This window comes from Tamandua tetradactyla, chromosome 15 (assembly GCF_023851605.1).
Source record: "Tamandua tetradactyla isolate mTamTet1 chromosome 15, mTamTet1.pri, whole genome shotgun sequence".
NCBI lineage: Eukaryota > Metazoa > Chordata > Mammalia > Pilosa > Myrmecophagidae > Tamandua > Tamandua tetradactyla.
This window is the reverse complement of record NC_135341.1, coordinates 82,663,059-83,239,774: the sequence shown is the minus strand read 5'-3', so window position 1 is coordinate 83,239,774 and position 576,716 is coordinate 82,663,059. Positions and strand designations below refer to the sequence as shown.

The 576,716-nt window shown below is 40.4% G+C and overlaps 7 protein-coding genes, 1 long non-coding RNA gene and 7 pseudogenes across 12 annotated transcripts; 8 read left to right on the top strand and 7 right to left on the bottom strand.

Annotated features, from left to right (window-relative positions):
• Positions 1-11,305: 11,305 nt before the first annotated feature.
• LOC143657651 (uncharacterized) lies at positions 11,306-92,789 on the bottom strand. The gene is made up of 4 exons (XM_077130251.1): positions 92,534-92,789; positions 92,167-92,434; positions 12,828-12,870; positions 11,306-12,747 (listed from the first exon to the last, which is right to left on the bottom strand). Exons 1-4 carry the CDS (start codon positions 92,565-92,567, stop codon positions 12,598-12,600), a joined length of 495 nt encoding a protein of 164 aa, XP_076986366.1. The 5' UTR covers positions 92,568-92,789; the 3' UTR covers positions 11,306-12,597.
• LOC143658092 (uncharacterized) lies at positions 15,529-17,779 on the top strand. Its single transcript, XR_013163118.1, has 3 exons — positions 15,529-15,638; positions 16,839-16,974; positions 17,488-17,779. It is a non-coding gene; the product is annotated as an uncharacterized LOC143658092 (long non-coding RNA).
• LOC143658091 (guanine nucleotide-binding protein G(I)/G(S)/G(O) subunit gamma-10 pseudogene) lies at positions 55,108-55,316 on the top strand (annotated as a pseudogene).
• Positions 92,790-94,814: 2,025 nt separating the features above from the next.
• LOC143658089 (proline-rich protein 23C-like) lies at positions 94,815-96,188 on the top strand. Its single transcript, XM_077130425.1, has one exon. The coding sequence runs from the start codon at positions 94,815-94,817 to the stop codon at positions 95,577-95,579; it is 765 nt and encodes a 254-aa protein (XP_076986540.1). The 3' UTR covers positions 95,580-96,188.
• An 11,867-nt stretch (positions 96,189-108,055) lies between these two features.
• On the top strand, positions 108,056-109,292 carry LOC143658088 (proline-rich protein 23C-like). The gene has a single exon (XM_077130424.1). It carries the CDS (start codon positions 108,056-108,058, stop codon positions 108,818-108,820), a length of 765 nt encoding a protein of 254 aa, XP_076986539.1. The 3' UTR covers positions 108,821-109,292.
• Positions 109,293-113,448: 4,156 nt separating this feature from the next.
• Positions 113,449-114,324, top strand: LOC143656881 (proline-rich protein 23B-like). Its single transcript, XM_077128638.1, has one exon. The coding sequence runs from the start codon at positions 113,449-113,451 to the stop codon at positions 114,322-114,324; it is 876 nt and encodes a 291-aa protein (XP_076984753.1).
• A 58,909-nt stretch (positions 114,325-173,233) lies between these two features.
• FOXL2 (forkhead box L2) lies at positions 173,234-174,382 on the top strand. The gene has a single exon (XM_077130423.1). The coding sequence runs from the start codon at positions 173,234-173,236 to the stop codon at positions 174,380-174,382; it is 1,149 nt and encodes a 382-aa protein (XP_076986538.1).
• Positions 174,383-224,490: 50,108 nt separating this feature from the next.
• On the top strand, positions 224,491-224,993 carry LOC143658086 (peptidyl-prolyl cis-trans isomerase-like 1 pseudogene; annotated as a pseudogene).
• Positions 224,994-267,758: 42,765 nt separating this feature from the next.
• PIK3CB (phosphatidylinositol-4,5-bisphosphate 3-kinase catalytic subunit beta) lies at positions 267,759-561,464 on the top strand. Of its 5 annotated transcripts, XM_077130243.1 has the most exons (26): positions 267,780-267,880; positions 344,509-344,612; positions 347,158-347,263; positions 374,361-374,480; positions 414,712-414,898; positions 422,772-422,997; positions 438,916-439,139; positions 444,073-444,252; positions 446,625-446,795; positions 447,673-447,750; positions 477,264-477,515; positions 478,784-478,880; positions 481,560-481,690; positions 484,046-484,096; positions 505,611-505,799; positions 513,804-513,925; positions 520,974-521,117; positions 522,340-522,439; positions 528,473-528,651; positions 530,045-530,154; positions 531,925-532,003; positions 551,427-551,594; positions 552,764-552,887; positions 558,103-558,248; positions 559,304-559,436; positions 559,997-561,464. In XM_077130243.1, the coding sequence occupies exons 5-26, from the start codon at positions 414,728-414,730 to the stop codon at positions 560,132-560,134; spliced, it is 3,213 nt and encodes a 1,070-aa protein (XP_076986358.1). In that variant the 5' UTR covers positions 267,780-267,880; positions 344,509-344,612; positions 347,158-347,263; positions 374,361-374,480; positions 414,712-414,727; the 3' UTR covers positions 560,135-561,464. The 5 variants fall into 5 exon arrangements, with proteins under 5 accessions (XP_076986357.1, XP_076986358.1, XP_076986355.1 ...); XM_077130240.1 differs by lacking the exon at positions 374,361-374,480; XM_077130241.1 differs by lacking the exons at positions 267,780-267,880; positions 374,361-374,480 and adding an exon at positions 339,098-341,337.
• On the bottom strand, positions 274,438-275,560 carry LOC143657647 (E3 ubiquitin-protein ligase RNF170 pseudogene; annotated as a pseudogene).
• LOC143656880 (rRNA-processing protein FCF1 homolog pseudogene) lies at positions 278,104-278,923 on the bottom strand (annotated as a pseudogene).
• LOC143656879 (transcription factor BTF3 homolog 4 pseudogene) lies at positions 279,691-280,187 on the bottom strand (annotated as a pseudogene).
• On the bottom strand, positions 298,895-299,413 carry LOC143656878 (dnaJ homolog subfamily A member 1 pseudogene; annotated as a pseudogene).
• Positions 424,146-425,991, bottom strand: LOC143658085 (non-POU domain-containing octamer-binding protein-like; annotated as a pseudogene).
• On the bottom strand, positions 523,478-523,675 carry LOC143657786 (small integral membrane protein 30-like). Its single transcript, XM_077130339.1, has one exon. The coding sequence runs from the start codon at positions 523,673-523,675 to the stop codon at positions 523,478-523,480; it is 198 nt and encodes a 65-aa protein (XP_076986454.1).
• Positions 561,465-576,716: the final 15,252 nt, after the last annotated feature.

Genomic DNA, 576,716 nt, shown 5'->3' with positions numbered 1-576,716 from the left:
CAGGAAAACTCTTCTTTACTTCCATTGTGTAGGTGCAGTCCTATTTCCCCTTGATAGTCAGGACCAATCACCCCAGCCAGTACAGTAATCCCCTTCCTTGGCTGTTGATTCAGAGTCATAAGAAGCCCAAGGGGGCCAGGTGGTAGACTTGACTTCTTCAGTGGAATCATTGTTGTGCCTCTTGGTAAGAGCACTCCTCCTTTTGGAACTAAGACCTGTAGACCAGCAGAGTTTAAGGTTTCAGAGACAGGAAGCAAAAATTTTTCTAGTGGATCACTAGGGGTGATAGTGAGTGGTGCCACTCCCATTTCCACCTCTTAATTCCTAGACCCATGAATCCTGGCTATGGGAGAAACGGCACCAGAGAGTGGACACTGATTCAGAATATACACAGTTTCCTGGAAACCACTGCCCCAGCCCTGCAAGCTATTACCACCTAGTTGGTGCCATATTTGGGTCTTCAAAAGACCATTCTACCATTCTATCAACCCAGCTGCCTCTGGATGATGGGGAACATGATAAGATCAAAGAATTCCATGAGCATGTGCCCATTCCCACACTTCATTTGCTGGGAAGTAGGTTCCTTGATCAAGAAGTGATGCTATATGGAATATCATGACAGTGGATAAGGCATTCCATAAATCTACAGATGATAGTCTTTGTGGAAGCATTGCATGCAGAGAAGGCAAACCCATGTCCGAGTGTTTATTCCAGTTAGAACAAATCACTGCCCCTTCCATGATGGAAGTGTTCTAACGTAATCAACCTGCCACCAGGTAGCAGGTGCCATATAGGGGACTGAGTGTGGATCTCTTCTGCTGATAGACTGGGCACACAGCAGTGACCATAGCCTTGGTGAGGGGAAGTCCATGTTGCTGAGCCCATGCATAACCTCTTTTCCTACCACCATGCCCATTTTATTCATGAGCCCATTGGGCAATGGCAGGAGTGGCTGGGTGTTCTAGTTTGCTAGCTGCCGGAATGCAAAATACCAGAAACAGAATGGCTTTTAAAGAGGGGAATTTAATGAGTTGCTAGTTTACAGTTCTAAGGCCAAGAAAATGTTCCAATTAAAACAAGTCTATAGAAATGTCCAATCAAAGGCATCCATCCAGGGAAAGATACCTTGGTTCAAGAAGGCCGATGAAGTTCAGGGTTTCTTTCTCAAGTGAGAAGGCACATGGTGAGCACAGTCAGAGTTTCTCTCTCAGCTGGAAGGGCACATGGCGAACACAGCATCATCTACTAGCCTTCTCTCCTGGCTTCTGGTTTCATGAGCTCCCCAGGAGGCATTTCCTCCTTCATCTCTAAAAGTCGCTGGCTGGTGGACTCTCTGCTTCGTGGTGCTGCAGCGTTCTCTGCTCTCTCTGAATCTCTCATTCTCCAAAATGTTTCCTCTTTTATAGGACTTCAGAAACTAATCAAGACCCACCTAAATGGGTGGAGACAGGTCTCTACCTAATCCAGTTTAACAACCACTCTTGATTAAATCACATCTCCAAGGAGATGATCTGATTACAGTTTCAAACATACAGTATTGAATAGGGATTAGAAGAAAAGGCTGCCTTTACAAAATGGGATTAGGATTAAAACATGGCTTTTCTAGGGTACAAACATCATTTCAAACCAGCACACTGGGGAACAGGTCATCTTATCCACTCGATTACTAAAACCCCTCTGCTGAAGTCACCCTCTGGCGAGCATTCACATGGGACACAAATATCTTCATGGGGTTTGCCCACTCAGAAAGATCTATCCACATACCTCTTTCCTAGATCTCTTTGTTGTCAATTTTCCAATCATGCTCCTTCCAAGTCCCTGACCATTCAGCCAAACCATTAGCAACAGCCTATGAATCAGTATACAAATGCACCTCTGGCCAGTTCTCCTTCCAAGCAAATAAACAACCAGGTGCACTACTTGAAGTTCTGCCCACTGGTAGGATTTCCCCTCACCATTGACCTTCAAGGACATCCCAGAATGGGGCTGTAGTACTGCCGTTGTCCACTTAAGAGTGGTCCTCCATATTCTGCAGAACCATTTGTAAATCAGGCCCAAGTTTTCTCTTCTTCAGTCAACTCACTGTAAGAAAATCCCCAAGACATCATAGGTCTGGACTGGGAAAGAGAAGGTAATGTGGCAGAAGTAGAGGCCATGGGCATTTGGGTCACTTCCTCATGTCACTTACTTGTGCCTTCAGGACCTACTTACACTCTATCTCTTAAATACCATTTCCATTTTATGATGGAGTGCTGCTGTGCATGCCCAACTTTATGGCTTAGTGGGTCAGACAACACCTAGCTCATGATAGACAACTCAGGTCTCATGATAACTTGGTGGCCCATGTTTAAGTGTTCAGTCTCTACTAAGGCCCAGCAGCAGGCCAAAAGCTGTTTCTCAAAAGGAGAGTAGTTATCTGCAGAAGATGGTACGGCTTTAGTCCAAAATCCTAAGGGATTATATTGTGAATTTCCTATAAAGGCCTGCCAAAGATTCCAGACAGCCACTGACAGTTCTAGCACCACTAGATCTGCTGGATCATATGGCCCAAGTGGCAGAGAAGCTTGCACAGCAGCCTGAACCTGTTGCAGAGCCTCCTCTTATTCAGGTCCCCACTCAAAACTAGCAGCTTTTCTAATCACTCAGCAAACAGGCCAGAGAAGCACACCCAAATGAGGAATATGTTGTCTCCAAAATCCAAAGAGGCCAACTAGGCATTCTGCTTCTTTTTGGTCATAGAAGGAGCCAGATGCAGCAACTTATCCTTCACCTTAGAAGGGATATCTGGACCCACACAACCAGACACCTAAAATTTCACTGAGGTGAAGGCCCCCGTATTTTTGTTGGATTTATCTCCCATCCTCTGACATGCAAATGCCTTATCAATATGTCTAGAGTAGTTGCTTCTTCTTGCTCACTAGGTCCAATCAACATGATATCATCGATATAATGCCTGTGTGATGTCTTGTGGGAGGGAGAAACAATCAAGATCCCTAGGGACAAGATTATGACATAGAGCTGGAGAGTTGATATACTCCTGAGGTAGGACAGTAAAGGCATACTGCTGGCCTTGCCAGCTGAACACAAACTATTTCTGGTGATCCTTACTGACAGCTATTGAATCAAAAGCATTTGTCAGATCAATAGCTGCATACCAGGTACCAAGGAATGTGTCGATTTACTCAAGCAATGATACCACATCTGGAACAACAGCTACAATTAGAGTTTACGATAATCCACTGCCATCCACCAAGACCCATCTATTTTCCACACAGCCCAAAGAGGAAAGTTGACAGGGATGTGATGGGAATCACCACCCCTGCATCCTTCAAATCCTTAAGAGTGGCACTAATCTCTGCAATCCCTCCAGGAATACTATATTGCTTCTGATTAACCATTTGACTGGGTACAGGCAGTTCTAGGGGCTTCCACTGGGCCTTTCCTAACATAATAGCCCTCACTCCACCAGTCAGGAACCAATGTGGGGATTCTGCCAGTTGCTGAGTATGTCGATTCCAATTACGCAGTCTAGAACTGGGGAAATAACCACAAAATGGGTACAGGGACCCACTGGACCCCATGTGAGATGGACCTGAGCTAAAACTCCATCAATCATCTGACTTCCATAAGTCCCTACTCTGATTGGTGGACCAGAGGGACATTTTGGGTCCCCTGGAATTACTGTCACTTCTGAGCCAGTGTCAAATAACCCACAAAATAACTAATCACTTGCTTTTCCCCAGTGCACAGTCACCCTGGTAAAAGGCTGTAGGTCTCCTTGGGGAAGGCTTGGAGGAAGGTGAACAGTATAAGTTTTGGGCAGTGTAGCAGGGTCCTTCCCCAAAGGTACCTGGCCTTCCCCTCGTTCAAGGGGCTCTGGGTCTTTAAACTGTCTCAAATCTGGGAATTGATGAGGGGGCCATGACTCTCTGTTTTTGCAATTCAAGTTAGACTTCTGTTTATTTGACCTAGAACCCTTCTGCATATACAGCTCAAACAATTTTACTTCCAGGCACCCTATGATCTACTAGCCAATGCCGTAAGTCTTTATAAAGCAGATTATTTTGACTGCTGCTTTGAGTCTGCTGTCCATTACGGTGTCCACATCCACCTTGTCTAAGGTGATTAACTATCGCCACATGGCTTCTGCCAACTTGGATCTGATCATTCCCACTGTGTTTAAGGATTCCAGCTCAGTGGCAGCAGTTCCCACAGTAATATCTGACCTACAGAGAGGGCAACTACAGAGCTCTGCAGGGATGGTGGAGCTAGTTTCATGAATTTATTTCTCAAGGTTCTGGTGAAAAGATGTGTCTCTGGACATTCCTGGGGTGTGTGAGCAGGTCTTCCATGATAAATCTACTCTAACATTCCCATCTCTCTAAGCCTCTGGATCCCTTATCCACATTATACCAGGGCAGTTCCCACATTTCAACCTCAGGTAATGTTGGCCACCTTTTGATCCATGTTTTAACCATCCAAACAAACTGTTAATGCCCTTTCTAAGCCCTCAAACTACAACACTGAATGCAGAATCTCTGCTTAGTGGGCCCGTATAAAAATAAATCAGCTTGATCCAACTTTGTGTTCTTCCACCATCAGCCCACACCCTCAATATCCATTCCTACACATCTTCCCCTGATCTCTGTCTATATAGATAGGAAAACTCATGCAGTTCTTTTGGAGTATAGTGTACCTCCTCGTGGCTCACACTTTGTACCTCAGCTTTTGGGGCCTGCTGGGACTTTAGCCTATTATGGGTCTTGAAAAAGAGAGGGAGTAAGGGGATGGATCATGAAAAGAAACAGAAGTGTCTTTCAAGCCGATTACCTCAGGGCATTCTGTTGCAGTTTCATCTAGTAAAACAGGATCAACTGCTCCAGACAGAGGAGTGAGGGCTGTTTCCCCAGGGGAGGTGCTTCCAGGGTCAGCAGGAAAGAAGGGTTAATTTCTTCAGGTAGAGGCTGGATGACAGACTCCTCAGGTGGCCTGGAGGCCGGGAAGCTGTTTCCTCAGCCAGGCTGGAGATTGGGTGACTGTTTCCTCAGGACAGACCACTGCAAGTTGATCTAGTAAAGACTCAGCAGAATCCAGGGTTTCCATGCCCCTGCCGCCATCATTATCAACCCATATATCACCACCCCAGGTGTCAGGGTCCCGTTCTTTTCTAGACAAAGCCTCACTTTAACAGCAGACACCCTGCAAGGTTGAGATTTTAGTTTCTGGTGTAACCCAGCTGCTCACAATGAGGGACTTTTATCAGAGATCTCAACGCTGCCACCACAGGAAATAAGATTTCCTCTCAGGGCACTCAAGACACTTTTACATCTTTCATACAGGAATCAAGTCGAAAATTTGATGCCTTCAACTCATCCCTTTCCCTCATAGCTGAGGGAACAACCTGCCAACATCATTATACTTCTTAATGCCACAAAACTCGGTTAAGGTGTCAAAAACACTTTTACCCGGAGCCTTGCCTTGCATCAGTGCACAATTAGCAGAATCAAATGGTGATATTTTGTTCACACCACGGATTGTTGGTGCCACCTTGGTTATTGGAAACCGTGCCCTTGAGTCTAATCACAGTAGAAAACCAATTGCAAAAACCCACTTTTAAGATTCTGATTCTCAAGAACGACTCCTGGTACCAAACTGTATTAATCAGGATTCTCTCGAGAAATGAGATATATGTAAATAGAAGATCTATAAAAGTGTCTTCTACAACCGTGGGATGCAGCAGTCCAAAATCCAAAGGGCAAACTGTGAAGCTGGCAGCTCTGATGAAACAAACTCCACAGAGGAGGCTCACTGGCTAAAGATGATGTAAAAATTCTCTCTTCTCTCTTAAAAGTTCCACTGACTGAATCAAATACCCTTACCTGACCAAGGATGTAATCAATCACAGATGCAATCAACTGACTGATGATTTAATACACCAGCCTTAATGATGATCTAATACACCAGCCTTCTGGTTTATCAACCAGCCACAAAATATCCTGGCAGTAACATTAGGCCAGCGCTTGCCAACACCTAGCCAAGCTAACACCTGAACCCGACCATTACATAGGGAAACTCTGTATTTTCTACATGATTTTTCTGCAAACCAACAACTTCTCTATTAAAAAAAAATGTTTTTTAAGAAAAGCAATGCATTAAGTGCTTAAAAGTGTGTCTCAGAAAGCTGCTGCCCCTTCACGTGTTAATGGATGGTGAATAAACCCCCAATGCTCAGGACAGGCGTACTGTGTGCCTTTGTCACTGCTCAACCCACTCTCCAAAGTGTCCCCATTAGATCAAATGATCATCCTGCCTCACCACCTCCAGGTCCAGTGAGTGGTTAAAATAGGATTCAAACCAGGATCCGGCTCAGATCCCCAAGGCTAACCTTCTCAGGTTTAAGGATTAAAAAGCCTTGAGCAGGGCAGATGGCAAAAAATCCGGGTGGTGCTTCCTTAAAGAGGAGCAAAGGGTTATTCAGGCAGCACAGACAAGAACAGGGAAGATCCTGGAAACCGGGAGGAAGCAATGTGGCCACAGGCTATGACAGGTGAGGGAGAGAAAAAAGAGCCTGGAGGGTAGAGGAACAGCCTGTGCAAAGGGGTCAGACAGCCTAAGGCTAAGGGCTGGAAGATTCTGCCAACAATTCCTGGCTAAGCGCTAAGATGACTATGAATGAGGCAGTATTTTTCAAGTAATAGTCTGTTGTCTAAAAAATACACCCACTTTGGCTTGAAGGAAGAGGTTTGATCTCTGAATGGAATCTGCCTATCTAGGAATCAAAGCCAGGCATTCCATGCCAGACAGACAAGTGCTTAAAAAGCACCTATGCGGGTGGAGGGCCACCTGTTCTCCCTCTGAAGCATCATGGATCTGTGCTGGACCAGGTCCCAGGCAGGCCAGGGCAGGATGTGCAGCCTGGAGACTTGGGGAAGAGGGCGGGAGTCTGCAGTGGGAGCACTGCTGCAGCACTGCTGGGAACAGCCATCCCAGCATTAACTCCTAGAGCCTTGAGGCTTGGGCCCGAGCATAGACTGAGCGCTCCCCTGAGCACAAACTGAGCACAAGCATAGACTGGGCTGGGGGCAGTCTGTGGCCAGGGCAGGGGCATGGGCTGGGGGCCCTGGCCTATAAGGGAGAGTCACAGGGCCCAGGGAAGCCCCCACACCAGAAGATTCTCTCCCCTGCCCAGCCCTGATTCATTTTCCTCTTAAAGTCTACCTCCTCCAAAAGGGTTTCCAAAATTCCACACCTAAGTTTAGCTAGGTTCCCTGTTATACTGTTTTACAGAATCTGCATTATGTTTTGAGCCAAGGAATTTACCACAATTTGTAAACAGAAATGTTATCTGATTATCCCCACTGCACTGGAAGCTCTGCAGGGCAAGCACTGTGGCTGTTTTATCCACCACTCTGTCTCCCATGCCTAGCACATGTAATGAGTGTTGCAGAGAGGCTGAGTCCATGAATGCATGACCGACAGGCCACCATCAGAACGGTTCCTTAGGTCTTTTCACTTATTCAGTCAACTTCTACTGAGCACCTTCTATGTGCCAGACCCAAAGTTAGGTAAAGTGGGGTTTAAAAATACATACTTTAAGATACAAACACCCATGGGACAGTTAAACTCTAGGATATAATCTGTTATTTACATACTTGGGGGAATTTGTTTAGCCAGACTGTGCAACAGGACTGGATACAAAAACTCAGAAATGGACCGCACAATACTACCTAACTGTAATATAATTATGTTAAAACATAATTTTTATGTTTTAACATAAAAGCTGCATGTGAGAATGATAGAGGGAGGAGGGCTGGGGACATAAATGAAATCAGAAAGAAAGATAGATGTTAAAGATTGAGATGGTATAATCTAGGAATGTCTAGAGCGTATAATAATAGTGAAATGTAGAAGGTACAATTTTAAAAATGTTTTTGCATGAGGAAGAACAAAGGAATGTCATTATTGCAGGGTGCTGAAAATAGATGGTAATTAATATCTTAAAACGTCACCTTATGTGTGAGACTAAAGCTGAAAATATTAGTTACAAAGCTTACATTTTGACTAGTGCATTTCCTAATGTAACTTATGTAGATAGTCTGAACGCCATAAGTACTTGGAATCTCAGGTAAGACATGAGATTTTGCTGGTTTGTCCAGAGTGATGCCCCGATGAATCCCAGGGTGACTCGATCAGTGAGTGGAAAAGTATCTGCAAAGCCCCCTTCGGGGAGTGGTGAGAACAGGGAGAAATTCAATTTCCCCAAGTTGAATTCTTGATATTCTCACAAGCAGTGTGGACAACCAAAGCTATAGGCAGAGCTCCCAGTCTTGGGGTTTGTTCATATGAAACTTAACCCCACAAAGGATAGGTCAAGTCTACTTAAAATCTAGGCCTAAGAGTCACCCCCAAGAGAGCCTCTTTTGTTGCTCAGATGTGGCCCCTCTCTCCAGCCAACACAATGAGCAGTCTCACCACCCTACCCCTCTCTACGTAGGACGTGACTCCCAGGGGTGTGGACCTTCCTGGCAACATGGGACAGAGATCTTGGAATGAGCTGAGACTCAGCATCAAGGGATTGAGAAAAACCCTAGAATGAGCTGAGACTTAGCATCAAGGGATTGAGAAAACCTTTTCGACCAAAAGGGGGAAGAGGGAAATGAGACAAAGTGTCAATGGCTGAGAGATTCCAAACAGAGTTGAGAGTTTATACTGGAGGTTATTCTTATGCATCAAGTAGATATCATCTTGTTATTCAAGATGCAATGGAGAGGCTGGAGGGAACTGCCTGAAAATGTAGAGTTGTGTTCCAGCAGCCATGTTTCTTGAGGATGATTAAATAATGATACAGCTGTCACAATGTGACTGTGTGATTGTGAAAACCTTTTGTCTGATGCTCCTTTTATCTACCTTGTCAACAAAGGAGTAGAACATATGGAATAAAAATAAATAATAGGGGGAACAAATGCTAAAATAAATTTAGTTTAAATGCTAGTGATCAATGAAAGCGAGGGGTAAGGGGTATGGTAGGTATAATCTTTTATTTTTTTTCTTTCCTGTGTTCGTTTTATTTGTTTTTCTATTGTCTTTTTATTTCTTTTTCTGAATTAATGCAAATATTCTAAGAAATGATGAATATGCAACTAAGTGACGATACTGTGAATTACTGATTATGTATGTTGTTTTATTTTCTTTATTTTTTTAGTTAATAAATAAATTAAAAAAAAAAAAACTCTAGGATATTATCTGTTATTTACATACTTGGGGGAATTTGTTTAGCCTGTTAGTTTCCACAGTGATAGCTAGTTCAGAGGAGGGCTTGGACCCTGGCAGAAGGCAGCGAGAGGGTTCTAGATCCGAAAATGCCAAAGCAGAAGACAAGCATGAATGAGGCTCAAAGTGGAAATGAGAATCTGAGTACCTAGAAGGGGCCTGAGAGGTCAGCAGGAAGGTGCCAGGAGACCGGGCAGGGGCACACAAAGAGAAGGAAATATGCACAGAAAATCCACTTCACCTTTACCTAACATCATCTCCCCAGTTCAGGGCCTGTGTTATACATTTTGTACACATCAGCACAGCTAATCCTCATGCAACGCCAAAAGCAGTGTTATTCCACTTTACAGAGGAGGCTCCTGTGGCGAAAGAAGTCAAACCACCTGCCAAAGGGCATGGTTAATTGAGAGGCAGGGTCTGGATTCAAACCCAGGCCCACTGAGTCTCACCCTTTCCCAGGCCCAGGACCGCTTCCCCCGCAGGTCCCATCAGGCGCTCTCCCTGTCAGCAAGCACAGGCCACAGAACAGCTTCTGACACCGGTTGGAGGACATCACGCTTGGCTTCTACCACGGGGCACGGGGGGAGCCACCCCTCCCGCACAATCTCGCCAGCCAAGGCCCTGGGTCTTGCTTCACAACCAAGAGACCTTGAGGATAAAGGGACAGGGGCGAAGATAGCAGAGTTCACGCACTGTTCGCCCACAGCTCTGGTCACTAGCCAGGTCAAAACCAGAGTACCCAGTGGCAGAAGGGCGTGGGAGAGCTAGCCCCAAGCAGAGAGCAGGCCCATGGGCTCCACTGGTCAGAGGGAAGGTCACTGGAGGAACCTGGTATGGCTATAATGGCTCCCTCCCCCTGACCCTCCACAGAACTGCCTGCCTCCCCACATGGAGAGAGCTGGGGGGGGGGGGGCAGGGACACAGGAGGACAGGGGAGCCCTCTACTGTCCTGTCCCCTTTTCCAGACAGTGAGTGTTTGATGGGGAGAAGGGAGAAAGACCTTACTAGGACACCCAGAAGGGCTGTCAGGATGCAGAGACAGAGGGGTGCCCAAAGGGGACAAATCAACCAGACAAATCAACCAAGGGTCCAGGTGGTTTGGCCAGGCCCCACCTTTTACTGCCAGGGAAATTGAGGCCAGGCAGGGAAGAACTTTGCTCCCGGCCACAGAGTGCAGGAGGGCTGATATGAGGCCGGGGTCCCAGGCTTGGGCTTGGCCACACAGCTCTGCAAATTGTGTCTGTGTCTGCTGAGACCCCAAGCCCTCACCCCAGAGACTGGGCATTCCAGGGCTGAGAGGGTATTCCGGGGCCCAGGGTCCTGAGTGGGCTCACGGATGAGCCTCCCCCTCGCAGTGACCTGGGACCGGGCCTCCTCCCCCATCTTGGCTGTGGTCAGGAGACCAGAAGCCAAGTCCCCTGAGTCCCTTGGAGCAGGGCCACCCAGCACTGTTCGGTGGCAGAGAAGACACATGAGGCCACAGGCTGGGGGAGAGCGCCAGGCCCCCGAGGTCTGCAGACCCGCACGTGAGCGCAGGCTGCACACCTGCCGGCTGCTGCCTCCTCCTCCGTCCATCAGGGGCAGCGACCTGCCTCAGCCGACCGCTGAGACAACTAAACAGGTTCATGCAGCGAGCACCCAGTAAGGCTTCATTCAGGGTGCTCCAACCTCTTCCTTTCTGTGAAGCTGACCGCCTTCCCACCCACAAACAGGCCTCCAGCAAACACTCCGATATATTCTTCTCAGTCGCCACTGGGCTCTAGCACATGGGATAGTGACCAGTGAGCAGCACAGCTTCACTGAGCCACTGTTTGCCAGGTCAGGGAGGACGCCGGGGGAGGGGGCCGGGCTGACAGCCTGGGTGGAGAGACAAGCTACATCTTCAGTAAGCACAGAGAAGGCCTTCAGTAAACATCTGCTCAAGGACCGGACGCATGACTCACGCAGTCACTCAAAAGTCACTGCCATCCTCAACCCTCACTGCTCAAAATGGACTGTCAGAACCAGAGGAGGTGTGAGGGCGCAGAGATTGCTTGAAGTCTCACAGCAGGCTAGAGCCAAAGACTGGAAGAGCGGACAAGAAGAGCAGATTTGTTGACAGAATAACCTCTGACTTGGAAACCAACGTGGCTTGAATCACATTTCAAGCCCTGGTTTTACCACATAGGCTGTGTGACCTTAAGCAGGTTGTTTAACCTCTCTGAACTTCAGTTTCTTCTACAAAATGAAGTGACTGCTTTCTCCCAGAGTAGGAGTGAGACTGGCAAGAGATCCCTGTTTGCAAAGCGTCAAGTGTGGGGTGAGCAGTGAGAGGGGCTCGGTACACTCAGCCCACCTACCCTACCCCACCTAAAGTAACAATGAAAAGGCATTAGGTACCAAACCAGGAGGGTCTGAATTTCTTTAGACGTACAAGGAGATAGAAAACCACATAGGAGCTTGTTTTTAAAGATAAAGAAAAATATGATTAAGCAGGTCTGAGAATGCTGCTATAAAAGAATGAAAACATTTTCCTTACCAGGGCATTTCCATGTCAACCGCTGATAGGGGCAGGAACAGCCACCACAAGGCCGCCAGCCCCACAGGAGGCTGCCTGGGCAGGGACCCGCGGGCGCCAGTGGGCGGGCTGCATGGGGGTGACCTCCCAGGCTCCCGGTTCTCCGGCCGTGAAACGGAACTGCCCACTCTGGCTCGGTCTGCTCACGGGGCCTTACTCTCTGCTGTAATTGCCATCTCCAGGTTGGGGGAGGAGTTGGCATTTTATAGTCAGGCTCAGAAAGGTTAAGGATTGCTCCCAAGGTCACACAGCTAATGAGTGGTGTGGTGAGGCTGGACCAGAGGCCCTTCTGCCAGGCTGCTGCCCCATCCTGGGGGACCGAGCGTCCGTCACTCGGGCCTTACGGGTGGCACCGAGGCCTAAGATGAACCAGGCACACTCTTGCCCATGAGTGCCCCCTGCACCACCTATCCTGGCCTCTCCCCACACAGACACAACATGTGGGCATCTGCCTTCAGGCTGGCCTCACCCTCGCTCCCTCGCTGCTCAAGCAACCAGGAACCATCTCCTGTTCTCAAATTCCTCGCCTTCCTCGGCCTTCTCTGCCCCCCTGCTGCTGGCCTGGCCCCTGCTCTCCTCACCTCGTTCCTGGGTCACAGCGAGCACCCTCCTGGCCCTGCACATTCAAGCTTTTTTCCCCAGTGGGCCGCAGAAACCAGCCTCTGGGAAACAACAACTTGCTTGGTGTCCCCTCTACCCTTTGGACTTTGAACCCTGCTGCCGCCCCCCGCCCCACCCCTGCTGACGACCTGACATGGTCCGTGGTGTATTTACAGCCTGTTGCTATAGTAACCTCCTCCCGGATGCACGCAGTCAGCACATGATGTTGGTGATGTACACTTCTGCACAGGGCTCTGCTTTACGTCACGAGGATGCCCTTCTGTGTCCAGGATCCACCTGGGGCCTCCTCGGGTGTGCTCCTGGCAGGCAGGACCATCTGGTCATCCCTGGGGGCACCAGCAGCCATGCCCCGTAGGGCCCAGAGCCACCCCGTCCCTACCTTTACACCTTCCAACCAGGACCTCCACCGTGGACCACTCCACCTGGAAGAGAATTCACATTTTGGCTGAAGGGCCTCAAAAAAGGGTCTCAGCCCACCTTTGCCCATCCACATTTACTGATTTCAACCCCGAGAGCACAGGGCAGCCTACCCTTACCCCAACTTAAGACAAAGCCTTACACAACTTCTGCATCTGCAGGCCCAGAGCATCTTAAGTGAGGAAGCTGAGGCTCCAAAAGGGGTGGGCTTAGTCACCCGAGCCCAGGTTCAAAGCCTGGGGGTTTTGACCTCTCCAGCACCCTGACCTCTTCATCCAAAGGATACAGTAAACCTGCCTCCCCTTGCAGGGAGCACTGGCTTCAGAGCCTCTCCCTCTGGGTGTAAGAAGACTGCTGAGGATCAGGGGGGTGAGACACCCAAGGCCCCTACCCCAACCCAAGCTTCCCAACCTTTCACCCAAGTTCACCTCTGAGGGACTCTCTCATGAAAGGACCACCCAGGCACAGCTGCAAGCACTTGGGAAGGTCTCCCAGAAAACGTCTCATGTGGCAGGAGGGTGGGATGATGGGGCAGGCAGGAGAGAAAATGTCTGCAGGAGCAGAAGCTACAGGGCAGAGACTGCCTTCCTCTCCTTGCAAATGGCATCAAGAATTAGCAGCTCCCGGCCAACACTTGCAGGCTGAAAGGGGAAGCGTCTATGAGAGAGTTAGGGCCTTCTTCCTTCCACACGCCACGGTGAGCCAGGACCCCGTGGAGGGGTGAGCTCCTCCAGCAGCCCCCCTGATTATCCTCGGCGCTCTCCCACACTCACAAGCAGGGGGAGGGACTGGGGGACACTGAATGCTTTGCAGGTTGAGAAATGGTACAACTTCCGAGCAATGAGCTTCTCCCGGGCAGCAGGGCTTTGGATACTTCTAGGCCAGCAGAGCAAAGCGGGGCCTCTGCCTGCCTACAGACAGGTGGACACTGTCAGAAGCAGACTCTTCTTCCGTGGGCCAGCTGGAGAACCCACAGCCCAGCCCCACGGGAACCAACGTGGCTCTGTGGTTCTCGGTTCGCTGGTGCTCTGCTCAGCGCCGAAGATCCCAACACAAATGGGATGCGGGCCCACATCCCATTTGCAGTGCAGGCTGGGGAGGGGACCCAGGCAGGTCAGCAGCCCCAGGCCTGGGTGCCAAGGGCGCGCAGCGGGTCAGGGGGGAGCGCACCGAGCCTGCCCACCCCTTCTAAGGGCATGTACCAGCCGTGATCCCACCAGCCCAGTCTTAAGTTGGGGTCCCAGCTGGCCAGACCACGGTAGGCCCTGGCCCAATGGTGGCCAGTACATGGACAGGCTAGTGAAAGATGAAGACAGCAAAGAAGAGTCTCACTTTAGAGAAGTGGAGTTTTAAAACCAGTGAGGGGCGGTGTGACGGTGGGCACACAAGGGAAAAAGATAAATTCTCAAAGTGAGAGATTTGAAAACACAATCAGTGACTGGTAGAACAAGCAGACAAAAACTCAGTGAGGACAAAAGATATTTTGATGACATGTAACTAATGGACAAGTATAAAACACCACACCCAACAACTAGAGCATAAAATTATTTTTAAGAACACGCAAAACAGTGACAAAAATGACCATATACTGGACCACAGAACAAGTATCAACAAATAGAAAGGATTGAAATCTTAACAGCATGTTCTTTTGACTACATGAAGGTAAGTTAAAAATCAGTAACAGTAACAAAAGCATTTTAAATACTCACATTTGGAAATTAAGGAATGCTTTTCAAAATAACCAATGTGTTAAGGAAGAAATCCCAGCAAAAGGACACTCTTGAACTAAAGAAAAACAAAAACGCTATGTATCAGAAATTGCCAGACCCAGCTAAATTAGTGCTTAGAGAGAAACTTATAGTCACAAATGCTTATATTAGTAAAGAAAAAAGAATGAAAATTAATTAACTAGGCATTGTTCTTAAGAAGTTAGTAAGAGATGTTGGCAGAAGTGATGAGAGCATTATTTTTTTAATTTTCCTGAGTTCCCACTAAGAGAAACAGGCAGTATAATTAGTTAGCAAGACCAAAAACCTGTATCAACATTTACAACAAAGTTAAATGGCAAAACCTAAATAAACAGAGAGCTATTCCACATTCTGGATTGGAAGTCTTAATATTGTTAAAACGGCAATTCTCCCCAAATTGATTTACCTCAATGGAATCCCCTATCAAATCCCCAAAAGGATTTTTTTTTTTAACTTGACAAGCTGATTCTAAAATTTATATGGAAATGCAAAGGACACAGAATAGGCAAACACTGAGAAAAGAACAAGGTTGGAGGACTTAACGTTACCTGATTTTAAGACTTACTGAGAAGCTTCAATCAGCGAGGGAGAACGGCATCAGCACAAAGACAGACATAAACGCGAGAGGGACAGCAGAGGAAGTCCAGAGATGGTCACACTCTGGTGCCAGTATAATCAGATGGGGAAAGAAAGTCTCTTTCAGTGACTAGAGCTGGAGAGATCACAACGCCAGGAAGAGACAGAGTCGAGATCAGAACGCGAGTCTGCCCGGCTCCAGATGCCACACACTAGACGCCGCCGAACAGGAAAGGAGACAGAGACAGGGCAGGGAAGAGCAGGGGGTGACGGACCCTTTAGGCTGCCTGTGTCCTCACAAGGGGGCTGGAGGAGCATGTCACCTCTGGTCACAGCCCTGTGACCACTGCTGGCCCTGTGTGCCCACGCCCTGGCTGGACTTTGTGGACTAAGCAGAAGGGACTGTGACACATGGTTGCAGAGAACAGGGGCTGAAGTTCAAGAAGCAGGTCCAGGCCATGGGTTCAAACCCCTCCCCAGGACTCAGGGTGCTTCTGGGGACACAGCAAAGGCAGCATCGGAGCCAAGGAAGCGCTGAGCAACTGGGGCTCACGCTGTTCTCCTGCTGGCTTCTGGGTGCTCCCCAGCCTCTGTATCCTCCCCTCTGGGGAAGCGGGGGTGGGGTCCCCACAGTTATGCTGAGACGGGACCCTTTCCACGGGAGGGGGGAGGTTCTCCTCAGGCCCTGCTGCCTCCCAGCGTGGAGCCAGGGAGAGAGGCTGGACCTCAGGGTTCCCTGGGGATGCAGTAGATGTTGGCGAAATTGTAATTATTTGAAAGAACGTGCATTCTGAAACTCATCCTTTTGCAAAGGTTTTGTCATTTTTGTGTTAATGTTGGTGAGGCCACTTATCTCCCATTCTCCTTAGGTTCATGCTATGAGCTTCCCATAACAGGGAGACACAAACCTTGTCTCAGCCAAGCTAAAGGGAAAAGGAGGTTGCCACACTGCAGCCGGGCAGGGGTCACCAGCGAGGGGGGTGACACTGCGAGGGAGGCAGGTGCTGCCGGGTGCCTGCCTGCAGGGAGGGGACAGGCCGGAGGAACCCACGAGGCTGTGGGCAGAAGGAGAGCCAGGGAGCCTGGGGCTGCGGGGGTTCCTCCCCAAGCCCCTGGACACTCTGCTCTTCATCTTTCTTGCCTAAGCCTGGTCTTTCACCCAGCCCAATAGCACATTCTGGACATTTCCACTTCCTGACTATCCTTCCAATTCCTCCACTCTCCCCGTCACACCACCTGCTCCAGTCACTGTTTTCTCTCCTATGAACAACTGTGCCAGCCTCACTACTGGCCTCCCTGCTCCTTCCAGAAAGATCTCTTAAGCACAACCCTGATCACACACTTCCCTGCTTGAAACCCTTCAATGGCTTCCTGCACACCCTGGAAAAAAAATCCAGACTCCCTCCCCTTGCTGGCACATGCCCGTGCCCCGTAAGTCGGCCCTCTCCCGTCTCCACGACGTCCTGCGTACGCTTTCCCGTGCCTCACCCAGGCCTTCTCCCAGCTCCTCCAGCACCAGGCTTCCCTCCTTCAGGACCCCTGCTCCATGCCTGCCCGGGAATCCCAAATGAATTCTGCACAGCTTCCCACCTCAGCAGGAAGCTCTGTCCCAACCACTCCATCTAACGTCTATCCCCCATTTGTTTCAGGCCCAGCTCTTACCAGAATCTGTGATGATACTGTTTAGGTCTGTGTACGTGTGGGCAGTGTTCGCCCTAGGAGGCACGCCCCACAAGGGCAGGAACCACACCTCCGCCCTTCACCACCGCACCCCAGCACTGACCAGTAAGTGTCTGGTGTTGAGGGAACGACGGCAGAGACTCTCCTCCCTCCCTGCCAGACATCCCTAGGGACTGGACCCAGCAGGGAACCCAAGTCCCAAGGTGGGTCAATGTCCCACAGCGGGACTGAGATCCAAGGGCTGGATATAGGAACATTCCAGAAGGGTGGGGAGCAGCCCTAGAAGCCAGTCCGGGACACGACCCCCGACCTGGCCTTTCCCAAACTGCCACCCCCCATCCACAGGCCCCCACTTGGGACAGTGCTTTGAGCCAGCGGGCTGCAGGGCTGAGCTGGGGGCATTTCTCACACCCTCTTGTCCTCAGTGGGGCAACTGTGGTCAAAGGAACCAAAGGTCTGGGCAGCCGACAGAAAGAGGCTCCCTGAGGAACAGGCACAACGGTCCCTGCCTCACTGGACTGCTAGGGGAATCAGATGCTGGAATATGCAAAACGCAGGCAGCACTTGGTCTGGCACACGGTAAATGCTCCTAATTCCCTTCTCCCGTCCCCCTCCAAGGAGAACAATCACGTACGTGTCGTGTGGGATCCCCCCGCCCCCTCCATGTCTACCCTGAGCTGCGGTATCTGGGTGGGAAACGGCTTCGGGCTGCAGATGCTATGACAGCGCTGCCTAAATTGAATTAGGCTGAAACCAGAGAAGCTTCAGCTCTCCCAGGGAGTTCAGAAGTGTTCACCCGAGAGTGACTGCACACGGCACAGGAAAAGGCATTCGAGTTGATAAGAAGTCATTCGGATCACCATCTAAGGCAGCTTTTGCCTTTGAAATAAACTCATGTCTTATTAGCACACACTAGGGATTTCCAGGACTGAATGTTATTTCTATTACACAAGGTTCATTTTAAAGGGTTTTTTCATGCTGTCAGGGTTCTATGTGATTTCATCTCTCCACAGTGTTACACTTTTTCTCATATAAAGAGCCATGGATCCTGATAAGAAAGGAAGAGTGAGAGAAAGAACATGAACCAGAGAAGTTGATCCAAGAAGCAGGTACAGGCCCACATCACGGAGACCCGGATAGCTGTGAACAGTATTTGGATTTTTCCTGGAAGCAATAGGAAGCCACTGAAATCCAACTGAGCATTTAAAATAGGAAGTGATGAAGTTTTGTTTTTAGAATGCTCATTTTGGCTACAATGTAGACGACAGATGCAGGAGAGGGGAGAGTGATTAAGAAACTGTTCAAACATTCATTCAATTTATATTTGACACCAAAAGTATAAGCAATAAAAGAAAAATAGGCAAATTGAACTTCAAAATTAAAAACATTTTTGCTTCAAAAAAACATCAAGAAAGTGAAAAGACGACCTTCAGAGTGGAAGAAAATATTTGTAAATCATGTATCTATCTGATAAGGGATCTATCTGTATCAAGAATATAAAAAGAACACTTACAATTAAAAGATAAATAACCCAATTTAAAAATGGGAAAAGGATTTCAAAAAACATTTCTCCTAACATGATGTAGAAATGGCCAATAAACACATGAAAAGGTTTTTTAACATCATTAGCCATTAGGGAAACACAAATCAAACCACAATGACATACCACTCCACATCTACTATGATGGCTGTAATCAGAGACAGGCGATGACTCGTGTTGGTGAGATGTGGAGACATTGGAAAATTCATTGTTGTTGGGAATGTAAAATAGTGCAGCCATGTTGAAAAATAGTCTGGCAGGCCCTCAAAAACTTAAGGAGTTATCATATGACCTAGCAATTGCACTCCTAGGGGATACATTCAAGAGAAATGCAAACATAGGTCTGACACAAAAACCTGTCCACAAATGTTCATAGCAGCATTATTAAGAGCAAACGGTGGGTAGACCGGTTCCAGGAAGACAGAAGGATTGAGTTCACCCCTGTATGAAGGAACAGCTAGAGAAGGGACAGAAAATGATTCTACACCACCTAGGGAGGCCCTGGTTGAAAAAGCTGAAGAACCGAGACACTGAGCACCGGAGACTGTCCAGCTGGTGCAAAGAGCCTAGCGCGGCCCTTTCCAAACGGAGGCCCCAGCCCTCAGGAGTGCACGCTCGTGGATGCCGGGACTAGGAAGTCAGCCCAGCAGCGCTCCTTGAACCCCCACCCAGCGACCCACGACTCCCCCACATCCCAGCAGCTGAAGCTGTCACCCACCCCCCTACCGAGCTCCAGGCATCCCCACCCCCACCCCCCTTCCTGCGCAGCCCAGCCCCATACCCCTGCCCTGCACATGTGCACCAGCCTGTCCCAGCCCAACCTACCTCTCCCACACTGGCGCACAGTCTCACTCGGCCATTCCAGCCCCTTGATCCCCTCCTCCTCCTCCTCCTCCCTGTCCCCTGCAGTCGGTCACCTGCGCATCCGGACTGCAAGCACTCATCTTCATATCCGGGCCACACTCACAACTGGCCCATATAGTCACTCAACACCACCCACCCCCTAGCTCTGCACATGCACACATCAGCATCTGGGGGGGGGGGCCCTTAGACCCAGGCATACGCATGTACCCACTCACCCCTACATACTCACTACACACCAAGCAAGCATTGACCTGCACATCTAAACCACACTCACCCAGCCAAAGCAGGCGCAACCACACCCCACTGCGCACGTACACACCAGCCAATGCAGGCGCAACTGCACACACAGACACCACCGCCCACACCCCACACACCAGGGCCCCACCCCCAGACAACACCTCTCCACCTCCATCATGCCCCCACCACCACACACCAGGGTCCTGCCCCCAAACCCATGCAGGTGCACAGCCACATCCTCCCAACTGGACGCCCATGTATCCTGTATCTGTGCACTGACCTCTTGACCACTGTACCCTATACGCCCTACCCCACACATGTGTACACCCTTGCCCCGCCCCCTGGCACAAGTGCCCTTCTCCCACATCTGGCAGGTACTCTCGTGCACATCTGTGCTACATAGCCCCCCCTGCATATATGTGCACCCCTGCCCCACACCACTACTGCACCTGCACACCCGTGCTAGGGCCCCATTCACTGGGCATCATCCACCCTGATACACATCCTGCAATTTCCATGACCTGTGCCTGGCCCCTACACACTCACTCACCCACATCACGGCCCCCCTGGACCCCTCCCCCGTGCAAGGACACACCCACACCCTGCCCTCCCTGTACCTCAATCTGTGCCCTATACCCCAGACCCTGACACCCACAACCCCCACGTCCACCCACGTCCTGCCTGCTGCACCAACCTCATGCAGCCATTTAGCCCTACCGATCCGCCTTCCACCGTGCCCTGCCTCTGGGTTCCCCAGACTGCACACTGCTCCTGCGCTCCAAGGCCTGCCTGAGCTGCACCTCGATCCCCAGGCCCCCATACCACACCTCCAAAACCCCACGCCTCACACCCCACACTCACAGGCACCAGCGTAGCGTCCCCAATCCGTGCATATACTCGCACTGCAACCTGTCCCCACACTGCCGTGCCCCTCCCCAGGCCCTGCATCCTGCTCCACACCCATCCCACAAATAAAAAGCTTTGGATTACTGAAGAAAATCAATATCCAAAGTAACCCTATCAAGATATTTACATACTGCCAAGACAAGAGACGATCACTAACCATATGAAGATGCAGACACTCCAGTATAATGACCAAATTAAAACACCAGAGGAGACACACACTTTGGAACAACTAAGCAAAGATGTTCACATATTCTACTGGATAAAATCACCGCAATGGCCAATGCCATAGTGGAGAACAAGAAGACGCGAGAAGAGCAAAAAGAGTAACAGGAAAGAATGAATAGAAAACTAGCAGACATCACAGAGATGAAAGATGCTGTAGACCAAATAACAAATATATTAGAGCTCGGAAAAGGTAGTTACTAAATTCATCTGGAAGGGAAAGAGACCCCAAATAGCTAAAAGCATCCTAAAAAAAAAAAGAACGAAGTGGGAGGATTAACACTTCCTGACTTTAAAACTTACTATAAAGCCACAGCGGACAAAACAGCATGGTCCTGGCATGAAAACAGAAGTATTAACCAATGGAATTGAATGGAGAGTACAGAAATAGACCAAAAAATCAATGGTCAACTGATTTTTGACAAGGCCCCCCAAAGCCACTGAACTGGATTAAAATAGTCTTTCCAATAAATGGGCATGGGACAACTGGATATCAATAGCCAAAAGAATGAAAGAGGACCCTTACCTTACACCCTACACAAAAATTGTATCAAAGTGGATCAAACACCTAAATATAAGAACTAGCACCATAAAGCTTCTAGAATAAAATGCAGGGAAACATCTTCAAGACATAGTAATAGGAGGTCGCTTCCTAAACTTTACACCCAAAATATAAGCAACAAAATAAAAAATAGACAAAAGGGAACACCTCAAAATCAAATGCTTATGCACCTCAAAAGACTTTGTCAAAAAGGTGCAGAGGCAGCCAATTCACTAGGAGAAAATATTTGGAAATCACATATCAGATAAAGGTTTGATATCCCGTATACATAAAGAAAATATACAACTCAAAAACAAAAGAATGAACAACCCAATTATAAAATGGGTTTGTGCTGGTTTGAAAGGATATATGGACCCTAGAAAAGCCATGTTTTAATCAAAATCCCATTTCGTAAAAGCAGAATTATCCCTACTCAGTACTGTATGTTTGAAACTGTAATCAGATCATCTTCCTGGAGATGTGATTTAATCAAGAGTTGTTGTTAAGCTGGATTAGGTGACACATGTCTCCACCCATTTGGGTGGGTCTTGATTAGTTTCTGGAGTCCTATAAAAGAGAAAACATTTTAGAGAATGAAGGAGATTTGGAGAGAGCAGAGAATGCTGCAGCACCACGAAGCAGAGAGCCCACCAGCCAGCGACCTTTGGAAATGAAGGAAAATGCCTCCTGGGGAGCATCATGAAACAGGAAGCCAGGAGAAGAAGCTAGCAGATGATGCCATGTTCACCATGTGACCTTCCAGATGAGAGGGGAGCCCTAACTGTGTTTGCCATGTGCCCTTCCATTTGAGAGAGAAACCCTGAACTTCATCGGCTTTCTTGAACCAAAGTATCTTTCCCTGAATGGATGCCTTTGATTGGACATTTCTATAGACTTGTTTTAATTGGGACATTTTCTCAGCCTAGGAATTGTAAACTAGCAACTTATTAAATTCCCCTTTTTAAAAGGCATTCTGATTCTGGTATATTGCATTCCAGCAGCTAGCAACCTCAAAACACTTTGTCAAAAAGGTGCAGAGGCAGCCAATTCACTGGGAGAAAATATTTGGAAATCACATATCAGATAAAGGTTTTTTTTTTTCACATGGGCAGGCACTGGGAATCGAACCCAGGTCCTCGGGCACGGCAGGCAAGCGTTCTTGCCTGCTAAGCCACCGTGGCCCGTCCCCAGATAAAGGTTTGATATCCTGTATACATAAAGAAAACATACAACTCAAAAACAAAAGAATGAACAACCCAATTATAAAATGGGCTAAAGATATAAATAGGTATTTTTCTGAAGAACAAATACAGATGACTCAAAAGCACATGAAGAGATGCTCATTTTCATTAGCTATAAGGGAACTAGAGATCAAGACTTCAATGAGACAAAAGACCTATACAAAGAAAACTACAAAAAACTGTTAAAAGAAATCACAGAAGACCTAAACAGATGGAAGGGCATACCGTGTTCATGGACTGGAAGACTAAATATAGTTAAGATGTCAATTCTACCTAAATTAATTTACAGATTCAATGCAATACCAATCAAAATCCCAACAACTTATTTTTCGGAAATAGAAAAACCAATAAGCAAATTTATCTGGAAGGGCAGGGTGCCCCGAATTGCTAAAAGTATCTTGAGGAAAAAAAACGAAGCTGGAGGTCTCACGCTGCCAGACTTTAAGGCATGTTATGAAGCCACAGTGGTCAAAACAGCATGGTACTGGCATAAAGATAGATATATCGACCAATGGAATTGAATAGAGTGCTCAGATATAGACCCTCTCATCTATGGACATTTGATCTTTGATAAGGCAGTCAAGCCAACTCACCTGGGACAGAACAGTCTCTTCAATAAATGGTGCTTAGAGAACTGGATATCCATATGCAAAAGAATAAAAGAGGACCCGTATCTCACACCCTATACAAAAGTTAACTCAAAATGGATCAAAGATCTAAACATTAGGTCTAAGACCATAAAACAGTTAGAGGAAAATGTAGGGAGATATCTTATGAATCTTACACTTGGAGGTGGTTTTATGGACCTTAAACCTAAAGCAAGAGCACTGAAGAAATAAATAAATAAATGGGAGCTCCTCAAAATTAAACACTTTTGTACATCAAAGAACTTCATCAAGAAAGTAGAAAGACAGTCTACACAATGGGAGACAATATTTGGAAACGACATATCAGATAAAGGCCTAGTATCCAGAATTCATAAAGAGATTGTTCAACTCAACAACAAAAAGACAGCCAATCCAATTACAAAATGGGAAAAAGACTTGAACAGACACCTCTCAGAAGAGGAAATACAAATGGCCAAAAGGCACATGAAGAGAGGCTCAATGTCCCTGGCCATTAGAGAAATGCAAATCAAAACCACAATGAGATATCATCTCACACCCACCAGAATGGCCATTATCAACAAAACAGAAAATGACAAGTGCTGGAGAGGATGCGGAGAAAGAGGCACACTTATCCACTGTTGGTGGGAATGTCAAATGGTGCAACCACTGTGGAAGGCAGTTTGGCGGTTCCTCAAAAAACTGAATAAAGAATTGCCATACGACCCAGCAATACCACTGCTAGGTATCTACTCAAAGGACTTAAGGGCAAAGACACAAACGGACATTTGCACACCAATGTTTATAGCAGCATTATTTACAATTGCAAAGAGATGGAAACAGCCAAAATGTCCATTAACAGATGAGTGGCTAAACAAACTGTGGTATATACATACGATGGAATATTATGCAGCTTTAAGACAGGATAAACTTATGAAGCATGTAATAACATGGATGGACCTAGAGAACATTATGCTGAGTGAGACTAGCCAAAAACTAAAGGACAAATACTGTATGGTCCCACTGATGTGAACCGACATTAAAGAATAAACTTGGAATATGTCATTGGTAACAGAGACCATCAGGAGTTAGAAATAGGGTAAGATAATGGGTAATTGGAGCTGAAGGGATACAGACTGTGCAACAGGACTAGATACAAAAACTCAAAAATGGACAGCACAATACTACCTAATTGTAATGTAATTATGTTAAAACACTGAATGAAGCTGCATCTGAGCTATAGTTTTTTGTTTTTTTGCTTTATTTTTTGTATTTTTTATTTTTATTTTTTCTCTATATTATCATTTTATTTCTTTTTCTGTTGTCTTGCTATTTTTTTCTAAATTGATGCAAATGTACTAAGAAATGATGATCATACATCTATGTGATGATATTAAGAATTACTGATTGCATATGTAGAATGTAATGATTTCTAAATGTTGTGTTAGTTAATTTTTTTTAATTAATAATAAAAAAAGACTTTAATGAGATACCATGTCATGCCTATAAGAATGGCTGATATTAAACAAGCAGGAAACTACAAATGTTGGAGAGGATGTGGAGAAATTGGGACATTTATGCACTGCTGGTGAAAATGTATAATAGTACAGCCACTACGGAAGACAGTCTGATGGTTCCTCAGAAAGCTAAATATCAAGTTGGCCTATGGCCCAGCAATAGCACAACTTGGTATATAACCAGAAGAGCTGAAAGCAGTGACACACAGACATTTGCACACTGGTGTTCATAGTAGCTTTATTCACAATTGCCAAAAGATGGAAACAATCCAAGTGCCCATCAACAGACAAGTGGATTAACAAAATGCGGTATATACATATGATTGAATATTATACAACAATAAGATGAAAGGACGTCCTGAAACACATGACAAGATGGATGAGCCTTGAGGACATATGCCAAGCGAAATAAGCCAGACACAACAGGATAGATACTGTATGACTCAACTTTTTTGACAGTGGTGGCTGAAGGATGCACTGACTGAGAAATAGATTGGCGAACTATGGTATGTATACATATGATCAAAAATCGTGCTGCTACAAATAAAGGAATGATGTCATAAGGATGCAACCATGTGAATGAACCTGTGGGACATCTGGTGAGGCAAAACAAGCCAGAGACGAGAGAACAATTATTGTATGGTCTCCTTTAGAAAATGCTGATAAGAAATCAGGGGCCTAGATTGTAAGCTCTTATACCAGACACATTTAATCCGGAGTGAAAATTATTACTTCTGGATTTTAAGAGGATGTTTTATATATCCATAACTTGGTATTTAGAGATAAGAATGAAGCCAATCAGGTTGGGATTAAGGTAATTCAGAACACTGGGGTAAGGAAGACATTGTCTATATTTTAGAGTCAAACCTACTCTTTGAGACCAAAGGAAGAAAGATTTATTTTGTCCAGAACCTAAATTTTCTGTAGCATATACTCTAACTCAATCTATCTGGGTAGCTCATTTGAACAACTGAAACACAGGGAGCCCAGAATAAGAATGAGGGCCTTTAAACCTGGATAGATTAATATAATGCCTGGATACATCTCAGAATACATTAAGCAGAAAATCAAAAAGTATTGGCAAAGTCCCTTGAGGGATGGGAGAATAAATATGGAAATATTAAACTTTACCATCAGGGAATTCCCTGATACTGTGCCAAACATTAGGGACACCCAAATCAATAGGCCAAGACCTTGACCTTGGGGCTTACTCTTATGAAGCTTAAGTAGGTAGCAGAGGAGCTTAGCCTACCTATGGGTATGCCTAAGAGTTACTTCTGGAGGACCACTTCTGTTGCTCAGATGTGGCCTCATTCTCTCTAAGCCCAACTCTGTAAGTGAAATCATTGCCCTCCACCCTATGTGAGACATGACATCCAGGGGTGGAAGTCTCCCTGGTGGTGGGAGATGACCCGCAGGGATGAGTCTGGCCCTGACACCATGGGATCTCCAATTCCCTCCTGACCAAAAGGGGGAAAAGAAATGTAACTAATAAAGTATCAGTGGCTGAGAGAGTTCAAGTACAGTCAAGAGGCTACTCTGGGGGTCACTCTTACACAAGCTTCAGTTAGACATTGCTACCTATCATAACTTGTCAAACCCCAACCAAAACCATTCCAGCCAATCCTAAAGAATACATAGGGTAATATATAAGATTCACAAAGGTTCTATGCACTAGGGTAACTTTCCAGAAACTAAAATCTCCAGATGGGTCCCTGGACCAGACAAGTCCTGAAACCTAAAGGGCCCAGCCTCCCCAGAACATAAGCTAGTTCCATCTCCCAACCCCGTATTATTGACAGCCCCTTCCAACATGAAAAAGTTAGAATGGCCATAGCCCAAATATCCCTAAAGAATGGGACAGAAAGATCAAAGGTGATGATGGAGTTATATAGAGAAGGTAGGGTTTAACAAATGAGCATGACTGCTGAATCATTAAATTGATATTTCTTTTAGTCACCAGTTTTAGAGCAGTTAGAAGTAAGAGCCTAAAATTATGGAATTGTAACCCATACCAAACTCTGAAATCTGTTCTACAATTACTGTTGTCCTGGGCTTTGAAACTTATTGCTTTTTTGTATATATGTTATTTTTCACACGCAAAAAAAGTCAATTTTAATGATTAAAAAAAATACATATTCCTTCTAGCCTCCCATATTCTGGAACAGCTAGAAGGAAAAATCTGAGATGATGGTATGGTAGCCCATGACAAAGTCTGGAATCTGTCCTGCAACTTCTTGTTGAAGACTGCTTTGAAAACTACTGCTTTTTTCTTTCTTTGTGTTGTATATATGTTATATTATACAACAAAAAAAGTTAATATATATATATATACTAGAGACAAACAACAGAATATTTGAAGATGCAGATGAAAGAATAAATGAACTACAGGACAGGACAACTGATTTTGAACACACGAAAGAGAAAATGGCAAAAAAGACAGAAAATTTTGAATTGAATTTCAGGAAAATGATGGACAAAACAAAGCACACCAATATAAGAATCATCAATGTCCCAGAAAGAGAAGAGAAGACTAAAGGGCTAGGAAGATTAGTGGAGGATATAATGGGGGAATCTTCTCAACCTTTGTAAAAGACAATATGCAAATCAAAGAAGCCCAATGAACTCTAAATAGAATAAATCCAAATAGGCCTACCCCAAGACACATACTAATCAGTCTCTTAAATGTTGAAAAGAAGCAGAAAACCCTGAAAGCAGCAAGAGAAAAACAATCTACTATGTACAAGGGAAACCACATATGACTGAATTCAGACTACTCAACTGCCACTATGGAAGTAAGAGGACAAGGGTATGATATTTAAGATCCTGAAAGAGAAAGACTTCTAGCCAAGAGTTCTGTACCCAGCCGAATTGTGCTTCAAAACTGAAGGCAAGATTAAAATTTTCACAAACAAACAAAGGCCTACAGAATATATCAACAAGAGATCAGCCTTACAAGAAATAATAAAGGGAGTTATGTGGTTGGTTAAAAAAAAAGAGAGAGAGAGGAGTTGCCAAGATGGTGGCTTAGCAAGGTGCGCAATTTAGTTTCTCCTCCAGAACAGCTACTAAATAACCAGGAACAGTACAGGACAGCTCCTGGGGCCACGTCAGTGACCGGACACACAGCATACCCCAGTCTGGACCAGCTGAACCGGCTGCGAGCCCTGCCAGAACCGTGAGTTCACCAAGCCACAGTGGCCAGCTCCCTAACCCCACAGGCTGCTTCCCAGAGGGGAAAGGAAAGAGACTTTACCAGCAGCAGGGGCTGAGCACAACTAAATGCCAATTATGGAATTAATTAACAAATTCTGACTACTAAAAATAGGCCCCCAGCTCAGGTGAACCTGGTCAAAGTGGAGGTTGCTCATTTTTGCCCCGTGCCAAGGGGGTGGGGGGCTGATGGAAAAGAAAGAAAAAAAAAGAAACAGAGGTTTTTGCGGCTGTGTTTCTACAAAGGCTTGACTGCCTTTGGATACAGTGGGAGGATTTCTCAGGCTGCAACTGCCACAGGCATAGGCAGAAACAAGCTTGTTTGAGGGCTTGTCTGGAGCCTGTGCCTTCCCCAGGGGAGGGGTGAAGCCCAACTCAGGTAGAATCCCTCCATCAAGGAATTCAGACACAAGGGCTTGGTAATTTGAAGCCATTAAAACCAGCCTACAACCTCTCCTCTGTCTCCACCATGCCCCCAGCAGGGAGTCTGCCAAAGCTACAGGTACCACATCATCTTATGCTGGTGGGACCTGTAGACAGACAAGTGCCACATACTGGGCAGGATAAGAAGAACAAGAATCCAGAGACTTCATAGGAAAGTCTTTCAACCTGCTGGGTTTCACCCTCAGGGAAAACTGACCCAGGTTACTCTTTCCTCCTGATAAGAGGCCAGTTTGGTCTGGGAAAATCCAGCTGGGGTCTTTAATACCTAAGTAGACCCTCTAAGGGTGGGGGGGGGAAAGGCACCATACAGGCAGGGCAAGAAAGAAGAAAACAAGAACTGAAAATTTCTCCTCTGTTAAACAAAACCTAAGCTAGAGGTCCACAAAAAGCTGAACTGAATGTCAAAGAACAGACACACAACAAATTCATCCAACAAGAAAACCCTAGGTAAAAGAAGTGAAAACAATCTCAAGAATAAACTAATTAAGGTAACTAAATGCCTAGACACCAGAAAAAATAACAAATCACACTAGGAAAACTGAAGATATGGCCCAGTCAAAGGACCAAACCAACAATTCAAATGAGATACAGGAGTTGAAACAATTAATTCAGAATATACGAACAGACAAGGAAAACCTCATCAAAAATCAAATCAATGAATTGAGGGAGTATATAAAAAAGAAGACAAGGAATGAACAAAAAGAAGAATTGAAAGTCTAAAAAAACAAATCACAGAACTTACAGGAATGAAAGGCACAGTAGAAGAGATGAAAAAACCAATGGAAACCTACAATGGTAGATTTCAAGAGGCAGAAGATAGGATAAGTGAACTGGAGGAGGGAACATCTGAAATCTGACAAGCAAAAAGAAAATATAGGGAAAAGAATGGACAAATATGAGCAGGGATTCTAGGAATTGAAAGACAATATGAAGCACATGAATATATGTGTTGTGAGTGACCCAGAAGGAGAAGAGAAGGGAACAAGAGGAGAAAAACTAATGGAGGAAATTATCACTGAAAATTTCCCAACCCTTATGAAAGACTTAAAATTACAGATTCAAGATATATAGCATACCCCAAAGAGAGTAGATGCAAATAGAGGTATTCCAACACACTTACTAATCAGAATGTCAGGTGTCAAAGGGAAAGAGAGAATCTTGAAAGCATTAAGAGAAAAGCAATCCATCACATACAATGGAAGCCCAATAAGCCTATGCATAGATTTCTCAACAGAAACCAGGGAGGCAGGACGACAGTGGGATGATATGTTTAAATTACTAAAAGAGAAAAACAGCCAACCAAGAATTCTATACCCAGCAAAATTGTCCTTCAAAAATGAAGGAGAAATTAAAATATTTTCAGACAAAAAAATCACTGAGAGAATTTGTGACCAAGAGACCAGCTCTGCAAGAAATACTAAAGGGAGTGCTAGAGACAGATACAAAAAGACTGAAGAAAGAGATGTGGAGAAGAGTGTAGAAATGAAGGCTATGAGTAAAGGTAAAAAGAAGGAAAATTAGATATGACATATAAAATCCAAAAGGCAAAATGGGAGAAGAAAGTACTACCCATACAGTAATAACACTAAATGTTAATGGATTAAACTCCCGAATGAAAAGACAAAGACTGGCAGAACGGATTAAAAAACAGGACCCATCTATATGCTGTCTACAGGAAACACACCTTAGACCCAAGGATAAACATAGGTTGAATGTGAAAGGTTGAGAAAACATATTTCACGTGAATAACAATCAGAAAAGAGTAGGAGTAGCTATACTAATATCCAACAAATTAGGCTTCAAATGTGAAACAGTAAAAAGAGACAAAGAAGGATACTACGTATTAATAAAAGGAACAATTCAGCAAGAAGATAACAATCATAAATATTTCTGCACCGAACCAGAATGCTCCAAAATACATGTGGTAAACACTGAAAAGAGAAATAGACACATCTACCATAATAGTTGGAGACTTCAATTCCCCACTGTCATCAATGGACAGAACATCTAGACAGAGCATCAATAAAAAAAAAAATAGAGAATTTGAATAATATAATAAATGCGCTAGACTTAACAGACATTTATAAGACATTACACCCCACAACAGCAGGATACACCTTTTTCTCAAGTGCTCATGGGTCATTCTCAAGAATAGGCCATATCCTGGGTCATAAAGCAAGTCTCAATAAATTTAAAAAGACTGAAATCATACAAAACACTTTCTCAGATCATAAAGGAATGAAGTTGGAAATCAATAATAGGCAGAGTGCCAGAAAATTCACAAATATGTGGACGCTCAACAACACACTCTTAAACAACCAGTGGGTCAAGGAAGAAATTACAAGAGAAATCAGTAAATATCTTGAGGCAAATGAAAATGAAACACAACATATCAAAACTTATGGGATGCAGCAAAGACAGTGCTAAGAGGGAAATTTATTGCCCTAAATGTCTATATCAGAAAAGAAGAAAGGGCAAAAATTGAGGAATTAACTGTCCACTTGGAAGAAGTAGAGAAAGAACAGCAAACTGACCCCAAAGCAAACAATAGAAATAAATAATGAAGATTAGAGCAGAAATAAATGAAATTGAGAACATGAAAACAACTGAGAAAATCAACAAAACCTTCTGGTGTTATGAGAAAATCAATAAGAGTGATGAACCCTTAACAAGATTGACAAAAAGAAGAAGAGAGAGGATGTAAATAAATAAGATCAGAAATGGAAGAGGAGACAGAACCACTGACCCCACAGAAATAAAGGAGGTAATGACAGGATACTATGAACAACTTATTGCTAATAAATACAACAATGTAGATCAAATGGACAACTTCCTAGAAAGGCATGAACAACCAACTTTGACTCGAGAAGAAACAGACGACCTCAAAAAACCAATCACAAACAAAGAAACTGAATCAGTCATTAAGAAGCTCCCAAAAAAGATAAGTCCAGAACGACATGGCTTCACATGTGAATTCTGCCAAACATTCCAGAAAGAATTAGTACCAATCCTGCTCAAACTCTTCAAAAAAACTGAAGAGAGGATACACCTTTTTCTCAAGTGCTCATGGATCATTCTCAAAGATAGACCATATGCTGGGTCACAAAGCAAGTCTTAACAAATTTAAAAACATTGAAATCATACACAACACTTTCTCAGATCCTAAAGGAATGAAGTTGGAAATCAATAATAGGCAGAGTGCCAGAAAATTCACAAATACGTGGAGACTCAACAACACATTCTTAAACAACGAGTGGGTAAAGGAAGAAATTACAAGAGAAATTAATAAATATCTTGAGGCGAATGAAAATGAAAACACAACATATCAAAACCTATGGGACACAGCAAAGGCAGTGCTAAGAGGGAAATTTATTGCCATAAATGCCTATATCAGAAAAGAAGAAAAGGCAAAAATTCAGGAATTAACTGTCCACTTGGAAGAACTGGAGAAAGAACAGCAAACTGACCCCAAAGCAAGCAAAAGGAAAGAAATAACAAAGATTAGAGCACAAATAAATGAAATTGAGAACATGAAAACAATAGAGAAATTCAATAAGACCAGAAGTTGGTTCTATGAGAAAATCAATAAGATTGATGGGCCCTTAGCAAGATTGACAAAAAGAAGAAGAGAGAGGACACAAATAAATAAGATCAGAAATGGAAGAGGAGACATAACCACTGACCTCACAGAGATAAAGGAGGTAATAACAGGATACTATGAACAACTTTACGCTAATAAATACAACAATGTAGATGAAATGGACAAGTTCCTAGAAAGGCATGAACAACCAACTTTGACTCAAGAAGAAATAGATGACCTCAACAAACCAATCACAAGTAAAGAAATTGAATCAGTCATTCAAAAGCTTCCTAAAAAGAAAAGTTCAGGACCAGACGGCCTCACATGTGAATTCTACCAAATACTCCAGAAAGAATTAGTACCAACTCTCCTCAAACTCTTCAAAAAACTCGAAGTGGAGGGAAAGCTACCTAATTCAATCTATGAAGCCAACATCACCCTCATACCAAAACCAGGCAAAGATATTACAAAAAAAAGAAAACCACAGACCAATCTCTCTAATGAATATAGATGCAAAAATCCTCAACAAAATTCTAGCAAATCGAATCCAGAAACACATTAAAAGAATTATACATCATGACCAAATAGGATTCATCCCAGGTATGCAAGGATGGTTCAACATAAGAAAATCAATTAATGTAATACACCATATCAACAATCAAAGCAGAAAAACCACATGATCATCTCTACTGATGCAGAAAAGGCATTTGACAAAATTCAACATCCTTTCCTGTTGAAAACACTTCAAAGGATAGGAATAGAAGGGAACTTCCTCAAAATGATAAAGGGAATATATGAAAAACCCACAGCTAACATCATCTTTAATGGGGAAAAACTGAAAACTTTCCCCCTAAGATCAGGAACAAAACAAAGATGTTCACTATCACCACTGTTATTCAACATTGTGTTGGAAGTTCTAGCCAGAGCAATTAGACAAGAAAAAGAAATACAAGGTATCAAAATTGGAAAGGAAGAAGTAAAACTCTCACTGTTTGCAAATGATATGATACTATATGTCAAAAACCCCAAAAATCTACAGAAAAACTACTAGAGCTAATAAATGAGTACAGCAAAGTGGCAGGTTACAAGATCAACACTCAAAAATTTGCAGTGTTTCTATATACTAGTAATGAACAATCTGAGGGGGAAATCAAGAAACGAATTCCATTTACAAGTGCAACCAAAAGAATAAAATATTTAGGAATAAATTTAACTAAAGTGACAAAAACACCTACACAAAGAAAACCACAAGAAATTGTTAAAGGAAATCACAGAAGACCTAAATAGATGGAAGGGCATACCATGTTTATGGATTGGAAGACTAAATATAGTTAAGATGTCAATTCTACCTAAATTGATTTACAGATTCAACGCAATACCAATCAAAATCCCAACAACTTACTTTTCAGAAATAGAAAAACCAATAACGAAATTTATCTGGAAGGGCAGTGTGCCCTGAATAGCTAAAAGTATCCTAAGGAAAAAAAAAATGAAGTCAGAGGTCTCACGCTACCTAATTTTAAGGCATAATATGAAGCTACAGTGATCAAAACAGCACGGTACTGGCATATAGATAGATATATTGACCAATGGAATCAAATAGAGGGTTCAGATATAGACCCTCTCATCTATGGACAATTGATCTTTGACAAGGCAGTCAAGCCAACTCACCTGGGACAGAACAGTCTCTTCAATAAGTGGTACCTAAAGAACTGTATATCCATATGCAAAAGAATGAAAGAGGACCCATATCCTCACTCTATATGAAAGTTAAGTCAAAATGGATCAAAGACCTAAACATTAGATCTAAGACCATAAAACTGTTAGAAGAAAATGTAGGGAAATATCTTACAAATCTCATACTTGGAGGTGGTTTTCTAGACCTTATACCCAAAGCAAGAGCATTGAAGAAAGAAAGAAAGAAATGGTAACTCCTCAAAATTAAACACTTTTGTGCATCAAAGAACTTCATCAAGAAAGTAAAAAGACAGTCTATACAATGGGAGACAATATTTGGAAATGACATATCAGATAAAGGTCTAGTATCCAGAATTTATAAAGAGATTGTTCAACTCAACAACAAAAAGACAGCCAACCCAATTACAAAATGGGAAAAAACTTGAACACACACTTCTCAGAAGAGGAAATACAAATGGCCAAAAGGCACATGAAGAGTTGCTCAACTTCCCTGGCTATTAGAGAAATGCAAATCAAAACCACAATGAGATATCATCTCACACCCACCAGAATGGCCATTATTAATAAAACAGAAAATGACAAGTGCTAGAGAGGATGTGGAGAGAGAGGCACACTTATTCACTGTTGGTGGGAATGTCAAATGGTACAACTGCTGTGGAAGGCAGTTTGGCGGTTCCTCAAAAAGCTAAATATAGAATTACCATATGAACCAGCAATACCATTGCTAGGTATCTACTCAAAGGACTTAAGGGCAAAGACACAAACGGACATTTGCACACCAATGTTTATAGCAGCATTATTTACAATTGCGAAGAGATGGAAACAGCCAAAATGTCCATCAACAGATGAGTGGCTAAACAAACTGGTATATACATATGATGGAACATTATGCAGTTTTAAGACAGAATGAAGTTATGAAATATGTAACAACAAGGATGGACCTTAAGGATATTATGCTGAGTGAGATTAGCCAGAAACTCACTGATATGAACTGACATTAGTGAATAAACTTGGAATATTTCATGGGTAACAGAGACCATCAGGAGATAGAAACAGGGTAAGATACTGAGTAATTGGAGCTGAAGGGATACAGATTGTGCAACAGGACTGAATGTAAAAACTCAGAAATGGGCAGCACAATATTACCTAACTGTAATACAATTATGTTAAAACACTCAATGAAGCTGAATGTGAGAATGATAGAGGGAGGAGGGCTGGGGGCACAAATGAAATCAGAAAGAAAGATAGACAATAAAGATTGAGATGGTATAATCTAGGAATGCCTAGAGTGTATAATGATACTGACTAAATGTACAATTTTAAAAATGTGCATGAGGAAGAACAAAGGAATGTCATTACTGCAGGGTGCTGAAAATGGATGGTAATTAATATTTTAAAACTTCAACTTATGTGTGAGACTAAAGCAAAAAATGTTTATTTGGTACAAAATTTATATTTGACTAGTACATTTCCTAATATAACTTATGTAGACAGCTTAATTAAACCCCATAAGTACATGGAACTTTGAGTAGGACATAAGATTTTGTTGCTTTATCCAGAGTGATGCCCCAGTAAATCCCAGAATGATTTGAACAGTGAATAAAAAAAAGTATTTGCAAAGTCCCCTTCAGGGAATGGTGAGAAAGGGGGAAAATTCAATTTCCCCAAGTTGAATTCCTGATATTTTCACAAGCAGTGTGGACAACCAAAGCTATAGGCTAAGCCCCCAGTCTTGGGGTTTGTTCATATGAAACTTAACCCCATAAAGGATGTATCAAGCCTACTTAAAATTAGGCCTAAGAGTCACCTCCAAGAGAACCTCTTTTGTTGCTCAGATGTGGCCTCTCTCTCCACCCAACACAACAAGCAAACTCACCACCCTCCCCCTGTCTACATGGGTCATGACTCCCAGGGGTGTGGACCTTACTGGCAATGTGGGACAGAAATCCTAGAATAAGCTGAGACTCAGCATCAAGGGATTGAGAAAATCTTCTCCACCAAAAGGGGGAAGAGTGAAATGAGACAAAGTGTCAATGGCTGAGAGATTCCAGGGTCGAGAGGTTAACCTGGAGGTTATTCTTAATGCATTAATTGGATATCACCTTGTTATTCAAGATGTAATGGAGAGAGGACTTCCTGGAAGATGGCGGCTTAGTAAGACGCGCGGATCTTAGTTTCTTCTCCAGGACACCTACTAGGGGAGTAGAAACAATACAGAAAGCGCCCAAAGCCACAACAGAGATAAAAAAGACAGCGTACCCCATCCTAGAACGGCTGGATGGCTGAGAGAAGCAGCTTGGGTGAGATCGCCGAGGCGCGCGGGCCTTACCGGGCGGGGTGGCAAGCGGCCGGAGTTACTCCCTTCCCCCTTCCCGGGCCGGCTGGGAGAATTGGAGAGGCGGTCCCCTGAAACAAAGACGGCTGGCGCCCACACCACGCGCAGCCCCCGGAACAACTGAGAGAATTGGATCGGAAACCCCCAGGCCGCGGAGAACGGTGACGGGTGGGGGAGGCCCCTTCCAAACCCGTGACTCCCGGGGAACGTGCACTCTCTCGGGCGGGCCGCTGCCGCTGGCACCCTCCCACCACGCTTGTTGCCCAGGGCCGACTAGGAAATTCGGACGGGCTCTTTCCCTGGCTGCGGCGACCAGCAACCCTCCCTGCGTTCGGACCCTGGGCCGGCTCAAGCCGTTTCGGCTAGCGAACCCCCAGGACGGCGAGAGTTTTCCAAAGTTTAAGGTCCCACAGCACCTTTTACTGGTGGGACCCACAGACAAACGTGTGCCACGAGCGCCACCTACTGGGCAGGATGAGAAAAACAGAACCCAGAGATTTCACAGAAAAATATTACAACCTTGCTGGGTCCAACACCAAGAGAAATCTGAATAAATGCCCAGACGCCAGCAGCAGAAGATAACTGTCCACGCTCAAAAGATTGAGAATATGGCTCAGTCAAAGGAACAAACCAATAGCTCAAATGAGACACAAGAGCTGAGACAACTAATGCTGAATATACGAACAGAAATGGAAAACCTCTTCAAAAATGAAATCGATAAATTGAGGGAGGACATGAAGAGGACATGGGCTGAACATAAAGAAGAAATAGAAAAACTGAAAAAACAAATCGCAGAACTTATGGAAGTGAAGGATAAAGTAGCAAACATAGAAAAAATAATGGATAGCTACAATGATAGATTTAAAGAGACAGAAGATAGAATTAGTGATTTGGAGGATGGAACATCTGAATTCCAAAAAGAAACAGAAACTATAGGGAAAAGAATGGAAAAATTTGAACAGGGTATCAGGGAACTCAAGGACAATATGAACCGCACAAATATACGTGTTGTGGGTGTCCCAGAAGGAGAAGAGAAGGGAAAAGGAGGAGAAAAACTAATGGAAGAAATTATCACTGAAAATTTCCCAACTCTTATGAAAGACCTAAAATTACAGATCCAAGAAGTGCAGCGCACCCCAAAGAGATTAGACCCAAATAGGCGTTCTCCAAGACACTTACTAGTTAGAATGTCAGAGGTCAAAGAGAAAGAGAAGATCTTGAAAGCAGCAAGAGAAAAACAATCCATTACATACAAGGGAAACCCAATAAGATTTTGTGTAGATTTCTCAGCAGAAACCATGGAAGCTAGAACAGTGGGATGATATATTTAAAATACTAAAAGAGAAAAACTGCCAACCAAGACTCCTATATCCAGCAAAATTATCCTTCAAAAATGAGGGAGAAATTAAAACATTCTCAGACAAAAAGTCACTGAAAGAATTTGTGACCAAGAGACCAGCTCTGCAAGAAATACTAAAGGGAGCACTAGAGTCAGATACAAAAAGACAGAAGAGAGAGATATGGAAAAGAGTGTAGAAAGAAGGAAAATCAGATATGATATATATAATACAAAAGGCAAAATGTTAGAGGAAAATATTATCCAAACAGTAATAACACTAAATGTCAATGGACTGAATTCCCCAATCAAAAGACATAGATTGGCAGAATGGATTAAAAAACAGGATCCTTCTATATGCTGTCTACAGGAAACACATCTTAGACCCAAAGATAAACATAGGTTGAAAGTGAAAGGTTGGGAAAAGATATTTCATGCAAATAACAACCAGAAAAGAGCAGGAGTGGCTATACTAATATCCAACAAATTAGACTTCAAATGTAAAACAGTTAAAAGAGACAAAGAAGGACACTATATACTAATAAAAGCAACAATTAAACAAGAAGACATAACAATCATAAATATTTATGCACCGAACCAGAATGCCCCAAAATACGTGAGGAATATACTGCAAACATTGAAAAGGGAAATAGACTCATATACCATAATAGTTGGAGACTTCAACTCACCACTCTCATCAAGGGACAGAACATCTAGACAGAGGATCAACAAAGAAATAGAGAATCTGAATATTACTATAAATGAACTAGACTTAATAGACATTTATAGGACATTACATCCCACAACAGCAGGATACACCTTTTTCTCAAGTGCTCATGGATCATTCTCAAAGATAGACCATATGCTGGGTCACAAAGCAAGTCTTAACAAATTTAAAAAGATTGAAATCTTACACAACACTTTCTCGGACCATAAAGGAATGATGTTGGAAATCAATAATAGGCAGATTGCCAGAAAATTCACAAATACGTGGAGGCTCAACAACACACTCCTAAACAACGACTGGGTCAAAGAAGAAATTGCAAGGAAAATTAGCAAATACCTCGAGGCGAATGAAAATGAAAACACAACATATCAAAACTTATGGGACGCAGCAAAGGCAGTGCTAAGAGGGAAATTTATTGCTCTAAATGCCTATATCAGAAAAGAAGAAAAGGCAAAAATTCAGGAATTAACTATCCATTTGGAAGAACTGGAGAAAGAACAGCAAGCTAACCCCAAAGCAAGCAAAAGGAAAGAAATAACAAAGATTAGAGCACAAATAAATGAAATTGAAAACATGAAAACAATAGAGAATATCAATAAGGCCAGAAGTTGGTTCTATGAGAAAATCAATAAGATTGATGGGCCCTTAGCAAGATTGACAAAAAGAAGAAGAGAGAGGATGCAAATAAATAAGATCAGAAATGGAAGAGGAGACATAACCACTGACCTCACAGAGATAAAGGAGGTAATAACAGGATACTATGAACAACTTTACGCTAATAAATACAACAATTTAGAGGAAATGGACGGGTTCCTGGAAAGACATGAACAACCAACTTTGACTCAAGAAGACATAGATGACCTCAACAAACCAATCACAAGTAAAGAAATTGAATTAGTCATTCAAAAGCTTCCTAAAAAGAAAAGTCCAGGACCAGATGGCTTCACATGTGAATTCTACCAAACGTTCCAGAAAGAATTAGTACCAATTCTCTTCAAACTCTTCAAGAAAATCGAAGGGGAGGGAAAACTACCTAATTCATTCTATGAAGCCAACATCACCCTCATACCAAAACCAGGCAAAGATATTACAAAAAAAGAAAACTACAGACCAATCTCTCTAATGAATACAGATGCAAAAATCCTCAATAAAATTCTAGCAAATCGTATCCAACAACACATTAAAAGAATTATACATCATGACCAAGTAGGATTCATCCCAGGTATGCAAGGATGGTTCAACATAAGAAAATCAATTAATGTAATACACCATATCAACAAATCAAAGCAGAAAAATCACATGATCATCTCAATTGATGCAGAGAAGGCATTCGACAAGATTCAACATCCTTTCCTGTTGAAAACACTTCAAAAGATAGGAATACAAGGGAACTTCCTTAAAATGATAGAGGGAATATATGAAAAACCCACAGCTAATATCATCCTCAATGGGGAAAAATTGAAAACTTTCCCCCTAAGATCAGGAACAAGACAAGGATGTCCACTATCACCACTATTATTCAACATTGTGTTGGAGGTTCTAGCCAGAGCAATTAGACAAGAAAAAGAAATACAAGGCATCAAAATTGGAAAGGAAGAAGTAAAACTATCACTGTTTGCAGACGATATGATACTATACGTCGAAAACCCGGAAAAATCCACAACTAAACTACTAGAGCTAATAAATGAGTACAGCAAAGTAGCAGGTTACAAGATCAACATTCAAAAATCTGTAGCATTTCTATACACTAGTAATGAACAAGCTGAGGGGGAAATCAAGAAACGAATCCCATTTACAATTGCAACTAAAAGAATAAAATACCTAGGAATAAATTTAACTAAAGAGACAAAAAACCTATATAAAGAAAACTACAAAAAACTGTTAAAAGAAATCACAGAAGACCTAAATAGATGGAAGGGCATACCGTGTTCATGGATTGGAAGACTAAATATAGTTAAGATGTCAATCCTACCTAAATTGATTTACAGATTCAATGCAATACCAATCAAAATCCCAACAACTTATTTTTCAGAAATAGAAAAACCAATAAGCAAATTTATCTGGAAGGGCAGGGTGCCCCGAATTGCTAAAAACATCTTGAGGAAAAAAAACGAAGCTGGAGGTCTCGCGCTGCCTGACTTTAAGGCATATTATGAAGCCACAGTGGTCAAAACAGCATGGTATTGGCATAAAGATAGATATATCGACCAATGGAATCGAATAGAGTGCTCAGATATAGACCCTCTCATCTATGGACATTTGATCTTTGATAACGCAGTCAAGCCAACTCACCTGGGACAGAGCAGTCTCTTCAATAAATGGTGCCTAGAGAACTGGATATCCATATGCAAAAGAATGAAAGAAGACCCATCTCTCACACCCTATACAAAAGTTAACTCAAAATGGATCAAAGATCTAAACATTAGGTCTAAGACCATAAAACAGTTAGAGGAAAATGTTGGGAGATATCTTATGGATCTTACAACTGGAGGCGGTTTTATGGACCTTAAACCTAAAGCAAGAGCACTGAAGAAGGAAATAAATAAATGGGAACTCCTCAAAATTAAACACTTTTGTGCATCAAAGAACTTCATCAAGAAAGTAGAAAGACAGCCTTCACAATGGGAGACAATATTTGGAAATGATATATCAGATAAAGGTCTAGTATCCAGAATTTATAAAGAGATTGTTCATCTCAACAACAAAAAGACAGCCAACCCAATTACAAAATGGGAAAAAGACTTGAACAGACACCTCTCAGAAGAGGAAATACGGATGGCCAAGAGGCACATGAAGAGATGCTCAATGTCCCTGGCCATTAGAGAAATGCAAATCAAAACCACAATGAGATATCATCTCACACCCACCAGAATGGCCATTATCAACAAAACAGAAAATGACAAGTGCTGGAGAGGATGCGGAGAAAGAGGCACACTTATCCACTGTTGGTGGGAATGTCAAAGGGTGCAACCACTGTGGAAGGCAGTTTGGCGGTTCCTCAAAAAGCTGAATATAGAACTGCCATACGACACAGCAATACCATTGCTAGGTATCTACTCAAAGGACTTAAGGGCAAAGACACAAACGGACATTTGCACACCAATGTTTATAGCAGCATTATTTACAATTGCAAAGAGATGGAAACAGCCAAAATCTCCATCAACAGAAGAGTGGCTAAACAAACTGTGGTATATACATACGATGGAATATTATGCAGCCTTAAGACAAGATAAACTTATGAACCATGTAATAACATGGATGGACCTAGAGAATATTATGCTGAGTGAATCCAGCCAAAAACTAAAGGACAAATACTGTATGGTCCCACTGATGTGAACGGACATTCGAGAATAAACTTGAAATATGTCATTGGTAACAGAGTTCAGCAGGAGTTAGAAACAGGGTAAGACAATGGGTAATTGAAGCTGAAGGGATACAGACTGTGCAACAGGACTAGATACAAAAACTCAAAAATGGACAGCACAATAATACCTAATTGTAAAGTAATCATGTTAAAACACTGAATGAAGCTGCATCTGAGCTATAGGTTTTTGTTTTGTTTTGTGTTGTTTTGTTTTGATTTTACTATTATTACTTTTATTTTTTTCTCTATATTAACATTCTATATCTTTTTCGGTTATGTTGCTAGTTCTTCTAAACCAATGCAAATGTACTAAGAAATGATGATCATGCATCTATGTGATGATATTAAGAATTAATGATTGCATGTGTAGAATGGTATGATCTCTAAATGTTGGGTTAATTTCTTTTTTTCCGTTAATTAAAAAAAAAAGAGAAGGGATAATTGGAGATGAAGGGATACAGACTGTACAACGGGACTGGATATAAAAACTCAGAAATGGACAGCACAATACTACCCAATTGTAATGCAATTATGTTAAAACACTGAATGAAGCTGCATGTGAGGTATAGGTTTTTTGTTTTTGTTTTTTTTGTTTTTTTCTTTCTATTATTGTTTTAATTCTTATTCTGTTGTCTTTTTATTTCTTTTTCTAAATCGATGCAAATGTACTAAGAAATGATGAATATGCAACTATGTGATGTTATTAAGAATTACTGATTGTACATGTAGATTGGAATGATTTCTAATTGTTTTGTTAATTCTTTTTTTAATTAATAAAAAAAAAAAAAAAAGATGTAATGGAGAGGCTGGTGGGAACTGCCTGAAAATCTAGAGCTGTGTCCAATAGCCATGCTTCTTGAAGATGATTGTATAATGATACAGCTTTCACAATGTGTCTGATTGTGAAAACTTTGTGTCTGATGCTTCTTTCATCTACCTTGTCAACAGATGAGTAGAACATATGGAATAAAAATAAATAATAGGGCGGACAAATGTTAAAAGAAATTTAGTTTGAAATGCTACTGATCAATGAAAGGAGGGGTAAGGGATATGGTATGTATAATTTTTTTTCTGTTTTCATTTTATTTCTTTTTCTGAATAGATGCAAATGTTCCAAGAAATGATCATGATAATGAATATGCAACTATGTGATGATATTGTGAATTACTGATTATATATGTAGAACAGAATGATCAAAATAGGAATGTTTGCGTTTTCTTGGTGTTTTCTGGTATTTAAAAAAAAAAAAGATAGGAGAGAGAAATCTGGAGGAGGGCACAGAATTGAAGAGTACCAGAAAGGGTATCCTCAGGATAAAAAGAGAAAGAGGGAAAAGAACATACTGATCTCACAGATAAAATCCAAAGGATAGGGTAGAGCAGTGGTGGCTCAGTGGCAGAATTCTCACCTGCCATGCCAGAGATTTGGGTTCAATTCCTGGAGCCTGCCCATGCCAAAAAACAAACAAAAAAAAAATTCAAAGGATAAGATGGTGGATTCAAGAAATATCTTCACAGTAAAAACTCTGAATGTTAATGGACAAAACTTACCAATTAAAAGATACAGAATGGCAGAATGGATTATGAAATATAATCCAGCTATATACTGCTTACAAGAGACTCATCTTAGATACAAGGATACAAATAGACTGAAAGTGAAAGGATGGAAAAAGATGTTCCATTCAAGTTGAAACCATAAGAAAGTAGGAGTAGCTATACTAGAATCAGACAAAATAGACTTTAAATGTAAAGACATCATAAGAGACAAAGAAGGACACTACATATTAGTAAAAGGAACAACTAATCAAGAAGAAACAACAATGATAAATGTCTATGCTCCCAATCAAGGAGCGCCAAAGTACACGAGACAGACACTGGGAAAACTGAAGGGAGCGATACATGTTTCAACAATAATAGTAGGTGACTTCAATACAGCACCCTCCTCTGTAGACAGAACAACCAGACAGAAGATCAACAAGGAAACAGAGAACTTAAAGAATTAGATAAGTGAATTAGACCTAACAGACATATATAGGTCATTACACCTCAAAACACCAGGATATACATTCTTCTTTACTGCTCATGGAACATTATCCAGGATAGATCATATGCTGTAGCACAGAACAGGTCTTTATAAGTTTAAAAACACTGAAATTATTCAAAGCACTTTCTATGATCACAATGGAATGAAGGGGGATATCAATAACCACCAAAGAATGAGAACTTTCACAGATTCATAGAGTTTAAATAACACACTCTTAAACAACAAGTGGGTCAAAGAAGAAGTTTCTAGAGAAATCATAGCTACCTGAAGACAAATGAAAATGAGAATACAACATATCAGAACTTATGGGAAGGAGCAAAAGCTGTGCTGAGAGGGAAATTTATTGCCCTAAATACCTATATTAAAAAAGAAGAAAGAGCAAAAATTGAAGACTTAACTGCTCACCTGGAGGAACTTGAGAAAGAACAGCAAACTAACCCCAAAGAAAACAGAAAAGAGAAATAACAAAGATTAAAGCAGAGTTAAATGAATGGGAGAACAAAAGAACAATAGAAAGAATCAACAAAACCAAAAGTTGCTTCTTTGAGAAAATCAATAAAATCGATGGGCCACTATCAAGGCTGACAAATCAAAAAAAGAGAGAGAGGATGTGAGTAAACAAAATCAGAAATGAGAGCGGAGTCTTACCACAGATCCTGAAGAAATAAAAAAAAAAATCATAAGAGGATACGATGAACAACTATATGCCAACAAACTAGACAACTTAAATGAAATGGACAAATCTCTGGAAACACCAAACAACCTACATTGACTCAAGGAGAAGTAGAAGATCTCATCAAACCAATCACAAGTAAAGAGATTCAATCAATCATCAAAAATCTTTCTACAAAGAAAAGCCCAGGGCCGATGCCTTCACAGAGGAATTTTAGCAAGCATTTCAAAAAGAACACCAATCCTGCTCAAACTTTTCCCAAAACTTGAGGAAAAAGGAACACTACCTAGTGCATTTTTGAAGCAAATATTACTTTAATACCAAAATTGGGTAAAGATGCCACAAGAATGGAAAACTACAGACCAATCTCCCTTATAAAGATAGATGTAAAAATTCTCAACAAAATATTGGCAAATCAAATCCAACAGCGCATTAATTTTAATTATACACCACGACCAAAAGTGTTGCTGGACTGTTGACTTTGGATGTTATGCATAAGGCCCAGTAGCTAGAGAGAGCTGAAAGATGCACTGACTGCGAAGAAGACTGGGGAACAATGGTGCAAACATACGATGGAACATGGTGCTGCTACAAAAAGGAACGAAGTTGTGAGGTATGCAATAATGTGAATGAACCTGTGGGACATTTGGTGAGGCAAAATAATCCAGAAACAAAAGGGTAAGTATTGTATCATATCATTTATGTAATACTTATAAGAAAACTAGTGCCTAGATTGTAAGTTCTTATAGCAGTCACATTTAGTCTGCAGTGGTAATTGTTATTCCTGGATTTTGAGGGGCTGTTTTATATATGCATAACCTGGTATTTAGAGATAAGAATGAAGCTGATCAGGTTGGGATTAAGGTAATTCAGAATACAGGGGTAAGGAAGACATTGCCTGTATTTTAGGACTTCATCTACTCTTTGACATCAAAGGGAGAAAATTTTATTATGTCCAGAACCTAGGTTTTCTGTAGCACATAATCTAACTCAACCTGTCTGGATAGATCATTTAAACAATCTAAACACAGGAAGCCCAAAATAAGAATGAGAGTCTCTAATCTGTATAGTTTAATGTAATGCCTGAATACATCCCAGGATATATTAAGGAGATAATCAAAAAGTATTGGCAATGTCCCTAGAGGGATGGAAGAAAATTATGGAACTATTAAACTTTACCACTAGGGAAATCCTGGATACTGTGCCAAACATTAGGGAAGCCCAAATCAATAAGCCAAGCCCTTGATCTTGAGGCTTGCTCTTGTGAAGCTTATGTATGTAGTGAAGAAGCTTAGCCTACCTATAGGTATGCCTAACAGTCACCTCCAGAGGACCTCTGTTGTTGCTCAGATGTAGCCTTTCTCTCTTTAAGCTCAACTCTGCAAATAAAACCAGTACCCTCCCCACTATGTAGGATATGACATCCAAGGGTGAAAGTCTCCCTGGTGGAATGGGAGATGACCCCCAGGGATGAGCCTGGCCCTAGCACTATGGGATCAACAAAGTCATCTTGACCAAAAAGGAGAAAAGAAGTGTAACTAATAAGGTATCAGTGGCTAAGACAGTTCAAATAGAGTCAAGAGTCTACACTGGTAGACTTATGCTTCAGTTTGGCATAACTCACCAAACCCCAATCAAAACCATTCCTGCCTACTGCATTATCTAAGATTCTAAAAAGGTTCCATGTACTAGAGTAACTTTCCAGAAACCTACACCCTCCAAATGGGTCCCTTGACCAGATAAGTCCTCAAATGCAGAGGAGGGGGACTTCTGGAGAAGATGGCGGCTTAGTAAGACACGCGGGTCTTAGTTCCTTCTCCAGAACAGCTACTAGGGAAGTAGAAACGATACAGAACAGCTCCCGGAGCCACAACAGAGACCAAGAAGATAGCGTACCCCATTCTGGAATGGGTGACTGGCTAGGAGAACCGCTCCGGTGAGATCGCCGAGGGGCGCGGGCTTCCCTGGGCTGGGGCGGCAGGCGGCCGGAGTCCCTCCCTCCCTCCTTCCCGGGCCGGCTGGGAGAATTGGACAGGTGGTCCCATCAAGCTGCGGCGGCTGGTGCCTCCCCCCACAACATGCAGCCCCTCGGACCAGCTGGGAGAATTGGATCGGAGATCCCCAAGCCGCGGAGAACGGCGACCAGGGTCCCTTCCAAACACATGGCTTCCCGGTCCAGCCGGGAACGGTGGACAGGCACTCCCCCAAGCCGCGGTGGCTGGTACCCCCCCCGCAACGCTTGGCGCCCCAGGCCGGCTGGGAAATTTGGACAGGCGCTCCCCCAAGCCGCGGAGGCCGGCGACCCTCCCCGCGCACAGATTCCCGGGCCAGCTAGGAGATTCGGACTGGCACTCCCCCAAGCCAATTCGGCTGGCGACCCCCCCACACACACAGCGAGAGTTTTCCAAAGTTAAAGGAGTCACAGCATCTTTTACTGGTGGGACCTGCAGACAGATGAGTGCCACGAGTGCCACCTACTGGGCAGGATAAAAAAAAACAGAGCCCAGAGATTTCACAGAAAAATCTTTCAACCTGCTGGGTCTCACACCCAGGGAAATCTGATTAAATGCCCAGACGCCAGCAGAAGAAAACGGATCACGCTCAGAAAATTGAAGATATGGCCCAGTCAAAGGAACAAACGAATAGTTGAAATGAGATACAGGAGCTGAGACAACTAATGCTGAATATACGAACAGAAATGGAAAACCTCTTCAAAAACCAAATTGATAAATTGAGGGAGGACATGAAGAAGACATGGGCTGAACAAAAAGAAGAAATAGAAAAACTGAAAAAACAAATCACAGAACTTATGGGAGTGAAGGACAAAGTAGAAAAGATGGAAAAAACAATGGATACCTACAATGGTAGATTTAAAGAGACAGAAGCTAGAATTAGTGAATTGGAGGATGGAACATCTGAATTCCAAAAAGAAACAGAAACTATAGGGAAAAGAATGGAAAAATTCGAACAGGGGATCAGGGAACTGAATGACAATATGAAGCGCACAAATATACATGTTGTGGGTGTCCCAGAAGGAGAAGAGAAGGGAAAAGGAGGAGAAAAACTAATGGAAGAGATTATCACTGAAAATTTCCCAACTCTTATGAAAGACCTAAAATTACAGATCCAAGAGTGCAGCGCGCCCCAAAGAGAATAGATCTAAATAGGCGTTCTCCAAGACACTTACTAGTTAGAATGTCAGAGGTCAAAGAGAAAGAGAGGATCTTGAAAGCAGCAAGAGAAAAACAATCCATCACATACAAGGGAAACCCAATAAGACTATGTGTAGATATCTCAGCAGAAACCATGGAAGCTAGAAGACAGTGGGATGATATATTTAAATTACTAAAAGAGAAAAACTGCCATCCAAGACTTCTATATCCAGCAAAATTGTCCTTCAAAAATGAGGGAGAAATTAAAACATTTTCAGACAAAAAGTCACTGAGAGAATTTGTGACCAAGAGACCAGCTCTGCAAGAAATACTAAAGGGAGCACTAGAGTCAGATAAAAAAAGACAAAAGAGAGAGGTATAGAGAAGAGTGTAGAAAGAAGGAAAATCAGATATGATATATATAATACAAAAGGCAAACGGTAGAGGAAAATATTATCCAAACAGTAATAACACTAAATGATAATGGACTGAATTCCCCAATCAAAAGACATAGACTGGCAGAATGGATTAAAAAACAGGATCCTTCTATATGCTGTCTACAGGAAACACATCTTAGACCCAAAGATAAACATAGGTTGAAAGTGAAAGGTTGGGAAAAGATATTTCATGCAAATAACAACCAGAAAAGAGCAGGAGTGGCTATACTAATATCCAACAAATTAGACTTCAAATGTAAAACAGTTAAAAGAGACAAAGAAGGACACTATATACTAATAAAAGCAACAATTAAACAAGAAGACATAACAATCATAAATATTTATGCACCGAACCAGAATGCCCCAAAATACGTGAGGAATACACTGCAAACACTGAAAAGGGAAATAGACACATATACCATAATAGCTGGAGAGTGCAATTCACCACTCTCATCAATGGACAGAACATCTAGACAGACGATCAATGAAGAAATAGAGAATCTGAATATTACTATAAATGAGCTAGACTTAACAGACATTTATAGGACATTACATCCCACAACAGCAGGATACACCTTTATCTCAAGTGCTCATGGATCATTCTCAAAGATAGACCATATGCTGGGTCACAAAGCAAGTCTTAACAAATTTAGAAAGATTGAAATCACACAAAACACTTTCTCAGATCATAAGGGAATGAAGTTGGAAATCAATAATAGGCGGAGTGCCAGAAAATTCACAAATACGTGGAGGCTCAACAACACACTCTTAAACAACGAGTGGGTCAAAGAAGAAATTGCAAGAGAAATTAGTAAATACCTCGAGGCAAATGAAAATGAAAACACAACATATCAAAACCTATGGGACGCAGCAAAGGCAGTGCTCAGAGGGAGATTTATTGCCATAAATGCCTATATCAGAAAAGAAGAAAAGGCAAAAATGCAGGAATTAATTGTCCACTTGGAAGAACTGGAGAAAGAACAGCAAACTAACCCCAAAGCAAGCAAAAGGAAAGAAATAACAAAGATTAGAGCAGAAATAAATGAAATTGAAAACATGAAAACAATAGAGAAAATCAGTAAGACCAGAAGTTGGTTCTATGAGAAAATCAATAAGATTGATGGGCCCTTAGCAAGATAGACAAAAAGAAGAAGAGAGGATGCAAATAAATAAGATCAGAAATGGAAGAGGAGATATAACCACTGACTTCACAGAAATAAAGGAGGTAATAACAGTATACTATGAACAACTTTACGCTAATAAATACAACAATTTAGATGAAATGGACGGGTTCCTGGAAAGACATGAACAACCAACTTTGACTCAAGAAGAAATAGATGACCTCAACAAACGAATCACAAGTAAAGAAATTGAATCAGTCATTCAAAAGCTTCCTAAAAAGAAAAGTCCAGGACCAGACGGCTTCACATGTGAATTCTATCAAACATTCCAGAAAGAATTAGTACCAACTCTGCTCAAACTCTTCAAAAAAATCGAAGTGGAGGGAAAGCTACCTAATTCATTCTATGAAGCCAACATCACCCTCATACCAAAACCAGACAAAGATATTACCAAAAAAGAAAACTACAGACCAAACTCTCTAATGAATATAGATGCAAAAAACCTCAACAAAATTCTACCAAATCAAATCCAACAATACATTAAAAGAATTATACATCATGACCAAGTAGGATTCATCCCAGGTATGCAAGAATGGTTCAACCTAAGAAAATCAATTAATGTAATACATCATATCAACAAATCAAAGCAGAAAAATCACATGATCATCTCAATTGATGCAGAGAAGGCATTTGACAAGATTCAACATCCTTTCCTGTTGAAAACACTTCAAAAGATAGGAATACAAGGGAACTTCCTTAAAATGATAGAGGGAATATATGAAAAACCCACAGCTAATATCATCCTCAATGGGGAAAAATTGAAAACTTTCCCTCTAAGATCAGGAACAAGACAAGGATGTCCATTATCACCACTATTATTCAACATCGTGTTGGAGGTTCTAGCCAGAGCAATTAGACAAGAAAAAGAAATACAAGGCATCAAAATTGGAAAGGAAGAAGTAAAACTATCACTGTTTGCAGACGATATGATACTATACGTCGAAAACCCGGAAAAATCCAAAACAAAACTACTAGAGCTAAAAAATGAGTACAGCAAAGTAGCAGGTTACAAGATCAACATTCAAAAATCTGTAGCATTTCTATACACTAGTAATGAACAAGCTGAGAGGGAAATCAAGAAACGAATCCCATTTACAATTGCAACTAAAAGAATAAAATACCTAGGAATAAATTTAACTAAAGAGACAAAAAACCTATACAAAGAAAACTACAAAAAACTGTTAAAAGAAATCACAGAAGACCTAAATAGATGGAAGGGCATACCGTGTTCATGGATTGGAAGACTAAATATAGTTAAGATGTCAATCCTACCTAAATTGATTTACAGATTCAATGCAATACCAATCAAAATCCCAACAACTTATTTTTCAGAAATAGAAAAACCAATAACCAAATTTATCTGGAAGGGCAGGGTGCCCCGAATTGCTAAAAACATCTTGAGGAAAAAAAACGAAGCTGGAGGTCTCGCGCTGCCTGACTTTAAGGCATATTATGAAGCCACAGTGGTCAAAACAGCATGGTATTGGCATAAAGATAGATATATCGACCAATGGAATTGAATAGAGTGCTCAGATATAGACCCTCTCATCTATGGACATTTGATCTTTGATAAGGCAGTCAAGCCAACTCACCTGGAACAGAACAGTCTCTTCAATAAATGGTGCCTAGAGAACTGGATATCCATATGCAAAAGAATGAAAGAAGACCCGTATCTCACACCCTATACAAAAGTTAACTCAAAATGGATCAAAGATCTAAACATTAGGTCTAAGACCATAAAACAGTTAGAGGACAATGTAGGGAGATATTTTATGAAACTTCCAATTGGAGGCGGTTTTATGGATCTTAAACCTAAAGCAAGAGCACTGAAGAAATAAATAAATAAATGGGAGCTCCTCAAAATTAAACACTTTTGTACATCAAAGAACTTCATCAAGAAAGTAGAAAGACAGCCTACACAATGGGAGACAATATTTGGGAATGACATATCAGATAAAGGTCTAGTATCCAGAATTTATAAAGAGATTGTTCAACTCAACCACAAAAAGACAGCCAACCCAATTACAAAATGGGAAAAAGACTTGAACAGACACCTCTCAGAAGAGGAAATAGAAATGGCCAAAAGGCACATGAAGAGATGCTCAATGTCCCTGACCATTAGAGAAATGCAAATCAAAACCACAATGAGATATCATCTCACACCCACCAGAATGGCCATCATCAACAAAACAGAAAGTGACAAGTGCTGGAGAGGATGCGGAGAAAGAGGCACACTTATCCACTGTTGGTGGGAATGTCAAATGGTGCAACTACTGTGGAAGGCAGTTTGGTGGTTCCTCAAAAAACTGAATATAGAATTGCCATACGACCCAGCAATACCATTGCTGGGTATCTAGTCAAAGGACTTAAGGGCAAAGACACAAACGGACATTTGCACACCAATGTTTATAGCAGCATTATTTACAATTGCAAAGAGATGGAAACAGCCAAAATGTCCATCAACAGACGAGTGGCTAAACAAACTGTGGTATATACATACGATGGAATATTATGCAGCTTTAAGACAGAATAAACTTATGAAGCATGTAATAACATGGATGGACCTAGAGAACATTATGCTGAGTCTAGCCAAAAACTAAAGGACAAATACTGTATGGTCCCACTGATGTGAACTGACATTTGAGAATAAACTTGGAATATATCATTGGTCACAGAGACCATCAGGAGTTAGAAATAGGGTAAGATAATGGGTAATTGGAGTGGAAGGGATACAGACTGTGCAATAGGACTAGATACAAAAACTCAAAAATGGACAGCACAATAATACCTAATTGTAAAGTAATCATGTTAAAACACTGAATGTAGCTGCATCTGAGCTATAGGTTTTTTTGTTTGTTTGTCTGTTTGTTTGTTTGTTTGTGTCTTTTTTTCTTTTTCCTTTTCTTTTTTTTTACTATTATTATTATTTTTATTTTTTCTCTATATTAACATTCTATATCTTTTTCTGTTGTTTTGCTAGTTCTTTTCCTAAATCGATGCAAATGTACTAAGAAATGATGATCATGCATCTATATGATGATGTTAAGTATTACTGATTGCATATGTAGAATGGAATGATTTCTAAATGTTGTGCTAATTTCATTTTTTCTTTAATTAATAAAAAAAAAAATGCAGAGGGGCCAGTCCTTCCAGAACATCAACTGGTTCCATCCCCCTATCCCATATTATCGACATCCCCTTCCAACATGAAAAAGTTAGAATGGGCATAGCCCAGATACCCCTAATGATTGGGAGAAAGATCAAAGGTAATGGCGGAGTTATACAAAGAAAGCCAGATTTAACAAGTGAGTATGATTGCTGAATCATTATACTGATATTTCTTTTCCTTAGCCTTCAGTACCTTAGGGCAGCTAAAAATAAAAACCTAAAATTGTGGAATTGTAACCCATATCAAACTCTTAAATCTGTTCTACAACTAATTATTAGAGTGTACCTTGAAATTTATTGCTTTTATGTATATATGTTATTTAAAGAGAAGGAGGGGCATAACAGAGAAGATAGGATTTAACAAATGCTGAATCATTATACTGATATTTCTGTTAGTCTCCAGTGTCTTGGAGCAGCTAGAAGAAAAAATGAATAATCGCGGAACTGTAATCCATTCCAAACTTTAAAATCTGCTCTATAACTACTTGTTAAAATGTACCCGGAAGGGGTGCAAAAGTAGTTCAGTGGTAGAATTCTCACCTGCCATGTGGGAGACCCGGGTGTGATTCCCAGCCCACGCACTTCCCAAACAAACAAGCAAACAAACAAAAATTCAACAAATGGTGCTGCAATAAAGGGATACTCATGGAAAAAGAATAAAATGTGGCCCCCTCCATACAGCATACAAAAAAAATGTACTTGGAAATTTATTGCTTTTTTGTATGTATGTTATATTTCACAATGAGAAAAAAAAAAGTGGTGCCTCGGCTGATACCTCCACTACCTGTCAGTGGTGCAGTGCCGAGGTGGCCCAAACTCCCATGCAATCTCAGGTCCTCGTACTGGAGGTGTTAGAGTAACTCTCAACGCACATGCTGGGAGCATGTACGTCTGGCCCGATCTGTCTGGTGGTGGCCTGAGGGACTTATCATCACAAGAAAACTTGGCTTGCATGTTCTAGGCAACTCATTGAGCTCTCCTACAGAATGCTGGGGGGTAGGGGTGGGGTAGTCAAATCATGCTGCCTGGAGGAAGGGATTGCTGGCTGTTAGGCATTCAGTGCAGTTCCCTGGACCATGAAGAAACTGTTTCCTAGGGAAGAAAGAACATTCATATCCATGCAAATGGAGGAATTCCTAGGTCCAACAGAGCAGCCCCAGACAAGACATATGCACAGAAAGGATCGAGAAGCCCCCATGCAAAAGCAAGGAGCTATTCTCTAACCTCATCGTATGAGAACTCCCTGAAAGAGAGCATTCACACAAGTCAATCTGAGAAGACTACAAAAGGTGTCTTCTTTTTTTTTTCTGTTAGCTCCTGGCAATCAAGGAAAACTGTCATAACATTAACTAGAAGCAAGTTCAAAGAAGAGACACCTCAGAGTCTAAATCTCAGCAATAACACACTAAATTATCAAAATGCCCAGGTTTTAACAAAAGATTAAAAAACATGCAAAGTAACAAGTACTGGTGGTCCATGCAAAGGACAAGATTAAAGCATTAGAAACTATCAATGAAGAAGATCAGGGCAGGAGATTTTAGACAAAAACTTTTTAAATAGCCCTAAATATGCTCAAAGAGCTAATGGAAAACCTGGACAAATAAGTAAAGGAAATCAGGAAAATGATAGGTGAATACAAAGAGAATCTCAATACATAGACAGAAATTATGAAAAGGAAGCTAACAAGCTGGAAACCACAGTATCAGAAATTAAAAATTCCTTTGAAGTATTCATGGGCAAATTGGAGCTGGCAGGAGAAAGAATCAGTGAACCTGAAGATTAGACAATTGACATCATTCCATCTGAGAAGAAAGAAGAAAGAATAAACAGAAGCACACAGAGACTGGTAACCTGCAGGACACCATTAAGCATACGAATATATGCACTGTGGGTATCTTAGAAAGAGAAAAAAGAGAGAAAGGGTGTGCTGGCTTAAAAGTATTATGTACCCCAGAGGAGCCATGTTTTAATCCTGATTCAATCTTGTGAGAGCAGCCATTTCTTTTAATCCTGATTCAATACTATAAATTGGAAGTTTCTAATTAGATTATCTTCATGGAGATGTTACATGCCCAATTATGGGTATGACCTTTGATTAGATGGAATGTAACTCCATCCATTCCCAGTGGGTCTTGATTAGTTTACTGAAAACTTTTAAAAGAGGAAACATTTTAGAGAGACAGAAATGACAGAAGTCTCAGAGCTGACAGAAAGAGCAGATGTAGATGCGTGGAGAACAGTTGCTTCAGAGAACAGAGAAGATGTTTGGAGATGCTTGGAGCCCAGCAGACATTGCCATGAGATGCCAAGCAAGCCAGAACCTGAAAAGGGCTAAGGGAAGCCAAAAGATGAAAGCCAGCCCCAGAGAAGCAAAGTGAGAAACCCCCACAGGAACAGAGGCTAAAAACAATGGAGCCCAGGAGCAAAGGAGCAGCAGATGCCAGCCATGTGATTTCCAGCTGACAGAGGTATTTCTTACCCATCTGCCTTTCTTGAGTGAAGGTAACCTCTTGTTGGTGCATTAATTTGGACATTTTCACTTTCTAACAACTATAAACTTGTAACTTATTAAATTCTCTTTTAAAAAGCCATTCCATTTCTGGTACATCGCATTCCAGCAGCTTGCAAATTAACACAAAGGGAAAGAGAGAATATTCAAAGAAATAATAGCTGAAAACTTCCCAAATATACTGAAAGACATGAATATACACATCCATGATGCTCAATGAACTCCAAACAGGATAAACCCAAATAGATAATGCCATAATATATTATAATCAAACAGTCAAATGCCAAAGCCAAAAAAAGAATTCTGAAAGCTTCAAGAAAAAAGCATGTGTCACATAGAAGGGACCTTGTATAATATTAGGTCCCAATTTCTTGCCTTAGAAACCAAGGTGGCAAGAAGGCTGTAGGATGACATATTTAAAGGGCTGAGTACAAAACTTTGCCAACCAAGAATTCTATATCTGATAAAACTTTCTTCCAAAAATGAGGAAGAGATTAAGACATTCTCAGATAAACAAAAGCTAAGGGACTTTGTCACCATTAGATTGGCACTACAAGTGATGCTAAAGAGAGTTTTGAAGGTTGAAAAGAAAGGACAATAGACAATAAATTAACACTGCATGAAGAAATAAAGATCTCTAGTGAGGGCAATGACATGGGTAAATATAAATCCCAGTACTGACCCGCGGAGCCCAGCGCCGCCGCTATGTCTTCCGGGGCCAGCGTGAACACTCTGCAGCGCCTGGTGGAGCAGCTCAAGCTGGAGGTCAGTATGGAGAGGATCAAGGTCTCTCAGGCAGCTGCAGAGCTGCAGCAGTACTGCATGCAGAATGCCTGCGAGGATGGCCTGCTGATTTGGGTGCCAGCCGGGAGCAACCCCTTCCGAGAGCCCAGATCCTGTGCTTTACTCTGAAAATTGAGAAGGAGTTCATGGAGGAATGCCTTCAAGCACAAAGTGAATGGCTGTCTCCTATTTTCAAGAAAACTCTTTTCCTGTGGCCTGGTCCTATAGCCACAATTCTACAAAAATTGATATGTTTCTGCTCAAAGAAGGAAACTGGGTAAAAGGAGTGAATCTTTTAAATAATAATGACCTGGTTCTTTTGATAAAGTGCTTTATACTTAAACAAAAATCCTACCATCAAATATAACAAAATACATCTCTTTCATAAGTGAATTACCAGTGTTTCTATACCTGGAATACCACATATATTTTATTTACTGGATGTTTACATTTTAGGAAGGAAAACATTTTTGTTTTTAAAAATTGAATAATTCTAATTTGTTGTTCCTAAAATTTTTATACTGTAATAAAATTTATCTCATAAATTTAGTTCCTACATGAAGATAAGCAACTATGAACTTGAGGGGAAGAATAGGCTTTACTAATCAAATGGCGTCTTGACTTCTAAGTGAGAAGACTGTTCTACTTCTCTCTCTCTCTCTCTCTCTCTCTCTCTCTCTCTCTCTCTCTCTCTCTCTCTCTTTCTCGGGGGAGGGTGCATGGTCTTGGACTCAAACCCGGATCTCCTGCATAGAAGGCAAGCATTCTACCATTGAATCACCTTTGCACCCAAGACAGTTTTATTTTTAAACACTAAACATGGAGCTGTTTCAGCAAACTTTTTTTGGGAAAGATTAGTATTGTGTTACATATGAAGTTGCCCCGTCCTGTGCATGAAGCAGATTTGATCTTTGTCTTCTTAAGCTCCTCTCTTTTATGATTGTGCTTTAACAAATACTACATTATTTCATGTTTTTAATAAATATTTAAAATGTAACCTACATTCAAATGGTTAAAAACAAAGTAATGTGAAAATACAGGCTCAAAGAATTCTTAATGTCACAGTGTTTTATTTTGATGATGTGCCTTTCAGTTTAATTGGAAAGTATCACTTTTTAAAAGGATACTTTATTTGGTTTGTAATAATCGGTGAAGAGTTTCTAAATAAAATTTCTGCTTACTTCAAAAAAAAAAAATCCCAGTACTACTGCATTTTTGGTTTACAGCTCCACTTTTTACTTCCTGCTGGATCTAAAAGGCAAATGCATAAAATATAATGATAAATCAGTGGTTTCTGACTCATAATGTATAAACATATAATTTGTGACAAGAACTACATAACTTAGGGGTTTCAGAGAGGTATAGGAACAAGTTTCTTTATACTACTGAATTAAATTGGTATCAAAGAAAACAAACTTGTTATAGATTAAAAATGTTAAATTTAACCCTCATGGTAACCACAAAGAAAATACTGGGTATATGCAAGCTCACAGAGACAGAAATTAGAGTAAAAGTTGCCCGGGGTGGGAAGGAGGGAGGAAGGAAGGAAAGATGGAAGTAAAGGAGGGTGAGAGGGAAGGAGGAGGAGCAAATGTTGAAATTGGTGGATCTTGGGCAGTGTGACAGCTCAGCAGGTAGAATACTCACCTGCCATGCCGGAGACCTGGGGTCGATTCCCAGCACCTGCCCATGCAAAAAAAAAAAAAAATTGGTGGCTCTGAGTACCTAGGGTGGGTAGGTGCAAGGTGAGTTCTCAGTATAAGGTCTGTATTATTTTGGTAACTATCCTGTAAGTTTGAAAATAATTTTTTAAGGTTAAACATAGTACTTCTGCATGACCCAGCAATCCCACTTCAAGGCATATAGCCAAGATAATTGAAAGCAGGGCTCAGATAAATATTTGAGCACCAATGTTCATAGCAGCATTATTCACAATAGCCAAAGATGGAAGCAACCCAAGCGTCTGTCAACATATGAGTGGCTAAACAAAACATGATATATGCATGCTATAACATGGATAAACCTTCAGGACATCATGTTGACTGAAATAAGTAAGAAAGAAAAACAGATATTGTATGATTCAACTTATATGAAATAACTAGAATATGTAAATTCACAGATACAGAAAATAGTGCAGGTTACCGGGGCAGCGTGGAGGACGAACGCACAAGGGGCGCAGGGGTTCTGTTTGAGGGGATGGGAAAGTTCTGGTGATGCATGGCGGTGAGGGTACAAATTCGTGGATGTGATTAATCCCACTGAATTGTATGCTTGGGAATAACTGAGATGGGAAATATTATGGTTATATATGTTTCCACAGTGAGAGAGAGTAAAAAAGAAAGAGAAGAGAAAATGATGAACAAATGCAGTTCAAGATCCTGATCTGGATCTAATAATGACGGAGAAAATGCCTAAAAGAACATTATTGAGGCATAAGAAAAAAAATGGAACATAGACCGTGATGGTTAGTTTCTGGCATCAACCTGGCCAGGTGATATGCCCAGTTGTGTGGTCAGGCAACCACTGGCCTGACCATTGCTGCAAGGACATTTCATGGTTGGCTGATAAGTTGGGAGGCTGGTGTATTACATCATCAGTCAGGCGACTGCACCTGTGGCTGACCAGGCCTGTGATCATCTGAGGGTGGTCTCCCACAATGAGATAATCCCATCACTTGAAGGCTATTAAAGAAGAGAGACCTTTTCATTGCTTCTTCAGCCAGTGAGCCTTTCCTGTGGAGTCTGTTGAGACCCTTCATGGAGCCACCAGCTTCACAGCCTGCCTGCGGTTTTGGAGTTTTCCATTCCTATGGTTGCATGAGATATCTTCATAAATCTCATATTTATAGATCTCTTCTGTTGGTTCTGTTTCTCTAGAGGATCCTGACTAATACAAAGACTATAAACTTTATATCAAATGTTAAATTTCTTGAATTTTATAACTGTACTTAAGGTGATCACTCGACTTCTTAGCAAATATACACAGAAGTACTAAGTGTTCAAGGAGTATGATATATACTACTACTCTCAAATACTTAGAAGACAAATAGGTAGATAGAAAGATGGATGGATGGATGGATGGATGGATGGATGGATGGATGGATGGATGGATGGGTAGATGGATAAACAGATAGACAGACAGACAGATAATACAGTAAATGTGGTAAGATGTTCAGAGTTTGTGGATCTGGGTATCTGGGTTGGAGGTATGTTGACTTCTCTATATGGATTCTGTTTTTTTTTGTAACCATCTTGTAAATTTTAAATTATTTCAAAATTAAAATTTTGAAAAAACATTGAGATAAAAATAACAAGGATCTAGGTAAAAGGAGTACAGTAGGCAAACTCTGAAATGGTCTCCCAATGACCCCCACCTCCTGGATTTCACACCCTTACGTAATCTCCTCACTTTGAATGTAGTTTGGACCTAATGACTCACTTCTAATAAATAAAATATATCAAAAGAAATGAGATGACACTTCCAAAATTAGGTTTTCAGAAAAAACCGTGATTCACTCCTCCCCTTCCTTGCTCTTGGAAACACAAGGTGCCATTCTGTAGGTAGCCCTATGGACACGTCCACACAGCAAGCAGCTGCTGTCTCCAGGCAACACCACAAGGACCTGATTTCTGCCAACAACCATGTGTCTAAGCTTGGAAGTGGGTCTTCCCTCAGTAGAGCCTTCTACTGAGGGAAGACCACAATCCGGCCAATACCTCGTTCACAGCCTTGTGAGAGACTTTAAAGGAGAGGCACTCAACTAAGCTGCACCCCAGAAACTGTGAGATAATAAATATCTGTTATTTTTAACCACAAGGTTTTAGGCTAATTTTTTTTGCAAAATCAGAAAATAAAAGGAGGGATGCAGCATGTCCATGGATCATAAGATTCACATTGTAAAAACGTCAATTCTCCCCAAATTGAGCTGTAGATTCAACATAATCCCAACAAAATCCAAGAAGCATGTGAGTGTGTGTGTGCATGTGTATAGTTAAAAACTGAATCTAAAATTTATATGGAAATACAAGTGGCCAAGAATAGCCAAGGCTCTTTGAAGAAGAACAAAGCTAGAGAACGTAAACTCTCAGATTTCAGGATTTATGGAACTAGAACAGTTAAAACAGTATGGTACTGGGCAGTGCAATGGTGGTTCAGTGGCAGAATTCTCACCTGCCATGCCAGAGACCCAGGTTTGATTCCTGGAGCCTGCCCACGCCAAAAAAAAAAACAGCATGGTATTGGCAAAAGAATAGACAAAGAGCACAGTACAACAGACTAGAGATTCCAGAAACAGACCCACATATCTACACTCACCTGATCATGACGAAAGATAGACTACAGCGCAGTGGAGAAGGAAAGTTTTTTCAATAAATGGCACTGTATCAAATAGATATTATATAAAAATAAATAAATCTCTTGATTCTCCCCTACCTCACACTATATTTAAAAGCTGATTCCAGATGAATTGTAGATATAAAAATAACAGCTAAAACAGGTAAATTTTAGAACAAAACATTTTTTTAGAACAAAACATTTTAAAATATCTTCGTAGTCTTGGAATAGGCAAAGATTTCTTAAATAAGACAGAAAAGGGCTAACCTTAAAGAAAATTTTATAAATTCTACTCCCTTAAAAATTATGAAATTTTGCTCATCAAAAACACCATTAAGAAAATTTAAAAGTGAGCCAAAAAGTGGAGGAAATATTTTCTATAGATGTGTCTAATAAAGGACTCATATCCAAAATATAAAAATAACTCCTACAAATTAAAAAGTGAAAGGCAGAAAATTCAGCAGAATTAAATTGACCAAGGCACTTCAAAAGCACAGAGGTGATTAAACACATATAAGGCTGCTATATTCCATTGATAATAAGAGCAACGCAGATTGAAAGCGCAATGAGATATCATTACTCTCCCACTCATCCACCACAGTGGCTAACTTTAAAAGATAAGCAATATCAAGACTGATGAAAACGTGAAGCTACTAGAACTCTTAAACCCTGCTGGTGGGACGAGGTAGAATTGGTACAATTTCTTTGGAAAACTGCTTAGCAGTATCTGAAAAAGCTGAACACCACACACTCTATGACTCAAAACTTTCACTTGAAGGTGTATACCCCACAGAAAAACCTACAAATGGACCTCAAAAAACATGTACAAAAACTTCTGTGATGCACTACTTATAATAGCTCAAAACTTAAAATGTAAATGTTTATCGATCAAAGAATAAAAAATTGAATTTTGGCATAGAGTTACAATGCAATATATTCAACAACATGGATGAATCTCACAAGATAAAGTTGAACAAAATAAGCCAGATTTAAAAGAATACAAACTGAATACTTCCACTTATATAAAATTCAAAAACAGATGGGACTAGATGGTGATAGAACTCAGGAGAGTGGTTATTGTGAGGGAGAAGTCAGTGCCTGAGCAGGATGTCTGAGGGATGCAGATAATTCTGTGGTGCTGGACCTGGGCCCGCCAACATGAGTGTGTCCACTGTCAGCCTTCCCATTTTAGCCACCACATTTAAGAGCCTGAAGTCTTCACTCCCATCCTTACAACAAGAAAAACAAAAAACTGACCAAACTGAAAATCAACAACTCCTCTTAGATCCATCAGAGAATTTAGGTCACTGGGCAAATTATCAACCCGAAAACTGGTGAGACAGGCAAACACAAAGAATCAGATTACCAGGAGCAGAAACTGGTGGAGCCAGGAACTGGAAGGAAAAGTTAAATGGTAAACGATGACCTGGTGGAGGCCAAGCGTGGACTAGCTTGTGAGGCCAAAGCTCCTTGGTTGCCTAGTGTCCACCGGGGAGGACTGGCTCACTCGCCGAGTTTCGTCGTCAGGGGCCCACCAGCTTCCTCACCGAGAACATTAGCGAGAAGGCCACATGCTGCCAGCAGGGGACAGGGAAAAGCGACCATTCTGAAATATGCCCAGGGGAAAGTAGCCTTTCTGAAATACTCCCTGCTGCCCGCGGCACAGGCCTGCCCTCAGTGAGAAATACATTACCAGTGCCTAACCATGCAGGTAAGGAATGCGCAAGCCCAGACCCAGCAGGCTTCCTCTCTCTCCTAGCCAGGGAGAAAAAGTGCTGAGAAGCATCTCAGCGGTCACAGCCCAGGAGCACAGCTTCCCAAAAGACTGGCTACAGAATCCTTACCCTCTCCCCACAACTTATTCCACCTCACCAGGTCTCCTGCATAATACAGAGGGACACAGCTGAAAGATCTGCAAGTCTCAGACTTGAGACAAGGAGGGGTGTCCAGGCAGTGTCGCCAACATGTTGACATAGGACACACCCTGGAAGAGTCTCCCCTCAGAATCTATAATAAAAGGACAAATCCCACTTGCTTGTATTTCTGGAGAAGGACTCTACAAACACTGAGTTAAAGAAAAAGGAAAAGAAACACCAAAATCAGGTTGGAGATTCACTTCCCGGAAGCGCCAGTCCACATCCCGCCGGGTCACTCCATCAGGGCCCAGCTCGGGGGTCACACAGAGGCCCCCTGCCATGGGTGCAGAGTGTAGCGCACTCACAGCCGTGCATTAGAACCCAACTCACACCCAGGCACAGGGGCCCAAGTCCACAGAGACCCAGGGAGAACACAGGTGGCTGAGGAGGGGAGAACACAGTGGCTGAGGAAGAGAGAACACAGTGGCTGAGGAGGGGAGAACACAGGTGGCTGAGGAGGGGCGCACACAAAATGCCCCCAGGGGAAGAAGAGACGGCCAGAACTGTCGGGAAGAGGTGTGCACACTCAATTCTGTCTCTGTTTGCTGGACCTCCTAAATGTAAAACATATCTTCCTAGACTGAGCCCATCTGACTCCCCGGGGTGGGATACCCTAACAGGAAGAAACCAGAGGCAGAAAACCCTCATGGAAAAAACGGGGGGAGGGGACTGAACTACTGTAAGACAGGATGGGTCCCAGAACTGAAAAGTGTAATGAAAGGGGGGCACTGAATAAGGGAGATAATTTAAATAAATCACAGGATCTGGGGAGAAAACTCTGCATTAAAAACAACAGAACAGATCAAGATTCCCAGAGAACAGACGAAAGAAAGCTTTCTCCTAGTGGTAAACAATTTCACACAAAAACGGCAATCTTAAAAATTGTATTGCATATCCAGGACAATAATTATGTGCGGAAGAGCTGAGAAAAATCTGAACAGATAAATATGGGCTACTCGAAAGGTCCAGAATAAGTTGGATCGAGTGTTAAAGAAGAATCTTAACAAATAGCCAATCAACAACAAAACCCTAGGAAAGATGCAGATACTGACCTTCAAAGTTAACACATCAAAATGATTAGCTGCCCAGGCATTAGCAAAAAATTATCAGCCATACTAAGAAACAGGAAGATATGGTTCAGTCGAGGGAACAAATTAAAACTTCAGAGGAGACAGAATTTAAAACAACGAATCAAACAAGTTCAAACAAATCTCCTAAATCAATTCAAAGAGATGAAGGAAAATATGGATGGAAATAAAGTAATGATGAATATGGAGTTAAAGTATATTAAGACAACATATAAGCATAAGGAAGAACTGGAAAATTTTAAAAGAAGCATAACAGAAATTATGAAGATGAAAAGCAGAATAATGGAGATTAAAATACTAGAGGTATACATTTGAAAAGGCAGAAGAAAAAAATCAATGAGATAGAAGGCAGGACAATCAAAATCATAGTCTTTTTTATCCAGGGTATAGACAGATGAGTGAAAAAAATTATTCAAAATAAATAAATACTAGGGAGGAATAAAGGGTAAAAAAAATGGGTAGATTGAAATACTGATGGTCATGTGAAAAAGTTAGAATGGGCATAGCCCAAATACCCCTGAAGAGAAGGAGAAAGATCAAAGGTGATGCAGGAGTTATACAGAAAAGTAGGGTTTAATAAATGAGTATGATTGCTGAATCATTATATTGATATTTCTTTTAGTCTCCAGATCCTAGAGCAGCTAGAAGTAAAAACCTAAAATTGCAGAATTGTAGCCCATACCAAACCTGTTCTACAACTAATTGCTGCGATGTGCTTTAAGATTTATTGCTTTTTTGTATATATGTTATTTTTCACAAAAAGAAAGAAAAAAGTCAATTATGATAAATGCGCAGTCATATGATAATATTATGAACCACTGATTGTACACACTTGATGATTACATGGTATGTGAAAATATAATACGTAGCTCTACTCTGTAATTCCTATAAGAATCAGAATACAATTGATCAGGAAAAATAAATAATAATAATAATAAAAGATCAAAGGAGAAGGTGGAGTTATAAAAGAGAAGATAGGAGTTAACTGATGAGTATGATTGTTGAATTATTATATTGATATTTCATTTAGTCTCTAGTGTGTTGGAGCAGCCAGAAGGAAAAACCTAAAATCATGGAACTGTAACCCATACCAAACTCTGAAATCTGTTCTATAACTAATTTTTGTGGGATACTTAGAAATGTATTGCTTTTTTTGTATATATGCTATTCTTCAAAATAATAATAATAATAATAATAATGGGGGCTAAGGGATAAAATAAACTGGGTAGATTGATAAAATACTGGTGTTAAATGAGAGGGAGGGGTAAGGAGTATGGGATGTATGCGTTATTTCTTTTTCTGAAGTGATGCAAATGTTCTAAAAATGATCATGGTGATGAATATACAACTATGTGATGATAATATGAGCCACTGATTGTATGCCATGTATGGACTATATGTTTGCAAAGATTTCCCAATAAAAATATTTTTTAATCAGTTCACACACAAAAAAATCAACTAGTCAGAAGAAAAGAGAGAGAAAAAAAACATAAAAAATTGAGCAGTGACTCAGAGATTTCAGTGACAGGATGAAATGTATAAACAACACATAGTGGGTATCCCAGGGGAGAAGAGAAAGGGGCAGAAAGAACATTTGAAAAACTAATGACCAAAAATTTTCCAACTCTTATGAAAGATATAAACATACATGTCCAAGAAGTGTAACATACTCCAAACAGAATAAACCCTAATAGACCCACTCCAAGACACATACTAATCAGAATACAAAATGCCAAAGATAAAGAGGGAATTCTGAAAGCAGTAAGAGAAGAGCAACTCATCACATATAAGGGAACCTCAATAAGACAAAGTGCTGATTTCTCATCAGAAACCACTAAGGCAAGACGGCAGTAGTATGATATACTTAAGGCACTGAAAGATAAAAACTGCTGATCAAAATTCTTTACCCTTCAAAACTGAGGGAGAGATTTAAATATTGACAGACAACTGAAACTGAAAGAGTTCATCAACAAAATAACTGCCCTATAAGAACTACTAAAGGTAGTTTTTCAGGTTGAAAGGAAAAGACAGGAAATAAAGCGTCTTGGAGTTGTGTGAAGAAATGATGCTCTTCAAAAAAGGTAACTAAAAGGATAAATGCAAAACCCAACACTACTATATCCTCAATATATTGTTCTACTCTGTAATTCCTATAAGAATCAGAATACAATTGATCAGGAAAAAGTCATAATTCCTGATAATGGACATGCAAAATATAAAAAGGTAATGTGTGAAAAAAGCAATATATAGAGGGTAAACTGAGGGTTTCGGGATCAGAGAACATTTATGCTATTGAAGTTAAGTTGGTAGCTTTTCAAATTAGTAGGTTATAGATATAGGTTAATTAATACCAACCTCAGAATAACCACAGAAAAAAAGCACTTTTAAAAATATACAGAAACAGAAATAACAAAGGGATCAGACAGATATATCACAAAAGATCAACTATACATAAATGGTGGTTACAATAAAGGAAAAAAGATATGAGATATAAAAAACAAAGGACAAAACAGTTGAAGTCAGTACTGCCTTTACAGTAACAACACTGAATGTTAACAGATTAAATTCCCCAATCAAAAGATGCAGATTGGCAGAATGGATGAAAAGCATGATCTAACTATATATTGTTTACCAGAAACTCACTTTAGAATCAAAGACACAAATAGATTGAAAGTCAAAGGATAGAAAAAAGATAATCCATGCAAATAGTACCAAAAAGAGGCTGGGGTAGCTATACTAAAACGATATTAGACAAAGTAGACTTTAAGTCAAAAACTGTTACAAGAGACAAAGAAGGACACTATATGTTGATAAAAGGGTCAATCGATGATGAAGAAATAACAGCCATAAATATTTATGTACCTAACCACAGTGCTCCAAAATATATGGAAAAAACCCTAGCAAAACTAAAGGGAAAAATAGACACCTCTACAGCAACAGTTGGAGACTTCAATATGCCACTTTCATCAATAGATAGACCCTCTAGACAGAAAATCAATAAGAAAACAGATAACTTTAATAATATGGTAAATGGACTAAACCTAACAGACATATATAGAATACTATACCCCAAAACAGACAGATATATATATATATTCTTCCCTCGTGCACATGGATCATTCTTTAGGATAGATCACATGTTAGGTCCAAAACAAGTCTCACAAATTTAAAAAGATTGAAATTATACAAAGCACTTTCTCTTATCATAATGGAACGAAGCTGGAAATCATTAACCAGAAATCAATTCACACTAAATGGAGGTTAAACAACATACTCTTACACAATAAATGGGTCAAAGAAGAAAGTACAAGGGAAATTAGTAAATATATTGATATGAATGAAAAATGAGAACCCAACATAACAAACTTATGGGATGCAGTAAAGGCAGTTCTGAGACAGAAATCTATAACCCTAAAGTGCTTATATTAAAAAATAAAGAGTTAAAATCTACGTCCTAACTGCACTCCTAGAAGAGCTACAAAAATAACATCAAATTAAACCCAAAATAAGTTTAAAGAAAGAAATAATGAAGATTAAAGTTATAAATAAATGAAAATAGAGAATAAAAAACAACAGGGAACATTAACAAAAACAAAAGTTGGTTCTTTGAAAAGACCAATAAAACTGGGGCAGAGAAGGGGCCAAGATGGCGGCTTAGCAATGTGCACGTTTTAGTTCGTCCTCCAGAACAACTACTAAATAACCAGAAACAGTACAGAACAGCTCCCGGAGCCACGTCAGTAACCAAACACACAGCGTACCCCAGTCTGGACCAGTTGGACCGGCTGGAAGACTCCCCAAAACCATGAGTTCCCCAAGCCGCAGCGGCCGGTGGCTGGCACCCCTCCCCCACAGGCGGCTTCCCAGAGGGAAAGGAAAGAGACTCTAAACCCGGTCAAGGCAGAGGTCGCTCATTGGGCTCATGGAAAAAGAGGAAAGGGGAGGAAATGGAGGCTTTAGTGGCTGTGTCTCTACGGAGACTTGGCAGCCTCTGGATTCAGCAGTGGGACTCCTCAGACTGCAACTGCTCCAGGCATAGGCAGAAATGGGCTGCTTTCAGGGCTGTCTCCCACCTATGCCTTCCCCAGGGGAGGGGTGAAGCCCAACTCAGGTGGAATCCCTCTCTCAAGGAATTCAGACCCCAGGGCTTGGCAATTTGAAGCCATTAAAACCAGCCTACAACCTCTCCTGTCTCTACCACGCCTCCAGCAGAGAGTCTTCCAAAGTTAAAACTGCCGCAACATCTTTTGTTGGTGTGACCTGCAGGCAGACACGCCACATACTGGGCAGGATAAGAAAAACAGAGCCCAGAGACTTCACAGGAAAGTCTTTTAACCTGCTGGGTCTCACCCTCAGGGAAAACTGATGCAGGTGACTCCTTCCCCCTGATAGGAGGCCAGTTAAGTCCGGGAAAACCCGGGTGGAGTCTATAATAGCTACACAGACCCTCCTAAGGGTGGGGAGGGAAAAGGCACCATACAAGCAGGGCAAGAAACAAGAAAACAAGAACTGAAAAATTATCCTCTGTTAAACAAAACCTAAGCTAGAGGTCCAGAAAAAGCTGAACTGAAGGTCAAAGAACAGATAGAAAACAAATTCATCTAGCAAGAAAACCCTAGGTAAGAGAAGTGAAAGCAATCTCCAGAATAAACTAATTAAGGTAATTAAATGTATAGACACCAGTAAAAAAAAACAAATCACACGAGGAAAACTGAAGATATGGCCCAGTCAAAGGAACAAACGAATAGTTCAAATGAGATACAAGAGCTGAAACAACTAATTCAGAATGTACGAACAGACATGGAAAACCTCATCAAAAACCAAATCAATGAATTGAGGGAGGATATGAAGAAGGCAAGGAATGAACAAAAAGAAGAAATGGAAAGTCTGAAAAAACAAATCACGGAACTTATGTGGATGAAAGGTACAGTAGAAGAGATGAAAAAAACAATGGAAACCTACAATGGTAGATTTCAAGAGACAGAGGTTAGGATTAGTGAACTGGAGGATGGAACATCTGAAATCCTACAAGATACAGAAACTATAGGGAAAAAAATGGAAAAATATGAGCAGGGACTCAGGGAACTGAATGATAATATGAAGCACACAAATACACGTGTTGTGGGTGTCCCAGAAGGAGAAGAGAAGGGAAAAGGAGGAGAAAAACTAATGGAAGAAATATCACTGAAAATTTCCCAACTCTTATGAAAGACCTGAAATTACAGATCCAAGAAGTGCAGCGTACCCCAAAGAGAATAGATCCAAATAGACGTTCTCCAAGACACTTATTAGTCAGAATGCCAGAGGTCAAAGAGAAAGAGAGGATCTTGAAAGCAGCAAGAGAAAAGCAATCCATCATACAAGGGAAACCCGATAAGACTATGTGTAGATTTCTCAGCAGAAACCATGGAGGTGAGAAGACAGTGGGATGATATATTTAAATTACTAAAAGAGAAAAACTGCCAACCAAGAATTCTATACCGAGCAAAATTGTCCTTCAAAAATGAGGGAGAAATGAAAACATTTTCAGACAAAAAGTCACTGAGAGAATTTGTGACCAAGAGACCAGCTCTGCAAGAAATATTAAAGGGAGCACTAGAGACAGATACAAAAAGACAGAAGAGAGAGGTGTGGAGAACAGTGTAGAAAGAAAGAAAATTAGATATGACACATAAAATACAAAAGGCAAAATGGTAGAGGAAAGTACTACCCAAAGAGTAATAACACTAGATGTAAATGGACTGAACTCCCCAATCAAAAGATATAGACTGGCAGAATGGATTAAAAAACAGGATCTTCTATATGCTGCCTACAGGAAACACATCTTAGACCCAAAGATAAACATAGGTTGAAAGTGAAAGGTTGGGAAAAGATATTTCATGCAAATAACAACCAGAAAAGAGCGGGAGTAGCAATACTAATATCCAACAAATTAGACTTCAAATGTAAAACAGTTAAAAGAGACAAAGAAGGATACTATGTACTAATAAAAGGAACAATTCAACATGAAGACATAACAGTCATAAATATTTATGCACCGAACCAGAATGCCCCAAAATACATTAGGCAAACACTGCAAACACTGAAAAGGAAAATAGACACATCTACCATAATAGTGGGAGACTTCAATTCCCCACTCTCATCAATGGACAGAACATCTAGACAGAGGATCAATAAAGAAATAGAGAATTTGAATATTACAATAAATGAGCTAGACTTAACAGACATTTATAGGACATTATACCCCACAACAGCAGAATACACATTTTTTTTAAGTGCTCATGGATCATTCTCAAAGATAGACCATATCCTGGGTCACAAAGCAAGTCTTAACAAATTTAAAAAGATTGAAATCACAAAAACACTTTCTCAGATCATAAGGGAATGAAGCTGAAAATCAATAATAGGCAAAGCGCCAGAAAATTCACAAATATGTGGAGGCTCAACAACACACTCTTAAACAACCAGCGGGTCACGGAAGAAATTACAAGAGAAATCATAAATATCTCGAGGCAAATGAAAATGAAAACACAGCATAACAAAACTTATAGGATGCAGCAAAGGCAGTGCTAAGAGGGAAATTTATTGCCCTAAATGCCTATATCAAAAAAGAAGAAAGGGCAAAAATACAGGAATTAATTGTCCACTTGGAAGAACTGGAGAAAGAACAGCAAACTAACCCCAAAGCAAGCAAAAGGAAAGAAATAACAAAGATTAGAGCAGAAATAAATGAAATTGAGAACATGAAAACAATTGAGAAAATCAATAAAACCAGAAGTTGGTTCTATGAGAAAATCAATAAGATTGATGGGCCCTTAGCAAGATTGACAAAAAGAAGAAAAGAGAGGATGCAAATAAATAAGATCAGAAATGGAAGAGGAGACATAACCACTGACCCCACAGAAATAAAGGAGGTAAAAACAAGATACTACGAACAACTTTATGCCAATAAATACAACAATGTAGATGAAATGGACAAGCTCCTAGAAAGGCATGAACAACCAACTTTGACTCAAGAAGAAATAGATGACCTCAACAAACCAATCACAAGTAAAGAAATTGAATCAGTCATTCAAAAGCTTCCCAAAAAGAAAAGTCCAGGACCAGATGGCTTCACATGTGAATTCTACCAAACATTCCAGAAAGAATTAGTACCAATGCTGCTCAAACTCTTCAAAAAAATTGAAGTGGAGGGAAAGCTACCTAATTTATTCTATGAAGCCAACATCACCCTCATACCAAAACCAGGCAAAGATATTACAAAAAAAGAAAACTACAGACCAATCTCTCTCATGAATATAGATGCAAAAATCCTCAACAAAATTCTACCAAATCAAATCCAGCAACACATTACAAGAATTATGCATCATGACCAAGTAGGATTCATCCCAGGTATGCAAGGATGGTTCAACATAAGAAAATCAATTAATGTAATACACCATATCAACAAATCAAAGCAGAAAAATCACATGATCATCTCAATTGATATAGAGAAGGCATTTGACAAAATCCAACATCCTTTCCTGTTGAAAGCACTTCAAAGGATAGTAATACAAGGGAACTTCCTTAAAATGATAGAGGGAATATATGAAAAACCCACAGCTAATATCATCCTCAATGGGGAAAAACTGAAAACTTTCCCCCTAAAATCAGGAACAAGACAAGGATGTCCACTATCACCACTGTTATTCAACATTGTGTTGGAAGTTCTAGCCATAGCAATTAGACAAGAAAAAAAAATACAAGGCATAAAAATTGGAAAGGAAGAAGTAAAACTATCACTGTTTACAGATGATATGATACTATATGTCGAAAACCCTGAAAAATCCACAGCAAAACTACTAGAGCTAATAAATGAGTACAGCAAATTGGCAGGTTACAAGGTCAATATTCAAAAATCTGTAGTGTTTCTATACACTAGTAATGAACAATCTGAGGGGGAAATCAAGAAACGAATTCCATTTAGAATCGCAACCAAAAGAATAAAATACTTAGGAATAAATTTAACTAAAGAGACAAAAGACCTATACAAAGAAAACTACAAGAAACTGTAAAAAGAAATCACAGAAAACCTAAATAGATGGAAGGGCATACCGTGTTCATTGATTGGAACACTAAATATAGTTAAGATGTCAATTCTACCTAAATTGATTTATAGATTCAACGCAATACCAATCAAAATCCCAACAACTTATTTTTCAGAAATAGAAAAACCAATAACCAAATTTATCTGGAAGGGCAGGGTGCCCCGAATTGCTAAAAGTATCTTGAGGAAAAAAAACGAAGCTGGAGGTCTCACACTGCCTGACTTTAAGGCATATTATGAAGCCACCTGGTCAAAACAGCATGGTACTGGCACAAAGATAGATGTGTTGACCAGTGGAATCGAATAGAATGTTCAAATATAGACACTCTCATCTATGGACGTTTGATCTTTGATAAGGCAGTCAAGCCAACTCACCTGGGACAGAACAGTCTCTTCAATAAATGGTGCCTAGAGAGGTGGATATCCATATGCAAAAGAATGAAAGACGACCCATATCTCACACCCTATACAAAAGTTAACTCAAAATGGATCAAAGATCTAAACATCAGGTTTAAGACCATAAAACAGTTAGAGGAAAATGTAGGGACATATCTTATAAATCTTATAATTGGAGGCGGTTTTATAGACCTTACACCTAAAGCAAGGGCACTGAAGAAAGAAAGAAAGAAATGGGAACTCCTAAAAATTAAACACTTTTGTGCATCAAAGAACTTCATCAAGAAAGTAAAAAGACAGCCTATACAATGGGAGACAATATTTGGAAATGACATATCAGATAGAGGTCTAGTATCCAGAATTTATAAAGAGATTGTTCAACTCAACAACAAAAAGACAGCCAATCCAATTGCAAAATGGGAAAAAGACTTGAATAGACAACTCTCAGAAGAGGAAATAGAAATGGCCAAAAGGCACATGAAGAGATGTTCAACGTCCCTGGCCATTAGAGAAATGCAAATCAAAACCACAATGAGATATCATCTCACACCCACCAGAATGGCCATTATCAACAAAACAGAAAATGACAAGTGCTGGAGAGGATGTGGAGAAAGAGGCACACTTATTCACTGTTGGTTGGAGTGTCAATGTTGCAACCACTGTGGAAGGCAGTTTGGCGGTTCCTCAAAAAGCTAAATATAGAATTGCCATATGACCCAGCAATACCATTGCTAGGTATCTACTCAGAGGACATAAAGGCAAAGACACAAACGGACATTTGCACACCATTTATAGCAGCATTATTTACAATTGCAAGGAGATGGAAACAGTCAAAATGTCCATCAACAGCCAAGTGGCTAAACAAACTGGTATATACATACGATGGAATATTATGCAGCTTTAAGACAGAATAAACCCATGAAGTATGTAACAACATGAATGGACCTTGAGAACATTATGCTGAGTGAGATAGCCAAAAACTAAAGGACAAATACTGTATGGTCTCATTGATATGAACTGACATTAGTGTATAAACTTGGAACATTTTGTTCGTAACAGAGACCATCACGAGATAGAAATAGGGTAAGATATTGGGTAATTGGAGCTGAAGGGATACAGACTGTGCAACAGGACTGGATACAAATACTCAGAAATGGACAGCACAATACTACCTAACTGTAATATAATTACGTTAAAACAGTGAATGAAGCTGCATGTGAGAATGATAGAGGGAGGAGTGCTGGGGACATAAATGAAATCAGAAAGAAAGATAGATGTTAAAGATTGAGATGTTATAATCTAGGAATGCCTAGAGTGTATAATAATAGTGAAATGTACAAGGTACAATTTTAAAAATGTTTTTGCATGAGGAAGAACAAAGGAATGTCATTATTGCAGGGTACTGAAAATAGATGGTAATTAATATTTTTAAATGTCACCTTCTTTGTGAGTCTAAAGCAAAAAATGTTTATTAGTTACAAAATTTATATTTCGACTAGAGCATTTCCTAATATAACTTATGTAGATAGTACGCCATAAGTACTTGGAATCTCAGGTAGGACATGAGATTTTGCTGGTTTGTCCAGAGTGATGCCCCGATGAATCCCAGAGTGACTCGATCAGTGAGTGGAAAAGTATCTTCAAAGCCCCCTTCGGGGAGTGGTGAGAACGGGGAGAAATTCAACTTCCCCAAGTTGAATTCTTGATATTCTCACAAGCAGTGTGGACAACCAAAGCTATAGGCAGAGCCCCCAGTCTTGGGGTTTGTTCATATGAAACTTAACCCCACAAAGGATAGGTCAAGTCTACTTAAAATTTAGGCCTAAGAGTCACCCCCAAGAGAGCCTCTTTTGTTGCTCAGATGTGGCCCCTCTCTCCAGCCAACACAATGAGCAGTCTCACCACCCTACCCCTCTCTACGTGGGACGTGACTCCCAGGGGTGTGGACCTTCCTGGCAACGTGGGACAGAGATCTTGGAATGAATGGTGACTCAGCATCATGGGATTGAGAAAAACCCTAGAATGAGCTGAGACTTAGCATCAAGGGATTGAGAAATCCTTCTCGACCAAAAGGGGGAAGAGAGAAATGAGACAAAGTGTCAATGGCTGAGAGATTCCAAACAGAGTCCAGAGGTTATCCTGGAGATTATTCTTATGTATCAAGTAGATACCATTTTGTTATTCAAGATGTAATGGAGAGGCTGGAGGGAACTGCCTGAAAATGTAGAGCTGTGTCCCAGTAGCCATGTTTCTTGAGGATGACTGAATAATGATACAGCTGTCACAATGTGACTGTGTGACTGTGAAAACCTTTTGTCTGATGCCCCTTTTATCTACCTTGTCAACAAAGGAGTAGAACATATGGAATAAAAATAAATAATAGGGGGAATAAATGCTAAAATAAATTTAGTTTAAATGCTAGTGATCAATGAAAGCGAGGGGTAAGGGGTATGGTAGGTATAATCTTTTTTTTTCTTTCCTGTGTTCATTTTATTTCTTTTTCTATTGTCTTTTTATTTCTTTTACTGAATTAATGCAAATATTCTAAGAAATGATGAATATGCAACTAAGTGACGATACTGTGAATTACTGATTATGTATGTTGTTTTATTTTGTTTCTTTATTTTTTTAATTAATAAATTAAAAAAAAGGAAAGACCAATAAAATTGGAAAACCTTTAGTTAGACCGACAAATAAAAAAGAGAAACACACAAACAAATAAAAGCAGAAATGAGAAGGGGGCATTATTACTGACCCCCACAGAAATAAGTTGGATGATAAGAGGATACTATAAAAAACCATATGCCGACAAATTAGATTGTCCAGATGAAATGAACAAATTCCTAGAAACACACAAACTACCTACATTGACCCTAGAAAATATAGAAGATATCAATGGACCAATTACAAGTAAAGAGATTGAATCAGTCATTAAAATCTTCCAATAAAAAAAAGCCCAGGGCAAGATGGATTCACAGGGGAATTTTACAAAACATTCCAGGAAGAACTAAAACCAAGACTGCTCAAACTCTTCTTAAAAAAAAAAAAAATGAAGAGGACAGAAAGCTACCTAACTCATTCTATGAAGCCAATATCACACTAATACTAAAGCCAAACAAAGATATTGCAAGAAAGAATATTATAGACCAATCTCTTTAATGAATATAGATGCAAAAATCCTCAACAAAACATTTGCAAATTTAACCCAGCATCACATTAAAAGAATTATACACCATGACCAAGTGGGATTTTTTCCAGGTATGCAAGGTTGGTTCAATACAAGAAAATCAATTAATGTAATATATCACATCAGTAAATCAAACTGGAAAACCACAGGATCATCTCAGTTGGTGCAGAAAAGGCATTTGACAAAATTAAACATCCTTTCTTGATGAAAACACTCCAAAGGATAAGAATAGGAGGAACTTCCTCAACATGATACAGGGAATATATGAAAAACCCACTGCTGATATTATACTTAATAGGGAAAGACTGAAAGTTTTCCCTCTAAGATCAGGAGCAAGGATGCCTACTATCTCCACTGTTATTCAATATTGTCCTTGAAGTTCTAGCTAGAGAAATCAGGCAAGAAAAAGAAATAAAAGGCACCCAGATTGGAAAGGAAGAAGTAAAACTTTCATTGTTTGCAGATGACATGATACTATATGTCTAAAACCCCCAAAAAAATCTACAGAAGAGCTACTAAAGCTAATAAATGAGTATAGCAAAGTGGCAGGGTACAAGAAAAACATGCAAAAATCAGTAGTATTTCTTTATACTAGTAATGAGCAATATAAACAGGAAATTAAGGAAAAAATCACAGGTACAATAGCAACCAAAGGAATAAAATACTTAGGAATAAATTTAACCAAGGCCACAAAAGACCTATACACAGAAAACTACCAGAAATTGCTAAAAGAAGTCAAAAAGCCCTAAATAAAAGGAAGGACACACCATGTTCATAGATTAGAAGACCAAATATGGTTAAAGATGTCAATTCTACCCAAGTCGATTTCTAGATTCAATGCAATACCAATTAAAATGTCAACAACTTACTTTGTAAAAACAGAAAAGCCAGTAACCAAATTTATTTGGAAGGGGAGGGTGCCCTGAATAGCTAAAATTATCTTGAGATAAAATTATCTTGAGAAAGAGGAATAAAGTGAGAGGTCTCACACTACCTGACCTTAAAGCATATTGCAAAGTGACTGCATGGTACAGGCATAAAGACAGATATACTGATCAATGGAATCAAATTGAGTGTTCAGAAATAGCCCCTCTCATCTATGCATAACTGGTCTTTGATAAGGGAGTCAAGTCAACTCAATTGGGACTGAGAAGCTTCTTCAATAAATGGTGCTTGGAGAACTGGATATCCATAGTCAAAAGAATGAAAGAGGACCCATATCTCACACCCTACATAAAAATTAACTAAAAATGGATCAAAGACCTAAACATTAGAGCTACAAACATTAGAACATTAGAGCTTTCTATCATAGAAGAAATATAGGGAAATGTCTTATAGAACTTGTGATAAGAGGTGGCTTCCTAGACCTTACACCCAAAGTGTGAGCAATGAAAAAAGAAATACATAAATGGGATCTCCTCAAAATTAAACACTTTTGCACATCAAAGGATTTTATCAGAAAAGTAAAAAGGCAGCCTATGCAATGGGAGACAATATTTGGAAACCATATATCAGACAAGGATTTAATATCCAGAATATATAAAAATATTCAACAACTCAACTAATAAAAAAGCAAACAACCCAATCTGAAAATGGGCCAAAGACATGGACACTTTCCGAAGAGGAAAGACGAATGCCTTGAAAACACGCTCAACCTCACTGGCTATCAGGAAAATGTAAGCCAAAACCACAACGAGATATCATCTCATACCTACTAGAATGGCCATTATAAAACAACAACAACAACAACAGAAAACTAGAAGTGCTAGAAAAGATGTGGAAAAAGAGGCACACTTATTCACTGTTGGTGGAAATGTAGAATGATGTAACCACTCTACAAGGCAGTTTGGCAGTTCCTCAGGAATTTAAGTATAGAATCGTCATATGATCCACCAATCCCATTACTAAGTATATATTCAGAGGAACTGAAGGCAAGGACATAAACGGACATTTTCACACTGATGTTAATAGTGGTACTATTCAAGATTGCCAAGAAACGGAAACAGCCCAAATGCCCATCAACCAACGAGCGGCTAAACAAACTGCAGTATATACATACGATGGAATATTATGCAGCTCTAAGACAGAATAAAGTCAGAAAGCATGTAACAACATGGATGAACCTTGAAGACAGTATGTTAAGTGAAATTCACCAGAAACAAAAGGATAAATACTATGTGGTCTCAACAATATGAAGTAACATTAACGAGTGAACTTTGAGAATTAAAATTGAAAACACAGGTTATCAGGAGATAGAAAGAGGGTAAAGATTGGGCATTTGATGCTGAAGGAGTACAGAATATTCAACAAGACTGACTGTAAAGATACAATCCAATATTATCTGATGGTGGCACAATATGTAAGTACACTGAATAGAGCTAAGCGTATGGTTGAGGGAGGAGGGCTGGGGGCATGTATGACACCAGAAGGAAAGATAGAGGATAAAGACTAAAATGGTATAACCTAATGAAGTTTAGGTGGACAATGATGGTGATTAAATGTACAAATATAAGAATAATTTCTTATAGAATAAATGAATGCCAACATAGCAAGACATTGAAAATAGGGTGGTATAAGGGAAAAAATACAATCAGTGCAAACTAGGGTCTATAGTTATCAGTAACACTGTAATATGCTTCTACTGAATATAACAAAGGCAATATGCCAAAGCCAAATATAAATACAGGGGGATATGGGAGAGATATATGAGATTCTTTATGGAAGAAATGGAAATGTCCTCATATAGATTGTGGTGGTGAAAGCACAGAAATGTGATTCTACTGGGAACCACTGATTTTTTTATTTAGGTTGGAATGTATATTATGTGAATAAAACTGTTTAAAAATGAACAGAGAGATACAAGTGCTGGGGAAAATATGGAGAGAGACATGTACCCACTCACTATTGGGAGGGAAGTAGAGTGGCGCAGCCCCTTTGGAGAGCAGTGTGGTGGTTCCACAGGAGGCTGGGTGTGGGGTTGCCATATGATCCTGCAACCCCATCATTACGTGTATACTTGGAGGAACTGAAAGCAGAGATACAAATGGACATTTGCACATGGTGTTATGGCAGCAGTTTTCTGATATGCAATGGATGGAGGTGGCCTAACAGTACACTGACTGAGGAATAGAAGGTGGAACTGTGGCACACACATACAATGGAATATCGAGCAGCTGTAAGAAAAAATGAAGTTGTGAGGCATGCAACTAGGTGAACAAACCTTGAGGACAGTTTGTTGAGTGAAATAAGCCAGAAACTAAAAGACAAATATTACAACACCTTACTAAATGGACTAACTATAATGTGCAAACTCTGAGAATTGAATTTGAGAGCATAGGTTATCAGGGGAAGGCCTATTGTAAAGGTTCCTAGATTATAAACTCTTAACAGCAGTCACATCAATTCTGGATTGTTAACTGATATTTCTAAATTCCGAGATGCTGAGCTCTTTGTGTATAACCTGGTCATTCCCTGGAATTTCGGGTATCTGTGTGACATCTGAGACTCAGAGCAAGAGTTCTGCAGATCTGAAAGTCAGCATTACACCAGCATTATACAGCAACTGTTAAAAACACTGAAAAAGTGATCAGACTTCATTGGAGATATGGATGAAGCTGTTCTGGTTAGGACTAAGGAAAATCGGACTAAAGGGTTAAGAATGATATTGACTGCATATTAAAACTTCAACTTCTATATGAGACCAAAGAAAGAGATGTTTATTTGGTGCAAAATTTATACTTTGGTAGCACAATAGCTACTTTAATTTGTATGGCCAGCTTATTCAAACACCGTAATTATCTTTTTATCTATGGTATGGACAGATGAGTAAAAAATATGGATAAAAAATAAATAATAGGGAGACAAAGGTTAAAATAAATTGAGTAGATTGAAATACTGGTGGTCGGTGAGAAGGAGGAGTAAGGGGTATGGCATGTATGAGTTTTTTCTCTTTTCTTTTTTATTTCTTTTGCTGGAGCAATGCAAATGTTCTAAAAAAATGATTATGATGATGAATATGCAACTATGTAATGATATTGTGAATTGCTGAGTGTATGCGTAGGGAATGTCTGTTTCTTGTAATTTTTTTAATTAATAAAATTTAAAAAAAAAGAAAAAACAAAATGATCATGATGATGAACACATAACTACATGATGATATTGTGAGCCATTGATTATGCACCATGTATAGAATGTTTGTATGTCAAGAATGTTTGCATGTTTGTTGTGTACAATAAAAATATATATATTTTTTAACATGGGCCGGCACCGGAAATTGAACCCATGTCCTCTGGCATGGCAGGCAAGCATTCTTGCCTGCTGAGCCACCGTGGCCCGCCCCAATAAAAATATTTTTAATACTAGGAAATCAAATCCAATAATACATTAAAAGAATTATACACCGTGATTAAGTGGAACTTATCCCTGGAATACAAGATTGATTACAAAAGAAAATCAATTAACGTAATACACAAAAAGAAGGGGGAAAACACATGATCATCTTAATTGAGGCAGAAAAGGCATTTGACAAAATTCGATATCTTTTCTTGATAAAAACACTTCGAAAAATAGGCATAAAAGGAAATTTCCTCAACACGACAAAGGGCATACATAAAGAAAACACTGCTAACATCATTCTCAATCGTGAAATACTGAACATCTTCCCTCTAAGATCACAACCAAGACAAGGATGCCCACTGTCACCACTGTTATTCAACATTGTACTGGAAGTTCTAGCCAGAGCAATTAGGCAAGAAAAAGAAATAAAAGACATTCAAACTGGAAATAAAGAAGTAAAACATTCTTAATTGCAGTTGACATGATCCTATACATAGAAAGTCCCAAAAAAAAAAAAACTACAACAAAGCTACTAGAGCTAATAAATGAATTCAGCAAAATGGTAGGGTACAAGAGCAACATGCAAAAATCAGTAGTGTTTCTACACCTGATTTAGTGCTTAGTAATAAGCACTCTGAAGAAAAAGTCAAGAAAAAATTCCATTTACAATAGCAACTAAAAAAAAAAAAAACCCAGAATAAATTTAGCCAAGGATATAAAAGATTTATACATGGAAAAGTAAAAAACTTGCTAAAAGTAATCAGAGGAGCTAAATAAATGGAAGGACATTCCATGCTCATAGATTGGAAGATGAAACATTGTCAAAATGTCAATTTTACCCAAAATGATTTGCAAACTCGATGCAATCCCACTAAAAATCCCAAGTTAACTTTGAAGAAATGGAAAAGCCAATCAACGCATTTATATAGAAGGGCAAAGGACCCTAAATAGCCAAAACAGTCTTGAAAAAGAAGAACTAAGTGGGAGGACTCACACTTCCTGACTTTAAAATTCATTATAAAGCTTCAATAGTCAAAATGGCATGGTACCGACAAATGAACAGATATATAGACCAATGGAATAAAACTGAGAGTTCAGAAATAAACCCTCACAGGAATGGCCAATTGATTTTATTTTTTTTGGGGGGGGGGGGGGTGGCATGGGTAGTCACCGGGAATTGAACCCAGGTCTCCAACATGGCAAGCGAGAACTCTGCCTGCTGAGTCACCAATTGATTTTGATAAGGCTACCAAGTCCATTCAATTAGGAAAGAACAGTCTCTTCAACAAAGGGTACTGGGAGAACTGGATAGCCATATGCAAAAGAATGAAGGAGGATCCCTATCTCACACCATATATAAAAATTAACTCAAAATGGATCAAATGCTATGCCAGTGTTCATAGCAGCATCATGCACAATTGCCAAAGACAGAAAAAATGCAAGTATCCATCTTCAGATGAATGAATAAACAGAATGTATTATATACATCCAATGGAATATTACCCAACCATAAAAAGCAATGAACTTCTGACATATGTAACAACACAAATGAATCTTGAAGATACAATGTTGTATGAAGTAAACAGACACAAAGGGCAAATACTGTATGATCTCACATGTATGAAATAATTTGAATATGTAAATTCATAGACTCATGAGCTGGCATACAGTTTACCCAGGACAGGGGCAGGGATATGGAATGGGGAGTTAATGCTTAATTAATGTACACTGTGGACATAGCTAATATTATAACAATACTGTATCATGAATTATAACAAAAGTACCACACTAATACCAAGTGCTAATATCAAGGAAAACTGGGTAATGGGCACATGAGAACTCTGTACTTTCTGCATAATTTTTCTGTAAACCTATAACCTCTCTAATAAAAAAATTCACCATTAAGATATAAAAACAATACATGGTGTAGTAGTTAGGTTCAGGCGTTAACTTGTCAGGTAATGGTGCCCAGTTGTTCTGTTTCTAAGGACTTGAATCGCCAACATGTGAAATTCATCTATGGCTGATTATACCAGCAATCAGCTAAGGGGAGTGCCTTCTTCAATGAGTGACATTTCAGTTTGATCAACTGGAGGCTTACAAGGAGGAATCAGAAGAGAGAGAAGGAGCTCAGACCCAAACATTTGGAAATGTATAAAGAAATCGCCATGAGAATAGCCATTCGAATTCAGAAGCTGGGAGGAAAGGTCAGCAGATGTTGCCATGTGCTTTCCCATATGACAAAGCCAGAGGAAAGCCAGCTGCCTTTTCCTCGAGGAACTAAATCTGTAACTAAATAAATCCCCTTTATGAAAGCCAGTCCATTTCTGGTCTATTGCATTCCAACAGCTTTAGCAAACTAAAACTGATTTTGGTACAGAAGAGTAGGGTGCTGCCGTATTTGCAAATATGAAACATGTTGAATGGTTTTTTAAATGGATAAGGGGAGGATTCTGGAAGAATTGTGAGGTGCTTGATAAAGAAAGCCTAGATTGCTCTGAAGAGACTGCTGGTAGAAACATGGACTCTAAAAATACTTCCATTGCAGATTGGAAAGATGACCCTTGTTTTGAAGTGACAGAAAGTTTGGCAAAATTGAGTCCTGGTGCTGGATGGATGGGAAAAATCGAATGCAACAATCTGGGATATTTGGCTGGGGAGATTTGCAAGCTGAGTGTGCAAGATACAGCCTGGTTTCTCCTTGCAGTTTATAGTAAAATGCGACAAAAAAGGGGTAAGTTAAGAACTGAACCTTTGGGTACAAAGAAACTAGAGGTTGATGGTCTGGAAAATTCTGGGCTTCCAGAAAGTGAGACTCCCAGGGAATAGTGCCCCATGTGAGGATTTAACCAAACATGGAACCAATAAGTCATTACAGGACAAGCCAGGACTGGAGATGGAGTTAACCAGAAAGGATTTCTGGAAAGTCGTATTGTCTGATGGCTTTGATCCCTGCATGCTACATGTCAAATCAACATATTTTTTTGAAAGATCTGTATAAACAGAACCACTGGCAGTCTGGACTAAATGAGACAGAAAATGAACAGATAGACGAAAAAATATAGAACCATGGAAGTATTCTAGTTTGCTAGCTGCCTGGATGCAATATACCAGAAACAGAATGGCTTTCAAAAAGGGGAATTTAATAAGTTGCTAGTTTACAGTTCTGAGGCCGAGATAATGTCCCAATTAAAGCAAGTCTATAGAAATGTCCAATCAAAGGTATCCAGGGAAAGATACCTTGGTTCAAGAAGGCCGATGAAGTTCAGGGTTTCTCTCTCATATGAGAAAGCACATGGTGAACATACTCACGGTTTCTCCCTCAGCTGGAAGGGTACATGGCGAGCACGGCATCATCTGCTAGCTTTCTCTCCTGGCTTCCTGTTTCATGAAGCTTCCCGGGAGGCATCTTCCTTCTTCATCTCCAAAGCACTGGCTGATGGACTCTCTGTGTTCATGGTGCTGCAGCATTCTCTGCTCTCTCTGAATCTCCTTCATTCTCTAAAATGTTTCCTCCTTTATAGGATTCCAGAAACTTCTCAAGACCCGCCCACATGGGTGGAGACATGTCACCTAATCCAGTTTAACAACTACTCTTGATTAAATCACATCTCCATGGAGATGCTCTGATTACAGTTTTAAACATAACAGTATTGAATAGGGATTATTCTGCCATTACAAAACAGGACTTAGATTAAAACATGGCTTTTCTAGGGGACATACATCCTTTCAAACCAGCACAGAAGCTAAAGTCTGAAGCAAAGGAACCTTGGGTGAGGACAGCAGATTCATCTGGGTATGTGGAGAGAGGGAGTTTGCCCTGGAGCCAAAGGGTGGGCCTTCCGCCTCAATGTTCAGGAACAGTTCTGGTGCCCCAGGTTTTGGAGAGGACAGAACATATTCCCTAGGGATTAAGGAGCTCCTGGCTGCTACCCCATTGTTCTGAAGGAGTTGAACATGCACCCTGGAGATGGCAGAGAATCTGACTGCCACTTAGATGCTTAGATGCTTGAGGAGGGTAGGGCCAAGAAAAAGGTGGGCTCCCCAATGTTCCCCAATGTTGCAACCCTCATCCCAGTGTTTGAAGAGAACAGAGTAGCTGAGTAGGTTCTTCGAAAGGGTGAGACTGCTGCTTTCTAAAGCCCTGAGGATGAACCGATCTCAGATGTCGAAGTCTAATGGAGTTTGCCCTACAGGTTTTCAGAATCGTTTAGGTTTGGTGACCCTGCTTTCCTCCCAATTTCTCCCTATGGCAGTAGGATCATTTATCCTATGATTGTTCCTTCTCTGTATATTGGAAGAAGATAACTTGTTTTAAGCTCACAGGTCCATGGCTAGAAGGGAATTTCTTTAGGACAGACCATGCTTGTAACTGACTTTGATGAGATTGTACCCTATTTTTTATTTGGTATTGTATTTGTATTGTTAGTAGAATGATTCAGTCTTTTATTATATTGTGATGAAATTAATGTATTTTGTGTACAGAAAGATTTAGTGCATTATATGCGGATAGATGAGCATTGTTAGGTGAAAAAATGTGTCTGTTATTGTTCTCTATTTAGAGCTTAAGTATGGTTTAAGGTGATGTATATAGTTGCAAGCTGACAAGGGGTGGACACTGTAGTAATTAGGTTCAGATGTCCACGTGACCAGGTGACAGTGTCCAGTTGCTGCTGTGGACTTAAATCATCAGCATGTGAAATTCTTCTATGGCTGATTATATCCGCAGTCAACTAAGGGGAGTCCCTTCCTCAATGAATGACATTTCAATTTGATCAACTGGAGGCTTAAAAGGAAGAGTCAGAAGAGAGAGAAAGTGCTCAGACACAGACATTCGGAGATGCAGAAAGGAACTGCCCAGGGGAAAGCCATTTGAATCCAGAAGCCAAGAGGGAAGGTCGGCACATGTCACATATGCCCTCACATATGACAGAGAAAGCCAGCTGCCTTTCCTCTGAGGAACTGTAAACTAAATAAATCCCTTTTATAAACACCAGTTCATTTCTGGTCTGTCGCATTCTGGCAGCTTTAGCAAACTAAAACACATGGACTGGAAGAAAATACTTCCAAATCATGTTTCTGATAAAGATTTTGTATTCAGAACATATAAAGAACTCTTTCAACTTAATAATAAAACAATCTAATTTTTAAATGGGCAAAAGATGTGAATAGATATCTCACCATAGGAAATATATAATGACTAACAAGCTCATGAGACGATATTCATCATCATCAGTTTTAAGGGATATGTAAGTGAAAACTATAATGAGATGACACAACATACCAACTAGAACGGCTATAATAAAAAAGACAAACAATACTAGAAGTGTTGGCAAGAATGTGGAGAAACTAGAACACTCATACATTGCTGTTTTGGAATGTAAAACTGTACAGTCACCTTGGAAAATAATCTGCCATGTTTTGTTTTGTTTTTAAGTGAAACATAAACTTACCATATGACCCAAAAAACCCACTCCTTGAAATCTATCCAAGAGACATAAAAACATACGTCCACATAAAGACATGTACATGAATATTCACAGCAGCCTTATACTGGAAATAATCCACATGTCCACCAACTAGTGAATAAAGAAACAAAATGTGGTATATATCAATACAGTAGATACTATTCAGCAATTAAAATGAATAAAATACTGACATGACTTGCTACTACATGGATACAACATCAATAACAATTGCTACAACATAGATAAGTTTCAAAAACTGTATGTTAAATTTAAAAAGTCAGATGCAAAAGACTACATATTCTATGATTCCATATATTTGAAATGTCTAGTAAAATGGCAAATTTATGGATATAGAAAGCAGATCAACAATTACCTAGGTCTCGGGGATTTAGAATGTGTTAAGTGCAAACAGGCATGAAGGAACTTTCTGGAATGATGGAAGTACTATAAAACCAGATCATGGTGATGGGGGGGCGGGAACAGAGGTTTTTTGGATTGAACAGCACAAAATACTTGAAAAGGGCTGGACCCTAAAAGTGGGGGGAGGGGCACATAGAACCTGGAGATACACAGAGCAACGTACCAACTTAAGCTCTTGATTAACAAACCCAAGGAAGGGGATCCTGATCTGAAAAGGATTTTTTTTTCTGCTTTGTTTCTACTGCTTAACTGCTCATTAGATACAACTGCAAGGCTTCTCAGGCTCCAACTGCCCCAAGCCAGGGCAGAATCCAGCTTGTCTGAGAGACTAAGAGGCTGGTCAGGTGACAGGAGATAATTCCCTGGAGGCTGAGACTCCCCCACCCCCACCCCAAGAGGGGGTCAGGTAGCTCAGGTGGAATCCCTCAAGGAATTCAGACCCCAGGAACAGGAAAGCTGAAGTAATTAAAGCCGGCCTACAACCTCCACTCTGTCTCCACCACTCCCCAAGCAGGGAGAGTCTGTTGAAGTTAAAGGCACCACTTTGCGCGGGTGGGAAACAACAGGCAGACAAGCACCACATACTGGGCAGGACAGGAAAAGCACAGAGTCTAAAGGCTTCATAAGAAAGTCTCACAAACTGCTGGGTCTCACCCTCAGGGAAAAGTGATGCAGGGGACTCTTAACTCCTGAGAGGAGGCCAGTCTGGTCTGGTAAAATTGGACTGGCATCTATAATATCTAAGTAGACCCTCCTTAAGGGAAGAAAAAAGGTTCCATATAGGCAGGGTAAGAAACAAGAAAACAAGAACTGAAAAAATTCTAATTCGTTAAACAAAACTTAAGCTAGAGGTCTAGAACAGCTGAGCTGAATGTCAAAGAACAGACAGAGATTAAAGCCATCCATAAGGAAAATCCAGGAAAAAGAGTCAAAGCAATTCCTAGAATAAACTAATGAAGGAAATTAAATGTCTAGATGCCAGCAAAAAATAATGAATCATACTAGGAAAATTGAAGATATGGCCCAGTCAAAGAACCAAACCAACAATTCAAATGAGATACAGGAGTTGAAACAACTAATTCAGGATGTTCAAACAGACATGAAAAATCTCATCAAAAATCAACTCTACGAGTTGAGGGAGGATATAAAGGAGGCAATGGGTAAACAAAAAGAAACTGAAAGTCTGAAAAAACAAATCATAGAACTTATGGGAATGAAAGGCACAGTAGAAGAGATGAAAAAAACAATGGAAACCTATAATATTAGATTTCAAGAGGCAGGAGAATGGATTAGTGACCAAAGGATGGGACATCTGAAATTCAACAAGCAAAAGAAAATATACGGAAAAGAATAGAAAAATATAATCAGGGACTCAGGGAATTGAATGACAACATGAAGCACATGAATATACATGTTGTGGGTATCCCAGAAGGAAAAGAAAAGGGAAAATGAGAAGAAAGACTAATGGAGGAAATTATCACTGAAAATTTCACAACTCTTATGAAAGACAGAAAATTACAAATCCAAGAAGTGCAGCGTACCCCAAACAGAAAAGTTTCAAATAGACATACTCTAAGACACTTACTAACAGAACATCAGATGTCAAAGAGAAAGAAAGAATCTTGAAAACAGCAAGAGAAAAGCAAGCATCCCAAACAAGGAAAGTTCAATAAGACTATATGTAGATTTCTCAGCAGAAACCATGGAGGCAAGAAGACAGTGGTATGATATATTTAAGATTCTAAAAGAGAAAAACTGCCAACCAAGAATTCAATATCCAGCAAAATTGTCTTTCAAAAACGAGGGAGAAATTAAAACACTTTCAGACAGAAAAATCACTGAGAGAATTTGTGACCAAAAGACTGGCTCTGCAAGAAATACTAAAGGGAGCACTAGAGGCAGATAGGAAAAGACAGAAGAGTATATAGATGAAGGTATGGAGAAGAATATAGAAATGAAGACTATCAGTAAAGGTAAAAAGAGAAAAAAATTAGATATGACATGTAAAATACAAAAGGCAAAATGGTAGAAGAAAGTACTGCCCTTACAGTAATAATACTAAATGTTGATGGATTAAATTTCCCAATCAAAAGACAGAGTAGAGGGCGGGCCATGGTGGCTGAGCAGGTAAGAATGCTTGCCTGCCATGCCCAAGGACCTGGGTTCGATTTCCAATGCCTGCCCATGTAAAAAAAAAAAAAAAAAAGACAGAGTAGAAGAATGGATTTAAAAACAGGACCCATCTATATGCTGTCTATAGGAGATGCATTTTAGATTCAAGGACAAACACAGGTTGAAAGTAAAAGGTTGGGAAGAAATATTTCATGCAAACAACAATCAGAAAAGAGCAAGTGTAGCTATACTAATACCCAACAAATTAGACTTCAAATGTAAAACAATTAAAAGAGACAAAGAAGGAAACTATGTGTTAAGGAACAATTCAACAAGAAGACATAACAAATCATAAATATTTATGTACCGAGCCAGAATGCTCCAAAATACATGAGGCAAACTCTGAAAAGAGAAATAGGCACATATACCATAATAGTTGGAGACTTCAATTCCCCACTCTCATCAATGGACAGAACATCTAGACAAAGGATCAATAAGGAAACAGAGAATTTGAATAATGTGATAAGTGAACTAGACTTAACAAATATTTATAGAATATTACAGCCCACAACAGCAGGATACACCTTCTTCTCAAGTGCTGATGGATCATTCTCACAGATAGATCATATGCTGGGTCACAAAACAAGTCTAAATAAATTTTAAAAGACTGAAAGCATACAAAACACTTTCTTGCATCATAAAGGAATGAATTTGGAAATCAATAACAGAAGGCCAGAAAATTCACAAACATATGGAGGCTCAACAACAACTCTTAAACAGTGGGTCAAGGAAGAAATTACAAGAGAAATCAGTACATATCTCAAGGCAAATAAAAATGAAAACACAACATATCAGAATTTATGGGATGCAGCAAAGGCACTGCCAAGAGGGAAATTTATTGCCCTAAATGCCTATATCAAAAAAGAAGAGCAAAAATCAAAAAATTAACTGTTCACTTGGAAGAACTAGAGGGAAAAAAGCAAACTAACCCCGAAGCAAGCAAAAAGGAATAAACAGCAAAGATTAGAGCAGAAATAAATGAAATTGAGAACATGAAAACAACAAAACCAGAAGTTGGTTCTTTGAGAATATCAATAAAACTGATGGACCCTTAGCAGGGTTGACAAAAAGAAAAAGAGAGAGGATGCAAATAAATAAAATCAGAAATGGAAGAGGAGACATAACCACTGACCCCACAGAAATAAAGGAAGTAATAACAGGATACTATGAAATACTTTATGCTAATAAACTAGACAACGTAGATGAAATAGACAACTTCCTAGAAAGGCATGACCAACCAGTATTGACTTGAGAAGAAACAGATGACCTCAACAAACCAACCACAAGTAAAGAAACTGAATCAATCATTAAGAAGCTCCCCAAAAAGAAAAGACCAGGACCAGATGGCTTCACATGTGAATTCTACTAAGCATTCAAGAAAGAATTCATACCAATCCTGCTCAAACTCTTCAAAAATCCTGAAGAGGAGGAAAGGCTACCTAAATCATTCTATGAAGCCAACATCACCCTCATATCAAAGCCAGACAAAGATACTACAAAAAAAGAAAACTACAGACCAATCTCTCTAATGAATATAGATGAAAAAATCCTCAACAAAATTCTTGCAAATCAAATCCAGCAGCACATTAAAAGAATTACACACCATGATCAAGTGGAATTTATCCCACTTATGCAAAGATGGTTCAACACAAGAAAATCAATTAATATAACACACCATATCAACAAATCAAAGCATAAAAACCACATGACCATCTCAATTGATGCAGAAAAGGCATATGACAAAATTCAACATCCTTTTTTTTTTTTTTTGCTGAAAACACTTTAAAGGATAGCAATAGAAGGCAACTTCCTCAAAATGATAAAGGGAATATACGAAAAACCCACAGCCAACATCATCCTCAGTGGGGAAAGCTTACAAGTTTCCCTCTAAAATCAGGAACAAGACAAGGATGTCCACTGTCACCACTGTTATTAACATTGTGTTGGAAGTTCTAGCCATAGCAATTAGACAAGAAAAAGAAATACAAGGCATAAAAATTGGAAAGGAAGAAGTAAAACTCTCACTGTTTGCAGATGATATGATGCTATATGTTGAAAACCCCGAAAAATCCACAACAAAACTTCTAGAGCTAATAAATGAGTACAGCAAAGTGGTAGGTTACAAGATCAACACTCAAAAACCTGCAGTGTTTCTATACACCAGTAATGAGCAACCTGAGGGGGAAATCAAGAAATAAATTCTATTTACAATTGCAACCACAAGAAAAAAATATTTGGGAATAAATTTAACTAAGGATACAAAAGGCCTATATAAAGAAAACTACAAGAAATTGCTGAAAGAAATCACAGAATACCTAAATAGATGGAAGGGCATACCATCTTCATGGATTGGAAAACTAAATATAGTTAAGATGTCAATTCTACCTAAACTGATTTACAAATTCAATGCAGTACCAATTAAAATCCCAAAAATTTACTTTTCAGAAATAAAAAAACCAATAACCAAATTTATCTGGAAGGGCAGGGTGCCCCAAATAGCTAAAAGTATCCTGAGGGAAAAAAATCAAGTTGGAGTTCTCATGCTACCTGACTTTAAGGCGTATTATGAAGCTACAGTGGTCAAAACAGCATGGTACTGGCATAAAGATAGATATACTGACCAATGGAATAAAATAGAGTGTTCAGATATAGGTCCTCTCATCTATGGACAACTGATCTTTGATAAGGCAGTCAAGTCAACTCACCTGGGACAAAACAGTCTCTTCAATAAATGGTACTTGGAGAACTGGATATCCATATGCAAAAGAAATAAAAGAGGATCTATATCTCACACTTCATACAAAAATTAACTCAAAGTGGATCAAAGACATAAACATGAGAGCTAAGACCATAAAACTTCTAGAAGAAAATCTAGGGAAATGTCTTATAAAACTTGTAATAGTAGGTGGTTTCCTAGATCTCACACCCAAAGCATGAGCAGTGAAGAAAAAAATAGATAAATGGGAACTCTTCAAAATTAAGCACTTTTGTGCATCAAAGAACTTTCTCAAGAAAGTAAAAAGGCAGCCTTCACAATGGGAGACAATATTTGGAATCCACATATCAGATAAAGGACTAGTATCTAGAATATATAAAGAGATAGTTCAACTCAACAATAAAAAGACAAACAACCCAATTTAAAATGGGAAAAAGACTTGAACAGACACTTCTCAGAAGAGGAAATACAAACGGCTAAAAGGCACATGAAAAAAATGCTGAACTTCACTGGCTACTAGGGAAATGTAAATCAAAACCACGATGAGATATCATCTCACACCCAGCAGAATGGCCATTATCAAAAAAATACAGAAAATAACAAGCTCTGGAGAGGATGCAAAGAAAAAGACACCGTTATCGAATGTTGGTGGGAATGTCAAATGGTACAATCACTGTGGAAGGCAGTTTGGTGGTTCCTCAGGAAGCTAAGTATAGAATTGTCATATGATCCAGCAATCCCATTGCTAGGTATGTACTCAGAGGACATGAGGGCAAGGACACAAACAGACATTTGTACACCAATGTTTATAGCACCATTATTTACAATTGCCAAGAGATGGAAATAGCCACAGTGTCCATCAACAGGAGAGTGGCTAAACAAGCTGTGGTATATACACACGATGGAATATTACGCAGCTGTAAGACAGAATAAAGTCATGAAGCATGTAACAATGCGGATGGACCTTGAGGAAGTTATGCTCAGTGAGATTAGCCACAAACAAAAGAACAAATACTGTATGGTCTCACTGATATGAACTGACGTTAATGAGTGAACTTGGAGAATGTCAGTTAAGAACAGAGGTTATCAGGAGATAGAAGTAGGGTAGACATTGGGTAATTGGAGCTGAAGGGATACAGATTATGCAACCAGACTGACTGTAAAAATTCAGAAATGAATAATACTACCTGATTGTAGCACAATAACTTAAGTTCACTGAATGAAGCTGAATGTGAGAATGAGAGAGGGAGGAGGGCTGAGGGCACATATGAAATCAGAAGGAAAGACAGACGATAAAGACTGAGATGTATAATCTAAGAATGCCTAGAGTATACAATGATAGCAACAAATGTACAAATTAAAAAATGTTTTTGCATGAGGAAGAACAAAGGAATGTCAGTACTACAGAGTGTTGAAAATAGACGGTCATTCGTATTTTAAAACTTTAAAAAAATGCTAAGAAACTGTTCCAGATACGATTAAAAAGATATGATCCCTAAAAGCAATACATGATCCTTCTCTGTATTTTATGGGGAAAAAAAAGTGTGTGTGTTTGTGTATGTGTGTGTGTTATAAAGGGCATTATCGGTACAACTGACAAAACTGGAAAATGGTTCTGTGGATCCAAGTATTGGTATCAATGTTAAATCCTTCTAAATTTGATAACCATACTATAGATACGTAACAGAGCATTCTTCTTAGGAAATATACACTGATGCATCGTGGTGTAAAGGAGCCTGATGTATACACACAACTTACTCTATACACATATAGAAACATATATATATATGACTCCGAGAGGGAGACAGAGAGGCCGAAAAATGTGACAAATGTTAAAAATTGATAAAAGGTAAAGAGAGTTCTTTGTACTATTCTTGCAACAGCATCCTTAAAATAGTAGGGATCAGTAATTGTGGGTGTAACACATTGGTCACATTATATCTAATCACTGTAACAGCATCAGTAAGACAAAGCCGGACACCCCTGAGTTAGATGCTCAGAAAGTAAATACGATACAGCATAATATACCAGAATTACCATCAGACAAGCAGAAAGCAGTGGGCCACCTTCATCATTCTTCTTCGCAGAGGACTTGCTGGTCAAGATATTTCTGAAATTGCCTCTTCTTGTTCTTACACAAAAAGTGACACAAGACAGAAAAGCCAGTACTGCGTGCTGACAAGGGCCTCTTGGGTAAAAGACAGAATTATGTACTTTGCAGATAAAGACACCACATAGCAGTAAGCGCTAACAAATTGCAGGAAAATGCCGACAACACGTTGCCATTCTAGCAAGAAGACAAAAACTCTCTGTTGTGTCCGTTGTAAATACATAGAAAAGGGTCTTATCACAATGGCCCCAGACTGCAGGGTGGGAAGGTGGGTGAGGAGCTGAAGGGAAGTTACCGCTCTAGCTACACTGGAGTCTGGGGAAAATACATCAGATATTATTAGTTGTGTAAAGAAGAAAAGCATGGAAAGGTCTTAAAGCCTGCATTGTAGGGCATAAGGGAACAGCCTCTTCCCGGCCAATGCTAAGAACACTGCTGGGGCCCCAAACCCTGGGCCTGGGCCTTGGGGTCTCAGATGAAGCCTCAAAGGATTGGCACTGCCCAATGGCCCTCTGCAGAGGAAACTCTTGAGCCTCCTTGAGCACCACCCAGCTTTCTCCACCCCAGCTCCTCTGACAGGAACCGCCTGTGGCCATCTTGACCCTGCCCAAACCCCTGAGGCCGCCATCTTGTCCCCTGCCCAAACCCGGAGGCCGCCATCTTGTCCCCTGCCCAAACCCGGAGGCCGCCATCTTGTCCCCTGCCCAAACCCGGAGGCCGCCATCTTGTCCCCTGCCCAAACCCGCGGAGGCCACCTCTGCCAGGACTTCTCCGTCCCGCCCCCTTGGCGGTCAGGCACTTCGTGCTGATTGGTCAGGCGACATTGATTGACAAAAGGAAGCCCTCTGAGCAGGCGGATCATCCACCATGTCGGTAAAGTCAGGCAGGAGGTCAGGGGGAGCCCCGGCGCAGCCATGCCTTGGCCGTAGATGTTCTGCCATTTGTATTTTCTAACATCCAGTCCCCTTTCGGGATGATGATGATGCCGGAAGCTGTTCCGGACACTGGGGAACCAAGCTGACCCTGTCAAATGGGAAGAGATAGATAAACATCGTAAAATTACCTACCATGACTAATTACCACTGACTAATTACCTACCACGTTCGGGAACACTTCACATACGTGATCGCACAACCGCCTGCACAGGGGACAGCATCCTCCTCCTTTTACACTCATACTTAAGGCTGAGGGGTGGTGACTCGCCCTCCGCCAGCCGGTGAGCACAAGGCCTAAGATGGAGAGGCAACCAAACGTGCCTCCTCCAGGCCCCTGCGAACCCGCTCCCTCCGGAGAGGCGGGCCGCTGCTCCGGGAAGGGAATCCCCAGGCCCGAGGCCTCGGGGCGGATGCAGATGGAGGCGCAGCACCCAGCCCGAGAGGAGGGCGAGCCCCGGGTGAACCCGCCGGGGTCAGGCCAGCAGCGGACACGAGGTGGCCCGAGCCAGGGTCGGGGGGCATCTCGCTCGCAGGCGGAGGCCCGGCCAGGGGCCCCCGCCCCTCACGGGCCGGCCTGTGCTCGCCCGTCGGCCCCTCTAACAACGGCCCATCCTCCCTCGCTCTCCCGAATGGCGCCCCATTATTCCCCAACAGTGGGACTTTCCAGGGTCGCAAAAAGAACACTCGAGGGCCCCAGCAAACTGTTTCTGCTGTGCCACCCCTTGCACGCCGCCCTGCCGCATGCCAGGAGATGCTCGGGGCTGTTTCCACCACCTGGGAGCCGGGCTGAGGGTTCCAGCAGCTTCCACAGGTTCCGGGCAGAAACCCTCCCCACACCCACTGACTGCGGCCCGAGCCTGCGCCGGTTCGCAGGGTCTGGGCACCGCGGCGGCTGCGCCACTGGGGAGCCCGGGACCGCGGCCCTAACAACAGCCTGGGAGGTCTGCGCTCCCTCCGTGGAGCCCACCCCCCGCACCCCTACGCTGCTAAATGAAAGCGAGTTCCGCCACGCAAGCTTCAGCATCAGCCGTTTCCTAGCGTTGCTTACAGAGAATTCCTACACTCTAATCTCCTGGAATTCTGACTCAGTGGTTTTAAGATGGGGCCCAAATATCTGCCTTTAATTCGAACTTGTCAGTGAATTCCCAAGCTGGCAAGTCTCAGACCACGAACTTAAATGTCCATCAAGAGAGGGCTGATGTAAATTCAAAGTCCATGCGAAGGAATGCTATGCAGCCCTAAAAAAGGGCTGTATGTAATATAAGGTTTGAAAAAGAGGGGAAGGGAGGGGAATTATGTATATGTGATTTGCTTTTATATGCACAAAACATTCTAGAATGACAAACAAGAAAGTGGTAATAAAAGTTACAAGATGAGGAATCGGGTGGGAGGAAAAGGGTCGTTCACTTTCCTTATATGAAAGTATTCCCTATTCCAACATCAGCGTTGGGTGTTTTCTCCTCTTAACACTAGATAGCTAGCTGGGCCGCACCTTTCCTTTTGCAGCCAGGTACATGTTGGCAGACGCCCCTTAAATCGGGCCCTTGGAACAAAAGCTGGCACTGTATCATTTTACCTGCAACGTGACGTCACAGCTAGCTCTGCTAGTTCCCGGTTCCTGGGCAAATTGGTTAACCCTTCTTTATGACATCAGCACCTGTAAATTGGACTAAAAAACACATATATCTGGAGGTCGTAGTTTGGCCAAATGAGAGAAAGCAAAGTCTTACAACAGCTCTTGGAGGTATATCTCTCTAGTATTGACTATTAAAAAGCTGATAACGGCTGTTATCACGCATGATACTAACATTTCCATCCCGCCCCCTGAGGATATCTACCAGTCAATAACAAGCTACGGGAACGTGTGTGCAAGGGGGCCACGCCAAAACTCACCCCACTACCGGGCCAAGGAAGTGCGCAGGCCCTTCGCCCGGGCCTCGGCTGGAGGCGGGGCTCACCCAGACGAACGGGATGTCCATGGCTTCAGCGGCGTCACTTGCAACGTAAGTGGTCGTCACCTCCGCATGGGAAGTCAATGGAAGGAAGCACCTGACCCTGCAGCCACGCCTTGGTGGGCACGGTGCTGCCCCCTACAGACCGACTAAGGACGTTCCCCGGGCGCCGCAGCAAATCAAGGGCCACGGCGCGCGGGCTGGGGCGGGGCAGGGGCGGGGCCCGGGCGGGGCTCGGCGTGACATTTTGCGACCCCGATTCCACCGGCGTCACCTGCTACGCAATTGGCCATCCGGTGCGCATCCGGGTCGGCGTGAGGAGGCGCAGAGAGCGCCCGAGACCGAGCCCTGCGCTTCCCCGAGGCCCGGACTGCATCCCCGGGAGGCGCCCGGAGCCCCGAGGCGTCGCCCCGCATCGCGCGGCCCTGCGCCCGCCGCGTCCCCGGCCCGCTCCGCCCGACCCCCGCGACCTGCCCCCGCGCGCTGGACCCAGCCGCCCGCCGCGCCGTCGAGGTGATGGGCAGCCGGCCCCGCAGCCCCAGTCCCGCGCCCTGGTGGGGCCCGCAGCCCACCGGACCCGGCCCCGCCAAGCGCCGCCGACCCGACGCGCCCGCGGACCCCGAGCCCGAGGCGACGCCCGTCCTGGAAGGGCCGGCGGGGCCCGGCGCCGCCGACGCGCTCACCTCCGTGCTGGTGCTGGCGGCCGGCTGCGCCCTGCAGGTGCCCCTGGGCGACGCCGAGCTGGTGCTGGCGCCCGAGCCCACCTCGGTGCTGCACGTGTCCCTCGGCGCCCACACCCTCGTCCTGGTGCCCGAGGCCCTCCTGGACCCCGGGGATGACAGGCCGGCGGGAGACGGCGCCTCGCCCGGCCGCCCGGGGCCCGGCCCTCTCCTGGGCGCTCCGGAGCCCAAAGTCGTCGTGGAGCAGGGGTTCTTCTGTGCCGCCGCCCTCGAGGCCGACGAGGAAGACGTGGAAACGGAGTACCTGGAGCCCTGGCTGGAGCCCCGGGACTCAGGCGCTGCGCCCTGCTGCTCGGCTAGAAGCGTCCCCAGCCCCTGCTCGCTGGGCCGCGTCCCGGAGCCCTGTCCTCGGGCGCCCGCTCCCAGTCCGGAGAGACGCTCTCCTGGCCCCGACTTCAACCTGGACTTCCACCTCGGGAGGCCCTTGCCCGACTCACCTCTCCAACCTCTGCCCCCGTCTCCTAGTCCAGAGCCCCGCGAGCGCCCTCAGCGTCCCCCCCGCCCTCCGTGCAGGGTGCGGAGACGCCTGTTCCAGGAATAAACTGCCTCCCCCAAGCTCTTGCCACTCTTCTGGTGACCACAAGAGGGTCTTCTGATAACCACTATGTGTACCTTGCACAGCCTGCAGGACCTCCAGGCATGGACGGAAGACATGTTTTTTTTTTTATGTAGACTGCACTGCAGGATTTAGTATCAGTAGCAGACTAAGAAAATCAGCAAGAACGGTCATCCTGGCAAAGTAATTTGCTGCCTGAAATACGGTGGACTTTTAGATCCTGATATTGCTGTTTAGGTTGCCCCATCCCGCCTAGTTTTTCTTCAGACCTCAGCTCCAGCACATTTCTCTAAGAAGGCACCCATTCTCCAGCACCCTATGACTGCATCCTTTTTTCCCCAAAATTAAAGTAATTCCTGAATTTCTTGGCTTTAGTCTCGGGGCTAATTCATGACCATCTTCTCACCATGGACCTTTTCCTTATGACAAGCCTACCTCTTTTGGGGGGTCTAGCAAAAACTTTCATGTGAGCAAATGTGTAGGATACAAAAGAAAAAAATAACAAAACCGGAAGCATGATCATGCACAGCCCTTTTTTTAATGACTAAGTTAACAAATGGTTTAACTATGTCATTAAACTATGGGTTTTGTTTTTTTTTTCCTCAAAGAACCAGCTGTTTTTCATTAATTTCTTTTTGGGGTTCTTAATATAATCTCTTGTCCTGGAAAAGTTTGTAATTCTAAAATTCTGTGCTTTTATAGTTCTAAAATCCTGAGTATATCTTGTACATTCTTACTGGTATATAGAGATAATTTGTTTCTTATGTTACTCTGGTATCCAGCAAAATTGCTGAATTTCTTAATTGTTCATCTGTATATTGTCTTGGTCGGTTGATAGAGATAATGATCATATCTCCAAATGAGAGGCTTCACTGACAAGCCTCTGGCATCTTACCTTTACTTAATCTTTTGCATTGGCTATCATTTCAAGTTCAGGGTTGAACAGTATGGTTTGTAGGGGCATTCCTATCTTATGCCATGTGTTAATGAAGAACGCTTCTAAATTTTGCTATGAAGTATCTTTACATGATTTGCAGATAACCCTTATCCTATTGAAGCAGTTATTCCAATCTTTGTGATCATGAACAAAGAAGTTTGTTTTGCTTCTGCCTAAGTGGCTATTTTATCAAATTATTTTAAATGTTAATATGTAATTATTTGTATGGATAAAATAGCTATATGGAGCCCTCCAGTCAATGGGGAATATACAGGAACCTAACAGGGGAGCAAAAGAGATGGATTGGGGCTCTGGGGTTTAAAAAACTGATTGCCCTTCTAAGGACTTGGGAAGAGTAGGATAAAAACAGAAAGGGAGTAAAATGCAAGGTTACTTTAAGGTTTTTAAATGTTAATTTTTAACATGTTTCTGTAAGCTCCGAGAGGACATTTTGCAATTTTAAAAAATCTGTTAATGTGATAATTTACATTGATAGACCTAAAGAAAACTTATCTTTGCACTATTCTATACAATTCAGATTCCACCTGGGTTATTCATTGTCTCGTTCTGTTTGAAAGATAACTGCTCCTATTTTTCAGATGTCATTATTTTGCCAGACTTGCTTTGTATTTTTTATAAGGAAATAAAATATGACTGATAAAACCAAAGTCAACAATATGTTAGTTTTTCTGTTGTGCATTGATAGTTATTATTTAGATTTACCAACATGCCTTCCCAGGTTCTTTGCTCAGCTTCTATTGCATTCCACTCCTTCATTGTCTTCATTCTTCTTCTTACTGACTTATATCGTCTTCTGCAGTTTTCTTAGCTATGGCTTGTGTGGTAATTCTTAATTCTGTTTATCTGCAAATGTTTTAACTATACCTTCAAACTTGTGTTTAAAACTTGTGTGTTTAAAATAATACACATATTCACTCATTACTTCAAAGATAGTGTTGTTTTCTCTGCCAATTATTGTAGCAGCTAAGAAGCCTTCTGTCGTTATACCGCCATTCCTTCGTAGAGGAAAAGGCTGTTTACCTTCGTATTTTTCTTGAATTTAATGTTCTACAGTTTCAATCTATGTATTTAGTAGTAGAAATGCTGCCTGCTACAACTTTGAGCTTTCTAAATCTGGAGAATGGTTTCTTAAAATTCCAAAAAACTTGAGTCAATTTTTCTTGGAATGTTGAACTCCTCAATCTCTAGAATTTCTAATAGATAAATGGTGGTGCTGCTCAATCAATCCCTCCCCCATGTTTCCTAATAGCTATAATATATTTTGTACTCTTTATCGTAATTCACTTTCTTCAATTAACTGATTCTATCATTGTTTTCAAAATTCTGTTTATATTCTTTACAAGACTATTAATTTCAAATACTACATTTTTCCTTTTCAAGTCTTCTAATTATTCAATGTTTTCAAAATTTATCTGCTCTGATTTCACAGCTTTTGATCAATGTCTCATAAACTTCTTTTCTTGTTCATAGATGTTACCCCTTTATACCTACATAATTTAAAACAGTCTTATTTTAAATTCTCTATCAATTAGCTCAATTATTTCCATTTCCTCAGGCATAAAATCTCCAGTTAAGGGGTGCTAGGGTAGTTCAGTGCTAGAATTCTTGCCTGCCATGCAGAAGACCGGGGTTCAATTCCCAGCCAGTGCACTTCCCCCCGCCCCCCCAAAAAAAATCAATAAATGGTGCTTCAATAATGGGATAGTCACATAGGGAAAAAATAAAACGTGACCCCCACCATACAGCATACAAAAAAAAAATCTCCAATTATTTGGCAGCGTTTAATGATACTGGGTTTCTTCTTGGGCAAAGAAATTTGAATTTGTGGACACATTCTCAATGGGAATTCCTTTTCTCCTCCATATATTACATTTGCCTTTTCCTGCCTCCCTAAGAGCCAAAACTCAGAGGCAAATATTTTGGCACTCCCAGATGTGGCCTCTCTCAGCCAACACGACAAGCAAACTCACTGCCCTCTCCCTCTCTACATGGGTCATGACTCCCAGGGGTGTGGACCTTCTTGGCAATGTGGGACAGAAATCCTAGAATGAGCTGGGATTCAGCACGAAGGGATTGAGAAAAACTTCTCCACCAAAAGGGGTAAAAGAGAAATGAGACAAAGCAAAGTAGCAATGGCTGAGAGATTCCAAACAGAGTCGAGAGGTTATCCTGGAGGTTATTCTTACGCATTAAGTAGATATCACCTTTTTTAGTTAAGGCATAACAGAGAGGCTGGAGGGAACTGCCTGAAAATGTAGAAAATGTGCTCCAGTAGCCATGTTTCTTGAAGATGATTGTATAATGACTTAGCTTTTGCAGTATAACTGTATGATTGTGAAAACCTTGTGTCTGATGCTTCTTTTATCTACCTTATGGACAGATGTGTAAAACATATGGATCAAAACTAAATAAATAATAGGGGGAACAAATGTTAAAATAAATTTAGTAGATTGAAATGCTAGTGATCAATGAAAGGGAGAGGTAAGGGGTATGGTACGTACGAATTTTTTTGTTTTCTTTTTATTTCTTTTTCTGAATTGATGCGAATGTTCTAAGAAATGATCATGATGAATATACAACTATGTGATAAAAAAAGAATGTTCATATTGTATGTCGATTGGTTTTATTAGTAAAAATTTTAAAATATATATTATGGAGCGCCTATGATTTACCATTCAAAAATCACAGTTCTCATCCGCAGGCAATCACACCTGATCCAAATTCCCAATGTCAGTGCTGTGGGGGGGATGCTGAGATGGATGGTCCATAATTAGAGCATTGGCATGTAACTCAGCGGAGCTGCTCTCCAGGAATCACCCACAACCAAGTTTCCTGTCCCCTCCTCCCCAGGGGCAGTCCACTCCAGGGTTCCCACTCCCCTGCAAGATGAGACAACACTGAAAAACCATCCCAACTCTGGAGCTCTCGGTGGGTGGGTGGAGGCTTTGGTTGTAACTGCACCCCTCATCTCTGCCCCTACGAATTCTGTTTACCCAATCATGCTTAGTTTCCCCAAATTCTTAGTTTAAAATCTGAATTTCCCAATCTTTTCCTGAACTATCCTAAAAAGATAGTGCCAGGACTTGTCATAGGAAGTGGTCACTACAATGGCTTTCAGAGCCGGATCATGAAGCAGGGAGAGCCCGTGGCTTACTATAGCAAAGCAGTTGTTAACATTTTCATGAACAACTAGTTGGGATACTGGTAGAGGGGAATACATTGGCATTGGAAGTTTGGGGAACATTTGAGAAGTTTGGGGGACATGGTAATTATAAGAAATAATATTTATATGGAGTGTATAATGGCATGGCTGTTGCTTGGAACAATCAATGCACTTGAGAAAGACAATGAAAGGCTGAGGGTGATTAATTACTAAATACAGCTTAAGTATGAGCTCCAGACAATCTTCTTGGATGTATACAAAGAGCCTGTCATCTCTTGTAGCTAAAGGCAGAAAAGATGAGAATCTGGCCCAGGATTAAAGTAAAGGAATAGTGTGGTGTTCTAGGAAACGCTGAATTCTCAAACCAGGCAAGGCTGTAATGGCAAGATCAGGGCCGCGACTAGTCCCTGAGACACTGGATGGAGACAGTTATATGGATACACACTTGAATATCTTGAATCCCAGATCCCTCTGAATTCTTTTGGTCCCCAGAGAGGGCCCATTCCTCTCTGTATAAGATTGGCATCTCTCCATTGCTTTATGGTAATTCAGAAGCCTCTTTCTTGCAAGACAACATGTACCCACCTCATTACCTATTTTCACCTCCTCTCTTGGCCACCAATCAATAACTAAAGTTAAGCCCAGTGTAACATATCCAAGGATATACTGGACTTGTGAAAAAGCAAAGGGACTATATACTCCCTGAAAGAGATGCAGGATTCACCCAACATACTCCAGAAGTAGAATATAGGACTGAGGATGCTAGATGGCAGGTTGAAGAAAGGAGAATTTATCCATTTAGGAACATTCTACATCATACATGACTAGACATGATGGTGCTTGTGCCATAACTAATACTTCTTGCTGTATTTGGATCAATGAGACAGGCAGGGTGGAACAGGCTAAACATTGCCTTAATGTAAAAGCTACTTGGCTCTTTAAGCTTTATCCTCACTGTTTCAGTTTCCTGGCTGCTAAAATAAATACCATAAAATGTGTTGGCTTAGGGACAGGAATTTATTTGCTCATGATTTCAGAGGCTAGAAGGCTTGCTTCCTGCCAAGGGATCAATACCGTCTGGCTGGCCAACAATCTTTGGGATTCCTTGTCTTTTCTATCATATGGCAATGCACATGGCAGCATCTTTTCCCTTCTCTTGATTCCAATAACTTCCAGCTGCTGGCTGCTCCCCATGGCTTCTCCTTCTGTGTCCAATTTCCTTTGCTTATAAGGACTCCAGCCATATTGCATTTAGGCCCACCTTCATTCAGTTTGGACACCCCTTAACTAACAGTGTCTTCAAAGGACCTGTTTACAAATGGGTTCACACCTACAGAACCAGAGATTGGGACCTGAGCATGCTTTTTGCAGGGGGCATGATTCAATTCCCGATACTCAGGGTCTATGGGATTTGTTCTCTTGGTCTGAGTTGAGCAACTGGAGTTCCTGATTCTAAAATTCCTTACAGGAACTACTAGTTGTTCTTATTTTTGTAATAGTGACCCTGATGCTGGTCCACTGCATTCTATCCAGAGTCTTCAGTGCTTCTGCATAGTTATTCCTTCCTCATGTGACCATACTACTAAAAGGCCAAGAAGATCTTACAATACAATTGACCTTGGAAACACATGAACAATCCATAAGCAGTGAAAATCTGGATCTTTCCTAAATTGTCCAAAGTCTCACAAATAAGAGAATGACCAAAGAGGGTAGGATGGGGTGGAGACTGAGTCTGAATATACAAATGGACAATAGTCAGACCGTATATGACAACAGAACGCTGACCCACAATTCTGAGACAACTATCTCAGGAAACCAAACCACCACCTCTGAAGCAACCAGGCCAAAATGACCAGGAGGTGGTTAGTGACTGCCAGGTTCTCTCATTTTTGCTCCTGCTTCTCAGGACTAACCAAAGAAAACCAAATGTGCCCCCCAAACCAGCCACATAGGAGTCCCACTTCTAGTGAGCCCACCTCCAGCCCCCCCATGCCAATAACCTCCAATCAGTACATGAAGTTCTCCCCTTTTTCCTTCCCTGCCTTTGAGTCTCTGTCAAACCTAAGTTATGGTGGTTGTCCCTCTTGCTATAGATAGCTCTGAAAAATAGCCTCTTCTTGTTCTCACCTGAACAGATCCTAAAGTAATAGAGCCTGGTGGTACTAGTGAATCATCAGATGCAAGGCGGGAGCAATTATCATAATGGGTGGTAAAGTGGGAGATAAAGCCAGGGGGAAGTTAACACACAGAGACCTTGGGAAGATGTTTGCTGGAACATAGTATACCTAAGATAGGTGGGCATCCAACAAGAATACGGACTAATTGATTACAACCAAAAGGAATTAAAGAAGGATGATCAAATGGCTGACGACAGCCGCCCTAATAAAAAGTCATGATCCTTTGCCCATCTTCCACATCCCCAGCAATTTGAAAATCCAGAACCTATTGATAAAAGAGAGACTGGGTCCCCAAGAGGAAGATTCTTGTCATACCATAGCAATTCTATTGTATTAATTCCTCCAGTTCTTCCCAAAAGGACTTATAGACATTTACTCATGAAATCCAAACATTTCAAAGAATCATGGACCCAGTATCCAAGGTGACATTGATACCTGGATTTCCTAAAGTAGCATCATGTCCCCGTTCCCTGATAAATGGAGACTATGGAGGACAGGTGATAAATGGAATCCTGTCCCCGGTTCTCAGTGGAGCAGCTGGGCGCTGGAGCCCACCCCGTGGTCATTTCTGTAGACCCTGAATGAGTAATTGGAATATACATATTTGGTAGAGGAAAGATGCCCACATTAGTTCCTCAGCTGTGGGGTAAGAGGAATTTTAGTGGAAAGGCCAAATGGAAACCTCTAACACTGACCTCCCCAGCTAAGAGAGTAATTTTTTTGAATCACATCCCATGAGAAAACAGAGATTAGTGAAATCCTAAAAGATCAAAACAGTGTGAGCGTGAGGGAACCCAGCATATCCTCATTTAATTCACCAGTTTGTCAGTACAAAAACAATGTGGATTCAGAAGGAGTGCAATAGACTACTAAAAATTCAGCCGAGAAGTTGTCCTCCATCATGGGATTGAGAAAAACTTCTTGATCAGAAGGGGGAAGAGGAATGAAACAAAATAAAGTTTCAGTGACTGAGAGATTTCAAACAGAGTCGAGAGGTCATTCTGATGGTTTTTCTTATGCATTATATAGATATCTCGTTTTAGTATTTAGTGGATTAGAATAGCTAGAAGAAATACCTAAAATTCCTAAACTGTAATCCAGTAGCCTCGATGCTTAAAGATGATTGTATAACTATATAGCTTTTACAATGTGACCATGAGATTGTGAAAATCTTAGGGCCAATACTCCCTGTATCCAGTGTATGGAAAGATGAGTAAAAATAAGGAGGAAATATAAATTAATAATAAGGGGGAAAATGGGCATGGGATGTCTTGGGTGTTCTTTTTTTACTTTTATTTTTTATTCTTTTTTTTTGGGGGGGGGGGGGTAATGAAAATGTCCAAGAATTGATTGTGGTGATGCACAACTATATGATGATACTATAAACTATTGATTGTACACTTTGAATGTTTATAGGGTACATGAATGTATCTCAGTAAAATTGCATTTAAAAAGAAGGCGTAGTCCTCACTGCAAGCTGCTGTGACAACTGTGGCGTCTTTGCTAAAGCAGACTGATTCAGCTTCATTGATCTGCCAAATGCATCATTTTCCATCCCTACCAGGAAGGAGGATCAGAAACAGTTCTCATTCACTTGGGACAGACAACAGTATAAATTACCACCTTGCCCCAGTGCGATAATTCATTCGCTCTTGCCGTAATAAGGGACTTGGACTTGGACCAACTGAATCTTCATCAGTGCATCACATTGTCTCCTCTATTGACAGCATTATGACAATCAATCAGACTAGATGAGCAAGAATTATCAAGTATGCTAGAGGCCTCAGTAAGACACTTGCTCCAAAGGATGGGAGGTATGCCTAACAAAGCTTTAGGTTTTACCAGAGAAGAGAAATGTTCATGGAGTTCAGTAGTGTGGGGCATGCCAGGACATTCACTCAAAAGTAAAGGACAAATGATAGCATCTCTCATCTCCCACTACTAAGGGTAAATAAAATAAAACAACTGATAGGCTTTTTTGGATATAGAAGACACTGCATTCCATACTCTAAAAAAAATAAGTTTACTTGGTGACACAAAAGGCTGCAATTTTGACTGGGGCCTGGAGCAGGAAAGGGCTGAGGGGGGTCCAAAATGTGGTGAAAGCAACCTTGAAGCTTGCACCATATGATGATGCAGATCCTATGGTTTTGGAGATGTCAATGGTGGGGAAAGATGCCAAGTGAAGTTTGTGGCAAGCCCCAATAGGAGAATCAAAATACGTGATACCTAGGGTTCTGGGGCAATACATTGCTGTATGTTGCAGAAAATTCCGCAACATATAAAAAATCATTTAAAACTCAGCATGCTATCGGACCCTTGTAAAGATGGAATACCTGAGCATGGACATCAAGAACGGTCCATCATGAGCTGGGTTCCACCAGGTCATCCTGATGGTCCCAGCAGTAAACCCTCATAATATGGACATGGTGTATTGGGATTAAGGCACAAGCAGGGCCAGAGGACCTAACTAAGCTGCACAAGCAGATGGACCCAACCTCCGCGTCATGACCGCTGTTGCGTCAGCACCTCTCCCTCACTCGTCCCTGATGCTACACGGATAGGGTCCCTATGAATGAGAAGCAAAACCACCAAGCTTGATTTCCAGGTAGATCTACACAGTACGTGGGTGTAAGCCAAAAATGGATATAGCTACCCTATATCCCCACTCTCAGGGCCTTGACCATCTCTCCTATTTAGGTAATTTATGCTCCCCAGACCTTCAACGCAGGGTTCTGTAGGTTTAGAAGTCCTGGTTCCCAGAGGGGAAATGCTTTCAACAGGGGGCACAGCAAGAGATCCTTCAGACTTCAGGCAATGGCTACTGCCTGGTCACTTCAAAGCCCTCATACCGAAAACAAGCAGGCACAAAAGGAGTCTCTGTGCCGGCAGGCGTAATTTATCCTGGTCAGCAACAGGATGTATCACTGCTATTTCACAATGCAGGCAAGGAAGAATGTTTGGCACCCAGATGGTTCTTGGTTATCAGGGGCTCATTCCCCTCAGGGCTGAGGGTGCTGAGCACCTCACTAGGGAGCCCTAAGACCAACAGTGGTGCAAGGGTAAAATGGATCCAGAAAGAGGAGTAGAAGATCGAGATGATGAGTAACCATTGGGGATTTAAAGTTTGGTGTGGCAAAGTGGAGCTATAGTTTGTCCTCCTGACCTTCCTCTTGTAAGTTTTCCCAGAACAAAAGACTAACCGGAAACCCAAATGAGCCATAACTATAATATATTCTATGAGGAAACCATATCAAGTAATGTGAGGGGTGAACACTCGTGAATACTCTAATGCGCGACCCAGAGCCCTACCTCTTCACAACTGAAGCGCTCGTACCCACAGCCGCTGTTAGAAATGCTGGCAAACAGCTCTCAGGTGACTCATTCACCAAGAATTAACCTCTGCCAAAAAAGCCATCCGCCCAAGGTCTTGTCCCTGTCCCATCCAATGACTGATCGATGTGGGGAAACAAAGGCCCAGGCACTTGTCTCAAGGATGAGCAATGCTGAAGGAGCATCCCAACTTCAGAACGCCCCACAGGACTGGCTGAGACCTGGGACTCATCAGACTTCAGTTCACCGCTCTGCCCAATCCTGTTTCCTTCACTCCCGACAGGTGTCAATCCTGAGGACACTTTCTGCAGTCCTCCTCTATCTCAGAATCTGATGCCTGGGGAACCTAACATGGCACAGGCTGCTGCACACATACAAGCACAGAGTAGGCAGAGAGATTCTACCAGCAAAGCAAGAGATGGACAAAGGAGGCAAAATATACAAACATGGCAATGATTATAATGAGTGTCCATGGGATTTAAATTCTGAGCGAGGAGGGAAGTGAAGACCTGATGGCATCAGTTTCAGTGAAAGGGTGGAAAGTTCTGTGGATTCTTCCAGAGGGGTTGAAGGATTGATACAGTTTGGATATTTAAAAGAATGAGCTAAAATATTGCTATTTACTATGGTTTGCCAATTTCGAGCAAAATCATTCCTGTCAACCCTAAAGAACATCTCGGGCTCTATCTGAGATTCTACAAAAGGTCCACGCTCTATGATTACTTTCCAGAAACCTACAACCTCCAGTCGGCTTTCTAGGCAGATAAGTCCTGAAATACAGAGGGCCAGCCTTTCCAGAACTAGTTCCATCTCCCTAACCCATATTATCAACAGCCCTTTCCAACGTAAGACAGTTAGAATGGGCGTAAAGTCCAAATACCCCTAAAGACTGGGAGAAAGGTCAAAAGAGAAGGTGGAGTTATCAGAGAAGATAGGATTTAACAAATGAGTATGACCGCTGAATTATTATATTGATATTTTTCTGAGTCTCCAGTGTCTCGGAGTGGCTAGAAAGAAAAAACTAAAATTGTGGAACTGTAACCCATACCAAATTCTGAAATCTATTCTATAGCTCGTTGTTGCATTGTACTTTGAAATTTTTTTTGTATAGATGTTATATTACACAATTTAAAATATCAAAAAAAACACTATGAACTAGAAAGTTAGGGGGTGGTGCTCTGAGAACACAATGTTGGAAACCGTGATTATAGTGGGGTTACAATTTGGGGTAATGACAAGGCTAAGGGTATGCGTCAATGAGGTAAAAGGGAAGACAAATCTGTTGAAGAGAAAGAGACGTAGGAGATCAGGATTTGGGGTGGGGGGAACTTATGAGAATTTTTAAATCAACGCAAATTATGACAGAAGTAGAATGGGTGAGAGTAATAGTGCGTCAGTGCTAAAGCCTTCAAGGTTTATGGGGAAGTGACAGAGATATTTGCTACACATATGTTTGATAAATGACTGTATTCAGCATGGCTGAACACTAGTTTTTTAAAAAGCAAAAAAAAAAAAATAGACAAAAGATAGGAATATTTCAAAGAAGAAGATCTGGCCATTAAACACATGAATAAGTGATCCACTTCAGTGGCACTCAGAAGGCAAAGTGAACCCACAGTGAGGTAGCGTTTTACCACACCAGGGAGAAAATTATTTACAAGTCTGGCAATGGGAAATGTTTTCAAGGTTATGGCGAAATAGAAACATTCTTCACTCACAAAAGTGTACACTGAGAAAACTTTTCTTTTTTTAAAAAAAAGGTAACTTAAAAAAGCACACACAGTACAACTCAGCAATTCCAGTCATAAGTTTATACAATACACAAAGGAGTAAAGAGTCGATGATTGAAAGTCAGTTATGTCTGCATTTGATTTTCATATCCAATACAGACAAGGCATGCAATTTTGGAAGATTTGCTTTAGTTTTACCACATCCGAATAAGATGATTTTTAAAAAATATTACATAAAATGGGGCAGGCCACGGTGGCTCAGCAGGCAGACTTCTCACCTGCCACGCCAGAGACCCAGGTTCGATTTCCGGGGCCTACCCATGCAAAAAAAAAAAAGAAAAGAAAATTACGTAAAATGACAGACATATAGTAAGTGCTCAATAAAAGGAAATTAATTAAAGCAATATTGCTTTAAGATTGGTATCATTAATAATTTTGCAACAGCCTTACTTTCAGGAAGAAACTGCCACTAATGATTCACTTTGGTATAAAAACATGAAATTTTCCATTTTACTCCTGAAATGAAATAATTTGACAAGCATTAAAAGAATTTCGCGGTACATTTAGGTGGGTGAAATTTGGAGATGACTTTCGGGAAAGTCTTTTTCTTGAATCCATGAAATCACAGAAAACTCTAAAAAATGAGCAATATTTGAAATTCTGTTATTGGTATATAATTTTTTTTTTTTGCGAAGAATACGTTATACACTTAGTTCTGCCCCCTACAGACCGAACAAGGAAGTTCCCCGGCGCCGCAGCAAATCAAGGGCCACCGCGCGCGAGCTGGGGACGGGGCAGGGGCGGGGCCTGGGCGGGGCTCGGCGTGACATTTTGCGACCCCGATTCCACCGGCGTCACCTGCTACGCAATTGGCTGTCCGGTGCGCATCCGGGTCGGCGTGAGGAGGCGCAGAGAGCGCCCGAGACCGAGCCCTGCGCTTCCCCGAGGCCCGGACTGCATCCCCGGGAGGCGCCCGGAGCCCCGAGGCGTCGCCCCGCATCGCGCGGCCCTGCGCCCGCCGCGTCCCCGGCCCGCTCCGCCCGACCCCCGCGACCTGCCCCCGCGCGCTGGACCCAGCCGCCCGCCGCGCCGTCGAGGTGATGGGCAGCCGGCCCCGCAGCCCCAGCCCCGCGCCCTGGTGGGGCCCGCAGCCCACCGGACCCGGCCCCGCCAAGCGCCGCCGACCCGACGCGCCCGCGGACCCCGAGCCCGAGACGACGCCCGTCCTGGAAGGGCCGGCGGGGCCCGGCGCCGCGGACGCGCTCACCTCCGTGCTGGTGCTGGCGGCCGGCTGCGCCCTGCAGGTGCCCCTGGGCGACGCCGAGCTGGTGCTGGCGCCCGAGCCCACCTCGGTGTTGCACGTGTCCCTCGGCGCCCACACCCTCGTCCTGGTGCCCGAGGCCCTCCTGGACCCCGGGGATGACAGGCCGGCGGGAGACGGCGCCTCGCCCGGCCGCCCGGGGCCCGGCCCTCTCCTGGGCGCTCCGGAGCCCGAAGTGGTCGTGGAGCAGGGGTTCTTCTGCGCCGCCGCCCTCGAGGCCGACGAGGAAGACGTGGAAACGGAGTACCTGGAGCCCTGGCTGGAGCCCCGGGACTCAGGCGCTGCGCCCTGCTGCTCGGCTAGAAGCGTCCCCAGCCCCTGCTCGCTGGGCCGCGTCCCGGAGCCCTGTCCTCGGGCGCCCGCTCCCAGTCCGGAGAGACGCTCTCCTGGCCCCGACTTCAACCTGGACTTCCACCTCGGGAGGCCCTTGCCCGACTCACCTCTCCAACCTCTGCCCCCGTCTCCTAGTCCAGAGCCCCGCGAGCGCCCTCAGCGTCCCCCCCGCCCTCCGTGCAGGGCGCGGAGACGCCTGTTCCAGAGGTGAACCCTGGCACCCTGGATGAACACCCATCACGAGCTACACGGCAAGGCTAAATCCCTGGATGCCCAGAGGGATTTTCGGAGCCCTTCACACTGAACGTCCACCAGCCTGGTGACTGGACTTCAGACAATTGCTGTTTCTGTACAGACTGTCCACTGTAACAGATGAGGACATCTGGAAGAGAAAGCAGATTCTGGCCCTCATCTGTGAAGTAAAAAATGTGCCCACAGATACCAGCAATATTTTCAGACCTCTCGACTTTCTCGCGAGATCATTCTCAGCCCCTCCATTCTCCTTCATTTTTTATCAGTTGTTTTCCCTCAAAATCCACCCTTATACCACACCATACGCGCCCTACCCCATTTCTCCCCAAACCAAAATAATCACTGGATATCTTATGTTGTGTTTCTTTATATGTTTCACTATGAAGTCTCTTAACCATCTTTTTCCCTTGGCGTTTCTGTCTGCTCTTCAACCTGCCATATATAGTATGATGGTTACTGTGCATAATAGTGTGATGTTTGTTCATAGCTACCTCTGAACCTGTTGAAGAAGTTCTCTTCTACTCAGTTTAATTTAATTATGAATAAATGTTAAAATTTGTCCTATGATTTCAGCATGCATTGAGCTGTGTATTTACTTTCTTAACCTGTTCTTCTGGTGATTTCTCCCAACAGACTGATGGAAAATGCTTCCTTTTTGCTATTCCCCTTTTTTTTTATAGAATTAATTTTTAAATTTTTTAAATACCAAAAAACATCAAACAAATGCAAACATTCTCAACTTTTGATCATTCTGTTCTACATATATATTCAGTAATTCACAATATCATCACATAGTTGCATATTTATCATCATGATCATTTCTTGGAGCATTTGCATCTATTCAGAAAAAGAAAACAAAAAAATTCATACATACCATACCCCTTACTCCTCTCTTTCATTGACCACTGGCATTTCAATCTAAATTTATTTTAACATTTGTTCCCCTATTATTTATTTTTAATCCATATGTTCTACTCATCTGTTGATAAGGTAGATAAAAGGAGCATCAGACACAAGGTTTTCACAATCACACAGTCACATTGCAAAAGCTGTGATTTTTATCATTATACATACACATGATTATATCATTATACAATCATCTTCAAGAAACATGGCTATTGGAGCACAGCTCTACAGTTTCAGGCAGTTCCCTCCAGCCTCTCCATTACCTTAAGTAAGAAGGTGATATCTATTTAATGCGTGAGAATAACCTCCAGGATAACCTCTCGAGTCTTATTCCACATTATTTTGTACCATCCTAATTACACCTTTAGGTTTTTTCCCTCATATTTTTAAATTTAGAAAGAAAACATATAAACCAAACTTCTAATTTTTATTTAAAAAGTTAATTCATTGCCATGTTTGTGTTTTATAAAGGAAATAAAATTTTACTGGTAAAGCTGAAGTCAACAAGATGATTGCACTTTTTAAAACATCAGTGATTATTTTGATTTACCAACGTGCTTTACTATGTCTTCCCTACCTCACTCTCACATTCCGCTCATTCAGTCTAGACTCAAGCTTCTTCTTGCTGAGGAATATCCTTTAATAGTTCTTTCCACAGTGTTGTAAGTATGGGCCACTCTTTTGGTTTTGTAAATCTGAAAACGTTTTTTAGTGATAAACTCTCTTACTTTTCTATGTCTGAAAATGTTCTATTGCATATTCATTCTTGCATGATATTTTACCTGAATGTGAAATTCTAAAATATTTCACCATGTTCCATTGTTCTGTCCTTTGTTGTTGCTACAAGTAAAAATTCATCAGCTTATCAGGCTGTTATTCCTTTTATATGTGATTTTGCTCATAATTTTAGTATATTTTCAATGTTACTTTGCCTTTGATGTTCTGCATTCCCACTAATATGTCTAGGGGTGGAATTCTGTTTTTACGTGACTTAATGGAATTTGGTTAACTGTATTGATATGGGGAGTTATCTCTTTCCTGAAATCCTACAAAGTCTTAGTCTCTGTCTCTTGGAATATCCCACATATCCTCATCTTAAAATCCTACGAGATACAGAATGACTACTTAATAAATTCTCATGACTTTTAATATCTTAAAAATGTCTTTTTTGTATATCTTTATCAATTCCAACATACTCTTTTAGCCAATGAACTGGTCTTTTCATTGACTGTTTCCAGTGTTCTGACTATATTTCTATGAGAATGTTTTCCTTTCAGAGATTGCAGTTTTTCAAGATTTTTACTTATTTCAAAACTTCCACACTTGGTATCATAAACTTCTATTTTTGTTTCAGGGATTGTATTCCATCCTTTATGTTTTGAGAAGTTTTAAACATTCATTAAGAGCTTTGATTGATTCCGTTTCCTCACATGTGAAATCTCCTAGGATTTGTTTTTATTAATGTGCTTATAAATGACATCCACCTCATGTGCTTATTAATTTTTGTTAGTGGGCACATTTCGAGTGAGAGTTCATCTTCTGCACCCCGTCTTTATAATTTTACAATTTCTACTTTTAGTCCTCCAAGAGCCACTGCTCAGAACGGGGGCTTTTGGAACTCCTGTAACTTGTCTTTCGGAAAGACACGGATCTGATCCCCAAGCAGTCACACAGTCTCGATTCTCCATTTCAGTCAGCTTTCCTGATCTACCACAGGCAGGCTCATGGAATAACCGTCAGTCACTCTGCATCCTCTCATCACTGACAGCAGGCTAATTTTCAATCATTCAAAGGAACAGAAACCCCAAATGCCACTATAATTTCATCTCAACACCACAAATACATCAGAATTTCAGAGATCATTTTTTTAATATCCAGAAAGAAAAGACATCTTAGCTACAATAAAAATATAATGATTCAGATATTGACTGCTGCAGTGGAATAAGAGCATCAAAGTGCTGATAGAAAACAACTGTTTCGACGTGAAATTTTCACTTAAACTGTTTTCCAGAAATGAATATGACAAACATTTGTTTAGACAGAAACATTTGTTAAAGAGAGAGTAATTTAAGGATGTGCAAAATTTCCTCTGGTTAGATCATTATATCATGCGACAAAATACAAAGATCAAAGACTGAACCACACCCATGAAGGGATGCATTTCAGCAGGGAAAGATGTACTTTCCAATAAAAGGTACTGGGACAACTGGTTTTATACATGGGGAGAAAACTGAAAGTGAATCACTATCTCATTCATACAGAGCATTACATCTGGGCAAAGAGCTTAAATTTGGACGGCGAAGATTTAAATATTGAGAAGATATACAAATGATGCTGGAATAGGGAGTATTTCTTAAACAATACAGAAAAATCACAAAGCATAAAGAACAAAACTATTCATTTGAAACTGGTTTAAAATTATGAACTTCTGTTTATCAAAAGACACTATAAAGAATATGAATAAAAACAATCCACCAAATGGGAAACAATTTCAATATATTTAAGCAATGAAGAAGTACCAAAGTCAAAAATTTAAAAGAGCAAAAGACATAAGCAATAAACACAGAAGATGTTACATGAATGGCCCATACATGAAAGAAAACATGATCAACTTCAGGAGTAATCAGAGAAAAACAACAAAAATGCGTGATGAGATACATCTTACCCCACTAGGTTGGAGAATACTGAGAAACTTAACCATGCTAAGTGCTGCCAAGGGTGTGACACAAAGGAAAGTTTTACCCACTTCACAGGTATGTAAATCAGGACAAGAAAGGAGTTCAGCATTATATATTATTGCTAAGGTGTCCACCAACTACCACCCAACAATTTCAAATCTAGGATTTTGTCCTTGCATAAGAATGAAACATTGAAGACCCCTATTTTGAAGTTCAGCCTGTCTTTATTTTATTCCCATATCCCACACCAACCAGGTTTTTAATTTTATAGAAAAGGCTTCTCCTCTGTGCCTCACTTGTTGTGAGGACAGATGAATTAGTTTTTTAACACTCGATATAATTAATGCAGGTCAGATAGTTTGGACACAAGAAGTTAACCTTATCATAATTGTTGCCACTATTAGTATCAATTACCACAACTTGGTCTCGAACTGCAACCACAAAAAATGCCATCAGTCAGGTTCACTCTATTATTGTAAAAATATTCTTTTACCAAAGCAGAAATTGTGTAGTTTCACGAACGAAGGGATTTCAAGATAGGGGTAGAGATACTTCATTTTGTGGGGAGAAAAGTTCCTTTTCCTTCCGTTCCGGGAAATCTTAGACGTCATCAGACATACTTCTAAAATTAAGCAAGCGCTTTCCGAGATTGTGTTTGCGGTACTTTTCCCCAAAAAACAAAAGCAGTAAAGCCCCCGGGCTCTTTAAGGGTCCCCAGGAGCACAGCTTCTCACCGCCTTCCAGACACCCCAGAGCCAGCGCACACCCCCGGCCGCGTCCCTGCGGAGCGCTGACTGCGGCGGCCTCAGCCTGAGGGCTCAGCCCCGGGGCGGCCCGAGGATGCACCGAGACGGCAGCGAGGCGCGCAGAGCTCTGCACCCCCGGGAGGCGCCCGGAGCCCCGAGGCGTCGCCCCGCATCGCGCGGCCCTGCGCCCGCCGCGTCCCCGGCCCGCGACCTGCCCCCGCGCGCTGGACCCAGCCGCCCGCCGCGCCGTCGAGGTGATGGGCAGCCGGCCCCGCAGCCCCAGCCCCGCGCCCTGGTGGGGCCCGCAGCCCACCGGACCCGGCCCCGCCAAGCGCCGCCGACCCGACGCGCCCGCGGACCCCGAGCCCGAGGCGACGCCCGTCCTGGAAGGGCCGGCGGGGCCCGGCGCCGCGGACGCGCTCACCTCCGTGCTGGTGCTGGCGGCCGGCTGCGCCCTGCAGGTGCCCCTGGGCGACGCCGAGCTGGTGCTGGCGCCCGAGCCCACCTCGGTGCTGCACGTGTCCCTCGGCGCCCACACCCTCGTCCTGGTGCCCGAGGCCCTCCTGGACCCCGGGGATGACAGGCCGGCGGGAGACGGCGCCTCGCCCGGCCGCCCGGGGCCCGGCCCTCTCCTGGGCGCTCCGGAGCCCGAAGTGGTCGTGGAGCAGGGGTTCTTCTGCGCCGCCGCCCTCGAGGCCGACGAGGAAGACGTGGAAACGGAGTACCTGGAGCCCTGGCTGGAGCCCCCGGACGCAGGTGCTGCGCCCTGCTGCTCGGCTAGAAGCGTCCCCAGCCCCTGCTCGCTGGGCCGCGTCCCGGAGCCCTGTCCTCGGGCGCCCGCTCCCAGTCCGGAGAGACGCTCTCCTGGCCCCGACTTCACCCTGGACTTCCACCTCGGGAGGCCCTTGCCCGACTCACCTCTCCAACCTCTGCCCCCGTCTCCTAGTCCAGAGCCCCGCGAGCGCCCTCAGCGTCCCCCCCGCCCTCCGTGCAGGGCCCTGATGCCTGTTTCAGGAATGAACTGCCTCCCACAAGCTCTCACCACCCTGGGTCTAAAGAGACCGACTGTGAGCTCATCTATCACCCACTTTATTCGTGGGCAGCCGGCAGCTGTGCATTCTTGTTTGTTTTGAATCAAACTAGGACATCAGAACACAAAGAAGATACTGCTCAGCCCCTGTAGGAAGGCGAATCGGCCACAGGAAGCACGCAGTGAATTCTCAGACCCTTTGTCTCTGCGGCCCCTGCTGTCTTCCATGTCCGTCACGCGCAGCCAAGTCCGTTCTCCCTCTTTCTCCCATACTCTTGCTTCAAATTCATCTGTTTCCTTTTCAGTTCATCCCCTTTCCCTCATCATCTCCCCATGCATCTCTCCTTTTTCTCCAATCCAAGTCGTCGGGTTGTTTTATTTTTGCAGTTACAATTTACCTGTATGAGTTCCCCATCATACTCCCCATCTGAGCTTTCTGATCACTGATTTTGTTTTCCCTTTCTTCTTACTTTCCTTAACACCTTTGAACCTGGTCGATAATAGGGTCAAGACTAATGTATATTAAGTGAATAAATGGCACACAAATATAATGCACTAATATTTTGAAATTTTTCTGAAAATATATTGATGAAACCAATATTTAATGGGGGGACAGAGGGAAGAAACAGATTATTTCTTTCCAGAAGGAGCTTGTATAATGTCTACTCTTCTATATTTTAATAATCAAATGCGTATTCCTGAGACAGATTATAAAGATATTTCCTAAAATCTCTTCTGATAGTTTTAAAGTTTTATTTTTCCAATTTAGATATTTACTCCTTCATGATTGTATTTTTGTGTATAGTTTGAAATAGGGATATATTTTTTCAAATAAAAAGCCAGTGTCTCAGTACCAATTATTGAATCCAACCTTTCTCCTATTCATTTATAATGCCAATTCTGTTCTATACTAATCCACCATATGGGGGGAATCTGACATTTTCAGATAAAAACTGAGTTTATTTTCCCCCAGCAAACCTTCTCTAAAGAAAATCCTAAATGATGTACTTTGAGTGGAAGGAAAGTGATTCTAAACTGGAACTTTTGAGAAGTGGGGTGGGGGGGACAAAGAACAAAATGTTCTAAACATAAATTTAAATGAATAATGACTGGATAAAACATTAATAATGTTTAGAGGGGATAAAAACCAAAGATAAAATTAAAACACATGTCAACACAGCCTTTAAGCAAGAGGGGATACGAAGTTTTAAGAACTTTGGCCACGAGAAAGGTAAATGCATGAATTAAATAGAGACTTTATTAACTCTACACTATGAAGTTTAGTATACATGCTATAATGTGTAGAATAACTAATAAAAGAAGAGAAACCGAGTGTATAAATTCTAAATCAGTATAGATAAAATGGGACAATAAACATTCAATTAATCCAAATGATGCAGAAAAAAAAAGATAGAGAAAAACAGAACACACTGGACAAAATAAACTAGCAACATTAAACACAAATATTTCAATAATTGTATTAAATATAAATGGATTAAATACTCTAGTTAAAAGAAAAAGATTATGACGTTGCATTTTAAAAATCAAAATGCACCTTAAGTACATACTGCTAAGTGCAAGAATCTAGTTTGGAAAGGCTATGTACTGTATGATTCCAACCATGTGACAATGTAGAAAAGGCAAAACTATAGAGATAATGAGTGATTGCCAAAGGTTGCCCCCTGTGATGGGAAGGGATGAAAAGGCGAGGGCATTTTGAGGACAGTGGAACTGTTCTGCATGATACCATAATGGTGAATACATGGCATTAATCATTCGTCCAAACCCACAGAACTATATATACAAAGAGTGGACCCTAATGTAAACTGTGGACTTTAGTTACAAATAATGTATAAATATTGGTTCATCAATTGTAAAAAAAAAAAAATGTACTACTCTAAATCAAGATGTTACTACTATGGAAACTATATACAGAGAGGGAGGCAGGTAATATGGGAAATCTGTAATTTTTATGCAATTTTTAAATAAAATAGTTTGTTTTTAAAAGTCAAATGCTATGCTGTTTACAAGGGATAATCTAAAACATAAAATTACAGAAAGGTGGAATCTCAAAGAATAGGAAGAGATGTATTAGGCAATACTAATTAAAAGAAAGCTGGTATACTACATATACCAATATTAGGTAAAATACACTGCATGAGGGAAAAAGCATTATCAGAAGTAAAGAGGCCCACTTCTAATGATAAAAATTTACCAGAATGATATAGAAATTATAAATTTGTATGCACATAGTAAGCCCCAAGCATATTAAACAAAAATTAGGGAAGCTGATAAATAACTGTATTATAAGTAATCCGGCAACTGATAGTACAAGGAGTAAAAAAAATTGAGTAAGGATATTGAGGATTTGAACAACACAATTTACCCAATGGGCAATTTAGAATCCTGAACCCTACACATTTTTTTTTGAATGGACACAGAAGATGTACAAACTAACCATATAATGGACCATAATGCAAATCTAAACAAATGTTAAAGAATAAAATTCATACAGAATACATTCTCTGAATACAATACAGTCAAGTGGTGAAATCAATAACAAAAAAGGAAAATAGAAATTTCCAAGTGGTAGGAAAGTAAGAAATACACCCATTGTTCAAAACATGGGTATATTATTTCATAACAAATAATCCACAGTTCAAAAAAAAAGAAAACTTAGAAATTAAAACTACCTTAAATTAAAAGTGTCACATATGAAAACTTACAAGACACAATCAACGCAGTTCTTTAAAAGCAATTTTATTTCTGAAAATTAATGAATTGGGCAACCATCTCAAAAAATTAGAATAAACCCAGGAGATTAATTGAAAAGAAATTAGAAGGAAGGTAATGGTAAAGATAATGGCAGAAATTGATGTAATAGAAAATACGTGTGATTTTGAGCAAAACATAAAAAGAGGAAGCGATCAAATAACATAGAGTATAATAATATGAAAACTAGCAAAACTGAGCTATGCAGCTGTCCAGATCTACCAACTAGCCCGAAATCTCAGGAAAAGCAGGTGCCTTCAATGAGAGAGAGAATTTAAGCACTGGCTTACCTGGAGCAGAGCAAAGAAGGAACGTGGGACTGACATACAATTTAGTAAGCAAAGTTCAGCTAGAATTCTAAACAAATTCCTAAAGGCTGAGTGTGGGGAACATGAGAGCATTAAAGCCCTAAAAGCTACAAGCACAGGAGGAGTCACACCCACTCACAGCCTGTTTCCCATAGACCTCTCCAGGAGCTCACAGGTAAAGTTGGAAACAGGGCAGAAGAGCATAGAAAGTCACACACAAAGGCAAGCCACATCAATGACCTTTGGAAAAGGATATATTTACAAATCAATTACCTGATAAAGGCTTTGTAGTCAAAGTACATAAAGAACTCTCAAAACTTAATAATAAGGAAACTCTTTAAAGAAAGATAACAAAATCAAGACATTCAACAATGCAACATCATAATGACCACCATCCAAATGAAAATTAGGGAAATATGATCCATAACCGAGAGTGGAAGCAGTCAAGAGAAATAAATTCATAAATAATGGAGAGATGGGATCATCAGGCAAGGACACTAACAGCTATTGTAAAGATGCTCAGTATGCTCAAGGATTTTAAGGGAAACCTGAACATAGTAAGAAGAATATAAAAGGATTAAAAAGTACCTAAAAGAACTTCTAGAAATGAAAACTGCACTATATGAAATGAAACATTTACTAGATGACATTAACATCAGATTAGACACTGCAGAGAAAATGAAGAAGTGAATATAAGACAAAATCAAATTTATCCAAACTGAAGCTCAAAGAGGCTAAATAAATGAAACAGAGCATCAATGACCTTTGGGAAAATATCAACAAGTCTAAAACATATTTAATTGGAATTTTAAGAGAAGAGGGGTGGATTTTTGAAATTTAGTGAAAATTATAAACCCCCAAATCTGAAGAACTCAAAAAACTACATACAGGATAAATACACAAACACACACACACACACACACACACACAAGCTGCTACACCACCAAGGCATATTATAGTCAATTGATGAAAACAAGTGGTAAAGAGAGAGTCTTACAAAGAAACCAGAGGAAGTGGATAGCACAATACTTGTGATGGTAGCATGATGCTGTAAATTATCAAAGCTGAGTGTAAGTGTGGTTGAAAGAGGAAGATTAGGGTCATGTGTGACACCAGAAGGAAAGCTAGAGGATAAAAATTGGGACTGTATAACTTAATGAAACCTACAGTGGAGGATGTTGGTGGCTAATTGTACAAATGTAAGAAAGGTTTTACATGAGCAAGAACAAATGTATATCACTATTGTACTGTATTAATAATAGGGTGTTATATGGGAAAAATTTAATTAATGTAAACTAAGGGCTATAGTCAATAGTAACGTTGTAACATTCATTCATTAAATGTAACAAAGGCACTATATCAAAGCTAAATTTCAATAATAGGGGATATATGGGATATGGAATTTTTTTCTTCAGAAGAAATTAGAATGTTCTCATATTGATTGTGATGGTGAATATATAACTATGTGATTATACCAAGAGCCATTGGTGGTACACTTAGGACGGATAATATGGTGTGGGAGTCAGATTCAGGTGTCAACTTGGCCAAGTGAAGGGGCCTAGTTCTATTGCTGTGAACATGAGCCAATGGCATGTGAACCTCATTTGTTGCTCATTACATCTGCAATCAGCTAGGAGGTGCCTGCTGCAATGAATGATGTTTGATTTAATTGGCTGGTGCTTAAATGAGAGAGCTCAAGGTAGCACAGCCCAAGCAGCTCAGCATACCTCATCTCAGCACTCACAGCTCAGCCCAGGCCTTTGGAGATACAGAAAGAAATCACCCGGGGAAAGTTGTTGGAACCCAGAGGCCTGGAGAGAAGACCAGCAGAGACCATCCTGTGCCTTCCCACATAAGAAAGGACCTCAGTTGAAAGTTACTGCCTTTCCTCTGAAGAACTATACACTTTTAACTAATAAATCCCCTTTTATTAAAAGCATTCCCACAGCTAGCAACCTAGAATATACGGTGTGTGAATAAAGCTGTTTTTTAAAAAAAGGACCCAGAGAGGAAAAAAAGACAGATTCCTCGGAGGAAAAGAGATAAGAAATACAACAGATCCTCTCTAAAGTGTTGGGAAAACTGTCAAACTATAACTCTATATCCAATGAAAATATTCTTCAGCAGTGAAGGCAAAATAAACTTGTTTGGGGGTAGCTGGGAGAAGGGAGAGTATTTGTCACAAGTATTTGCACTGCAAGGAATGTTAAAGGAAATTCTTCAGTTTGGAGGAAAATGATACCAGATGGAAACTTGGATCTATACAAAGGGAGGAAAAAGACCAAAAAAATGACAAATTATAGGTAAATATAAAAGATATTTTTCTCATTCTTTTAAATTTCTTTTAAAGATAAATATTGTTTAAAGCAAAAATAACATTATATTGTAAGCATTATAATATATGTAGAAGTAAAATGTATGGCAATAATAGCACCAAGAATGGAAGGGGAATGAAAGTGTACAAATGTAAAGTTCTTACAGTATACATTAAATGGTAGGCATATTTGAAAACAGAATTTGAAATGTTGATGATTCATAGAGTAATTACTGAAAAATAAAACCCAGTGGTATAACTAATAAGTTGAGGAAATAAAAATGGAATTCTTAAAATGACTCACGTATACAAAAGAAGGCAGGAAAGGGGGAGAAAAGTAGCAAATAACTGATGGAGAAATAGAAAGTCAATACCTAGGTGGTTGGATTAAAAGCATATCAACAATTATGTTAAATTATATTAAAATTATCTAAGCATTCCAATTAAAATATAAAATCTGAAAAGTTTACAATACTATATGGTTCTGTTTATATAACCTTCTTGAAATGACAAAATTATAGAAATTGAGAACAGATTCGTGGTTTCCCAGGCTTGGGGTGTGGTGAGGAAGGGGGCTGGGTGTGACAAAGGACTCTTGTTCTGCCCGGTAACTCGGATGGTGGTGACACGATCCTACACATGAGGGAATTGTGCACAACCACATGTGTGCACAGACGAATGAGTGCATGTAAACTGATAAAATCTGATTAAGGTCTGTGGCTTAACAAGATAAATGTCCTGATTGTAATACTATCTTATAGTTGTATAAAATATTACTTTGGGGAGAATTGGGTGAAAGGTATATGGGCGTCTTTGTATTGTTTCTTACATCTGCATGTGACTCTACAGTGATCTCAAAATTACAAGTTGAATAAAAGAGAGAATATCATTATATATATATATATATTTACAGATAGATAGACCTGAAAAGGAAAAGGTATTAGCCTCATTAGTCTTTAGAAAATGCTGGTGATGCTTTATATATTGATCTGTGCCATCATCATGTGTGTGCAGTTTGTGATAATTTATCAAGCTGTACACTTAATATTTGTGCACGCTTCTATATATGTTATATTTCTATTTTAAAGTCATTGTAACAAAAGAAAGTTGGTATAGTTAGAATAATAGCAGACAAAGTGCAGAACAAGGAATATTAATAGGATTAAAGAGGGAGACTTCATAATTAAAAGGAGTCAATTCATTAAGAGGGCATAACCTTAAATTGAGTGTCCTGCTAATAACAGAGCACAAAGTTCATGAAGCAAAACCTGATATAACTAAAAGGAGAAGTCGATAAATCTATTATTTTAATTGGAGATTCAACACTCCTCTCTTAATTATGGATTAAGCAGTAGAAAAATAGTAAGAACTTCGTAGATTGGAAAAACACTGCTAATCAACCAGACCTGATTTGCATTTTTTTAAAAAAATCTGCACTCAACAACAGAAAAACACATTCTTTTCAAGTGCATGTGAAACATTCACAACAATAGACAATATTATGGGCATAACACAGGTCTCGATAACCTTAAAGAAATTGAAACCACTCAAAGTATGTTCTCTGACCACAACAACTTTAAACTCAAAGTTAATAAAAGAAAAATATCTGTAAAATCCCCCAAGATGTTTGTAAATTAAATGAGGCATTTCTAAATAACTGCAGGTTTGAAAGGATGCATGTATCCTAGAAAAGCCATGTTTAATCCTAATCCTATTTTGTAATGGCAGCCGTTTCTTCTAATCCCTATTCAGTACTGCAGTTGGAAACTTTTATTAGAGTATCTCCATGAAGATGTGACTCACTCAAGAGTGGGTGTTAAACTGGATCAGGTGGAAATGTGTCTCCACCCATTCTAGGTGGGTCTTGATTACTTTACTGGAATCCAATGAAAAAGGAAACATTTTGGAAAAAGTGGAAGATTCAGAGAGAGCAGAGAAAAACGACAGAGCCACAAGAAAGCTACAATAGAATGCCACAGAACCACGAAGCAGAGAGTCCAGCAACTTTTGGAGATGAAGAAGGAAAACACCTCCTAGTAAACTGGAGAGGAAGTTAGCAGATGATATCATGTTCACCATGTGCCCTTTCTGCCAAAAGAGAAACCCTAGCCGTGTTCACCATGTGCCTTTTCACTTGAGAGAGAAACCCTGAACATCATCGGCCTTCTTGAATCAAGGTATCTTTCCCTGGATGCCTTAGATTGAACATTTCTATAGCCTTGCTTTAACTGGGACATTTTCTCAGCTTTAGAACTGTAGTTTAGAAAATTATTAAATCCCTGCTTTTTAAAAGCCATTCCATTTCTGGTCTATTGCATTCCAGCAGTGAGCAAACTAGAACAATAACCAGTAGGTCAAATAAGAAATCATAAGAAATTTAGACAATATTTGAACTGAATGAAAATGAAAGCACAACATATCATAATATGTGGGCTACAGCCAGCCAGGCTTAGAGGGAAGCACATAGTATTAAATTCTCATAATGGAGAAATAAGGATCAAAATGTCATCATTTAAACTGCCATCTCAATAAACTAAGAAACAAATATCAAGTTAACCTCAAAATGGGCAGAAGGAAAGAAGAAAATTCAAATCAATGAACTATGAAATGGATAAACACTAAGGAAAAAAATCATTAAAACCAACAGCTTGTTTCTTATACTATCAATAAAACTGATAAGTTGATTGAGTGATCAAGAAAAAAGATTATACAAATACCAATATCATGAATAAAAGAGAGAATACCTGTAAAGAGCCTAAAAATGTTAAAAGGATAAGGAAAAAGACAAAAAAAAAATAGCAAAAGATGTGAATAAACATTTCTGCAAAGAAGATAAACAAATGGCCAATAAGCACATGAAAAGATGCTCAACATCATTAGCCATTAGGGAAATTCAAATCAAAACTACAATGAGATACCGTTCCACACCCACTGGAATGGCTACTACTGAAAAAAATGGAAAATAAGTGTTGGAGAGAATGTAAAGAAGAGTACTCACTGATTGTTGGTGGGAATGTGAAATGATGCAGCAACTAAGAAAAACAGTTGAGCATTTTCTCAGAAAGTCAAGTATAGAATTACCATATGACCCCACAATCCCACTTCTAGGCATGCACTCAAAAGAACTGAAAGCAAGGACAGGAACAGACATTTGCACACCGATGTTCATGGTGGCATTATTCACAATTGCCAAAAGATGTAAGCAACCCAAGTGTCCATCAACTGATAAATGGATAAACAAAATGTAGTATATACATTCGATGGAATATTATTCAGCCATAAAAAGAAATGCAGTTTGATACATGCGACAACATGGGTGAACTTTAAAGACATCATGTTGCATGAAATAAGCCAGATACAAAAGGACAAATAATGTATGATCTTACTGATAGGAAATAATTAGAAAAAGTAAATTCATAGTGTCAGAAACTAGAAAAGAGCTTACCAGGGGCTGGGGTAGAGGTAGAGAATGGAGAGTTAATGTGTAATTAGTACAGATTTTCTGGTTGGGGTGACAGAACGGATAGTGGGGGTGTTGCAAGACACTGTGTATGTAATTAACACCACTGAATTGTATGTTCAAATGTGGTTTCAATGGGAAATTTTAGGTTATATATATGTTGCTAGAATAAATTTTTTAAAAAAATAGGACCTATACAACATAAACAGTGAACCCTAATGTAAACTATGGACTACAGTTAATTATATAACAGCAATGCTATCATTTCATCAACTAATCATATAATAACAATGCTATCAGTTCATCAACTGTAACAAAGTTACCACACTAATGTGAAGTGCAAATAATAGGGAAAATTGGGGGAAGGCAGTTATACGGGGGCTCTATATTTTCCGTATGCTTTTTCTGTAAGCCTATAGGTTTAGTTTTAAAAAGGCTAAGGATAAGGTAATACCATGAACAGCTTTATGCCGATAAATCTGACAACCTAGATAAAATGGAAAAATTCTTAAAGGACACAAATTACCAAAGCTCACTCAAGGAGAAATAGATAACCTAAATAGTTTTATGCCTATTAAGGAAATTGAATTTATAGTTAAAAACCTCCCCACATGAAAACTCCAGACTCTGCGAATTTTAGTAGCGACGTCTACCAAACATTTAAGGATGAAATGATACCAATTTTATACACTCTCTTCAAGAAAATGGAAGAGGAGAGGACACTCCTTGACTCATTTTATTAGGCCAGCATTGCCCTGATACAAGAAAAGAAAATACAGACCAATATCCCACATAAACAGAGGCAGAAAAATTTTTATTGAAGTGGATCAAATTGAATCCAGCAATAAATTAATTTACAGAAAAGATGATTCTTCATGACCAAGCAAAATTTCTCTCAGGAATGTAAAGTGGGTTTAACTTTCAACTATCAATAAATATAATTCACTATATCAACAGGCAAAAAGGGGAATGATATGTTTTCCACAGCAGATTCAGAAAAAGCATTTGACAAAATTCAATATCCATTCGTGATAAAAATTCTAAGGAACTAAGCATTTATATAGGGAATGTCCTCATCGTAGTAAGGGGCATCTATGAGAAACCTAAAGAAAGGACTATAATGAATGGTAAAAATACTGAATGTTCCCCCCAAATGTTTGGAAACAAGTCAATGATGTATGTTTTCAACAATTCTATTCAACATTGTACTGGAGATCCTAGCCAGTGCAACAAGGCAAGAAAAGAAATAAAAGGCATATAGATTGGAAGGGAAGAACAAAACTGTATTTCTTCACAGATGACATAATCAACTATACAGGAAAATTAATTAATTAATTAATCTACAGAAAAGCTTCTAGACACACAACTGTCTTCACACCAGCATCAATTGTAATCTCTCTAGGAGTAAAAATGAATGAATTACTGTTATACCCCATGATTTAGATAAATCTCATAAGCATGTTGTGTGGAAAAATCCAGACACAGAAGCATACATCTTATATTATTCAAAAAAATTCTAAAATAGGCAAAACAGCCTTTGATTTTAGAAGTCAGGATGGCGGTTTCTTTAGGAGGTAGGAAAGAGTGGTAAATGGGACGGGACAGAAAGAGGGAGGGTCTCCAAAGTGCTGGCAACGTTCTACTTCTTGACCTTAGTGATGGTTAGGTAGGTTTTGCCTTAGCTGGAATTACCTGGAAAACAGCCTAAAATGGGGATTAAGTGTTGATGCTTTATTTGAAGAGGCTGGCTCAGGGCAGTGAAAATGAGGTAAAAGGGAAGATTGGCTTGAAAGGCCGGGAAAACATGTAAGATGACGTTATCACGGGTCATATGGCAGGTGTGCCCGCTCAATCACTTGGGACAGCACCAAACAGGTATCTGGAGAAAAACATGCCCATCAAAGGGAGGAAAAGAGAAGGAATTCATCCGTCCGGCTCCTTCCTGTCCCGCTATGCGTCCACGTTTGCGCCATGGAGAGTCGGCCTGCCCACCGTTTGTAGCTGAGTCATCCCACCCATTAGGCAGCCCCTTGGGAAGCCAGGCCCCGTGGCCTCTGGTAGGGCACCTCATGGAAGTCTGCAAGGGGCAGGAGCCTCCAGAGGCTCCGGGTGCGAGGTCGACTGGCCTCCGGTCAAGGAAGATGCAGCACCAGCAGCGCGCAGGTGGAGAAAGGTGGAGCCCCGAGGGGCAGACGAGGCTGAGGGAATCTGGGGAAGTCCCTCCGATGAACCCAACATCGTTAGGAACTGCGTGCCATTCTGCATCTTACACTTTGGTGAACACATTATTTTCAAATGCAATAAATGTGGATATTTTGAGATGAAGCAAATCATGAAATTAAAAAGATAAAATAATTGAGGTTGTGAGGTCCTTACTCCCTCAGGAGAAGGCTGGGGTGTCCAGGCAGAGGTGGGTGATACGAACCAGCATCACCTCCGCTCTAACAATCGAGTTAGTATTCCTCAACCTTCTACGAAGTGTCCACCTTCTTTTCCTTTTTGGATTGTGACGGATGTGACTTACCCTCTACAACTTGTTTTCCTCCAACAAACTGTCGTCAGATCTAATTTTTCCCAGTCCCGGGCATCCAAGGACCTCTTGTAACGTTTGATCTTGTTCATCATCCAGCAACACCAAAAGGGACAAAATGTGCCACACATCATTTTCAGCACCAGTTTCTTTTAATGAAGAAACACCTGGATCCTAAGAAATCTGCAGCCATCCAGTGATCAAACAGTAATCAAACATCTGGCATAATACATTCAGAAAGCCAGTGGAGCCAGCCAGTTCCACAGACGCTTGTTAAGAAAAGCAATAGATTTTCTAGGATGCTCTCAGAGAAGGATAATATAGGCTGCCCTTCCTTTGCTGGATACTTTGAGATTTGGGGAAAATACTGGATGAGCTTAGTGTGGTCTGCCTTATCAACTTGTGAATCCTAATCTCTTTCTTCAGGGAGATTTCTGGTTGAGGATAAGATGGATGCTTAGGCTTAAATTCGTTGGTTTTCGCTTTGGTTTATTCTCTGACTTCTGCAAGGTTGTTCTTTCTGCTTTGCAATTCATTTCGACAAGGATTTTGTGAGGACCGATCTAATGTTCATTCCTGCTCGAGGACAACAGCAGTACAGAAAAGACAAAACTCAGAGAAAGCCCCGTCTCTGCCACCCTGGAGGTTATAGGCTTGAGGCAAGAGTGACATGAAACAGCAACCTAAGCACATTGTAGTAATGTTTTCCGAAGTATGGAACTAATACCATTGAGAGAAACCAAAGATGCTTTTAGGTTTTAAGAGAAACAAACCTAATACTCTTGTATTTTACTGAGTATCAAAAACTAAGCATACCATGCCCCTATCTTCGTATCTATTATGACTTTAGGTCAGATGAAAGGAAGCAGCATGTAAAAAAGTCAGTGTATCAAAAATTACCAAGTAAACATTAAGTCAAAAAATAAATCCAAATAATGCCTGGATGTGGAGAAATGTGAGGGTGGTACTGGTTGGGAAGACTGAAGTTTGGGGAATATTGTGCTACAAAGTAGAATCAGGTGCCAGGTTTTGTGTGAGTGTGAGCCGTGGATAGGTGGGAAGGCAGTGGAAACCTTGGCCTACAGAGGTGAGGGCGGGAGGTCCAGGGGAGAAGCACTGGAGCTGGACTGATGAGGATGGGCTAGAAAAAAGGAGAGGAAGGGGCTTAGCGGGCAGGGGGAGCAACCCCAGGGAAGTGTGCCAGTGCACGCGCAGGGGGAGAGGCAGGAACCACTGACCAGGGTCTCCTCCCTGGTGAAGGGCATCTGTGGAGAAGGGAAGGGGTAGGTCATGTGAGGCACGCCAGTGTGGCAGAAGGCAGGGAGGGAAATCCTTCTGAGCCGGGCAGGCAGAGGAGACAATACGAAAGATCTGAAGACTGCAGGATGGCCAGGGTCTCCCCGGACCACAGGGAGTCCTGGCCAGGAATGGCAGGTGGGGTAGAGGGCAGGGTGGAAGTGGGTCTCCTCCGTGCAGGGGCAGCCGGGAAGCCTGAGCAACGCTGCTGTGGCCCCACCTGGGCCAACCTGGAGGGGCAAAGGCCGTGGATGAAAGGACTGAGCTTAGACATCGTCCTGGACACACCTTCCAATTCCTTCAGCAGCCACAGGTCAACGCTTCTCTCCGTCCCAATTACTACACGGGTGTCAGCCGTGTGACACTGACTAGATTAAAGCTCATAGAGGTCCCGAGACAATCTGAAAGCTTCTGGCCTTTAGCCAAGGCCTCAGTAAAGGGTCCCCAAATTGGTTTCCCTGAATCAGCTGATGGCAGCCTACGACCCTGGCCCACTCCCAGGTTCTCTGAAGCAGCTCAGAATGGTGAGCGCCACAGGACAATTCCAAAACTGCCCCCATAACAACTCCTGGACCTCAAAGAGAACTAAAAACTCCCTTAGGATTAGATTATCCCTAAGCACACTACAGAAAAGATGAGTCCAACAAATAACCCAATGAAAAACGGGCAGCGTATTTGAATGGATACTTCTCCCAAGACAATAAGCACATGGAAAGATGCTCAACATCATTCTCCTTTGGAAATGCAAAGCAAAACCACAGTGAGATACCCCTTCACACCTCCTGGGATGATTATTATTAAAAAAAAGATAGACAATAACAAGTATTAGCAAGGATGTGGAAAAATTGGTGGCTTCATACCTTGCTGGTGGGATTGAAAATACATTGAAAAGCAGGACCTCAAAAAGTTAAAATAAATTTACCATATAGCCCAGAAATTCCCATCCTAGGTACATGGCAAGGAGAATCAAAGACACATGTCCACGCAAAACTTCTTGGCAAATGCCCATAGCAATATTCTTCATAATAGCCAAGAACTGGAAACAAACCAAATGTGCATCATCTGACGAGTGAATAAACAAATCGTAGTATATTCCCACAACGAAATATTATTCAGCAGTAAAAAGGAATGAAGACCTGATACATGCTACAACATGGATGAAACTTGAGAACATTAGGCTAAGTGAAACACACTCGACCAAAATAAAAGACCACATATTATCTGATTCCATTGATATGAAATGTCCCAAATATGCAAATCCATAGAGACAGCAAGTAAACTAGAGGTTGCCAGAGGCACAGGGAGGGAGGAATGGAGAGGGGCTGCTAACGGGTACGGGGTTTCTTTTAGGGGTGATGAAAATGTTCTGAAATTAGATAGTAGTGATAGCTATATAACTATGAAAATGCTAAAAATCACTGAATCAGAACACTTCAAAGGGGCCAATTTTATGGCATGTGAATTTTATCTCAGTAAATCTATTATTTAATAAAACATAAATGAGATCATTTCATGCTCCAGCTTACAGTGATGGAGGGGCAGGGGGGGCAGCGTGGCCGGGACAGCCCCGTTGGGAAGAACCCAGGGGAGGCTTCAAAGAAAGGCTGCGACTGGGAAGGAGCAAGTGCCAGACGCGGAGACCCTGGGACAACGGGAAGTAGGTGGCCATCATGCTCCTTGGGACCAAGTGATGGCCAAGCCCCTTCTCTCAGCACCGCTGTCCCCAGTGTCAAATGGACAGACGTCAGCCTAGAAGATCTCCAAGGACCCTCCTGGCTCTGTTTGTTGAGGCTGAAGCCCAGAGACCCCCATGGCAGGACAGAGTCGAGGGGGACGCATGTGGGAAGGAGAGGGGAAGTGGAAGAAGGAGTTCGCCAGAGTTGCCATCTGGCGAACTCTTCCTCAGCCCAGATGTCCCTTCTTCCAGAAAGCCTTCCCCAAGCCTCCTCTCCACAGCTCTCCACGCAGCCAGTTCCCAGAGCAAGGCCCCTGGATGGGGGAGTGTTGGGGAAATGAAGAAGGACATTTCTGCGGGAGGGAATGCGAAAACAAAGCGGGCTGCGTCCTCTGTGGCACGGGCAGGTGCTGGCAAAGCCCCGTGGAATTGAGCTGACATGGTGTGTGAATCAATGATGTGTGAGTGCTTACGAGAGCGAGCTGGTGAAAGAAGGACCAAGACTGGACATCTGCCTCCCTGGAAAGGAGGGACAGACCAGCTGGCTGATCCTGGGGAGTGGCACCCAGGGCCAGGGCCCAGAAGCAGTTTCCAGAAGTTGGGTCCTGAACGCAGGCCAGCACCTGAGGCCTGAGTCAAGAGCTAAGGCTCGGAGGGAGGCAGTGAGAACCTAAAAGCTAAAGAGAGTGCAGGAGGTCTGCTGAGATACTCCCCAGGTCTGCACATGGCTAACTCCTACTCCTTTTCCAACAGTCAGCTTCAGTGCCTCTCACCGCCCATCTAGCGAAGCCGGAGGTCTGGAAGGCTCCCGAGCAGGGTTCCTCCTGCCAAGGGTGGGTGAGTGGGGAAGGGCGCCAGGGGGGCCACTGGCAGGCACCCACCTGCCGCAGCGGCCATGGGGTCTGGCTCCAGACCTGCCAGGAGAGCACGAGGCTGAGGGACATCTGTCTGGAGCCACTCAGCACTCTCCAGGAGGTGCAGCCATGAGTCCTTGCCCGGGTGGAAGGTCCATGCCCAGGTGGAAGGGAGCCTGGGAAACTGTTACAACCAGCTTGCCTCGCCTCGCCGGTCCTGACGTCACGCCAGCCCCGTTTTCCCACCCTCCGCTTTGGTTTAGTGATTGGGGGGCTTGCCCGTGGCTCGTTCCCCATCACCCCAGCCCAAACAAGCCACGATCTGCCTCCAGTTCACACATGAAACCCAAACATCCCGGCCCTGGTGTTACTTTCCCTCATAAGTCCTCATGTTTCCTCAACTGAGGTTCCCTCTGAAATCCTAGAGGTATGTTCCCAAGTGCTGTACTCCATACACAGCCCAAAGCAGGATTAGGGTAGAGATAAATAAAAGATTAGTTTCCGAGTTGGGGGACTAAATAAAGGATCAGGTTCTTGGTGATTGGAAGATGAAAGGAATTTGGGGGGTTGTTCATGGACGAACTGTTTGGGTCAGTGGGTGGGACAAGGGCCTCAGTTTTCCCTGGGTCTTAGGGGGTCTCTCTCGCTGCTCACCTCTGGCCACCTGTTTGCACTTCCAAGAGTGGCTGAGTAAAGCAAGGGCATAGGAGGCCCAGGACAGGAGTCCCCTGGCCCGGTGTGGGCTCGCCAACCATACCGGGTGTTCAATCAGCTACTTTAGTGAAACTGGCCTTTGGGTTGGTTTTGGAGGTTCTTCCGTGTTCCACTGGAGTTTACTGTCTGGATGACACTTCAGTTCTCTGAGAGAGATTTGCACAACAATCATGTCTCTCTAGAACATCCTTAAGAACCTAGGATTGAGGCAAAACAGCCTCTGACACGAGACATATTCAGTCTTATTTTTCACCCAAGTTTAATTATGATATTTGCCATATTGGCCCTGGCCCTGACAGATTTGATGCAGCAAGTTAGAGGGAAGTATAGAGAGACAAGAGTCCATGAAACAGAAAAGCGGAGTATCTGAAAGGGAGAGAGGGCACCAAGAAAAACAAGACCAAAAAGAACTCGAGAAGCACTCACTGTGGGCCATGAAGTGGCTGGACCATAAATAGACGGTCTTCTGAATTCTGACCCCAGGAGACGAGGGTAGAATTAGGCTGTGCCTAGTGAGCACTGTTTATGAAGACCGGGAAGTCCTGTGTGGCCTCCATCCCAAGTGGCTGCAGGGACAAAGGTCTCCTCTTTTAAAGTACAAGAATCCAGATAGCCGGGAATGTAGAATCTGGAGGACACACCATTGCTGTTGGGGAAAATTGAAAATCTATTTTGATCCCATGCAATTTATGGCAACAAGACAGTACCTGTAGCAGCAGTAGTGGAGCAGTTGCGGTGGTCACATAAAGAATGGCCATGAGTTTATGAGACTCTGCCAGGCACTGTTCTTAGCATATTTCACAGATTAACTCATTTAATCCTTAAATGAACCCATAAAACTTGTTAAAATCTATAAGACTTGTTAGCTAAGGAGAAAAGCTTGAGAGGAAAAGAAGCATAATTTTAAAACTTTTTAAATTTTTAATGAGAACTCAAAATCCAACTCTCCCTCAATAGTTCCTAAATTCAGCCTGAATTATGATCATGATGCTAATGCTGACAACAATGATGAATATGACCGTGAAGTAAAATAATATCATCAAAACATATTCTTTATTTAGGGCAAAATGGTCAGTCACCTACATGCAAGCTGCATTATCGCCCCCTAAACTGTCCAGGCGGAACAGTTCACATTCCATCCACTCACAGGTATTTGCAAAGAAAAAGTGTTTAGCAACATACAGAAAAAAGTCCCAAGCATTTGGCTGTTTTTCGCTTTCTACTCGGTTATTTGGGAGCTGTGCAGACTGTCAACATCAGTAATCTCTCCCTTTCTTTTCCTCTCCCTCCCTCTCTCCCTCTCCCACTCACGCGCACCTCCTCAGCCAGTGTACCTAGCCAGGGCCTCCTGCTTAGAACATCCCATCATGAGGACCAGGCCATGTTAAATAAAGCCTCATTCCAGAGCCAAGCTCTTTGCACTACACTTCAGAGCCTTAAAGACGCAGGGGTAGAGTCAGGGCAGTAGAGCTGGAAGGGTCCTTAGCAGACACCTGTTTTAGGAACATCCAAGAGGATTCAATTGCCAAGTCAACTCTAGCCAGCTGACAGCAGTTGCCTCCATGTGCGGAGAAGGGCTTTGCTGTCATCTCCAGGATCTCCCACAAAGATGCAGCAATAGATTGATCATCTCTACAATGGGTGCAGAACCACCCACTGGTGCTGCAAGTCTCCCACATACACACCTTGGTCCTGAGAGTTTAGGGACCAATTCTCAAATTTATTGATGGGGAAATTGAGGCCCAGAGAAATGAAAGTCATCCACTTCTCAAAGCTGGAGCTGGAGGAGATAGAACCAAGGTTTCCTAAATTCTACTCAAGGTCTCTTTCCCTGCTGCCCATCCCATGCAGCCAAGGTGATTAAACTAAAAAGTAGGTCATTTTGTCAAGGATCAAGGAACTCCTGATGTTGGTGTAAAGCCTTCTGCAGAGCCCAGGGGAGGAAGAGGGGATTGAAACAGTAGGAGGGTTGACAAGATAGGCTGCACCTCCCATTTTTCTCCTCCCAAATCAAGCGGGGAGGGGAGAAACCCACCTTATTGAGTTTCACTCTTTAACTGTCCTAGGCACGGTTCTACGTACATTGATGATCTCATTTAATCTTTACAATTACCCTGTAAAGAAGCTTCATTTTAAGGGTGAGGAAAGCAAATGGGAGAGGTTAAGTGACTGAGCCAAGCTCACGTAACCCAAGTGTCAACACCAGGACAGGCTCCCAGATCTATGTGACTCCACAGCCCACTCACAAGTGCACAGGACCTTTACAGAACAGGCTTTAGGCCCTTATTTCAAGTCCCACCTCCACGGCATGCTAGCTCGGAGACGTTTAGCAAGTCCCTTAACCTCTCCATGCCTTCTTTATCTGTAAAATGGGGGAATAGCAGGACTTAGCTCAGAGGGTTGTCATTAGGAATAAATGAAATGACGCATGGGAAGTGCTTGGCCAAATCTGGCCAAAGCGAGTGCTCAATATATGGTCGCTGATACTATTACCCTGGTACCAGCCTCCCTGGGCACAGCTCCAAGACACCCACTGCCAAGTGCTGACCTGGGTGTCCTGCCTGGGGAATGCCCATTCCGAGACCATCTTGTTTTTACCCTTTTCCTATAGTTGGTACTGGGACCCAGAACCTGAGTGTAAATGTTTGCAAGCACTATGTAATCGTAGGGGAGCTTTGGTGAGGTCAGCCCATCGCAGCCCAGCTCATTACCACAGACAGACTCACCTCGGAGCAACTGCCACAAGATGGCAGCCTAAGAAGTAGCCATGCGTCAGCAGAGCTCTTCCAAGCCAGGCCACACCCAGGGCTTCTCCGTCAGCGTCAGCATTAGCGTCAGCTGTGCTCCCACCAGCGGTGGAAGGGCAGGGCCGGGGTGATGCACTAGAACTTAGAGCACGTGTTGACTGCTCTCCTGACCTCATTAGGAATTGTTAGCACATCAGAGCAGGGTGAGGCATCATACTTTTGTTTACTCTTTCTTTAGAGCCCAAGTGAAATTGATGGGTTCCTTTTAAGCAACTCTTTGATGGATCAAGAACCCCCAAAGAATATATTTAAATTAAAAAGGGGTAGTAAAGGGGGCAACAAATAACACAAACTACTTGGATCTGTGATACATATGCAAATACAGGAGCTGCTGACTAGGCACCCTGCAGTCTATGTACGTCTTGTGCTGACAATTTAACCTGCAAAGTATGTGGTTTCTAAATCTAGGCCTTGTTTAGTAAGATGGCAGGAAAGGGCAGCAGTCTCTACTAGAAATCAGATCCAAAGGGGAGGTGAACTTAGAAAGGCCTGAGATCCAACTTCTAATTGGTTCCAATATCTCCCCCCGCCCCCCAACCAGGAAGAAGAGGTATCCACATCTTCTATTCATTCCACAAACTGGCATTTATTGTGCATTTCCTGTTACCAGGCACTGAGATAAAAGCTTTATATGTATTTTCTTATTGAATCTGCCTCACAAAATCTTATGCAAGTAATATAAATACTGTTATAATAATAACTACCATTATTTCTCATCCGTCTTAGAGATGAGAAGACTGAGACTTAGCCACGGTCAGTAACACACCCAAAGCTGCTCAGCCAGCAAGTAGCAGGTTCACGTGGCAGACTTAGTATTTCTGATCCCAGTACTTGATTTCTAACAATTTCGTGGTCATACTGTCCCAAGGAATCCCTAAGAACCCATGAAGGGCCAGACAGGTGGACAGGAGAGAGAAGAAGAGGCCAGGTTCTCTGCCCTCAAGAGCTTTCCATCCGCTTGGCCACAGGAACACAGGCAGAGTTGCCAGCAGCGAGACTGGGTATTTTTGTGGAGAGGGAACTTAGGAGAGGAGGCCCTGCCAGAGGAGCTTGCAAGGAGAGCTCTGGGTCTGAATCCCAGAGACCCACCACTTGGAAAAGGTGCTGGGGGGGGAGAGTGAGCCATGTTCCGATGACAAAGCCCAGAGGATATAACCTTGACCTGACCTTGCTGGCTACCCACAGATGTCCTAGTGCAGCAGTAACCCAGGAGCCGCTGCCAGGAATGGGCTGGAATCATCATGCTTCCCCCTGTGAACTGCTGTGACCAAGAGAAGCACTTTCAAAGGGCAGCTGATACAATTGCTATTCTGACCCTCCTTTTAGCTGAAAACCATTCACCATCAAAATAGCTTTCCTTTTTATTAGCTACGTTATTGGAAAAATAGCAAGGGATTGATTTCATAATTGAGCCCCCAAATAAAGATAATATCTGTCGAGTAAGCAAACCAGAGCAGACCAAGAATGGATGTGAGCGTGTGTATATGTGCACCCGCCCCATGGCATGGCTGTGTCTCACCTCAGAGCACATGGTCCCCTCCAGCCCCAGCTCAGCCTACTTCACCAAGACCTCTTTACTCCCAAGACTTGTGAAGTAAAGCCTTGCTGAGCAGAACACATTTTCCTTGATTTGAGCTTGGAAAGCAGCAAGCTATAACACAGCCTACAAGACAGACCACAAGGTGAATTAAACATTTAAAACAAAGTTATTTATTCACTTATTTACATATTCAACAAATGTTTATTGAGGACCAGGGACTCTAAAAGGTGCTGGGGCTACAAAGGTCATCAGAAAAGCTAGATCCCATTCTGTGGACTTAAATCATCATTCAGCTGAATGCACCTACGTCTGATTGCATCTACAATCAACTAAAGGGAGCATCTTCAGTAACGTGAGGCATTTAATCCAATCAGTTCAAGGCTTTTAAGGGAGAGGTAACAACTGCAGCAGTCAGAAGAGAGAACTTTCCTCTTTTCTTCAGCCAGCCAGTCTCTTCTAGAGAATTCATTGAAAACCTTCACTGCAGTTGCCGGTGTGCAGCCTGCCCTATGGAATTTGGACTCACGCAACCCTGCAGTTGTGTGAGACACTTTTACTAAAATCTCATACTATTTACAAATTTTTTAAAAAAGCTAGATCCGGCATCACACAGTTGATAAGCTAGTGGGGTGGCTGACATCAATCAATCCATCCTGTAAGCAAGAATCACTTACCAAAGATGAGGGCAGCTTGGCTAGGGCAGTGGCAATGGGGATGGAGAGAAGAGGATGGGGGAAAGTACTTAGAAGATCAGACTGAGAGCCGTGGGCAAAGGACATGGACAGAGCTAAAGAGAGCTTGGGACTGCACTGAAAGATTAAGTTGGAGGTAGAGGTGGTTCATGAGTTTAGCCTAGAACATTTGAAATCCCTGGTGCCTTGGAGTCCAAACGGAAGGCCAAGGGAGTCACTGCATATATGGGTCTGAGGCTCCAAGGAGCAATCTGAACTGCAGCTAGAAGTCTGGGAGCCAGGTAGTGATGGAAGCTTGGGTGTGGGGAAGGCTGATTAGGTAGAGGGGATGGGCTGAGAAGAGACACAGGTGCAGAACTGGGCCTTAGGGCACTACCACTGAGCTATCATCCATGTCTCCCCACCAACAAGAGATGCCAGTCATTTTGCTATTTCCAGCTCTGCCACTTACCCAAATCCAGTTACTTAGCCTGTCCGGGCCTCGGGGTTCCATACCCCACCCATTCTTGGTCCGTCTTTGATCTCTCTTCTTTTACCACCTTCTACCCGTGCACCAATCCCTGCCTCAAAACACCTCCTGCGCTCCCAGCTTCCACCCCCAGCCTCTCGGAGAAAGGGAACCAGCTGTTTCCCTTCCGAGGACACCCCAGGCCTCACACTCTTTGGAATCACCAGGGAGCTTGAGAAGATGGAGACGCCAGCAGCCCCCCGAGCCGCTGCTGTAATGGCTCTGGTTGTGGCCTGTGTGCTGTGGCCCCTCAGGGGACGCTAAGCTGTTGCCATGGTTGAGAATTGCTAGTTTAGAACCCAGAAAGCTGGGATCACCCAAACTGGCAGACTCCTTCCCCGGCCTCGTAACGCGGCGGCAGCATGCCAGGAAGGGTTTCTCGAAGCCCCGGGACAGGGTGTGTGTCTCCAGGCCAGGACCATCCCTGTCTGGGAAGCAGGACATTCCTGGTCTCAGAGGGAGGATCTGTGGGCCCAGATGGCCTGAGTCTCGGCTCCTTCTCCTACAGGCCTTGGGATCTGGGCACTCCCTGAAGCTTTCTCAGTATCAGCTCCTTCCCCTGAAAGAAAGGGAGAACAGAAACTTGCCGTGTGAGACCCCACCACAGGCATAACGCGCTGTCGCCGCCTTCCACTGCGCCCACTCATGGGACATTCTCAATTGTTATAGGTGTCATTTTATCTTCAGCCAAGTTCCTCCTACCTCTCTTGAATTCCCTCTCCCTTCTTCCTCCCCAGCTCTATTCTCTGGACACCCCTTGTCTCCCCAAGATGTTGAACAGTTCCAGGGTCATAGGACGTGCCTAACAAATAAAAATTATAACCACCATGCATTACACACCTACTATGTGTCGGATCGCTTGCTAACGAGCCATGCCATCACGAGCTTGGACTTCAGCAGATGCCCGCCCCAGCAGCACGAGGCAGCTGTTACGATCCCGTCTTTATTTTATGAAGCTCCGGGAGCCCACAGTGACACAGGCAGGTGGTGACAAAGGCACTGTTCACCCCTAGGCCTGCCGAACTGCCAAAGCAGAGCTCTCCCCTGTCCCCTCTACTAATGCTGCGATAAACAAACACTTACTTACTGAACCACTTGTATAAATTAGATTGTTTTTAAATCACGGGATCTTAGTTTCAAGCCCATGGAACTTCAGCCGTGCTCTGCAGAGCCCTGGGATCCACGATGTGCTTTCGGGAAGATGTGGGCCAGGACCTGAGGCCCCCACACGCCCTTCCGACCAGGAGCAGCCCTACTCTCGTCTATGAGGAAAACCAACTCTACAGAAGAGGGAACTTCCAGCCAGCGGGGCCAGAGCGCGCCTCTCCTCCCAGGACGCCAGGCACATGGCGCTCCCCACCCAAAGAAAGCTCAGTCCGCTACACCAAGCTGCCACCTTTGCAACCACAGGGGCCCTACCTCTTCCTGGGGGGCTGCCATCAGGACAGAGAGAGGAGGGGGCGCCCACCCCACAGGCCGGGGCCCCCCTGTCCTGTTTGGACTAGGTTCCCGGGTCCTTCCTATCGACCCGCCGTCTGCGGTGTCAGAAGGTACAGGCGTGCCCAGAGAGCCGGGGCACCAGACCGCAGGGCCGCCCACGGGAGCCCCTGTTTATTTTCCTTCCTGGACCCATCGGTGACTCGGCGTTTGAAAAGCTCCAAAGAGGCCGGAACAGGAGTCCACAAGAGAACGGACGGCCACCTCGCAGAGGTCTGCTGGTGATTTGGGAATGTCCCTTTGGAAGACTTTTTAATAAACTTTGTTTGCATCTGCCTTGATGAGGAACACATTTGCCTGGGCCTGCGCAGGGATGTTTGGTTTCGAGGCTTCCCTGTCTTGGCCTTAGAAGTTCCTGGTGGCAGTGTCCGCCCGGGGGCCCCAGGGCTCCCCTGTGGAGCGCTGACCACCTCTGCCTCTGTCCCCGTAACCTTAGTCGCGCTGCACCCCCAGGCTCCCCGGGTCGCTGATAAGCTCAGGGCAGAAAGCGCAGGGTCACAAAGGTTTGAAAGTGCAACATGGAAAACCAGAAGTCCCACTACCTTTTTAAAAAGCCTCCAGGCCCAGCACTGGAATTCATTTTTTAATCCATCCAGCAACATCTCTTTCGCTCCTGCCTCTCCCAGCCTTCCGCCTCTCTGGCCCACACCAATTGTGTGAATTAATTTCAGTATAACGTACCCGCAGCAGATTCTGGCCGGGAGGCCCTCAGTATGAAGGGAAGGCATTTAGGCATCTGTTTCTCCCACTGGGTTTATATCTGTGAGCAGGAATGGGCGATGGCCAGCTGCTCCCCCAGACTCCCCGCGTGGGGTAGGTGTCCCCCAGAGACTCGGGGCCGAACGGCTGCTTGCCCTGCTGGGAGCGAAAGGGGTGACCACCCAGCTCAGCCCCCAGTGCGCGGCGGTCTGGGACGTGTGCGCGTCAAGCAGCCACAGTCTGGGGACAGGGCAGTGACCAGCCCCAGGCTGGCACTTCTCAGTCCCTTAAGTGAGGACAGTGCGGAAAGCGGGCTAAGTTAGACAGTTAGGTCGGCAGTGGCTCCAGCTCAGGGGAAGGGCAGGGGCCGCAGGACACATGACTTCCGGGTGGCCCAGCTACGCCAGCTGCCACCTGCTGACCCACCAGGCACGAGTCACAGCGGCGGCGTGCAGAGCGGCGGTGGGGAGGAGACGGGGAACAGGGTGCCAGGATTCATTAAGGTCGAAGTCCAGGCCTCGCTGGGCGTTGGGGATGGCAGAGGGAGAGAGAGTCACGCAGGCCTGGACTCAAAACCCAGCTCGGCTCCCTCCTAGCTGTGTGACCTTGGCAAGTGACTTAGCCTCGCTTCACGTCACTTTTCCCACCTATAAAATGGGCAGCATGAAGGGTTTCCTGTAGGGTTAGAAATGATGTGTGGTGTATGTGGTAGTTTGGAGCTCTTGTGGACCCCAGGAAGGGCTGCGTTCTTTTAATCCATTCTTGTGGGTGGAGACCTACTGTGGATGGGACCTTCTGGTTAGGATGTTTCAAATGAGGTGTAACCCTGCCCATGTCACGGTAGGTTTTAACCCTTCAACAGAGTCCTTTATGAGAGGATAAATCAGAAGAGCTGAGAGAGCCGAGAGAGAGAGAGAGAGAGAGAGAGAGAGACGCCCCCCAGGTATGCTCAGAGAGAAAGCCACTAGAATCAGAAGCTGAGAGCAGCGGAGCCCAGAGCCAAGGCCCAGCAGATGCAGCCATGCACCTTTCCATGTGCAGAGAAGCCCCGCACGCCAGCAGCCTTTCTTCAGAGAAGCTATCCTCCTGCTGCTGCCTTCATTTGGACATTTTCACGCATCAGAATGCAAATTTGTAACCTAATAACTTTCCATTGGAAAAGCTTACCCATTTCTGGTATATTGCACTCCGGCAGGTACCGCAACAATGCATATGTATCTAAAAGCAAAGAAATGAATCTGGAAGGAAGACACCAAAATGGGGGGTGTAGGGAGGGGAGCAAATGTGGGAGAGGGGGCGGAGGGAACTTTCACTGGGCAGGAAAGAACAGCAGAGTAGGGGGTGAGAAAAAAACAAAAAACCCGTGTGTGTGTGTGTGTGTGTGTGTGTGTGTGTGTGTGTGTGTGTAATTTATTACATGACATGCTTAGCACATTGTATATAATGAAAGCTTAACAAATAGTAGCTATTGGTGCCCTTTTTCCCCCCAGACTCCCGGATGGACTTAAGTGTGCTAAAGCATCTGCAGCCATCAAAAGCCTCCCTTTTTGATTCTAATAGGGGACAGAAGAAGGAGTTTCGGTCAAACGGGCCCTAATTCCTTCTTTATTTTGGTTCAATGACACCAACCAGAGAGGAAGCTGGATGTGTGGACACTCGGCGGGTCCCTTTCTTGTTATGAAATGTGAGCGGAGCCGTTCCCGCCTGGCGGCCAGACCCGCGCTCTCGCTTCCGGCCCCTGCCAGACCCCCTCCCCCCCGCCCCGCAGCCCCGCCCCCCCTGCAGCCCGCGGCCCCCGCAGCCTCGGTAGCCCCCGCAGTCTCGGTAGCCCCCGCAGCCCCCACAGCCCCCGCAGCCCCGCAGCCCCCACAGCCCAGAGCACGCAGTCCCCGCCCGCCCCGTCGCACCTCCCCCTCACCCGCCCCCGCCGTGCGGCGCAAAAGCACGCGCGGGCATTTCACAACTCCGCGCGCGTGCAAATACACGGAGCTGTTGACTCAGGCTAATTGGATGAGGGGCCTTCCCTGAAGCGCGATCTGTGCGCGGCTAAGAAAAACAGGATTCTCAGCGGCATTAGGCCCCTAATCCCCGGCTTCCCTGGCAGAGCGGAGGCCTGGAAAAGCGGGGGGGGGGGGGGGGGGGGGGGGGGGGGGGTGCGGCCCAGGGACGCGGGAGGCTGCGGTCCTGCCCCGGGCTGGCTCTGCACCTCTGGGCGGCAGCGTGGGGCACTCAGGGCCTCGGGACGGGGGCGCCGGGGCCTTCCTGGGCCTGCCCGCCCGCTGTGGGCAGCTAGACGTGGCGTGGGAGTCCCACACCCCCTCATCACCCCATACGGGCTCATTTCAACCCCCAGGAGGTGAGCACCCCCTCAAAGCAAAGCCACCTAGCTCATCTTCCAAGTGGAAATTGATTAAAGACAGAGACGGGTTTTATGAGAAACCAACCTGCCATGTGCGCTCGCGCGCACACACAAACACACACACACACACACACAAAACACCGGCATACTAAAGCAAGAGCAAAAACGCAGGAAGGGGCTGTGTGCAAAGGGCCAGCCACCTGGCCATGCGCTCTGCCCCTAGCCCACCCCTTCCCACAGGTGATGGAAGCAGGGCCCTTGTCTGAGTCATCCCATGCCCAGGGCCCAAGGCCAGCTGTGCTTCTCGGGTGCTGCGGCAGCAGGGGGTGGAAAACCCAGACTTTGGGGTCGGACTAAGGAGAGGTTGGTCCTCGTGCCCAGGCAGGCTGCTCAGCCGCTCTCCCAGCCTCTGGTTGCCCCGTCCTTAAAAGGGAACACTCTTGCTGCATTCTAGGGGGTTGCTGCGAGGACTAATCCAGGAAATGCGTGTGCGAGGCTTGCTCTTCATCAGTTCCTAAATGCTTCCTTCATCTGGGTGCACACCTCCCCTGAGCCCGTGGGGTATGCGCAGAGTGAGGGGGGCTGTGGCCCCTGCTGAACACGAGGAGTCCTTAAATGAGATGAGACAGACTTGAGAAAGGGGCCCAGGCACCCTCACCTAAGGATGAGGAAGTTCAGAGGGGAGAAAGCTGTCTCAGTAAAGGTCAGGGGGACTTCCTGGAGGAGCTGAAATTTCTGGTGGGCATGAGGGGCTGGGCAGGACTTGGATGTAGCGTGGTTTGGGGAGGGCCTTCAGGCGAGGAGAACAGCAACAGCACAGGGAGGAGCTAGCAGGAGCTGAAGGGATGCAGAGGGGGCCACCTGGAGAGGTGCAGAGGATGGGAGAAGAAGGCAGATCAGGCAGCTCTCGACCCCTGAGGGAGCCAAACAAGACCTTAGGCAGAGGTACTGGGGCCCAAGCAAGAAGTTCTGCTTCAGTCCAGCCTCTCGCTTCACTGACCACAGTGCACGGCCCCCTTGGCGTCTCCTTGCCTGGCTGCTGCAGCCCCACCCCCTCCAGTGCCCCCTAAGGCTTATCTCCTCGGCTGCCTCCACACCTCCCCCAGAAGGGGTGAGAGGCGCATGCGCTTTGGAGTCAGACTGGGTTTGCACAAGTCATGTAACTTCAACATGCCTCAATTTGCTCATCTAGAAAATGTGAAAGATCTCAACTTCCATTGCTGTACTGAGGATTTAATGAGGTAAGGTTTGTAGAGTGCCGAGTAGGTCTCCCACACGTAGTAGATTCTCAGTAAACATTTGTGCTGTGAATGGATTCAAAATTGTGCAACCTCCAGAATTCCTTCTACTCTAGACAAAAAAGTCCTCCCTCCTGTGAAACCCTCATCCCCTTCATTTCTCCCCACCCTTGCTGCTGTATGTTCCCTACTGGAATGCCCTCCCTTGTCTCAGCTTAGCCAAGTTTCACACAGAGCCCCAGCTCAGGGCCCCACTCAGCACCCTCAGGCCTGATGGGGTCCAGCATTGTAGGCTGCTGTCTCTAAGGCCACGTCTGACCACCCTCTCCCTGAGCGCCACAGACCCTCCACCTTGCCTCACACCCTCACAGCATCCAGGACCAAACTGGGCACATGCTAGACACTGGGCAAGGGCTGCCACTCAGCTATCCTTAAGGGCCAGGCAGGTAACTTATTGAGGGACATATGGCTGGGGATGCAACAGGGCCTGGTGGGGCCTGCGGCAAGCTGGAAGGTCTGCTGTATGTTGATTGTTGGCTTGAATGGCGCAGGGAGCAGGCTTTGCAGAGACGAAAGTCCAGATCACTCACTCACTGGTGACTGCAGCCAGCTGGTCTCCCCCCTCTCTGGTCTGACTGTCCAAAGGGGCCAGCAAACCTTGCCCAGGCAGCCCCCACACCGTGAGGAAGATCAAATGAGCCGGTGCTGAAGAGAATGCTTTGAAAGCCAGAGGAGAGACTTCACGGAGACCTGAGGGACCATGCTCAGAGCCCTAACGTTTTCCCCAACCAGGCTGCAAATCTCAGATGATCAGGAACAGGTGTATGGCTAAGGGAGCTTAAAAGGCCCCTGCTGCCCTGCTGGGAGCGGCCTCCTATCTCCCCAGGATCTCCGGCGGCCCTGGCTCCACGAGGGGGTGGTAATTAGGTCCCTCTGGAAAACAGCAGAGGCGGCTTAGGGCAGCTGGAGGCGGCAGAAACCCTATCCCCTCCAGAGCCCTGACATTCTCATCCGCTCCCTCCCCACCTGCCGGCCAGGCCTGCAGCTTCCTGGGACCACCTGGCTTCCCTACATCCCCCCACCCTGTTCCTATGGCCCCCCATGGCCCCCCTCCCCCACCCTGGCAAAGGCCAGTGACTGGAAGCGTCCCCTCCAAGGTCCCAGTGGCCTCAGCCGCCGAATGGCACAGTGACCTGCCTCCTCAACCCCCAGCTCCAGCCTTGCTCTCTCACTTGCTGGGGTAGGAGGCGCTGAGCCCCCACCTGTAGCCCAGCCTGACCTCGGACAGCGAGGCCAGCTGGCACCGGTCACCAGGACCACAAGGTGCCCGAGAACGAGTTGCCTGCCGGCTTGGTGCCAAAGGCGATGCTGTGATGGTTACCAGGCTCCAGACGTACATCTTCCTAAGGGCACTGGGAGCAGTGGGGTCCCACCTATCCCTCACACAGCGACACTGCAGCCCAAAGAGCACAGATGACTTGCCATGAGAAGTCACCCCCCAACTACTTGCTTGAGCTGTCAAAATGTCTCATGTGTTCACATCCAAAAGTTGGCAGCACACATGTGCCAGTCTCTGTTAGAACACGGGGGGTATAATGGTACACGAAGAGGCACATGACACTGCCAGGGTAAGAGGAGAACTAGACAGTAAGGGTCAAATGGAACAAAGACCCTATCACGAGCAGTGGTGAATGCTTAGGGGCATTGCTCCAGGGGGCTCTGCCCTGGGTTGGGGGAGGGGGAGGCTTCCGTGGGAAAGTGGCCTTTGAGCTGAGTTCTGAAGGATGATTTGATGGTAACTAGGAGAAGCCAGGGAGTCGAGGGACAAGTGGGCCTGCCTGGGTGCTCCCAGATGCGAAGAAGGCTCGAGTTAGGGAGAAGGATGACAGGGGCTGACATGCCAGCCTGGCAGGAGTGCAGGGAGCAGGGGAGAAGAGGCTGGAGGGTCAGCAGGGCCAGACGCTCTGGGCCTTGTAGGCAGAAGTAAGGAGGGTGTTGCCTCCCAAAAGCTGCCCAAGAAGCCCCTGGAGTAAGAGGCTGAGGCTGGCACATTTAAAGGCTCACCCTGGCTGCCCCATGTAGGTGGACTGTCTGCGCCCCACAAGCCTCCTGATGATCGGGTCGTTCCGCCTTCTAGTTTCTCCCTCAGACCCACAATCAGGGGAAGGGACCTTGTCCTGCCCTAAAACGATCTTGCCAGTTTACTTCTCCCTGGAGACTTAAGTATGGCTCTCTTCTCTTCCAACCCAGCGACTGTCATCGCCCTCAAATTCTGTCCTACCTGGCATTCATTGCCTTCTTCTCTCTTTTTCTTTTTTAGTTTTTTATCCTGAAATATAACATATATTTAAAAAGCAATAAATTTCAAATCACATTGTAACAAGTAGTTATAGAACAGATTTCTGAGTTTGGTATGGGTTGCAGTTCCACAATTCCAGTTTATTCCTTCTAGTTGCTCCAACACACTGGAGACTAAAAGAAGTGTCGTTATAATGGTTCAACAATCGTGCTCAATTGTTAAATCCTAACTTCTCTGTTATAACTCCACCTTCTCCTTTGATCCTTTTCCCAATCTTTAGGGGTATTTGGGCTATGCCCATTCTAACTTTTTCATCTTGGAAAGGAGTATTGATAATATGGGATGGGGGGATGGAACTAACTGATGTTCTGGAGAGAATGGAATTGTCCTATTCTTTATACTTTTCTCTATGCTTCAAATTTTTCAAAAAATAACTTTTTTAGTGGGAGTGGGGGACCTATATTACCTCTGCGGAGGGTAACTTGGCAATATCTTTCGATTTCACAAATGCAGGAATCCTTTACTCCAGCAATTCCACTTGTAGGGTTATAGTCACACACATATAAAATGTTTCTTAAAAAGCTGGAGGAGACTTCCGGAGAAGATGGCGGCTTAGTAAGACGCGCGGGTCTTAGTTCCTCCTCCAGAAAAGCAACTAAAGAAACAGAAACAATACAAAACAGCTCCCGGAGTCACGACAGAGACCAAAAAGACAGCGTACCCCATTCTGGAGCGGCTGAACGGGTAGGGAGAATCCACTGCTGTGAGATACCCGAGGGGTGCACGTTTTCCCGGCTGGGGTGGCTGGCGACTGGGGTCCCCTCCACGCACGTGGCTCCCCGGTCTGACTGGGAACATTGGATAGCGGGGCCCTCCCGTCACGCTTGGCGTCTCGGGCCAGCTGGGCAATTTGGACCGGCACTCCCCCAAGCCACGGCCAGCGACCCCCGCCTCCACGCGCGGTTTCCCGGGCCGACTGCCCCGCAGACAAACGACCGCCACGAGCGCCACCTACTGGGCAGGAAAAGAAAAACAGAGCCCAGAGATTCCACAGAAAAACCTTTCAACCAGCTGGGTCCCACACCCAGGGAGATCTGATCAAATGCCCAGACACCAGCAGAAAATAATGGATGACGCTCGGAAAATTGAAGATATGGCCCAATCAAAGGAACAAAGCAATAGTTCAAATGAGATACAGGAGCTGAGACAACTAATGCTGAATATACGAACAGAAATGGAAAAACTCTTCAAAAACCAAATCAATAAATTGAGGGAGGACATGAAGAAGATATGGGCTGAACAAAAAGAAGAAATAGAAAATCTGAAAAAACAAATCACAGAACTTGTGGGAGTGAAGGACAAAGAAGAAAAAATGGAAAAAACAGTGGATACCTACAATGGTAGATCTAAAGAGACAGAAGCTACAATTAGTGAACTGGAGGATGGAACAACTGAATTCCAAAAAGAAACAGAAACTATAGGGAAAAGAATGGAAAAACTTGAGCAGGGAATCAGGGAACTGAATGACAATATGAAGCGCACAAATATACGTGTTGTGGGTGTCCCAGAAGGAGAAGAGAAGGGAAAAGGAGGAGAAAAACTAATGGAAGAAATTATCACTGAAAATTTCCCAACTCTTATGAAAGACCTAAATATACAGATCCAAGAAGTGCAGCGCACCCCAAAGAGAATAGACCCAAATAGGCGTTCTCCAAGACATTTACTAGTTAGAATGTCAGAGGTCAAAGAGAAAGAGAGGATCTTGAAAGCAGCAAGAGAAAAACAATCTGTCACATACAAGGGCAACCCAATAAGACTATGTGTAGATTTCTCAGCAGAAACCATGGAAGCTAGAAGACAGTGGGATGATATATTTAAATCACTAAAAGAGAAAAACTGCCAACCAAGACTCCTATATCCAGCAAAATTGTCCTTCAAAAATGAAGGAGAAATTAAAACATTTATAGACAAAAAGTCACTGAGAGAATTTGTGACCAAGAGACCAGCTCTGCAAGAAATACTAAAGGGAGCACTAGAGTCAGATACGAAAAGACAGAAGAGAGAGGTATGGAGTAAAGTGTAGAAAGAAGGAAAATCAGATATGATATATATAATACAAAAGCCAAAATGGTAGAGGAAAATATTATCCAAACAGTAATAACACTAAAAGTTAATGGACTGAATTTCCCAATCAAAAGACATAGAATGGCAGAATGGATTCAGCTTTAAGACAAGATAAACTTATGAACCATGTAATAACATGGATGGACCTAGAGAATATTATGCTGAGTGAATCCAGCCAAAAACTAAAGGACAAGTACTGTATGGTCCCACTGATGTGAACGGACATTCGAGAATAAACTTGAAATATGTCATTGGTAACAGAGTTCAGCAGGAGTTAGAAACAGGGTAAGACAATGGGTAATTGAAGCTGAAGGGATACAGACTGTGCAACAGGACTAGATACAAAAACTCAAAAATGGACAGCACAATAATACCTAATTGTAAAGTAATCATGTTAAAACACTGAATGAAGCTGCATCTGAGCTATAGGTTTTTGTTTTGTTTTGTTTTGTTTTGTTTTGATTTTACTATTATTACTTTTATTTTTTTCTCTATATTAACATTCTATATCTTTTTCGGTTATGTTGCTAGTTCTTCTAAACCAATGCAAATGTACTAAGAAATGATGATCATGCATCTATGTGATGATGTTAAGAATTAATGATTGCATGTGTAGAATGGTATGATCTCTAAATGTTGGGTTAATTTCTTTTTTTCCGTTAATTAAAAAACAAAAAAAAGAGAAGGGATAATTGGAGATGAAGGGATACAGACTGTACAACGGGACTGGATATAAAAACTCAGAAATGGACAGCACAATACTACCCAATTGTAATGCAATTATATTAAAACACTGAATGAAGCTGCATGTGAGGTATAGGTTTTTTGTTTTTGTTTTTTTTGTTTTTTTTGTTTTTTTTTCTTTCTATTATTGTTTTAATTCTTATTCTGTTGTCTTTTTATTTCTTTTTCTAAATTGATGCAAATGTACTAAGAAATGATGAATATGCAACTATGTGATGTTATTAAGAATTACTGATTGTACATGTAGATTGGAATGATTTCTAATTGTTTTGTTAATTCTTTTTTATTAATAAAAAATAAAATAAAAAATTAAAAAAATTAAAAAAAAAAAAAAAAGCTGGAGGAAGAGCCCGAACAGACATTTGCTTGTATATGCATAAAATAGCTCAGGAAAGATAACACAAGATGCTGGTAATGCAGGACCATGCAAGGAGCAACGGACGGGTTAGGAAACACGTGTGCACCGTTTGAATTTTGAACAAAAGCCCTGTATTAAGACCTAGTGGAAAAGGCACCGCCTAACAAGCCTGACGTCACCAAAAAGGGGAGAGTTAGAAGACTAATCACAAGAACTCCCTGGTCAAATCTGACCGTATGCATCCAATCAAGCACAAGCATAAAAAGGCAAACTTTTTTTAATTGATATAAATTATATATTCACAGACTGTGCAGGTGTGAATCTGTGGTGGACCCCAGAGAAGCCATGTCCTTTAATCCTCATCCAGTATCGCTGGCTGGGAGCTTTTTGATGGTTCCCATGGAGATGTGACTCACCCAATTGTGGATGGTAACTTTTGATTAAATAGTTTCCATGGAGTTGTGACTCTAACCCATTCCAGGTGGGTCTTGTTTACTGGAATCCTTTAAAAGAGGAAACATTTTGGAGAGAGACTCCCCAGAGCCGCGAGAACCACAAGAGCCCACACAGCCAGAGACCTTTGGAGATGAAGAAGGAAAACACCCCCAGGGGAGCTTCATGAAAGAAGAAGTTTGGAGAGAAAGCTAGCAGATGTCACTATGTTTGCCATGTGCCTTTCCAGATGAGAGAAAAACCCTGAACTTCATCGGCCTTTCTTGAGTGAAGGTAACCTCTTATTGGTGCCTTGATTTGGACATTTTTATAGACTTGCTTTATCTGGGACATTTTCACGGCCTTAGAGCTATAAGCTTGCAACTTAATAAATTCCCCCTTTTTAAAAGCCATTCCGTTTCTGATATATTGCATTCCAGCAGTTAGCAAACTAGAATACATACCATGTAATCATCCAAACTGTCCAATCAGTTCATGATATCATCATATAGATGTGCATTCATCATCACAATAACTTTTTTCTTTCTTGTAAACATAATATATATACAAAAAAGTAATAAATTTCAAAGCACATCGCAACAGGCTGGCTCCTCTGCATTTCAGGACTTAACTGGTCCAGGGACCCATCTGGAGGTTATAGATTTCTGGAAAGTTACTCTAGTGCATGGAACCTTTGAAGAATCTTATATACTGCCCTAGGTATTCTTTAGGATTGGCTAGAATGGTTTTCATTGGGGTTTGGCAGGTTATGATAGGTAGCAATGTCTAACTGAAGCTTGCGTAAGAGTCACCTCCCGAGTAGCCTCTCAATTCTATTTGAACTCTGTCAGCCACTGATACCTTATTTGTTACACTTCTTTTCCCCTTTTGGTCAGGATGGCATTGTTGAACCCATAGAAGACAAACTTTTTATTAACCAATTGAACAAGTAATGTTGAGAAGCAAATATGAACAGGAGAATCACAGGGTAGCCCCTGAGCCTGAGAAAAAAAGAACCATAAAACATATATTCAACTCTAGTTAATACATGCACTGTTCATATGAACTGTCTAAGAGTGAAGTGTACTATTGTCTGCAACTTATTTCAAAATGCTTCAAAATATAAGATGGATAGATGTTATACAGAAGAATGGGTAGATGGATATAGAATATACAATATGTAATAAAGCAAAGACAGCAAACTAATAATATAGAATCTGAGTGGTTAGTAAATGTAATATGTTTGAAGATTTTTATAATGAAATGATGGGGGGAAATCATCATCACTAACTTCCCACATGCTACATTAAAAAGTATCAGAGACTCTATTATCATTTATTTCTTTTTCTGTTGTCTTTTTATTTCTTTTTCTAAATCGATGCAAATGTACTAAGAAATGATGAATATGCAACTATGTGATGATATTAAGAATTACTGATTGTATATGTAGAATGGAATGATTTCTAAATGTTTTGTTAATTTTTTTAATTAATAAAAAAATTAAAAATTAAAAAAAAATTTTTTTTAAAGTATCAGATAAACCTGAGTTCAGATTTTGACCAGGCCATTTCCCATTTATCCAGTCTGGGTCAAGAATTAAATTTGCCAAGCCTTAATATCCTAATGCATAAAAGGAAGTTGGTTAAAAACATGACTGAGTCATAGACTTCTTGTAAGGACAATATGAAAGAAGATATGCCAAGGACTTGGAAAGACCTGAAGCTATCACACACACACACACACAAAGTCTCCCATTACAAATTCACAGAAATTCTGGATTAAAAAAAAAAACAAATAGAAAGATTCAACTCATATTTATCACTAATAAAAAAAGAATCTTCTAGACACCAGACATAGAGGAAACTGAAAACCAGGAGAGTAGCACATGAGCTGATGTGGAATAAATCCTGAATGATAACAAATAGCTTATGAGACTGGAAGATACATCCTCCAGGTGAGAAGCTTTGGTTCAAACCTTCTCACAAGGACAAGAGACAGGCTTTAGCACCACTCAAGGTAACTTAGGAGAACCCTGCGTAAAGTCGGAACTATTAAAGAGTTGTGCCCTTAGTGAAAAGAGGGATAGAAAAATTCTTCAAGCAGCCCAGAGACATAGCAATAAAAGTTACCTCTTCCTGGTGTTCCACAAGAAAACAAAACACTAAACTTGCCAGACCGGATGATAGCTTGAGTTGGATTTATACCACCCACGCTGTGCAAGTGTATCTATCAGGAAATTAGCAAATAAATAACAAAAATTTAGATCTTGGGTTGTTGATACATCCAGGGCACCTAGAAAAGTAAAAGTAAAACCTCTCCGTACAGTTATTGCTGAAACCCAAGCAGCACAGGATTTCCACAAGGAAAAAAATCACCAATAAAAGTGGCAAACCATACGAAGAAAACATTACCATAAGCAAGAGTTTGCAGGCACAGCAAATAGGACAAATGGCATTCCAAGTGTCCAATACTTATACATTCTGAAAGGCTATAAAATAAGTATGCTTAAAATAATAAAAAAGAAAAAGAGAAGGAATAGAAATCACAAAGAATTACCAGGCAGGATTTTTACAGAACCAAATTGAATTTCTAAAACTGAAAAAGAAAAAAGTCATTCCAATTAAAAATTTTAGTGAATGGGTTCAATAATAGATTATATGGAGCTGAAAAGAGAATTGATGAATTGGAAAACAGCTATGAGGAAGTCACCCATTAGTTTGTACAGAGAGATAAAGCTATGAAAAAGAATTTTTAAAAAAGGAGGATGAAATGGGCAATAGGAAAGAACAAAGAGAATGGGAAAGATGAAATATTAAAAGATGTAATAGCCAAGAATTTTTTATTGTAATGAAATCAATGAATCTTCATAAGGAAGAATCACACCAATCCCCATGAAGATTAGATAAAAATAAGTCCTTGCCTAGAAATCTTAGTAAAATTGCAGAACACCAAAATAAAATCATAAAAGTCACTAGAGAGAGACACATCACCTACAAAGAAACATACTGACCACAAACTTGTCAACATCAACCACATTTGCCATAAAACTATGGAATCTTCCAAGAATCTCCCACGTGTTGAAGGAAAGTACCTGTCGACTCAGTGTTCTACATCCAGCTATATTATTAAAGAGTGAGAGTGAAATAACAACTTTACAAAGACTTACCATTTAAGGAATGCCTTACCATTTCTGTTTTAACAATAACAGTTTAAGTACCACTTTGTATTTATTATTTTATTTTTTTAATTGTTGCCATCTTTTGTTGGTAAAGGAGGGGATTCCATTTTGTGTTTAGCCTACCATTTCAAGGCCCCACTCAGTATATTTTGACTGAACCAGAAACCACTTTACCACCCCCTCGGTCGTTTAACCACTAGTAATCCTCATTACCTAGCATATTCCAGAAAGTGTTAGATGGCCTTTATACCAAATCTTTTAGTCACTATTACAGTGTAACAGATTACCCCAAAATTTAGCAGTCTAAAATGAGTTATCTGGGACAGGAATTCAGACAGGACACGGCAGAGATGCCTTGTCTCTACATCACAATGACTCAACTGGGAAGACATGAAGGCTACAGGTGACTTAGCATCTAAGGGCCAGAACCATCCAAAGACTCCGTCCCTCACGTGTCTTGCTCAAAGGCTGGGACTGCTGACTGGAGGTTCTATCTCACTCTCTACGGGGTGTGACTTCCTTCCCCCGTGGCAGGCTCAGGTTAATCAGACTTCTTGCATAATAGCTCAGAACTCCCTTTATAAGTGTGGTGATAAACAAAACAAAGTTGTGTGGCCTTTTCTAATCCAGCCTGGGAGGCCACACAATGTTAATTCCTCTGTACTACCTTGGTTGAAGTAGTCACAAGCTCACCCAGAGTCAAGGGGAAGGGACACAGGTCCCGCCTCTCAATGGGAGAAGTACCATAAAATTTGGAGGCCCTATTTTAAAATTACCACCTGCAACTGGAGCACAGCTGAAATCTGGTACAAACACAATGGGGGGAGGTAAAGAACAAATCGCCACCACAACAAAAACTGTGAGATCTATAATTTATTGAGCGCATACTAAGCTCAAGGAACTTTACTTCCCTATTTTGCTTATCCATACATCAAACCTGTGAGATCAGTAGGAATAACACTCTCCATCTCACAGGGGCAAAATCTGCACCCAAAGATGCTGTGAGTGTCCAAAGTCACACAGCTCATGAGTAATCATGCTCCAATCCGGCAGTCACATTGCAAGGCCACGCTGTTACCCACTCTGTGATATTGTTCTTTGAAGTCACTTAGCGGTGGTAGCTTGCTCTAGTCCTCATTCACTGAAGCTGCCTGTGAGGAATTTGAGCTTGGAGCCAGCCATCAGGAGAGGGAGCTTCCTGTGTAAACAGGAGGCGCATAGGAAGCAGCACTGCGGTGCTGGGACAATGGGCAGTGAGCAGGCAGGGCTCCTGTCTCCAGCGGGCGCTCAGCTGCAGGCGGCCGGGCAGGAACAGCTGGGGCCCTGCCTCCCCGATGCCTGGCCCAGGAGAGGAACTGCCCCTCTCATGGCTTTTGCAGGAGGAAGTTCCCCACTGGGTCTCGGGAAGCCCTTCCCCTCACAGACCTCGGCTGTGCCTGGACCTCCTCTTTCTTCTTCAGAAGCATGTTGTCTTTGAGGCTAATCTGGGAGACGGGCCTCCTGTGAAGTCCCCTTGGCCTGGAGGCTTGGAGGGTGTGGACAAGCTGGGACAGACCGGGATGACAATCCAGAAGGCAGCCACCGCTGAGTGTGTGCTAAGGAAAAAAGCACAGGGCGATGAAAAAGCAAGAGGTGTACAGAGCGAGAAGACCTGACTTCACATCCCAACTCCAGTTCTTAGCTGTGTGACCTCAGGCAAGACCCTTCACCTCTCTGAGCCAGAGCTTCCTCATGTGTAAAGTGGGAAAAACAGAATCTATCTGAAAAGAGCCATTTGAAGATATTGTATGTAAAATAACTGTATCTCATAAGAGTGGCAAAAACAATAACTACGAATATTTAAAGCACACAAGAAGACTCATCTTTGCCCCACCACCTGCCTACTGCAACACCTGTATTTTCACATCAGAAAGATTCTGTAACTCCAATACCAATCGCCCCGAGAATGATGCCCCTGAAGGGGGAAGGGCACCCCAGACCTGAGAAGCCAGAGAAGGTGAGAGACCTGAACAGGTCCTGAACCCCTGCTTCCCAAGGCTTCTGCAACACCATGCACTCCTGACCTTCCACTTCTCTGGCTGTTCCTTCTCAGTCTACTTCTGCAGACTCCCTCAACTCTACCCGTGTCGTTCCTTTAACGTTCTCTTCTCTTTTTTCCACACACTCCCTAGATGACTCCATCCGATCCCATCCGTGGCTAGTGACTCCCAAACCTCTCTCCTAGTGCAGACCACAGGTGCAGCCTCCTCCCGGACGTCTCCACCAGGACATCCCTCAGGCCTCTCCCATGCGGCGTGTTCCACGCGGAGATGACCACCTCTCCCGAGGAACCTGTGCCTCCAGCCTTCCCGCGCTCAGCTGAGCACGTCAGACCTGGGAGCTGTTCTCGACTCCCCTTCGTCACTCCTTCCCCCACCCCACCCCGGACCCTGGCTGATGTAGACAGCGACAGCTGTCCGGCCTCATCGCCCACCGGTGCTGCCAAACCTAGACACTGGGGGTTCCCTGCCAGCACCACCCCCTCTCTCGGCTCTAGGCTTGTATGCACATGCTTCCTCCAGCTCAAATGCCTTCCCCACCGCTTTCTTGGCCCCAACTCATCCCTCAAGACAGCACCAGCATCACCTCCTCTGGAATAGATCCCCCAGGCTTCCACAGCCTCCAAGTTCCATCATAGACTGTGGATAAATAGATGAATAGTTGATAGACAGACAGATAGATAGAGAGATAGTTGGTCAGCCAGTCTCAAGCAAATTCACATATGTGATAGAAACTTCCTCCTCCAAGGTACCTGGTGTAAAGATTTTAAAGAATCTTCCCCCAAGGCCCTAGGGGCCAAAGAAAATCTAGTGGGATCTTAAACAGAAGCCCTCCTCCCAGACCTGAAAATTTGGACACAGCAGGAGTTATTTGGTGGGCACAGGCTACCATGTACAATAGGCATTCCTCAATTATGGTTTTCCTAAGACTCAAACTGGAGAGAAAGATCATTTATGTGCACGAATGTGTGTGCATAAGTGTGTATATGTCTGGGCGTACAACTGGTCTGTGTGCTTGTGCAACTGTGTGCATGGACGCTTCTGAGGCTGCAGGATTGTATTACACTATTCCAGTACTCTTCATATTAAGGAAAGCTCATCCCTTGACATTTAAATAATGTCCCAAACCTTTTGCACAGTCCCAGAAGTCTTCACCCAGTCCCAGAACCCAGTACCAACTTCTCATGAAAAATTAGAGACAGGATAGTCTTGGTCCCAAACACACCTGCCAGTCATCCACACACAAGGCATTCGTTCACCTAGACATTCCCTTGCTCCCAAAGTCTCCCCTACCTAAAAGATGCCTCTCTGTCCCGCTACCAGCTGTGTTTTCTTTCTGCTTTAAAAGTCCCTACTAGGGTGGGCCATGGTGGCTCAGCAGGCAAGGACACTTGCCTGCCATGCCAGAGGACCCGGGTTCGATTCCCGGTGCCTGCCCATATAAAAAGAAAAAAAAAGTCCCTACTACACAAATTTTAAAAATGTTTTTGCAAGAGGAAGAACAAAGGAATGTAATTATTACAGGGTGCTGAAAATAGATGGTAATTAATATTTTAAAATTTCACCTTATATGTGAGACTAAAGCAAAAAATGTTTAATTGGTACAAAATTTATATTTTGACTAGTGTATTTCCTAATATGACTTATGTAGATAGCTTGATTGAACACCATAAGTACTTAGAATCTTGGGTAGGACGTGAGATTTTGTTGGTTTGTCCAGAGTGATGCCCCAATGAATCCCAAAGTGATTCGATCAGTGAGTGGAAAAGTATTTGCAAAGTCCCCTTTGGGGAATGATGAGAACGGGGAGAAATGCAACTTCCCCAAGTTGAATTCTTGATATTCTCACAAGCAGTATGGACAACCAAAGCTATAGGCTGAGCCCCCAGTCTTGGGGTTTGTTCATATGAAACTTAACCCCACAAAGGATAGGTCAAGTCTACTTAAAATTTAGGCCTAAGGGTCACCCCCAAGAGAGCCTCTTTTCTTGCTCAGATGTGGCCTCTCTCTCCAGCCAACACAACAAGCAAACTCACCACCCTCCCCCGTCTACATGGGACATGACTCCCAGGGGTGTGGACCTTCCTGGCAACGTGGGACAGAAATCCTAGAATGAGCTGAGACTCAGCATCGAGGGATTGAGAAAACTTTCTCGACCAAAAGGGGGAAGAGTGAAATGAGACAAAGTGTCAATGGCTGAGAGATTCCAAACAGAGTCGAGAGGTTATCCTGGAGGTTATTCTTACACATTAAGTAAGTATCACCTTGTTATTCAAAATGTAATGGAGAAGTTGGAGGGAACTGCCTGAAAATGTAGAGCTGTGTTCCAGTAGCCATGCTTCTTGATGATGATTGAATAATGATAAAACTTTCACAATGTATTTGTGTGATTGTGAAAACTTTGTGTCTGATGCTCCTTTTATCTACCGCATCAACAGACGAGTAGAACATATGGAATAAAAATAAATAATAGGGAGAACAAATGTTAAAATAAATTTAGTTTGAAATGCTAGTGATCAATGAAAGCAAGGGGTAAGGGGTATGGTATGCATAATCTTTTTTTTCTGTTTTTGTTTTATTTCTTTTTCTGTTGTCTTTTTATTTCTTTTTCTGAATGGATGCAAATGTTCTAAGAAATGATGAATATGTAGTTATGTGATGATATTGTGAATTACTGATTATAGATGTAGAACGGAATGATCACCTGTTAATGTTTTTGTTCGTTTGTTGTTAATTTTTTTAATTAATAAATAAATAAATTTTTTTTTAAAAGTCCCTACTACACAGCTCTGGAAGTGACCACAGGCAAAACTGCAGTTAATCCCACCATCTCAGGGAAGATGGCTTATTCCTTTTCTGGAACAAGCATCCGAAGCAGGGCTTGGCAGCAAGAGCTTGCGGGTTCAGTGGTCCCAATTGCCTGAGAGAGCCAGGGGCCGGGGCCTTGCTTGAGGACATCAAGAGGCAAGAAGATGGCTAGGGGACCAGCGTGCAGGACCCCAGCCCACCTGGGGCTATCCGCCCTGAGTGCACACGTCCCTGCCCAGGTGCCTGGCAGCCCACGTAGCAATGCCAGGGCGGGGGGACCCGGCAGGCAGAGCTCGGGTGCCGCAGGTGACCAGCAGCACCGAGGTAAAGGCGACACCAGCCCCGCCCTGGACCCAACCGCTGGGTGCTGGTCGCAGTACTAAACAAGAAAGCCCCCACAGCCAGGGAGCCTCGCTTCCGGCCGCACAGCGTCCTACACCCCGTCAGGGAATTGGGCCATCCTTCTGCCACTCAAGACAGTGACGAGAGTACCCACAGCTTTGGCCTTAGAGTCCCTCCCCACCCCGCCCCCAGCACACTCTCCTATCCTGAATTCCACTCCTCTTCATGCTGGTTCCTCGCTATCCAGGAACTCACACACACACCCCTAACATCTGATCTGTCCTCAATTCTCTCCTACCCCTGGTTTCCACCTCTCACCTAACTATAATTAAACACTTGACTGATTCATACTCAAGTGTAAATTACTAATAGAAATTGAATGCTGACTTCCTTCCCAGACCATACCTTCACCTAAAAGAAAGAAGTTCTAAAAGTGGAATCTCAGGCATTCATTCAACAAACATCTTCTGCAGAACCCACTATACTAACAATATAAAGATGAATAAGAATATGGCCTCTGCCCTTAAGGAGTCCACAGTCTAGTCTAGGGAGATAAACAAATTGACAAGTAAGTTATGGCACAGGGTAATACTTGCTGAGATAGAAGGAAGCACAGATAAGATGCCATGGGAGTCCACAAAGGGAACACCCAGCCCAGCCTGCTTGAGAGGACTGAGCCAGGGAAGAGCTCCTAGAGGAGGTGACCCTTGAGCTCAGTTTTGAAAGATGAGCAAGATTCAGAGCCCTCAGAGCAAGCTGCTGAGAAGGCACTGACAGGTAAGTCACTTTTGCCTGCCCAAGCAGGGCAGCTCAGATGCCCAAAGGCCAAGGATGCACCTTGCCTAATTCAGTGTGAGAGGAGGGGTGTGTGGTGACAATCACCCAGGATATGGATGTGCTGAGATGGCCAAATACCCTGCTGAGGGCAGGGCCAAGTCTAACTCACCTTCTGAGCCCTGGTTCAGTGCACAGGCACTCGGGAAAAGTTTGCTGAATTACAACCAACGCTTAATCATCTATTGTGTGTTAAGTATGTGTTGTTTCTCTTTTCATCCAGACTAAAGAAAACCTTTTAAGGGCAGAAACTAGGTCTTTTTTTGGGGGGGTGGGGGGCGGTACATGGTCCAGGAATCGAACGTGGATTCCTGGTGGGCTCCTACATGACAGGTGAGCATTCTATCACTGAACCCACCCCTGCACCCAGAAACTAGGTCTATTTTTATGTTTGCCAGACAAGAGCACTTGGCAAATTTCTGGACACCTGGCAGGTGTGCGGCTGGTTAAAGCAATGGCATGCAGTGGTCCCAGCATCGGCGGTGGCACCAGTGGGCACCTCAGCCCTACTGTGCTTATCCTGAGGGACTGGACCTTCACCTATGAGATCCTCCCAGCCAAAATCCCTCTTTTCTTCTTCTTCTCTCCTTTGCACCTTATCTTGGGCTGCGGGAGCTGTACACAAATTGTGTACCAATCACCTGGAAACCAGTACCACTGTCACCCAGAGTTCCCTGTGAGCAGAAATCATGCATTGCTCCTCTCTGCACTGCTCCTCTCTGCATCCCAAAAACCAGAACAGCCATTACAAGAGAAAGGGATTTGATAAGTGTATGTGAAAAAATGAATGACATAGCAGGGAATTTGTATTGTTTAAAAAGTTGAAAAAGTGATCAGTCTTCAACTAGAGATATGACTGAAGCTCATCTGGAAAGGACTAAAGTAAATCAGAATACAGGGAAAAGGTTGATATGGTTTATATTTCAAAATGTCAACTTCTTTGTGAGACCAAAGGAAGAAATATTATTATTTGGTTCAAAATTTATAGTTTGGGTAGCATGTTATCTAAACTTATATGGTCCATTTATTCAACCATGATTACATGGAATCTTGAATACAGTGTGAGATCTTTGTTGGCTTGTAAAGGTTAATGTGATGCCCTGATGCATTCCAGAGTAATTTGGACTGAGAATAAAAAAGTAATTGCAAAGTCCTCTTGGGGGACTAGGGAGACAGGAGGAAATATTGGACTTCCCCAACTGAGGAACTCCTGATATTCTCACAAGTAGTGGGACAACCAATGCAATAGGCTGAGCCCTCAATCTTGGAGCTCACCCTATGAAACTTATTCCTGCAAAGGAGAAGCTGAGCCTATTTATAATTATGTCTAAGAGTCAACCCCAGAGAACCTCTTTTGTTGCTCAGAAGTAGTCTCCCTCTAAGCCAACTCAGCAGGTGAACTCACTGCCCTCCCCTCTACATGGGACATGACTCTCAGGGGTGTAAATCTCTCTGGCAACCTGGGATATGACTCCCAGGGATAAGCCAGGACCTGGAATCATGGGATTGAGAAAGCCTTCTTGACCAAAAGGGGGAAGAAAGAAATGAGATAAAGTTTCAGTGGCTGAGAGATTTCAGAGTCAAGAGGTTATCCTGGAGGTTATTCTTATGCATTATATAGATATTCCTTTTTAGTTTGTGGTATATTGGGGTGGCTGGAGGGAAGTACCTGAAATTGTTGAGCTGTGTTCTAATAGCCTTAACTCTTGAAGATGATTGTATAACTATATAGCTTTTACAACGTGACCATGTACTTGTGAAAACTTTGTGGCTGATGCTTCCTTTGTCCAGGGTGTGGACAAATGAGTAGAAAAATGAGGACAGAAAATGAATAAGTAGTAGGAGGGGGGACAAGGGGTAAAAATAAAATTAAGTAGATTGCAATACTGGTGGCCAATGAGAGGGTGGGGGTATGGAATGAATGAGTTTTTTCTTTTTTCTTTTTATTTCTTTTTCTGGAGTGATGCAACTGCTCTAAAAATGATCATGGTGATAAATACACAGGTCTGGCGTGATAGTGTGAGCCATTGATTGTATACTGTGGATGAATTGTATGTGAATGAAGATATCTCAATAAAAATATTTAGAAAAAAAAGTGAGTTGGTGTTCTTCCTCCTCTCTCTCTCTCTCTCCCCCCTCCCTCCCTCTCTTTCCCCCTTCCTTGTTTTTTTTTTCCCCCTTAGGTGCAAGACATTGCCTAATATCCTTTAGGATCTACCAACTCAGCCATTTCCTAAATGATCACCTGGAGTCCCACCGTCACTGTCATTAAATAAAACAAGGATCCAATATTCATCCTGCTGGTCCTTCACAGACCCTAACATTCTCCCCACATGGTTGATGGGGAGGAATTCCCTTTATGAAATATTACAGCTTATTATTTAAGAAGTAATTGCAGAATTAAAATATCACCATTTTTGCAAACCCTAATAAATGACTCCAGGCAGTAATCATCAATGGCTTTGAAAATTCAAAAAGATCAATAACTGGACATTAGTGTCTCTGGATGGAACTATCCAACACTACTGATGAAATGTTCTTGACAAAACATCAAACTGAATCTAACTGAGCGCCTAGATCTAACTATCAAGGTATAGGAAATACAAAGAAAAGAGGAGCATCTTAAAGGACACTGCAGGGATGCAGTCAGTAAAATCTAGACTGTGAGAAACTCTCCAGGATAAGTAATCCATCTTCTGTAAAAGATATGCTGCAGGGCAGTGCAATGGTGGCTCAGTGGCAGAATTCTCACCTGCCATGACAGAGACCCAAGTTCAATTTCCAGAGCCTGCCCATGCCAAAAAAAAAAAAAGGTAAAGAAATACTGCAAAGAGGAAAAAGTGGGAGAGAGGAGAGATCTATAGATTAAAACAAACTCTTGAAACCTATTAGCTAAACACAATGTACAGATCTTGTTTGGATCTTGACTCAAACAAAGCAACTATAAAATCTTTTTGAGACAGATTTGAATACTAGCTGGGTATTTGATGATACTAAAAAATCCCTCTCACCCAATCAAAATAGCAGATTGAGAAGTTTCATGGATCTGTCAATCCACTGAAGCTTTAAAATGAGCAAGAACGGAACTGGCAGAAATATCTTTCTCAAAGTTCCAGAAAACAGCTAAAGGACTGCAGTAACAAGGCGAGCACCAAAGCAAGGAAAAGGCTACTTCAAAGTAGTTGGATCTTATGGCACCCAGGCTGGCCCCTCACTGGCCTTCTCACTGGCTCAGAACTGGCCTGTGCTCCCGGTGTGGACCCCTAGTGTCAGTTCTGGAGGAAGCAGAGAACCCTCTTGCACATCCTGAGAGCATGTATGTCTGGTCTGGTCTTATCTGTCTGGTGATTGCCTGAGGGACTCACCATCCCAGAACTTTCCCTGCCTGTAGAAAGCAGCTCACAGAGCTCTCCTACAGAACGCTGTGGGAAAGCAGTCACATGGCTGCCTGGAATAAGGGACTGTTGATTGTAGGACATACAATGTAATGCTCAAGAACATGAGCAAATGCTTACCTAGGGAAGAGAGGGCATTTGTACCCATGTAAATGGGGGAATTCCTAGGACTAAATGCACATACCCAAGACAAGATGCTTAGACAAAAAAGACCATGGAGGCCTCTACACTTTGGGCTGGAGCTATTCTCTATACTCATTGTATGGATTAGCCCTAAGGAATAGCGTTCACACAGATCAGTCTGCAAAGCCTGGGAAAGCTGTTTTCTTTTTCTTTACTTTTTTTGTTTGCTCCTGGAATTAAAGGACAGCTCTGTCATAATACAAGATGGACGTTTAAGGAGTATACACTTCAGAGTCTAAATTTTAACAATAACATACTAAAATATCAAAATGTCCAAGTTTCAACAAAATGTAACAAAACATACAAAGAAACAGGAAGTGATAGCCTGGGCAAAGGTGATCAAAGCATCATTAACCATCAATGGGGAGAATCACACCTGGGATATTCCAGACAAAGAATTTTTAAAATTGTCCTAAATATGCTCAGAGAGTTAAAGGAAAACGTGTACAGAGAACTAAAGGAAATCAGGAAAACAACAGATGAACACAAAGAGACTATCAATAGAGAGGTGGACATTATGAAAAGGAAGTAAACAGAGCTGAAAACCACAGTAACAGAAACTTAAAATTCCCTAGAGGGGTTCAACAGCAGATTGGAGATGGCAGAAGAAAGAATCGTGAACTTGAAGATAAGACTATTGAAATCATTCAGTCTGGAGACTAGAAAGAGGAAAGAGTGGGGGGGAATGTGAATAGAGCCTAAGGAAGCTGTGGGACACCTCAAACATACCAATATGCACATTATGGGAAACCTGGGAGAGGAAGAAAGATAGAATTGGGCAGAGAACTGTTCAAAGAAATAATGGTTGAAAACTTTTCACATTTAACGAAAGACATGAACATAAATATTCAAAATGCTTAATTAACTCCAAACAAGATAAACCCAAATATACCCACACCATGCCATGTTATAATCAAACTGTCAAATGCCAAAATTCTGCCCAAAGAATTCTGGAAGCCGCGAGAAGAACATGTCATGTACAAGGGAGCCTCAATAAGATTAAGTGCTGATTTCTCATCAAAAACCAGGGAGGCATGGAGGAGTAGAAAGACATATTTAAAGTGCTGAAAGCAAAAAAAAATTGCCAACCAAGAATTTCATATCTGGCAAAACTGTCTTTCAAAAATTAGGGGAAAATTAAGACATTCCCATATAAACAAAAGCTGAGGGACCTCGTCACTATGAGACTGGCCCTAAAAGAAATGCTAAAGGGTGTTCCGCAGATGGAAAGGAAAGAACATGCAACAACTGACTGAAATCACAGGAAGAAATAAAAATCTCTGGTAAAGAGAATGATATGAGTAAATATAAATACCAGTACTATTGCACATTTTATTTGCAACAGTACTTTTTACTTCCTACAGGATTTAAAAGGTAAATGCACAAAATGTAATGATAAACCCGGCAGGCAATGTTGGTGCAGTGGCAGAGTTCTCACCTGCCATGCCAGAGACCCGGGTTCGATTCCCAGTGCCTGCCCATGCAAAAAAAAAAAAGTAATGATAAACCAATGGTTTGGACTCAGAATGTATAAATATGTAAATTGTGACAACGACATAAAGGTAGAGGGACAGAGGGGGTTAGAAACATAGTTTATGTATCCTATTAAAGTTAAGTTGGTGTAAACTCCAACTGAAACCATCCCTCCAAACCCTAAAGAAAAACCAGGGCTCTACATGAGATTCTACAAAGGTTCCATGCACTAGGATTACTTTCCAGAAACCTACAACCTCCAGATGGGTTCCTGGGCCAGATAAGTCCTGAAACCCAGAGAAGCCAGACTCTCCAGAACATCAACTAGTTCCATCTCCCACCCCATATTATCAACAGCCCCTTTCAATAGGAAAAGTTAGAATAGGAATAACCCAAATATACCTAAAGAGTCAGAGAAAGATCAAAGGTGATGGTGGAGTTATATAGAGAAGGTAGGGTTTAACAAAGGAGTATGAGTGCTGAATCGTTATATTGATATTTCTTTTAGTCTCCAGTGTTTTGGAGCAGCTAGAAGTAAAGACTTAAAATTGTGGAACTGTAACCCATTCCAAACTCTGAAATCTGTTCTACAACTAATTGTTGTGATGTGCTTTGAAATTTATTGCTTTTTTGTATATGCTATTTTTCAAAAAAAAAATAAAAAAAGGTTATTGTGATGATAAATGCACAGCTATATGACGATACCGTGACCCACTGATGGTACACTTTGGATGATTACACGGTATGTGAATATATAATATATATCAATACAACTGCATTTTAAAAAGTTAGGTTGGTATCAAAGCCAATACGATCGTTATAGATTTAGGATGCTCAATTTAAGACCCAAGGTAACCGCAAAGGAAACAGAGAATGTAGGGACAGAAGGTAGAGTACAGGCTACCGTGAGTCGGGGCAGGGGCAATGGGGCTTGGGGCACGGTGAGGGTGGGGTTTCTGTTTGGGGTGGAAGGGAAGTCATGGGGATGGATGGTGGGGAGGGCCCTGTAATGCTGTGAATGTGCTTAGTCACCCCAGGCGGTGTGCTTGGGAGAGTTTGGGGTGGGGACTTATGTTATATGTCTGGTTCCACAACGGAAAGAGAAAGAGAAGGAGAAATTAGGAAGATATGATTCATTGATGGTTGAGTGCAATCATGGAAACTAGGAGTGGAAGAGAAGAGGCTCAAAAGGACATTACTGGAACATAAGGAAAAACTGGAATATAGATTGTAAGCTTCATATCCATGTTAAATATCTTGAACCTGATAACTACACATGGGGTGATTACATAAGTGCATTTTTTGTTCATAGCAAATGTACATGGATGTATTATGGGTTCAGGGAGAATGCGTGCAACCTGCCCTCAAATGATCAGAAAGATAACAGACAGTAGATAGACAGATGACAGATAGATAGACAGATGGATGGATGGATGGATGGATGGATGAAAGAATGATACAACAAAGGTGGCAAAATGTTAAAACTGGTGGTCCTACATATTGGGGTGGGTGGAGGTATGTTGGAGCTCTCTGTATGGAGTTTGCGTTATTTTTGCAAATATGTAAATTTGAAATTACTTCAAATTAAAATTTAAGAAAAGAAAAAAATCTCTGTTAATTTTTAAGCATGATGATATGATGGCTATGTTTTTTTAAGTTCTTAAATTCTGGAGATATAAACGGAAACATTTGTGGATGAAATAATAGGTGTGATGTCTGGGTTTAGCCTCAAAATAATTCAGTGGAAGAGGGGTAAAGAAATGGGTGAGAATATAGGAAAAAAAATGAGATGGGAGTTCATTGTACTACGCTCTCTACTTTTTTTTTTTTTGTACGGACAGGCACCGGAAATCGAACCCCGGTCTCCGGCATGGCAGACGAGAACTCTGCCTGCTGAGCCACCATGGCCCACCCTCTACTATTTTAGAGATTTGAAATATACCACAAAATAAGTTAAAAATAAAAAGATCAAAGACACAATAATATTATTATTAATAGTAATTGCTGGGTGGGGGGTAGTGCTTTCTCTGTGTTTACGAAAGGGGATTAGAAACAACCTAAATAGGCATCAACTGGGATAAATAAATTGGAGTATATTATCACAATGAAATACCATGCAAGTCTAAAGAGGGGCTGTATGTGTGTCAAACACTTTCCACATAGTATCTCATTTAATCTTCTCAAGCACCCTGTGAATAGTACCATTTCACAGATGAGGGAACTGAGGCACAAAGAAGCTGGAAAACAAGCTCAAGGTCACACAGCAAGCAGAGCACAGAGCCAAGACTAAAGCCCTGGTTTGCTAAAACCCGATGCTGCACTCTCTCCCACTTGACCGGGTACCTCCCACCCAGCGACACTGATTTCTCAAAGTAGAGGCATCACTCTCTGCTTTACAGACGCACCGAGGCTCTGCTCGGCAAGAGCTAGTACAGTTGAACATGTCTGTACTCCCTGATCCAGCAATCCTACTCCTTGATAAAACTCTAGCCCACAAGCTAGACATGTATGAGAATTCCACCGCAGCACTATTGGTAATAGTAAAGAGTTGGAAATTACCTGACATCCCTCAACAGCAGCATGGATAATAAACCGTGGCGTGTTCCTGCAATGGAACAGTGCACCGCAGTGAGACTGAAAGGAACAGTGTATCACTAGGAATGTTCTCGCAAACGTAAGGTTGAATGAAAATAGCAAGGATGCCATTTATATGAAGTTATGAAATGCAAGACAATACTAGGTATAGCCTAGGAGTGGACATGCATGTAGTACAACTGTAAAAATTAAATGCCCAATTTACAGATGTACATAGCCTCTGGCCTAGCTCTTAGCTCCTAGAAAATTTTTATAGCTATATGCACACATTGACAAAATTAGGCATATACAGTATTATACATTGTATTGTTGTTTATAAAAGTACAGAGGATTGGGAAAAAAACTAAATAACCATCAATTGGGATAAGTAAATCGCAGTATGTTAGCACAATGAAATACCATGCAGTTCTAAAGAGGGGCTGTATTGATATGGAACAATTTCCAAGATGTGGAAACTGTGCATACGATGCTGCCTCGCAAGCGAAAAATGAGGGAGGACAGGAGCACGGAGGGGGTATTTGCTTATATGTGCATAAAATCAGCCTGCAAAGACAGACATGAAACTAGGGTCACTGGTCTCCTGTGGGGATAGAGGAAAGTAGAAGGGAGATTTTTCACCATATATCTTCCATATTTTTAAATTTCAGTTCATGTGATTATATTTAAGAATGATAAAATTTGAAAACTCTGCAGTTCAATGACACTTCGTAATTTCTCTGGCTAGTATCAACAAGAACTGGGACACAGTCTGTTTTAACACCCCACTGTGTTGCCTCCCAGCCTCTGGGCGGCAGGTGTAGATGGCAGTACCAGGAGTCAGGACCCCCCTTCCAGCCACACTGACCATCTCTGAGGCCCAGAAGTACATTTTCTGGTCCTGAAACCCCACCACCCATGTGCAGGGGTCCCTTCCTGACCACACTTGTTACAAGTCCCCACTCCTCAGAAGTGCCACCTCCATGCAAGAGGCCAGTGCCAAGCCATGCCTGGAGCTGGGCAGACCTGGGTCCTACCCCAAGCCCCCAAAGCTTGACCACCATTTCCCCAGCAAAATCGCTTCTACCACCATGGCAACCTGCTAGCAATTACCACCCCCACCCCCAACCCAGAGCCTGGCAAGGCCTCGATCCGTGGAAAGAGGGGCCTGAGGAAGGACACATGCACAGAGTGTGATGTCCACACGTGGCCGTGGCACCCAAGGACAGCCACACTCCTCTCCTTGAGGCCCAGGGACTTGGACACGGTAACAATGTCCTCGGGCTCTGATCCTAAGGAAAGGCTGTTGGCTCTCCTTCCCCAGCCCGACAGTGTCCTGCAGGGCCCCAGTAAGCCCTCTGCCCAGAAGTGTCTTCTCCAGGCTTCTCTGCTCAGACCACACACACCCTCCCACTTACCACCTTCCTGGGCAAGGTGCGACACCTCCAGACCACCCCCTCCATCTAGGAGATGAACATACCTGGATGAACCCTGTAGATGGAGAGAGCCATCCAAGGCCCCTGAAGCCAGCTGTTAGTTTAGCTCAGCATTCTGGAAGGAGGAAACAAATGCCCAGCATTCCCCAGGAAGCATGGCCTATGAATTCATGAAACACACTGGTCCCTGGTTCCATCTTCTCTTCCAAATAATCTGAGAGGGGTGCTGTTCTAGTTTGCTAGCTGCTGGAATGCAATATACCAGAAATGGAATGGCTTTTTAAAAGGGGAATTTAATAAGTTGCTAGTTTACAGTTCTAAGGCTGAGAAAATGTCCCAATTAAAACAAGTCTATTAGAAATGTCCAATCAAAAGCATCCAGGGAAAGATACCTTGGTTCAAGAAGGCCGATGAAGTTCAAGGTTTCTCTCTCAGCTGGAAGGGCACATGGCGAACACAGCATCATCTCCTAGCTTTCTCTCCTGGCTTCCTATTTCATGAAGCTCCCCGGGAGGCATCTTCCTTCTTCATCTCCAAAGATCACTGGCTGGTGGACTCTCTGCTTTGTAGTGTTGCTCTCTCTGAATCTCTCTGAATCTATCATTCTCCAAAATGTTTCCTCTTTTATAGGACTTCAGAAACTAATCAAAACCCACTCAAATGGGTGGAGACACGCCATCCCCCAATCCAGTTCAACAACCACTCTTGACTAAATCACATCATCCAGGGAGATAATCTCATTACAGTTTCAAACATACAGTATTGAATACAGATTATTCTACCTTTATGAAATGGGATTTATATTAAAACATGGCTTTTCTTAGGGGGCATACTTCCTTTCAAACCAGCACAGGTGCCCTCAGTCACGTTGCTGAGCTCAGGGTTTAACAAGCTCTGAGGTTTTTACTGAATTGGCCCCATACCCTCCTCCAAAGCGATTTTTTTTTTTTTTTTTTTTTTTTTGGCTGTGAAAGAGAAACTGTGTGTACATGTGTGTATTCACAGATCTCAAGCCGGGGTATGAGGAGGCGTGTGGAGAGGACCAGAGGTTGATAGGAAATGGCTCTTAAACAGCAGCTTGATTTGGTCAGATGAAAGGAAGCACTTCCTGACTGTGGTGGGACAGTCATAGGCACGTGGTGCAGGAATGAAACACAGGGTTCCAAAGTCAAGCCATTACGTTTTAGCTGGAGACTTGAAGCAAGTTACTGTGCTTCTCTGAGCCACAGTTTCCTCATCTGTAAATTGGGAAGAGTACAGCCCCTTAGGTTTGTCATGAAAGTGAGCTGAAATAATGCATGTAAAATCCCTGGCCCAAAATACATATTTAATAATTTACAGCTTTTCTTTTAATTATTATAAGAATAACAGCAGCAACAATACCTGGAAGTCCATAGTGGTCTTTAGGAAGCCATATGAGGAAAAGATCCTGTCACAGCACATCTGTCCATCTGCCCACCTGTCTTCATTGCACTGTGGCTGGTTCTTTGGAACTGCCTTGGAAAACCATTTGACCACGTCTACCAAAGCTAAGTATATACCAGCTCCTAGGTAAATACCCAAGAATATTGACTATCTTTCACAAAAAGACATTGCAAAAATGCTGAGAGCAGTTTTATTCACAAGCTCCCCAAATCAAAACAACACAAATGTCTGTCACTGGTGAATGGGTAAGCAAACTGAAATATTACACAACACTGAAAAAGAAATAAACGTCTGATGTTTGCAACAAGATGAGTAAATACATACATATATATATTTTTTTAAAAAAAAAAAAAGCATTATGTTGTACTAAATAAACCAAATACAAAAAAGCACATACTATTTATCCCATTTATATGAAGGTCAAAGCAAGCACAGTTAATCTATGATGATAGAAGACAGATTACCTTTAGAGGCAAGAATTGCCTGGGAAAAGATATGAGGGAACTTTCTGAGGCGGCAGAAATGTCCCATATCTTGCTCTAGGTGTGGTTACCCAGTGTACACACACACACACACACACACACACACACACACACGATAATACATCAAGCTGTTCACTTGTTATACAGATTCTTTGCCCTATGTACACTGTACCACATAAATACATAAATGCACGTGGCTTTATGTATGTATACATCTTTATACCTTCCTCCTACAATGGTGTGGGGCCCCGGGGCTCAAGACAGTAGGCTCATGGCTTCACTGCCTTGAAGGCAGAGGTCTTCTTTGCAATATAGGCTGACCTGGAGATTTCAGCCATGTCCTCGCCATGATCAGAGAACCAGAGGTGTGCCTGGGCCCCAGCCTGAGGCTCAGCTGCATGACTGGCAACAGTGATGAGCAGATGGCCCCTAGGACAGAGCATCCCTGGGTCCTGAGCCAGCCTTCCGTGATCCAGCCACTCCTCCCAACCTACTGTCCCTGTCTCGAAGATTTCAACTTCACTTCGGGAAAGGTGGCATTTCCCGACACTCTCTGCTGATCATGGCAGGAGCCATTTTCCAATTCCATCAGAATGTATCAGGCCCACCCCAGGGGAAACACTGAGTAAGAAACGAGGAAAGTCTCTGCCCCCAAGGCTTACTGTCTACGGGCAAAGAAAGGAAACACAGCAACTTTCAGCAACAACACATCATGTTTCCAAAAGCAAGGACAGGGCTAGTGGCAGGGTACTAGCTGTTCAGGGCCGAACAAAGTGGCTCTGCCCATGGGCGTCCTGACAGATATCAAAGGAAGCTGGCCAGCAGCTCATGCCACCCCACAGTCCTCTCTCTAGGAGGTCTCTGGCGGCCCCAGAATCAGCCCCTGAGCCTTTTCTCCCAGAGTTAGTCTCAACCAGGAGGAAGCCCTACAGCTGTCCTGCAGGCTACCTGGCGGACGGCAGGGGACACACTCCTTCAGGCAAGGAGGTTCCAGTCAGGGGAGCCCAGAGCTCAGACCTGCAGCCTCACAGCCCAAACACCTTCAAGGTGAGCCAGACTAGAGAGGAAGCAGTCCTCGAAGGAAGTCATTGCAACTGGGAGCCCTTCCCCAGAGCAAGGGAGAGGAACCACAGCATTGCCTCTCCCTTCCCCTCCCCTCCCCTCCCCTTCTCTCTCCTGTTCCCTCGCCTTCTTTCTCCCAAGCACAGAGCTGGGTGAGCAGTTCTGCCGACCCCCACCAGGCAGACTAAAGTGAGTGCAGTGTGGGTGTCAGCACCTAATCAGGAGAGCCCCACAGTCTGCACCCTGTCCATCTGGTCAGCACGATCAGCAGAGGATCTACCATGCCGATGGAGATGAGGCCTGAGTGAGCTAGAGTGCACAGGGGCTGGTTTTCTCAAAGGAATTCTGGGCAACACCACCTACTACAAGCCAAGGACATCTTGATCAACAGGCCCCTGGGAGCTAGACTTGCAGAGCCGGGGCCAGGGGTCCATGACACGGGTGTGTGTTTGTGAGATGCCTCAGAATCGGGGGCATCAGTTTGACATGTTTTCCACCAAAATGTGCAGAGTGCAAAATGTAACCAGTGAGCATGAAAGTAATGGGAGCGATGAGGAGTGGAGGGGATATGGGGTTGACTGGGCGAGAGAAATGGATGGAGGACAGTGCTCCGTGAAGGGGTGTAGGGGTCAGGGACCTGGGGTGACAGGCGGTGGCTGAGAGCTGACAGCCTTGACACGTCGAGCTTGTGCCTGCGGGCAGGCTGTACCCACAAGGAGAGAGTCCGCTCTCCCAGAGCAGGAGCCGGAGGCCAGATGGGTATCCCAGGGCCCCGCTCCGGAAGAAGAGCGCGGGGTCTGGAGCAGGCAGCCGGCGGCAGCCCGAGCCGAGCGGTGCCGGGAAAGTGCTGCCTAGGGCCACACGCCCGTCTCGGGGCAGGGCCGGGCGGCCGGGAGCGCGAGGCACCAGCCGCCTCCGCCTCTGCTGCAAGGTTCCCGCCGCCGCTGCAGGGTTCCGCCCCCGGCGGGGAGAAGCGTCCCGAGGCCCGGCGCGGGCTCACCGGGTGCGGAGGAGACCCGGGAGCCGGGGGCGCGCGGCGCGGGCAGGTTCCCGGCACTGCGTCTGCAGGCTGCGCGCCGGCGGTCACTCCAGCGGGGGGCGCGGGGACTTCTGCGCCGCGCTGCGGTCCCTGCCCACCTCCGGGAAACCCGAGGCTGGAGAGGCGACGGGTTCCGCGCGGCTCCGGAGCCCGAGCCCCCGCGATGAGTGCCGCCCCGAGGTCGCTGAGCTGGGCCCCTGCGGCGCCGCGATGCTGGGTGTAAGAGGGGCGACCCCAGCCGGGGCCCTGGCCTGCCTCGTCACGGTCTGCCCTGCCGGGCGGGACCCGGACCTCGCCAGGAAGCACGCCCTTACTCAGCCGGCCCAAGAGGGTGGGAAATAATCCTAGGCGCCCCCCACCTTCTCCCGGAGCGCCGGTCTCTCGGACCTCAGGCTGACCGATATCAAGGAGAGGACCCTCCTGTCACCCTAGTTCCTCCACCGCCGGCCTAAAGCACCTCGTCTCTCCCCAGGGGCCAGGAGAGCCCCTGGACATGGTCACCCCCCTACATTTCCTTGCCTGTCCTGCCAGCCTTCTCCTTGGTAGGCAGCGGTGTGATTCCGCATCCCGGGGAGAGGCTGCTCCCAGCCCCTCCCGGTGCGCACACACCAGGCATCGCCTTCTCCATCTGGCCTGAGGTTCTGCTCCTCCGAAGCACAGTCGGAAATCAATACCTGGGGGTTGCAGGACTCGCCTCCTTTCCGCTCAGAAAATCCTTTAAAGGAGCCCCTTCCCTTACCCCCACCCCCTCCATACACACAGAGTCCTGAAAGGCTGAAAAGGGAGCTGTGTGGAATTCGGGGAAGTGATGACACACACAACAATGCTGTTACACCTGGCTGCTGAGGGCTGAGCAGCGGAAATGCCAGCGAGGAGGGGGGAGAGCCAGAGAGGCAGCCTGGGTGGTCAGAAAAAAAAGAGGCCAGAGCAGCCCCATCATGATGGAGCCTGACCCAGCTGCCTTCTCCCTCCTCCGGCCGGGGAGGGTGGGCACAGGGAAAGTCTGCAGCAGTCCCAAGCCTGACGCTCAGCACTCCCACCCCTAGCCTGGGCATGGACCCGGGTGAGCGAGAAGAAAAACACCTGTGCTCCCATGCAGCCCCGGAGGTTCTGAAGAAATGCCAGTTGCACCCATCTGTGCTGGGGGCAGTGGAAGACCTCCCAGGAAACAACCAGGCTCCTTTGAGATAGTTCCTATTGGGGGGTGGAGACAGGACTTGACTGAGGTGAGCTCAGAGCGCCATGCGCCCTCGGGCTCTGCAGTCAGGTCAGACCGCCCTGCTAACCTTTCTGGAGTCATCTTCAAACTGCTGAATTCCAAGAAGCCCCACCACCCCGCCCTCCCTCCCTTATCTCAGAATCCAGGCCAGAGGCCTGCGTGGGAAGCGGGCTGCACACGTAGGTGGCCTGTGGGTGCTGGAGTCACAGGCCACTGCGGGCTCCCCAGGCTTCCCAGGGACTCCTGGAGACCAGGAAGCCAGTGCGGAGGAGGTAGTGGCAAGCTTTGGGGCAGTCACTGCAGACATGCCAATCACACACACAGCTGCATCACAACATCCCACTCATTCTACCCTCCTCCATAAAGGATCCTGGCCCCCTCCTCAGTGCCAAGGAGTTTGGAACTTGAGGACTCAAAACACTGGCCGTCTTTCCAACATAATATGGTTATAAAATTTTAACCAAATAAGTTAACCATTAAAAGGCACGCCTGAGGGTGGTGCAAGGATAGCTCCGTGGTAGAATTCTTGCCTGCCATCTAGGAAACCTGGGTTCAATTCCTGGAGGCTGCCTATGCCAAAAAAGAGGCATACCTGAATTTTCAACCGGTGCTGATTTCCCCTGAGACCATCTTTGTACCTACTGATATGACTTCTGCTGAAGGTGGGTGAGAGTTCATCTCTCAGCCCTGGAGATAGAAAATCAGAACAAATGTCTCATCGGGACAGAGGTCTGAACAAGTGCACTCCTCAGCGTGCTGTTTACTTCCCAACCATAATAGAATATGTACTCGAGGACGGAGGGAGGTAGGGAAGAATTGAGAAAGAAAAGAAAGGAACGGTAAGAAAAGGAAAGAAGGGAGGAGAGAGAAAGGGCAAGAAAGAAAGGAAGAGAGAAAAAGATGCTATACTCATGAGCCACACCTACTCTGATACCTGATTCTCATATATCATTACCTGCCCATAAATATAAATGTGTTTTACCCCATGAATAAACAGCTGACACGTTGTGCCTGTGCATGTCTGTGTATTTTGTACTAGCACAGGTGCTCCCAGACAGCTGTTATCTCACCTGTCTCAAGGACGGAGCCTCCCGGTGACTTCCATATGCGTTACCTGTGTACCGGCAAACACAGTCTCCTAAACGGCAACCTCCGCGCCTGTGTCAGGGCAGGAGCCGAAGGGAATCTGCCTGCGTTGTGAAAGCACACACCCAACCCTCACCCCAACCTGTGGGATTACAAGGCAGATTCTGCGGAGAGTCCTGGTCCCCAGGTCCTGGGGCCGCGCGGGGAAGGCGGCGGCGCTGCAGGCAGCTACCCCGGGCGCCTTTTCGCAGGGGATTGCAACCCCCCCCATCCCCCACCCCCGCCACGTCCATTCCGGCCGAGCAGCGGGGACAGGCCAGGCCGAGGTTTCTTCGTCAAGTGACACGCTGTTTCTGGGCCACTTTTCCCAAAGCCACTGCGCAACCATTCCCCGCCCTCCGCCGTCCTGCCCCCTCGCTGGCCCGCCCCTCCCCCAGGCCCAGGACCAGCAGCTGGGGGCTGAGCAGGGGAGTCGTTTTCTTTCACCTGGAAGCTGCGAAGAGGCCCGCGGCGCTGCTCCTCTCCAGCCCCGGACCTTCCCCGGCCCGGACCAGACCCGGCGAGGGCGGACCCCACCGCGGCCCACGGCAGCGCCCGGGCTCAAGGCGCAGAGCGTACGCCGGCACATTTCCAGCACTTGCGAGAGCGTGAGCCCCTCTGCGGGCCGGGCCCAGCGGCTCTCCGGGCTGGGGCAGGCCGGTCCGGGCTGTGCGGGGCGTTTACAAAAAGTGACTTGGAGATGAACTCTCCCGTGCGCCGCTGGCCGCCCCGCTATAGGGGCGAGAGCGCCTGACGCAAGCGGAACTCGGCCGAGCCCATACGAATCACAGGGCGAGGCTCCCGGCGCGCTAGGGACTCCGGAGGCAGCTCCGCCAGAGCCGCGGGCCGAGCCTCGGGAAATCGGGGTGGGGTGGGGGGAGGGGAAGAGAACAGCAAAGAAAACCCACCGAGGCGGGGACTGGCCCGCGCGGGGAGGGGCGGCGGGGCCGGAGCCCCCTCTCTGTTGGGCGGACTGCCGATGGCCAGAGGCTGCGCTGCACTCCCGCCGGCGGCTCCCTAGGGGAAGGGAAAGGAGAGGCGACAGGAGAAGAGGCCGCGAGCGCTCCGAGCAGCGGCGGCACCCGCAGCCTCCCGAAGTGCGGGACTCGCGCGCCCGCACCCGTCGCCCGCGCCTGGAGAACAGAGCCCGGGCGGCCCGGCCGCGGCGCGCCGGCTTTGTCATGATGGCCAGCTACCCGGAGTCCGAGGACGCCGCGGGGCCCCTGCTGGCCCCCGAGAGCGGCCGCGCGGCCAAGGATCCCGAGGCGCCGCCGCCGCCGCCGCCGCCGCCGAGCCCGGGCAAGGGTGGCGGCGGCGCGGGGACCACCCCGGAGAAGCCGGACCCGGCGCAGAAGCCCCCGTACTCGTACGTGGCGCTCATCGCCATGGCGATCCGCGAGAGCGCCGAGAAGCGGCTCACGCTGTCGGGCATCTACCAGTACATCATCGCCAAGTTCCCGTTCTACGAAAAGAACAAGAAGGGCTGGCAGAACAGCATCCGCCACAACCTCAGCCTCAACGAGTGCTTCATCAAGGTGCCGCGCGAGGGCGGCGGCGAGCGCAAGGGCAACTACTGGACGCTGGACCCGGCCTGTGAGGACATGTTCGAGAAGGGCAACTACCGGCGCCGCCGCCGCATGAAGCGGCCCTTCCGGCCCCCGCCAGCGCACTTCCAGCCCGGCAAGGGGCTCTTCGCGGCCGGAGGCGCCGCGGGCGGCTGCGGTGTGGCAGGCGCGGGCCCCGACAGCTACGGCTACCTGGCGCCGCCCAAGTACCTGCAGTCCGGCTTCCTCAACAACTCGTGGCCGCTGCCGCAGCCGCCCTCGCCCATGCCCTACGCCTCCTGCCAGATGGCGGCGGCCGCAGCTGCGGCGGCGGCGGCGGCGGCGGCCGCGGGTCCGGGCAGTCCCAGCGCGGCCGCCGTGGTCAAGGGGCTGGCGGGCCCGGCCGCCACGTACGGGCCGTACTCCCGCGTGCAGAGCATGGCGCTGCCCCCCAGCGTGGTGAACTCGTACAACGGCCTGGGGGGGCCCCCGGCTGCGCCCCCGCCGCCGCCGCCGCACCCCCACCCGCACCCGCACGCACACCATCTGCACGCGGCCGCCGCGCCCCCGCCTGCCCCGCCGCCGCACCACGGGGCCGCCGCGCCGCCGCCCGGCCAGCTCAGCCCGGCCAGCCCGGCCACAGCCGCACCCCCGGCGCCCGCGCCCACCAGCGCGCCGGGCCTGCAGTTCGCCTGCGCCCGACAGCCCGAGCTCGCCATGATGCACTGCTCTTACTGGGACCACGACAGCAAGGCCGGGCCGCTGCACTCGCGCCTGGATCTCTGAGAACCCGCCGCCCGCCGGCGCCGACCGATGCGAGGCTGCAGGCACGCGCCCCGCCGTCCCTGGTGGCAGCCTCCGCCTCCAGCCGGGCTGGGGCCGCCTTCCCGAGCCAGCACCCACGGCCCCTCTGCGCCTCTCGCCTCCCTCAGTTGCCCCCTGGTTCTCTGCGTCCTCCGCTCCGCCTCTCCCGAGCGCCTCCCTGCCCTCTATGCTCCGACGCTGCCTGGGCCTGCAGGCCGCCTCTCCGGGCGCTCTCTGCAGGCCTTGTCTCTTCCCGGCGCTCCAGAGTCCGGGCTGGACACCGCGTGCGAAAGTTCACCGTACAGAGGAGGCGCCCGGGATCGGGATGCGGCCGGGTGCGGGCGGCCCAGGCCCCGGGGCCTCGTGCACAGGTCGGTGCGCTCGCGCTCGGCTTTCCCCGCCGGGCCGCCGCGCCATCCGTGCCTGGAAGCGCCGGTTGGGGCCGGCAGCGGGACAGCTGCGCGACCGAGAACGGGACGGACGTGTCTCTTTGCTCCGCGAACCTTCTTGGAGCTGTTCTGAAGCCGCCTGCCGCGGGGTGCACCGGGCGAGCCGGGGGTTGGGTCCCAATAGGGAGCCGCGGCCACCTTGCTCTGCAGCCTGCGCCGGGTGCTGGGTTTGCACCACATTCCCGGCCGCAGGGAAGCTGCGTTTCCTCCGTTCTCCATCCGGCGCTACGGGCACCCCCAGGCTGCAGGGGTTGGGTAGGGATGGCTAACGTTTTGCCAAAAAGAGCAGTGGGCCTTTTTTGGATAATATTAACAATATTTTTTTAGGGGGAAAAAAACATTCACCGGGAAAACCGGCAAAGTATTGTGGCCTTGGAGATTGCTAAGGCAAAACATGAAAACCAAAGGCGTTAGGAGATTTGAAGTAGAATTCCTGTCGGACCTTCGAAAGCTGTGTTCAGAGAGGTAAGAGCAAATGCTGTAAAAGATGGTTTCCTCAACGAATGGGAGGATTTTCCCCTCTGTCCCTATCTGGAAAACAAAACAAATTCCCCCGGATCCTCCGATGCAAACCGGGAATGCCTGGGAGTTTGCTGCCTGCCTAACACGCAGCGGGGACGGCTCGGCCCTCTTCCTGATTTTTGTGTTTCAAACGTCTTGCTTCTCCCACGTTGGGAAGAAGAAACAAATGTGAAGGTCCGCAGCGCCTAGCCCCGGCAGGCTGGGGACCCGAGGCCGCCAGCCCAGCTCCTGGATCTGGCTGCTCCACAGTGTGCCGTTTGGGGGACCAAATTTTCTAGAAAGAACTAGAGCACTTTTGTTGTTGTTTTTTTGTTTTGTTTTGTTTTGTTTAGGCTTGTTAATTCTCGAATAAATTTTTGTTCTTTTAACACGGAATTATATTCTTGTCATCGCGCCTAATTCTGTTCGGCAACTGGTTATAAGAGGAAGAGTTTCAGTAACATTTTGTCCTTTTTCAGAGATCCAAACAAGGCTTAAGGGCAGCCGGGTGGAGGGCTTTTGTGGTTGTCGCTGCGGCTTTGTTTTCCCTGGAATTGTTTGTTTTCGTGTCATCGCGGGTCTGTTGTGGCTGTTTAACTTCATCAGAGAGAGCCTATCAGCCGTGCTGGGGGGGGGGGGGCTTGTTCTGTTTTTGCACCCGTACAAGTTTGTGTTTTACCTTTTACACACACACACACTGTTTCTGAACTGTTTTTATTATATTATGCTCATACTTTTAAAATTTTTGAGCCAAATTTAACAGCCAGAGATCTGGATTATTTATTAATCCTGGTTGTAGAACTGCTCTGTAAACTGCAGACTTCTCTACAAATGTAAGCAGTGATCGGTTCCCTTTTTATTTTTAATAAAAAAGTTTACGTTGAGATATGGGTACGAGGTTTGGGGTCTCAGAGAGGGAGAAATATATTGGGTGGCGTCAGAAGTCGGATCTTTTTTCTTTCTTTTCTCTTCCTTTACCAACTCTTCAAATAACGAATTAAGATGAGTGCTTGAGCACAGGCACACAAGCAGCTGACCGGCGTCCAGCCCCAAGGGGCAGGAAAGATTGGGGATGGTCGGCCTGCGGGCCTCTAGTGGGATGACATGTATGAGCTGGGCTGGCTGCTGTCGCGGCTGGCTGCTGTCGCGGCCGGCTTGAGCCGGACCCGCACTCAGCCACGTGGCCCACAGCCCCGCAGCCCCGGCCGGTGGGCAGTTGTGGCGGGTGGGCCGGAGCGGCGAGGCGCCTGCAGGCCTACCCCCTCTGCCTGCCTGTGGTCTGGCAGGGGAAACCTCGAGGTGGGATCTGTGTCTTGTGTAGCGGGGTCCAAGGGGAAGTGGCTCTTTCTGAGGACTTCACTCCACCTCCACCCCAGAGGTGGCGAGCTGAGGAGGGAACCAGGGCGGATCTGAAGCGCCTTCCCGGAGATGAGAATGGGGCCTGCGGGCAGCTGGAATAAGCAGGCTGAGGAGGGCGGCTGGGTGGGGGTGGAAAGGGCAAGAAGCTGGGCAGGCCTGGTGTCTGGGTGCTGCTGGCCCCCACCCCACGGCTCTCTGACTAAAGGTGGGTTGCAGAAAAGAAAGTTGGCCGGCTGTCTGTGTGTGCTGTGGCATGAGCAGATGGCCCCTCACAGTTGTGTAGCCTGTGCCTGCTACAGTTGTGTGCGTACAGCCTCAGTCAGTCAGATACTGGTGACAGGGAAGCCGAGCTGGGTCCGCCCTGCACCTGCAATGAGAATGTGAGTTTTGAGCACTGTAAGAAGCTATAGCCTCCACCTAGGAAGTGCTTAGGGGCAGGCGTGTGTGCCACATTCCTACCTCATTGGTGATGTGTGTGTGTGCAGTTGTTCTGGTGTGTAAGCCGGGCGTGCTGAATGGTAACAGAAAATATGTAAAAAGCCTTTCCCTCCAGTTGGCAAAGGCTGTCTGTCCCAGGGCTGTCTGTCTGGGCTCACCTAACTGCAATCTCAAACAGAGAAAGAGGGGCATGGAAATCTCCATGGCAGAACCATCCCGGCCCCCCTGAGGTGGGTGGGGAAGGTGACCTGGGTCACCAACCAGAGCCTCTCTCTGCCCCTAAGAACTGAAAGGGGAAAGGTGCCCAAGGCTGGGGAGAGAGCAGCAGCCTCACCAAGTAGGGAGGATGAAATGGATTCAGTAAGCACTTCCCGGTCTGCTCAGGGATGGGACATGGTGAAAGGGCCAAACCATGTTCCACCTCCGGTGGGTGCCCACAGGGAAACAGTGTCTAATTCCAGCCTTAGGGGATTCTCCGAGGCGTTTGGTCATTTTCACCTAATGCTAAAAGTTTGAGACAAGAGCGAGTTTCCCCACCTCTCTTTTCCTTTCTCTATTTGCACTTGTGAGTTTCTGTCAGAGAAGCTGATTTAAGGAATCCTTTAAGTGAGGGCAAGAGTATTTGCGAGCTGCGGGTAGGTAGCAATGGTGCCTTCCTGAGCACAGTCTGCTCTAGACTGCCCAGTGGGGGTATGGATGTTAGCCGGCATATACTGTAAATTCAAAGTAAGTAGAATTTGAAACAAATGCCCTGCCAATCCTGCATGTCCTGGGTAATGAGTTGCTACATGGTTTTGAATGCCGTGTGTGCGTGCATAAACATACACTCACCCACAACCATGAGCCCCTCCTCACACTCACTCAGTCACCCCTGTTCCCCTAAAACTGCCTTGCAGCGCACTGGGATCCTGAGGTGCTGGTGTGTTCTCCCCAGGACCCGGGAGGGGTTCCTGCCCGCGCGGTGCTGGCACCGAGCGGCTGCGGGGGGGGGGGGGGGGCGTTCCAGCCGGCCCCACAGCCCACTCGGGAGGGTGTCCTGGACCCGCTTCCTCCGCGCATCAGTAAAGAGTTTGCTGCATCCCGAGTCCGGGTGGTCAGGAAGCCCAGGACCTTTCCGCTGCGGTTCGGTGCCCCCAGGCCCTCCCCGGGTCTCGGGACGGCGGGCTGGAGGCCGGTCCGCGCGGAGCCCCCTGGCGGCAGGAGAAAATCCGGGACTCGGGGCTTGGGACGGCGCGGCGGGAGGAGATGGGCCCCGAGACTGGGCCTGCGCCAAGACAGCAGACCCGCCAGTGAGTGCGTCCCTTAACGGAGGCCTGTGCACCGGACCCTCCACGCAGAGCTCGGGGCCTACCCAAGGGGATCGGGTCAAGCAGGAAGCCACTCGGTCTGGCTCAGCAGCCCCTCAGTGTCCCCACTCAGTGGGGCCAATCCGTTGATGACCATGCCCAGGGCCCTGCCCCCTCGGCCCTGCTGCCGCCTCGGAAGGCGTGGGGTGGCGCTTGCTGCTGGGGGCAGCCTGTGGGAGCCGCAGGAAGAGACCCGACCAGGAGCCCTCACCTCTCTCCCGTGTGGGGGAGGTGGGGGGAGGGACCAGAAGCCTGGAACAGGCGGGTGCGACCTTCATGCCCCAGTTCTACCGTAGGGACAACCAGGAATTAAGGACCGTTGCAGTCAGCAACTTGTGGCTTTCTGGAGAAAAGGCTCCAGGCTGACACAAAAAGAGGGTCTGAGCCCCAAGAACCCAAAATCTTCTCGCTTACATTTAAGGAAACTGAGGTCTCAAGAAGCAAAGGGGCCAGCCAGAAGTTACTCAGCTTTCTGTGTGGCAGCGGACCTGGGGTTTTTAAGGCGAGCCTCGGGAGAGCTGCCCACCCCCAGTGGCTGGAGACTTGCGGGCCGATGTGCCAGGGACTCGGCTAGAGGCGGGTGACCCGGAGTCAGGCCGCGAGAAGAAGGCACAGCGCGAGGCGGGCTGCCGATCTGCTGCAGGGCCCGCTGAGCACCGCGCTGCTCCTGCTTGGTGATGCGCTTGTTCTGGGGCCCCCTGGGTCACCCCGGAAGGCGACCCGGTTGAGGACCGGGGCCTGTGCAGCAGAGAAGAGCTGGGCTGCAGCCTGGTGTTCCCCTGGTGCTTGGGCAACGCATCCTTTCTGAATTTGTTTTTTCATCTATGAAACAGAAATCAATATACTTCTCAGAGTTAAATGCAATGTCAAAAGTGCCCAGTTTACAGATGTTCAATACCGTGTCCCGTCCCCTTGGGAAGAAAGAAAAGGGGGAGGGGAGAAAAGGGAAAGGAGAAAGCCCCTTTGATAGTAACCCTTAGGGTCGGACGTCGGACCCGCGGCCACAGGCAGCCTGCACGCCCTGAGAGCCCACGCCACGGCCCCTTCCAGGGATGGGGGGCACACGATTGTGCCCACCCCGGATTGCGTGGCTCCGGGCTGGGGGCGGGGATGGGGTGGGACACGTCCTGCTGCTGTCGCACTCTGAGGCCAAAGATGAGTGAGCACCGTGAACCCAGCACGGGTCTCTCGCAAGGCCCACTAGCTTGTCCCAAGACGGTCTTCACAGCTCTACGAGGTTTTCCAAAAGAAATGTGTCCTGATCCACCAAGGCCACCAGCCCATGCACGGGCCCCAGCAGAGCAGGCTCCCCGGCCCGTGCACATCCCACCCCCCCACCCCCCCGCCCGCAAACCTCAGGCGACAGCCTCGGGGTCGCAGGGTTCTTTTCATTTTGTTTTCTTTTTGTTTTAGAGAAGCTGTTGGGTAGACGCCGGGCGAGAGGTTGCGGGGTCAGCCTCTGGGACAGGCTCCCTTTGTGGAGAAACGGGAAGCCTAAGGGGCAAACGCAGGAAGCGGGTTGGGCCAAGTTGCAGCCGGCGCCGCGGCGGGAAGGGAGCGGGGGCGGTGCGGGGCGGATGGCGGGAGCGACCCGGGGCTGGGCCGCCGGCGCCGGTTGATCACCACCCGGTGCACGGCGCTGCAAGCCCCGATCCTTGGGTGCGGGTTGGGAGCTTCGGTCTTGTTCTAAACACCATTCAAGGGGAAGGACTCGGTCGCTCTGAGCACTGGCTGTTCCGGGCGGCGGGACCACGCGCAGGAGGCTGCGACCGTCCCCAGAGGGGCTGTGCGCACACAGCGGCCACCGACGCCCCACCGCGCAGGGAGGCTGCCTCCAATTCTCCAAGTTGTCAGTCTGCCCCAGCTGTCCTTAGTAAAAATACTACCAAACCGTAAAAAGTAAAACCTTTCCTAGGATTTCCTCGTGTGAAAAGGAAAGGGTAGGATCTCAGGAAATTTCGGTCTCTGCACGGGGAGGTAAGGGGCATATGCATTTTGCTTTTTTGTTGTTGTTATTGTTTGTTTCTGGGGCGGCGGGGGGGGGGGGGGTGGGAGGAAATTTGACGCATATTTTTAAAAATCCCCCCTAACCGCTGCTCAAGTCTGAGTGTGAGCAGAGAGCCAGGAAACCGAGCCCCCGCCCGCAGTGACACCGGGCCTTTGTCCTCCTTCCTGAAGCCCCCGCGACTCCTGACCGCGCCGAGATAAAGGCCGGGTCAGCGCCCTGTGGAATCCCTAGGGAGCGGGCAGCGGTCCCCCCTCCCCGTTGCTTTCAAGCCCGGATAGGAGGCTTCTAAAGGAGGGCCTCGCTGACCCCCGGGATGGGGCCCCCACCCCCCCCCCGGCCTCGCTGAGGCGAGGGTCCGCGTTTGCCCTGAAACTCTTCCTGCCGCGAAATTCCTTGGACCCTGTTCCCACCAGCATTTTGTTTTCCTGCTGAAAGTCTCCGGGAAGGGTGAGGAGCCGCCGCTTCCCTCCCGACCTCGCCCGACTAGATCCTCCAAATGGACATCGTGTGCGACCCTGCCGGTCGCAGCCGCGGGCCCTGGTGGCACGCAGGACCCCAACCTGTGCTGTGCGCATCCTGTCCGCGCCGCTGCGCCTTCCGGCGGCCCCGCACGCAACCCCGGAGCGGGGCCTCGAATTTTCTGCACGGCTGCAAATTTTCTGTCGGCCTAACGCGTCTGCCGAGAAGACAGGAGGGCGTTTGTAGTCAGATTCTATCGCTTTTTGTAGTTTAGAAACCCAGGTCGCCGCGGAAAACAAGCCTCCGGCGCGCGGCCTTTGCCTGGCGGCGGTCCTGGGCTTCCCCGGGGGCGCGTGAGAGCTTTGCTCCAGGGACGCGGCTCAGAATCCCTGCGAAGTAAGACGGGAAGACCAGCCGGGACACGGAGGGCTCTGCGACAGCCACAATACGTGCCTCCCGCGCACACGGTGCGCCATGTGGCCCCCGGCCTGCCTGCAAAAGCCCCAAAGGACCCTGCGGCTGCATGTTGTCCGCGGCCGAGGACGACACCTTGGTTCCGTCCTTGCAGGGAGGCCTTTGAGGGTAGGGGTCCCGCCTTCCCTGAGCCAAAGGGATCATGGCCTGTCCTTTATCTTCCTTGGAGGCGCTCCCTAGGGAGGCAAAGAAAAGGCGACAGACCCGGGGAGTGACGCCCCGCAGTCTCCTGTGCCTGGAGGCACCCCTCCTCCTCATTTGTCCCCGCCCGCACCGGCCAGCTCAGGGGTCTCAGTCCTGGCTGAAACTGGAGCTGCCCACAGGCGGGCAGATGAGAGATAACTGAGCCTGGAGGCGCCGAGGCGCTAACCAGCCGGCCCGAAGCCGGACTTTCCCGCATCCCGGGGCGGCACCTGAGCCCTTCCTCCTCCGGGTGGCACTGACTCAGCTCGGGAGAAACCACTTGTCTGAGCTGTGTGCACACTCTGCTCCAGGCACAGAGTCGTGTCCCGTGCAGCACGAGGGGGGTGTGCATCTGTGTACATAGACCTCTATACGTGTATGCATTTGTTGTGTCTAGAGGGACAGACATGCACATTTACACACGTGTGATGTGTATGTGCACACGTTTGTACCTCTGTTCTTGCATATGGCCTGTGTTTGCTGGCCGTTGTGAGTAGTAATTGCGTCTCCCATTCGGGCCTTTACCATTTTCAAGCACCATCTTTACACACACCCCGGGAAGTGCTCTCCTTTAGAAGTTTCCAGTGAGAGACCTAAAGACGCAGCCCGCTGTTGAACCGGCCCGGGACATGATCTGAGATGGGTCTATTAAGCGCCCCAAGCGACCCCCGATCCACTGGGCCTCGGCCTTCCGCCAGGCTTTCCCAGAGACCACCACGCGGGGCAGAGGGTCTCAATTCGTTTGCTGATCTGCCCGCTGTTCCCAGGCGCGGGAACCCCGGAGCCGGAGCAGGGAGGGTGGGGTTCGGGGCTCCCCAGGACTGCGAGCCTGGCCAGAGGATCTCCCCCGTAGCTGCCCACACACAGCTCGGTCCCGACTCCTTGGGGCCTCGCATCTCCGAAGCAGCCGTGTCCCGCAAACGAATGGTGGCAGGATTCTGTCACCCCAGTCACAAACCCGGGAGCCTTGTCTTTACTTGTGCTAGAGCCGGAACAGCGACGAAACCTGAATTAGCTGAGTTCCTGAACCGCCCTAAAGACGGTCCACAGGCCCATTTTACAGACGCGATTAGTCGGAGGCTCTGGGCGGCACGGCGAGTTACCCCCGTTTCAACAGCCAGGAGGTGGCCAGGGCTGCGACTGGACCCCCCACGTCGCTGTGTGTGGATCGCCGGCCCCGGTCCTCGCGCTTCCAGCACGGACTGCCGGGTCTTCCTCGTGTGTATTGGGTTTGCTTCTTTCCTGCTCACCCCCTTGGGGCGTTTTGTCCCCACCCCACCCGCACCCAGGCCAGGAGCGCACGCCCTCACTCTCCGCGACGGAGGCCGCCTAAGGGCGGTAGCATGACCGGGTCGGCGCCCACTCCTGCGGACGGAGGCTCCGAGGCCTCGGGTCCACAAGGCCACTCCTGTCCCGCAGAGTCGGGGCGCTGGGAGGGAGCCGGCGGCGCGGCGAGGTCGCCGAGCGGCCATGTAGCCCCAAGGCTGCCCTCTGCGGCCTGCAATCGGCATTGCCGCCGGCTCCATGGGCGCCCCAGGAGCCGCGCGCACCGGAGGGGCTCGGAGCCCCCCAGACGCCTCCACCGCGCAGCGCGGCTGTGCGCCCCCTCAGCCGCAGCCCATAACCTCCGCAGCCCATCTCTCAGTCCCTGGCCTGCAGCACCGCGCCCGCAGCCGACACCAAAGGCTCCCGGGGCTCCTGGCCGGGACCGCGCCGGCAATCCCGCGGCTCCGAGGCGTCCGCGTGGGTCGCGGGCGGCGGCAGCACTCGGGAAGGGGCCGCGCGTGGGAGTTGAGCGCTGCCTGCGGACTCCAGCTAGGGGCCCAGGGTGCGCATAGGCTCCTTCACTGTCAACCCCAGGATACCGTTCGGTACCCCCACGGACTAGGACACTCGGCTGCCCTCGGGTTGGCCTCTATTTCTTGCAATGCACTTGTCTCCCCAAATTTAAGGCGACTCGAGATAAGGAAGGAGCCCCCTCCCCAGCTGCACCGCAGAGAGCCTCGCTCAGGATCTACCCCGCGGTGGCAGAATTGATTCATGAATCCTCCATCCCTGCTCTTGAAATGACGGGAGGGGACACTTCCAGCTGCTGAAAGTGGAGTAAAAATCAATCAATAATCATACCTGTGCACTTCTGCTGCTACATATCAGGACTTTTCACTTTTTCTCCTCAGTTACAAAGTTAACTCAAAGTGGAAAAAATTGGGAAAATAAAACATTAAAACGCACAAAGAAAGCAAAAATCACGGTAATCTCATCCCTCCCAAAAGAATTAACCACAATTAAGATTTTGGCACCTTCCCACTTTCTATTTATATATTTTAATTAAAAAAAACTAATTTCCATAATAGAATATATTTTATATAGAATTTGCAATTTTGTGGCCCTTGGCCATTGTGTCTGGGTCACTAAGTATATAATCAGTAATTGGTAAATAAATCTCGAGTCCCTCACCAGCCCAAACAGCAGAGTCCTGCTGTCAGAGTACAACGATCCATGGCGAGGTGTGGGAGCGCCCCGGGGTGGGGCGGTGCCTTCCAGCCTTGCTGACAGCTGGCTTTCTCTGCTGGAGGCTGGGGGAGCCAGGGCGGTGGAGGGTTGTCTTGGAAGAAAGCAGGGAGAAATAATGTGTCAAGGAGCTGCCTAGCCTACTTCTAGGACCAAAGCCCTGTATCACTGGCTGGCATGCAAGGTGGTGTGTGACCTGGTTTCCATGTGCAGCTTTTTATAATGGTTAAGAATCTAATATTCTATCATTTCAATCATGGATCTCCCCTTTACAGTCTGTGACCTGAGAAAAATTGCTCAAATTCCCTCATTCTAAAAACTAGAAGAACAGGATCTATCACATCAAGCCTTTTTAAGTGTGCAGAGAAATCATGACATCTTCTAGCCCAGTGCCTATTCAAAGATACCATCAGTGCATGCTGGTTGTTGTTCCTGATGCCTCTACAGCTGCTGCTGCTGCCGCCTCTAGCCTTAGCTGCGGCTTTGTGGCTGCCTGTAGTCACCCTCTCCCCCAACTCCTGACCTCACTGCTACTGCTAAACACAAGCTGGAATCCTGGCACCAAGCTGGGTCCTGGTTCTCAGGGCCGAGGGAGTTATTTCCAGCACCCCAGTCAGGCTGCTCAGGACCCACTGACAATCAGGCCTGGGCCTGGGCTGTTTATACTAGAACCGTTAAAACAGGAAAATATGCAAACCCTTCATTCACCGGGATCCGGCTATTGTTGGGTCAGAAATGATATTTTTGTTTCTAAAATAAAAAAGTACATCTGCTGCCACACACACACACACACACACACACACACACACTTTTTTAGGGGAGGAGGGAGGTGTTGTGTCTACAAAGCCGAGAAGGCAAAGCAAATGATCTGGCTCATTTGCTCAGCTGACCAGTTGAAGCAGCCAACCCGGAAAGGTCCCTTTGGCCTGGTTGCTTGTTTATATTTGCTTCACCCAGCCCCAGCTTCACTGGGCTCTGTTTTGCATGTCCGCAGGCTTAAGCTCCTAACTATCTCCTAGACAGATGTCTTTCTTCTACCCGTCTGACTTGATAGAAACTAAAGAAGAATTTAATAAATTACAATATTTCAACCAGTCTGATCCCAGTAGACTCATCTGCACCTCAGATTGACAAGGTGAAAGTTTTTAAAGCACAGATTTCTGAATGCCCTTAACCTGGACAGTTTCTACCTCTCTGGGGCTGGTGCTTTGCGATCCGTGCATGTATATGGATCTGTATGTTTGTCCCACGAAGTGATTCTGGTGAAGCCCACAGAGCCGCATTAGAGAAAAGCTGCTGGTCTCAGATGAATTGCAACCTAAGATTTCTCCAAGTGGATTCCAGAATACACAGAGGCCAATCAATCTTCCAGTGGGATCACGTGGAATTAGAAAGAGCCTGGTTCCAACGTGGGATGTGTACATGAATGTATGGGGCAGGGAGAACAAATGCATATTTGTATGTGTGTCCTTTTGTTGCTTGTTGTGTGTTTTGTGTGTTTGTTGTCTCTGAATGTCTTTGGTCACAAGCAACATAAACCCACTTGTGGTGGCCTAAACCAAACATGAGGGGTTCTATAAGGATGCATGGGTGACTGCTTCAGCCCAGACCTCCTGAAGGGCTGGAATAGGGGCTAAGTTAATGGCAGGGACCAGCAAAGATTCCCTCTGCAGACTGACTTTCCTTGCTGCTCTGGACAGGCCTCTCCTTTATTCAAGAAGGTAGCCTCATCCATACCTTAATTCCTGAATCCCAGATTCATTTCCTGTGAGAGAAGCTGATTGGCTGTGCTGATCTGAAAATATTATGTACTCCAGAAAAGCCATGTTTTAATCCTGATCCAATCTTGTGGGATCAGCCATTTCTGTTAATCAAGATTAACAGACCAAGATTGGAATATTTTGGTTAGATTATCTCCATGGAGATGTGGCACGCCCAATTGTGGGCGTGACCTTTGATTAGATGCAGATGTCACTCCACACATTCCAGGTGGGTCTTGATTAGTTTACTGGAATCCTTTAAAAGAGGAAACATTTTGGAGAGAACTAGAAATGACAGAAATCTCAGAAGTGACAGAAGCTTCAGAGCTAACACAGATGTGGATATGTGGAGAACAGAGACATGATATTTTGAAATGCCTGGAGCCCAGCAGACATTGCCATGAGATGATAAGCAAGCCAGAACCTGGAAAGAGCCAAGAGAAGCCAAGAGGTGAGAGCCAGCCCCGGAGAAGTAAAGCGAGGAAGCCCCACAGGCACAGAGGCTGAAAGCAACAGAGCCCAGGAGCAGAGGACCAGCAGATGCCAGCCACATGACTACCCAACTGACAGAGGTGCTCCTGACCCATAAGTCCTTCTTGAGTGAAGGTAACCCTCCTGTGGGTGCCTTAATTTGGACACTTACACTTCCTTAGAACTGTACACTTATAACTTACTAAATTTCCCTTTATAAAGCTGTTCCATTTCTGATAAACTGCATTGCGGCAACTTCCAAACTAACACATCAGCCCACTTGAGTCAGTGACCACCCCTGGTCCTGCCCACTGGAGTTGGTGGCAGGGGCAGGGTCTTGCGGTAGTGTCTGTTGGCCCCTCCCTGTGGGGAGAGAGCAATCCTCCCATTCACTGGAGGCTCAGACACCCCCAGAAGTCTGATTTGCTTCAGGCCAGCACCTCCAACCACTCGATCAAGTGCTTGGGGGTTCTCAATCCCAAATGTACCTCAGAATCACCTCAGAGCTGGCAATAGATGGGGGTGATGGTAAGGCAATGTGGGGATCGTAAGTAATACCACTGAGTTATAAACATGAAAGGAGTTAAAATAGAAAAAATATATACTTAATATAATACCACAGTAATTATGTCAATCACCTGAGGAGCTTCAAGCCCACTGTGTCCATACCACACTACAGCAAGGTTATAAGGACGCATCAAAGCAGCACCTGTGGTTTCAATATATAGCTAGCATTGAGAGCCGATAGGGAAGCTACGACCAATTCAGCCATTTCCTAAAGACACAGCCTCAAAATACAACCGATTAATTAAGAGGAATATTATTAAAATCTAATGGGTTGCATATGGCTTGTTTACATCGAAATCGGAGGTTGAAATCCTATCAGAAATTGACGTCCTAATCCAAATTCCAAACACCATGATTATTTACATCGACATTTTCTAAGCCTCTCGGTGTAAACATTATGTTAAATTCCTAGAGAAACTTGCCTTTTCTGGGGATCCCAAGGCTCTAGACCAAAGGATGGTCCCCCATGGCCTCAGATGGCCCCACCCACCCCACACCCCATGGACCACCTGGGCCACCTGCCCTCTCTTTTCCAGATTCTCCAGCTTGCTGGAACAGTCTCAGAGTTCCCAGCCCTGCCTCATGCTGACCCTGTGTGCCCACTCACAGACCTGTGCCGCAGCGTTCTCTACCCTGGAGCTTCTGCCACCGCTTGCTGTTCTTCAGGAAGTCAGAGGAGACAGGCTCTGCCCGCAGCCAAGCTGGTGGGCACTGACCAGGTCAGAACTTCATTCTGATCCAAAGCAGGCTTGGGAGAGATGTTCTCCCCCAACCCCTTTTCTGGTAGCTTCTCCTAAATAATGAGTCAATCAGCAAATATTTCATAAATAGCTATGATGCACAAGGCATGAGGATAAAAGAGAAGCATCACTTCAGAGAGACCCTGTCACTTGCAGGAGTGCAAGAGTGGCCTCTCTAGACCTGCTCTTGTGTGCATTCTAAGGAGCACATTGCAGGATTTCTTCTTCAGCTACCTGTTCTTCTGAGCCTTTCCATCCTGGCCCAGGCCTGGGATTCCAGCAAACCTAGAGAGAGAGGGGTGGCAGGAAGGAATGGGGACTGTCATATTTCTGATCCCTGCCTGGTTTGGGGACCGGGAGGAGGCAGGGGGAAGCAGAGACTGGGGCTTTGCAAAGCTGAACCACCCCGAAAGCTATTCCTGCCTCCAGAAGGAGGCAACACGGATGAGACCAAATTGCCTTCCCCTGGCTGGGAAGGACAGTCAACACAAAGACCAATGGCTGAGGAAAGATGTACTAGAGGGTAGAACTGGAGGGAAATACTATGACCAGCTTGAGGCCACAGAAAGTGCTTGGAGAAGCCCAATTAAGCCTAAGACACTGGTTCTGTTCCCAGAGTGGAGAACCCAGACCATCAGCTTTACCTGGGACCTTGTTAGCAATGTGAATTCTCGGCCCCATTCAGACCCACTGAATCAGCATCTCAGGGGTGGGACTGGCAATCTGTGTTTTCACAAGACCTCCATGTGATTCTGATGCACCTTTAAGTTTGAGAACCAACAGTCTACTCTAGGAAATGGAGTAGGGGAGTGGCTCATCCCAGAAAACCTACACCTAAAGCACATGGTAAGTCCAACTCTTAAACATTCTTGGATCCCTGAATGAGTTCCATGGAGCCAGACAGGACCTCAGAGATGTCACTCCAGCAAGAATTGTCACCACTTCCTCCCACCACTACCCCTGCCTCCACCTCACACACACACACACACACACACATAACTCTCCCTGCAGGAATGACCTCTGGCCCTGGCAGAGTGATGTAGAGCCAGAGGCAAAGGAGCTCTCCATAGGAGCTGTTACTAGTTTCTTCACAGACCTTTGCCAATTGCCCCTGTGACGGGTTGGAGGCTGCATGGATGCCAGAAAAAGATGTTCTGAAAGTTAATCCATTCCTGGGAGTGTGGACCTATAGTAAGTAGGATCTTTTAGTGAGTAGGATCTTAAGATAAGATGTAATCCACCTCACTGGGTGGATGCTCTAACCGGACACCTTTCTAAGAGAAAGAAATGCAGACAGACAGAGGGAAAGCCGCAGAAGTCAGAAGCTGCAAGATATGAAACCTGGATGAGGAGAGACCAGCAGATGTCGCCATGTGCCTTGCTATGTGACAGAGCAGTCCAGGGTCACCAGCAGCCAGTCTTCAGGGAGAAGACATCACCCTGATGTTGGCTTGACTTGGACATTTTTATGACCTCAGGACTGTAAGCTTCTAAACTAATACATGACCATTGTCAAAGACAACCCATTTAATGGTATCTGCATTTCAGCAGCTTAAGCCACCCACTCACCTGCAAAGGCTGCTGGGAAATTCCAGACCCTGAGGCTTGGGCAGGAACTTCACTGGTTCCTTGGGGATTGGAATTTCCCAGCAGCCTTTGCAGGTAAGTGGGTGGGTTAGTCAGGAGGAAATCAGTCAAAATGGCTTTAACTCCTATATCTATGGACAACTGATTTTTGACAAAGGAATCAAGTCCACTCAATGGCGAAAGAGAATCTCTTTAACAAATGGTGCTGGGAAAACTGGATATCCACAAGCAAAAGAACAAAAGTGCACACTACCTCACACCATGTACAAAACATCACCCAAAACGGATCATTGACCCAAATTTAAAAGCTAAAACCAAAAGTCTCTTAAAAGAAAATGGGGAAATCTTCAGAGTTGTAGTTGGCAATGTATCCATAGATGTGACACCAAAAACACAAGCAACAAAAGAAAAAATAGATAAATTAGACTTTGGAAAATTTTTAAAATTTTGTGCATAAAAGTTCACTATCAAGCTTCCGGGTCAAGATGGCGGCTTAAAAACGTGCGTGTTTTAGTTCATCCTCCAGAACAACTACTAAATAACCAGAAACAATACAGAACAGCTCCTGGAGCCACGTCAGTGACCAGACACACAGCGTACCCCAGTCTGGACCAGCTGGACCAGCTGTGAGCACCCCCCAGAACCATGAGTTCCCAAACTGCGGAGGCCAGCGCCCCTCCCCCACAGGCCGCTTCCCAGAGGGTAAAGGAAAGAACTTTACCAGCAGCAGGGACTGGGCACAATCAAACGCCAATTGTGGAACTAATTAACAAATTCTGACTACTAAAAATAGGCCCCCAGCTTAGGTGAACCTGATCAAAGTGGAGGTTGCTCATTTTTGCCCCGGTGCCAAGGGGGCAGGACTGATAGAAAAAGGAGGGGGGGAAAGGAGGAAACAGAGGTTTCTGTGGCTGTGTATCTACAAAGGCTTGACTGCCTCTGGATACAGTGGCAGGTCTTTTCAGGCTGCAACTGCCCCAGGCATAGGCAGAAGTGAGCTCTTTTGGCGGCTTATCTGGAGCTTGTGCCTTCCCCAAGGGAGGGGTGAAGCCCTACCCAGGTGGAATCCCTCCATCATGGAATTCAGACACCAGGGCTTGGTAATTTGAAGCCATTAAAACCAGCCTACAACCTCTCCTCTGTCTCCATTACGCCCCCAGCAGGGAGAGTCTGCCCAAGTTAAAGGTACCGCATCATCTTATGCTGGTGGGACCTGCAGTCAGACAAGCGCCATACACAGGGCAGGATAAGAAAAACAGAGTCCAGAGTATTCACAGGAAAGTCTGTCAACCTGCTGGGTCTCACACTCAGGAAAAACCGACGCAGGTGACTCTTTCCTCCTGACAGGAGGCCAGTTTGGTCTGGGAAAATCTGGCTTGTGTATATAATATCTAAGTAGACCCTCCTAAGTGTGTGTGTGTGTGGGGGAGGCACCACAAAACCAGGGCAAGAAACAACAAAACAAGAACTGAAAAATTCTCCTCTATTAAACAAAACTTAAGCTAAAGGTCCAGATAAAGCTGAACGGAATGTCAAAGAACAGCTAGACAACAAATTCATCCAGCAAGAAAACCCTAGATAAAAGAAGTGAAAGCAATCTCCAGAATAAATAATTAAGGTAATTAAATGCCTAGATGCCAGCAAAAAAATAACAAATCACACTAGGAAAATTGAAGATATGGCCCAGTCAAAGGAACAAACCAACAATTCAAATGACATACAGGAACTGAAACAATTAATTCAGAATGCACAAACAGACATGGAAAACCTCATCAAAGACCAAATCAATGAATTGAGGGAGGATATAAAGAAGGCAAGGAAAGAACAAAAAGAAGAAACTGAAAGTCTAAAAAAAAACAAATCACAGAACTTATGGGAATGAAAGACACAGTAGAAGAGATGAAAAAAATAATGGAAACCTACAATGGTAGATTTCGAGAGACAGAACATAGGATTTCAAAACTGGAGGACAGACCATCTGAAATCCAACAAGAAACAGAAACTACAGGGAAAAAAATGGAAAAATATGAGTAGGGACTCAGGGAATTGAAAGACAATATGAAGCGCACGAATATACGTCTTGTGGGTGTCCCAGAAGGAGAAGAGAAGGGAAAAGGAGGAGAAACACTAATGGAGGAAATTATCACTGAAAATTTCCCAACTCTTATGAAAGACTTAAAATTACAGACCCAAGAAGTGCAGCGCACCCCAAAGAGAATAGATCCAAATAGACATACTCCAAGACTTTTAATAATCAGAATGTCAGAGGTCAAACAGAAAGAGAGGATCTTGAAAGCAGCAAGAGAAAAGCAATCCATCACATACAAGGGAAGCCCAATAAGACTATGTGCAGATCTCTCAGTAGAAACCATGGAGGCGAGAAGACAGTGGGATAATATATTTAAATTATTAAAAGAGGAAAAACTGCCAACCAAGAATTCTATATCCAGCAAAATTGTCCTTCAAAAATGAGGGAGCTCGGGGCGGGCCGCGGTGGCTCAGCGGGCAAAGTGCTTGCCTGCCATGCCGGAGGACCTCGGTTCGATTCCCGGCCCCAGCCCATGTAAAAAACAAACAAACAAACAAAATACAATAAAACAAGAAAATGTTTAAAGATGTTTCCCTTTCTTCCTCCCTTCCTTCCTTCCATCCTTCCTTCCTTCTCTCTGTCTTTCCTTCCCTTCCTCCCAAAAAAAAAAAAAAAAAAAAATGAGGGAGCTCGTTTGTACAACTCGTGCCTGAATTCTGCCCTTAGCTCTGGGCGCTGTCATTCCAAGGCTCAGTTTCTCTAAATATAAGGTAGCCATGGGAAGAATCCCCTCCCGGACTTAAGTGTCGTTCTTTGGTGATGAAATGATTTAATGGACAGAAGCACTTTGTAAGGGAAGGTCGTGTCATTGAAACTAATCCGAGGCGAGAGCTCTTCACGGGGCTGTCTCTGACATTCTTGAGAGGTTTAATCAGTGTCCCCCCTGGGTCGCCTGGATTCGTACATCTGGAAGGGGAATTTAAAAAGCATGTCCGAGCAAAGCAACTACTAGGTGAACTGAAACAGTGCAGAACAGCTCCTGGGGCCACGGCAGGGAATGGACACACAGCGTACCCCAGGCTGGACTGGCTAGTCTGACTGCGAGACTCGGCTGCAGTGAGATCCCCGAGCGGCGCGCGATTTCCCGAGCAGCGGCAGCTGTGGCGGCCGGAGCTCCTCCCTCCCTCCTTCCCGGGCCGGCTGAGAGTCTCGGAGAGGCAAGTTTCCCAAGCCGAGGCGGCCGGCGCCCCTCTTTTGCGGGCGGCTTCCTGGTCCAGCTATGAGTCTCGGATCAGAGGGCTACCCAAGCCGTGGTGGCCCTCCCCCGCGGGCGGCTTCCTGGTCCGGTGGCAAATTCCCCGGGCCCGCTGCGGCCGGCGACCAGCCACAGGGTCCCCTCAAGCCGCAGCGGCTGACACCCCCACCACGCGCGGCCCCCCGAACCAACGGAGAGAATTGGATCGGAAATCCCCAGGCCGCGGAGAACGGTGACCAGGGGGATCCCTTCCAAACACGTGAGACAAACGTATGCCACGAGCGCCACTTACTGGGCAGGATAAGAAAAACAGAAGCCAGAGATTTCACAGAAAAATCTTACAACCCTGGTTCGGTCCGACACTCAGGGAAATCTGACTAAATGCCCAGACGCCAGCAGCAGAAGATAACGGTCCACGCTCAGAAGATTGAGAATATGGCCCAGTCAAAGGAACAAACCAATAGTTCAAATGAGATACAAGAACTGAGACAACTAATGCGGAATATACGAACAGAAATGGAAAATCTCTTCAAAAATGAAATCTATAAATTGAGGGAGGACATGAAGAAGACATGGGCTGAACATAAAGAAGAAATAGAAAAACTGAAAAAACAAATCACAGAACTTATGGAAGTGAAGGATAAAGTAGAAAAGATGGAAAAAACAATGGATACCTACAATGATAGATTTAAAGAGACAGAAGATAGAATTAGTGATTTGGAGGATGGAACATCTGAATTCCAAAAACAACAGAAACTATCAGGAAAAGAATGGAAAAATTTGAACATGGTATGAGGGAACTCAAGGACAATATGAAGCGCACAAATATACGTGTTGTGGGTGTCCCAGAAGGAGAAGAGAAGGGAAAAGGAGGAGAAAAACTAATGGAAGAAATTATCACTGAAAATTTCCCAACTCTTATGAAAGACCTAAAATTACAGATCCAAGAAGTGCAGCGCGCCCCAAAGAGATTAGACCCAAATAGGCGTTCTCCAAGACACTTACTAGTTAGAATGTCAGAGGTCAAAGAGAAAGAGAGGATCTTGAAAGCAGCAAGAGAAAAACAATCCATCACATACAAGGGAAACCCAATAAGACTATGTGTAGATTTCTCAGCAGAAACCATGGAGGCTAGAAGACAGTGGGATGATATATTTAAATTACTAAAAGAGAAAAACTGCCAACCAAGACTCCTATATCCAGCAAAATTATCCTTCAAAAATGAGGGACAAATTAAAACATTCTCAGACAAAAAGTCACTGAGAGAATTTGTGACCAAGAGACCAGTGCTGCAAGAAATACTACAGGGAGCACTAGAGTCAGATACAAAAAGACAGAAGAGAGAGGTATGGAGAAGAGTGTAGAAAGAAGGAAAGTCCGATATAATATATATAATACAGAAGGCAAAATGTTAGAGGAAAATATTATCCAAACAGTAATAACACTAAATGTTAATGGACTGAATTCCTCAATCAAAAGACATAGACTGGCAGAATGGATTAAAAAACACGATCCTTCTATATGCTGTCTACAGGAAACACATCTTAGACCCAAAGATAAACATAGGTTGAAAGTGAAAGGTTGGAAAAGATATTTCATGCAAATAACAACCAGAAAAGAGCAGGAGTGGCTATACTAATATCCAACAAATTAGACTTCAAATGTAAAACAGTTAAAAGAGACAAAGAAGGACACTGTATACTAATAAAAGGAACAATTAAACAAGAAGACATAACAATCATAAATATTTACGCACCGAACCAGAATGCCCCAAAATACGTGAGGAATACACTGCAAACATTGAAAAGGGAAATAGACACAAATACCATAATAGTTGGAGACTTCAATTCCCCACTCTCATCAATGGACAGAACATCTAGACAGAGGATCAATAAAGAAATAGAGAATCTAAATATTACTATAAAGGAGCTAGACTTAACAGACATTTATAGGACATTAAATCCCACAACAGCAGGATACACCTTTTTCTCAAGTGCTCATGGATCATTCTCAAAGATAGACCATATGCTGGGTCACAAAGCAAGTCTTAACAAATTTAAAAAGACTGAAATCATACACAACACTTTCTCGGATCATAAAGGAATGAAGTTGGAAATCAATAATAGGCGGAATGCCAGAAAATTCACAAATACGTGGAGGCTCAACAACACACTCCTAAACAACGAGTGGGTCAAAGAAGAAATTGCTAGAGAAATTAGCAAATACCTCGAGGCGAATGAAAATGAAAACACAACATATCAAAACGTATGGGATGCAGCAAAGGCAGTGCTAAGAGGGAAATTTATTGCCCTAAATGCCTATATCAGAAAAGAAGAAAAGGCAAAAATGCAGGAATTAACTGTCCACTTGGAAGAACTGGAGAAAGAACAGCAAACTAACCCCAAAGCAAGCAAAAGGAAAGAAATAACAAAGATTAGAGCAGAAATAAATGAAATTGAAAACAATAGAGAAAATCAATAAGGCCAGAAGTTGGTTCTATGAGAAAATCAATAAGATTGATGGGCCCTTATCAAGATTGACAAAAAGAAGAAGAGAGAGGATGCAAATAAATAAGATCAGAAATGGAAGAGGAGACATAACTACTGACCTCACAGAAATAAAGGAGGTAATAACAGGATACTATGAACAACTTTACGCTAATAAATACAACAATTTAGAGGAAATGGACGGGTTCCTGGAAAGACATGAACAACCAACTTTGACTCAAGAAGACATAGATGACCTCAACAAACCAATCACAAGTAAAAAAATTGAATCAGTCATTCAAAAGCTTCCTAAAAAGAAAAGTCCAGGACCAGACGGCTTCACATCTGAATTCTATCAAACATTCCAGAAAGAATTAGTACCAACTCTCCTCAAACTCTTCAAAAAAATCAAAGTGGAGGGAAAACTACCTAATTCATTCTATGAAGCCAACATCACCCTCATACCAAAATCAGGCAAAGATATTACAAAAAAAGAAAACTACAGGCCAATCTCTCTAATGAATATAGATGCAAAAATCCTCAATAAAATTCTAGCAAATCATATCCAACAATACATTAAAAGAATTATACATCATGACCAAGTAGGATTCATCCCAGGTATGCAAGGATGGTTCAACATAAGAAAATCAATTAATGTAATACACCATATCAACAAATCAAAGCAGAAAAATCACATGATCATCTCAATTGATGCAGAGAAGGCATTTGACAAGATTCAACATCCTTTCCTGTTGAAAACACTTCAAAGGATAGGAATACAAGGGAACTTCCTTAAAATGATAGAGGGAATATATGAAAAACCCACAGCTAATATCATCCTCAATGGGGAAAAATTGAAAACTTTCCCCCTAAGATCAGGAACAAAACAAGGATGTCCACTATCACCACTATTATTCAACATTGTCTTGGAGGTTCTAGCCAGAGCAATTAGGCAAGAAAAAGAAATACAAGGCATCAGAATTGGAAAGGAAGAAGTAAAACTATCACTGTTTGCAGACGATATGATACTATACGTCGAAAACCCGGAAAAATCCACAACAAAACTACTAGAGCTAATAAATGAGTACAGCAAAGTAGCAGGTTACAAGATCAACATTCAAAAATCTGTAGCATTTCTATACACCAGCAATGAACAAGCTGAGGGGGAAATCAAGAAACGAATTCCATTTACAATTGCAACTAAAAGAATAAAATACCTAGGAATAAATTTAACTAAAGAGACAAAAAACCTATATAAAGAAAACTACAAAAAACTGCTAAAAGAAATCACAGAAGACCTAAATAGATGGAAGGGCATACCGTGTTCATGGATTGGAAGACTAAATATAGTTAAGATGTCAATTCTACCTAAATTGATTTACAGATTCAATGCAATACCAATCAAAATCCCAACAACTTATTTTTCAGAAATAGAAAAACCAATAAGCAAATTTATCTGGAAGGGCAGGGTGCCCCGAATTGCTAAAAACATCTTGAGGAAAAAAACGAAGCTGGAGGTCTTGCACTGCCTGAGTTTAAGGCATATTATGAAGCCACAGTGGTCAAAACAGCATGGTACTGGCATAAAGATAGATATATCGACCAATGGAATCGAATAGAGTGCTCAGATATAGACCCTCTCATCTATGGACATTTGATCTTTGATAAGGCAGTCAAGCCAACTCACCTGGGACAGAACAGTCTCTTCAATAAATGGTGCCTAGAGAACTGGATATCCATATGCAAAAGAATGAAAGAGGACCCGTATCTCACACCCTATACAAAAGTTAACTCAAAATGGATCAAAGATCTAAACATTAGGTCTAAGACCATAAAACAGTTAGAGGAAAATGTTGGGAGATATCTGATGGATCTTACAACTGGAGGCGGTTTTATGGACCTTAAGCCTAAAGCAAGAACACTGAAGAAGGAAATAAATAAATGGGAGCTCCTCAAAATTAAACACTTTTGTGCATCAAAGAACTTCATCAAGAAAGTAGAAAGACAGCCTACACAATGGGAGACAATATTTGGAAATGATATATCAGATAAAGGTCTAGTATCCAGAATTTATAAAGAGATTGTTCATCTCAACAACAAAAAGACAGCCAATCCAATTACAAAATGGGAAAAAGACTTGAACAGACACCTACCAGAAGAGGAAATACAAATGGCCAAAAGGCACATGAAGAGATGCTCAGTGTCCCTGGCCATTAGAGAAATGCAAATCAAAACCACAATGAGATATCATCTCACACCCACCAGAATGGCCATTATCAACAAAACAGAAAATGACAAGTGCTGGAGAGGATGCGGAGAAAGAGGCACACTTATCCACTGTTGGTGGGAATGTCAAATGGTGCAACCACTGTGGAAGGCAGTTTGGCGGTTCCTCAAAAAGCTGAATATAGAATTGCCATACGACCCAGCAATACCATTGCTGGGAATCTACTCAAAGGACTTAAGGGCAAAGACACAAACGGACATTTGCACACCAATGTTTATAGCAGCGTTATTTACAATTGCAAAGAGATGGAAACAGCCGAAATTTCCATCAACAGAAGAGTGGCTAAACAAACTGTGGTATATACATACGATGGAATACTATGCAGCTTTAAGACAGGATAAACTTATGAAGCATGTAATAACGTGGATGGACCTAGAGAACATTATGCTGAGTGAGTCTAGCCAAAAACTAAAGGACAAATACTGTATGGTCCCACTGATGTGAACAGACATTCGAGAATAAATTTGGAATATGTCATTGGTAACAGAGTCCAGCAGGAGGTAGAAACAGGGTAAGATCATGGCCAATTGGAGTTGAAGGGATACAGACGGTGTAACAGGACTAGATACAAAAACTCAAAAATGGACAGCACAATAATACCTAATTGTAAAGTAATCATGTTAAAACACTGAATGAAGCTGCATCTGAGCTATAGGTTTTTGTTCTGTTTTGTTTTGATTTTACTATTATTACTTTTATTTTTTTCTCTATATCAACATTCTTTATCTTTTTCGGTTATGTTGCTAGTTCTTCTAAACCGATGCAAATGTACTAAGAAATGATGATCATGCATCTATGTGATGATGTTAAGAATTACTGATTGCATATGTAGAATGGTATGATTTCTAAATGTTGGGTTAATTTCTTTTTTTCCGTTAATTAAAAAAAAAAAGAGAGAGAAGGGGTAATTGGAGCTGAAGGGATACAGACTGTACAACGGGACTGGATATAAAAACTCAGAAATGGACAGCACAATACTACCCAATTGTAATGCAATTATGTTAAAACACTGAATGAAGCTGCATGTGAGGTACAGGTTTTTTGTTTTTTTTTTCTTTCTATTATTGTTTTAATTCTTATTCTGTTGTCTTTTTGTTTCTTTTTCTAAATCGATGCAAATGTACTAAGAAATGATGTATATGCAACTGTGATGTTATTAAGAATTACTGATTGTACATGTAGAATGGAATGATTTCTAATTGTTTTGTTAATTCTTTTTTTAATTAATAAAAAAAAGAAAGAAAGTAGAAAGACAGGGAAACAATATTTGGAAACGACATATCAGATAAAGGTCTAGTATCCAGAATTTATAAAGAGATTGTTCAACTCAACAACAAAAAGACAGCCAACCCAATTACAAAATGGGAAAAAGACTTGAATAGACACCTCTCAGAGGAGGAAATACAAATGGCCAAAAGGCACATGAAGAGATGCTCAATGTCCCTGGCCATTAGAGAAATGCAAATCAAAACCACAATGAGATATCATCTCACACCCACCAGAATGGCCATTATCAACAAAACAGAAAATGACAAGTGCTGGAGAGGATGCGGGGAAAGAGGCACACTTATCCACTGTTGGTGGGAATGTCAAATGGTGCAACCACTGTGGAAGGCAGTTTGGCGGTTCCTCAAAAAGCTGAATATAGAATTGCCATACGACCCAGCAATACCATTGCTGGGAATCTACTCAAAGGAATTAAGGGCAAAAACTCAAACGGACATTTGCACACCAATGTTTATAGCAGCGTTATTTACAATTGCAAAGAGATGGAAACAGCCAAAATGTCCATCAACAGACGAGTGGCTAAACAAACTGTGGTATATACATACGATGGAATATTATGCAGCTTTAAGACAGGATAAACTTATGAAGCATGTAATAACATGGATGGACCTAGAGAACATTATGCTGAGTGAGTCTAGCCAAAAACTAAAAGACAAATACTGTATGGTCCCAATGATGTGAATCGACATTCGAGAATAAACTTGGAATATGTCATTGGTAACAGAGACCATCAGGAGTTAGAAATAGGGTAAGATAATGGGTAATTGGAGCTGATGGGATACAGACGGTGTAACAGGACTAGATACAAAAACTCAAAAATGGACAGCACAATAATACCTAATTGTAAAGTAATCATGTTATAACACTGAATGAAGCTGCATCCGAGCTATAGGTTTTTGTTTTGTTTTGTTTTGTTTTGTTTTGTTTTGTTCTTACTATTATTACTCTTATTTTTTTTCTCTATATTAACATTCTATATCTTTTTCGGTTGTGTTGCTAGTTCTTCTAAACCGATGCAAATGTACTAAGAAACGACGATCATGCATCTATGTGATGATGTTAAGAATTACTGATTGCATATGTAGAATGGTATGATTTCTAAATGTTGGGTTAATTTCTTTTTTTCCGTTAATTAATAAAAAAAAATGAGGGAGAAATTAAAACATTTTCAGGCAAAAAAAATCACTGAGAGAATTTGTGACCAAGAGACCAGCTCTGCAAGAAATACTAAAGGGAACACTAGAGACAGATACGAAGACAGAAGAGAGAGGTGTGGAGAAGAGTGTAGAAAGGAAGACTATGAGTAAAGGTAAAAAGAAAGAAAATTAGATATGACATATAAAATCCAGAAGGCAAAATAGTAGAAGAAAGTACTACCCATGCAGTAATAACACTGAATGTTAATGGATTAAACTCTCCAATCAAAAGACATAGTCTGGCAGAATGGATTAAAAAATAGGTCCCATCTATATGTTGTCTCTACTCAAAGGACACGAGGCCAAGGACACAAATGGACATTTACACACCAATGTTTATAGCAGCATTATTAACAATTACCAAGAGATGGAAACAGCCAAAATGTCCATCAACAGACAGTTGACTAAACAAACTGTGACATTTACCTAAAATGGAATATTATGCAGCTGTAAGACAGAATAAAGTTGTGAAGTATGTAACAACATGAATGGACCTTAAGGACATTATGCTGAGTGTGATTAGCCAGAAACAAAAGGACAGATACTGTATGGTCTCACTGATATGAACTGACATTAGTGAATAAACTTGGAATATGTCGTTGGTAACAGAGACCATCAGGAGATAGAAATAGGGTGAGATATTGGGTAATTGGAGCTGAAGGGATACAGATTGTGCAACAGGACTGAATATAAAAACTCAGAAATGGGCAGCACAATATTACCTAACTGTAATGTAATTATGTTAAAACACTGAATGAAGCTGCATGTGAGAATGATAGAGGGAGGAGGGCTGGGGACATAAATGAAATCAGAAAGAAAGATAGATGGTAAAGATCGTGATGGTATAATCTAGGAATGCCAGAGTGTATAATAATAGTGAAATGTACAATGTACAGATTTTAAAAATGTTTTTGCATGAGGAAGAACAAAGGAATGTCATTATTTCAGGGTGCTGAAAATAGATAATTAATATTTTAAACTGTCACCTTATGTGTGAGACTAAAGCAAAAAATGTTTATTTGTTACAAAATTTATATTTTGACTAGAGCATTTCCTAATATAACTCATGTAGATAGTTTGATTGAATGTCATAAGTACTTGAAATCTCAGGTAGGACGTAAGATTTTGTTGGTTTGTCCAGAGTGATGCCCCGATGAATCCCAGAGTGATTTGATCAGCGACTGGAAAAGTATTTGCAAGCCCCCTTTGGGGAATGCTGAGAACGGGGGAAAATTCAACTTCCTCAAGTTGAATTCTTGATATTCTCACAAGCAGTGTGGACAACCAAAGCTATAGGCTGAGCCCCCAGTCTTGGGGTTTATTCATATGAAACTTAACCCCACAAAGGATAGGTCAAGTCTACTTAAAATTTAGGCCTAAGAGTCACCCCCAAGAGATCCTCTTTTGTTGCTCAGATGTATCCTCTCTCTCCAGCCAACATGATGAGCAGTCTCACCACCCTCCCCCTCTCTGCGTGGGACATGACTCCCAGGGGTGTGGACCTTCCTGGCAACGTGGAACAGAAATCTTGGAATGAGCTGAGACTCAGCATCAAGGGACTGAGAAAAACCCTAGAATGAGCTGAGAATTAACATCAAGGGATTGAGAGAACCTTCTCAACCAAAGGGAAGAGTGAAATGAGACTAAGTATCAATGGCTGAGAGAGTCCAAACAGAGTCGAGAGGTTATCCTGGAGGTTATTCTTATGCATTAAGTAGATATCACCTTGTTGTTCAAGATGTAGTGGAGAGGCTGGAGGGAACTGCCTGAAAATGTAGAGCTGTGTTCCAGTAGCCATGTTTCTTGATGTTGATTGAACAATGATATAGTTTTCACAATGAGACTCTGTGAATGTGAAAACCTTGTGTCTGATGCTCCTTTTAGCTACTATATCAACAGAAGAGTAGAACATATGGAATAAAAATAGATAATAGGGGGAACAAATGCTAAAATAAATTTAGTTTGAAATGCTAGTGAGAAATGAAAGCGAGGGGTAAGGGGTATGGTAGGTATAATCTTTTTTTTTCTCTGTTATCGTTTTATTTCTTTTTCTGTTGTCTTTTTATTTATTTTTCTAAATCGATGCAAATGTTCTAAGAAATGATGAATATGGAACTATGTGATGATATTAAGAATTACTGATTGTATATGTAGAATGGAATGATATCTTAATGTTTTGTATGTTAATTTTTTTAATTAATAAAAAAAGTTTTAAAAAAAGTTCACTATCAAGAAAGTGAAAAGACAACCTGCAAAATAGGAGAAAATAGTTGCAAGTCATATAACTGATAAAGGGTTAATATCAAGAATATATAAAGAATGTGTATAATTCAGTAACAAAAAGACAAACCAACTGAAAAATGGGCAAAGAACTCAAATAGACTTTTCTCCTAAGATGTACAAATGGTCAATAAGCTCATGAAAAAATGTTCAGCATGATTAGCCATTAAGGAAATGCAAATCAAATCCATGAGATACTACTTCACATTCACGGGAACAGCTATTATTTAAAAACAGAAAACAAGTGTTGACAAGAATGAGGAGAAATAGGAACCCTTTACACTTTAGTGGAAATGTAAAATGGGGCAGCCATTGTGGAAAACAGTTTGGCAGTTCCTCAGAAGATTAAGTGTAGAATTACTGTATGACTCTGCACTCCCACTTCTGGGTATATACCCCAAAAACATTGAAAGCAGGGACTCAAATAGGTATTTGCATACTGATGTTCTTAGAGGCATAGGTCACAATCTCCAAAAGATGGAAGCAACCCAAATGTTCATTCATCAACTATTGAATGAATAAACAAACTGCGGTATGTACATACAGTGAAATATTAGTCAGCCTTAAAAATGAATGAAGTTCCGATAGATGCGACAACATGGATGTACTTAAAGACCTTATTTCACCTTGAGTGAAATAAGTCAGACAGAGAAGGACGAGTATTGTATGATCTCGTTTATATGAAATAATTAGGATATGCAAATTCATAGTCAGAAATTAGAATGCAGACCACCAGAAGCAGGGATGGCTGGGCTGTGGGAGATGAGGAGATGTTGCCTAAGTGGTACAGAATTTCTGGTTGGGATGATGGAAACATTTTGGTAATCGGTGTTGGTGACATTTGTGCAACATTCTAAATGTAATTAATGCCACTGACTTGGGCACATAAAAATAGTCAAAATGGCAAATTTTAAGATATATATTTTATTACAATTTTTTTTTAATTAAACAAAAAGTCAGGCTCGGAAGGGGACAGTGACGCTAGGTGAACTTATCAGTCAGTGAGTCCTTTGGATGGCTATTAGCTAGCTTGTCCCAAGAGAATTCCCTGGGACTAGGACATCTGAGTGCCTGGGTGGTGGCGGCCAGAGGCTTCAAGGCCAAACTTGCCCCTGTTTCCAGTTATGTGGCTGGAGGAGCAGCGCCAGCATTGCCTGGGGAATGCAAACGCTCCCCTCCCCACCTCCGCCCCACACCTACAGAATCAGAAAGTCTGGGGAGGGAGCCCAGAAATTTGGGCTTTAGCAGCCCTCTAGGAGATTTCTGAGACCCGAGTTTCCGTCCACCCAGATGCCAGCCGGGCAGGGGAGGGCCTGACCACCTCCAGAGTGGGGAGGCCGGAGCGGTGGGCCCGGCGGCCAGGGCGTGGGGCGGCGCGCCCGGGTGGGCAGGCGGCCCCCAGCGCACGGTCCCCGCCAGGCGTCGAGGGGTGGCTTTGCGGGGAGGAGCGGCGGCCAGGAGATTCCGCGCTGATTCACCGTGTTCCATTCGGGGAAGAAGACTTTGTTCCGCATTGGAATCAAAGTGCTTCTCGCGGCGCTTCCATTTCATCCCGGCTGCTCTCGTGATCGCGGAGAGGAGGCGCGGCCCAGGCGGCGGCTGCTCCCCTTGAGCGCGGGACTGCTCCCCACGACGCGGCCTGCTCCCCACGACGTGACCGGCTCCCCATTCCACGGCCTGCTCCCCACGGCGCGACCGGCTCCCCATGCTGCGGCCGGCTCCGGGCACGGCCCATCTGGCTAAGCGGACGCAGCTGACCCACCTCTGCGCCGCGACCCCCGGGACCCTCCCGGCGAATGCCACGCCCTGGCACAGCCCTCCCCACCCTGTTACAGACGACCACGAGGAAAAGTGGACCTGGGTGGCAGGAGCCAGTCCCTCCTCCCCGGCCTGGCCACAGCACCGTCCTGCCGCCGTTTACGTCACACGTTGTCCCCGCACGGGTGATACAGGCCGTCTCCTCCAGAGGGAGTAAGGTCACAGACTCGTCAGCTTTAGGACCTGGGCCCCCCAAAAGTGGCCCCTGATGAGAAGGACAAACATCACTGGGTTTCCCTAGAACTGTGAGCTGTGAGTAGGAAAACTTCTCCGTTTTGTCTGTTTCCACAGCCCCTGAGTCCAGGCCCCCTGACAGCTGCTCGGGGAAACATGGTAAACCTCTTTTTTCTCTTACTTTGGTATGCATTGCACAGAACATCAAAATAAGATATCAGAGAAAAGCTCTGCCCAGTCCCCCTATCCTAGCATGGTCCACGACCCCCTGCAACACAAGGGGAGTATAAGAGCAGCCCCAATTCAAGGAAAGGGAGTGCACACCCTGGTGAAATCAAGGGGGGCTTCCAGAGGGTGATGGTCTATGCTGGAGAGCTCCCAGGACTTGGGGACACAACCAGATACCTTTACAAGCACCAGAGCACAGAATGTAACACAAAAGGCCTCACCCAATGTTTGGGTCAAACTTCACACTTACTTTCTCTGACCTTCTTAAAACTTTTTTAATTGCACAAATATTATTGTAGCAATTACGGCCATTTAAAATCAGGATGGGAAACCAACAATCATCAAAAGTGACTGCTAAATTATTTTAATTTTTCCAATGTTGCTACACAGTTCATAAGTACTTAGCAACTGCATGATATTCCATCATGTGGATGTGGCAAGATTAATTTAACTTCCCATTTAGGATGTTTCCAACTTTTTCACTCTTATGAAAAGAAAAATTGCAACAGGCATCTTTGATTTTTTACTTTAACTTATTTCCTGAGGAGTGCACATTATATATTAATAACTTTTTTTTTTGTATGCTGTATGGTGAGGATCACATTTCATTATTTCTCCATGTGAGTATCCCATTATTGTAGCACCAATTGTTGAAATTTTTTTTTGGTGGGGGAAAGTGCATGGACCAAGAACGGAACCCAGGTTCCCTGCATATCAGGCAAGAATTCTACTACTGAACTACCCTTGCACCCCCTTATATTAATAACTTTTATATGATTATATAAGCAATATTTGTTGAAGGGAATTGGGAAAATTCAGAACATTATAAAAATAAATAAAATTCAGACATACACCTTGTAATACCTATTTGTTATTACAAGACACTTGGGGTGTGAACTCAGAAGTCTGTGTGCAAGATAGGGATTGTTCTTATATGTTCTGAATCTCCACGGTATCTAGTCATCAATAGACAATAAAATTTGGTTGAGTAAAAAAAAAAAAAAAAATCAGACATAATCCTAACCCTTCTGTGAAGGTCTGAAGCTGTATGGTACCCCAGAAAAGTTCATGTTCTCTAACTCCATTCCTGTGGGTGTGGGCCTATTATGGGTGGGACCTTTTTTTTTGTTTTAACTTTTTTTATTGTATAGTATAACATATATACAAAGCAAAGAAATAAAAAAGCAATAGTTTTCAAAGCACTCTTCAACAAGTGGTTACAGGACAGATCCCAGAGTTTGTCATGGGCTCCCATAAGATCCTCTCATATTTTTCCTTCTAGCTGCTCCAGAATACAGGAGGCCAGAGGGCTTAAATACTTTTTTATCATCAGAATAGACTATTTTCCTTCTTTTTTTTTTTTGTGAACAATAACATATATACAAAAAAGCTATAAATTTCAAAGAACAGCACCATAATTAGTTGTAGAACATATTTAAGACTTTGGCATGGGTTACAATTTCATAGTGTTAGGTTTTACTTCTAGCTGTTCTAAAATACTGGAGACTAAAAAAAATATCAATTTAATGATTCAGTATTCATATTCATTTGTTAAATCCTATATTCTATATGTAATTCCACCATCACCTTTGATGTTTCCATACCTCTCTTTGGGGTTGTTTGGGCTATAGCAATTCTAAATTTTTGATACTGGAAGGGTCTGTCACTAATGTGGGGTAGGAAAATGGAACTATCTGATGTTCTGGAGAGGCTGGGCTAGGTTTCAGGACTTATCTGGACCAGGGACCCATCTGGAGGTTGTAGGTTTCTGGAAAGTTACTCTAGTGCCTGGAACCCTTGTGGAATCTTATATATTTCCCTAGGTGTTCTTTAGGATTGGCTGGAATGGTTCTGGTTAGGGATTGGCAGGTTATGATAGGTAGCAAAGTCCACCTGAAGCTTGCATAAGAGCAACCTCCAGAGTAGCCTCTCGACTCTATTTGAACTCTCTCTGCCACTGATACTTTATTAGTTACACTTCTTTTCCCCCTTTTGGTCAGGATGGAATTGATCCTGCGGTGCCAGGTCTGGATTCATCCCTGGGAGTCATCTCTCATATCGCCAAGGTGACTTTCATCCCTGGATGTCATATCCCATGTAGGGGGGAGGGCAATGGTTTCACTTGCAGAGCTGGGCTTACAGAGAATGAGACCACATCTGAGCAGCAACAGAGGTCCTCCAGAAGTAACTCTTAGGCATGCCTATAGGTAGTCTAAGCTTCTCTGCTACCTACATAAGCTTCACAAGAGTTAGCTTCATGATCAAGGGCATGGCCTATTGATTTGGGTGTCCCTAAAGTTTGGCACAGTATCAGAAGATTCCCTGGTTAAGGTTTAATAGTTCCATAGTCTTTCTCCCCTCCTTCAGGGGACTTTGCCAATACTTTTTGATTATCTGCTTAATATACTCTAGGATGTTTCCAGGCATTACAATAATCTATACAGGATTAAAGGACCTCTTTCATATTCTGTGCTTCCTGTGTTTCAGTTGTCCAAATGAGCTATACAGATAGTTTGAATTCGATTATGTACTACAGAAAATTTCAGTTCCAGATCAAATAAACCTTTCTTCCATTGGTCTCAAAGAGTATGTGAGGTTTTAAAGCATAGACACTGTCTTCCTTACCCCTCTGTTCTGAATTAATTTAACCCCAACCTGTTTCCTGTTTGGCTTCATTCTTATCTCTAAATATCAGGTTATATATATAAAACAGCCTCTCAAAATCCAGAAATAATAGTCACCACTCCGGACTTAATGTGTTTGCTCTAAAAGCTTAAAATCTAGGCCCCTGTTTACTTATAGGCATTTTCTAAAGATGACCATACCATTGTTGTTTTTTTGTTTCTGGCTTATTTTGTCTCACCAAATGTCCTACATGTTCATTCACATCACTGCATGCCTCACAACATTGTTCCTTTTTGTAGCAGCACAACCTTTGTTCATAAGAATACACTATCGTTCACCAATCTACTTCTCCATCAGTGCATCTTTCAGCCACCTGCATTCATCGGGCATCATGTAGAGGGCCCAAAGTCCACAGTCCATCAACATTCTCAATTTTAGATAATTTCATTGTTCCCAAGAGAATGAAAACCAATAAACACACCCTTGCCAAATAGGAAATCTAAACCTCCTCTTAATGCTTGTCCCTCCCCCAATTATTTGCCTCTGCTGTTGCTGTGGTGGTGCTGATGGTTTCCTTTTGAACATAGCTCACAGCATGCAATAGCAGTTTTCCCCGTGTACCCTGGACTTAAACATTCTTTATACAAGAATCATATCTTTGAGGGCGGGCCGCGGTGGCTCAGCGGGCAAGAGTCTGCTTGCCTGCCGTGCCGGAGGACCCCGGTTCGATTCCCGGCCCTAGCCCATGTAAAAAACAAACAAACAAACAAAATATAATAAAACAAGAAAATGTTTAAAAATGTTTCCCTTTCTTCCTCCCTTCCTTCCTTCTCTGTCTTTCCTTCCCTTCCTCCCTCTCTCTTTAAAAAAAAAAAAAAAAAAAAAAAAAAAAGAATCATATCTTTGAAGTAATTCTTACGAGAACTCATTCACATTTCTAGTGTGAGTCAGTGGGACACGTAGGTCTATACAGCCCCTTTCAATCTTGTTCATCTTCAATATGGTAACGTTGCTTCTTTGACCCAGTAGAGAACCACCTTCACTCCTATCCATTTCCTTACTTTGTAGTTCAACCTCATTAGCTAACGATTCACTGTGGGTAGGACCTTTTGATGAACTTATTTCAATTGAAGCGTGCCCCCAAGTGGGTCTAAATCCTCTGACTGGAGTCTTTTATAGAAGATAAAAGATAGAGAAAAAGCCCCAGTTAAGCTCAAACAGAAAAGAATCGTGACAGAAGCTGAGAGAATCACGCAGGAGCTCAGAGAGGAAGCCACTGAAGCAAAAAGCTGGAAGCAACCAAGCCGGGAGAGCAGCACACCAGGTGCACGCCCAGGGCCCGCGGAGTCCTGGGTAAACAGCAGCCCATCTGTAGAAAGGTGATAGCATTGTCATAATGCCTTGATTTGGACATTTTCATGGCTTCAGAATTGTAAACTTGTCAGTTAATAAATCCCCTTTGCAGTATTTTTGTGACACCTGAAACTCTGGGTTAGAGCTCTGAAGCTATGAAAATCGGCAGTACCCCAGACAGCAACTGATTAAAAAGTTGAAAAAGTGACCAGACTTCAACTAGAGGTGAATGAAGCTGATCTGGATAGGACTAAGGTAAATCAGAATACAGGGTAAAGGATGATATGGTCCACGTTTTGAAACTTCAACTTCTATGTGACACTAAAGGGAGAGATGTTTATTTGGTGCAAGATTTGTATTTTTGGTAGCACGTTTTCTAATTTAACTTGTATGGTCAGTTTATTTGAACACCATAGTTATATGGAATCTTGAATATGGCATGAAATCTTGTTGGTTTGGACAGCTTACTGTGATGCCCTGATATATCCCAGAGTAATTTGGGTAGAGAATAAAAAAGTATTTGTAAAGTCCCCTTGGGGTGCTGGGGAGAAAGAAGAAAATACTCAACTTCCCCATCTGGGGAACTCCTGATATTCCCACAAGCAATGGGAACAACCAATTCAATAGGCTGAACCTCAATCTTGGGGCTCGCCCCTAGGAAACTTATTCCTGCAAAGAAGCAGCTAAGCTTACTTATAATTATGCCTAAGAGTCACCCCCAGAGAACCTCTTCTGTGGCTTAAAAGTAGCCTCTCATACAGGCAACTCAGTAGGTGAACTCACTGCCCTCTCCCCTAAATGGGACATGACTCCCAGGGGTATAAATCACCCTGGCAATGTGGGACATGACTCCCAGAGATGAACTGTGACCTGGCATCATGGGATTGAGATAGCCTTCTTGACCAAAAGAGGAAAGAGAGAAATGAGACAAAGTTTCAGTGGCTGAAAGATTTCAAATGGAATTGAGAGGTTATCCTGGAGGTTATTCTTATGCATTATATAGATATCCCTTTTTAGTTTATGGTATATTGGAGTGGCTGGAAGGAAGTACCTGAGACTGTTGAACTCTATCCCAGTAGCTTTGATTCTTGAAAATGATTGTATAATGATGCAGCTTTTACAATATAACCACATGATTGTGAAACCCTTGTATCTGATGCTCCTTTTATCCAGAGTACAGGTAGATGACTAAAAAAAGGATAAAATAAATAAATAAATAATGGAGGCAGGGATAAAGGGTAAAAAAATTGGGTATGTTGAAATATTAGTGGTCAGTGAGAGGGAGGGGTATGGGATGTATGAGGTTTTTTTTCTTTTTATTTCTTTTTCTAGAGTGATGTAAATATTCTAAAATAATCATGGTGATGAATATACAGCCATGTGATGAAACTGTGAGTTGCTAATTATATACTATGGATGGACTGTATATGTGTGACGATTTCTCAATAAAAATATTAAAAATAAATAAGTAGAGGAGGAACCAAGATGGCGGCTTAGCAATGCGCACATTTTAGTTCGTCCTCCAGAACAACTACCAAATAACCAGCAACAGTACAGAACAGCTCCTGGGGCCACAGCAGTGACCGAACACACAGTGTACCCCAGTCTGGCCCAGTGGACCGGCTGCGAGCCCCCCCAGGACAGTGAGTTCCCCAAGCCACAGTGGCTGGCACCCCTCCCCCAAAAGGCTGCTTCCCAGAGGGAAAGGAAAGAGACTTTACCAGCAACAGGGGCTGAGCCCGACCAAATGCCAACTTTGGAATTAATTAACAAATTCTGACTACTAAAAATAGGCCCCCAGCTCAGGTGAACCTGGTCAAAGCAGAGGTCCCTCATTTATACCCTGGCGCCAAGGAGGCAGGGCTGATAGAAAAAGAAAAACAAAAAAGAGAGAGAGGTTTTTGTGGCTGTGTTCCTACAGAGGTTTGACCACCTTTGGAGACAGCAGCAGGACTTCTCAGGCTGCAACTGCCCCAGATATAGTCAGAAACAAGCTTGTTTGAGGGCTTGTTTGGAGCCTGTGCCTTCCCTAGGGGAGGGGTGAAGCCCAACTCAGGTGGAATCCCTCCATCAAGGAATTCAGACACCAAGTCTTGGTAATTTGAAGCCATTAAAACCAGCCTACAACCTCTCCTCTGTCTCCACCACGCCCCCAGCAGGGAGAGTCTGCCAAAGTTAAAGGTACCGCATCATCTTATGCTGGTGGGACCTGCAGGCAGACAAGCGCCACATATTGGGGAGGATAAGAAAAACAGAGTTGAGAGACTTCACTGGAAAGTCTTTCAACCTGCTGGATCTCACCCTCAGGGAAAACCGACGCAGGTGACTCTTTCCTCCTGATAGGAGGCCAGTTTGGTCTGGGAAAATCCGGCTGGGGTCTATAATACCTAAGTTGACCCTCCTAAGGGTAGAGGGGGTGGAAAGGCACCATTAGGGAGGGCTAGAAACAAGAAAACAAGAACTGAAAAATTCTCCTCTGTTAAACAAAACCTAAGCTAGTGGTCCAGAAAAACCTGAACTGAATGTCAAAGAACGGACAGACAACAAAATCATCCAGCAATAAAACCCTAGGTAAAAGAAGTGAAAGCAATCTCCAGAATAAACTAATTAAGGTAATTAAATGCCCAGACACCAGCAAAAAATAACAAATCACACTAGGAAAATTGAAGATATGGCCCAGTGAAAGGAACAAACTAACAATTCAAATGAGATATAGGAGTTTAAACAATTAATTCAGAATGTATGAACAGACATGGAAAACCTCATAAAAAATCAAATTAATGAATTGAGGGAGGATATAAAGAAGGTAGGGAATGAACAAAAAGAAGAAATTGAAAGTCTGAAAAAACAAATCACAGAACTTATGGGAATGAAAGGCACAGTAGAAGAAATTTTAAAAAACTATGGAAACATACAATATTAGATTTTGAGAGGTAGAAGATAGGATTAGTGAACTGGAGGATGGAACATCTGAAATCCAACAAGCAAAAGAAAATATAGGAGGAAAAAATGGAAAAATATGAGTAAGGACCCAGGGAATTGAATGACAATATGAAACACATGAATATATGTGTTGTGGGTGTCCCCAAAGGAGAAGAGAAGGGAAAAGGAGGATAAAAACCAATGGAGGAAATTATCGCTGAAAATTTCCCAACCCTTATGAAAGACTTAAAATTACAGATCCAAGAAATGCAATGTACCCCAAAGAGAATAGATCCAAATAGACGTAATCCAAGACACTTACTAACCAGAATGTCAGAGGTCAAAGAGATAGAGAGAATCTTGAGCGAGAGAAAAGTAATCCATCACATACAAAGGAAGCCCAATAAGACTATGCGTAGATTTCTCAGCAGAAACCATGGAGGCAAGAAGACAGTGGGATGATATATTTAAATTACTAAAAGAGGAAAACTGCCAACCAAGAATTCTATATCCAGCAAAACTGTCCTTCAAAAATGAGGGAGAAATTAAAACATTTTCAGACAAAAAAATCACTGAGAGAATTTGCGACCAGGAGACCGGCTCTGCAAGAAATACTAAAGGGAGCACTAGAGGGAGATACAACAAGACAGAAGAAAGAGGTGTGGAGAAGAGTGTAGAAAGGAAGACTACCAGTAAAGGTAAAAAGAAGAAAAACTAGATATAACATATAAAATTCAAAAGGCAAAATGGTAGAAGAAAGTACTATCCATACAGTAATAACACTAAATGTTAATGGATTAAACTCCCCAATTGTGTTAGTTAGATTCAGTTGTCAACTTGGCCAGGTGAGCATACCTAATCTTGTTGCTGCGGACATAAGCCAACGGTATGTGAACCTCGTCTGTTGCCAATTACATCTGCAGTCAGCTAAGAGGCGTGTCTGCTGCAATGAGTGACGTTTGACTTAATTGGCTGGTGCTTAAATGAGAGAGCTCAATGTAGCACAGCCTAAGCAGCTCGACATTCCTCATTTCAGCACTTGCAGCTCAGCCCAGGCCTTTGGAGATGCAGAAAGAAGTCACCCCGGGGAAAGTTGTTGGAACCCAGGGGCAGGAGAGAAGACCAGCAGAGACCATCCTGTGCCTTCCACATAAGAAAGAACCTCAGTGGAAAGTGAGCTGCCTTTCCTCTGAAGAACTAACAAAAATAAATCCCTTTTATTAAAAGCCAATTCGTCTCTGGTGTGTGGCATTCTGGCAGCTAGCAAACTAGAGCACCAATCAAAAGACAGAGTCTGGCAGAATGGATTAAAAAACAGGACCCATCTATATGCTGTCTACAGGAAACACACCTTAGACCCAAGGATAAACATAGGTTGAAAGTGAAAGGTTGGCAAAAGATATTTCATGCAAATAATAACCAGAAAAGAGCAGGAGTAGCTATACTAATATCCAACAAATTAGACTTCAAATGTAAAACAGTTAAAAGAGACAAAGAAGAACACTATGTATTAATAAAAGGAACAATTCAACAAGAAGACGTAACAATCATAAATATTTATGCACCAAGCCAGAATGCTCCAAAATACATGAGGCAAACACTGAAAGAGAAATAGACATATCTACCATAATAGTTGGAGACTTCAATTCACCACTCTCATCAATGGACAGAACATCTAGGCAGAGGATCAATAAAGAAACAGAGAATTTGAATAATACAATAAATGAACTAGACTTAACAGATATTTATAGAACATTACACCCCACAACAGCAGGATACATCTTTTTCTCAAGTGCTCAGGGGTCATTCTCAAGGATAGACCATATGCTGGGTCACAAAGCAAGTCTCAATAAATATAAAAAGACTGAAATCATACAAAACACTTTCTCAGATCATAAAGGAATGAAGTTGGAAATCAATAATAGGCAGCGTGCCAGAAAATTCACAAGTATGTGGAGGCTCAACAACACACTCTTAAACAAGCAGTGGGTCAAGGAAGAAATTACAAGAGAAATCAGTAAATATCTCGAGGCAAATGAAAATGAAAACACAACATATGAAAACTTATGCGATGCAGCAAAGGCAGTGCTAAAGGGAAATTTATTGCCCTAAATGTCTATATCATAAAAGAAGAAAGGGCAAAAATCAGGGAATTAACTGACATTTGGAAGAACTAGAGAAAGAACAGCAAACTAACCCCAAAGCAATCAAAAGGAAAGAAATAATGAAGATGAGAGCAGAAATAAATGAAATTGAGAACACAAAAACAATTTAGAAAATCAACAAAACTAGAAGCTGGTTCTATGAGAAAATCAATGAGATTGATGGACCCTTAGCAGGACTGAAAAAGAGAGAGGTTGCAAATAAATAAGATCAGAAATGGAAGAGGAGACATAACCACTGGCCCCACTGAAATAAACGAAGTAATGACAGGATACTATGAATAACTTTATGCTAATAAACACAACAATGTCGATGAAATGAACAACTTTCTAGAAAGGCATGAACAACCAACATTGACTCGAGAAGAAATAGACGTCAGCAAACCAATCACAAGTAAAGAAATTAAATCAGTCATTAAGAAGCTCCTCAAATAGAAAAGTCCAGGACCAGATGGCTTCACATATGAATTCTACCAAGCATTCCAGAAAGAATTAGTATCAATCCTGCTCAAACTCTTCCAAAAAAATTGAAGAGGAGGGAAAGCTATCTAACTCATTCTACGAAGCCAACATCACCCTCATACCAAAACCAGGCAAAGATATTACAAAAAAAGAAAACTACAGACCAATCTCTCTCATGAATTTAGATGCAAAATTCCTCAACAAAATTCCAGCAAATCAAATCCAGCAACACATTAAAAGAATTATACATCATGACCAAGTAGGATTCATCCCAGATATGCAAGGATGGTTCAACATAAGAAAATCAATTAATGTAATATACCATATCAACAAATCAAAGCAGAAAAACCACATGATCATCTCAATTGATGCAGAGAAGGCATTTGACAAAATTCAACATCCTTTCCTGTTGAAAACACTTCAAAGGATAGGAACAGAAGAGAAAATCCTCAAAATGATAAAGGGAATATATGAAAAACCCACAGCTAACATCATCCTTAATGGGGAAAAACTGAAAACTTTCCCCCTAAGATCAGGAACAAGACAAGGATGTCCACTATCACCACTGTTATTCAACATTGTGCTGGAAGTTCTAGCCAGAGCAATTAGACAAGAAAAAGAAATACAAGGCATCAAAATTGGAAAGGAAGAAGTAAAACTCTCAGTGTTTGCAGATGATATGATACTATATGTCAAAAACCCTGAAAAATCCACAGCAAAACTACTAGAGCTAATAAACGAGTACAGCAAAGTGGCAGGTTACAAAATCAACACTCAAAAATCTGTAGTGTTTCTATACACTAGTAATAAACCATCTGAGGGGGAAATCAAGAAAAGCATTCCATTTACAATCGCAACCAAAAGAATAAAATATTTAGGAATAAATTTAACTAAAGAGACAAAAGACCTATACAAAGAAAACTATAAGAAATTGTTAAAAAGAAATCACAGAAGACCTAAATAGATGGAAGGGCATACCGTGTTCATGGATTGGAAGACCAAATATAGTTAAAATGTCAATTCTACCTAAATTGATTTACAGATTCAAGGCAATACTAATTAAAATCCCAAAATTTACTTTTCTGAAATAGAAAAACCAATAACCAAATTTATCTGGAAGGGCAGGGTGCCCTGAATAGCTAAAAGTACCCTGAGGGAAAAAAAATGAAGTTAGAGGTCTCATGCTACCTTACTTTAAGGCATATTATGAAGCTACAGTGGTCAAAACAGCACTGTACTGGCATAAAGATAGATAAACTGACCAATGGAATTGAATAGAGTGTTCAGTTATAGACCCTCTCATCTATAGACAATTGATCTTTGATAAGGCAGTCAAGCCAACTCATCTGGGACAGAACAGTCTCTTCAATAAATGGTGCCTAGAGAACTGGATATCCATATGCAAAAGAATGAAAAAGGACCCCTATCTCACACCCTATATAAAAATTAACTCAAAATGGATCAAAGACCTAAACATTAGATCTAAGACCATAAAACTGTTAGAAGAAAATGTAGGAAAATATCTTATAAATCTTATATACTTTCCTAGACCTTACACCCAAAACAGGAGCACTGAAGAAAGAAAGAAAGAAATGGGAACTCCTCAAAATTAAAGTTTTGTGCATCAAAGAACTTCATCAAGAAAGTAAAAAAACAGTCTACACAATGGGAGACAATATTTGGAAATGACATATCAGATAAAGGTCTAGTATCCAGAATTTATAAAGAGATTGTTCAACTCAACAACAAAAAGACAGCCAATCCAATTACAAAATGGGAAAAAGACTTGAACAGACACTTCTCAGAAGAGGAAATACAAATGGCCAAAAGGCACATGAAGAGATGCTCAACTTCCCTGGCCATTAGAGAAATGTTAATCAAAACCACAATGAGATATCATCTCACACCCACCAGAACGGCCATTATCAACAAATCAGAAAATGACGAGTGCTGGAGAGGATATGGAGAAAGAGGCACACTTATCCACTGTTGGTGGAAATGTCAAATGGTGCAACTACTGTGGAAAGCAGTTTGGCGGTTCCTCAAAAGCTGAATATAGAATTGCCATATGACCCCGCAATACTATTGCTAGGTATCTACTCAAAGGACATAAGGGCAAGGACACAAACAGACATTTGCACACCAATGTTTATAGCAGCATTATTTACAATTGCAAAGAGATGGAAACAACCAAAATGTTCATTAACCAACGAGTAGCTAAACAAACTGTGGTATATACATATGATGGAATATTATGCAGCTGTATGACAGAATAAAATTATGAAGTATGTAACAACATGGATGGAGTTTGAGGACATTATGCTGAGTGAGAAAAGCCAAAAACAAAAGGACAAATACTGTATGATCTCACTGATATGAACTGACATTAGTGAATAAACTTGGAATGTTTCATTGGTAACAGAGATCATTAAGAGATAGAAATAGGGTAAGATATCGGGTAATTGGAGCTGAATGATAGAGGGAGGAGGGCTGTGGGCATAAATGAAATCAGAAAGAAAGATAGATGTTAAAGATTGAGATGGTATAATCTAGGAATACCTAGAGTGTATAATAATAGTGACTAAATGCACAAATTTTAAAAATGCTTTTGCATGAGGAAGACCAAAGGAATGTCATTACTGCAGTGTGCTGAAAATAGATGGTATTTAATATTTTTAAATTTCAACTTATGTGTGAGACTAAAGCAAACAATGTTTATTTGGTACAAAATTTATATTTTGACTAGTGTATCTCCTAATATAACTTATGTAGATAGTTAGTTGAACAACATAAGTACATGGAACCTTGAGTGGGACATGAGATATTGTGGGTTTGTCCGGAGTGATGTCCTGATAAATCCCAGAGTGATTTGATCAGTGAGTGGAAAAGTATTTGCAAAGCCCCCTTCGGGGAATGGTGAGAACAGGGAGAAATTCAACCTCCCCAAGTTGAATTCTTGATATTCTCACAAGCAGTGTGGACAACCAAAGCTATAGGCTGAGCCCCCAGTCTTGGGGTTTGTTCATATGAAACTTAACCCCACAAAGGATAGGTCAAGCCTACTTAAAATTAGGTCTAAGAGTCACCCCCAAGAGAACCTCTTTTGTTGCTCAGATGTGGCCTCTCTCTCCAGCCAACACAACTTAGCAATCTCACCACCCTCCTCCTGTCTATGTGGGACATGACTCCCAGGGGTCTGGACCTTCCTGGCAACGTGGGACAGAAATCCTAGAATGAGCTGAGACTCAGCATCAAGGGATTGAGAAAAACTCCAGAATGAGCTGAGACCCAGCATCAAGGGATTGAGAAAACCTTCTCGACCAAAAGGGGGAAGAGTGAAATGAGACAAAGTGTCAATGGCTGAGAGATTCCAAACAGAGTCAAGAGGTTATCCTGGAGTTTATTCTTACGCATTAAGTAGATATTACCTGTTATCCAAGATGTAATGGAGAGGCTGGAGGGAACTGCCTGAAAATGTAGAGCTGTGTTCCAGTAGCCATGTTTTTTGATGATTGAATAATGATATAGCTTTCACAATATGACTGTGTGATTGTGAAAACCTTGTGTCTGATGCTCCTTTTATTTACCTTATGGACAGACGAGTAGAACATGTGGAATAAAAATAAATAATAGGGGGAAAAATGTTAAAATAAATTTAGTTTGAAATGCTAGTGATCAATGAAAGGGAGGGGTAAGGGGTATGGTATGTATAATCTTTTTTATTTTCTGTTTTCGTTTTATTTCTTTTTCTGTTGCCTTTTTATATCTTTTTCTAAATCGATGCAAATGTTCTTTGAATATGAAGAACTGATGAATATGCAACTATGTGATATTAAGAATTACTGATTGTATATGTAGAATGGAATGATATCTTAATGTTTTGTATGTTAATTTTTTTTAATTAATAAAAAAAGTTTAAAAAAATGATCTGACAGTCCTCCACCTCTTTTTCCTGGACCACTGGTCTCTCCCAAGACCTCCCTCCTTCTCTTCCACGGCCCCCTGCTCCTTGCTTTCCCAACCAGCTCCCTCAGACCACCTGCTGCCTTCCAGATTTGGCACACACAGAGCCACCAAGGGCCCTCCAGTCCCCACTCCCTCTGCAAACTGATAACTTCTCTTGGAAGTCCACCAAGAGAGGGACTCTGGGGCTGCCCATCATGTCATGACAAACTCCCTCAGAGGCCACTTGCCTGGAATGGCTGAGTGGGGTCATGGGCCACCCCAGGTTCCAACAGCCATGACCAAAGAAGGCCAGAGCCGCTTGTCACCAAATCTGGCTGGTGAGGTCTACCCCACTGGAAAGTCCAGGGAAGAGGAAATGGGCACTTCCCATTAGAAGTCCTGTGTATGAGCAGTAGGTAGGTCCAGCAACCAACGCTTGGGGTTCATTTTGCTTTTCTGTAGCTGAATCTATACCTCCAGTTGAGTCAGCTCCATACTTAATGTAAATCTGGGTCCATCATAGGTGCTTGATAAGTACAAGCTGGTTCCTCACCTGTCCTAGGGAGCTGTCAGCAGCCTACTTTAATGTGGATTCAAATCACCTAGATCTTATTAAAGTGCAGACTCTGGTTTAGAAGGTCAGCGTGGAGCCCGAGATTCTGCATTTCTAACAAACTCGCAGGGGTGCTCCTGCAGCTTACCTGGGCCACGTGTTCAGTAACTAGGCAGGAATGACCTCTGGACTTCTTTCCAACCCACAGTATCTGTGATTTTACGATTTAATGAGGGCACAAGGGTGGTTCAGTGGTAGAAAACCTGCCCGCCATGTGGGAGCCCCGGGTTCGATTCCCAGCCCATGCATGCATGCGCAGGCGCGTGCACACATGCACACACAGATCCAATGAACATACATCCTTTCCTCCCCTCAAGCCAGACTGCTATGATCTGCTCCAATAAACCAGACACTCCTTTCTCTTTCAGTACCTTTGCTTGGGCAGTTTTGCTACTTGGAATGTCCTCCCCTAGTTCCACCCTTTCCATAGTGCCCAGGAAGTCCTGTGTGGCAGAGTTTCTTAACCTTGGCATTATCTTCGTTGTGGAATGTGTAACTCCATGCTGTGAGGGGCTGTCATGTGCCTGCAGGATGCTGAGCAGCAACCCTGGCCTCTGTCCGCTAGATGTCAGTAGCCACCCCCACCCCCATTGTGACAACCAAAAAACGTCTCCAGACATTGCCAAACGTCCCCTGGGAACTGCCCCTAGTTGAGAACCACCGCTCTACCGCCTTGAATCACAAACTACGTTTTAACAAAACCCCAGGTGGCTCACGTGGATATGAAGCTCTGAGAAGCTCTGAGAAGCGCTGGTCCACGACACCGTCCAAACACTCACCCTCTGCTCCGAACCCGCTGCCGGCAGGTCCCTGGACACGTTCTCCGCGGGGGGTGAGCTGTAGCTCGGACCCCACCTGGAGCCTCAGTTGTTCCCAGTGCAGGGATTCTGCTGTGAGTGGACGGAGCAGTTTTGTTTCTACCTAGCCTCTACCCCCTTTCTCCTGCACCCAGGTTTTCCTTTGGGGGAACCACCCGCCCTGCTCCCAGCCGGGTGGGAGCTCAGGTGGTGCCGACACCCGCCTCCCCTCCGGCCCAAGGGGCCGTCCCGCACCTGGGCAATCAGTGCATTTCGGCCCCGCCTTTCACAGCAGCTGCTCGGTGGCAGGCAAGGGCACGAAGCCAAGGAGACCCGATTCCCGAACTTTTGTGGGCACTAGAGTCAAAAAGCAGTTCTCTTTCCCTCTCTCGGCTCAGATGGATGCCTGTGGCTGGAGTTCTAGAAGCGCGTACGTGGGGAAAGCCTGCGGGGGAAGCCAGCACAGAGCAGAGCAGGACAGAGGGGACAGGAACTGAGTCCTCACTACCTTGTTGGAGCCCCTGGATCCAGGCATATCTGAAGACTTGGCCATGGGCTTTTCAGTGACATGAACCAATAAAATTCCTTTTTTTTTTCCCTACTTAAGCAGCTTCTATTGCTATCACCTGCAATCCACAGGCTCTTGACTAAGAATTGCGCCTGTCGGAGGCGTTGTCACTGCACTCCTGTGCCGGGGTCCTACAGACAGACAAGCTGCAGGTGGGGCAGGGGCCCTTGGCATTAGGGTGCTGGGGGTTCAGTGCAACAGGCCAGGTCAGCGGGTAAAATGTGGGGGCAGCGGGGAGGCCGCCTCAGACCTCTGCAGGATCATGGCCTGTCTGCCCCCCACCATGGGGCCCCTCTGGGTCCTCAGGGATCCACCCTGGGCAGGAAAACAGCCTCACAGCCTTCACAGCAGTGGGAGTGGAGAAAAGCTGACCTGGGGGGGTGGGGTTTCACGGGAGCCCAAACACGCCAGGGGGCAGGGCAGGGCAGTCCGGGGGAGCGAAGGAAGGAGGAGTGCCGGTGCACACGCAGGTGAACCATCCATGATGACCCCCAGGACGCAGGGGGCAGGGCTCGTCTGCAGCAAGTGGAGGGCCTGCGTTCTGCAGGTGGAGACCCAAGTTCCCGCAGCCTGAGTCAGAGCTGGGTGCCCTGAGCACCCACAGACGGGAAAGGCTCAGCTTCGGTAACTTGCCCTGGGGAGGCGGCAGATGCTCAGAGGGAATGGCCACAAGCTGCTCCTGTGTCCTGGGCACAGGAGTTCTTAACTTAACCTGCATGGCACGGAACCAGCAGAGATGCCAGGTCCATAGACACAGCTTGTGCTATTTTTTTCACCACTGAGTTTGTGAAACAGCATTAAATCCTCGGTGTGTGCTCTCTGCATCACACAGAAATGTGTCAGGGAAAGGACAGGCTTCAGTGCGGACTTGAGAAGACTTGGAAGGGAATCCCAGTATCAGAGACCTCCAGGAGCCCAGCTTTTCTGAGTCTAGAAGACTGTCACTGAGCACATAGGTGCAGCAGGGGGTGAGGTCTGAGGTATTCTCGGAAGCCCGAAACAGGGCAGCCATGGTTCAGTTATGTAGCTTCTTCTCCTGAGTATAAATACAAGCGCCCCAAAATGGAACCATTAGGAAATAGAAACCAAACTGCAACAAGTAAACAAACAGACCGGTGGGAAACTTGCTTAGCTAATGGAAACACCAGAGGAAATTCTGGACTCGGAGATTCCAAGATGGAAAGCACCTCACACATTACTCAGCCCATCCCTACCCCCCAGGAAGCCAAAAACCACAGAAGGAAGGGACTTGCCCAAGTCACACTGTGAATTGGTGACCAAGCAGGAGCCATGGTTAGATCTGGAGCCCCGTGCCCCGCACATCTCTCTCTCCTGATGGAAAGCTCCATGTCACACAGGGAAAGGGACAAGGGTTTCTGTGCCATACATGCAGCTTCACACTGGACACCACTCTTTGGAATTCTATAGTGGGATCTTGTTTGAATTTGCTATTAGAAATGGGTTGACTTGTATAAACAGAATTTATTAATTTACAAGTTTACAGTTCTAAGGCATTTTTTTCTGCATCTCCAAAAGTCTCTGTTGGTGTTAGCTCTGAAACTTTTTCCAAAATAGTTTCTCCTTAAAGGGCTCAAGTAGGTGGATTAAAACCCACTTTGAATGGGCAGAGACACATCTCTATGAAAACAGCTCATCAAAAGGTCCCACCCACAACTGGGTGGGTCACATCTCCTTGGAAACAACTTAATCATAAAGATCCCACCCAACAATATTGAATCAGGATTAAAGAACATGCTTTTCTGGGGTGCATAACAGTGTCAAGTCACTCAGACCTCATCACTGCCTTGAGACAATGCCCACTGCCCTGCCATCAGGTTGCAGACTTATTAACACCCAGACACAAACAAGTTTCACAGTAACAACTTAAAGTCACCGGCAGCATTAGCCCCTAACTAGACAGTCAGCCTGTCCTTTGAAGCCAGGCATTGACTCTAGCTATATAAGTCCTAGATGGCATCTTCTTCCAATAGAAAGCTGTTTCATCTACACTGAAAATCTGTTGTGTGGTGTAGCCACCTTCATCAAATACCTTAGCTAGATCTTCTGGATAACTTGCTGCAGCTCCTACATCAGCACCTGCTGATTCACCTTGCATTCTTATGTTAAGGAGAAAGTTTCTTTCCTTAAACCTCATGAACCAAACTCTGCTAGGTTCGAACTTTTCTTCTGCAGCTTCCTCACCTCTCTCAGCCTTCATAGAATTGAAGAGAATTAGGGCCTTGCTCTGGATTAGGCTCTGGCTTACAGGAATGTTGTGGCTGGTTTGATCATCTATCCAGACCACCACAACTTCCTCCATATCAGCACTAAGGCTGTTTCGCTTTCTTATCATTCATGTGTTCACTGGAGCAGCACTTTTAATTTCCTTCAAGAACTTTCCCTTTGCATTCACAACTTGGCTAAATGTTTGGCTCAGGAGGCCTAGCTTCTGGCCTATATTGGTTTTTGGCATGCTTTCCTCACCAAGCTTAAATCATTTCTAGCTTTTGATTTCAAATGAGAGAAATGTGCAACTCTCCCTTTCACCTGAATACTTACAGGTCTCTGTAGAGTTATTAACCGACCTAAGTTCAGTATTGTCGTGTCTCTTGAATAAAGAGGCCTGTGGAGAGGGAGAGGGATGGGGAACGGTTGGCCCATGCAGAAGTCAGAACTCCAAAAGTTAATTGACAGCTTTTATCAATTAAGTTTGCTGTTTTATATGGATGCAGTCCATGGTGCCCCAAAGCAATTACCATAGTAACAACAAAGATCACAGATCACCTGGAAAAGTTATTGCTCTATTGATGTATAACATATTGCTATTGGTCTTTTTATATAAGTAAATATATATATATATAACTATACATATAAGATTAATTTTGGGAAACTTTAGCTGTGCTGTCAACTTTGGAAAAAGTATCCCAGTTGTACCGTGTGTGTTGGCATTGTACAGAAATTAACGGCCATATTGGTCTAGAAACATTAAACTTAATGTTTTCCATTTGTACAGGGGAAACTCACTGTATTAAATACGTAAGCTCTTAAAATAAAGTGTCAATGGCTGAGAGATTCCAAACAGAGTCAAGAGGTTATCCTGGAAGTTACTCTTATGCATTGAATAGCCATCACCTTGTTAGTCAAGATGTAATGCAGAGGCTGGAGGGAACTGCCTGAAAATGCAGAGCTGTGTTCCAGTAGCCATGTTTCTTGAAGATGATTGTATGATGATATAGCTTTTGCAATGTGACTGTGTGATTGTGAAAACCTTGTTTCTGATGCTCCTTTTGTCTACCTTATCAACAGATGAGTAAAACATATGGCATAAAAATAAATAATAGTGGGAACAAATGTTAAAATAAATTTAGTAGATTGAAATGCTGTTGATCAATGAAAGGGAGGGGTAAGGGGTATAGTATGTATGAATTTTTTTCTGTTGTCTTTTTATTTCTTTTTCTGAATTGATGCAAATGTTCTAAGAAATGATCATGATGATGAATATGTAACTATGTGATGATACTGTGAATTACTGATCATATATATAGAACGGAATGATCAAAATAGGAATGTGTGTTTATTTGGTGTTTTTTTGTATTTAAAAAAATAATTTAAAAAAGAATGTTTTTGTTTGTTTGTTATATTTTTTAAAAAATTGATTTAAAAAAGTAAGGTCTTATCTACATGGGTTTGATTACAGAAGTTAATAAAGTATTCTCTAAGTAATGAAAAAAAGATCAAAGATCACAGGTCACTATGACAGATATAATAATAATGAAAAAGTTTGAAATATTGCAAGAATTACCAAAACGTGACACAGAAACATAAATTGAGCACATGCTTTTGGAAAAATGGCGCTGATAGATTTGCCATTTTTGTTCTCTCATACAGACATGGGGCTGTACGAGAGAACAAAGTCTGCCTGTATTTTAAACTCCCACAGGTGATGCAAATGTGCAGCAGGCCTGAGAACCCCTGTTCTAGAAGGTGGGACCACGAAAGCATGGGCACCCTTCCACTGCCAAGTGCAGTTAGTCCCATAGCCAAATACACGATAAAGGAAATCAAATAGCTATAAATGTTTGTGGGGGAAATCTAGCATATATATTTCCTCTCTCAGCATGAAATCAGCCAATACCCTTCTCATTCTGAAGGCGCATAGTGAGTAGTTCCTTAATTACTTAATTGGAGATTATTTCACTGGAAAGAGTGAACTTGAGTTTTACTCATTCACTGTGGCAATAAGCATTTGGGGGCACCTGCTGCCAGGCACTGTGCTGCAGAGCCAGGCAGACGCAGTCCCTGTCTTGAGTTGAATTCAGTCCCTGCACAGTCAGACCCATGAGACATGTGGGGATGCAATGATGGAAATGTGTCTAGAAGGTCACAGAGCCCAGGGCCCGTGACCCAGCGATGGACCAGGCAGGTGAGACACTGGGTCTGATGCTGCGAAGGCGATGTTTTCAGACATTCGCGCCCTGAGTAGGTGTCACCCTTGGTTGGCGAGGCCTCAGGTGCTGGGGGCAGACAGATCCTGGTGAAGGATCCAGCCAGGGTTCCCGGACGCCCCCTCGGGGACCCATGTGGTCCTCACCTATTCCACCAGTCCTTGATGAAATGAGAAAAACTTCCATTTAAAGACTCTAGGTGTGAAAATGTTCTTTGTTTTCTAGAAGAATTTGGTTTTGCTAATGTTCTGATAGGCCAAACCAGTAATGAGGAAGTCTGTGTTGGGGATTCCACCGGCTTTGCCATGGCTGCCATTCGCCCCGACTCTGGGCAGTCGTCCAGCGTCTACTTGGACACGAGCATGGGGATCATGTGCTGGAGCTGGACTGGAAGCACGCTCCAAAGACCTGCAAGAACTCTGCAGAGTTGGCTCGTAGAGGTTGCTACAATGGCACGAAATTCCACAGAATCATCAAAGACTTCATAATCCAGGGAGGTGACCCAACAGGGACAGGTCCAGGTGGTGCATCCATCTATGGCAAGCAGTTTGAAGATGAACTTCATCCAGACTTGAGATTCACAGGGGCTGGAATTCTTGCAATGGCTAATGCAGGGCCAAACACCAGTGGCAGCCAGTTCTTTGTGACCCTGGCCCCCACCCGGTGGCTTGATGGCAAACACACCATTTTTGGCCAGATTGCCAGGACATAGGAATGGTGAATCGAGTGGGAATGGTAGAAACAAACTTCCAGGACCGCCCAATGGACGATGTGAATGAAAATCATCAAGGCCTGCCCTTCTGGGTAGACCTGCTGTCCTCTTGAACAGATCTTTGGGTCATCTGAGATGGCCCCGTGAACCAGCTGCCAGATGACTTGGAACTACACGTAATTCTAAATGTCATTTTGGCCTTGCAAATCATGGAACTAAGAAAGCTTAGGTCTGGGTGAGTTAGAAATGGAAGAGTATTTTAACAAAATGCTTCTTTTTTCTTCTCCCCGTGCCTACATCAGCGCTTACAAAGTTCATGCGCAAATGACCGCTAACTGCAATTGATCCATACTGCTCCTTCTTGTGCATGTCTGCTTTGATCCACTTGGAACGAAACAAATCAGGATCTGTCTCTCTGTGTGGTATTTAACCAAACTCCTTCCTGGGGAGATTTATACTGTGGCCTGTGTTGCAATCTTTGGTGGCTGACAGCCACAGAATGCAAAACCAAGTAGTGCCTGCCATCCTTTTAACTCTGCACACCCTATTTCAGTGTCCTACATTTGTTCTTCCAGGGAAAGTTTGCATGTCTCCTCTATTTTCCCTCAAACCCAGAGCACCAACAGTGCTGTCTCGGATGCTTAGACATCCCACGTAAAGCCACATTGAATTTTCGCCAAATGAAAAACACATCCAACAATCAAGTTTCTAAGAAGGTGTCACATGAGGAATGATAATGCTTAACAATCGAGAAATGAGTTTATTAAAAGATAGCAGAAGCAATGACCATTTTTTTCCTAAGAAGGAGTGGAACTCTGTAGTAAGCACAAGCATAGGCTGAATTCTTCTTAAAAAGCCATGTTCTCATAAAATAGAAAGGCATCATTTAGATTTTATTAACCAAAGATTTTAGAGAAATTAGATAAGAGATTTTTATACACTATTTTTTTTATCTTCCTTTTTGTTCTTTGTCTTTTCCTTTTTCTTAGGAGGGTTAGGAATAAGAAGAACAAAGTTAATATATGTAATACAAAGAAACTTTCAAGTCTGTGATGTCCTCCTGTTCATGTCCTGTGTTCACGGACTTCAAAAATCTGGCAATGACCACACTGGACAATGGCTGAGGGTCTCCCGTGTGTGACAACCTCCAGGACCCTCAGCTGTTGACCTAGTTTGTCCACCCACAGGCACCCTGAACAAACCACATAACATACGTGGATTCTTATCTCTTCAAAGGAGGATGTCTCTGTTTGGGAGCATTATATGACAGAGTTGTCGAACAGGGCATTGTCATGCGTTTATTTAGAAGAAGTAAACACAATTTTGTGCTACGTAAGTGAGAGCGGTATAATTTCGCGGTCACTAGAGCCCAAGGTTCTGGGACTGGACGCCCCTGACCAAACTTAGAGAGTGCACCACAAATTAATTCAGTGTCTCGTTCTACAGCGCAGGCCCAAATGCCACTGGGCTTGGCATCCTTGGTTTCTGCCACCCCTAAACCCAGGGAACTGGCCAGTCATTGAGGTATTGATTTGTAAGTAACTCCTTTCAACCGAAAAAAAAGGGCTTACCCATGATAAGGGTGGTTGTGAATAAAGCAAGGTAAACCTGTCACAATACAATAAAAAGTTCTTGTCTATGAATGGACAAGAACTTGACAGCAACACTAACAAAATTTTATCAAATTATGTAAAGAAAGAAGAGTGAGAGATCTTGGTTTACTCCTTGCCTCCCCTCTGACTCTCCCCAGACTCCCTCAGTCTTAAAGCTGTTTTTCACAGGGGCTCCAACCCTTGAGGTGGGTGGGCCAGTCCTGTTCACACCAGGAAGGGGCAACACGACCCTTGGGCAAGGGTCCTGCGGGGATCAAGAAGGGAGAACAAGCAAACCCGAGATGCCAGTAAGCACAGACCCACGTGCCAGTGAAGGGGAGAACGTCCAACGGGAACCATAAACTGTTTTCTACATTTTCTATTATATTCCTTTCATAATCTCTCTCACCCATGTACGCTCTCTCCAACTCGGAATAAAAAGAACAATAGAGCTGAGGGGTGGGCGTAGGAGTGGAGAGGAGGGTAGGCCATTGCGAGCCGTCACACCGTACAGAAAAGCAGGGAAGGTGGATCCTTGCGATGGATTTTTCATTCCTCAACTATTCACAGCCCGGGCGCCCCTCATCGGGCACAGGGCCCCCCACCACTAAGTGATGGGCCTGGGAGGAGACCAGCCCACGCCAGGCGCCCTCTCCTCCGGCCAGGGGGCTCCTCCGGCGCAGCTGGGCGCAGGCCGGCCGCCAGGTGGCGCGCTGACCTCCGCGGGCCGCCCGGGCCTGCCGCTCCCCGCGGGGCTCTCGACCCGGAGCCCGGAGGCGCCGCCCGCGTTCGTCCTGAAGCCCCAGGGACAGGCCGGGGGTCGCGGCGCCCAGGAAGGCCCTGTGCCCAGCCCTCGCCTCCGCCTGTGGCTTCCCAGCCTCGCCCTCCGGGGAAGGGGGCAGGGGAGGCGAAGGACGCCGCGAACCGGGCCGCCGGGACCTTCCTTCCGCTTCCCCGCGCGCCCTGCCCGGCCTCCTGCCCTCCCCGCCGCGGCGCCCAGCAGAAGTGTCCGCAGGGCCCGAGGAGACGAGCCGGCCTCCCGGGCCCCCAGCGCGGCAGGAGGCTGGGGCCGCCGCGGAGTCGGGGGGCGCAGACCTCGCGCGGGAATGCACGGCGGGCCCTGGGAGCGGCGCGTGCCGGGTGCCACGGGCACCGAAAATGTTTGAGCCCCTGCTGATTCCAGGAAATGCCCTAGGCACTGATGATCAGCCAATGGACGGAACAAAGCACTGGCCTATTGAGGTTTATATTCTGTTGGAGCAGGACAGAGGAGCAGTAAACAAATATTGACAGATGGGGATAAATGCTAAGGAGAAAAACAAAGCAGCCAAGGAGGATAAGGGTGTAGGGCGGGGCGGGGGTCTTGTTTTATATGCAGTGTGGTCAGAGAAGACCTCTTAGCAGAGAGAGCCCTTTAGCAAATACCTAAAGAGAGGATGAAGGTAGTCGTGCACCTAGCTGGGGAAAGAGCAGAAAAATAAGGAGCACCTCAAAAATGCGTTAAAATAATGCGTTTCCAAGGGAGGATCCAGGACTGGGCAGTGGCTCCTCTTCTGAGGCCTGGGGTCCGTCTCTCCGCACCTATCTGCCGGCTTCAGCCAGCGGGCATCCTGCCGGCACCTGCATGCTCCATGCCCCTCCCTATGCTGGGTTTAGGGGCTATGCAAGGGAAAAAGACATACTTCTCAGAAGGAAAAGGTCCAACACTCGGGCTCTGGTGGGACCAGAGAATGGCATCGCCTTTTGCAGAGTAATTTGACAGTATCTCACTCTTAAATGTGGACACCCTTTGTCCCAACAAGCCCCAGTGGGGGCTCCAGGCCAGGCATTTCAGCAGTGCTCAGGACCACTGGCTGGAGTCCAAGTGACTAGGTTTTAATCCCGGCCCCTCTGTTACCAGCTCCGAGACCCTGGTAATGTTATTTGTCTGTGTACCTCACCTTTCACATCTATAAAATGATGCTATTAATAATAATACCTAACTCAAAGGATAATTGTGAGGATTAAAAGAGAAAATCCATTGCAAAAGCCTTACAGCAGTGTCTGACACGTGGCACGTGGTCAGTAAATGCTAGCTGTTATTATCGGCTTAGGGACCATTTGCACGAAAGTGTAAGTTGGCCTGTTCACCAAAATGCTCATTGCAAGATTGTCTACATAGCTCCATTTTGGAGCAAGCTTCCTCATTAAAGATCCGTCAATAGGGAAATGACTAATCAGAGTATGATGCATCCATACTATAGAATAAAATGTAATTTTAGAAAAATTATACCAATAGGAGACATCTTGAGACCCATATTAGCAAGTCAGAGCAAACTGGTGAAAACTGGGGTGTGTGCTATGGGGAAGACCAGAGAGACATTGCCTCTGGATTCCTCAGTTCCTCAGATGAGGGATCCTGTGAGCTGATATCTGAACAGTCAGTCAATATCAATCAAATTGTTAAAATGAATATATCTTTTTTAAAACTTTTTTGTTGTATAGTATAACATATATACTAAGTAAAGAAATAAAAAAGCAATAGTTCACTGAATGAAGCTGCATCTGAGCTATTAAAAAAAAAAAAAAGCAATAGTTTTCAAAGCACTCTTCAACAAGTGGTTACAGGACAGATCCCAGAGTTTGTCATGGGCTACCATACAATCCTCTCATATTTTTCCTTCTAGCTGCTCCAAAATATAGTAGGCTAGAGGGCTTAAATATTTTTTTATCATCACAATCAACTTTTTTCCCTTCCTCTTTTGTGAAAAATAACATATATACAAAAAAGCTATAAATTTCAAAGCATAGCGCCACAATTAGTTGTAGAACATATTTCAGAGTTTGACACGGGTTACAATTCCACAATCTTAGGTTTTTACTTCTAGCTGCTTTAAAATACTGGAGACTAAGAGAGATATCAATTTAAGGATTCAGCATTCATATTCATTTATTAAGTCCTATCTTCTATGTATAACTCCACCATCACCTTTGATCTTTCCATACCTCTCTTTAGGGGTGTTTGGGCTATGGCAATTCTAAATTTTTGATATTGAAAGTGTCTGTCACTAATATGGGGTAGGGGGATGGAACTATCTGATGTTCTGGAGAGGCTGGGCTAGGTTTCAGGACTTATCTGGACCAGGGGCCCATCTGGAGCTTGTAGGTTTCTGGAAAATTACTCTAGTGCCTGGAACCCATGTGGAGTCTTATATATTTCCCTAGGTGTTCTTTAGGATTGGCTGGAATGGTCCTGGTTGGGAATTGGCAGGTTATGATAGGTAGCAAAGTCTACCTAAAGTTTGCATAAGAGCAACCTCCAGAGTAGCCTCTCGAACCGCTATTTGGACTTTCTTTGCCCCTGATACTTTATTAAGTACACTTCTTTTCCCCATTTCGGTCAGGATGGAATTGTTGATCGCATGGTGCCAGGTCTGGATTCATCCCTGGGAGTCCTCTCCCATGTCACCAGGGAGACTTTCAACCCTGGATGTCATATCCCAGGCAGGGGGTAGGGCAATGATTTCACTTGCAGAGCTGGGCTTAGAGAGAGTGAGGCCATATCTAAGCAATAACAGAGGTCCTCCGGAAGTAACTCTTAGGCATGCCTATAGGTAGTCTAAGCTTCTCCGTGAATATAGCTTTTGATCTAGCAGTTCTACTTATAGGAACTTTTCCTACAGATATACTTGCACGGTTTGCACAAAGACTCATGAATAAGAGGGCTTATGACAGGATCATCAAAGATTGCAACAACTTAAATGTTCATCAATAGAGAATTCATTAAATTATGATGCATCCGTAGCATGAGATGTGCTACCATTAAAGTTAATGAAGCAAATCTATATTTGATGATCCTGAAAAATCTCTAAGATGCATTAAGTTAAATATGCAGCATGACAGTAATGTGATACAACCTTCTGCCCATTAAAGTGGCTAAAACTTAGAAGGCCAGCACCATCCAATGTGTGTGAAAACGTGGAGCAACTGGAATCCTCATGTACTGCCGGTGGAAGTGTAAAATGATGCAACTATTTTGGAAAAGAGTTTGGCCAATTTTTTTTTTACTTAAGTTAAACATACACTGTAGCTATGACCTAGCAAATTTACTCTTAGGTATTACTCAAAAGAAATAAAAATATATGCACTCATATATTATACACAAATGTTTGTTGTAACTTGATCTGAATGGCTCCAAACTGGAAACAACCCAAATGTCCATCAGCAGAAAAGTGGATAAATAAATTGTAGTAGAAACATCAATAGAATACAAGTCAGGAAAGAAAAAAAAACAGGAAATAACTACTAATATATACAACACCATGAATTAGTCTCATAAACATTATTTTGGGTGAAAGAAGCTAGCACAAAGGAGTTCCATTCATCGAAGTTTTGTAAGAAGCCAGAGTAACCCATGAGGCTAGAAATCAATGGATGGGGTGGGGGAGAGTAGTTAACTGGAAACCCTCTGTAGTGACTGGAATGGTCCATATATTGATTGGGGGATGGGTTATAAGGGTGGGTGCATTATAAAAAATCATCAAACTATGTACTTAAGATTTGTGCGTTTCTGAATGAAGCTGAATGTGAGAATGATACAGCGAGGAGACCTGGGGGCACAAATGAAACCAGAAGGAAAGATATACCTTAAAACCTAAGATGGTATAATCTAGGAATGCCTACAGTGTATAATGATAGTGACTAAATGCACAAATTTAAAAATGTTTTGCATGAGGAAAACAAAGGAATGTCAATAATGCAGGGTGTTGAAAACAGATGGTAATTAATATTTTAAAACTTTAACTTATGTGTGAAACTAAAGCGAAAAATGTTTATTTGGTACAAAATTTATATTTTGACTAGTGCATTTCCTATTATAACTTATGTGGACAGTTTAATTGAGCACCATAAGTACATGGAACCTTGAGTAGGGCATGGAATTTTGTAGGTTTGTCCAGAGTGATGCCTCGATAAATCCCAGAAGGATTTAAACAGATTTGCAAAGTCCCCTTGGGGGAATGGTGAGAAAGGGGGAAAAATTCAACTTCCCCAAGTGGAGAATTCTTGATATTCTCACAAACAGTGGGGACAACCAAAGCAATAGGCTGAGCCCCCAATCTTGGGGTTTGTTCATATGAAATTTAACCCTGCGAAGGATAGGCTAAGCCTACTTAAAATTAGGCCTAAGAGTCACCCCCAAGAGAACCTCTTTTGTTGTTCAGATGTGGCCTCTCTCTCTCAGCCAACATGACAAGCAAACTCAGTGCCCTCCCCATCTCTATATGGGACATGATTCCCAGGGGTGTGGACCTTCCTGGCAATGTGGGACAGAAATCCTAGAATGAGCTGGGACTCAGCATCAAGTGATTGAGAAAAACTTTTCGACCGAAAGGGTAAAGAGAGAAATGAGACAAAATAAAGCATCAATGGCTGAGAGATCCCAAACAGAGTCTAGAGGTTATCCTGGAGGTTATTCTTATGCCTTAAATAGATATCACCTTTTTAGTTAAGGCATAACAGAGAGGCTGGAGGGAACTGCCTGAAACTGTAGAGCTGTGTTCCAGTAGCCATGTTTCTTGAAGATGATTATATAATGATATAGCTTTCGCAATGTAACTGTGCGATTGTGAAAACCTTGTATCTGATGCTTCTTTTATCTACCTTATGGACAGATGAGTAAAACATATGGATTAAAAATAAATAAATAATAGGGGGAATAAATGTTAAAATAAATTTAGTAGATTGCAATGCTAGTGATCAATGAATTGGAGGGATAAGGGGTATGGTATATATGAATTTTTTTTGTTTTCTTTTTATTTCTTTTTCTGAATTGATGCAAATGTTCTAAGAAAACGATCATGATGAATATACAACTATGAGATAAAAAAAGAATGTTCATATTGTATGTTGATTGGTTTTATTAATAAAATTTTTTTGAATGTTCTAATCATTTCTATTCAGGCTACATACTGTAGCCAATTTTTATTTGCAATTAATTTATTCAAAACATGTAAATACTTTTCAAGATAGAAAAAAACCCACAAATACCAAATTGGGAAAACATTTTTCAGTTCATGAAACAGAAAAAGAGACTAATTTCACTAACATAAAAGGGTTCCTATTAATTAGTAATGTAAAAGAGTTTCAACCCTCAATTAAAAATGGCAAAAGCTGGGTGGTGTGATGGTGGCTCAGTGGCAGAATTCTCACCTGCCATGCCAGAAACCCGGGTTCTATTCCCGGAGCCGGCCCATGTAAAAAAAAAGGCAAAAGCTATGAAAAGACAGTTTTAGATAAAGATATGCAAATGGCTCTTAAGATGAAAAGACTTTCCTTTTCCTCAATGAGAGAAATAAGGCCACATGAAACTACTGACATTTACCAATTTTTTTTTGGAGGGGGGGTTGGGGGGTACATGGGCCAGGAATTGAACCCGGGTCTGCAGTTTCATACAGCTAATCTCAATACAACTAAAACTATAGTGTGATGCTATTGCTATTCTTTCATATTAGCAAAGATTTTTTAAAGTTTGCTAATACCTTGTGTTGGCAAAACTCTGAAGAAGTAGGAATACTGAGAACAGAAGGCTCACGTACAATCTGTATGGAAGGTGATTGGCAATATCTACCAAATGACAGATGACACTTTGACCCACTGCTAGGAATTTATTTTACACATATACTCACCTACGTGGGATGTACACAGTAATTCAGCACCACATTTTTTGCAATTGCAAAAGATTAGGAAAAAATCCTAATGCTCATCAACTGGTAGATTTGTTAAACAAAGTATGCTACATTCACACATACAAAGGTAAACCATTAGTAAAATTAGAATGAGGACTCGCTTTAGGTACTGATTTGAAGTGATCCCTAAAACACAATGTTAGGTTTTGTAGGTTACCGTCTGGGTAAGAAAAGAATATATATCCATAAAATTCTATTACAATATCAAAAAAAATAATAAGAAAATCGAAACATTTGTTGCACCTGGAGAGGGGAACTTGGGTGGCTGGAGAGTAGAGGTAAAAGAGCAACTTTTCACTGAATACTATTTTGTGCCTTTTGAATTTTGAACCCTGTGACTAATTACCTGATTAAAACAAACAAGAAACAAAACCACCTGGGAGTTAGAACAGCTTTTACGCAGTAAGGACAAGGAAGAATGAATTTGTGTTGATGCAAGTGGCTCCTGGTAGTCCCTTAACCTGTTTGTAACTGTGAATCACCCCCAGCCTGAGAATGTGTCATCACCAAGGCTACACCAAGCCACACCAACCTGCCAAGGCAATTGCTGAGTGTGAGCGGGATTTTGGGTGGGTAGTCGGGGGAAGGAGATGAGTGTGACCCTGAGATCACCTGCAGAAACAGGGATTGTAGTTGTCCAACTAACCTCCCTTTTTGCTTCCCTTCAGCAAGAGAGTCCTCCAGGAACCAGGAAGAACTGCTCTTTGAACTTACGTGGAAAAGTAGATTTGAGTAGTGCAAGGGGGTGGAGTGATATAGCCATGAGAATGCACCTGTCACCTCTATATCTGCAAGGAGAGTACTTGGTCCCAGATCAGAGACTAACCCTGAAACCCATCAGGACTACCAGCAAGCTGCTCCCAGCCAATGACTTGGCACAGCATGGATACTAAGGCATGCCTGTTCCCAGAAGATACAGAATTCCTCAAGGCTTAAGGATTCCCCACTAGATTTGCCAAAATCCTCATAAAACTGTACTGCAGTTGAAGACTCTTACAGACTAACATTCCTTCCTCCCCCCTCTTCTCCACCAGGGTTAGACCTGCATCATAGCCTGACACTCCACCACCTCCTCTGGGACCCTCTCCATTTTTCCTCAGGCCTTTTCCAATTAAAACACCCGAGGGCTGGAGTAGATCGAATCATGCCCCCTAGAGAAACATGTTCAAGTCCTAACCCCAGGCCTTATTTGAAAATAGGGCCCTCGAAGATTGTATTTGGATGAGGCCAAATCAAGTCAGGGTGGGCCTTAACCCAATGTGGCTGAAGTCCTTATAAGCAGGGAAAATGCAGCTGCAGTCGGGAGAAACCAGGAGAGGAACATCAGGAGATGGGTAGCCATGCGATGAAGACCGCAGTTAGCCTTCACTGGAACACTGCAGGCTTTGGAGAAAGCATGGCCTCGTTGACATCTTGCTTTTGGACTTCTAGTATAGAAAACTGTGAGACAATAAATTCCTGTTGTATACTATTTGTCATAGCAACCCCGACAAACTAAGGCAAAGTCAAATCCCATTTTGGTATCTGCTTCATGGAGATCCTAAAACTAACACAAAAACAATTGCTTTGAACACCATAAGCACATGGAATCTTGAATAGGGTGTGAGATTTTGTTGGTTTATCCAGGTTAACGTGATGCCCTGATATATCCCAGAGTAATTTGGGCAGGGAATAAAGTAGTATTTGCAAAGTCCCCTTGGGGAACTGAGGAGAAGTCCTGATATTCTCACGAGCAGTGGGGACAATCAATTCAATAAGCTGAGCCCTCAATCTTGAGGTTCACCCCATGAACTATTCCTGGAAAGGATAGGCTAAACCTACTTAAAATTATGACTAACAGTCACCCCCAGAAAACCTCTTTTGTTGCTCAGCTGTGGCCTCTCTAAGCCAACTTGGCAGATGAACTCACTGCTCTCCCCCATACTTGGGAAATGACTCCCAGGGGTGTAAATCTCCCTGGCAACATGGGAAAAAAAGCCCAGGATGAGCTGGGACCCGGCATCAAGGGATTAAGAAAAACTTCTTGACCAAAAGGTGGAAGAGAGAAATGAGACAAAGTTTCAGTGGCTGAAAGAGTTCAGAGTCAAGAGGTTATCCTGGAGGTTATTCTTATGCATTATATAGATATCCCTTTTTGGTTTAGGGTATATTGGAGTGGCTGGAGGGAAGTACCTGAACTGTTGAGCTGTGTTCTGATAGCCTTGAGTCTTGAAGATAATCTTATAAAGATATAACTTTTGTAATATGACTGTGTGATTGTGAAAACCTTGTGTCTGATGCTCCTTTTATCCAGAGTATAGACAGATGAGTAAAAAATATGGATAAAATATAAGTAAATAATAGGAGGGATGTTCTAATTGGCTAGCTGCCAGAATGCTATATACCAGAAATGAAACAACTTTTAAAAAGGGGAATTTATTAAGTTGAAAGTTTACGTATTCTAAGACTGTGAAAATGTCCAAATTAAAGCAAGGCTATAGAAATGTCCAAGCTAAGTCATCCAGGGGACGATACCTTAGTTCAAGAAGGCTGATGACGTTCAGGATTTCTCTGTAGTGGAGCTGTGCTTGCCTGCAGGAAGATCTTGAGCACAAAATACAACAATGTTAAACTAACACAATAAATATAAAAATAACAGAAGAAAATATGAGAATAATATTATAAACTCAGTATTGGAAAGGTTTACCTAAACATGAAAACAAAAACTAGCAGCCATAACAGGAAGATTAAGGTTTTATTTCATAAAAATTAAAACCTTCTATGCAACTAAACACACACACCACAAGAGCAAGTGATAGATTTGGAAAAATATTTGAAATGCATGTAATAGTTCAAATCATTAATACAAATAAATATTTGTATATATTTTATTACATTTGCATATATTTTTATTATTTATTAATCAATAAAGACAGTGACAAACTGTTAATCATATAAAGATATAATTCTTAGAAGATATATAAATGTCCACTACAAATATTAAAAGTTACTCAACCTTGGTAGTAAGCAGAGAAATGAGAATTAAAACAAATAAAACTATGGGTGGGGGTGGCACATAGTTAGCAAGAATTAAAAAATCCAATAATATCAGAAGTACTGGTAAGGGTATGAAGTCTTCAATACAAGGAATTCGGAAAAAACAGGCTGACCATATGCTTAAATACGTGAATCTTTATGTAAATATTTGTAGGCCTGTATGTATACACATACAATAAACTTTTTGTCAATGGTTATCACTCGGGTAAAGTAGTACTTTCACTTTTTCTACGAATTTTTAGGTGTGAGTTGAAGATTTTACAATCAGATTGCATTATATTTTAACATTTTTTATTGTAAAATATTGCATATATAAAAAAGTGATAAATGTCAAAGTACAGTTTAACAAGTAGTTATAGAACAAATTTCAAAGTACTGTATGGGTAACAGTTCCACAATTTCAGGTATTTCTTCTAGCTGCTTTAAGACACTGGAGACTAAAAGGAAATATCAATATAATGACTCAATAGTCACACCCATTCGTTAAATCCTATCTTCCCAGTTACAACTCCTCTTTCTTTGATCCTTCTCCCAATCTTTAGATATATTTAGGCAATGAACATTCTAACAGCTTGTTGAAAAAGACTGTTGACATTGTGGGGTAGTGGGATGCAACTGGTTAATACTCTTGCAGAGACTGGTAACTCTGGGTTTCAGGGTTTATCTAGCTTAGGAGCCATCTGGAGGTATTTTGTTTTGTTCGTAAACATTTTTTATTGTGAAAAAAGAAATATATTTCAAAGTACATTATAACAAGTCGTTAGAGAACAGATTTCAGAGTTTGGTAAGGTTAGTTCCACAATTTTAGGTTTTTACTTCTAGCTGCTCTGAGACACTAGAGACTAAAAGAAATCAATATAGTGATTCAGCAGTCCCACTAATTTGTTAAATACCGTCTTCTTTGTTACAATGCCTCCTTCTCCTTTGCTCCCTCTCCCAATCTTTAGGGGTACTTGGGCTAACTTTTTCATGTTGGAAAGGACTGGTGATAATATGGGATGGGGGTAGAATTAGTTGTTCTGGAGAGGCTGGCCCCTCTGGGTTTCAGGACTTATCTGGCTTAGGCACCATCTGGAGATTGCAGGTTTCTGAAAAGTAAACTCAGTGTGTGAAACTTCTTTAAAATCTCAGATAAAAGGCCTAGGTGTTCTTTAGGGTTGGCAGGATGGTTCTGATTGGGGTTTGTCAAACTGTGGTAATTAGCAATAGCTAGCTGAAGCTTGCATAAGAGCAGCCTGCAGAACAGCCTCTCAACTCTATTTGAACTCTTAGCCACTTTGTTACATTTCTTTTCCTCCTTTTGGTCAGAAAGGCATCTTTGATTCCATGCGACCAGGGCCACCGCTCATCCCTGGGAATCATGTCCCACGTTGCCAGGGAGACTTTCATCCCTGGACGTCATGTCCCATGTATGGGGGGAGGATAATGATTTTATTTGCAGAGTTGGATTTAGAGAGAGGCCACATTTGAGCAACAAAAGAGGTTTTCTGGAAGTAACCCTTTGGCATAATTACAGGTAAGCTTAGCTTCTCTGCTACATAAACAAGCTTTACAAGAGCAAGCCTCAATATCAAGGGCTTGGTCTATTAACTTGGGGGTCCCTAATGTTTGAGAGAGTATAGGGATTTCCTAGGTGGAAAAGTTTAATAGTTCCATATCTTTTCTCCAGATAATAATACATAATTAAATGTATTAGCAAATTAAATGTATTTGCTAATACATTTAATTATCTGCTCAACATTCTCTGGACTGTATCGGGGTATTAAATTAAGCTATTGCAAGACCTCTTTCCTAATTCTAGGCTCCATGAGTTTAGGTTGTTTAACTGGACGGGCCAGACAGATTAAGCGAGATTGTGTTACAAAAAAATTTAAGCTTGGGGCAAAACAAGTATCTCTTCCTTTGCTCTCATTCAGTAGGCATAGTTCTAAAATACTGACATCATCCTTTAACCTCTATTCTGATTTAACTTAGTCCCAGTCAAAAATCGTCTTCATTCTTATCTCTAATTGAAGGCTGATCTCTTTTTTGGCTTCTTTAACAGTTGTTGTATATAGCAAGGCTGACTTTCATAGCTGCAGAAATCCAACTCTGAGTCTTAGGTGTCACACAGGTATCCAGAATGCCAGCAAAACACAATACTATAGACATATGGCACAGCATCTCAGAAGTTATAAATAATGAAAGCTCAGGGAAAAAAGTGACTGCTGTAAGGGCTTACAATCTAGGCCACAATTTTCTTATAAGTACTTATTTCTAAAAGAGATCATACAAGTCCTTTTGTATCTGGCTTATTTTGTTCACCGTAAGGAGACTGCATTAGTCTGTAATTTGAAAAACAATTTTAAAGAAGGAAAAGCTAATACAGGCTGATGTGAGAGTACAAAAGGACACGAAAAAAAAAAGAAAAATCAGCTGTAATTCCATCATAAAGAGAAAACGTCTGCCAACACTTCAAGGTAAATTCTTTTCAGCTCCTTTTCTATCACTAAATGTCAGCATAGCTGAGATTCAGATTGTATAGTATTTAAATTTTGATTATCCTTTCTCCATTCTACCTTCCTCCCCTAAGAAGTTATCTGGCCTGAAATTCTCTTTTCCACTGAGGTCACGACTTTCAGCCCGGCTGTGGGAACAAGTCACCGCCGGCTGCTCCCGAAGGAATCTGTCGTCTGCGGGTCACTCGCCTTCAAACTGGGGGTCTGAACCCCAACGCCCAGCGAGGCAGCAGGAGCCAGGCCCACGGGCCAAGGCGCCCCGCGGGACGCGGACCCGGCTGGGGGCTCAGGAGGCCCGGGCGAGGGCGGGCCTGGAACGGGAAGAGGATCGGAGAGAGGGGCTTTCCCAGGCGAGGATCCGAGCGCTTCTGCCGCGCAGCCGGCCCCGCTCCGACTCGGGTTTCCTCCCCTCATCCGGTGCCGAGACAGCGGGCCAGGTTCCGGGAGTCGTTCTCGGTGGCAAAACTCAGCCTTGGTCGGTGTGCAGGGTGCCGACTTCGACGCTAAGGCCAGCCCGACACTTGAGTTTTGAAAAGGGCCTTGAACCGCGCTCTCACTCCCGCTCGGATCCTCAGGCCCCGCCCACCTCGGCGGCCTCCCTGCAGCCGTCCCCGCCTCCGCTGCGCCTGCGCAGAGCACGTCAGCGCCGCGCCAACGGCAGCCGCCGCGGGGGAGCGTGTCCCTACCGCCGAGGAGGAGCCGAGGGTCAGAGAGTGTGTCGGTGTCCTGTTCCGGCGATCTTGCGCAGTATGGAATGAGAATCCTTGGAGAAACTTATAATCATAAAATTTAGTGTTCCAGAACAAAGAGGCGGATTACAGAAGAGTAGAGCACCTAAAATTGCCGAATGTTTTAAAATCCCTTCCCACAGAGTTGAATGGTTCTCTGCCCCCCCATTCTATATATTCTAAAGGATTTAGAAGTCTACTTATAGTAAACAACTTGTTAACTTATAAATGATGTCTACTTCTGTAAGATTCGTCTTTGGGATGGCCAAGTTCTTCATGACTTAAGTCAGGAATCTGCCACCTCTTTATATACCCGGCTCTTAGTAAGGAGCTCCACGAATATTTGTAGTTGATGGCAAAGCCGTTGAGTTTCTACAATCCAATCACGTTATTCCGCCCAAGAGTGGGTGTTCTAGTTTGCTAGCTGCCGGAAAACAATATACCAGAAACGGAATGGCTTTTAAAAGGGGAATTCAATAAGTTGCTAGTTTACAGTTCTAAGGCCAAGAAAATGTCCCAATTACAACAAGTCTATAGAAATGTCCAATCAAAGGCATCTGGGGAAAGATACCTTGGTTCAAGAAGGCCGACGACGTTCCACCTTTCTTTCTCAAGTGGAAGGGCACATGGTGAACATGGCATGTCTGCTGGCTTTCTCCTGGATCTACCAAAAGGGACTCTCTCCAAAGTGTTTCCTCTTTTAAAGGATTCCAGCAAGCAACTCCACCTTCAGTGGGTGGAGACACACCTCCATGGAAATCATCTAATCAACAGTTACCACCCATAATTGGGTGGATCACATCTTCATAGAAACATTCAAAATGCTCCCACCCAGCAATATTGAATGAGGATCAAAGGGCATGGCTTTTCTGGGGTCCACCACAGATTCAGACTGGCACAGTGGGGAAGACACAAATAATCCTTAATAATTGATTTTATGAATATGCTTGGTTTTGAAGTGCATTGCAATGTTTTTGCAGTCAATTAACCTTTGTATTTACTGTATTAGTAGTTCCTGAGCATAAATTAATTAGTTAATCCAGGGATCTGCTCTCTCTACTAAGGAAGCTGCGTATGTTCTTGAAGGATACTTCCAACAGTAACTGTTGGCATGTGACTGAAGCTCAGCCAATCAAAAACTCTCCTACGGTTTTGACATTTGAATGAGTAGAGGAGAAAAGAGACATGACCTTTGGTCTCAGGGCATGGGGCAGAGATTGAAGACCAAGGGGAGTTTCTTAGCCATATAATAGGCTCAAAAAGGGAGAAAAGGGATACCTCATTAAGCTATTAATTTAACAACCACTGAGTGAGCATGCGGTATGTGCCAGGCATTGTACTAGATGCCTGCATATATTCATTTCACTTCACAGATAAGAACAAACTCAAAGACTTTCAAGTAACTTGATCAGTGTCACACTGCTCAGCCAGAGGGGCCGGGATTCAAGCATATGTGTCTTGACGCCATTCCTTTGCTTTATCTACTTTTCTACTTTTCTACAGCTGACTCCAAGGCTCGACCATATGGATGCTGGGAAGGAGATTCAATTTTAGGGTTAAATCATTTTTTTGTTGTTTGTTTAATTTTAAACAGATTCTTTTTCTTTTTCTTTTTTTTTTTTTCACTTAAAAAGTAGGACTAACCTTATTTCATCTAAGTTAGTATAAAAGCTTTTTTTACAGTCCCTGAGAACACATTGCTGGTGAAGCGGTAGACCAGCAAGGAGGAAGACTTTCCAGAAGAGGGACACAGTCACACCAACATACATGGAACAGAATTCTCCCTGGATCAGAGTGGATGAGCCACAAACAGTCAACAGAAAGCCAATGACTGAGGCATTTGGAATGAATAACTTAAATATAAGTCACACTCTTGGCTGCAATTGAGAGAAGCCCAACTCAACCGCAGAAAGAGCCTGGAGGGAAACTGGAACCAAGATTGGCTCTCTCCCTTTCCTTCCCTTGTCTGTGCATCTCTCTGTATATCAGCTCTACTCTTTCTTCTGATGCAGGTTCCTACAAGTGGATGGAAGGATGTTTTTGGCCGTGTGCAGACCACATCTTTCAACTACGTCAAACAAGAAGGACTGCCCTCCTTCCCTTAGTGTGAATTCAAGCATTCTGGTGCAGGGCTGGGAGCTGGAGGAGTATGGCAGGCAGTGGCTTTCATTACCCAGAAGAAATGAGGATGTGTGAGTCTGTGACAAAAATATTAAATATCCTACATGTGGAATTATAATTTTAATTGGCCTCTGTTCTTTCTGGTCATAATTGCATCATGGTTTCCACAAATTCAGGAAAAGATGTGGATGAAACAAGAAGTTAATGAACTCAACAGTATCCCTCACCTGCATTAACGGCACCAAGATTTTCATTTAGGAATATATTCTGTTGATTAGCTTTTATTCCTCTTAGTCTTTGATGAATTGTGACATAGAATTGTGGGTATGCTGATCATCTCTGATAAACATTCTAGGTTTTTTGTATTTCTGCAATGACTCTTGCCTTCTAATTCTGTTATGGGGTCCATTAACAAAAATAATTCCAAAGACTTAGATATAAAATTTCAGAATTGATTAGGTATTTGTTTACTGCATAGATAGATTCAAACCAATGTTTGCTCACAAAGTAATTCATTAGAACCTTAGTTTGCATTGTCCACCTCACCCCCCACCCCCACTTAGCATAGAAGAAAAAAAAGGACTCAGGCTGGGGTGGAGATGGGGGACTAGACTGTGTCTTTGCTGTACTGCACACTGTGTGACCTTGGGCAAGTCAGTCATTTGAACCTCAGTTTTACTCTCTGCTAAATGGACATGACCTACGTAACAGGGTTATTGGAAAGACTGGTGATCATAAATGCTTACACAGGATAGAATAGTAATGGTGCTTATTGATTTTGGCCAAAGTCATACTCCCACAGGAGAGACATCCATATCCTGAGGCTGGGATCTTCAACCCACACACTCATGTGCCCAAAGCACACAGAAAGCCATCAATTACCAGTTTACAGGGATCTTTCCTCCCTGAACCCAAATTTCTCTGTAAGGCTCACTGTCCATCTGACCCTTGTACTGCCTTATGACATGTGTTGCATTAGTTCAGCCTACTTACTCTCATATGGTCCATGCTTAGCCATCGATTGCCAAACTGAACTCATTTCCTGCTAGGCTACCCTCATTTCCGTTTTCGATAGAGTTACTGAACTGGATGAGTTCTGAGAATGCTGCAGATGTCGTGTATCTGGGTCCTGCAGGGGATTGATAAGATTCTGTGGTCTCCCTTTGGCCAGGGTGGAAAAGTAAGAGACAGGGCAGTTAGCAGGAGTCATAACTAGCGGAATTCCTCCTGAAGCCCTTTCAGCAGGCCAAGAAGATAATGTTTGACAGGGACTGCACTGAGGCAGAGTACCAAGAGGGACAGGGCTTAAATAGAGGGATCCCTACCCCACCCCCACACCACCCCAAAAATGCAAGGCTTATAAAAAACCTTAGTTCCACTTGTATTGTCACGAATTTAAACACAAAAGCAAAACTTGGGCTGTATGACTAGAGGTCTGTGCTTTTATGGGGCATAGAATCTCAATGTCTCTAGATTCTTCAGGGGTCTTAGCAGGTGTCTCATGCTAATTTCCAGGCACCAAAATTTGGAGAAAAAAATGTCTAGTCATTCAACAACATGCATTATGAAGCTGCTGCATACAGCCACTGCTAGTGCACAGTTGACATGACCCACAACCTCCAGAAGCCCAGATACCAGTTGAAAATGACAGTCAAGTGCTTGGAGGTGGTGGACAGAAACCCCACACAGGAGGAATGGTTACGGGTGGGTGAGGGGAGGTTCACCCGGAAATGAGAACTGCTGTGGTTGTGGTGCCGAGCAGCGAATCCATTCACTCATTCATTTAGCAACACTGTACTAGGTCCCTACAATGTGCAAGGCACCGTTTTAGGCTCTGGAGATAAAAGAGAACAAAATAGGCAAGGCTCCTGCCTCTTGGGAGCTTACATTCTAGTTGGTGAGAGAGGCAATGAACATGTAAATTATCTGGATAATTTCCGAAGTTGATAAGTATAACCGAAAGGATAGAGCAACCATGCAGGGGAGCACTTCCACCTTAGGTAGGGTGTCCTGGCGAGTGCACTCGGAGCTGCAATGCAAATGAAGGCAGGCAGCCCTAGCTCTGTGAACTTCTGGGGCCATAGTAATCTAGACAGAGGGAACTGCAAATGCAAAGGTCCTGGAATGAGAATGGGCTTGGTGTATTTGAGGTCTAGAAAGAAAAGAAGAGTCTGGTGACTGGAATGAAGTGAGAGAGGGGCAGACTTCCCAGGTGCAGTGTCCAGAGGGGTTACACAAGCTTCCAGATGTCGATCCCCCGCCCTCAAGTCAGCAGAAGTAGGACCTGGACAGCCTAATTCCATCCCACCACCACCTCACCTTGGACTGCAGAAGTTTTACCTCCTCAGCCCAGGGTTCCATGCAAATATTACAATTTTCTGTAGTATTCCATGCAAATATTGTAATCTTCTATATTGTTCCATGGTGTGGAAGGATGGGAAGCCCCAATGTGGAGTTTTGTAGGTCATGTGTTATTTTGAAGGACAAGATTGGAACCATTGCCTAGAAAGTGCAAAGAAAGAGATGTACTTCAAACTAAAGAGGACTTTTAAAAATTATCATAAGCATCAGTGATAGAGTGGGTTTCCTCAAAAAATAGTCTGATGGAGAGAAGAAAATATACAGATAAGATAGAAAGACTCAATATTATAAAGATGTCAATGCAAATTAATTTATAAATTTAGCATAGTCAGGGTTAAAGCACCATGTTTTTTTTATTAGACAATTAATTTTAATATATGTATTCCAAGAATAAATGGAAAAAATCTGAAAGAAAATTCTGGTGGAAAAAAAAAAGAGGGGAGACTACCTCATCCAGAGATTAAACATGGCTAGAATAATTAAAACAGCAGGTATAGGGACATAATTAGGCATACATAGCTATGACACAAAATTAAAAGCCCACAAATAAAGATTGCATTTTAAACCAGTGGAGAAAAGATGCATTATTCAATAATAGATATTAGGGAAACCAGAGAACATCTGGGAAAAAATTAAATTGGATCACTACCTCAAACCTTATATCAGAATTAATTTCAGATAGAGGAAAGATTGAAATACAAAATTACTGCACAAAGGTACCAGAAAATACATTGAAGAATTTCTGTATATATGCAGTATTGATGTAGACACGCCTTCCTCCATATGGTTGGTTAATTAATTAAAACAGGCCATTAAATAAAACACTGATGAATTCAACTCTTTTTTAAAGCTTTTAAAACTTCAACAATTAAAAAAAATCCCTGCATGGAGAAAAATGCTACAAATAAAGTCATCAGAAAATGACAAACTGGAAAAAAATTTCAATTTTAATCAAGCTAATTAAAGCCGATATATTAAGACATTAAGATATTGACAAGAAAAAAAGCAACAACAAAAGAAAAATAGAAAAATAACCAAAGAATATGACAGGCAGTTCACAGAAAAATGAACACAAATGGTTTTTACACATATGAAAGGATGTTCATCTTCATTCATAATAAGACAAACACAAATTAAAACAGTCAAAGGTAACATTTTTAACCTACCAAATTGGCAAAGGTGAAGGATAATGCTATTAATATCCTGGTAAAGAGCACAGCGGGGAGATTCCCTCAGCAATGATGAAAGGAGAATTAATTCTATTGAAATCAGTTGCAATGTCTATCAAAATGACAAATGCCAGAGACTGCCCATGCCAAAAAAAAAACCAACAAGAAAAACACCATATAGAAATTACAAATGCACTTTGATCCCAGCAATCCTGAATGTACATATTTATCCTATAAATTTATGTACACATTTGAAAAAGACATATACACAGAGTTATTCATTGCAGCCTTGTTTGTAATATTAAAAGACTGCAAACAACCAAAATATTCATAAATATAATAAATATGACGTCTGCACAATGAAATGCTATGCACCTGTTAAAAAGAATAAAACAGTTTTACATAATGATATATAGTTATTGCAAGATACATTTTTTTTTTGTATGCTGTGTGGCAGGGTCACATTTCTTTATTTTTCCATGTGAGTATCCCATTATTGCAGCACTATTTGTTGAATTTTTGTTTGCTTGGTGTTCAAGTTTGCTAGCTGCTGGAATGCAATATACTAGAAGCAGAATGGCTTTTCAAAAGGGGAATTTAATAAATTGCTAGTTTACAGTTCTAAGGCCGAGAAAATGGTCCAGTTAAAGCAAGTCTATAAAAATGTCCAAGCTAAGGTATCCAGGGAAAGAAACCTTGGTTCAAGAAGGCTGATGAAGTTCAGGGTTTCTCTCTCAAGTGAGGAGGCACATGGCGAACACAGTCAGGGCTTCTCTCTCAGCTGGAAGGGCACATGGCAAGCATGGCGTCATCTGCTAGCTTTCTCTCCTGGCTGTTTCATGAAGCTCCCCGGAAGGCGTTTCCTTCTTCATCTCCAAAGGTCGCTGGCTGGTGGACTCTGCCTTGTGGTGCTGCAGCATTTTCTGCTCTCTCTGAATCTCCAGCTTTCTCCAAAATGTTTCCCCTTTTATAGGATTCCAGTAAACTAATCAAGACCCACCCGAATGAATGGAGACACGTCTTCACCTAATCCAGTTTAACAACTACTCTAGATTAAGTCACGTCTCCGGGGAGATGATCTAATTACATCTGCAAACATACAGTACTAAATAAGGATTAGAAGAAATGGCTGGATTTATAAAATGGGATTAGGATTAAAACACGGCTTTTCTAGGGAACATGTATCCTTTCCAACCGGCACCCTTGCTTTTTAAAAATTTGTTTGTGTTTGGCTTGTCTGTTTGTTTATTGGGGAAGTACATGGACCAGGAATTGAACCTGGGTCTCCCGCATGGCAGGCGAGAATTCTGCCACTGAACTACCCTTGCACCCCCCAAGACACATTTTTAAGGGAAAAAACAAAGTAGAAAATATCATATACAGTATGCTAAGACTTGCGTTATATAAAAAGAACATGAACATATGTGCTTGTAGAATGCACAGACTCTCTCAGGAAGGACACACATGAAAGTGGCTCCCTGGTTGTCCCTGGGAAGCAGAACTGAAGGGCTAAATGGAGAGTGGTAGAGTAAAAGGGAGACTTTCTTTTTGTTACCCACTCTTTTTTAAATTAATTTTTCTTGTTGTAATATATATATATATATTTCCTGTTTTAACCATTTTCAACGATACAACTCTTCAGCGTGAATCACATTCATGACATTGGGCTACCATCACCACCATCCATTTCCAGAACTTTTCCATCACCCAAACAGAATTTATTATATGTTCTTATACTGCATGATTTTTCTGTTGTTCGCGTGTTACCTAATCTTAAAAAATAGACTAAATTGATTACGTTTATGGCATGAGGTGAAAAGATTCATATATGTGCTGGTACAAGTACAGAAGATAGCTAACCGTTCTCACCAGCCTGTACTGGTCCTTGCCAGATGATGGGGAGCAGGGATGTTGGAGGTGAGGTTTGACTTTTTAGTTTATACCCTGCTATGTTGTTTGAACGTTTTATATTAAGCATATATTATTTCTCTAATTAAAAAAAATTAATAATGGGCAGTGTGGGGGGCAAGTCGATATCTGAATTGAGAAAGGACTCAAGAAGAAAAGTAGATGCTGGTGATTGGTGAAGGGGAGAGGTAAGGGGCATGGTTTGTATGAATTTTTTTCTGTTTTCTTTTTATTGCTTTTTATGAATTGATGCAGATGTTCTAAGAAATGATCATGATGATGAATATACAACTATGTGATGATAGTGTGTTATTGATTATATAACAAGAACGGAATATCGTATGATAAGAATGTACTTGTATGTGGTCATGTATCAAATTAAAAATTTAAAAAAATTTTAAAAAAAGAAGGGAAGCAGATGGGTATACTTGTGAAAGGACATCACGAAGGATTCTTGTAGCATTGGAAATGTTCAGTGGATTGGCCTTGATGGCGAGTGTGCATGCCTACACGGTGTCATGTGACCAACACAAATAAAATGGGGGAAATCTGAATAAAATCAGTACGTTATATCAATGTCTATATCTTGATTGTGATATACTGTAGTTTTGCCAAATGATAGCATTGGGGGAAATGAGGCAAAGTGTGCAAGGGACCTCTGTATACTATTTCCTACAACAACATATAAACTACAATTATATCAATAAAAATTTCAATTAGCAGGATTGAAAAAAAAAAAAAAAGAGGATTCCTTACCAGAGAAGTGTTCTTACAGACCTGAAATGCCTGTGTGTAGAATATCTCGTAGGAGCTCCATATCGTAAGTAATTTCAGACCATGTGGGTCTCTATGTAACTTTCAGAATAAAACATTCCTTACTGTTATGATCTATAACTCTAGATACACCGGCCTTGTGTCTCTAACTGGATTATAAGCATCTTAAGGACAGGAATTTTGCTTTTAAACAAACCCCCCCTCATCTTTTAGCACAAAGCTATGTAAACTTGCCAAGTCAAGCCTGTTACTTGAGTGCAGGGACGTCTGTTTTCTCAGCTGACATAGTGCAGACTCAGTGCCCGGAGCTTGTAAGGTCACATATTGTTGTTCTAACCTTTTTACATCGCACAGAGAAATGTAATACAATTTTCCTGGTAAAGAAGGCTCAGTCAGCACATTTTGTCTTTGGTTTGGTAAAACAAGAGTTTACTTGTTCAGTGTCAATGGACCAAGAAGGGTTGGTTCTCAGAGGCAAGGCCAGCACCACACAATTCAACCACGCCAACCACAGCGCCAACCACAGGACCGCTGCGGCCGCGAACTCTCCCTGGACACCTGCTTAGGTCTCTAACCAGCTATCACTGACCCCACTTAAAAGACACGTGTGTGTGTTGGTGGAGGTGTGGGTTATGTATCTTGTATATTAATGTATAGGCTGAAAACCCAGCCTCCCCAAAGATCTCTGTTGTACCCAATGTGCCAAAACAATTCCATAGAAAATGAATAATCAAGTCGGTCTTCTATATTCTACAGTATACCAAATATTTATATATTTGTATGTTGCATGGTGGACGTCACATTTCATTTTTTTTCCATATGAGTATCCTGTTATTGCAGCATCATTTGTTGATTTTTTTTTTCGTTGGGGTTGGGAATTGCACAGGCTGAGAATCAAACCTGGGTGTCCCACGTGGGGGGTGAGAATTCTACCACTGAACCACCCTTGCACTCCCAATATGTATAGTTTTTAAACAGAGAGCTTTACAATAAAATTGCTTTCTTTTCCTACCAAAGTATATAGTGCAGTAAATTCTTTACTGTAAAGAATTTCAAACAAAAAAAATCTCGCATAGTAAGCATTTCATACTCACTAAAGGTGTATTGAATGAATGAGTGGACAAATGTATAAATGCATTCCCAGAACAGATGGATGGGCTAATTGCTGGGTAAATGAATGCATAACAAGTGTTCTAAGAAATGATCATGGTGATGAATATACAACTATGTGATGATATTGTGTGTCACTAATTATATACCAAGAATGGAATGTTCATATGTTAAGAATGTTGGTGTTTGCATGTTGTTATGTTTTGTCAATAAAAAAAGAATGCATAAATGCATCCATTAATTAACAAATGCAACACTTTCTCATGAGAGACATAATATGAGCCACGTACACTGATTCTGCCTGTGCCCACTGACCCAAAAGCCAAAATGGGCACAATGAGCCCACGCCTGGTGCCCTCCTGTTTCTGAAACCGAAACTGGCCCCACCCTCCGGTCAGTGCCCGGGGAAGCACCCTGCCCAGCAGAGCCCACGGGACAGGGCAGCCCCACGCGTGGCTCAATACCGGTGGGTCCCTGGAGGAAACTTTCATCCCTCCCAAGAAGCCAAGAAGTAGTCTCTGCTGAAATGAATACCTGCCAAAACCTTCTGATTAGAAATTGGGGTTTCCTCTATAGTTTGCCTTCTGTAACTCCAGATATTTTAATCCCCATTTTTTTTCACGCCAGGAAACATGTATTTGTCAAAGTGTGATCACACACAGATTTTGCCGTTGAATCTATCTTTCCTTCTTTCTGTCTCTCATTCTATCATATACACCAGAGCACCCAAAATGGCAATTATAGCTCATAAACTAAAAAGTCCAAAAGATTGACATGGTCAAGAAATGACTATATAGAATGCTATCTTGACAAAAGCTATCCATTTTCACCTACTAAATGCACAAATGGGAATGCAGCGTGTGAAGCTGGCAAAATCCCACTGGACTGGTGGTAGGATAAATTGGTAAAGGCCTTGACAAAGCAACTAAGCAATATATTTTAAGAGCTTTAATAATATACTTATCCTGTGTCCCAGTAATCTTACTTCTTACAACAAGGATGTGATGCAAAATAAACAATCCTTTATTCTTAGAACATAATCCAAAAAAAAATTTTTTTTAACAGAACTAAAATAGCAAACCCCACTCCCACTCCCCATACTCTAATCTTCCTTCCTGTTTTCTCTCCGTAGTGCAAAAAATATATTCATGTCTGCGTTTCCTCCAAAGAATCTGAGACCTGTGGTTCTATGGCCTTTAGAAAATGTCTTACATGCAGTAGATAATTAATATTGAACCAATGAATTATTTATAGAAATGAAAATTAAAAGCTAACTAGCACCAAAAAAAGTAATAATGGCTAAGCACATTTTGGCAGTGTTTTTTTTTTTTTCTTAATAGGATTTTTTTTTAAGAGCAGTTGTAGGTTTACAGAAAAATTACAAAGAAAGTTCAGAGTTCCCAATGTACCCACCCTCATCCCTACCCTACCCTTTTCCTATTATTAACATTTTGCATCTGTGTGGTACATTTGTTACAGCTGATGAACCAATATTAGTTAATAATTATTTTATTAACTAAAGTCCAGAGTTTACATTAGGGTTCACTCTCTGAATTGTACAGATCAATGGGTTTTTAAAAGATTATTATTATAGTGGTAACACATATACAACATAAAATTTCCCATTTTAACCACTTTCAAATATACAGTTTAGTGGTATTAATATGCACAATATCATGCTACCATCACCACCATCCATTACCAAAGCTTTTCCATCACCCCAAACAGAAACTCTGTACCCATTAAGCAACAATTCCGTATTCTCCATCCCTGCCCTTGCACCTGTAATCTACTTTTTGTCTCTGTGAATTCACACATTCTAATTACTTCATTTCAGTGAGATCATACAATATTTGTCGATTTGTGTCTCGTTTATTTCTCTCTACATGATGTCTTCAAGATTCACCCATGTTGTTGCATGTATCAGAACTTTAGCATAGTCCTGGGATGGACTATTGTAAAGTCATTACAAATGTAGTTATGATAACTACATCAACTCATAATATAGATATTCTGTAAAGGGGGAAGCAAAATACAAAATATCCTGCATGTTGGTGTGGTAGATTGCTGTGGTAATGGCCCCAAAAAATACCACCTCCCTGTGTACACATTTTTGTAAGATTCCCTCCCACCTTGACACCGGGCATGTGACAGGCTTTGGCCAATGGGAGATTAGCACAGGTGACACAGGAAGTGGCTTGAGAAGGCTTGTGCAGTGGGTCTGGTTCTCACGCTGCTGCTGCTGCTGCTGCTGCTGCTGCTTTGGGAATCTGGCGGCCACAGGAAACCCAGATAGCCGGCTGGAGATGCACGGCGCCAAGAACAGCCAGCACGGAGCTCCAGACGTGCGGCCGTGGCCACAAGACACCGGCCAGTCCCGGCTGAGCCTCCAGATGACGCAACGGCATGCGTGGCTGCAGCTGATATCAGCAGAAGAAATGCCCAGCTGAGTCCAGCCCAAACGGATGACTCAGAAGTGTGAGCAAAGAAAAGGAAAGTGGATTTAGGCACTAAATTTTAAATGTGCATATACAGAAGGAAAGTAACAGAGACATTTACACAGAAAAAAGCTCCCAGCCACTCTCACATGAAAGAAACTCAGGCGAGGAGACCTCTTGACTCTGGGAGCCCAGGGCCCCACCTACCAGCATGGGGACCTATACTAGGGGTTGTGTTATAGAAAGGTGGGGAAAAAATGAAAAAGCCTAAAATCATACAGGGTCACCCAGCACAAAATTGTTTCCAAGGAGGAAAACCTTTCTCTAGCATGCTGTACAAGTTGCCACAGCACTGCAGTATCTAAGCTAGCACATTGGACCTATGCCCCATCTCGGGTCATTTTCTGTTTTCATCAGTCCAGCTGAGCGGCTCAGCCGCCTGACCCTGCCACGCCTTCCACACCCGTGAGTTTCAGGCTAGAGTAGTGGCTGAACGGCACCTTCCTCCAAGGAGCCCTACTCCAGTTGGCCAGACCCCCACACTCTGCCTCCCTCTGTCCCGTGAAGCACCGGGGTGTACTATGTATTTACAGCCACCACCCATAATCCAGAAAGTTCTTGAGTTTCTGAGCACCCTTCCTTGCCTCCTTCAGCAGTATGTGACATTTACAAGCATCTTCTGGCACTTACCCCTGAGGCTTCAGCTTTGTGCCAACCCTCGCTTTAGACAATGCTACCAGATCAAACAAAGGGTGGCATATCTGAATGGAGCCTCCTGGGTCAGAGGAAGGAAGGGGAGTTTAAGGCAGTGCTTGGCACTTAAACTCTGCGTGAATTTGCCTTTCCTGCAGGAGCAGGAGCTCCCTTACATTTCCTGGGTCGGCCTTCTGGTGTGGGGATTCCACAGTGAGAATTGTCAGCACGCTCTCTCACAAGAAAAGCGTTTGCTGAGAACCTTCTCCGTGGCTCTTTTTATTCTAAACTTGGAGCTGCTGGGGCTGACTCATCTCTCCTTGGCAGTACCGACACTCAGGACCCAGCCACGCAGCCACCTGAGTCCCAGCTGACTTGTCGCCTTCTCTCCGGCCCCTGCTCCAGCCTGGTTCTTGCTGCCAGTCTCAGGTTTCCAGGAGCTAGTTCTTAACTTTATTCAGCTCAGGGGCTTTTACTTTTTTCCTTCCCCATGCAAGTACTTGTACTAGTTTCCCCATTCTACATCTTTGTATCGTTCTTCACCCTCCTTTCCTGGGCTGTAGTTCCCTCCTCTCCTGATCCTGTAATTACCCCTTTTAATTCAATTACATGACCTTGTTTTTTCCCACTTCCTCTTTCCTTGCATTGTTATGCAGAGGGAGGGGAGGCTGCTGAACGCGGGAGAAGGAGGACTGGATTAGGGGGCAGGATGTCCCAGCTGCTCTCTTCCTGGTCCTGCCTCTGCCTTTAAGGTCTCACTTCCAGTGAGCCCCGCACCCAGGGCCCACGCGGACTTCGCACCCGCACAGCCTCCACGGAGCGGGAGGGGTCGGGAAGGAGTCGCTGAAGGGAGGTTCTGCAGGGAGTCAGAAGTGGGGGCAACTTGTTACCGCTGCCTCGGGGGAGCTGGAGATTCGGACATCACAGCAGTTCCAATCTCCATAGATTAGCCACAGGAAGGAAGCCTTGGGGGCAATACTAATGATGTTCAGGGAAATTAGTGCTGATAAAACGTATATAAAATCTCCATCCTGGAACTGTTCTCACAAGTGATGACTCATCCTTTTGCGGGGACTTTGAAAACCTGATAACTGGTGTGGACTCTATCCCCGGGAAAATTCACGTAAACCTATAAACCCAGCCTCGGGGCGTCCCTGCCTCCTGCCTGCGGGTTCTCCGGGGGCGCACCGGCGCCTCGGTAAGGGCTGTGCGCAGCCGGGGGGCTTTTCCTCCTTTGTAAATCCCATATAGAGTTCAGGGCGGTTCAGAGAAAGCGTTCATTTGTTCATTCATTGAACAAGTAACTCTTTGAGAAACTTCCAAGTGTCGGGCCCACGGAGAGGCAGAGCGAGGTGAATGAGACACAGGGTGCGCTCCCTGCCCGCTGGGGCAGACGACGGGGCGGACAGGGACCACGCGGGGATGAAAGAGGCAGCGGGCAGGGCCTCCGCGGGCAGGGCTGCTTCCCACAGCAACCGGCCCCTCTACCTCTCAGGTCACAGGGCAAAGTTGTAAAAAACAAGTATCCCTGGGGGATAGGGGGCTCCTCTGCATTGGACAGATCAGAGCCCTCTCCCCTCCCTGTACCCCCTTCTCCTTCCTCGCCCCCTCCCCAATCCAGCTTGCACCCCTCTACCTGGTGGGGGTCAGGCTTCCTCATATCTCCCCAGAGGCCCAGGGGATGTTGCCGCAGGCTCACAGCTGCCCTGTACCTACCCCATCAGGAGCTGCTCTTAAAATAAGTACCACCTTCCTCAAGCCCTCCCTCCTTTTTTGTTTTCACACTATTCATTTGAATAGTTGTATTAAGAATTCCTAGAGTAAAAAAGGAGTAGCAAAAAATAACTAGTTTTCAGGAAATTATAGCTTTGCAAGAAATCTGGGTTCCTGGTCTGAGTACTCCCTGGTCTTCACTTACAGGACCTGAAGCTGCAGGGCTGGGCCTGGCTTTCGGTCACTTCTTCCCACACGACTCACTTTTGGGGGCCCCGGGCAAACGGCTTCAGGTCGGAACCTGAGCATCTGCAAGCCTGCCAGTTTGGGCTGGTGCCAGGGCCGTATGGGCTCAGCCGCGCTCTTCCCCTCTCATGTGTCCGGCACTGGCCCCTGGAGAGCCCCCTGCTCGGCCGACCCTCTTCAGACCAGTTCCCGACTCTGCGTGTTGACAGGTCTTGGTTTCCCAGGACTGCTGCAGCAGAGCACGCGCGCCGGCTGCTGGGGCTGCGGGAATCCATTTCAGACTGCAATTCTGAAACCGAGGCGTCAGCAGGGCCCGGCTTTCTCAAAGCCGAGACTCAGTTCCGCGCCTGTCCCCGGCAGCAAACCAGGGCGTCCTGGGTTCGTGGTGGCCTTACTCGGTCTTTGCCTCGGTCACAGGGCTCCCTCCTTCCCCTCCCCCTGTCTGTCCAAATTTCCTCTCCTCATAGAGGCACCACACCGGTCATACTGCACCAGGGTGAGCCCCTATCCACTCTGGCCTCATCTTACCTATTTACAAATAAGGTCATTTCCATGAGACCAGGGGTTAGGGCTTGAACATGTCTTTTGGGGAGACATAGTTCAATCCATTCCCATCTCCCCTCTCTTTGATCCCCCCCAGGACATCAGGGGCTCTGGACCCAACAGACTTTCATCAACTCCCAGAAGTTCCTCTGACTTGGATCCCTGAAGGCCCTATTGTAAGGTACGTTTGCTTTTAAGGCTATTTGATTCTATTTTAGAAAATGAATAAGTTTATAGTTGGTAAGATAACAGCAAAAACTTTTAAAGATTTCTTAAGTAAAGATGGTAAGTTGAAGATGTGTGTCTTAAGCATAGAAAGGATGGAAGGACAGGGAATGTTCTAATATTCTTGAGGTACTAAATATACATGAGGCACCAGAACACTAAATATTCATGACATCACTAAATATTCATGAAGTCTTCATCCAGAAGATGGGAGGCACTCTGCCCCTGTGTATCCTCTGTCCAAAATGTGCACATAAAACCCGTGCTCAGCTGGCTAACTGGCGAGCTGCAAGGATTGCCAAGTGTGCTGGTTCCTGCATCTGTTTGGAGGTAGTGTGTGTCACTGACCCAGGGAATCTTCTATCTATGGGTGCACCCTCGCTCAAACCTCACCTCTTGTCCTCTGTTTCAGTAGGGAAGGTTGATGCAGCTAAGGGATAGAAGGTACAAACCTTGTGTCCTCAGGATTCAGGTACTGCTATGCTTCCATCCACCTGTTACTCCATCCTGAGTATGTTAACCTACCTCATCTCTTTCACCTTCTCTCTCACAATGTGTTCTAACTTGATTTAATGAAGTATATGGTTTGAGCATTTTCCATGGGATGAGAGGCACTCTGTTCTGTGGCCTCTGGGATGGCTGGCCAACCTGGTAGGGCATTTGGAGGCCACCACTGCACCGCCATAGAACAGCATATCTCATACTCCTTGTTCTCCAAATCCCATCCGGCTACTTATGACAAAGAAGCTTATCATGAGCTCCCATCTCTGTCTACATTTTGCCTCCATCTTTTTTCCTTCCCTGTCCCCCTGTTCTGACCCTGAGTCCTTTCCTTGACCTCCACAGCAGTCTGGGGAGCCTGGAGTCTCCACTACCAAAGTTACCATAAGTCCTGATTCACAAAAGCCAAGCTCAGGCCTCCTGTTTCTAGGAGAACACTAAGTTCATTCTTCCAATTTCAGGTGAGCTCTTCACTGTTCCCAGGGGAGGGGAGGGAGAAGGGGTCCAGGTTTTTTTTCTTGTTTCTGCATGTTAGGAGCTTCTCTGCTGTTAGTTCCTTGAAGGGAGGGACTGTTTATCTACGCTGTCACATCTCCTATCAAAGGATCCGAGACATGCCAGCTGCTCTGTGACTGTTGAACCTAGGCTGCATTAATTTACCCATTTAACTCATTCGTTTTGACATTTCAGTTCTTTACGTCCAATCCATGACGAAGTCCTCGTAGCTCTATCACAACTTTTCTAAAATTTGCTTTTCTTCTTCTCTGTTGCTACCACCAGCATCCCGGTCCATGCCATCCTAGTTAGATATTTTTCTAGCTAGGAATATATTATAGTTTCCTCACTGTCTCTACACGCTACCCTAATCTTTTCTTCATATAGCAGATGCATGATCTTGATAGATAAGTAGAGGAAAGAAAGAAAAGAGAAAAGAAGAGAAGAAATGAGAGAAGGAAGGAAACGGCCAGCCTCATAAATCTGGAATCCTTGAAACCTGTCATATTCCAGGGAAGTTTCCCATTCATGGAAGAGACAGACCTGTGACCCCACAAATAAATTTCTGTTCTTTTATATAAAAAAATTAATTGCCTTCTATTTCTCCTTTCAGACTTATACTCAGTTGCCAATAACAGAAAACCAACTAAAACCAACACAAGAAAGAGCGGAATTATTAGCTCAAATTGTGACATGTCATAGATTTGCTGGGTTTGGGAGCTTCGGGGTCCAGGGTTTCAAATGCTCTCTCTCTCCCTCCCTTGCATCTGTGTTTCATTATCCTTTTCTCTATTTTGGTTTTATTTTATTTTTTTAATATTCTCTGTATATAATAGAAGAGGGCCCTAAATTTGCTTCATTCTTATATATGTATTTCCAGAGCAAAAAAGATCCTTTCCATACACCAATTATAAGGACGACTTTGACTGGCCCTGTCGAGGTCACCTGCCTTTCCCATCTCTGACTGGCTAACCTAGTACCCCCACTTCCCCCTGTAGAGGGGGCCAGAACTCCTGTATAAGCGTCCCACCAGGCCCATGTGATGGAGAGATGGGGGTTTCCAAAGGAAGAGTAGGGATGCAATAGAAGTCCAGAGACATGTGTGTTGGGGGAGGGCTTTCCATTGCCTGGAATGCTGACCCCCCACCCTCACTTTCCAAATGCTACGTGGCCGACTCAGCCTTCAGGTCACCTACTCAGAAGATGCTCCCCCAGACCTCACACACTGAGTCCACCTGACCGACACCCTCATAGCACCCTGTATTTCTAGTTCTTAGCAATTTTTAAATTAAAAAGTATTTTTTTCCATCTTTGGTATAAAGCCTGTCTCTGCTGCAAGGCTGGAAGCTCCATTAGGGCAAGGATCCCAGAGCTTTGGCACTTTCTTTTGGTCATCATTGCATTCCTAGATCCTAACTCACCTGCATGAGGCAGGCACTCACTCCTTCATTTATTCAGACAACAAAGGGCACTGAGGACACAGGGAAATAAGATATATGCGTCCCCGAACTCACGAAGCTCCAAATCCTACATACCAGCTTCTGCATATATGTATTGGGCCAGTGTTTTTCAAATTGTAGGACTCAATGGATGGTGAAATCAACTTGGAGATTCGATCCAGAATTTTTTTTTTTTTTTTTGCATGGGCAGGCACTGGGAATCAAACCCGGGTCTCTGGCATGGCAGGTGAGAACTCTGCCTGCTGAGCCACCGTGGCCCACCCCAATCCAGAATTTTTGAAACATGAAATAGAATAGAAAATAGAAATAGTCTAGGTAATATCAGAGTGCATCATACATACAAGGAGAGTATTACTTTACTAAATTTTATTCCACTGTATAATATTTACACACACACACTTAAGTATACACGCAACTGTGTACTGGGTTGCAATGTAAGTTGCATTTAAAAAAATTTTTAGTGAAGATTGAGTCATGGAAGTTTAAGAAACCTTGCTTTAAGCTCTGCCTGAACTGAAGTGTGATAAGACGGAATCCTCCCAGTTCACGGGTCCCCAGGGCTCTAGATAACTGAGTTATGTCATCGCTGGAAATAACACCTGGGAAGCTCATTCAAAAAACCAGAGTGGAAACGGAGACACAATTTCAGGATGCCGTTGCAGAGTGAACTCTGGATTTCTATGCTTTGGTTGGCTTGCGTTACATCCTCAAGGCCATTCAATCGTATGTACAGTCAGGTGTGTTTTCTCTATTTTTTTTTTCCCCTTCCAAATAACAGATGACATAATGGTTTTCAAACTTGAATTAAAAAAAAATACTGCCATATATGGTCAGACCATAAATTTCATGTTCCTTAAAAAACATTGAATACACTAAAGATCTGGAGGAAAAGAACTTGGGGAGGCTGCTGGCAGGAGGCAACGAGGTGTAGTGGAAGGCGCAGGGGCTGTTGTGCTGAAGGGATGGAGTCTGAATCACTGTTCCAGCACTTGCTGGCTCTGTGCCTTCCCGTGAGGGGTCTAAACTCCTTTGCTGAGGTCTAGGAAAGAGCCCTGGGTTAATTGTGGGATGTATTGAAATAAACCCTATAGCCACACCCTGACTTCAAGGAATTTACAGTCTGGTAGGAGATAACAAGCGTATAAATAAATAGCACAAATATAATCCCATAGCAGTGCTAAGCTTCTGTAATGTAGTTGATCAGTGATCAATTCATTGATTTATTTTCAATCACTCATTCCTTCCAAAAATAAGTATTGTGGACTATCTGGGTGGTGGTCCCTGTGCTGGGGATGCAAAAACAAATAAGGCATGATCGTTACCTTGAAGAAGTTCAGTCTTCTGGAGTTTTCCATCTGGGGATATGAACAGTATTCACAGTAGTTAGGATTACACATTAACGAGTCAGGCAGATCTGGATTTTGATTTCAGGAACACCACTACCCAGCTCTGTGATCTTGGGCAAGTTATTTTCCCTCTCCTTCCCTCAATTTCCTCAGCTGGAAACTTGCATAACAATGATTCCTACTTCATATGGCTATTAGGAAGATTAAATGAATGAATCTGTGTACCTAGCCTGGTGCTAATAAATAGCAGAGAAGTATGCAATAAGTCTTATTTTCAAACTCTATGAAATGGAAAAACACCCTCTTCTTCAGTGTTCAAGACTTCAGATAGAAAATTAAATGCAGTTTTGTAAAACTAGATATTGAAATTTATGAGTGAATAAATATCAGTGATTGCAGAGGACATGTAGACATAGTTGTAGATGAAAGAAATTCTTTCTCTTCAAGTTCTGAAACATTTAATTTTCCCTTCCTTTAGGTTATGTGTTTCCTCCCAGGAGTTTCTCAGATCTAGGTCTGTTGTCGGTAGGATAGGCTATGTTCACTGCAGTTAGAAACAATTCATAAATCTCAATGGTTTAACACAGCAAAGGATACTTCTCGTTCCTGCACAGCCTGCTGCAGCTCCTGGCAGTTCTCCAGGGTAGTTTCTGTTCACATTTCATTGGCCAAAGTAAGCTGCATTGGCTCCACCTAAGTTCAAGGGCTCCACCTAATTTCACAGCAGCAGGGAAGTACGATTGTCCCAGGTGCTTGAGCGGAGAACTGGAAATATTAGTGAGTGGAGGTAATGTCTACCCCAGAGTTTCATACCATGCATTCTGCACTCTAGCCACACTGGCCTTTTTTTGTTTTCTCAAATGGTTATGTTCCCTCTCACCACAGGACCTTTGCCTAGGCTGTCTTCTCTGATTGCAACACAAAAGTTGTACTCTTTGCCTGCTTAAAGCCTACTCTTCCTTCAGACTGAAGCTAGCTGCCCCTTTCTTAGGGAATCCTTTGCTTTGTCCTCTGACTAAGTCAATTTCCCCTATTATTATCTGCCCTCACAACATCATGCACCCCCACTTTACAGCACTTAGCTGCAATTTGCAGTTAATCGTATAATGACTTCATTAATGACTTTCTCCTGGAGTAGAAGCTTCAGGAATCTTTTTTTTTGTTTACCCCCATTTCTCTACCGCCTGCACCAGTGCCTGGGACTGTTGCTGAGTGAATGAAAATATTCTCAAGAGTCTAGGAACATTTTTACTTTTGAAAGAGTTTGTGTATTTCTGAAATTTGAGAAACACTGCCTGGTATGAATTCTTCTCGGTCACTTTTACAGAGACCCTTGACAAATACTTGCAGATTTCATTCTGAATTCTCTGTGTAAATTTTGAGCTCATAAGAGGAACAACATTTATCTGCCCTTTGGCCAATCTGGGGGATTAAGGATGAGGGAAGTCACTTCACATTTTGTTCCTGTCCCCACCCTTTCAGATTGAGCAATCCAGGTTTCTGTTTTTGAGACCCATCCTGTACCTGCAAGTTTCCCCATCATTTGCATAGCTATTTTGAGACTGCTCTAGACCTGTGAGTTCTGCTTGATTTAACTCTCAAAGGCTGGTGCAAAAAACCAAACAAGATAACTGCCTCTACTTTGAAATGGAGACTTGAAGGATCAACAGAAATTAAAGAGAGTCAACTCTTGCGTTTGGTTTGCTGTTTTCTTAAGGAAAAGGGATGTGACAGACCCCATTTTCTGGGTAAAAGGAATCTCTTCGGCGTTAGGGCTTCATTTTGCAGCTATAAGCCCTTGGGAGCTGCCTAAGGAACCCTGGCTTATTATTAAAAATTCAACAGTGGTGAATCAGGGTGAAACTGCCGAAGGCTGCTGGCATTAGGGTTTGGGACATTTCTGCTTTTGATTTCCTCTTAATGGTCCAGAAAATTCTTGACTAAAGCCGTTGGAAGCGGCAGATTATCCAAAATGTCAACATACTCCCATTATCTTCCTTAATTATAAAAGCAGGTTAATTTGGAGAGTCTAAGGTGGTTTGTCTCCAACAGGGTAGTGAGTGCCTTAGCGGGTAAATAGCTCACATTCCACAAGGCAGAGTCACACCCAAACCCCTTGGGAACCAGAGCTACACTCTTTGATCTAGTTAACTCCACATACCAGTGCTAACTGGCTTTAGAAGTGTCTCATTTATTTATCTCTTCCTAATATTTAATTTACATTTCTTTAGTGAACCACACTGTTCTAGAACCACAAGTTAATAGGACTGAAGACCCATGGCACCTAGTATACAGTGTGATTGATTGGTCGCCTCGATTTTCAAGGTCGACCTGCAGCTTACTTCCTGTTCTGCAAGTGTCCTTGCCACAGGGACTCCCTCGCCAGGCCCCACCCCTTCCTCTCTGGCTTTTTGTCTCTCCCTCATTGACAGTCTACCCGCTCACTAAACTATCCTCCTTTAAAATGTCATATATATGTCATATTTATATGTCACACACACACACACACACACATTTATATATGTATTTAGTAGGTAATGTGTGCATGATAAAAATTTCAAATAGCACAAAAGAGAATAACTGTAAAAATGAACTCTCCTATTTTTGTTTCCCAGCACCCAGTTTTCCTTCTCAGAGGTTACCCTTGTTAGTTTCTAGTGTCTTTCTCATGATAATCTGTGCATATTTAAGTGGAAGACTAGTTCACTGCTCTGAATCTTGCCTATTTCATTAAACAGTGTATTTATTTGGTGGTTGTTCCAGATCAGTTCATCTAGAATTCCCTCTTTTAAAAGCTGTGTAAATATCATATGATATAGCTATAGTATAATGTATTTAATCAGTATCCCTCTTCTTTTTCTCTCTCTGTCTCTGTGTGTATGTGTCTCTTTCTTTCCCTCTCAGTCCTTTAGTTTAAAATTTTTATTCCAAAGTCTTATGAACCTCTTAGTTTGATTTTCAGGCAGAAACAGCTGTCAGGTACCCCTTGAGATCCAGAGTTTAGTGTCATCCTCCTTTTCAGAAGGCCTTCACCATTTCCAACAGCCTTCAGCCCTGCATTAAAACAATTCCTGTGCAAGTTTGTAAGTTTTGCATTGGTGTAGTTGGACTTTGAACCCTTTCTTAAAACACCACGGACAAAAATGTGAGTACAGTAGAGAAGCTGGCTATTTAAAAGAAACCCTTCAATTAAAGCAAACTGACATCGTGCTGGGACCTGGCAATACGGATGGGACCAAGAGATCATTCTAGTCCACAAGATGCTTGCAACCGACCAGGAACGCAGGAGGAAAACCAGTGGCCACCAATAGGGAGGTGAGAGGCTCGCAGCAGAACCACGGTCCCTAAAGCAGCAAGGGGAGGCTGGCAGTCACAAGGAAGGAAATTGAGGCTGAGGTCTTGGGAAGGATTGGTCAATATAATTTGGCATATGTGGCTTGGTTTTGGGGGTGGTGGTGGTGGGATAATTTAAAAGGCTGAACCTCTGTCGCCCCAGGCCTTCAGCTCCAGCATACTTTCCAGGAAGGCAGGCAGGATGAGACTTCCCTGCAACACCCATGATGATTCTGATCCTTCTCACAAGCCTCCATCAATCCCAGAGGCCCAGGAATGGCTCCTCAATATTCCGGGAGAATTTCCTGCTTAACTGGGAATGTTAACACTGCATAAGCAGTGGTTGGCAGGAGATCATTTCAGGGTTGTGAGAAGTTGCTGGCAGGTACTCCAGCAAGTTAGGGGTCTAGAAGATCTAGATCCAATTGCCTCTGTGACCTTGAGCAAGCCCTTTAAACTTTCTGGGCCTCATTTTCTTTACCTATGTATTCATTCATTCAAAAACACTCATTAAGCATCTACTACATGTCAGGCACTAAACCTGGTCCTGGGGAGACGGGAGACAAGAGATAAATATGAGGAGACTGGAGAATTTGATCCTGATGTTCCTTCTAAAACCACCTTTCCATAGATGAAATTCCTGAGAATCAGGGATTTAGTGAAATTGTTTTTCCCTGGCTGGACAAAAGTCAGAAATCCAGGCACTGTTGCTCCCTTTTCTGTCGCCAATATCATTGCTCCATTCGTCTGTTCCCAAGTTTTCTTTTACATTTTTGCTGAGCTTGTTGGTTGAAGTGGCTGCTACTGAGCCTTCCCTCTCCCCTGCCCTCCCTCTGTCTCCCTCTCCCTGTCCCCTGCCTCCCACAGCCGGCTGGCCTGTCTGCATGTACAGTTATCTTCTCATGCTGGTCTTTGAAGGCAGTTGGGGGAGGGGGGGCAGTGGGGCAATTTGCCAGTGGCTGTGGGCAGGACAGGATGTTTGAGGCTTTGATGGTTTTCTCTGATGCTTGAGACCAGCATCCAGGCCTTCAGAACTTGGAGATGATAACTGACGTGTCCTCTGGCCTGGTGCAGCTCTTTTCACCTTTACTGGCTTCGGTGTCCTTCTGTGAATGTTGAGAGGGCTGTGCAGTGTGACTTCTAAGGCTCTGTGCTTTAAAACTGTAAGAAAATAGGCACTCGAACACTTTGCTAGTAGAGTATAGAAGGCACAACTTGTATAACGGAAATTTGGTAATGTCCTTCAAAATTACAAATACCTATACCCTTTGACTTAGCAATTCTACTGGGAATTTATTCTCTATTACTCTTGTCTATGTACAAAATGGCATGGTTTCAAGGTTGTTCATTGCAGCATTGTTTGCATAATGACACGTTGGAAACAACCTAAATATCCATCAGTGAAAGAGGCCAGATAAGTAATTTATGGTCTACCCTTCCAACAGAACACTATGCATTCGTAATGCAGAATGCAGGTAGGGTGAACTGCTATACAGCAATGAGAATGAACAAACCACTAATACGTACAGAAGTGCATGAACGTCCCAAACAACGTAGAGCAAATACAGAGCAAGAGTAGCCAGATACTCAAAGAATGCACACTGTAGGAGTTCACTTCAAGTTCGAAACAGGAAAAACAAATCTCTGATGTTAGAAGTGGCATGGTTGCCCTGGGAAGGACGAGTGAGTGGAAGGAAGGGGTCACAGGTAGGTTCTGAGCTGTTGGGCCTGTTTTCTTTGTTGATCTGGGACCTGGCTACACGGATGTGTTCAGTTGTGAAAAGTTATGGTGCATGCATTCTTTTTTATGTATTCCACACTCCAGCAAAAGTTGAAAGAGAAAGCAGAAACTCGATGCATGATCTGAAACAATCTCTGAGGTATTATGTGAAGAAAGTAAGGTGTAAAACAGTAGAAATCAAATATTAACCTTTCTGTAAAAAAGTGGGTAAATACACCTGTATTTGCAAGTATATGCATACACTGTCTCTGGAAGGGTGCCCAAGAAAGTGGCAGCATTGGCTGTCTGTGAGAAGGGGAGCTGCGTAGGTGGTGGAGAAGGGTGGGGCAGAGGCTTTTACTGCATATTCCATTGTACATTTTGGATTTCAAACCATGGGGATGTATTATTGCCTGTACAATAAAAAGATAGGATTCAAGTTCTTAAAAGCAAAAGAAACCAAACCAAACAAAACTCAATGAGCCTAGGAAATACTCAAAAGTATTTGAAAAAAAGAAAATAGGGGGAAAACTCCAAGGGATCATATATTTAGAGTATAACTCAGACTTCTGTGGCAGGGGTTGGGGGAGTTCCTGGGGAATCTTTGGCTCTTCTAAAATTGGACAGATAGAATCTTCCTTTTATGCTCACAACCTTAGGCATGTTTTAAAGATTAGCCATAAGGTGATTTTCTTTTCCTTAAAAATTGTATTTACTGGATTAAAAGAATAAGACAATACATATACTGGTTATCACAAGGAAGGCAATTCAAAGACATATAAAGAAAAGGATAATTTTTCTTTCCACCCAATCCCTCCTCTTTCAGCCCTTGGAAATATCCAATGTTATTAGCCCTCAGTGTATATTCTTCTACTCCTTTTTCTATGTTCACGAGTATTATATGAAAATGGTCAGATATATATGAACAGGATCATGCCCTTTTTATATCACTCTGAAATTTGCTTTGTCTCCTTTAATGATATATTGTCGGCATCCTTCTGGGTGAATACAAATAGATCTAACTCATTTTCACGATTGCATAATATTCCACACTATGGAGGTAGTGCTATTGATTGTTTCAATCACCTGTGGACAACCAGGTCATTCCTAGTTTGTGTTTGTTCTGTCCTGCAAGGAATACTTCAATAAGGGTCTGTTTAGTTTTTCTGGTTGATGTAACAAATTACCACAAACTGGGCGACTTCAAACAACAGAAATTTATTCTCTAGGATTCTGGAGGCCAGAAGTCTGAACTCGAGGGGTCTGCAGGGTTGCTTCCTTCTGGAAGCTTTGAGAGAGAATCTATCCCACGCCTCTCTCCCTGCTTCTGGTGGCTGCTAGTCATCCTTGGCTGTCCTTGGTTTGTAGACACATCAATCCAGGCTCTACCTCTGTCTTCATAGTACCTTCTTAAAGTCTCTGTGTTTCAATTCTTGCTCTTCCTTTGTCTTGTAAGGACATCTGTCTTTGCATTTAGGGCTCACCCTAAATCCAGGATGATTTCATATCTAGATCCTTGGTTACATCTGCAAAGATCCTTTATCCAGATAAGGTCACATTCACAGATCCTGAGTGTACTTATCTTTTGGGGGTGGCACCATTCAACCCACTATGGTATCCTTGTGCATATCCTCACAATTATTATTTTCTTTAGGTTTTCTATGGGACAGAGCCGACAGATTTTTTTTTTTTTTGGTCAGAGGGTTGGTGTGTATTTTAAACAGCTATTTCCAAATCATTCCTAGAAAGTTTGTGGCGATTCACACTCACACCAAAATGTGAATGTCCCCATGCATCCTGGATAGCTGTTGTTAATGTTTGCCAATCAGATGGATGAAAAATGGATTCTTGTTTTGCTTTTCCATGACCATGAGTGGAATTAGCATCTTTTTAAATGTTTATGAGAAAAAAATTCACCGTTTGGATTTTCTCTTCTGTAAATTGCCTGTTCGTATACTTTGTATTTTTAAAATATTTAGCTATTTGTCTTTAATTTTTTAAAACCCATTTCTAGAATGTGATTGCCACATGTTTTATACAGTTTCATTTCTATTTTTTTACTTATGATGTCATGCAATAATTTTGAAATATTTTAAGTGAAATCAAATAAAAAATTATAGTCCAATGTTTTTCTCTCCATTTAATGATTCTGGACATTCTGTTTTGCTAAAAGTCCCTGCCTCACTAAAGTTATATTACTATTCTTAGGTAAAATATTTCCTCTAAGTTTTTGTTTTGCATATTTTTATCTTTAATTCTTAGGGTATTTATTTCTGAATATGGTATGGTTCTGGGTTTGTTTCCTTCAAATGGAGAGTCAATTAAACTAGATTCCTTTATCGAATAAACTATTCTTTTATGACGGAATTGCTTTGCCACCTTTGCTTTATAGTAGATTCTACTTCTAGATTCTATCCCAGACTATTGAACTATTTGCCTGATCTATTAATAGCAGCTTTACCAACTCTGCAAATAAGATCATTATGTCCCAACCCCCTAAATGACATCCAGGAGGGAGAGTCTCTTTGGCAACGTGGGAAATGATTCCCAGGAAAGAGTCTGGCCCTGGCACCATGGCATCAAGAATGCCATCCTGACCAAAAGGGGGCAAAAGAAGTGTAACAACTAAGGTATCAGTGGCTGAGACAGTTCAGAGTCAAGAGGCTACTCTGGAGGCTTCAGCAAGACACTGCTAATTACCACCATTTTAGCAGTGGCACCGTTTAGCCAACCCCCAAACAAAACCATTCCCACCAACCCTAAAGAACATTTAGGGCTTTAGCTGAGATTCTACAAAGGTTCCGTGCACCAGGATTACTTTCCAGAAGCCTACAACCTCCAGATGGTTCCTAGGCCAGATAAGTCCTGAAACCCAGAGTGGCCAGCCTCTCCAGAACATCAACTAGTTCCATCCCCCATCCCATATTATCGACAGCCCCTCCCAACACGAAAAAGTTAGAATGGGCATGACCCAAATCTCCCCTAAAGAGTGGGAGAAAGATCAAAGGAGAAGTTGGAGTTATACAAGGGAAGGTAGGATTCAATAAATGAGTATGACTGCTGAATCATTATACTGATATTTCTCTCAGTCTCCAGTATCTTGGAGCATCTAGAAGGAAAAACCTAAAATTATGAAATTATAACCCGTACCAAACTCTGAAATCTGTTCTATAGTTAATTGTTGACATGACCTTTGAAATATATTGCTTTTTTGTAGATCTTATTTTCACAATAAAAAAATGAAAAAATAAATACCAGCTTTATGCTACAATGACTTTCCATTATGGTAGCTTTAAAATAGTATCACAATCAGTTGAGTTTGGTTTTCAATAATTGAAATTCGAGTACTTCACTAACAAAGAGGGCCAGGAAATCTCCTGGTTGAGGTAAAAGATAACAGGAGATAAGATATCCGGAAAGGGCTAGGTGAATTGCAAAGCTCTGCAGACAAATGTTGGCTTGTTATCGTGAAAATGAACAGAGAAAAAAAAATACTGGGCTTGGAACGCTGGACTTTGGCTATTAAATGACCATTAAAATTACAGGGACTGAAAGGTCAGCTGTGGGGCAAGAGACCCAGCGCTCCCACCCCCAGAAATGGAGTGACAGAGGGGACGGGGGGGTGGGGAGAAGTAAACTGCTCTGCGCCCAGGAACCGTGGGGTCTAGTCAGCGCCGCCGAATGCAACTGGGGACAGGAGCGGGGAAGAGGAAGGCCAGTGAAGAATTTAGGAGCAGAGGGGTCTTCCGGAAGGGGCCTGCGAGGGCCAGGACCAGGGCCGGGGCCGGTGCTGGGAGCTTACGACCGCGCAGCGCTCCGAGAGCAGCAGGGGAGGGCCGAGCGGGAGCGCACAGTGCCGCGGCGGACCAGACAGCCGGATAGCGCCAACCTGCGCCGGGCCGGGCCCTGCCGGTCCGCCCTGCCGCGGCCGCCGCGGCCGCCGCGGGGCTGCGGATTGGCCGAAACTCCGGAGGGGCGGGGCGGGGCCGTGGGGAGGCCGGCGGGAGGCGCGCGCGCGCGCGCAGGCGCGGGCACGGCGGCGGCGCGCGCGTGCTCCGTCGATCGGCTCGGCGGCGGCAGAGCGGGCCATGGCAGTGGGCGGTGGGCGGGTGTAGCGGCGCGCGGGGTCGGCGGGGGTGACTGGGCGAGGTGGGCATGGGGACGCCGGAGCGGGACGGTCGAGGCGGCTGGCGCGGCTGAGACCGCGCACCCCGAACCTGGAGCAGGCGGCGGCGGAGCGCCCGGCAGGTGAGTGCGACGGCGCGGAACCCGGATGCGGCGCGGCGGCGGGCGGCGGGCAGCCGCAGCGGCTGAGGCGCCTCGGGGCGGGCGGGCGGCGCTCTGACGGCTGCAGCGTGCGGTGCCGGCGGCCCGGCTGCTCGCGTCGCGCTTCCTGCTGGCTCGCGGGACCCCGGCTCCCCGCCCCGCGGGGGCGCCGCGCACCTCGGAGCGCCTTCGGCGGTCTCGGCTGAGCGAGGCGCCGGCCTCCCGGCGGCAGAGGCGCGGCTGGGCGTCCCGGGCCGCCGGCGGTCGCTCGCTCCTGAGCGGCGCCTCTGCGGAGAGGTGGCGTCCCCGCCCCCCGCGTCTGCGCGGAGGGCCCCGGAGCGTCCAGACCCTCAGGTGCCTTTTTTTGTGAAGTGTGTTTTAGGGAAGGGGATCCTGAACTGTTGGGTTTCGGACGTGTTTCCAACTCCCATCGTCGCCACCAGCTAGTTCTGGGGCCTTGGGCCAAGCGGGAATAATAGTGCGTACTTGATTTGGTTGTGGCGAGGCTAGCAGGATGACGTGCGTAACCACACAGCAAGTGCTGGTGCACGGTAGCTGTTAGGAGCAGTCCTGCCGCCAAACAGCAAGTGCTGGGTGCACGGTAGCTGTTAGGCGCTGTCCTGCTGCAGCATCTGCTCTTGATCTATTGCTAGATCTTGGTGCGGGCGTACGTTTGGGGGCACATTTGCTTCCGAACTGTTCAGGTGTTGCAATAACCTCCACTGCAGTTGCTTAATAGTGAAGCCTGTTATCTTCACAGTGGCCAAAATAAAATAGTCTCTAGCATCCTGTGGTCTTTCTTGCAAAGGCTGACTCGGAATACCTGTTTCAGGTACCGAGTAGGAATTGCTGTTGAAATGAAACCAGGCGAATTTAGCATTGCCATTGGAAGTTGATGGGACACAAACATGAAGTGCTTTCTGTTTAAATTATCTTAAGTGACACTTAACCTCCATCACTTGTTACAGAGTATAAAGACCCGAAAAGTATGGAAACAGATTTCTTTTTCCGCATTGCTACATCTGAAGGGAGTGACAAGTGCTCTCGTAAACACCACTGTGGGCAGTGTTAGTGTATGGTGAAGTCATCGTAATTAAATTAGATGAGTACTTTGAAGCACTGAATAGCTGTTTGGAAATATGATTCCTATAAAGTCATCTACACCGAGTCAGAATCCATAGCAGTTCATTCATCATCTGGGGATTTTTATGTTATACTGTAAGTTTTTTTTTTTTATGGTAATGGCAGAAGTATTTAAGTCATAATAATGTAGCATAGGAGAGGGGTCAGGATAAGTATATTAATCTAGTTTCAGAAGGAAGGGGTGGGAAAAGCACGAATCTAAAGCTTTACACTGGAATTTTATTGCCAAAGCAAAAATGATTAAAAAAAATAACTATAAACAACACTAACTTTAGGTTTCACTCCCTGATTCATACTCTGAGGGTGCTGTTACACCTTCAGAATGTTTTTTAGTGGTGGAGAAAATGTAGTTGGGTTTTGGTTTATTGTCGTTTTGGTGGTGTCTTGCCTCTATTTCCTCACCCCTAAAGGCTTTTGATCCAGCTTCATTTGTGAATGTGAACCTAACAGATGGGAAAAAATTAAAATGAACTTCATAGACTAAATTATGTTCCTTCTTGTGATCTGCCCTGTTTAGCTTCAGACAGTTAAATCCAACAGAAGCATTGCTAACTATTATGAAAAAGCTGGAGGTCACATCTTTGGTTCTAGGGCTGGACCTGGGTGCACAGAAAAGGGGCGTTGAGAATGTCATCCGGTCTTTCTGGGCCTCAGTTTTCTCATTCATAGAATTTGGGTAGGAGCAGGGGGCTGGTTGCACTAAATAATTATTATATAAGGTGTTACATAAAGGAAGCTTCTAGAATACTACATATTTATGGCTTTCCTCCCACTTCACTCTCTGACTCTCTCTCTTTTGCTGTCTTCCTTCTCTTCACAAACTCAAAACATCCTTCAGGACGTCCAGCCTTTCCCTCTTCCTTTCTCCACATGAATTTTCTCTGGGTGATCTCATACTGCACGGTGGTTTAACTATTATCAGTATGCTGTGAGATTTTTATCTCCGGTCCTGAACTTCGAACTTCTTCTACCTTCCTTCAGGACATCTTCATTTGTTTATATATATGTTCAAATGGAGCCCTTGCTTTCCATTCTTAAACGTATTGCTTCCCTCAGCAGTCTCCATCTCCTAAGAGCACCAACCATCCCTCCCCACAACTGCTGGATTGAAAAATCTAGTGATCATTTTTAATTCGTTCCTTGGTCTTCTCTACCTCACACACAACCAGGCCTTCAACAAATCCTGTCAATTTTACCCTCAAAATAAATTCTGAATCTGTTTACATTACTTTGTTTTTATTGCTGCCACTTCAGTTCAAGGGGAACTTGGATAATATTTTCCTTGCTGGTGGCTGTGCTTCTGGTCTTACTCTCCACACAGTAATCAGAGTTATCTTTATTTTTTATTTTTTTACTCTCCTGAATCAATGGCTTCTCATATCTCTTAAGAAGAAAATCCATATTCTTAACTTGCATATCAGCTAGTTATTGTGCTTATTTTGTTCACTTGTTTATGGTCTGTTTCTTCCACCATAGTATAAGGTCCATGAATGCAGGGACCTTGTGTCTCTTGATTGTGGTGCAGCAACCAAAACAGTGCCTGGAACTTTTTTTTTTTAATATTTTTATTGAGAAGTCTATACACGTACAGTCCATACATGCTGTACAATCAGTGGCTCACAGTATCATCACATAGTCAGTTTTAGAACATTTGCATCACTTCAGATAAAGAAATAAAAAGACGAAGGAAAACACCCATACATCCTATACCCCTTACCCCTCCCTCTCATTGACCACCAGTACTGCCATCTACCCAATTTTTTACCCCTTACGCCTCTCTATTATTTATTTATTTAGTCCACTTTATTTTACTCATCTGTCCATACCCTGGATTAAGGGAATGTAACCACAAGGTTTTCACTATCACACAGTCACAGTGTAAAGTCTATATGGTTAATACGGTCTCTGCAAGAATCAAGGCTGCTGGAATACAGTTCAGAAGTCTCACATATTTCCAACTAGCCACTCCAATACACCATAAACTAAAAAGGGATACCTATATATGCATAAGAATAATCTCCAGGATAACCTCTTGACCCTGTTTGAAATCTTTCAGCCATTGAAACTTTATTTTGTCTCGTTTCTCTCTTCCCCTTTTTGGTTGAGAAGGCTTTTTCAATCCCATGATGCTGGGTCTTGGTTAATCCAAGATTTCTGCCCAATATTGCCAGGGAGATTTATACCCTGGGAGTCATGTCCCATCTAGGGGAAATGACAGTGAATTCACTTGCGGGGTTGAGTGCTTGAAACATTTAACCAAAGTTGGAGGAATGAAGGTATGAATGAAATTAGTTAAAAAAATCTTCCGATTCCAAATATAGTGTGTGTTAAGTATACTTTTCTCTTTTTTTTTTGGTTCCAGATTTGTGCAATTTAGCAAGTAACCAAAGGGTTTAGATTTCTTCTGTTAGGTTTTCTTACTCAGTCTTCATTGTTCTCTGACAGTCCTTGAGTTAAACTGAGACTCCCCCGGTCTTCATTAAGGTTGCTGTCCCCTTGGAAAGGACAAGCATTTGGACATTAAGTCATTGATGGCTAAAACAAATGTGAATTTATTTTTTTAAAGTACTGTATCATTAGTACTTTTGTAAATAAAAGAACCAAGCAAACTTTCCTGCCTCTTTTGATTTTTTTGATGCATTGAATTTGGTCTTGACTAGAGGGGATTGGTTTTGAGATCTGGTGGTTTGATCCTTTATTGCAGACTAAATCCTATTGGGTAGCAGTTGAAATTTTCAATCTTTTTTTTTTTTAAAACAGGAAAATAACATCTATTTTTAAAATTTTACATATTGTGCTTTTATTAAAAAATAATAGACTTCTTGACAAACTCTTAAATTGCAAAATTTGAACCAAACTACCAATCATCTACAACAACTCTGTGAGGTAGGTATCTGCACAGCCACAAGGGATTATTTATACAATTCCATTTTTCCTGTGCTTGAATCAAAAGGTGTGAACTGTAGTAACTGAAACTGCTGTCCTAGTAGGCAGTGAAAACAGTTGTTTCATCTCTCTTGTGCCCCACAGAGCCACCCTGTTATCTGCTCCTGGGGTTGAACAATTTGTTTCTGTGACATTTACAATATTGTTGTTTTAAAAAGTCCAAAGTAATGTTAGATTTATATGATTTCACTCTAAGTCATAGAACTATTACTATGATATTTAAAACACTGATTAACTCTACTTGCTTTAAATATTCTTTCAAGTCCCCTCTGCATTTATTCTCTGTAACTGAAGATGATATAAGAAACAAGTCTAAATTTCTGAGATGTCAGCATGTTCCCTTTTCAATTTTTTAAACTTTTTTTATTAATTAAAGAAATTAACGAACAAAACATTAAGATATCATTCCATTCTACATATACAATCAGTAATTCTTAATATCATCACATAGTTGCATATTCATCATTTCTTAGAACATTTGCATCGATTTAGAAAAAGGAATAAAAAGACAGCAGAAAAAGAAATAAAATGATAACAGAGAAAAAAAAGATTATACATACCATACCCCTTACTCCCTTTTCAATTTAATAAGACTTCAGATCATACAGTATTCATTTTTTTTTTTTTTGCATTGGCAGGCACTGGGAACCGAACCCAGGTCTCTGGCATGGCAGGTAGGCAAAAACTCTGCCTGCTGAGCCACTGTGGCCCGCCTGATCATATAGTATTTTGTATCTTACAAAATTTGCTGCAATAGGCTTCTACCAGGAAAGTCTGAAAGAATTTCAAAATATCACAAAAAATTATTATAACCAGAAATGTGACAGTTGGAGCAGAACACTTACATACACAGAAAATACTTGCAAAAATGACATTGCTATAGCCCCATACCGTATTTGTAATTGCTATGAAATGTTTTTCTAGTCTCCTAAATCGTGGTGTGACAAATTCCCAGCATTTGCTCTTCAAGTTGGTGATTGCAGCTCTACTGTTTCTCTGTGATGCTACCCTGTTAGATGATTTGGAAGGATTCCTGAAATCTTGATGTGTTATCTTTCTAGACTTTTTCCTTTTTTAGAAATACCTAAGCTATTCTACTTCAAGGAAGGACTGATACATTCTGAAAGACTTTCAGAGGATCCCTCTCAATTTCTCTTTTGTTCCCCCTTCATAATAACCTTCACTATCAGAATCTAAGCAACATATACATCTGTCCCAAGAGTCCAGTCTCAGTTCACTCATTGTCATGTGGCTTCAGCAAAAAGCTTTCATCTATAACATGGGCATTTCATTTAGGAAAATAAAGGTAATGCCCTGCCTTGGTCACAAAATTGATTAAGGATAAAATGCAAAGTATATAAGAAATTGCTGTAATTATAATGTGCTATGTTTAAGCATTATTGTTTTCCTCTGTGACAAGCAACAGCTTTGTCCTATGCCCAAATTATGAAACACCACTCTTGACACGTCATTCAAAATCTTATTAGTTGTCGGCTAATCTGATTAACTTGGGAAAATTGGAAAAGTTTTTCTCTTTATCTCCCTATCTACACTTACTGAGGGTCACTAATAAATTAATGGATAATATTATTATCAGTGAGTACAAGTTAAACTAACATTGACTCCTGGGCATCACCTTATTCCATACTGCCCTAAGTTCACTAAGGAACAATGCTAGCCGAGGTGAATTAGGATCTTATAATACGTGTGGTATTTATCTTTCTTAACCTGAAATTGTAGAAGAGCACATTAGATCCTTATGTTATAGCCACAAAAATAAAAAAGATAACTTTCCTACCTATTCGCTTCATATATTTGCTTATTCTACACATTGTTTTTATATATGAGGGGCTATATGCTGCCATGTAGAGGCAATATTATGTTTTTTGGTGGAACAGAAAACCCAATTTGTTTATTTTGCTGTTAGAGTTAAATCAGTCATTTCAGTAGTCAAATTTAAAATTCCTAAGGGCTTTGATGGTCAGAGTCATGAACATCCACTTTCTCCAGAAATACATCAAACTACAAAGTGTCTGCAGTCTCACCCAAGTTCATGAAAAAATTATCCCTTCACAAGTTACTTTCATATATTAATTTTATAAAAGGAACAAATTCAAAGTCACAGCTGTGGACATCAAGTGTGCTACCTAGAGATAAATGTTTTTCGTCTAGTTAATTCTCCCACTGGTTAAAAAATTGTTCTGTAAAGCAGAATATGAAATCAAATATTAAGCTCAAGTTTCTTTCCTCGGTTTCAGCAGATAAAAGAATTGTACCAGAATGGAAAAAAACAGAACTGCTCCAAATGCACAAAACTTTGCTAGTATTAAAGGAAACATTGACTGCCCCTCACTATTATACAATATTGTAATGAAAATATTTAGATGAGTTTCATGATCATATATTATCATATATGTACCTACTGAGGAAGATAAATTTAGTAAGATATATCTCACTAAACATCCAATTAATCTGAGTCATTTTTGAGGAAAGAAAAAGATGTAAAATCCCTTTTTATATAATTCTAATTTTTCCAGAGACTTTATAGACAACATAGAATCAAGATATAGTTGTAAATCATTATAATTCTAACTATAATATTAGAATTTGCAACATGTTAAAATTCCAGTTATATACTGCTAGGTATTTGTCAACTGATAATCAAATATTTGTCATACAGTGGTTTTAAGCCTGTAAGATAATATTCAAATGCTTTATAATGCCATGGATCTCTGATTCTATACATGAGCTCAAATAGTCTTGTCTCATTTGTTTTTCATCTGTTTAGCCTCTGTGTTATCACTTTGCGATACATAATAGAGATGAAAATCAGCAACAAAAAGATGAGAAAAAAATCATCTAGAAAGCCTAGAATTCCAAACAAGCCTTCAGGAACAAAATCTAGAGGTGATACAAGGTAGAAAAAAGCTCCCATCAAACAAAGAATTATCCTGATGCGGAACATCCAGAAAAGGCCTCCTACTGAAAACATTTCCCTGAATGCATGCCTCAGTAAAGTGGGCAGATCCATAATTCTTTCCATAATAGATCTGGGCTGCCCTGAGAATCTCCGGTTATAATCATTAATATCTTGATGCAATCGTACAACATCCTGAGATTGATTTTCTTCACCAAATACTGTTAGGAGTAGAGTTACCGTTTGTCTACAGATTGAACAACTGATTGCCCAAGCCATGAACCATATCGCTAATATGCAATAATGCAGGTACCATAAAAAAGATGTCCACAATTTGTTTCAACGGGGAAGGAGGCCTGATGTAAACAGATTGGACAGTACATGTCAGTGTAGAACTGCTGTCGAGCAGGAGCAGGTGCATCCTGTTCTGTTTGAAGTTGTTCCTGAAGCACCCTTACTAGCTCTTGGTTTTCTGGGTGAATGTTATGATGTGCATTTCTGGTCACTTACTCCTTCTATAACTGAATCATCATCCAGTTTCAAACTTTGAACTTCACCTTGATATGTGGCCATTCCAGGACTGGGGTTCGATGCACTGACTCCTCCCTCCCCGAAGCAACTCCGCAGCCCTGAGACGACCCCCAGATGGAACTGCCGGCCCCCGGCAGCCCCGAGTCATCTGCGACTCTCCCGGGCCCCGGATCCCTTCAGTCTTTTTTTTTAAGTGTGAGAAGTCTGTGTGTGACTCTCTCTGAACCATTTGACCTGGAGCCACCATATCTTGAGAATAAATCCCTATCATTTGGTTTCTGTTAACTTATAGCTTGATAGCTTTGTTTGTTGTAGAATGAGGCAAATACTTTAGGAGTTTTTCCCCCTACTTGAGATGGGATATGTAGCCCTGAAGACTGTCTAGGCGGGTTTGTGAGGAAAGAAGGGTATGAAAAAACCAGAAGTGTATAAATCCATTGTTAAAGCAGAAATGCAGGAAAAAAAATACGCTGGAGGAGGAAATTGTAAACTGGAAGTGTATTACTGAGGAAAGGAGAAGCAAAGCTGGGCTGGTCCTTTTTCCTCTCTTCCCTCTTCCCACTCACCCCTCTCCCCAAACCTTAATGTTTAGATCTTTCTCTCAGCTCCTTCTCCATTTTCTCCTCCTCCCTTTTCTGCCTGTGAGCCTGTGGTGGTCCAGTGTCTGCTCGAACACCCTACATGAGAGGGTGCCAGCCCCTTCATGAAGGGGCTTTTCTACTTTTTTATAATCAAGGTCTGTCTTCTTTGAAGACATTGGATCCAACTTCACCCTTTGGAGCTGTCCTAAACTGGTGCACTTCACGTTTGACTTGTTCTCCAGATATTCCATGGTAGCCTTTGTGTTATCTTCTCTATGCTAAATAATTCAATAATTCAGTCATAAGTGTCTAGTTGAGAGAGGAAAAATGAAAGGGATTAGGTATATGATTGTGATATGAATAGCATGTTAGCAGACAGTTGTTCTGATAATGTATGTTGCCTATCCTTAATTTCCTGATTTTTTTGAATATTAAAGAGATTTTAATAAAAAATATTTCTAAAAGAAGAGTAGCATTGGATTTTTAAAATTTACAGTTTCGGTGTGAAGTCCTGTGAATTTTAACCATAGACTCTTTTTTCTTAATTAAAATTTTTTTTATTTTGAAATATTTTCAAAGTTACAAAAATAGTACCAGTCCTACACAGAGAGAACTCCAACATAGCCTACTGACTCATTATTTTAAAGATTAAGTCAAAACACCACCACCTCTATTCTCTTTCCTCCCATCACAACCAAATAAAAAGTAATAATTTTTTCCGTGTTTATGTATCCATTTCCTACCCCTCCATACTTTTATCCTAGCACACTATTGTACTCTATTTATTTATGTATTCTTCCTCCCCACCATAATGTTGAGTCTTGAGGGCAGAACCATATCTAATTAAGCTCCTTTATGGACTTAATAAATATTTGTTCAATAAATGAATATAAAACAAAGACCATCAAATGATCTGAGCAATCATCTTGGCATCTGATTTATTTAAAAAAGCCATAAATTTTTAAAAATTTTTTTAAATTAAAAAAAGGATATTACAGGAAACAAACATTCCCAACATATGATCATTCTGTTCTACATACATAATCAGTAATTCACAATATGATCACATAGTTGCATATTCATCATCATGATCATTTCTTAGAATATTTGCATCAATTCGGAAAAAGAAAAAGACAAGAGAAAAATAAAACGAAAACAGAAAAAAAAATTATACATACCATACCCCTTACCCCTCCCTTTCATTGATCACTAACATTTCCAACTAAATTTATGTTAACATTTGTTCCCCCTATTATTTATTTTTATTCCATATGTTCTACTCGTCTGTTGACAAGTAGATAAAAGGAGCATCAGACACAAGGTTTTCACAATCACACAGTCACATTGTGAAAGCTGTATCATTATACAATCATCATCAAGAAACATGGCTGCTGGAACACAGCCGTACATTTTCAGGCAGTTTCCTCCAGCCTCTCCATTACATCTTGGATAACAAGGTGATATCTGCTTAATGCGTAACAATAACCTCCAGGATAACCTCTTCACTCTGTTTGGAATCTCTCAGCCATTGGCACTTTGTCTCATTTCCCTTTTCCCCCTTTTGGTCGAGAAGGTTTTCTCAATCCCTTGATGCTGAGTCTCAGCTCATTCTAGGATTTCTGTCCCACATTGCCAGGAAGGTCCACACCCCTGGGAGTCATGTCCCACATAGACAGGGGGAGGGTGGTGAGTTTGCTTGTTGTGTTGGCTGGAGAGAGAGGCCACATCTGAGCAACAAAAGAGGTTCTCTTGGGGGTGGCCCTTAGGCCTAATTTAAAGTAGGCTTGACCCATCCTTTGTGGGGTTAAGTTTCATATGAACAAACCCCAAGACTGTGGGCTCAGCCTAGGCTTTGGTTGTCTGCACTGCTTGTGAGAATGTCAAGAATTCAACTTGGAGAGGTTGAATTTTCCCCCACTCTCACCATAAAAAACCATAAATTTTTAAGTGATATCAAATATTTTAAAAACAACATCAAAAAGTGAGTGCATTTAATAACACTCCATTGGCTCATAACAGTATGTTTAATGAACTAGTCACAGAGAAAGTCAGTCGAAGGAAGGCAAAGAAACTTTGTCTTGTAAGGACTAGGATTGAGGGGCCCCGTGACCATCTGACATCTCATCGTTTTTGTACCTATGGTTAGAAATGTACATGAAGGAACTCTAGGGATCTTTCAGATTCTTCATTGAAGGTCCTGGTCAGCCAAGGCCACAGTATAGCTCTTGTGCTGTGTTACTTTCTGTACTAAAGCAGTCATCTGCATAGGTTCCTTTGTGTGTGCATGATAGCTGTTCAAATCTTTGATCCTTTGTGATCCTTAGAGCCACTCCATACTTCTATCCCAATTTCTCAGTTTCAGCCAGTACACAGTCAGTTATACAAGGGATACACTTGGCATGCAAACAGTCCATCACTGATTGCACTAAATCCACTTTGGCTTTAATGAAAAAGTTGATAAATTGGTATCGATCAGGATGTGGTAAGATGGGCCTAGTTATGTATTGTATTGGAAGAATAAGTAGGAAGTGTGTTGGGACACTTCTCTTTCCTTGAGTGCTCTGGGATCTTTCTTTTTGTTCTTTTTAGGTTTTAATCTGTCCTTTTCATAAAGCCTTTGATCTCTGAGACTAAGCATTTGCTTTATGGTTGCATACTTCCTTGTTTTCTTTTGCTTTCCCGTGTTCACGTCACACTCTCGTTCTTGTTTCTGGACTCACCAGCAGTGCAACTCTTGTACCAACACATAGACTCTTTTTTTGTGTGTGTGAAGATTTGTTTTATTTCTGCTAGGGGAAGTTGTATTTATCCTCTTCAAATGACCGAAAATGCTGAACAAACAGCATTATTTTTTTTTGTTTAATAAATTTTTATTGACAAAACATAACAGCATGTGGACATGAACATTCTTAGCATATGAACATTCCCTTCTTTATATATGAGTGACTCACAGTATCGTCACATAGTTGTATATTCATCACCATGATAATTTCTTAGAACGGTTGTATCACTCCAGAAAAAGAAATAAAAAGAATAAAGAAAAAAACTCATACATACCATACTTCTTACCCCTCCCTCTCATTGACTGCTAGTATTTTCATCTACCCAATATATTTTAACCTTTGTTCCCCCTATTTTTTTCTTATACCCCTTATCACTCCCTTTCATTGATCACTAGTATTTCAGTCTACTCAGTTTAACATTTGTTCCCCCTGTTATTTATTTGTTTTTAATCCATACGTCTTACTCATCTGTCCATACTGTAGATAAAAGGAGCATCAGACACAAGGTTTTTATAATCACACAGTCACACTGCAAAAGCTGTATCATTATACTGTCATCTTCAAGAAACATGGCTACTGGAACACAGCTCTAGCGTTTCAGGCACTTCCCTCTAGCCTCTCTAACACATCTTAAACTGAAAAGGTGATATCTGTATAATGTGTAATAAGAATAACCTCCAGGATAACCTCTTGACTCTGTTTGGAATCTCTCAGCCACTGACACTCTATTTTGTCTGATTTCTCTCTTCTCCCTTTCAGTAGAAAAGGACAAACAGTATTCTTAATATACAGAATATTTGTATTACTGAATTAGTAACAGGTGATGTTCTCCTTGTCTGTAAAACTTTGGAACTACATAGCTACTTGGTTAAACCTAGTCCATGCCAACTTCTAAAAACCAGAAAATATTTTAGTTAGCGTCATCTTTGTTGCCTCATCAAAATTTTCTGTGAGGTCTGAAACATCCTCCTCCTCTTCACCAGTGTCTTCTGGTTTTGGTGCTTTGCTATCCAACACTTGCCGGGGAAACTATTACACTAATTTCCTAAGACTTGTTAGGCTGTCAGTACCAAGCTGACTTAATATTCCAGGGAGCATTTCTGTGATGGGTTTGGCTTCTGCATGACTGGTAATTGCAAAGGTGTTAGCAGAGAGGGGAGCCTGGACCTTGGGATGGTTGAAATGTGTAACTGTCCCATCACCTTGAATCCTGTTCACCTCTTCAGTACTAGCTATATTGTTCACAGCCAGTTTTTTTAGGGCATTCTGAAGCTTTTTCGTCATCACCTTTAGGTGTTCTGTGTACCACTCTCTTCTTTTTTGCGAGCTGTACTCTTGTCCTCTATCCAGACCTGGGCCTGAAGTTTTGCTGACTTTTGTTCATTCATGCTGTTGGTAAATCTGAAGCAGGAAGGGTCCTCCAGCATATAGACTCTTTTTTTTTTTTTTTTCTTGTATGGGCAGGCACTGGGAATCGAACCTGGGTCTCCAGCATGGCAGGTGAGAATTCTGCCACCAAGCCATTATTGCACTGCCCCAGCACAGTTTAATTACTTCATATCAGTGAAAAAATACTGTATTTGTCCTTTTGTGTTTGGCTTGTTTCATTCAACATGATGTCTTCAAGATTCATTCGTGTTGTCACATGTATCAGAACTCTTAATTTTAATTAAGCAATTTTTTTTTTTTACATGTAGACTTTGTAACCTCCATTACTAAAGAACAATGCCAACAACCCAGAGAATTTGCTCGCATTACCCCTTTGCAGTCATAATCCCCCCACCTCCACCATTCCTAACTGCTGGTCTCACTTGTTTTTGAAAGAGAAAATTTCTCATGGGTAGTGTATGTCAGAACTGGAATGAGTGGATACTTGATCAGCCTAATTGTTGGCCCTCTTTTGGAAATGTAAGCGAGAAATGTTGTTATATAACTTCTGGACTGTTGTAGTTTGCTAACTGCCAGAATGCAAAATACCAGAAACGGAATGGCTTTAAGAAGGGAATTTAATAAGTTGCTAGTTTATACTTCTAAGGCGGAGAAAATGTCTCAATTAAAACAAGTCTATAGAAATGTCCAATCAAAGGCATCTAGAGAAAGATACCTTGATTCAAGAAGGATGATGAAGTTCAGGGTTTCTCTCTAGCTGGAAGGGCACATGGCAAACGTGGCGGCGTCTGCTGGCTTTCTTGTGGCTCTATGAAGGGACTCTCTCCAAAATGTTTCCTCCTTTAAAGGATTCCAGTAAACAACTCCACCTTCAGTGGGTGGAGACACACCTCCATGGAAATCGTCTAATCAAAAGTTACCACCCACAATTGGGTGGGTCACATCTCCATGGGAACAATCAAAATGCTCCCACCCAGCAATACTGAATGAGGATTAAAGGACGTGGCTTTTCTGGGGTCCACCAGAGATACAAACTGGCACATGGACCCTATCAGGCTAGGCATCTCCCACGTCAGGTTACAATGGAACCATTTAAGGAAGAAATTTGGGGGCCAAGTCTATGATAAAATCATGTGTGGAATCACCTGTCCCCTTATTGTTCCCTGATAAACTCAAAATTCCCATTTACTTTATAGCTATTGCAGGGTGAACGAGATGAATTTTGTTAAGAATTATGTCCTGAAGTGCCATCCTTTCTTCTTGGTCTCAAGCATTGCCATTTCTACTAGCCTATCCTATTTTATTCCAGTATTTAAGGTTATTATAGGTATTCAACTTTCCTAAGGACTGAGGCAGGGATACGGCATACTGTATATACAGCTGAAGTGTATTACTAATGTAGCTTCTCATTATCCTTTCAGCTTGGTTCCAGCCTGAAGCAGGAAATAATCTGGAAATTTTGAGCCTTCCTCAAAATTTGTAGATCCTTCTCCTGAGTCTTGGCTCTAGGATTGATCTTTCTCTCTTCTCTTCCTCCCTCCCCTACCTCTATCAATGTATATCTCATTTATTATAGCCCCTTAAATATTCACACCAGGTAACCCGAGGTTTCATCATAAATAGGAGTAATTTACTGCTGAAGTCAGGAATGGTCATCTGGACAGTCCCTTTCATTGTTGTATTGCTAGAGCCGCGTCTTTGCGGCACAGAATCTCCCCTAGTGCATTCCAGGAGGGACTGCAGCATCCCTGGTGCTGCAGCTTGTCCTACCCTGGTCCTCAGGGCTCTTGGGAGACTGATTATCCATGCCTGCAAGAGGAGAATTACACGGATTAAAAGAAATCCTTGGGTAATCCAGAAGTTTATTTAAACTATAGTTAAACCACATTCCTGACCACATTTTTTCCTTACATTTGTAATAACTAATTTATAACATTTACTAATTTCACCTTTACCTATGTACTCTCATCAATTAGAACTAATGATGTTGTGAAGCAGAGAAAAGATGGAAGGGTTCTAAGGAGGCTGAGTTAGGTAATTGACCAACACTGCCCCAAATAATTTGGTATTGATAGGGTTGTTTAGCCACAATACTTAATAGACCTTGAAGACCTAAATTCCAAGAATTCCTTACCTGCTGAGCCACTGGAAGGAATTTGAGGTGACTGTCAACAAGAGGTCAAACTCCATTTTGAGACACTTGAGACTATACTAGTTTAAATAATTGAACTTTTGCAATTTAATTGTTTCAGATTGTCAGAATTATCACTTTAATGCAATTTGAAATTTTCTTTAATGTGTACTTGTCATTTAACCTATTTTCAAACGAATTAAACCATTTGAAATATAGGAGATGCCTAAGTTATTTTTTAACCAGTTCGCTGGTACCCTCTGACAAGTTAGTGGCGTGCAATTACATAGTAAGTAATTTTTGTTACATTGTTGAAATATGGTCATTAGAAATTGTTTATTCTTGAACTAATGATCCAGTGTAGGTTTTAGTTATTATTAAAATCAGTGTTTTGGGGGAGTCAGTGCTTAATGAGTACAGTTTCTCTTTGGGGTGATAGAGAAGTTTTAGTAATGGATTGTGGTGGTGTTGGTAGTACAACATTGTTAATGTAATTAATGCCTCTGAATTATATATTTGAAAGTGATTAAAAGAGTTATGTTGTATATGTCTTATACTATAATTTAAAAAATGGAGAAAAAAGAGAACATCAGTGTTTTCCTCTGGCTTTATAAACAATTGCAAATTGTCACCATTATGTTGTTATCTGAACAAAAATGTCATTTGTTAGCTAAAAAATACACTTTGCAGTTGTGTATTTTTAAAAGCTATTTTCCGTATTTATCAGCTATATAGGTAACATTCCCTTTTAGGTTAATAACTGCGTCCATTGATAATTTTCTTGGGGGGGATGGTGGTAGTGGAAACCAGCTAGAGTTCTCTTAACATGTTTTTGTTTTGCACTGTGACCCTAAGGAAACTTTCACAGGTATAGAGGATTGCTTGGTTTGAACAAGTTGTTGATTAATTGAAATTAATTATTTTATCTTTGTGCTTGGTTTATAACTTAACACACTCTTCTTTTTTTTAAATCTTATTAACTGAATGACTGATGGGAATTAGGTCTTCACTCTATTTACGAGGAATGTCTGCTGTCTTTGTAATTTGGACATGGTGGCCCAGTATTCATGATTGTCTTACCTTTTAACTGCCGTGCTATCATCATCTTCGATATCCATGCTAACCATATATTGCACATTCCTTTGTAGTCCTCTGTAGATTTTTCAAACTCTCTACAGTTTTTTCCAACTAGTAAAAATTATTTCAACTTTAAGTCCTGAAGAATTCAGTATAAAAAATTATTTATTTTTCTTGTGTACACTTGAATGGTACATTCACAATGTTGTGCTACTATCAACTCCAAACATTATCAAGATTTTTTTCATCATTCGAAACAGAAACAGTGTACCTGTTAAGCAGTAATTCCCCGTTCATGCACCTCACCCCAACCCCTGGTAACCTCTAATCTACTTTATATATCTGAATTTAATTTTCTAGATATTTTATATAAGAGGAATGATATAACATTTGACCTTCTGTGTTGGGCTTATTTCGCTTAACATAATGTTTTCAAGGTTCATCTAATTTTGTAGCATGTATCAGAACTTTTTATTTTATTTTATTATTAGAGAAGTTGTAGGTTTACAGAAAAATCATGCATAAAATATAGAATTCCCGTATAACACCCTGTTATTAACACCTTGCATTAATGTGGTACATTTGTTACAACTGATGAAAGAACGTTTTTATAATTGTACTATTAACTATAGTCCATGGTTTACATCCAGGTTCACTCTTTGTGTTGTATAATCTTATGTTTTCTTTTTAAAATTTTTATTCTTTTAACATTTATACAACTTAAAATTTCCTTTTTAACCATGTTCAAATATATAATTCAGTGCTGTTAATTATATTCACAGTGTGTGCTACCATTACCAAATTTTTCCATCACCCCAAGCAGATACTGTACAATTGAAACATTAACTCCCCATTCTCTATTCCCACGCTGACTCCTGGTAACCAAGGGCAATTGCTTATTCTAATTACTTCATATCAGTGAAAAAATACTGTATTTGTCCAAACAAGTGTTTGGCTTGTTTCACTCAACATGATGTCTTCAAGGTTCATTCGTGTTGTCACATGTATCAGAACTCATTCCTTTTTAAGGCAGAATAGTGTATGTACCATTGTTTTTCCATTCATCCTGCAGTGGACGCGGGTTGTTTTCCCCTGTTGGCTGTTATGAACAACGGTGCTATGAACATTGGTGTACAAGTATGAGTTACTCCTGCTTTCAGTTCTTTATTGTTATGTGGTAATTCTATGTTTAAATTTTTGAGGAAGCTCCAACTGTTTACTGCAGCAGCACCATTTTACCTTACATTCCTACTGGCAATGCAAGAAGACTCCAGTTTCTCCACATCTTCTTCAGGCGGTTATTTTTCAGCCAATGATCATTTTAACTGTGTGTATTCTGTGTTTTCTCACCAGCTTCCTTTTATGCTCTTTTACCATTTAAAGCTTTTGCCATCAGTATTGTCTGTTAGAAAAACTCCCCTGAGTGGCTTACTCTGTAGAATTAGACAGAATAACTATAGCTGACATTTATTGGGTGCTTACTTATATGTCATGAAAGTATTTGGCAGTATGCCAAATACTCTATATTATTTCACTTTATTTTGGTAACAACCCTCTAAGGAAGGTACTAATGATATTCCCATTTAAGAGAAGTGGAAACTGTGGCTTAGAGGAGTTAACATGCCAAGTCTCAAAGCTTTTAAATGGGAGAGTCAGGTTTCAAACCAAGGTCTGACTCTGGAATTTATGCTTTTAACTGCTTGCCTCATATCATTCTTTATTCCTTAGGTCCTTCAGAGGAAGGTTGAAAAGTTAAAATGTATAGTAATTGCCACCTTTATTTTATAATACCTGTGAATTTGGAAACAAGAAACAATTTTCCAGTCATTTTGTCATTCACTTTCTTCTCACTACTGTTAAACTAATTTATATGGATATGGTCCAGTTTTATGGATGTTAAGCAATAAATTAGTTATTTGATGTTATATACTTTTGTTTTGAAAGTATGATTAGCTTTTCCTTTTCCCTTGGCTTTAAAATGAGGAAAACTGGTTTTGTGGTTTGTCATGTATATGTAACTAACAAGAATTCTTAATGTATGACCTAGTGTAGTTAGATGTTCAAGTATGTCTGTTTAGGTAATCTTTACAGAGTTTTCAAGGATGAAAACTTGAAAACCTTTTTTTTCCGTCTTTGCTCAGGTAGTTTCTTAAGTGTTGTAGTCACACCTGCTGCTAAGCTTGATCCTGAAGTACTGGGAATAAAGGAAGGTAAACATAAATTTCCTTTTGAATAAATGAACCAATAGATAGGCTACAGGTAATAATCCTTTTCCTTAAAAGAAAAACTGAATAGACCACATCTATGGCCAATTGATTTTTTAAACACTCTTTATTGTGAAATATATGTGTGTAATAAATTTCAAACTAATTTAGCAAGTATTTTTAGAGCAAATTTCAAAGTTTAGTATGGGTTACAGTTCCATAATTTCGGGTATTTCCTCCTGACTGTTCTAATACACTAGAAACTAAAAAGAAATATCTATATAATGATTCAGTAGTCATAATCATTGGTTAAATCCTCATTTCTCTGTTACAACTCCTCCCTCTCATTTGATCATTCTCTTAATTTTCAGAGATATTTGGGCTATGGCCATTCTGACTTTTTCATGTTGAAAAGAGGTGTCATTATATGGAGCGGGGGAATGCAGCTGGTTGATGTTCTGGGAAAGACTGGTTCCTCTAAATTTCAGGGCTTATCTGGCATAGGAACAATCTGGCATAGGAAGAAATCAGTTTCTGAAAAATAAACCCAAGTATAACTTTTATAGAGTTTTATAGAGTTAGATATGGCCAATTGATTTTTTAATTTCAACTTTTTTATTGTATAATATAACATATATGCAAAGCAAAGAGAAAAAAACAATAGTTTTCAAAACGCTCTTCAACTAGTAGTTACAAAACAGATCCCAGAGTTTGTCATGGGCTACTATACCATCATCTCAGATTTTTCCTTCTAGCTTCTCCAGAATATAGGAGGCTTGTAGAAATAAATATTTTTTTTTATCATCACAATCAACTTTTCCCCCCCTTTTTAATGAAAAATAGCATGTATACAAAACAATAAATTTTAAAGCACAACACAATTAGTTGTGGAACAGGTTTCAGAGTTTGGTATGGGTTACAATTTCACAATTTTTGTTTTTTACTTCCAGCTGCTCTTAGATACTGGAGATTAAAATAAATATCAATTTAATGATTCAGCAATCGTATTTGTTTGTCAAACCCTACCTTCTCTGTATAACTCCACCATCACCTTTGATCTTTCTGTCCCACTCTTTAAGGGTATTTGGGCTATGGCCATCCTAACTTTTTCGTGTTGGGAGGGGCTGTCAGTAATATGGGGTAGGGAGATGAAACTAGCTGATGTTCTGGAGAGCCTGGGCCCTCTATGTTTCAGAACTTACCTGGTCCAGGAACCCGGCCAATTGATTTTTGACAAGGGAGCCACTCCACTCACTGGGAAAAACCAGTCTCTTCAACAAATAGTGCTGGGAAAACTGGATATCCACATGCAAAAGAAGGAAAATGCACCCCCCTGCCTCACACCATATTCAGAAATTAATCCAAAAATAAGTAACAACTTAAATACAAGAACTAAAGCTATAAACTCCTAGAAGAAAACAAGTAAATAACCCCTGAACCTTATATTAGGCAATGGATTCTTAGACTTTACACAAAAAAACATGAGCAACAAAAGAAAAAAATAGATATATCGGATATCATCAAAATGAAAAACTTGTGCATTTAATGACATTATTTAAAAAGTAAGTTAAAAGACAGCCTACAAAATGAAAGAGACTATCTGGAGACCATATATCTGATAAGGGTTTAATATCCTGATGAAAAAACTACAACTCAACAGCAAAAGACAATCTAATTTAAAAATGGGCACAGGGGGCGGGCCATGGTGGCTCAGCAGGTAAGAATACTTGCCTGCCATGCCCGAGGACCCGGGTTTGATTCCCGGTGCCTGTCCATGTAATTAAAAAAAAAAAAGAAAAAAAAAAGGAAAAAAAAAGGGCACGGGACTTGAATAGATGTTTCTTCAATGAAGATATATATTAAGTACATGAAAACATGCTTGACATCATTAGCCATTAGGGAAACACAAATCAAATCCTTGTTGAGATATGACTTGACATCCACTGGAGTGGCTATTAAAAAAAACAAAATCAATGTCGGTGAGGATGTGGAGAAATAGAACCCCCATACATTGTTGGTGGGAATGTAAAATGGTGCAGTAGCTGGGGCAAATGATTGGTGGTTCTTCAGAAAGTTAAACATAGAATTACCATATGACCTGGCAATCCCACTTCTGAGTATATACCCCAAATAATTGGAAGCAGGGACTCCAACAGATATTTGTTAACAAGTGTTTATAGCAGCATTATTCACAGTAGCTAAAAGGTGTAAGTAACCCAAATGGCCATTAGCAGATGAATGGATAAATAAGATATGGTGTATTCATACAATGGAACATTACTCAGCCATAAAGGGAATGGAGCTCTGATCCATGCCTCTACGTGGCTGAACCATGAAGACATTACACTGAGTGAAATAAGCCAGACATAAGGGGACAGATATTCCATGATTCCACTGATATAAAATAGCTAGAATATGCAAACTCACAGAGACAGAATTTAGAATACAGTTTACCAGGGGTAGAGAGGAGGGGAAATGGAAAGTTAAGGCATAATGGGTGTAGGGTTTCAGATTGGGGTGAAGGGAAAGTTCTGGTAAAGGACTGTGGTGAGGGTAGTACAACCTTGTGAATATTAATCCCACTTAATGGTATTTTTAGGAGTGGCTGGAATGAGAAAAGTTTATGTTGTATGTATAATTCCATAATTAAAAAAAAAGCAATAAAAGAGATATCAGTTAACTGTGAATGATCCTGGACTGTGCCTATTAATGGAGAAGAAAGATCTAAAAAGGACATTATTGGGACATATGAAGAAACTGAAATATAAACTGCAAGCTCTATATCAATATTAAATTTATTGATTTGATAACTATATTTAACGTGGTTAAAGGAGCATGATGTATACAACTTACACTCAGATGTTTAGTAAACGATGGATAGAAGATTTTGGCTAATGTGGCAAAATGTTAAAATTGGTCTGTCTGGGTATCTGGAAATGGGTAGGTTGTAGTTCTCTATATAGTCATTTATTATTTTTGCAATTGTCCTGTAGGTTTGGAGTTATTAAAAAATAAAAAACTTAAGGGAAAAAGAACTTAATAGACTAAGTATCTGAACTGTATGGCCTTTTTTCCTTTCATAGTTGCACATAAGAAAGCAATGTGGGCATTAATTGCATTTATAAATAGTACCCAGACTAGGACCAGGTGTGCTTTGAATTAATTGATTTTATAGGTAGCAGTTTCACTTAACTGAAGATGAGGCTCAGGGTATTTTCTGCCTTACTCTGGAGCCATAGGTACTAGTTTTAGGCAAGTTTCTGGGTGTAGTGTGTTTAAAGAGCATCTGATTCTCTCAGTGGGTGACTTGGAATTATTTACTGCTGAAGAGTTGAGCTCTTAGTGAGTGACCCTCCTCACAGACAGGCTGTGAGTGGCCTAGAATTGGGGCAGGGTCACTCTAACCTCTCAAAAGTCTGAGCCTTTTCTTTTTAATGAGTAATCTCGGTGACTCACAAATGCTATTTTAGTTACCCATTTCTCCTTTAGCATTATTTCTTAAGCTATATTAAAAAAGGCGGTTAGAACAAGAAAATCCCATTTTGTTGGTTCTATAATAACAATTATTTTGAGCTAACAACTAATTTTGAATTCATTTATAAGCAATGATTTCTGTTGACAAGAATTATGCGGTTATGTATTTACAAGTATTTTTCCTTCATTACTAGGCATGAAGACTGGAGTATTATCCATTTTGAAAATGAACTGTTTAATAAAAGTGAACTAGGGCAGTTTGCCATTTGACTGCCTTTATTTGTATGCTAAAGGATGGGATCTGATTTCAGTGAAGGAAGATAATTTTTAAGGAAGCCAATCTCATTTAAAGTCCTGATTTAATGAATAATACCAACACTGTTTGCTTTAAAATATACAGTTTATATCCATGTATGGACTTACATAAGTGAAATAATTTACTCTCAGTCAATGGAAATCCAATTAAAAAAAAATTGTCCTGAAGTAACTTTCACCTGTCAACTTGGCAAAATGAAGTATTTTAATACTTTTTGGCAATGATTGACAGAAATATTTTCATCCGTTGCTACTGGAAGTATAAATTGGTACTGCCTCTCAGAAGGGGAACTTAGCGATAGCTATTCAAATTATGAATGCATGTACTTTTTTTACCCATTATTTCTATTTCTAAGAATTATCCTATGCATATACATGTGCAAAATGATATATGGGCAAGGTTTTTGTTGCAGCATTGTTTATAATAAAATTCTTGAAGTGACTGAAATGTTCATCAGTAGGAGATTGACTTTTTTTTTTTTTGCATGGGCAGGCACTGGGAATCGAACCCTGGTTTCCAGCATGGCAGGCGAAAACTGCCTGCTGAGCCACCGTGGCCTGCCTGAGAGTGACTGTTTTAAGAAAAGTTGCCACATCCATATAATTGAATTCTCTGTAGCCGTAAAACAGAATGAGAAAAATTTATATGCTTATATAGAATGACTTCACCATATAGATTGGTAAAGTTAAAAAAAGTGTGTCACAGTATGTGTAATATACTACCATGATTGTTTAAGAAGGGAGTAGAATATATGTGCTTGGCTTACATATGAATACTGTATTACTGAAAGTATAGCCAAGAAATGGTAAATATTGGTTGACGCTGGGGAGGAGAACTTGGGGTACTGAGGCATGTGACCGGTAGGGACACATTATTGTATATCCTTTTGTTTTTTGAATTTTGAATCGTGTGACTATAGTAAATGCATGTAATTAAAAAATAAAGATATTTAGCCATTTTAAAGGATTAAAAAGATAAACTTTTCCATATGGGATCAACAGATTAAATAGAATGGACACTGACTATGATGTTCCGCTGAGGTATCATTAAAATTAAAAAAAATTGTATTTGTTTTGTGTCTCCCAGATTGAGTAGTATGCACAAATGTATAAGACAGAGATCTCTATATTAACAGGCATACATTTTTTATTGAAAACCAAGTCTCCATGACTTTTTTTTAAATTTACTTTTAAGTTAACTGTAAGTTTTTGTATTGTGGAAGTAGTTCTGAGGTTAGAGTAAAGAAAAACTGCATGGTCTTAGTTTTACAACTTAATAGTCACTGTATGATGCTGGGCAAGGCATTTATTACTTTAAAAAAGGTGAAGTAACATGCTTTGTTTTGGTTTTGGTTTTATTATTATTTTTATTTAATAGGAAATACATGTACATGGTGCAAAATTCATGCCCTAACGGAGACTTAAAAAAATAAGTCTCACCCTCATTGGCTTCCTTCCTGAAGTAGGGGGAAGGGAAACAACTTCCCCTGCCAATTTCTTTTTTCGAATTTAACTTTTTTATTGTATAATATAACATATATACAAAGCAAAGAAAGTAAAAAAGCGATAGTTTTCAAAGCACTTTCAACGAGTAGTTATAGGACAGATCCCAGAGTTTGTCACGGGCTACCATTACACCATCTCAGGTTTTTCCTTCTAGTTGCTCTAGAACATTGGATGCTAGAAGGAATGTATGTATTTTTTATCATCACAATTGACTTTTGTTTTCTTTTTTGTGAGAAAATAACATATACCAAAAAAAGTAAGAAATTTCAAAGACAGCACAACAATTAGTTGTAGAACAGATTTCAGATGAAGTAACATTTTTGAGCACCTACCTTGGGTCTGATTCAGTATTAAGCATTTAATGATAGCTACAGTTTATGGAATGCTTTCCATGTATCAAGCACCATGCTAAATCCTTTATATGCATTATCTCTTCATAATTTAGAAAAGTCTGAAGTAGGTGGTGTTATCTCTAGTTTTCTCCAGTTTACCCAGTAGTAAACTAGGATTTGAAAAGAAGGTAAATGGAAGGGTTGGAAGTCAAGCTGTGTTTAGCCTAACTCTAAAGCCTCATTCTTTGCTGTACACAGACCATTCTCAGCTTATACTGGTCCTACTTTTGTGTAGCTCGTACTCTCTTGCATGTTAATGTGCTGTCACCGTATTCTACCTTTTGTAAAGGAAATTCCACCTTCCATACGTTGCCCGATGATTTGGAACTTCTGCGTGGTAGTGCTGACATTTGCCGCTGCCCCTCTCAGAAGGGCTGCTGCCGAGGATATTGATTTCGTTGCTCCTAATCACTAGATTCTTTGAGGGATTGCTCAGCTATCTTTTTGAATGCCTTTGTACAAATAACCCAAGATATTTGGAGCAGAATTAAAAATATGATTTTGTGGATCTGGGGATAGACTTGGGGGAATTCCCTTGAAAGGTTGGGAAACAGGAGAGCACTGATGGGGGCTTAACTAGAACATTGGGCACAGAAAGGGGATGTTTACATTAGAGAGATTATATAGAACACTTTGGAAATCAATATAAGTTTGGATTTCAGGGGGCTGTGTGTAAATTTGATATGTTACAGTTCAGTGAAAGTTACACACACTTTGACCCAATTTCTTCTGTGTGGAAAAATAACGTTTCTCATTTGGATAACACTCCTGCTATTTTCAGGCTTTTAAAAGAATAAAGTTAATGGAAATTGGCTTTAAGGTACATTTTCCCCTTTGCTAAGACATCCTTAATCAGTAACTACATGCTGGTTGTAAAAAATTCAAGTAAAGAAGAAAAGTAAAGTCAAAGTCTCTTTCCTACTCCAGTCTTGTTTTACCAATTCCTGTTGCCCTCCGCAGACATAATTACTGTTAATAATTGGGCCTGTAGCCTGCATTCCTGTTTCTGTACATTTTTATATGGAATCACTTAAAAAATATTTTTCTTGAGATATCTTCATACATATATAGTCCATCCAAAATATACAGTCATTGGCCCATAATATCATCACATAGTTGTGTATCATCACTGTGATTATTTTTAGAACATTTGCATCACTCCAGAAAAAGAAATAAAAAGAAAAAACTCATATATTTCATAGCCCTACGCTTCTCCCTCATTGAACACTAGAATTTCTATCTACCCAACTTTTTTTTACCTCTTATTCCCCCTCATTATTTATTTATTTATTTATTTATTTATTTATTTATTTATTTATTTATTATCTTAACAATAGGAATTTATTGGCTCAAGGTTTCAGCAGCTAGAAGACTTGTTTCCTGCCTGGTCAGTATCTTCTGGCTGGCTGGTAATCCTTGGGGTTCCTTTGCTTTTTCATCTTGGCAATACATATGCAGCATCTTTTCCTTTCCCTTCTGGGTTTCTTTGACTTCCAGCTTCTGGCTGCTCCTGTGGTTTTCTCTCTGTGCCTAATTTCTTTGCTTATAATGTCTTAAATCATGTTGGCTTAAGGACATAATGAAGGACATTCAATCTGGGGACACCTTAACTAATAACATCTTCAAAGGTCCTATCCACCAGACCAGAGTTTGGGACCTAAACATGTCTTTTCTGGGACCATGATTCAATCCCCAACATTTCACACTCTGGACTCCCATAGACATATTCTTCCCACATGCAAAATACATTTATTCATTACATCATTCCAGAAGCCTCAAATCATTTTAGTATCAATGCTAAGTGCAAAGTCTCATTGAAATCATGTTATTTTATACAAATTAATATAATACTCTGATACATCCCTGAGTATTTTGGGCAGAAACTAAAAAAGTATTTTTTGCAAAGACTCTTTGAGGTGCTAGGGAAAAATATGAAAAACTTCCCCACCTCAATAATTCCTGATATTCTTGCAAGCATTAGAGACTCCCAATTTAATAAGTCAACTCCTTGATCTTGGAGCCTGCCCTTATGAAACTTATTCCTGCAAAGGAGAAGCTAAGCCTACTCATAGTCATGCCTGAGTACCTCTTTTGTTGCTCAGGTGTAGCTTCTCATTCTAAGCCAAATATGCAAATAAACTCAACACTCTCTCTCATATATGGGACCTGACTCCCAGGAATATAAGCCTCCCTGGCAAGGTGAGGCATGACTCCCAGGGTAGATCCTGGCCCTGGCATCGTGTGATTGAGAATGACTTCTTAACCAGAAAGGGAGAAGATATTAAACAAAACAAAGTTCCAGTGGCTAAGAATTGAGAGGTCATTTTGGAGGTTATTCTTATGCCTTATATAGATGTTACTCTTTAGTTTCTAGTGTATTAGAATAGCTAGAAGGAAAGACCTAAAACTGTTGAACTGCCTTCCAGAAGCTTTGATTGTTGATGATGATTGTATAACTATATGGCTTTTTTAAAAAAAATTTTTTTTTATTAATCAAAAAAAAGAAAAGAAATTAACACAGCATTTAGAAATCATTCCATTCTACACATGCACTCAGTAATTCTTAGTATCATCACATAGATGTATGATCATCATTTCTTCATACATTTGCATCGATTTAGGAAAAGAACTAGCAAAACAGAAGAAAAAGATATAGAATGTTAATATAGAGAAGAGAATTAAAATAATAATACTAATAAAAAAATATATATGTAAAAAAAGGAAAAAGAAAAAAAACAAAAATAAAAGATACAAACAAACAAACAAACAAACAAAAAACTATATTTCCGGTGCAGCTTCATTCAGTGTTCTAACATAGTTACATTACACTTAGGTATTATTGTGCTGTCCATTTTTGAGTTTTTGTATCTAGTCCTGTTGCACAGTCTGTATCCCTTCAGCTCCAATTACCCATTATCTTACCCTGTTTCTAACTCCTGCTGGTCTCTGTTACCAATGATATATTCCAAGCTGATTCTCGAATGTCGGTTCACATCAGTGGGACCATACAGTATTTGTCCTTTAGTTTTTGGCTAGACTCACTCAGCATAATGTTCTCTAGGTCCATCCATGTTATTACATGCTTCATAAGTTTAGTCTGTCTTAAAGCTGCATAATATTCCATCGTAGGTATATGCCACAGGTTGTTTAGCCACTCGTCTGTTGATGGACACTTTGGCTGTTTCCATCTCTTTGCAATTGTAGATAATGCTGCTATAAACACTGGTGTGCAAATGTCCATCTGTGTCTTTGCCCTTAAGTCCTTTGAGTAGATACCTAGCAGTGGTATTGCTGGGTCGTAATCCATTCTGCCAGTCTATGTCTTTTGATTGGGAAATTCAGTCCATTAACTTTTAGTGTTATTACTGTTTGGATAATATTTTCCTCTACCATTTTGGCTTTTGTATTATATATATCATATCTGATTTTCCTTCTTTCTACACTTTACTCCATACCTCTCTCTTCTGTCTTTTCGTATCTGACTCTAGTGCTCCCTTTAGTATTTCTTGCAGAGCTGGTCTCTTGGTCACAAATTCTCTCAGTGACTTTTTGTCTATAAATGTTTTAATTTCTCCTTCATTTTTGAAGGACAATTTTGCTGGATATAGAAGTCTTGGTTGGCAGTTTTTCTCTTTTAGTAATTTAAATATATCATCCCACTGTCTTCTAGCTTCCATGGTTTCTGCTGAGAAATCTACACATAGTCTTATTGGGTTGCCCTTGTATGTGACAGATTGTTTTTCTCTTGCTGCTTTCAAGATCCTCTCTTTCTCTTTGACCTCTGACATTCTAACTAGTAAGTATCTTGGAGAATGCCTATTTGGGTCTATTCTCTTTGGGGTGCGCTGCACTTCTTGGATCTGTAATTTTAAGTCTTTCATAAGAGTTGGGAAATTTTCAGTGATAATTTCTTCCATTAGTTTTTCTCCTCCTTTTTCCTTCTCTTCTCCTTCTGGGACACCCACAACACGTATATTTGTGCGCTTCATATTGTCATTCAGTTCCCTGATCCCCCGCTCAAGTTTTTCCATTCTTTTCCCTATAGTTTCTGTTTCTTTTTGGAATTCAGATGTTCCATCCTCCAGTTCACTAATTGTAGCTTCTGTCTCTTTAGATCTACCATTGTAGGTATCCATTGTTTTTTCCATTTTTTCTTCTTTGTCCTTCACTCCCATAAGTTCTGTGATTTGTTTTTTCAGATTTTCTATTTCTTCTTTTTGTTCAGCCCATGTCTTCTTCATGTCCTCCCTCAATTTATTGATTTGGTTTTTGAAGAGTTTTTCCATTTCTGTTCATATATTCAGCATTAGTTGTCTCAGCTCCTGTATCTCATTTGAACTATTGGTTTGTTCCTTTGACTGGGCCATATCTTCAATTTTCCGAGCGTCATCCATTATTTTCTGCTGGTGTCTGGGCATTTGATCAGATTTCCCTTGGTGTGGGACCCGGCTGGTTGAAAGGTTTTTCTGTGAAATCTCTGGGCTCTGTTTTTCTTTTCCTGCCCAGTAGGTGGCGCTTGTGGCGCTCGTCTGTCTGCGGGGCCCACCAGTAAAAGATGCTGTGGCTCCTTTAACTTGCCAATCCGAATCTTGCAGTCGGCCCGGGAAACCGCGCGTGGAGGGGGGGTCGCCGGCTGCCGTGGCTTGGGGGAGTGCCGGTCCAATTTGCCCAGCTGGCCCGAGATGCCAAGCGTGGCGGGAGGGCCCCGCTATCCAACATTCCCAGTCAGACTGGGGAGCCACGTGCGTGGAGGGGACCCTAGTCACCAGCCGCCCCGGCCGGGAAAACGCGCGCCCCTCGGGTATCTCACCGCAGTGGATTCTCCCTGCCTGTTCAGCCGTTCCAGAATGGGGTACGCTGTCTTTTTGGTCTCTGTCGTGGCTCCGGGAGCTGTTTTGTATTGTTTCTGTTTCTTTAGTTGCTGTTCTGGAGGAGGAACTAAGACCCGCGCGTCTTACTAAGCCGCCATCTTCTCCGGAAGTCTTATTTATTTTTTATCCTTGTTTTATTTATTTTTCTATGCTGTATGATGGGGTCACATTTCATTCTTTTTCTATGTGATTATCTACTATTGTAGCACCATTTGTTGAATTTGTGTTTGCTTGTTTGTTTCTGGGAAGTGCATGGGCCAGGAATCGAACCTGGGTCTCCCGCATGGCAGGTGAGAATTCTATCACAGAACTATCTTTGCATGCCTGTCCTAATTTTTTTTACTCTTCTGTCTATACCCTGGATAAAAGTAGCATCAGACACAAGGTTTTCACAATCACATGGTCACCTTGTGAAAACTATATAGTTATACAGTTGTTGTCAAGAGTCAAGGCTTCTGGCACATAGCTTATCAGTTTCAGGTACTTCCCACTAGCCACTCCAAAACACACTAAAGAGGGGGTAGCTGTATAATGCATAAGAATAACCTCCAGGATAACCTCTTGGCTCTGTATGAAATCTCTCAGCCACTGAAACTTTATTTTGTCTCACATTTCTCTTCTCTTTTTTGGTCAAGAAGCCTTTCTCAGTCCCATGATGCCAGGTCCTGGCTCATCCTAGTAGTCCTTTTCCACATTGCCAGGGAGATTTACAGCCCTCGGAGTCATGTCCCGTGTAGTGGGGGAAGAGTGGTGAGTTCACCTACCATGTTGGCTTAGAGAGAGAGGCCACTTCTGAGCAACAAAAGAGATTCTCTGCGGGTGATTCTTAGGCATAATTTTAAGTAGTTTAGCTTCTCCTTTGCAGGATTGTGTCATAGGGACGAACCCCAAGATCGGGAATTCGGCCTGTTGAATTGGTTGTCCCACGGCTTGTGAGGATATCAGAAACCCCCCAGGTGGGAAGGTTTTAATATTTCCTCACTTCTCCCCAGGCCCCCAGGGGGACTTTGCAAATACTTTTTTATTCTGTGCCCAAATTAGTCTGGGGGATGTATCAAGACATCACAGTAATCTGTACAAACCAACAAGATCTCACACCCTGTTCAAGATTCCATGCAATTATGGTATTTGAATAAATGGACCATGCAAGTTAAATTAGATAATGTGCTACCCAAAATATAAATTTAGCACCAAATAAATCTCTCTCCCTTGGGTGTCACATAGAAATTGAAGTTTTACAATATGAACCATATCATCCTTTCCCTTGTATTCTGATTGATCTTAGTCCTATCTAGATCAGCTTCATTTTTGTCTCTAGTTGAAGTTTTTCAACTTTTTTTTAACAGTTGCTATATGGAATACTGCTGACTTTCATAGTTTCAGAGCTCTCACTCTAATTTTCAAGTGTCACACAAATACCTGAAGTTTTAGGGAGCTACCAGGCTATACACAAATAGCTCAATATCTTGGATTTAGAAATAATAGTTACTACTCTTGAATATATGTAACTGCTGTGAGAGCATACAATCTAGGACCCTCTAGATAGGCCCCAACCTGAAAACCCATACTCTTGACTTCAGTTCTTTTTGTTTTGTATATTATAGTTCATCCATATGAATGAGACATGATAATATTTGTATTTTTGTTTCTGACATTTCATTCGACATACAGTCTTTAAGGTTCATTCACCATAGTTTCATGCCTCACAACTTCATTCCTTCTTGCAGCCACTCAGTAGTCCGTTGTATGTATATGCCATAGTTCCTCCTTCCATTCCTCAGTCTTTGTACCCTTGGGTCCCTCCATTCATTGCAAATCGTGAGCACTACCACCAGAAACACCAGTGTGCAAATATCCATTCGTGTCCCCATACTCAGTTCCTCCAGGTATACGCTGAGGATGGAGTTGCAGAATCATATGGCAACCCCACCACTAGCCTCCTAAGGAACCACCACACTGCCCTCCAGGAGGCTGCACCTCTCACTTTCCCTACCAACAGTGAACAGGTACATCTGTTTCTTCACATTTTCTCTAGTGCTTATTTCTCTCTGTGCATTTCTAAACAGTTTTATTTGCACATCATACAATCCAACCTAAGTAGATAGCCATGCCTTCCCACCATAATCTATGTAAGACAATTAAATGAGATCATTTTACATTTTCTGTAAGTGGCTCTTTTTTTTTTTAAATTTACATTTACAAGTCAGTCCTCACTTTTGAATTTAACACATATTTACTAAATGCCTATTATGTGTCCAGATCTGTGCAGCAGTTTTTTTCTTCAGAGATTCTTCTAAATCTAGTTAAATTGGGGAGTGGCTATGTGGAAATTCAGAGGATACCTAGAGACACAAATGTGGTTGGAAAAATAAAATAATTATTTAATTATCTCACAGAATCTTAACTATTTTAAGAGGTGGCTTGGACCATTTATTTGCTAGGTTTAGGATTATGCTAGGAAACTGGGTGTTTTGATTCTTTCTCTAGTGTTCAGGAGGAACATTTCCAGTGTTCTATACTTAGACTTTTAGAGAGTGTCAGTCTCTAGAACTCTCCTTGGGAACAAGATGAAAAAATGAGTTGGGTGATAGTACCCTCACATGGTTTAGGTGTGTTTTTTAACCTCAGCCAAAGTAGTTGCTTAATGAATCTGTGGTAAACTGGAGGACAAGTCAGACTTATTGAAAGATAATTTTTAAATTTGACTTTTTCTCCAAATTAGTAATACATGCAAAATTAGAAAGGTAGCAGATATCTTCCCCAGCCATGTAGTTCCATGATTAGGAGACACTTTTCATATGGCCTACCATAAATTGGCATGCCTTCATTTAGCACACACTTGATATCTCCATGCTTGACAGTCTGACTTGAATGAGAGGTGATGACTCTGGATCAGTTGCAAGTGTGGATACTGGCTTTTGGCAGCCGCACAGTGCTTCAGCCAGCTGTATGTCCATTCACATGGAGAGGTCTCTCCTTGTGAAGTAAAAGCACTGTGATCCTTCTGATCTAAAACAGTGATATTATCTCCTGGCTTCAGTTCTGGCTTTTGCTCTGCTTCGCCGTGGAATGTTGTCTTTTGGCCATCTTTCATGTCTTTTTTGCCAATATGAACTTCGAGAATCTTCTCTTGAACGGTCTTCTTTCCTTTTACATCTGTCTTTAGGACTGGTCTGTTCCCCCTGTATGGCCCTGGCACTCCATGCATACAGACTGAACCATTACAGGTCCTGTCTGATGAATTCTTATTTGCATTCCTGTACCTCAGCAATTGGGACAGCACTGTACTGCTCCTTTTTTTTTACCACCTTGGTCTTCACATCTGTTGCAAATTATATTCTTTTTCACTTTTTGCACCATTACGTTAATCTTCTAAGGTTACTGAGAGTTGATGTACAACATATTTACCTCTCCTTTCTCTCAGCATCCTTCCGTCATCTCCAGAAAACATATTAAAGATATCTATGGGGGAGCCAAAACCCCCATGTGCTCCATCCTCTTGCATCAGAGAGCAATTTAAATTCCTATCAGGCTGATATTTCAAGGCTAGTAAGCCTTTATCAACTCTTCCTGGGTGACATTGGGTTTGACCCCGAAACATCATAGTAAGTGGTTTCTTTCACTATTTTCTGCAGCCAGCGAGTGAGCCACGGCTGCCAAGGGGGAGTGGGAAGGAATGGGTCACTGTGTGCAGCTCAGGCAGCCGCTGCTTCTCTGCCTCTCACTGAGCGTTCTGGAAAGTTTGTGTACATCTAATTTTACACTCATTTTGCATTATTAACTCTCCACTGCTCTGCTACCCACCCTGGTAACCTATACTGCAATTTCTTTTTTTAACTTTTTTTATTGTATAGTGTAACATATGTACAAAGCAAAGAAATAAAAAAGCAATAGTTCTCAAAGCACTCTTCAACAAGTAGTTATAGGACAGATCCCAGAGTTTGTCATGGGCTACCATACGATCTCATATTTTTCCTTCTAGCTGCTTCAGAATATAGGAGCTAGAGGGCTTAAATACTTTTTTATCATCACAATTGATTTTTTTTCCTTCTTTTTTTGTGGAAAATAACATATATACAAAAAAATCTGTAAATTTCAAAGCACAGCACCACAATTAGTTGTACTAGTTGTACTTTCTGTCTTTATGAGTTTGCATACAGGCATACCTCTTTTAAAAAATTTATTTTTTATTTTTATTTTTTATTATTATTTGTATTAATTAAAAAAATTAACAACAAACAAAACATTAAGATATCATTCCATTCTACATATACAATCAGTAATTCTTAATATCATCACATAGTTGCATATTCATCATTTCTTAGAACATTTGCATCGATTTAGAAAAAGAAATAAAAACACAACAGAAAAAGAAATAAAACGATAACAGAGTAAAAAAGATTATACATACCATACCCCTTACCCCTTGCTTTCATTTACCATTAGCATTTCAAACTAAATTCATTTTAACGTTTGTTCCCCCTATTATTTATTTTTATTCCATATGTTCTACTCTTCTGTTAATATAGTAGATAAAAGGAGCATCAGACACAAGGTTTTCACATTCACAGAATTTCATTGTGAAAGCTATATCATTGTGCAATCATCATCAAGAAACATGGCTACTGGAACACAACTCTACATTTTCAGGCAGTTCCCTCCAGCCTCTCCACTACATCTTGAACAACAAGGTGGTATCTACTTAATGCATAAGAATAACCTCCAGGATAACCTCTCGACTCTGGAATCTCTCAGCCATTGACACTTGGTGTCATTTCACTCTTCCCCCTTTGGTTGAGAAGGTTCATCCCTGGGGGTCATCTCCCACGCTGCCAGGGAGACTTTCACCCCTGTGTTTCATGTCCCACGTATGGAGGAGGGGAATGGTTTTCACTTGTAGAGTTGGGCTTAGACAGAGAGTGAGGCCACATCTGAGCAATAAAAGAAGTCCTCTGGAAGTAATTCTTAGGCATACCTATAGGTAGGCTAAGCTCTTCTGTTACATACATAAACTTCACAAGAGCAAGACCTCAAGATTAAGGACTTGGTTTATTGATTTGGGTGTCCCTAATATTTGACACAGTTAACGGGGGTTTCCCCAGTGGTAAAGTTTAATAGCTTAGTATTTTTTTCCCTGATTCCTTAAGGGGCTTTGCCAAACTTTTTTTTTTTTTTAATTGTAAACAACAAACATACAAACATTCTTGACATACAAACATTCTTGACATGGTTACAGTGTTTGCCAAACTTTTTGATTATCTTTTTAATATACTCTGGGTTGTACCCAGGCATTACATTAAGCTATACAGGATTAAGGGCCCTCATTCTTATTCTGGGCTCCCTGTGTTTGGATTGCTTAAATGATCTATCCAGACAGTTAGATTATATGCTACAGAAAATTTAGGTTTTGGACAAAATAAACCTTTCTTCCTTTGGCCTCAAAGCATAGGTGAAGTTCTAAAATATAGACAATGTCTTCCTTATCTCTGTATTCTGAATGGTCTTAATCCCAACTTGATCAGCTTTGTTCCTCTCTCTGAATACCAGGTTATACATGTATAAAACAGCCTCTCAAAATCCAGAAATGGTAATTACCATCTGGACGTCTGTCAATACCATTTATACAATAGTATGTGTACACTTCATGTCTCTGTCATGAAATGTGACCCCATCATACAGCATAGAAAAATAAATAAAACAAGGATAAAAAATAAATAAGACTTCCGGAGAAGATGGCGGCTTAGTAAGACGCACGGGTCTTAGTTCCTCCTCCAGAAAAGCAACTAAAGAAACAGAAACAATACGAAACAGCTCCCGGAGCCACGACAGAGACCAAAAAGACAGCGTACCCCATTCTGGAACGGCTGAACGGGCAGGGAGAATCCACTGCGGTGAGATACCCGAGGGGCGCGCGTTTTCCCGGCCGGGGCGGCTGGCATCTGGGGTCCCCTCCACGCACGTGGCTCCCCGGTCTGACTGAGAACGTTGGATAGCGGGGCCCTCCCGCCACGCTTGGCGTCTCGGGCCAGCTGGGCAATTTGGACCGGCAGTCCCCCAAGCCACAGGGGCCAGCGACCCACCCCCTCCACGCGCGGTTTCCCGGGCCGACTGCAAGATTCGGATTGGCAAGTTAAAGGAGCCACAGCATCTTTTACTGGTGGGCCCCGCAGACAGACAAGCGCCACGAGTGCCACCTACTGGGCAGGAAAAGAAAAACAGCCCAGAGATTTCACAGAAAAACCTTTCAACCAGCCGGGTCCCACACCCAGGGAAATCTGATCAAATGCCCAGACACCAGCAGAAAATAATGGATGACGCTCGGAAAATTGAAGATATGGCCCAGTCAAAGGAACAAACCAATAGTTCAAGTGAGATACAGGAGCTGAGACAACTAATTCTGAATATACGAACAGAAATGGAAAAACTCTTCAAAAACCAAATCAATAAATTGAGGGAGGACATGAAGAAGACATGGGCTGAACAAAAAGAAGAAATAGAAAATCTGAAAAAACAAATCACAGAACTTATGGGAGTGAAGGACAAAGAAGAAAAAATGGAAAAAACAATGGATACCTACAATGGTAGATCTAAAGAGACAGAAGCTACAATTAGTGAACTGGAGGATGGAACATCTGAATTCCAAAAAGAAACAGAAACTATAGGGAAAAGAATGGAAAAACTTGAGCAGGGGATCAGGGAACTGAATGACAATATGAAGCGCACAAATATACGTGTTGTGGGTGTCCCAGAAGGAGAAGAGAAGGGAAAAGGAGGAGAAAAACTAATGGAAGAAATTATCACTGAAAATTTCCCAACTCTTATGAAAGACCTAAATTTACAGATCCAAGAAGTGCAGCACACCCCAAAGAGAATAGACCCAAATAGGCATTCTCCAAGACACTTACTAGTTAGAATGTCAGAGGTCAAAGAGAAAGAGAGGATCTTGAAAGCAGCAAGAGAAAAACAATCTGTCACATACAAGGGCAACCCAATAAGACTATGTGTAGATTTCTCAGCAGAAACCATGGAAGCTAGAAGACAGTGGGATGATATATTTAAATTACTAAAAGAGAAAAACTGCCAACCAAGACTTCTATATCCAGCAAAATTGTCCTTCAAAAATGAAGGAGAAATTAAAACATTTATAGACAAAAAGTCACTGAGAGAATTTGTGACCAAGAGACCAGCTCTGCAAGAAATACTAAAGGGAGCACTAGAGTCAGATACGAAAAGACAGAAGAGAGAGGTATGGAGTAAAGTGTAGAAAGAAGGAAAATCAGATATGATATATATATAATACCAAAGCCAAAATGGTAGAGGAAAATATTATCCAAACAGTAATAACACTAAAAGTTAATGGACTGAATTTCCCAATCAAAAGACATAGACTGGCAGAATGGATTACGACCCAGCAATACCACTGCTAGGTATCTACTCAAAGGACTTAAGGGCAAAGACACAGACGGATATTTGCACACCAGTGTTTATAGCAGCATTATCTACAATTGCAAAGAGATGGAAACAGCCAAAGTGTCCATCAACAGACGAGTGGCTAAACAACCTGTGGCGTATACCTACGATGGAATATTATGCAGCTTTAAGACAGACTAAACTTATGAAGCATGTAATAACATGGATGGACCTAGAGAACATTATGCTGAGTGAGTCTAGCCAAAAACTAAAGGACAAATACTGTATGGTCCCACTGATGTGAACCGACATTCGAGAATCAGCTTGGAATATATCATTGGTAACAGAGACCAGCAGGAGTTAGAAACAGGGTAAGATAATGGGTAATTGGAGCTGAAGGGATACAGACTGTGCAACAGGACTAGATACAAAAACTCAAAAATGGACAGCACAATAATACCTAAGTGTAATGTAACTATGTTGGAACACTGAATGAAGCTGCACCTGAAATATGTTTTTTTGTTTGTTTGTTTGTATCTTCTGTTTTTGTTTTTTTCTTTTTCCTTTTTTTATATATATATATTTTTATTAGTATTATTATTTTAATTCTCTTCTCTATATTAACATTCTATATCTTTTTCTTCTGTTTTGCTAGTTCTTTTCCTAAATTGATGCAGATGTACTAAGAAATGATGATCATACATCTATGTGATGATACTAAGAATTACTGAGTGCATGTGTAGAATGGAATGATTTCTAAATGTTGAAAAAAAAAAAATAAAACAGCCTCTCAAAATCCAGAAATGGTAATTACCATCTGGACGTCTGTCAATACCATTTATACAATAGTATGTGTACACTTCATGTCTCTGTCATGTTTTGGTAATTCTTGCAGCATTTCAGACTTTTTCCTTATTATCATATCTGTCATAGTGGTCTTTGATCTTTGATGTTACTGTTGTAGTTGTTTTAGGGTCCCATGATCCACACCCAAATAAGGTGGTGAACTTAATTGATGAATGTTGTGTGTGTTCTGACTGCTCCACCAGTTGGCTGTCCCCCATCCCTGTCCCTTTACAGGGCCTCCCTCTACAGAAAGACAGAACAGTACTGAAATTAGGGCAACTAATAACTCTACAGAGGCCTGTAAGTATTCAGGTGAAAGGGAGAGTTGCACATTTCTCTCACTTGGAATCAAAAGCTAGAAATGATTTAAGCTTGGTGAGGAAAGTGTGTCAAAAACCAATATAGGCCCAAAGCTAGGCCTCCTGAGCCAAACATTTAAGCCAAGTTGTGAATGCAAAGGAAAAGTTCCTGAAGACAATTAAAAGTGCTGCTCCAATGAACGCATGAGTGATAAAAAAGCGAAACAGCCTTAGTGCTGATATGGAAGAAGTTGTGTTGGTCTGGATAGATGATCAGACCAGCTGCAACACTAAACCAAAGCCTAATCCAGAGCAAGTCCCTCACTCTCTTCAGCACTGTGAGGGCTGAGAGAGGGAAGGAAGCTGCAGAAGAAAAGTTCGAACCTAGCAGAGGTTGGTTCATGAGGTTTAAGGAAAGAAACTTTCTCCTTAACATAAGAGTACAAGGTGAATCAGCAAGTGCTGATGTCGAAGCTGCAGCAAATTATCCAGAAGATCTAGGTAGTGTATTTGATGAAGATGGCTACATAACACAACAGATTTTCAGTGTAGATGAAACAGGTTTCTTTTGGAAGATGATGCCATCTAGGACTTACTTAGAGAGAAGTCAATGATTGGCTTCGAAGGACAGGCTAACTCTGTTAGGGGTAATATAACTGGTGACTTTAAGTTGAAGTCAGTTCTCATTTATCATTCCAGAAGTCTTAGGGCCCTTAAGACTGATGCTAAATTTGCTCTGTCTGTGCTCTATAAATGGAACTAAAAGCCCAGATGACAGTACATCTGTTTACAACATGGTCTACTGAATATTTTAAGCCCACTGTTAGACCTACTGCTCAGTAAAAAAGATTCCTTTCAAATTATTTCTGCTTATTGACAATGCATCTGATCACCCAAGAGCTCTGATGGAGATGTACAATGAGATGAATGTTGTTTTCATGAGTGCTAAGACAACATCTTTTGTGCAGCCCATGGATCAAGAAGTCATTTTGACTTTCAGGTCTTATTATTTATGAAATACATTTCATAAAGCTATAGCTGCCGTACACAGTGATTCCTCTGATGGCCATTAAGAAATTTGTGATTCATGGGAGGAGGTCAGAATGCCAACATTAACAGGAGCTTGAAAGAAGTGAATTCTGTCCCTCGGATGAATGTGTGGGGCTGAAGACTTCAGAGGAGGAGTTAACTGCAGATGTGGTAGAAATAACAAGAGGACTAGAATTAGAAGTGCAGCCTGATATTGTGACTAAATTGCTGCCATCTCATGAAGATAAAATTTGAACATGTGAGTAATTGCTTCTTATATATGAACGAAAAAAGGGGTTTCTTGAGGTGGAATCTTATTCTGATGAAGATGTGAACAGGGTTGAAACGACAACAAATGATTTAGAATATTTCATATACTTAGTTGATAAAGCAATAGCAGTGTTTGAGAGAATTGATTCCAACTTTGAAAGAAGTTCTCTGTGTAAAATGCTGTCAAACAGCGTCATATGCTATGGAGAAGTCTTTTGTAAAAGGATGAGTCAATCGATGTGACAAATCCCATTGTTGACTTATTTTAAGAGATTGCCACAGCTGCTCCAGCCTTCAGCAACTGCCACCCTGATCAGTCAGTAGTCATCAGTGTCCACCAGAAGAAAGATAACAAATCACTGAAGGTTCAGATGATGGTTAGCATTTTTTAGCAATAAATTATTTTTTAAATTCAGGTATGTACATTGTTTTCTAGACAATGCACACTTAATAGACTACAGTATTGTGTAAAAATAACTTTTATATGCAGTGTAAAACCAAAAAATTGATGTGGCTTGATTTATTGTAAATTGGTTTTATTGGGGTGGTGGGGAACCAAACCTACAATATTTCGGAGTAATGCGAAACTCTCTGATGTTTTCTTTGTGGTTACAGTGGGGCTTAAATTAAAAACACCCTGTGTCTACAACACTGTTGCTTTCACAGCAGTTTAACTTCAATAACATATACAACTTATGTTTCCATACTTCTTTAATCCCCTCATTTATGTGTTATTTGGTCGTAAATTACACATTTATACAAATCCCAAACCATTGATTTATAATTATATTTGACATTTAAAAAAAATATTTTTATTGTAAACAACAAACATGCATACATTCTTTTTTTTTTTTTATAACGGAAAAAAAAGAAATTAACCCAACATTTAGAAATCATACCATTCTACATATGCAATCAGTAATTCTTAACATCATCTCATAGATGCATGATCATCATTTCTTAGTACATTTGCATCGGTTTAGAGGAACTAGCAACACAACAGAAAAAGATATAGAATGTTAATATAGAGAAAAATAAAAGTAATAATAATAGTAAAAAAAAAAACAAAAAACAAAACAAAACAAAAAAAACCTATAGCTCAGACGCAGCTTCATTCAGTGTTTTAACATGATTACTTTACACTTAGGTATTATTGTGCTGTCCATTTTTGAGTTTTTGTATATAGTCCTGTTGCACAGTCTGTATCCCTTCAGCTCCAATTACCCATTATCTTACCCTGTTTCTAACTCCTGCTGGTCTCTGTTACCAATGATATATTACAAGCTGATTCTTGAATGTCGGTTCACATCAGTGGGACCATACAGTATTTGTCGTTTAGTTTTTGGCTAGACTCACTCAGCATAATGTTCTCTAGGTCCATCCATGTTATTACATGCTTCATAAGTTTATCTTGTCTTAAAGCTGCATAATTTTCCATCGTATGTATATACCACAGTTTGTTTAGCCGTTCTTCTGTTGATGGACATTTTGGCTGTTTCCATCTCTTTGCAATTGTAAATAACGCTGCTATAAACATTGGTGTGCAAATGTCCGTTTGTGTCTTTACCCTCAAGTCCTTTGAGTAGATACCTAGCAATGGTATTGCTGGGTCGTATGGCAATTCTATATTCAGCTTTTTGAGGAACCGCCAAACTGCCTTCCACAGTGGTTGCACCCTTTGACATTCCCACCAACAGTGGATAAGTGTGCCTCTTTCTCCGCATCCTCTCCAGCACTTGTCATTTTCTGTTTTGTTGATGATGGCCATTCTGGTGGGTGTGAGATGATATCTCATTGTGGTTTTGATTTGTATTTCTCTAATGGCCAGGGACATTGAGCATCTCTTCATGTGCCTCTTGGCCATCCGTATTTCCTCTTCTGGTAGGTGTCTGTTCAAGTCTTTTTCCCATTTTGTAATTGGGTTGGCTGTCTTTTTGTGGTTGAGTTGAACAATCTCTTTATAAATTCTGGATACTAGACCTTTATCTGATATATCATTTCCAAATATTATCTCCCATTGTGTAGGCTGTCTTTCTACTTTCTTGATGAAGTTCTTTGATGTACAAAAGTGTTTAATTTTGAGGAGCTCCCATTTATTTATTTCCTTCTTCAGTGCTCTTGCTTTAGGTTTAAGGTCCATAAAACTGCCTCCAATTGTAAGCTTCATAAGATATCTCCCTACATTTTCCTCTAACTGTTTTATGGTCTTAGACCTAATGTTTAGATCTTTGATCCATTTTGAGTTAACTTTTGTATAGGGTGTGAGAGATGGGTCTTCTTTCATTCTTTTGCATATGGATATCCAGTTCTCTAGGCACCATTTATTGAAGAGACTGTTCTGTCCCAGGTGAGTTGGCTTGACTGCCTTATCAAAGATCAATTGTCCATAGATGAGAGGGTCTATATCTGAGCACTCTATTCGATTCCATTGGTCGATATATCTATCTTTATGCCAATACCATGCTGTTTTGACCACTGTGGCTTCATAATATGCCTTAAAGTCAGGCATCGCTAGACCTCCAGGTTCGTTTTTTTTCCTCAAGATGTTTTCATCAATTTGGGGCACCCTACCCTTCCAGATAAATTTGCTTGTTGGTTTTTCTATTTCTGAAAAATAAGTTGTTGGGATTTTGATTGGTATTGCATTGAATCTGTAGATCAATTTAGGTAGGATTGACATCTTAATTATATTTAATCTTCCAATCCATGAACACGGTATGCCCTTCCATCTATTTAGGTCTTCTGTGATTTCGTTTAGCAGTTTTTTGTAGTTTTCTTTATATAGGTTTTTTGTCTCTTTAGTTAAATTTATTCCTAGGTATTTTATTCTTTTAGTTGCGATTGTAAATGGGAGTTGTTTCTTGATTTCCCCCTCAGCTTGTTCATTACTAGTGTATAGAAACGCTACAGGTTTTTTTTTTTTTTCTTTTTTTTTATTAATTAAAAAAAGAATTAACAAAACAATTAGAAATCATTCCAATCTACATGTACAATCAGTAATTCTTAATAACATCACATAGTTGCATATTCATCATTTCTTAGGACATTTGCATCGATTTAGAAAAAGAAATAAAAAGACAACAGAATAAGAATTAAAACAATAATAGAAAGAAAAAGAAAAACAAAAAAAAACAAAAAACCTATACCTCACATGCAGCTTCATTCAGTGTTTTAACATAATTGCATTACAATTGGGTAGTATTGTGCTGTCCATTTCTGAGTTTTTATATCCAGTCCCGTTGTACAGTCTGTATCCCTTCAGCTCCAATTATCCCTTCTCTCTTTTTTTTTTTTTTTTTAATTAACGGAAAAAAAGAAATTAACCCAACATTTAGAGATCATACCATTCTACATATGCAATCATTAATTCTTAACATCATCACATAGATGCATGATCATCATTTCTTAGTACATATGCATTGGTTTAGAAGAACTAGCAACATAACCGAAAAAGATATAGAATGTTAATATAGAGAAAAAAATAAAAGTAACAATAGTAAAATCAAAACAAAACAAAACAAAAACCTATAGCTCAGATGAAGCTTCATTCAGTGTTTTAACATGATTTCTTTACAATTAGGTATTATTGTGCTGTCCATTTTTGAGTTTTTGTATCTAGTCCTGTTACACCGTCTGTATCCCTTCAACTCCATTTGGCCATTATCTTACCCTGTTTCTACCTCCTGCTGGACTCTGTTATCAAGGACATATTCCAAATTTATTCTCGAATGTCTGTTCACATCAGTGGGACCATACAGTATTTGTCCTTTAGTTTTTGGCTAGACTCACTCAGCATAATGTTCTCTAGGTCCATCCATGTTATTACATGCTTCATAAGTTTATCCTGTCTTAAAGCTGCATAGTATTCCATCGTATGTACATATCACAGTTTGTTTAGCCACTCTTCTGTTGATGGAGATTTCGGCTGTTTCCATCTCTTTGCAATTGTAAATAACGCTGCTATAAACATTGGTGTGCAAATGTCCGTTTGTGTCTTTGCCCTTAAGTCCTTTGAGTATATTCCCAGCAATGGTATTGCTGGGTCGTATGGCAATTCTATATTCAGCTTTTTGAGGAACCGCCAAACTGCCTTCCACAGTGGTTGCACCATTTGACATTCCCACCAACAGTGGATAAGTGTGCCTCTTTCTCCGCATCCTCTCCAGCACTTGTCATTTTCTGTTTTGTTGATGATGGCCATTCTGGTGGGTGTGAGATGATATCTCATTGTGGTTTTGATTTGCATTTCTCTAATGGCCAGGGACATTGAGCATCTCTTCATGTGCCTTTTGGCCATTTGTATTTCCTCTTCTGATAGGTGTCTGTTCAAGTCTTTTTCCCATTTTGTAATTGGGTTGGCTGTCTTTTTGTTGTTGAGATGAACAATCTCTTTATAAATTCTGGATACTAGACCTTTATCTGATATATCATTTCCAAATATTGTCTCCCCTTGTGAAGGCTGTCTTTCTACTTTCTTGATGAAGTTCTTTGATGCACAAAAGTGTTTAATTTTGAGGAGTTCCCATTTATTTGTTTCCTTCTTCATTGCTCTGGCTTTAGGTTTAAGGTCCATAAAACCACCTCCAGTTGTAAGATCCATAAGATATCTCCCAACATTTTCCTCTAACTGTTTTATGGTCTTAGACCTAATGTTTGGGTCTTTGATCCATTTTGAGTTAACTTTTGTATAGGGTGTGAGAGATGGGTCTTCTTTCATTCTTTTGCACATGGATATCCAGTTCTCTAGGCACCATTTATTGAAGAGACTGCTCTGTCCCAGGTGAGTTGGCTTGACTGCCTTATCAAAGATCAAATGTCCATAGATGAGAGGGTCTATATCTGAGCACTCTAATCGATTCCATTGGTCGATATATCTATCTTTATGCCAATACCATGCTGTTTTGACCACTGTGGCTTCATAATATGCCTTAAAGTCAGGCAGCGCGAGACCTCCAGCTTCGTTTTTTTTCCTCAAGATGTTTTTAGCAATTCGGGGCACCCTGCCCTTCCAGATAAATTTGCTTATTGGTTTTTCTATTTCTGAAAAATAAGTTGTTGGGATTTTGATTGGTATTGCATTGAATCTGTAAATCAATTTAGGTAGGATTGACATCTTAACTATATTTAGTCTTCCAATCCATGAACACGGTATGCCCTTCCATCTATTTAGGTCTTCTGTGATTTCTTTTAGCAGTTTTTTGTAGTTTTCTTTATATAGGTTTTTTGTCTCTTTAGTTAAATTTATTCCTAGGTATTTTATTCTTTTAGTTGCAATTGTAAATGGGATTCGTTTCTTGATTTCCCCCTCAGCTTGTTCATTACTAGTGTATAGAAATGCTACAGATTTTTGAATGTTGATCTTGTAACCTGCTACTTTGCTGTACTCATTTATTAGCTCTAGTAGTGTTGTTGTGGATTTTTCTGGGTTTTCGATGTATAGTATCATATTGTCTGCAAACAGTGATAGTTTTACTTCTTCCTTTCCAATTTTGATGCCTTGTATTTCTTTTTCTTGTCTAATTGCTCTGGCTAGAACCTCCAACACAATGTTGAATAATTGTGGTGATAGTGGACATCCTTGTCTTGTTCCTGATCTTAGGGGAAAGTTTTCAATTTTTCCCCATTGAGGATGATATTAGCTGTGGGTTTTTCATATATTTCCTCTATCATTTTAAGGAAGTTCCCTTGTATTCCTATCTTTTGAAGTGTTTTCAACAGGAAAGGATGGTGAATCTTGTCAAATGCCTTCTCTGCATCAATTGAGATGATCATGTGATTTTTCTGCTTTGATTTGTTGATATGGTGTATTACATTAATTGATTTTCTTTTTTTTTTTTTTTTTTTTTTTTAAGAGAGAGGGAGGAAAGGAGGGAAAGACAGAGAAGGAAGGAAGGGAGGAAGAAAGGGAAACATTTTTAAACATTTTCTTGTTTTATTATATTTTGTTTGTTTGTTTGTTTGTTACATGGGCTGGGGCCGGGAATCGAACCGGGGTCCTCCGGCACGGCAGGCAAGCACTCTTGCCCGCTGAGCCACCGCGGCCCGCCCTAATTGATTTTCTTATGTTGAACCATCCTTGCATACCTGGGATGAATCCTACTTGGTCATGATGTATAATTCTTTTAATGTGTTGTTGGATACGATTTGCTAGAATTTTATTGAGGATTTTTGCATCTATATTCATGAGAGAGATTGGTCTGTAGTTTTCTTTTTTTGTAATATCTTTGTCTGGTTTTGGTATGAGGGTGATGTTGGCTTCATAGAATGAATTAGGTAGTTTTCCCTCCACTTCGATTTTTTTGAAGAGTTTGAGGAGAGTTGGTACTAATTCTTTCTGGATTGTTTGATAGATTTCACATGTGAAGCCGTCTGGTCCTGGACTTTTCTTTTTAGCTAGCTTTTGAATGACTAATTCAATTTTTTTACTTGTGATTGGTTTGTTGAGGTCATCTATTTCTTCTTGAGTTAAAGTTGGTTGTTCATGTCTTTCCAGGAACCCGTCCATTTCATCTGAATTGTTGTATTTATTAGCGTAAAGTTGTTCATAGTATCCTGTTATTACCTCCTTTATTTCTGTGAGGTCAGTAGTTATGTCTCCTCTTCCATTTCTGATCTTATTTATTTGCATCCTCTCTCTTCTTCTTTTTGTCAATCTTGCTAAGGGCCCATCAATCTTATTGATTTTCTCATAGAACCAACTTCTGGTCTTATTGATTTTCTCTATTGTTTTCATGTTTTCAATTTCATTTATTTCTGCTCTAATCTTTGTTATTTCTTTCCTTTTGCTTGCTTTGGGATTAGTTTGCTGTTCTTTCTCTAGTTCTTCCAAGTGGACAGTTAATTCCTGCATTTTTGCCTTTTCTTCTTTTCTGATATAGGCATTTAGGGCAATAAATTTCCCTCTTAGCACTGCACTGTGTTTTCATTTATTTCACCTCGAGGTATTTACTAATTTCTCTTGCAATTTCTTCTTTAACCCACTTGTTGTTTAAGAGTGTGTTGTTGAGCCTCCACGTATTTGTGCATTTTCTGGCACTCCGCCTATTATTGATTTCCAACTTCATTCCTTTATGATCCGAGAAAGTGTTGTGTGTGATTTCAATGTTTTTAAATTTGTTAAGACTTGCTTTGTGACCCAGCATATGGTCTATCTTTGAGAATGATCAATGAGCACTTGAGAAAAAGGTGTATCCTGCTGTTGTGGGATGTAATGTCCTATAAATTTCTGTTAAGTCCAGCTCATTTATAGTAATATTCAGATTCTCTATTTCTTTATTGATCCTCTGTCTAGATGTTCTGTCCATTGATGAGAGTGGTGAATTGAAATCTCCAACTATTATGGTATATGAGTCTATTTCCCTTTTCAGTGTTTGCAGTGTATTCCTCACGTATTTTGGGGCATTCTGGTTGGGTGCGTAAATATTTATGATTGTTATGTCTTCTTGTTGAATTGTTCCTTTTATTAGTATATAGTGTCCTTCTTTGTCTCTTTTAGCTGTTTTACATTTGAAGTCTAATTTGTTGGATATTAGTATAGCCACTCCTGCTCTTTTCTGGTTGTTATTTGCATGAAATATCTTTTCCCAACCTTTCACTTTCAACCTGTGTTTACCTTTGGGTCTAAGATGTGTTTCCTGTAGACAGCATATAGAAGGATCCTGTTTTTTAATCCATTCTGCCAGTCTATGTCTGTTGATTGGGGAATTCAGTCCATTAACATTTAGTGTTATTACTGTTTGGATAATATTTTCCTCTACCATTTTGCCTTCTGTATTATATATATCATATCTGACTTTCCTTCTTTCTACACTCTTCTCCATACCTCTCTCTTCTGTCTTTTCGTATCTGACTCTAGTGCTCCCTTTAGTATTTCTTGCAGAGCTGGTCTCTTGGTCACAAATTCTCTCAGTGACTTTTTGTCTGAGAATGTTTTAATTTCTCCCTCATTTTTGAAGGACAATTTTGCTGGATATAGGAGTCTTGGTTGGCAGTTTTTCTCTTTTAGTAATTTAAATATATCATCCCACTGTCTTCTAGTTTCCATGGTTTCTGCTGAGAAATCTACACATAGTCTTATTGGGTTTCCCTTGTATGTGATAGATTGTTTTTCTCTTGCTGCTTTCAAGATCCTCTCTTTCTCTTTGACCTCTGACATTCTAACTAGTAAGTGTCTTGGAGAATGCCTATTTGGGTCTAATCTCTTTGGGGTGCACTGCACTTCTTGGATCTGTAATTTTAGGTCTTTCATAAGAGTTGGGAAATTTTCAGTGATAATTTCTTCCATTAGTTTTTCTCCTCCTTTTCTCTTCTTTTCTCCTTCTGGGACACCCACAACACGTATATTTGTGCGCTTCATATTGTCCTTGAGTTCCCTGATACCCTGTTCAAATTTTTCCATTCTTTTCCCTATAGTTTCTTTTTGTTTTTGGAATTGAGATGTTCCATCCTCCAGTTCACTAATTGTAGCTTCTGTCTCTTAGATCTACCATTGTAGGTATCCATTGTTTTTTCCATCTTTTCTACTTTATCCTTCACTTCTATAAGCTCTGTGATTTGTTTTTTCAGTTTTTCTATTTCTTCTTTTTGTTCAGCCCATGTCTTCTTCATGTCCTCCCTCAATTTATCGATTTCGTTTTTGAAGAGGTTTTCCATTTCTGTTCGTATATTCAGCATTAGTTGTCTCAGCTCCTGTATCTCATTTGAACTATTGGTTTGTTCCTTTGACTGGGCCATATTTTCGATTTTCTGAGTGTGATCCGTTATCTTCTGCTGGTGTCTGGGCATTTAGTCAGATTTCCCTCGGTGTGGGACCCAACAGGTTGAAAGATTTTTCTGTGAAATCTCTGGGTTCTGTTTTTCTTATCCTGCCTAGTAGGTGGCGCTCGTTGCACACGTTTGTCTGCGGGTCCCACCAGTAAAAGGTGCTGTGGGTCCTTTAACTTTGGAAAACTCTCACCGTGGGGGACGTTCGCCAGCCGAAGTGGCTTGGAAGAGTGCCAGCCGGCCCGGGGTTCCGAATGTGGGGAGGGTCGCTGGCCGCCGCAGCCCGGGAGAGCGCCCGACTGAATTTTCTAGTCGGCCCGGGGCGCCAGGTGTGGCAGGAGGGCACCAGCCGCCGCAGCCTGGGAGAGTGCACCGTTCCCAGCTGGACCGGGGAGTCACGTGTTTGGAAGGGACCCCCCCAGTCACCGTTCTCCGCAGTCTGGGGATTTCCGACCCAACTCTCTCAGTTGGTCCGGGGGGGCCTTGCGTGGTGGGGGCGCCAGCCGCTGCGGCCCAAGGGGACCGCCTGCCCAATTCTGCCAGCTGGCCTGGGAAGGAGGAAAGGAGGAATCCGGCCGCTTGCCGTCCTGCCCGGGAAAGCCCACGCCCTTCGGCTATCTCACTGGAGCTGGTTCTCCCAGACAGTCAGCCGTTCTAGGATGGGGTACTCTGTCCCTTTTATCTCCCTCATGGCTCCAGGAGGTGCTCTGTATCGTCTCCACTCCCCAAGTAGCTGTTCTGGAGGAGGAAAGGTGAGGGTGGCCAGGCTGTCGAGGACGGTGGCGGTGGAGTTGGTGAAGGCGGAAGAGGGCACAGTGGTGGTTGCAGAGTCGCTGGAGCAGGAGGAGAAAGGGAAGGATAAGATGGCGGATGGAGCGCTGCCGGAGCAGAAGGGGAAAGCAAAGGCAAGATGGCGGCGGGAGCGCCGTCGACAGAGAAGGGGGAAGAGGAGGGCTGGCTGACTGGCGGCGGGAGCACTGCCGGCGGAGAAAGAGGGAGAGGAGGGCTTGCTGGCTGGCGGCGGGAGCTCCACCGGCGGAGAAAGAGGGAGAGGAGGGCTGGGTGGCTGGCGGCGGGAGCACTGCCGGCGGAGAAAGAGGGAGAGACGGGCTGGCTGGCTGGCAGCGGGAGCCAACATGCATACATTGTTGACATACAAACTTCTTGACGTGGTTACAATCAGTGGCTCACAGTGTCACCACATATTTGTATATTTATCACCATGATTGTTTTTTTGAACATTTGTGTTTCCCCAGCAAAAGAAATAAAAAGGTAAAAAGAAAAATTCAGACATGCCATATCCCTTACCCCTCCCTCTCATTGACCACTAGTATTTCCATCTACTCAATTTATTTTAACCTTTGTTCTCCCTATTATTTGCTTATTTTTTATCCATATTTTTTTCTCATCTATCTATACTGTAGATAAAAAGAGCATCAGACACAAGGTTTTCACAATCACACAATCACATTGCTAAAGCTATATCATTATACAATCATCATCAAGAAACATGGCTACTAGAGAAATCCACAGCAAAACTACTAGAGCTAATAAATGAGTACAGCAAAGGTGCAGGGTTTAATATCAACGCTCAAAAATCTGTAGTGTTTCTATACACTAGTGATGAGCAATCTGAGGAGTAAATCAAGCAGTCATTTCCATTTGCAGTCTCAACCAAAAAGAAATTTAGAAATAAATTTAACTGAGGATACAAAAGACCTATACAAAGAAAACTACAAGAAATTGCTAAAAGAAATAACAGAAAACAAAAATAAATGGAAGGGCATACTGTGTTCATAGATTGAAAGACTGAATATAGTTAAGATGTCAGTTCTACCTAAATTGATTTATGGATTCAATACAATACCAATCAAAATCCCAAAAACTTACTTTAGTAGACATAGAAAAACTAATAACTGAGTTTATTTGGGAGAGCTGGATGCTCCGAATAGCTAAAAATGTCCTGAGAAAGAAAAATGAAGTCAGAGGTCTCACACGACCTGACTTTAAGGCGTATTATGAAACCACGGTGGTCAAAACAGCATGATACTGGCATAAAGATAGATAAAGTGACCAGTAGAATCGAATAGAGTGTTCAGATATAGACCCTCTCATCTATAGTCAGTTGGTCTTTGATAAGGCAGTCAAGCTAACTCTCCTGGGACCGAGCAGTCTGTTCAATAAATGGTGCCTGGAGAACTGGATATCCGCATGAAAAAGAATGAAAGAGGATCCATATCTCATACCCTATACAAAAATTAACTCAAGATGGATCAAAGATCTAAACATTAAAGCTAAGACCATAAAAATTTTAGAAGAAAATGTAGGGAAATATCTTATGAAACTTGTAATAGAAGGTGGTTTTCTAGATCTTACACCCAAGGCATGAAAATTGAGGAAAGAAATAGATAAATGGGAACTCCTCAAAATGAAACACTTTTGGGCATCAAAGAACTTTGTCAAGAAAGTTAAAAGACAGCCTACACAATTGGAGACAGTATTTGGAAATCACATATCAGATAAGGGTCTAGTATCCAGAATATGTAAAGAGATTGTTCAACTCAACAACAAAAAGACAAAGAACCCAATTAAAAAATGGACAAAAGATGTAAACAAACACTTCTCAGAAGAGAAAATACGAATGGCTAAAAGGCACGTGAAAGAATGCTGCACTTCACTGGCTATTAGGGAAATGCTAATCAAAACCACAATGAGATATCACCTCACACCCACCAGAATGGCCGTTATCAAAAAAAAAAAACAAAACAGAAAATGACAAGTACTGGAGAGGCTGCGGAGAAAGAGGCACACTTATCCACTGTTGGTGGAAATGTAAAATGGGCCAACAGCTGTGGAAGGCAGTTTGGCAGTTCCTCAGTAAGCTAAGTATAGAATTGCCATATGATCCAGCAATCCCATTGCTAGGTATCTATTCAGAGGACATGAGGGCAAGGACACAAACGGACATTTGTACACCAGTGTTTATAGCAGCATTATTTACAATTGCCAAGAGATGGAAACAGCCAAAATGTCCATCAACAGATGAGTGACTTAACAAGCTGTGGTATAAACATATAATGGAATATTATGCAGTGGTAAGACAGAATAAAGTCATGAAGCGTGTAATAACGTGGATTTTTGAGGATGTCAAGCTGAGTGAAATTAGCCAGAAACAAAAGAACAAATACTGTATGGTCTCACTGATATGAACTAACATTAATGAGTAAACTTGGAGAATTTCAGTTAAGAACAGAGGTTGTCAGGAGATAGAAATAGGGTAGATATTGGGTAATTGGAACTGAAGGGATACAGATTGCACAACAGGACTGATTGTAAAAATTCAGAACTGGATAGCACAATACTACCTGAGTGTAGCACAATAATGTAAGTTCACTGAATGAAACCCAATGTGAGAATGATAGAGGGAGAAGGGCTGGGGGCACATATGAAACCAGAAGGAAAGATAGACGATAAAGACTGAGATGGTATAATCTAGGAATGCCTAGAGTTTATGATAATAGTGAATAAATGTACAAATTAAAAAATGTTTTTGCATGAGGAAGAACAAAGGAATGTCAGTATTTCAGGGAGTTGAAAATAGATGGTCATTCATATTTTGAACTTCAACTTCTCTGTGAGACTAAAGCGAGAAATGTTTATTTGGTAGAAAATTTATATTTTGACTAGTGCATTTCCTAATATAAGTTATGTGGACAGTTTATTTGAACACCATAAATACATGGAAACTTGAATAGGGCACGAGATTTTGTAGGTTTGTCCAGGTTGGTGTGATTACGTGATAAATCCCAGAGTGATTTGAACAGTGAATAAAGAAGTATTTGTAAAGTTCACTTGGGGGATGGGGAGAAAAGGGGAAAATTCATCTTCCCTATTTGGAGAATTCCTGATGTTCTTTGTGGGTACAACCAAATCAATAGGCTGAGCCCTTGACCTTGAGGTTTCTTCCTATAAAACTTATCCCCACAAAGGATAGGCGATACTTAAAATTAGGCCTAAGAGTCACCCCAGAGAACCTTTTTTGTTGTTCAGATGTGGCTTCTCTCTCTCTCTCTCAGCCAACATGACAAGTGAACTCACTGCCCTCCCGCCTCTACGTGGGACATGACTTTTAGGGCTGTAAACCTCCCTGACAATGTGGGACAGAAATCCTAGAATGATCTGATTTCAGCATCAATGGATTGAGAAAACCTACTTGACTGAAAGGGGGAAGCGAGAAATGAGACAAAGCGTCAGTGGCTGAGAGATTTCAAACAGAGTTGAGAGGTTGTCCTGGAGGACATTCTTTTTTTTTTTTTTTTTTTATAAGTCGATTTATTATTTTTTTAAAACTTTTTTTATTAATTAAAAAAAATTAAAACGTTAAGATATCATTCCATTCTACATATACAATCAGTAATTCTTGAATATGCAACTATGTGATGATTAGAACATTTGCATCGATTTAGAAAAGAAATAAAAACACAACAGAAAAAGAAATAAAACGATAACAGAGAAAAAAAGATTATACATACCATACCCCTTACCCCTCGCTTTTATTTTATTTATTTATTTTAACATTTGTTCCCCCTATTATTTATTTTTATTCCATATGTTCTACTCTTCTGTTGATATAGTAGCTAAAAGGAGCATCAGACACAAGGTTTTCACATTCGCAGAGTCTCATTGTGAAAGCTATATCATTGTTCAATCATCATCAAGAAACATGGCTACTGGAACACAACTCTACATTTCCAGGCAGTTCCCTCCAGTCTCTCTGCTACATCTTGAACAACAAGGTGATATCTACTTAATGCATAAGAATAACCTCCAGGATAACCTCTCAACTCTGTTTGGAATCTCTCAGCCATTGACACTTAGTCTCATTTCACTCTTCCCCCTTTGGTCGAGAAGGTTCTCTCAATCCCTTGCTGTTAATTCTCAGCTCATTCTAGGGTTTTTCTCAGTCCCTTGATGCTGAGTCTCAGCTCATTCCAGGATCTCTGTCCCACGTTGCCAGGAAGGTCCACACACCTGGGAGTCATGTCCCATGCAGAGAGGGGAAGGGTGGTGAGCCTGCTCATCATGTTGGCTGGAGAGAGAGGCCACATCTGAGCAACAAAAGAGGCCGGGAGGGCATTCTTATGCATTATATAAATATCCCTTTTCAGTTTATGGTCTATTTTAGTGGCTAAAGGGAAGTGCCTGAAACAGAGCTATTCTCCAGTAGTGTTGTTTCTTGAAGATGATTGTACAAAGATATAATGTTTACAATGTGACTGTGATTGTGAAAACCTTGTGTCTAATGTTCCCTTTATCTAGAGTATGGACAGATGAGTAAAAAATACGAATAAAAAAATAAACAAATGGAGTGGGCCATGGTAGCTTAGCAGGCAGAGTTCTCGCCTACCATGTTGGAGACCCAGGTTGGATTTGCGGTGCTTGCCCATGCCAAAAAAAAAGGAAAGAAAAAAAATAAACAAATGATAGGGGTAACAAAGGTTAAAATATATTGGGTAGATGGAAATACTGGTGGTCAGTGAGATATAGGGGTACGGTGTTTGGTATGTATGAGTTTTTTCTTTTTTTCTTTCTCTTTCTGGAGTGATGCAAATGTTCTAAAAAATGATCATGGTGACGAATATACTACTGTGATATTGTGAGCCATTGATTGTACAGCATGTATCAAATGTTTGTATCTGAAGAATGTTTGTGTTTCTATGCTGCTTTGTCAATAAAAATATTTTTAAAAAATCCCCCCCCCCCAAAAAAAGAACACAGATTATTAGGCGATAGAAATAGGGTAGAGATTGGATAATTGGTGCTGAAGGGATATAGATTATGCAACATTTGATACTTTGTCTTTACATTTTTTACATTCATCACATTTTATTGATGTGCGTTTTAGACTCTATTGGAAGTTGAGTTACAAATAAAAAATACAGTAGTACAGGTATTTATATTTACCCATGCCATTTTCTTTAGCAGAGGTATTTATTTTGTCACGTCTCCTTTCCAGTCAACCTGTAGAGCTCCCTTTAATCTTCCTTGTCGGGGAGGTCTGATGTAGACAAAGCCCTTCAGCTTTTGGTTATCTGGGAATGTCTTAATCCTATGATTATTTTTGAAAAATAGTTTTGCTAGATATAGAATTCTTGGTTGACAGTTTTTACAATCATTTTTAAAAACTTTTTAAATTGTATGACAGCATATATACAAAGCAAAGAGAGAAAGATGAAATAATTTTCAAAGCAGTCTTCAACAAACAGTTACAGGACAGATCCCAGACTTTGTCAAAGCCTACCATTCCATCATCTCATATTTTACCTTCTAAGTGCTCCAAAACGTTTACAGTCAAGCAGCTCACAGTTCCGACAGGGGAGAGTGAGAACACATAAGTGATATTTATTATAGCATGATACATGTGACATGGCTATGTACAAGCCAGGCATAGGAGGGGGAATACACAATATAAATGTTTGTTCTGATGAAGGAAGGTAGCAGGCTGACTGTTATCCTTGTCAGTTTTTGGAGCATGGTGTTCACCATTCTTTTTTTTTTTTTTTTTTTTTTTTAGAAAGACAGAGAAGGAAGGAAGGATAGAAGGAAGGATAGAAGGAAGGAAGAAAGGGAAACATCTTTAAACATTTTCTTATTTTATTATATTTTGTTTGTTTGTTTGTTTTTTACATGGGCTGGGGCCGGGAATCGAACCGGGGTCCTCCGGCATGGCAGGCAAGCACTCTTGCCCGCTGAGCCACCGCGGCCCGCCCTGTTCACCATTCTTGAATTGCAGAGTGGAGTCAGGGGAGAATGATGAAAATGGGGCTCATGTTGTTACAGAAACTTAGGTAAAGTATTAGGGCATTCAGGTTCATAAAATAGCTGGAAGGATGACTTTTGTTGTAGGGATTTCTGTTATTTCAGAGGACAGAGTGTGAGAAGTGGGTAGCAGTTTCATGTAGGCAGCATTGCATAATACATGTGCATCACTGCAGTAACAATCTCTTAGTAGTGTGAGCTTCTAAACATTGGATATTTTGAAGTAGAAGTTGGAGTTATGGAGGGAAGAGGAAATTGATATTTATTCTGCCATGCATGAAAATAACCTGCACAAATAATAAGCATTAATCTTTAATAGTTTATTCCTTCATCTGTTTCTTTATTCAGTAATCTTGATTCAGTTTTGTTTCTGCATCTTAGGTACTGGGTATATGTGAAAAAATTCTGCCATATTCCTATCCAAGTATTTTATACTTCTTTGTATTATTCCTTTATTTTTAATTATGTTTTCACTATACATATATATTAAGTGTCTGTTATCTAGAATATTCTCTTCCCTTTAATAAATAATAAATTAATTATTAATAATTAATGTATTTTGCTCACAAAGCAGGCAAGTTGATAGTGAGATTTATCTGTATCCTAATTTTTCTTCTGTATATAACCTGGGTGAAACATTTTGCTGCTTATTTGTTAGAGAGGGTATAGAGAGGGAAAAATATATGAATCTTAAAGCAAACAGTTAGCTATTTGTTAATATCACTGACAAATATTTTATTTTATAAGGTGTTTGAACCTATGTAATTAGTTGAAGCTTGGGGAGTTCATTTTCCATGTTTTTGCTTAATTCTTATTATTCATGACATTTATTTAAGCTAATAAATGTTGTCTAGAATGTTTTCACATAAACCTAATTAAGAAGAAAGGTGATCAGACATAGAATTGAAATTAAAAAAGAAACAGTTTCATATTGAGAGCTTTTTTACCCTGGAAATTCGGTGAATTTTTGAATTCTGAAACTGAAAGAGTTTCAGAGGGGACTTTGAGCTGCCTTAACTTTAATTTCAAGTATTTTGTAGTGTGTGTATCTTAAAGAATGATTTTTCAGTTTAATCCACCAATGGAGGTTTTTAATGAGATGAGTTTATTAGCAGACTCTCATGCATTTCTCTTTAAAAAGAGGTTAATTACACAAGTGCTTTGTTTTTTTGTCCCTGATGGGCTTTTTCATGAATATATACTTATTAGAACTGTATTTTAAGACGTTTTGCCTGAGCATGAGCAGTGTCTCTATAATCAGACTAGGTCCCTATGTTTAGTTTTCGAAGATAGAGCTGGTTTGCTAAGAATTATGATTAGGCTTAGAAGTCTCGGTGTATCACGTAACCGCTAGAGCACTGCTGCTCAAAAGTGTGATCCCTATGCTGGCTGCTATGTCCATTGTGACATACTACAGAGATTGAGACTGGAGGGTTTGCATGTGTTGAATTAAAAAAAGAAATGTGGATTTGTATTTTGTATGTCTTTATTTCTGTATTCACTTTTTTTTTTTTGGATGCATAGTCTGGGAATCGAACCTGGGTCTCCCTCATGGAAGGTGAACATTCTACCACTGAACCACCTGTACACCCCCTCCAATTCAATTTTAAATTGTATTTTAGAAAAGTATTTGTTTATAACAATTGAAAGAAAGAAAACAACAAACCAACAAACTCCGGTTCTTTACCACGAAATAGTTTGAGAAGCACAGATAATTGTCAAATATCCAGGCTCCAACTTCAGAAAGCCTCGTGCCCAATGGATTTATAATATATATATATTTAATGGAGGTTTTTAATGAGATGAGTGTAGATTCCAGGCAGTTGTAAGAAACAAAACAATAAATGTTCTCAAATTGACTGTGGTGATGGTTACACAAGGAATTGTACACTTTAAAGGGATAAATTATGATATGTGAGTTATATCTTAATAAAACTACTAAAATAGAAAAAATAATACAGAAAGATCCATTGTATGCTTTGCTGGGTTTCCCCCAATAGTTACTTTGTTTAAAACTATATTGTGATATTACAAGCAGGATATTGACCTTTATATAATCCACCAATATTATCCATATTTCCTCTTCTATTTGTATTCATTTGTGTATATGTGTGTGTGTGTATGAATGTGTTTAAATTTGATGCAGCTTTATCACCTGTGTAGATTCATGTATCTACCACCTCAGTCAAGATAACTGAACACTTCAAGGATCCCTCCTGTTGTCCTTTTATAACCAAATCCACCTCCTGCTCCTACCTCTTAGCCTCCCCTTGCTCTGTCTCTAACCCCTGGCACTCACCAATGTCATCCATTTTGTCATTTCAAAACACTTATATAAATGAAACCATAGAGTGTGTAACTTTTTGGTAGCTTTAAAAAATAATTTGGTAACATATATAGTACGTTAATTTATCACTTTAAGCATTTTTTCTGACATACAATTTTTTTTGGATGTGTTCACACACCATACAAAGCATCTGAAGTGTACCGTCAGTGGCTCAGAGTATCATTGCGTAGTTGTGCATACATTGCCATGATCAATTTTAGAACATTTTCATTACTCCAGAAAAGAACTAAAAATGAAAAATAAAACCCAAAGCCTCTCATACCACTTATCCCCCCCATTATTGAGCCATAGTATTTGTGTAGTGCATTTTGTACCTGTTGATGAAAGAATATTAAGATATTACTGTTAACTGGAGTCCGTAATTTGCAATAGGTACATTTTTTTTCGTATACCCCTCTATTTTAAAAAATATTTTTATTGAGATATCTTCATGCATGCAGTCCATCCAAAGTATATAATCAACAGCCTGCAAGAATTTGGCAATGAGACCTACAAGAGATAAAGGGAGCTCTGTCGACTGAAAGAAGACTTAAGAGAGAGGAGGCCTGGAGGAGGGTATACAACTGAAGAGTATGAACAAAAGTAACTGAAAGGATAAAAAGTGAGAGAGGGAAAAGAATATTTAGATTTGATAAATAAAAACTAAAGGTTAAGGTGCTAGACCCAAGAATTCGTTTTATAATAGTAAATTTTAATGTTAATGGACTAAACTCAATAATTGAAAGACACAGATTGACAGAATGGATGAATAATATGATCTATCTATATGCCACTCATAAGAGAATTATCTTAGATCCAAGGATGCAAACAGATTAAAGGTGAAAGGTTGTACATAGATGTTCTATGTAAGCTGTAACCAAAAGAAAGCATAAGTAGTTATAGTAATAACAGATTAGATGGATTTTACATGTTAAGATATGACACAAAATTTTCAAGTTAATTGTGAAAACATTTGCTTTAAAAAGATTTTTGAAAAACTGCCAACCAAGAATTCTATATCCAGCAAAATTGTCCTTCAAAAATGAGGGAGAAATTTAAACATTTTCAGACAAAAAATCACTGAGAGAATTTGTGACCAAGAGACCAGCTTTGCAAGAAATACTAAAGGGAGCACTAGAGACAGATATGAAAAGACAGAAGAGAGAGGTGTGGAGAAGAGTGTAGAAAGGAAGACTATGAGTAAAGGTAAAAAGAAGGAAAGTTAGATATGACATATAAAATCCAGAAGGCAAAATAGTAGAACAAAGTACTACCTGTGCAGTAATAACACTGGATGTTAATGGATTAAACTCCCCAATCAAAAGACATGGACTGGCAGAATGGATTAAAAAACAGGACCCGTATATACGTTGTCTCTACTCAAAGGACATGAGGGCAAGGACACAAATGGACATTTGCACACCAATGTTTATAGCAGCATTATTTACAATTACCAAGAGATAGAAACAGCCAAAATGTCCATCAGCAGACAGGTGACTAAATAAACTGTGGCATATACATAGGATGGAATATTATGGAGCTGTAAGACAGAATAAAGTTATAAAGTATGTAACAACATGGATGGACCTTAAGGACATTATGCTGAGTGAGATTTGCCAAAAACAAAAGGACAAATACTGGCTGGTCTCACTGATATGAATTGGCATTAGTGAACAAACTTGGAATGTTTCGTTGGTGACAGAGACCATCAGGAGATAGAAATAGGGTAAGATATTGGGTAATTGGAGCTGAAGGGATACAGATTGTGCAACAGTACTGAATATAAAAACTCAGAAATGGACAGCACAAGACTACCTAACTGTAATACAATTATGGTAAAACACTGAATGAAGCTGCATGTGAGAATGATAGAGGGAGGAGGGCTGGAGGCATAAATGAAATCACAAAGAAAAATAGACGATAAAGATTGAGATGGTATAATCTAGGAATGCCTAGAGTGTATAATGATAGTGACTAAATGTATAAATTAAAAAAAATGTTTTTGCATGAGGAAGAACAAAGGAATATCATTACTGCAGGGTGCTGAAAATGGGTGGTAATTAATATTTTAAAATCTCAACTTATGTTTTATACTAAAGCAAAAAAAATGTTTATTTGGTAGAAAATTTATATTTTGACTAGTGCATGTCGTAATATAACTTATGTAGATAGTTGGTTGAACAATATAAGTACATGGAACTTTGAGTAGGACATGAGATTTTGTTGGTTTGTCCACAGTGATGCCCTGATGAATCCCAGAGTGATTTGATCAGTGAGCGGAAAAGTATTTGCAAAGTCCCCTCCGGGGAATGGTGAGAACGGGGAAAAATTCAACCCCCCTAGTTGAATTCTTGATATTCTCAGAAGCAATGTGGACAACCAAAGCTACAGGCTGAGCCCCCAGTCTTGGGGTTTGTTCATATGAAACTTAACCCCACAAAGGACAGGTCAAGCCTACTTAAAATTAGGCCTAAGAGTCATCCCCAAGAGAGTCTCTCTTTTTTTTTTTTTTTTTTAACTTTTTTATTAATTAAAAAAATAAACAAAACATTAAGAGATCATTCCATTCTACATATACAATCGGTAATTCTTAATATCATCACATATTCATCATTTCTTAGAACATTTGCATCAATTTAGAAAAGAAATAAAAACACAACAGAAAAAGAAATAAAACGATAACAGAGAAAAAAAGATTATACATACCATATCCCTTACCCCTCGCTTTTATTTTATTTATTTATTTTAACATTTGTTCCCCCTATTATTTATTTTTATTCCATATGTTCTACTCTTCTGCTGATACAGTAGCTAAAAGGAGCATCAGACACAAGGTTTTCACATTCGCAGAGTCTCATTGTGAAAGCTATTTCATTGTTCAATCATCATCAAGAAACATGGTTACTGGAACACAGCTCTACATTTTCAGGCAGTTCCCTCCAGCCTCTCCACTACATCTTGAACAACAAGGTGATATCTACTTAATGCATAAGAATAACCTCCAGGATAACCTCTCAACTCTGTTTGGAATCTCTCAGCCATTGACACTTAGTCTCATTTCACTCTTCCCCCTTTGGTCGAGAAGGTTCTCTCAATTCCTTGATGTTAATTCTCAGCTCATTCTAGGGTTTTTTCTCAGTCGCTTGATGCTGAGTCTCAGCTCATTCCAGGATCTCTGTCCCACGTTGCCAGGAAGGTCCACACCTCTGGGAGTCATGTCCCATGCAGAGAGGGGGAGGGTGGTGAGCCTGCTCGTCGTGTTGGCTGGAGAGAGAGGCCACATCTGAGCAACAAAAGAGGCTCTCTTGGGGGTGACTCTTAGGCCTAAATTTTAAGTACACTTGACCTATCCTTTGTGGGGTTAAGTTTCATGTGAACAAACCCCAAGACTGGGGGCTCAGCCTATACCTTTGGTTGTCCACATTGCTTGTGAGAATATCAAGAATTCAACTTGGGGAAGTTGAATTTCTCCCCACTCTCACCATTCCCCGAAGGGGGCTTGCAAATACTTTTCCAGTCACTGATCAAATCACTCTGGGATTCATCAGGGCATCACTCTGGACAAACCAAGAAAATCTCATATGCTACCTGAGATTCCAAGTACTTATGACATTCACTCAAACTATCTACATGAGTTATATTAGGAAATGCTCTATTCAAAATATAAATTTTGTAACAAATAAACATTTTTTGCTTTAGTCTCACACATAAGGTGACAGTTTAAAGTATTAATTATCATCTATTTTCAACACCCTGCAATAATGACATTCCTTTGTTCTTCCTCAGGCAAAAACATTTCTTAAATTTGTACATTGTACATTTCACTATTATTATACACTCTAGGCATTCCTAGATTATACCATCTCGATCTTTACCATCTATCTTTCTTTCTGATTTCATTTATGTCCCCAGTCCTCCTCCTTCTGTCATTCTCACATGCAGGTTCATTCAGTGTTTTAGCATAATTACATTACTGTTAGGTAGTATTGTGCTGTCCATATCTGAGATTTTATATTCAGTCCTGTTGCACAATCTGTATCCCTTCAGCTCCAATCACTCAATATCTCACCCTATTTCTATCTCCTGATGGTCTCTGTTACCAATGAAATATTCTAAGTTTATTCACTAACGTCAGTTCATGTCAGTGAGACCATACAGTATTTGTCCTTTTGTTTCTGGCTAATCACACTCAGCATAATGTCCTTAAGATCCATTCATGTTGTTACATACTTCATAACTTTATTCTGTTTTACAGCTGCATAATATTCCATCTTATGCAAATGTCACGGTTTGTTTAGACAACTGTCTGTTGATGGACATTTTGGCTGTTTCCATCACTTGGTAATTGTTAATAAGGCTGCTGTAAACATGTAAATGTCCATTTGTGTGCTTGGCCTCGTGACCTTTGAGTAGAGACAGCATACACATGGGTCCTGTTTTTTAAACCATTCTGCCAGACTATGTCTTTTGATTGGAGAGTTTAATCCATTAACATTCAGTGTTATTACTGTATGGGTAGTACTTTCTTCTACTATTTTGCCTTCTGGATTTTATATGTCATATCTAATTTTCCTTCCTTTTACCTTTACTCATAGTCTTCCTTTCTACATTCTTCTCCACACCTCTCTCTTCTGTCTTCGTATCTGTCTCTAGTGTTCCCTTTAGTATTTCTTGCAGAGCTGGTCTCTTGGTCACAAATTCTCTCAGTGATTTTTTGTCTGAAAATGTTTTCATTTCTCCCTCATTTTTGAAGGGCAGTTTTGCTGGATATAGAATTCTTGGTTGGCAGTTTTTCTCTTTTAATAATTTAATATATCATCCCACTGTCTTCTCGCCTCCATGGTTTCTGCTGAGAGATCTGCGCATAGTCTTACTGGGCTTCCCTTGTATGTGATGGATTGCTTTTCTCTTGCTGCTTTCAAGATCCTCTCTTTCTGTTTGACCTTGGACATTCTGATTATTAAATGTCTTGGAGTATGTCTATTTGGATCTGTTCTCTTTGGGGTACGCTGCACTTCTTGGATCTGTAATTTTAAGTCTTTCATAAGAGTTTGGAAATTTTCAGTGATAATTTCCTCCATTAGTTTTTTCCTTTTCCATTCTCTTCTCCTTCTGGGACACCCACAACACCTATATTCATGCGCTTCATATTGTCTTTCAATTCCCTGAGTCCCTGCTCATATTTTTCCATTTTTTTTCCTGTAGTTTCTGTTTCTTGTTGGATTTCAGATATTCTGTCCTCCGGTTCATTAATCCTATGTTCTGCCTCTCGAAATCTACCATTGTGGGTTTCCATAGTTCTTTTCATCTCTTCTACTGTGTCTTTCATTCCCATAAGTTCTGTAATTTGTTTTTTCAGACTTTCAGTTTCTTCTTTTTGTTCCTTCCTTGCCTTTTTTATATCCTCCCTCAATTCATTGATTTGGTTTTTGATGAGGTTTTCCATGTCTGTTCGTATATTCTGAATTAGTTGTTTCAGCTCCTGTATGTCATTTAAATTGTTGGTTTGTTCCTTTGACTGGGCCATATCTTCAATTTCCTTAGTGTGATTTTTTATTTTTTGCTGGCCTCTAGGCGTTTAATTACCTTAATTAGTTTATTCTGGAGATTGCTTTCACTTCTTTTATCTAGGGTTTTCTTGCTGGATGAATTTGTTCTCTATCTGTTCTTTGACATTCTGTTCAGCTTTATCTGAACCTTTAGCTTAGGTTTTTTTTTTTTTTTTTTTTTAATTTTTTTTATTAATCAAAAAAAGAAAAGAAATTAACACAACATTTAGAAATCATTCCATTCTACAAATGCACTCAATAATTCTTAGTATCGTCACATAGATGTATGATCATCATTTCTTAGTACATTTGCATCGATTTAGGAAAAGAACTAGCAAAACAGCAGAAAAAGATATAGAATGTTAATATAGAGAAGAGAATTAAAATAATAATACTAATAAAATATATATATATATAAAAAGGAAAAAGAAAAAAAACAAAAACAAAAGATACAAACACACAAACAAACAAACAAAAAACCATATTTCAGGTGCAGCTTCATTCAGTGTTCCAACCTAGTTACATTACACTTAGGTATTATTGTGCTGTCCATTTTTGAGTTTTTGTATCTAGTCCTGTTGCACAGTCTGTATCCCTTCAGCTCCAATTACCCATTATCTTACTCTGTTTCTAACTCCTGCTGGTCTCTGTTACCAATGATATATTCCAAGCTGATTCTCGAATGTCGGTTCACATCAGTGGGACCTTACAGTATTTGTCCTTTAGTTTTGGGCTAGACTCACTCAGCATAATGTTCTCTAGGTCCATCCATGTTATTACATGCTTCATAAGTTTAGTCTGTCTTAAAGCTGCATAATATTCCATCGTAGGTATACGCCACAGTTTGTTTAGCCACTCGTCTGTTGATGAACATTTTGGCTGTTTCCATCTCTTTGCAATTGTAGATAATGCTGCTATAAACACTGGTGTGCAAATGTCCGTCTGTGTCTTTGCCCTTAAGTCCTTTGAGTAGATACCTAGCAGTGGTATTGCTGGGTCGCAATCCATTCTGCCATTCTATGTCTTTTGATTGGGAAATTCAGTCCATTAACTTTTAGTATTATTACTGTTTGGATAATATTTTCCTCTACCATTTGCCTTTTGTATTATATATATCATATCTGATTTTCCTTCTTTCTACACTTTACTCCATACCTCTCTCTTCGGTCTTTTCGTATCTGACTCTAGTGCTCCCTTTAGTATTTCTTGCAGAGCTGGTCTCTTGGTCACAAATTCTCTCAGTGACTTTTTTTCTATAAATGTTTTAATTTCTCCTTCATTTTTGAAGGACAATTTTGCTGGATATAGGAGTCTTGGTTGGCAGTTTTTCTCTTTTAGTAATTTAAATATATCATCCCACTGTCTTCTAGCTTCCATGGTTTCTGCTGAGAAATCTACACATAGTCTTATTGGGTTGCCCTTGTATGTGACAGATTGTTTTTCTCTTGCTGCTTTCAAGATCCTCTCTTTCTCTTTGACCTCTGACATTCTAACTAGTAAGTGTCTTGGAGAACGCCTATTTGGGTCTATTCTCTTTGGGGTGCGCTGCACTTCTTGGATCTGCAAATTTAGGTCTTTCATAAGAGTTGGGAAATTTTCAGTGATAATTTCTTCCATTAGTTTTTCTCCTCCTTTTTCCTTCTCTTCTCCTTCTGGGACACCCACAACACGTATATTTGTGCGCTTCATATTGTCATTCAGTTCCCTGATCCCCTGCTCAAGTTTTTCCATTCTTTTCCCTATAGTTTCTGTTTCTTTTTGGAATTCAGATGTTCCATCCTCCAGTTCACTAATTGTAGCTTCTGTCTCTTTAGATCTACCATTGTAGGTATCCATTGTTTTTTCCATTTTTTCTTCTTTGTCCTTCACTCCCATAAGTTCTGTGATTTGTTTTTTCAGATTTTCTATTTCTTCTTTTTGTTCAGCCCATGTCTTCTTCATGTCCTCCCTCAATTTATTGATTTGGTTTTTGAAGAATTTTTCCATTTCTGTTCGTATATTCAGCATTAGTTGTCTCAGCTCCTGTATCTCATTTGAACTATTGGTTTGTTCCTTTGACTGGGCCATATCTTCAATTTTCCGAGCGTCATCCATTATTTTCTGCTGGTGTCTGGGCATTTGATCAGATTTCCCTTGGTGTGGGACCCGGCTGGTTGAAAGGTTTTTCTGTGAAATCTCTGGGCTCTGTTTTTCTTTTCCTGCCCAGTAGGTGGCGCTCGTGGCGCTCGTCTGTCTGCACGGCAGTCGGCCCGGGAAACCGCGCGTGGAGGCGGGGGTCGCTGGCCTCCGCGGCTTGGGAGAGTGCCGGTCCTAATTGCCCAGCTGGCCCGAAACGCCAAGCGTGACGGGAGGGCCCCGCTATCCAACGTTTCCAGTCAGACCGGGGAGCCACGTGCGTGGAGGGGACCCCAGTCGCCAGCCGCCCTGGCTGGGAAAACGCGCGCCCCTCGGGTAACTCACCACAGCAGATTCTCCCTGCCCGTTCAGCTGTTCCAGAATGGGGTACGCTGTCTTTTTGGTCTCTATCGTGACTCCGGGAGCTGTTTCGTATTGTTTCTGTTTCTTTAGTTGCTTTTCTGGAGGAGGAACTAAGACCCGCGCGTCTTACTAAGCCGCCATCTTCTCCGAAAGTCCCTAGCTTAGGTTTTGTTTAACAGAGGAGAATTTTTCAGTTCTTGTTTTGTTGTTTCTTGCCCTGCTTGTGTGGTACCTTCCTCCCCCACACACTTAGGAGGGTCTGCTTAGATATTATAGACCCCAGCCAGATTTTCCCAGACCAAACTGGCCTCCTATCAGGAGGAAAGAGTCACCTGCGTTGGTTTGCCCTGAGCATGAGACCCAGCAGGTTGAAAGACTTTCCTGTGAAGTCCTGGACTCTGTTTTTCTTATCCTGCGCAGTATGTGGCGCTTGTCTGACTGCAGGTCCCACCAGCATAAGATGATGCGGTACCTTTAACTTTGGCTGGGGGTTTGTTGGAGACAGAGGAGAGGTTGTAGGCTGGTTTTAATGGCTTCAAATTACCAAGCCCTGGTGTCTGAATTCCATGATGGAGGGATTCTACCTGGGTAGGGCTTCACCCCTGCCTTGGGGAAGGCACAAGCTCCAGATAAGCCGCCAGAAGAGCTCACTTCTGCCTATGCCTGGGGCAGTTGCAGCCTGAAAAGACCTGCCACTGTATCCAGAGGCAGTCAAGCCTTTGTAGATACACAGCCACAGAAACCTCTGTTTCCTCCTTTCCCCCCCCCCCCCCCCCTTTTTCTATCAGTCCTGCCCCCTTGGCACCGGGGCAAAAATGAGCAACCTCCACTTTGATCAGGTTCACCTAAGCTGGGGGCCTATTTTTAGTAGTCAGAATTTGTTAATTAGTTCCACAATTGGCGTTTGATTGTGCCCAGTCCCTGCTGCTGGTAAAGTTCTTTCCTTTACCCTCTGGGAAGCGGCCTGTGGGGGAGGGGCGCTGGCCGCCGCAGTTTGGGAACTCATGGTTCTGGGGGGTGCTCACAGCCGGTCCAGCTGGTCCAGACTGGGGTACGCTGTGTGTCTGGTCACTGACGTGGCTCCAGGAGCTGTTCTGTACTGTTTCTGGTTATTTAGCAGTTGTTCTGGAGGACGAACTAAAACGCGGACGTTGTGAAGCCGCCATCTTGACTCGGAAGTGCCGAGAGTTTCTTTTGTTGCTCAGATGTGGCCTCTCTCTCCAGCCAACATAACTAGCAAACTCACCGCCCTCCCCCCTGCCTACGTGGAACATGACTCCCAGGGGTGTGGACCTTCCTGGCAACATGGGACAGAAATCCTAGAATGAACTAAGAGTCAGCGTCAAGGGATTGAGAAAACATTCTCGACCAAAACGGGGAAGAGTGAAATGAGATAAAGTATCAATGGCTGAGAGATTCCAAACAGAGTCAAGAGGCTATCCTGGAGATTATTCTTACAGATTAAGTAGATTTCACCTTGTTATTCAAGATGTAATGGAGAGGCTGGAGGAAACTGCCTGAAAATATAGAGCTGTGTTCCAGTAGCCATGTTTCTTGGTGACGATTGTATAATGATACAGCTTTCACAATGTGACTGTGTGAATTTGAAAACTTTGTGTCTTATGTTCCTTTTATCTACCTTGTCAAAAGATTAGTAGAACATATTGAATGAAATTAAATAATACGGGAAACAAATGTTAAAATTTAGTTTAAAATGCTAGTGATCAGTGAAAGGGAGGGGTAAGGGGTATGGTATGTATAATTTTTTTTTCTGTTTTCCTTTTATTTTTTATGTTATCTTATATTTCTTTTTCTGAATTGATACAAATATTCTAAGAAATGATCATGATGATGAATATGCAACTATGTGATGATATTGTGGATTATTGATTATATATGTAGAATGGAATGATTATATATTAAGAATGTGCTTTTTGTCATTTTTTAATTTAAAATTAATAAAACAATTTATAAAAAGTATTTTGAAACTAGAAACTTGAAAATGATCAGTGACAGGTCATTACTATAAAAAAAGTTGATATTTCTAATAACTTTCTACTTGATACTTTGAGAAGGTGTATAGTTTTGATAACTAATCAAATGATAATTAAGTTAGTGTTTAATATTTAGAATTCAAGAAATGCTGTGTCTGTATCTGTAGTTTTTCCCCCTCATTTGCCTTAATTTTTAATTGGTTTATGAAACTTACTGTCCAAACATAGGTTTATAATGATTATATTTACATATATATATATATTTTAATGTTATTTATTTATTTATTTATTTTGTGTGGGCAGACTCTGGGAATCAAACCTGGGTCTCTAGCATGGTGGGGGAGAACTCTGCCACTGAGCCATGGTTGCCCACCCTGCATATATTTTTTATCAATAAATGGTACATATATTTTTAAATGCCTAAAAATGATGTGTACCATTCAGTTGCAAAAAGAAAGAAAAATGGATATGGATGAACCTTGAGGATATTATGTTAAATGAAATAAGTCATACACAAAAGGACAAATATTGTATGATCTCATTAATATGAATAATTATAATATGTAAACTCATAGACATAAAATATAGAATATAGGTTACTAGTATATAGAATGTGGCTAAAGAATGGGGAATGGTTGCTTATTATGTGTAGAATCTTTGACTACCTTGAACTTAAACATTTGGAAATAGATAGAGGTGAGAGTAGCACATTATTACAAGAATAATTCACAGTACTGAATTGGGTTTAAATGTGGTCGAGAAGGTAAGTTTAGTCATGTATGTCACTAGAAGGAAAGTTGGAGGTTGGAATGCAGAACATCAACCACAGATGCATTCCCTACCCCATAAATGTCAGCGTGCCTTTTCAACATGAAAAAGTTAAAATGGTCATTGCCCAGTTGTCCCTGAAGATTGCAAGTGAGAGGGAGGAGTTGCAACAGAGAAGTTAGGATTTAACAAATGATTATGACTACTGAATCATTATATAGATATTTCTTTTTAGTTTCTAGTGTATTAAAATAGAAGGAAATACCTGCAATTGTGGAACTGTAACCCAAACTATACTTTGAACTTTGCTCTATAACTGCTTACTAAACTGTATTATGAAATTTATCACTTTTCTGTATATATGTTATATTTCACAATAAAAAATGTTTAGGAAAAACCTGGGTATGTATAACAGTTAATCTTGTGGTGGGCAGTGACTGTAATTAACTTTGTAAGTATAAAAAACATTCTTTCATGAACAAGAACAAATGTATGACATGATTACAAGGAGTCAGTAAAAGGTGTACAGTATCGTCACATCATCACCATGATCATTTTCAGAACATTTGAATCACTCCAGAAAAACGAATAAAAAGAAAAAAAAAACAAAAAAACTCAGACAGCCCAAACTCCTTACCTCTTCCTCTCATTGACCACTACTATTTCAATCTACCAATTTTTTTTTAAATCCCTTATCCTGCCCGTATTATTTATCAATTTTTTTTGCCCTTATGTTTTTATTCAGCTGTCCATACCCTGAATAAAGGGAGCAGCAGCCACTAGGTTTTCATAATCACATGGTCACATTCTAAAAGCTATATGGTTATACAAGTGTCTTCAAGAATCAAGGCTAAAGATTTGTATGGGTTACAGTTCCATGATTTTTTGCTTTTTCTTCTAGCTGTTCCAAGACACTGGAGACCAATAGAAATATTAATATGATTCAACAGTCATACTTATTTGTTAAATTCTTCTCTGTTATACTCCTCCTTCTCTTTGAATAACGTATATAGATAAGAGCAATAAATTTCAAAGTACATCACAGCAATTAGTTGTAGAACAGATTTCAGATTTTGGTTTGGGTTACAATTCCTCAATTTTAGGCTTTTATATCTAGCTGCTATAACCTTAACCTGGAGGCTAAAAGAAATACCAATATAATGATTCAGCAGTCATATTCATTTGTTAAATCCTATCTTTTCTGTTATATTCCTCATACTATAAGCATTCATACTTATTTGTTAAACCTGACCTTCTCTGTATAACTCCACCATCAGCTTTGATCTTTCTCCCACTGTTTACGGGTATTGGGGCTATTCCCATTCTAACTTTTTCATATCGGAAGGGGCTGTTGGTAATATGGGATAGAGGGGTGGAACTAGTTGATGTTCTGGAAGGGTTGGCCCCTCAGTATTTCAGGATTTATCTGGTCCAGGGACCCATCTGGAGGTTGTACATTTGGAGAGTTACCCTAGTGCATGGAACCTTTGTAGGATCTTGTATAATCCCTAGGTGTTCTTTAGGATTCGCAGGAATGGTTTTGGTTGGGGTTTGGCTAGTTATGATAGATAACAGTGTCTAACTGAAGCATGTGTAAGAGTGACCTCCAGTGTAGCTTCTCGAGTCTATTTGAACTCTTAGCCACTGATAACTTATTTGTTATACTACCTTTCCCCCTTTTGGTCAGGATGGAATTGTTGATCCCACGGTACCAATGCCAGGCTCATCCCTGGGGGTTATCTCCCATGCTGCCAAGGAAACTTTCACCCCTGGATGTCATGTCCCAGGTGGGGGGAGGGCAGTGGTTTTAGTTGCAGAGTTTGTCTTAAAGAAAGAAAAGCTGCAGCTGAGCAGCAAAAGAGGTCTGGCCTACTTTTGACCATTATTATCTCCTAGTCCCACTGTAGGACTGTCATCCTGTAATTCCCTTAGCAGCCCCCGGGGATTCCCTTTACATTTCCTGGGGATTTCCTTCACTTTTTCTTTTGTACACACTATTTTCTGGATATCGTATTGTTCTTACTCTGGTTGGTTTGCTGCCTTATTTTCGTGGAGCATGTACTTCAAATAGCTTCCCGAGATAAGGTGCATGGGAAGCAATTTTTTGAGATTTTGAATTTCTGAAAATGTTACTCTTATTCTAGATTAATAGCTTTATTAGATAAAATATTTTAAGGTTATAAATAATCTTCCCTTAGCATTTTGAAGACATTCTCTGTGTAACTTCCATTGTTGAGCAGTCAAGAGCCAATGTGGAATTTTGATTCTCTGTATGAAATCTGATTTTTACCTCACATAGCTGCATTCTTTATCATGCATATTTTCAAATTTTACATTGATGTCTCTTAGTTTGGGTCAGTTTTCTTTTATTTGATGGGTCCTTGGTGGTCCTTTTTAATCTAGAAACTCATGTTTTTCAGATTTGGGGGAGGGTTTGGGGGAAATCTTTCTTAAATTTCTTTCCTTTTTTTTTAAAAATGATCCCTTATTTTAAAACTTTCTCCTTTTTAGATACAGATCTCCTGGACTTGTTCTCCAATTTTCTTATCCCCTCTCTTTTATTATCTCTTTGTCCTTTGCTCAACTTTCTGAGAGATTTCTTCAACCATAGTTCCCATCTCTTCTATCGAGTTATTTTTTGCTGTCATTAAAAAATATATTTTTATTGACAAATCTTCACACACCTACAGTTCATATATAGTGTACAGTCAATGCCTCACGATATTTTTCGCTATCATTTTAAGTATTCAAGAGCTCTTTTATATTATCTGAATATTCCCATTATAGTATGATGTTCTGCTTTTATGAATTCAATATCTTTATCTCTCTGATGATATTAATGATTAGTAAGAGGAAAAGTTTTCCTCTCTCTGCATAAAAGTTTTTCTTACTCTGTATAGTACTTTTTCTGTTTGTTTTGGTCCCTGTGTTTCATATATCTTTCAGATAGTTTCCTAAAATATCTGGTGGTCCTTGGCTGTCCCCATTTAAGAGCAGAACATTAAATACCTATTGAAGTTCTGTACACACAGGTAAGCATCTGTGTCTGTGGTGGTGACTGTAAGGTGATAGACCTTGTCTGTTTCCTTAGGAGACATCCAGTGTCAGTACCATAATGTCTTTTCTTATGGGCCTATCACTTTTTTTTTTAAAGCAGTTTTATTGAGATATATTCACACACCATACATTCCATCAAAGTATACAGTGACTCACAGTATTATCACATCGTTGTGCATTCATCACCACAGTCAATTTTAGCACGTTTTTATTACTCACAAAACCCCCCCAAAACATCTCATACCTTATCCCCCCTATAATTGACCTCTAGCATTGGTGTGCTATGTTTGTTACTGTTGAAAGAATATTAAAATATTACTGTAGTCTGTAGTTTGCAAAAGGTACATTTTCCCCCACATGCCACTCTATTATTAACTTCTTATAATAGTATCGCACATTTGTTCTAGTTCATGAAATAATTTTTTGGTATTTGTACTGTTATTAATCACAGTCATTGTTCACTACAAGATTGACTGTCCTCTGTCTTAACCTTTAGGTTTCCTTCTAGTGACATACCTGCGTCGAAACCTCCCCTTTCAACCACATATACATACAGCTCGGCATTACTAATTATCATTGCATGCCATTCCATCTTTTGGCAGTTGTGAATCATGATGCCCCAAACATTGGTGTGCAAATGTCTGTTGGCATCCCTGCTTTTAGTTCTTCTGAGCATATATGAGAGTGGGTTTCTTAGCTATTTCTTTAACAGACTTTAGCCATGCCTTCTGCTTTAGCCACATGCTCAGCCCCACTTTCAGAAGTACATGGTAGGGGGGTGCAAGGGTAGTTTAGTGGTAGAATTCTCGCTTGCCATGTCAGAGACCTGGGTTTGATTCCTGGTCCATGTACTTCCCCCAGAACAAACCAACAGGCTAAACAAACAAACAAAAATTCAACAAATGGTACTACAATAATGGGGTACTCACATGGGAAAATAATGAAATGTGGCCCCACCATACAGTGTACAAAAAAAAAAAAAAATTCATGGTGCTGTCAATTCCCAAGCCTTTTGAAGTTTCTGAGTTCTTGGTTTTCTCAACCAAAGACTTAGTATTAATCTTCTTGATCTTTTGCCTTGTCCATTTGCTTTCTAGATTTTAAGTTTTTTTTCTTTTTCTTTTTTATTAGAGCAGTGGTAGGTTTTCAGAAACATCATGCAGGAAGTACAAAGCAGTTTTTAACATTTTGTTGCTGATCTCTTCCTTCCCATTCTCTGTACTTGTGGGGTTTAAGCCTTAAAAAAGGAAAATCTATAGATGATTTCATGGAAAGGGTCAGTCCACCACCTTTTAATTAAACTCACTTGTTGCTTTTCCCAGTATTTATTTCATTTCTTCCTACAATGAGTGGTCCAGAAACAAAGAGTGTAGACTCCAGGATCAAACATATCTGTTTGAATTCTGGATCTCCTGCTTACTTGTTATTGGGTCTTTGGTTTTATTGTTTTGATTTTTGGAAAGCTTAGTCAATCTTTGGTACTGTATTATTTAATTAATGGTGTTCCTTCTGGACAGGATGAGCTTCAAAAGAAGTTGGAAATGGTATAATGGGGCTACTTCATTAATTTATTAGTCAACAGATATTTATTGACTAGTTTCTCTATGCCAGTCTCTTTATTTTTTTAAAGTATTAAGAGGTTTATTTTAGGACTTGAGTTACGCAACCGTGGGAATTGCCAAGTCTGAATTCTGTAGGGCAGGCTGCAGTTGGAAACTCAGTGAAACTGATGTTGAATTCCCAAGAGAAACCACAGGTTGGGAACTTGATGAACGCATTGTTGAATTCCCCAGGAGAAATTGGCTATCTGGAGTAGAGATACAAATTCTTCTTTCTGACTGCTGAAATCCTCAGCCTCTAAGGCCTTCAACTGATTGGTTTCCTCTCATTGCTGAAGGCAGTCTATCAACTTTAATGATTTAAATCCATGAACTACCCCACAATGACAATCATACTAGTTCTTGCTTGACTAAATAACTGGGTACCATAACCTAGCCAAGTTGACTTATGAAATTAACTATCACATATAGGAAATACTGGACAAAAAACCAGTGGAGATGAGCCATCAGGACCTCTTGGAAAGGGGGCTTTGGTCTCCAGTTTGCTAGGGCGCTTAGTACTCACTAGGTAGGCAGATGAAAGCCCTGTATTTAACCTGCTTCTAAGCATTTGAGTGTTCTGCTTCTAATGTACTGTTAAAGCCTTACTCAGGATGATGATCGAAACACTTAACAGCCAGTCCACCAAGTACTGTCCAGATGGACTTATTCATTATGTATGGAAGGCTCAGTGCCTAGGGCCCATAAACCTTTCAGGCCTCTCCCAATGTTTTAATTTCTTTTTTTTTCACATCTTTTATTGCGAAATATATCGTGTATACAAAAAAGGCTTTTCCTTCTAGCTGTACCAAGACACTGGAGACTAAAAAGAAATATTAGTATAATGGATCAGCAGTCATACTCATTTGTTAAATCCTAACTTCTCTGTTACAATCCCTCCTTCTCCTTTGATCCCTCTCCCAATCTTTAGGGATATTTGGGCTACGCCCATTCTAATTTTTTCATATAGAAAAGGGGTATCGATAACATGGGTTAGGGGTATGGAACTGGTTGATGCTCTTGGAAAGGCTGGCGCCTCTGGGTTTTAGGGCTTATCTGGCCTAGGAACCATCTGAAGGTTTTAGATTTCTAAAAAGTAAACTTAGTTTGTGAAACTTTTGTAGGATCTCAGGTAGAGCCGTGGGTATTGTTTAGGGTTAATAAGACTGATGTTGGTTGGGGTTTGTATGCCAGTGATTTTAAAATAGTTACTGCTGATGCTGAAAATGTACCACTCCTGTGTTATGGTTTACATTGTAGTCTTACTAGGAGCTGACTTACAGGTAATGATTACAATTCAGGATTATCATTGTTAAATAGTTGTACATACGGACAGTGGGTGAATGCATAGGAAAAGCTTTCCTTTGGAATTGAGACTTTAAGGAGAAGTAGTTTTTTACTATAGAGGCATGAGAGAGCATGGTGTGTTCTGATAACCTCACGCAGTTCTGCAGTAGAACCAGTGAGAAAGGGTAGTGGCAGGAGATGAGGATTGCAGCCACCAAGAAGGTTGAGCCCATCTTTGGAATCCTGGTCCTGCTGGATGGTAGAGTGGAGAGCAGGATGGTAGGAAGGAGATTGGTGAGTGGAATGGCCGCTGTACATACAAAACCAGCAGGATATCACATTCCATAAGACCCGTCTCTAAGAAATGCTCTGAAGGAGCAGCATGCAGCTGCTGTAAGGTGGTCTGGAGAGGTACAGAACTAGGACTGGGAGCAGGGAGAGTCACCATAGGCCTTCTCTGGAGTCCTGTTGGACAAGCATGCTTGTTCAAGCATGTTTAATAAGTACTTGTTTTGTTACAGATGTCTTTTTAGTCACTGTGACCTCAGTAGCAGTGTCATCAGCAGTCATAATATCATTGTAGATATGAAGGACATAATTATGCTAACACAATAAAGTTAGCATTAACTATTGTGTAGGCATTGTAGAGAGTAGGACCTCAGTAATTTTGACTATGGAGTGAAAAAGTGAGTCTGATATCCTAAAGTTTGAATCGCATAGTTTTCAGATGTATTATTTTAGTGCTTTTAGTAGATTATTTTTGCTTTAATGAATAAATAACAATGAGAATGTGAATGATTACTAATAAGATATTTTATTCATCAGGAGAAACTTTCCTATTCTTTGTGAATCAAGTCAATTTAATGTTTAATCAGTTCACTTATTAAGCATTTGTGCTTTGTTTTCTGTTTGCTGTGGAGAACACAGAAGTTAGAAAGAACTGATTTCTGTCCTCACTGCATATGACTTTTTAAAAAAATTTATTTATTATATGACTTTTTTTTTAGGAGACTGAAATAATAGCAATGGTAGACCTTCTTATATTTTTAATCTTGGATTAATAGTACAGATACTGTAAGGTAGAGCTTGTAAACGGAAGGCTCAAAGTCCAAATTCAGCCCATAATTTTGGTCAGTTTGTTGTTAAAAAAAAAACAAAACAACCAAAAATGAAAGCAGAGAACAAAAAAAGTTCTGGTGTAAAGTTTCCAGAATTTAGAACCTAAAGAGTTTGAGTGAACAGGACGCTTTGGAGGAGGTGTATTTATGCTAAGCCCTGAGGGATGTCTGTGAGATTTGTGTAGCCATAGATTCGTGGAGAAGCCACTCATTTCTGAGTGCCTGGGTAAGTTAAAGAACAGAGAATGTTTTTGTATTTTCATTATAAAAAGATAAATAATATAGTGCATAGTATATTTTTTGGGGGTAATTTCAGTTTAGGTTAACAAATTATTATTTTGTGTTCATTTTCTGCCAGACGTTAAAAACATAGACAGTCATTTTCTTCATGGGACTTTTGGTCTAGTATAGTAGTTCTCAGAGTATGAGCTCTGGACCAGGAGCATCAGCATCACATGGGAACTTAATTAGAAACTCAAATTATCAGCCTTCATCCCAGACTTCTACCTTTGGGTGTAGGACCCAGCAGTTTGTTTCAACAATCCTCCAAGTGATTCATGCTAAAGCTTGAGAAACAGTGGTCTTATTTGTTGATATGTATTAACCGATTATCACAAAAATAAATTTAGTTAGAAATTGTGATAGTTATGAATGAAAGTCCTGGTGTAATGTCTAATAGGGAAGGCTGATTTGGTCTGAAGGTTTAGGGTACATGATGTTTGAATTGAGGTGTAAAGGACGAATTAGCTAGGCCAGTGGTTCTCATTTTGGGTTGGGACCGACCTTTAGAGGGCATTTTGGAAATGTGAGTTGGGGGCACCTTTAGTTGTCACAGTGATTAGGGGGTGAACTGGTAGTTGGTTGGCCACTGATTCTAGATGTTCAGTGATGTGTGGAAGAGTCCTGCAAAGCAAAGATTTGTCTTGTGGAACTTTGAATTATGGTTTCATATAGGTGGAAATCTGTGTTGTTTTTTTCTTTACTCTCAGCCATAATAGTGGGTCTGCATATTTAGAATTATTTGGGAGAGCTTTTAAAAGATGACTTGGCTGAACCCCAGATTAAACCTCAATTATTGTTTAAACTTTTTCTTACTCCAATATATAGCCTAGGTTGCAAACCATTGGTCTTGAACCTGACTTCATTTTATATATAAAGTATTTTTTTTTTGCATGGTTTTAATATGTACTCAGTTTCATCCGAATTTAACTGCTTTGTACATCTAGGGAACATGGCATGTTGTTTGTTCAGAATTTTACCAAGAGTTGTTTTCCTTTCTAAAATTCATGTCACCAGTGATATAGTGCTAGTAATGGTATTTGATTGCAAATAGAGCATACCCATGTCAGTCTGCCTTTGTAGGTGTCACATTCAGGTATTTTAAGTATCTATGCAAGCATATGACTGTCTCATTATGACTTCTAATGTAGTTGTACCAGAGCATTTACTACTAGAATATATACGATTTTGTGCTGAATCATGTTCCTTTCATTGCTCCTTTATATTGCAGATAAATGTTTTGCAAATGTGTTTTGCTAATCAGTCTTTCACCAGCTGAAATTTTGAAATTTTAATATTATCCAATTTACTCTTTTTTTTTTTTTGGCTTATGCTTTGGATATTGTCTAAGAACTCACAGCCAAACCCAAGGTCACCTAGGTTTTCTCTTCATTTTCTTTTGGATGTTATAGTTTTGTGTTTTACATCAGAGGTTGTCTTTTGAGTTTTGGTTTTTTTAGAGCGGTTTTATGGAGATATGTTCATACATCATACAATCCCTCCAAAGTATATAGTCTGTGTTCACAGAATCATCACATAATTGTGCGTTCTTAACCACAGTCAATTTTAGAAAATTTTCATTATTTAAAAAAAAAAGTCCCAAAACATCCTTATTGACCTTACTGACCTTTAGTACTGATGTGGTACATTTGTTATTGTTAATGAAAGAATATTAAAATATTACTAACTATAGTTCATAGTTTGTAGTAGGTGCATTTCCTCCAACATACCACTTGTTTGGACCCAGGCTGAGTTCTTGAAGAGCGTGAGCCAGTGTTCCCATGAGACTGAAAAACACTCCAGGCACAGAAATAACAGATTATTGGGACTTACTAACAGGAGAGATTTTCCAGTAGTGGCCAATCTGGAGGGATAGTGTTCTGCAAGGAATGGAGTGCAGGGTGCAATATGCATATGATTTTAGAACAAAGACATTCCATATAGTATGAGCACATTGGACCTCCACTATAATCGTTAAAGGGGCTTAAGACCTCATGCTTTACTAAGACCAATGTTTAAGACTCAAATACCATCAGTGCTGTTTTACATCCGTGATTACATTCTTCTTCCTCCTGAAAGATTGTTTACTTTCTTGACCTTTGGTGGAAGCAGTCTTGCTATGTATGCCCTGTGGTGTATTCCCACTTAGGAGGGGCCTGGCACACCACTCTATTATTAACTTTTTGTGATAGTGACAAATGTTTGCGCTGGGTCATGAAAGAACATTTTTAATATATTTGTACATCCACAAATTGTTCACTGTTTTAAACAGTCCCATGTTTTATCCTCAAGCTTTCCCTCTAGTGACATATATGATTCTAAATTTCCCCTTTAAACCACAGTCACACACGTTTATCAAGTTTTTCTAGAGTTCAGACCTTTCTTTTAACAACGAAGTTGTGAGTGTGAGTGTATCTTCATGTATATGGTTATTAAAAACATTCTTTTTTTTACCTAAAGCATTACTAGAAACTTAAAGAATGAAATCTGTTGAATTTTTTGGAGGAATTATCAGTGCTTTTGATGACTGTCCAAGAAGAGTAAACTATCTACTTAACATTCTTGTGAGTATATATTGTGCCAAATGGATTATATTTTGTAAAAAATTTATTGTAATATATATACAACATAGAATTACCCACTTTATCACTTTCAAGGAGGGAAGTCGGTGGTATTAATTATATACACAATATTATGCTCCCATTACCATCATCCATTATTAAAACTTCATCACCCTAAACAGAAGCACTGAACCCATTAATCAGTTACCTCCCACACTCCTAGTAACCTATGATCTACTTTGTGTTTCTACAAACTTGTTTATCTATGTACTTCATATAAATGAAATCACACAATAGTTATCTTTTTGTGTCTGGCTTATTTCCAAATGGATTGTTTTTGAAAAATAACTTATTTTTGGCGAAATAAATAGTTTGATATGCTTTGATATAAATCTAAAATTTACTTTATAGCAATGCTCTCATTTTAAAAAGGGGATAAATAATAACTGATCCTACTTCAGAAACAAAGCAACCAAGACTAGAGATTAAGTTACTTGCTTCCTAGCTTAATTTTATTTTGAAGATATAAAATGAAAAAGATTTTCAAATTTAATAGCAACGATTTGAGTGGGACTACCTAGAAATGAATTAAGTCATATCAACCCAACCTTTAAGATGCTATTAAAAGCAGCATCTTGTACTTAAAGTCTTGTAAGAGGGTGGACCATGGTGGCTCTGCCTGCAGAGTTCTCGCCTGCCATGCCGGAGACCCGGGTTCAATTTCAATTCCCGGTGCCTGCCCATGTAAAGAAAAAAAAACAAACATAAAGTCTTGTAAGAAGTTGAGACTACCAAAGAATGGGACACATTGCTGAGTGGAGAGGGCTGTGAGCTGACTGACCCTTGAACTCAACTGTGAAAGGCAAAACTTTATGGAAACTTTAAGAAAACAATGTACAGTTTCCTCCACAAGACAGAAAAGTTAACTAAAAATGATAGTTTTGACCACATTAAAGTTAATGTTCATGAAAAGACATCATAGGGAAAATGAAAGATAAGCCACGAATTTGAATAAAATGCTTGTAATACCTATGATTGAGTGTGGAATAGGGTCCACTTCATGGATATGAAACACTTAGAAGGGCTTGTGCTTATTTTAATACTCTTGTCACTGTCTTGAAAGTCTTAATAATTTTTTGAATAAGAGGCTCTGCATTTTCGTTTTGTTGTGGGCCCCACAAATTATGTAGCTGGCCCTGAACATATAAAGGAGACCCACTGTTAGGGTAAACATCTTAATAAAGCCAGACAGTCAAAAGCTATGATCAAAGGAACACAGAAAGGAACAAATAATGAATAAACAAGAAAAATTCTTCAACTTCATTAGATCCTCAGCCTTATCAAGCAAATGCAAAACTAAAACTACAAGGTGCCATTTTGTATTTTCTCTATTGGTACAAATTAAAAAATCTGATTTTACAAGTATTGGAGAAGATGTTTTTTCAAAAGTAATTTATATACTACTGGTGAGTAAAATGATACAGTTGGAAGATAAATTTGGCATTTTTTTGTAAAATTGGGAATTCATGTGTCTCATGACCCGTGAGCTCCACTTTTGGGTTTATAGTGAATATTAAAGAAATTCTTGTTCACGAGCATCCAGAGATTTGTGTAATAATGTTAATGAAAGCAGAAATCTGTGAATCATCCAAATATCCATGAATAGAATTGTATATTTATATAAATAAATACTGTAATGAAATACTAATATAATGAAAGCAAAAATCTATAAATCATCCAAACATCCATCAATAGAATTGTTGTGTATTTATATAATAAATTACTAATAATAAATACTGTAATGAAATACTAATAAAACTATAACATGGATGAAATTTAGAAAAATATTTGAGTGAAAAAATTCGAGTCTTAGAACCAACCTCATACCAATTTTATAAAGCACAAAAAGGGGGTTAGAAACAAGAATCTAAACAGAATAGTATTTAGGGATATATACGTATGTGATAAGTTATTTTTAAAAACCAATAGAATAATGTATATAATTCAAGATTGAGGTTGGGATGGGAGGAGCATATAGGTAGATGTGATATTAATGGTGTTCTGTGGGGCAGTAATTTGCAGTGCTCATCTTATGCTTGATTACATGCGTTTTCCATGTATTGTTTTGTTTGTGCCAAATTATATTAAAGAGGAAAAAGGAAAAAATGAAGTAACTCATGGTTAGCAGGTTGTGACATTATAGAATAATGGATTGAGAAGTAGAAGGAAAACTATAATATAGAAGTTTCAAGAACGAGGAGGTGATCTAAGTGAGAGAATTTAGAAAGATGAGGACTGGAAAGAAACTGGGTCAGTGCACTCGGTGCTTTGGTTCAGCTGAGAGTTCACAGGATGTACTATAAAGTTCCTTCCAGTTCTAACATTTTATGCTTTTAATACTATGGTTTATATGTTTTCTATATTTTTCTCATATTTAAAAATGTATAAAGGTGCAAGCAATTAAATATATAAGTAATAAAATTTATCTAATTTACTTTAAATTTAGTGCATTTAAGTTAACGTCTTGGATCTTCAACCTTTTTTGTAGTGTATCTTCTAATCTGAAAAAGTCTTCCATGAAAACCTTCACCTTTTAAAAATAAGCACTACCATCTGTTTTCCTAAAAGACTGAAATGGGGGCTAGCATTTTGAGGTAAGTATTCAATTTTGAATTTTGAATTACTTATACTGTTTTTGCAGAAGTTATATATAGAATGGAAATATGAACAATGGTTATTTCAGTGATTCTAAATCTTACTCTGCATTGGGGTGGGTGGTGGTAAGGGTGAGGAACTTTTTGGCCTTGTTTTAAAATAGTCTGATACTTAGGATTGTATTTATCCCAAGAGTTAAGAACATTTCTTAAAGCAGAGAGGAGGAGTTGGTAGTGTTGAAGGCTTTTTAGAGAGGGTAATGGAAAACCAAAGGAGCGTTTTTTTTTGTATTTGGCTGTTAGGAGGTCATTGCTGCCACCAGCAGGAGCCATTTCAGGGAAATATTTGTTGTTGAAAATCAGCTTGCAGTGGAATAAAGAGTAAAGAGGAGGTTGTGATAAAGTTTAAATATTTCAGCTCTTCATTCATTTATTAAACCAGTTATAGTGTGTGCTTAGGATGCAGCGATTACTGAATCAGTTATGATAACCATATATATCCTGGTTTACACCCGTTATAGATCAGTGAATCCTCAACTATTTTTTGCATCTTCTTTTACTCTCAAGTCTGTTGGTTTGAACGTTAAATGACATGTTCTCCCTCTTTGCAGTGTTACAGGGGAGACATGTAACCTGCCCTTAATTGGGATTAAAGTCTAGCAGGCAGATTAAGTGCTAAACAAATAGAAATGAAATTAATTGGTTAATCACAGCTATGATATGTGATACAGAAGTGAAATAATGATTACCTGATGAATGGTGGGAGTGGAAAGTAGGTGATCTGTGAGTTCATTTGGCAGGGTAGATTTCATAGTTAGATTTGGTAGGGAATATGGAATAAAAAAGTCACAAATGAGTTCAAGATTTTAAATTCCAGTGGCTGGAAATATGTTGGTGTCAAGGAAGAAAATAAGGAATCCAAGAAAAAACATTTATATTAAGGGGAAACGGAATGGGACTGTAACATGAATTCTGTTAGAAACATTTTGATTTCTGAGGTATAGGTAGAACTTTTAAACATCTCCTTATTTGTGAAAATATGAAGCTGAATTTAAAACATGATTTTGGGTCTGAAGATCTTAGAGTAATTCACATACAGTTTAAGCTGTGGAAGTGTTGTCAGTTCCAGTTTCATAGCAGAGAGTAGAGAGATAAAAAGAGTACAAGACTCTAGGAAATGCTTATTTTAAACGAGTAGGTTGTTGATAAAAATCTGTGAAGGAAAAATAAAAAGTACGTATGAAGGAAATCAGAATAATGCACTGAAGTACAATAAAGAATTTCAAGGACAGGCTCTTCATATGTTCAAGATGCTGTAAAAAGATCAAGGATTCTAATTTCCGAGGAGAGGTCATTCATTGAATTTGATTAAAAGGTTATTGATAACTGAGAGAACATATTGAATAGACCAGGAAGAATTTCAAGAGGTTAAGAAGTAAACAGTTTTGTAAAAATAATATAGCATGAGAAATAAAATTGAATGTTTTCCAAGAAATTTGATTGTGGAAAAGGTGAGATAGTTATTGTTTTGAGGAATTTAGCCATATGGAAGAAGATATTTTAGCATCAGCAGGCGTGTATTTTAGGTAAAAGGGAATAATCCATTAGAGTAGTTTAAATATTAGAGCAGTTAATTGCTGAGGGAGTAAGAAGATTTGAGCTCAAGGATTCAGGCAAAAGCAAACAGACACTTTTCTGCTTATATCCAGATGAAGGGAAGAGAGTATAAATCAAGAGGCAAAAGAATTTTTAAGCAAAGAGGAAGAAAACTTGAGGATTCCTTACCCTACTGTTTTAGTAAGGTAGTAATTGAGGCTATCTCATAGGCATGTAACTAATCATTGGTGGAACTGGGATCCTGGGAAAAGGAAAAATTTAGGAAAAACATTTTAGTGTAATTCCCAAATTCACTAAATATTTGTGGAAAACCTCCTTTGTGCCATCAACTCTTATAAAAAAGTCTCTGTTCTTTTTTTTTAATTAAAAAAAATTACAAGAAAGAAACACAAACATTCCCAACGCATACACTCATCAATTCACAATATCATCACATAGTTGTATATTCATCATCATGATGATTTCCCAGAACGTTTGCCTCAATTCAGAAAAAGAAATAAAAACACAACAGAAAAATAAAACAAAAACAGAAAAAAAAATTTTTACATACCATACCCCTTATCCCTCCCTTTCATTGATCACTAGCATTTCAAACTAAATTTATTTTAACATTTCCCCCCATTATTTATTTTTATTCCATATGTTCTACTCATCTGTTGACAAGGTAGATAAAAGGAGTATCAGACACAAAGTTTTCACAATCACACAGTCACATTGTGAAAGCTATATCATTATACATTCATCACCAAGAAACAGGGCTACTGGAACACAGCTCTACATTTTCAGACAGTTCCCTCCAGCCTCTCCGTTACATCTTGAATAACAAGGTGATGTGTACTTAATGTATAAGAATAGCCTCCAGGATAACCTCTCGACTTTGTTTGGAATTTCTCAGCCATTCACACTTTGTCTCATTTCACTCTTCCCGCTTTTGGTCGAGAGGTTTTCTCAATCCCTTGATACTGGGCCTTAGCTCATTCTAGAGTTTTTCTCAATCCCTTGATGCTGAATCTCAGCTCATTCCGGGATTTCTGTCCCACATTGCCAGGAAGATCCACACCCCTGGGAGTCATGTCCCATGTAGACAAGGTGAGGGTGGTGAGTTTGCTTGTTGTGTTGGCTGGAGAGAGAGGCCACATCTGAGCAACAAGAGGTTCTCTTGGGGGCGACTCTTAGGCCTAATTTTAAGTAGGCTTGACCTATCCCCTGTGGGGTTAAGCTTCATATGAACAAACCCCAAGACTGGGGGCTCAGCCTGTAGCTTTGGTTGTCCACACTGCTTGTGAGAATATCAAGAATTCAACTTGGGAAGTTGAGTTTTCCCCCATTCTCACCATTCCCTGAGGGGGACTTTGCAAATACTTTTCCACTCACTGATCATATCACTTTGGGATTCATCAGGGCATCACCTGGACAAACCAACAAAATCTCATGTCCTACCCAAAGTTCCATGTACTTAAGGTGTTCAGCCAACTATCTGCATAAGTTATATTAGGAGATGCACTAGTCAAAATATAAATTTGTACCAAATAAACATTTTTTGCTTTAGTCTCACACATAAGTTGAAATTTTAAAATATTAACTACCCTCTATTTTCAGCACTCTGCAGTAATTACATTCCTTTGTTCTTCCTCAAGCAAAAACATTTTTTAAATTTGTACATTTAGTCACTATCATTATACACTCTAGGCATTCCTGGATTTTACCAGCCCTCCTCCCTCTATCATTCTCACATGCAGCTTCATTCAGTGTTTTAACATAATTGTATTACAGTTAAGTAATATTATACTGTCCATTTCTGAGTTTTTGTATGCAGTGCTGTTGCACAATCTGTTTCCCTTCAGCTCCAATTACCCAATATCTTACCCTATTTCTATCTCCCGGTGGTCTCTGTTACCAACGAAATATTCCAAGTTTATTCACTAATGTCAGTTCATATCAGTGAGACCATGCAGTATTTGTCCTTTTGTTTCTGGCTAATCACACTCAGCATAATGTCCTTCAGGTCCATTCATGTTGTTACATACTTCATAACTTTATTCTGTCTTACAGCTCCATAATATTCCATCGTATGTATATGCCACAGTTTGTTTAGCCAGCCATCTGTTGATGGACATTTTGGCTGCTTCCATCTCTTGGTAAAATGCTGCTATAAACATTGGTGTGCAAATGTCCATCTGTGTCCTTGTCCTCATGTCCTTTGAGTAGAGACAGCATATAAATGGGTCCTGTTTTGTAATCCGTTCTGCCAGTCTATGTCTTTTGATTGGGGAGTCTAATCCATTAACATTCAGTGTTATTACTGTATGGGTAGTACTTTCTTCTACTCTTTTGCTTTCTGGATTTTATATGTCATATCTAATTTTCCTTCTTTTTCCCTTTACTCATAGTCTTCCTTTCTACACTCTTCTCCATACCTCTCTGTTCTGTCTTCGTATCTGTCTCTAGTGCTCCCTTTAGTATTTCTTGCAGAGCTGGTCTCTTGGTCACAAATTCTCTCAGTGAGTTTTTGTCTGAAAATGTTTTAATTTCTCCCTCATTTTTGAAGGACATTTTGCTGGATATAGAATTCTTGGTTGGCAGTTTTTCTCTTTTAATAATTTAATATATCATCCCACTGTCTTCTTGCCTCCATGGTTTCTGCTGAGAGATCTGCGCATAGTCTTATTGGGTTTTCCTTGTATGTGATGGATTGCTTTTCTCTTGCTGCTTTCAAGATTCTCTCTTTCTCTTTGACCTCTGACATTCTGATTATTAAATGTCTTGGAGTATGTCTATTTGGATCTGTTCTCTTTGGGGTACGCTGCACTTCTTGAATCTGTAATTTTAAGTCTTTCATGAGAGTTGGGAACTTTTCAGTGATAATTTCCTCCATTCATTTTTCTCCTCTTTTTCCCTTCTCTTCTCTTCTGGGACACCCACAACACGTATATTCATGCGCTTCATATTGTCTTTCAATTCCCTGAGTCCCTGCTCATATTTTTCCATTTTTTCCCCTTTATTTTCTTTTTCTTGCCGGATTTCAAATGTTCTGTCCTCCAGTTCACTAATCCTATGTTCTGTCTCTTGAAATCTGCCTTTGTAGTTTTCTATTGTTTTTTTATCTCCTCTGCGTTGCCTCTCATTCCCATAAGTTCTGTGATTTTTTTTTTCAGACTGTCGATTTCTTCTTTTTGTTCATTCCTTGCCTTCTTTATATCCTCCTTCAATTCATTGATTTGGTTTTTGATGAGGTTTTCCTTGTCTGTTCGTATATTCTGAATTAATTGTTTCAGCTCCTGTATGTCATTTGAATTGTTGGTTTTTTTCCTTTGACTGGACCATATCTTCAATTTTCCTAGTGTGATTTGTTATTTTTTGCTGGCATCTAGGCATTTAATTACCTTAATTAGTTTATTCTGGAGATTGCTTTCACTTCTTTTGCTTAGGGTTTTCTTGTTGAATGAATTTGTTGTCTATCTGTTCTTTGACATTCAGTTCAGCTTTATCTGGAACTCTAACTTAAGTTTTGTTTAACAGAGGAGAATTTTTCAGTTCTTCTTTTGTTTCTTGCCCTGCTTGTATTGTGCTCCCCCCCCCCCCACCCTTAAGAGGGTCTACGTAGGTATTATAGACCCCAGCTGGATTTTCCCAGACCAAACTGACCTCCTATCAGGAGGAAAGAGTCACCTGCGTCGGTTTGCCCTGAGGGTGAGACCCAGCAGGTTGAAACACTTTCCTGTGAAGTCTCTGTGCTCTGTTTTTCTTATCCTGCCAAGTATGTGGTGCTTGTCTGCCTGCAGGTCTCACCAGCATAAGATGATGCAGTGCCTTTAACTTTGGCAGACTCTCCCTGCTGGGGGCGTAGTGGAGACAGAGGAGAGATTGTAGGCTGGTTTTAATGGCTTCAAATCACCAAGCCCTGTTGTCTGGATTGCTTGAGGGAGGGATTCCACCTGAGTTGGACTTCATCCCTCCCCTGGGGAAGGCACAGGTTCCAGATAAGCCCCCAAACAAGTTCGCTTCTGCCTATGCCTGGGGCAGCTGCAGCCTGAGAGGCCCTGCCGCTATAGCCAAAGGCAGTCAAGCCTTTGTAGAAACACAGCCACAAAAACCTGTTTCCTTTTTTTTTTCTTCCCTTTTTCTGTCAGCCCTGCCCCCTTGGCGTCGGGGCAATCTGAGCAACCTCCGCTTTGACCAGGTTCACCTGAGCTAGGGGCCTATTTTTAGTAGTCAGAATTTGTTAATTAGTTCCACAATTGGCGTTTGATTGTGCCCAGTCCCTGCTGCTGGTAAAGTCTCTTTCCTTTCCCCTCTGGTAGGCTGCCTGTGGGGGAGGGGCGCTGGCTTCTCCGGTTTGGGGAACTCATGGTTCTGGGGGTGCTCGCAGCCAGTACAGTTGGTCCAGACTGAGTTACACTGTGTGTACGGTCAGTGACGTGGCCCCAGGAACTGTTCTGTACTGTTTCTGATTATTTAGTAGTTGTTCTGGAGGATGAACTAAAATGCGCACATTGTTAAGTCGCCATCTTGACCCGGAAGTCTCAAAAGTCTCTGTTCTTATGGAGCAAATCATTGACAGGAATAAGAAACATACCAAATAGTGATATGATATAAAAAGAATTAAAATAGGGTAGGTGGTAGTGACTGGTTGGCTGCTTCTGAGAAGGTGACATTAAGTTATGAATTACAAGAATTCAGCCACTTATCTCAGGCTAGCAGAAAAACCTCAAGATGAAATTGAGCTTAATGTGTCTGTGGAGCAGAAAAAGTCCAGTGCATTCGGAACAGGGTAGATGAGGACTGTAGTATCATGAGATGAGGTTGAAGAAGTAGACAGGGATAGGCCGTGGAGGTCTGTATGGCCGTGGTACTGAGCTTGTATTCAAGCAGGTCTTGGGAGGTGTTTTGGTTTGTTTTATAACAGTTTTCCTCACATACCATACAATCCATCCAGAGTGTACAATCCACAGCTCTCAGTATAATCACAGAGTTATGAATTCATCACCATAGTCAATTTGAGAACATTTTCCTTGATCAAAAAAGAAAAATCCCATACCCCTTATACCACCCCATTATTGACACTAGCATTGATCTGGCACCTTTGTTACAGCTGGTGAAAGAATATTACAGTATTACTGTTACCTATAGTCCATAGTTTGCATTAGTTGTATTTTCCCCATATACTTATTATTAATGCCTTATAATAATGATGTACATTTGTTCTAGTTCATGGAATAACATTCTTATATTTGTACTATTAACCACAGTCATAATCCACAACCAGGGATCACTGTGTTATACAGTGCCATGTTTTATCCTCTAGCTTTCCTTCCAACGACATATGTGACCCTAAACTTTCCCTTTCAACCTCATCACACTGTTCTTGTTTGCTAGCTTCCAGAATGCCATATACCAGAAATGGAACAGCTTTTAAAAAGGGGGAATTTATTAAGTTGCAAGTTTACATGTTCTAAAGGTGTGAAAATATCCAAATTAAAGTAAGGCTATAGAATGTCTAGTCTAAGGCTCAGGGAAAGCTACTTGGTTCAAAAAGGTCAATAATGTTCAGGAACGTTAAACTCTAAACTGGAAAGGCATATGGCAACGTCTGCTAACTTTCTCTCCAGGCTTCTTGTTTCATGAAGCCTCCCTGGGGGTGTTTTCCTTCTTCATCTCCAAAGATGCCTGGGCCCTGCATTTCTCTTGGCTCTGAAGGTTTTTTCAAAGTGTTTCCTCCTTTAAAGAATTCTAGTAAACTGATCAAGACCCACCTGGAATGGAGTCACATTTCCCTCTAATCAAAGGTTAATACCCACAATCGAACGCACCACATCTCTGCGGGATAATCTAATCAAGCCCCCAACCTACAGTGCTGAACAGGGATTAAAAGAAATGGCCACTTTTACAAGGTAGATCAGGATTAAAACCTGGCTTTTCTAGGGTATATAACCTTTCAACCTGGCATACACATCCTTAATTCAGTGCTCTTAATTATACTCACCATAATATGCTACCATCACCTCTATTTGTTTCAAACATTTAAAATCAAACTTATTAAAAATTCTACACAGATTAAGCATCAGCTCCTCATTTTCTGCCCTCTTATATCCAGGTAACTTGTACTCTAGATTTTAACTAGATAGTTATCCTATCTCCAGATAACTTATACTCTAGATTTTAACTCCATAAATTTGTTTATTATAACTAGTTCATATTAGTGAGATCATATAATATTTGTCTTTTTGTGTCTGGCTTATTTCACTGAACATAGTGGCCTCAGGGTTCATCCCTGTTGTCACATGCTTCAGGACTTTGTTCCTTCTTACTGCTGAATAATAGTCCATCGTGTGTGTATACCACATTGTATTTATACGTTCATCAGTTGATGGATACTTGGGTTGCTTCCATCTTTTGGCAATTATAAATAATGCTACTATAAACATTGGTGTGGTAGGAGGTTTTTAAACAAAAAAAGTGTCATGAAATATATTTCAAAGATTCCCCTAGCTGTTTTATGGAAGATGGAGTATGGGGGGAAGAGGGAATGCAGAGAGGTCAGTTAAAAGGCTATTGCAGGGTGGGCCGCGGTGGCTCAGCGGGCAAAGTGCTTGCCTGCTATGCCGGAGGACCTCGGTTCGATTCCCGGCCCCAGCCCATGTAACAAAAACGGAGAAACAAAATACAATAAAACAAGAAAGTGTTTAAAGATGTTTCCCTTTCTTCCTTCCTTCCTTCCTTCTATCCTTCCTTCCTTCTCTCTGTCTTTCCTTTAAAAAAAAAAAAAAAAAAAAAAAAAAAAAAAAAAAAGGCTATTGCAATTGGCCAGAGATGATGGCAGAGAAATTTAATATAATCACCAGGATTGAATAGAAAGGATTACTGAGCAATAATAAAGGTGCAATTTGAGATAAACTAGTATAATTTGGCAGATAATGTTATTTTACTACCAAAGCTTACTAGGTAGAAGTGAGGATGAATAATTTGATTGTGATGGTTGAAATAGCTGTCTCTAGGATGTAGGCTTGACTAAGGAGATGTGTCAGAGGTCATGCATGATTTAATACATGTTTATTGAGCACTTAGTAATTAATATCTCAAGAACTGTGTGAGATAGCAGGTTATAAGACTGAACAAAAACAGAAAACTTTTTGTCATGGAATTGGTATTCTAATAAATGTGGGGAAGATAATATGTTGGGTGTTAATGAGTGCTAGTAAACAGAATATATTAGGGAAAGGTAGACATTTTATGGAGAGGTATAGGTTTGCCATTTTTATATGGTGTGGTCAGGAAGCCCTTTCTGATAAGGTCACTTTTGCATTGACCGCACCAAATGAAGTGAAGTAGCAGGCCTCCTGGATTTTGGAATGGGGGTGGGGTGATATTTCAGGTTGAAAGAATTTGAATACAAAGGCTCAGAAGCTGGAAGATGCTTGATGTGTTGTAGAAACAGTAAGAGGGCTAATGAGGGTGGTAGGAATGAACTCATCAGCATAGTGAAGGTAATGGAGACATATCTGAAGTCATAGGCTAGGATTCGGCTTTTGGGTTCCTTTGGTGTGATGATGAGGATGAAGATCCAGGGTGAAGGTATAGGAGTAATGAAAGGTAAGGGAATGGCTGAGTGGTGTAACTAGTGCCTAAAGAACTCTGAGGCCAGGTGGTTGTGTATGATGGTGTTAATAGAAAGGGTGGGCAATAACACAGATTTTAGAAAGGTGAGTTGGAGGCACAGAGGGCCTGGAGTTCCTGATGAAAGAGTTTATTTTGATTTGATTATATAGTTTACCTTTGGTTTTGAGCATTGGACTGTTTAAGTATATTTTGCTTAAGAATATTTATCACATATGTATATATTTTTAGTAGTTTTAGAAGCAACACAAATCTTTATGTTCTTCTAGGAATCTGAATTGGTAAAGTTGCCTTCTAGTTAAAAATTTAGTGAGAGAATTCTCAGCAGGAAAGGATGTTGAATCTTGTCAAATGCCTTCTCTGCATCAATTGAGATGATCATGTGATTTTTCTGCTTTGATTTGTTGATATGGTGTATTACATTAATTGATTTTCTTATGTTGAACCATCCTTGCATACCTGGGATGAATCCTACTTGGTCATGATGTATAATTCTTTTAATGTGTTGCTGGATACGATTTGCTAGAATTTTATTGAGGATTTTTGCATCTGTATTCATTAGAGAGATTGGTCTGTAGTTTTCTTTTTTTGTAATATCTTTTCCTGGTTTTGGTATGAGGGTGATGTTGGCTTCATAGAATGAATTAGGTAGTTTTCCCTCCACTTCGATTATGTTGAACAGTTTGAGGAGAGTAGGTACTAATTCTTTCTGGAATGTTTGATAGAATTCACATGTGAAGCCGTCTGGTCCTGGACTTTTCTTTTTAGGGAGCTTTTGAATAACTAATTCAATCTCTTTACTTGTGATTGGTTTGTTGAGGTCGTCTATTTCTTCTTGAGTCAAAGTTGGTTGTTCATGTCTTTCCAGGAACCTGTCCATTTCTTCTAAATTGTTGTATTTATTAGCGTAAAGTTGTTCATAGTATCCTGTTATTACCTCCTTTATTTCTGTGAGGTCAGTAGTTATGTCTCCTCTTTCATTTCTAATCTTATTTATTTGCATCCTCTCTCTTCTTCTTTTTGTCAATCTTGCTAAGGGCCCATCAATCTTGTTGATTTTCTCATAGAACCAACTTCTGGTCTTATTGATTTTCTCTATTGTTTTCATGTTTTCAATTTCATTTATTTCTGCTCTAATCTTTGTTATTTCTTTCCTTTTGCTTGCTTTGGGATTAGTTTGCTGTTCTTTCTCCAGTTCTTCCAAGTGGACAGTTAATTCCTGCATTTTTGCCTTTTCTTCTTTTCTGATAAAGGCATTTAGGGCAATAAATTTCCCTCTTAGCACTGCCTTTGCTGCGTCCCATAAGTTTTGATATGTTGTGTCTTCATTTTCATTTGCCTCTAGGTATTTACTAATTTCTCTTGCAATTTCTTCTTTGACCCACTTGTTGTTTAAGAGTGTGTTGTTGAGCCTCCATGTATTTATGAATTTTCTGGCACTCCGCCTATTATTGATTTCCAACTTCATTCCTTTATGATCCGAGAAAGTGTTGTGTATGATTTCAATCTTTTTAAATTTGTTAAGACTTGCTTTGTGACCCAGCATATGGTCTATCTTTGAGTATGATCCATGAGCACTTGAAAAAAAGGTGTATCCTGCTGTTGTGGGATGTAATGTCCTATAAATGTCTGTTAAGTCAAGTTCATTTATAGTAATATTCAGGTTCTCTATTTCTTTATTGATCCTCTGTGTAGATGTTCTGTCCATTGATGAGAGTGGTGAATTGAAGTCTCCAACTATTATGGTATATGTGTCTATTTCCCTTTTCAGTGTTTGTAGTGTATTCCTCACGTATTTTGGGGCATTCTGGTTCGGTGCGTAAATATTTATGATTGTTATGTCTTCTTGTTTAATTGTTCCTTTTATTAGTATATAGTGTCCTTCTTTGTCTCTTTTAACTGTTTTACATTTGAAGTCTAATTTGTTGGATATTAGTATAGCCACTCCTGCTCTTTTCTGGTTGTTGTTTGCATGAAATATCTTTTCCCAACCTTTCACTTTCAACCTATATTTATCTTTGGGTCTAAGATGTGTTTCCTGTAGACAGCATATAGAAGGATCCTGTTTTTTAATCCATTCTGCCAGTCTATGTCTTTTAATTGGGGAATTCAGTCCATTGACATTTAGAGTTATTACTGTTTGGATAATATTTTCCTCTACCATTTTGCCTTTTGTATTATATATATCATATCTGTCTTTCCTTCTTTCTACACTTTTCTCCATGTCTCTCTCTTCTGTCTTTTTGTATCTGATTCTAGTGCTTCCTTTAGTATTTCTTGCAAAGCTGGTCTCTTGGTCACAAATTCTCTTAGTGACTTTTTGTCTGAGAATGTTTTAAATTCTCCCTCATTTTTGAAGGACAATTTTGCTGGATATAGGAGTCTTGGCTGGCAGTTTTTCTCTTTTAGTAACTTAAATATATCATCCCACTGTCTTCTAGCTTCCATGGTTTCTGCTGAGAAATCTACACATAGTCTTATTGGGTTTCCCTTGTATGTGACGGATTGTTTTTCTCTCGCTGCCTTCAAGATCCTCTCTTTCTCTTTGACCTCTGACATTCTAACTAGTAAGTGTCTTGGGGAACGCCTATTTGTGTCTAATCTCTTTGGGGTGCGCTGCACTTCTTGGATCTGTAATTTTAGGTCTTTCATAAGAGTTGGGAAATTTTCAGTGATAATTTCTTCCATTAGTTTTTCTCCTCCTTTTCCCTTCTCTTCTCCTTCTGGGATACCCACTACACGTATGTTTGTACGGTTCACATTGTCCTTGAGTTCCCTGATACCTTGTTCAAATTTTTCCATTCTTTTCCGGATAGTTTCTGTTTCTTTTTGGAGTTCAGATGTTTCATCCTCCAAATCACTAATTCTATCTTCTGTTTCTTTAAATCTGTCATTGTAGGTATCCATTGTTTTTTCCATCTTTTCTACTTTATCTTTCACTTCCATAAGTTCTGTGATTTGTTTTTTCAGTTTTTCTATTTCTTCTTTATGTTCAGCCCATGTCTTCTTCATGTCCTCCCTCAATTTATCGATTTCGTTTTTGAAGAGGTTTTCCATTTCTGTTCGTATATTCAGCATTAGTTGTTTCAGCTCCTGTATCTCATTTGAACTATTGGTTTCTTCGTTTGACTGGGCCATATGTTCAATTTTCTGAGCGTGGTCCGTTATCTTCTGCTGGCGTCTGGGCATTTAGTCAGATTTCCCCGGGTGTTCGACCCCACAGGTTGAAAGATTTTTCTGCGCAGTCTCTGGGTTCTGTTCTTCCTATCCTGCCCAGTAGGTGGCACACGTGGCACACGCCTGTCTGTGGGTTCCACCAGCGAAAGTTGCTGTGGGTCCCTCAACTCTGGAAAACTCTCGCCGTAGGGGAGGTTCGGCAACCGAAGCGTCTTGGAAGAATGCCAGCCGGCCCGGGGTTCCAAACGCGGGGAGGGTCGCCGGCTGTCGCAGCACAGGAGAGCGTCCGGCCAAATTAGCTAGTCGGCCCGGGGCACCAAGCGTGGCGGGAGGGCGCCAGCTGTCGCAGCCCGGGAGAGTGCACTGCTCCCAGCCGACGGGGGAGTCACGTGTTTGGAAGGGATCCCCCGGTCACTGTTCTCCGCAGTCTGGGGATTTCCGACCCAACTATCTCAGTTGTTCCGGGGGGCCTCGTGTGGTGGGGGCACCAGCCGCCGCGGCCTAAGGGGACCGCCTGTCCAATTCTACCAGCTGGCCTGGGAAGGTGGAAGGGAGGGACTCCGGTCGCTTGCTGTCCCACCCAGGAAAGCCCGTGCCCCTTGGTGATCTCACCGGAGCTGGTTCTCCCAGATAGTCAGCCGTTCCAGGATGGGGTACGCTGTCCCTTTGATTTCCCTCGTGGCTCCGGGAGCTGCTCTGTATTATCTCCACTCCCCCAGTAGTTGTTCTGGAGGAGGAAAGGTGAGGGCGGCAAGGCTGTCGAGGCTGGTGGCGGAGGAGCACGGTGAAGGCGGGGGAAGAGGGCACCGTGTTGGTTGGAGAGCAGCCGGAGCAGGAGGGGGAGGAGGGGGGTAGAGAGGGGGGGTAGGGAGGTCGGGCGGCTCGGCTGCTGCGGGGCGCGTGCGCCGCGCGGCGGTCCGGCGGAGAGAGAGAGGGGGTAGGGAGGTCGGGCGGCTCGGCTGCTGCGGGGCGCGTGCGCCGCGCGGCGGTCCGGCGGAGAGAGAGAGGGGGTAGGGAGGTCGGGCGGCTCGGCTGCTGCGGGGCGCGTGCGCCGCGCGGCGGTCCGGCGGAGAGAGAGAGGGGGTAGGGAGGTCGGGCGGCTCGGCTGCTGCGGGGCGCGTGCGCCGCGCGGCGGTCCGGCGGAGAGAGAGAGGGGGTAGGGAGGTCGGGCGGCTCGGCTGCTGCGGGGCGCGTGCGCCGCGCGGCGGTCCGGCGGAGAGAGAGAGGGGGTAGGGAGGTCGGGCGGCTCGGCTGCTGCGGGGCGCGTGCGCCGCGCGGCGGTCCGGCGGAGAGAGAGAGGGGGTAGGGAGGTCGGGCGGCTCGGCTGCTCGAGAATTCTCATAGGTATTAAAATTCAGCGGCCTTGAAAAGAAATCTTAAAAAGTATGTTTTGGAGCCTTGTCCCATCAAGCTGATGGAATAAGAAACTTCTGGGCTCTCTCCCCCACAGAATCTTTGAACAACCAGCAAGAACTGACAAAACATCTTTCTGAAAGCTCCAGAAAACAGTTAAAGGACGGTATTAGCAGGGTGAGCACAGAATTAAGAAAAAGGCTACTTAAAATCTGTAGGCTCTTGTGCCAATTTCTCATCAGAAACCATGGAGGCAAGAAAGCAATAGGATAGACTTATTTAAAGGGCTAACAGCAAGAAATTGCCAGTCAAGAATTCTATAACCAGCAAAACTGTCTTTTCAAAAGTGAAGGAGGGGGCAGGCCACAGTGGCTCAGCAGGGAGAGTTCTCACCTGCCATGCCAGAGACCTGGGTTCAATTCCCAGTGCCTGCCAATGGCAGGGAAAGAAGTGAAGGAGGGGTTAAGACATTCCCAGATAAACAAAAGCTTAGGAGCTGTGTCACCATTAGACCAGCCTTACAAGAAATGCTAAAGGGAGTTCCATAGGTTGAAAAGAAAGGACACTAGACAATTGGCTGAAGCTAAGTGAAGAAATAAAGATGTATGGTAAAGATTTACATGGGTAAATATAAATACCAGTACTATTCTACTTTTTATTTGTAACTGCAACTTTTTCTTTCTGCAGGATATGAAAGGCAAATGTGTAGAATGTAATGATAAGTCAGTGATTTTGGTTTTGGGTTCGTAATGTATAAATGTGTAGTTTGTGACAACTACATAAAGGTAAGGGGCAGAGAAGAGTAGACAAATACAGTTTGTTAAAAGTATGCTATTGAAGTTGGTATGAAAGCAAATGAGCTTGTTATAGACTTGGAAAATATCAGGGAATATGTAAATTCATAGAGACGAAATTGGAGTACAGGTTGTGAGGGGCAGGGGGAATAGAGAGTTAATGCAAAATGGGCATAGGATTTCTACTTGGGGAGATGGAAAGGCGGTGAGGGTACCACAACATGGTGAATGTGATTTATCCCACTGAATGGTATGCTTAGGGGTAGTTGAGAGGGGAAAGTTTATGTTGTTTATCTGTTCCCTAAATAAAAAGACAAACAAACCAGAAAGCGCACGTAAAGAGACAATGACAGATAGAAGACAACACATGATTCTGGATGGAATCTAACACAAGGGAAGACAGAAGCCTCAAAGGGACATTATGGGTACTTATAAAAAAATTGGAATATAGATTGTAAGTATTATATCTGTATTCAATTTCTTGAACTTGATAGCTGTATATAAGGTGGATACAGTAAGTGAATATCCTTGTTCTTAGGAAATGTACATGGCAGTACTAAGTGTTCAAGGAGCATGATTTATACAACCTGCTTTCAAGTGTTCAAAAACTAGATTTATAAATAGACAGACAGATAAGTGGATAGATTGATGGATAGTTAGATTGAATAACATGGTGAAGGTGACATAATGTTAAAATTGGTGTATCTGGGTATTGGGGTGGGGGAGATATGGGCATGTTGTTTTTCTCTTTACAAGTTTTGTTATTATTATTATTATTATTTTTAATTTTTTGCATGGGCAGGCACTGGGAATCGAACCCAGGTCTCCGGCATGGCCTGTTCCTGGGCGACCATGGCCCACCCAAAGTTTATTTTTGTAGCTGGTCCTGTATGTTTGAAAGTATTTCAGAAGAAAAAATTTAATATTAAAAAAATCACCTACAAAAATCACTGACAATGGGCAAATATTATGGCACATAACTGATGAAGCTTAAAAAATAAGAATGATATGCCGAAACTTATGGTTACTCTAATGTCTATGTAATTTCATTGTCTCAGGAGAAAGCTATGCTTTTTGGTTATTGGGTATGAATAAATATGGTCTTCTCCCGGATTGGACAAGATTATTAAATGAGCTAATATGATTTTCCTTTTCTAAGAGAGTACTTGCTGTCCTCTGAAATTGGGAATTTTATAAGGAGCTGGAGAAATTTTGACCTTGGTATTGATTAATAAACATTACCTGTGTAATAGGTGGGAAAAGATGTTCTCTATTCAGATGGATGATAGACCAATAAAAACTATTAAAGGGAAACAAATGTTGACATGATTACGGCTATTGCTGAGAGGGTTTTGAAGTTTTGATGCTTCTTTGTAATAGTCATTAAGATTTAGTTTTGAAGTAGATCATGTATGTTGTTTTTGATATTGTATATTTATGTGTTTCTTGGGTAAATGACATGTTTTAATTTGAAAAAGTTTACTTTAGAAGCTTCTTATATTATGTGAACACTATGAAACAGTAGTTTAAATGTGCCTTCCAATTTTTACCAGTTCCTCTTCCTCTAGTTCTTTATCAGTCTTGCTTCAGAGTTCTTTTTCCGTAATATGCATTTGTGTTTACATGGTTAGAAAATATTTTTATAAAGATCATATTGTTGAGTGTCTCCGGCTTTTGGTCCTTCGATAATGTGATGTGCTTTTGCTTTTACTCAGGAAATAACTGGTGAGATTGTCATATAGTGTACCATAGACAGTAAGATATTGTGAAAGAAATTTTGGTTGCCTGTGTAGCATGACCTTTCAAAACTGTTTTCTTTGTTGCAAGCATCTCACTTAGCCTTTTGACTGCCACATGACATTAGGAAATAGTACATAAAGTGCAATGTAAATGGTTGCTTTGTTGATCTCAATGCAGCTTTCTAGTATAAGAGTATGTTAAACAAGTCACATATGTTATTAAATATCATAGTTTTGTTTATGTGGAGGATGTCTAGTTTTATGCATTATATAGAGTACATTTTAGGCATAATTTAATAAAATTTATAATATTTAAAATTTAAAATGGAAAATCACTTATGTTCCTCTAAAACGGCTGTAGTTTTAAAATTGAAATTATAATTATTAATGAGTTGAGATTATTATTTGCTGTTCACCACCATAAATCTTCCCTTTTTTGTGGGGAAGGATTTCTGTACAATTTTGGGGTGTGTTTTTCTGCTATCCCGAGAACCCAAGTTAATGCTTCCTTTTTTTTCCCCCCAGAGTTAATACGGTTTATTGTAATTCCTGTTGTGCTATGTCTTTATAAAATCACAGATTATTATTCAGATACTACAGGTATGCTGGCTTCTCTTCCCCACTTCCTCCTTGAACTTTTCCTTTTCCTTTTCCTTTTCTTTTTACTGGCATTCTGTGGAAATAATTTGCATCTGTTAGCCAAGGCATCTGCTTTTTTTTTTTTTTTTTTATTAATTAACGGAAAAAAAAGAAATTAACCCAACATTTAGAAATCATACCATTCTACATATGCAATCAGTAATTCTTAACATCACCACATAGATGCATGATCATCGTTTCTTAGTACATTTGCATCGGTTTAGAAGAACTAGCAACACAACCGAAAAAGATATAGAATGTTAATATAGAGAAAAAAATAAAAGTAATAGTAGTAAAAACAAAACAAAACAAAACAAAACAAAAACCTATAGCTCGGATGCAGCTTCATTCAGTGTTTTAACATGATTACTTTACAATTAGGTATTATTGTGCTGTCCATTTTTGAGTTTTTGTATCTAGTCCTGTTGCACAGTCTGTATCCCTTCAGCTTCAATTACCCATTGTCTTACCCTGTTTCTAACTCCTGCTGAACTCTGTTACCAATGACATATTCCAAGTTTATTCTCGAATGTCCGTTCACATCAGTGGGACCATACAGTATTTGTCCTTTAGTTTTTGGCTGGATTCACTCAGCATAATATTCTCTAGGTCCATCCATGTTATTACATGGTTCATAAGTTTATCTTGTCTTAAAGCTGCATAATATTCCATCGTATGTATATACCACAGTTTGTTTAGCCACTCTTCTGTTGATGGAGATTTTGGCTGTTTCCATCTCTTTGCAATTGTAAATAATGCTGCTATAAACATTGGTGTGCAAATGTCCGTTTGTGTCTTTGCCCTTAAGTCCTTTGAGTAGATACCTAGCAATGGTATTGCTGGGTCGTATGGCAGTTCTATATTCAGCTTTTTGAGGAACCGCCAAACTGCCTTCCACAGTGGTTGCACCATTTGACATTCCCACCAACAGTGGATAAGTGTGCCTCTTTCACCGCATCCTGTCCAGCACTTGTCATTTTCTGTTTTGTTGATGATGGCCATTCTGGTGGGTGTGAGATGATATCTCATTGTGGTTTTGATTTGCATTTCTCTAATGGCCAGGGACATTGAGCATCTCTTCATGTGCCTTTTGGCCATTTGTATTTCCTCTTCTGAGAGGTGTCTGTTCAAGTCTTTTTCCCATAAAAATCCATTGTATGTATATAGCACATTTAGTTTATCTACTCATCTGTTGATGAACTCTTGATTTGTTTGGATTGATTGAACTCTTTGGCATTGTATTGGCACAAAGATTGACAATTCATCAATTGAATCAATTTGAGAATTCAGAAATAGACCCTCAATTCTATGGTCAATTGATTTTTTAAATTAATTTTTAAATTAAAAAAATATATTACAAGAAAGAAACACAAATATTAACATATGATTCCATTCTACATATATAATCAGTAATTCACAGTATCATCACATAGTTGCATATTCATCATCATGATCATTTCTTAGAATATTTGCATCAATTCAGAAAAAGAAATAGAGACAACAGAAAAATAAAAACAGAAAAAAATTTATATATACCATACCCCTTACCCCTCCCTTTCATTGATTACTAGCATTTCAAACTAAATTTATTTTGACATTTGTTCCCCCTATCATTCATTTATTTATTTTTTTAACTTTTTTATTAATTAAAAAAAATTAACAGAGCATTAAGATATCATTCCGTTCTACATATAATCAGTAATTCTTAATATCATCATATAGTGGCATATTCATCATTTCTTAGAACATTTGCATTGATTTAGAAAAAGAAATAAAAAGACAACAGAAAAAGAAATAAAACGATAATAGAGAAAAAAAGATTATATATACCATATCCCTTACCCCTTGCTTTTATTTACCACTAGCATTTCAAACTAAATTTATTTTAACATTTGTTCCCCCTATTATTTATTTTTAATCCATGTGTTCTACTCGTCTGTTGACAAGGTAGATAAAAGGAGCATCAGACACAAGGTTTTCACAATCACACACAGTCCTGTTGTGAAAACTATATCATTATACAATCATCATCAAGAAACATGGCTACTGGAACATAGCTCTACATTTTCAGGCAATTCTCTCCAGCCTCTCCATTACATCTTGGATAATAAGGTGATATCTACTTAATATGTAAGAATAACCTCCAGGATAACCTCTCGACTCTGTTTGGAATCTCTCAGCCATTGACACTTTGTCTCATTTACTCTTTCCCTTTTGGTCGAGAAGGTTTTCTCAATCCCTTGACGCTGGGTCTCAGCTCATTCTAGGATTTCTGTCCCACGTTGTCAGGAAGGTCTACACCCCTGGGAGTCATGTCCCACGTAGACAGGGGGAGGGTGGTGAGTTTGCTTGTTGTGTTGGCTGGAGAGAGAGGCCACATCTGAGCAACGAAAGAGGCTCTCTTGGGGGTGACTCTTAGGCCTAATTTTAAGTAGGCTTGACCTGTCCTTTGTGGGGTTAAGTTTCATATGAACAAACCCCAAGACTGGGGGCTCAGCCTATAGCTTTGGTTGTCCACACTGCTTGTGAGAATATCAAGAATTCAACTTGGGGAAATTGAATTTTCCCACTTTCTCACCATTCCTTGAAGGGAACTTTGCAAATACTTTTCCACTCTTGATCAAATCACTCTGGGATTCACTGGGGCATCACTCTGGACAAACCAACAAAATTTCATGTCCTACCCAAGGCACCATGTACTTATGATATTCAACCAACTATCTACATAAGTTATATTAGGAAATGCACTAGTCAGAATATAAATTTTATACCTAATAAACATTTTTTTTGCTTTAGTCTCACACATAAGTTGAGATTTTAAAATATTAACTACCATCCATTTTCAGCACCCAGCAATAATGAAATTCCTTTGTTCTTTCTCATGCAGAAACATTTTTTTAAATTTGTACACTCACTTTCATTATACACTCTAGGCATTCCTAGATTATACCATCTCAATCTTTATCGTCTATCTTTCTTTGTCATTTCATTTATACCCCCAACCCTCCTCCCTCTGTTATTCTCACATGCAGCTTCATTTAGTGTTTTAACATAATTGTATTACAGTTAGGTAGTCTTGTGCTGTCCATTTCTGAGTTTTTATATTCAGTCCTGTTGCACAATCTGTATCCCTTCAGCTCCAATTACCCAATATCTTACCCTGTTTCCATCTCCTGATGGTCTCTGTTACCAACAAAATATTTCAAGTTTATTCACTAATGTCAGTTCATATCAGTGAGACCATACAGTATTTGTCCTTTTGTTTTTGGCTAATCTCACTCAGCATAATGTCCTTAATGTCCATTCATGTTGTTACATACTTCATAACTTTATTCTGTCTTACAGCTGCATAATTTTCCATCGTATGTATATGTCACAGTTTGTTTTGCCATCCTTCTGTTGATGGACATTTTGGCTGTTTGCATCTCTTGGTAATTGTAAATAATGCTGCTATAAATATTGGTGTGCATATGTCCATTTGTGTTCTTGTCCTCATGTCCTTTGAGAAGAGACAGCATATAGATGGGTCCTGTTTTTTAATCCATTCTGCCAGTCTGTGTCTTTTGATTGGGGAGTTTAATCTGTTAACATTTAATGTTATTACTGCACGGATAGTACTTTCTTCTACCATTTTGCCTTTTGGATTTTATATGTCATATCTGATTTTCCTTCTTTTTACCTTTGCTCATAGTCTTCCTTTCACACTCTTCTCCATACCTCTCTCTTCTTTCTTTTCATATCTGTCTCTAGTGCTCCCTTTAGTATATCTTGCAGAGCTGATCTCTAGGTCACAAATTCTCTCAGTGATTTTTGTCTGAAAATGTTTTAATTTCTCCCTCATTTTTGAAGGACAATTTTGCTGGATATAGAATTCTTGATTGGCAGTTTTTCTGTTTTAATAATTTAAATATATCATCCCACTGTCTTCTCGCCTTCATGGTTTCTGCTGAGAAATCAACACATAGTCTCATTTGACTTCCCTTGTACATGATGGAGTGCTTTTCTCTTGCTGCTTTCAAGATTCTCTCTTTCTCTTTGACCTCTGACATTCTGATTAGTAAATGTCTTGGAGTATGTCTGTTTGGATCTATTCTCTTTGGGGTACGCTGCACTTCTTGGATCTGTAATTTTAAGTCTTTCGTAAGAGTTGGGAACTTTTCAGTGATAATTTCCTCCATTCATTTTTCTCCTCTTTTTCCCTTCTCTTCTCCTTCTGGAACACCCACAGCACATATATTCATGTGCTTCATATTTTCATTCAGTTCCCTGAGTCCCTGCTCATATTTTTCCATTTTTCCCTCTATATTTTCTTTTTCTTTTCGGATTTCAGATGTTCCATTCTCCAGTTTACTAATCCTATGTTCTGCCTCTTGAAATCTACCATTGTAGGTTTCCACTTTTTTTTCTTGTGCCTCTCAAAATCTAACATGGTAGGTTTCCATTATTTTTTTTTTCATCTCTTCTGTGCCTTTCATTCCCAAAAGTTCTGTGATTTGTTTTTTCAGACTTTCAGTTTCTTCTTTTTGTTCATTCCTTACCTTCTTTATATCCTCCCTCAATTCATGGATTTGATTTTTGATGAGGTTTTCCATGTCTGTTCGTACATTCTGAATTAACTATTTGAACTCCTATATCTCATTTGAATTGTTGCTTTGTTCCTTTGACTGGGCCATATCTTCAGTTTTCCTAGTGTGATTTATTATTTTTTGCTGGCATCTAGGCATTTAATTACCTTTATTAGTTTATTCTGGAGATTGTTTTGACTTCTTTTACCTAGGATTTTCTTGCTGGATGATTTTGTTGTCTCTCTGTTCTTTGATATTCAATTCAGGTTTTTCTGGACCACTAGCTTAGGTTTTGTTTAACAGAGGAGAATTTTTCAGTTATTTTCTTGTTTCTTGCTCTGCCTGTATGGTGCCTTTTTCTCCCCACCCTTAGGAGGGTCTACTTAGGTCTTATAGACCCCAGCCGAATTTTCCCAGACCAACCTGGCATCCTATCAGGAGGAAAGATCACCTGCGTAGATTTTCCCTTAAGGTGAGACCCAGCAGCTTGAAAGACTTTCCTGTGAAGTCTCTGGGTTTTGTTTTTCTTGTCCTGCCCTGTATGTGGTGCTTGTCTGCCTGCAGGTCCCACCAGCATACGATGATGCAGTACCTTTAACTTTGGCAGACTCTCCCTGCTGGGGGCATGGTGGAGACAGAGGAGAGGTTGTAGGCTGGTTTTAATGGCTTCAAATCATCAAGCCCTGGATTGCTTCAGGGAGGGATTCCACCTGAGTTGGGCTTCACCCCTCCCCTGGGGAAGGCACAGGCTCCAGACAAGCTCTCAAATGAACTTGTTTCTGCCTATGTCTGAGGCAGCTGCGGCCTGAGAGGCCCTGCCGCTGTATTGAAAGGCAGTCAAACCTTTGTAGAAACACAGACACAAAAACCCCTGTTTCCTTTTTTTTAAAATCTTTTTCTATCAGCCCTGCCCCGTTGGCTCCGGGGCAAAAATGAGCGACCTCCGCTTTGACCAGGTTCACCTGAGCTGGGGGCCTATTTTTACTAGTCAGAATTTGTTAATTAATGCCACAGTTGGCGTTTGCTTGGGCTGAGCCCCTGGTGCTGGTAAAGTCTCTTTCCTTTCCCCTCTGGGAAGCAGCCTGTGGGGGAGGGGTGCCAGCTACCACGGCTTGGGGAACTCACCATCCTTTGGGGGCTCGCAGCCAGTCCAGCTGGTCCAGACTGGGGTACGCTGTGTGTCTGGTCAGTGATGTGGCCCCAGGAGCTGTTCTGTACTGTTTCTGGTTATTTAGTAATTATTCTGGAGGATGAACTAAACGCGCACATTGCTAAGCTGCCATCTTGGCCTGGAAGTCCAGTCAATTGTTTTTTGACAAAGCCCCCCTGTTCACGGTCCTGAGACAGAATAGCCTCTTCAACAAATAGGGCTGGGAGAACTGGATACCTGCATCCAAAGGAATGAAAGAGGACCTCTACCCCACACCCTATGCAAAAATTAACTCAAAATCAAAGACCTAAATATAAGAGTCAATACTAGAAAATTCCTAGAAAAAAGTATAGATAAACATCTTTAAGACCTAGTGATAGGAAGTAGTTTCTTAGACCTTACACCCAAAGTACAAGCAATGAAAGAAAAAAATAGATAAAGGATACTACTCAAGATTGAATACTTCTGTGCTTCAAAGGATTTTGTCAGAAAAGGTGAAGAGGAAGCCAATTCACTAGGAGAGAATATTTAGTAACCATATGTTGATAAGGGATTCATATCCAGTATTTACAAAGAAATCCTACAGCTAAACAATAAAAGGTCAAACAACCCAATTATAAAATGGACAGAAGACTTGAATAGACATTTTTCTAAAGAGTAAATACAAATGGCTAAAAGAACATGAAAAGATGTCATTCTTCATTAGCTTTAAGGGCAATGCAACTCAAAATCACAATGAGATATCATTTCACACCTACAAGAATGGCTGCTGTTAAACAAAGAAGAAACTACAAATGTTGGAGAGGATGTGGAGAAATAGAAACACTTAATAACTGCTGATGGGAATGTAAAATGGTACAGCCACTGTGGAAGACAGTTTGGCAGTTCTTCAGAAAACTAAATATTGAGTTGCCCTACTACCCAGCTATCCTACCACTTGGTGTATACCCAGAAGATCTGAAAACAGTGACACTAGCAGACACTTACACACCTATGTTCATAGCAGCATTATTCGCATTTGTCAGAAGATAGAGATAACCCAGCCTGATTTTTAAAACTTTACTCCTTATTTTCCATTGGTGGATTAGCTGTATAATGTGTTTATTTAGTTATCATTCAGCAAACAGTTCTTGAGGGCCTGATGTGTATCAGATACTGTTCAGAATCCTGAAAATGAAGAAGCCCATTCCTGTCATTCAGGAACTCACTACTTAGGTATCAGCAAAGCTGGTAGGGGCAGAGCATAATAAGATCATGTCTTCTTGCTCTAACTGTTACTGTCACTCCCCTCCTGAAATATAGAGGTAAGGGCACAGGTTATGAAGAGAAGCAGTGGGGGCATGAGTGTGGCCACTCTGGATCCTTAGATGGAAACATACTAGAAGAGAAGGAGCAGCTGTAGGTGAAAGGAAAAATCTGAAACTTTTATTATGAGTCCAAAAACCATTCATTTATCATTACATTCTACACTTTTACTTTAGATCCTGTAGGAAGTAAAAGTTGGGATTGCAAATAAAAAATACAGTAGTACTGGTATTTATATTTACCCATGTAAATCTTTACTGGGCATCTTTATTTTGAAGCTTCAACCAATTGCCTAGTGTTCTTTCCTTTGAACTTGTGAAACTCTCCTTAGCATTTCTTATTGGGGCTCATTTAGTGGTGATGAACTCCCTCAGCTTTTGTTAACCTGGGAATATCTTAATCCACCCCTTATTTTGTTATTTTTTTGCATCGGCAGGCTCTGGGAAGCAAACCATCCCTTATTTTTGAGAGACAGTTCTGCTAGGTACAGAATTACTAGTTGGCAGTTTTTGCTTTCAGCATTTTAAATATGTCTTTCCTACTGCTTTCTTGCCTGCATGTGTCCGATAAGAACTCAGCGCTTAATCTTATTCCGGCTTCCATGTTCATGTGGATTTCAGAATTCTCTTTATATCTTTGGCATTTGACAGTTTATTATAACATGGTGTGGGGGGTGGGTCTGTTTGGGAGGTTTATCCTGTTTGGAGTTCATTGAGCTCTAGGATGTGCATATTTGTGTATTTGGTTAATTTGGTAAGTTTTCAGCCTTTATTTCTTTAAGTGTTTTCTCTTGTCTCCTGGATAGTCTTTATTTATTTATTTCATTTTTGAGGGTGCATGGTCAGGAAACTCCTGGGTAGTCTTAATGGTGTCCCAAAGGTTTCTCAGGCTCTGTTCACTTTTCTTCATTTGTTCTTCTTTTTGCTTCTCTGATTGGATTATTTCAATTGTCTTATATTTTAGTTCATTGATTCTTTTTCTGCCAGTTCAATTTGTTGTTGAACCCCACTAGGAAGCTTTTAACTTGTTTTCCTATGGTCTTCAACTCTGTTGGGTGCCTTTCACAATTTCATTCTCTCTTTTGACATTCTGTTTGTGTTCATCTATTATTTTCCTGATTTTCTTTAGTTCTCTGTCCATGTTTTCCTGTAGCTCTTTGAGTATAATTAGGAACATTTAAAAATAGTCTTTGAAATACCCAGGACCAATCCTCCTCACTGATGGCTTCTAATACGTTAATCTCCTCCTTTGTCTGGGCCATCACTTCCTCTTTGCATGTTTTGCAATAATTTGTTCAAAATGGGACATTCAGATATTTAGTGTGCTATTGCTAGAATTCAGACTCTGAGGCATCTGTTCCTTAAGTTTGTATCCAGCTAGTATTATGGCAGATCTTTCCTTCAATGCCAGTAACTAGCAAAAAATAAATAAAATAAGAGAAGGAAAAAAACCCCCACGAATGCCTTTCCCAGTCTCTGCAGATTGACCTGTATGAGTGCTTTCCTTCAGTGTTTATCCATATAGTGAGTTTAGAGAGTAGCTCCAGACCAAAGCATAGTGACCTCCCTGATCCTTTCTTGGCATGCATCTTGTCATTTGCATCTGGTCCTAAGAATTCCCGTTTAAATCAATACTTTTCCCTAGGAAACAGTTTCTATAAGGTCCTGGGCACTGCACCCTATATGTCCGACAGCCAACAGTCCCTTGTCCCAGGAAACCACTTCACTGCTCTCCCACAGTATTCTGTGAGAGAGATCTTCTGTATGCAGGACAGTGAGTCCCTGGTCATCTCCGGATAGATTGGGCCAGACATACGTGCTACCAGTTTTTGCACGAGTGTTGCTCTGCTGCTTTGGTAACTGGGACCAGGGATCCACAGTGAGAGTGTGGATGGCTCTGCACCGTTCTGGGGTGGGGTCAGCCAGGGCACCTGGAGGTCCTTCAGGTTTTAAGTAATCTTCTTTTTTTTTTTTTAAAGGAAAGACAGAGAGAAGGAAGGAAGGAAGGAAGAAAGGGAAACATCTTTAAACATTTTCTTGTTTTTATTGTATTCTGTTTCTCCGTATTTGTTACATGGGCTGGGGCCGGGAATCGAACCGAGGTCCTCCGGCATAGCAGGCAAGCACTTTGCCCGCTGAGCCACCGCGGCCCGCCCTTAAGTAATCTTCTTGATTCAGCACTTCCTTGTTACTACAATCCTTTAGCTGTTTTTTTTTGAACTTTGGGAAAGATGTTTCTGCCAGCCCCTGCTAGTTGTTCAAAGCTTTTGTGGGGGCATGGAGCCCTAAGCACCTTATAATCATTTTATTCATTTTGTAATCTGTCTCCTGAGTCAAGGGTGTGATGGAAGAGTTGCCTTGAACAGAATTGGCGTTCAGTATAAATTATCTTGAAGTCTGTTTCTGCCTGTCCATCTCTCTGCAGTTTCCCCCTCTTCCTCTTCTGTGGTTGTAGTATAACACTGAAATGTCACTATCAGTTTTTCCAAGCTTTTTGTGTCCTCTAAAGAGAATAGGCAGTGAAAGAAGAAGACATGGCACCAAAGACAACTACCTCGCGTCAAGTTTTCCTTTTTTTTTTTCTTTTGTGCTGTTTACTGTCAGTGGTGAGGGAAAAATGAAAGCTATATGCAGAAGCATTTTGTTATTCTTGTTTGGATAGCTTAGCAGGAAAATTGTTCTCCAAGGAAAAGGTTTTAAACAGATAAGCAAGCAGTAAATACTTGTATAACTCAACTTAAACTATTGTACAAAGGACTAATGTTGAAACAACATGAGAGAAATGTCAGCCTTTAGACAGGATGCACTCTAATTATTATGTATTATAACTTATTTTCAAAATGACAGCAAAGAGAAATAACTGAAAGGTTCAGAATCTGGAAAAGTGCCTTTTTTTGGTCCCTGCCCCTCCAGCTGTAAGCTATTTAAAATTCTTCTAGTGTTACTGTTTGCCATCCAGATGGCTTTCTGGCACTGGTTCGGTTCCTCGATTTGCATCACCACACACTTGTGCGATTTGGCTAATGACTCACCCTCACAACAGTTACATGTGGGTACCCTTTCCTATCTAACAGTCATTCTGGATTGTCATCATGTCATTTGTTGTGAGCAGGAACCAGAATTGACTGCATACCCTTTCTCATAGATGAAGATTTATGAGAGCATACCCCACTTAGTCGATTGGACCCATTGCGCCTGGAGTCTGGAGTGAGAAACAACCAGGCATCCAGGCAGCGAGACTTTTGTCTAAGTGTGTATCTGGATGGTAAGTGTAAAGGTGTGTCCAGTGAACCAGAACTATATGGATATTTGCTTCACTCCTGTACTTTTACATGAAATGATTAAAAAGCAAAGAAGGGCCTACCACAGAAGTCAGAATGGTGGTTGGAAATGAGTTATTTCTCATTATCTGGAAGGAACACCGAGGCATCCGAGATGCTGGTAGTGTTTTATTTTTTGACCTGGATACAAATACATAGGTATTTGCTTTAAAATGATTCATTGAACTGTACTGTTACATTTTGGATACCTCTCTACTTTGTTTTTATGAGTATTATTTTAAATAAAAAAATGTTTAAGAGCAGATAAGACGTACTCTTGCATAGTGTGGAAGAATCCTCTCGGCCGTATATTCAAAGGATGAGGAAGATTACTATGTGATGTAATTGATGTTGGTTGTAAATCTTTGTCCTAGTAATTTTATCTATGTAGGGAAATAATCACTTTTACCCTAAAACATGGTTTTAGTTGACTTGTGATTGAAGTAAGTTTCAGAATTAGTGACATTCCCTTGTCCCAAATACTGTTCATTTGAAATGCAGGAAGGGAAGGGACAGAGTGAAGAGGGACCATGATGGGGATGAAATATGTCTTGGAGATATATATCCAATCGGAATAATTTATTATCTTCTTTTTCTTGTTGGTAATGGGGGAAGCATGATAAAACGTTTGGATTGGAGGAGGACAGACTGTAAACTAGAACACTGAATACATTCATTAGCATTATTTAATAAAAAATTAAATACTTGATGTGAGACCTTTTAAGTGACATAAAGTGACTTAAAGAGACTAGTGTATATTTTGGAATAATGGAATGATGTGACTTAAATTTTTTATAATATCTGGAGGAGGGTAGTTAATATTCTTTAGATCTGGGCCTGCTGAATTAACCTGTATTAATCAGCCCTTTTAGCATGTTGGATTTATACCAGCTATGCCCGCCCTTTCCACTGGAGTGTCAGTGTTATGGGTTATAGATCTAAATTTGTATTTATACTTTTATCTAACAATAGTGGCTTTAAAATTTTTGTTGGGAAAGTGGGAATTACTTAAAATTATCTAATGACTTTTTAGTAAACAATGCTAACATATATGGTTCATTTCAAATCCTGTTATTCATTCAGTGAAAGGAACAAAAAAAGAGGTAGGGTGAAAGGTCTCAGTTGTAGAGTGCTCTGTGGGCTGATGTTCCTGTGCATTTTGAGAGTCACTGTATTTCTAAACCTATTGGCTGTTTGGGAAGGCCAGAATCCTTACCATACAAAATCCTTTATAGAGAGAGATGTCTTAGCAATTAGAAAATGATAAAAACACTGATATACCAGAATGAGCACTAGTTGAGCAATAGTTAATTTAAGTACAAATACGATTGCCAATAAATATAAAAACAGTTTTATAAGTAAACAAATTCAAGTTACTCAATTTTTTTCCCTTTTAAATAATTACTAAGATTAAAAATCTCTAGGGTGCACGGGTGGTTCAATGGTACAATGCTCGCCTTTCATTTGGGAGATTAGGGTTCAATTCCAGGACCATGCACCTCCCCCCGCAAAAAAAGGCTCTAATGCACAGTCCAGTCCTATAATGGGTTCTGTAATGGGAATGCAAATTACAGTCTTTCTAGAAGGCAGTTTGACAATATATATAAAAAACTTCATCAGTGATTCTAAACTCTGTTTTACTATAGTGAGATGAAAATTATAGGTAATATAACCTACCCATACATGTAATAAGAAACATATAATACTCTAAGTGTAATATAAAGGATGGTGATTTATGAGACAAAATGTTGTGTATTTCAGTATGTAAATGCTAAGCGCCCCCGTAGGAGAAGACTACAGCCAGATGCTTGCCCCCCCGATCTTAGATCCCTGAACAGTGACTGCGAGTGCAGACTCCCATGGGGGTGTTGTGTCGATAAAGGAATTTTTCAGTAGCTCATTCTGCTTTCTTTCTGAGCATTTAGTCATTAACTTTATCATGGGTTTTAGAAACTTTCTGGTATTATATAAATTGTATTTGTTTTTGCCACAAGAAACAAAACTTCTAATTTTGTTCTCTTTTTGAGCCACTTTGGAGCTGGTAATTCTAAAATAAATGAATTGGGGATATATACAATACTCACAATATTTAACAAAAGTAAATTCTGTAACAGAAATGTAAAAAAATACATTTGCTAAGGTTTCCAGTATTATATTAACTGTGTGTTAGGCAAGAGCAATTAAACACCACCACAACTCTGCTAGCACAGACTATTTAATGGAATCTCCGTAGAAGCTGTAATTAATTTTACATTTCAATTTTGGAAAATGCATGTTATGAAACTATGTGATTGATCACTGGAGACCATGATTTGAGAAACATGGTCTAATTATATTCACACCAAGCGATCAGGCCTGAGGATTGTATGCTGTGAATAAGAGCCATAACTGTTTCCTTCGTTGGAGAAATAGGTCTTAGTGTAAATTAATATTAGTAATCATTTATTGATATAGTGCTTTTTGTATGTCAAGTGCTACACAAGGTGCTTTTAACTGTTATTTTATTTAATCCTTATACTAACTCTGCAGGTTGGGTCTGACTAGACTTATTTATAAACTAGGAAAGTGAAGCTCAAGGCCATGCACAGCAAAACACACAGGGGGAAACTTGTATCAAAAGGACCACTCAGTGTTTCAATAATTGAAATCCCTATGGATCTGATCTAATATCAATGTTCCTTATACCGGATTAAAAAGAGGCAATGATAGAGTGAAAAATTAAATATTAAATGATTATTTTGTAAAGTTAGACTTATTGTTAGCTATTCATAGTTAGACTAAAAATTAACATTTATGTACTGAATGATATTACCTGAGATAATTACTTCATTGAATTTGGAAACTATGTTGTCTTTTAAGACTCAAAGCTAATAATATTTTTTTGTGTGTGTGCGTGCACGGGGGTGGGGTGGGGGTTTAGTTTGCTAGCTGCTGGAATGTGATATACCAGAAACAGAACGGCTTTTAGAAGGAAGAATTAAGTTGCAATTTAACATTTTCTGAGGCTGTGAAAATGTCCAAATTAAAGCAAGTCTATAGAAATGTCCAATCTAAGGCATCCAGTTAAAGATACCTTGGTTCAAGAAGGCCGATGATATTCAGGATTTCTCTCTCAACTGCAAACACACATGACAGTGTCTGCTAGCTTTCTCTTCCAGCTTCTTGTTTCATGAAGCACCACCGCCACCCCGGCCTGGGGCATTTTCTTTCTTCTTTATCTCCAAAGGTCTCTAGCTGCTTGGGCTAGGTGGCTCTTCTCAAAATGTTTCCCTCTTTTTTTTTTTTTTTTTTTTTTTTTAAAGGAAAGACAGAGAGAAGGAAGGAAGGATAGAAGGAAGGAAGGAAGGAAGAAAGGGAAACATTTCCAAACATTTTCTTGCTTTATTGTATTTTGTTTTTCCGTTTTTGTTACATGGGCTGGGGCCGGGAATCGAACCGAGGTCCTCCGGCATAGCAGGCAAGCACTTTGCCCGCTGAGCCACCGCGGCCCACCCCATGTTTCCCTCTTAAAGGGCTCCAGTAAGCAACCCCATGTTGGATGGGTGGAGACACACCTCCATGGAAATCACCTAATCAAAAATTACCACCCACAATTGGGTGGATCACATCTCCATGGATAATCCAAAAACTCCTACCCAGCACTACTGAATGAGAATTAAAGGATATGGCTTTTCTAGGGTCCACAAATTCAAATCAGCACAGGCAGCAAGGGTAACTTTATTAACATATCTTTTTTTTTTTTACTGTGAAATATAACGCATATACAAAAAAGCAATAAATTTACAAGTAATTTTTTAACAAGTAGCTATAGAACAGATTTTAAAGTTTGATATGGGTTACAATTCCGTGATTTTTCATTTTTTCTTCTAGCTGCTCTGAGACACTGGAGACCAACAGAAATATCAATACAATGTTTCAGCAGCCATACTAATTTGTTAAATCCTATCATCTCTGTTATACTACTCCTTTTTTTTCCTTTCTGAAAAATAACATATATACAAAAAAGCAATACATTTCAAAATACATCACAACAATTAGTTGTAGAACAGATTTCAGAGTTTGGTATGGGTTATACTTCCACAATTTTAGGTTTTTATTTTTAGCTGCTCTAAGGTACTGGAGGCTAAAAGAAATGTCAGTATAATGATTTAGCACTTATACTTATTTGTTAAACCCTACCTACTCTGTATAACTCCTTTGATTTTTCTCCTATTCTTTAGGGGTATTTGGGCTTTTCCCATTCTAACTTTTTCAATATAAGAAGTCATTTTTTATTTAATTTGTAATCTTTTAATTTTATATTCATGCATTACTCTACAGGGTATTATGGTGGGTTCTAGCTCTTGGTATGTTATAGAATCCTTGTTGAGGAAAATTGTGAAAAATAGGAGTTCTTTAAGGAAGATAGTAGTTAAATTGTCTCTGTCATCCTAGGATAGCCACAGGAGTCATTTCAGTATATTAAGTATATGTGTGGCAGTTTTTTTTGTTTGTTTTTTGTTTTACAATTTAATATATCTTTTTAGGATTTTGTTATTTAAGAAAATGGAATGTAATGGTACTTAACTTTTATAAAAGAGAGAAAAATTGTTTTTACTGTCTAAAGAGAATAAATATTCTCGTTGTTATAGAAACTGTTATTTCCCCCAGATCATTGTTTTTATGGGAATGCTCCAGGGACTAGAGGAGGATGCCACTCGGTCTGATACTGTGTTCTCACTCAGCAAGAATGCTACGCCGTAGTTTTCTTGGTTTTTCTATTACTGCCTTCGAATTTCCTCAGGTCTTGTCATAGTTGGACCCACAGTTGATGTATAGCCAGTAAGACCTGAAAAAGCTGGAATTCCATATCAACACACTGCAGCAGGGAGGCAGGGCAGGCAGGATCTGTCTGTGGTGAGAGCATAGGGTTTTGCAAAAGAAGGACCTGCGTTCAAAGTGACCTTCAGTCAATCTACCCCTCATCCTCGGCTTCCTCACCTGTGCAGTGTAAGTAACAGTCTCTGTACCTCTAAGGGTTGTAAATATTAAATGAGAAAATGCATCTGAAAATGCTCATGTTATTATTACCCCATGTGGAGTTTATCTAACCTTTCAGAGCAACACCTCCCACCCTTCTTCCCACCGTGTCCTTTTTCAGAATACTAACGGATGCTCTCTGTATGAGTTGCCTCCTCTTTTAGGCACCATTAGGCAATCTACACATCCAACAACCTGGGCCATGAGTGGTGTTGCCCTGGTGTCTGATGAGGAAGCTGAGGCTCCAAGGGGCAGTGTGGGAAAGGGTTTTTAGCCTGACCCTGCCATCAGTCTGCCAGCATTCAGAGTCTACCACATTTTGAGGGCTTCCAACAGAGGAGTGACATCAGTTGTCTGATTTAGAACGATTTCTTACTTGCATTATGTAAACCAGATTGGAATGGGGTAAGCTCAAGGGCTAGGAGACCCATCAGAAGGCTTGTTAGGTGCAAAGAGATGCAAAGCAGAGTAAGCCTTCAACCTAGAGCTGTGGATGGAGAGTGAACAGTGTAAGCGAAAGACTGTCCACGCCCATAAGTCAGAGCATGTGCTTGGGGCCAGACTACCTGGGTCCAAGTCCAACTCTACCACTTGTGTTGTGACCTTGAATGAGTGCCTGTTTACTGGTCTGTCACACGGGGATAATTACAGTACCCACCTCATAGCATCCTGATGAGTTATTATTTGTAATTGTTTTCAGAGAATATTAGCTGTTCTAGAATAGATGTGGGAGGATAGATCAAGGATGTGCCTAGGATGGTGCTCAAGTGTTTAGACATTGGCAACTGGTGGAGGGTGGTGCCATTCTTTGAGATAAAGAACATAAAAGGGCACTCAGGCAAGGGGCAAGCATGATCAGTTCCCCTTGGGATATGTTGAGTGAGGTCTCTGTGGGACCTTGAGGTCAAGCTGTCCAGAAGGCAAGTGGATTAACAGCCTGAGACCCAAGCAGGGTGTGGCCTGGGGAACCCAATACTTGAAGCAGGGAAATGGACAACAGCCCTCAGCAGGGAGGGATATTTAGGGTGACCCAGAAGGCTGCTGAGGACAGTCTCTTGGGACAGACTGAGGCAGAAGAGAAGGAGCTCAGACACGGGTGGGGAAAGCAAGAGAGAGTTTAGCCCAGAGGCCAAAGAATGAGCAAAGTTTCTAGCCTGACTTGTTCAAGCCGACTCAGGCTAAGGGTTCTTGGAGTCCCAATTCCAAATTCCCAGGAAGATGAATTCCCAGGGACTGTTTCTCTGGTCCAGCCAGTTATTGCTAAGATGTAACATTCTCAAAATAAAGGAGGTATAGGCCAGTCCAGCAAGGGTCTTGCCATCACCTTTTTTTTTAAAATTAGTTTTAAATTAAAAAAATATATATGACAACAAAGAAACATAAACATTCCTAATATATAATCATTCCGTTCTACATATATAATCAGTAATTCACAATATCATCACATAGTTGCATATTCATCATCATGATAATTTCTTAGAACATTTGCCTCAATTCAGAAAAAGAAATAAAACGACAATAGAAAAAAAAATTATACATACCATACCCTTTACGCCTCCCTTTCATTGATCTCTAGCATTTCAAACTAAATTTGTTTTAACATTTGTTCCCCCTATTATTTATTTTTATTCCATATGTTCTATTCATCTGTTGATAAGGTAGATAAAAGGAGCATCAGACACAAGGTTTTCACATTCACTGAGTTTCATTGTGAAAGCTATATCATTATTCAATCGTCGTCAAGAAACATGGCTACTGGAACACAGCTCTACATTTTCAGGCAGTTCCCTCCAGCCTCTCCACTACATCTTGAACAACAAGGTGATATCTACTTAATGCATATTAAGAATAACCTCTCGACTCTGTTTGGAATCTCTCAGCCATTGACACTTAGTCTCATTTCACTCTTCCCTTTGGTTGAGAAGGTTCTCTCAATCCCTTGATGTTAATTCTCAGCTCATTCTAGGGTTTTTCTCAGTCCCTTGATGCTGAGTCTCAGCTCATTCCAGGATCTCTGTCCCACGTTGCCAGGAAGGTCCACACCCCTGGGAGTCATGTCCCACATAGATGGGGGAGGGTGGTGAGTTTGCTTGTTGTGTTGACTGGAGAGATAGGCCACATCTGATCTTGCCATCGCCTTTTACACAACATGTCAAACGCAACATAAATATGGTGCAGGGACCACTTATTTCAGAATCCCTAATGTGCATTACTGCTTGCCAAATCAGAATCCCTGGGAAGCTTCCTAGATGACTGATGGTCACTGAAACTTGACAGCCACTTTCATTTGATTGAAAAATTTGATTACTAGCCTCCATCTTCTCTTTTGAAACAAACTTTTGCAGAACAGTTTCCTTCACCATTGTCAGTGTATTTGTTGTTCCAGCGCAAAGTCTGTTTCATTCCAGAGAAGCATCACAGGACAGAGAGGTGTGTGAGGAGAAGCTTTACTTGAATGTTTGTCTTCTCTGAATTTTCCTCCTCTCTTTCCCAAAGCCCTTTCCTCCCCTGAAGGAAAACATTTGTGACAGGAAGTGGTTAGTGGAAAGCTAGTGGGGTGGACTTCCTGGTGAATTTCTTAGAGACAAGTTATGCATTTCTTCTCAGCCCTGGGATTGGGGCTGGGAAAACGTCCAAATCAAGGTGTCATCAAGGCGCTGCTTTCTTCCCAAAGATGATGGTGTTCTGGGGCTGGCTCCTGGCAGTCCTTGGTCCTTCGCTTTTCCGGCACATGGCGGCATTTTCTGGTCTCTCCCTTCTCTTCTGGTTTTCTTGATGTTCAGTTTCTTGCTTCTTGTGGCTTTCTCTGTATAGTAGTTAAATAGTTCGGTCTTCATGACTACTGAAATAAACCTGGTTTATAAATGAATTTGTCTTATAGAGGCATGCTAAATATTGAAAAGTATATTCTGCTTATAGTTAGGTCAAATATTAAGAATATAAATCTGGATTTAGAAATACAAATAAACATTAAGAATAGATATAAGAGCACAAAGAATAGAGAGTCAGGGTCTAACTCGAGTCATTCCATGGACACATTCAGAGGGTCTTGAATAGCAGAACTTCATAAGGTATATGAGCTGTGTGTCCTTGTTAAAAATCATTGAAAAAAAGAAACATTTGTTTTTAGTGTATGTCCTCCATCATTTCTTAAGCAGTTTTATATTCACACAATATACAGTCTATCCAAACTGTACAATTAGTAGTTCATAGTATAATCATACACTTGTGCATTTGTTACCACAGTCCGTTTTAGAACATTTTCATTACCCCAAAAATAACAACAAAACAATACATCTCATACCCCTTAAGCACCCCTGTTATTGGCACTTAGGATTGGTCCACTACATTTGTTGCTATTGATGAAAGAATATTAAAAATATAGTTAACTGAAGTCTGTAATTTGCAATAGGTGCCTTTTCCTCATATGCCACTGTATTATTAACTCTTTGTAATAGTGACATAACATTTGTTCTAGTTCATGAAAGAACGTTTTAATAATTGTACATTAATCACAGTCATCAGTCACTACAGAATTTATGATGTTATGCAGTCCCATATTTTATACTCTGGATTTCCTTCTGGTAACATACATGACTTCCCCCTTTAACTATAATCACACACAATTCAGCACTGTTAATTACATTTACCATAATGTGCTACCATCACTTCTATACAATTCTAGACATTTAAATTCAACCTAGGTAAAAATTCTGAACCCATCAGGCAACCACTCCCCATTCTCTAGCTTCTTTCTAGATTTTAACTATGATTTAATCTGTGTTCTATATTTTAACTCTATGAATATGCATATTATAATAAGTTCATATTAATGAAATCATACAATATTTGTCCTTTTTTCATTCAACATGATGTCCTCAAGTTTCATCCATGAAGTCGCATGCTTCAGGACTACATTCCTTCTTACCGGATAATATTCCATTGAATTTATATACCACATTTTGTTTATCCATTCATTTGTTGATGGACACTTGGGTTATTTCCATCTTTTGGCAATTATGATTAATGCTGCTGTGAACCTTGGTGTGCAAGTGATTGTTTGTGTCCCTGCTTTCACATCTTCTGAGTATATACCTATTAGTGAGACTGCTGGATCATATGGCATTCTATGCTTAGCTTCCTGAAGAACCACCAAATTGTCTTTCAAAGCAACTGCAATTGTTTTACATTTTCTGCAACAGTGAATGTGTTCCTGTTTTTTTCATATCTTCTCTAACACTTGTAATTTTCTGTTTTTTGGTGGTAGCTATTCCAGTAGGTGTGAAATGATATATGATAGTTTTAATTTTTAATTAATGTTTCCCTAATAGCTAATGGTGTTGAACATCTTTTTGTGTACATTTTAGCCATTTGTATATTATCTTTAGAAAACTGTCTGTTCATGTCTTTTGCTCATTTAAAAAATTGAGTTCCTTGTCTTTTTATTGTTGTGTTATGGGAGTTCTTTATATATTCTGGAATTAAATCCTTATCAGATATGTGGTTTCCAAATATTTTCTCCCGTTGAGTTGGCTGCCTTTTCACCGTTTTGATAAAGGCCTTTCAGTTTTGAGGAGTTCCCATTTATCTATTTTTTCTTTTGTTGCTTGTGCTTTGGGTATAAGTTCTAAGAAACTACTACCTATTATAGATCTTGAAGATGCTTCTCCACAATTTCTCTTAGAAGATTTATGGTTCTGGCCTTTATATTTGTCTTTGATCCATTTCAAGTTATTTTTCCCAGAAGATGTAACATAGAGGTCTTCTTTTGTTCTTTTGGATATGTATATCCAGTTCTCCCAGCATTGTGTGTTGAAGAGACTGCCTTTTCTCAGTTGGGTGGACTGGCAGCCTTGTAAAAAATCATTTTAACATTTTATGAAGGCCTGTTTCTGAACTCACAGTTCTATTCTATTATTTGTTTATTTCTTATCCATATTTTTTGCTCATCTGTCCATACCGTAGATAAAGGGAGCATCAGACACTAGGTTTTCACAATCACACGGTAATATTGTGAAAGCTATATCATTATACATGTGTCTTCAAGAAACGTGGCTACTGGAACACAGCTCTACAGTTTCAGGTACTTCCCTCTAGCCATTCCAATATACCATAAACTTAAAAGGGTGTATCTATATAATGTATAAGAATAACCTCCAGATAACCTCTCGACTCTGTTTGAAATCTTGTTCGGAAGTTCTTCATATTTGTACATTTTGGTTAGTGCATGAATTTTTTCTATTTAAGATTTTAAATGGATGTATTATAGAATTAGGATTATTGGGCTACTGGGTACAAAAACTTTAGAGGCTCAGTGCATATTTGCATGTGTCTTTTAAAATCAATTTGGAAGGCCACTTTCAACTTTAAAGAATAAATTTAAGTGTTATTTCATTATAAATGATAAGGTATATAATATTTTAGCAGTTACTCTTCTGCAATTTATAGAATTATTTTATTGATATTTCTTACATAGAATTGTGATGCAAATAAAATAATCATCTTTAGAAAATTGAATTCTACACTTTTCAGTTTTTAAATGCGTACTTCATTATAGACAAATCAATAAATAAGGCTTACTTGTCTTTGAAAAATAGGCATATGGGGAGGGGGATTGAAAGCTAGATGAATAAAGGTCCTATCACTTACGTTGCCTTTGGTGCTCATCATAGATGCATGCCCCTTCCTGCACTAAAATTCTGTTCTTTTATGAGTATTCACTTTTCCTCTCACAGTATCATGTAATGAAAAAAAAAAAAACTCCATAAATACTTTTGCATCTAATTTTTTTTGATGCCCTCTCAGTCTTTTTTAAAATTACCCTCATGAGTTTCCAAAGTATTTTTTGGTTTAACTTACTCATCTCTAAAATTTATATTGGTTTCTGTTTACCATTTAATTTAAACAAACAAAATCCAGTGACTCTGCCACATTGCTAGGAAAGCTGAGAATGATTAAACCCTTTCCTCTCTTTCTGCCGGTGAACAATTGACAGGATGTGGGTTGTAATTGCAGTTTTAGGTTTTAGGTTGGCTAATTGTCACTGTTGAAGTTCTTGTGCCCATTAATAACTTCCTTGAAAAGTTGTTTTCATAGTTTACAAACTCTGCTCCTCCTCAGCCTTTGATCTATTTTTTTTCCTTTGCTGCTCAAACAAAAGAGTGATATGGAGCAATCTGTCAGGCAAGGTAATCCTGTGAAGATCATTTCCTGTAAAAACAAAAAGGAAAAAAGAAAAAAGACAGGGAGGGAAGAAGAAGAAAGAAAAAGAGAAGAGAAAGTTTGATAATTGTTTGGGAAAAATCTGCCTTCTGATCCTGGCTCTGCTTCTGTGTGATCCTGGATAATTTTCTTAATCTCTCTGGGCCTTAGTTTTCTTATCTTTGGAATGGGAAGGAGTCTACAATTCTAAAGGTGCCCCCCCAGCCTGAAACTTGAGTCACTTCTCAGGCTGGACTCTTGTGTGTGGTGCTCCCTATAAACCAAGGAACTTAGTTTAGTGACTCAGGGTTCTCTAGGGAAACATGACCAAGAAGGAATATCTGTAAATATGAGACTTTATAATAAAAGTATCTCACACAGCTGTGGGGATGCCCAGGTCCAGATTCCATAGGGCAGGCCGCAAGCCAGCAACAATGATGAGGCCTTTTTTTAAAATTGAGAAGTCTTCACGCACATGCATTTTATACATGGTGTACAGCTGATGGCTCACAATATTATCACATAGTTATATATTCATTACCATGATAGTTTTTTAGAACATTTGCATCACTCCAGAAAAAGAAATAAAAGGAAAAAAGAAAAAACTCATACATACCATACACCTTACCCTTCCCTTTCATTGACCACTAGTGTGTCCATCTACCCAATTTATTTTATCCTTTGTCCCCCCCCCCCAGCACTATGCATTTATTTGTTATCCATATTTTTTACTCATCTGTCCATACCCTGGATATAAGGAGCATCAGACACAAGGTTTCACAAGTCACATTGTAAACGTTATATCTTCATACAGTCGTCTTCAAGAATCTAGGCTACTACACAGTTCAACAGTTTCAGGTGCTTACCTCCAGCCATTCCAATACACCATAAACTCAAAAGGGGTATCTATGTAATGCATATGGACAACCTCCAGGATAACCTCTTGACTGTTTGAAATCTCTCAGCCACTGAAACTTTATTTTGTTTCATTTCTGTCTTCCCCCTATTGGTCAAGAAGACTTTCTCAATCTCTTGATGTTCATCCCAGCATATCCCGGGTGTTCCATGTTGCCAGGGAGATTTACACCCCTGGGAGTCATGTCCGACATAGGAGGGAGGCCAATGAGTTCACTTGCTGAACTGGCTTAGAAAGAGAGGCCATATCTGAGCAACAAAAGAGGTTCTCTGGGGGTGACTCTTAGGCCTAATTTTTTCCCAAGTTTTTAAATTGTATATAACACATATACAAAGCAAAGAAAGAAAAAACAATAATTTTCAAAGCACTCTTCAATAGGTAGTTACAAGACAGATCCCAGAGTTTGTCATGGGCTACCGTACCCTTCTCTCAGATTTTTCATTCTAGCTGCTGCAGAATATAGGAGGCTAGAAGGAATATAAATGTATTTTTATCACCACAGTCAACTTTTGTGTGAAAAATAACATATATACAAAAAAAGCAATAAATTTCAGAGTGCAGCACAACCATTAGTTGTAGAACATATTTCAGAGTTTGGTTTGGGTTATAATTCCACAATTTTAGGTTTTTACTCTAGCTGCTCTAAGATACTCTGCTTATCTTTGCCCATCCCCCTACGTGGGGCATGACATCTAGGGGTGAAAGTCTCCTTGGCAGCAGGGTAGATGATGCTGTGGGGATGAGTTTGACCCGGGCACCGTGGGATCAGCAATTCCATCCTGACTAAAAGGGGAAAAGAAATGTAACTAATGAAGTATCAGTGGCTAAGAGAGTTCATACAGAGTCTGTTTGACTAAAAGAAATATACATTTAATGATTCAATAGTCATATTTGTCTGTTAAACTCTGCCTTCTCTGTATAACTCCACCATCATCTTTGATATTTCTCTCCCATTCTTTAGGGATATTTGGGCTATGGCCATTCTAACTTTTTCATTTTGGAAAGGGCCATCAATAATATGGAATAGGGAGATGGAATTAGCTGATATTCTGCAGAGGTGAGACCCTCTAGGTTTCAGAACTTATCTGGTCCAGGGACCCATCTGGAGGTTGTAGGTTTCTGGAAAGTTACCCTACTGCATGGAACCTTAGTAGAATCTATATATCGCACTAGGTGTTCTTTAGGATTGGCTGGAATGGTTTTGGTTGGAATTTGGCAAGTAGCAATGTCTGACTGAAGTCTGCATAAGAGTGACCTACAGAGTAGTCTCTCAACTCTATTTGAACTCTCTCAGCCACTGATACTTCATTAGTTACGCTTCTTTTCCCCTTTTTAGTCAGGATGGAATTGTTGATCCCACAGTGCCCGTGTCAAACTCATCCTCACAGCATCATCTACCCTGCTGCCAAGGAGACTTTCACCCCTGGATGTCATGTCCCATGTAGGGGGATGGGCAAAGATTTCACTTACAGAGTTGGGCTTAGAGAGAGTAAGGCCACATCTGAACAACAAAAGAGGTCCTCCAGGTAACTCTTAGGCATACCTATAGTTAGGTTAAGCTTCTCTGCTACTTACATAAGTTTCATAAGAGTGAGCCTCAAGATCAAGGGCTTGGCTTATTGATCTGAATGTCCCTAAAGTTTTACACAGTATCAGGGTGGGGATTCCCTGATGGTAAAGTTTAATAATTCCATTTTTTTTCTCCCATCCCTCAAGGGACTTTGCCGATATCTTTTGAAACATTCTAGGATGTATCTAGGCATTATATAAAGCTATACAGGATTAAAAGCCCTCATTCTTATTCTGGACACCCTCTGTTTCAGTTGTTCAAATGAGCCATCCATACAGGTTGAATTAGATTATGTGCTACATAAAATTTAGGTTCTGTACAAAATAAACCTTTCTTCCTTTGGTCTCAAAGAGTAGGTGCAGTTCTAAAATATGGACAATGTCTTCCTTACCCCTGTGTTCTTAATCCTGACCTGATCGGCTTTGTTCTAATCTCTAAATACTAGATTATAGATTTATAAAACAGTCTCCCAAATCCAGAAATAATAATTACCCTTTGGACTAAATGTGTATTATAAGAGGTTGCAATCTAGCCCCCTGTATTCTTTTTTTTTCATGGGCAGGTACCGAGAATCGAACCCGGGTCCTCTGGCATGGCAGGCGAGCATTCTTGCCTGCTGAGCCACCGTGGCCAAGCCCCCTGTATTCTTATAAGCATTTTCTAAAGAAGACCATATAACGATTGCTCTTTTGTTTCTGGCTTATTTTGCCTAGCCAAATGTCCCACAGGTTCATTCACATAATCGCATGCTTCATGACTTCATTCCTTTTTGTAGCAGCACAATATTCGATCATATGTATACACCATTGTTTGCCAGTCTACTTCTCAATCAGTGTATCCTTCAGCCACCTGCATTCATTAGGTATCATGTATAATGTGTGAAGTCCACAGTCCATCTACACTTTCAATTTTAGATAATGTCATTGTTCCCAAGAGAAAGATAACCAATAAGCACACCATCACCAAATAGGAAATCTAAACCTCCTCTTAACCCTTGACCCTCCCCCCATTAAGTACCCCAGCTGTTGCTGTGATACTGCTGATGTTTTCCTGTTAAACATAGCTATAGCGTGCAATAACAGTTTCCCCCCTGTACCCTGGACTTAAACATTCTCTGTACACAAATCATACCTGTGAAGTAGTTCTTACAAGAACTTACTTATATTTGTAGTGTTAATCAGTGGGACAGAACAGTCTACAACCCTTTCAATCTTGTTCACCTTCAATATGGTAATATTACTTTTAGACCCACTAGAGAACTGCCTTCACTTCAATCTGTTTCCTTACATTTGAGTTCAACCTCATTAGCTAGCCATTCACCCATCTCTAGCTTCTATGTATCTCTAAGTCCCCTATATTCTGTATAAGTCTTAGGCCTAATTTTAAGTAGGCTTAGTCTATCTTTTGCAAGAATAAGTTTCATAGGGATGAACCCCAAGATCCAGGGTTTAGCCTATTAATTTGGTTGTCCCCACTGCTTGCGAGAAATCAGAATTCTCCAAATGGGGAAGTTGAATATTTGCCCCTTTCTCCCCATTCCCCCAAGCGGACTTTGCAAATGGTTCTTTATTCACTGTTCAGATCATTATGTTATTTATCAGGGCATCACACTAATCTGGACAAACCAACAAAATCTCACTCCCTATTCAAGATTCCGTATGCTTATGGTGTTCAACTAAATTGACAATGTAAGTTAAATTAGGAAATGCAGTACCCAAAATACACATTTTGCACAAAATGAACTTCTCTCCCTTAAGTCTCACACACAACTTGAAGTTTTAAAATGTGGGTGATACCATCTTTTACCCTGTTTAGAAAGTTGAAAAAATTATCAGACATTGAGTAGAGCTCTGGAAGAAGCTGATCTGAATAGTCCTAAGGTATATCAGAAGACTGTCCGTATGCTGAAGGTTTCTGATGAATTATCCAGGGGAGGCTGGCTGACTGAAGTAGAGATGCAAGTTCTTCTGACTGCTGAAATTATCACCTCTACCTCAAAAGCTTCAATTGATTCAGTTGCTTCCAGCTGAATTTTGTTAAATCAAACTGATTCGATTCTCTCATTGCAAAAGAAACTCCCCTCAGTGGAGTGGAGATGTTATCAGCCATAGATGCAATTAGCTGACTGATGATTTAAGTCCATGGAATGTCCCCACAATAATGGTTAGGCCAGTACTTGCCTGACCAGGCAGCTGGGCACCATCACCTGGCCAAGTTGACACATGACCATAGCCATCACACTAAGGACAATAGGAATCAGAATAAATAACTAGTTTTAACCTACTAGCAATAATTTTATTTTCTCTAAAATAATCTACAGAAGCAATTTTATGTGTTACCAGCTGTATTACAGTTTTAGGTCTGACAAAGAGCATGCTATTCTAGTTAACAGCACATTTTGTGAGTATTTCTGTTCCTTAATATTTATCTCAAGTTTTGTGCATGAAGCCCTGGAGAACTACAAGGTATCCTGTGGTTTTAGTGGCCATTACTCTGTAAGTTTGTTTACTAAGGGTCTTGAAAACTAAGAAATATTTATATTGTCCTTACATACTTTTTGGTCTGCTAAAGCTGGCAGAATACAATATACCAGAAATGGAACAGCTTTTAAAAGGGGAATTTATTAAGTTACAAGTTTATTGTTTTTAGACTGTGAAAATTTCCAAATTAAGGTAACATCAAGAGGTTACCTTTACTCAAGAAAGGTTGATGCTGTTTCGGACACCTCTGTCATCTGGAAGGCACATGGTTGGCATCTGCTGGTCCCTTGCTCCTGGACTCTATTGCTTTCAGCCTCTGTTCCTGTGAGGATTCCTTATTTTGCTTCTCCAGGTTTGGGTTTCATCTTTTGATTTCCTTTTGCTCTCTCCGGGTTCTGGCTTGCTTAGCATCTCATGGGAAGGCACATGGTGATGTCTCCAGGGCTCTGCCTGTGTCTAGGCATTTGATCTCTCTGTTGGCACCCCAAGCATCTCCAAACACCTGTGTCTTTGTTATCTCTGAAGCAACTGTTCTCCAAGCATCTGCATCTGAGGTTTTTCCAAAGTGTTTCCCCTTTTAAACTAGTAAACTCATCAAAAAAACCCACTCTGAATGGGCGTTAAAAGACCACACCCACAACTGGGTGTGCCACATCTCCATGGAAGTAATCTTAACCAAAAGGTCACACCCACAAGTGGGTGTGTCACATCTCCATGGAAACAATCCAAACACAGTTTCCCACCCTAAAAAAATAGGTTAGGCCCCACAAGATTGAATCAGGATTAAAACATGGCTTTTTTCTAGGGTACATAATAGTTTCAAACCTTTGATCGTTTAAGAAACTTAACATTTCTTGACCTACAGCTTTTTTACTTTTCAGAAATTAGCAAAACACAACATAGAGGGAACACCATTATCTTACAGATCTACAAGTAGAATGTATGCTATGTTCATTACTATTTTTTAATGCAGATTTTATTGAGATATATTTATTGAGATATATTCACATACCATATAATCCATCAAAAGTATACAATCAGTGGCACACAGTATCATCACAAAATTGTGCAGTCACTACCACAGTCAATTATAGAACATTTATTACTCCAAAAAGAAAAATAAAAAATATACATAATAAAAGAAAAACCAAAACACCTGATACCCCTTATTACCATCTGTTGTTGAGCCATAGTATTTGGTGTGGTGCATTTGTTACTGTTGATAAAAGAACAGTGAGATATTACTATTAACCATATTCTGTAGCTTGTAATGGGTACATTTTTTTCCCCATATGCCACTCTATTATTAACTCTTTGTGAAAGTGTCATTTATTTGTTCTGGTTTATGAAAGAACTTGTTTCTATTTGTAGTGTTAATCACAGACATCATCCACCACAGGGTTCATTGTGTTATACATTCCAATATTTTAACCTCTAGCTTTCCTTCTCGTGACGTACGTGGCTCTAAACAACCACATTCACAGACAGTTCAGCACTTATACTTATACTTCCAATAATGTGCTACTGTCACCGTTTCCATTTCCAAATGTTTAAGTTTATCCCACTTAAAAATTCTGTACATATTAAGGGGCAGCTTCCCATTCTCTAACATCATTCTGTCTCTTGATAACCTGTATTTTAGATCTATGAGTATGAGTTTGTATATTATAATTGGTTCATATTAGTGAAATCATACAATGTTTGTCCTTTTGTGTCTGACTTCTTTCATTCAGCATTATGTCCTCAAGGTTCATCCATATTGTCGTGTGCTTCAAGCCTTCATTCCTTCTTACTGCTGAATAATATTCATGATATTATTCATAATTCTTAACATTAATAGTAATAATGTTTCCATCATTAGCAATTGTGAATTATGCCACTGTGAACATTGGTGTGCAAGTGTCTGTTCGTGTCCCTGCTTTCACATCTTCTGAGTGTATAACAAGTAGTGTATAACTGCCTGGGATTGCCAGGCAGTAAGGCTGCTCTATATATAGCTTTCTGGGGAAACACCGAACTGTTTTCCACAGTGCATGTGTATGTTACTCTTTTAAAAATAGGCTACAGTTAGGTCTGCATAAATTGTGAAGGTCCCAACATCACTTTGAGAAGTAGCAGGAATTGTCATAGAGCAATGATTCCCATGGTGGATGCTGTGGAGGCCCTGTAAGAAGCTTTTGAAGTTGGTGGAGAGTAATTTGGTCTTGTTGTTACCTGTGTAACAGGGGTCTTGCAGTGAACTGGATATTCTCAAGTCCACTGGAACTTTTGGGTTTCTTTCCAGATACTCATGTAGGTGAAAAGCCTGTTTATGATGATTTGAACTCCATTTTACATAAAATTTCAATACAATATATATTTTTGCACAGTTTTAATATATTTAAAGAAAGTTTCAGTTGCTGAGAGATTTCAAACAGAGTTGAGAGGTTGTCCTGGAGGTTGTTCCTAGGCATTGTATAGATATCCCTTCTTAGTTCACGGTGTAGTAGAGTGGCTGTGTTTTGAGAACACAAACAAGGCTGGCACATCTGAAAGACTCAGGACCTTGTGACATTATCAATCTGATACGTACAATAAAAGGTTAAGAGGAGGGAGGAATTAGAAAAGACTAGAATAAACGTTTAGGGAAGGAAGTTGGCTCTTATTTACTAGGTCTTCAGTGTGTGTTAGGCTTGCTTATGTTAAGCTTCATAATGAGGCCAGGGGGTACATTTTATTATTACTCCATTTCTTTTTAGTTAACAGAGGCTCAGAGAGTTTAAGTGACTTAGTAAACGTCTCATAGCTGGTAATGGTATTAATGGGATTTAAATAAAACCATGTTATAATGAAAAACTTCAAACATACACAGAAGCAGAGGAGTAAAATTCCTCGTCATTCACCTTCAGCAAGTATCAACGTTTTGCAATTTGTTTCACCTCTTCCTCTCTCTGTTTTTAAAATACCTTTATTGGGTATAATTGACACACAAATACACATATTTAAAGGGTGCAGTTTCATCAGTTTTGACGTGAATACACACTTGAAATCATCACAATAATCAAGATAATGAACATATCTGTCACCCATAAAAGTTGCCTCGTTCTTTTGTAATCCTTCCTCCTGCTGCTCCCAAGGAAACCACCAGTCTGTTACTATAGACTAGTTTGTATTTTTTAGAATTTTATATAAATTGAATCATATGGCATACATTCTTATTTCTGCATAGCTTCTTTTCAGCAATCATAATTATTTTGAGATTCAACCATCTTTTGCATATATAGTTCATTTATTTTTATTGCAGAATTAGTATTCCAATGTATGAATTTATCACAATTTGTTTATTCATTCACCTGTTGATGGACATTTGGTTGTCTCCAGTTTTTGGCTATTATTAGGAAAGCTATTCTGACCAATATGTATAGGTATATTTACGTGGACATATGTCTTCGTTTCTTTTTGGTAAATATGTGTGAGATGACTGGATCATATGGTTAGTATATGTTTAACTTTTAAAGAAGCTACTGAACTGTTTTCTGAAGTGATTGATTATACTATCTTATATTCCCACCAGCAGGGTTTTAGAGTTTCAGTTCTTCTATATCCTTGTCAATACATCGTAATCACTTATGTTAAACACATGTTAAAAAGACTGGTCTTTTAAATTTTAACTCTTGTAATAGGTGTGTAGTGGTACCTCACTGCAATCATAAATGATGTTGAACATTTTTTCATGTGCCCTTTTACCATTCATTCATTTTCTTTTTTGAAGTGTCTGTTCAAATCTTTTGCCAATTATTTAAAATCTGGTTTCTTTGTTTTCTCACTATTGCATGTTCAGGGTTCTTTATATATTCTGGATACAAGTCTTTTATCTTTATTTGGATTGCAGATATCTCATTTTGTGACCTGTCTTTTCCAATTATAAATGGTGTCTTTCAAAAGACATGCATTTTATGCTCCAAAATTGATTGTGGTGATATAAGCATGACTCTGTGATTATACTGAGAGCCACTGATTGTACGGTTTGGATGGGTAAGGTGTGTGAATAAAACTCCATCAAAAAATTAAATTTAAGAATAAGAAGAGTGCTTTCAACAAGAAAGCTGAATAAGTGAGAAAGTGATGTTGAAGAACAGAATAGGGAAAAGTTGGAATGGCAGCTGGGGTTGGAGTTTTGTTTCCATCAGTGACAGAGCAAATGAGGAAACATAAGGCTCAGAAAATGATTTGCCTAAATAACACTGAAGTGCAGAAAATAATAAATATTCTACCTACCGCACTTAACGGTTATAAGGAGAAAATAAAGCATGCAAAACCATGTTACAAATCCAACTACATGTATAAGAAGATAGAGAATAATAAAAGCCCAGGAGGAAATACCGGAATGTGAAATGAGGGTATTAGGATCATATGTGGGTTTTTTCCTTTCTTTCTACTTTACTTTCTGGATCTTCTACCGAGTATACATGTTTCTACTTGTGTCGTTGTATATGAAACAAAATAACTTTATTTGAGGTGCACAATAAAGGTACAGTAGACTCAAAAAAAAAAGAGGCATGCATTGTAAATTTTGACAAAGTTCAATTTGTCAAGTTTTTATTTTATGAATTGTGCTTTTGGTGTCATATCTAGATTTTTGTCTAATCCAAGATCAAAAAGATTTTCTCCTATGGTGATTAGAAGTTGTTTTTTAAAAAGTTATTGTGGTAACAAATAAAATATAAAATTTCCCACTTTAATCACTTTGTATAATTACATAATCACTTCTTATAATTATGTAATTCAGTGGTGTTAATTACATTCACAATATTGTGCTGTCCTTACCGCCATCCACCATGACCAAAACTTTTCAAAAACAGCTTTAAAAATTTATATACATTTTGTTTTTTAAAATTTACTTACCAAATATAACTTTTTTGAGTTCTTTTAAATTATCTTTTTAAATGTTTTTTTATTGCAAAATATAACATATATACAAAGCAAAGAGAGGAAAAAGCAATAATTTTTAAAGCACACTTCAGCAAGTGGTTATAGAACAGATCCCAGAGTTTGTCATGAGCTACCATTCCACCATCTCAGATTTACCCTTCTAGCTGCTCCAAAACACTAGAGTGTGGAAGGAATATTAATATAATGATTCAGCAGCCATACTCATTTGTTAAATCCCATTTTCTCTGCTTTACCTCTTCTTTTTCCTATCTCTCTATCCATCTCTCCATCCATCCATCCATCCATCCATCCATCAATCCATCCATCCATCCATCCATCCTCTTTCTCCTTCTCACAATCTATAGGTATCTTTGGGCAATGTCTGTACTAACCTCTTCAAGTTGAGAAGGGGTGTTCACTCTAAACGATAAGGGGGATGAAATTAATTGATTATCTTAGAGATGCTGGTGCCTCTGGGTTTCAGGATTTATCTGACCTAGGAACCCTTCAAGAATTATGTTCCAAGAAGGCAAACCCAGTGCATGAAACCTTTGTAGAGTCTCAGTTTGAGCCTTAGGTATTCTTAAGGTTCATCAGGAATGGTACTGGTTGGCAGTTAGCAAACCATGGCAATTAGCACTATCTAACTGAAGATGGCATAAGAGTAGCCTCCTAAATAGCCTCTTGACTTTGATCTCTTTTAGCCACTGATGCCTTATTTTATTACACATCTGTTCCCCATTTTGATCCAGAATGTGTCATTGATCCCATGGTGCCAGGGCCAGACTCATTCCAGGGAGTCACACTTCATGTTGCCAGGGAGACTTTCATCCCTAGAGGTCAAATCCCATGTAGGGAGGAGTGTAATGATTTTTATTGCAGAATTGGGCTTAGAGAGAGATGCCACATCTGAGCAGCAAAAGAGGTTCCCTGGAAGCAACTCCTATGCCTAGTTATAGGTAGTGTTAGCTTTTCTCCTACAGAAATAAGTTTTATAAGGGCAAGCCTCAAAGCCAAGGGCTTGGCTTATTTTTTGGGGAGTCCCCAATGGTTGAGAGGGTATCTGGAGTTTCCCAGATGGGAAAGTTTGATAGTTAAACTATTTAAAACAAAACAAAACAAAACAAACAATATATATATTTGCTTTGTTTTGTTTTTTCCCTTTAGACTCTCAGGGAACTCTACGAATACTCTTTAATAATCAACCCAACATAGTCTGGGATATATCCAGCTATTACATTAAGCTATTCAGAGTTATAAGGACTTATTCCTGTTCTAAAATCTAGGAGTTTGGGTTCTGTCATTGTTAGGGACAGGTGTCAACTTGGCCAAGTTGTGGTACCTGTTCATCTGATTGGGCAAGCGCTGGGCTGTCTGTTGCAATGAGGACATTTCATAGGATTAGGTCATGATCACCTCAGCTACATCCACAGCTGATTCCATTTGTAATCAGCCAAAGGGGAGTGTCTTCTGCAATTAGTGATGCTAAATCCAATCATGGGAAACCTTTTAAGGAGGACTCAGAGGAGAGAGGTTGCATTCCTGCTTTGGCTGGTGAGCCTCTCCTGTGGAGTTCATCCAGGCCATCCATTGGAGTCATCAGCTTCGCAGCCTGCCCTGTGGATTTTGGACTCTGCATTCCTACGGTCACGTGAGACACTTTCATAAATTTTATATTTGCAAGTGTTCCCTGTTGATTCTGTTTCTCTAGAGAACCCTAACTAATACATCTTGGTACCAGGAGTGGTTCTTAAGGAACAGAATCTTAAAAATGGGTTTTTATGAATGGTTTTCTACTCTGACTGGGCTCAGAGACACTAAGGACTCTGATTCCCGTAATCAGAATGACACTCCCAATCCATGGACTGAGTTGGTAAAGGAGATAGTCAAAATATGATCATTCGATTCTCCTAATGCTTCGCTTGTACGAAGCCAGACTCTGGGGGATAATGTTTTTGACACCTTTACAGAGTTTTGTAGAAATAAGAGTTATAGAGATGTTGGTTGGTTGTTGTTAGATACACTGTCTACATTAAAGGGTGAAAGGGATGGGCTTAAGGCTTCAAACAAGAAGCTTAAGTGCCGTCTGAAAGATGTAGAGGTTTCTATGAGTATCCTGAAGGAAAATTTTATTTCCTGTAGCCATAGACTTGAGATCTCTGAAAATCAGACTCAGAATCTTATTGTTAGAGTAGCAACTTTACAACGTAAACTGAAATCTCAGTCTTGCATGGTGTCTGCCGTTAAAGTGAGGGCATTGATTGGAAAGGAGTGGAACCCTGAAAAATGGGATGGTGACATATGGATTGATAATGATGTTGGGGGTGAGGTTGAAACCCTAGACCATGCTGAGCCTTCTTTAGATAACCCTGTAATAGTCTGCCCTGAGGACATAGCCGCCCCACCTCCAGCCTGCCTTGAGGAATTGGCCACCCAACCTCCTCCTGAAGGGATTAGCCCTAGAGTTATTAATCCTGTTTCACCAGATGAAACTGCAAATGAAAGCCCTGAAGCAAATGGCTTGGAAGATATTTCTAATTCTTTTCATGACCCACCCCCACCACCCCTCATTTCTTCTAGACCTATAACTAGACTAAAGTCCCAACAGGCCCCTAAAGGTGAGGTACAAAGTATCACACATGAGGAGGTACGTTATACTCCAAAAGAACTGTGTGAGTTTTCCAATTTATATAGACAGAAATCAGGGGAATATGTGTGGCAATGGGTTTTAAGAGTGTGGGATAATGGTGGGAGGAATATAAAGCTGGATCAGGCAGAATTTAGTGATATGGGCCCACTAAGCAGAGATTCTGCATTCAATGTTATAGCTAGAGCAGTTAGAAAAGGTGTTAACAGCTTGTTTGGGTGGTTGGTTGGAACATGGATCAAAAGGTGGCCAACATTACCTGAGGTTGAAATGCCAGAACTGCCCTGGTATAATGTAGATGAGGGGATCCAGAGGCTTAGAGACATTGGGATGTTAGAGTGGATTTATCATGCAAAGCCTGCTCTTACACCCCAGGAATGTCCAGAGGATGCACCTTTTACCAGAACAGTGAGAAATAAATTTGTGAGACTAGCACCATCATCCCTCAAGAGCTCTGTGGTTGCACTTCTCTGTAGGTCAGATATTACTGTAGGAACTGCTGTCACTGAGCTGGAATCCTTAAACACAATGGGGATGACAGGATCCCGAGTTGGCAGAAGCCAGGTGGCAGCACTTAATCACCAAAGACAGGGTAGACGTGGGTATTATAATAGACAACAAACTCAAAGGAGGCATCAAAATTATATGACACGCAGAGATTTGTGGCATTGGCTAGTAAATCATGGGGTGCCTAGAAATACAATAGAAGGGCAGTCTACTAAATTCTTGTTGGAGCTGTATAAACAAAAGAGTTCTAGGTCAAGGGAACAGAAGTCTAACCTGAATTACAAAAACACAGAGTCATGGCCCCTTAATCAATTTCCAGACTTGAAACAGTTTACAGACCCTGAGCCCCTTGAATGAAGGGGAGGCCAGGTCCCTATGGGGGAGAAACCTGTTACACTGCCACACATTTATACTGTTAACCTTCCTCTAAGTCTTCCCCAAGGAGACCGACGGCGTTTTACCAGGGTAACTGTGCATTGGGGAAAAGGAAATGATCAGATATTTCGGGGATTATTAGACACTGGTTCAGAAGTGACATTAATTCCAGGGGACCCAAAACGTCACTCTGGACCACCAGTCAGAGTGGGGGCTTATGGAGGCCAGGTGATCAATGGAGTTTTAGCTCAGGTCTGTCTCACAGTGGGTCCAGTGGGCCCCTGGACCCATCCTGTAGTTATTTCCCCAGTTCCAGAATGTATAATTGGCATAGACATACTGAGCAACTGGCAGAATCCCCACGTTGGTTCTCTAACTCGTGCAGTGAGGGCTATTATGGTGGGAAAGGCCAAGTGGAAGCCACTAGAACTGCCCCTACCAAGCAAAATAGTAAATCAAAAGCAATACCGTATTCCTGGAGGGATTGCAGAGATTACTGCCACTCTTAAGGACTTGAAAGATGCAGGGGTGGTGATTCCCACCACATCCCCATTCAACTCTCCTATTTGGCCTGTGCAGAAAACAGATGGGTCTTGGAGAATGACAGTGGATTATCGTAAACTCAACCAGGTGGTAACTCCAATTGCAGCTGCTGTTCCAGATATAGTATCATTGCTTGAGCAAATCAATACATCCCCTGGTACCTGGTATGCAGCTATTGATCTGGCAAATGCTTTTTTCTCAATAGCTATTAGTAAGGACCACCAGAAACAGTTTGCTTTCAGCTGGCAAGGTCAGCAATATACTTTCACTGTCCTACCTCAGGGGTATATCAACTCTCCAGCCCTATGTCATAATCTTGTTCGCAGAGACCTTGATCGTTTCTCCCTCCCACAAGACATCACACTGGTCCATTATATTGATGATATCATGTTGATTGGACCTAGTGAGCAAGAAGTAGCAACTACTCTAGATTTACTGGTAAGGCATTTGCGTGTCAGAGGATGGGAGATAAATCCAACAAAAATACAGGGGCCTTCCACCTCAGTAAAATTTTTAGGTGTCCAGTGGTGTGGGGCATGTCGAGATATCCCTTCTAAGGTGAAGGATAAATTGCTGCATCTGGCCCCTCCCACATCCAAAAAAGAGGCACAACGCCTAGTTGGTCTTTTTGGATTTTGGCGACAACATATTCCTCATTTGGGTGTGCTACTCCGGCCCATTTATCGAGTGACCAGAAAAGCTGCTAATTTTGAGTGGGGACCTGAACAAGAGGAGGCTCTGCGACAGGTCCAGGCTGCTGTGCAAGCTGCTCTGCCACTTGGGCCATATGATCCAGCAGATCCAATGGTGCTGGAAGTGTCAGTGGCAAATAGAGATGCTGTCTGGAGCCTTTGGCAGGCCCCTATAGGAGAATTACAATGCAGACCCTTAGGATTTTGGAGCAAAGCCTTACCATCTGCTGCAGATAACTACTCTCCTTTTGAGAAACAGCTTTTGGCCTGCTATTGGGCCTTAGTAGAGACTGAACGCTTAACCATGGGCCACCAAGTTACCATGAGACCTGAGTTGCCTATCATGAGTTGGGTGTTGTCTGACCCACCAAGCCATAAAGTTGGGCGTGCACAGCAGCACTCTATTGTAAAGTGGAAATGGTATATACGAGATAGAGCCAGAGCTGGTCCTGAAGGCACAAGTAAGTTACATGAAGAAGTGGCACAAATGCCCATGGTCTCCACTCCTGCTACATTACCTTCTCTTTCCCAGACCAGAGCTATGGCCTCTTGGGGTGTTCCTTACAGTGAATTGACTGAGGAAGAGAAAACTCGGGCCTGGTTTACAGATGGTTCAGCACGATATGCAGGTACCACCCGAAAGTGGACAGCTGCAGCATTACAACCCCTTTCTGGGGTGTCCTTGAAGGACAGTGGTGAGGGGAAATCCTCCCAGTGGGCAGAACTTCGAGCAGTGCACCTGGTTGTTCATTTTGCTTGGAAGGAAAACTGGCCAGAGGTGCGTTTGTATACTGACTCATGGGCTGTTGCTAATGGTTTGGCTGGATGGTCAGGGACTTGGAAAGACCGTAATTGGAAAATTGGTGACAAAGAGGTCTGGGGAAGAAGTATGTGGATAGACCTTTCTGAGTGGGCTAAAAACATGAAGATATTTGTGTCCCATGTGAATGCACACCAGAGGGTGACTTCAGCAGAGGAAGATTTTAATAATCAAGTGGATAAGATGACCCGTTCTATGGATACCAGTCAGCCTCTTTCTCCAGTAACTCCTGTTATTGCCCAATGGGCTCATGAACAAAGTGGTCATGGTGGTAGGGATGGAGGTTATGCATGGGCTCAGCAACATGGACTTCCACTCACCAAGGCTGACCTGGCTACAGCCACTGCTGAGTGCCCAATCTGCCAGCAGCAGAGACCCACACTCAGCCCCCGATATGGCACCATTCCCCGAGGTGACCAGCCCGCTACATGGTGGCAGGTTGATTACATTGGACCACTCCCTTCATGGAAGGGGCAGCGATTTGTTCTAACTGGAATAGACACATACTCTGGATATGGGTTTGCTTTCCCTGCACACAATGCTTCTGCCAAAACTACTATCCGTGGGCTTACAGAATGCCTTATCCATCGTCATGGTATTCCACATAGCATTGCTTCGGATCAAGGAACACACTTCACAGCAAATGAAGTGCGGGAATGGGCACATGCTCATGGAATTCTCTGGTCTTACCATGTTCCCCATCATCCAGAAGCAGCTGGATTGATAGAACGGTGGAACGGCCTTTTGAAAACTCAATTACGGTGCCAACTAGGTGGCAAAAACTTGAAAGGCTGGGGTAATGTTCTCCAGGAAGCTGTGTATGCTCTGAATCAGCGTCCGCTGTATGGTACTGTTTCTCCCATAGCCAGGATCCATGGGTCCAGGAACCAAGGGGTGGAAATGGGAGTGGTGCCACTCACTATTACTCCTAGTGATCCACTAGGAAAATTTTTGCTTCCTGTCCCTGCTACCCTGAGTTCTGCTGGTCTACAGGTTTTAGTTCCAAAACAGGGTATGCTTTCTCCAGGAGAAACAACAGTGATACCACTGAACTGGAAGTTATGATTGCCACCTGGTCACTTTGGGCTACTTATGCCTCTGGATCAACACACCAAGAAGGGGATTACATTATTGTCTGGGGTAATTGACCCTGACTATCAGAAGGAAGTAGGACTGCAACTACATAATGGAGGTAAAGAAGAGTTTTCTTGGAATATAGGAGATCCCCTGGGGCATCTATTAGTACTACCATGCCCTGTGATTAAAATCAATGGAAAACTGCAACAACACAATCCAGGCAGGACCACTAATGGCTCTGAGACTTCAGGAATGAAGGTTTGGGTCACCCCACCAGGCAAAGAACCACGGCCAGCTGAAGTGCTTGCTGAGGGGAAAGAGAACATGGAATGGGTAGTGGAAGGAGGTAGCGATAAATATGAACTTCGACCACGTGATCAGTTACAGAAACGAGGACTGTAGTGCTGTTTTGTTTGTGTTGTACTATTTAAGTTGTAAGATATCAAATTTAAGAATGAATGTTGCCCAAGGATTTGCACGCTATTCTGGAGAGATTTAATGTGTTTCCAGTTATATGCAGGACAGTTGAGTATTGTCAGGTAAAAGAAAAAATGTGTGCTTATTTGTTTTCATTTGGAAATTAAGTATGGTCTAAGGTGATATATATATGTGCCAGGTTGACAAGGGGTGGACTGTCATGGTTAGGGACAGGTGTCAACTTGGCCAAGTTGTGGTGCCTGTTCATCTGATTGGGCAAGCGCTGGCCTGTCTGTTGCAATGAGGACGTTTCATAGGATTAGGTCATGATCACCTCAGCTACATCCACAGCTGATTCCATTTGTAATCAGCCAAAGGGGAGTGTCTTCTGCAATTAGTGATGCTAAATCCAATCATGGGAAGCCTTTTAAGGAGGACTCAGAGGAGACAGGTTCCATTCCTGCTTTGGCTGGTGAGCCTCTCCTGTGGAGTTCATCCAGGCCATCCATTGGAGTCATCGGCTTCGCAGCCTGCCCTGTGGATTTTGGACTCTGCATTCCTACGGTCACGTGAGACACTTTCATAAATTTTATATTTGCAAGTGTTCCCTGTTGATTCTGTTTCTCTAGAGAACCCTAAGTAATACAGGTTCTTTAAATGAGCTATTCAGACAGGTTGATCTAGCTTGTGTGTTAAAGAAAATTGAGATTCTAGACATAGAAAACCTCTCTGCCTTTGGTCTTGCCCAGTAGGTAAAGGTCTAGGTATGTACACTATCATCTTTTACTCTCCATTCTAATTTACTTTAGACCCAGCCAGATTAGCTTTGTTTTAAACGCTAATTGAGGCCTGATCTCTTATTCAGTTCCTTTAACTGTTGGTATAAGCAACTACTAACTTTCAGGGCTGCAGCACTTCATTTCTGGGTCTTAGGTATCCCAAAGTTACTCAGAGTTTCAGGGAAATACTAGCTGATACACATATAGCTCAGTATCTCAGAATCTGGAAATACGCTTACAACTCCATATTAAATGTGGCTGTTACAAGGGTTAATCTAAGCTCCAATTTTCTACTATGTATTTTCTGAGAGAGACCTTAGCATTATTTATTCTTTAGTTTCTGGCTTATTTTTCACAACACAGTATCCCCAAGGTTTATTCAGTTCGTTGTGTGCCTCTGATGTTCTTCCTTTTTGTAGCTGCATCATATTCTATCATAAATGTATTACAGTTCACCATTGTGCTTCTCAGACATTATACTGTTTGACTCCCTCCATTTATTGGGCATCATGGATAATGTCCAAAATAAACAAACCATGCCTTACAGTATTCTCGCTTGGTTGTACAATCAGCAGCACTCTCAATTTTAGACAGTTTTCATTTGTCAATAATGACCAAAAAATGGCAAACACATCATCACCAGTCGTCAAATCAAAACCACCCCATCACTTGTCCATGTCACCCCCCTTAGTCTGTTGAGCTCCGAAGCCTACATGCTCTCTGCTGTACTCTGAGCCCTCATAGTGTTGTAGTACTATTGATGCGTTCTTGTTAACTATTGGCCATAGCAGGCAATTTCAACTTTCCCCCATATCCATCTTTGGTTAACTCTTTGTCCACTGCTGAGCCATTGAAATCGTTCACGCGAGAACTTATTTATAATTTTAGATTTAGTCAGTAGAATACAAAGCATTATTCATCTCCTTTCAATCATACTCACCTTCAAAATGGCAGTGTTACTTAGAAACCGACTAATTATAAGTATTACTTATCCATTCCCTTGCGTTTAGATTCAGCCTCTTTGGGTAGCCTTTCCTTCCTCTGGCATTTGTGTACCTCTAGGTCCTTAATCCTCTTCACAAATAGGTCTTTGTTTGTGTATAAAAATACTAATGATTTTTGTATGTTAATCTTATATCCTGCCACTTTGCTGAATTTGTCTATTAGCTCAAGTAGCTTTGTCATAGATTTCTCAGCACTAAGTATAGGATAGTATAAGATCATGATATCTGCATATAATGAAAATTATAATGAAAATTTTACTTCTTCCTTTCTGATTTGAATGCCTATTAATTCTTTCCTCTGTCTAATCGCCCCAGCTAGATCTTGTACAATGCTGAGTAACAGTGGTGAAAATGGGCATCTTTGTCTTATTCCACATTTTAGAGGAACTACTTTGAATCTCCGTTGTTGAGTATTGGGCTGGCTATGGATTTTTTCTTATATGCCCTTTATGATCCTGAGTTTCCTTTGATTCCTACCTTTTGAAGTTTTTTTTTTTTTTTTAAAATCAGGAAAGGATGCTGAATTTTGCTGACTGCTTTTTCACCATCACTCGATATGATCATATGATTTTTCCTTTTCAGTTTGTTAATGTGCTATATTACATTGTTTGATTTTCTTGCATTGTGCCACCCTTGCATTCCTGGTATAAACCCCATTTGGTCATGATGTATAATTCTTTTAAGATGTTGCATTCAGTTTGCTAACATTTTGTTGAGAACCTTTGCATCTGTGCTTATTAGGAGACTGGTCTGTAGTTTTCCTTTCTTATAGCATCTTTATCCAGTTTTGGTATTAAAGTCATGTTAGCATCATAAGATGAATCAGGTAGCATTCCTTCTTCCTCCGTTTTTTTGAATGTTTTGAGCAGGATTGGTGTTAGCTGTTTTTGGAATGTTTGATAAAATTCCCTTTGTAGCCATCTGGTCCTGGGCACTTCTTTGTAGGAAGGTTTTGGTTAACTGATTGAAACTCTTTACTTGTAATTGGTTTGTTCAAATACTCTATTTCTTCTTGAGTTAGTGTAGTATTTCATGGTTTTCTAGGAATGAAATTGTCTAATTTGTTGGCATATAGTTGTTCATAACATCTTCTTATGATTTTTCAGATTTCTTTAGGATCCATGGTTTGACTCCCTCTCATTCTGATTTCATTTATTTGCATCCTCTCACTTTTTTTCTTTATCAGTCTAGTTAAGTGTCCATTAATGTTGTGGATTTTCTCAAAGAGCCAGCTTTTGGTTTTTTTTTTTTTTAAAGGAAAGACAGAGAGAAGGAAGGAAGGATAGAAGGAAGGAAGGAAGAAAGAAAGGGAAACATCTTTAAACATTTTCTTGTTTTATTGTATTTTGTTTTTCCGTTTTTTTTTTTTGTTACATGGGCTGGGGCCGGGAATCGAACCGAGGTCCTCCGGCATGGCAGGCAAGCACTTTGCCCGCTGAGCCACCGCGGCCCGCCCCAGCTTTTGGTTTTATTGATTATTTCTATTGTATCATTGTTCTCCAGTTTGTTTATTTCCGATTTAATCTTTATTATTTCTCTTCTTTTATTTGCTTTGAGGTTAGTTTGCTGTTCTTTCTCTAAATTGTCCAGGTGAGCAGTTGTCAATTTTTTTTTCTCTTTCTTGTTTTTTATTATAGGTATTTAGGGCAAAAAAATTTCCCTCTCAGCCCTAGCTTTGAATATCCCATAAGTTCTGATATGTTGCATCCTCATTTTAACATTTGTCTCTATCTATTTACCGACCACTCTAGCAGTTTCTTCTTTTGACCCAGTGATTATTTTAAAATGTGTTTTTAATCTCCATATATTTATCAAAGCTCTGGTTCCTTTGTGATTATTGATATCCAACTTCATTCTTTTGTGGTCAGAGTAAATCCTTTGGATAATTTCAAACTTACTAAATTTAAAAAGACTCAGTTTGTGTCCCACCTTATGATCTATTCCTGGAGAATGTTCCATGTGCACTGGATAAGAATGTGTAACCTGGTGTTTTGGGGTGTAATGGTCTAGATATGTGTGTCAGGTCTAATTCATTTATCAAATTGTTTGAGTTTCCTCTTTCCTTGTTGATCCTCTATCCAGTTTTCCACCTATAGAGGAAAGTAGTGTATCAATGTCTCTCACTATTATTGTTGAAACCTTTTATAGCTCCCTTTAGTTTTGCCAGTGTTGGCCTCATGTGCTTTGGAGCTTCTTGATTAGAAGTGTAAACATTTATGATTGTTATTTTCTCTTGGTGAATTGGCCCTTTCACTAATATGTAATATCCTTAGTGTCTTATGATGTCTTTACATTTAAAGGCTGTTTTATCTGATATTTGGAAAGCTATTCCTCATTTTTTTTAGTTACAACTTGATAGAACATCTTTTCCCATCCTTTTACTTTCAATTTAATTGTATCCTTGGCTCTAAGATGCATCTCTTATAAATAGTGTATAGATGAATTATATTTTTTGATCCATTCTGCCAATCTGTACCTTTTAATTGGTGAGTTTAATGTTAACTGTCAAAGTTATTACTGTAAAAGCAGTTTTTGAGTCTACCATCTTATCCTTTAGTTTTTATCTGTCATATGTATATATTCTTTTCCCCCTCTCTCTTTTTATCCTTTAAGTTACCATTGTTGGTATTCTTCAATTCTGTGCCCTCTCCTGTCTTTTTTTTTTCAATTGATAGGACTCTGTTCTAGTTTGCAAGCTGCTGGAATACAATATACCAGAAATGGAGTGACTTTTTAAAAGGGGAATTTATTAATTGCAAGTTTACAGTTCTAATGCCATGAAAGTGTCCAAATTAAGGCAAGGCTATGAAGATGTCCAAAATAAGGTACCAATAAGAGGTTATCTTCACTCAAGAAAGGCCAGTAAAATTCAGGTTTCTCACTCAGCTAGAAGGGCACATAGTGAAGTCTGCTAGCTTTCTCTCCTGCCTCCTTGTTTCATGAAGCTCCCTCCGGGGGTGTTTTCCTTCTTCATTTCTAAAGGTCTGTAGCTACATAGGCTCTGTAGCTTTTCCAAAATGGTTCCCTCTTAAAGGGCTCCAGTAAGCAACCCAACCTTGAATGGTAGGTTCCTTCTCCTTGGAAACAATCAAAAAGCTCCCACCCAGCAATACTGAATGAAAATTAAAGAACTTGGCTTTTCTGCAGTTGACAACAGATTCAAACTGACACAGACTCCCTTTAGTATTTCTTGTAGGGCACGTCTCTTGTTGACTCTTAGTTTTTGTTTGTCCTTGAAGATTTAATCTCCACCTCAATTTTGAAGGGCACCTTAGTTGGATAAAGAATTCTTAACTGCAAGCCTTTGTCCTCATTCAGGATCTTAAATATATCTTAAATACATTATTCCACTGCTGTTGGAAAGAAAACTGTACCTGAAAGAGAACAAGTGCTCATCTGATTGTGGAGAAGAAAAGAATTTATTTTTAATGTTGCAAGAACGGGTGTTCACTGTAAAAATGATGCCTGGTGCACTGAGCAACTGAAAGCATAGTATTTATTCCCTAAACCTAACACGCAGGTCCTTCCCCTGTTTCTCCACCAGTTGGATACTCCAGAGGTTATAGCCTATCTGGATAGTTTAATTCAAATTTCCACCGAAGTTTCCCACTTTTGATTACGCTTTACATTTCAGTGACCCTGGCTGTTACTTATTTAAATTTATTTTTACCTATATAAGGACTTGGCGCCAATTCTAGGCTTGCATCAGAGGCTCCCTCCTTTTCCTGCCTGCATCTTGCACCCTTTCTTTAGTGAGTTCCATTTCTCTCGTCCTGCGCCATCTTTTGTGAAAGCTAAACTTAATTTTATTCTTACACTGTTCTGTAGTTGAGTACTATGGAACTACTGTTGAGTAGTCCAAACTCAGTCTTAGGTATTTTCGCTTCTGTCTAGTAGGTCGCTTTTCTCTTGCTGCTTTTAGGACCTTCTCTCTTCAACATTTGACAGTTTAATCAGTATATGTGTTGGTCAATACCCTATTTGGATTTATTCTATTTGGAGTTTTCTGGGCTTCTTTAATTTTTGTACTTACATCTCCTATAAGGGTTGGGAAATTTCCCCCAGTTATATCTTCAACTAGCTTTCCCAGCCCTTTACTTTTCTCTTCTCCTTTTGGGACACCAATGATTCTTATATTTGTGTGGCCCTTGTGGTCCATCGTTTCCCTAAGGTCCAATGCCATTTTTTCCATCTTTCTTACTGTTTCTTCTTTTGTGTGCTCTAGTTCATTTGTTTTTCTAGCTCACTTTCTTCGTTTTACTTCTTTGAATCTGCTATCGTGTGTCTCTGGTATATTTCCAAGTTGTGTCTTTCATCTCTGTGAGCTGTGCCGTTTTTCTATTTAATCTTTTGAATTCTTTTTTATGCTCTTCTAGTATCTTCTGATATCCTTTATTTCTTTATAAATATCCTTAGTAGCTGGTCCATATTCTGTGTTCCCTCTGCTGTTTTGATTTGGTCTCTTGGCTGTGCTTTTTCTGCTTGGATCTTTATGTGTTTTATGATTTTCTGTTGTGTTCAGGGCATTTGATTATGTAAAGATTATTTTCAAGTTTATTTCCTTCACTTGTCTCAATTTTTGTATTTACTTGCTCTTGTGTTAGGGGTTTCCTTTTGCACTTAGTTTGCCAGCAGTTCCCCACCAAATGAAGGTCCAGATCTCATGTAGGTGGTATAATTTCACTGAGCATCTATTAAAAGCTAGGTTGGGGTCCATAGGTACTTTAGTAGCAGAATGTCTGCCTGCCGTGTGGGAGACCCTGACTTGATTCCTTCCCTGTGCACCTCTCAAAAATTTTTAAAAAGTGATAATGAAATAAAAATATAATAAAAACATGGAAAAAATACCAACAACAAAAAAACCACACCTCACCAATAGCCAGCCCAAAGTAAAAAGTAGACACTGTAACATATATTAGGGAGGAATTCAGACTGGTCCCCACAGAAGGAAAATAAAATAAAATAAAGAAAAGTAAATATAATAAAATAAAATAGAATAATAAAAATGTAAAAAAATATATATATATAAAATCAGTAAGAATGTAAATATATAAAATGTATATAGATAAAAAAGTAAGTAATACTAGTAATAACATACATATAGAAAAGATATATTGAGAAAAAAGGGAGAAAAGACAAAAAAAGGAAAAGAAAAGCCTAGGGTTATGGGGAGCCTGCCTGCCTGCATTTACCGTGTTGACTTCTTCCCTCAGGCCCGCGCCTGCAGGGACAGCTGGGGAGAAGGCGCGCCGTGGAGTGGCCGCTCTGGCTCTAATGGGTGCCGATCGGCACCCGGGGCTCAGGAAAGCTCCCAATCCACAGCACCATGCCCGACGGGATGGCTGTTGTGGTGCCCATCGGGTGATTGCTCCCGGAGGCGCTGGCTTTTGTGGCAGACAGCTGGGCCCACCTCCGGACTCCCGGTTCACACTGCTGTCTGTGGATCTGCTCCAGGAGGTTTCCCCAGCCAGCAGCTGGGGCAGGCTGGAGCGGAGGGATGTCAGTTGTGTCCGACACGCATGTCCCTGCGCGCCTCTGCTCGCCCCTGGAAGGCGTCTCTTCCAGTGCAAATCACTCCACTCTCCCCGTCGTGAACCCCCTCCCTCTCTTCTCCCCAAAACACTGTGAAGACCCTTCTCAGTCACTCAGCCCCTTGGATCACTGTCCTGGTCATTCTCTCTCATCCCCTATATTGTCCCCTAGAGCAGGGGTGACTTCCATCCACTTCACTCAACCATCTTCCCGGAAGTCCCAAAGATAGTAGATTTATTCAAATCAACATTGGATTTGGTTGTATCTCCTGAGTATTCTTTTATTTTTTAACTCTCCTCCCACCTTCTCTTCCCCTGTTTCTCTGTCATTGATTTGCTGGTGAAACCACATAATTTATTCTGTAGACAAGTCTACATTCTAGACTTAGCTGATTGCCTCCTTGAAGAATTTAGCTTCTTTTATTTCCCCTATTTCTTATACACTGGTAGCTACAGACTTGATCAGATTCAAAGTCAGGTTTATTTTTTAAGCCAAGTATACCTTACAGGTGGTGGTAAGTACTTCCTCTTGCATTACATGAAGAAGCACATAATTTTTGTTTGTCCCACTTTGTGCGATGCCAACTTTGATCAGATGATTCAAGCAGTTAAGTGACAAAGTTCTACACCCTCCTATACTTGCCTTTTTTTTTTATTAGAGAATTTACAGGTTATTCTAATAAATTCTAGAAAGATCATGTAGAGAGTACAGAGTTCCCATTCCATCACACAGCCTTCACTATTACTAACATGTATTAGTGTGATGCTTTTGTTACAACTGATGAAACAATATCACTTTAATTATGCTTCTAACTATAGCCCTGGTTTACATTAAGTTTTGTTCTTTGTATTGTATAGTTTTATGTTTGGTTTTTATTTTTTTTCTGGTAACTTATAAACAGCCTAAAATTTCCCACTTTATCCATTTTCAAATTGTGCTGGTTTGAAAGGATATATGTACCCTAGAAAAGCCATGTTTTAATCCTAATCCCGTTTTGTAAAGGTGCTGTTCTTCCAATCCCTATTCAGTATTGTATGTTTGAAACTGTAATTAGATCATCTCCCTGGAGATGTGACTCAATCAAGAGTGTTTGTTAAACTGGATTAGGTGGAGATGTGTCTCCACCCATTTGGGTAGGGCTTGATTAGTTTACTGGCATCCTATAAAAGAAGAAACATTTTGGAGAATGTGGGAGATTTAGAGAGAGCAGAGAATGCTGCATTACCACAAAATAGAGAGTCCACCAGCTAGTGACCTTTGGAGATGAAGAAGGAAAATGTCTCCCGGGGAGCTTCATGAAACAGGAAGCCAGGAGAGACACCCAGCAGATGATGCCTTGCTCACCATGTGCCCTTCCAGCTGAGAGAGAAACCCTGACAGCGGCCTTCTTGAACCAAGGTATCTTTCCATGGATGCCTTATATTGGACATTTCTGTAGACTTGCTATAATTGGGACACTATCTTGGCCTTAGAACTGTAAACTAGCAACTTATTAAATTCCCCTTTTTAAAAGCCATTCCGTTTCTGGTATATTGCATTCTGGCAGCTAGCAAACTAGAACAAAATATACAATTTAGTGGTGTTAATTAAATTCACAATATTGTGCCTTCTTTGCCATTTTTCTCTTGCCAAAACTTTTCTATAACCCCAAAGAGAGACCCTGCACCCATTATGTTTAATTCCCCATTTTCCCTCTCACATCTCCCTGGTAACCTGTAGTCTACTTTCTGCCTCCATGTATTTTCGTATTCTAATTATTTCATGTAAGTGAAATCATGCAATATTTATCCTTTTGTGTCTGATTTATTTCATACAACATGATGTCATTAAGGTTCATCCGTGTTGTAGCATGTATTGGAACTTTATTACTTTTTATGGCTGAATAATATTCCATTGTATGTATAGACTGTATTTTGTTTATCCATTCATCTGTTCATGTACAGGTATTACTTCTACCTTTAGGCTATTGTGAATAATGCTACTATGAACATTGCTAGACAAATATGTGTTCATGTCCTTGGTTTCAATTCTTTGGTGCATTCAGTTATCCCTTTTACATCATGGCTTTCCCCATTGAGGTTTTGATACATCGTGGTTTGGCATCAGAAATTAAATGGGAATTTTCAGGAGTTTTGCGGAAGCTGCAGGTGATAAGTGAAGGCCAGAAGACAACATAGCAAAAGTTTAGAAACTCAGAAATGCACAAAATATATGTGTAGTATTGTATAATACCAATGTAGTTTATCTTTTAATACCAATAACGTTCTATAAACACCCCATTAAAAAAAATAAAAAGTTCAGAATTCTTTTCTGGTTATATCAGAGGGAGAAAATTTTATGTGAATTTTCTAGATCACGGGACACCGTTGCCTGTAACCCCACAATGTGGAAGGAATAACTGCATACCTAGAATTGGGATTGCTGGGTCATACGGTAATTCTATACTTTACTTTCTGAGGAACTGCCAAGCTTTTGCATAGTGACCATACCATTTTACATTCCTGTTACTAAGGTCTGAGGGTTCTTATTTCTCCATACCCTCTCAAAAAGTGTGGTTTTTAAATTGTTAATAGTAACCCTTGTTTTGGGTGTGAAATGGTATCTTGTGGTTTTGATTTGCATTTCCCTGGTAACTAATGCTGTTGGGCATCTTTTTATGTGGTTGTTGGCCATTCATATGTCTTTTCCCCTTTGGGTTGTTCCTTTTTGTTGTGTAGTTATAGTCACCTTACTTTGTGTAACATCTATAGATGATCATTGCCTAGGTCCATTGTTTCATTAGCAGCTGCAAAATGGTGATTTCTAATTCTGTCAATTTTTTTGCATTTATTACCTGAATTTGTTGAAAAATATTTTAGAAGAACATACCCTTATCAACTAATTGATAATTCTGAAATACAGTTAGTAGAAGAAAAGCATGTTCCCTTAAATGTTTGATGCCCTTTACTGTTCTTTATCAGTTTTCAAAATAATGAGTACGTCAAGCAGTCTCCAGTGGTAACTAATTAATGGTTTATTTTTTTGCATTGTTATTAACCCATATTTTTCATATTTGGTGCACTTTAATCCATGAAGTAGTCAATGTTTCTGATACTCAAAAATGCTTCAGTTTGGCTCTTGGCTCTTTTGACCTGACATTTTGAGTTTTTTGAACAAGTGAGATTAGAACTTTGATTTATCTGACTTTAGTGCCCATGTTCTTAAGGAATAGGAGGGACTTGAAAAGCGTGGTGGAAAAGTGCATTTATTGGAGTGAATTTATCCCTCCCATGACCATAGGTTAAGCAGCAGGAGGGCAAAAGGTACCTGTGCCAAGGGCCTGGACTGTGTAGTGTTGGGACAAGCTATGGAAAATAGGCCAGAAGCATAGCATAAAGGGCCTTGCTAGCTAGGTTGAGGGATTAGGGTTTTAATACTCAGGGACTAAATTTATGACATTTTATATCTCACATGAGATTGATTATTCTTGTGAGAGGGCCTCTTTTTTTCTTTTTGAGAGGATTTCTTAAATGCCATTTTCTTTGCAGTTTGCATAGAAAAGCTAAAAAAAACCAATGCATTCTAAATAGGGTCTGGTGAGAATACCTTGTTGAGTGGCTGTTATCAGCTGAATTGCTCAGATCCTTTAATTATTATTATTTTTTTTATGAAGCATGTTCTAGTTTGCTAGCTGCCAGAATGCAACACACCAGAGACAGGTTGGCTGCTAATAAAAGAGGATTTATTTCGTTAGTTCTTCAGAGGAAAGGCAGCTAACTTTCAACTGAGGTTCTTTCTTACGTAGGGGAAGGCACAGGGTGATCTCTGCTGGCCTTTTCTCCAGGCCTCTGGGTTTCAACAACTTTCCCTGGGGTGATTTCTTTCTGCATCTCCAAAGGCCTGGGCTGAGCTGCGAGTGCTGAGATGAGGGGTGCTGAGCTGCTTGGGCTGTGCTACGTTGGTTGAGCTCTCTCATCTAAGCACCAGTCAATTAAATCAAACATCATTCATTATAGCAGGCATGCCTCCTAGCCGACTGCAGATGTAGTCAGCAACAGATGAGGTTCATGTACCATTGGCTCATGTCCACAGCAACAGAACTAGGCACCTTCACCTGGCCAAGTTGACAACTGAATCTAACTACCACAAAGCACATTTGTTGAATACTTGGCTGCTTTCATGCCACTGGGCTAGGTGTGGAGATACAGAATTAAAAAAAGGAATGTTTCCTGCCCTCATGGAGATTACAGTCTAGAGAGATTCAGACATTAATTAAAGGCACAAGAGTGTTTGATCTACTGAGATAGATGCTTGGAAGGAAAACATCAGTGATCTTTGAGAGAGACTACAGCAGGGCCTGATCTTGTGGTGATGGTGGGGGAGTATCTGAAAATTAAGAATTACTGGTGAAGGAAAAGAGGATCCTGTAATCTTTAGACCTGTAGTTTTTCTGATGTGATATACTTATCTCATATTTGAATCAGTGTGGTATGTATACATAATGTAGAGATACCCAAAGGTAGAATTAAATATTTTATTTCTGGTGGCTTGTTCTTGCTTTTTTAAATATACTTCATTAATTATTTGGCTTCCTATTACATTATTACTATATTGAAATCAAAGATTAATTCTACTTTGTGGGTTTTTATCATATCTTAGTATAAAATTGGGCTGATCTGTTTCAGCTAAGTTTATTTTTATTTCTAGGGCCCCTTGGTTATGAATGTGCTTCAATTTCATAATGCCTCCTGCTATGGCAGACATCCTTGACATCTGGGCAGTGGATTCACAGATCGCATCTGATGGCTCCATACCTGTGGATTTCCTTTTGCCCACTGGGGTATATATCCAGTTGGAGGTACCTCGAGAAGCTACTATTTCTCATATTAAGCAGGTATGTTAATAGATGGGATTTCTATAAGCTTAGTTTTCTTTGTCACTTATGGTAAAATATTATTATTATAGAAACTGTTATTAATGTAAATCATGGTAAATTTCAGTGAACTTTATCCTTTAGGTCATTACATTTTAAGGATTTTGATACATGCTTTATCTGTTATGGGAATGTAAGACATACTCGTCCTCACTCCTACTTTAATGTATTTTTAATCTGCATGTGATAGCCGAATTAAGGACAATTGGTTTGTTATCTTGTTTGAAATCTTTACTCAGGTTATTAAAGGAATTTAATATTGTCAAAGAAAGCTTTATTTCATGATAAATCTTTGCATTTATTTTTGACCTTGTCACAAGTCTTTCATCCTGTGATTATTGGTTGGTTTCTTGTCTCTTTCTTTCCTTCCCCTCTTTTTCTCTTCTCTCCTCCCTTAGCCCCAATTCAAACACTTTTTTTTTATGCTGTATGGTGGGGTTACATTTTATTATTTTTCCATGTAAGTATCCGTTATTGCAGTACCATTTGTTGAATTTTTGTTTGTTTTGCATGTTTGTTCATTTTTTGGGAAGTGCATGGATCAGGAATCAAACCCAGGTCTCCTGCATGGCGGGTGAGAATTCTACCACTGAACTACCCTTGAATTTCCCCAACCCACACACTTTTTTTTTTTTTTTTTTTTTTAAGGAAAGACAGAGAGAAGGAAGGAAGGAAGGAAGAAAGGGAAACATTTTTTTTAAACATTTTCTTGTTTTATTGTATTCTGTTTCTCCGTTTTTGTTACATGGGCTGGGGCCGGGAATCGAACCGAGGTCCTCCGGCATAGCAGGCAAGCACTTTGCCCGCTGAGCCACCGCGGCCCGCCCCCAACCCACACACTTTTAATGGTGAATTTGAGTGGAGGAGTAATGAATGGAAGGTCCTCATTTGGAAGCAAATTCTTGTACAAAATAATGCTCTCCTGCCTAGTTGGATTACTTTTTTAGTTAAATTGATGGGTGCTATTGATTTGTAGAGACCAGTGCATACAACTAAAATTATTTTTCTTTTTAATCTTTGTTTTTTATGCTTTTCAGATAGCTCAATCTAATATGGAAATCAGGGATCATGATTTTTTTTTTTTAGAAAAAAGTAGTTATGAAACCTTTTTAAAGTTCTTGACTTTGGATAAACCTCATTACTCTTTTCCAAGTGTTTTCATCTAGAACGCCTGGGATTTCTAAAACTCCATGATCTGTGAAGAAAAAAAAAAAAAAAGAAAATAGTTTAAGGTGCCATATCAGTGCAGAGTACCTACTTTATAGTTACCAGTGACCAGTGTGGGTGCCTCTGGCTCTGTCGGAGGCTGGGCTATTATCCCTAATTGTTTTCTCAGAATGAATCTGAGGATTGATCAAGGTTTTTACCCCAAATCTGTTATTTCCAGCCCTTCTCCTTTGTACTGGCTGCAGTCAAAATATATAATCCCCACGTTGCATTTGTGTGGTGGCCTTCCTTTACATTATCTCATACAGGAGACAGGGAAGAGATGAGGAAATGGCGACTGTGCTCATCCTGACAGGGCAGCATTGGTTTGTGGAAAGATATTCTGCTGAATAGAAAAGAACACAAGGCAAAGATAATGTCATGTATGAGTGTGATGATTATAGATTTTAGCATTTTTATTTTTTCTGGTTAGAAATAATGTTTATAGAAATGTTAAATGTGGGAGTCATCATTGATTCTTTATTTATATTTTGGAATAATTTCTCACAGCAAAGTTAAAAAATCATGCAGATAAAATACACAGAACTCTAAATATACTCCCTGCCAGATACCCAGGTTTGCCACCTGTTTTAGTTTGCTAGCTGCCGGAATGCAATATACCAGAAACGGAACGGCTTTTAACAAGGGGAATTTAATAAGCTGCTAGTTTACAGTTCTAAGGCCAAGAAAATGTCCCAATTAAAACAAGTCTATAGAAATGTCCAATCAAAGGCATCCAGGGAAAGATACCTTGGTTCAAGAAGGCCGATGAACTTCAGGTTTTCTTTCTCAAGTGAGAAGGCACATGGCGAACATGGCGTCATCTGTTAGCTTTCTCTCCTGGCTTCCAGTTTCATGAAGCTCCCCAGGAGGCGTTTTCCTTCTTCATCTCCAAAGGTCACTGGCTGGTGGACTCTCTGCTCCATGGTGCTGCAACAGTCTCTGCTGTCTCTGAATCTCTCATTCTCCAGAATATTTCTTCTTTTATAGAACTCCGATAAACCAATCAAGACTCACCCAAATGGGTGGAGACATGTCGTCCCTTAATCCACTTTAACAACCACTCTTGACTAAATCACATCATCCAGGGAGATGATCTCATTACAGTTTCAAATATACAGTATTGAATAGGAATTATTCTACCTTTATGAAATGGGATTTATATTAAAACATGGCTTTTCTTAGGGGGCATACTTCCTTTCAAACGAGCACACCAACTTTTAACATTTTGCCACTTTGTTATATTATTCTTTCTGTCTGTTTGTCTAACTAGCAATCGTCTGTTGATCCTCTAAATAAGTGACAGTGGGTTGCATGCCTCATGCTCCCGTACTAAATACTTCATGTATGTTTCCTAAGAACAAAGCATTCACTATGTAACCACATTAAATATAATTATCAAATGCAAGAAACTTAACATTGATACAAAATATATAGTCTATTTTCCAATTTGTTCATATATTCCAATAATGTCCTTCTGGGTATTTTCTCCCCCATTATTAGATTCAGTTCAGGATCATTTGTTGCATTTGTCATTGTTTCTCTAGTTTCTCTCTCTCTTTTTCTAATCGTGGTAACTTATATATAATGTGACCTTTCCCATCTCCACCACTTCCAAGCGTACAGTTCAGTAGCAGTCATACTCACATTGCTGTGTTACCATCACCACCATCCATTTCTGAAACTTTCCCACCACCCCAAAGCGAGGCTTTACACCCATTATGCATTGACTCCCCATTTCCCTCTTCCCACTCCCTAGTAACTTGTGGTCTAATTTCTATCTCTGAGTTTGTATCTTCTATTTATGTGATATAAATGGTATCATATAATATTTATCCTTTTGTGTCTGGCTTATTTCACTCAACATGATGTCATCAAATTTCATCTTTGTTGTAGCATGTAGCTAAAGAACTTTATTCCTTTATTGGCAGAAAAATATTCCATTAATGTATATACTAGATTCTTAAAATCTGTTCATCTGTTCATGTCCATGTGTGTTGATTCCGCCCATTGTGAATAATATGGCTCCGAACATTGATGTACAAATATGTGTTCAAATTCTTGCTTTCATTTCTTTGAGGTATATACCTAGAAGTAGCATTGCCATGTCATTCATATGGTAATTTCATACTGAACTTTCTGAGGAACCACTAAACTTTTCCACAGTAGCTTCACCATTTTAAATTCCCACTAAAAATGTATGATGTGCCCTGATACATCCCAGAGTAATTTGAGCAGAGAATAAAGAAGTATCTGCAAATGCCCCTGGAGGAACTGAGGAGAAAGGAGAAAATAATAATTTCCCCACTTGAGAAATTCCTGATATTCTCACAAACATTGGGGACAACCAATTTAATACACTGAGCCTTCAATCTTAGGACTCATCCCTATGAAACTTACTCCTGCAAAGGAGAAGCTAAGCCGCCTTATAATTATGCCTAAGAGTTACCCCAGAGAACTTCTTTTGTTGCCTAAATTTGGCCTCTCAGCCAACTCAGCAAGTGAACTCGCTGCCCTCCCTCCCACATAGGACATGACTCCCAGGGGTGTAAATCTCTGTGGCAGTGTAGGGCATGACTCCTGGGGATGAGCCAGGATCCCGCATTATGGGACTGAGAAAGCCTTCTTGACCAAAAGAGGGAAGAGAAAAATGAGACAAAATAAAGTTTCAGTGGCTGAGAGATTTCAAACAGAGTCGTTATCCTGGAGGTTATTCTTATGCAATATATAGATATTCATTTTTAGTTTATAGTATATTGGAGTGGCTAGTTGGAAGTATGTGAAACGTTGAACTGTATTTTAGTAGCCTTGATTCTTGAAGACAGTTGTATTAACACTGAAACTGTGTGATTGTGAAAACCTTGTGGCTTACATTCCCTTTATCCAGAGTATGGACAGATGAGTAAAATAATAAGGACAAAAAAATAAATAAATAATAGGAGGGGCATAAGGGGTGAAAAATAAGGTAGATTGCAATACTAGTGGTCAATGAAAGAGGGGCAAGGGGTATGGATGTATGGTTTCTTTCTTTTGTCTTTTTCTTTCTTTATCTGGAGTGATGCAAATGTTCTAAAATGGTCATAGTGAAGAATACCCAACTATGTGATAATATTGTGAGCCACCAATGTGTACTTTGGATGGACCGTATAGTATGTGAAGATATCTCAATAAAAATATTTTTTAAAAGTTTACGAAGATTCTTATTTCTCCATATCCTCTCTCCAGTGTGTTATTATTATTTTAAATAGTGTTCATTCTAGTGGGTATGAAATGGTATCTCATTGTGGTTTACATTTGCATTTCCTTGATTACTAATGATTATGAGCATCTTTTTTTAAAATGTATTTATTTATTAATTAAAAAATATTTAACAAACAAAAACATTAACATGTGATCATTCCATTTTACATATAATCAGTAATTCACAATATCATCGTATAGTTGCATAATCATCATTTCTTAGAACATTTGCATCAATTCAGAAAAAGAAATAAAAAGACAACAGAAAAAGAAATAAAATGAAAACAGAAAAAGAAAAGATTATACATACCATACCCCTTACCCCTTGCTTTCATTGATCACTAGCATTTCAAACTAAATTTATTTTAACACTTGTTCCCCCTATTATTTATTTTTATTCCATATGTTCTACTTGTCTGTTGGCAAGGTAGATAAAAGGAGCATCAGACACAAGGTTTTCACAATCACACAGTCCCATTGTGAAAGCTATATCATTATTCAATCATCAAGAAACGTGGCTACTGGAACACAGCTCTACATTTTCAGTCAGTTCCCTGCAGCCTCTATGAGCATCTTTTCATATGTTCATTGGCCATTTGTATATTGTCTTTGGAGAAATGTCTATCCAAATACTTTGCCCATTAAAAAAAAATGTTTTTATTGATAAATCTTAACATACATGCATTCCATATGTGATGTATGGTCAGTGACTCACAATATGATCACATAGTTGTGTATACATCACCATGATCATTTTTAGCATCACTCCAGAAAAAGAAATAAAAAGTTAAAGCTCAATTATGCCATACCATTTACCTCTCCCTCTCACTGCTAGTATTTCCATCTACCCAATTTATTTTAACCTTTGTCCCCCCTATTATTTGTTTATTTTTCATCCATAGTTTTCTGTCCATTCCCTAGATAAAAGAAGCATCAGATGCGGGGTTTTCACAATCACACAAATTGTAAAAGTTATATCATTATACAGTTATCTTCAAGAAACAATGCTACTGGAATACAACTCAACAGTTTGAGGTACTTCCCTCTAGCCACTCCAATACACCATAAACTAAAAAGGGATTTCTTTATAATGCATAAGAATAACCTCTAGGTTAACCTCTCAACTGTTTGAAATCTCTCAGCCACTGAAATTTTATTTTGTCTTATTTTTCTCTTCTCCCTTTTGGTCAAGAAGGCTTTCTCAGTCTCTTGACGCTGGATCCTGGCTCATCCTGTATTTCTGTCCCATATTTCCAGGGAGATTTACACCCCTGGGAGTCATGTCCCACTGTTTCCCTACTTTTAAATAGGATTACTTGCCTTTTTGTTGTTGAGTTAGAGAAGTTTTTTGTATATTTTGGCTGTCAAGCCTTAATCAGATAGATAAATGGTTTTCAAATATATTATCCCATTCTATTGATTGTCTTTTTACTTTCTTGATAATGTCCTTTGATGCAAAAGGACATTTTAAATTTTGATGATGTCCATTTCATCTGTTTTTTTTTCCTTTGGTTGTTGCTTGCGCTTTTTTTTTTTTTAATCGAGAAATATCCACACATGTACAGTCCAACCATAATACGATCAGTTGCTTGCAATATCATCACATACTTGTGTATTCTTCATTGTGATAAATTTTTGAACATTCCATCAGTCCCAAAAAAGAAGTAGAAAGAAAAAAAAGAACTCTTATATATCCTGTACCCCTTACTCTTCCCTCTCATTGACCTATTGTGTTTTAATCTACGTTCACAGTCACATTGTAAAAGCTGTATAGTTATACAGCCTTCTTCAAGAATCAAGACAGTTTCAGATATTTCCCTCTAGCCACTCCAATAAACCATAAACTAAAAAGGGATATCTATGCAGTGCATAAGAATAACCTCCAGGATAACCTCCCGACTGTTTGAAATCTCCCAGTCACTGAAATTTTATTTTGCCTTATTTCTCTCTTCCCCCTTTTGGTCAGCAGGACCTTCTCATTCCCATGATGCTGGGTCCTGGCTCTGGGAATCAGGCCCCATGTTGACAGGGAGATTTACACCCCTGGGAATCATTTCCCCTATAGTGGGGGGTGGGGTGGGCAGTGAGGTCACCTGCTGAATTGACTTATAGAGAGAGGTTACATCTGAGCAACAAAAGAGTCTCCAGGGTTGAGTCTTAGGCATAATTATCAGTAGGCTTAGACTTTCCTTTGCAGGAATATGCTGCTTGTGCTTTTAATGCAGAATCTAAGAATACATCCAGGGCCCTGAAAATATTCCCCTTTGTTTTCTGATGTTTTTTTTTTAAATATAGTTTTACCTTTTATATTTAGATATTTGATCCATTTTGAGTTAACTTTTGTATATGATGTGAGTTAGGAGTCTACTTTCATTCTTCTATGTGTGGATATCCAGTTTTCTCAGTACCATTTATTGAAGACGCTGTTACCCCATTGAGTGGACTTGCTACCCGTGCCAAAAATCAGTTGGCTGTAGTTGTGAGCTTTGATTTTTTTTTTTTATTAATTAAAAAAAGAATTAACAAAACAATTAGAAATCATTCCAATCTACATGTACAATCAGTAATTCTTAATAACATCACATAGTTGCATATTCATCATTTCTTAGTACATTTGCATCGATTTAGAAAAAGAAATAAAAAGACAACAGAATAAGAATTAAAACAGTAATAGAAAGAAAAACAAAAACAAAAACAAAAACAAAAAACCTATACCTCACATGCAGCTTCATTCAGTGTTTTAACATAATTGCATTACAATTGGGTAGTATTGTGCTGTCCATTTCTGAGTTTTTATATCCAGTCCCATTGTACAGTCTGTATCCTTTCAGGTGAGCTTTGATTTTTTATAATTAAGTTTTGAAGTCAGGAAGTGTGAGTCCTCCAACTTTGTTCTTCTTTTTCTAGATGGGTCCCTTGGTCCTTCAATATGAATTTGTTCAGTAGCCTCCCATTTCTTCAGAGAAGGCTGTTGGGATGTTGATTTAAATTATGCTGAATATGTAAATTGCTTTAGGTAGCCTTGATTATTACTCTTCATAGATAATTTACTTTTAATAAATTTGGTTATAAAAATGCTTTTTTCAGCATACAAAAATGCATTTTTTGTGTCTTATACCATTATATTACTTTAAAAAATGGGTTCATAATATATATACTCTTTATTTCTTGGATAGTTTTCCATGTCAGAATGCATTTCTACTTTACATTTACAATTCTATAATATTCTGTAATTCATTTCACCAGTTCCTTATTGCTGGATGTTTGTTTTTTCTACAGTTTTTAATTTTTATAAACAGTGCTTTAGTAAACATCTTTATAGATATGTCTTTGTATCCTTGAGCAATGATTTCTATTCCAGAAAATGTTTTATCATTTTTTCCTACAGATGTTATGGAAACAAGTTCACAATTACCCAATGTGTAACCTCCTTATGGAAATTGACTCCTATATGTTTGCATGTGTGAATCAAACTGCTGTGTATGAGGAACTAGAAGATGAAACAAGAAGACTCTGTGATGTCAGACCTTTTCTTCCAGTTCTCAAACTAGTGACAAGAAGTTGTGATCCAGGGGAAAAATTAGACTCAAAAATTGGAGTCCTTATAGGAAAAGGTAATTTAAAAATTCTTCATATGAACTCTTAGTATGTCTTGTCATTTGTACACATATTTAATAAGTATATTTTGAGTTATTTCTTCTCAAAGTTTGGTCTATGGACCAATGCTTTGTGATTGATTCCAGTCTGTAAATCGTTTCTAGTCTGTAATAAGATAAGCACTGAAATTGAATGTGAGTGTTTAGAAACTCCTGTAGCAATGTGATATTGCTACAACAGCCAAGAGCTTATGTTTTAGGTGTCTTTTTCTCTTATAGTGATTTTTTTACAGGGTTAAAATATCTTTAAATAAGTTGATGCTACTTTACGGTTCCATTTCTCAGAAAAACTCCAAATTTAAGATATTAAATATATATCAAACATGATATACCAGTTAAAAAAATGCACAGCATACCTACCTAGGTTAGGCAAGGCTAAGAGCTACTTTCAGACCTTCAGCATACAGCAACCCTCTTCCCAAGATTGTACTAAGCCTATTGAGAAAAGCTGTGAACAGCAACATCATAGATACAAAAAGGGTCATTCCTTGGCATTCCTCTCCCAAGAGAAAGATGGATGTGAGTTAATATATGATATTTTAAAAGATACAGTAAAAATGAAAATCTATAAGAAAATGTTTTCTTTAGGACATGAGAGGCTAATATATAAGATATAATAAAAGTGTACATATGGCTGCCCACGATCTCTGTTGACCTTTGCCTGAATTCTGAGCTGGGAGTAAATAAAACAGTGGGGTTAAGGTCATAGGGTGATTTTTTTTTGTTTATTTGTGGTATATGTGGCATTCTCAGGTTGGAGACAAGGAATGTGAGTATAAGAAAGCAAACAGGACAGGATAGACAAAGAATGGAATGATCAAGGTTAATGGGACTCTAATTGGATCCATTTTTGCTATGATTATCCCAGGCTTTCAACATCAATAATGTTTGAGACTTCAGGAATCCACCATACAGAATTGATTTATTAAATAATACATCACTTTGAACTGATTTATTAAATACTACCTTCCTTCCATTCCCCTATGTCCTCTTAGAGTAATACAGAAAGTGAAAACCTAACTATTGAGAGGAATCTCTAACACTCTGGATATTCCATAAAGGGTCCTTCTTTTAAGGGTTTTGGGAAGCTAGACACTGCACCTTTATTAGTATCTGTGATGCTCATTTGGATCCAATTAGCGCCAGGAGCTGAGTGATTGTATGCAAGAGGGGTTCCACTAATTATCCCAGTTCCTTCCATTTTGGCAGCTTGGCCAAAGCATTCAGTTGTAGGGCCAATCTCAAGTTTCCATTTGTCATCATAGATGCTGGTCTTGGAAGAGCTGGGTACCAGCTGGCAAAGAAACAGGGAGCATAGCACCTCTGTTGTTTATGCTCACAGTACCACCCGTGGCCTTCTGGCCCATCTGTATTTCCTGCTCTTTTGCATCAGAGAAGGTTCTCTTGAATCCTTCCTGCTGTCACTGCATAATTTCCTCCTGTTTCTGTTTCAGCTCTCCAGTTGCTTTTGTTTTTGCACCTCTTGGTTGTACAGCTTTTCCTCCTTCAAAGTTTTTCTTGGCGTTTCATCAAATCCTGCGTGATTAGCATGATCTTGTACTCAAGGCAAGTAGCTTCCATCTGCATTCCCAGGTTCTCCTGAGCTTCCTTGTTGCCATCTACTTGGTCCTACTGCTGCTTCTCCATCTCAGTGAATGACTTCTAGTGCGTGGTATACTCACATGCAAAAGAGCCAGGCTGTGTAAATCTGCGTGACTGTTCTCAGAGGCTCCTTTGAAATCGCTGGTTCTTTATAATCAGCTTCTTTGGAAGTCCCTTTTCATCATCCATGAGTCATGGGCTCCATAGTCACAGGTCAAGGAAATGTGGTTAACAGGAAGGAGCTTTTACTGCTCCTGCTAGAGCTTTTTGAGCATGTGGCTTCCCTGAGAACTCAACAGTGCCTTTTTCTGAGGGTCTTCCCCAATCATCCACAGTGACTACAACCCTCTCCATTTGACAAAATACAGAAAAGACCTCTTCTAGCAGTTCATTGGACATATGCTGAAGAAGGTTCCTGACTGTAAGGGATGCACTATGTAGCTGCTTTCCGTGGTATGTGTTTTAGTTTGCTAGTGCTGCTGGAATGCAATATACCAGAAATGGGTTGGTTTTTATAACAGGAATTCATTATATTATAGGTTTATAGTTCTAAGGCTATAACAATGTCCAAACTAAGGCAGAGAAAGACTAGAGAGAGGCTGATAGCATCTGGAGCACTTCTGTTAGCTGGGAAGGCACGTGGCTGTCATCTGCTGGTCCTTTTGCTTCTGCTTTCAGACTTCCCCGGGGACATTTTCTTTCTGCATCTCCAAAGTACTCTGTCTTTTTTGGCTTTGAGATTTTTCCAAAATGGTTCCCTCTTGAAGGACTCCAGTAAGCAGGTTAAGACACACCTTGAATGGGTAGAGATACATCTCGGTGGAAACTGCCTAATCAACAGGTCCCACCCACAGATTGGTGGATCACACTTCCATGAAAACAACTTAATCAAAAAGACTCCCCCACCATACTATAAGTCTGCCCGTCCAAGATTGGACTAGGACAAACCAGCATAGTGTGGTGTGTTGTCCAGCTCCATTTTCTCGAACTCTGTCAGGGTTCATGTTTCTAAGCAGATGAAGCCAAAGCCTTCTTCATCCTTATGAACAAAGACCTTGCCTGCTTTCTCATATTTTTCAAATAGCTTCCTCATTTCCTCCTCAGTGATATCAGGAGGAAGATTGCTCATAAAGAGACAGCTATTTTGGGTGCAGGTCTGCTTTCTGGTTCCTAAAATTCTTCAGGCCAATAGTCAAGCTTCCGTTTTGGCTGCTGGTCTGGTGCCCATTTACAGGTATTGATGGTAGTGGTGGTGGCTGCTGCTGCTGCTGCTGTTGATGGCAGGCGCAGCGATGCTGATGAGCCTTCCTTGGAAGTATCGTTTTGCTTCTCCACGTTAAAGGTTTCATTGTTCTCATTGCTGTACTTCACCTTCAATTGGAAGAGGCAGCATGTGCCTCTCAGTTCCCACTAACCTGAATTTCTCAGACTGTTCTCTCTTCACAGTAACAGTAACAAGTGATTAAAAAAAGTTTTTTTTTAATTGTGAAAAATATAGGTTTCAAAAAAGTAAAAAATTTCAAAATACAATACAACAATTACTTGTAGAACTGGGGTTATGGTTCCACACTTTCAGGTTTTTCCTTCTGGCTGCTTCTGGGCACTGCAGACTGAAAGGAATATCAGTATAATGGTTCAGCACTCATACTTGTTTGTTAAACCCTGCTGCCTCTGAACAGCTCCACCATCATCTTTGATCTTTCTCCAGATCGTTAGGGCATTTAGGCTATGTCCAGTCTAAGTTTTTTATGTTGAATGGGGCTATCAATAGTATGGGTTAGGGGAATGAAACTAGTTGATGGTCTGAAAGGCTGGCCCCTCTGGGTTTCAGGACTTATCTGATCCAAGGACCCGTCTAGAGGTTGTAGACTTCTGGGAAGTAACTATAGTACATGGGATTTTTGTTGAATCTCAGATAAAGCCTTAGGTGTTCTTTAGGGTCGGCAGAAATGATTTTGCTTGGATTTGGCAAACTATGATAAATAGCACTATCGAACTGAAGCGTGTATAAGAGTAGCCTCCAGAGTCATCTTGACTCTATTTGAACTCTCTCAGCCATTGATACCTTATTTTTTCAGATTCTTTCCCCCATTTTGGTCAGGAAGGCATTGTCAATCCCACAGTGCCAGGGTCAGGCTCATCCTTGTGAGTCGGGCTCATCCTTGGGAGTCATGTCCCACGTCGCCAGGAAAACTGTCACCCTTGGATGCCCCATCCCACGTAGAGATGAAGGTAATAATTTCACTTGCAAAGTTGGGCTGAGAGAGAGAGAGAGAGAGACAGACAGACAGACAGAGTCCCCATCTATTGGTCTTTTGACAGAAAAAGAAAAAAGGTTGTTACTTTATCTCAGATTTTGAGCAACAAAAAGGCAAGTGATATGCTTTTATTTTATAAATGTACTGGGCTTTGATAGAAAAAGAAAAAAAGCTATTGATTTACCTCAGAGTTTGAAAAGCCCTTTCTTTTTTTTTTTTTTTTTTTGTTGTTGTTGTTGTTGTTTTTTTATTAATTAAAAAAAGAATTAACAAAACAATTAGAAATATTCCAATCTACATGTACAATCAGTAATTCTTAATAACATCACATAGTTGCATATTCATCATTTCTTAGTACATTTGCATCAATTTAGAAAAAGAAATAAAAAGACAACAGAATAAGAATTAAAACAATAATAGAAAGAAAAAAAAACAAAAAAAACAAAAACAAAAAACCTATACCTCACATGCAGCTTCATTCAGTGTTTTAACATAATTGCATTACAATTGGGTAGTATTGTGCTGTCCATTTCTGAGTTTTTATATCCAGTCCCGTTGTACAGTCTGTATCCCTTCATCTCCAATTATCCCTTCTCTTTTTTTTTTTTTTTTAATTAACGGAAAAAAAGAAATTAACCCAACATTTAGAGATCATACCATTCTACACATGCAATCATTAATTCTTAACATCATCACATAGATGCATGATCATCATTTCTTAGTACATTTGCATTGGTTTAGAAGAACTAGCAACATAACCGAAAAAGATATAGAATGTTAATATAGAGAAAAAAATAAAAGTAATAATAGTAAAATCAAAACAAAACAAAACAAAACAAAAACCTATAGCTCAGATGCAGCTTCATTCAGTGTTTTAACATGATTACTTTACAATTAGGTATTATTGTGCTGTCCATTTTTGAGTTTTTGTATCTAGTCCTGTTGCACAGTCTGTATCCCTTCAGCTTCAATTACCCATTGTCTTACCCTGTTTCTAACTCCTGCTGAACTCTGTTACCAATGACATATTTCAAGTTTATTCTCGAATGTCCGTTCACATCAGTGGGACCATACAGTATTTGTCCTTTAGTTTTTGGCTGGATTCACTCAGCATAATATTCTCTAGGTCCATCCATGTTATTACATGGTTCATAAGTTTATCTTGTCTTAAAGCTGCATAATATTCCATCGTATGTATATACCACAGTTTGTTTAGCCACTCTTCTGTTGATGGAGATTTTGGCTGTTTCCATCTCTTTGCAATTGTAAATAATGCTGCTATAAACATTGGTGTGCAAATGTCCGTTTGTGTCTTTGCCCTTAAGTCCTTTGAGTAGATACCTAGCAATGGTATTGCTGGGTCGTATGGCAATTCTATATTCAGCTTTTTGAGGAACCGCCAAACTTCCTTCCACAGTGGTTGCACCCTTTGACATTCCCACCAACAGTGGATAAGTGTGCCTCCTTAAAATGATAGAGGAAATATATGAAAAACCCACAGCTAATATCATCCTCAATGGGGAAAAATTGAAAACTTTCCCCCTAAGATCAGGAACAAGACAAGGATGTCCACTATCACCACTATTATTCAACATTGTGTTGAATAATACATCCTCTCCAGCACTTGTCATTTTCTGTTTTGTTGATAATGGCCATTCTGGTGGGTGTGAGATGATATCTCATTGTGGTTTTGATTTGCATTTCTCTAATGGCCAGGGACATTGAGCATCTCTTCATGTGCCTCTTGGCCATCCGTATTTCCTCTTCTGAGAGGTGTCTGTTCAAGTCTTTTTCCCATTTTGTAATTGGGTTGGCTGTCTTTTTGTTGTTGAGATGAACAATCTCTTTATAAATTCTGGATACTAGACCTTTATCTGATATATCATTTCCAAATATTGTCTCCCATTGTGAAGGCTGTCTTTCTACTTTCTTGATGAAGTTCTTTGATGCACAAAAGTGTTTAATTTTGAGGAGTTCCCATTTATTTATTTCCTTCTTCAGTGCTCTTGCTTTAGGTTTAAGGTCCATAAAACCGTCTCCAGTTGTAAGATCCATAAGATATCTCCCTACATTTTCCTCTAACTGTTTTATGGTCTTAGACCTAATGTTTAGATCTTTGATCCATTTTGAGTTAACTTTTGTATAGGGTGTGAGAGATGGGTCTTCTTTCATTCTTTTGCATATGGATATCCAGTTCTCTAGGCACCATTTATTGAAGAGATTGCTCTGTCCCAGGTGAGTTGGCTTGACTGCCTTATCAAAGATCAAATGTCCATAGATGAGAGGGTCTATATCTGAGCACTCTATTCGATTCCATTGGTCGATATATCTATCTTTATGCCAATACCATGCTGTTTTGACCACTGTGGCTTCATAATATGCCTTAAAGTCAGGCAGCGCGAGACCTCCAGCTTCGTTTTTTTTCCTCAAGATGTTTTTAGCAATTCGGGGCACCCTGCCCTTCCAGATAAATTTGCTTATTGGTTTTTCTATTTCTGAAAAATAAGTTGTTGGGATTTTGATTGGTATTGCATTGAATCTGTAAATCAATTTAGGTAGGATTGACATCTTAACTATATTTAGTCTTCCAATCCATGAACACGGTATGCCCTTCCATCTATTTAGGTCTTCTGTGATTTCTTTTAGCAGTTTTTTGTAGTTTTCTTTATATAGGTTTTTTGTCTCTTTAGTTAAATTTATTCCTAGGTATTTTATTCTTTTAGTTGCAATTGTAAATGGGATTCGTTTCTTGATTTCCCCCTCAGCTTGTTCATTACTAGTGTATAGAAATGCTACAGATTTTTGAATGTTGATCTTGTAACCTGCTACTTTGCTGTACTCATTTATTAGCTCTAGTAGTTTTGTTGTGGATTTTTCCGGGTTTTCGACGTATAGTATCATATCGTCTGCAAACAGTGATAGTTTTACTTCTTCCTTTCCAATTTTGATGCCTTGTATTTCTTTTTCTTGTCTAATTGCTCTGACTAGAACCTCCAACACAATGTTGAATAATAGTGGTGATAGTGGACATCCTTGTCTTGTTCCTGATCTTAGGGGGAAAGTTTTCAATTTTTCCCCATTGAGGATGATATTAGCTGTGGGTTTTTCATATATTTCCTCTATCATTTTAAGGAAGTTCCCTTGTATTCCTATCTTTTGAAGTGTTTTCAACAGGAAAGGATGTTGAATCTTGTCGAATGCCTTCTCTGCATCAATTGAGATGATCATGTGATTTTTCTGCTTTGATTTGTTGATATGGTGTATTACATTAATTGATTTTCTTATGTTGAACCATCCTTGCATACCTGGGATGAATCCTACTTGGTCATGATGTATAATTCTTTTAATGTGTTGTTGGATACGATTTGCTAGAATTTTATTGAGGATTTTTGCATCTGTATTCATTAGAGAGATTGGTCTGTAGTTTTCTTTTTTTGTAATATCTTTGCCTGGTTTTGGTATGAGGGTGATGTTGGCTTCATAGAATGAATTAGGTAGTTTTCCCTCCACTTCGATTTTTTTGAAGAGTTTGAAGAGAATTGGTACTAATTCTTTCTGGAACGTTTGGTAGAATTCACATGTGAAGCCATCTGGTCCTGGACTTTTCTTTTTAGGAAGCTTTTGAATGACTAATTCAATTTCTTTACTTGTGATTGGTTTGTTGAGGTCATCTATGTCTTCTTGAGTCAAAGTTGGTTGTTCATGTCTTTCCAGGAACCCGTCCATTTCCTCTAAATTGTTGTATTTATTAGCGTAAAGTTGTTCATAGTATCCTGTTATTACCTCCTTTATTTCTGTGAGGTCAGTAGTTATGTCTCCTCTTCCATTTCTGATCTTATTTATTTGCATCCTCTCTCTTCTTCTTTTTGTCAATCTTGCTAAGGGCCCATCAATCTTATTGATTTTCTCATAGAACCAACTTCTGGCCTTATTGATTTTCTCTATTGTTTTCATGTTTTCAATTTCATTTATTTGTGCTCTAATCTTTGTTATTTCTTTCCTTTTGCTTGCTTTGGGGTTAGCTTGCTGTTCTTTCTCCAGTTCTTCCAAATGGATAGTTAATTCCTGAATTTTTGCCTTTTCTTCTTTTCTGATATAGGCATTTAGAGCAATAAATTTCCCTCTTAGCACTGCCTTTGCTGCGTCCCATAAGTTTTGATATGTTGTGTTTTCATTTTCATTCGCCTCGAGGTATTTGCTAATTTCTCTTGCAATTTCTTCTTTGACCCAGTCGTTGTTTAGGAGTGTGTTGTTGAGCCTCCACGTATTTGTGAATTTTCTGGCACTCTGCCTATTATTGATTTCCAACATCATTCCTTTATGGTCCGAGAAAGTGTTGTGTAAGATTTCAATCTTTTTAAATTTGTTAAGACTTGTTTTGTGACCCAGCATATGGTCTATCTTTGAGAATGATCCATGAGCACTTGAGAAAAAGGTGTATCCTGCTGTTGTGGGATGTAATGTCCTATAAATGTCTATTAAGTCTAGTTCATTTATAGTAATATTCAGATTCTCTATTTCTTTGTTGATCCTCTGTCTAGATGTTCTGTCCCTTGATGAGAGTGGTGAGTTGAAGTCTCCCACTATTATGGTATATGAGTCTATTTCCCTTTTCAGTGTTTGCAGTATATTCCTCACGTATTTTGGGGCATTCTGATTCGGTGCATAAATATTTATGATTGTTATGTCTTCTTGTTTAATTGTTCCTTTTATTAGTATATAGTGTCCTTCTTTGTCTCTTTTAACTGTTTTACATTTGAAGTCTAATTTGTTGGATATTAGTATAGCCACTCCTGCTCTTTTCTGGTTGTTATTTGCATGAAATATCTTTTCCCAACCTTTCACTTTCAACCTATGTTTATCTTTGGGTCTAAGATGTGTGTCCTGTAGACAGCATATAGAAGGATCCTGTTTTTTAATCCATTCTGCCAATCTATGTCTTTTGATTGGGGAATTCAGTCCATTGACATTTAGTGTTATTACTGTTTGGATAATATTTTCCTCTAACATTTTGCCTTTTCTATTATATATATCATATCTGATTTTCCTTCTTTCTACACTCTTTTCCATATCTCTCTCTTCTGTCTTTTTGTATCTGACTCTAGTGCTCCCTTTAGTATTTCTTGCAGAGCTGGTCTCTTGGTCACAAATTCTTTCAGTGACTTTTTGTCTGAGAATGTTTTAATTTCTCCCTCATTTTTGAAGGATAATTTTGCTGGATATAGAAGTCTTGGTTGGCAGTTTTTCTCTTTTAGTATTTTAAATATATCATCCCACTGTCTTCCAGCTTCCATGGTTTCTGCTGAGAAATCTACACAAAGTCTTATTGAGTTTCCCTTGTATGTAATGGATTGTTTTTCTCTTGCTGCTTTCAAGATCCTCTCTTTCTCTTTGACCTCTGACATTCTAACTAGTAAGTGTCTTGGAGAACACCTATTTGGGTCTAATCTCTTTGGGGTGCGCTGCACTTCTTGGATCTGTAATTTTAGGTCTTTCATAAGAGTTGGGAAATTTTCAGTGATAATTTCTTCCATTAGTTTTTCTCCTCCTTTTCCCTTCTCTTCTCCTTCTGGGACACCCACAACACGTATATTTGTGCGGTTCCTATTGTCCTTGAGTTCCCTGATACCCTGTTCAAATTTTTCCATTCTTTTCCCTATAGTTTCTGTTTCTTTTTGGAATTCAGATGTTCCATCCTCCAAATCACTAATTCTATCTTCTGTCTCTTTAAATCTATCATTGTAACTATCCATTATTTTTTCTATGTTTGCTACTTTATCCTTCACTTCCATAAGTTCTGCGATTTGTTTTTTCAGTTTTTCTATTTCTTCTTTATGTTCAGCCCATGTCCTCTTCATGTCCTCCCTCAATTTATCGATTTCATTTTTGAAGAGGTTTTCCATTTCTGTTCGTATATTCAGCATTAGTTGTCTCAGCTCTTGTGTCTCATTTGAGCTATTGGTTTGTTCCTTTGACTGAGCCATATTCTCAATCTTTTGAGCGTGGACAGTTATCTTCTGCTGCTGGCGTCTGGGCATTTATTCAGATTTCTCTTGGTGTTGGACCCAGCAAGGTTGTAATATTTTTCTGTGAAATCTCTGGGTTCTGTTTTTCTTATCCTGCCCAGTAGGTGGCGCTCGTGGCACACGTTTGTCTGCGGGTCCCACCAGTAAAAGGTGCTGTGGGACCTTAAACTTTGGAAAACTCTCGCCGTCCTGGGGGTTCGCTAGCCGAAGCGGCTTGAGCCGGCCCGGGGTCCGAACGCAGGGAGGGTTGCTGGTCGCCACAGCCTGGGAAAGAGCCCGTCCGAATTTCCTAGTCGGCCCTGGGCAACAAGCGTGGCGGGAGGGCGCCAGCGGCAGCGGCCCGCCCGAGAGAGTGCACGTTCCCCGGGAGTCACGGGGTCACCGTTCTCCGCGGCCTGGGGGTTTCCGATCCAATTCTCTCAGTTGGTCCGGGGGCTGCGCGTGGTGTGGGCGCCAGTCGCCTTGGTTTCAGGGGACCACCTCTCCAATTCTCCCAGCCGGCCCGGGAAGGGGGAAGGGAGTAACTCCGGCCGCTTGCCACCCCGCCCGGTAAGGCCCGCGCGCCTCGGCGATCTCACCCGAGCTGCTTCTCTCAGCCAGCCAGCCGTTCCAGGATGGGGTACGCTGTCTTTTTTATCTCTGTTGTGGCTTTGGGCGCTTTCTGTATCGTTTCTACTCCCCTAGTAGGTGTCCTGGAGAAGAAACTAAGATCCGTGCGTCTTACCAAGCCGCCATCTTCCAGGAAGTATCGAAAAGCCCTTTCTTAAGAGAGAAATCTTTATTTTCTTATGAACTGCTCCTACAGTATGAACACAACTTATATTCAACCAGGACTTTGATTGATATGATTCCACAGATAACTCATATTGCTGACTAATTTTACTTTCTATATAAAATTCTGTGTAAGTAAAAGTTATTTTTGTAGAGGACCCAAGATATATCATGTCCATCTTACTCCTTTTGAATTAATTCCATTGAGAATTGTGAGTAACAGAATCAAGAGCGTGGAGGTGCCTTTTTTACTTTGGGAATCCTAGATGTCTCGGGGCCATTGGTATATTGGTGTCCTGGCTTAGAAAAGAATCTCCCTGAATTAGAGCTATAAAGAGTTACTGAAGAGGGTTGGAAGTTTAAATATAAAACCAAAAAAAAATCCAGGTCAGGTTTTTAGATCTGAATTGGCTGCTTGTTTTGATCGAATTCACTATTTGAGAGGATAGTATAGTACCATCTACTTTAAACCATTTCTTTGATGTATAGTAATTCAGCCTAGCTAATGATTACACTGCGAGACTAGACTCCTTCCTCTGAGTACATTAGACTAGATCTTTTTGGTTTACTACATGACACCCTGGTATTTAGAAATATTTCAGTTACTTCAGAGGATGGCTACTTTATTATTGGCAATATATTTTTTTCCAGTAATCGACTATATCCTACACATTTTTTTCTTATATTAATGGCCACAGTATAAAGTTCTCTTTTCTATTTTCTAGGGCTACAGATTTATAGATTTTCAGTTCTTATCCTTTACAAAAAGTCTTTGTTTTGTATACATACTGATAGGAAATTGAGGAATATGGAAGAGTGTAAAGAATAATAATAATAAAACACATTTAGTTTCATCACTCAGAACAAGAGTATCACCCACTGATAATACTTTGTAGTATTTCCTTCTAAGTGTTTTTTTCTACGGATGAAAATATATAGCTTTTGTCTGTTTTTATGCGGATGGAAGGAAGCAGACCAGAACTACATTGATTGTGAGGGTAGCTAAAATATGTGACAATCCAAAAGGTTAACACCATAGAGAGAACTAAGTTTCTTTAGGATGTAGGTATTTATTTGAGCTTTACCACATCTTCAAAGCTCAGATCACTTATCTCTCTTCTTTCCTTGTCCTCCAAAACATATGGATGTAATTACCCCAGTTACCTCGATTTGGACTTGCCAGATTTAGCAAATAAAATTACAGGAGATCCAAATATTGCATGAGGCATATTTATACTAAAGTATTGTCATTTATTGAAAATTCAAATTGAACTGGACATCCTGTTTTTTGTGCAAGAACCCTACCTCTATCCGACTACTGCATAGGAGTCTGGTGTATATTAGAATTGAATTTCTCTTTCTGTAAGCAGTGTGCCAGTTTTTATATATTATGATAAGGCCTATTCATAACATTTTTTTAAATCAATATTCTCTAATATTCTCTGAACTTTGAATGATCACAGTCATTTTACTTCATTAAATTAAGCAAGTTATAAGTTCTTACCTGTTTATTAATTGTACTTTAGATCTTCAGCATGTCTAGGAAAGCTTGCATTATGATTATATGCTAACAGATTTATATGTTAACATTTATTTAGGAAGCTGAGTAAGTCTTGTTTTAGTATTTTACAATGAATTTTCATTTTAAATATCAAACAAGTCAGTTTGTGCAATTACTGATATGTATGTGACGTCTAGAACCAGGGCTTGATGAGGTCATACCTTCTGGGAAAACAGTTACTTCAGTTTAGCTTTCAGGAACAAGTTTGCTCCTCCTCTCCCAGGAAAACAGTAGAACCTTTACAGACATAACTGTCCTGATCCAACTAGAAATACCTTTTCCTGAAAAATGATGTTTTGTGATCATTATATTTTGTATGCTTATTCCAGATAATTTTTTACAGAGCTACTGTTTGGATTCTGATTATTTTCTTTAGTAAGCTTACACGTCACCCTGCATTGACATCCACAGACTTCTATTAGTAGAATCTTGATCAGAGGATTTTGTCAGCATCCTGAAAGAAGTATTTGAAGGCTTTCTCATTTTGCCTGGCTTATCTAATGCTGTTGTATAACTTTAAGTGATGGAAATATATAATCTGGATGATTTAACAATATGAAGAAATTGGTCACTTAGGTCTTTTCAATACTTTTAGTGTCAAAAAATTTATTTGGTGTAAAGTATACAGTAGTCTTAACTTAAACAAAATGTAAGCTTTGCTATTAAGTTTTTTTTCCCAGAAGATATGTAGGAAATTAACTTGGTTTAAAGGAAATTAGCCTAAATTCTTGTTCTTTTTGACAAAGCTTTTCTTTTTAAGAGCTCTCTATACTGTGTTCCTAAATTCAGGCTCCATCGATTTCCTTAAAAGCACATTCCCAGAGATTGGGATTCAATGAGTCTGGGATGAATTAGAGAAGTCTAGGTTTTGTAGGTGATTTTGACAGTTGTGTGAACAGAGTCCCTTGCTTATAATATATTGAAAAACATTATCAAAACATTAGTAAGTGTAATTCAACAATATATGTTAAATGCTCGTAGTTGAGACTAAGCAGTGAACTTGGTTGATGTGTTCTTTTCTGCTCATAGCTCATGGTTCAATGAGTATTATGGATCAGTAAATAGACAGTTACAATGCAGTGTGCGAAGTTATGTGATAAGTCAAGGAGGGTCACTGAAATCAACAGAGTGAGTCAGGGATAGTATCTTAGGCTACCTACAGCTAAACTAATCCTTTAATGTTGATCTTGAGTTTGTCAAATAAAAGAAGTTGGAGGATTCAGTGGTAGAATGCTATACCTTCCATGCGGGAGACGCAGGTTCAATTCCTGGACCATGAACACCCCCCACCCCCCAGAAAAAAGAGGTTGGAGGAAGGAAGCAGAATGGGATGGCATGTGTGAAGGGTCACTCATTTAAGGAATAAAAGAACTTCATTATGGTTGTATTTAGGGAGACAGATAAGGCAAGCTGGAAGACCAGAGAAGCAACCATGGCCAAAGCGTGCAGAGACTTCCAGGCCAAATAAGGAGTAGAGGCTTACTCCTAGCAGCACTTGGGGGCCATTAAAGGGTTTGTGTTCAGAGGGATCTGCATTTTAGAAAGATTATTCAGGTTGTAAAATGAAGAATGAGTGGAGGAATTAAGACCAGGAGTACATAAATTAGTGAAGACCAGGTAGAAATCTAGGGGACGGATGATGATGCGAGGATTAGGCTAATGTTTGCAGAAACTGAGAGAAATAAGCAGCTTTGAGAGACAGTTGATTGATTAGATATGACATTATAGTAGGTAAAGGGAAGTAAGAAGTTTGACTTTCAAATGTATATATTCGTGGGTACTCATTTCCCTTTTCTTATCCATAATACCTATTATCTATGAATAGAAAGTATGACCAGTAGTGGGGAAGAAGGTCTAAAATGCTTCTGATGGTCTGCCTAAATTACAGTCCATTCATAGTTGATTTAGAGTAAATGTAATTTTATTCCAAGATAGAACTATGTAGGAAATCATATTGTACCCTCAAGATTTCCCCTTTGCTGTGTTTTGTAACTTAAAAACGTTGTTTTGTATATTTACTATTACAAATTTATTCTAATATTTATTTCTGAAATGTTATTGTTTTTAATACATAAAAGTAGCAGTAAGACAATGTAAATAATCCACCAATCCTCAAGGGTCTAGACTACCTTTGTTGATATGCTTATATATTCAAAAAGTATAGATTCAGATAGTATGCATTCACGTAGTATAGTATAGATTGGCTTTATGTAAAAAGAAAGTAATAGTTTGCCTCACCTTGTCTCTCTTCCCACACTGAAATACTGTAAATACTGTCATCACAAGTATCTTTTACTTAAAAAAAAATGTTTACAAATAACATTTACATATGTTATTTGTGTTAAATTTGCATAGAAAAGCTCTTACCCGACCAATTCTGCCGTTGTTTTTGTCTTTTAATATATCTGGGGCTCTTAACACAGTAAGACATATTTGAACATTCTTGTACTGATATGATATATTTGTGCAGTTTATCTGTAGGTATATAGAAATAGGCAGAGACCACCCAAATGAGAACAGACGCTAATTATTCAGAGCTTGCTACATAATAAAGGAGTTTGCTTTTGGCAGAAACTCAACAGCAGGCAGGGGAATGAGAAAGCTTTATAGTGGGAAAGAAAAGGAAGATTTCAGGTGTATGTCTCTTTGGAGGTTATTGGTATGGGGATTCGGGAGGTGGGCTTACTAGAAGCTGGGAATCCTGTTGTTCGATTTAGGGAGCATATTTTGTATTTTCTGGTCGAATTGGAAGCAGGTGCAGAAAATAGGGAAGCTGGCATTCACTAACTGCATCTTGACTGTTTTAATTTGATAGCTGCAGAGGTTGTGGTTTGGTTTCTTGGACCGGTTGCTGCAGAGGTTGTTGGCCAAAGTTGTGTTGTCTCATGTGGTCTGGCCATTGTTTGTATATTGTCTCTCAGGTTGAAATTCCTAGTGGTGGCATTCCAAGGTCAAAGGGATTGAATATATTAAAAGTTCTAATTAATGCTTCCAGATTGTCCTTTCTCATTAAACTAAACAAGGACACCTTTTTTTCTATCTGCCCCAGCCAACACAGACATTAGACATTAAAATGTTTGCCATTCTGATAGGTGAAAATTAATGGAGGTTAAAAATGTATATATACTTTTATGTTTATGGGATTTTTTTTGAATTAATATAATATACCGTAAGCATTGTTAAAATCACAATAAAGCGAAAGTTTAATTTATAAAATTTGTTTACTGTGTTTTAGATTATTTAAATAATTGAGTTTTAGGTTACCGTTTATACATTATTTGAAACATTTTCATATTCTTAGAGTACTCAGGTATTTTAAATTTGACTTACTTGGTTTGTAAAAAGAAAAGTCATTCTTTTATTTGTGGTTTTAAAGTATGTCCTGTGGATTTCAGTGATTATCTTTATAAACTGATAATCATGCTGCGTTTCTTTAGGAGATTTCAAGTTTGTTTTCTGTAGAAATCTAATTTTATGTTTCTCTTCTGTACATAGCATTTATTATTTTATCTGGTTTATTTTATTGATCTTTCATGATATTTTCCTGCCCAATTTTGTTTGTTTGATTAAAAACTAAACATCCAAATTAGTTTTTGTTGAATATATTTTGTATTTTCTTTTATTGTTATTAGATATTAAAAATGGCACTTTTTTTAAGGTCTGCATGAATTTGATGCCTTGAAGGATCCTGAAGTGAATGAGTTCCGAAGAAAAATGCGCAAATTCAGTGAAGAAAAGATTCAGTCACTTGTGGGATTGTCTTGGATAGACTGGCTAAAGCAGACATATCCACCAGAGCATGAACCATCCATCCTTGAAAACTTAGAAGATAAACTTTATGGAGGAAAGCTCATTGTGGCTGTTCACTTTGAAAATTGTCAGGTAATAGTATATTATTTTTAGGAAATACTTTGTAATAAATTCCTGATTTTTATCTGAATGCAGTTCCAGTCTTAGAGAAGGTTCTCTTGCTCACCTAGGAGACACTATCACAAATAACAATTTTGGGGTTTAAGAGGAAATAAATTTAGGATCATTAAAAAAGTTAAAGTGACATCAGTACACATCCTTTGTGTGACTATGACTTCTTGATGCCATTGTATGATTATCTAGATCAGTGCCAGCAAACTGGATACAGTGGTGTGGTGGTTTAGAATGGTGCTGGCAAATTCTACTGATTTGAAAGGGATGACCTTTTTCTTTCTTTTTTCTTTTTTGCACGGGCAGGCTCTGGGAATCGACCTGGGTCTCTGGCATGGCAGGCGAGAATTCTACCACTGAGCCACCGTAGCACTGCTTAGATGACATTTTTAAAGGGATGAAGGAAAGAAAGAAAGAAACAGGAATATGCAACAGAGACCCCTAGATTGTCAGCAAAGCCTAAAATATTTACTTTCTGGTCCTTTGCAGAAAAAGTTTGGTAGTCCCTGGTCTAGATTATGTTCTTTATTACAGTTATTTTCTTCTCATCTGATTTTCTTCTGTGTATAAAATAAAAGGTTTGAGCAAAATGAACTCTTCATTCTGACATTTGCATTCTGTGTATGTGAGAAGCACTGTTGTGGAATTGGGCATTATAATAGAATCCATATACAGTTAATCCATGTCTGAAAGTTCACAGCAGTTATGTAAACTTGATTATGTTGCTACTTTCGTGTCTGGTGTGCTCATTCTGTCATCCAGGCTTTAGACTTAGAGTATGAGTACAAAGATGCTTTGATTTCTTCTTCTTTTTTTAATGTTATGTTTAAAATTATTTTATTTTTTGGCTAAGTAATAGATATACATGATACAAAAGTCAAAGGATATTAAAGGGTGTAGAGTGAAAAAAGCCTCTTCCACCTTTCCCTGTCTTCCGTTTCTTTCCTGGAGACAGCCATCCTTGCCAACTCCTTATAGATTCGTTCAGGGATATTCTTTGCATATATGTGCTTCTGTATGTATATTTTTAATAGAAATGATAGCACACAATATGTACTTGATCTGTACTTTGCTGTTTGGACAACAACCATGGCAGTATCTGTCATTTATTGAGTACTTATAATATGCCAAGAAAGATACCAGGTATTTTGCATTTATTCTCCAGTTTTCACAACAGCCCAAAGAGTATTGTTATCTTATCCCTATTTTACTAATGAAGAAACAGAAAGAGAAAGAAGTTTATTGGTTTGTGCCAGGGCTCGTAGCTGGTCAGTTATAAAGCCAGAATTTTATCCTGGTGTCTCTGGTTTTAGGTCTGCCTCCTTTCTGACAACATGCTAATAAGTATTTCTTAGAACAGATGTGAAAAAAAGGATCCTGCTTTCTGGCACTTTTCTAACAAAGTTTATCTAGAGAAAAAAGCATTTGTCATTATCCTGAGAAGTGTTCAGACTTGAATACCACAAAATGTCTGAAACAGATTTAAAATACTGCAAGGGGGAGAGGTGAAATTGGGAAATTTGCTGTTAAAGGTAATTAGAATTCAATATGAAAACATTTCTTCAGTGTAATTTGTCTGTATAGGTCAGTGTAAAATTTCATTAGGACAAATCTCTACTGACTGTACAAATTTTAATGTAGCCATTGTAACAAATTATATCGAAAAGAAGTGTTTTGAACATGGAGGAGAGGTGGAAGTATCATGAACTCTTACTGGAGTCCAAGCATAGAATTTAAAGCGGAAAGGAACTTAGAGGTCATGGAGTTATACTCTTTATGTAATATAATAATTCTTTGTACAATCCTTGATATCCTGTGACTCTGCCTGAATATGTCCACTGCTAGGGAGAATGCCCTGCCTCCCGAAACAGCCTGTTTGCACTGAGGACAATATGTACATTTAAATTTTGAATTTTAAATTTTAAAAATTTAAAATTCAAACTTGCCTTCTAAGACTTCCACTCATCTGGTTATAGTTTTCTCTTCAGACAAGTATCCGTCCAATCATCTCTTCTACATGTTAGATATTTAGATGGTTAAAATATGGCTGTTAAGCCTTTCCCTATCTCCTCTTCCTCAGGCTAAAGATTTCTCTAGGGATTAAGCCAATAGAAGCCCTCCTAGACTTCTGGACTGTATATACCAGTAAAATTATTATTAAAAATTTTAGGGCAGTGATATAGAGTTTACGGCTTTTTCTTTGGCATGAGCAGGCTCTGGGAATTGCACGCGGGTCTCTGATATGGCAGGTAAGAATTTTGCCACTGAGCCGCCATTGCACCACCTGAGTTTACAGCTTTTAATTTAGGTAGATACAGATATTTTAAAAGCTAAAACCATAATTGATTACCAACACTATTTCATGAATGAAAAAACATTTTACCATAAAAAAAAATAGGAATAACTGAATCTAAGAATAACGGATTACTAGCAGTCTTACTCCAACATACATGCATTCTCTTTCCCCACTCCGCTTATATAAAACTCTTAGTTTGGCCATTTTACCATCAATTGTTGAAGACCATCACTGGTCCATGACAAATAGCATGTGGGAATACTAAACTAAAATTGAGATAAAATGTAACAAGGTGTTCCTTTAGGTTAAAAAATGATTTTCAGGATTGGTTGGGGGAAAGCTAGTTGGCAGTTTTTGTGGAAAACCGTCAAATTTTGGATAACCACATAGTCAATATCAGCCAAACTTAGAGCATGGCTGTTAAGAAGCAAGATATATATAAAACCATGGACCTATCGTGTTGTTATTTTACAGAACAGCAGTCCTAGCATAAGATCTGCTGGTCAGATCATACATGCATTATTTTTAATTCCAAGAATCATGGTTTGTAAAAGAAACTGATGAACCTGAGCAATACTTTTAAACCTGTTTTCTACCTTAGCTATCTTAAGGCAAACATATATATGTTAATAAGGTAGGAGGGCACATGTAATTTGAAGTAATGTCATAGGAGTGTGGTAGTGGCGTAGAGAAGAGAAGGAGGAGGTTGGAGAGTACATTTTAGAGGGCATTCTAGAGAGGACATCAGAAGCAAGGACAGAAATGTGAGAAATGGTGGAGTAGAATCAAACTATCAAGAAGTGTTTTCATACCTGTGTAGTCATCTGAATTACTACTGTTGTTATACAGATATAGTCATTACTGAACTGTTTCTCTCTTTCTGCTGAATGGAAATATTTGTTCCCATCCATGTGTACAGTGTCTTTGGTGGACAGTCTCTATTTTATGGTAAACTTTGAGCAATACAGTGCAAATTGATAGTCATGTAAAGTTACAAACCTCATAAAAGATGTAATATTTCATGAAGTTATTGAAAATGATACTGGAGAAATGCTTAAAATACAGGGAAAACTAGTCAAGTTGAGTTTTGACAGAGTTAGTTTAGTTAACAGTTCAAGTGGAGAACATTAATAAAGGTGATGATGACAGGCCAGTAGTTCTCCATAAGGACTGATTTGACTAACGAGAGATTAAGAGAAGCCCTTGGGAAAATCACGAAGCCTTTGGTACTGTATGTGATTCCATATGTGAATGTATTACAGTTTATTTATACATTGCTTTATTGAATGCATCTCCTTGCTAACTGGTGAGGTTGAATATCTGTTCAGATATTTATGGAATATTTATACCTGTATTGTGTTTATTTCTTATCCATTTTTAAATTAGGTTATTTTTTCTTATTGGTTTGTTGAAGTTCTTGATGTTTTGGGGTACTAAACTTTTCTAGTTAATATGTGCTAAAATTGTATTCTCCCAACATATGGCTTATCTCAGTAGTCAGTTTTCTTCAGTTATGTTATCAGTGATTATATATATATATACACACACACACATGCATACATACAGAGCATATCAAGTCCAACATGGCAGTTTCATGAAATAATGCTGCTATATGTATTCCTGTTGAGTATACACCTAGAAACAGTATTGTGAGGTACGGATATTGGTTATTTAATCAATTTTAATAGATATTGCCTAGTATTTTTCAAAGTGATTACCAATTTGCATTCCTCCTGAAGTGCTTTAAGAATTTGATTTCTCCACATCTTTGCTCACACTTGCCATATCAATGTTTAAAGTCTGTTTAAATTTGCCATTCTTCTTTCATTAAAATTTGAATTTCACTCATATATGTTTTATTCCTTGAGAGTTTCTTTGGTTTTTCTAGTATCATTACTCTTTACTCATTTTCAGGCTGTTCTTAATTCTTATCACCTTGTGGGGATAAGTTTTAAAATCTGCAGTTTTTTGGGCCTGGTTCTGCTTTCTGCAGGTTTTTCTATCTGATACTGAGAATTTCCTCTAGTTTTATATTTCTGAAGAGAAATGTATGAAATGAAGTGTATGCAGGGATCATAGAGCAACGATGATATTTTAAGGAGTTTGGATTTTATCTTGTAGACTTGGTTGATTTGGTAATACTATCTCAATGCTCACCTCATTTTCATTGCTCGAAATTCCTATCAACTTGTCAAGTTATGGTTTCATCAGTGTAAAGTATAGATCTTTTCTTACCAGTGACCAACATTTAATTCTTTTCTTGATACAGATGACATTTGAACAGCTACAGGTTTTTGGTAGAAAGTTTTTTAAAGAAAGTTGGTCACTAGGAAATGCACGTGATATACTACTTAAAGGTAAACTTTAGTTGAATATCAGCAAACTTTAGCTAAATATTTATTTAATCTGTGAGAGCTGTGGCCCTCAGTGTAGTTTAAGATGACATGCAAAAGATCAGAAATCTTAGGACCTATTATATTTAGATAATAGGAAAATTTGCTGGAATATAAATTGTAAAGGAGATATACATTATAAGAAAGAGTGGTTTTTCAGCACAGATATAAAATATAATTGCTTTTTTTTCTAACCCCCTTTTAGGATGTGTTTAGCTTTCAAGTTTCTCCCAATATGAATCCTATCAAAATAAATGAATTGGCAATTCAAAAACGTTTGACTATTCATGGGAAAGAAGATGAAGTTAGCCCCTGTGACTATGTGTTGCAAGTCAGTGGGAGAGTAGAATACGTGTTTGGTGATCATCCACTAATTCAGTTCCAGGTATGTGTATTTACTGTCAATTTGCCAGAACAGTGTGTGTGTTTGTGTGCCTGTGTATATGTATGTCTAATAGTTTTTATTTCTAATCGTAAAAGTATGTGCCTATAGTAGACTATTTGCAACTTACAAAAAAATTATACAGTACTAAATCACAAATATCCGTATCTCCTCAGAGATAACCTTTGTTAACATTTTGACATATTTTTGCCATCTTTCTTTGCAGTTACGTATTTTTTAGCATAATCATTGTGTGTGTGTATATATGTATATATATGTGCATCTGTGTTTCTACCTATGAATAATTTCTTTTTTTAAAAATTGTTTTTTTATTGTTAGTGTTATAATTATTTTTCTACAGCATTATAAATTTTTTTTAGAACAGTTTGTAGTAGCTGTCTCCTGTTCATTTTATAAATATTATCAGTTAGATAAGGAATTTTCTGGAGGAATGCAATATAAACATTTTTGATTAAATATCACCCATCAAATTATATAAAAATTTATTATTGTGTTAGCTAGATAATTGTAATACTGTAAATTTCCTTTGTGAACTAGAAAATCTTTCATATGCCGTCTGTGATATTTATGTGTATAATTCTCCTCTCTTTTGTTACTTCCACATGTGGTAGGAATTTTGTAAGCACTAGGTCTGAGTATCCTCAGTGCCTTTCTTAGTCTTTGAGATATTTAATTGTGAATACTTTGACTGCATGCATTATGTAAGGCATTGAACTTCCTTGAATTGTTTTCTTTTGGAGTAAAGTGGAATTTAACTAAGATATCTTCATTTTAATATTCTGCACCCAACCCCTCGAAATACACACAAGCAGATGTGCGTGCGAGTATGCAAGACATGCTGTTAAATGAATAGGTCCTGGCTTTGATTTTTAGGAACTTGATCTAATTTTTTAAATTACATTTGATGATAAAAAATGGTGAATGAGGAATAATAGGTAAGTGGCAAAATAGATGTAAATGATAACAAGGTTTTAGAAAAATACATGATTTCTCTTATTTGTGATTTTTAAGCAAGAGGTTTATAGGGATGCCAAATATAAAGCAAAGTCTTTGCAAATAAGGAGCTATGATTTATTAGCAGGTAATGGGATTATGTATTGTTCTTTTCAGATTTCCTGTATGGCTGTTAATTCTTATGAATTAGTAGATAGATAGTCCAGTAGCAGTTATAGCTTCTACACACAGCTTTGAGAGCTGGGGCATTTCTTATAGTAAGTGCTTGAACTCTAGTCTATGAAAAAAAGAAGATGGAAAATACTAGGTGGGCAGTATAGAAGTATTGACTTCTCCTTTTCATATTCTGCCATCATTTAAATAACTTCCTGCTCCTTTAATACTTTGTTTATCTTAGTTAGAGGATTTTTTTTGGGGGGGCTAGCAAGTATCATTTGTTATTATAAGGAAAAACAGAGGCATATGTGTTATTTTTTGTTCAGGGTCATGGGAGAGAAAATATGCAATGGAGGCAAAGGAATGTGCAGGGAATAGAATATCTTTCATAGTGAAAAGTTTTTCAGTGAGTTTATTTATCCTGATATCATCTAAATTTTCCTGAGAAGCCATTCTGGGAATGTTTTGATAGTTGATGAAAAATGTATTTTTAGTGGATCTGAATCGAATTTAATACATGTAATCACATTTTGTATCTATATGGAGATTTATTCCTTTGAGGAACACATTGGATTCCTATTCAATTTGTTAGGAAACTTTGGTGATGTGAATAATCAACCCCTTTTCTTATATATCTCTGTAAAGTTGTTCTGGTTTAGTGGAAATAAAGCAGAGCATTGAGGTGGCATGGCCAGTAGGTTTTACCTGGGGAGACAGTTAATTATGACTGCCTTGAGTTCTGTGCTGAAAAGATGTCAGGACCACTTCAGGAATCTGTGGAATAGTGCAAGCCTACCACTTCAGGAAATTAGGAAATGGTCCATGAATACTATATAGTTGCCTTCCTTGGTTGATTGACCAAAGTGTGACCTTAGCATCAGACACCGGTAGATTTCTCCAGGTCTTAAAGGCACTAGATGTGTGTATGCGACTTAACTCTTTGAGCTTCAGTTCTTTAATCTGTTAAATGGGGGATAATCTCTCTTGTAGTAATGAAAATTAGATATGACATATAAGAAATGTCTAGCTGAATTCTAGGTACTTAAGTGTTCAATTAATGGCAGATATTTTATTTGTTATAATTTTAGGTTCTCGTATTCTTGATATCAAGGTGTTTCTTACATAAGATAAACTTTCAGGTGCCTTTGTTATTCAGTGTAGATTTATTCTTCTATTGATTTAATGTTTGGTTGAATATCTGTATCTAAAAGTACGATCAACACATTTCTTTCTTGCCTCTGTAGTATATCCGAAACTGTGTAATGAACAGGACTCTGCCACATTTTACACTCGTGGAATGCTGCAAGATCAAGAAGATGTATGAACAGGAAATGATTGCCATAGATGCTGCCATAAATCGAAATTCATCTAACCTTCCTCTTCCTTTACCACCAAAGAAAACACGAATTATTTCTGTAAGTTTCATGGGTGAAACTGGTAATCCCAGAAAGCATATGATTTTGTTAGATTGTATCTTTTAGCCTCACACATATTTTCTTTCTTCACGTCTCCTTTTCTTGAGAACTGTGCATTTTTTGCCAAAAATCTATCACCATTTATGTAAAAATTATCTTTGTAGCTGCTATTCTTTTTGTCCACTCAAGTTACATATAAATATAAATATACTGTTTATGTTTTTGGTGTTCTTCTGGAACCAAAGAAAAATGCTATCAAATCAGACATTCTTTGAGATTAGATTTAAACATAGGTCTTGAGTAAGCAATTAGAGGCTAATATAGAAAAGTTAGATATCCAGAATTAATTGATTTATAGGTAGATTTTATTTCTATCAGCTTAACCCATGGTAGTGTTTTTGGTGTAATTTGCCTTTCTTATTATTGAATCCCTCTAAACTTTAAATATATCAAAGATGCTTTTTTTCCCCCCTCAAGGTAATATCCTATGTTCATGTTCATTGGAAGAGTATTTTAACATTTTAAAATAGTTTTTCAGTCTTAGCAAATGTTATGTTTTAACTGATACAGATGTTATGTCTACATTAATTTAAATAAATGGTCAACTCTTAATCTATCCAAAGCTTTTAATACTACTCATTTATGCTGTTTATTTTAGTGATATCTCTTAGTAGTTATGGAATGCCACCTATGTTCGTCCAGGAGAACTAAATGCTAGTGGTTATGATGTTTAATTTAATATATGTGATTTTAAGTTGTTATTTCAGAGCTCTTTTTTATCATTTTGCCAGTAGACATTATGAGAACTAAAAAGACAGTGCCACTGCTAGCATAGAATATTAATTTCATTAAAATACTCTGTTTTATTCTTTTGCAGCATGTTTGGGAAAATAATCACCCTTTTCAAATTGTCTTGGTTAAGGGAAATAAACTTAACACAGAAGAAACTGTAAAAGTGAGTACTTGCTAAGATTTGCATCTCCTTTGACTCCATTATATGACTAACTCACTGATATGTTCAATGATATCACAGGAATTAAATTTTACCCGTATTGATCAATTACATGAGAGATAGAATGTAGCAATCTGTCATAGACTATTGAGAATTTTTGTTTTAGAGTATTCTTGAGGCGTTAGAGATCCACTTGAAAGATTTGCATTATTTTTCTGGTATGTATTATATAGAAGAAATTGCTTTAGGTCAGAAATTCAGCAAGGGAAATTTAAGGCAAAATAATGGGTCACGTGTTTCTGTGCATGCTTACTCTCTTCTCTCAGCCTTTTTCTTTCTTTTTTTAGCTTGCTGAGCACAGAGAAAATGTAACACCATTTCCTGGAAGAAAATAGGAAACTACATAATAGACCACTAGGTGTTAACACATGGGGATTTATTGTACAATCCCACGCAATTAAATATAGATCTAACAAGGCATTTAGTCTCAAAGTATAAATAAAGCATGTATCCTGTTCTTTTGGCAAGAAATTAATGATAGTTTTGTGGTCCAATAAAGAGATTCAGTTACTTACTGATTTGATGATCTATTCAGAAGCACCTTGCCAAAAGTTACCAATGGCTTGCTTTTGTACCTGTACAAAGAGGGGTAGCTAAAATAAAGGGTTTGGTCTTTTATTCTCAGCTAGATTTTTCTTATTAATAAATGCGTTAATGTTTAATTTGCCTATACTTTCTTTTTCTCCGGTAATTCTATGTTTTTCTTTTATTTTAAATTTTCAAATACTAAAGTATAACATGATTGTTGCAATAATTGTAAAGGTTCAAACATGCTCAAAGATAAAGTTTTAATCTCTCCTCCACATCTTATTACCATCATAAGGAAATCAAGCTCAAACAAGTCTTTAGTGTCCTTAATGTTTCTACAATTATACATATGGATTGGTTGGTTTGTAAAATAAAAAAGGATGATATTATATATATTGTTTTACAACTTGATTTATTTACCTAATACATTTTGGACAGTTTTCTGTGTTAGTTCAAAATAATTGCTTGGACATTTAAGACTTAAAGGGAGAAATTATAGTCAAATCTACCTTCAAATCCTGTATAGCATATTATATATATGGTTTTGTTCAGTGATTTGTATATATAATTGTTTAATTTGCATAATTACAAATAGAAATTCCTACTTGTACTTCCAGTATTCAGGTTGTTTATATTTGTCTCATTGATATTTTGATCAGTTCTTTAATTTTTGTAGTTCATTTTTATTCACACCCTTTATTGTTCAGTTTCTTTCTGAAAAAGGTCAAAGAATTCTTTTTGCTATATGCTTTCTTTTTTCCTTGAGTACTATGCTTCATTCCTTTGCTAGAGATAAAAAAGCCTAAAATCAGCCACACTTTATTTCCATAAATTTTTCCAGCTTCCGTCATCTGTTTCAAGCTGTATTGATTCTGTTGTTTGTAGTCATATGTTCACAGGGACGAGTAGCACACTTAATGACGCGTGTTGTTTAAACCATCCACCATTCTCCCCCACACGTTCTAACACTGTCTTTCTCTCTAGTTTGGGATCATCTTCTCTCTTTTACTTTTACTTCTTCTTCTCCAATAGGAATACATACTTGAATTGTATAAGTTAAATACAGTTATGATATGACTTCTCTGTAGATTCCTTATTCTTTTAATTGCTACATATCAGTAAGTCCAGTGCAATGTTGAAGAGAAGTCCACAAAAGAGGATAGCTTTATATTTGCCTTTCACAGCTTTTGTCTTCCTTTAATGCATTGACTAGGACCTCCAGTACAGTGTTAAATAGAAGTGATGAGAGTAGATAAAACAGAGATCCTTGTTTTGTTCCCAATCTTAGAAGAAAGCATTCAGTCTTACCTTTAAGTATGATTTTAGCTATATATATGCCCTTTATTAGATTCAGAAAGCTCCCTTCTGTTCTTGTTTGCAGAGAGTTTTATCCTATGAGTGTTACATCTTGTCACATGTTTTTTGTTCATTTGTTGAGCTGATCATATTTTTTTGTTTGTTTTTTTTAGTCTCCTATTCTGTCCTCTATCCTCTTTTCAGAATGTGTTTGTTTAGGATTGTTATTATTTCTTCCTTAAATTTACTTCTAGCCGTCTGGACCTTGAGTTTTCTTTGTGGGAAGGTTTTTAACTAGAAATTTAGTTTTTGAAAAGGATGTAGAAGAATTCAGATATTTTTCCTTTTGTGTTGATTTTGGTAGTGTTTGTACTAAGGATCTGTCTTTGAGTGCTTGTCTGAGTAGACAGCTGGGCATAATCATTTTGACCAAGTTGACACCAGAAACTATCACAGAAGGGGAAAGTTCCTTAACACAACAAAGGACATATATGGAAAACCCACAGCTAACATCATACTAAATGATGAAAGACTGAAAAGTTTCCTTCTTAATCTGGAACCAGACAAGGATGTCACTGTGACCATTATGATCCAACATTGTGTTGGAAGTTCTACCTAGGGCAGGTAGGCAAAAATAGAAATAAAAGGCATCCAGATTGGGGAGGGTAAAGCAAAATTTTCATTATTTGCAGAAGGCATGATCCTATCTATAGGAAGTCCCAAAAAGTCTACAACAAAGCTACCAGAGCTAATAAGTTCTGCAAAGTGGTGGGATACAATTTCAGTATGCAAAAAACCAGTATTGTTTCTATACACTAGAAATGAGCTATCTGAAGAGGAAATCAAGAAAAAAATTCCATTTCTAATAGCAATTAAAAGAATCAGATAGCCAGTAATGAACTTAACCAAGGATGTAAAGGACCTGTGCACAGAAAACTATAAAACATTCCTAAAGGAAATCAAGGAAGACCTAAATAAGTGGAAGAACATTCTACATTTGTGGATTGGAAGATTAAATATTTTTAAGATGCCAATTCTACTCAGATTGATTTATAGGTACAGTTTGCATTCCCAATCAAAATGCCCATGTGTACCTTGCAAAAAAGAACCAGACAATTACCAGATTTATTTGGAAGGGTAAGAGGCCCCAAATAGCCAAAAACATTTTTTTAAATAATTTTTTATTAATTAAAAAAAATTACAAGAAAGAAATGCAAACATCCTCATTCCATTCTACATGCATAATCAGTAATTCACAATGTCATCACATAGTTGCATATTCATCATCATCATCGTTTCTTAGAACATTTGCATCAATTCAGAAAAAGAAATAAAAAGACAACAGAAAAATAAAACGAAAACAGAAAAAGAAAAAAAATTTTTACATGCCATACCGCTTACCTGGCATTTCAAACTGAATTTATTTTAACATTTGTTCCCCGTATTATTTATTTTTATTCCATATGTTCTACTCATCTGTTGACAAGGTAGATAAAAGGAGTATCAGACACAAGGTTTTCACAATCACAGTCACATTGTGAATAGCCAAAAACATTTTAAAGAAGAAAGAAGTTGAAGGACTCATACTTCCTGAATTTAAATCATGTTACAAAGCTACAGTGATCAAAACAGATGGTTGTGGCATAAAGATAGCCAGTGGAATCAAACTGAGAGTTCAGAAATGCACCCTCACATCTATGGTTAATTAATTTTTGGTAAGGCTGCCAAATCTACTCAATTGGGACAGAAGAGTCTTTTCAATAAATGGTGCTGGAAGAACTAGATATCTATATCAAAAAGAATGAAAGAGGACTCCTGTGTCATACCATGTATAAAAATTAACTCAAAATGGGTCAGAGACCTGAATAAGAACCAGGACCATAAAATTCTTAGAAGAGAATGTAGGGAAGCATCTTTAAGATCTTCTGGTAACCAGTGGTCTCTTAGACTTTACACCAAGTAATGAAAGCAAAAATAGATAAATGGGACCTCACAAAAATTAAAAACATTTGTGCCTAAAAAGACTTTATCATGAAAGTTATATGATAACCTACACAAGGAGAGAAAATATTTGGAAACCACACATCGGATAAGGGCTTAATATTCCAGAATATATAAGGAAATCCTACAACTCAACAATAAAAAGACAAACAACCCAATTTAAAAATGGGCAAAAGACTTGAATAGACACTTTTCCAAACAGAAAACACAAATGGTTAAAAAGCACATGAAAAGATGTTCAACATCATTAGCTATTAGGGAAATGCAAATTGAAAACACAATGAGACATCATTTCACACCTACTGGAATGGCCACTATTAAAAAAATAAAAATCTACAAGTGTTGGGGAGGATGTAGAGAAACAGAACACTAATTCACTGTTGGTGGGAATATAAAATATTGCAACTGCTGTGGAATCAGTTTGCTGGTTTCTCAGGATGCTAAGTATAGAATTGTCATGTGATCTGGCAATCCTGCTGTTAGGTATATACCCAGGAGAAGTGAAAGGAGAGATGCAGAAATTTGCACGCTGATATTCACAGCCAAATTATTCACAATTGCCTAAAGATGGAAGCAACCCAAGTGTCCCATCAACCGATGAGTGGATTAAACAAAATAGAAAACAAGCAAACAAAAAGAATCTGTCTCTTTTGTTTAAGTTGTTAAACTTATTGGCATAAAGTTTGTAATAGTCCCTTATATTAGTTTTCTGTTGTTGCTTAACAAATTACCACAAGCATAGCAGTTTAAAACAACATCCATTTATTAGTATTAGCTCATACTTTTGTAGGTCAGAAGTCTGAGCATGGCATGGCTGGGTTTTCTACTCATAGTCTTACAAGGTTGAAATCCAGCTGCTAATTGGGCTGCCTTCCTTTCTAGAGGCTTTGGGAAAAATTATAGCCAAAATAATTTTTTGAAATCTGCTTCCAATCAGATTCAAGTTGTTGACTGTTCCTTATAGGATTGAGGTCTGTGTTTCCTTGCTGGCTATTGGATAGGGGTTGCTCTCAGTTTTAGAGGCTGCTCCCAGGACCTTGTCTTGTGGCTCTGCCCATATTTAGGTTCAACAATGGAGAATTTCTCAATCATTATTCTTTACCTGCTTTCATTCTCCCCACAGGAAAAGCTCTGTCACTAAGGGCCCAACTCATTAGGTCAGATAATCTCCTTTCCTTATAATCAGTGGTTTCATGTAGTGTAATCTAATAGTGAAGTGAGCTCCATTCACAGTCTCAGAGATCATAGAGGGTCTGTACACCACCGAGTGGAAACCTTGGAAGCCATGTTAGTAATCTGCTTTTGCCACCTTTTACTAACCTCCTAATGTTCTTAGGATCCGTGGTGAATCCTCTTTCATTCCTGGGATACTGGTGATATCCTGTCTTCTCTCTTTCCTTGTTTCTTTATCAGTCTTTCAGTTTTTATCAGTCTTTTGGTTTTGTATCAGCGTTTTATCAATTTTATTAAGAACCAGCTGTTGGTTTTGTTTAATATATGTCTGCTCTTTCTTTCTAGTTAATTGGTTTATTTGTTCCTCTTTTCTAGCTTTTTTAAATTTTTTATTAATTAAAAAAATTAACTAACACAACATTTAGAAATCATTCCATTCTACATATGTAATCAGTAATTCTTAATATCATCACATAGATGTATGATCATCATTTCTTAGTACATTTGCATCGATTTAGAAAAAGAAATAGCAAGACAACAGAAAAAAATAAAATGATAATATAGAGAAAAAAATAAAAATAAAAAATACAAAAATATATATAAAACAAACAAACAAAAAAAACTATAGCTCAGATGCAGCTTCATTCAGTGTTTTGACATAATTACATTACAATTAGGTAGTATTGTGCTGTCCATTTTTGAGTTTTTGTATCTAGTCCTGTTGCACAGTCTGTGTCCCTTCAGCTCCAATTACCCATTATCTCACCCTGTTTCTAACTCCTGATGGTCTCTGTTACCAATGACATATTCCAAGTTTATTCTCTAATATCGGTTCAGATCAGTGGGACCATACAGTATTTGTCCTTTAGTTTTTGGCTAGTCTCACTCAGCATAATGTTCTCTAGGTTCATCTATGCTTTTCTAGCTTTTGAAGATAGAACCTAGGGACACTAGTCTTCTTCTTTTCTGGTATTACTGTCAAAGCTGTACATATCTAGCCTGTTTTAGCTACTTCCCATAAATTTTGATAAATTATATTTTTATTTAATTTTATTCAAAATTGTGTCTTATTTCTTTATGATTTCTTCTTTGACTGTTTTATTTAGAAATGAGTTATTTAGTTTTCACATATTTGGAGATTTTCTGCATATCTTTCTGCTTTTGATTTCTAATGTAATCATTGGGCTCAGAGAGAATTCTTTGTACAGTTTCCATCCTTTTAAATGTGACGATTTTATTTTTAAATGTGTCTTGGTGAAAGTTTCATGTTCCATAGAAAATGATGTGTATTCTGTTGAGTGAAATACTCTATATCAATTAGGTGACGATGGTTGACAGTGTTTTTTAAATCTTCTGTATTCTTGATCAATTTTTTATTTTAGATTGTGTGATTTTATGTTCAAAAATTCCATTTGGACCATTCCACCTATTTTTTCTATTGCTGCTGATAAGATATGATAAGACAGCTTTTGGTGTCTTATCTAAAATCATTACCAAATCCAAGGTTTTCCATTATATTTTCATTAAAAAAAAATTTTCTGTCTTTCTGCCTGTGGTCCTGATGTGTGCGTAGTCAGGGGACATACAGGTAAATAAAGCCTCAATTGTCTGGTTGGGTGACAGGAGAAGGGGTCCCAGGCAATGAAAAAGTACTTGGAAAATTGCAGCATGTTAGGAGCTCCAGAAAGCACTCCCTTAAAGTGTTTTTTTGAACTTCTGGGCAATTCCCCCAAATGTTTATATGTGAATCTGAGCTTGGTTGGAACTTAGCAGCCTGAGCCACCCACTGCCTCCTAAAACAAGATATCAAGATTCTCTGTAGGATACAAACAAGATCTAGGGTGTCAGACCCTGATATCAAAAATGTCTAGTTTATAATTCAAGATTATTCCATATAGTATATACAAGAATATATTATTTATAAGTATATACAAAATATATAAATTTATGAATTATGTATTCAAAATAGAAAGAACCAGTAAATGCTCAAGATGCATGGAAAATTATAATCAATAGATGTCAATGCTAATATGACATGCATGTTGGAATTATCTGGTAAAGACTTTAAAACCGTTTTTATAGTGAAAAAATAAAAGTAAAGGTGAGCACTGTTGAAAGATATGTAAAAGAAAAAATGTGAAAGATGGAAGGTCTCAGCCAAGAAGTAGACAGTATAAAGAAGGACCATATGGAAATTTTAGAATTGAAAAATATAATGGAAATTGAGAACTCATTGAATGGGCTTGATAGCAGGATAGTGATGAAAAGGAATTTTCCAGTAAACTTGAAGATAAATCAATAAAACATTTCCAATTTGAACAACACAGAGAAAAATGATTGGGAGGTGGGGGTGGTAGCTCAGAAGTGCTTCAGAGACTGGTGGAGTAATGAAAGAAGTTCTAATATTTGTCTTCTGAATGCCAGCAAGGAGAGGAGATAGATTGCAGGCAGAAAAAAACTATTTAAAGAAATATGCTGAAGACGTTCCAAAATTGGTGAAGGATGTAAACATGCAGACTAAAGAAGCTCAGGGAACCCCAGAGAGGTTGAACAGAGAAATCCAAGCCCAGACACATCTCATATTGTATTAAATAGTCATAAATTATATATTTATGGGCGGGCCACGGTGGCTCAGCAGGCAAGAATGCTTGCCTGCCATGCCAGACGACCGGGGTTTGATTCCCGGTGCCTGCCCGTGTAAAAAAAAAAAATTTATACTTATAAGGGGATCTGCCCTCCTAACCTGTATATGTATATTGCATTATGTATATATATAAAATCAGAGGAAATGATATCTTAATCCTTTTATCTTCTTATTTCAGTGCCTATAGCACTAAATAAACATTTATTTAGTGAATTAATACATTTTAACATAAATCATTTCTAATTTAAGATTAAAATACATTTAATGAAAGACAACACGATGCTCCCTGCATAAACCGTAACAAACATATGTCTTTACAGATCCTCAGGGATGCAAAGTGAAATACTTTGGGTAAACATGGGAATTCCAGCCTATTTTATGCCACTAATCTTTTTTTTCTCAGGGTGGTGGTATTGTGGTGGTGGTTAATATTTAAAGACTAAAATAAAATACGGTGGCTTTTGGCCATACTGTAGAGCAAGGAGGAAATTAGGCATTGAAGTTGGGAAAGTTTCTTGTCTTGCCCAATGCAAAATATTTTTAATTGGTGAGTTCAGGAATGCAGTCTGTGTATTGGCTTGTCACTTTCATTCCCGCTGTTGCAGAGTGTCAAGTCCTTTGCAAGGAAAAAGCCTGCCTTCTCTTGCTCTCGAGATGTGAGGCATGTGAAAGAAGTATCTCTTCGGAAGTTGACTACATTGGAAATTCTTTACTTTTAGAAGGCTGAAGATTGCCCAGACCAATCATCAGGAAAATGGGACAGTTTAGATAAAATTTTGGGTGATAAAAGGTTAGAGATGGTTTTTCTTACTGTTTTCTTTTGGAAACAAAAACTTCCTTTTTATGCTTGCTACCATGGGAGATTTTAAGCTCAGAAAGCATAACTTTCTTCATCTTACTCTATATACAGATGATTTTTTCTACTCTTTGTTTTTAATTAGCAATAACTGTCAGCTGGCATTTTTTAAATTTATTTTTTAAATTAGAGAAGTTGTAAGTTTACAGGAAAATCATGTAAAAATTACAGTCTTCTCATATACCCCCATTATATATGAATTATATGCATTAGTATGGAAATTTAGTTACAGTTGATGAAAGAATATTGAATTTGTACTATTAACTATAGTCCATAGTTTACATTAGGTATGTTGTTACCCATATACCACCCTCTTATCAACATCTTGTTTTAGTGTGGTACATTTTAGTGTGGTACAAAGTGTGGTTATAATTTATGAAAGAACATTTTTATACTTGTACTGTTTTAGTTTGCTAATGTTGCCAGAATATAATATACCAGCAATGGAATGGCTTAATAAAAGGGAATTTATTAAGTTACAAATTTATAGTTCTTAGGCCTTAAAAATGTTCAAACTAAGGCATCCAGAGAAAGGTACCTTGATTCTGAAGCAGGGCTGAATGGCATCTGGGTTTCCTCTGTCACATGAGAACGCATGTGGTTGGCATCTGCGGGTCTGTCTTAGCTTCTCTGGGGCAACACTAGATTTCTTCTCTTAGCTTTCCTTGGCTCTCTCCAGGTTCTGGCTTGCTGAGCATCTCATGGAAAGGCACATGGTGACGTCTACTGGGCTCTTGTTCCAGCCTAGCTTCTGATGACTTTCCCAGCTGCATTTCCAAATGTTTGTGTCTCACCTTTATCTGTTTTGGTTATCCAGGCATCTCTGTCGGCATTCCTGGTGACGCCAAATGTCTGCATCTGTGTCGGCTCTGAACTGTTTCTCTCTCCATGTGCTCTTTTAAGGACTCGAGTAAACTTATCTCCATGGAAATAATCTAAACAAAAGGCATGCCCATAGTTGGGGATATCAGATCTGCATAGAAACAATCTGATTGGAGTTTTACCCGTAACAGTAGGTCTACCCCCACAAAATTGGTTTAGGAAAAGAACATGGCTTTTCTAGGCTACATAGTAGTTTCAAACCAGCCTGTGTACTACTAACCTATAGCCTGTTGTTTACAATAATGTTCACTGTGTTATACAGTACTAGGTTTTATCTTTTAATTTTTTTTAATCTTTTAATTTTTATTCTAGTAACATGTATACTACCTAAAATGTCCCCTTTAAACACATTCACATGTATAATTCAGTGCTGTTAATTACTCTCACAATAACATGCTGCCATTGCCACCATCATTTCCAGAACTGTACAACCAACCTAAACAGAAGCCCTCTATATTTTAAGCATTATTTCCCTATTGTCTACCCCACCCACTATAGCCATGAATAACTAATATTCTAGGCTCTAACTCTATCAGTGTGATCATACAGTATTTGTCCCTTTATGTATGGCTTATTTCACATAGCATTATATCCTCAATATTCATCCATGTCATAGCATCTATTAGGACTTGATTCATTTTTAGGTCTGAATAGTATAACATTGTGTGTTTATACCACATTTTGTTTATCTGTTCATTGATTAATGGTCACTTGGATTGTTTCCATATTTTGGCAATTGTGAATAATGCTGCTGTGAACATTGGTGTGCAGGTACCTGCTTGAGTCCTTACTTTCCATTCTTTTGGTTATATACCTAGTGGAGGAATTTCTGGGTCATATGTTAATTCTATATTTAGCTTTCTGAGGAACTGCCAAACTGTCTTTCATAGTGACCACACTATTTTACATTCTCGCTGGCAATGACTATTTCTCCATTTCTTCTCCAACCCTTGTAATTTTCTCTTTCTTTCTTTCTTTTTTTTTATTTTTTGATTTTTTATAGCAAACTTTCTAGTGGGTGTAAAATGGTATCTCATTGTGGTTTTGATTTGCATTTCTAATAGTGATGTTGAGGATCTATTCATGTGTTTTCTGTCCATTTGCATATCTTCTTTAGAGAGATGTCTATTCAAGCCTTTTGCTTATTTTTAAATTAGATTTTTTGCTTTTTTGTTGCAAAGTTGAAACATTTCTTTGTATATACCGGATATCAATCCCTTATAGGATATTTGGTTTCCAAATATTTTTTCCATTGTGTGGGTTGTCATTTAACTTTCATGACAGTCATTTTGAGGTGCAAAAGCTTTTTATTTTGATGAGGTCCCATTTATCTATTTTTTATTTTGTGTCTGTACTTTGGGTGTAAAGTCTAAGAAGCCACTGCCTAACATAAGATCCTGTAGATGCTTCCCTGTATTTTCTACTAGGAGTCTTGGTTCTTATATTTAGGTCTTTGATCCATTTTGAGTTAATTTTTGTATATGGTGTTAGATGTGGGTCCTCTGTCATCCTTTTGCATGTGGTTATCCAGTTCCCCCAGCATCATCTGTTGAAGAGACTGTTCTGTCCCAATTGAGAGGATTTAGCAGCTTTCTCAGAAATCAGTTGGACAAAGGTGTGTCTATTTCTGAACTCTCAATTTGATTCCATGGTCAGTAAATCTATCCTTCTGCCACTATCGTTCTGTTTTGACTACTGTTGCTTTATAATAAGCTTTACAGTCAGAATCCTCCCACCTTCATTCTTCTTTTTCGGACGTTTTTGATTATTTTTTATTATTCAGGGCCCTTTGCCCTTCTATGTATATTTGATAATTGGCTTTTCCATTTCTGCAAACTATGCTGTTCAAATTTGGATTAAGATTGTGTCAATTGGGTACAATTGACATCTAAACAATATTTTAGATGTTTAAATGGAATGTTTAAATGAAATGTCTTTCCATTTATTTAGCTCTAATTTGATTTCTTTTAGCAATATTTAATAGTTTTCTCAGTACAGATCCTTTACATCATTGTTTAATCTTATTTCGAGATATTTTAGTTGCTTTTGTGAATGGAATTCTTTTCTTAAATTTCTTCTTCCTTTTGTTCATTGCTTTTGTATACAAATACTACTGATTTTGGGGTGTTAAATTTGCATCCTACCACTTTGCTGAATTCTTTCACTTTGTGAGATTTTCTGTATATAGGATCATATCATCTGCAAAGAGGGAAAATTCTACTTTTTCCTTTCCAGTTTGAATGTATTTTATTTCTTTTTCTTGCCTAATTGCCATGGCAAAACTTCCAGTACAGAGTTGAATTATACTGGTGGTAGTGGGCATCTTTTTCTTTTTCCTGATCTTAGAGGGGAAGCTTTCAGTCATTCACCGTTAAGTAGCATTTTAGCTTTGAGCTTTTCATATATGCCCTTTATCATATTGAGGAAGTTTTCTTCTATTCCTAGTGTTCTAAGTGTTTTTATCAAGAAGGGGAGCTGGATTTTGTCAAATGCCTTTTCTGCATCAATTGTGAGGATCATGTGGTGCTTCTCTCTCAATTGTGTCCATTTGGTGTGTTATATTAATTGATTTTCTTATGTTGAACCACCCTTGCATATCAAGCATCAATACCCCTTGATCGTGGCTTATAATTCTTTTAATATGCTGTTGGATTTTTGCAGCTCTGGTTCTTAGTATCTTGTTGAGGATTTTTGAATCCATATTCAGAAGAGATACAGGTTTTGTTTTCTATTTTTCTGGTATCTGTATACGGCTTTGGTATAAGGGTGGTGATGGTGATCTTGTAAGGTGAGTTAGGAGTGTTCCCTTCTGTTCAGTTTTTTTTAAGAAGCATTTGAGCAGAAATGGAATAAAACCTTCTTGCATTCTTTGTAGAATTCCCCTGTGAAGTCCTGGTCCTAGTCCTAGGCTTTTGTTTGTTTGGAGGTTTTCCATTATGGATTCAATCTCTTTACTGGTAATTGTATTGAGATCTTCTATTTCTTGTTCTTGTTGTTGCCCTTTTTTTTTAAACAGTTTTATTCACACACCGTACAATCCATCCTAAATGTATGGTCAGTTGTTCCTGGTGTAATCACGCAGTTATGCATTTATCACCACAATCTATATGAGAATATTCCCATTTCTCCTGAAAACAAAGACAAAAATAAAAACAAAACAAAACCCATACCCCCCCTCCCTTTTATCCCCCTATTATTGACATTTAGCTTTGGTATAGAACCTTTATTACAATGAATGAGAGAATATTACAGTGTTACTGTACCTTAAATACATCATACTACTATTTTCTCATCTCCAGGTTTCTGCTGAGAAACCCACACAAGGTCTTATCAAACTTCATTTGTACGTGATAGATCGATTTTCTCTTGCTGCTTTCAGAATTCTCTCTTTGTCTTTGACATTCGACAATCTCAATAGTAGGGGTCTTAGAGTATCTGTTCTGTTTGAGGTGTGCTGTGCTTCTTGGATCTGTAACTTTATATCCTTCATAAGAGATGGGAAATTAACAGGTACTTCCCTCTGTCAACTCCAATATACCATGAACCAAAAAGGGATATTTGTATAATGCATAATAATAACCTCCAGGATAACCTCTCAGCTCTGTTTGAGATCTCTCAGCCACTGAGACTTTATTTTGTCTCATTTCTCTCTTCCCTTTTTGGTCAAGAAGGTTTTCTCATTTCCATGATGCTATGTCCTGGCTCATCCGCAGGAGTCAAGTTGCAGGTTGCCAGGGAGATTTATACCACTGAGAGTCATGTCCCACGTGGGGGGGGGGGGTATTTTTAATTTCAATTATTGTGGTCTTCAGCTCCAGTAGTTACATTGTTCCTTTTTAAAACTTCTCTTTTCTAAGACTCTCACACTGTCTGTCATTCATTGTTTTACTGATATCCTTTAGTTCTTTCTGTGCATTTTCATTCTTCTCCTGGAGCATAAAAAAAAATCATTTTCTAAAAGCTTTGTTTGGTATGTCCACATTCTGGTGGTCTTCATTGGTATTTTCTGTAATTTTAACTTCTTCCTTTGGATGGGCCATTTCCTGTTTCTGTTTTTGTCTTGTATTCTTTTATTGCACCCTGTATATTTTTATAGTTTAAAATGTGAATTCTGGGGTTATTTCCTAAGATTTGGGTATCTTGGTTTTTGCAACCAGCTGGTGATAAGACAGAACTTGTTTTGAACTTCAGCCTTCTTATCAGGAAGTTCTGCCCAAGGCGAATGCAGAGTACAGGGTTTTCCATGTCTTTCTGCCCTGTGTCTTGCCTGGGCTTGCACTTGTTAGTTGTTTTGAGTTCTCCGGTAAACTGGAGTTGGGTTGTCCCCTCTGTTTCCCAAGTGACAGACCTCCCTTTCAGCCTTTGCTCCAGATTGTCTGCCTCTATAGTTTCTCACACTTCTTGTTTTGTTTCAGGCTTCTTTTCCTGGCTGGAGAATTCTGGGTGGAGGGCCACACCAGAGAGGTGTTCCCTAAGTTAGTGTTTCTAGCAGAAGCAGTGCTACGGACCCACGAAGTGGGTGCAGACTGATTCTAGGGTGCCCTGGGGTGGGCATTGGGAAGGGAGCCAAGAGCCTCTTCCACAGCTCCTGAAAGCTGTGCTTCCAGGCCTACCCAGCAAATGCAGCCCTTCGACTAATCGTCCCCCACAGTGCTCAGGAAGGATAGTATCTTTTTAGTCTCCTCTGCAGTGGTCTTTGTCCAGATTGGCTTGAAAGAGTGGCCTCAGTGAGGTCCCTGTCCCCACCTATCTAAAGTTTCCAGTCAGAAGCCATGATCAGTGATTGGTTGTGCTCCCCCCTGGTCTTGGGGAAGAGTATTTTTATGACCCTTCCTGCCACCAGCGAGGTAGCCAAGGGCTGGACACCACGGGAGTGATCTGTGCAGGAGGGGGGAATGGACACTGGTAGCCACCACCTTTTTGTAGAGAATAGTTTATTGTTTTTTACCTAATTTATCATCCTCTTCCTCCTGGTTTTCCTTGGATCCGGCTGTGCAACATTCTTCTGGCTCAGGGATTTCAGAAGATATTTTAGAGTTCTGTTTAATAGTTGTTCTGGTAGAAGAACTGAGTCCCTAGTTTGCAGCCTTCCCACAGTCCTCTTATTTTTACCTTTTAATAATCCGTGTTTACGTTGCTGGATTTATATAAAATGATTACCATTTATTAATTAAGCCATCCTTAACATGTTTGTGTTATGAAGTGTCCAGTCTAGTTGCCTATAGTTATATTTATTTATAATTTTTAAAGTTTTTTTTTTGTATATAATGTATATACAAAGCAAAGGAATAAAAAAGCAATCATTTTCAAAGCGCACTTCAACAAGTAGTTACAGAACAGATCCCAGAGTTTGTCATGGGCTACCATTCCACCATCTCAGATTTTTCCTTGGAGCTACTCCAAAATACTGAAGGCTAGAAGGAATATTAATATAGTGATTCAACAACCATACTCATTTGTTAAATCCTATTTTCTCTGTTATACTTCCTCCTTCTCCTCTGATCTATAGGGATTTTTGCGCAGTGCCCATTCTGACTTTTACATGTTGAGAAGTGGTGTCAACACTAAAGGCTAGGGAGTTGTAGTCAATCAGTCATCTTGGAGAGGGTGGTCCCTCTGGGTTTCAAAGACTTATTTGACCTAGGTACCTTCAGGGAATTATAGGTTAAAAGCAAACGTAGTGCATGAAACCTTTTATCTCAGTTTGAGTCCTAGGTGTTCTTAAGAGTCAACAGGAGTGATGTTGGTTGGAGGTAGCAAACCATGGGAGTTAGCACTATCTAACTGAAGCTTGCATTAAGAGTAGCCTCTAGAATAGTTTCTTGACTCTATTTGATCTCTCTTGACCACTGATGCCTTATTTTATTATACTTCTTTTTTCCCCTTTTGGTCTGGAAGAAGTCATCGATCCAACAGTGCCAGGGTCAGACTCATCCCTGGAATTCATGCCCCATCTTATCAGGGAGATAGTCAACCTGAATGTCATGTCACACATGGAGGGGAGGTAAATGATTTTCCTTGCAGAGGGGACTTAGAGAGAGAGTCCACATCTGAGCAACAAAAGAGGCTTCCTGAAATCAACTCTTAGGCCTTGTTATGAGTAGTCTTAGCTTCTTCCATACAGAAATAAGTTTCATAAGGGAAAGCCTCAAAATTAAGGCCTTGGCCTATTGGGAGTCCCCAAAGCTTGAGAAGGATACCTGGGGTTTCCTACATGGGAAAGTTTAATAGTTCCATATGTATATTTATGTTATATATATATATATATATTTCCCCCACCCCTTTGGACCCTCAAGGAACTCTACCAATACTTTTTAATTATCAGTCCACCATAGTTTGAGATGTATACTTGTATCACATTAAGCTGTACAGAATTTACAAGGCTTCATTCCCATTCTGGACATCAGGAGTTTGGTTGTTTAAGTGAGCTATCCAGATGGATTGGTTTAGCTTATGTGTTACTGAAAGTTTAGGTTCTAGACATAATAAACCTCTCTGCCTTTGGTCTTATAGAGTAGGTGAAGGTCTAGAGTATATACAATATCATCTTTTACCTTGTGTTCTGATTTATCTTAGACCCAGCCAGATTGGCTTTTTTTTTTTTTTAAACTCTACTTGAGGCCTGATATCTTTCAGTTACTGTAACTGTTATTATATGTAGCTGTGCTAACTTTCAGGGCTGTAGCATTCTATTTCTGGGACTCAGGTGCCTCAGAGTTATTCAAAGTTCTGCGGAAGTACTAGCTGAGGTACATATTTCTCAGTGTCTCCAACCTGGAAATGTATTTACTAATTCAGACTAAGGGTGGCTACTATAAGGGCTTACAGTTTAGGCTCCAATTTTCTTATTGGAAAGAGACCTTAAATATTTGTTCTTTTGTTTCTGGCTTATTTTGCACAACTCATTGTCTCCAAGCTTTATTCATTTCATTGTGTGCCTCTGGATTTCCTTCCATTTTGTAGCTGCCCCACACTCCATCATATAAATGTACCACAGTTCACCATTCTGCTTTTCAGTTCTTGTACCTTTTGGCTCCTTCCATGTATTGGGCATCATGGATAATGTCCAAAATAAATAAACCATGTCTTACAGCATCCTCGTTCCATTGTACAATCAGCAGCAGTCTCAATTTTAGACAATTTTCATTGGTCCATAATGACAAAGAACCAACAAACACAGACTCACCAGCTATCAAATCAAAACTACCCTTTATCCCTTGTCCTTCTCCCCTGATAAGTTGTCCCTGGTAGTGCTGTTGTACTATGGATGTCTTCTGTTAACTATTAGCCATAGCCTGCATTTTTAGTTTTCTTCCATACGCCTCTACTATAGACTCTTTGCCCACTGTTGAACCTTTGAAATAGTTCATGGGAGAACTATTTATAATTGTAGATTTTTAAAAATATATTTTTATTGAGAAATCTTCACACACAATCCATCCATACATGGTTACAATTGGTAGCTCACAGTATCATCACATAGTTGTGTATTCATCACCGTAATCATTTTTAGAACATTTGCATCACTCTAGAAAAAAGAAATAAAAAGAATAAAACTCATACATCCCATACCCCTAACCCATTTCTCTCGTTGAGCACTCATATTTCAGTCTGCCCAATTCTTGGTAGCAAGCCTTTCTCATTCAGGATCTTAGCTATATCATACCACTGCCTTCTTGCTTCCATGGTGCCTGTTGAGTAGTCAAAACTCAGTGTTAGGTGTTTTCCCTTCTATGTAGAGAATCACTTTTCTAGTACTGCTTTCAGGACTTTCTGTTTCTCTTCAACATTTGACACTTTGATTAGTATGTGTCTTGGACTAGGCCTATTTGGATTTATTCTGTGAGTTCATTGGGCCTTTCTGATGTGGTTATTTATTTCTCTTATAAGGGTTGGGAAGTTTTCCCCAGTTATATCTTCAGCCAACTTCCCCAGTCCTTTATTCTTCTTTTCACCTTTGGAGACACCAATGATTCTTATATTTGTGCTCCTCTTGTCCATCATTTCCTTATGATTCACTTCCATTTGTTTCATATTTCTTGCCATGTGCTCTTTTGTGCACTCTAGTTCAATTGCTCTGTCTTCTAGCTTACTTATTCTTTGCTCTGCTTCTTCACGTCTGCTGTCAAATGTCTAGTATATTCTAATTTGGTCTTTCATCTCTGTGAGATCTACCATTTTTCTATTTAACCTTTCGAATTCTTGTTTATCCTCTTCTAGTGTCTTCCTGATATCCTTTATTTCTTTGTAAATATTCTTGAATAGTTCTTTGACATTCTGTGAACTATGGAGTTTTGATTTGGTTGTTTGGGAGGGCCATTTCAGTTTGGATCTTCATGTGGTTTGTGATTTTCTTTTGTGTTTGGGGCGTTTGATTATCTTAGTAAGGTCATTTTGTAAGTTGGTTTCCTTCAGTCATCTAAAGTTTTGTATTTACTTGGTTTTGAGTTGAATGTTTCCTTTTGCACTTGGTTTGTAAGTAATTCCCTGCCAAACAAGGCCTGGATCTCATGTAGGGGGTACATTTATACTGAGGGTCTGTTAAAGACCAGGCAGTAGTGCACGGGTATTTCAGTACCAGAGCATCTGCTTCCCATGCCGAAGACCCAGGCTTGATTCCTGGCCATGTACCCAAAAATAAATGAATAAATAAAATAATAAATTAAAAGAAAAATATTAAAAAATTTGAAAGAAAAAACCCCATACTTCAACAGTAGTAGGCCCCACTACTACTACTAGTTAGTAGTAGTACTACTAGTAGAGTTGGATGGAGACACCCCAAGATATATTGTGAATTAACTCAGACTCGTGCCCACAGAATAGAGGGAAAATAATTTTAAAATAATAATAACTTAAATAAAAATTAATAAATATAACATATAACAAAAATAAAATAACATTATTATTAATAAAATTATATACAGAAAAAGTATATTAAAGCAAAACAAAAAAAAGTGAAAAAGGAAAAATGTCAGGCAGATAGGGATTTTGTTAGCCTGCGCTTAAACAACTGTTTCTTACCAGCAGGTTGCGCTTCTGAGGCACCTCATCCTCTCAGGCTGCCCCTCCCTAACTACTGTAGCCACGTGGGAAGCCCGCGTGTGCGGTGGGAGGGGCTACTCCTTGTCCACGGTGGCGGAATAGCCGGTCCTGGTGCCTGGCACGGGGGAGCGGACAGCAGCACCCAGTGGGTAGCCTGCCCATAGCACCCAGTGGGCTGGCCATTTGCACGCCTGGCTGGGTGACCTCTCCCAGCGCCTGGAGGACTGGCTCTTTGGTGAACATTTGGGCCTGCCTCTGGACTCCAGTTGGCACGGCCATCAGCAGAGCCACCTGGGGAGGTTTCCCCAGCCAGCAGCTGGGGCAGCGTGGAGCGGAGAGCAGTCAGTTTCCTCTCATCTGCACCTTCCCACATGTGGCCGTCTGCCCCCGACTCAGTTTGCTGCTGATCTGACTGACCCTACTCTCCCCATTTTTATGTGCATTTCCCTAATGTAATAATGTTGAGTATATTTTTATGTGTTTTTTGGTCAGTTAATCCTCTTTGGAGAAATGTCTCCTCATGTGCTTTGATTATTTTTTTAATTGTATTGTTTCTCTTTTGGTTGTTGTGTTTTAGGAGTCCTTTATGTATTCTGGACATTAAACTTTTCAGATATATGGTTTGCAGATATTTTCTTTTCACTCACTTGGCAGTGCTCTTTAATGTCAAAAGTTTTTAGTTTTGATAAACTTTAATTGATCTTTTTTTTTTCTTGTGCTTTTTGTATCATATCTTAGAAATCATTGCCAAATTCGTGGCCGTGGAGATTTGCCCTTATGTTTTAATAGTTGTGGAGTGAATTGCTTTATAGTGCATCATGGGAACATGGGCTCAGGCAAAACAGAAACTTTCAGCAGATGTCCTATTACTTAGATAGCCCAAAGAGTACAAGTAAGTAATCAGGAGAAGTGATCCCAACTGTGGCCAGTCTCCTGGGGAGGCCACCTGCTCAGGTCTTGGTTGTTGGATGGCAGCTCTGCACACCCCACTTTGTGCTGGAGAGTGAAGGACAAGTGTATGCAGGCCCTGCCACTCCTAGGAGCTGGGGCTGTTGTTGCCGGGTCTGGATTCAAGGTATAGTCAGTCCATTCAATTAGATATAACAGCTGCCTCTGACTGCAAAATGGACATGTATTAAAATATCTGCAAACAAAGTAAAGGAAGCAGATAGGTGAGTGCTGGGAAATGGACGCTGACATGTCTGTGACTTCACCAGTAAAGTTATATAGTTTTAGCTCTTAAAAGTTAGGACTTTGATTCATTTGGAGTTATTTTTGTATACAGTATAAGGCAAGGGTCCATTTTCATTCATTTGCATGTGGTTATCCAATTTTCCCAGCTCAATTTCTTGAATAGACTGTCATTTCACCATTGAATGTCTTGACATCCTTGTCAAATATCATTTGAACCTTGAACTCTCTCCACTCTGAATTCTATTCCTTTGATCTATATGTTTGACCTCATTCCATAGCTATACTCTTTTGATTACTGTAGTAAATTTTGAAATTACAATCGTAAGGCCTCTAACTTTGCTTTTCATTTTCAAGATAGCTTTTGCTATTCAGAGTCCCTTGAAATTCCATGAGAATTTTAAGATGGTTCTCTCTGTTTCTCCAAAAGATGTTGTTAGGATTTTGATAGAGATTGCACTGAATGTGTACATTGGCTTTTTGTAGTATTGTTATCTTCACGATATTATATGTTTTCATCCATGAATGTGAGATGTCTTTCCATTTGTTTCAATTTTCTTTAATTTCTTTCAGCAACAGTTTGTACTTTCCAGTATACAAGCCTTGTTCTTCCCTGGTTAAGTTTTTTCCTCAGTATTTTGTTCTTTTTGATGCAGTTATATATGAAATTGTGTTCTTCATTTTCTTTTCTGATGACTTATTGATAGTGTTTAAAAGTACAACTGGTTTTTGAGTGTTGGATTTTGTATCTGTAACTTTGCTGAATTCATTTCTTTTAGCTCCAATAGGTTTGTTTTTGGATTCTTTAGGGCTTTCTAGATATAAGACTGAGTCATCTGCCTACAGAGTTAGTTTTATGTCTTCCTTTCCAATGTAAGTGTCTTTTATTTCTTTTTCTTGCCTATTTGTTCTGTCCAGAATTTCCACAACTTGGATAAAAGTGGTGAACGTGGGCTCCTTTGCCTTGTTCCTGATTTTAGTGAACAAGCTTTCCGTCTTTCATCATTATGTGTGATGTTAGCAGTGGGGTTTTCTACATGGCTTTTGTCATGTTGAGGAAGTTCTGTTCCTAGTTGGAATATGTTCATCATGAAAGCATCTTGATTTTTTTTGTCAAATGTGTTTTCTGCATTGATTGATAAGATTATGTGTTTTGTTCCTCCATTCTGTTCATGTGTTGTGTTACATTGATTGATTTCATATTTTGAAGGACCCTTGCATTCCTGGGATTATTCCCACTTGGTCATGGTGTAGAATCCTTTCAGTATGCTTCTGAATTCAGTTTGCTAAGATTTTTTTTTTATTTTAAGAATTCTTGCATATTTGTTTATGAGGGATATTGGTCTGAAATTTTTTGCTTTTCTTTGGTGGTGTCTTTGGCTTTGGATCAGTGCAGTGAAGTCAGTGGGGATAAATATATAATAATGTTTTTCTTTTTAATTAAAAAATTTTTTTAAACATAACAGCATACAAATGCAAAAATTCTTACCATATGATCATTCCATTCTTGGTATAAATATAATCAGTAACTCACAATATCATCATATACTTGTATATTCATCACCATAATCATTTCCTAGAACATTTGCATCAATTCAGAAAAAGAAATAAAAAGAAGAAAGAAAAAAAACTCATACATATCATACCCCTTCCTTCTCCCTCTCATTGATTGCTAGTATTTCCATCTGCCCCGTATATTTTAGCCTTTGTTGCCCCTAATTTTTTTCTATACCTTTTACCACTCCCTTTCATTGATCGCTAGCATTTCAATCTCCTAAATTTATTTTAACATTTGTTCCCACTATTATTTATTTATTTTTAATTCATATGTTTTACTCATCTGTCCATACTGTAGATAAAAGGAGCATCAGACACAAGGTTTTCACAATCACACAGTCACATCATAAAACCTTTCTCATTATACAATCATCTTCAAGAAACATGGCTATTGGAACACAGCTCTACAGTTTCAGGCACTTCCCTCCATCCTCTCTGTTATGCTTTAACTAAAAAGGTAATATCTGTTTAATGCGTAAGAATAACCTCCAGGATAACCTCTGGACTCTGAAATCTCTTAGCCATTGATACTTTATTTTGTCTCATTTCTCTCTTCCTCCTTTTGGTTGAGAAGGTTTTCTCAAGCCCTTGATGCTGAGTCCCAGCTCATCCTTGGATTTCTGTCCCATGTTGCCAGAAAGGTTTACACCCCTGTCCCACGTAGAGAGGGGGAGGGCAGTGAGTTTGCTTGTCCTGTTGGCTAAGAGGGAGAGGCCACATCTGAACAACAAAAGAGATTCTCTTGGGGGATGACTCTTAGGCCTAATTCTAAGTAGACATAGGCCTAATTTTAAGTAGGCTTAGCCTATCCTTTGTGGGAATAAGTTTCACGTGAATAAACCTGAAGTTTGAGTACTCGGCCTATTGCTTTGGTTTTCCCTACTGCTTATGAGATAGATTATCAGGAATTCTCCACATGGGGAAGTTGAATTTTCCCCCTTCCTCATCATCCCCCCAAGGGGACTTTGCAAATGCTTTTTTATTCACTGTTCACATCACTCTGGGATTTATCTGGGCATCACTCTGGACAAACCTAAAAATCTCATGCCCTACTCATGTACTTATGCTGTTCAGTTAAACTGTCCACATAAGTTACATTAGGAAATGCGCTAGTCAAAATATAAATTTTCTACCAAATAAACACTTTTTGCTTTAGTCTCACATATAAGTTAAAGTTTTAAAATATGAATTACCATCTATTTTCAACACCCCACAATATTGACATTCTTTTGTTCTTCCTCATGCAAAAACATGTTTTAATTTGTACATTTAGTCACTCTCATTATACACTCTAGGCATTCCTAGATTATACCCTCTCAGTCTTTATTGTCTTTCTTTCCTTCTGATTTCGTTTGTGCCCCCAGTCCTCCTCCTTCTATCATTCTCACATTCAGCTTCATTCAGTGTACTAACATCATTGTATTGCAGTTAGGTAGTATTCTGCTATCCATTTCTGAATTTTTACAATCAGTCCTGTTGCACAGTCTGTATCCTTTTAGTTCCAATTACCCAATACCTACCCTGTCACTATCTCTTGATGGTCTCTGTTCTTAGCTGAAATTCTCCAAATTCATTCAGTAATGTTAGTTCAGATCAGTGAGACTATACAGTATTTGACCTTTTGTTTCTGGCTAAACTCGGTCATTGTAATGTCCTTAAGGTTCATCCATGTTGTTACATATTTCATAACTTTATTCTGTCTCACAGCTGCATAATATTCCATCGTATGTATATACCACAGCTTGTTTAGCCACTTGTCTGTTGATGGACATTTGGGCTGTTTCCATATCTTGGCAGTTGTAAATAATGCTGCTATAAGCATTGGTGTGCAAAAGTCCATTTGTGTCTTTGCCCTCATGTCCTCTGAGTAGATACCTAGCAATGGTATTGCCAGATCATATGTCCATTCTATACCTAGCTTCCTGAGGAACCGCCAAACTGCCTTCCACAGCAGTTGTACCATTTGACATAATCCCACCAGCAGTTAATAAGTGTGCCTCTTTCTCCACATCCTCTCCAATACTTACCGTTTTCTGTTTTATTGATAATGGCCATTCTGGTGGGTGTGAGATGAAATCTCATTGTGGTTTTGATTTGCACTTCCCTCATAGCCAGGGAAGTTGAGCATCTTTTTATGTGCCTTTTGGCCATTTGCCTTTCCCCTTCTTAGAAGTGTCTGTTCATGTCTTTTGTCCATTTTGTAATTGGGTTGTTTGTCTTTTGTTGTTGAGTTGGATGATCTCTTTATATACTCTGAATACTAGACGTTTATCTGATATTTCGTTTCCAAATATTGTTTCCCATTGCATAGGCTGTCTTTTTTACTTTCTTGACGAAGTCCTTTGATGCACAAAAGCGTTCAATTTTGAGGAGTTCCCATTTCTCTCTCTCTGTCTCTCTCTCTCTCTCTCTCTCTTTCTCCCCCCTTCCCTCTCCAATGTTTGTGCTTTGGGTATAAAATCTAGGAAACCCCCTCCTGTTATAAGATTTATAAGGTATTTCCCTACATTTTCTTCTAAAAACTTTATGGTCTTAGATCTAATGTTTAGGACTTTGATCCGTTTTGAGTTAATTTTGTATAGGGTGTGAGGTATGGCTCCTCTTTCATTCTTTTGCATATGGATATCCAGTTCTCTAGGCATCATTTATTGAAGGGACTGTTCTGTCCCAGGTGAGTTGGCTTGACTGCCTTATCAAAGATCAGTTGTCCATAGATGAGAGGTTCTATATCTGAACACTCTATTTGATTCCATGGGTCAGTATATCTGTTTTATGCCAGTACCATGCTGTTTTGACCACTGTAACTTCATGATATGCCTTAAAATCAGGTAGCATGAGACCTCCAACGTCATATTTCTTTCTCAGGATACTTTTACCTATTCAGGGTACCCTGTTCTTCCAGATAAATTTGGTTATTGGTTTTTCTGTTTCTGAAAAGTAAGTTTTTGGGATTTTAATTGGTATTGCATTGAATCTGTAAATCAATTTAGGTAGAATTGACATCTTAACTATATTTAGTCTTCAATCCATGAGCACAGTATGCCCTTTCATCTATTTAGGTCTTCTGTGATTTCTTTTAACAATTTCTTATAGTTTTCTTTGTATAGGTCTTTTTTATCCTTAGTTAAATTTATTCCTAAGTATTTTATTCTTTTGGCTGCAGTTGTAAATGGAAATTTTTTTGTGATTTTCCCCTCAGATTGCTCATTACTAGTATATAGAAACACTACAGATTTTTGAGTGTTAATCTTGTAACCTGCCACTTTGCTGTTCTCATTTATTAGCTCTAGTGGTTTTGCTGTGGATTTCTCGGAGTTTTTGACATATGGTATCATATCATCTGCAAACAGTGAGAGTTTTACTTCTTCCTTTCCAATTTTGATGCCTTGTGTTTCTTTTTCTTCTCTAAGTGCTCTGGCTAGAACCTCCAATGCAATGTTGAATAACAGTGGTCATAGTAGACATCCTTGTCTTGTTCCTGATCATAGGGGGAAACTTTTCAGTTTTTCCCATTGATGATGATGTTAGCTGTGGGTTTTTCATATATTCCCTTTATTATGTTGAGAAAGTTCCCTTCTACTCCTATCCTTTGAAGTGTTTTCAACAAGAATGATGTTGAATTTTGTCAAATGCCTGTTCTGCATTTTGTCAAATGCCTTTTCTGCATCAATCGAGATGATCGTGTGGTTTTTCTGCTTTGATTTGTTGATATGGTGTATTACGTAAATTGATTTTCTTATGTTGAACCATCCTTTCATACCTGGGAACAATCCTACTTGATCATGGTATATAATTCTTTTAATGTGGTGCTGGATTTGATTTGCAAGAATTTTGTTGAGAATTTTTGTAGCTACTTCATCAGAGAGATTGGTCTGTAGTTTTCTTTTCTTGTAATATCTTTTTCTGGCTTTGGTATGTGGGTGGTGTTGGCTTCATCGTATGAGTTAGGTAGCCTTCCCTCTTCTATTTTTTTGAAGAATTTGAGCAGGATTGTTACTAATTCTTTCTTGAATGTTTGGTAGAATTCACATGTGAAGCCATCTGGTCCTAGACTTTTCTTTTATGGGAGCTTCTTGATGACCAGTTTAATTTCTTTACTTGTGATTGGTTTGTTGAGGTCATCTATTTCTTCTCAAGTCAATTTTGGTTTTCGTACCTTTCTAGGAAGTTGTCCATCTCATTTACATTTTCTAGTTTTTTAGCATAAAGTTGTTTATAGTATCCCCTCATTACCTCCTTTATTTGTGCAGGGTCAGTGGTTATGTCTCCTCTTATATTTCTGATTTTGTTTATTTGCATCCTCCCTCTTCTTTTTGTCAACCAAGCTAAGGGTCCATCCGTCTTATTGATTTTCTCATAGAACTAACTGCTGGTTTAGTTGATTTTCTCGATTGTTTTCATGTTCTCAATTTCATTTATTTCTGCACTAATCTTCATTATTTCTTTCCTTTTGTTTGCTTTGGGGTTAGTTTGCTGTTCTTTCTCTAGTTCTCCCACGTGCATGGTTAATTTCTCCCTTGTTGCTCTTTCTTATTTTTTGATGTAGGCATTTTGGGCAATGAATTTCCCTTTTAGCACTGCAGTGGTAGTTAGGTTCAGGTGTCAGCTTGGCCAGGTGAAGCTGCCTAGTTTTGTGGACATGAGCCAGTGGTATGTGAACCTCATCTGTTGCTCATTACACCTGCAGTCAGCTAGGGGGCGTGCTTGCTGCAATGAATGATGTTTGATTTAATTGGCTGGAAGCTTAAATGAGAGAGCCCAATGTAGCACAGCCCGAGCAGCTGAGCATACCTCAGGTCAGCCCTCCTAGCTCAGCCCAGGCCTTTGGAGATGCAGAAAGGAATCATGCCAGGGAGAGTTGTTGGGACCCAGTGGCCTGGAGCAAAGGCCATCAGAGATCACCCTGTGCCTTTCCACATAAGAAAGGACCTCAGTCAAAAGTTAGCTGCCTTTCCTCTGAAGGACTATACATAAATTAAATAAATCCCGTTTTATTGAAAGCCAGTCCAATTCTGGTATGTTGCATTCTGGCAGTTAGCAAACTAGAACAACTGCCTTTGCTGCTTCCCATAAATTTTGATATGTTGTGTTTTCATCTTCATTTTCCTCAAGATATTTATTGATTTCTCTTATAATTTCTTCCTTGACCCACTAGTTGTTGGAATATGTTGTTGAGCCTCCATGTATTTGTGAATTTTCTGGCCCTCTACCTATTGTTGATTTCCAGCTTCATTCCTTTATGATCTGAGAAAGTGTTTTATATGATTTCAGTCTTTTAAAATTTATTGAGACTTGGTTTATGACCCAGCATATGGTCTATCTTTGAGAATGAGCCAGGAGCATTTGAGAAAAGGTGTATCCTGCTGTTGTGGGGTGTAGTGTTGTATAAATGTTAAGTGTGGCTCATTTATTATATTATTCAAATTCTCTGTTTCTTTATTAATCCTCTGTCTAGATGTTCTGTCCATTGATGAAAGTGGGGAATTGAAGATGTGTCTATTATTGTAGATGTGTCTGTTTCTCTTTTCAGTGTTTTCAGTGTTTGCCTCATATATTTTGGAGCATTCTGGCTTGGTGCATAAATATTTATGATTGTTATGTCTTCTTGTTGAATTGTTCCTTTTATCAATGCATAGTGTCCTTCTTTGTTTCTTTTAGCTGTTTTACATTTGAAGTTTTGTACTCCTGCTCTTTTCGGATTGTTGTTGACATGAAATATCTTTTCCCAACCTTTCACTTTCAACCTATGTTTATCCATGGGTCTAAGATGTGTCTCCTGTAGGCAGCATATAGATGGGTCCTGTTTTTTAATCCATTCTGCCGGTCTGTGTCTTTAGATTGGGGAGTTGAATCCATTAACGTTTAGTGTTATTACTGTAATGGTAGTACTTTCTTCTACCATTTTTTCTTTTGGACTTTATATGTCATATCTAATTTTACTTCTTTTTCTTCTACCACTTCCCTTTTGGATTTTATATGTCATATCTAATTTTTCTTCTTTTTACCTTTACTGATAGTCTTCATTTCTATATTCTTCTCCACACCTCTCCCTCCTATCTTTTTCTTTCTGTCTCTAGTGTTCCCTTTAGGATTTCTTGTAGACCCCGTCTCTTGTTCACAAATTCCCTCAGTGATTTTTTTGACTGAAAAATTTTCAATTTCTCCCTCATTTTTGAAGGACAATTTTGCTGGTTATAGAAGTCTTAGTTGATAGTTTTTCTCTTTTAGTAACTTAAATATATTATCCCACTCTGTTCTCACCTCCATGGTTTGTGCTGAGAAATCTACACAGAGTTTTGTTGGACATCCCTTGTATATGATCGATTGTTTTTCTCTTTCTGCTTTCAAGAATCTCTCTTTCTCTTTAACATCTGACATTCTGTTTAGTAAGTGCCTTGGAGTATGTCTATTTGCATCTGTTCTGTTTTGGGTATGCTGCACTTCTTGGATCTGTAATTTTAAGTCTTTCATAAGAGTTGGGAAATTTTCAGTGATAATTTCCCCCCATTAATTTTTCTCCTCCTTTTCCCTTCTCTTCTCCTTCTGGGACACCCACAGCACATATATTTATATGGTTCGTGTTGTCATTCAGTTCCCTGAGTCCCTGCTCATATTTTTCCATCCTTTTCTGTTTTATTTGAATTGTTGGTTTGTTCCTTTCACTGGGCCATAGCTTCACTTTCCTAGTATGATTCGTTATTTTTTGCTGGTGTCTAGGCATTTAATTTCCTTAATTAGTTTCTTCTGGAGATTGTTTTCATTGTTTTTACCTAGGATTTTCTTCGTGGATGACTTTGTTGTCTATCTGTTTTTGACATTCAGTTCAGCTTATTCTCGACCTCTAGCTTAGGTTTTGTTTAAGAGATCAGGGTGTTTCAGTCTTGTTTTCACGTCTCTTTCCCTGCCTATATGGTGCCTTTTCCCCCACCCCCCTTAGGAGGGTCTACTTAGGTATTCTAGACCCCAGTTTAGAGTTTCCCCGACTAAACTTGTGTCTTCCCATGAAGAAAGAGTCACGTGCATCAGTTTTACTTGAGGGTGAGACCCAGCATGCTGAAAAACTTTCCTGTGAAGTCTCTGGACTCCGTGTTTTTCCTGTCCTGCCTGGTATGTTGCACTTATTGCCTGTGTGTCCCACCAGCATAAGATGATGCGGTACCTTCAACTTCAGCAGACTCTCCCTGATGGGGGCATGGTTGAGACAGAGGAGAGGTTGTAGGCCTGCTTTAATCACTTTAGTTTTTTAGAACCTAGAGTCTGAAGTCCTTGAGAAGGGGTTCCACTTGAGCTGGGCCCCAACCCCTCTCCTGGGGAAGGCACAGCCTCCAGACAAGCTCTCAGGCAAGCTTGATTCTGCCCTTGCCCGGGGCAGTTGGAACCTGAGAATCCTTGCAGCTCTATCCAAAGAGCAGTCAAGCCATAAAAACACTGCCACAAAAAAGAAAAAAAATCCTTTTCAAAGCGGGACCCCTGTTCCTTGGGTTTGCCAATCAAGAGCTTAAGTTGGAACTCTGTGTATCTGCGGTTCCTATGTGCTCCCTCCTTTCTTTCAGGGCCCAGACCCTCTGAAGTATTTTGTGCTGTCCAAAAAAACCTCTTTTTTTTTTTCCCTTTTTTCCAGTAGCCCTATCCCCTCTGCATTGGGGCAAAACACAGCAACCTCAGCTTTTATTCAAGGTTCAGCTGAGCTGGGAAGCTATTTTTACTAGTGAGAATTTGTTAATTAATTCCACAATTGGAGCTTGGTTTCACTCAGCCCTTGCTGCCAGTAAAGTCCCTTTCCTTTCCCCTCTGGGAAGCAGCCTGTAGGGGAAGGGTACTGGGCCCTGTGGCTTGGGGAACTGATGGTTCTGGGTGGACTTGCAGCCGGTCCAGCTGGTCCAGACTAGAGTAGGCTGCGTGTCTCGTCACTGGTGTGGCCCCAGCAGTTGTTCTGTCCTGTTCCTGGCTATTCACTAGCTGCTCTGGAGGACAAGCTAAATCACTTCTCACTAAGCCACCATCTTGACCCCTAGTAATGGTTTTTATGTTTATTATGGTCCTGCTGTCTTTAGGTCTGTTTCACTGAGATTTCTGGCATGTGCACCAGCGTGAGATTCACTATCTGGCTTACTTAGTTAGATAAAACAGGTTAAGCAAACTGTTGTTCTTAAATGAACAATATAATGATTAACTACATTCTGGTTATTCTGTGGACAGATAGGCTTTCCACAAACTCCAAATCAGATATTTTTCATTGATGCGGTATTCATGATTTTTTATTTGTTTTTGTTTCCCCTGTTACAGGTTCACGTCAGGGCTGGTGTCTTTCATGGTACTGAGCTCCTTTGTAAAACTGTTGTAAGCTCAGAGATTTCAGGAAAAAATGATCACATTTGGAATGAACCACTAGAATTTGATATTAATATTTGTGACCTGCCGAGGATGGCTCGATTATGTTTTGCTGTTTATGCAGTTTTGGATAAAGTGAAAACGAAGAAGTCCACTAAAACTATTAACCCCTCTAAATATCAGACCATCAGGAAGGCTGGAAAAGTGGTAATGATACATTCGTTTTTGAAAAAATTTTAATATATTATTTTAAGACCTTTTAAAATAAAAATTTATTTTTATTAATTAAATTATATTATAATTTTGGTGACCAAGTACAGATTTCAAGACAACTAAATCTTTTTTAATGTTCTGCCATTCATTTCTCTTTTGTCAAATGTATTATAGGTAATACTCTAGGTTTTCTGTTATAAACATAATGCATTGTATAAGATGTAGATAAGAAAGAAGAAATTTTAAAAATTGCAAGTCCTTGGTAATTTTGTGCAGTTTAGAAAGATAATAGATTCCACCTCATTTAACATACCTGTGTGACTTGCAGAACAAACTTGTGATGAAATGCATCAGTATTTGGCCGTGAAGTATATAAATATTCACACTAAACAGCGTAAATGAAGACTGTCATTAGCTTCATATCATTTTTAGGCTATGATTTGCATTGATATGAATTAATAACAAACTTTAAGTTTCTGAACTTCTTGGATTTTGAAATCATGAGTAATGAATCCTGGACGTGTTCTTCCATTTCGTATGTTCAGTTAAATATTTTTCTTTTTCTTGTTTTTGAAAAATTTGAGGGGTCTGGGCAGGTGAATATTAGAATTTCATAAGTTTTTATAACCTAGTTACTACATCATCTGTTTTTGTTCCCTTATTTTTACTGTGAGAATGTCAGCTTTTCCTTTGGTTATCATCATATATTTTTCTAAAAAAAAAATGTTAATGAGTGAAAAGTCACACGGAGGGTACCTACTGTATTTTCCTCCTTATGCAGAATTTTATTCAAAGCATTTGAATGTAAGTTTTTTGATACACTATGGCCAATTTAATAAATCTTTTCTTAGGGTCTTCATAAAAATCCTACATCTCAGTTTTCTTTTTAGAAATATAAAGTTCTAAAGTACCTGAAGATAGTGCCTGTTCCTGCATTAAGATTTATAAATGCTGAAAGCTGTTAAGACATATAACATAGCATATTGTCATATATTTTCTTGAATCATGAAAAATTTCTGCTGTTCAGTGGCTGCACGATAAGTATTCCATTTTATGCATTTACTCTTACTTGGCGACATTAATTGCCTTTTAGGGTTTTCTGTAACTATAATAAAGGTTTTGAATATTTTTCACTGTAAATCTTTTTCTGGTTTTGTTGGATTTATTTCTAGAATTCACGTTAGTGAAACAAAGTACATGAACATGTTTATGCTTTTATATTCATTGTTAGCATATTTATGCAGTGCTATCTTTTTCAACAGCACTATCCTGTAGCATGGGTGAATACGATGATTTTTGACTTTAAAGGACAGCTGAGATCTGGGGATATAATATTGCACAGCTGGTCTTCATTTCCTGGTAAGATTTACATCCTAATCCCTAGTGGTTTTGGCATATGAGCTAGTTAATGTTTCTTTATTATTCACCATTCTTTCAATTTAGTAATGACACCATCATTTGGGATTTTCATTGTTTATTCTAAAAGTTGTTTTCACAATTTTAAATACATTCAAAAAGTGATTTATATCTGAATGCCTTTCTAAACATTTCCTGAGAAATTCTCCCAAGAAACAGTGTCGTCTTCGTATCAGCCTCAATCAATTGTAGTTGTACTAGTATCTTTATTAATATTCAGGAATATAGGAAGAGTAATAAAAATACTTACATTTAGTTGGCTTTAGCCTGAAGTTTAGGTCAGTAGAGCACCTACGCTCAGAGTACCCCCATGAGATAGGTGGTTATATTTCCATTTTGCAGATGAGGAAATTCAATTTAGAGTGCATAAATTAGCCAATCTCACACAATTAGTTCAAACCGAGATTTGAATGAAGTATTGCTTAATTCTTTCCATCGTACCATACTGCTTTCCTAAATGTTGGAATTTTCATTGCAAACTTCGCATTATAACAGTGTTTTTTTTTCCCTTCTATGTTGATTAATTATTGTTTTGTAAAATTGTGAACTTATTTGAATAAAGTATGTTTTGATGTTTTGGGTGATAAACATTTGAGACTGTTCATATATTAGCTACCACTGAAATTATTTTTGAAGAATCACTTGTCTCTTATCATATTGATAGACTCTTCATATTCTAATATTTATGCACGTGTGTTCTCCTATTCCTACCCTCTCCTGCAGATATTGCATCAATCACATATTTTCCCAAATATAGGAAAGTTAAGTGCATTTGACACATTTCTTATGAGGAGCTCTGTATTCACAGCAGAGTAAAAATCATGCAGTTCAAATGATATATTTTTTAAAACATCTGAATTTATACTCACTCATTTCAACATTCTCCAGAAACATCAAGCAGGTTGCCTGGTATTTTTAGTGAACACAGTAATTTTTAGTGGTATTAGCTTGACTTCATCTCTAAAAATTGTAAGATGTAAAATAATACATGAAGACGCTTAGCTTTGTGTGTATCACCTCTAGATTTGTTACATTTATCACAGAAGGGTAAAGCAAGGAACAAAGGAAGTACAAATAATCCATTTCATCATTACAAGGTACATAATTACATTTATTGGTTTCTTGTATCTTTTTCCATAATTCTTCATATCTTTTACAAAATGACATATACAGTATTCTGCTCCTTCCATTTTTCACCCTATTTGCTACAGAGACTGCTTTTAAAAAAATGTGTACACACATAGCACATGGCAGTATTTCTTTTGATAGTTCAAACAGTGCCATAATGAATAACCTGGCTTATGTGCAAATGTATCTTCACGGTAAACATTATAAACATTCACAAAGTAGGTTTGTTGAGTCAAATAATACATTTATTATTAATAATAATAGTCAAATAATCATTTATAATTTTGATAATTATAAATTGTTGTCCAATGAGATTATACCAATTTGTCTTCTTTGTTTCTAGTATGAACGCCTTTTTTGTTATAACTTTTGAGTAGGATATCCACTGTTTGTTTGGGGGCTAATAAGATGGTCAGAATGCCACATTTGACTTTAGATAGGTTGCATTTCATAGAGTAGGTAAGTATAATGCAGTATACTAGATGGTACAAGTATAGTATTTTGCTGAGCAGTCAGCTTTATAAGGTATAAATTATTCGAGTTGTTTCCATTCGGGTGGCAGTTGAGTCTGAGATCAGTATAAAAGAAGATAAGTAAAGATCAAGGAGCTGAAATTTCTAAACACTTGGTAAAGATTTTCTAGCTTGGAATGTAATTCTGAGTGTATATGCTTTCTGGATATTAGGTTCAAACAAAATGGACTTTGCCTTTTTTCTTAATAGGGCTAGAGTGAATAATTGTTCTAAAAACAAAAGAAAACGGAAACTAGTTTGAAGAGTGGAGACCTTAAATTTAACTGTTTTGTTTCTCATCTTGAGTCTAATGTCTCTTCAGCAATTCTCCTGTTAAATGAGAAAGTTATATTAGATGAACTCCAGGGTTTCTGACTACGTTGCAATTCTAAGATTCCCTGCACAACCCTGGGAATGGACCCTTTAGGGTGGTAGAGAAGAAAGAGAAAGGGTAAAGTTGGTGATGTAAAAGGAGTACCACTCTGATGGAGGATTCCAGAAACCATGAAAGATAGTACTTAACTGTGCTAAGAATATCTGGATAATAAAGGAGTATTGAGAACATAAGTTTTGGCATGAAGTATGTATTTGATAACACTCAAAACATCATTGTACGTCCTAAAATGACTGTGAAAACGACGGTATGTGATTAAGAAATCCAAAGACAGTGGGGAAATAATGATAATTCCTCTGGTCTGCCTAATTTTGATGGAGGCAGAACAGTTCTAATTATAGTTTTTTTAGGATTGAAGAAAGAGATGAAGTAATGTTCATTTTTGTTAACTTTCTCATTTTAATGTAAACTCACACTCACATTTTGTGCCAAGCATTAACAGAAAATTAGAGTCTCATTGTTTTAGTTGTCTATCATACTTTCCTTAGGTGACTTACTTCTTAAGTTGTTTTCATGGGGGAAAATCCATTCACTTTGTTTTAGTGTAGTTTCAAAAAACATTATCTTAAAATTATTTGCATGTTTTAGATGAACTTGAAGAAATGTTGAATCCAATGGGAACTGTTCAGACCAATCCATATACTGAAAATGCAACAGCTTTGCATATTAAATTCTCAGAGAATAAAAAACAACCTTATTATTACCCTCCCTTCGATAAGGTAAGCTGATTATTTAAAGGGCTGTTATGCATGAAATAATTGAATGCATAGTTCCTGGCTTTGTCTGTTTATAGCTTAAGCTCTGTCTATTTTTCTCTCCAAACTTGACATTCATCGACAGCTTGGTTTAGTGGAAAGATGACTGAGCGGGGACCCCACAAACTCCATACAGTCCTCGCCTTATCACAGACCAAGGAAGATATGACACCTCCAGAGTTCAGTTTTCTCATTTATAAAATGAAATAAGTAACATTTTCTCAAGTAATTTTAAACTTTAAAAAGGGTATAAATGTATTCACACTCAACTCTGAAGATATAAAATGTTTAGTGAAACTGCCCAGCATATTGGTTCAGAGCTTATGAAGACATAATTAATGCCATGTTATAATTTGTATTCAAAGAGCTGAAGGTTTAAGTAGCATATTCCTATTAATTTTTGTAGAATCTGTGGCAAGAGCTTCCATTGCTAAATATATTTTTTTAGTGTACAAGCTGCATGTCTCTGGGATAAAGAGATTATCTGGTGGGATCTGAGAATGGGGCTTTGATAATTTGCATGTTAAGAGAGCTAAGCTGGTACATGTTTTATCTTTACATTTGGCATCTTTGTTTCACTTGTGACTTTGAGCACGTTCTCAGATAAAAACAAGAAGTTATATTCTTTTAGCCATTTTCACCCATTTGAGATCAACCTACTTGTAAAAATTGACATTATCCTAAGTAGTATTTAAATTATTTCACCTCTAAACTTAATTGTAGTGTTCACCACTAACAGACCTTTATAGAATAGAGGTTTGAGAAGTTGACACATTAAATTTTAGCAATATGTACATGGAATTTGCATAGCTCAATGTTCTTCCTTTGCTTTTAATTGAATTTTTTCCATTCAAGAAGTAAATTTTCAAGTTCTTTAAAAATGTTTTTCTCACCAACGGTATCCAGCCAAATTAAGTTTTGTTATTGTTACAAAGAATCCCCAAATATAACATTAACTATATTTTTTAGTTATAGCCGATAGAAAATGATATATTTTGGCTCCTCTGTTACATTTAAGCCATGGCTTTAGTTATACTTTAGATAGGAATTTAACCATAAGCCATAGCTACTTGTGATACATTTAATGATCCTAGCTGGGACTGTTACGGTATGTGCTCAACAATCAGTTCTAGTTTCTTTTAGATAAAATGAGATGCTTTTGGAACATTTTACTAATGCAACATCCTAGGCAAATATAAGTATTTTTAATTTAGTATTTCAAGAGAAGTTTAGTTTCTTTAAAATGTTCTATTTAAAAAAAATGTTCTATTTCAATATTGCTCATTGTTCCAGGTATGTGCAGTTGGTCATTAAGCGTTCTGTTTCCCTTTCTAAACCTATGGGGCGCCTCAGAGAACTCTGATCAGGACTCTAGCATTATGCTCTACCAGAGGAAGATCAATCTGGGGTGGAGAGTTTAGTCTTTTTTGAATATGTATACATATGTTTATATTATTGGTTGTCCTTTAACTGTACAAGTTATATTTGGTTACTGTAAAAAAAAATCAAATAATAAAGAGAAAATTCTCCCAATTCTATACTTTCTTTATTTAATTAATGTTTATTACTATAATCACTTGCATGGATTTTGTTCTTCAACTCAAATTTAGGGTTGTTCCTTAATTTTAATACCCATAATCTAATCTTCTTTTATCCTCAAGACTCCTGTGCAGTATGATGAGAATTACTATCACATTTTACACAAGATGATACAGAAATTATTCACCATGAATTGTATAACTCAGTAGCAGGATCTGGAGCTCCTGATTCTTTACATATTATTATTATTCCCCCTGAACTAGTGTGTTTCCATCTTTTCAAGGATGAGAGCCTTTTTCTGAACTTAATGACTAAAAAATATTTTAGGCTCTGCTTTGTCATTACTTTTAATTTTAGTATCTGTTACCAAAAAACAAAACAAACAAACAAAAAAACATAGTGACAGAAACTTAGTCTACGTTTACTAACTCTTACATACATTTGCATTTTCTTAACCAGAGCATACTTATCTATATTTCAGAAAAGGTTTGAGAGATAGATACAAGCCAGTGTATTTTATCTACGACAACCCTTAGTGTACCCAGGGTGTCATAGTCCCTTACAATAATAGTGCTGTTTCCTTTCTGTCTAGAGTTTGAAATCTGGGACACACTGCATAATGCCATTTTGCTTTCAAAATTCATGTTTCAGTGCTTATAAAGTATAGCATTGCTAGACTGTATATAGTTGCTTATAGTCAAAGTACAAGTATAGTAATTTACACTTAAAATTTTGCAAATAAGAGAACCAAAATTTAATTAAAAAAATTTTTTTAAACAGATTATTGAAAAGGCGGCTGAGATTGCAAGCAGTGATAGCGCTAATGTATCAGTAAGTATCAAGGATTTAAAATGGCCATTTCTTATTGTAGAGTTGTTAGCATTATTAGGTACCTTCATCTCATTTACTGTAATGTCCTTATAGAAGAATTTAACTCATATATGCGAGAACAGTCTTATCAGTGTGCATGAGTTTGTGCACACCATTGTTAAATGGTAGCTCAGAGTGCAGGTACTCTGTGTTCAGTGCATAAGTGCTTTTCTGCAAGCATAGGTTCAGTAGCTAGTCTGTAAGTGATGCTGTGGCACCTCATAAATTCTCTTTGAATGAGGAGGCTGTAATTTTACTTATTTCACCTCATAAATTCTCTTTGGAAGAGGAGGCTGTAATTTTACTTATTTCTATTTCATGTAACAAAGCAGATCAGATCAGCCTCCACCCATGCAGGGAACTCAGATTTTGCTTCTCATGGACACATAATAGCATAATAGAGGACACACCCGATTCTTTTTTAGAGTTATCATTGATATGCATTAATTCTGTTCTCATTCCACTGGTCAGAACTTAATTGCATGAATATACCTAACTGAAAGGGAGGCCCGGAAATGCAGTCTTGTAGCAGCGTTGATGTGCCTGGCTAAAATGAAGTGCTGGTATTGCCATGGGAAGAAAGGGAGAATTGATATGGAATGGCAAATAGCGGTTTGATTGGAGGAATCAAATTTAGCCACTTTCCTAATAATGTCTCTTCTCTGTAGGTCAGTGTGCAATCCAGAATTGCTTGTTGCATTTCATTGTCATGTATCATTTAGTTTCCTTCCATCTGCAACAGTTCCTCAGTTTTCTTTGCCTTCCACCTTTCTTATATTTTGAAGAATACAGGACAGTTACTTTGTAGGATATCCTTCAAAGTACCTGATGTTTTGTCATGATTAGATTCCATCTATGCATTTTTAGTGCAGATATCACAGAAGTAATATTCTTAGTTCTTATCAGGAAGCAAAACATGTCAGTTTTTCTCATGTAAACTGTTTATTGCTTGATTAGGATAAGTGTCTCTAGGTTGTTCTATGAGAAAGGTAATAAATATTTTATGGGGGCATATTCTGAGACTCACATAACATCCTGGTCCATGACAACTTTAATCCACTTGTTCTAGCACTCATCAGTACATCTTCTCTGTATCAGTACTATTACAGTGGGTTGGCAAACACTGTTTTTCTAATTCTGCTTTTCCTTTTGAATTTATTAGTAGGGTAGAGCTTTTTCTTCGTTCCCCATTTATTTACTTATTATTATTATTTTTAACCTAGAGTAATATGGGCTCATCGTTGCTATTTTATCAATGACTTATAATTAGTTACTATTTTTTTATAATTAGTTAGTGTTTTTTTTTATTTTTTTATTTTTTTAGTATATGATCCTGGAATCGAACTTGGGTCTCCCACATGAAAGGCAGGCATTCTAACCACTGAACTACCCTTGCACCCTAGTTAGTGTATTTTGATGTACAAATGGTCCCATATTTATCTAGTGGGAACGAACTCAAACTGTCTTCTGTGTCTTTTCTTTCTTTTAAATTTTTATTAATAAACTAATCAACATACAATATGAAAATTCTTTTTTTCTCATCACATAGTTGTATATTCATCATCATGATCATTTCTTAAAACATTTGCATCAATTCAGAAAAAGAAATAAAAAGAAAACAGAAAAAAATTCATGCATACCATACTCCTAACCTCTCCCTTTCATTGATCACTAGCGTTTCAATCTACTAAATTTATTTTAACATTTGTCCCCTCTATTATTTATTTATTTTTAATCCATATGTTTTACTCATCTGTTTATAAGGTAGATAAAAGAAGCATCAGACACAAGGTTTTCACAATCAGTTACATTGCAAAAGCTATGTCATTATACAATCATCTTCAAGTAACATGGCTACTGGAACACAGCTCTACAGGTTCAGGGACTTTCCTCTAGCCTTTCTGTTAACACCTTATCTAAAAAGGTGATATCTGTTTAATGTGTAAGAATAACCTCCAGGATAACCTCTCGACTCTGTTTGAAATCTCTCAACCATTGACACTTTATTTTGTCTCATTTCTCTCTTCTCCCTTTTGGTCGAGAAGGTTTTCTCAATCACTTGATGCTGAGCCCCAGCTCATTCTAGGATTTCTGTCCCACATTGCCAGAAGGTCCACACCCCTGGGAGTCATGTCCCACGTAGAGAGGGGGGAGGGCAGTGAGTTTGCTAGTCATGTTGGCTGAGAGAGAGAGGCCACATCTGAGCAACAAAAGAGGTTCTCTTGGGGGTGACTTTTTGGCCTAATTAAGCCTAATTTTAAGTAGGCTTAACCTATCCTTTGCAGGGTTAGTTTTCATAGAACAAACCCCAAGATTGGGGCCTCAGCCTATTGCTTTGGTTGTCGCCACTGCTTGTGAGAATATTAAGAATTCTCCACTTGGGGAAGTTGAATTTTCCCCTTTCCCTGTCATTCCCCCAAGGGGACTTTGCAAATACTTTTTTATTCACTGTTCAAATCCTTCTGGGATTTATCAAGGCATCACTCTGGACAGTCCTACAAAATCTCATGCCCTACTCAAGGTTCCATGTACTTATGGTGTTCAGTTAAACTGTCCACATAAGTTGTATTAGGAAATGTACTAGTCAAATATAAATTTTGTGCCAAATAAATATTTTTTGCTTTAGTCTCACATATAAGTTAAAGTTTTAAAATATTAATTACCATCTGTTTTTAACACCCTGCAGTGTTGATTTTTCTTTGTTCTTCCTCATGCAAAACATTTTTAAATTTGTGCATTTAGTCCTATCATTCTGAATTCCAGGCATTCCTAGATTATACTATTTCAGTCTTTACTGTCTATCTTTCTTTCTGATTTCCTTTGTTCCACCAGGTCCCCTCATTCTATCCTTCTCACATTCAGCTTCGTTCAGTGTCCTAACATTGTATTACAGTTAGGTAGCATTCTGTTATCCATTTCTGAATTTTTACAATCAGTCCAGTTGCACAATCTGTATCCCTTCAGTTCCAATTACCCAATATCTACCCTATTTCTATCTTCTGATGACCTCTTTTCTTAACTGAAATAATCCAAGTTCATTCATTAATATTAGTTCTTATTAGTGAGACCATACAGTATTTTTACTTTTGTTTCTGGCTAATCTGAGTCAGTGTACTGTCCTTCAGGTTTATCCATGTTGTTACGTACTTCATAACCTTATTCTGTCTTACAGCTGCATAATATTCCATTGTATGTATTGTATATACCACAACTTGTTTAGCCACTCATCTATTGATGGACATTTGTGCTGTTTCCATCTCTTGGCAAGTGTAAATAATGCTGCTGTAAACATTGGGGTGCAAATGTCTGTTTCTGTCTTTGCCCTCATGTCCTCTGAGTAGGTATCTAGCAACAGTATTGCCAGGTCATATGGCAACTCTATACTTAGCTTCCTGAGGAAGTGCCAAACTGCCTTCCACAGTGGTTGTACCATTTGACATTCCTACCAACAGTTAATAAGTGTGCCTCTTTCTCCACATCCTCTCCAGCACTTGCCATTTTCTGTTTTATTGATAATGGCCATTCTGGTGGGTGTGAGATGATATCTCATTGTGGTTTTGATTTGCATTTCCCTAATAGCCAGGGAAATTGAGCATCTTTTCATATGCCTTTTGGCCATTTGTATTTCCTCTTCTGAGAAGTGTCCGTTCATGTCTTTTGCCCATTTTGTAATTGGGTTGTCTGTCTTTTTGCAGTTGAGTTGAACAATTTCTTTATATACTCTAAATACTAGACCCTTATCTGATATATTGTTTCTAAGTATTGTCTCCCATTGTGTAGGCTGTCTTTTTACTTTCTTGACGCAGTTCTTTAATGCACAAAAGCGTTTAATTTTGAGGAGTTCCCATTTCTTTCTTTCTTTCTTCAATGCTCATTCTTTGGGTGTAAGGTCCAGGAAACTGCTTCCTATTAAAAGTTTTATAAGATATTTCCCTATATTTTCTTCTAAAAGTTTTATGGTCTTAGATCTAATGTTTAGGTCTTTGATCCATTTTGAGCTAATTTTTGTGTAGGGTGTGAGATATGGGTCCTCTTTCATGCTTTTGCATATGGATATCTAGTTCTCTAGGCACCATTTATTGAAGAGACTGTTCTGCCCCAGGTGAGTTGGCTTAACTGCCTTATCAAAGATCAATTGTCCATAAATGAGAGGGTCTGTATCTGAACACTCTATTCAATTCCATTGGTCAGTATATCTATCTTTCTGCCAGTACCTTCTGTGTCTTTTCAACATATTTCTTCCCTATCATTCCTTGAGTATTTCCATCTTTCTGATAGAACAAACAGTATGTGACAGGTCATCTAGTACTTTCCCTGCCCCATCTTGGAATCAGCCATTTCTCTAGAGATTACTGATTCCTTTTATTTGTGAAGAGTATTTGGATTTGAAGATCTAGGAACTAGGTCAGGTGCACTCATTGCTCCTGAGATGCAGCCCTTTCTGGAGGCAGAGCTAGTAAATATATGTGTATATACATTTGGTATTTATTAAAAACGATGAAGTCTCACAATTACCTCCAATTTGGATCCATCATTACCGGATTTATTCTACTTTTGGCCTTTTCCATAATTGTAATTCTGTTCCCTGTCGGTGAGAGACTTGGATTCATATTCAGGTTCAATGTAAAATCTATCCTTATTATTTATGGAACCCAAATTTGAAAATTTGCCTACTCAATAAAATTTATTTGTACCCCAAATCAATACTTGTGGTGCTTTCACAGTCATTTGTGGACACACACAAAACAGTGACAGATTTAAGTTACTTCACGTCATGTCACAGCTCATGCCCAACGAGGTGATGTTCTGCCTTGTTTCGGCTCCCACTGTAAGTAAGGGTCTTCCTCACAGTGTGCAGGCACACCTCAGAGACAGTGCCTGTTGGCTTCCAGACTGCAGCCATAAAGCAGCTATTGCAGTGAGGCTAATATTGGAGTAGAGTAAGTCACGAGAATGCTTTGGTTTCCTATTGCTATAAAAAGTTGTGGTTACATTAAATTGTAATCTGCTAAGTGTACAATAGCATTATATCTAAAAAACTGATGTGCATAAGTTAATAAAAAATACTTTTGCTAAAAAATCATAACCGTCATCTGAGCCTTCAGCAAGTTGTAATCTTGTTGCTGGTGGAGGATCTCATCTTGGTGTGATGGCTGCTGACTGATCAGGTGGTGGTTACTGAAGGTTGGGGTGGCTGTGGCAATTTCTTAAAATAAGACAATTTCTTAAAATAAGACAACAGATTGATTGAGAGTCATTGATGAACCCTTCCTTTCACAAAAGACTTCTCTGTAGCACGCAATAGTTTGATAGCATTTTACCTACAGAACTTCTTTAACAATTGGGGTCAGTCTTCTCAAACCCTGCTGCTGCTTTATCAACTAAGTATATGGAATATTCTAATATTCCATATTAGAATTGTTGCAGTATTCATCATTTCAGCCCTGTTCATAGCATCCTCAGCAGGAGAATATTCCATCTCAAGAAGCCCCTTTTTTGGTTCCTCCATAAGAAGCAACTCTTCACCTGTTCTAGTTTTGTTGTGAGATCGCAGCAATTCAGTCACGTTTTCAGGCTCCACTTCTAATTCTGGTTCTCTTGTTATTTCTCCCACATCTGCAGTTACTTCCTCACTAAAGCCTTGAACCCCTTAAATTCATCCATGGGAGATAGAATCAGCTTCTCCCAAATTCCTGTTGATGTTGATATTTTAACCCCCTATGAATCATGAATGTACTTAATGGCCACAGGGGAATCACTATGTATGGCAGCTATAGCTTTATGAAATGTATTTGTAAGATATTAAGTCTTGAAAGTCCAAATGACTCCTTGATCCATGGGGGAGGTGGGTGGTATAGTCTTAAAATGAAGTTTGCCACCTTGATTGACTCTTCCTTTCATGAAGAATTTCTCTGGAGCATTTGCTGGGCAGGCCAGGAAAGCTCAGCCCTGGGAGGCGTTGGAGAAGCTCCTGTTGTTGTTCCTGATCCCTGCTACAGGCCACATTGGAGCCAGTCTGTGTTCCTTTGTGGGTCCCTGGCCCTGTTTTGGCTGTGAAGGCCTAACTAGGGAAAGTACTCTCCCTTTTGCCCTCCTCCCAGAATTTGGCCTCTAGGAAAAAAACAGCTTGAGACAACAAAAGGAGTTTTAGAAAGTGTAGAGGCAGACACGTTGGTACTAAAGCCAGACGAGACATAGAACCAGAAGGACAGGGAAAACCCTGCATACTACATTCGCCTTGTGCACATCTTCCAGTTAGGAGGGCTGAAAGTCAAGAAAAACTCCGTGTTTTCACCAGCTAGTTGCAAAACCAAGAAACGGGCATCTCAGGGAATAAAACCCAGGGGTCAGATTTTAAAATATAAAAATGTACCAGAGGCAACAAAAGAGTAGACAAACAGAAATAGCAAATGAGGGCCCATCCAAACGAAGAGGCTAAAATTACAGAAAATACCAACAAAAAACACCGGCATGTGGACATATTGAACAAATCTTTTAGAAAAATGATTTTTAAAATGCTCGAGAAGATGAATGGAAACACGGAGAAGTAACTAAAAGATAATCAGGAAAACAATGAATGAGCAATATGAGAGTCTTAGTAAGGAGATAGAATTTTTTTTAACAGAGCCAAATAGAACTGCTGGTGTTGAAGACCACACTGACTGACATGAATAATGCCCAGGAGGGTTTCAAGAACGGATTGGATCTTTTTGGATTCATTCATAGGCTAAGCCCAGTCCTAGTAAGGAAATTAAGAATAAGGCTGTAATTAGTAAGGCTGTAATTTCAGAAGAAAGAATTAGTGAATTTGAAGACACACTTGGATGAGGCTGAGAAACGAAAAGAAAAAAAAGGAATATTAAAAGTGAAAATAGCCCAAGACACCTCCCGAGTCGTTATTAAGCACATGAATCTACACATTATGGGAATCCCTGAGGGAGAAGAGAGAAAGAAAGAGGCAGATGGAACATTCAAAGAAATAGTGACAGAACTTCCAAAGTTTATAAAAAAATGTGTATATGCATGTCCGAGAAGCCCAGAGAGTGCGAACAGGGATGAACATGAATAAAGGTCCACCTCATCGTATATTGATCCTGCTGCTGACTACGAAGTAGAGATCTTAAAGCTGCCTGGGAAAAATACCGTGTCTGCACAAGGGAGTCCTAATTAGATGAGGTTCTGATTTCTCGTGAGAAACTAAGGAGTCAAGAAGGCTGTGGGTTGCAATACCTAAAAGAGCTGAAAGAAAACTGCTGACTGGGAATTTTATCTCAGGCAAGACTTTCAAAAATGTTAGAAAGATTAAGATATTTGCAGATAACAAAAGCTGAGGGAGTTCATCCCTACTAGACCTGCCCTCAAGTGATGCTAACGGGATATCTTCAGACTAAAAGGACAGAACACTGGGGAGTGGGTCAGAGCAGCATAAAAAAGTAAAGACCAGCAGTAGGTAACAATTTGGCTAACTGTAAATGGCAGTGTTATTGTACTGTATTGTTTGGTATGTATGTCCTCTTCCTACTTCCTTTAGGTCCTAAAATGCAGATTCCTAAAAAATAATGAGGAATCTATGATTTTGGATATTCAACGTACCTTGACAGAATGTGTAAGAATTGTCCCTCAAGAAAAAAAAAGGTAGTGGTCAGAAGAGTATAGGAAAAGTATAGGTGCATGCTATTGAAGTTGAGTTGGTATCAAACCTAGTAGGACTTTTATGTATTTAGGATGTTAAATGTTTATCCCATTGTAACCACAAAGAAAATAGATGGAAAATATATCTAGATAGAAATTACAAGGCACTCATTATAGGACAAAGGAAAAAAAAAACCAAATAAATGTGAAAGTACACATTAATGGAAGTGAAATTAACGAAATACAAAATTACACATTAATGGATGTGAGGTATGAAAATTGTTTAAGATATAAGAAGACAAAATGGCTGAAAGAAAGCCCATTATTATCAGTAGTGACTTTAAATGTAAATTGATTAAACTCTCCAGTCAAAAGGCAGAGATTGGCCAGATGTATAAAAAAAAAAGCATAACCTAACTATATACAGTTCGTAAGAGACTCAGCTTAAATTCAAAGATACAAGTAGGTTGTGGGTGAAAGTGTGGAAAAAATATACCATGCAAGTGGTAACTAAAAGAGCTGGGATGGCTGTATGAATACTATCTACAATAACCTAACTCAAAAAACAGGTTTTTTGACCAAGGGACAAGATGGTCATTTATACCAGAAAAGGCACAATTCAAAACGAAGGTATATCATTTATATATAATTTATGTTATACTTTTTCCTGTATATATCTCTTTTCTCACGAGAGTGGATGCATGTCCTCTCACATGCATTTTCAGCCTGTGCTGTGCCCTTGAATTATTTCTCACGGCATAGCCACAAACCCAGAAATTAAAATCTGGCAACATATTTTGGTAAGTTGGGCAGGAGACTCTTCTCCCCCTCAGACTGTATCGAGGCTAATGACCATGAGGCTTGGCCATGTGCTTTAGTGGTTTCTTCTCGCTTGGCTCGTTGTTATCCTTTCCTGTTCCTCATGCACCTCTATGTCTCTAGGAATCTGGGGACTCTGACCCAGCTTCCCCAGGATGTAATCTCAGTCAACAGTCCTCTGGCTCCCTCCTCAGAGGTAGAAGGAACTCGTCTCCATGCCGCGCAGATCTAAGAACTCTTGAGGGTGGTGGGTGATGCTGCCTTTCAGTCCTGACTGGGGGCTTCTCCCCACGCCATGCAGGAGTCCAGTGGAAGCCAAATCAAACCCTCCAGTTTCCCTCTGTTACTCTCATTCTCATTCCTCAGTTGTCCAAGACTCCCCCACACTCTATCCTTTCCTCCTGTCTGGGGACCTGGCCTCTTCTTCCTGCCAAATTGGTTCCTTTTTCACTTCTTCAGCAGAGATCCCCTCCCATTCCTCCATATGCATCTCCCTCTTTCTCTTCGGTCTGGTTTGCAGTACCTTCTGAGACATTCCATCTTTTGTAACAAAGGGTTCTGGGCTACGGATTATTGTACCAAACAAGGTGCTGTCTTTAACGTTATAGGGAGTCACCTCTGGCCTATGCTCTTGGGAATTGAGTATTTTCCAATAGGAGTGTCTCCCCTCCAGGCCTTGATCAATTCATCTCTGTTGAGCATTATGGCCAACTATAAAAAGTTTCCTTTTTAGTCCTCAGGTAATAGTAAGACAAAGGTACTCCTGGAAGCATACGTCCAGGCACCTCTCAGAAGAGTACGGGGTTTGAATCCCCAACTCCTTGAGAACATTGTCCTGGAATTATTCTGGGCAAAGGTTGGTTGAAGTCCCTGACTTGCATTTGGAAACTTCCCAGAAATGTAGGTCCAGATATCTCAAGAAAGAGGCTGTCTGGGGTTTGAATATCTTACTCCTCAAGAGCATTGTCTGGGAATTCTGCTGGGCAAAGACATGATTTAAGTCCCTTTCCTGTGTCTGTAAGTTCCTCCGTTTCCTTTCCCAGAGATGTTAGGAAGTGCCACCAGTCTTAAAGACTAAAAAATGGAGAAGCATAACTCTCTAGTGGGACTCTAATTACAATAGCATTCTCCAGTCTGAAGGGCATGGAAAGTAGTTACAAATTCCCTATGCCCAGATGTTTATATCTCTCTATCAAGACAAGGACCTGAGAGGGTATTTTTGCTTGTGTTATGTCCATGTCTTAGCTTCCACTAGAGGAGAAAATATTCTTGATGATCCCCTTTTAAAAACTTGTTTGCTTAAAGGTAGGAGGAAATGCACTACCAAGCTGTGGTAATTGTAGTAAACTGTGGGACATCACTCAAGATAAAGAGCAAAACCCAGCCCTGTTCCAGGGGAGGTTAGTAGAGACCATAAAGAAGTATACTATAGTATGCCCAGATTTTGCTGGGCACTCATTTCATCAGTCAGTGTGTTTCTGACATTTGGAGAAAGCTATAAAACTCTCCATGGGCCTGCAAATTCTTATTAATGACCTGTTAGAAACTATCTTTTCTGTCTTTTTAATAATTGAGGCAAGCCCAAGGAGGAGAATAAGGCAAAGAGAGGGAAACAAAATCCAGAGAACAAGCTCAGCTTATTGCAGTTGCTATTAAAAGCACCCTGTCTGCTCTGTGCCACCTGAATCATGACTCCAAGTCTCAAGAGCCTTGCTTCAACTGTGGGCCAGAGGGCCACTGGCAAAGAGAATGCCAGAAACCTTGAGACAACCCTTGACCTTGGAATCCACTGGGTCCTTGCCCCTTGTGCCATCAGCCTGGGCACTAAGTCAGAAACTGCATTGTCTCCCAAAGGGAGATGGGATGGGGTTCTGACAGCCCTTTGACCCCTGCTTGCAGCAAGTGAAGAGGACTTAGGGTGCCTGAGGCTGCATATTGCTCTGCTGACTTTACATCTGACCATCAGCCTAGAGGAACCTTGGGTGATACTTGACGTGGCAGACTAGAAGCTTTCACACCTGACTAATGCTGATGTGAGGATTTTCAGCCATTCTAACTGCCTGCCCAGACTCCTTCTCTCTCAAGTGAGACAGCCAGAGAGTTCTTTGCACCGTCAGGTAGGGGCTACACCCCCTGACAAGCAGGAAACATCTACAGAAGACAGTCTTTCATCTCAACAACCCTTAAGGTTAAAGGGCTAGAACTCTCTGAGGGGGAAGTTAAAGCTGGCTAGTACAGGGGCCTGAGAAGGGAGAGAAAATACCATGAAGAAGCTTTTGGGCAAAGATAGTTAAAGTAAGGAGGGCCCATCCTGCACGGACACCCTGCCTGTGAACTACCCACCTATGCAAAACACCCAGCCACAGCCAAACTGCCTAAGTGCACTAGCTACCATCAGGCACTGCCCTGGAGAGAAAGGAGGTTAGGAGTAAGAGCCCCAAACAAGGAAGTAAAAGGGGGAGTAAGTAAAGGTGGTTTTTAAAAGCAGATTGTCTCACATTGCCATGGTGTCTTGCCTCTCACCTCTTTTCTTGCGAAAGTACCCTCATGTGCTCCCACATGCCTTCTTAACTTTCTATCTGCTTACTCAGAAAAAAAAGGTATACAATTAGCAGCAGAGCCCCAAAATATATGACGCAAATACTGACAGATCTGAAGGGAAATATTAGTGGTTCTACATTAATAGTAGGAGACTTTAGTACACCAGTCTTAGTAACGGATAAAACTTCTAATCAGAAGAAAGTACAAAACTTTGATGATGACATCTGCCTCCAACCCATGAAGGCATAGCACCAACCTACTCCTAAAGCTCTATGTGTGCACACAAATGGCCCTGTGCCCTAGACCAGCACACGCCAGGTTAACGCCCCCCCAGACCTGTACGCCTGCACAGCTGCATCCTCCCTGGCTGCTGGGTGCCCACGTTCACAGGCACCAGCATAATATCCCCAACCTGTGCCTATACCTTCCCTGCAGTGAGTCACTGCACCATTGTACCCCACCCTATACTCTGCACCATGCTGCACATCCAGCCTGCAAAACACAAGGCATTAGACTGCTGAAAAAATCAGCTCCCAAAGTAAATAAGATATTTACATATCTAAGGTATTTACATGAGCTTAGAAGATCACTAAGCATATCAGTGCAGACAGATAATAGCCCTGCCTAATAACCAAATTAAAACACCGGAGGAGACACAGACATTAGAAGAACTAATTGAAGATGTTCATATAACTCTACTTAATAAAATAAGTGGGATGGCAAATGACATAAAGGAGATCAAGAAGACAGTAGAAGAACATAAAGAGGAATTTGAAAGAATAAATAGAAAAATAGCAGATACACAGGGATAAAAGACTGTTGACCGGGGCGGGCCATGGTGGCTCAGTGGGTAAGAATGCTTGTCTGCCATGCCCGAGGACCCAGGTTCGATTCCCAGTGCCTGCCCGTGTAAAAAAAAAAAAAGACTGTTGACCAAATGAAAAACATACTAGAGGCACCCAACAGCAGATTTGAAGAGACTGCTGATTTTTTCAGCAGTCTAATGGCTTGTGTTTTGCAGGCTGGATGGGTAACATGGTGCAAAGTATAGGGTGGGGCATAATGGTGCAGTGACTCACTGCAGGGAAGGTATAGGCACAGGTTGGGGATATTATGCTGGTGCCTGTGAACGTGGGCACCCAGCAGCCAGGGAAGAAAGAATAAGCAGTGTAGAGGACAGGATAACTGACTTCAAACACTCAAAACAGCAAATGGCAAAAAGATGGAAAAATTTGAATTGGATGTCAGGGAAATGATAGACAGAACAAAGTGCCACAAATGTAAGAACTTGGTGTCCCAGAAGGAGAAGAGAGAAGTAAAAGGCTGGGAAGAATAGTTGAGGATATATGGGGGGAACTTCCCAACCCTTATAAAGGACATAAATAAACAAGTCAAAGAAGCCAAACAAACTCCAAACAGACTAAATCCAAATAGGCCTTCCTCAAGACACATACTAATCGGTCTGACAAATGGTGAAGAGAAGCAGAAGATTCTGAAAGCAACAAGAGAAAATCTGCATACAAAGAAAACCACATAAAATTGAGTTCAGACTATTCTAGCACCATGGAGGCTAGAAGGCAGTGGTATGATATATTTAAGATCCTGAAAGAGAAGGTACTTCCAGCCAAGAATTATATTCCCAGCCAAATTGTCCTTTAAAATGAGGGAGAGATTAAAGTTTTCACAGACAAATAAGTCCTGAAAGAATCTGTCAACAAGAGACCGGCCCTACAAGAAATACTAAAGGAAGTTCTGCTGGCTGAAAAAAAAAGACAGGAGAGGAAAGTCTGGAGGAGGGCACAGAACTGAAGACTACCAGTAAGGGTAACTTAAAGGATAAAAAGAAAAAGAGGGAAAAGAATATATAGATCCGACAAAATAAAAAAGATAAGATGGTGGATTCAAGAAACGCCTTTTCAATAATAACTTTGAATGTTAATGTACTAAATTTACCAGTTAAAAGATGCAGATTGGCAGAATGGATTAAGAAATATAATCCAGCTATATGCTGCTCACAAGAGACTCATCTTAGACACAAGGATACAAATAGATTGAAAGTGAAAGGATGGAAAAAGATTTTCTTTGCAAGTTGTAACCAAAAGAAAGCAGAAGTAGCTATATTAATATCAAATAAAATAGACTTTAAATATAAAGACATCATTAAGAGACAAAGAAGGACACTATATACTAATTAAAGGGTCAATTCACCAAGAAGATATAACAATCATAAATGTTTATGCTCCCAATCAAGGAGCTCCAAAGTACATGCAATGGACATTGGCAGAACTGAAGTGAGCAATAGATGTTTCAGCAATAATAGTAGGGGACTTCAATACACCACTCTGCTCATAGAACAACCAGACAGAAGATCAACCAGGAAATAGAGAAGTAGCTTGATAAATGAATTAGACCTAAGAGACATATAGGTCATTGAACCCTAAAACACAAGGATATACACTCTTCTGTAGTGTTTATGGAACGTTCTCCAGGATAGAGCATATGCTGGGGTACAAAACAGGTATTTACAAATTTAAAATCATTGAAATTATTCAAAGCACTTTCTCTGATCACAGTGAGATGAAGCTGAATCTCAATAACTGCCAAAGAATGAAAACATTCACAAATATATGGAGAGTAAATAATACACTCTTAAACAACCAGTGGGTCAAAGAAGAAATTTTTAGAGAAATCAGTAGCAATCTGGAGATGAACGAAAATAAGAATAAAACTTACCAGAACTTAAGGAATGTGGCAAAGGCTGTACTGAGAGGGAAGTTTATTGCCCTAAATGCCTATATTAAAAAACAATAAAGCAAAAATTGAAGGCTCAGCAGCAAACCTGGAGGAACTTGAGAAAGAACAGCAAACCCCAAAGCAAATAGAAGAGAAATAACAAAGATTAAAGCAGAGATAAATGCATGAGAAAAGAAAAGAACAATAGACAGAATCAGTAAAACAAAAAGTTAGTTCTTTGAGAAAATCAATAAAATTGATGGGCAAACACAACAACAACAAATTTTGATGATAATCCAAACCGACTAGACTTACCAGATATATAGAACCCATCACCCAGCAAAAACGGAATACACATCTTCTCACATGTACGTGTTAAGTGAAATAAGGCAGACACATAGGGACAAATATTGTACAACTTCACGGATATGACAGAATAATTGAATAAGCTAAGTTAGAGGCAGAACATAAAATATAAATGTGCCGGTTTGAAACTTGTGTACCCCAAAAGAGCCATGTTCTTTAATCCTCACTCAGTATTACTGGGTGGGATCTCTTTGATTGATTCCATGGAGATGTGAACCACCCAGTTGTGTGTGGGACCTTTTGATTAGGTGGTCTCTTTTGATTAGATGTGTCTCCACTCCTTCATGGTGGGGTTACTTACTGGAGCCCTTTAAGAGGGAACCATTTTAGAAAAAGCTTTAAAGCCCACACAGCCAGAGACCTTTGGACATGTAGAAGAAAAACACCCCTGGAGAACACTTTTGAAACTAGAAGCCAGGAGAGAAAGCTAGCAGATGTCACCATGTGCCTTCCCAGTTGACAGAGGTGTCCAGAAGCCAAAGACCCCACCAGGCACCAGCCGCATGCCTTCCCAGCTGACAGGAGGTGTTCTAGATGGCATCAGCCTTTATTGAGTGAAGGTAACTTCTTGTTGCCTTAATTTGAACATTTTCACAGCCTTAATTTGAACATTTTCATTGAACACAACAAAATTTTTGTTGTTGTGTTTGCCCATCAATTTTATTGATTTTCTCAAAGAACTAACTTTTCGTTTTACTGATTCTGTCTATTGTTCTTTTCTTCTCTCATGCATTTATCTCTGCTTTAATCTTTGTTATTTCTCTTCTATTTGCTTTGGGGTTTGCTGTTCTTTCTCAAGTTCCTCCAGGTTTGCTGCTGAGTCTTCAATTTTTGCTTTATTGTTTTTTAATATACACATTTAGGCATTAAGTAAACTTGCAACTTAATAAATCCCTTTTTAAAAGCTATTCTGTTTCTGGTATATTGCATTCCAGATGCTTTAACAAACTAAACATTTACCAGGGATTGGAGTTGAGACAGGGAATGGGCAGTTAAGATTTAAAATGTACAGCATTCCTCTTTGGAATGATGGAAATATTTTGGTAATGAATGACTGTGATGTTAGCGCAATTTTATAAATGTATTAAAACACTGAAATGTATATTTGAATATGAGTAAAGGGAAAATGTTAGATTTATATATAGTAACAATAAAAATTAAAAAAAAAAATCCGGGGAACTACACAAACAAGAAACCCTAAGTTAAAGCATGATCTTTAACAATATTGTAGTTAATAAAAATGTGCTATCAAATGTAATGAATCCTTCACACCAGTGCAAGCTGTTGTTCGTGGGGTGGTGTATGGGAATCCTGTATTTTATGCTTGATTGTTCTGTATTTCCACAACTTCTCTAATAGAAAAATAAAATAAAATTGGAGTCGCTCATCTCAATCCTTGCAACTGCTTTAGAGAGTAAGTATATGGAACATTCTGAATCCATAGTTGTCAATTCAGCAGTGTTCACAGCATCTTCGAGAGTAGATTCCATCTCATGAAACTACATTCTTTGCTCATCCATAAGAAACAACTCCTCATCTGTTAAAGTTTTATTATGGTATTGCGGCAATTCAGTCACATATTTAGGTTCCACTCCTTATTCTAGTTCTGTTGCTATTTCCACTACATCTACATTTAGCTCCTCCACTGAAATCTTGAACCCCTCCATGATGTCATCCATGATGGTTGGAATCTTCTCCTTCCATAGATCAGAAGTAGTCTTAATGGCATCTTGATGGTTGCATCCTTTCTACTAGGTTTTCAATTAACTTTGCCCAGATTAATTAGGAGAATCACTATCTATGGCAGCTATAGCTTATGTAATGTGTTTCTTAAATAATAGGACTTGAAAGTCAAAATGACTCCTTGATCCTTGGGCTGTGTATTGGATGTTGTGTTAGTATGCATGAAAACAACGATTATCTTGTAAACTCCATCAGAGCTCTTGGGTGACTAGGTGCATTGTGAGTGAGCAGTAATATTTTGAAAGGAATCTTTTTTCTGAATAGTAAGTCTCAACAGTGGGTTTAAAATCTTCATGCTGTAAATAGATGTGTTGTCATCTAGGCTTTCTTATTCCATTTATAGAGCACACCAGAGTAGAAATAGCACCCTTAAGGCCCTAGGGTTTTTGAAATGGTAAATGAGCATTGCCTTCAACTTAGTCACTGGATACGTTAGCACCTAAAAAGATAATCATCCTGTCCTTTGAGGCTTTGCCCCCAGAACTGACTTCTTTCTTGCTATGACAATACTTGATGAAATCTTTTTCCAGAAAGATGTTTCATCTGTATAGATTTCTGTTGTTTCGACACCTTCATCAATTATCTTAGCTAGATATTCTCGATAACTTGCTACAACTTCTCCCTTAGCACTTGCTGATTCACTTTATATTTTTATGTTATGAAGATAGCTCCTTTCCTTAAACCTCATGAACCAGCCTTTGCCTGCTTCAAATGTTTCTAGCTTCAGATTTTTTTTTCCTCCGCTTCCTCACTTCTCTCAGCCTTCACGAAGTGGAATACAGTCAGGGACTTGCTCTGGATTAGGCTTTGGCTTACAGGAATGTTGTGGCTGTGCTATCTTCTGTACAGACCACTGCAACTTTCTCCATATCAGCAATAAGGCTGTTTCACTTTCTTATCATTTAGGTATTTACTGGAATAGCACTTTTAATTTTCTTCAGAACTTTTCCTTTACATTCACAGCTTGCCTAATTGTTTGGCATAAGAGGCCCAACTTTCACCCTCTTTTGGCTTTCGACATGATGCCATACTAAGCTTAATCTTATCTAGTTTTTTATTTCAAATGAGAGAGTTGTGACTCTTCCTTCCATTTGAACACTTAGAGGCCCTTGTAGGGTTATTAATTGGCCTAATTTCAATATTGTTGTGTCTCTGTGAATAGAGAGGCCCAAGGAGAGGGAGAGTGAGAGGGATTGGGGAACAACCAATTGGTAGAGTAGTCAGAATACATGCAACATTTATCATTTAAGTTTGCCATCTTATATGGGTGCAGTTCATGGTGTCCCAAAGCAATTACAAGAGTTATATCACAGGTCACTATAACAGATATAATAATGACAAAATTTGAAATATTGTGAGAATTACCAAACTGACACATAGACACAAAGTGAGCTCATGGGATTATTGTATAAATGGTGCTAATAGAATTACTCAGTGCAGAATTGTCAAAAAACCTTCCATTAAAAAAAAAAAGGCAGTATTTGCAAAGTATGATTAAGTGAAGCACAATATGAGGTATGTCTATGCATTTTAAAATTTTGATTGTTATTGTTTGGGTCACATATCAGCTCAAATTATCCCTCTTCTATAGAATTGAAGTGCTCAGAGGTGAAGTCCTCCATAGTTTTCCTTACACTGCGCACCCCAGCATTCATCAGGATATTTGTTCTGACTTGTTAATATAGGTCTCAAAATGTCTCCTGTCCCCTCTTGGCACAATCTTTCTAAATTTTCATTTTTTTCTGTACTGTGGTACACCATAATCTAATTATTCATTTCCCAAATGACGGATCTTTATTGAAGTTGCTCCAAAATGTAGCTCTGCAGATAATCTTTTTAAATATAAGAAATAAGCTGTAAAATTCCTTGAAATAGACACAGGAAAGGTAGTTCTACTAATAGAACGACTGCTTCAAAAACAATTCAATGACTGAACAAAACAGACTAGAATGATGGTAGGTTCTGGTATCAGCCTGGCCAGGTGATGATGCCCAGTTGTCTGATCAGGCAAGCACTGGCTTGACCATTGCTGCCAGGATATTTCATGGCTGGCTTTTAAACGGAAAGGCTGGTGTATTAAATCATCAGTCAGTTGATTACATCTCTGGCTGATGTTAGCTTTGGCTGGAATAGTTTCGGTTGGGATTTGGCAGGCTATGATAGGTAGCAATGTCTAACTGAAGCTTGCATAAGAGTGACCTCCAGAGTAGCCTTTCACTTGCAGAGATGGGCTTAGAGAGAGTGTGGCCACATCTGAGCAACAAAAGAATTCCTCCGGAGGTGACTCATAGGAGGTAGGCTAAGCTTTTCCACTACATATATAAGCTTCACAAGAGCAAGCCTCAAGAACAAGGGCTTGGGACGGACAATGGTGGCTCAGTAGCAGAATTCTCGCCTGCCATGCGAGAGATCCAAGTTTGATTCCCGGAGCCTTCCCAGATAAAAATAATAATAATAATAATATCAAGGACTTGGCCTATTGATTTATATGTCCCTGATGTTTGACACAGTATAAAGTCTAATAGTTCTGCATTTTTTCTCCCATCCCTCCAGCGACTTTGCCAATACTTTTTGATTATCTGCTTAATGTGCTCTGAGATATACCCAGGCATTGGAAGATTAAGGTATACAGGATTAAAGGCCCTCATTCTTATTCTGGCACTTCCTATGTTTCGCTTGTTTAAATGAACTATCTAGACAGGTTGAGTTAGATTATGTGGCTTAGAAAATTTAGATTCTGGACGAAAATCTTTCTTCCTTTAGTCTCAAAAAGTAGGTGAGGTTCTAAAATACAGACAATTTCTTCCTTACCCATGTATTCCGAACTACCTTAATCCTGACCTGATTGTCTTCGTTCCTATGTTTGAATATCAGGTTATCCATATAGGAAACAGCCTTTAAAATCCCAGAAATAATAATTACCACTCTGGACATAATGTGACTGCTACAAGAGTGTACAATTTAGGCCCCTGTTTTCTTATAAGCATTTTCTAAACGAGACCATACACGAATTGCTCTTCTGTTTCTGGCTTATTTTGCCTTACCAACTTATACGAAAACCTAACAACTCTTACAGTATTTTCATGGTGAGGTCCTCAAGCTTGGTTGTAGATTTCCATGAGGGACTAAATGGCGAAGGCGAATTGTCACAGGAACTATTCTTTGGCTCTTTGGGTGGGTGGGTTTCCTGGAGTTTGTATCACGCTACCTTTATTTTTCAAACAGCTACTGAATCCAAAGGAGCAGTCCAACCAATATAGAACAGCTTTTTTTTTGGAAAGTGCATAGTCTGGGAGTGAACAGTTCTTTTTTGCAGGTTATTTGGGGTCTTGATCATCTTCTCCTTGATCATCTGTTCCTCTCTTCCTCTTTTTGCCTTTCCTGCTTTCTTCTTCCTCTTCCCCCACTTTAAACTTAACTTTCTGCAGTGGTGTCAGAGAGGGGAGGTATCCTGGCTGGTAAGGTGAGGCCGTCCAGGAGGGCTGCTGGGGCTGGCGGCACATGCAGGCGGGCAGGCAACTGGAGCCCCCAGAGCCAAGTTACTCATGGGAGCAGAGAGAAACCATGAAGGGAAAAGAGGCTGGATGGAGCATGCAGCGGGTCTGTCACTACCACCGCCCATGGCTGTGGCCTGCACTGCACTTAAACATGGAATGCGGCGCTGCTTGGCTTGGTGGCCACTCTAGTGTCTTCTTGATCTCCTTTATGTCACTAGCCATCTCAGTGATTTAATTTAGTAGTGTTATAGGTTGATTAGTTGTTCCAAAGTTTGTGTCTCCTCCAGTGTTTTAATTTGATCATTAGGCTGGGCTATATCTGTCTGCATCATGATATATTTAGTGATCTTCTTTTGCCTTTGTGAAGCTCAGGCAGGTCTTAGAGTGCAGGGGCAGGGTGTGGCAAGGAGGACACAGAGGTAGGGCGCCACTGGAGATAGATTGGGGACCTGAGTGGGTGCACAGGGGCTTCTGCGTAGGCAGGATGGGAGTAGGTGCGTGGAGCATGGGGGTCATGGGTATCAGGATGTGGGGTAGGTGGCACAGAGATCGAGTCACAGGGGGTGCAGAGCGGGTGGGTTCTTGTCCAAGGGCAGGGGGCGTGGATGTACGAGTGTGTAGGGGTGGGGCACAGGCCGCGGGGTTTGCAGGATATGGGTCAGGGGTGGGTGATGTTGGGTGAGCAGGGCCCTGGCACAGGTTCACAAGCAGGGGGTGGTTCAGGGATGCATGTGTGTGCAGGGTGTGTAGCACAGATGCTTATGTGGGCACCTGCCAAGTGTGGGAGCAGTGCACTTGTGCTGGAGGTTTACTCCAGTGTGTGCACGTATGCGGGACAGGGGTTTGGGTTGAGGGGTCAGGAGCGTGGTGCATGGATGCATGTGCCCTCACAGGGAGGATGTGAATGTATGCATGTGCAGGTCTGTGGGGTGGGCCCTGAAATGCGAGGGTCTAGGGGGCGGGGCCTGGTGTGTGGCTGCACAGATCTCAGTGGCTGCAGTCTGGGTTGTACCTGCATGGACTAGGGGTGGGCATGGCCCAGATTTGCAGGTCAGCGCTTGCTCAGAGCTGGGGGTATGGTGGGGGTGTGCCTCTCAGTTCTTTAGTTTTGCAACCAGGGCCTCTCTGTGTGGTATAGAACACCCTCCTGGGTCACTTACACCCTGGAATTGCCATCCCAGTCACCTTCCCGTCCCTTTTCTAACTATTCCTGAGAGCAGCACTGAACTCAACCTTTCCTGTTCCGCCACCTTCCTGGAACTCTCATTCGTTTTTATATAAACCATTTTGAAGTGTACTGCTTTAGAAAATTAGTATGATAGAATTATATGTGCTTGTTTATGCTCATATGGAACCTCAGTTAAAATAATGTAGCATGTATGTAGAGTATAAAATAATATGGGAAAATATGAATCTGTATAGGATCTTGCTATATAATTTTGGAATGAATTTTTATGAAAAATGTATTTTGATTAAAATATAGATTACTATAAGTATGGGGAATTGAACATCTTCATTTTAATATTAGTGGAATTCAGAAAGTTTGAATTAAAAATTAGCCTGAGCTATCTTTATTTTACTGTATTCTTATAAGGATTACCCAAGGAAAATTGGGTAACTATTTTCTCCACGTTTTAGGTTTAGCCAGGATTCAGTTTTTAATCTAAGGACATTTTATGGTTTCCAGACAAAGTAAGAGTCAAGAACGCATATGTTACTTTTATTTCTGTATTTTTAACCTCACATGTTTGGCCTATCTTAGGTTGTAGTATAGAAATTGAGAAAATAAAGAAGGAAGGAAATATAAATACATTCCATTCAGTTAATAAATGACTTTTTATTACCAATACCAATATTGCCACCTAGTGTTTGCACAAAGATTTTTTTTTTAGATTGGATTCTTTTTTTTTTTCAAATTGTTTGATACCGGTTTTTCCCCTTATCCTTGCTTACAAATTTAATATGCATAATGTAATCCAAAGAAATGGATAATCCTGATTAGTCCTTTCTTAAGGAATTATATATTTAGTATCTCACATTAAAACTCAGAAGTTATATAAAAATTCATTTTATGTAAGTTGCTCAATTTTTGCCATTGATGTTTACATAATGGAATTCCATAACGAGCAATTTTTCTCACTTAGAGTCGAGGTGGAAAAAAGTTTCTTGCTGTACTGAAAGAAATCTTGGACAGAGATCCCTTATCTCAACTGTGTGAGAACGAAATGGATCTTATTTGGACTTTGCGGCAAGACTGCAGAGAGAATTTTCCACAGTCACTGCCAAAATTACTGCTATCTATCAAGTGGAATAAACTTGAGGATGTTGCTCAGGTAACAAAAAATATTTTCTGTAACTCCTTTTTGGTCTATATGTTATTTCATTGATTTAAAGTATCCCTTTCTAAATAGGTTTATTTCCATAGGATGGATAATTTTCTGTAGGAGAGATTTTGAGATTATAAGCCCTTACAAGCTCTAAATGGTAGACCAAAATGATTTAAGATTTAAAAACCTAGATTCTGAGTGAAGTTGTCATATCTTTCACCAAAGACAATCGAAAACATTGGTCTTGGACAGTTGTCTCACAAAAGGAGCACCTGGTCGGTCTTGGGCAGTTCCTACTAGTTTCATTAGGGGACTCCAAAGTTTTCATCTGAAGACCCTTTGCAATGAGTGTTCTAAAGTAAATTTCTGTTTGAAAATTATCTCTTTTGGTGGAGAAGTTAACATTTTAGAATACAAACCATTTGGATCAGTTTTAGAATTCATTTCAGTTGGATCAATTTTAGTATTCATTTCAGTTGGACGGTATTGGTGAAGGTATGCTGGTGGGCAGGCTAGAGAAAGGAAAAAAGAAATTCTTCAAAATAGCCACCAAACTTTAGCTCTTTGATTTAATTTTCAGGGCCTTATCCAAAAGCACTGGCATTTCATAAAATCATTTGGCCACCAGTGCTCCATAGAAAGACCCTTGAAATGGTATTTAATCAGAATAAATAAATTCGACATAGTAAAATAACCAGATTTGTTCACCTTACTCATTGTAATTCGATCAATCTGCCTCTGGTTTTCTAGTCTTAATAAATCTACAGTAACCTTAACAACTTTGTGAAGAAATACAAATTTCTTTTAACCATTTACATTTTAAAAAACTTTGGTTTTATTGCTTTACATCTTAAATTTAACGTGGGAAGGGTTTCTTTTGAGTTCATTTGTAATGTCTAAAGAATTTTGGAATCTTGTTATTATATGTGCCTGGTTTGAGCTGTTCTTTTCTGTTTTAAACCAAGTGACTACTACTCTGGAAAAGAACTATTTTATGCCATTTAGATAGATTTAATTGTCCTTTACGAATAATCTTCTAACTACTTATTTATCTAAATTCAGTAAAATTTAAGTATTTTTTTAATTGGCACAATTGCCTATTTCTCGTGGATATTATCCCATGTTAAGTGCATATACAAGAAACGTGTTGTATTATTTTATTAGGGTCACAATAGAAAAAGTTTCTTTATGTACTCTTAGAAAGATATCTTAGAGAGAGTTTTCTATATCAAGTGCCTGAAAATGAAATGGACTAATATCTAGTTAATATCTTTTATTTGACCTCGAGGGATGGAAATTTTTACATTCAGGAATCTGGCATATATGTTTCATTTCCAAAAGGAAATCTAAAAGATTTTTTTTTCGGTATAACTTAAGGCCCTTATTTCTTGTACAGAAGAAACCAAAAGTAAAATCTTAAAACCCAACTCAGAAGACTTAACTGTATAAATCTTACACAGTTAAGAAGACATTCTTATTTCTTTTAACCATTTACATTGTATATATGCTTTCTTATACTATATAGCATAGTATACTATACTATATACAAGTATATGAAAGCACAGGTTTTGCAATCGTAAGGCCCATTTTTAGTCGTCTAGAATTATAAAAAAATAGTAGAATAAAAAGTAATGTGTTTGGAAAAAAAAAGTAATATTTTTGGTTTCCTCTTCCATCTCCATTCTGCTGTCGGTTACATTGAACTGGTAGAAAAGAATTGAACTATGTTTCTCAATAAATCCAATCTAATCTGATGGAGGAAATGTCAGAAGCCTGATGTAAGGCCTGTACTCTGAATCTGCAAACAAAAGCAGTAGGTGCAGAAACTATATAGGAACTAGGTTGTTGTCTTTTCATTTACAAGAAAACATTCTGTTTGTGTAATGCATAAGGAGCTTTAAGAACCTTTGTAGTACTTGGGCAGTAAGTCACCACTTCCCTCACTGTTTATGTGACTGTTAGATTTCCTTTCCTTATATGCTTCCATAGCTGTCCTGAAAATAAAGGGTTATTGAAATATCAGTAGTCTTGTAGCAAAGTATCCTAGAGAATATTGCCATACCTTTGTGAGGAATTAAATTCTTAATTTATCTTGTGTTAATACAGTTAGAATACAATAGCATGAGGTGTGATTTATGATGAAGTACAAGACTGTGAAATCCTAAAAATGTCTGTGCTAAACATGACTATCCTTGTATTTCATCCATGCTATATATTCAAATTATTCACACAAAATGCTTCCAACATGCAGATGGCTAAAAGGGTGATATTAGTAGATTGCTTTCCATAATTGTTAGAAGTTTTTTTAGCAAATTATTTATCTGGCTGATGTGAATTGTAGTTAGAATAGCTTCACTTTAGTCTTCTGTCCAGTGATTTATGCAAAGTCCAGGCAGTGTCAATGCTTAGATAACAAGTAGAAATGTCTGTTTGCCACCATTGCCACATAGGGTTAGAGTCAAGGAATAATCTTTTGCTAAATTTTTAGTGAAGAAAGCACATACAAATATCATATATGGACAGGTACCAACTTAAATAGAGAATAGGTTCTCCTACTGTATCTGTTAAGCACTGGTTTGTTGATAAATGTTTGACAACCCTCCCCCCCTAGGAGAGATAACCCAGATCTTGTAGCATTTGCTGATCTTTCTGGTGTTAGTACTTCCACTATGGCCGATTTCAAGATACCAACCAAATGTCACCAAATATGGGGTAGGAAAGAGATGCTTAGTGGTACCCCATTCCATAAATAGTATGTTTACCATATGGATACAATAGACATAAATAATTACAAGGGCATAGATAATTGTAAAATACAATGAAATAATTAGGAAGTAATATGTTTTTTGTTTGTTTGGTTGGTTTTTTGTTTTTGCATGGGCAGGCACTGGGAATCGAACCTGGGTCTCCAGCATGACAGGCGAGAACTCTGCCTGTTGAGCCACCGTGGCCTACCCTGAAGTGATTTTTTTTTTTTTAATGGTTAGAAAAAGGACTATATTATTAGTGTTTTAAGGTAATCATTAATATTCTTCTTTAATAATATTTTATACCAAAAATCAACAAGTGGTGATTTCTTAAAAAATATTTCCGGTGTGGAAGCTGAAATCATATTAATCAACATTTTATATTCAATTTGACTTAAATGCTTTATCAATTTACCAATTTGAAGGTTTTACCCAGACATGATTTTGTAATATCAGGTAGTGTTCGTGTGGAAAGTATTGACACACAGAGTGATGCAGGTCTTACAAATATTACCCATTTTATTTTACAATACCAAATTAACCACATTTATTAAAATCTCTGAAATTCCTATAAGACCAATAACAATACAACGTTTGTATATTTGAAACGTCAAGCTCATTAGTAGGACACAAGTTGTTTTAAAATCAAATTACGTTTTAGATACAAATTTTTATCAGCAATTAATTTTGGCATTTAAAAAATTACAGCATATGTTTGTTTAAAGAAAAATTATATAAAAATTAGAAAAAAGACAGGCAATTTTCTTATTAATATTTTTCATTTAGTGTGTTGTTCATTCTCTGTTTTTTTATTGATCTTCTAAGTGTTCCATCCATTAGTAAAAGTGGCATGTTGAAGTCTCCTACTATTACTGTAGAACTGTACATTTATTCCTTCAAATTTGTCAGTATTTGTTTTCTTTATGCTGGGTCTCTGCTTACACACCTTACCTGTGCACAAGCTGCTTCAGCCTCTGGGAAAGTCCTGGACGATTGTGCCAGTGATAACAATCCTGGTTCAGTCCTTACAGGCTGCCAAACCATGGATTCTGTCTGACGTGCAGGCAGTTCAGTATACACATATGGGTTAATCTGTTCCCTGTGGGCCAAAGACCCACAATATGAGCAGAGGCTAGGTAAGTAGGAAGGGATAAGGACAGAATGTGTAAGGGGTCGGGAGCTTCTCCTACCTTTTTTATTTTACTTCTTCTTTTAGTATTGTTATTTTCAGAATGGGTACATTTTATTCACTAAAAGAGGCCTAGAAACGAAATCATATGTAGCAAGGGTTTTTTAAATGCAGTTTTATTTAGCTGTATTTATGCACTACATGAACCCTATGAAGTGTACAATCACTGGATCATAGTGTCATCACATAGTTGTGCATAACCCCTGAAGTGATGTTTTGATAATTTAATTTTTTTAATATATATTTTAACTTTGTAGAACCATCTTACCCAAGGTAATTACTTTCCAATAACAGAGTTGTTTATAACCCAAGACATAGTTGAATCTCTAGTGTTACAGAATGTTATCTGCTCTTAACACTGTTAAAAAACAACACTGTTGTTTTTTGGGGCAGTGTATTCCAGGTGTTAATTGGGGGTGCTAAGTGTCTGCTTTCCCTGTTTCAGAGCTGTGGGAAGGTGGTCTCTGCCCAGTTCCTCTGTGCTTCAGGGCCTTGGTGCTCCATTAGTGAGAAAAACTGGTAGTCGGGTAGATGTTTTATCTTTAAACCAATGTTTCTTAGTGTGTTAGCCTGGGTTCTCTAGAGAAACAGAACCAACAAGAGAAACAGAACCAAAAACAGAGATTTACAAAAGTGTCTCATGCAACCATGGGATAGAAGAGTCCCGAATCTGTAGGGCAGGCTGTGAGCTGGCGGCTCTGATAAAGGGACTGGATGAACAGGTGAGGTTTGCTGACTGAAGAAGCAGTGAGTCTTTCTCTTCTTCCTTAAAAGCCTTCAGCTGTTTGGATTATCTTTTGGGAAACATGCCTTAGTTGGTCGCAGACGTAATCAGCCACAGATACAATCAACTGACCATTTAATACACCAGCTTTCTAGTTTATCAGCCAGCCAGGAAATATCCTTCCAGTTTACCAGACAGCTGGGCATAATCACTTGGCCAAGTTGACACTGGAACCTAACTATCACACTTAGCCTTTTTCATTGTTCTTATTACAGTTCTTAAAACCCTTTTTAGATACTATTTTTTTCTAATAGCCCTCTCCACTGTGAAAATTTTACCACAGATATACTCTATATCTGCTTATGCACTATGTGTACACATATGCACACGAAGAACAAATATAACGCTTACTCCTATTATTCAATGCAGGACTAAGAAAGACTGAAAAATTTAGGTTACAAGTTAAATTAAACTTGAAAAGCTATTAATGTTTCACTGTATTTGCTGAATATCTTTTAATATAATTAATTTGCTTACATAAATTATAATATTCCAAGTGATATATGTAAGCTAGCAATTTATGTAAATATATACTAATAGTAGCCATATAATAACATTTTAAAAATTTGTTCAAAAGTAATTTTATCACAAAAGTAAGACAAAAAAATTAATTTCTTAAAAATTATCTTTGGTGGAGGTATTGGCCAAGATGGCGGCTTAGTAAGGTACGCGCGTCTTAGTTCCTCCTCCAGAGCAACTACTAGGTCTAACTTGTTGGATATTAGTATAGCCATTCCTGCTATTTTCTGGTTGTTATTTGCATGAAATATCTTTTCCCAACCTTTCACTTTCAACCTATGTTTATCTTTGGGTCTAAGATGTGTTTCCTGTAGACAGCATATAGAAGGATCCTGTTTTTTAATCCATTCTGCCAGTCTATGTCTTTTGATTGGGGAATTCAGTCCATTAACATTTAGTGTTATTTAGTGTTATTACTGTTTGGATAATATTTTCCTCTACCATTTTACCTTTTGTATTATATATATCATATCTGACTTTCCTTCTTTCTACACTCTTCTCCATACCTCTCTCTTCTGTCTTTTCGGTTCTGATTCTAGTGCTCCCTCTAGTATTTCTTGCAGAGCTGGTCTCTTGGTCACAAATTCTCTCAGTGACTTTTTGTCTGAGAATGTTTTAATTTCTCCCTCATTTTTGAAGGACAATTTTGCTGGATATAGGAGTCTTGGTTGGCAGTTTTTCTCTTTTAGTAATTTAAATATATCATCCCACTGTCTTCTAGCCTCCATGGTTTCTGCTGAGAAATCTACACATAGTCTTATTGGGTTTCCCTTGTATGTGATGGATTGTTTTTCTCTTGCTGCTTTCAAGATCCTCTCTTTCTCTTTGACCTCTGACATTCTAACTAGTAAGTGTCTTGGAGAATGCCTATTTGGGTCTAATCTCTTTGGGGTACGCTGCACTTCTTGGATCTGTAATTTTAGGTCTTTCATAAGAGTTGGGAAATTTTCAGTGAAAATTTCTTCCATTAGTTTTTCTCCTCCTTTTCCCTTCTCTTCTCCTTGTGGGACACCCACCACACGTATATTTGTGCGCTTCATATTGTCCTTGAGTTCCCTGATACCCTGTTTAAATTTTTCCATTCTTTTCCCGATAGTTTCTGTTTGTTTTTGGAATTCAGATGTTCCATCCTCCAAATCACTAATTCTATCTTCTGTCTCTTTGAATCTTTCATTGTAGGTATCCATTGTTTTTTCTATCTTTTCTACTTTGTCCTTCACTTCCATAAATTCTGTGATTTGTTTTTTCAGTTTTTCTATTTCTTCTTTTTGTTCAGCCCATGTCTTCTTCATGTCCTCCCTCAATTTATCGATTTCGTTTTTGAAGAGGTTTTCCATTTCTGTTCGTATATTCAGCATTAGTTGTCTCAGCTCCTGTATCTCATTTGAACTATTGGTTTGTTCCTTTGACTGGGCCATATTTTCAATTATTTGAGCGTGATCCGTTATCTTCTGTTGGCGTCTGCGCATTTAGACAGATTTCCCTGGGTATTGGATCCAAAAGTTTGGAAGATTTTTCTGTGAAATCTCTGGGTTCTGTTTTTCTTATCCTGCCCAGTAGGTGGCGCTCGTGGCACATGTTTGTCTGCGGGTCCCACCAGTAAAAGGTGCTGTGGGACCTTTAACTTTGGAAAACTCTCTCTGTCCGGGAGGTTCGCTAGCCGAAGCAGCTTGAGCCGGCCCGGGGTCCGAACGCGGGGAGGGTTGCTGGCCGCCGCAGCCCGGGAAAGCGCCCGTCCGAATTTCCTAGTCGGCCTGGGGCGACAAGCGTGGCGGGAGGGCGCCAGCGGCAGCGGCCCGCCCGGGAGAGTGCACGCTCACGGGGAGTCACGGGTTTGGAAGGGGCCTCCCCCACCCGTCACCGTTCTCCGCGGCCTGGGGATTTCCGATCCAATTCTCTCAGTTGGTCCGGGGGGCCGCGCGTGGTGTGGGCGCCAGCCGCCGCGGTTTCAGGGGACCGCCTCTCCAATTCTCCCAGCCGGCCTGGGAAGGGGGAAGGGAGTGACTCCGGCCACTTGCCGCCCCGCCCGGTGAAGCCCGCGCGCCTCGGCGATCTCACCCAAGCGGCTTCTCTCAGCCAGTCAGCGGTTCCAGGATGGGGTACGCTGTCTTTTTTATCTCTGTTGTGGCTTTGGGAGCTGTTCTGTGTTGTTTCTACTCCCCTAGTAGCTGTCCCGGAGAAGAAACTAAGATCCGCGCGTCTTACTAAGCCGCCATCTTCTCCGGAAGTCACTATTTATTTTTTATTATTTACTTACGCATTATTTGAGGGATTTAAACATATTATACTTAATTAAAAGTTATGTAATATGATAGTGTCTTAAAAAATTAAGAACTATTTCAAGTCAATTTTATGTTGAGTCAAATAAACTTCTCATATATAGTGACTGCTGTTGGCTTTAACCTTGCAGCATATTCTTGAACTTTTAATCCTACCTTTAAGTGTTTTTTGATCATTTCTTATATTGTTCCTTATTTTGTTTTTCCTTTTAAAAATTATTTAATGGCTAATGACTTTAGAATGCACATATTCAGTTTATCATTCTTTTTTCAGGTAAGCTCATAATAGTATTTATTATTTGGGTCTTTGTAGAATTTTTGAAAAACAAAGACAATTTTTCTGTGTCCAGATTAACAAGAATGGATTATTGAAGCATTAGCAATTAAAATTGTGCTTCTCCTTTCCTTTGACCTATCTCTGTGAGTTCCAAGAAAAAAACAAGATTACTTTTCTCTATCAGTATTTCTGAACCAGTTTCAATTTTTAAACAGCTTCAGGCGCTTCTTCAGATATGGCCAAAACTGCCGCCCCGGGAAGCCCTGGAGCTTCTGGATTTCAACTATCCAGACCAGTACGTGCGGGAATATGCTGTGGGCTGCCTGCAACAGATGAGGTACCTTTCCTCCCCTCCCAGAGACAACTGTCATCGTGAATTTGTGTAACCTTCTATCTCAAATTTTCCCACTTTTACCGTATTTATTGATATCTATAAAATATACATATGGAATAATACTGTACAGTAAAAAATACTGTACACAAATGTGGCTTACCATATGTGTTGTTTTACATCTTGCTTCTTTTCTTCAACACTAGATTTCTGAGGGCAACCTCTCTTGTTATATATTTTATTCTTTTCTTTGCTATGTAATACTCTATCATATATGTGTCATATATATTCCATTTTCCTATTGAGGACCATTTAAGTTCTTTCAACAGTTTCCCAGTTATAAACAATCCTGCAGTGAACTTGTTTGTGCAGTCCCCTTTGGACAGTACATGTGTGAGAATCTATGGGAGTTATTGAAGAAATGACATTGTGGAGGCAGTCTCAGGAAATAGGCTTTTTCAGGTGTATCCATTTTCATTCTAGCCCCCAGAATGAAACTCCTAAGGTAGGTCTTTATAAACTGTATGGTCCTTTGAAAAAAAAGTTTTTAGAGCAGTATGGATGCAATAATGCCGTTTTTCTTTTTACATTGTGTATTGCTTTACACCATGCAATTTCCAAAAGAAATTATACGAACTCTTTAATAGAGCTTATTTCTGGGGAATGAAATTAGCAAGGTGAGGGAAGAAGAAGGGATTTCTATTTTTTTTTAACACTACTTATAGTCTTTAGAATGGGCATCGGTTTTGCAATAAAACTAATTAAGATTGTTGTATAAGTAATTTTAAAAATGAAGCTCTCCCCTAGGTATTCTCAGCAGTTAACAGGAGTGATGTTGGTTGTGGTTTGGCAAACCAAGGCAATTAGGAATATTGAGCTGAAGCGTGCATGGGGGTAGCCCCAGAATAACCTCTTGACTCTGGTCTCTCTCAGTCACTGATGCCTTATTTTATTATACTTCTTTTTCCCCTTTTGGTCAAGAGGGTGTTATTGATCCCATGGTGCCAGGGCCAGATCCATCCCTGGGAGTCATGTCCCATGTTTCCACGGAGACTTTTACTCCTGAGTGTCACGTGCCATGTAGGCGAAAGGACAGTGATTTCTCTTGCAGAGTTGGGCTCCAAGAGGGGGCCATCTCTAAGCCATGGGGGAGGCTTCCTGGAGGCAACTCTTGGGCCTCACTGTGGGTGTCTTGGCTTCTCCCCTGCAGAAGTGAGTTTCATGGGGCACCTCAGGATCAAGGAATTTGCCTATTTTCTTTGGAGTCCCCAGTGTTTGAGAGGGTACCCGGGGATTCCCAGATTGGAGAGTTTAATAGTTCCACTCTTATGTTAATTTTGTGATTAACTTCTAAACTATTTTATACAGTGAATGTACCATTTTATATTCCTTCCAGCAAATATATGAGGGTTACGGTTTTTGCCATCCTTGTCAACCCTTGTTATTGTTTGTCTTTTTTATTAGTCATCCTAGTGAGTGAAGTGGTATATCAATGTGGTTTTGATTTGCTTAGTCAGTCTTTGACATACTCATTTGGGTTTCATTTAGCTCTTGAGAGTACCTCGCATGGTGTCTAATATGTAGTAGTTGTATAATAAGTGTATGTCGATTAAATTTACCAGTAACCATGTCAACATTGATCTTCAAATGTTTTTATCTATGGGGAAATCAAAAGCTTAGACACAATTAGGAAAATAGGTTTTCAGTGCAGCAATTACTTGTTTAAAGTTATCATTTTAAAAAAGGTTAACTACCTTTATATTTTAAGTGGTTTCAAACAGTGCTGCTTATGATGAAGTTTCTGATCATTTGGGGTGTATTAGTTAGGGTTCTCTAGAGAAACAGAATCAACAGGGAACACTTGCAAATATAAAATTTATGAAAGTGTCTCACGTGACCGTAGGAACGCAGAGTCCAAAATCCACAGGGCAGGCTGCGAAGCCGATGACGCCAATGGATGGCCTGGATGAACTCCACAGGAGAGGCTCACCAGCCAAAGCAGGAATGGAACCTGTCTCCTCTGAGTCCTCCTTAAAAGGCTTCCCATGATTGCATTTAGCATCACTAATTGCAGAAGACACTCCCCTTTGGCTGATTACAAATGGAATCAGCTGTGGATGTAGCTGATGTGATCATGACCTAATCCTATGAAATGTCCTCATTGCAACAGACAGGCCAGTGCTTGCCCAATCAGATGAACAGGTACCACAACTTGGCCAAGTTGACACCTGTCCCTAACCATGACAGTCCACCCCTTGTCAACTTGGCACCTATACCTTAGACCATACTTAATTTCCAAATGAAAACAAAATAAGCACAGATTTTTTCTTTTACCTGACAATACTCAACTGTCCTGCATATAACTGGAAACACATTAAATCTCTCCAGAATAGGGTACAAATCCTTGGGCAACATTTATTCTTAAACTTGATATCTTACAACTTAAATAGTACAACACAAACAAAACAGCACTACAGTCCTCGTTTCTGTAACTGATCACGTGGTCGAAGTTCATATTTATCACTACCTTCTTCCACTACCCATTCCATGTTCCCTTTCCCCTCAGCAAGCACTTCAGCTGGCTGTGGTTCTTTGCCTGGTGGGGTGACCCAAACCTTCTGGGGTGTAAGAGCAGGCTTTGCATAATAAATCCACTCTAACATCCCAATCTCTCTAAGCCTCTGGATCCCCTCATCTACATTATACCAGGGCAGTTCTGGCATTTCAACCTCAGGTAATGTTGGCCACCTTTTGACCCATGTTTCAACCAACCACCCAAACAAGCTGTTAACACCTTTTCTAACTGCTCTAGCTATAACATTGAATGCAGAATCTCTGCTTAGTGGGCCCATATCAATAAATTCAGCCTGATCCAGCCTTATATTCCTCCCACCATTATCCCACACTCTTAAAATCCATTGCCACACATATTCCCCTGATTTCTGTCTATATGAATTGGAAAACTCACACAGTTCTTTTGGAGTATAACGTACCTCCTCATGTGTGATACTTTGTACCTCACCTTTAGGGGCCTGTTGGGACTTTAGTCTAGTTATAGGTCTAGAAGAAATGAGGGGTGGTAGGGGTGGGTCATGAAAAGAATTAGAAATATCTTCCAAGCCATTTGCTTCAGGGCTTTCATTTGCAGTTTCATCTGGTGAAACAGGATTAATAACTCTAGGGCTAATCCCTTCAGGAGGAGGTTGGGTGGCCAATTCCTCAAGGCAGGCTGAAGGTGGGGCGGCTATGTCCTCAGGGCAGACTATTACAGGGTTATCTAAAGAAGGCTCAGCATGGTCTAGGGTTTCAACCTCACCCCCAACATCATTATCAATCCATATGTCACCATCCCATTTTTCAGGGTCCCACTCCTTTCCAATCAATGCCCTCACTTTAACGGCAGACACCATGCAAGACTGAGATTTCAGTTTACGTTGTAAAGTTGCTACTCTAACAATAAGATTCTGAGTCTGATTTTCAGAGATCTCAAGTCTACGGCTACAGGAAATAAAATTTTCCTTCAGGATACTCATAGAAACCTCTACATCTTTCAGACGGCACTTAAGCTTCTTGTTTGAAGCCTTAAGCCCATCCCTTTCACCCTTTAATGTAGACAGTGTATCTAACAACAACCAACCAACATCTCTATAACTCTTATTTCTACAAAACTCTGTAAAGGTGTCAAAAACATTATCCCCCAGAGTCTGGCTTCGTACAAGCGAAGCATTAGGAGAATCGAATGATCATATTTTGACTATCTCCTTTACCAACTCAGTCCATGGATTGGGAGTGTCATTCTGATTACGGGAATCAGAGTCCTTAGTGTCTCTGAGCCCAGTCAGAGTAGAAAACCATTCATAAAAACCCATTTTTAAGATTCTGTTCCTTAAGAACCACTCCTGGTACCAAGATGTATTAGTTAGGGTTCTCTAGAGAAACAGAATCAACAGGGAACACTTGCAAATATAAAATTTATGAAAGTGTCTCACGTGACCGTAGGAATGCAGAGTCCAAAATCCACAGGGCAGGCTGCGAAGCCGATGACTCCAATGGATGGCCTGGACGAACTCCACAGGAGAGGCTCACCAGCCAAAGCAGGAATGGAACCTGTCTCCTCTGAGTCCTTCTTAAAAGGCTTCCCATGATTGGATTTAGCATCACTAATTGCAGAAGACACTCCCCTTTGGCTGATTACAAATGGAATCAGCTGTGGATGTAGCTGACGTGATCATGACCTAATCCTATGAAATGTCCTCATTGCAACAGACAGGCCAGTGCTTGCCCAATCAGATGAACAGGTACCACAACTTGGCCAAGTTGACACCTGTCCCTAACCATGACATGGGGGTTGCTCATTGTAAAAATTTGGGACATAGGGGAAAAACCTTTGGCAAGAAGAATAAAATTGCTTATATGCTAAAAAAAAAAGAAGCCCTCTGTTGTTTCTCAGTCTCCCTACATTTTACTCGAGACTGAAGAGGGAGGGTCCACCTGGTTTCCCCTTAGGCAGAGCCGAGTGCTTTTATTAAATGCATTTGCTGTCTGTGAGGAGATTGCTGTGATCCTGTGTTCCATGGAGCTAATTCTGATTTTTTTCTCTACGTTAAATTTTCTGATGATGGGTTTTTGTTTTGTGTATATGGTGATATGGTGGGTGCCCTGGGTTTCAGTCCCAGGTCTGTCTCAGATTAGCTCCTTAACGTTTTTTGAGAATTCATGAACACATCTGACACCAAAACCTTTACTTTACAGTACTTCACTGTCATTGCCTCTGATAGGAGCGTTTGCATGTGAAGCGTTTGGAGTGTAATGGTTTGGAGATGCAGACAAAATAGAGAACTGCTAACCTTAATTAGTTCAACCAAGTTGATAACATTATTGTCTGCTTTATTAATTGGTGGTTAAAGATCCTCACTTACAAATGAGCTCATTTTCTTATCCTTTCAGATTACTTGAAGTTAAGATTTAGTTAGCTATTTATCTTGGGAAAGAAATTATTATTTTTAATGTAATTTTATTGATGTATATTATATATTCACATACTGTATAATCATTCAAAGTGTACAGTCAGTGGTTCATATCATATATGTACATTCATCATCACAATAGATTTTTGAACATTTTCATTATTCCAAAAAAATAAAAATAAAAGTAAACATATTCTTAAGGATTTACAGGTGAATTTTTATTTAAGTAATTATAAAAATTATTTTAAAAACATATTGTATTGATTTTACAACCAAATTATGTTCTTGAAGTTGTTTTATTAAAATCACCTGCAGTTTTATTAAAAATATAAAACACCCAAAATTTCTCATCCTCTCCAACACCTAAAACATCCCATCCTCTCCATTCCCCCTATTATTTATTTATTTATTTTATTTTACTACTCATCTGTCCATACCCTGGATAAAGGGAGCCCCAGTCAGAAGATTTTACAACCATACAGTCAGACCTTGAAAGCTGTATAGTTATAAAGTCATCTTCATGAATCAAGGCTATTGGATTATAGTTCAGCAGTTTCAGATATTTCCTTCTAGTTACTCCAATACACCAAAAACTAAAGAGAGGGATATTTATATACTGCATAAGAATAACCCCCAGAATGACTTCTCAACTCTATTTGAAGTCTTTCAGCTACTGAAATGTTACCTTTTTTCATATCTTTTCTCCCTTTTGGTCAAGAAAGTTTTCTCAATCCCACAATGCCAGGGCCAGTCTTATCCCCATTCGTCCTGTCTCACATTGCCAGGAAGATTTATAGCCCTGAGAGTCACGTCCCACGTAGCGGCGGAGGGCAGTGAGTTCACCTACTGAGTTGGCTTGGAGAGAGGAGCCATCTCTGAACAATAAAAGAGATTTTCTGAGGGTGACTTGGAGGCATAATCATAAGGAGGCTTAGCTTCTCCTTTGCAGGAACAAGTTTCATAAGGGCAAGCCCCAAGATCAAGGTCCTTTCCCATCAACTTGGCACTTCTCAATGCTTTTGAAAATATCAGGTCTTCCCTACGTAGGAAAGTTTAATATTTCCCCCTTTTTCCCTAGTCCCTCAAGGGGACTTTATGAATACTTTTTATCTTTTGCCCAGATTACTCTGGGATGTATTGGGGCATCACACTAGCCTGTACAGACCAGCAAAATCTCACACCCTGTTCAAGGTTCTGAGTAATTATGGTGTTTAAATAAGGTGACCATACAAGTTAAGTTAGATATTGTGCTACCCAAATATAAATTTTGTACCAAATAAATATCTCTTCTATTGGTCTCACATAGAAGTTGAAGTTTTAAAATAACAGTCAATATCATTCTTTACCCTTTAGTCTGATTTAGTCCTAACCAGGTCAGCTTCATTCATATCTCTAATTGAAGTGTGATCACTGTTTTTTTTTAACATGGGCAGGCACTTGGAATCGAACCTGGGTCTCCAGCATGGCAGGTGAAAACTCTGCCCGCTGAGCATCCATGGCCTACCTACTTCTTCATTGTTTTTAATGGTTGTTGTTTAGGGTAATGCTGACTTTCATAGCAGCAGAACTCTAGCTCTTGAGTTTCAGGTGTTACGCAGATACCTGAAGTTCCAAGGGAATGACCAGATTAAACACAAAGAGCTCAGCACCTCAGAATTTAGAAATATGAAGGAAGGAATTATTTCACCCTCATGATTGGAAAGGAAATAAATTGCTAAAGTACTGATGGAATTTTTATTTTGAAAATGATTGCATGGTTGATTACATAACTTTTTAAGCATGATTAGAAATCATTATTAGAGTACCTACTTTTTATAATCCTGGTAATTGTATCAACCTAATTAGTTTGGGGAAAATATACCACATATCTGTTCTCTGCTCCTTTCACCTCCCCCTCTCCCCAGGCAAAATCTGCTTTTTGTTGTGATAGTATCATGCTTTTTGTTGTGATGTTGTCATAACAATAGTACAGTGACTATAAGCATGTAACAGCCTGGCCTAAAAGAACTATTGTGTTTCGTTAGTATGATAGGAAGGGATCTTTTTCTGCCAGAAATTGTGAGTGACTTGCTCTTTGTTTCTTTCAGCGATGAAGAACTCTCTCAATATCTTTTACAACTGGTGCAAGTTTTAAAATATGAGCCATTTCTTGATTGTGCCCTTTCTCGATTCCTATTAGAAAGAGCACTTGCTAATCGGAGGATAGGGCAATTTCTATTTTGGCATCTTAGGTAAGTCTTTATATTTCAATTTGAGCCAATAGTATACTTTAGTAAATATAAACCAATGTAATATATGTAGGAAATTTATAGGATAGACAGCTGCTTTGTTTCTGAGCCTTCTTAACATTTATACTTTGGTTGTCTTCCATTTCTTGTTAGTCACCTCTTGATTTTCATGGTTTGGCAAAGTAATTCAGATGTGTCTCTCCATGCCACTTGTTGTTAACTGAAAATAATAATAAATGTGTTGCTATTTTCTGTTAAAGTGTACATATTTAAAATATATATTTGGACCAGTTCGTTTAGTTATGCTTTCCAAAAAGCTGTGGATGGTATTATCATCATTGGTCTTATTGGATAAAGATTTTTAAATTTTACTATAACAACAGTACTTGTATTTTCAGCCTCTTTAATACTAGCTCATTTTCAGAAATACATCAACCTTGTTTTACCAGTTTCACAAAGTAAACTCAGGAAGAGCTAAAGTTGTTATTTTGTTTCTAAGAAAAATTATAGCTTTCTCATTTCTGGCTATACTCAGATATTTTTGTTTTTTTCACCTATACTTCAGACAGAAGTATTGAAATTAATACTTCTCAGGAAAAAATATTTATCCTTTCATCTTTTCTACCAAGTTTGTTAATGAAAATCAGCTCTAAAATACTGTTTATTTTAGATGTTATATTTATGAATATTGCTTTCCTTATTATACAGTTTTCTTTTTTTAATTTGTCTTTTTCCATTCATTTCTGTCCCCTCACTTTTAAACCCCTCAGAGAATAATAGAATAAGGTATCCTTCCCTTTTCAAATGTGTATACCATTCTTTAAGAAAGAAAAAATGGAACAGAAGTTAATTGAGACATTAGACAATTGTGTAACATCCATCAGATTTTTTAAATCTCTGTGTTTCAGCTCAATTGTCTTTAGATTGTTAGTTCGCCTCGCCCCAGTGAAAGGTGAATCCGTTGAGAGGTAAAAATTTTGGATGTCTTAGAGTAAAGACTTACTAAAATATGAACTCCTATAACTTTTCAAACTCTGAGATATTTTTAGGTTCAAGGAATTGAAAACTTGACTATCTCTCTAATAAATGTGCACGAGATGAGGTGTTCTTCATATTTTGGTTGGCATCATAAGTTTATGGCATGGTAGAATAGAGTGGTTAGTATTTTTATATGGTGATCCGAAGTGTTTGATAAACAAACCATTTTAATATTAACTTCTTACAGGTCGGAAGTACACATTCCTGCTGTCTCGGTACAATTTGGTGTCATCCTTGAAGCATACTGCCGGGGAAGTGTAGGCCACATGAAAGTGCTTTCCAAGCAGGTATCAGTTTGTTTTAATCTTCATGTTCAGTTTTTGCGCATGGTATTTAGTAAGTTGTACCAAATGCCATTTCTCCCTCACATTATTTCATAAACGTTTCAATAACTGAATACGATTAATACAGGCTTTTACAAAATTGTCAGGAGATGAAGTTACAACAAATTTAACGAAAGAATATCAACTAAATATAACCTGAAAAATGATTACTTAAGATTTCTTATATTTTCTATATTAGTACCCTGTCTTAAATTTAACAGAGTAATCCTATTCTCAGGCATGTTGATGATGGCGATGATGACAGTGCTCATGAAATCTTCATACCCTATCTGCACATCCATGATTTTCTCTTTCCAATTTGTATAGTATTTATGATTCATATGCTCCACCAATTGTGTATTTTTTTAAGTCATAACATAATGGATTTATATTTAATATAGTACTTTTCACCAAAGGATGTTAGTTGGTTAATCAATATAAAGCTTTTTTAACCTTAAATATTTTTCTCCATTGCCATATTAGATACATTTGAATACATTTTTCTAATCTTTTTTCTCCAAAGAAATAAAGGTTTTCATTTTTGACTAATTTCCATATCTAAGTACACTATTAACTTACAGACAGATGAGAGAACAAAAATCTAATTAAAACTCGATGAAAAGACTCCTCAACAATTCAGGAGGCAGTGATTATAAGGGAGTTATGGCAGTTTCCTAGGATTCTAAGCAAGAACTTCCTTGTTATTAATTCGTGAGCTTTGAGACATCTGAAACTGGATTATTTATGCAAATTTGAGTCAAAGTATTTATTTGACCTTTACAACCAGGAAACAGAAATTATAGTCTGCTTTTTCTCAGTGCTTTCTTTCAGTGCTTTCTTTGATGTGAAGAGAACATTTTTCCCATATAATATCAGTTTCTTATAGGAAAACATCTAGGAATATGAAATTATCTCATTTACTATCTGTTTCTTGGCAACTTTCAGACACCAAAGCTCAGATTTAATCTCAAAAGCATGAAGGTTTTCAGGGTGAGGATTGCTTTAGAAGGCCCTTGGAGATTCCATCTGTCCATTTCTCTTTTGTGCATATACCCCCAAACAAGCACAAATGCCTGTAATGCTGAGAGCCACACCTAGCAAGACAGGAATTGCATCTCCAGCTTCTACTGCTTCAACAACAGGTAGCACCAAAAGCAGTTTAATGCAGGCTATCAATAGTTGTGTTGAAACTGAGGTCATGATGCTGGGGTGTTGAGGGCTGAATATTCCAAAGAAAGTGGGGGATAGATAGATAGATAGATAGATAGACAGACAGACAGACAGACAGATAGATAGATAGATAGATAGATAGATAGATAGATAAATTTATCTGACTTGAAATACTCCTTTCTTGGAGCTCCAGATGTTCAGGCTAGGAAGTTCCACATGACACCACCTTCCAGGAAGCAGCCTTACAGGAATGGCCTCTGCCAGTTGTTTGATACTGAGAGATTTTAGACCTAATTCCACAGGTTGTATGTTTTCTATAATTAAGAATCCTCAAGCTGCTTTTTCAAACTATATGTTCATGCCTGAAATTCCTATTTTCTTCCCAATACCTCATCTTCTAATCATTGTACTGCTTTCTTTCATTTTACCCTGTTAATCCCCATTATTATTTGATAGGAGAAAACTGAGGCTGAGAGGTTAAGTAACTTGCCTAAATTCCCAGAGCTAATAACTGACAGGATTAAGTTTCAGACCTTGATCTGTCCAGCTCTAAAGCTAAAGTTCTCTTTACTGTCTATATTAAGAGTTTTCAAACCTTTTTAGCAGCACAGCTCTCCTTTTTAAATCAGAACTTAAAGTTCAGTATATAAAATAGGCAACAATGTCATTTTATCACTATAAATGTATTTTTAAAAGCTAAAATAAGCAAAAGCTATTAAAGAGAACCATGAAGTTGTTTTGTGGAACATTGCATTTCAAAATTGGGGATTATTACTGACAGTTGCGGTTTCAGTATCCAGTTAATTACTATATATTTTCTTCGTAATATTGAAGTACACTGTGTTAGAGAGTTAAGTAACTCCAAATATAGTGGTTTTAATTAGCTTGCTTTATAAACAGGAAGCATAATAATGGTCCAGGCTTGATTTGCTGGTATATTCTTGGTTCTCCTGAAGGGAAGGTGAGAGCATGTCTGCCATGTAAAAAAGCCAAGTCCCTATTCCAGCTTCCCTGGCTTGAGTCCTTCATTCACACATATCAACAAACTGCTGGGTTCTCTTGCAATAATTTTTCGTTACTCCAGTATTATCTAACCTAACATTAGTATGTTTTCTTCATGGCGTTTAATGCACATTTACTCAGAATCTGCTATACGCCAGGGTTTGTGTTAGGCATTGGCAATATGAAGGCATTTTGGCCATTGTTCCAGCCACCAAAGAGCTGATAGAGTTCGTAGAGCAGGTGCACAATCAGTGTTTAAGTATTTCGATACGTGTATTGTTATGAGAGTGTTGTAGAAGCACAGAGGAGAGGCACCTTGTCCAGCTCCGGGCATTAGGGAAGACTTCTCATGGAGGTGACAGTTGTGGTGAGTGTGGAAGGTCAAGGTCAGGCTAGCTGGGTAGAGGGAGACCGTGATTCTGGGAGAGGGGCATAGAACCTTCCGAGTTTGCTGTGAGCGCTGCCTCAGCCTGTCTGTAGAAGCATGCAGCTAATCTGTGTACAGGAATCCCCTCCCTGTAGAGCCTTGGTGGTTTACTTGCAGAGAACCAGAGTTCTAAAATGAAAACATATAAAACAAACATCCTATTAATGGACATTCAAGTCATGGTCATCATTATGTTTTTTATGTTGGTATAGGATATACATATTTAATTCTGATTTTACTTTTAGTTTCTAGTTTTAATGACATGGTGATGAAATATACTCATGCTCCTCATTTATGAGAAGGTTAAAGAGATTGTTTTTCGTGAATTTTACACAGTATGACATGGAAGTACCTTCAGTTATTAAATAATAAAGTTGGCTTTTAAACATAATGGGTTTGATTTAGTCGGTCATTGTTAATCCACCTATATTATTTGTGTAAATTGCTTTTATTTGCCTAAGTTTTGATAACCAGTTACCTCGTTATTAAAACACACTTCAGGAGATATTGCCAAGATGGCAACTAGCTTAGTGAGGTGTGAGACTTAGTTCATCCTTCAGTACAGCTAGTAAAAAGCCAGGAACAGTACAGAACAACTGCTGGGTCCACGTCAGTGACTGGACACACAGCGTACCCCAGTCTGGACCAGCTGGACTGGCTGCGAGCCCCCCAGAACCATGAGTTCCCAAACCGCTGCGGCCTGCACCCCTCCCCCACAGGCTGCTTCCCAGAGGGGAAAGGAAAAAGACTATATTGGCAGCAGGGGCTGAGTGCAACCAAGCTCCAATTGTGGAATTAACTAACAAATTCTGACTACTAAAAATATGCCCCCAGCTCGGCTGAACCTCGAGTCAAAGCCGGTGGTTGCAGGATTTTGCACCTGCACCGAGGGTGCAGGGCTGACAGAAAAAGAAAAAAGGGAAAAAAAAAAGAAACGGAGGTTTTTTCTGAATCGGATAGCACAAAAATAGTTGAAGGGGTCTGGCCCTGAAGGAAAGGAGGGGGCACATGGGACCTGAAGGTACACAAAGCAACATACCAACCCAAGTTCTCGATTGGCTACCTGGAGGAAGGGGCCCTGCTCTGAAAAGGATTTTTCTTTTTTGTGGCTGTGTTTCTATGACTTGAATACTCACTCTTTGGATACAGCTGCAAGGCTTCTCAGGCTCCAGTTGCCTCCAGCATAGGCAGAATTAAGATTGTTTGACTGTTTAGAGAATGTGCCTTCCACAGAATTGGGGTGGGGCCCAGCTCAGGTGGATTCCCTCCCTCAAGCAATTCAGGCCCTAGGGTCTGGAAAAGTGAAGTGATTAAAGCTAGTCTACAACCTTTCCTCTGTCTCCACCACGCCACCAGCAGGGAGAGTCTGCTGCAGTTAAAGGTACCGCGTAACCTTATGCTGGTGGGTATCGCAGCAGAAAAGCACCACATACTGGGCAGTGTAAGAAAAATGCAGAGCCCAGAGACTTCATAGGAAAGCCTTTCAATCTGCACAAATGAGACAAAATTAAGTCTCAGTGGCTGAGAGATTTCAAACAGAGTCTAGAAGTTATCAAAGTTGAGAGATTTCAAACAGTCAAGAAGTTATCCTAGAGGGTATTCTTACGCATAATATAGATATCACCTTTTTAGTTAAGGTGTAATGAAGAAGCTGGAGGGAACTGTCTGAAAATGTAGAGCTATGCTCCAGTAGCCATGTTTCTTGAAGATGATTGTATAATGATATAGCTTTCACAGTGTGACTGGTAATTGTGAAAACCTTGTGTCTGATGCTCCTTTTATCTCCATTATCGATAGATGAGTAAAACATATGAATTAAAAATTTTGATATTGGGAGTTACTGTTTATATATGTAGAATGGAAGGATCATGTGGTAAGAATGTTTGCGTTTGTATGTTGGTATGTTTAATAAATAAAATTAAAGAAAACACACTTCAGCAATTAGCAAGTAGTAATTTAGATTGGGGCAGTAAATACTCGTGTTATATTCATGTTTTATTTCATTATACATAATGTATCTTTGCTATGTTATTTTTGGAAGGAGAATATACTGGGAAGGTGTATGATATCTTCCCAATATGTTCTTCTGAGACATCTATTTCTTGTCATCAATTTAGGTTGAATTTCAGGAATCCTGGAATCATTTCTACTAGGTTTTCCCTCTTATACTATGGTGTAGGCCAAATGGAATTACTCAAATTCTTTTATTCTGTGAGCCACAGGGTTCTGAGGAGTTGAAGTTTCATGCTTATCTTCTTTAAAAACCCATGGTTTACCCTGGAATATTATTTATCAGTAAGAAGGAATGAAGTCCTGAGGCACACAATAACATGGATGAAACTTGAGGACATTATGTAAAATGAATAAATCGGGCACAGGACACATATTGTATGAGTTCACTATTATGAACTAATTATAATATGTAAACTCAGATATAAAATACATAGACTTCTAGGAAAGAATGAGGCTAAAGAATGGAAAGCGTTGCTTATGTGCAGAATGCTTAACTAGGTTGAACTTAAATGTTTGGAAAGGATAGAGGTGACGGTAGCACATCATTGTGAGAATAATAATCTGTACTGAGTCGCCTGTGAATGTGATCAAAAGTGGAAATTTAAAGTCATGTATGTCACCAGAAGGAGAGTAGAGGTTAAAACACGGAAATATGTAACACAATGAATCTTGTGGTAGAAAACTGTGATTAACTGTAGAAATATGAAAAAATTCTTTCATAAACTAGCACAAATGTACAACACTATTATAAGGAGTTAATAATAGAGGGATGTGTGGGTAAAAATTAATCCTATTGCAAACTATAAACTATAGTTAACAGTAATATTTAAATATTCTTTCATCAACAGTATCAAATGTTCTACACCAATACCATGGGTCAGTAATAGAAGGGATAAGTGGTATGGGAGGATTTGGGTTTCCTTTTTATTTTTATTTCCTTTCTAGCTTAATGAAAATGTTCTAACTGATCACGGTGATGCATATACAAGCATGTGATAATACCATGAGCCATTGATTGTATACCGTGGATGACGTGTATCGTATATGAGTATATTTCAATAAAATTGCAAAAGAGAAAGAAAGATAATGGCTTGTCTAAAAAAAAGCCAAACTAAAACCCATGATCTTTCATTTTTCTCTGTAAGATTTCAGTTATAAAAAAAGCTTTTAAGAAGTCTGCAAAATAGTACTTTAAGCAATAAGTGATAAAAATAAGGTTTTTATTCTACTATATGTGAACTGCTTATTATAACTCAAAAAACTTTTTACTTTAGCTGGTTATGTGTGGGGTAATGTTATCGATTAGTATGGTCATTTGGTAATGCGTTACACTGTGATATATTTAATCACAGTGAATTTTGGGTTTGGGGAATCTTGTTTTTCAGGTTGAAGCACTCAATAAATTGAAAACTTTAAATAGTTTAATCAAACTAAATGCAGTGAAGCTGAACAGAGCCAAAGGGAAGGAGGCCATGCACACCTGTCTAAAACAGAATGCCTACCGGGAAGCCCTCTCTGACCTGCAGTCACCTCTGAACCCATGTGTCATCCTCTCAGAACTCTAGTAAGTCTTTGCTGTTCTTAGTGAGTCTCTAAGTAATAATGAATGAAATAGTAATGCAGAATGTAGAAATGCAAAATAGTCGCTGCCTTAGGGAGTAGTAGGGTCAGCTGTCAGCCCTATTAAGTGGAATATAATTAGAGAAGGAAAATCTTTAAAGTCCCTGAAGGCTGTATATACTTGTATTCAGTAAGTCGCATGCCTACCCACTAAATTTACCTGTGAGGTTAATGAAAGTTATTACAAGTTAATTTCCTTTCATTTGTATGTAAGTACATTTTTCTATGGCACTGTTTCCTATGAAACCCACATAAGAAAATATTGGAAACCATATTAACTTATTTAGTAATTGATGTTCATATTTTAAAATGAGATCTTAATATTGGCATGGTATGCAAGTTCATACCACCAGTATTCCCGTGAACCCTAAAGAATAACCAGAGCCTCAAATGAAACTCTGTAAAAGTTTCACTCCAATTTATTTTTCAGAAATTCCAGATGTTTCCTAGGTCAGATAAGCCCTCAAACCCAGAGTTACCCATCTCTCCAAGAGCATCAACCAATTGCACCCCGTTTCCCCATAGAATCGACACCCCTTTTCACATGAAGTTAGAATGGCCATTGCCCAAATATCCCTAGAGAGTAGGAGAAGAATCAGGGGAGAAGGAAGCATTGTAGCAGAGAAGATAGGATTTAACAAATGAGTATGACTAACTGAATCATTATATTGATATTTCTTTTTAGTCTCCAGTGTCTTACAGCATATAGAAGAAAACACCTGAAATTATGGAACTGTAACCCATACCAAACTTTGAAATTTGTTCTAAGACATTTTGTTAAAGTGTGCTTTGAAATTTATCGCTGTTTTGTATATGTTATATTTCACAATATAAAATTTGTTTAAAAATTTTTTTCGAATGAGAACTTGAATGAGTTTGCAAACTTATTTTTCACTTTCTCATTTCCTACAAAATAATAGTGGAAAAATAATAATGTGTTCCTGTATTATATCAGTGTTCAAAACTGATCTTTCTCTCTTCAAGAAATCAAGAATGATTTAATAATATTCCTAATGTTTACCTAATGATATGCTCAGATTTTTTTATTCACTAAATATAATAATACAGCGTTAAGAAGGAATGAAAAAAGGAGAGGTGGAATTTTAAGTAGAGACATAACAGACTTTGTAGTTGAGCCCATCTGGCTTCAGTGCATGCCCACGCGGCTGCCCTCATGGCTTCTTTTTTCCCAGGAGAAAATGTTCTAGCTCTGACTTCCTGCCGACCCAAATAGAACAGCAGAGGGCCTTGCCCAGGCCAGTACTTCAGGGTAAAATAAGAATCTTGTCATATCTTTAAATTGAATTTGGGTTAACTTTCCCCTTGTTAAATTTCAGTGTTGAAAAGTGCAAATACATGGATTCCAAAATGAAGCCTTTGTGGCTGGTCTATAACAATAAGGTGTTTGGTGAGGATTCAGTTGGAGTGATTTTTAAAAATGGAGATGGTAAGTACTGAGGCTTTTGTCATGCCAAATTCTATACTGTCTTTCATTTGTTGTCAGTTTGGTTTGTCTAAAATGTGATGTGTAAATGTGTAGATGGCTGCTAAGAGGTAGCTATTATCATAAAGTCAAACTCAGCATGACCTATATCACTTTTTTCCCCTTAAAACAAGACTTTACTTCTGTAGTTTTACATACACTATTCTAATAAATCTACTTCTGCTTTTTACAAAGTAAAATGTCTCTGTCTGCTTCTTTGATAAAACACTTGTGAAATACAAGAGAATATTTTCTATAGTGGTATTCATACATTCTATGAATGTATAGGTTCAGTGATAGCAATGTTGAGTTTTTCCCCAATAGTTTTGCATTTTAATTAAAATATCTGACCAATTTATATTTTAAAAAGGAAATGTCTTGCAAGGGTAGTCCAGTGATAGAATTCTTGCCTGCCATGCTGAGACCCAGGTTCAATTCCCAGCCCATGCACTTCCCCACAAACAAACAAAACACAAAGCAAACAAACAAAAACAGACAAAAAATTCAACAAATGGTGCTGCAATAATGGGATACTCACATGGAAAAAGTATGAAATGTGACCCCGCCATACAGCATACATACAAAAAACAAACAAACAAAACAGAAATGTCCCTGAGGTAATGACTCCAACCAAAAGGCAGTCATGACTGCTACCGTTTGTTAGTTGTATGACTGCAAGCAAGCCACGTGAAACTCATTGGGCTTGAGATTCTTCTTGTCCATGAGAAGTATAGTGTATGTATCTCATGGTTATTAAAGGGAGTTCAGTGAAGATAGCACAAGTAAATGTGTTCAACATAATGTGTGCTTACAGCTCATTGTATATGAGGCTCTAAAAAAGTTTTTTCACTAAGCTTATTTTTCAGAAATTTAAAACCTCCAGGTTATTCCTATGCCAGAAATGCCCTCAAACCCAGAAGCAACAGTCTCGGAGAACATCAGTTGGTTGTGTTCCCTTGCTCTATGATGTTGCCACCCCTTTTCAACATGAAGAAGTTAGAACAGTTATTTCCCAGATATTCCTGAAGACTGGGAGAAGGATCAAATGAGAGGAAGGAGTTGTAACAGAGAAGATAGGATTTAACAAATGATTGTGACTACTGAATCATTATACTGGATATTTTGTTTAGTCTCTTAGAATAGGTAGAATATCTGAAATTATGCGACTGCAACTCATACCATACGTTGAAATTTGCTGAGTAACTACTTGCTAAACTTTGAAATTTATCACTTTTCTGCCTATCTGTTATATTTCACAATGAAAAATGTTTAAAAAAAAAAGAACTCATAGCGTTTGCTAGCTATTTAATCATGTGAGCATATAAATGGCATTATGTGGATGCCATTACTTTCATTCACGTCCTGTTACCTAGAAATTATCCTTGGATATGGTATTACAGCTTTGTGGACCCCTAATGAAATGATTTCATTTAATTCTTAATATTCTGTGTGGCCCTAAAAACAAAGGAGAAGGAAAAAATTAGCAGTATGAATTATAATACAAATGATATTGGCACCTGAAACAGAAGTGTATACCTGGTAAACAGCAATGTTTATTTCACTTTCTGAAATAATGTTACAGGGACATGCTAACCAGCCAGTGAATATGTAAACATTAAAATTTCAGAGAAAAAAGTCAGTGGTTTTAGTTAATTCTGACTGAACTTTGAGTTAATGAGTTATTAGGCATAAAATGGAAAGCACTTTTATAATGAAGCAGTATTTGTCTCTTAGACTTACGACAGGATATGTTGACACTCCAAATGCTGCGCTTGATGGATTTACTCTGGAAAGAAGCTGGTCTGGATCTTCGGTGAGATTTCTAGTGACTTTATTTTTTGCCTTATGTTGAATTTACCTCCTGCTATTATTTTTATTAACTGTTCATAAGTAATACTTATTTAGCCCTTTTCAGTTATAGTATGCTTTCAAATATATTGAATTATTTAAACTTCAGCAGATTTAAAACTGTATGTGTGAACAAGACTCCAGAAAAAAGCTTAGTCTGAATTTCCAACAAGGGTTGGACAGATAGCAAGAGTCCCATTCCGTTCTGTGATTATGAAGGAGCAGGACAGCGACAAGGCTGGAGAAGAGCTTGTGCCTCTTCACACTTAGCCCAGAACATTCATTCATTCCTCTGTCTGACAGGGGAAGACACATGGAAGCATTTAGGTAGGCTCTCAGCTTTTTAGTTTGCTACCATTAACAGGAGAAGGACAGTAAAGCAGAACAGGTTTGTGGTGACAGAAAAAAGGAAATGTAATGGATTTTAAAAGTTAAATGTAGGGCAGGCCATGGTGGCTCAGCAAGCAGAATTTGTGCCGGAGACCTGGGTTCAATTCCCGGTGCCTGCCCATGCCAAAAAAAAAAAAAGGTTAAATGTAGAAGATCAAAGTGTTATCAAGTCTTCCAACAAACAGTGGGAGATACTGTAAATCAAATGTTTATATATTTAACTACATAAAAATATGAGACTTTAAATGTCATGCGATATATTAGAATTCAATCCTGAGACTGGGAATTATATTCACAATGAAAGCATAAGGGTTTAATAATCCTAAATATTTAAAGAGTTCAAACAAATATAGATAAGTAAGTGGGGAAAATTTGTAAAAATACAATTCATAAAAATTAAAAAATGTAATAAATATGTGAATACTGTAAATTCCAATAAGATATTGGAACCTAAGATATTGTAAAATATTGTTTGTAGTGAATTGCTAATAATTTGTAGAAAATGCTTGTCTTCTAATGTTAAATGAAAAAAGAGATAGGCAAAAGTGTTTTTATAAAATTGTTTCAAGCTCATGAAAAATTCAGGGATAAAAGACATTAATATGTTAACAGAAACTAAAATGGTAACATTATTTCTGGTTGGTGGGTTTATACATGATTTTTTTCTTCTGCATTGTGTACCTGTTTCTCCAGTTTTATAAAATTTGCTACTACTTTTTTAGTCAGTGGGGGTAAGGATTGGTTCTTTAAGCATGCTTCATGGAATTACACAGGTCCATAGAGTTTTTAAACTCTTTTTCTCTGCTAGTCAATGATGATTTACTTCACTTTTTATCTAATTCTTTATATTTTATTTTTAAAATTGTCAACTGTTTCAGATATGATACTGCAGAAAGGAATATATACTAACTTTTATGTCCTTCCACCCAGATTTAATAAGTATTTAGCAATTAAATGCCTGATGTTAACATTTTTTCTGTATTTACTTTTTAAAGAAGAAATAAAATGTGCACATAAAGTTGATACAGTCATCTCATTCCCTTTCTCATGTCTCCAAATTAGCCACTATTCTAAAGCCAGAATATATATTACTATATATTGTATACCCATATATGTTTTGAACTTATAAATAAATGCTATTGTCCATATGTAACTTTTTTACAGTTTGCTTTTTTCCCTCAACATTTTTTTTGATTAGTCAAGATTTTATATATATAGTTCTAATTCAGTATTTTCAGTGCCTTCTAGTAATCTTTTGAATAAATATATGCAATTTTATCCATTCTCACATTAGTGGCTATTTGTATTCCAGTTTATTTTTTCAATACAAACGAAAACAGAATCACAATTTACAACCTGGCACATCTCTGCATTCATATATAGAAGTGTTCTTTATGACCAGCAGTAAAATTGCTGGGTCATTGTCATGTGCATTTTCAGTTTTATCACCATTGCTAAAGTGTCCCCCAAAATAGTGTGCCAGGATTATATATCTTCCCAGAAATAACTGAAAGTTTCATTCTCTACATTTTCTAGCCTTTCAGACTTCTTAACTTTTTTGCCAATCCAATGGACATGACATGTCATCTAATTTCTTTTATCAAGGTGTCAAATATTTTTTTCAGTGTTTCTAGGCCGTTGAGTTTTCTCTCTGCTATGAATTACCTAGCTTCCTTTTTCTAGTTTATGTTTTTTGTTTTAAAATAAATCCTTTCCTGTCTCAGATCTCCAGACATTCGCTTGTATGTTATTATATAAATTTTACAGTTAGAGTGCTTTTCCCCTTTTTATCTGACTCTCGAAAAGTTTGTGTAAATTAGAGATTGCATATTCATTTAAATGTTGTTAAACTACCTGGTCCTGGTAGAGACTTCTTTTTTTTAACATGGGCAGGCACCGGGAATCAAACGGTAGAGACTTCTTGGGTCTAGAATTTTTGACTGATGATTTTCCTTAATGGTAATTGGGCTCTTATAATGTTAATATCTTCTATGTCTAATTTTTTCTCCTTTTTTCCTATGTAAAGTTGCTTTGTATGTTCCCTTTTTAATTAAAAGTTAGCTTCCTAGTTTCTCTTTAAAAGAATTGACTTCTACTTTGGTTATCTTTTTGTTGTTTTCTATCAACTGTTACATCTTTATTACATCTTTATGGTTTCCTTCTTTTCATTATGATATTTTGATTTTTTTGAGAGGACACATTGTACATTAAGTTCCATTCTTTTCTCATGTGTACAATTAAAACCATAAATTTCCTCTTAGTACTCCTTTAGTTATATCTCACAAGTTTTTTTTATTAATTAAAAAAAATTTAACAAACAAACAAAAACATTCTTAACATATGATCATTCCGTTCTACATATATAATCAGTAATTCACAATATCATCACATAGCTGCATATTCATCATGATCATTTCTTAGAACATTTGCATCAATTTAGAAAAAGAAATAAAAACACAACAGAAAAAGAACACGAAAACAGAAAAAAAAGACTATACATACCATACCCCTTCACCCCTCCCTTTCATTGAACACTAGCATTTCAAACTAAATTTATTTTAACGTTTGTTCCCCCTATTATTTATTTTTATTCCGTATGTTCTACTCGTCTGTTGACAAGATAGATAAAAGGAGCATCAGACACAAGGTTTTTATAATCACACAGTCACATTGTGAAAGCTATATCATTCAATCATCATCAAGAAACATGACTACTGGAACACAGCTCTACATTTGCAGGCAGTTCCCTCCAGCCCCTCCATTACATCTTGGATAACAAGGTGATATCTACTTAATGCATAAGAATAACCTCCAGGATAACCTCTCGACTCTGTTTGGAATCTCTCAGCCATTGACACTTTGTCTCATTTCACTCTTCCCCTTTTGGTCTAGAAGGTTTTCTCAATCCCTTGTTGCTGAGTCTCAGCTCATTCTAGGGTTTTTCTCAGTCCCTTGATGCTGAGTCTCAGCTCATTCCAGGATTTCTGTCCCACGTTACCAGGAAGGTCCATACCCCTGGGAGTCATGTCCCACGTAGACAGGGGGAGGGTGGTGAGTTTGCTTGTTGTGTTGGCTGGAGAGAGCGGCCACATCTGAGCAACAAAAGAGGTTCTCTTGGGGGTGACTCTTAGGCCTAATTTTAAGTAGGCTTGACCTATCCTTTGTGGGGTTAAGTTTCATGTGAATAAACCCCAAGACTGGGGGCTCAGCCTGTAGCTTTGGTTGTCCATACTGCTTGTGAGAATATCAAGAATTCAACTTGGGGAAGTTGCATTTCTCCCCGTTCTCATCATTCCCCAAAGAGGACTTTGCAAATACTTTTCCACTCACTGATCGAATCACTTTGGGATTCATTGGGGCATCACTCTGGACAAACCAACAAAATCTCACGTCCTACCCAAGATTCTAAGTACTTATGGTGTTCAATCAAGCTATCTACATAAGTTATATTAGGAAATACACTAGTCAAAATATAAATTTTGTACCAATTAAACATTTTTTGCTTTAGTCTCACATATAAAGTATGCTGCTTGTGAGAATATCAAGAATTCAACTTAAGGAAGTTGAATTTTCCCCCGTTCTCACCATTCCTCGAAGGGGACTGTTCTAGTTTGCTAGCTGCCGGCATGCAACACACCAGAGATGGATTGGCTTTTAATAAAAGGGGATTTATTTTGTTGGTTCTTCAGAGGAAAGGCAGCTAACTTTCCACTGAGGTTCTTTCTTATGTGGAAGGCACAAGATGGTCTCTGCTGGTCTTCTCTCCAGGCCCCTCGGTTCCAACAACTTTCCCCGGGGTGACTTCTTTCTCCATCTCCAAAGGCCTGGGCTGAGCTGCTAGTGCTGAGATGAGGAATGCTGAGCTGCTTAGCTGTGCTACGTTGTGATCTCTCATTTAAGCACCAGCCAATTAAGTCAAACGTCACTCATTGCAGCAGACACCTCCTAGCTGACTGCAGATGTAATTGGCAACAGATGAGGTTCACGTACCATTGGCTTATGTCTGCAGCAACAAGATTAGGTATGCTCACCTGGCCAAGTTGACAACTGAATCTAACTAACACAAGGACTTTGCAAATACTTTTCCACTCACTGATAAAATCACTCTGGGATTCATCGGGGCATCACTCATCTCACAAATTTTGACATGACATATTTATATTCTTTTAGATTTATCAAACTAAATAAAATTCCGTTCTATATGTTTCATAATTTCCGTTTTAATTTCTTTGACTCAAACTTTGCACAATGGAGTTTAACTACCAAATACATAGATTATTTGGCCTTTTCTATGATTTCTGATTTTATTGTATTGTCACATTATGTGGTTTTATAATAATGTCTTGAATTTCTTTATGATTTAGAATATATTGAGTTTTAAGTATCCCACATGTGATTGAAAAGATTCTAGACGCTGCAATTAATAGCTTTAAGTTTATTTAATATTCTCATTAAATTTTTACCTATTTGATTTGTCACTTCAGCAGTATTTTAAAAAATTCTATTGTAACATTTCTCAATTTCTTCTGGTAATTTTAGTAATTTTTCTTTATTTGGATATTATGTTTATAAATGGATATGAATTTAGGTTTGTTATAGCTTCTATTCTACTTTTTATTGTTATGAAATAGTCCTCTTCATCCTTAATACTTTTTGTTTTAGAGAGTTTCTTCTGGCTCAAATTATTGCTTTACCAGCTTTGTTTTTTTTTGGTTATTGTTTATTTTCAAACTTTTTGTTTAATTTGGTATGGAAACAACATATATATGGGGTTTTTTTTGTGGGGAATGGCTTACTCTAGTCTAAAAGTACCTTATTAGGAACTTTTAATTAATTTTTGTTTATTGAAGTTACTATATGTTAAGACTTATTTCTACTACATTATTTTTTATTTGCTATTTCATAATTTTTCTCTACCACTTTCTTTTTATTTACTTCCTTTTAATTAATGGGGATTTTAAAGGTTCTTTTTTTTTAATAGAATTTTGGTGTATTTCATTGAGTTTTGTATGTTGAACCAATCTTGCATTTCTGGGATAAATCCCACTTGTTCATGGAGTATAATCCTTTTTTCTTCTGCATGAGCAGGCACTGGGAATTGAAGTTTTATAATCCTTTCAATGTACTGGTGGATTGGTTTGTTTTTGCATCTTGTTGAGGACATTTACCTCTGTATTCAGAAGGGATGTTGGTCTGTAATGGTCTTTTCTTGTGTCATCTTTGTCTGATTTTAGTATCAAGGTTGCCTTATAGAATGAGTTGGGATAAATTTTTTCTTATTCTAATTTGTGAAAGAATTTGCGAACTATAAGTATTAATTCTTTAAATATCTGGTTATGGGCTTTTCTTTTTGGACAGTTTTCAAATACTTATTCTATCTCTTATTATACATCTAGTTATAATTTCTTCTTGGGTCAGTTCATAGCTTTTATCTTTCTAAGGCTTCTCCATTTCATTTAGTTTAGTTAATTTTTTAGCATACAATTGTCCATATTGTCATATTATGCTTATTTTTATTTCTATGGGATTATTAGTAACGTTCCCCATTTCATTTCTGATTTTGGTTATCTACATCTTCATTTTTTTCTTTTTATGTAAAGATTTTCCAATTTTATTTATAATTTCAAAAAAACAAACTTTTAATATACTTGACTCTATTGTTATTTTATTCTGTTTCATTTATTTCTGCTCTTACATTGTTATTTCCTTTATTCTGCTTGCTTTGGGTTTACTTAGCTCTTCTTTCTCTAGTTCCTCTAGGTTCCTCTAGTTCTTCATTTTCTTGCGTTGAAACACCCTTTCATACATGAGATAAAACCCACTTGGTCATGGTGTATAATTCTTTCAGTGTGTTCTTGGATTCAGTTTGTGTTTTTGTTTGTTCAGGCTGCTGGAATGCAATATACTAGAAATGGAAAGGCTTTTATGAAAGGAATTTATTAAGTTACAGTTTTACAGTCTAAGGCCTTAAAAATGTCCAAATTAAGGCATCCATAAACAGATACCTTGATTCCGAAGAAAGGTTGAATGTTGTCTAGGATTTCTGTGTCAGCTGGGAAGGCGCATGGCTGGTGTCTGAGGTCCTTGCTCCTGTTCATTGCTTTGTTCTGATTCTAGTGGTTTCCTCTCTAAGCATCTGTGGGCTCTTACTTAGCTTCTCTGGGACAAAACTCTGGGTTCTGGCTTATTTAGCATCTCATGGGAAGCACATGGAAACATTGGCTGGGCTCCTCTCCTGGTTTCCGGTTTCAGGTGGCTCTTGCAAATACTGTGAGTCCTTCCTGGCATTTTCTACTGCATCTCCAAATGTCTGTCTGCTCTTTTAAGGACTCTAGTAAACTCCACCCTTGAATGGGTGGAGTCACAGCTCCGTGTAATGAAAAGGTCACACCCACAATTGAATGTTTCACATGTCCATGAAAACAACCTAATCAAGAGGTCCAATCCTGCTATATTGGATTCAAATTAAAAGAACATGCCTGCCCCCACAAGACTGGATCCGGCTTAGAAGATCATGACTTTTTTTGGGTTACATAGCAGTTTCAAACCAGCATTTTCCATCACAATATCACAAAAGTCTTAAAACATTTCAGTAACAATGCAAATACAATACGAAGTAAAAAACAGTACAAAATCTTAATGAAAATCAGTTATAGACATAGTCTACCCTAAAGCAAAATTTCTTTTCTGGCTGTGGATCCGTGAAACTGAGAACAAAGTATACAGTATACAAAGAAGAAACACTCATAGAATAAACATTCCATTTCCATAGGGATAAATAGAAAGGAAAACAGGGATCACCGGACACAAACAGTTCTGAAAACCTGCAGGGCAAACTCAATTAGATTTCAAAGTCTGAGAGTCATTTATCATCCTCAGGACTTGGGGTAGCAGCAGCCCCACCCTTTCCAAGGGCTTACGCACTGGCCATTTTCTCTCCAAACACTGGGGTGAGGGTTTTTGCAACTTTGGGGAAACCACCTTTTTCTTGGGTCCAGCCTTTCCAAGCATTAGGGCAGCACTCGGACTCTCTTCCACATCTAGAGCATGTGCCCAGCCCTTTTGGAACAGTGAGGTGGCAGGGAGGCTTTCCCCAGTCACCAAGGTGTATGCCCCTCTCCCACTTAGGCCTGGGGCACCAAGATTATTCCTGCACATCGAGGCGGAAGGCCCATGTTCTGCCTTCAGGGAAAACTTACCCTTTCTGTGTGCATGGGTGAAGCTACTGTCTTGGCCCAAGATTTCCTGGCTCTAGGCTTTACCTTCCATGATTTTGACTTTGAAGTAATTTTTCCTTCAATCTGTCTCATTTCTGTCTGTTTCAGTCCAGACTGGCAGTGGTTCCATTTATACAGATCTCAAACACAAAAAAAATTTTATTGGTTTCCTATGTAGAATACATGGATCAAAGTCATCAGACAATAGGACTTTCCACAAATCCTTTCTGGATAAATCCAGCTCCCATCCTGGCCTGTCTTGACTTAGCTGGCTGGTTCCATGTTTGATTAATTCCTCACGTGGTGCACCAGCTGCTGTGATCTGGTTTTCTAGAAGCCCCAAATTTTTCAGACCATCAGTTTCTGGTTTCTTTGTACCCAAGAGTTTAGTTCTCAGCTTATCTCCTTCCTGTCACATTTCACTATAAGCTGCAAGGTGCAGCCAGGCTGCATTTTCCACATATCTTTTGGAACTCTGTTCAGCTAACTATTCCAGATCATCATTTTAAAAGTCTACCTTCCATACAATAGCAGTTGTCAATTTTGCCAAATTGTCTGCCATTTCAAAATGAAGGCCACTTTTCTTCCAGTTGGCAAATAACAGATAATTTTCGTCTAAGGCCTCATTGGAAGTATCTTTAGAGTCCATATTTCTAACAACAGTCTCTTCAAAACAATCTAGGTCTTCTCTATCAAGTCTATCACAATTCTTCCAGAACTTTACCCTTATCTATGCAAAAAGCTGTTCCAACATGTTTGGTATTTGCAAAGCACAGCACCCCACTCTCAGTACCAAAATCTGTTTTAGTATTTAAGTTATACAATATCAAGTTTAAGAGTGAATGTTACCTAAGGACTTGTACCCTACTCTGGAGAGATTTAGTTTGTTTCTGCTTGTATGCATAACAGTTGAGTATTGTTAGGCAAAACATATGTCTATTATTGTCTTCTATTAAGTTTGCTTATGGTGATGTGTATAGCTTGCCAAGTTGTTAAGGCAGTTTGTAAGCTGTGATGTTAGGTTCAGGTGTCAGCTTGCCAGGTGATGGTGCCCAGTTGTCTAGCCGTACAACCATTGGCTTAACCAATACATAAAGAATATTTCATGGCTAGTTAAGAAACCAGAAGATTGGTTTATTAAATCAGCAGCCAGTTGATCACATCTGTGGCTGATTGCATCTAGTCCACTAAGGGTGTGTATTCTGCAATGGGAGAATCCAGTCAGCTGGATTTAATCCAATCAGTTGAGACTTTTAAGGGAAAAGAGAGAATTATCACTTTTTATTCAGCCATCTAGCCTCTCCTCTGGAGTTCATTGAAGATCTTCATTGCAGATGCCAGGCTTGTGTCCTGCCTTATGGATTTTGAACTCTTGCATTGACCCTGGTTGTGTGAGATGCTTTTATTTATTTCATACTTACATATTGTTTTAGTTTGCTAGCTGCCAGAATGCAATGTACCAGAAACGGAATGGCTTTTAAAAAGGGGAATTTAATAAGTTGCTAGTTTACAGTACTAAGGTTGAGAAAATGTCCCAATTAAAACAAGTCTATAGAAATGTCCAATTTAAGGCATCCAGGGAAAGATACCTTGGTTCAAGAAATTCGATGACATTCAGCATTTCTCTCTCAGCAATACCGGTTAAAACCAGTACAAAATCTCTTCAAAGTTAGGTACAAGCATGTTCTTTGCTCAGGCAAATTCTCCTCTGTCTCTGGTCTTTGAAAACTCATAACAAGTTATTTGCTGCCAACATACAAAGGAGGAACAGTCATGGGATACATATAACCATTTCCATAAGGAGGAGGGAACACAGGGGTCACTGGACCCAAGCAATCTCGAAAACCTGCAGGACAAAGTCCATTAGATTTCAAAGTCTGAGAATCATTTATCTTTGGGGCTTTAGAAAGCAGCGGTCCCACCCTTTCCTAGGGCCTGTGCAGTGACTTGCCTTTCTCTGAATACAACCTTGGGGAACATTGGGGAGACCACCTTTTTCTCGGCTCCACCCTCTTCAAGCATCGGGGCCACACCTGGACTCTGCCATCTCTGGGGCACACGCTCAACCCCTCCATGTGGTGGCAGTTTACGCTCTCCCCAAACCCCAAGGTGCTTACTTTTCCAAGGCCTGAGGCAGCATGACTCTTCCACTGCAATGAGGTGGAAGGCCCATCCTCTGCCTTTGGGGCAAGCTCACCCTCTCCACGGGCTTGGGTGGGTCCACTCTCCTGGCCTGAGGCTTCTTGAGTTCAGACCTCAGCCTCTGTGGTTTTGCCTCTGAAGTTATTTTTCCTCCAGTGTGTCCCTTCTCTAAACCCCCCAGTCCAGACTGGCACCAGGTCTGTTTATACATGTCCCACAGCACTCTCTTTGGCTTTCTATGTAGTAGCCTTGGATCATGCCCATTAGACATGAGGATTTTCCACAGGTCCTTCCTGGATAACTCCATGTCCAATCCTGGCTTTCTCTGACATGGCTGAGTTCCTCTGGTTCCATGTGTGCTGAAAGCCACCAATTCTGGGGCGGAGGTGGGTGGTATGTACCTCAGCAGTGATTCCACTTGGGGGCCTGATGGGTCTGATGGCCCCCTGACTCTGGCTTGGAATAACCTTGGACTGTGGGACTGGGTATGTCAGCTGTACCTGTCCACAGGTTACCTGGAAATGCCTGCTGATCAATCATGGTGCAGTGTGCAGAGCGGAGGCGAGGGGTGGGGTGGGGCACAGCATGCAGGCAGGTCACAGGGGTGGGGCGTGAGGGCACATGGCATGCCTCAATGAGGCACAGGCATGTGGGATACAGCATGGTTTGCTTCCTTGTCCACACCTCTCCATTCATGCACTCCTCAGGGCTGTTGTCCTCTGAATGCTTTTTGTACTATCTGGATGGTCTCTTTGGGTAGAGAAAGCAAATTTAATGGCTTCTGGGTTCCCCTAGGGAGCTCCAGGCTGTGGAGCTGAAGGGGCTGATATTGCAAGCTAGCTGCGGGCACAACACTCGTGGGCACAGTGTCTTGTCCCTAGTGCTGTCCTGACTGAGCTCACTCAGCCCGTTCTCTGCGTCCCAGTTCCTCAGCTCTTTCAATCATGACCTCACTGTATCATGTAGAAGACCCTCTCACATCATTCACACCCTGGAACTGCTGTCCTGGTCGATTTTCTGTCACTTCTCTAGTTGTTCCTTGGAGCATGGGTGAACCAGCTTAACCTATTCTGCCATCTTCACCAAAGCCCATTTCGTTGCCAACTGCTTTTTACAGAATGAAACTATTATTGAGATCCCAGTCCCTGGTATCTGAATTCTCTAAACAGCTGCAATCTGTGCAGTTTCCCCATTTTCTTGGGGAGAGTCACCCTTCAGCACTCTGTCTCCATTGTCTGAAAGGTTACTGTTCATCTCAGCCAGCCCATCTTCTGCCCCTATCAGGGGAAGGACTGAAACAGAGGCTACCAATTGCTTTCTTCAATGGCCTGTTTTTAAAATGCAGCTATTCTCTAAGCTGGAGTCCAGCGCCCTGGATTCACCAGCTGAGCCAGAGTCAGTGCCCAGCCCTGTCTCCCCCTTTTCTTGGAGAAGAGCTGTCCTTCTGCAAACTGATATCTGCAACCTTGATAAGCCACTGTGTCTCTCTGTCCAGCCTGCTTCCTTCCCTGCTGGGAGCCGGTCAAAACAGCACCTGCAGTGTTCTTTTTTCTTGGGTGAGTTCTAGATTTATCTGTGCTGAAAGCTGGTATCCTGCAGTCCAAATTCACTAAACATCAGCCGCAATGGGTGCCTGGCCAATTCCCACTCCTCTGATCCTAGCAGAGAGTGCTTCGGGTTTTTTTCAGGCGGCCGAGCCAGCCTGTCGTGGGGGATGGGCACCAGCTTCCACAACATGGGGGGGATCTACTCACAGCTTTTCACTACAGTTTATCAGCCTCTTTTTCCTACACATTCCTGTTGGTGTATGATGTGCTTCTGATCTCCAGAGCCCATCAAACAATTGTTTCAGACAGTCCCTGGCTCTTTATTAGTTGCCCTGGAGACAGGACTGAATCCTAGGACTCCCTACTTTGCCATCTTGACTCCTGTCCCTCATCAATTTATTTTTTTAACTTATGCTCTGATCGCTATTAAACATACGTAAATATATTTTAAGTATTAACTTAAAACAGCTGTTATTTATTGACTGAACCAGGGATTGTGTTAGGTTCTTCATATATGTCGTGTTATGTAATCCTTACAATTCTTTGAGTTTGTGTTGTTTCTTTTATTTGTTTGGTTCTGAAACACGAAAATGGGTGTTATTCCTTTCTAATAGAGGAGAAAACTAAGTTTCAAAATAATTTTAGTAATTGCCAAAGGTTACAAAAATACTAGTTGTGGGGCCAGGTTTAGATCCAGGTGTGAGACTCTAAGGTTGATATTCTGTTATTTTGCCACCTTTTCTAACTCAGAAAGCAATTATGATTAAACATGCCCAATACTATTTATCAAGGTGTTTTGGTGGCCCAAATGTGTAATTTGCCATTAATTTTTTTTCTTTAAAGTAAACATTTTCCATTCTTAGATTCTGCCAGGGTAATATTTCCAATGTTATTTTTGTACAAAAAGAAATTTGCTTTGGATATAGTTTCTTTCATGGTAGATGTGATAGTTTCTTTCAAGAGATTAGTAGATGTGATTGCACCAAAGGAGACTCTGTTTAGTCTAAAAAGGACCCAGTAATATCACCATAGGTAACAGTCTTTTGCCTCCAAATTAGGAGTTCTAATAGGACTATGTAAAAAAAGAATTTGTAATTTTGAATAGGAGCAAATGTTTTTGGTCAGCCACTCTAAAGAAATGCTAAGAAATACATTGATAAGAGGAATGGGTCATGTGGAGTGTTGGGTGAAAGAGTAATAATAGCTCAGTATGAGAACAATTCTGCCAAGATTCATAAACCCTGAGGTGTCTGGGCTGCATGTTTTATTGGAATAGCATCATACCCCTTTATGTATTTTCTGTGGTCCTTTTACTACAATTGCAGTGGTTAAGTATTGATCCAATAGCCTTCAGTACCTACAAATATATACTATCTGGACCTTTCCAGCAAATTTGCTGAATTTTCCTAAAAAATAAATCCCCAAGAAAATATTTTTACCTGATTGGGTAAAAATGGGGGGAAACTTCACACTTAGGCTCACTGGTGATTTAAAAGATTAGCACATAAGTTACCCCTGGTTGCTTCTCCTAATAGGAGAATCAGCCATATGATTGAAACCAGACCACCCCAGGAGTTCTCGGAGAAATTGAGACCTCAACCAAGGCCTGGCACCGTGAGGGTTTTTGTCTCAGTCTCGGGAAAGAATTCAAGGACTGGTCAATGTGTACAGCCAAATAATTTAATCTAGATGTGGGAGAACCCTAGGGGTTCTTGGCTGGATGCTGGAGAGCCCTGGGAATTCTCTGCTACGTGTGGGAGAGCTGCTGACATTCTTGGACCGGTCTCACCTGGACCAGGGGCTGACGCCCTGAAGGTTCTTGACTCAGCTATGGGGAAAGAACTCGAGGACTTCTGCATGTGCACCGCTCAAAACTTGAATGTGTAGCAAAAGTTCATGCTTGAAGGGATGGGCGTGAGTGTGGGCACTTTCCCCAGGAGAAAAAGCAGTCTGAGGCCAGGATCCTTGCATAGTAAGGACTTGGAGGGGCCCTTCCCCCTTGGACTGTGCTAATAAGGAATTGATGAGCTTTGCTTTCTCATTGATTCTTTTCAGGTGCTGACCTGAGTGCAGGAGGGCTGGGTGTGTGGGGACTTGGTGTGAGCGCCCCTCCCTCCTTCCCTAGCTAGTCTGCCTCATGAAGAGTCTTGTTTATTTATGAAAGGTTTAGCTTAAATACTTTGTCCTGGTTTTTTAAATTCCATCCGCCTAACTGAAAACCCCACCAAGTTCTTTTCTCTTGGTTTTGATTTTATCTATTGTATCCAAATGTAAAGCACGATTAACATCAAGTGAAGTTCATTGTGACCTCAGGCAAAGGTGGCAGCTGCACTTGGGAATGCTGGAAATAAACTTTGTGTACCTCTGATGGGAAGCATTGTCTATCTAACTAGGAAAAGGAACCTGCATTCAGTTGAATCTTTACTGACTTTTGTACTCTGACCCCATGTTTAAAAAAAAAATGCAAGTCTTTAAATCTATTTAGTTCATTTTCAAACTAATGCTCTGTTCTCACCAAACTTTTTTTTTACTGTTTCTATAAATATATGAGCTCCAGTGTTCCTGTTGTGTTTGGCTTTCCTTTGGCCAGCTGCTCAGGTTAAATCAGGTCACATCGCACACACTTTTTAAAGTTTAATCCCAAATCTTCAGGTGCTGTACATTACTACTACCATCAGATTATTTTAGTGCCTCTAACAGTGCTTGTTATAAATGAAAATGTATATTGTTCATTGTTCAGTAACATTTTAGAATATTCCTTTTGGTATCTTTCATGCCAAATTAGAACATTTGGTAAAGCCATCAATATGTGGCTTTACCCAACACATAAATAAATAGGCAGCCCCTTTCTGTCAGGCCCAGTAGGCGTCCACGCTCTGGCCTTTGGTGGGTTTCACTGTCTCCTCCCCACCCTTCACATGACTTCAGTTTTTTTTTTATTAGAGTGGCTGTAGCTTTACGGAAAATGACTTCAGTTTTTTAGCATTTGTCTCCATTGTGACTTTACATCTGAGTTGCACTAATAGGACTTATTTCCCTTTTCAGAGAGACCTACACACACATTCTTTAAGAACGGTGTATCAGTGGCCTTAGAGCAGTGAGGAAGGAAGGTGTAAGTAATGCAGGCTTTTGGTAAAGGTGTTAAAAGCTCCTTCTTTGGACACAGTGGACTAACTCACCATCCAGACTTGGACTGGACATGTCAGAGTCAAGCCAGAGAAGAACTACAAACTACATACCTTTCTTGAGTGGGGATATTGGGCTTACATCCCCACTATTGTGGAATTTCATTTTTGAATTCTTGTTTTAGTGTGAAAGGTAACAGATTACTCCTTGGGTCTGAGTTTCTGAGAAAGGAAGGTAAACATTACAGAAATTCTTGTCATGGCCTTCATAAGAGATGTAGATGTTGAATGCAAAGAGGGCCCTGGTAGGATGGTCAGGACTCCAAGAGTTTGCCCCCAGCTTGACTTCTGTCAAACTGTTTCCCTGGCTAGGATGTTTTTTCCTTCCCATTGTAAGCATTCCATCCTCAAGACTGAGTGCTTTCATCATTGCTTGGTTTTGAAGAGGAAGTTGTTGGATTTTTGCCCAGTTTGGCTACAAGTGGAGTGGGAGTCAGTGCAAGAAAGTGAGCCAAAGTGCACTTTAGCCTGTCAGTGCTTCACATGTGTTGTGTCATGATAAGAGTGAGGTGTGTTGGTGAAAATATTCATGCTGCATAACTTACATTCTTATCAAGAGGTAAATTTGTAAAAGGGGGAATAAATTAATGTAAGTATAATGCAAACTATTGGTATTTCAGCCTGCCAACATGGGGTTTGACGATTCTGCTCCCAGCTTTGTTATGCTAGATCTAGGAAGGTGCTTCAGGAGGCAATAAATAATTTAATCACTACTTGAAAAGAATTTTAGATACTAATTAATAAAACTCTCTCCTCCTTTATCTGATCGATACACATACTAACACACCCAGACACTCTTCCTAGAACACACACATACACACATACATTCTTTCTCTTTCATAAAACACTTTAAAGGCTTTCTCAGTTTTTTTAGGAGGATGATAAAAGTCTTTACAGGGTCGACAGGGTCCTGTACAGTGTGTCCAGCACATACTGTTTCTCCTCTTCGCCTTGACTTTTATGTTGCCCCTTTTACATCCTCCAAGCCATGCTGTCACTCCTCCTCTGGGAGCTCTGTCCTGATTCCCAACATGTTTTCATGGCATTTTTCCTTCACCTGGAAGGAAGTGTCACATGGACATTTCACATTCATGTTCTGAAAGCTCTGGCGGAGCAAAGGTTGCTTTTTTCTCAGTTCTGTATCTCCAACATCTAACACAATACTTGGCACATAACAAACATTTATTGAATTAATCCATGAATTCTATCTAGTGTGTTTTTTATAGTCACCTGACCTTATTTGAAACTTCCAAGACATCACATTCCATTATGGACTTTCTGTAATTATATAATTTTTAGTAAACTTCAGAGAGTATTTGCAACCAAAGTGGCATAAGGATAATATTAATACATAAAGAGCCCATATAAATCACTAAAAAAAAGTTTTAATTCCTAATAAATACACAAAGCATGGGAATAGCTAATTCACTAAAGAAACTCTTCTTCAAATCACTAAAGAGAGACAAAAATTTTCTAATTCACTAGGATCAGATATGGAAAAATCAAAGCAAAATACCACTTACGAATTTAACAAGGATTATTTTAATCGATATTCTTTTTCTCATAATGTGTTGTGGTAGGTACTCCTATGTTTAGTCAATGAGAGTATCAGGTCTCATGTTTCTGATAGACTACCATTCTGTTTCAGTTTGCTAAAGCTGCCAGATGGCAATATACCAGAAATGGGGTGCTTTTTCAATAGGAATTTAGTAGTTTACAAATTTACAGTTCTAAGGCCATGAAAATATCTAAATTGAGGCATCAAAAGCAAGATACCCTCTCTGGAGAAAGGCTGCTGGCGTCTGGGGTTCCTCTTTCACATGGGAAGGTACGTGGTGACGTCTGCTGGTCCTTCTCTCCTGGGTTCTGGTTTCAGAGGCTTTCTGCCTCAGCTCCTGTCAGTTCTTGCTTGTTCCTCCTGAGGCGTTTCTCTCTGAGCTCTCACTGTCTTTATCCTCTTCATACAGGACCCCAGGAAAGGATTAAGACCTGCCTTAAATGGGCTGGATCTCATCTCAATTGAAATAGCCTAACCAAAAGGTCCCACCCACAATAGGTCTGCCCCTAGAAGAATGGATTAAAAGAACATAGTCTTTTCTGGGGTACATATACCTTCAAACCAGTACCAAAAGCACCTTTTATATTTTCAGCCACCTGTCCTCAGTTAAAGTTGCTTTCTCTAAGATGTTTATAATCCAATTGCGGAGTCAGGATTTCAATGAAGGAAATTAGAAGTCAGCATGCAGACCCGGCATTGTCACATTACTACTACGTTTTTTTCTCTTTATTCAGTCACTGTGAGCTATAAAACATGAAGCATCTCATCATCCAAATCAGGCTCTCTGTTCATTTTTTTTTTAACTTTTTTTATTAATTAAAAAAAAATTAACAAAACATTAAGATATCATTCCATTCTACATATACAATCAGTAATTCTTAATATCATCACATAGTTGCATATTCATCATTTCTTAGAACAGTTGCATCGATTTAGAAAAAGAAATAAAAAGACAATAGAAAAAGAAATAAAACAATAATAGAGAAACAAAAGATTATACATACCATACTCCTTACCCCTCACTTTCATTTACTACTAGCATTTCAAACTAAATTTAACATTTGTTCCCCCTATTATTTATTTTTATTCCATATGTTCTACTCTTCTGTTGATATAGTAGCTAAAAGGAGCATCAGACACAAGGTTTTCACATTCACAGAGTCTCATTGTGAAAGCTATATCATTGTTCAACCATCATTAAGAAACATGGCTACTGGAACACAGCTCTACATTTTCAGGCAGTTCCCTCCAGCCTCTCCACTACATCTTGAACAGCAGGGTGATATCTACTTAATGCATAAGAATAACCTCCAGGATAACCTCTTGACTCTGTTTGGAATCTCTCAGCCATTGACACTTAGTCTCATTTTATTCTTCCCCCTTTTGGTCGAAAAGGTTCTCTCAATCCCTTGCTGTTAATTCTCAGCTCATTCTAGGGTTTTTCTCAGTCCCTTGATGCTGAGTCTCAACTCATTCCAAGATCTCTGTCCCACGTTGCCAGGAAGGTCCACACCCCTGAGAGTCATGTCCCATGCAGACAGGGGGAGGGTGGTGAGATTGCTCGTCATGTTGGCTGGAGAGAGAGGCCACATCTGAGCAACAAAAGAGGCTCTCTTGGGGGTGACTCTTAGGCCTAAATTTTAAGTAGCCTTGACCTATCCTTTGTGGGTTTAAGTTTCATATGAACAAACCCCGAGACTGGGGGCTCAGCCTATAGGTTTGGTTGTCTACACTGCTTGTGAGAATATCAAGAATTCAACTTGGGGAAGTTGAATTTCTCCCCACTCTCACCATTCCCTGAAGGGGGCTTGCAAATACTTTTCCAGTCACTGATCAAATCACTCTGGGATTCATCGGGGCATCACTCTGAACAAACCAACAAAATCTCATGTCCTACCTGAGATTCCAAGTACTTATGACATTCAATCAAACTATCTACATGAGTTATATTAGGAAATGCTCTAGTCAAAATATAAATTTTGTAACAAACATTTTTTGCTTTAGTCTCACACATAAGGTGACATTTTAAAGTATTAATTATCATCTATTTTCAGCACCGTGCAATAATGACATTCCTTTGTTCTTCCTCATGCAAAAACATTTTTAAAATTTGTACATTGTACATTGTACTCTAGGCATTCCTAGATTATACCATCTCGATCTTTAACATCTATCTTTCTTTCTGATTTCATTTATGACCCCAGCCCTCCTCCCTCTATCATTCTCACATGCAGCTTCATTCAGTGTTTTAACATAATTACATTACAGTTAGGTAGTATTGTGCTGTCCATTTCTGAGTTTTGTATCCAGTCCTGTTGCACAGTCTGTATTCTCTGTTCATTTTTATTAATACAAGAAGCAGTCTTGTGTTACATAGTTTGTGACTGGAGTCTGTATTAGGTTAAAAAGATAATTTTAGAGCCACACAGACCTAACTTTAAGTCTTGCATCTACCACTTAATTAAATGCGCAACTTTTGGCAAGTACTTACATTCCTCACTTGTAAATTTGGAAATTTGCTTTACAGAGATTTTGTTCTTAAAGTTGTTTATTCTATAAAGTGAGCAAGCAGTGATAGTAGGAGAGGTGAAGGGAGACCAGATTGAATTATGTGGCATGACAAGAATGTTTGCTTTCCCTCTAAGGTGGGAAACCACTGAAGAACTTTGATCAGGGGAGTGGCATACTATGGTACCCTTTAAATAGTCTGGGTTTACTGCTGTATTCATAACAGGTTGTGCTATGTAAGCAGAGAGACCAGTTAGGAGTGTTGCATAATTGACATAAGGGTTGATGGTGCTTGCACTGAGCAGGAAGGGTAGAGGTCTGGGTACATTTTGGAGGTAAAGTTAAGTGTTGGCTATGAGAGAGAAAGAAGAGTCAAGATGATCTTCAGGTTGTAGACATGAGCAGTGGAAGGATAGAGTTGCCGTTAACCAGGATAACATATATAAAGTACTTAACCTGCTGCCCAGCACCTGTTAGGTGTTCCACAGCCGGTGAGTCCCTTCCCCCAGCTTAGAGTGAAAACAAAGGCCCACCCTTCTATCTTTTGTGTTTTTGTCCACCTATCCCAGAAGATAGAATGTATCTCCAGAATAACTAAATAGTAAATTATACATTTAGCTGACACATTGGATTCTGGTAAATCACTCCAATTCTTGAATAAAAGATTTACTTTCTAACAGAAAGTAAAACTCATGTTTCCACGTGACAATCATACATAATACAAAGGTATCCATAATAACAAACTGTTTTTAAAAAAACAAAGAAAAAACATACCCCGCTAATTTTTTTTTAATGGAAAATATATACAGATGACTGTTTATGCCAATTTTCTTCCTTTCAGGATGCTGCCTTATGGCTGCCTGGCAACAGGAGACCGCGCTGGCCTCATTGAGGTGGTGGGCACCTCTGAAACAATCGCCGATATTCAGCTCAACAGTAGCAACGTGGCGGCCGCAGCAGCCTTCAACAAAGATGCCCTTCTGAACTGGCTTAAAGGATACAATTCTGGGTTAGTTAATGCTGTTTATCAGTTTTCTCAGCAAACAAAGAAATATTTATTCTCTCCTTAGGGGTCATCAGTGTTTTAGAGGAAGTCAGAGTGTTGTTTATGTTATTGCTTCGTTTCAGATTAAATCAAAATGATGCATTGTTTCAGATTAAATGAAAATGACACATAGGCTGCCTAAAGACTAATAGATTATTAGTATTGAACTCTACTTTCTCTGGATCAAATTTCAGAGCCCTGAATAGTTACAATCTAAGAATTTAAGTTTTTTTTTGCTGGCATGGGCAGGCACCGGGAATCAAACCCAGATCTCCAGCACGGCAGGCAAGAACTCTCTGCCACTGAGCCACCATTGCCTGCTCAGAATTTAAATATTTTAAAAATAACACATTGAAGTTTTTGTCTAAGTGTATCAGCTTCTGTTGTCATGCACATTGTATGAACATGTTTTGAATAACATTACTTTTATCTGATATAAGTAAACGAGTTTGTAGACTGATTTCTCCCAACTAAAAAAATACAGTGCTTAAAATTGCGTTATTCATGCTCATAGTTTTGGAAAATCACTGATATGCAGAAAATAAAAGGATTTCACAGTTGGGGTCAAAAAAGTGCTGCAAATGTTTTTGGCTAAAGACTTCTAAGTCATACTCAAATTTTACTATTGGCAAAATCCAAGGACCTGTATGTGCAGATCAGTTTCTGCATTTTGATCATAGGGCCTTGTCTCTGAAGGATCTGTATTCCTTACTTCTAATTGAAGTAAATGATTTAAATGGTTGGAACTGCATACCTAACTCTTAAATGTGGAATTCTGGCCTTAGGTAAAAACTGGCAAATATGTTTCGGGGTCCCAGCATTCATCTAGCACCCCCCCACTGTCTCCTCTAATTATTGCACACGTGAGTCTGCTCCCGTCCCCATCAGAACGTGACCCCCCCGAACACAGGCATTTGAATAGCCAGGGCAGTTATCTGGTGTCTCTGAAGCCAGCCTGCCGACCCGTCTCTGCCCGCGCCTGTGATGGCCATCCTGCCTCCAATGCCCTGCTCAGAGGATTTCGGCAGCTGTGTCCTGAAGTTCCCCTCCCAGTCAAAAAGGAAAGGAAACGTGGATTGGTTCTCCCTGTACACAGAGGCTAAGCATCTGTTGCTTCTTTTTCTCTTGTTTAGGGATGACCTTGACCGAGCTATTGAGGAGTTTACTCTGTCCTGTGCTGGCTACTGTGTAGCTTCTTATGTCCTTGGGATTGGTGACAGACATAGTGACAACATCATGGTCAAGAAAACTGGTCAGGTGAGCTGCTCCCTGGGGTCTGCCAAGGGCCCCGATGATGCTGTTATTTGTGTATGGGATGATCTGTAGCAGAACTCAGGCGGATTTGGCAGTGATTCTCAGATTCATATTTCTGTCTTTCCTTCAATTTCCTACTATCCCTTATTTTATATAACAAGTTCTTCATATATGCATATGTTTGACTACTTAAAGTTAGATGGTAAGCATTTATTTAAATGTTTAAAAAATTCTTGAAAAAATAATTGTGGTTAGCTCATGTGGCTGTAAGACACCATGAATGTTCTTGCAGATCAGTTTTTAATGCACTGCAGTATTGCAGCAGTGGGGTCCCCTGCCTCTTTTAGTAATACTCAGACGGCAGTTAACAAAGATCAGCCTGCTAATCTTATGAAAGAGTATACACAGCTTTTTTTGTAGCAGTGATTGTACAGGCAACAAAAAACATTGATGTTTTGATAGACTCCTTACCCAGGGAAGAATCTGTAGATGCTTTTCAGTCTGCTGGTTTGCATAAACAAGAAGAAGAAAACCATAAAACTGCTACATGCCTGGAAGTTGTTGTTTATAGAGGGAATGTGCTTCTGGAAAAGATACAAAGTATGCTTGCTAGCATTGCGCAATCACAGCTGAGGAAAGAAATGGTACCCATAGTCAGTCTTCCAGACCTAGAGTGCCATTGAGTACAATGCGCTGACAAAAGAACTATTTCAGTATAACTAAGAATTTTGCATTATATTCAGATGTAAGACGTAACAACATTATGTAAGTCTTACAGAAACATTCACTATGATTTGTACCTTTTTAGCTATTTTTAATAGTGTTGGGTTTTCCCTCTTGATAATAAACTTGTAAAATTGTGATTGAACCAGTTTTAAATCACCATTTTACCAGATATATTTAGATAATTTTAAAATTATCTGAATGAAGTTATTGACACAGATCCTCCATTCACAGTCATAATACAATTAAATAGATGTACTATTAAAAAATTATATTTGGGACACTGTGTACCTGTGAGTAGAAGGAGCACATGATGTTCTGGATGTACAGAAATAAAATGACTGTGGGGATTGAATCATATCCCCCACTAACAACATATATTTAAGTCCCAGCCCCTTGTCCTCTGTGTAAACCCATTTGTAAAGAGGACCTTTGAAGACACTGCTAGTTAAAGGCTGCCCAGACTGAATGATAGTGGGCCTTAAATCCAACATGGCTGGAGCCCTTTTAAACAAGGGAAATTGGACACAGGGAGAGATGCCACTGCACAGAGCCAGAAGCTACAAATCAACAGAACCTGGAAGAGAAAGAAGAAGATGCCCCCATGTTCATTGCCATGTATTGGAAAAGCCAAGGAACACCAGAGGTTGCTAACCAGCCAAAAGATACCAACCCCTGGAGGAATGCGCCTTCTAGCCTCTGAAACTGCGAGCCAGTAAATCCCTATTGTTGCCAGTCCTTTGTGTGGTTTCTCTTTTAGCAGCTAGGGAGCTAAAGCAATAACCAGCGCTTAAAAGTTACGATGAATCCTGCTCAGATGAATCCTGCTCAAGCCGCTTCCTCTTTTAGAACCTCAAATCTAATCATCCCTGGGAGAGAGAGAAAGGGAATGGGAATAATATGACTTTGGGATACCTAGCGAAGTCAGGCCAGGTTATTTATAGAGAAGCTTTTAGTTTTCAAATGAGAAATTTCAAATTTCAAGAGTAGTTTCTATGTGTCTGTAAAATATTTTAAGCAAAGACAAATGAGGTCTTTTGGGTAAATTTTCAATTTCTCCATGCTTGGAATTCCCTGCCACTAGAGACATAACCTAATAAATCTCTCTTGAGTTACTGTGTGATTTCTTTCTTTAGTTGGGGTCCAGAGTTTTGAACCTCCTGGGGGATGTAGATGGTTCTGATTTGGGTTTTTAGAGTGTCCCTAGGCCATAAGCAACAAAGTAATCTACCCAACAGTCAGCCTTTGTTTCGCTTTCATTGTTAAACGCTGCCTTTTGGGCGGGCCACGGTGGCTCAGCAGGTAAGAGTGCTTGTCTGCCATGCCCGAGGACCCGGGTTCGATTCCCAGTGCCTGCCCATGTAGGAAAAAAAAAAAAAAACAAAACTCGGCCATTTGAGGGCAGAAATTGAACCTTGTGTGCACACTTAAAAGGATTCCCTGGTGGTTCTGGTTGATCAGATTGAATACAAAGGTTTCTCTCCACTCTTTCCTGATACCTTCTCAGATGATAGTAAGAAATGTATAAACCCAAAAGAATAAAGGTAAAAGGAAAAGCAGCCACAGTAGGTGAAAGACATTAACAGATTGGGGGATGATGGAAAGCAGGATTAGCAAAGCTGAGAAAACAGAAGCCTGAGTAGAGGGTACACCAGTACGAGAAGCCTGAGTAGAGGGTATATCAATATGAGGAGCCTGAGGTCAGAGGCACCGGGAATTGTTGACGGGGAGGGATGTGAGGGAGAAGCTGACAACGGTTTATATAAGGAGCAGTTGGATACTCAAGTTCCCTCTTCCACCACAGGAATCAGAAGAAACTGATTGTCCTGACTCAAGGATACAGGGACCCGATATGTAGTACAGGAAAAGCGCCAGATTAGAAATGGGGAGAAGTGAAAGCCAGCATTCTGAGTGGTCCTGTCTGTTTGCTTTGCTTGAAGAATGCTGGCAGCCAGATGTATATCCCCACGCTCAGCAAGAGACTAGATGATTCTTTTTTTTTTTTTTTTTTTTTTTTTTACATGGGCAGGCACCGGGAAGCGAACCTGGGTCCTCTGGCATGGCGGGCAAGCGTTCTTGCCTGCTGAGCCACTGTGGCCCACCCTAGATGATTCTTTTAAAGAGAATCTGATTGGTCCCTGTGAAAAGATCCTGACAGTTGGGTTCTCTTCCCATTCACTCTGCAAGGAGGATCCCCAATCAGCAAAGCCATTCATGTAGACAAATTTTCATTCAACTTTTGGTGCCTTATTTTTAAATGTGATTGGTCAGCTAGGGGATTACCCAGCATTTCAGAGAAGACTTCTTAACGATAAAGACCAAAACAAGCAAGATGGGAAAAAAGAACTCTGGAGAAATAGTAACTGCAGTAAGCAAATGATTAAGAAAATCAAGAAAAGAAGACATCGCATCCATAACTAATAACAGGATTCTTTTTTTGTATGGGCAGGCACCGGGAATCGAACCTGGGTCTCTGGCATGGCAGATGAGAACTCTGCCTGCTGAGCCATCATGGCCCACCCTATTGTTTTTTTAAATCAGAAAATAGTAAGAATTCTTGGCAGTTAAAAATTAGGAACAAATAAAACATTAAGATAGAAGCAATGCAAACTAAAGAACAGCTAATCTTTGCTCAGCTCATGGCAAGCATAGTTCTGAGTGTTTTATATGCATTAACTCCTTCAATCCTCAGAATAACCTTATGGAGTAGGTGGTTCTATCCCCTTTTATAGGTGAGGAAATTGAGGCACAGAGTATGGATATGCCAGGTTTTAAATCCTGGCAATTTGGCTTGGATTCTGTTTTCTAAGCACCATGCTATATTGCTCCTTAATATCCTAAAAAGAAAAACCAAATAAGCTACAAGAACCAGAAGAAAGGATTCAGAAATGACAATTCAGGTATAACATTAGCCTAAAAAGGAGTTCTAGAAGCAAGTAATAGAGAAAAAGAAGGGAGGGAACTTAACAAGCAGATAATATATATATAAACCCTCCCAGAACTGACATTTATGAATATCTAGTCAAAAGAATACAAAAGTCTGGTAAATGAAAAAAATACCCTTCACCTTGAAATTGCAGTGCATCAGACATGAAGAGAAGGTCTTAGAAAGTTTCCAGAGACACAACAGGCCACATATTAGGGTTTGGGAATCAGAATAGCACTTGGCTTCTCAGTGGCAACACTGGAAACTAGAAGATAATAAAAGTTTGTCCACCTAATTTTGAGGAAAAATGATTTCTAACCTAGAATTCTGTAACCAAATACCAAGTAAGAATTTGGAATCAAGATATTTTCAAACATACAAGGTCTCAAAAGCTGTACCTCCTCTGCATCTTTTCTTGAGGCTCCCGGAATAAGAGCAGCTACAAAAACAAGGATCTAAACCAGAGGTTCTCAGTTGGGATACCTTTGCCCTCCAGGGGACATTTGGCAGTTGTGGCTGCCACAGCTGGGGGTGGGGGGTGCCACTGGTGGTGCTAAATATCCTATAGTGCAAAGGAGAGCCTGTCCCACTCCCCAACACCCCCCCCCACACACACACACACAGAGTTACATGACCCAAAATGTCAGCAGTGCTGAGGGTGAAGAACCCTAGTCTACGCCAAAGGAGGGTAAGATGTGGTACTTAGGAATCAGGAACTCCAGATGAGGAAAGAGTGACAGATATGATGGCCCTGCAGGGAACAGCCACTTCTGATAGGAACTGTTAGAGTGCCTGACCTTGTGGAAAACAATTTAAAAATGATTGTAAGAACTTTAGGAGACTTTAAGAAGAATTGATGAGACAGACATAGAACACTAAACCATCAAGCAAAATAACCAAGAAAGTGATTTTCTCCAGAAAAAATAGAAACATGAACAACAACAAAAAGGAAACTAATCATAATACATCAAATGGCCTAGCTTTGAAATGTATTGACATAGACTGAACAATATAAGCAGTGAATATTGATTTAACTAGAAATTATGACATAAGGTATCACATTTGCATAAAAGTGGCAAATCCTTACTTTTATAATAGGAATGGTAGTCTGAAATAAGGAAGTAAGACCTAATAGTAAAAACATGTTATTTAGAAAGTAGAGGCAAATACTAGGAAAAATAGCTAAGAGTGGGGAGAAGTTGCATCTAAGTAGTAGATTCCAAGTGATTGAGCTAGTGGAACAAGGGAGCACTCTTATTTTCGTCATATTTTGTAGAACTATTTGACTTTTTTTTTAATCGGACACATATTATTTGGACATATTTTTTCTTTTTATAGAATCCCCTATCCCACTGCATATATACAGTTTAATTTTGAGGCTGTTGTTGAGTGTAAAAGGCCTTTAAATGTTAGAAACATGGCCCAGTAGGCTGTGGAAAGAGAAAAAGGGGCATAGAGGAGGTGGGGTGCCATGAGGGCACTGGGGTCTAGGACTGTTGAGAACTTACAGACCTTTCTATTTGAACTCACCAGAAAAATGAGGGAAATTAAATTCCACTTGTCTTCTAGCTCTTTCACATTGACTTTGGACATATTCTGGGAAACTTCAAGTCGAAATTCGGCATTAAAAGGGAGAGAGTGCCTTTTATTCTTACCTATGATTTCATTCATGTCATTCAACAAGGAAAAACAGGAAACACAGAGAAGTTTGGCCGGTGAGTATTATCCTTATGTCAAGGCTAAATACATCTAGCACCTTATCGTCTGATTAGCTGGACTAGCATTTTCTGGAGATATATAAAATCTGCTAATGCAGACTTTTGGAGGAACTTGCCTGTCAAATCCATGGGCTGGTTCAGAAATGCTCAGGTAGGAGAAACTGCGAATACTAGAAAGTTGAGGTCAGTTACTATGTTTTATTCTAATAGTATACCACCTTTTGCCTGTTTCAGAAACTCCCTGAAATTTTTAAGACAGTGAAATGCTGAGGGACAGGCAATTTTCTGTCATTCTGTGTGGAGTACAATAAGAGAGTCAGGACTCAAGGGCAGACTTTTAATCTCTGATGGGTTCCTCAGTAGCTGTATGTTCCCAAGCACATTACTTGTGTTCTTGCCTTTGTTTCTTCATCTTAAAATGATTAATATGGTTAAATGTCAGGGTTATGATGACTAGAGCTATGCGATAGGATGTGGGCAGTGCATATTATGTGCTTAACAAATGATTACTGCTAACACTTTTAATTTTGCCTGGGTTTCTGCAGAAGTACACCATTCTGGGCAAGATAGGGGGATAGGATTGAATCTCAAAGAGGAGACAAAGGGAAGGCAAGATGACAGAGAGACTCAATACATAAGCATTGATACTGGTTCAGGGGATCATTAAAGAAATTAGTCTCTAGTCTGACCACAAAGTCAGAATCTAGAAGTATGCTTAAGAAATCAGTATGAATTATGATTATTACTTATTTTATAATCATTTCTTGGGCTTCATAGAATTAAAAATTGTAAGTGAATTGTAATATTGTCTTTTATCTTAGAACTTCAATTTAGTTCTGTTTTTGACAAATGTTATGTGTGATTTTAGAGAGCCTGAATTATTTTACGGAACAGTTTTCTCAGAAATTCAAATAAAAAATAAACTTTAGCTCAGTAGACTTTTTCCAGCTTTTTAATAAAAAATTTAGGTATGCCCCTCTTTATTTTCCCTTATGAAATGTGCTGTCTCTCTTCGAACACCGTGCTCCTTGTGATGTGCTGCGTAACTGAAGCTTCCGCCAGTGCTGCGAGGACGCCTACCTGATCCTGAGGCGGCACGGGAACCTCTTCATCACTCTGTTCGCACTGATGCTGACTGCGGGGTTGCCCGAGCTCACGTCTGTCAAGGACATACAGTATCTCAAGGTACACACGCGTTTCTTCGTGTGTTGGACTCTGTGAGTGTGGGGCTGAGCTGTAGCTGCCTGTCTCACTCCTATGTCGGAGGGGGTGGAACAGTTATTTCTGCTGAGATAATCCTTAGCCCAGAGGAAAGGAATCTGGGAATTTATAGGAAGGAGCAATTTTGAAAGAGGAACTTGTAGCTTTGATGATTTTCCTGTCAGTAGAAAGGGTATAAAGATAGCTGCTGTGGGGCAGCGACCTTCCTACTCAGCAGCCAGGGGTTTACTTGCCTGGGTTTTGGTGGGCTTCATTGGATTTGGATGGCACCAGCAAGCGACTGAGTAGGTATCTTGCAGTAGATATAAATGCATTTCATATTCAGAAAGCCTTTGGCAGAGATCTTACTATCACCTAAGTTTGGTATTCATTTTCCCTCCTGCGAACAGCATTTAAGTAAAAGTATGTGCCACCCACATATGGGTGTCTGGGGATTGACCCATCCTCTCCTGCAGACTTTGACCTTTACACATCACTACCAAGGATGCATAAAATCAGATTTTTCACCCCCTTCCTTTTTTTAGGACTCTCTTGCCTTAGGGAAGAGTGAAGAAGAAGCACTCAAACAATTTAAGCAAAAGTTTGATGAGGCGCTCAGGGAAAGCTGGACTACTAAAGTGAACTGGATGGCCCACACGGTCCGGAAAGATTATAGATCTTAACCATCAGCCTTTGCTCCTAATGTGTTTGTTGGTTTCATTTAGTTTTCATTTTGCACTTGCACTAAATTGAAGATGATTCTGCCAGAGATGTTATAAAGGGAATGAAATCCTGGAACCCAGAATTAAAATAAGAACAAGGCATCCCACTGAATCTAATCTGAACAATCCCTGCTGACCACCTTTGCTGTTTGAATGCTTGACCAGAACTCTTAATGAAAACTATCGACGTTATGGATAATCATTTCCTGCAGACTTTGCACGCCAAGGAATGCTACTGGAGACGTTTCCTCTCTCTCTCTCTCTCTCTTTTTTAAGTGTGTTTGGTACTTTTACAGAAAGGTGTAAATACTTCTTTTAAATATTGTGACCAAGTGTTATCACTCAGCCAGTTTATCCATGCCTTGAGGCTGGTGGTTATTCTTACTTTCCAAACAAGGCTTAAAAGAAAGCTATCTTTCTTCCCTTTTACATTGTGTAAATTAAAAATTATGATATAATTTGAAATTATGATTCTTTTTCAAAAGATATATTTTAAATCTGTGCAAACTTGCTCATTCTTTTGTTAATATTTTATCTTCCATGATAGCATCATTCCATCCATACTTGCTGAAAATCTATTGGTCAGGCAAATATTAGATATATAATATATGCTGCATATATATTTATAAAGTTTCTATTGGGAGTTCTATATAAAAAAATGTTTCTTTGGTTTTTTTTTTTCAGCCTGAGTTCTGAAGTTTTCCAAAAAGCAAAGCTTTTTCTTATGTTACTTTTCAGTTCATTAACTGTGTGATCAAATTCTTCCAACTGCTTCTATAATGAGGCACATATTAATACAGTTTTTACATGATATCTATGAGTTTGCTTCATAGAACATAATACTTGAGCAAATCGATCCAAGAAAGAAAGCAGATTAAAAAAAAACCGTTTTATTTACAGAATAAATTCCGCACCTAAAATCCCGTATTTTATTAAAATGACAGTTATTCTTACTGTATTTATTAAAACTTGTAGTAATGTGATTTTTAAGGCTGTTCATTCAGATTGAAATGGTTTCATGCCATGCAGGATTCTTTAATTTATTTGTTAAGGTACCATATCTTTAGGGTGCTAGGTGGCAAACAGTGTTAATATGTGCAATAAGAACTACTGGTTTGAATGCATAGATGGATGATCGTTCTGAGTACTGGCAACATCCAGAAAAACTACTGCTTATTCTCCAAAGAATATTGGGAGCTCTCAGTCCTCAATAACATGGGAAAAGAACTGAATGTTTGCCCTGTGACTGAGTTTTCTATAGGAATTTTATTAAAGATTGTTTAATTTTGTTGTCCTTCGTAATGGTCTCAGTCAAATAAATGGGTGTCCCAGTTTCTGTTGTTTTGAGGGTGTGTGGGCTTCTTTTTTATGGGCAGCATCGGTCTTCAGACCTCAACACTTGGGATTCCAAGAAATGACCATATCAGATGACATACCAACCTCAGTTGGTCCTCATGACCTCTTCCAGGACTTCTCTCCTGAAAGCCCGTCTTTCCAGCCCTACCAGTCAGTGTGGGGAGCATTTTGGACTTTTGTAAGAGCCTGAGGAGAAGGGGTACCTTCATCGGGGTTTCCCTGCCTTTAGGAGGTACCCTGAGGTCTGGGAAAATGACTCTTCAATACACATCACCCATGCCAAAGCCAGACTGGAGCCATGTTGGAGTTCTCTTCCGTCAGGTTGATGCTCAGAGCAGGCCACTGTCTGTCTCTATCTCTGTTCTCTCTTTCTCTCTCTCTTTAAAATTTTTATTGTTGTAAAACATATTCAACATAAAATTTCCCAGTTTAGCTGCAGTCAAACATAGTATTCATTGGCATTAATTACATGCACAATGTTGTGCTACTCCCACCACCACATATTAACATTTTTTTATCACCCAAAACAGAAAGTCTGAACCTATTAAGCATTAACCCCGTTCCCCCAACCCCACCCTGGTTACCTGTGAATCTGCATATTCTCATTATTTTCTGTAACTGAGAACTTAACAATGTTTGTACTTTTGTATATGGTTTATCTCACTTAACATGATGGTTCATCCATGTTGTGGTGTGTATCAGAACTTCATTCCTTTTTATGACTAAATAATACTCCGTAGTATGTATGAACCGCATTTTGTTTATCCATTTGTCCATTGATGTACATTTTGTTTGCTTCCACCTTTTTGCTATTGTCAGTGATGCTGCTGTGAACATTGGTATTTAAATATCTCTTTGAATGCCTGCTTCCAACTCTTTTGAGTATATATCTTAGAAGTGGGATTGCTGGGTCATATGATAATTGAATGGTGAATTGTCTTAGGAACTGCCAAACTGTTTTCCACAGTAGCTGTGCCATTATATATTCTCCCATTGCCATACTTTCTTGGGAATTACTCAGCTGAGGAGGGGTCTTGGCTGCTAAACTCCCTATCCCCAGGGCCAGTCTCAATGTGAGCTCCAGAAATAGCATTGTAGAAAAATGGTTTGTTGAGGAAGTTTTGGCCAGCGGCAGTCTACCGTTGTAAGCACCAGGCCACAGGTCAGGAGTTTGGAAAGTGTGAACATTGCTAGGCAGAAGTGGATACCTCTTTTTACAGAGGGGTCTTCTTATCTCAAGGGAGGGCCTTGATAAACTTATGCCAAGTTAGTGAAAGTGAGTGTCCTCATGAGCAAGAAAGGGAAGTGAACCTCCATTGTGTCCGTGGACAGTGCTGGGCCTAGGACATCAATGGTACTAAGGGATGGCCTTGATCCCTTTCCCCCACCTCTGATGTAGCCCTCCCTCCCCTGTTCCAAAGATAGCCAGGGCACTGCAGCTCAGTAACCCTTAACCTGCTGTGCAATCCCAGCAAGTGCTCCCCACATACTTGCTGAGTTGCACAGCACTGTCGACTAAGACAGAGAAGAGGAGGTGGGAGGCAGAAGGGGCACTGCCTTCCAGCTTGGGGTTAGCGCGCTGGGCTGCAGGGTCAGCTTCTCGCATGGCGGGTGCAAGAAGTTTGGCTTTACCTTGGCTCCTGAGCACTCGGACCAACGGTAGATCTCATCCAGAACACTTGGCTCCATGTCTTCTGGTCCTTTCCCAAGTTCCCCTAAAACGGGAACACCTGAGACTGGGGATATAGAGGCTGGCTTTGTAGAGCAATTATTCTTAACGTACCTATCTCACACATAGGGTCAGACCCTGTGTTCCAGAGGCCACCATTTACTAGTGCTCCTCTGTGATCCTTGATTAAGTTATTTCATTTGTCAGAATCTAAGCCTGTAGTTTGCAAAATGGGACTAATAATACATGCCCCCCTTTTCTTGGGCAGGTGAGATTGGCACAAAACTAGGGATGGGAATGTGTGCTGAGTCCCATCTATAGGCAAACTCACTTGTTTCCCTACCTTTCTCTGTTGAAGGCCACTGAAGAGAGGAACCCCAGGGAACTAGAGCCCTATCCCCAACTCCCTCTTGTCCTTGTCTCCTCTCTGGGGTGTCCCTCTAGTGCATTCTCAGTTCTGAAAACCAGACATCAGTTGGGCAGCCTGTAATGTAGGTGTCATTTGTTTACAGAAGATAAAAGATTGGTCCCTGGATTAGAGAGCAGACAGGTAATGCCACATGACCCTGATGGTTAGGGTTGGACAGCTCTTGGAAAGGAGGGGGCAGGAGCTGGGGTTTCTTGGAGAAAAGGGCCTCTAAGCTGAGTCTTCATGGGAAGGTAGAGGAAAGGATAATGGGAAAAGCAGAGTAGGCAGGAAGGCACAGCATATGTAAAGGTCTGGAGATGCACAAATGCAAAGTTCCTGGGCACTAATAGGCTCAGCAATGGCCTGTCTACCTCCTCCCTGTCACTCTCCTGCATGATGCTGCTTCTCTTCTCAGGGGTCCAGGTAGGATCTAGACACCAGTCAGATCCTCCCGGAACCTCTTCCTCCTCCAGTATCTGGCAGTTTTGTTGCCTTTTCCAATGATGGAAAAACTGTCAGACATCACATCATGAACCCATGATTCCTTTATACTTTTAACGAAGTCCAGGTTTAGCAACTCTGAAAAGTTTGGCCTTTTAGACCCTCCCTGCTTTCTTCTCTTCTACCTTTGTTTGTGTTAAATAGCATATAAATAACATGAACATATTATAGATCGAACACGTATGTAAGCACCACACAAGTCAAGAAAGAACATTGCCAGTACCTCAGAAGCCCTGCACGTCCCCTTCCTGAATGGAGGCATTTCCTTCCCTGCCGAGGTAATCCCTTTCCCTGCTGTTAGGGCAGTCACTTATTTCCATACATTTTGGGCCAAGCTTCTTTAACTCAACATTATTTTGAAGTTTGAGCCGTGTAATTGCATATAACTAGTTCATTCTTTATCATCACTGTATAGAATTCTATTTTATGGATGTACCGCAATTTATATATCCTTTCTATTGTTGGATACATACAGATTGTCCTAATTTGAGGCCTGTTACAAATAATACTGCTATGAACATTATAAGTTATTTCCTGATTTATATATGCACACATTTCTTTGTATATATATACTTAAGAGTAAATCGGTGGATCATAAAATCATGCATATCTTCATCTTACCTAGGAGATGCTAAAATGAGAGGTTGTGCCCATTTAACCTTCCTCCAATACCATTTGAGCATTCCTGTTGCTCCATTCTCAACCTGTGCCAACACTGAGCAACAATTGAGTACCTTTTTTTTTTTAAACCATTCAATTATATGTAATGAATTTAATTTGGGTATCTGATCACTAATGAGATAAAGCTGCTTTTTCATAGTTGTTTTCGGCAGTTTGGATTCCTAGTTTCTAAAATACCTGCTTAAGTCTTTTACCCATTTCTCTATTGGGTTATCTGTCATTTTGGTTATTGTTTGTTTTGAGGGAGGATTGTTTTTGTTTGTTTGTTTTGTCCAGGGTTCAGGATTGTTTGGTTTTTTGTTAGTTTGTTTTTTGTATGCTGCGTGGTAGGGTCACATTTCATTATTTTTCCATGTGAATATCCCATTACTGCAACACCATTTTTGTTGAATTTTTGTTTTGTTTCCGTTTTGCTTGTTTATTTGTTTCTTTGGGAAGTGCCTGGATCAGGAATTGAACCTGGGTCTCCTGCATGGCAGCTGAGAATTCTACCACTGAACTACCCTTGCACCCCCTCACCATTGTTTTTTGTTTAGTGAAATTCTCTCTATATATCTATTCTGGATTATAGCCTTTTGCTAGTCCCATGTGTTGAAAATATCCTTTTTCACTCCCCATCTACTTTCTTTCTCACTCTCTTTATTTATGGTTTCTTTCTAATAACACAAGATATCAATTTTAATGTAATGAAATTTATCATTTTATTTTATGGTTAATACCCCTTGTGTATTGTTTAATGAATGTTTTTCCTACCCTAAAGTCATGAAGATTCTCTGTGCTCTACAGATTTTTTTTTTTTTTTTTACATGGACAGGCACCGGGAATTAAACCCAGGTCTCCGGCATGGCAGGTGAGAACTCTGTCTGCTGAGCCCCCATGGCCCATCCTAGGAGTTGCTTTTTATACATATAGTGTGAGGTGGGAGTCAAATTTCATTTTTTTCTGTACAGACACCCCATTTCTCCCTGCATCTTTTATTAAAAGATAATACTTTCTCCACTGTTTGATAAACTATCTTTATCACAAACAAGTGTCTATATATACCGGGACTGGACTCTAGACAATATCCAGTAGATAGCAAGATTGTTCCCAGGATGTTCTGGCTATTCTCACTCTTTTAAAAATTTAAAAAATCTCACACTTTTAAAAATTTCTTTTTATTTATCTAACTCATACATGATTTAGTAAATGCTAGTACATAGGATGTGCTAGATACTTTTCTATACTGTATATTTATATATTTTTAACCCTTGTGGCAATATTATTTGATGTTAAATACTGTTCCCCACTTTACAGATGAGAAAATTAAGGTACAGAAAGGTTAAGTAATTTGTCTATAGCCACACAGAACATAGTGGAGCCAGTAGTCAAACCCAGGGAATCTGCATTCAGGGTCTACTTTCTGTCTCCATGAATTTCCTTATTCTAGCTATTTCATATAACTAAAATAATACACTGTGGCTTCTTCATGACCTTCTAGTTACTTAGAAAGATAATGAACAAATTCCAAATATATACAGATTTTCTCATTACCATTTTGTTATTGAGTTCTGGATTGATTGCGTGGTGTTCAGAGAACACATTTTTATGATTTCTTTCCTTTCAAATTTGTGAGACTTGTTCTATGACCCACATTGTAGTAAACTATTATAAATGTTCTGGGTGCATGTGAAAAGAATCCATACTGCAGTTATTAGGTATTCTACGTGTGCTCATTAGGTTAGTTGTGCTAATAGTGTCATTTAAATATTTTGTCATAAATTGTGTGAGAGAGATAAGTTAAAATATCCCACTGTTTTTTCTTCTAACTATGTCAGATTTTATCATGTAGAGTTTGAGGCTTTATTAAGTGCATCAAATTTAGAGTTCATTCATCTTCCTGGTGAAATGACACTTATAATTTTGAAGCGTTCCTCTGTGTTTCTTGGTAATGCCTTTTGCCTTTAAGTCTGCCTTAATATAAACATAGCAACACCAGCTTTCATTTGATCCATTCATCTACTGAAGGATATCTTGGTTGCTTCCGTTTTGGGGCAATTATAATAAAGCTGCTATAAACATTCTCTTTTTTTTTTGCATTGGCAGGCACTGGGAATTAAACCCGGGTCTCTGGGCATGGCAGGCAGGAACTCTGCCACTGAGCCACCGTGGCCCGCCCTATAAACATTCTAGTGGAGTCTTTTGTGTAGATATTGTTTTCAACTCAGTTCGGTAGCTACTTAGGAGCACAATTGCTGGATAGTATGGTAAACTATGTTTAAGTTTGTAAGAACTGCCAACTGCCTTCCAAAGTGGCTGCATCATTTTGCATTCCTGTCAGTAGTGAGTGGGAGTTCCTGTTGTTTCATATCCTTTCCAGCATTTGGTGTTGTCACTGTTCTCGATTTTAGCCATTGTAAAATGGGTATTTCAGAGTACTGATGTTGAATATCTTTTCACATACTTAATTGCCATCTACCTATCTTCTTCAGTGAGGTATCCAGACTTTTTGACCATTTTTTAATCGTTTGTTTTCTCGAGTTTTTTTATTCTTTTTTGGGGGGTGGGGTGGGGGAGTGGTGGTGGTAGTGGTTTATGGGCTGGGAATTGAACCTGGGTCTCCCACATGGCAGGTGAGCATTCTACTACTGAACCATTTGTGCACCCCTTACTGAGTTTTAAGTTTCTTGTATATTTTGGAAACAAGACCTTTATTAGATATGTGTTTTGCAAGTATTTTTTTTTCGCAGTGTGCCACTTGTCTTTTGATTCTCTTGAACAGTGTCTTTTGCAAGCCCAATTTCATTTTTTTTTTTCTTTCATGGATCATGCTTTTGGTGTTATATCTTAAAAATGATCACCAAACCTAGGGTCACCTAGATTTTTTTTCCTGTTATCTTTACATTTGTGACTATGATCCATTTTGTGTTTTACATTTATCTGTGTCATGGTCAGGTTCATGTGTCAACTTGGCCAAGTGGTGGTACCTGCTTGTCTGGTTGGGCAAGTGCTGGCCTGCCTGTTGCAATGAGGACATTTCATAGAATTAAATCATGAGCACGTCAGCTGCATCCACAGTTGATTCCATTTGTCATCAGCCAAGGGGTGTGCCTTCCGCAATGAGTGATGCTTAATCTAATCACTGGAAGCCTTTTAAGGAGGATTCAGAAGAGACAGGCTCTCTTCCTGCTTTGGCTGGCGAGCCTCTCCTGTGGAGTTTGTCCAGTCCATCAGAATCGTCAGCTTCACAGCCTTCTCTGTGGATTTTGGACTCTGCGTTCCCATGGTTACATGAGACACTTTGATATTTGTGAGTGTTTCCTGTTGATTCTGTTTCTCTAGAGAACCCTAACTAATACAATCTGCGATCCATTTTGAGGCTTTTTTGGTGCATGTGAAAAGTGCAAGGTCTGTGTCTAAATTCTTTTTGCTTGAGATGTCAGTACCACTTGTTGAAAAAACTATCCTTTCTTCATTAAATTGCCTCTTATTTGTGCAGATCTGTTTCTGTGCCCTCTATTCTGTTCCATCGCTCTCTTTGTTCTTTTTGCCAGGATCATGCTGTCTTGACTACTGTAGCTTTGTAGTAAATCTTGAAGTCAAGTAGGGTCAGTCAGTCTTCTGACTTTATTTTTCTTCAGTATTATGTTGGCAATTCTGGGTATTTTGCCTTTCCATATAAACTTAATCCATTTTTTTGACATACACAAAATAGCTTGTTGGGATTTTGATTGGCATTGTGTTGAATCTACAGAATAAGTTTGGGAGAATTGACCCTTTAATAATATTGGGTCATCTTATCCATTAACATGGATATCTCCCCTTTTAATTAGATTTTCATTGTTTTGTCTCATCAGAGTTTTGTAGTTTTCCTCATAAAGACCTTCTACGTATTTGGCTAGATTTATACCTAGGTGTTCAATTTTGGGTGAATTGAATACCTAGGTGTAAATCTAGACAAGTATGTACATTGGTGCTAATGTAAATGGTGTTTTGTTTTATTTATTTCAAATTCCAATTGTTCATTGCTGGTATATAAGAAGGCAATGGATTTTTTGTATATTAACCTTGTATCCTGCAACCTTACTATAATTGCTTATTGATCCCAGATTTTTTTTTGTCAGTTCCTTAGGATTTTCTACATAGATAACCATATCATTTACAAAGACAGTTTTATTTCTTCCTTCCCAATCTGTGTGCCTTTCATATCCTTTTCTTGTCTTACTATATTAGCTATGACTTACACTAAGTACCATGTTGAATAGGAGTGGTAAGAAAGCACATCCTTGTGTTGTTCCTCAATTTATGGGGAACATCAAGTTTCTGACTGTTAATTATGATGTTGGCTATAAGTTTTCTATAGATGTTCTTTATCAAGTTGAGAAGCTTCCCCACTATTCTTAGTTTGCTTAGAGTTTTATCATGAATGGGAATTAGATTTTGTCAGATGCTTTTTCTCCATCTCTTGATAAGATTATGATGTGATGGATTACATTATTTTTGAATGTTGAATCAGTCTTGCTTATCTGCAATATATCTCACTTCATTGTGCTATATAATTCTTTTTATATAGTGTTGGATTTGATTTTCTAAATTTTGTTGAGTATTCATGAGTGATATCCTATTATTTTCTTTTCATGTTATGTCTGCTTTTGGTGTTAAAGTAACACTGGTCTTATAAAATGACTTAGGAGTGTTCCCTCTGCTTCTGTTTTTGGAAGATATTGTAGAGAATTTCTACCATTTATTCTTTAGTTGTTTTTGATAGAATTCACCAGTGAAAACATAAGGAACTGATGCTTTTTGTTTTGGAAGGTTATTACTATTTTTTTTAATTCCCTACCTTTTCTGTTTTTTGTATGTTTGTTTTTAAAACGTGTTTTATTATTAAATATAGAATAGATACAAAGAAAAGAAAGAAAAAAACAATGATTTCCAAAGTATACTTCAACAAGTAGATACAGAACAGATTTTAGAATTTCAGATTTCAGAATTTGTTATGGATTACCAGTCCACTATTTCAGATTTTTCCTTCTAGCTGCTCCAAAACATTAGAGGCTAGAAGAAATCACATATTTTTTCTTTTTTTGTGAAAAATAACATATATACAAAAAAGCAATAAATTACAAAGCATTTAGCAACAATTAGTTGTAGAATAGATTTTAGTTTGGTATGGCTTACAGTTCTACCATATTAAGCTTTTACTTCTCACTGCTCTAAGATAATGGAGACTAAAAGAAATATCATTATAATGATTAAGCAATTATGCTCGTTTCTTAAACCCTACTTCTTTGTATAACTCTACCGTCATCTTTGATTTTTCTTCCACTTTTTAGGGGTATTTGGAGCTATGGCCATTCTAACTTTTTCATATGGGATAGGGGGATAAAACTAGTTGGTGTTCTGGAGAGGCCCCTCTAGGTTTCAGGACTTGTCTGGTCCAGGGACCCATCTGGAGGTTGTAGGTTTCTGGAATGTTACCCTAGTGCATGGAGCCTTTGTAGAATCTCATGTAACATCCTAGGTATTCTTTAGGATTGACTGGAATGTTTTTGCTTGGGGTTTGGCAAGTTATGGTATGTAGCAGTGTCTTGATGAAGCTTGTGTAAGAGTGACCTCCAGAGTAGCCTCTCAACTCTATTTGAATTCTCTTAACCACTGGTACTTTATTTGTTACACTTCTTTTCCCTCTTTTGGTCAGGATGGAATTGTTGATCCCATGGTGCCAGGGCCAATGAAAGGTTTTTAATGGTTGACTCAATTTCTTTAATAGCTATGTCTTTAGAATATCTGTTTTTCCTTGTGTGAGTTTTGGTAGATTGTGTTTTTCGAGGAATTTGTCCATTTCATCTAAATTTTCAAATTTGTGGGCACAGAGTTGTTCATAGTATTATGAACAACTCCTTTGTTATCCATTAATTTCCATGCCATCAGTAGTGATGACTTTTTCCTTTTTTTATATATATTTTTTTATTGAGAAATATCCACACAGGTGCAGTACAACCATATTATACAATCATTGGTACACAATATCATCACATAGTTGTGTATTTCTTCACCATGGTCGTTTTTAGAACATTTGCATCACTCCAGAAAAAAAGAAATAAAAAGGAAAAAGAACTCATACATCCTTATACTTCTTACTTTCTTAGTTAACCCAGCTAGAGATTTATCATTTATTGAGCTTCTCAAAGAACTAGCTTTTGGTTTCATTGATTTTCTCTATTGTTTTTATGTTTTCAATTTATTGAATTCTACTTGGAGTTTTCTTTTTTTTCTGACTTGCTTCCCACATCTCAAGATCTTTTTCTTCCATCCCTTAACACTTCTCAGTCTGTTTTTCTAACTCTTTATCCTCTATCCAATCCCTGTTTGTTTTTCCTTTAAACATTTTATATAGATTTTATATACAAACTTAAATGTGATCATAAATGTTACAGTTTTTTGAAGTAAAATCTTAATTTTTCTTGAATTTCTTTTTGGGTACCCCTCCTTCATCATCCTCACTCCCCATCACCACTAGGTAGCACATTACATGTTTGTAACCTTCCATACTGCTTTCTGTGATTATATGACCATAGGCTTATGAGCAGAATCACAAATGGAGACACACAATATAGGGTATCCTGTCATTTTTTACAAAATTGGATTCCCCTATCTAATATTTTTTCTCTAATATAAAAAATATCTCATGGAAATCTCTCCAGTTCATTCTTCTGGACGGTTCATGATGTATAATAATTTAGTCAACCATTTCCCTCATGGTGGGCATTTACAGTTTCCAGTTTCTTTTTTCTCCCACTGTGATCAATGCTGTAATAAATATGTTTGTACATGCACCCTTATATACTGATGGCTGAATCGGTAGGGGATAGATGCTCAAGAGAAGAGCGTGTACGTGTAGGTGTGGGTGGTGTGTTTAAAAATTTTATTGTGAGTACACTGATCTTTTTTTTTTGCGCATTTTTTACTTAGCTTTATTCCTTAATGGTCCACAGTTTAGTATACTGATGTTGATTGAAATTTAACATCCATACAGAACATGATCTATGTACAGAAAGGTACAAAGTCATACAGGTATATCGCTTGATTAATTTTGAGATTGAATAGATCTTTGTAACAAGTACCAGGATCAAAAAAATAGAAAACTACCATAATCTCAGAAATTCTTCTCATGTTACCTCCCAGTAACTAATTCTCCAATAAATAAGTATTATATGGACTCCAAAGACCATATTTATTTTTTGCCTGTCTTTGAACTTTACATAGATGGAATATTTTATTTAATAAATGTTGTCCGATTGTTTTCTTAAGGACTTGTAACACTTTCACCATCAAAGTGTGAAACCCATCTCAGAGTAATGTCATTGCCCTAATTTTTGCTTGTCTCATTACAACAATTTCCCTAACTACAAATTAATTTGAACATTTAAAATATGTATTTGTTGGCTATTTGGATTTCATTTTCTATAAATAGCTTATTCATATCCTGTGCCCATTTTGCAATTAGCTTTACTTTTCTTAACAATTTTTAAGAGCTCTTTATATATTACATATTGACCTTTGTCTACATTATAAATATTTTCCCAAGATGTATTGTTTATATATTGGCTTTGTTTATGGTGTCTCTCACCATACAAGTTTTGAATTTTTAGATAGTGAGATGCCTATCTTTTGTTTTATAGCTTCAGGTAAGATCCTGACTTTATCTTCTGCTCCCTTTTCTTCTTGCCCTACAAGTTTCCAGGTTAATTCTCCATTCCCATTGCTTTAAGTATCTCACATTGATGGTGTCCACATACATATCTCCAGCCCAGGTCTCTCCTCTGGCTGCAATAATATGAATTTTATTGTCTATCATCTTTGAAGGGTGCTTGGTCCTGCAGGATACAGAGGTATGAGGTCTCTGCCCTCTCAAAACTCATTACAGGAAGGAGATCTGCATATTAAATTGAAGGAATAAAAAAATAAGAAAAAAAATTGAAGGGTTGACTGGGAGATTGTTAATCTATTGCATACTTTGTACTGCTGTACGAGAATGGCTACCGACAATGGATTAGTCCTGGAATATATATAGAACTACTACAAATCTATTAGAAAATGTCAACAACCAAATATCTGACAATATTGAACATGAACCCACCCTTTGATTTAGCAATAGGCAGTGCTTCTTACACTTTGATGAACATAGTCATTATGGGGTTGTTAAAAAGCAGATTCTGATTCAGTAGTCTGGGGAAGGAGAAGCCTAAGAGTTGGCATTTCCAGGAAGCGCCCAGGTGATATCATTGTTGCTTTGAATCCATGGCCTGACAGAAGGTCTTGCACCTGAGCTCAAGGGCCATCCAGAAGCATGCTCGTTAGACCACTGATGGTGTTAGCAGCCATACGAAAACTATTTAGGGGTGTGGATGGCTGAATGCAGATGATTGAGTGCAACAGTTAAAGTGAAGGAACTGGAGTTACCCATACCAATCCGGATAAATCTCAAAGACAGTATTGTGTGGAGGAAAAAGCAAACTACAGAAGCGTATGTACAATGTTTAAAATTATACCATATATTGCTTAGGAACAAATAAATATGGTAAAAGAATACAGACTTGGTGGGAATGATAAGCATTAAATTCACAACAGTGGTATTTGGGCAAGGGAAGGGATTGGGAATAAGGAGGGTGCATGGGATTTGAGTTATACTGGTTATACTTTAGTAATTAAACAGGGTGATAGATATACCAAGCTAATAATACAACTGTTGTATTATTTTTTATTTGTCTGAAATATCTCATTTAAAAAACAACTAAAAGAACAAAACAAATAGTTAGCTGCATTTTTATTTATGGGGAACTGAGGTTCAAAAAGCTAACCTGCTGAGCCACACTTAAAAACCTATCTCTACTCCTTCCATATCATGTTGCTTTGAATTAAAAAAAAAAAAGACAAAACAAAACCATGAGTTCCCCAAGTATAAACCAAACTGCATACACCAATTTGTCCTGTAACTTCTTGTTGAAGAGTGCTTTGTAAATGGCTTTTTTATTTCTTTGCTTTGTACATATATATTATTCTATACTATACAGTAAAAAAGTTAAAAAAAAATTTCAGGGCATAACACAGCAATTAGTTTTGGAGTGGATTTTGAGGTTTGGTATGGGTTGTGGTTCCACAATTTTGGGTTTTTGATTCTGGCTGCTCTGGGATGCTGGAGACAAGGTCGATTTGATGATTCAGCAATCATGTTCATTTGTTCAACTGGCTTCTCTGTATAACTCTACCAGGTGATGGAGTTATGTCACTGTTTTCCATCCATGCATCTGTTTAGTGAAGTATCTGTTAAAATTTCTTGCCCATTTTTATTTACTGGGCTGTTTAATTTCTTATTATTGAGTTTTCAGTGTTCTTTATATATTCTGGAAAAAAATCCTTTATCAGATACATAGTATTTTTTCCCAGTTTGTGGGTTGTCATTTCATTATCTTAAGTGATTTTTTTTAATTAATCAAAAAAATTTTTTTAAACATAACAAACTTTCTTAACATATGATCATTCCATTCTACAGATATAATCAGTAATTCACAATATCATCACATAGTTGTATATTCATCATCATGATCATTTCTTAAACATTTGCATCAATTCAGAAAAAGAAATAAAAAAAAAAACAGAAAAAATTCATACATACCATACCCTTACCCCTACCTTTCATTGATCACTAACATTTCAATCTACTAAATTTATTTTAACATTTGTTCCCTTATTATTTGTTTTTAATCTGTTTTACTCGTCTGTCAAAAAGGTAGATAAAAGGAGCATCAGACAGAAGATTTTCACAATCACACAGTAACACTGCGAAAGCTGTATTATTATATAATCATCTTCAAGAAACACGGCTATTGAAACACAGCTCTACATTTTCAGGCACTTCCCTCCAGCCTCTCCATTACACTTTAACTAAAAAGGTGATATCTATTTAATGCATCAGGATAACCTCTCCACTCTGTTTGGAATCTCTCAGCCATTAACACTTTATTTTGTCTCATTTCTCTCTTGCTCCTTTTGGTCGAGAAGGTTTTCTCAATCCCTTGATGCTTATTTATTGGGCTGTTTGAGTCCTAGCTCATGCTAAGATCTCTGTCCCACGTTGCCAGGAATGTCCACACCCCTGGGAGTCATGTCCCACGTAGAGAGGGGGAGGGTGGCAAGTTTGCTTATCGTGTTGGCTGAGAGAGAGAGAAGCCACATCTGAGCAACAAAAAAGGTTCTCTTGGGGGTGACTCTTAGGCCTAATTGTAAGTAGGCTTAGCCTCTCCTTTGCGGGGATAAATTTCATATGAACAAACCCCAAGATTGGGGGCTCAGCCTGTTGCTTTGGTTGTTCCCAATGCTTGTGAAAATATCAAGAATTTTCCACTTGGGAAAGTTGAATTTTCCCCCTTTCTCACAATTCCCCCAAGGGGACTTTGCAAATACTTTTTTTACTCACTTTAACAGTGATTTTTGAAGAGCAGATGCTTTTAATTTTGACAAAGTCCAATATGTAAATTTGTTCTTGATCTTGATTTTGGAGTCACATCTAAATAACTTCACCTAATATAAAGTCATAAAGACTCTCTCTTATGTTTTCTTCTAGAAGTGCTACTGTTTTAGTTTAAGATTTAGAGGACCCATTTTGAGATGATTTTTGTACATGGAGTGGTTTATGGGTAGAGGTTTATTTTTCTTATTTATTAAAATGGCTTTCCTTTCTCTACTGATTTCCCTTTGTAACTTTATTAAAATCAGTTTTCTGTAAAAACAAACAAACAAAAAACTGCATCCCTAAGATTTGGTCTCCACAAAGGCTGAACCAAACTGGATCCTGTTTGCTGAGGTACATGATAGCCACTGAAAATTACAGGTGTTGACCTCTAATAGCCACAGTTCAAAACAAAACGCCTAAGCAAAAAAAAAAAAAAAAATCCTAAAACTAATTGATTTATTTTTGGAAATGGCAAACTTTTTTCTATCAGATAAAACTGGTCTATTAAAAGACACCCTCTTATCAGTAAAAATGAAAACAAACCACAACACTCAAACACTTGAAAGCTAAACCAAACATAAGTTTTAGGCCTTAAAGTGTCTTTCCTAGTTCATCTTGTCTTCCAGTGGCAATGAAGCACAGTTGGGGGGTGGTGAGGGTAGAGCAGGGGAATACTTTTTTGAAAGTAGTATGTTCACTCACCAGTTTTGAAGACTTTCAAATAAAAAGATGTTAGAGGAAGCAAGTAGTCAAATGTTTTTTAATATGCTCACCTTGTCACCAAGGCTACCTGCCTAGTCCAGGCCTGCCACCTTTCAGTGCTGCTCTCCTGCCCTTTACTTCCTCCTTCCTGATGTTAGAACCTGGTTCTGCTTCTGTTCTGCCCACATTCCCTTGGAAATATGTTGGTGGAGGGAGACAGTAGTAAAGGACATAGGTTTCAGGGTCAGAAAAATCAGGGTTTAGATCCTGCCTATGCCACCACTGAGCAACTCACTCAACCTGAGACAGTCTATATAGACCGGTACTACCTCGGAGGGACCGTGCTGTGAGGACGGAAATGCTCCGTGTCTGCACTGTCCAGTCTGGCAGCCACTGGTCAAATGTGACGACTGAGCCGCTGAAATGTGGCAGGTGGCTAAGGAACTGAATTTTTCTTTTTTTTTTTTTTGTTGGGCAGGCTCCGGGAATCAAACCCGGGTCTCTGGCATGGCAGGCAAGAATTCTGCCACTGAACCACCTTCGCACTGCCCTTCATTGTATTTTATTTGAATTAATCTATTTTAAATCGCCGCATGTGACTCATGGCTGCCACACTGGACAGAGCAATCTAGAAAATGAAGAACTCCCCTTCTCCTAGGAGGATCAGCATGTGATAATGTACGTAAAACACCCAAATACAAGGCTGCCATTAATCTCCGACCTTGAAAGA

Excerpts from the sequence above, each read along its gene's own strand:
- LOC143657651 (XM_077130251.1), bottom strand. The coding sequence starts at position 92,567 with ATGCTGTCCCCTGTGCAGGCGGTTGTGCGATCAC. Across the intron at positions 92,435-92,533 it reads GCAGGCGGTTGTGCGATCAC|GGTCAGCTTGGTTCCCCAGT; the intron begins GTATGTGAAGTG and ends CCCATTTGACAG. Across the intron at positions 12,871-92,166 it reads ACGGAGAAGTCCTGGCAGAG|GTGGAGTGGTCCACGGTGGA; the intron begins GTGGCCTCCGCG and ends ATTCTCTTCCAG.
- LOC143658089 (XM_077130425.1), top strand. The coding sequence starts at position 94,815 with ATGGGCAGCCGGCCCCGCAGCCCCAGTCCCGCGCCCTGGTGGGGCCCG.
- LOC143658088 (XM_077130424.1), top strand. The coding sequence starts at position 108,056 with ATGGGCAGCCGGCCCCGCAGCCCCAGCCCCGCGCCCTGGTGGGGCCCG.
- LOC143656881 (XM_077128638.1), top strand. The coding sequence starts at position 113,449 with ATGGGCAGCCGGCCCCGCAGCCCCAGCCCCGCGCCCTGGTGGGGCCCG.
- FOXL2 (XM_077130423.1), top strand. The coding sequence starts at position 173,234 with ATGATGGCCAGCTACCCGGAGTCCGAGGACGCCGCGGGGCCCCTGCTG.
- PIK3CB (XM_077130242.1), top strand. The coding sequence starts at position 414,728 with ATGTGCTTCAATTTCATAATGCCTCCTGCTATGGCAGACATCCTTGAC. Across the intron at positions 478,881-481,559 it reads CAGCTGGTCTTCATTTCCTG|ATGAACTTGAAGAAATGTTG; the intron begins GTAAGATTTACA and ends TGCATGTTTTAG. Across the intron at positions 522,440-528,472 it reads TGAAAGTGCTTTCCAAGCAG|GTTGAAGCACTCAATAAATT; the intron begins GTATCAGTTTGT and ends CTTGTTTTTCAG.
- LOC143657786 (XM_077130339.1), bottom strand. The coding sequence starts at position 523,675 with ATGACCTCAGTTTCAACACAACTATTGATAGCCTGCATTAAACTGCTT.